General features: G+C 40.1%; 4 protein-coding genes and 1 long non-coding RNA gene across 5 annotated transcripts; 2 read left to right on the top strand and 3 right to left on the bottom strand.

Annotated features, from left to right (window-relative positions):
- Positions 1-25,015: 25,015 nt before the first annotated feature.
- On the bottom strand, positions 25,016-62,624 carry LOC140479905 (uncharacterized). Its single transcript, XM_072574272.1, has 4 exons — positions 62,570-62,624; positions 40,951-41,063; positions 33,055-33,233; positions 25,016-26,136 (listed from the first exon to the last, which is right to left on the bottom strand). The coding sequence occupies exons 3-4, from the start codon at positions 33,084-33,086 to the stop codon at positions 25,500-25,502; spliced, it is 669 nt and encodes a 222-aa protein (XP_072430373.1). The 5' UTR covers positions 33,087-33,233; positions 40,951-41,063; positions 62,570-62,624; the 3' UTR covers positions 25,016-25,499.
- A 1-nt stretch (position 62,625) lies between these two features.
- LOC140479906 (uncharacterized) lies at positions 62,626-73,839 on the bottom strand. Its single transcript, XR_011961157.1, has 3 exons — positions 73,570-73,839; positions 72,487-72,641; positions 62,626-62,733 (listed from the first exon to the last, which is right to left on the bottom strand). It is a non-coding gene; the product is annotated as an uncharacterized lncRNA (long non-coding RNA).
- A 1,391-nt stretch (positions 73,840-75,230) lies between these two features.
- Positions 75,231-80,452, bottom strand: cdkn2c (cyclin-dependent kinase inhibitor 2C (p18, inhibits CDK4)). The gene is made up of 2 exons (XM_072574271.1): positions 78,815-80,452; positions 75,231-76,577 (listed from the first exon to the last, which is right to left on the bottom strand). The coding sequence occupies exons 1-2, from the start codon at positions 78,950-78,952 to the stop codon at positions 76,230-76,232; spliced, it is 486 nt and encodes a 161-aa protein (XP_072430372.1). The 5' UTR covers positions 78,953-80,452; the 3' UTR covers positions 75,231-76,229.
- A 23,958-nt stretch (positions 80,453-104,410) lies between these two features.
- On the top strand, positions 104,411-496,187 carry faf1 (Fas (TNFRSF6) associated factor 1). Its single transcript, XM_072574268.1, has 19 exons — positions 104,411-104,628; positions 110,238-110,306; positions 123,121-123,167; positions 146,751-146,953; positions 171,332-171,423; positions 192,183-192,286; positions 219,660-219,765; positions 317,109-317,195; positions 344,800-344,895; positions 349,090-349,213; positions 365,214-365,277; positions 373,056-373,137; positions 387,888-388,042; positions 415,756-415,892; positions 416,365-416,453; positions 444,422-444,502; positions 447,413-447,490; positions 462,503-462,718; positions 495,455-496,187. The coding sequence occupies exons 1-19, from the start codon at positions 104,587-104,589 to the stop codon at positions 495,536-495,538; spliced, it is 1,956 nt and encodes a 651-aa protein (XP_072430369.1). The 5' UTR covers positions 104,411-104,586; the 3' UTR covers positions 495,539-496,187.
- A 36,000-nt stretch (positions 496,188-532,187) lies between these two features.
- Positions 532,188-535,588, top strand: dmrta2 (DMRT-like family A2). The gene is made up of 2 exons (XM_072574270.1): positions 532,188-532,804; positions 534,134-535,588. The coding sequence occupies exons 1-2, from the start codon at positions 532,381-532,383 to the stop codon at positions 535,003-535,005; spliced, it is 1,296 nt and encodes a 431-aa protein (XP_072430371.1). The 5' UTR covers positions 532,188-532,380; the 3' UTR covers positions 535,006-535,588.
- The last annotated feature ends 41,128 nt before the right edge of the window (positions 535,589-576,716 follow it).

The following is a 576,716-nucleotide window of genomic DNA, read 5'->3' as shown; positions in this document are numbered from 1 at the left end:
GTGGTTATGTCCTTGCCAGTCATTCTGGCCAGAGACCTCAACTGCATCATTGATAAGGATGGCCAATCTGGAGGAGCTGACAGTGAACTGGACTCCACGTTGGAAACAGTTAATGTTGTCAAGCTGCGCGACATCTTCAGCACCCCGGAAAATGGAGCGCAGTGTAGATACACCTGGTTGCGGCCAGGCGGGCCTATCTGCAAGGATAGATTTCCTGTTTGTGTCCCGCATATTCTTGGTCAGATCCACCATGGTCAAACTGGTGTTCTTCTCTGACCACTGTCTCCTGCTGGCTACTGTCAGATACAGGACAATCAACAGGCTAGAAAGGGGATGTGGACACTGAACATGATGTTGTTGACCCCAGAAAACATTGAGAAGCTCAAAGGGATTACACAGGTTGGAGAACTGTGAAGCCCCTCTTTGAGTGTCCAGTGGACTGGTGGGAAACAGTCAAAAGGAACATCAAGAGGTTTTTTTCTATCCTCAAAGGTGTTCAGATGGAGAGAAAGAGGTGACAAAACTGTCAAAACTACAGATAAGCATGCAGAACCTAATCCTGCTGCAGACAATGGGAGTCAGTGTCACAAAGGATCTGCAGGAGGTGAAGAGCCAGGAGGCCTCCAAGATAATCTTCAGGTCCAGCATCTACACTGTGGAGCAGGATGAGATGTGCTCGCGTTTATTCTTCCAGATGATTCACATGGAGATTTCCATGCTCAGCAGCCTGAAGGAAGAAGATGACTTAGTAATATCACCTCAGTCTGACATCCTGAGGATCAGCAAATCTTTTTATGCGAGACTGCATGACACAAGCTCACTGATAGTGGGCCTCCCAGTTGTTCCTGTCCTCTATCATGGAGGTCCTAGGTGACAGCACACGGGAGAGACTGGACCAGCCCGTATCTTTGGGTGAGCTGACCAAGGCCCTTGGGTCCTTAGAAAGAATACAACTCCCAGAAGCAATGGCTTACTGGCAAAGTTGTATTCGGCTCTTTGGGACTTGATTGGCCAGGATCAGCTGGAGGTGTACAACAGTATACCTCTGGCAGGTACCATGAGGGAATCCATGAGGAGAGGTATCATCACCCTTATCTACAAGTGGAAGGGGAAAAGGGAGGAAATTAGAAATTGGCGGCCAATATCATTGCTGAATGTAGACGACAAAATTCTATCTAAGGTCAACGCCAACCAGGTCTGATCTGCTCTAGGTTCAGTGATTCACCCTGACCAAACCTGTGCTGTACCTGGCAGGACAATCTTTAAGAACCTTGTGATCCTCAGGGTTACGATTGCCTACGTGCAGGACAGGGCTTGGATGCCTGACTTATCAGCCTGGACTGGGAGAAGGTCTTTGACAGGATATCGCACATCTATATGAGGGACGTGCTGTTCAAAATGGTCTTTCAATGTGCAATTGGATCTGACTGCTTTACACCAACATTGTTAGCACAGTCAATCAATAGGTGGGAATCAGAAAACTTCCCAATCAGATCTGGAGACAGGCAGGGCTCCCCACTCTCTCCTGCCTTGTTTTTGTGTTGTATAGTGTTCTTTACTGTGTCCATCAGGAAGGATACAAGCCCAAAAGGGGTAACTATTCCAGGCAGCAGAAGCCTGCAGGTTGAAGCCTCCCTGTACGTTAATGATGTCGCCGTTTTCTGCTCAGAACCGCTGTCAGTGCACAGATTCATGAGCATCTGCAGCCAGTCCAAACAGGCCTCGGATGCCAAGGTTAATCAGAGCAAGAGCGAGGCCAAGTTCTTGGGAACTGGGCTGACTGATTCTTCATTCCCTTCACCGTCAGGACAGATTACCTGAAGGTGCTGGGAATATGGTTCAGACGGGCCGGGGCATGCACAAAATCCTGGGAGGAGCGCATCGCCAAAGTGAAACAGAAACTGGTCCTTTGGGAGCACTGCTCCCTCTCCATTGTGGCTAAAAGCATGGTCATCAGATGTGAGACAATCTCTCTGTTGCTATATGTAGCACAGGTCCCCCACTATGTGTTGTTTCAGTCACCCGAACCATCTTCTGTTTCATCTGAACGCCTTACACAGACTAAGTCTGCAGTGACTCCACATGGAAAATTTTGGATAAGGGGGGAAAAGAATGTATCCAGTATTGTCCTCATCCTAGTGGTCACCTTTGTGTGTTGCTGCATTAAGCTGTGCATAGACCCTCGGTACACAAACACAAGCGTCATTATGTACTGAGATTCTACCTGTCCCCGATGTTGTGAAGGATGGGACTGGCCTCGTTGTCGTAGAGCACCCCAAATAGTTGGACTGCTCTGTATCACCTGTCCTTCATAGAGAAATTTGTAAAGATAAAACCTTTGACCACAAGTCCATCAGGAAGTGGTCAGCATGCAGTATTCTCAAGATCCTGAGGGAAAAGGAGAGGGTGGTTCCCATTGCATGATTCCCTGAGCAGACTGTCAAAGTCATTTAGCAGAATGCCTCATCACCAGAACTTGCCAAGAAGCACCAAGACATTGTTTGGATGGTGGTGAGAAAGGCAATACCTGTGAGATCCTTAATGCATACCTGGTCAGCCTGCATCACCGCACACTGCCTTTGATACACCTACGAAGGGGTAGAGACTGTCACTCATTTCTTTCTGGAACATGCCTTTGCAAAGGAAGACCGGAAGAAGATACAGTGAGTTTTTATCGTGGTTCGTCCTGAGCAGCTTTGTGAAGTGGGACTCTGTGCTCTCAGGCCTCTTACCCAGGATGCACACCGAGGCAGACAACAACTGCACCTGGAGAACCGTCATCTCAATGAAAGATGCTGTTTAGTCTGCCCAAACCTTGTTGGTATTCCAGAATAAGGAGTTGACCCTGACTGAGTGTTGCAGATTGATATATTCCAAGGTCCAGGACTATGTGCTGAGGGACACTCTAAAGCTTGGGGCTGCTGCTGCAAGGTGCACTGGGGAAAGATCACAGTCTGAGGTCTTCCTGCTGAAGATAAATGGGAATCCATTCAGTTATTGGACCCTCCTAGTGTGTCAAATATATATAAATATTAGTGTTATATGTGCAAGAGAGGTCTTTGGTTTTGTGGATAGTCAGACTCCAACACTTTGATATTTGATATGCAGCTGTATGGAACTGAACTGCTTTTGTGTCAATGTATGTATACAAAGAGATTTTTTTTATGAACAAAGTATATTTTTGAAACAAAAGAAATTCTGGGAGTGGACTTCGCAGTCAGCGTGGGTGTGAAGGGTATCGTAGAAGAACATGCTGTTAATGAATGGTCATCCCAAACATTATTGTAATGTTTCTATCCCACCTTCTTTCTCTAACCAAAGAAAAAGGGAGAGACAGGGTTCAGAGGAAAAGAAGCAGAACATTATACAAGGACGGTTGGTCGCAAGAGTTCCAGTGGGGAAAGAAGTGTAAACATATTTAGGAAATAGGAAATATTTTGGAAACTATTGTTGGTGAACAACAAGTAAGTTTTGAGAAATTGATCTTTGATAGAAGAGTATCAGAAGTTTCAATTTAGTATTAAAAGTATTTAACATTGTAAGGATTCATTAACTTAAGGGGTAAGACATGGCAGCAGAGCTCCAAATCATCATCTGCCCCAATGCTCAATGTGGGAAGTCAGGCACATTTTCAGTGACTGGGGCTGCATGTGTGCAATAGGTATATCCACCTGCAACTTCTGGAAGCCTGAAATTTTAGGGTTGGAACGTTGTCTGGGGACACTGTGGAGCATTGGCAAAGCGGAGAGTATTGTGGATAGCACATATAGAAAGGTGATATAAAGAGTCTGCAGACTCAGACTCGACAGACAGGAAGGGAATAGGTGACCACTACGCAGAGCAGGAAGGCTAAGCAGGCAGCACTGCAATCTCCTGTGGCTATTCCCCTGCAAAACAGATACACCAGTTTGGATACTGTTGAGGGGTATGTCCTCTCAGGGGATAACAGCAGCAGCCAATTTATGGTACCATGGTTGACTGTGCTTCAGAGGGAGGGAGAAATAGGCAGAAGGGGAATAAGTCAAAAGTGTGGTGCTGGAAAAGCACAGTAGGTCAGGCATCATCCGAGGAACAGGAGAATCAGCTTTTCGGGCAAAAGCCCTTCATCAGGAATAAACATTTCTGTGGCCTCAAACAAGAGTCCAGAATAGTCTGTTTCCTCCCTGGTGCGAGGGTCCTGGATGTCTTGGAGCAGTTGCAGGACATTCTGGAAGGTGAGAGTGAACAGCAAGTGGTCATGGTACACTTTGGTATTAATGACGTAGATTTAAAAAAAGGAATGAGGTCCTAAAAGCAGAATATAGAGAATTAGGAAGAAAGTTGAGATGTTGAATCTCAAAGATAATTATCTCAGGATTACTACCAGTGTCACAAACTAGTCAGAGTAGAAACAACAGGATATATAGGATGAACATATGGCTGAAAAGATGGCGTGAAGGGGAGGATTTCAGATTCATGGGGCATTAAGATCAGTTCTAGGGGAGATGGGGCCTGTACAAACTTGACGGGTTATACTTGGACAAGACCGGGGCAGATGTTCTTGGAAGGGGTACTTGGTAGAGTGATTGGGGAGGGTTTAAACTAGTTTGCCAGGGGAATGGGAACCATAGGAGTAGGATAGTAAATGCAGAAAAAGGTAGAGAGGTAGAAACCAAGGCAAACATGATTAAGAACAAGAACAGGCAGGCTACTGAAAAGAGCAGGGGAATTGGTCTGAAAAAATGTGTTTCAATGCAATAATTATAATAAGCAAAGTAGATGAACTCAGAGCATTGGTTAGTATTTGGAACTATGACACTATTGCAATTATGGAGACAGGAAATTATGAAAGAGGGACAGGACTGGCAGCTGAATGTCCCAGGATTTAGGTGTTTCAGGTATGATAGAAAGGGATGTAAAAGGGGTGGGGAGTTGCATTACTGGTAAAGGAGTATCTCACCTGGTGTACTGAGGGAGGATACATCAGAAGACTCATGCAGCAAGGCAATATATGAAGACCTGAGGAATCAGAAAGATAAAATCACAATGATGGGGATATACTACAGGCGTCCAAACAACCAGTGGGAAATAGAAAGAATATATCGACAGATTTTGGAAAGATTCACTGGAGTGTAGGAGATTGAAAGGTGATCTCATAGAAAATAATGAGAGGTATAGATAGAGTTAATGGTAGTTGCCTTTTCCTTAGGGTGGGGAATTTCATGACTGGGCAACACATTTTTAAGGCAAAAGTGAGGACTGCAAGTGCTGGAAACCAGAGTTTAGATCAGAGTGGTGCTGGAAAAGCACAGCAGGTCAGGCAGCATCCAAGGAGCAGGAAAATCGACGTTTCAGGCAAAAGCCCTTCATCAGGAATAGAGGCAGGATGACTCCAGGGTGGAGAGATAAATGGGAGTGGGGGGGGTGCTGGGTGGAAGGTAGCAAAGAGTACAGTACGTGAATGGGGGTGGGGATGGAGGTGATAGGTCAGAGAGGAGGGTGGGGGAAGGTAGCAAAGAGTACAATAGGTGAATGGAGGGGTGAGGATGGAGGTGATAGGTCAGAGGGGAGGGTGGAGTGGATAGGTGGGAAGGGAGATTGGTAGGTAGGACAGGTCATGAGGACAGTGCTGAGCTGGAAATTTTTAAGGCGAGATAAGAGAGATTTTAAGACATGAAGCAAATGTTTTACACAGGGGGTGGTTCGTGTGCAGAATAAATCTCCTGAGAAAATGGTGGATGTGGGTACAACAACAACTTTTTATAGATATTTGGATACATACATGAATAGGAAAGGTTTGGAAGGTTGTGGGCCAGGTACAGGCAGGTGGGACTATTTAGTTTGGGATTATGTTCAGCATAGACTGGTTAGACCAAATACTCTGTTTCTTTGCTATATGACTCTATGTAAAAACAGCAGCGTTGATATGGTGGGTGATTTTAACTTCCCTTGTATTGACTGGCATTCACTTTGTGCTAGGGGCTTGGATGGGTCAGAATTTGTAAGGACCATTCAGAAGGGTTTCTTGACACAGTATGTAAACAGTCCAATCAGGGAAGGCGTAATGCTGGATCTGGCTTTGAGAAGTGAGCCACGCCAGGTGTGTGAAGTTTTAAGATACTCATGGATAGGGATAACAGCAGTCAGGGTGAAGGTGTTAAATTGGGGAAGGCAAACTTCAACAATATTAGGCAGGAATTGGAGAATTTGATTGGAGGTGGCAGTTTGAGGGTAAATCCATATTGGACATGTGGAAGTATTTCAAATGGCAGTTGGCAAGAATTCAGGAGCAGCATGTTCCTGCAAGAATGAAGGATAGGTATGGGAAGTTACATGAACTTTGGATGACAAGGGATGTTATGACCTTGGTCAAAACAAGAAAGGAAGCATATGTAAGGTTTAGGGGGATGGGAACTGACAAAGCCCTTGAAGTATATAAGGAAAGTAGGAAAGAACTTCAACAAGGAATTAGAAGGGCTAAAATAGGTCATGAAAAGACATTAGCAAACAGGATTAAGGAGAATCCCAAGGCTTTTTATATGAAAAGCAAGAGAGTAGCCAAGGAAGGAGTTGACTCACTCAACGACAAAGGGGGGAATTGAGCCAGAAGAGTGAGGTGAGGTCCTAAACGAATACTTTGTGTTGATATTCACAAAAGACAAGCATTGGTGGAGGATGATCTCAGGGAAAACACTGTCAAACCTCTAGGCAAAGTTGCTGTAAAAAAGGAAGAGGTGTTGTGTGTCCTATAATTATTAAGGTAGATAAATCCTCGGGTCCTGGTGAGATCAATCCCAGAATATTGAGGGAGGCAAGAGAACAAATTGCTGGAGCATTGACAGACATATTTGTATTGTCTTTAGCCACAGCTGAGATCACAGAGAAGCTGGAGAATAGCCAATGTTGACCCATTGTTTAAGAAGGATAACAGGGATAATTGTGGAAATTACAGGCCTGTAAGCCTCATGTCAGTTGCTGGCAAATTATTCGAAAAGATTCTCAGGGATAAGACCTAAAATTATTTAGAAACAAATAGACTTAGTAGTGATAGACAGCATGGTTTTGTGCACGGGTGGTTGCGCCTAACTAGTTTTTTGAATTTTTTTGAGGAAATGACAAAGCTGATTGATGAGGGAAAAGTGGTTGATGTTGTCTACTTGGACTTCAGTAAAGCCTTTGACAAGATCCTTCATGCTAGACTGGTACAAAAAGTGAAGTCACGTGGTATCAGGCGTGAGCTGGCAAGATGGTTTCAGAATTACTTTAGTCATAGGAAACAGAGGGTAGCGGTGGAAGGATGCTTTTTGGAATGGAGGTTTGTAATTAGTGGTGCTCCACATGGATCAGTGCTGGGACCTCTGCTTTTTGTGGTCAATATAAATGATTTGGAGAAAAATGCAGCTGGTCCAATTAGTAAGATTGCAGATGAAACAAAGAATTTTGGAGTCGCAGATAGTGAGGAGGGCCGTCAGAAGTTTCAGCAGGATATAGGTCAGTTAGAGTCATGGGCAGAAAAATGGTGTTTAACCTGGGCAAATGTGAGGAGATGCATTTTGGAAGGTCAAGTGCAGGTGAAAACTATACAGTGAATGGCAGAACTGTTAGGAGTATTGGTTTGCAAAGGGGTCTAGGTGTGCAGGTCCACAGATCACTGAAGGTGGTAACACATATTGAGAAGATAGTAAAAAAGGCATAGGGCATGATTGCATTCTTTGGAAGGAGCATTGAATACAAGGATAGACAAGTTATGCTGCAGCTTTATAGAACTTCAGTTTGGCCCCACTTGGAATATTGCGTTCTGGTCAACACAGTACCAGAAGGATGTGGATGCTTTGGAGATGGTACAGGAAAGATTTACTAAGATGTCATCTGGTATGTGTTTAAAAGAGATGCTCAAGGCAAATTTTTCACACAAGGTGTTGAGTGGCTGGAATGCGCAGCCAGAGGAGGTGATGGAAGCAGGCACAATTGCAGCATTCAAGAAAACACCCAGATGAATACATGACTAAGAAGGGAATAAAGGGATACGGATCCTGTAAGTGAAGCCAGTTTTATATGGAATGGCAAAATATGTTGGTGCAGGCTTGGAGAGCTGAAGGGCGTGTTCCTGTCCTGTTTAATTTTTTGTTCTAATGAGAGAAACAAGAACTAGGGGTCACTGCCCAATGAAAACCCAAGCTCAGGCAAAAAAAAATCCTCTCAGAATCATGAGTCTTTGAAACTCTCTTCCTGAAAAGTTAGAAGAAGCACAGGTCTTGAACATTTTTAAAAGAGATAGATTTCTGAACACTTACCCAAGGAAATAAATGAATATTCAAGAGTATGCAAGAATGACCTTATTGAATGGCAAAGCTAGTTCAAAGGCGTAGTCCTGCATCTAATTTATACATTTGTATGTAAAATCAGGGAGGGGCAGGAGGACTAGAGATGGCACCCTTATACAAGTCCACTCACCTGTTGTTCCTCAGGAAGGTGGTCTGTAAAATTCAGCCCCTTGCATCAATCACTTGATCCTCCTTTTAATTAATTCAAACAGAGGAGTTCAGAAAATTTGGCACTCTGTCCTACTGTGGCACTTTGAGGCAGTATTTTATTATGACACAGTTCTGGGATTTTGCTTCAAGATTTTAAATCAGTGGGTTTAAACAGCTACAGATATATCAATGCTGCAGTCTTGTAAAAATTCTTACATGCTGCCTCTCCCACCATCACCTCCCCCAAAGCAATGAACTCCTGAAATATGAATCTTACCACAAGAAACCAACTATTATTTTTAATGATCACACAATATTTGGTGGGAATCCTGCAAAATTATCAGATATGGCCTGGAAACTCCTCACTGTAGCTGCAGTTGTAAAGACCTCTCAGAATAATGAAGGATTTTTTTGTTGTTATCATTCCAGTTCTCCCTCTAACAGAGGGTGACACAAAGTTGGGTATGAATCCATAGCTATTGATACTTTCTTGTCTGTGATTTTCTTGAAACGAACCAAGAAAATCTTTCAGTGAATGTGAACAACCTGTTGGCTTTTTTGAGGAGTCAGCTATAAAGAAATAGAAGGAGGTGTGGCTGAGTTTTCATGTGGTGATGTTAAAGTACACATTGGCTAATTCTGTTAAAAGACTATAACTTATTTTTAAAAGACTAACAATGTTGACATTTTCAGTTAACACAAATGAGTTAATATTCAGTATGATAATAATGAAATCAAATCTTTAGCTTGAAACTAAAACTGCAGTTATCATTACAAGGATATAGAGAGAAAAAAAAACATTGTTCCCTTTATTAGCAAAACAAATGGTTCTGGTGGATGTCCAAAGAACTGTTGATTCGTTTCAGGTAGTTATTTTGGATGGTTTATATAGTCATGGTCACCGGAGCTGTTTTCCAAATATGGGGCAGTCTTGGCTAAAATGAAGTAAGAGAAAGACTCTTATTCATTATCTTCCAGTGATTATGTTGGTTTGTTTAAATAATTGTAATTGTTTAGAATTTTCAAATTGAACAGTCATTATAGTGAATGTGAGGTGATTGTGTACCTTCAATTTTCCTTTAAAACAACAATCTTTGAGCTAGCTCGTGAACATAATTGTTATTTTAAGTTTTCTGCTATTGCTGACAAAATGGTTTTTCTAATTACTAGTGAAGTTACTGTCAAAGAACCGTTGACTAAAATTGAAAACATGATTTTTCTTTGTACAGTTTAAGCTAAAATCACGGTTCAAATTTGAAAATTTGGTTTAATTACTGAGCTGAGAGAAAACAAAACAAAGGTATTCAAATATTTGTGCAAAAATTAGCGTGTTGTGATAAGTTGGTTGCCTACTACTGGTCAACCACCACAAAGCCAAGAATTGAAATTTATCTTTTTGTGGTAATTTTGCTGGCCTGTCTGTATGCTTGATTCCAGTTAGTTTGAATTTACAAATCTTTTAAGGGTACTAAAGCACTTTCAAATTGATGACATGTCACTGCTTATTACCTTCAAAATGGGGCAAAACTATGGAAAATAATATAATCTGAGCTTTTTTTATAATTAACATTTGACTTTTTGTTGTTTTTTTCAGTTAAATTGGAAAATACCAATAAAGAGCTCCCACGATTTATCAGGATTATATAACAAAACAGTCATTTGTGTGCTACAGGCTATAAATTTAATCTTGAATTAAGAAAGGACAAAGAGAAAGCATACCTGTATTGTGCACAAAATGGTTTCACTCCCACATGTACACGATCATTTGCGCATTTAAAGTATTTATGTTTGGTGGAAAATTCTACAGGGCTCTTGTAAAACTGTCATTGGAAGTTGAATGCAAATTATTTAAGAATTCTTTACACACAGCAAGTGAAGTATGTTTTGCATGAGAGCATGTTTTAATGTTGCTGCACTGTAGTACTGTAATTGCACAAAGATCTTTCTCTCAAACTATTCAGAAGGAGTTTCAAAGTTGGCAGAAATTTAGTTTTGAAATTTTCTTTAGTTTGGCTGAATCCAATGGCATAAGTGACCCAGGAATACTGAATTTGCTTCTTTGTGGTAATCTGTATATTGAGTCAATTGTTTTTGTAGATTTTTTGTTTTATTAATGTCACTTAGATATTAAACAGCCTTTTTATATATTGTCGTACTTTACAGTTGGAGACTCCAGTGGCACACCAGAACTTGAAGAGAGTCAGAGGGCAGAGGTGAATGAAGCAGTCATCACTAACAAGAAACTGCTAGGGAAGCTGTGAAGATGGATAAATCACTCAGACCAGATGGAGTATAGCCGAGGGCTCTGAAGGGGATGGCGTTGATGGTGATCTTTCAGGAACCACTAGAGTCAGGGAAGGTCCCAGAACAACAGAAAATGGCTATTGTAATATTCCTGTTTAAGAGGGAATGGAGGCAGAAGACGGGAAATTGTAGGTCAGCTAACCTGACCTCTCCTGTTGGTAAGATTTTAAAGTCCATTATTAAGGATGAGATTGCAGAGTACTTTGAAGTGCACAGTAAAATAAGCTTGAGTCAGCAGCACAGCTTTGTCGAGGGGTGGTCATGCCCGACAAATCTGTTAGAATTCTTTAAGGTGTTAATGAGGAAGATAGACAAAGGAGAGTCAGTAGATGTGATCTGTTTGGATTTCCAGATGGCCTTTGATAAGGTACCACACAGAAGGCTGCTCAGGGTTTAAACTAACTCAACAGGAGTGTAAGAATAAGCAGAGAAAATTAGAAAATAATACTAGAGTGCACAAAACAGTGGGAGAGACAGAACTAGAATCGAGAATATTAAGTCAGAACACGAGAGAGAGTAATGAAGTCTAAATCATTATGCTACATGTATATGATTAGGGAATTATAGCCATGTTGCCATGTGGGATTATAATGCTGTGGCAATGCTGATATAACAATTAACAGTGGCTGGTTGCAAGGTGTTTAGGAAAGGTATAAAAAGAAGAAAAGGAGAGTATTTTTTGGAGAAAACACTGGAGTAAGAGGATGTCCCAGAGGATTCAAGGAACAGAATCAATCTCCCTAGAGGTAAGGAACCAAAAGGGTGCAGTTACAATGTTCAGTGTAATCTATAGACCACATGGGCAGAGTGTAGATGAATAAATCTGCAAGGAAGCTGTAATTAAGTGCAAACATATCATAGCGTATTTATAATGTGAGACTTTAATGACCAAATATAGACGATGTTAATGGTAGTGTAAAGAGCAGTAGGACAACCGTACTTGCATTGTCTTCAGGAGAATATCCTGAACTATCCAACAAGAAAGAACTATGAAAGAGCCAGGTTAGACTAGGTTGTTGAGATTGATGTTGATCAACAAGTAGAGCAAGGATGTTGCCAAGGTTGGAGGATTTGAGCTGTAGGGAAAGGTTGAATAGGCTAGGGCTGTTTTTCCTGGAGCGTTGGAGACTGAGGGGTGACCTTATAGAGGTTTATAAAATCATGAGGGGCATGGATAGGATAAATACACAAAATCTTTTCCCTGGGGTGGGGGAGTCCAGAATTAGAAGGCATAGGTTTAGATTGAGAGGGGAAAGATATAAAAGAGATCTAAGGGGCAACCTTTTCACACAGAGGGTGGTACGTGTATGGAATGAGGTGTCAGAGGAAGTGGTGAAGCTCGTACAATTATAACATTTAAAAGGCATCTGGATGGGCATATGAATAGGAAGAGTTTGGAGGGATATGGGCCATATACTGGCAGGTGGGACTAGATTGAGTTGGGCTATCTGGTCGGCATGGAAGAGTTAGACCGAAGGGTCCGTTTCCATGCTGTACATCTCTATCCAAGAGCACATGGTATTAGGGGCAGGATACTGGTATGGATGAAGAATTGACTGACTGGAAAAAGTCAGAGACTGGAAATAAAGGGGTCTTTTTCAGGATGGCAGTTGATGACTAGTTGAGCTCCTCAAGCATTAGTGTTAGAATCACAACTACTCATTAACAGTCTGGATGAAGGAACTAAGGGCATTGTTGCTAAGTTTGCAGATGACACAAAGATAGGTAGGGGGATAGGTCGTCTTGAGGAAGTGGGGTGGCTGCAGAAAGACTTGGACAGGCAAGGAGACTGGGCAATAGAATACAATATGAGAAAGTGTGAGATTGTATACTTTGGTAGGAGGAATAGAGGTGTAAACTATTTTCAAAATAGGAAAAGGCTTCAGAGCTCTGAAGCAAAAAGGTACTAAGGAGTCAGAGTTCAGGATTCTTTACAGGTCAACACGCAGGTTCAGTTGGCATTTAGGAAGGCAAAGTCTCTTGAGAGGGCTAGAATACAGAAACAGAGATGTACTGCTGAGGTTATATGAGGCTTTAGTAAGACTGCATTTGGAATATCGTGAACAGTTTTGGGCTCCCTATACCGGTGTTGGAAGAGGTTTCGATGGGATTTACAAGAATGACCCTAGGATGAAAAGCTTGTCATGAGGACTCTGGGTCTGTTCTCAATGGATAATAAAAAGTTGAGAGGAGAATCTCATTGAAATTGACAGAATACTGAGCAGCCAGGATAGGGTGGATATGGAGAAGATGTTTCCGCTAGTAGGGGAGACTAGGGCCTGAGGGCCTAGCCTCAAAGTGAATGGATGATCCTTTGGAACTAAGATGAAGAGGAGTTTCTTCAGCCAGAGGGTGGTTAATCTGTGGAACTCATTGTCACAGAGACTGTGCAGATCAAGTCATTGAGTTTATTTAAGATGGCGATAGATAGGGTCTTCATTACTAAGGGGATCAAAGGTTACAGGGTGTAGGCAAGAGAATGGGGTTAAGAAATGTATCAGTCATGATTGAATGGTGGAGCAGAATAGCATAATTCTGCTCCTATATCTGATGCTCTAATGGTTGTAGTACTCTCTTTATTCCCATTTAGCTCCAGTAGCTCACCTTTACTAAATACTAATACTGGAGTTGAAAGTTGGTCACTAGATAGGTCAGGTTTCACCAGAAACTCTGTACACTCTCTAAATATACTGCTATTCCAGAATCTATGAGCAGAAGTATGCATGCCTAAATGTATCAAAGGGGGCAGTGCCTTATGATGCTGCAATTTATAATGAACACCATGACAGTTGTGCCACTACTTAACAAAACTAATTTGCAATCACAGCCCAGCTAATAATGCCACTATTGGCATTATTTATCTTACAACAGCTTTAATACAAATTATCATTATGACATAAGGAAGAAAATATTACCCAGCCCATAGTAAAAAAAGGGGGAAATTCAGTGACTAGAAGCAGATAAAGAGGAGTCATAGTCATAGTGATATGCAGCACGGAAACAGACCCTTGGTCCAACTCATCCATGCCAACCAGATATCCTAAATTAATCTAGTCCCATATGCCAGCACATGGCCCTTATCCCTCTAAACCCTTCCTATTCATATACCCATCCAGATGCCTTTTAAATGCTGTAATTGTACCATCCTCCACCACTTCCTCTGGCAGCTCATTCCATACATTCATTACCTTTTGCGTGAAAAAGTTGCCCCTTAGGTCCCTTTTAAGTCTTTCCCCTCCCACCCTAAACCTACGCCCTCTAGTTCTGGATTCCGCCAATCCAGGGAAAAGACCTTATCTATTTACCCTATCCATGACCCTCTTGATTTTATAAACCTCTATAAGGTCACCCTTCAGCCTCCAATGCTCCAGGGAAAATAGTTCTTGCCTATTCAGCCTCTCCCTATAGCTCAAACCCTCCAACCCTGGCAACATCCTTGTAAATCTTTTCTGAACCCTTTCAAGTTTCACAACATCCTTCCAACAGGGGGGAGACCAGAATTGCACACAGTATTCCTAAAGTGGCCTAACCAATGTCTTGTACAGCTGCAACTCCTATACACAATGCTCTGAACCAATAAAGGAGACTATACTAAATGTCTTCTTCACCATCCTATCTGCCTGAGACTCCACTTTCAAGGAGCTATGAACCTGCACTCCAAGGTCTCTTTGTTCAGCAACACTCACCAGGAACTTACCGTTAAGTGTTTCAGTCCTGCCCTGATTTGCCTTTCTAAAATGCAGAACCCACATTTATCTGAATTAAACTCCATCTGCCACCCCTCAGCCCATTAGTCCATTTGATCAAGATCCCATTCTAATCTGAAGTAACCTTCTTCATTGTCCACTACCAATTTCGGTGTCATCTGCAAACTTACTAACTATACCTCCTCGTATTGGATAGACTGTCTGTATTTATTGTCAACTTGGTGGAAAGTGACGATTTTTTAAATGTATACAGGAGATAGCTCTTGTCTCGACAAGCCACAGTCTAATTCTTCTTGGATACCCAAAAGTGGTGGGATCAGCAAAAGGCCACATCATGAAGACATTGTAGCCTCACTGATATGGCAGGCCTTCGTGGCATAAACAATGCCACTACTAGCTAAGCATTGCTATGCAGCTTTGAAAAATTAGTAATCTTCTTGCTTAACCCAGGAGTCTCCTAAATTGTCTTGTTTTCCATACTTCTCAATAAATACATTCCTTCTGTGACTTCAATTTTCATCTCTACTAATACACATGAGATACCCTCAGTTCAGAGGTTTGAGTCTTCACATGTGAAAATGTGTTGCAAAGCTTTTGGTTCTGAATATTGCAAGTTTGAAAAATCTCAGTCCAGTTAAACCTGCTTAGATTAACTAAAATTCAAAACTGAAGCTCAGACCATGAAAAGGTCAATCAGTCGTGATATGCTAGCATGATATCACAGGTGAAAGTGCACATGCACAGATGGATCACGGTGGCTATGTCTGAGTACACACTGTCAACATCATAATTTATGCAGCATTATGCGCCAAATGCACATTGCAATGTTAGCCGTGGCAGTTTGTGTACCTTGCCCTGTTGACATGTGAGGTTCGTAGAAACATAGACATGCACTTGATGAGCAAATACTGGATTAGTGGTGCTGGAAGAGCACAGCAGTTCAGGCAGCATCCAACGAGCAGCGAAATCGACGTTTCGGGCAAAAGCCCTTCATCAGGAATAAAGGCAGTGAGCCTGAAGCGTGGAGAGATAAGCTAGAGGAGGGTGGGGGTGAGGAGAGAGTAGCATAGAGAACAATGGGTGAGTGGGGGAGGAGATGTAGGTGATAGGTCAAGGAGGAGAGGGTGGAGTGGATAGGTGGAAAAGGAGATAGGCAGGTCGGACAAGTCCGGACACGTCAAGGAGACAGTGCTGAGCTGGAAGTTTGAAACTAGGATGAGGTGGGGGAAGGGGAAATGAGGAAGCTGTTGAAGTCCACCTTGATGCCCTGGGGTTGAAGTGTTCCGGGGCGGAAGATGAGGCGTTCTTCCTCCAGGCGTCTGGTGGTGAGGGAGCGGCGGTGAAGGAGGCCCAGGACCTCCATGTCCTCAGCAGAGTGGGAGGGGGAGTTGAAATGTTGGGCCACGGGGCGGTTTGGTTGATTGGTGCGGGTGTCTCGGAGATGTTCCCTAAAGCGCTCTGTTAGGAGGCGCCCAGTCTCCCCAATGTAGAGGAGACCACATCGGGAGCAACGGATACAATAAATTATATTAGTGGATGTGCAGGTAAAACTTTGATGGATGTGGAAGGCTCCTTTAGGGCCTTGGATAGAGGTCAGGGAGGAGGTGTGGGCACAGGTTTTACAGTTCCTGCGGTGGCAGGGGAAAGTGCCAGAATGGGAGGGTGGGTCGTAGTGGGGTGTGGACCTGACCAGGTAGTCACGGAGGGAACGGTCTTTGCGGAAGGCAGAAAGGGGTGGGGAGGGAAATATATCCCTGGTGGTGGGGTCGTTTTGGAGGTGGCGGAAATGTCGGTGGATGATTTGGTTGATGCGAAGGTTTGTAGGGTGGAAGGTGAGCACTAGGGGCGTTCTGTCCTTGTTACGGTTGGAGGGGTGGGGTCTGAGGGCAGAGGTGCGGGATGTGGACGAGATGCGTTGGAGGGCATCTTTAACCACGTGGGAAGGGAAATTGCGGTATCTAAAGAAGGAGGCCATCTGGTGTGTTCTATGGTGGAACTGGTCCTCCTGGGAGCAGATACGGCGGAGGCGGAGAAATTGGGAATACGGGATGGCATTTTTGCAAGAGATAGGGTGGGAAGAGGTGTAATCCAGGTAGCTGTGGGAATTGGTGGGTTTGTAAAAAATGTCAGTGTCAAGTCGGTCGTCATTAATGGAGATGGAGAGGTCCAGGAAGGGGAGCGAGGTGTCAGAGATGGTCCAGGTAAATTTAAGGTCAGGGTGGAATGTGTTGGTGAAGTTGATGAATTGCTCAACCTCCTCGCGGGAGCACGAAGTGGCGCCAATGCAGTCATCAATGTAGCGGAGGAAGAGGTGGGGAGTGGTGCCGGTGTAATTACGGAAGATCAACTGTTCTACATAGCCAACAAAGAGACAGGCATAGCTGGGGTCCATACGTGTGCCCATGGCTACCCCTTTGGTCTAGAGGAAGTGGGAGGATTCAAAGGAGAAATTGTTAAGGGTGAGGACCAGTTCGGCCAAACGAATGAGAGTGTCAGTGGAAGGGTACTGTTGGGGACGTCTGGAGAGGAAGAAACAGAGGGCTTGGAGGCCCTGGTCATGGTGGTTGGAGGTGTAGAGGGATTGGATATCCATGGTGAAGATGAGGCGTTGGGGGCCGGGGAAACGGAAGTCTTGGAAAAGGTGGAGGGCGTGGGTGGTGTCTCGAACGTATGTGGGGAGTTTCTGGACTAGGGGGGATAGGACAGTGTCGAGGTAGGTAGAGATGAGTTCAGTGGAGCAGGAGCATGCTGAGACAATGGGTCGGCCAGGGTGGTCAGGCTTGTGGATCTTGGGAAGGAGGTAGAACCGGGCAGTGTGGGGTTCCCGGACTATGAGGTTGGAAGCTGTGGGTGGGAGATCTCCTGAGGTGATGAGGTTCTGTATGGTCTGGGAGATGATGGTTTGGTGATGGGGGGTGGGGTCATGGTCGAGGGGGCAGTAGGAAGAGGTGTCCTCGAGTTGGCGTTTGGTCCTACAATCCCAGAAAATCAATGTGCCTATTCGTCCTGCTTCCCTCTGCACAAAAAGAACTTGATGAAATAATTTCTCTTCATACTCACCACATCCCAAGTATGGCAATTAGCGATATACAAGGAGATATTCATAATGGAGGAGAAAGTGAGGACTGCAGATGCTGGAGATCAGAGCTGAAAATGTGTTGCTGGAAAAGCGCAGCAGGTCAGGCAGCATCCAAGGAACAGGCGAATCGATGTTTCGGGCATCAGCCCTTCTTCAGGAATGAGGAAAGTGTGTCCAGCAGGCTAAGATAAAAGGTAGGGAGGAGGGACTTGGGGGAGGGGCGTTGAGAGTGCAATAGGTGGAGGGAGGTCAAGGTGAGGGTGATAGGCCGGAGTGGGGTGGGGGCGGAGAGGTCAGGAAGAAGATTGCAGGTTAGGAAGGCGGTGCTGAGTTCGAGGGATTTGACTGAGACAAGGTGAGGGGAGGGGAAATGAGGAAACTGGAGAAATCTGAGTTCATCCCTTGTGGTTAGAGGGTTCCCAGGCGGAAGATGAGGTGCTCTTCCTCCAACCGTCGTGTTGCCATGGTCCGGCGATGGAGGAGTCCAAGGACCTGCATGTCCTTGGTGGAGTGGGAGGGGGAGTTGAAGTGTTGGGCTACAGGGTGGTTGGGTTGGTTGGTCCGGGTGTCCCAGAGGTGTTCTCTGAAACGTTCCGCAAGTAGGCGGCCTGTCTCCCCAATATAGAGGAGGCCACATCAGGTGCAGCGGATGCAATAGATGTGTGTGGAGGTGCAGGTGAATTTGCGTTGGATATGGAAGTGTCCCTTGGGGCCTTGGAGGGAAGTAAGGGGGGAGATGTGGGCGCAAGTTTTGCATTTCTTGTGGTTGCAGGGGAAGGTGCCGGGAGTGGAGGTTGGGTTGGTGGAGGGTGTGGACCTGACGAGGGAGTCACGGAGGGAGTGGTCTTTTCGGAACAACTGATAGGGGAGGGGCAGGAAATATGTCCCTGGTGGTGGGATCCGTATGGAGGTGGTGGAAATGACGGCGGATGATACGCTGGACATGGGGGTTGGTGGGTGGAAGGTGAGGACCAGTGGAGTTCTGTCCTGGTGGTGGTTGGAGGGGCGGGGCTCAAGGGTGGAGGAGCAGGAAGCGGAAGAGATGCGGTGAAGGGCATCGTCGACTACGTCTGGGGGGAAATTGCCATCTGGGTGGTACGGTTTTGGAACTGGTCCTCCTGGGAGCAGATGCGGCAGAGATGAAGGAATTGGGAATATGGGATGGCGTTTTTACAGGGGGCAGGGTGGGAGGAGGTGTAGTCTAGGTAGCTGTGGGAGTCGGTCGGTTTATAGTAAATGTCCGTGTCGATTTGGTCACCCAAGATGGAAATGGAAAGGTCTAGGAAGGGGAGGGAGGAGTCTGAGACGGTCCAGGTGAATTTGAGATTGGGGTGGAAAGTGTTGGTAAAGTGGATGAACTGTTCAACCTCCTCGTGGGAGCATGAGGCAGCGCCGATACAGTCATCGATGTAGCGGAGGAAAAGGTGGGGGGGGTGGGGCCAGTGTAGCTGCGGAAGATGGACTGTTCCACATATCCTACGAAGAGGCAGGCATAGCTACTCTTTTGGTTTGGAGGAAGTGGGAGGATTGGAAAGAGAAGTTGTTCAGGGTGAGGACCAGTTCAGTCAGTCAAAGGAGGGTGTCAGTGGAAGGGTACTGGTTGGTACGGCGGGAAAGGAAGAAGCGGAGAGCTTTAAGTCCGTCATGATGGGGGATGGAGGTGTACAGGGACTGGATGTCCATGGTGAAGATAAGGCTTTGGGGACTGGGGAAGCGAAAATCATGGAGGAAGTGGAGGGCGTGGGTGGTGTCCCAAACATAGGTGGGGAGTTCTTGGACTAAGGGTGACAGGACCGTGTTGAGGTATGCAGAGATGAGTTCGGTGGGGCAGGAGCAGGCTGAGACAATGGGTCGGCCGGGGCAGTCAGGTTTGTGGATTTTGGGCAGGAGGTAGAAACGGGCGGTATGGGGTTGTGGGACTATGAGGTTGGAGGTGGTGGATGGGAGATCCCCTGAGGTGATGATGTTCTGGATGGTCTGGGAGATGATGGTTTGGTGGTGGGAGGTGGGGTCACGGTCAAGGGGGCAGTAGGAGGAGGTGTCTGCGAGCTGGCGTTTAGCTTCAGCGGTGTAAAGGTCGGTGTGCCAAACTACTACCGCGCCTCCCTTGTCTGCTGGTTTGATAGTGAGGTTGGGGTTGGAACAGAGGGAGTGGAGGGCTGCACGTTCCAAGGGTGAGAGGTTGGAGTGGGTGAGAGGGGTGGAGAAGTTGAGGCGGTTAATGTCGCGGCGGCAGTTGGCTATGAAGAGATCGAGGGCAGGTAAGAGGCCAGCACGGGGTGTCCAGGTGGATGGGGTATTCATAATGGCATCTGCCACCACTTAGAATTCCCTGGCCATGGAGAAGTTTGGCATAACAGCAACTTTATGTCCACTGGCAGAACTGTCCTCCCCGTGATGGGAAGCTACAAGTGCTCTTGAAGGAAATGATGCAGATCTGTGACCACCCACTTTTTGAACCTGAGCCACCAAAGACATTGCTCCGAGTTGAAGTCAAGTTACAAGAAGTGCTTTTTGAAAACCTGTGATGCATAGGGTTTTTACAGAGAACCTTCCTTCTCCTCCTCCAATTTCTTTCCAGAGCCTTCATTCTCTGCACACTCTGCTTGATTTGTTGGTCATCTTCCATAAACAGAGGCACTGCAATTACAACTGCATGCCTCTTAAGACTTACTATGTACAGGTGATTACATGTTCTGCCTTACCTGAATGGATGCATCAACTGATCAGAAAACCTCCAAAACCAGCCGACTGTTTCCATCCACTCTGTTATGGGAAAGGTCAAAAGTACAGTACTTCAGCTGCAATTTGGATAACTATCCCTTTAAACAATGTGGATACCATTTTTCTTTTATTCACGCATGGGATGTGGATATCGCTGGCTGAGCCAGCATTTATTGCCCATATCTAAATGCTTTTGAGAAGGTGATTGACTACCTTCTTGAGCCGTTGCAATCCACGTGACAGTAGGTAGATCCTCAATGCTGTTAGGGAGGGAATTCTACAATTTTTACCCACTGCACTAAAGGAATAGTGATATATTCCCAACTCAGAATGGTGTTTTGCTTGAAAGGCAACTTGCAGATGGTAGTGTTCCCATGTATCTGCTGTCCCAGCCTTTCAAGATGGTAGTGGATTTAGAAGGTGCTATCTAAGGATCTTTGGCAAATTCCTGCAGTGCATCTTGTAAATAGGATATACATTGCTGCTACTGAGCTTCGGCAGAGTGTCATAAAGGTTGTGAATGTGATGCCAATCAAGTGGGCTGCTTTGTCCTGAATGGTGTCAAGCTTCTTGAATGCTTTTGGAGCTGCATTCATCCAGGCAAGTGGGCAGTATTCCAAGACATACCTGACTTGCATCTTGTAGATGGTGCACTGGTTTTGGGGAGTCAAGAAGTGAGTTATTCAATGCTGTATTCCTCGCCTTTGATCTGCTTTTGTAGCCACTGTATTGATACAGTTAGTCCACAAATTCATAAAATATCAAAGAAGAATTAGACTATTCAGCCCATCGAGTATGGCTAATGTGCTTCTCACCCCCATTTTCCTGTCTTCTCCCCCTAACCCTTCAACTTATTACCACTAAAAATCTGTCTAACTCCTCCTTAAATTTAGTCATAGAGTCATAGAGATCTACAGCATGGAAACAGACCCTTCAGTCCAACCCGTCCATGCCAACCAGATATCCCAACCCAATCTAGTCCAAGCTGCCAGCACCCGGCCCATATCCCTCCAAACCCTTACTATTCATATATTCATCCAAATGCCTCTTAAATGTTGCAATTGTACCAGCCTCCACCACATCCTCTGGCAGCTCTTTCCATAAACGTACCGCCCTCTGCGTGAAAACGTTGCCCCGTAGGTCTCTTTTATATCTTCCCCTCTCACCATAAACCTATGCCCTCTAGTTCTGGGCTCCCACCCCAGGGAAAAGACTTTGCCTATTCACCCTATCCATGCCCCTCATAATTTTGTACACCTCTATAAGGTCACCCCTCAGCCTCCGACGCTCCAGGGAAAACAGCCTTAGCCTGTTCAGCCTCTCCCAATAGCTCAAATCCTCCAACCCTGGCAACATCCTTGTAAATATTTTCTGAACCCTTTCAAGTTCCACAACATTTTTCCAATGGAAAGGAGAACAGAATTGAACGCAATATTCCAACAGTGGCCTAACCAATGTCCTGTACAGCTGCAACATGACCTCCCAACTCCTGTACTCAATACTCTGACCAATAAAAGGAAGCATACCAAATGCCTCTTCACCACCCTATCTACCTGCGACTCCACTTTCAAGGAGCTATGAACCTGAACTCCAAGGTCTCTTTGTTCAGCAACACTCCCTAGGACCTTACTATTAAGTGTATAAGTCCTGCTAAGATTTGCTTTCCCAAAATGCAGCACCTCACATTTATCTGAATTAAACTCCATCTGCCACTTCTCAGCCCATTAGCCCATCTAATCAAGATCCTGTTGTAATCTGAGGTAACCCTCTTCGCTGTCCACTACACCTCCAATTTTGGTGTCATCTGCAAACTTACTAACTGTACCTCTAATGCTCGCATCCAAATCATTTATGTAAATGACAAAAAGTAGAGGACCCAGCACCGATCCTTGTGGCATTCCACTGGTCACAGGCCTCCAGTCTGAAAAACAAACCTCCACCACCGCCCTCTGTCTTCTACCTTTGAGCGGGTTCTGTATCCAAATGGCTAGTTCTCCCTGTATTCCATGAGATCTTACCTTGCTAATCAGTCTCCCATGGAGAACCTTGTTGAACGCCTTACTGAAGTCCACATAGATCACACCTACCGCTCTGCCCTCATCAATCCTCTTTGTTACTTCTTCAAAAAACTCAATCAAGTTTGTGAGACATGATTTCCCACGCACAAAGCCATGTTGAATATCCCTAATCAGTCCTTGCCTTTCCAAATACATGTACATCCTGTCCCTCAGGATTCCCTCCAACAACTTGCCCACCACCGAGGTCAGACTCACTAGTCTATAGTTCCCTGGCTTGCCCTTACCACCCTTCTTAAACCACTTTGGGGTAGTGAATTCCATAGATTCACAACCTTTTGGGAGAAGTAGTTTCTCCTCAACTCTGTTTTAAATTTGCTACCCCTTTTTGTCCTGGAATGCCCCACAAGAGGAAGCATCCACTCCACATCTACTTCATCCACATCTTTTACATCTTGAATACCTCAATTTGATCCCCCCTCATTCTTCTAAATTCCAGAAAGTATCGATCTAAACTGTTCAATCTCTCTTCATACAACAAACCCCTCATCTCTGGGATCAATCTAGTGAACCTCCTCTGAAGTGCCTCCAATGGCACCAGTTCTTTTCTCAAATAAGGGGACCAAATCTGCACACAATGCTCCAGGTATGGTCTCACCCATGTCTTGTATAGTTGCATCAATACTTCCTTCCCTTTATATTCTATTCCTTTAGCTATAAAAGCCAACATTCCATTCACTTTCTTTATTATCTGCTGTATCTGTATGCGAGTTTTCAGTGACTCATGAATGAGGATGCCCAGATCCCTCTGCACTGAGCACCCCAAAGTCTCTCCCCATTTAGAAGAAAAGTTGCCTTCCCATTTTTTCAACCAAAATGCATAACCTCACACTTATGCATGTTAAACTCTATCTAGCAGTCTAAGCCACTCCCCTAGTCCAGTGCAGTTTCTGATCAATAGTAATCTCCAGGATTTTTGATCATGGGGGATTCATTGATAACCTTGCCATTAAAGGCCCAGGGACAGCGGTTAGATTGTCTTATATGGGAAATGGTCATAGCTTGGATTTGTGTGGCATGAATGTTATTTGCCACTTTTCAGCCCAAGCCTGGATATTGTTCAGGTTTTACTGCATTTGGACATGGACAGCTTCAGTATCTGAGGAGTCATGAATGGTGCTGAACATTGTGTCATAATCAGCTCACATCTCAATTTCTGCTCAAACAATACAAAGAAGATCATCCATGAAGCAGTTGAAGATGGTTGGGCCTTAGACACTGCCCTAAGGAACTCCTGCAGAGTTGCCCTGAAGCTGATGTTTTAAATACCAACAACTTCAATTATTTTCCTTTGTGTCAGGTATGACTCCAACTAATGAAGAATTGTCTCCAGTTTTGCCTCTCTACCAAATAGGATTTTAACGTCAAGGGCTGTCACTCTCACCTTACCTCAGGAAATCAACTCTATTGTTCACATTTGAACCAAGGCTGTAATTACATCATGAGAGGTATATCCTTGGCGGAACCAAAACTGGGCGTCACTGAGCAGGTGCTGCTTGATAGCACTGGTGATGGTGGTTTTATTGGCTTTACTGATGATCAAGAGTAGACTGATGTAACAGTAATTGTTCAGGTTGGATTTGTCCTTACAGGACATTTCCATACAGGACATTTCAGGTAGATGCTGGTGTTTTATTTGTACATGAAGAGTTTGGTTTGGGGTGCTGCAAGTTCTGGAGCACAAGTCTTCAGTACTATTAGTGGAATCATGTCAGGGCCCATAGCAGTACCCAGTGTTTTCAGCCAATTCTTGATATCACACAGAGTAAAGTAAATTGATTGAAGATTAGCACTTATAATGCTGGGGACTTCAAGAAGAGATTAGAATTGCTCATTCACTTGGCACCTCTGGCTCAAGACTGGTGTAAATACTTCAGCCTTGTCTTTTGCTGGCCTCTTCCATCATTCAGGATGGGGATATTTCTGGAGCCTCCTCCTTCAGTGAGCTGTTCCATTGAATACCACCATTCACGACTAGATATGACAGGACTGCATAGCTTAGATGTGATCCATTGGTTATGGGATTTATTTTCTCTGTCTATCACTTACTGCCCATGCTCTTCTGTGTGCATGTAGTTTGTGTGCAAGTTGTCTTGTTTTGTAATTTCACTAAGCTGACACTTTATTTTTAGTTGTGCCTAGTGCTACTCCTGGTGTGCCCTCCTGCACTCACCGTTGAACCAAGGTTCATCTCCTGGCTTGATAGTAATGCTAGGGTGGGGGTATTTGCTGGGCCATGATTCTGCTGCTACTGTTGATGGCTTACAGCTTCTCATGGATGCCTAGTCTTATGTTGCTAGATTGGCTCAAAGTCTATCCCACTTGCGACTTTTATGTCTTTTGCCTTGGAATTGGAGGCTCTGCAGCCATTGCTGCAATTCTTAACATGGTAGCTGCTTAACCTCTTCTGTGCCATAGGTGGAGCTACAGAGTAAAGCTTTGGTCATGTCTGTACTGAGGAAAATTAAAGAGCATTCTCGATGAGTCCAGCTGGTGGTTCAAGACAATATTGGCAGATATCTGCGAATAAGCCGTATGTTAGCTCAGACAGAACATTAAGTTATTAAAAAATAGGCCAAATTATCGTTAGAATATTGCAACTAAGTTAAGAGAAATTTAAAAATCACACAACACCAGGTTATAGTCCAACAGGTTTATTTGGAAGTACTAGCTTTCGGAGGTCTTCTCCTTCATCAGGTGATTGTAGAGTATAAGATCGTAGGACACAGAATTTATAGCAAAAGTTTACAGTGTGATGTAACTAAAATTAGATGTTGAATAAGACTTGGATTGTTTGTCAAGTCTCTCATTTGTTAGAATGGGCATGTTGGTTTCTGTTCTTTCATATGTAAATTCCAGAACTTTCTTAAAGTTACATTCTCAAGTGAACTTTAACAACAGGTGCCATGTTGGCCCAGATAATGCATTGAAGGTGTGAGGTGCCCTGTGTGAGGCTGCCTGTGCCTCAATGTTCAGACTGATTCTAATCTAAAAAAGGGATTTATTAAGAGAGTCCAAAAGTTCCTTGGCCTTCTCCGGTGATCCGAAGTTATACATGGACCCTTCATGGCTGAAGCGTGGTATAGCTGGGTAGCAAGGAGTATTGAATGTTTAAATCCCTTAAACGCTTCTTCGCTTCATCAAACACCTTCCTCTTTCAGACCAGAGCTGGGGAAAAGTCCTGAAATAACATAATCTTGGATCCTTTATAAGTCATGGCTTGGGGATCTTTCCCAAGATTTCTGGAGGCTTCCAAGAGCATCTGCCTCACCTTATAGCTCTGCAGCTGGAACAGGACCGAGCGAGGGCGCTGGTTCGAGCGTATTGCAACCCGGTAGGCCCATTCCACCCTTACCTGGCCTAATGCAGCCTCCAGATTTAAAAGCTGTGGAAGCCACTGTTCAAGGAACCTTGTAAGCTGGCCTTCTTCTTCCCGTTCAGGAAGGCCCATCAAATGAATATTTTTTCGACGACCTCGATTCTCGAGGTTGTCAATGTGATTTTCTAAGGTCCGGACCTGCTGCTCGAGAGTCTGGACCCAATCCATGGCCGATTCTGCAATGGCCTCAGAGGTCACGGCCTTTAGCTCTGCCCCTCCAACTCGGCACTCATTTTCTTCGATGCCTCGGCCGTGAATTCCATTGACTTCGGGACTCGCATCGAGTTTGGAGATTACTTCTGTGAGGCTCGCCACTGTAGGTAAGTCCCCCGGGGTGGCTGCGGACACCTCTGCTGCAGCTGGGGAGGGTGGGTGAGGGACTCCTGCCTGCTGAGAGCTGCGGGTTCCTTTCCCCCTAGTCATTTTTACAGGAGACTGAACTGTTTAAATTTAGTACTGAACCACTAATTACATTAAGTAAAAACTATTTTAAATGATTTGGTGAGTGTGGTGGAGGAGGGTGGCCCACTTTGCCTAGGTCTTGGGAGGAGCATTATAGACTCAGACTTGCTGAGTCGCCGCCATCTTGGATCTCCGTTGTGTGATTTTTAACTTTGTACACCCCAGTCCAACACTGGCACCTCCAAATCATAAAGAGAAATTCAGTCACATAGAGTCATAGAGCTGTACAGTATGGAAACAGACCCTTCAGTCCAACTCGTCCATACCAACCAGATATCCTAAATTAATCTAGTCCCATTTGCCAGCTTCTGGGTCATATCCCTTTAAACCCTTCCGATTCATATACCCATCCAGATGCCTTTTAAATGTTGCAATTGTCCCAGCCTCCACCACTTCCTCTAGCAGCTCATTCCATTTATGCACCACCCTCTGCGTGAAAAAGTTGCCGTTTAGGTCCCTTCTAAATTTTTCCTCTCTCACCTTAAACCTATGCCATCTAGTTTTGGATTCCCTCACCATGGGGAAAGACCTTGGCAGTTCACCCTGTTTATGCCCTCATGATTTTACAAATTTCTATAAGGTCACCCCTTCAGCCTTTAACGCTCCAGGGAAAATAGCCCCAGCCTATAACAGTCTCTCCCTAAAACCCTGCAATCCTGGCAACATAATTTGTATCAACATTTAGGTTTCCTAACATATTCTAGATGTTATTCTTATTTGGGAGAATTTGATACTTTTACAACCAATTATTCTTCTAAAACGTAAGTGCAGCATATGCAATACCAAATATTATCAACTGCCTGTTTGGTTTCTTTATATTTTTTGCAAATGTTGCAGCTGTCCTTTGGTGTTACCACAGCTGGCAGCAATAGATCCCAGACTTGGACAGGTTGCACTTTAATACATAATGGTATTCCTCCTAATCTTCAGCTTCTGGAAGAAATGCTTTGTAAATACATGTACCCTACAGAATATTGAAAAGCAGTAACTTAGATTGAAAGTAACTTCTGGTTCAACAAAAATAAGAGCTAGTAAGCTGATTGAGGCTTCACTATAAATTTGCAAATACTGATAGACTACAGATTCCATTGCCTAAGAGTAGTCTGAAAGCTAATTGATGGTTTCTGATATTTACTGCAGTTTTGGTATAAACTGAATTCCCACTGTCAGAACACACAAAAAAAGCTGAAGGAATATATCACATTAGAAATTTGACAAATGTTACTAAACATCCATAATAGTTTTAAAGTACAAGGCCTCACACACCGGATGTTACTGGAAATTGAGGGTTTGAGTTAAAAGGAGAGGCTGGATAGACTGGGACATTTTTCAATGGAGCATAGGAGATTGAGAAATGATCTTGCACAGGTATAGATAAGGTGAATGGCAGGTGTCTTTTCCTTAGAGTGGGGAATTTCAAGACTAGGGGACATATTTTTAAGGTGAGAGAAGAAAGATTTAAAAAAGACACGAGGGGCAACGTTTTTTACATAGAGAGTGGTTCGTGTGTGGAATGAACTTCCAGAGGAAGTGGTGGAAGTGGTAGAGTTACAATGTTTAAAATACATTTAGATAAGTACGTAAATAACAAATGTTTGGAGGGAGATGGGCCAAGTGCAGGCAGGTGGTACTAGTTTCAAATGAGATTATGTTTGGCATGGACTGGTTGGACCAAAGGATCTGTTTCCGTTCTGTGTGACTCTATGACATCTATAATGCTTGCAATAGTGTTTACCCCCAACATACAAAAATTGCTGCTGATACAATGTCAAAAAGTATGGCTACATTTAGTTTTAGGCACATTGCCTGAGATAGTTTGGAAAACCAGTAGTGAGCTCCAAGGTGACACTGATATCTGATCTTCTGCCTCATTATAATGGAATGAGCAAGAAACAACAACCCGCCAGTGAATAGGAAAGGCGCGATTGGTTGTTGCTAGTATACAGCAGCTCTCGCATATACTCATCTGGAATTGGGGCCAGAGGTAATATTCGGCTTGAATCCTGTAGCAGACAGTTTGGAGTTACACAGGTTGGAGACTGGGGTTTGGTAGGGATTGTGTCATTCTATTAAGTATCCTTGAAGTGTTATTGAGCATTGATACAAGGTTTGTGGGGTTTGCTGTCATCAGTAGTCAACCCTGTTAATGTCATCTGGTTACCGGCATTGGTATCCTGGGTTTTTTTCTTGAAGATATAATTTATCATTTCTCCTAGTTGGCACCATTTCAAAATAGGTGTTTGTCCCCATTGCTCACAGTGTTGTGGCAAGAACCCATCATAGCCATTATGTTGCTTGTGGGTTAGTTTAACCCGAAAGCAATCTCAAAGATTGGGATGCTCACCTTTTTTGGTCGATTCGAACAAAAGGAGTCTTGTCAAGTAAACAGTTTGAAGCTTTTTGTAACTATTTACAGGCTGCAGGAGTGCAACCTACATTACCACAAAGACTGTTAGGATGGCAGTTGCCCCAAGGCTTCCTGCTAAAGCTTCTTTTTTTCTCATTAAGTCTATCCAACATCATTATAGTGGCGAGTGCTTACTGCACTCAACTATTAAAACTTTCAAACACACACAACAGGTGGAGGACTGGAGTTAAAGAGAATTTGCAATTGGATAGAAGTCAGAAGTGGTGGTGATCAGAAGTGGGATCTGTCAGCAATAGATATTCTTTAAATATCAGGTCAAGAGGCACACGCTCATTCCTCCTGGCTCTAGAATCAATCAAGTAAATATTAATGTCCTTCTTCTGAATGCAACCAGCCTCAATACTAATTACCACTGTAAAAAGTAGCTTTGAAGTGGGACAATGGATAGGTATATGTCTCTTTGCCTATATATGCAAAGACATAACTAAACATAGGCATGCTGTAGGTGTGCATAAAAAGTACTTATTTATTTCGCCTTTATTTCGCCAAATGGCTATAGTACACTTCTAGCCAACATTCCTTATAAGTTATGTGGCTATGCAGCCACACTGAGGGTCCACACACAATGCAGACACATTCACTTCTGCTTTCCCCAGCCACTGCCACACAGACCTCAGATGAGTGGCTGGAGAGATTGGAGGGAACATAGCTTCTGGCAGTAAACATGAGTATTCATCACGTTTGTCAGATTAAGGATTTCGTCAACTAGTTTATGAGAATCATGCACTGCCCTGCTGAATTCATAGGCATGAAACTTTCCCTTCATTCCTCTAAATATCTTATTCTAAGTAATAGATTTCAATTTTTGCTTTACTAACTTGGAAATGGATACTTAAGTTGCTGGTATTACATTTCCTCTTCATCTTTTTCAATGTCCATAATTCTAAAAAGAAATACCTTTTTTGGTAAATTTGCAGTTTTCTGTAATGTTCTAATCTGTGGTGAAGGATGATGCTGGAGCCAATCTTTACTGGTTTCAACATTTGTTTCTATGATGAAACATTACAAGCATACACATGTAAATCAACCACCCAAGCTGTTCTCATGCCCTCCACCTGCAAATAATGGAACACACTAGGTGTACAACTAAATGATGGAGCATTGCACCAGGAAGACTGTTACTAAATGCACGCTTAGTGGATCTTCAACAAATTGATCAATGAACTTGATTGAAGGTTGGCTGACTGTGCAGAATTTTCCAATACTTAAGTGGTCGTACCACAAGAGCAAAGCATGGATATTGAGCTGAAGTGGAGAGACAGTGGTGCAATGGGTAGGATATCATCAGGATTGGTTGCTTAAGAAGTTAACATGACAATCACCATCCGCTTGAGTCTCATGGTTAGAATACTGTTTATTGTCATGTGCACTCGAATGAGTGCAGTGAAAAGTTTGTAATGCTGCCTTTTGGTGCCAACTTTGGTACAGGGAACCTAGTCACAGAATTGAAATAATAAAAAGTAAATAGACTAGCATGGGAATACAGAGTTCAAAAAGTCCAGAATGGACAAAATGAGGACAGTTAAGGAATATTGCCACAACCCAATTGTTATCAATACTGTTAAAGCATGGAGGGCAATTCAGCAGAGGAAGGGCAATATTGGCAAAACATCTTTTCTTACACCTATAGTGGGTATGCTGGGATTTCAGTCAGGGATGATGGATTCAGGATTCAAACATTGGGCAGCTAGGGGTGTGTCTTGCATGTGCAATTTATTTGAGGGAGACATAATGATGTCCTTTGATCAGTTAGTGCGGAAATACGAGCTATCTAGCAGGGGCCTCTTTCGTTTTTTTTCATGTTAGAGATTTTATTTAAAAGAAACTACAGTTTTGACTGATCCCTACAAATCCGACAAAGAGAGGAGGGTGCCCAGTGCTAAGAATACACTTTCTGTCAGCACTTTATATCATCAATTGGAGGGCGCGGACCCTCAGATGATTTCGATCAACTTTGCAGGGTGTGGGAGAGAGAGCTAGGTGTTGAGGTCTCCTCAGAGGCATGGGAAGATATTTGGGAAAACACAAGAAAGATATCAGTTTGCAATAGGACCCATGCTTTACAGTTGAAGATTCTCCATAGGGTCCACTTGGGTCCAGATCATTTGTCAAAGTTTAAACCAGGGGTATCTTCAACATGCTCCAAGTGTAGGCACTCTTACCCATTGTCTCTGGTCCTGTGGTAGGCTTCAAACATACTGGAGCGCTATGTCAGGTACAATGGAGGGGATTTTGGGTGTAAGGGTGGAGAAGGCCTACCCATTGTATTCCCTGTAGATGTGTATAAGAAAAATTTTTCAACATCCTCACTTCCTGCACAAGAAAGAATGTCTTGTTAGGTTGGGTGTCCAAAAATCCCCCAGGCCTGTAGGGTTGGCGTAAGATTGTTGTGGAGCATATCCCCTTGGATTTTCTGACAAATATGGTACACCACAAAACTGAGAATTCCAATAAGACATGGCAGCCCTTTTCGGACAACCTGGACACAGATTTGACTGCTCCACAAATAAGGGCTTTTATATAGCCATAACAATTGTGCTTTACGAGTCCAATATCCAGAGAGGGAAAACTGCGATATTCGAGAGTGTTTTGTTTTGCTGAGCTGTGTTATTATTATTTATTAATTTATTGTTAGTTATTATTTATGTAGTTAAGTAGTTAGTTGGAGTTTTTAAAATATATATATACTTATACATTTGTACGTGAGGGCAGTTTGGGTTTTTAAAGTATTTTTTGGTGTTCTTTCTTTGTATTGTTTTGAATTGTATTGTTTTGTATTTGTTGTAATATTAAAAAATCTATTTTTCAATAAAAATATGTTATTTAAAAATTCCAGAATGATAATGAAAAATATATTTGAAGTATTTAAGTTACAGTCCTCTTGCACTGAGTTCGTGCCTGCTGGGCTTCAAAATACGAGTCCTCGCTGCCTCCATAAACTGGCCTATATCCCAGACATGCCTCCAAGACTCGTCCCCTGGCTGACCCATGCTCCCTGCTATGAGGCTCTGGCCGTGACTCACTTCCAGGACCTGACCCACGTTTTGCTTTGCTCCCCACTCTAAGCTCAGCTGCGACTTGTTTCCAGGACTTACCTCCCAGATCGGCCCAGGCTCGGGCTGCTCCCACTCCAGCCACAACCTGCTTCCCATGCTGGCCTGGTCTGCAACCTGTCTCCATGCCAGGCTAGTCTGGGACTCCGTTTTCCATTCCTTCCACATCAGGTAATTTAAGAAGTTAAAAGTTGGGGAATAGGGGGAAAGAAAAAGTGCAGCAAAGATGGAAAAAAGAAAGAAAAAGGAAAAGGGACTGGCAAGCAGAGGAACTCCAGTTGAAGCATCTTACTCTGCTGCTATCTTGCCAGCCAAATCAGAATACTGGCAAGTCGGTGGCCACTGCAATGCCAACAATCAAAGTGGTCACTGCCGAGGCTACAGAAAGGAGATTGGGTATCTCAATATTAAGGCTGTTTAGAGTTCCAGACAAGTTTTTTGATTTATCATCCTTGGACCAGGTAAACAGACATTAGCAAATGAAAGGTGAACCTTCCAGCAGTGGTACTATAGTCAAGGACTGGCCTGTATCACCAGGTGCCTCTCCATGAGTCATGGAGCAACCACGAAGGAAAGCTCCCAGAGACCCATTTAAAGGCCTGTGGCGGGGACCTCTCCCAAGACCAGTAATGGGCCACCTGTGTTATGTCTTGCAGGAAGTGTGCAATGTATCTGACAGAGACACGTTCATGATATCATCACTGTATCAGAGCATATATCCCAACGGAATAAAGGTGTCAGTCTTCACCCTATGAGCTTGCTTCTCTCATAGAATGACATATTCTAAGGGAAGCATGCTAAAACACATCCACATTGCTTAGCTTAAGCCCAGGCACATAAGTGCCTGTATTTGTAAATCCAAATGTAAACACCAGATTCATTGAACTCTTCAGTTCAAGATGATTACATCGCATCCTTATGTTATGGGAACTAAAAAAATGTATCACAGTATGATAGTAGCAGATTGTCAATATACCTCACCACTTCATGTCATGGTTGCAAAATACTAGTAAGCACCAGTAACTGCTTATTCGAGAATCCTCACTGAAAATCAGAACAATTACAATAAGTTTACATAAATACTGATTTCCAATTTAAATAGCTGGGAGGAAGACTTACTTTCTGTCTACTTAAATGTTCAGACCTCTCAAGCTTGAAGCCTTCTATCTTTTCTTCTTTAAAGTAAAATATGAAATTACAGCTTGTTTTCTGATATAAAAGTTAAAATGCAGCATTTAAAAGACCTCTTATTAAATTAAATTTCCACAGCTAAAGGTTTCTTACAGACTGAAAGCAAAAGTTGTTCGGTGAAGAATACTGTCAGTTTAACTACACAGCTTCCTGTTCAAAAATATTATTTTAAGTTCGAAAAAGCGGTTTTCTAACTTACAGAACTTGTGTGTTATGGTCAGTTGGTTCCATCAGTTTGCTTCTTTCAGTTCAGTGCCAGTTGTGTCATGTTATCACTTGTTATTTGATGCAGAATTTCCCTGGTCACTGAAATCTTCCAGAACAGACTTGTATTTTTTAAATGTTAAGATTGCCACTCAGGAAAACCTCTTACAAAGGCTGCATCCCCGAAAAATAAAGTAAAATACAAGAAAAAATCGAACAGAAGAGTCAACCAAGTAAATGAAAAGAATGAACAAACCCAGCACTCAGTATTAATAAAAAACAAGAAGCAACAGCCACTAATAATAAATGAAAGGCAAGCATTTGATATGGATGAGTCAGCAAATGATGTCTTCACTGAGCTATAGCTATTTAAGCCTACCCAAAATTACTTAAAATCCAAAATTTATACAGGAGCTAGTGCCAACATATCACCTCTACTGATTCTAAAAAATGTGTCCCCACCTAGCCCAACAACTGCGCTCCTTGGTACAACCTACAAAATATTATCTCATAGCATATAATCAATTCTGTACAGTGGTATGATCACATTGTAGTGCTAATATGCATATTTGTCTTAGATTCCTAAAATATTCTTCCAGGTAGATACCAATGTTCCAACTGTGGCAGGACTATGAGTATTGTGACCATTCACGAGATTCAAACCACTCCCACAGTACTGAGAACAAGACAGCCTCAAGATGTTCCTCTTCAAAGACAGAGACAGTGAGCAGATACACCAGTAAAAAATTATCATATGTACACAGAAACAGAGTGTAGTCAAAAATCCCATCACAAATATTTGGATATCAATAAAAATTTATAAGATATGCAAACAGCCTAGGTTGTGTAATTTTATGGCTGATCTTAGAGCTACACTGTAAAGGAACAGAAACCAATGTATGATATGCCACTCATGCATGCAGAGTGAGGAAGAAATCTTCAGTGGCAACAATTGTGTGAATGGCACATTATATCTCTATCTTACTGAACTTGATTCTCTTGCACTGAGAGAAGCATGCTTCATTACATCTGAATTACTTAATTTGAGCCCATACATACGTTGCCTGTGTTTATAATCACATATACCAGGAGCTGTAAGAAAAGTTCGTTGAATTCTTAAGTACTACCTGATCCACATCTGATCCTTATGTTATGGCAGCTAACCTAAGTATTGTAGTGTGATGGTGGCAGATAATCAGTGCATAATAAATTAAAATGGCTGCCTGCCTCTGGTCAGTGGTCTACCACACCACTACTGTTTCTTCTGTTGAGAACATCTTTTGGCAGTAGGAACACACAGACTTCTTACCCAACTCCTTTTGCCTCCACTGTACATGTATGTCTCCTGTAGTGATTAGAACCAGGTGGATCTTATTGACTATAAGATCCTTGATTGAGGTTGTTAACCTGGGCCACTCAGGGAGTCCTGGTTGACCAATATAAACAGGGGAGTTGATCACACAGCATTGCCCTGTGGTTTGAAGGGCAGTGCTTGTCACTGGCCACTCGGGTGTTTTTCCCTATCTTCCTGGTGGTGGAAATTGAATAAAGATTTGTGCACTTTGTGTCTTTCACTGTGTCTCACACCTGCACACACACACCATGGGTGCTGGGGAAAAAAATAAGCACTACTGCACTTAGGCGGTAGTGTGGGGATAGAAGAAGAAAAAAAAAAGAAAAAAAAAAAAGAAAAAAAAAATAAATTGGTGTCAAAATAAGAAAAAAAAAAAAATATAAACAGGGGAGTTGATCACACAGCATTGCCCTGTGGTTTGAAGGGCAGTGCTTGTCACTGGCCACTCGGGTGTTTTTCCCTATCTTCCTGGTGGTGGAAATTGAATAAAGATTTGTGCACTTTGTGTCTTTCACTGTGTCTCACACCTGCACACACGCACTATGGGTGCAGGGGATAAAAATAAGCACTACCGCACTTAGGTGGTAGTGTGGGGGTTAAAGGAAAAAAAAACAAAGAAACAAAAAAAAACAAAAAAAAACAAAAAAAATATAAATAGGGGATACGTCCATGCCCGGGTGTTCTTGGAGAGGGAGCACGCGGTGTCCACCAACACCCTCGAGTTGTTCAGGGAGAGGTGGGCGCCGCAGGGAGTGGAGTGTATTATTTCCCCATCCAACTCTATTTTGATTTAGTCCCTACCCTCCCCTTCACTGTTTTGCTCACACAGCATTGCCCTGTGGTTTGAAGGGCAGTGCTTGTCACTGGCCACTTGGGTGTTTTTCGTATCTTCCTGGTGGTGGAAAATTGAATAAAGATTTGTGCACTTTGTGTCTTTCACTGTGTCTCACACCTGCACACACGCACCATGGGTGCTGGGGAAAAAAATAAGCACTACCGCACTTAGGTGGTAGTGTGGGGGTTAAAAAAAAAAAAAAAAAAAAGAAAAAAAAAATATAACCAGGAGAAAAAAGAAAAAAAAAAAAAAAAAGAAAAAAAAAAAAAAAAAAAAAAATAAACAGGGGAGTTGATCACACAGCATTGCCCTGTGGTTTGAAGGGCAGTGCTTGTCACTGGCCACTCGGGTGTTTTTCCCTATCTTCCTGGTGGTGGAAATTGAATAAAGATTTGTGCACTTTGTGTCTTTCACTGTGTCTCACACCTGCACACACACACCATGGGTGCTGGGGAAAAAAATAAGCACTACTGCACTTAGGCGGTAGTGTGGGGATAGAAGAAGAAAAAAAAAAGAAAAAAAAAAGAAAAAAAAAATAAATTGGTGTCAAAATAAGAAAAAAAAAAAAAAATATAAACAGGGGAGTTGATCACACAGCATTGCCCTGTGGTTTGAAGGGCAGTGCTTGTCACTGGCCACTCGGGTGTTTTTCCCTATCTTCCTGGTGGTGGAAATTGAATAAAGATTTGTGCACTTTGTGTCTTTCACTGTGTCTCACACCTGCACACACGCACTATGGGTGCAGGGGATAAAAATAAGCACTACCGCACTTAGGTGGTAGTGTGGGGGTTAAAGGAAAAAAAAACAAAGAAACAAAAAAAAACAAAAAAAAACAAAAAAAATATAAATAGGGGATACGTCCATGCCCGGGTGTTCTTGGAGAGGGAGCACGCGGTGTCCACCAACACCCTCGAGTTGTTCAGGGAGAGGTGGGCACCGCAGGGAGTGGAGTGCATTATTTCCCACTCCAACTCTATAAAAAAAAACAAAGAAAAAAATAAAAAATAAACAGGGGAGTTGATCACACAGCATTGCCCTGTGGTTTGAAGGGCAGTGCTTGTCACTGGCCACTCGGGTGTTTTTCCCTATCTTCCTGGTGGTGGAAATTGAATAAAGATTTGTGCACTTTGTGTCTTTTCACTGTGTCTCACATCTACACACACACACCATGGGTGCTGGGGAATAAAAATAAGCACTACCGCACTTAGGCGGTAGTGTGGGGGTTAAAATAATAAAAGAAAAAAAAAGAAAAAAAAATATAAACAGGGGAGTTGATCACACAGCATTGCCCTGTGGTTTGAAGGGCAGTGCTTGTCACTGGCCACTCGGGTGTTTTTCCTATCTTCCTGGTGGTGGAAATTGGGGAAAAAAAAAAATAAACAGGATGTTGTCACTAAAAAAAAGAAAAAGAAGAAAAGAGAAAAAAAAAGAAAAAAAAAAGAAAAATATAAACAGGGGAGTTTCACTGTGCCTGATATCTGCACACACATGATATAAGTGCTGTGAAAAAATAAGCACTAAATTTTCTTTTTTAAAAAAATAACAGGAGTCTCCTCATCACACACAAAAAAAAGGAATTAAAAATATATCTAAACAGGGGGTTTAAAATCTCATCACTTCAGGAGACTGGGCTCCAAGCTGGCTGGTCATAGCCAGCTGCTGCTGTTGATTTCTGTTTTTTTGAGGAGAACCTGATTCCTAAACTGGTTGGTTTACGAAGCCAGGTTTGTTAACTGGTATTCCTTTTTTATTGAGGACTAATTTCTAAACTGCTTGATTTACACAGTCAGTGTGTTTCAGGTGTAATTCAGTTCTCAGGAGAGAACTATTGTTTCATTGGCTGGTTAGAGCCTGTGTGTTCCTGTTTTTTTTTTCTCTTTCACTTTGAGAAAAGGACAATGTTGATTTTGTGGCAGGGCTTAGCCCTTGTATTCTGGTTTTCTTTGTTTTTTGCATGTGTTTTCACTTTTTTGGTGTTTGGACTGAGCCCTTGTGAGAAATACATATTTACAGATGAGCTGGTCCTATGTGGGTAGGCCTGGCTTTTTGTAGGTGACTAGGCCTCTGTAAAGACTGATCACCCGTATGTGCATGCACTAGGAGATGAGCAATTGCTGCATCCAGGACTGGACTCTGCATTCTGGGGTGGACCAAGCCCCTGTGAACTAACTGTGCCTTTACAATGTACTGTGTTCCTGTGAGTGGGCCTGGTCCTTTGGATAGACTAGGCCTCTGTGGAGCCTGAACACCTGTGTGTGTGCTATGGACTCTGCCTTCAGGAGTGGACCAAACCCCTGTGAGTTAACTGCAACTTCACAATGTATTGTGTTCCTGCGAGTAGGCCTGGCTCTCTCTGGATGGGCCAGGCTTCTATAGAGACTGAACACCTGCAGGGTGTGGACTCTGCCTTGGTACTCGAAACTGTATTGTGAGGATTTTGTGAATTCTGTTAATATATGTGGGTTTTGTAAATAATTGTGTTTAAGTGCAGGCCAGAGCAGGCTAGTCAGTAGTGGAGCAGCCAAGAGCTGGAGGATCGATGACTGGCCTGGGGGAAACCGGAGGGATGGGGGGGGGGGGGGGGGTTCTGTTAGTACGCAGGGTGGCTGGGGGCTAAGCAGCCGTAGGAAAGCTAGTTAGGGGAGGGGCAGCCACAACGCGGGCTTGCTGGGGGCAGGAGGGTTGATGGCCATCCTGGAGGAAAGTGGGTCAAGAGGAGCCTGTCAGTACCCAGGGCGGGTGGGCCCAGGCAACTGATAGTGTCAAAAACAACTCGCAGGAAGGTCGGTGTATGGCACGCTGGTCAGTACGCAGGGAGGCTGAGCCAAGCGGCCAATGGCAGCCTGTCAGAAGGCCAACCAGGGGAGGACCGGTCAGTACGAAGGGAGGCTGGGAGCTGGACAACCAATGGCTGGTCCATAGGCCAGGAGGGGGGTCAGGCAGCCGGGTGCTGGAAGGCCGATAGCCCGACTGTATGAAAACAGGTCAGGGATGGTTCGGTCAGTATGCAGAGTGACCGGGAGCCGGTGGCCAACATCCATCCCGGCAGAAAGTGGGGTGGGGAGGGTCAGTCAGTACACAGGGCAGTTGATAACCAGCTCATAGGAAAGTTGCCCAGGGTAGTCCAACCAGTGCGCGGAGCAACGGAGCTAAGTCGTCTGGAGGAAAGCAGGCCTGAGGAGGGTCAGTCAGTTCGCAGGGCGGCCAGAGACCAGAAGGCCGCTGACTGTCCTGCAGGAAGGCCAGCCAAGGACGGTCTGATCAATATGTAGTGCAGACGGGTGTCAGGTATCTTTTTTATAGCTATATTCGGTCTGTGTTCTATGCACTGTTTCTCATTTGATTGCTCTGTCTTGTCTTGTGTTTGTTACTGTTATCTTTGTGATGAATGTAAGTGAGATTTGAGGTTAGTCCTCATCTCCCTGAAAACTGGTTGAATGGTGGGATTTGGGGTTTGGCTTTGCTGTCCTTTTCCCTGTACATAGTGTTTTTTTTTGTGAACTGCTGCTTTCTGTTCATTGTTAACTGTATTTTGTACTGTTTAATAATTTAAAAAGGGAATTCAGAATCTCCTCATTTCAGGAGCTAGCTGGCCACAGCCAGTGTGTGCTGCTGCTGTTGTTTTCTGCTTTTTTTGGGACAACCTGATTCCTCAACTGGCTGGTTTACAAAACCACCTTTGTTTATTGTTTTTCCTTTTTTACTGAGGACTGACTTCTAAACTGCCTGATCTACACAGTCAGTGTGTTTCAGGTGTAACTCAGTTCTCATTAGGGAACTGTTGTTTCACTGGCTGGTTTCAGCCTGTGTGTTACTCTTTTTTTTCTCATTCACTTTGAGAAAAGGACAATGTTAATGTTGTGGCAGGGCTTAGCCCTTGCATTCTGGTTTTCTTTGTCTTTTGTATGTGTTTTCACTATTTTGGTGTCTTGGACTGAGCCCTTGTGAGAAAATACATCTTTCCAGATGAGCTGTTCCTGCGGATAGGTCAGGCCCTTGTTGGTGGACTAGGCCTCTGTAAAGACTAAACATCTGTGTGTGTGCTGAGAGGTCCTGGAGTTTGGGACTGGCCCCAACTCGTGTGAGCTAACTGTGAGCTACCTTTACAATGTACTGTGTTCCTGTGAGTGGACATGGTTCTGTATGGGTGGGCCAGGATTCAATGGAGACTGAATACCTGAATGCTGTGGGGTGTGCATTTGCTGCCTTCAGGAGTGGACTCTCCATTCAGTTGTGGACTCTGTTTTTGGCAATGGACTCTACATTTTGAAGAGAACTGTTTATGGTAATGGACTCTGTACCAGAAGGGATTCTGTTTATTCATAATTGATTTTTGTCTTGTTGCTTGTTGGGTTTATCACCTGCACTATCTTGTGTCTCTGGGGCTGGCAGGCCTTAATGTGAGCTAGGAGGCTCATAGATCATCCTGAAAGCTGTCACCCTGTAAGCCTGAAGGTGGGTAGGCTGCCCTGAAAGATTAGATTAGATTAGGTTACATTACATTACATTACTGTGTGGAAACAGGCCCTTCGGCCCAACAAGTCCTCACTGACCCGCCGAAGCGCAACCCACCCATACCCCTACATTTACCTAACACTACAGGCAATTTAGTATGGCCAATTCACCTGACCTGCACATCTTTGGACTGTGGGAGGAAACTGGAGCACCCGGAGGAAACCCAAGCAGACACGGGGAGAACGTGCAAACTCCACACAGTCAGTCGCCCGAGTCGGGAATTGAACCCGGGTCTTGGGCGCTGTGAGGCAGCAGTGCTAACCACTGTGCCACCGAAAGCTGGAGGGTGGTTAGGCTATTCCAGTCGCCCTGAGAGCTGGAAGGCGGGTAGTCCATTCTGAACGCTGTCATCCTGAGAAGGGGTAATCAGGATGGGCTGTCCTACAGATGGTCAGAAGGTATGTCAGAGTGGCTAAGAGCCAGAAGGTGTGTAGGGGTAGGCGGAGATCCAGAAGGCTTGTGGACTGCCCTGTGCGTCGTCATCCCAGGGAAGTGGACAGGCAGTCCTAGGGGTGACCATAAGGTGTCAGGGCAGTCCACAGGCGTATCGGGGTGGGCGAGAGCCAGTTAATACATTGGGGCAGACCGAGACCCAGAAGGCAGATAGGCAGTTCTCAGCACTGTCATCCCGGGCAGGTTCCGGGTGGGCTGTCCTAGAGGCGGCCAGAAGGTGCCAAGGGCAGTTAGGGAAGTCCGAAGGTGGGTAAGACGTCCTGATTGCTGTTTCCCTGGGGGAGTTGGCAAAATAAGATGGGCTATCCTAGAGGTGGCTGGAAGGTGTGTCAGGGCAAGCGAGAACTGGAAGGGACATGAGGCGGATGGAGAGCCGGAAGGGGCGTTGGGGTGGGCTGCCTTAGAGTGGCTGGAAGGTGGGAGGGACAGGTGGCTTGCTGGGGGTGGGGGTCTGTATTCTATGCATGTACTTATTTAATTGGATTGTCTTGTTTCTGTTTGTTGCTGTCGCTTTTGTGATGGCTGAGGTGGGATTTGAGGTTTGTCCTCATTTCCCTAGGACTGGTTGAACGGTGGGGTTTGGGGTCTGGCTTTGCCGCCCCTTTCCCCTGTGGATTGCTGTTTTTTGTATACGGCTGTTCATGTTTGTATACAGCTGGTTGGTAAAATAGAAAAAATATATATAAACATCTGGTTCACGAACATCCTTTAGGAAAAGAAACTGCAATCTTTACCTGGTTTGTACATCATGACATTCCAGACCACAGCAATGTAGTTGCTCTGAACTGCCGTCTGTGCAATTAAGGATGGGCAATAAATGCTGGCCTAACCAGTGATATCCACATCCCTTGAATAAAAAAAACAGCCATTTAGAATTTCTTCTTGAGCTCAGTGCAAGAAGGTACACATTATTTTTCTGATATTAACTGAGATTCAGAATCTCCTCACCTGATGGGCTGACTCTGAGCTGGCTGGCTACAGCCAGTGTACGGTGTATGTGTAATGAAAGGGTGACAGGATTCTGGTATCTGTGCAGTTATTTCACCTTCCATCCAGCTAGTCATTAAACACAATTTTTTGCTGCAAAAAATCTGTTAATGGCGCAAAAATAAACCGAATTTATTTCATGGTATAAATTGCACATCAAACGTTGTTTCTACTATGTTATTTACCTCTGATTTTCATGTCATACATTATGACTCGTCAGTTCTTTTAACAGTAGGTTAAAAACAACTCCCACATGACATCACTCTGATCCTCAACAGAAACTGCAACCCTCTCTCCCTTGCACCTCCCCCAGCCAGCTGCAGTATTCTTTTGTTTCATCCTTGCGCTATGTAACGTAGGTTGTCAGAGTTCACTCTGGCTAATACTATTCCACAAGAACAGAGTGAAAACTAACTTTTAAGATGTGTCCCTGTGTCCTCCTTATAACCATTAACTCCACCCCACCTGACCAATCCCACCCACATGCCCATACACCAACACAACCACAGGCACAGTGATTGTCTATTACAACTAGAAATCACAACTGTCTAATACTCAGATTGAAGTTATAAAACTGAAAATGAATCTGAAATCGATGCCAGACACAAAGTAGGGAATAGCCTTTGTGGATAAGGTATTTCTAAAATAAAAGGCTATTTGTAATGGTTTATTAGATAACATGCCCGTGAAGTATCTTGTAGTGGCTATACTAGAGTAAAAATGTAACGTAAAGCTGTTATAGAGTAATAGAGATGTACAGCATGGAAACAGACCCTTCAGTCCAACCCGTCCATGCCAACCAGACATCCCAACCCAATCTAGTCCCACCTGCCAGCACCCGGCCCATATCCCTTCAAACCCTTTCTATTCATTTACCCATCCAAATGGCTATTAAATGTTGCAATTGTACCAGCCTCCACCACTTCCTCTGGCAGCTCATTCCATACACGTACCACCCTCTGTGTGGAAAAATTTGCCCCTTAGGTCTCTTTAATATCTTTCCCCTCTCACCCTAAACCTATGCCCTCTAGTTCTGGACTCCCTGACCCCAGGAAAAAATGATGTAAACTTGATGTAAATTTTATTTTATCTGAACACATTTAAATAGGAATAGTATGTGAAAATAATGAAAAAAAAATTGATTTTTGTTAGTTCAGCATGTCCTAATTTACAGTTCTTTATTGGATTTTTTTGTTCCTTAACTGGTATTTTCCTAATTACATTTTTCTAGGTATATTTCTTACAACTGAACTGTTTAATATATTGAACAATTGGTTTTATTAAAAAAAACTTGAGCAAATCAGAAGCAAACATAACATGCACATTTCCCATGTGACAACTTGAAGGATCTTAAACATTTTTCACTTGGACCTTAAGCGCAATGAGTACCTTGCATGTGGAGTGCTTTGAGATGTTACAGGCGCATGCTAAATGCTGGACAGTTCATTATGAAATTAGAAAATTGTTTCATAGGTTTTCTTATGTAGCCAAGATTATTCCAACAATATTATAGTTTTTGCATTATTTAACACAACTTTGAACTGTTGTTTTAAAATTTGCAGTTTAACAAGAATTAATGTTTGTTTATTTGGTTCTGGTAAGTGAAACATTAGTCTGTGCAAAATAGCTTTAAAAACTGTATAGTTCAATATATATGCCTTGAACTTCTTGTGCTTTTTCAATGCCTTCTGTTTACTAACATAATTGAATGAGTATTTGGATAGCAATGATTAAAGTGTTATGCGTGCACGCCGATAAACGTATACAGAATCCTTGTCAGTCCATACAGCATTCAATCGCTGTATAGCAGGACCACCGTACTTGACCCAGTACCTGTAATACTACAGCACAATAAAAATGTTTCTCTATAATATTTCATATCTTGGCAGTGAAAAGTAATAGGCTCACAGTTTTTCCAACAGCATGTTACAAAATATTTAATAATCTGTACTGAATCACATTGATAATGAATTTTATCTTCTCGTCTTCACACTCATTCCTGCACAGCAACAAGGTGTCATTTGTCAACACCTGCTTCCAGTTCTGTTCAAACAGCAACCTGCTTCATAGTTGACTGGTGCTGGCATAAAATGCAGCTCCCACAAAGGTCACAGGCACTCGCATTTGCTAAACAATTATTCTCTCCCACATCAAATGCTGTTCTGTTTTTGAAGATATTATTTCTCTTTGTTATGGAAGTTTCAATCTACAGTAAGTACTTCAAAGCAAATCAGTGCATAACATACAATTCTCTGGATACTGCCATTCCTTCTTCATTCAAGGTGTGTCTACAATGCAAGAGTATGCCTGGGAAATGGCCAGGAAACTACAATCTTAGGTGCACCACATATATGGATATACTTAATGTCTTGCTGACCTCTCACTCACTGATTGCGGTATATTTGTATTATTGCAGGCATCAAATTGTGAACATTGTTTATTTTGATATTTATATATGTGTAAATAGTATGCCTTGCATTAAAAGCACAGACTTTGAAATAAAATTTATTGATATCAGAAAAATAATGTGTACCTTCTTGCACTGAGCTCAAGAAGAAATTCTAAATGGCTATTTATTTATTCACTCAAGGGATGTGGATATCACTGGTTAGGCCAGCATTTATTAAGTAAAAACAATGACTGCAGATGCTGGAAACCAGATTCTGGATTAGTGGTGCTGGAAGAGCACAGCAGTTCAGGCAGCATCCGAGGAGCAGTAAAATCGACGTTTTGGGCAAAAGCCCTTCATCAGGAATACAGGCAGAGACCCTGAACGGTGGAGAGATAAGTGAGAGGAGGGTGGGGGTGGGGAGAAAGTAGCATAGAGTACAATAGGTGAGTGGGGGAGGGGATGAAGGTGATAGGTCGGGGGGGGAGGGTGGAGTGGATAGGTGGAAAAGAAGATAGGCAGGTCGGACAAGTCAAGGGGACAGTGCTGAGCTAGAAGTTTGGAACTAGGATGAGATGGGGGAGGGGGAAATGAGGAAACTGTTGAAGTCCACATTGATGCCCTGGGGTTGAAGTGTTCTGAGGCAGAAGATGAGGAGTTCTTCCTCCAGGCGTCTGGTGGTGAGGGAGCGGTGGTGAAGGAGGCCCAGGACCTCCATGTCCTTGGCAGAGTCGGAGGGGGAGTTGAAATGTTGGGCCACAGGGCGGTGTGGGCCAGCATTTATTGCCCATCCTTAATTGCACAGACAGCAGTTCAGAGCAACTACATTGCTGTGGTCTGGAATGTCATGATGTTTCAATCAGATAAAGATTGCAGTTTCTTTTCCTAAAGGATGTTCGTGAACCAGATGTTTTCTTCAGACAATGGATTCATGACCATCATTTAGACTCTTGGATTCAAATTGCACCATGTGCCATGGCAGGATTCAAGCACGTGGAACATTATTTGGCCTCTGGAATAGCAGTCCAGTGATAATATCACTAGGCCTTTGCCTCCCAGTTTTTCTAATCTATTATTCAAGAATCATGTCTGCAAATTAGCTCAAATTACAGCATTTAATTTGGTTAATTTTTCCAAAAGATTCCACACAATTAAAAAAATTTACTAAAACGCTGATGTTTATGGAACCTATGAATGTGTAAACTTTAAGTTTCTATTACAGAATATTAGTATGTGCAGACTAACAGATTGCCTTCTGCTGTGAAATTTTAAAAAATCAAAAATGGTGAATAGGAGATAAGAACAAGCTGGCTTGTGAACTTGCTGTGTACAGGTAAGTTACCTTTAACATTGTTTCCAAATACCTTCCCTCTCACAGCAGTCATCTAACTTCCATGCAGGAGTAAAATAAATGCCGAATTTTTAAAAATTAAAGCCAACTTAAGTAACAAATTTGCAAAGTTATTCTTCGATTCTTTCGGTGGATCAAAGCTAATTATTTTAAGCACCTCACATCTGCTGAGACTTCATTTTTTAAAGTAAACAGACTTAGTTTTAAAACTGTCATGGTAATTGTGTTGTTTTATTGGTCTTCTGACTCTTTATTTTTTCAAACGCCTATATATAATTCTTCTTATGAGATGATCAAAACATTGTATTCTAAATATGTCCTAACCAAGATTTTACTCAAAGACAGTGTGATGCCTTTTGGTTTACATTGAATTTTCCTAGTGATACAATCCAATATTCAAACTACTTTGGCTGTTGCTTCACAGTGCTGCACAAAGCTTAAGAAAATTTCAAGAGAAATATTTTCTTTTCCATAGATTCTCGTTCTCTACCATGTAGGCATTGCCTTTATCTATGTGCATGACATACTTAATGTATTACATTATTTGCTGAATGAAAGCTAGTTTTCCACTGCATAAAGATCTAATGCGACAGTTTCTTTTCATCAGTGGTCCTCACGTGATAGTTTTGAAATTGGTAGGGTACAAAAATCAATCATCAAACCTGAAGGACACTAATTGTAACTAGCCTTCAGCCAGATATTCAACTTTTTTGTGACAGTTGCTGAACAAATAAGATGGTTAATTGTTTGTTAATGGGCATTTAAGCCACTTTGTTAAAATGTCCATTGCTTAATGGATAAGAATTCTCAGTGGTGCTGCCTATTATCACATCACCCAAAGAATTGCTGGGAACACATCCCAGCCAATGCCAACTGCTATGCTGCCGTTTAATCCTTCATGGAGCTTTAACTGGCTGGAAATTGAACTTCTGCCCCTCACCTGGGAGAAAGTCACTCCTTAGAGAACCACTGGCCAGTCTGATTATTAGGTTGAAGTGCTCAGAACACAGACAGTATCCAAAGAAAAGCAGAAATAGAAACAGGACTTCAAACAGTTTTGAGGTATGATTGGACTGGGCTGGCATTGGTAGATTCCAGTGAGGGGGGCTCAGTTGCACTGTTTGAGAAACCAGCGAGTGGAGGGATAAAGGGATAGGACCTTGCAAGGATGCCTCCAGTGGGCACACATGGGATCCCAAAGGAGGTACCTCATCCCTTGACTATCCTTAGCTCACCTTGCAAAATCTGCCAGACCACAGATCTGGTGTTCACTTGCCCTGACCCAGATAAAATAATGACAGGGATATGATAAGGCATTTGTGACCTCATTATTGATGACCTCCAGACCTCAATAGGCAGACATTTCCACAGCACCCCACTTTGGGATGCAGTGTGCAGCTATGTGTTGCATTCATGAGCTGGCCCCTGCCTTCAAACTTCCCACAGAGCAACTGTAAAATTCCTCCTAATTAATCATGTGATACATATGACTTGCCTGAATACAAATTGGCAGTAAAACTGCCTGAGTGATTTTATTGTTGAAAGTTGCAAGGACAATGTCAAAAATAGGGAGCACAATTAATTTTGAAGAAGACAGTAGGTAAATTAAAGTAGACAAGATGTAAAGTTGAACAGTTCAATTACAGGGAAGATTTAGTGCCAATTAATGAAAGCTAATATATTTTCAGAAGAACAAGAGGAAATATACATTTAACTATTGAAACTTTAAAAGAAAAGGAGAAGGAAAAGATTTGGGAGGTATGGGTACATGAATCTTAGAAAATGGAAGCAAAAACCAATAAACAGGAAAACAAGCATGTGATAACCCCAGGCTTTATAACAAGAACAAAAGCAAACAGAAAATGATACATTTGATAATATTCCAGCTAAATCATAGCTATTTAATTTGAGCGCCTTTGAATTATGAATGCCACCTTAGTAAGACTGGCAAGATAGCTGATAATCATAAAGATATTTAACACTAGGGATGAGAGGCTTTCATTATGTGGAAATATAGACAAAATGTGACTTAGTTCATTACAAAAGATAGGTTGAGATGTTCAAAGTTATGAAGGGTTTGATAAAATAAACTTGAGTGGCTTCTTTGTGTTAAGGCACCTTAAATCAATTACATATTAGTAGACCAGAGACATATGCAGATTAGATAAGGATAGCAGGTCCCTTCCGACAACATTCACAAATTGGTTAAGTTTTAACAACAAAACCACCATCCTTCATCGAACAGATAGAACTGCACAGCACAGTAATAGCTCCTTTGGTCCACCATGTCTGCAGAGACCAGGAAGCCATCCTAAAACTATCCCATCTGCCTGCATATCCCTGTATTCCCTGCCTGTTCATGTGTCTGTCTAAATTCTCTTAAATGTCGCTATCATATCTGCTTCTACCATCTCCTCTGGCAGCATGTTCCAGACACCTACCACCCACTGTGTAAAAAAAAACTTGCCTCACACATCTACTTTTAACCAAGCTTTCTCACTTTAAAACCAATACCTCTTAATCCTCGACATTTCCACTCTGGGGAAAAAGATTCTGACTATCTGTCCTATCCATGCCTCTCATGATTTCAGATACTTCTATGAGGTCACCCCTCAGCCTCCAATCCCACTTTATTGGTGATTTTCTATATCAGCCCACAAGATGTATTTGACAGCAAAATACTATAAAGTAAGATAAAACATGAACAAACTCTGTGCTGCTTGTTTAAGATAATAATCACAGCATCTTTTACTGGCAACTGAGGAAAAAAATACTTAATGGAACTGGGAAAGGAGAGTAGTTTTGAAATCAAGCTTCATTGAAAATTCACCAAGCACATGTGCTATTATTCCATCTAATGAGTGCATAAAAGCTACCTGAGGTCAAATATTTCAGAATGCCATTACAAATTGTGTTCCGCTGGTATATATTTGCAAGATTTGTGAGAAGATTTGTAGCTCGGGTGCTCGTTGTTGTGGTTCTGTTCGCCGAGCTGGGAATTTGTGTTGCAGATGTTTCGTCCCCTGTCTAGGTGACATCCTCAGTGCTTGGGAGCCTCCTGTGAAGCGCTTCTGTGATCTTTCCTCCGGCATTTATAGTGGTTTGCCTCTGCCGCTTCCGGTTGTCAGTTCCAGCTGTCCGTTGCAGTGGTCGGTATATTGGGTCCAGGTCGATGTGCTTATTGATTGAATCTGTGGATGAGTGCCATGCCTCTGGGAATTCCCTGGCTGTTCTCTGTTTGGCTTGTCCTATAATAGTAGTGTTGTCCCAGTCGAACTCATGTTGCTTGTCATCTGCATGTGTGGCTACTAAGGATAGCTGGTCGTGTCATTTCATGGCTAGTTGGTGTTCATGGATGCAGATCATTAGCTGTTTGTCCTATGTAGTGTTTTGTGCAGTCCTTGCATGGGATTTTGTACACTACATTGGTTTTGCTCATACTGGGTATCGGGTCCTTTGTTCTGGTGAGTTGTTCAACCCAAATTCAACCCAGACTTTGGGTCAGATATGTGGATGACTGGGACAGCACTACTATTATAGGACAAGCCAAACAGAGAACAGCCAGGGAATTCCTAGAGGCATGACACTCATCCACAGATTCAATCAACAAGCACATCGACCTGGACCCAATATACCGACCACTGCAACAGACAGCTGGAACTGACAACTGGAAACGGCAGAGACAAACCACTATAAATGCCGGAGGAATTTGGGCGGCATGGTGACACAGTGGTTAGCACTGATGCCTCACAGCACCAGAGACCTGGGTTCAATTCCCATCTCAGGCGACTGACTATGTGGAGTTTGCACGTTCTCCCCATGTCTGCGTGGGTTTCCTCCGGGTGCTCTGGTTTCCTCCCACAGTCCAAAAATGTGCAGGTTAGGTGAATTGGCCATGCTAAATTGCCCGTAGTGTTAGGTGTAGGGGAATGGGTCTGGGTGGGTGGCAGTTCGATGTGGACTTGTTGGGCCGAAGGGCCTGTTTCCACACTGTAAGTAATCTAAGCTTATCATGACACCTTTGAAATCATTAATAACACAGAAATAGAGAACACACACCGGATCATCAACACCATACTCACAGGAAGAAAAGGACAACCAACTCCCATTCCTAGATGTGATGGTACAGAGAACACTGAACAGAGAATTCACCACAAAGGTATACAGGAAAGCCACACACACAGACCAAGTCCTGAACTATGAAAGCAACCACCCCAACACACATAAAAGAAGTTGCATCAAGACACTGTTCAAAAGGGCCACAACACACTGCAGTACACCAGAACTGCAAAAAGAGGAAGAAGAACACCTATACAATGTATTCGCCAAAAACGGATACCCGCGCAATTTCATCAACAGATGCCTAAGGGAAAGACAATGGAACGAGGACATGCTGCAACCCAAAGGACGAGCCACACTACCATACATCAAGAGCATTTCCGAACTGACAGCCAGACTACTGCGACCACGAGGACTCATAACAGCACACAAACCAACAGCCACTCTCAGACAACAACTCACCAGAACGAAGGACCCGATACCCAGTATGAGCAAAACCAATGTAGTGTACAAAATCCCATGCAAGGACTGCACAAAACACTACATAGGACAAACAGGAAGACAGCTAACGATCCGCATCCATAAACACCAACTAGCCATGAAACGACACAACCAGCTATCCTTAGTAGCCACACATGAAGATGACAAGCAACATGAGTTCGACTGGGACAACACTATAGGACAAACCAAACAGAGAACAGCCAGGAAATTCCTAGAGGCATGGCACTCGTCCACAGATTCAATCAATAAGCACATCGACCTGGACCCAATATACCGACCACTGCAACGGACAGCTGGAACTGACAACCGGAAGCGGCAGAGGCAAACCACTATAAATGCTGGAGGAAAGATCACAGAAGCGCTTCACAGGAGGCTCCCAAGCACTGAGGATGTCACCTAGACAGGGGACGAAATGTCTGCAACACAAATTCCCAGCGCGGCGAACAGAACCACAACAATATATTTGCAACTATATTCCACACAGTTCTATCAACACATTTCACTCTCTCACAAATCATACCTGCAATATTACTCAATTTGCTTGCAAACCAAATCAAAAAGAGAGACAGATGAAGGAAATGCTCAGTTCCCAAAAATGTCGACAATTATTGTTTGGGCTCTCATAATAATCTGGAGATTGATTTTCAAACCAGTGGTTATGCCACCAAAAACGATTTAATTCTGTTAGCATGCAAATAAAATGACAGCATTTTCTGTTTCTTGTTCAGATCTCCTGTAATTGCAACTTTTGTGTTTTCATTGTAATGATAAATCTCTGTACACTTTAATGAAGTACAAGATCCCATTTCAGTAACACATTTGATGCAGTTAGTGTTGACCTGAAGATATGATTTGATTTTGTACATGCAAAGACATTCTAGTAACATAGTCACTCTTTCATATTCAATTCATTTATCTAACAGGTAGTGTGCCTCATAATTGTCCACTGTGCCTACCTTTTATCCTCATAGAAGTGCTGATTGATATACCTTATGTTCTGCTTAAAAGAAAGATCAATCTTCACAAAGCACATTATCTTTTTAAATTCTCATATTCCGTGCAAAGCTTTGAAAGTCAATGATTGCTATTTTTAAACAAACTATTTTGCAAGTTGCCAGATACCACAAACATCAGAGATGAAAGATCAAATAACATATTGATCATATTAATTCAGAAATAAAGCAGGTCAATATCTTTCACTTCCAATAGTGCCATGAGATTTTCATCTGTCTGAATTGGCAGAATGTCCATTGACAGCATGCCTGCAATGTTTTACGAGTTTGGCTTATTATAAACCCTCCAAATATACAGAGGTTTTATTTGATATCTGTGGGTAAGCCTTGCATTTAATGTTACCATTCATGTTGGTCGCTCATATGGTGAACAAATGCTCTATACTCATTTGTGTAGGATACATCATGATTCAGTAACAAAATGTGGACAGCAAAGGTTGTCTTTGATCACATGAATCAAAGTATGTTAGCCTTTCACAAGATCTGTGAAACCACATACAGGTATTGTTCCTCACTTCAAAGGTACTAAAAGACAATTGTCATACACTCAAGAGTGATGGCCCATAAAACTATGAAAGCCTCACTGCTAATGACTGAGGTATTCTACTCCAAAACTGAATGTTCAATAATTGCTTAACACTACCCTGAACTCCTTCCAAACATATCATTTATTGTGCTTCAGTTTTTATGCAGTATCTTTCTTATTCTTCTTTTGAAACACGTCTTGAGATGCCAAAATTGACTATCAATTTTGCTTGACCCCTGAATCTGTGGAATTCTGTTCAACTTGTACCAAGCGTTTTTTAAAATATGAAATGTTCCTTCATTGTGTAAGACTTGAGCTATACCTTACAATGATTCATTCTTCACGGGCTAAATGTCCTGTGATTAGGTTCCAAATCGGATCTGGTTTGGTGAGTGAACAGTAATGCATAGTGCTGTTAAAAAATGCCTTCCTACTCTGGCATTCTATAAAGAAAAAAAGAGTGCTAAGAATAAGCATATATTTATTGCCTGATTACCTCCTCTGGTATTGCAAACATAAAATTCTCGTGCTATGGGAGAGTTTTAATTTTGAAGAGCCTTAGGACTTAAAATGGCAGTTTGGAGAGTTGTCCAGGCAGACTTTGCAGGCCATCTGAGCCTGCCAAGCTTCCGCTGTAGCTCACCCTGGGGAGAAATTTTCTTTCCCACCACTTTTCTTCACCTGATAATGATTAATCAATAGCTGCTTCAGCATGTTTTTTACCTTAAAATGTTGGAATGAGCAATTCCATTTCAGAAATATCCACCCCTACCCCCCTGCGACATGTCTGCAATGGCATCCTGTCGCTGCTTTCTAGATGGACAGCCTCATGTTGGCTTCAAAAGCTCATCCACTGTAATAAATTAGAAATGAGGTAGCCTTTTGGCCATTAATTGAACAATTCAAGACAAATTGTAACTGCATCTGTGGACTTAGGATCACCATTGGAACCGAATGGAAAGGTAAAAGCTTGCATGACAAATTATGACCCAGATTACTGATGGGTGTAGGCCAGGTCCTTAATTAGGTGAATTTTGCTGACAGTGATGCCAGCCAGAATGAGCAGGTGCTCAGATTTGCATGTCTGGCAGACTTCTCATAGGAGAAAGACTTCTCATAGGTGCAGGGCATCATTAACTGCGCACACATGGCAATCCAGTCATAGCCACATCAACCAAGATCATTAATGAATTGCAAAGGATTCCGTTCCATTATTGTACAACTCGTGTACTATGTACATATACAAGAGGAACTGCCATGATGTTTGATGACCATACCCCTTCAATCTCCTTCACTGCTAGGAGACAAGGGATAACTGTTTCTGCTTGGCTGATGACATCTGTCAGGAAACTGATCAGTAATACCTAACAATAGAGTGCCACACGACCACCACATCTGTGACTGAAAAAAACCAATGGCACAGTAAATATATGCTTCACATGTCTAAACAGATCTGGAGTGACTCTTCTCAGTACACACTACCTAAAGTGGTTGTGGTGCACTGTGCTCTTCACAACATTGTGCAAGAGTGAGATTTGGACCTGTAGGCGTAAGAAGATAGGTCCTCTTTAGAGTTTCCTGAAATGAGGAATAAAGACTGGGAGGAGAGAGATGAGGAGGCAAACACACCAGCAGTTGCTCACATTGCGACTCTTTTTAATGCAAGGTTCACTCCGCTTGACCAAAAGCATATGCAATATTGATTCTTTCTTACCACTAAACCCCCATTATGCCAATGATACAAAGAAGTCCTGCCAATATCCAACCATCCTTACGTTGATCCCTGTCAATTTATATCTTCCTATTCATTATCAAATAGGTGAGAAGATGACTTGCCACATTGCTAAGAAAATGGGGATTCTAGAAAAGCAAAATTTATCAACTCAACTAAAGAATAGAAACTTCAATTACAAAACCTTAAGCTTCCTTTCTATCACTCCTAAATGGAGAACCACTAAGACTTGAGAAGAGGTAAAAGCGATTACACAGACCTCTTTTCTGATTACCAAGATGTTTTCATCTGGATTTGGAACCATTAAGAACTCCACAAAGACTGCATCATTACATAGGCACTTGAAGCCATGCAACATGAGGTAGCATACACAGGTGGCACTGGGGGCAACACACTCATTCTGAAGACAGACACCTCATTAACTCTGCATTCATAGTCCTTGAATTCAAAAAGGTTTCTCAGTGGATTAGATAATTTTTGCTGCTACTCAATGATTGTCCATTTTATTCATGATACTTGGGAGACAGGATTTGAGTCCAACCTAGAGGGGTGCACCTTTTGATGTAGATTCCTCGTTCTCTCTTGCCACTATCCTTTGCTCTTGCTCTCTCGTGATTTGAGAGTCACCAAGTGAAAACTCAACTTTACTCGTTTCACTGGAGTGCAAGTGCCTAAGTTGGCATATGCTAATTATATGATTATAAAATTATGGACCGGTTACAACACAGAAGGAGGGACTTTGGTCCAGTTGTACGTATTAGCTCTATAACAACACAATTAGCATTAGTTCAAGAAGATAGCTCAGCACCAGCTTGTCAAAGGCAACTTGAGGTGGGGAATAAATGTAGTAGTAGACTCGCCGACTTTAAGGACATTTAAATGGTCAATGGATAAACATATGGATGAAAATGGAATAGTTTAGACAGGATGGGCTTCAGATTGGGTTCACAGGTCAGTACAACAACAAGGGCTGAAGGGCCTATAATGTTCTATGTTCTAAATGCTGGCTTGGATAATGGCATTCACATCCCACAAACAAGAAAACTTCATATAGCATGAAAATGAATCAATTTGTCTAAGGATATGACATCCAAAACATCCTTCAATTGTTGCAAAATAGACAAAGGCCAAAGCAAAGATGCAAGATATGAGACAACTAAGGTGCAAAGATGGCCTTTAATAGAGTTATGTGCCCTTCCTGTTGGATGTGGGAGATTAGGGAGAGTTTCCATGTTAGTAATGATTATATCTGCAGTAAGTATGCTTGGTTGTAAATCCTATTGGATTGCATGGCTCAGTTCGAGCGGCAGTTAGAGGCAATGAGTAGTTTACAGGAGCTGGGGATATGGTGGATGGCAGTTGCAAGAAGGGAGGAAAAACTGCAGATACAGTCAGGTGACCTTCAGGAAAGGTAGGAGAGGGAGGTAGGTGGTGCAGGAGTATCCTGTGGCTATCCCCATCTCAAACAAGTATGCCGTTTTGGAAAAATGTAGGGGGTGATGATGGACACTCAGGAGAATGTAGCACTGACAGCTAGGTTTCTGGTACCAAGACTGGCTCTAATGTAATTAGGATATGCCAGGTTCCAAGTGGTTGATTGTGATAGGGGACTCTCTGGTCAGAAGCACAAGACACACATTTCTTAAGCTGACAGTGAGACATCAGAATGGTGTATTGCCTCCCTGGTGCCAGGATCAAGAATATCTCAGAGAGGGTGCAGAATATTCTCAAAGATGAGAGGGACCAGTAGGAGGTTGTTGTTCACATTGGAACTAATGACATAGGAAAAAATAAGGACATGATTCTGAGGAGAGAATGTTGGAAGTTAGGCAGGAATTTAAAAAGAAGTTACTCAAGGGTAGTAATATTTGGATTACTCCTGGTGCTACAAGCTAGTGACGGTAGGAATAGGAGGATAGAGCAGATGAATGCCATGGCTGAGGACCTGGTGTAGGGGAGAATGATTCACATTTTTCGATTATTGGAATCTCTTCTGGGGTAGAAATGACTTGTATAAGAAGGACGGATTGCACCTGAATTGGAACTCATAGACTGGCAGGGAGATTTGCTTGAGCAGTTCAGGAGGATTTAAACTAGTAAGGTGGGTGTGGGGGTGGGGAGGAAGATAGTGAGGAAAGAGAGGAGTTTGAAACAGATACAGTTGGGAAAAGGAGTAAGTCAAACAGTCAAGAACCAGAGCAGAGAACGAGGTAGGACTGTTAAACTGCATTTATTTCAATTTAAAAGGCCTAACAAGTAAGGCAGATGAACTCAGGGCATGGTTGGGAACATGGGACTGGGATATCATAGCAATTACAGACATGGCTCAGGGATGGACAGGATTGGCAGCTTAATGTTCCAGGACATAGGTACAATAGGAAAGATAGAAAGAGATGCAAGAGAGGACGGGGAGTGGTATTTTTGATTAGGGATAACATTACTGCTGCACTTAGGAAGGATATTCCTGTGAATATGTCCAAGGAAGTTATTTGGAAGGAACTGAGAAATAAGAAAAGGATGATCACCTTAATGGGATTGTAATTTAAAACCTCAATAGTCAGCGGGAAATTTAGAAACAGAATTGTAAGAAGATCTCAGTTATCTGTTAGAATAATAGTGTGTTTATGGTAGCGGATTCAACTTTCCAAACATAGACTGGGACTGCCATAGTGATAAGGACTTGGATGGAGAGACGTTTGCTAAGTGTGCACATGACAATTTTCTGATTCAGTATGTGGATGTACCTACTAGAGAAGGTGCAAAGCTTGACTTACTCTTGAGAAGTAAAGCAAGACAAATGACTGAGGTATCAGTGGGGGAGCAGTTTGAGGCCAGTGACCATAATTCTATTTGTTCTAAAGAAGTGATGGAAATGGATAGACCAGATCTAAAAGTTAAATTTCTAAATTTGAGGAAGGCCAATTTTGGCAGGATCAGGCAAGAACTTTCAAAAGTTGATTGATAGTGGATGTTCGCAGTTAAAGGGACAGTTGGAAAATGGGAAGCCTTCAGAAATGAGATAACAAGAGTCCAGAGATGGTATGTTCCTGAGGATGAACAGCAAGGCTGGTCAGTGTAGGAAATGCTGGATGACCAGATAAATTGATGTTTTTGTCAAGAAAAAGAAGGAAGCATATATCAGGTAGAGGCAGTAGGGATTGAGTGAATCTCTAGAAGAGTATAAAGTAGGAGTATACAGGAGAGCAAAAAAGGGGACATGAAACAGCTTTAGCAAATAGGATTAAGGAGAATCCAGAGGGATTCTACAAATACACTAAGGACAAGAGGGTAACTAGGAAGAGAATAGCACCCCTTAAAGATCAGCAAGGCCACCCACATGTGGAACTGCAGGAGATGGATACTATAGAGAAGAATATGGGTGAAATAAAACTGGGAGATATAAATAGCGACATCTTGAAAAATGTCTGTATTACAGTGGAGGAGGTGCTGGACATCTTAAAACGCATAAAGGTGGATAAATTCCTAGGACCTGATTAGGGGACCTGTGAATTCTGTGGGAAGTGAGGGAAGAGATTGCTGGGTCCTTTGCTGAGGCATTTGTATCATCAGTAGTCACAGGTGAAATGCCAGACGACTGGAGGTTGACTAACATTGTGCCACTATTTAAGAAAAGTCATAAGGAAAAGCCAGGGAACTATAGACTGGTGAGCCTGCCATCAGTAGTGAGCAAGTTGTTGAAGGGAATCCTGAGGGACAGGATTTACATGTATTTGGATAGGCAAGGACTGATTTAGGGATAGTCAACATGGCTTTGTGTGTGGAAAATCATGTCTCGTTAACTTGATTGAGTTTTCTTTGAAGAAGTAATGAAGAGGATTGATGAGGGTAGAGTGGTGAATGTGAGCTATATGGACTTCAGTAAGGTATTCGACAAAGTTCCTCATGGTAGATTGGTTAGATCACATGGAATACAGGGAGAATTAGCTATTTGGATACAGAGCTGACTTGAAGGTAGAAGACAGACGGTGATGGTGGAGAGTTGTTTTTCAGACTGAGATCAGCAGTGTGCGACAAGGATCGGAGCTGGCTCCATTGCTTTTTGTCATTTATATAAATGGTTTGGATGTGAACATAGGAGGTGCCACAAGGATCAGTACTGGCTCCATTGCTTTTTGTCATTTATATAAATGGTTTGGATGCAAATATAGTTAGTAAGTTTGCAGCTGACAGTAAAATTGGAGGTTAGTGGACAGTGAAGAAGTTTACCTCAGAGTTCAACAGGATCTTGATCAGATGGGCCAATGGGGCGAGGAGTGGCAGATGGAGTTTAGTTTAGATAAATGCAAGGTACTGCATTTTGGAAAGGCAAATTAAAGCAGGACTTATACACTTAGTGATAAGGTCCTAGGGAATGTTGCTGAACAAAGAGACCTTGGAGTGCAGGTTCATATTTCCTTAAAACTGGATTGTATGAAGATAGGAGAGTGAAGAAGGTGTTTGGTATGCTTGCCTTTATTGGTCAATCCATTGTGTACAGGAGTGTATGCAATTCGGGTCTCCCTCCTTTTGGAAGGATGTTGTAAAACTTGAAAGGGTTCAGAAAAGATTTACAAGTGTGTTGCTATGATTGGAGGGGGAGGCTAAATAGGCTGGGGCTACTTTCCCTGGAGCATCGGAGGCTGAGGGGTGACCTTATTGAGGTTTATAAAATCATGAGGGGCATGGATAGGGTAAATAGGCAAGGTACTTTCCCTAGGGTGGGGGAGTCCTGAACTAGAGGGTGTAGGTTTAAGATGGGAGGGGAAAGATATAAAAGGGATCTAAGGGTCAACTTTTTCATGCAGAGTGTGGTGCGTGTGTGGAATGGGCTGCCAGAGGAAGTGGTGGATGCTGGTAGAATCACAATGTTTAAAAGGCATCTGGATGGCTCTATGAATAGGAAAGGTTTAGATGAATATGGGCCAAATGCTGGCAAATGGGACTAGATTTATATAGGGTATCTGGTCGGCATGAGTTGGACCAAAGGGTCCATTTCCGTTCTGCATATCTCTATGACTATGGCTCTAATAGATAACAACATTGCAAATTAACTCTACAAAGGCCATCAAAGTTTACAATTCATTGGCGTTCAGATTTCACTGTATTGAGTGTTCAAATCAAGTCAATATGACTGAATACTGTATGACATGCATGTTGTTGATGTTTAATTATCACCTGATAGCTGGGTATTTCCCAGTTCCCACCTCCAGCGCTCAAAAGTATTAAGCAGTCACTGATCCCTCGACTCTTCAGCTGCAGTGTAAATAGCAAAATTTATGGAAGCCCACTTCTGTGTCTTCATCTCTCCTTTGTGTTCTATGTTCCTTTTTTCTTACAACAGAGGAAAAAAACACAATGATCATTTAATGTTATCATATGTATTCCCCAAGTGGACTACTTTGCCAAAGTATGGGGTGAGTGTCAGTGGTGGATAGAAACATGGGGATGTGAGGAAGTGCATCTCATATCTTTCAGTTTCACTGGGGCATTTGTGCATGTAATAGAAGTTGATGGATGTCAGAGAAGTACACTGTCATATGAGGTAAGGGATTCTAGTGGATGTGGTGCGCATGGATTTTAGCAAAGCGTTTGATAAGGTTCTCCGTGATAAGCTCATTGAGAAAGTAAGCAGGATGAGAACTGGGCTGAGAAGAGGCAAATGGAATTCATTTTGGAAAGTTGAATTTGAATGCAGATTACAGGGTTAAGGGCAGGATTCTTGGCCATGTGGAGGATCTTGGACTCCACACCATAGATCCCCCAAAGTTGGCACCCAAGTTGATAAGGTTGTTTAGAAGGCGCACGGTGTGTTACTGAGGTTATGCTGCAGCTCTGTAAAGCCCTGGTTAGACCACACTTGGAATATTGTGTTCAGTTCTTGTCACCTCATTCTAGAAAGGATGTGGAAGCTTTAGAGAGAGTGCAAAGGAGATTTACCAGGCTGCTGTCTGGACTGGAGGGCATGTCTTCTGAAGAAAGTTTGAAGGAGCTTAGGGCTTTTCTCATTGGAGTGAAGAGGGATGAGAAGCGACTTGATAGAGGTGTACAAGATAATGAGACGCATAGATAGAGTGGATAGCCAGAGATTTTTTCTCAGAGTGGAAATGGCTATCACGACAGGACATAATTTTAAGCCATTTGGAGGAGGGTTTAGGGGAGATGTCAGAGGTAGGTTCTTTACACAGAGAGTGGTAGGTGCATGAAATGCACTGCCAGCAGTGGCAGTAGAGTCAGAAACAATAGGGACATTGGTTCTTGGATAGACACATGGATAATAGTAAAATGAAGGGTGTGTAGATTAGTTTGATCTTAGAGTAGGATAAAAGGGCAGCACAACATTAAGGGCTGAAGGGCCTGTACTGTTCTATGTTTCTATGAGTAGTGATGTGATGGAGAAAGTTAGACAGTCATAGAGTTTTTACAGCATGGAAAGAGTCCCTTGAGGCCATCAAACATCTATCTATTCTAATCCCATTTTCCAGTTTTTAGCCCATAGCCTTGTATGCTGCTGCATTTCAATTTTACATTTAGATAGTTTTTAAATATCTTGGGAATTCCCACCTCTACCACCCTTTTAAGCAGTGAATTCCAGATACCTGCAACACTCTGGGTGAAGTATAATTTCCTCATTTCCCCTCTACACCTCCTGCTCTTTACCTTAAAACTGTGCTCCCTGTTATTGACCCCTCTCTGGAGTGAAAAGGTTCTCCCTATCTATCCTGCTATTCTCCTTGGAACTTTTTATACATCAGATACCAAACCCCTCTGCTCTAAGGAAAACAACGCCGTCTTATCTAGTCTGTTTTCACAGTTGAATTGCTCCAGCCCAAACTGTTGAATCTCTTCCGTAGTTTCTATACTGTCATCATATTGTTCCTGCAGTGTGGTGAACAGAAATGCACACAGTACTTCAGCGATGGCCTAACTAACATTATAAACAGTTCCATCATAACTTCCTTTCACTTTCTCTCTATATCCTTTGATCTCCTTAATTCTAAGAACTATGTTTAACTCCTTCTTGAGAACATTCAATGTGCTGGCCTCAGCTGCCTTCTGTGGCACAGAGTTCAACAGGCTCAGCACTATCTGAGTAAAGAAACATCTTGAGAGCCTCCTCTCAAAGAAGGTAGACATGCAGCATGGAATTTATCATATTCTCCAATGTACCAGCTGAGCCTTGGTCAAACTGAGGAGAAAGACTATTTGAGAATGAGGGTCTCAGAACTGGAGTAGTTTCAAGTTTCCCAGGTAGCACTGATCCCCGACCTCCTATAATGTTTCAGAGTCTCGGCTGACCTATAGCAGGCATCTCAAAGTACTGTGGTGGTTCCAGGAGCGCCTTTGCAAGATTGTTCAAATCTGCTGGCATGAAAAGTGGTCCAACAACAGCATCCTCACTCAATAAAACTTGCCCATCATCAAGGTGGTAATCACTCAGAACCAGCTCTACTGGGTGGGACATGAGTTCGACACCAGAATTTGACATAGTAGCAGACTGTCAGGGTTATAGCAGGAAGCACTTTGGGTACTCTGCCAATTCTGCCTTTGTGTGAATGATGGTAGGGTGGGTGTTAAATATTCAAGTTTAATTTTTTTTTAGTTCTTCAGAGTAATCATTGTTTACTCAAGTCTTACACCTGTCATTAACTAAATGTATTCTTGAGTAAATTCCTGCCCTAACACAGAGCACGAAGCCAAAATGTTTGCCTTTAAGTCAATAACAGAGGCATTCTCGGATAGATCACGGCAGCATAACTCTGCCCATTGAAATTTAAAATTCTCAGGTAAGTATTGCATGTGTGTATTGGTTGGGATTTGCTTGGACCAATAAGGAGATACCAACCTGATTTACAGAATTACCAAATGTGGATTGATGTCAAATCTTGTCAGATAATGATTCTGAGAAGCTCCTTGTGACACAAACTATTTTAAAATGTCTATGCAAATGCAAGTTGCAGCTTTGTGGACTAAAATGGGTTTGCTTTGGTTGTAACATTTCCACTTTCATTTAGTCACCCTTCAGTTCACTGCTGTAGCATAAATACAACACTCAGCAGTGATTGTGAGGTTCAAGAATTTGTTTAGCTCAGTGAAATACCTCAATAACTTTCATTTTTGAGTCCTTGTGTTTGTGATAATTGTTGCAATTGATGATGAATACAGCAAGCATTGGAATTTGTTTCATAGTTGATGAATCTGGAAGATGTCTTGGTATAATAGTAGAACCCTTTCAGGACAATAGGAGATTACTCAGTGCATCACACCTGTGCCAGCTCTTCAAAAACATTATCCAGTAACCTGCTTTTGCCCAGAATTCTGTAAAATCTTTTATTTTCAAGTATATATTCACTCCCATTTTGAAAATTTGTATTGAATCTACTTCTGTCTTCCTTTCTGTTCTACACTTGGATCATAACAAGACATTTCTCCTTATCACTGCCTTAGTTTTTTTATCCAATTATCTTAAATCTGTGCCATCTGGTTACCTTGAGCAACTGCACGAAATCTCTCCACATAAGTGAACTCCCTCATTGCTAGTTTGTTGTTTGAATTACTTTACAAGGTTTTAAAAATCTCTTTATATAAACATCATCCTTACCTCTAGTTTATATCCAACAACTTTGAATTATTGCATATGCAAACTTCAGGTCACATGGATTCTGAGTAAACAATCACTGAGCAAACAATCACCAACAAAACAAGTTGCAAAGACAGGCAGAACCAATTCAGTCACTAAAAATTACTTTTGTAAATTTCATTGCCCTTCCTGGCCAAATATACTCAGGTAGAACAATGCGGAGCTCTTGTGGTGCAGTGGTAGTACCCCTAACTCTGAGCCAGAAGAGCTGGGTTCAAGATCTACCTGCAGCAGAAGTGTGTTGTCACACATCTGAACAGGCAAGTGTAGCAAAATACAATTTACAAAAATGAACTCCCTCATTGCTAGTTTGTTGTTTGAATTAATTTACAAGGTTTTAAAAATCTATTTATATAAATATCATCCAACAACTATATCCAACAACTTTGAATTATTGCATACGCAAACTTCAGGTCACATGGATTCATTTGGCTCAAATACTATCTTCACAAAACAGCAATAAACCATAAATGTTAATTTCAGAGTACCTACCAATGACTTAGTAACAAGAAAACCCAAAGCTACAAATTCAGTACTGAGTAAACAATCACCAACAAACAAGTTGCAAGGACAGGCAGAACAAATTAAGTCACTAAAAATTACTTTTGAAAATCTCGTTGCCCTTCCTGGCCAAATATACTTGGATGGAACAATGTGGAGCTCTTGTGGTACAGTGGTAGCATCCCTAACTCTGAGCCAGGAGACCTGGGTTCAAGATCTACCTGCTGCAGAAGTGTGTTGTCACACATCCGAACAGGCAAGTGTAGCAAAATACAATTTACAAACATAAATGTGTTAAATTGATGAAAGGTATGTTAAACTGAGCCAACTTCTGTTAGAAATGTGCATGGTAAGGAATTACCATGAGATCTGATGGGCAGAATTTCATCAGTGCTTTGGAGGTTGCCTTGGAGGATAAGGATTTGAGAAGGCCTGAAACTAGCATTTACTTTCCCAGGACTCACCTTGAAGGCAAGTTGAGAAATTTCGGAAATGGAATGTTTTTCAATGAGTAATCACCTTGCTATTTCACTGACGAGCTCAGTCCACACAATTGCTAGTCTATTGTTGAAGGCACTTTTCAGATAGCATTTTCACTGCTTGACAGGTGATTGCTAACTTATTTGAAAGCACTTCACCTATCTAGTGTTACTCACCTTCATTTCCTGATGAAGGGCTTTTGCCCGAAACGTCAATTTCGTTGCTTGTTGGATGCTGCCTGAACTGCTGTTCTCTTCCAGCACCACTAATCCAGAACTCATTGCCTTGCTGTCAGCCTTCTGCATGGCATCAGAACAGTCTCTGTAGCTCTGCTGTCCACCTGAAGATCAGGAGTAGAACTCATATCAGCTCCAATTTCCCCATGCAGTAACAAAATTAATACCAGCAGTAGCACCAGCTGATTTCTCCTAAGCCACATGCACATCCAAAGGGCAAATGAAACAGAATCCAACTGGAAGGAGGTGACACACCCAACACAGGGTTTACAGCAGATGATCAGCTCTTTTGACATCTCCACAAAAGCCTCAAGGTCTCCCAGTTGTTTGCTGCTGACATTTTTTTCATTCACAGGATGAGGGCGTCACTAGCTAGGGAGCATTTATTGCCCATCCCTAATTGCCCAGGGGCCAGTTAAGAGTCAACCACATTGCTGATGTTTCAGGAGTCACATGTAGGCCACACCAGGTTAGGATGGCAGTTTGCTTCCTGAAAGGACATTAATGAACCACCTGAGTTTTGCTGACAATCAACAATGGATTGATGGTCATCGTTAGATTCTTAATTCCAGAAATTTATTGACTTCAAATTCCACCATCTGCCATCCAGGATTGAAACCCAGGTCCCCAGACGTTATCTGGATCTCTGGATTAACTACTAGGCCATCACCTCCCTGGAGTGAGGATGCCTCCACAGTACACCACATTGCCACGCATTGCCAGTGCTGACAAGGTACTTACAATTTGGAGGGAAATCAACCACATTCATGTCTCTGCCTCTGCCTAAAGTTGTGTGCTGCCTTCATTTGAAAGGTGTGAGAGTAACAAATTAAAAGACTGAATTCATGGTCTGAAGCTGGTGAACTCAGTGTTGAGTGTAGAGAGTGTAAAGTGCCTAAATGGAACATGAGCAACTGTTCCTCCAGGAAACATTGGGCTTCACTGGAACATGCAGCAGACCCAGGACCAAAATGTGACCTTGGAGCAAGATGACACACTAAAATGACAAACATTTGGAAGATCAGAATCATGCTTGCATACAGGGTGAAGGTGTTCTGCAAAGCAGTCACCCAGTTTGTACCCAGTACGAAGTTGGGTCCCACCAGCATTGAGGAGACTGCATTGTTAGCAGCAAATACAGTAAATGAGATTAAAAGAAATACAAGTAAATCACTGCTTCACCTATAATTTGTGTTTAAAGCCCAGACAGTGAGAAGGGATGGGTAAAATGGCAAGTGGTAGTATGGGAAATAGATGAGATATTGGGAGTGATAGAAGAGTGAATCAGGATGTTATTGAGAGAATGGTTCCTATGGAATGCTGATGAGGCACAGAAGGAGGAAAATGTCTTAGTATTGGTACTGTGCTGGAGGTAGCAAAGATATTATCAGATGATCTTTGAATTCAGAGGCTGGTGGGGTAGAAAATGAAAATAAGGGATGTTATCACACTTCTGGAAACACAGTTTAGGGCCTTGGCCAATATGGGGGAGGGGGGGGCGTGGGGGTGACTCCTTGCTTGGGGGAAAGGGAGACATGTTCACCAAAGTCCTGATCATCTGATCTCATTTTTTTTTTAATGACCCAGTGTCATTTTTCTCATAATGTTTCTGTGTATCATCTTCTAGAATCATACAGTGCAGAAAAGGCCCTTTGGTCAATTGAGTCTGTACCGACAATAACTACCACTAAAGGCATGGTAATCCCAACTTCCTGCGCTTGTCCCTGTATCCTTGAATGTTATGTTATTTCAAGTGCTCATCTAAATATGTTTTAAAGGTTTTAAGGTTTCCAGCCTCCATTACCTTCCCAGGCAATACATTCCAGATTCTCACCATTCTGTGAAAATGTTTCTTCTTGGTTGGCCTGGATGAACTGGAATGAAGGGTCTATTGCCATGCTGTATGACTCTATGGTCTTCTGAAGCCCCTTTCCCTTCCCCTGAAACTATTCCCTTAATGATTGACCCCCTCAAGGGGAACAGCTGCTCCCTACTCATCCTGTACATACCCTTCATAATCTTATACACCTCAATTTCCCCCTCCAAGTCTGCTAAAGGAAACAAACCAAGCCTTATGTAGTCTCTCCTTATGGTTCATTTGCTTGGCATGTTTAATTACGTTAAAGATGCTATACAAATATAAGTTGTTTCCATCCTTGGGAGAGTTCATTTTACTATAGCACCATGAAATCCTACAGTCGAGCCTCCATATGAGTGAGACATGTGGGACAGCATTCCCAGATCTCCTCTCCAATAATATAGTTGTTGAAGACTGAAATATCCAAGTGCTGTGAGCTTTTCTGAATCAAGTCCTAGTTGTTTTAACTGGGACTCGTTCCTTTGGTGGAATGCATGCTTGATCCCATTCTCCTTCTATAACTGATAGGGAGTTTGGAAATGGGCAAATAATTATGATTTGATTTGGTTTGCTCTAGTAAAGAACGAATTTCAGACATGTTGTTCGTGGAGTTAGGTTCCATTCACAAAGACGGACCAATTATGTCATGACGTCAATTGATAAACTTCTATGCCCAAATCTCTAAAACCTTTAATTTCTCTGCCTTACTGAGGTTTACAAATGAGCAAGGAGCAAGGGTAGACAATTTGGCCCTTCCAGCCTGCACCATTATTCAATAAGATCATGACTGAACTGATTGTAACCTCAAACCCACATTCCTGCCCACTGCAGGTAACCATTCACCCTCTGCTGTACTAGAATCTTCCTCTGCCTTATAAATATTCAAGGATTGTGCTTCCATCTTTCTACATCAAGAGAGTTTCAAAGACTTATGACCCTTAGGTTAAAAAAAATGCCCCGTACATATCAAATGGGTGACCTTTCTTTTTAAAACAGTGAGCCCCAGTTCTTGCTTTTCCTATGGAAAACACATTTCTCCATATCTAACTTGTCAGTGCTCTCAAGGTTCTTATGTTTCATTCAAATTGCCTTTTATTTTTCTTCGGCAGATATCGGCCTAGCCTGTTCAATCTTCCTTCATAAGATAACCTGACCATTCCAGATATTGCTCTGGCAAACCTGATCTAAACTGCTTCCAAGTCATTTACGTTGTTCTGTAAACACATGACCAACATTAAACACAATACTCCACAATACTGTGCGCTGTAAAGCTCACTACTTTTGTATTAAATTCCCTTGCAATAAATGATCATGTTATGTTAATTTTCCCAGTTACTTGCTATGCCTGCATACTAACCTTTTGTGATTCATACACCAGAATAAGCAACTTCCTCTGTATTTCAGAGCTCTGCAATATCACATAATTAAGATAACTTGCTGCTTTTTTTCATTCTTCCTGCCAAAATGGACTATTTTACATTTTTCCACATTGCATTCCACCTGCTAAATATTTGCTCGCTCACTCACTTCACTTCGCTTAATCTTTTTGCACCTTTCCATGTTTTCTTCACAACTTACCTATTCCTACCTATCTTTGTGCTGCCAACAAATTTGGCAACCATACCTTTAGTCCCTTCAGCCAAGCCATGTATATAATTTGTAAGCATCTGAGGTCCCAGCATATATCCTTGTGACACTTCACTCATTATACCTTGCCAATTTAAAAAGACCAATACTTGAAGACATTTGCATGACTGTGATGTATTTGAAGAAATTAGTATAGGCAGAAATAAGGTTCTGAGCAGTTTGGCAGGCTTAGACTAGGTAAATCTCCAGGGCTGGCTGAAAGGTATCTAAGGCTATTGAGTGAGGCAAAGGAGTACTGGCAATAATTTTCAATTCCTTTCTGGCTACTGTCCTGTGGCCAGAGGACAGCCAGTATGGTAGTGTTATTCAAGAAAGGAACAAAGGATAAATCAGGGATTACAGTCCAACAATAGTGGTGAGGAAACTATTGAAAGCAATTCTGAAGGACTTAATCTGTACTTAATCAAGAACAGTCAGCATGGTTTTGTTCAGGAAAGATCATACTTGATCAACTTGATTGAATTTTTTTTGATGAGGTAACCAGATATGTAGATGAGGGAAATGCATTTGCTATAGTAAACTTAGACTTCACCAAGGCTTTTGATAAGATCCTGTGTGGAAGACTGATAACAAAGGTAAGACCCCATGAAGTCCAAAGAAATTTGACTAATTGGATCCATAATTGGTTGAGTGACAGGAAGCAGACGGTGATGGCTGAGGGGTGTTTTTGTGAGTGAAGCCTATGTCTGGTAGAGATCCACAGGGATCATTGTTGAGACCCTTGCTGTCTGTGGTACATCTAAATGATTTAGACTCGATTGTAGGAGGATTGATCAGAAAGTGACGATGTGAACATTGGTGCATAGTGTTGGTTACAGGAGATTAGCCTTAGTATGGGCTGGTCAGATGGCCTCATCAGTGGTCAATTGTATTCAATTTGGATAAGTGTAAGGTGATGCACTTTGGCAAGACAAACAAGTTAAAGGAAAACACAATAAACAATATGACCCTGGGATGCACTGAGGATCAGATTAGTGTGCTTGTCCACCAGTCCCTTCAGGTGGATAAAGAAGGCATATGGTATACTTGCCTTTATTAACAGAGGCATAGAGTTTTAAGAGCAGGGAGTTTGTTAGAAGTAACAAAAAGTTGGTTAGGCCACAGCTAGAATATGGTGAGCAATTTTGGGATCCACACTTATGGGAGGGAATACTGGATTAGTGGTGCTGGAAGAGCACAGCAGTTCAGGCAGCATCCAATGAGCAGCGAAATCGACGTTTCGGGCAAAAGCCCTCTTATGGGAGGGATGTGATTTGGAGATGCCGGTGATGTTTTGCTCTACCTTGTGGGTATGGCTGATGAATCTTGCATTTATATATGTGATTACACTGGAGAGGGTGCAGAGGACATTTACCAAGATGTTGCCTGGGCTAGAGAGTTTCAGTTATGAACAATGATTGGATAAACTTGGGTTGTTTTCCTTGGAACAGAGGAAACTGAGGAGAGACATGATTGCAATGTATAAAATTATGTGGAGCTTAGACCTGGAGAAACTTTCCATCTTGGAAGATTGGTCAATGAAAAGGGACCTTAGATTTAAAGTGAAATTAATTTTGAAATTATGAAAATAATTTTGAAATTATGAAAAAGGGAGTGCAATCACCTCGAACCAATATATACATGATCTGGAGACTCCAGAGTTTTGCAAAATGAACAGTTGATCTGGGAGTCCATGATTCACCACAATTGTATGGGACTGCTGCACACAACAGCCTCCAATCCAGGTCCCTATGCAAAATAGGAGGATTTCATTGAGAGAGCCCTCCACTGGAGATCCCCACTGTTCAGTGGTAAATAAGAACGCCAAGGTATGTCTGGGCGGCAGATAAAGGAATCAAAGTGGATGGTGTGCAGCAGCAGCCTTTACAAAATAACACCTCTTTGCAAGGTGGAGGAAGGCTGTTTTAAGTACATCTCTCTGACTCTTATGACTCTAAATGTATGCCATTGCCCCTCCTCCCTTTCTCAAACTAATTGTAAATTCAGTCATATTATCATTGTTGCCAAACAGGGGTGCCTTCACTATGAGATCATTAATTAATCCTATTTTGTTGTACAGTATCAGGTCTAAGTATAACCTGCTCTCTAGAATATAGTGTTCCAAGAAACTATTACAAAAACATTCTATGAACTCTTCACCTAGGTTTCCTTGGTCCATTTGACTTTTCCAATTTAAATGTGGATTAAAGTCTCCCATGATTATTGCAGTACCTTTCTAAAAATCTCCCATTATTTTATTTCATCCTTTATGCTCCACCCTAATAAGTAGAAATGATTTGATAATGATAAAGGTGTTATTTCTCATCTCCACCCAGAATGTTTCCTCATTCTGGTATCCTAGACTAGGGTCACCCTTATGAATGTGCTGATATTATCATTAAATAACAAAGCATCCCTCCAATTTTGTCTAGCTCTACTTTTCAAGAGTCAGGTTCCTATCCATCTCATTCTGCAGCAATGATTCAGCAATAGTTACCTACCAGGTCGTACCTATTTATTTCTATTTGCACTCTCAGTTCATCTGTTTGTTACAAATGCTAAGTGCTAATCTTGGATTTGTATTCCTTATCCTTTCTTATCATGGTCTGTGTATCTTTTTTTGCATTACTACAAATACAATGCAAAATTTGGACTCTGCTCTGGCCTCTGATTAACCACATCTTCTCCGATTTGAATATTTGCTCCCATTAATTAATTTGAACTCCTCACTATTTCCCTTGTTATGTACCTTGAAAGAATACTGTCCCTAGGACAACTCAGATTGATTCACTTTGCCAGATTTATGCCAGTGTCCCAAGTAGAAGAAACCATCAATCCCACCTAATCTTTGAGCCATGCATTCAACTTTGTTATCTGATCTGCCTTTAGCAACACAAGTAATAAACCAAAGTTTCTCCACATAATTATATGCATATCTGGTACCATTCTCGAACTGAACACATGCAGGAAATGTTGACAGGCAAGGAGAAAATGTAAAGTTTAAATACCTTAAACATGAGGTTGGATTGCGATCCAAGCATTTTCCCATTCGTGTTGAGATCACCACCCCTCTCACTGCAATGTATGAGCAGTACCTTATATCTCTTAAGATAAGCAATACAATCAGCATCTCCAGTAATGACAGTAAGAAGCAGAAACCGGTGCAGTTTGTAGGAGTGATGTCCCCAGCACATGGCAAATTGAGGCACCCTCAAATTATTTAGGTACCTGAATTGTAAAGCATTCCACTCCCTTAATTTTCAGCTAATTTATAACTATCAACTGCAAAGTTATCATGCATGTCTCTACCAAATATCCATAGCATTGAAATGACCCCTTCATTCTTAGACCATCTCCAACTTCTGTATGTTTTCTGTCTATCCTAAAATTTGGAAACAAAGAATACCCACTTAAGAACTCACTGGGGTTAGCAACCATGAGCTCTACCACTATAACACATGAGAGAGGAATCTCACTGTCTGATCTTACAATGTCTTTGCTTATAGATGGGTGCCATCACAGGCTCCCTGAATTGACAGAATCCATTGACAGTAGTCAACTCTAAGTTCCTCTATTTGTGCACTGGTACATCTGTCTAAACAAGAACGTTGTCCTCTGACCTCTGGAATAGGGTATCTGTAACCTGCCTGATGGCTTGATGAACTGCTGTATGTGAAGCACAGAAGAAAAAACCTTGAGTAGCCTATTCAGCCCATTGAGAACATAATGGCTGATCTCATGTCCTGAAACTGTGTAACCCTTAGTTCTGGACCCCACAGCCCGGGAAACATCATTCCTGCATCCAGTTTGTACTGCACTGTCAGAGTTTCTTTCTTATTGAAAATATATATTCATAAAAAAAATCTATAATTACATACAAAGGATTCTTAATCTGTTCCATGAAGACTTCCTGGAGAGAAAGGAAAATCACAAATGACATATTGGAATTTGACATCCACAGAACCACAGCATCTCTCTCCAGACCTTCATTGCAAAGATACATTCCAAAAGGAGGTGTGTGACAGGATCTTCCTGTAACAGCTTTGAGGGCAGTGTGCAGTAGTGGAGAGAGTCCAGGCATACATGAAGGATCTGATGGATACTTCTGTCTCACCACCAGCCAAATGACATCTTGGTGCTTGTTGAAAAGTTCTGGTGATGAGGCATTCTGCTAAATTTCTTTGACAGTCTGCTCAGGGAACAACCTGTAAGGATCCACCCTCTCCTTTTCCCGCAGGGTCTTGAGGATGCCACATGCCAAACACTTCCTGATGGAAATGTAGTCAAAGTTTTTTTTGCAAATTTCTCCACAAAGAACAGGTGATACAGAACAGTCCAACTATGGTGGTATGGTGGCTCAGTGGTTAGCACTGCTGCCTCACAGCACCAGGGTCCCAGGTTTGATTCCAGCCTCGGGTGACTGTCTGTGTGGAGTTTGCACATTCTCTCTGTGTCTGTGTGGGTTTCCACCGGGTGCTCCGGTTTCCTCCCACAATCCAAAGATGCGCAGGTCAGGTGAATTTGCCATGCTAAATTGCCCAGAGTGTTAGGCGTATTAGTCAGAGGGAAATGGGTCTGGGTGGGTTACTCTTTGGAGGGTTAGTGCGGACTTTTTGGGCTGAAGGGCCTGTTTCCACACTGTAGGGAATCTAATCCATTTGGAGTGTTCTGCGACGCCAAGCCAGGCCCATCCTTTGTAATACCAGAGAGAGGTAGAACCTCAGTGACACTCAGTGTTTGTGTACTGGGGGTCTATGCACAGATTGATGCAGCCACACACAAAGCATGTGGGCCATCAGGATAAGGGTGGCATTGGTCACATTCTTCATCTGCTCCCGCCCTCATCTAGACAGGGTCCAATGCAGAAAGCAGAGATATCATCCGTGTACAGGAAAGCTTGGACCTGCAGGGCTCTTCTGCCTGGAATAGACACTCCACTCAGGCTTACATTCTTCCTGATGAACTCAGAAAAAAGTTCTGTGCAACTCACAAACAAGGCAGGATAGAGTGGGCAGTCCTGCCTGACTCAAGATTTGAACAGGAAGCTTTCTGATTCCCACCATTGATTGAGCCTGCACAAACTATGATGGTGTAGAGCAGTTGGATCCAATTGCAGATTTCCTCTCCAAAAACCATTTTGGAAAGCATGACCCATCTTCACCACCCCCCCCCCCCCACCCCCCACAACACCCTTATCCCGAGCTTTGTACTTGGTGTCCCTGTGAATGTCATCCAGTGGAAGTTGACTTGGGTGACTGCAGTGGCACAGGCTCAGGGAATGACCACACACAACACATCAAGAGTACCTCAAACCTGATGACCAGGTTTTTGTCTGCAATGGAAAGGGAGCAGTGCTCCTGTCTGCCCAGTTTCTGCCTCACCTTGGCAACATGCTCCTTTCATGTTTTAGTGCACACTGTTGCCATATTCCCAGCACCTTCGGATAATCTGGCCTGATGGTGAAGAGATCCCTTCTCTTTGAGGTATCACCCAGATACACAGCTGATCCTTGAAAACTCCATAAGCTTAAAATGTCATGGCAGTGGTGAGCTTGGTAGCTGCAGGTTAAGGGGCTGTCTTGGGATCATTCTGGCTTCAGGTCATTGAGGTCCAGAATGAAAATATCAAAGACTAAATGCTCAGATCAGTGCATTCTCTGACATGCAGATCATTGATTCTTGACCAGCTAAACAAATTCTGGATTAGTGGTGCTGGAAGAGCACAGCAGTTCAGGCAGCATCCAAGTAGCTTCGAAATCGATGTTTCGGGCAAAAGCCCTTCATCAGGAATAAGGGTTTTTGCCCGAAACATCGATTTCGAAGCTACTTGGATGCTGCCTGAACTGCTGTGCTCTTCCAGCACCACTAATCCAGAATCTGGTTTCCAGCATCTGCAGTCATTGTTTTTACAGCTAAACAAATGTCAAGGGCAGCATCTTCTTCCCTGTGCAGCCCCTCCTTATGTTCAGTTGACTTCCTCACAACCTAGAGGAGGTGTCTGCTGAAGCTCCTCCTCAAACTATGCAATCCAAGTGTCAGGGTAGCCTGCTCCCAATTTCTACTCCCTCAGCAGACTCATTTGTTCACTTGAGTTTCCTCTATCAGCCTCTGCTGTCCAAGTGTAATCTCACCCCTCTCAGAAGTCCTCTGACTCACTGCTCAGAAATACAAACTTGTCAGTGCAGCAGTGGCAACACCATGCCATTGGTTGAGCAGTTCTGTATTTCTCAAATCTATTGGCAAGTTTATACATTTGCTCTCATGGCTCCCTGTTTTACTCGCGACAATGCCCCCCAAAAATGCCCCAGAGAATACCTATTGCCCATTCCTGCTATTTGAAAGTTTAAGTTGCTTCTCAGAGGCCTGTTAATTACCTTCTCACAACTTCAGCACTTGGTTAATGGAGCTGTGCAGGTTGTCAGCTTGCTCTCACTTGTCCTTTTACAATTCGCTTTGCGTTTTGACAACGTCTGAACTGCGTGACGCTCATCAGAGAGTTTCAGTGTAAAAAAATGAAAAACTGTGGGAGCTGGAAATCAGAAACAAAAACAGAAATTGCTGTGAGATCAGTGGAGAGAAAGCAGAGTTAACATTTCTACAGGGAGTTTCGGTGGGGTCTCGCACCCTGATACTGTATTCAGTTTTGCCATGAATGAATTTTAAAAATCACATTGTACTTTAAGTGGAAAATTCTCTGCGTGCAAGTAAATCGGTATATATTTGTTTACCAACAATTAATGCAAAATATTGCACGCCTCTTTTCACAAAGTTTGCAATTTTCTAGCAGTTAGGAATACTTTAATGAAACAGATAACAATGTTAGCTCACGGAGGAGCTCCTGCCCACCACTCCCCCACACACACTAACGATTCGGAGATGTTCCTCATCCTTTGCCGTGTTGTCCTCGGATGCTGCCTGAACTGCTGTGCTCTTCCAGCACCACTAATCCAGAATCTGGTTTCCAGCATCTGCAGTCATTGTTTTTACCTTTGTCGTGTTGTGCCAAGTTGCTGTTGCTTGCTTCTCTTAGACTGGAGTGGACATTCCAATCGGCCAATCTAACGGAGATTTCTGCCTCTCCAGCACCACGCCCACATTGTAAAATTTGGTTATCTTACTTGTAGTAACGGTTAAAAGCAAACATAGAAACTGCTCTCCGTTTTTTGTCTTCCCATTTTACCAAGCTACAAAAACAGTTAGAATGCACATAACGCGCTGTCGTCTTGCGAACACGGAAAGAGATCGTATGTCTTCTTTTAAATTTAGAAAATAAATATGTAATATTGCAGCTTTTACATTAGCCACAAGTTGTTAACAGATTGGACAAGTGATCCAAAGTTAACATGAATATCACCACAGCTCTCGGGAAAATCAGCATCCATTGGGTGGAAAATCAGCGGACGGCGGAGAGCTGCAGTATTTGCAACACTTGTTTACTTCGTTTTGTCATTACAAACCTGCGTTTGGGCTTTTTATTGTGCGGTGACCGAACGGCCAGTGGGTGGGGAAGTAAGTCAGTCAGGAAGGGGTTTCTTTCACTGGAGTTTTGTAAAGCTGTCCATCAGTTGTTCTTTTGCAGCGAGCACATATGCGATGCTTTCGTTATGACGGTGATATGCAAGTATTCCCTTCACTTTGAAGTGACAGGGTTTCAACATGACCCCTTGTATCCGAAACGTCACCTCACTCGCCCAGCGCTGAGGCAAGCGGTTTCTAGACAGAGGATTCAGCACCTTATGAACATTTGCCAACAAGTCACCAAAATCTTATTTTGCAAAGAAAGACTGTTAACCTAGTTTTGTTTTGCGGACACTTCTGTAACAGGAAGCACAACGTTTCACGTAAGACGCCGGGAGGTGTGGTGAATGTTGACGCACCCCTCTCTCCATGAACCCACCCACCCCATCCAGCACCACCCCCCCGCCCCCCCACCATTTCAACGTTTTCTTTTCGAAATCAAATTTTGCAATAAAAGGTTCCGAAAACTGCACCGAAAAATCAATCATTTGAAGTGGAGAATTGCCGATCCGATTGGGCGGCGGGAAAAATATTTGAAATATTCAAACAAGACAATAAAAGGGAAAATAAACTCGGCACAAATTGTAACGGTTTTTCGGATTTCTGCTGTTTTATTTTTAAAAAGTCTAAAAACTTTTTCATAGATTGAGGCAAATTGCAGAAGTCTACCCTTAGTTTATAATATTGCTTTATTCCACCGAAATATTGGCCTCTGTTGATTGCCATTGCAGACATGTAACCATGTTCTCCGTTTTCATATTGCAACAGTTTTCATGTTTTCACCTTTCGGATCACTGGTACTGACACAGTATGATGATGAATTTACCTTTCCATTTATCACAACGAAGAACTGACAACTCTTCTATTCTACTTATCTAATTATAAACGAAGTGCTTCAATTATGATATTACAGTTTTTGCTTCTTCATTAAGATACAGTCAAGAAACTCATATTTTTGTGGGAACAAATACTGTTGTTTGAACAGACTGCTATAAAAAAAGATAGGCATAGGCCGTGATTTTCCGTTATTGCATACACGTGATATAATTGGAAAGGATAATTAAACCTTTGCATTTATAATAAATTATTGGTAAGAGTTTATATATGTGCATCCGCTAACGTGAAGTTACATTACAGCATTTGTGAGATTATCCAAATACTAGCTTCAACACCACTTCGTCATCATCTTTAAATTTTAACTGTCAGTGTTTAAGAAACTTTGTGGCTTGTTACAGCGACATAACTCCAGCTTGTAAACACCGTTGTTTAAGATCTTTCGTTAAAATACTTGTTACGCCAGAAAGATAAAATCATTTTGTTGACAAAAGCCTTTTTTCGATAAAAATAATCTGAATAAAGTCATATTTGAACATTAAAATATTGATTTGCTTAAAACATAGTACCATGGATTGAATTTCTAATGTCGAACATATTTCCATCTCTGTTTTCAAGTTATAGATTTTTCGGTAAAAATATTGGTTATGACTAAGCATGGACCTTGGACAACAGAAAACTACAAAAAGTTACATTTATAACAAAATTAGTACGTGAGGAAAAACGCACACGATGTGTTAATTGTTAACAAATTACTGAACAGCCATCAAGATAAACATGTTTTATTCCACACACAGTTCCTTTTGAATGACACGCTGTATTATTCAGATCTGTTATAAAACACCAATTATTACACGATGCGGTTTGTAGAGGAAGCCAAATGTTAAATTGTACCTTTTATGTTAACTACCACGATAATAAATTAATTCACGAAACGCAACGCCATTCACAGCATTAAAATAAATACATTTTTAATAATTACAAGAAAGTATTTATTGGAACAAAAGAACAGTTAAACCGTTTATAAATTATATAATCTATTTGATACATTTCAACACCACGAAAGCAACGCAATATATACATCGAGTAAATGAAAAGCTTAATTTAATTTCATTAAAAGAATCAAAACCTATTAAATTATGTTTATAAACTACATATGTCTGTTTTTTTCACGTAGGAAGACAGGAAGCAATGTTTCCTTACCAGTCTATTGAAAATAAAAGATAAACAAATTCATTGAAACAAAACAGTAAGTATATGGAAACAGCGTGGTGATATGAATATGAACACATCCCTGTTTCCCACAAAGGGCAAACTTTCAACAGCTGCATAAAGATACAGGACATGATCTCAAGCGACTAATTGGAAAGTACCCTTCGTGTTAGCTTCATTGCTTAATGTAATAAAAGGGCAAATATGGTGCATTGCGTCGTTAAACAATGTTCTTAATACACGGTATCTTGTGCACCAATGGAACACTAAGCAATAACACTTGCCAGATTTAATTTTAATACTAATTTGCAACATACAAAGCGAATTTAGCACGGTGTCATGAAAAATATAAACGTTTTTTTAAAAAGCATTCAATGCCAGTCCCCACAGCGCCACTCTTGCCAACACATACATACACACATTAAACACAGACTAGAAAATAAAAGACTATTTATATGGAAATACAAACGTTGGAAACTGAGAAACAAATCTACACATGTTAGCTGACACATACAATAAATACAAAAGACTACACTCCCTTAATACGTTTCTACTATAAATTTTGTTCCATCCATTGCACTGCCTCCGTCTTTTTATACATCTGAGCCAGCTCATAGGGAGTTTGTCCCTTTTTATTTTTGTGTGTAAGGTTTGATTTTTTGGCCAAAAATATAATCACATCGGTGTGACCTTCCTGTGCAGCAAGATGGATGGGCAAATTACCCTCAGAATTTTCAATATTTACGTTTGCCCCAAAGTCCACTAAGGTTATCAAAGTGTCCAGAAATCCTTCCCTAGCTGCATCATGAGCTGGTGTGAATCCACTGTGATCCTGTTGATTTGGTTTAGCTCCAGCTTTCAATAGTGACTTGGCTATTATAGTATGACCCATTTGCATCACCTGAAAATATAGAAACGTGGAGGGAAAGTGTGTGAAAGAAATAAAAGGTGAAATGCAAAAATGCATTGCCATACACATCTAAAAACCACATTTTAATATTGAAGAGTTGAAGGTTACATGGCCTGGCTGACATTTTATACCTTTAAGTGCCATTTCAAAGTCTGAAGCAAAGCATGTTCAACTCGCTTAACTATGCAAAGTGCAAAATATGTAATCACATTTTCTCATAACATTTCTTTAGTGTAGCGAATAACAGAATGAGCCCAGCTTCTGTGCCTTCAACGTTTCCAACTAACATTTAATTGAACGAATTCGTGGTAGCATTTCTCCAGGTCGGTCCTTCAGCAATAAATACCGATTGAACAAAGTTGTTTCTATATTTTATTTGAATATTTTTCAAAACAAGGTATTGCTTTCAACCACCAGATATCGATACGAAATAAAACGAAATGTTATTGTTTTGGTATTTTCTGCTTATCTATAAAAGGAATGAACGTTTTATTGTTTTGAATCCAAATGTCTCAGTACGGCACTGTATTTTTTCACTGTACAGTTAAAACGCGATTCGAGGTAAACCACATGGAGTTTCGATAGGCAAGACAGTGATGCATAAACCCATCGTGAATTCTTATTTTCATAACATGTAGAGCATTCAATATTTAGGTATAAGAAAGGGAAAAAGTTACCACTTTTCTAAAACAATAATATTTACATTATGCACAAGGAAAACCATTATTTTGGATTCTAAGTAGGAACTAGTATCATATTTTGTAAAAAGTGTAAGGTAATTTTAATGGAGGATTTTAAGAGTCATTCAACAACAATTAAAGTATGAACATTACAGAGTGTATTATATGTTTACTGTGTCTTTGAATATAGGTTTATACTGGCTTTCCGAAAAACGAGTATCAAGTGTCAAATTAATGGTACTGTCACTTGAAAGAAAATAAAAGTAGTAATTTTGCTGTCATTCATATTCAATACTGAAATGCCATTTGAAATGAAGTATTAAACGGAGCAGTCAATTATAACTTTTAAAATAAAAGCTTTTCTTTATTTTCGGTGACCGAATCACAATGTATTCATTTTTTTTTGTGAATGACTTATTGGAGCTTAAGCACCGGTTTGCAGCTCAGGGCCTCAATGGTTTTTCGTCAATATGTACTTGTCATAAGACTGTCCCCGGTCAAATCTCGGATGAAAATGATATTGGGATGTTTTTTGTACGTTTGTTAAGTTCTTCATTAACGTATTTAAATAAAATAACCAATTTATTCTAAAGTGTTTTGTATTATTGTAGTAAAATATTAACATATTCTGCTTTCCAATCATTTTTAGCATCCAGGGTTACCAAATAGTTTTATTCATTCAGGATTAAGTGACAACTAATTTATAATTTGTTTTCATCCGAACGCTGTTCGTGTAATTTGTTTTATTCGTTTTTGGGGTGTAGGATTCGCTGGCAAGGCCAATAATATTTATACGAATGTATTATATATCGAAGTACAAAATTAATTATTATAAAGATAGACAGGCAGATAAAGCCATGTTGATACATTATGTGCAATCTGTTCTACATTAGACTAGCACAGGACATTAATTATTTGCCACATGTAAAAAAAAGGTAAGTTTTGTAAAAATATAATGCATCCATTGGCACTAAAACGTATTTGTTCATAGTAAAATTAATTGACTTAGTTTGCTAATTATCAGCTTTATTGGTTACGTAACAAAGTAACTTATGTTCAAAAAGGCTTTCAATCAGTGTCGTTTCTGCTGTGTTGTATTTTTGTCACTGCTTCAGTTATTTGAAAACCGGTGAATGCAACAATCTGAAACATTGCATGCTCCTGAATGAGTTATATTACAAAATTAAAACGTACTGTCGAAGACAGTCCACGTTGCAATCCTTCTGCATTTCTGCAAACATCATACAACTGAAAACATTATTTCATTTCTGAGAATGTTACCTTAAGTGGGAAAACCACATTATCCTAAAAATGCAGGTAATCGTACAGTTATGCAATATTGTTATCAAAGCAATATGCATTTATTTTAACGAAGGTGTTCTGAAAATCAATGGCTTAAAGCTTTTTAAGCAATGCGTCAGTTATTATACCTATGCTGCCTGATTCATACTGACACACACTGACAAAAAGTAGGTGGACTTCCTTTAGAAAGGACAGATTTTTCTTTACAGATGAAAATACAATATGGAGAATAGAAAAAAGACTGACCTGAAGTGCAGTTCTGCCAAACTTATTGATTGCACCCACTTTCACCCCGTTTTCTAGCAAATTGTTGACTTCTTTCGAGTCTCCTTTGGCTGCGGCGCTTGTTAATTTGTCACCGTCTGATCCATCAGCTGTTTCCATTATTAATACCTCAAAAATGCCGAAATCCGATAAGCACAGACGGCCAACAGGTATGGTGGAGATGAAGAATCTAGTCCCGCTCTGCAGTATAGTATTTACTAAACTAGAGTAATTGATGTGTGATCCCTAGTAATGACGTTGCCCGGTCCGCCCCTTTCTCTCATCAATATAATACACGTGATACAAGTCCAATGATAGCTTGGCTATCTCAAAGTTAACAGTTTTAAGTGATTTTGCCATGGTACCCCAAAGCATAAAAATCAAATTACGATTAAAATCATGGCAGCCACTGCATGGATATTTAGTATTTCACCTTAACGATTGCGAAAAAATGTCAAAACAATTTCGGAAAATGTAACAGTTGAACCACAGTTACTGTAATACCGATAGAGATGCAATATTCGAATGTTTTGCACTTTTCCCGCCCATTTTGCAACTGTTACTTCACTGTAAATGAAAGGCTGCTCTCAGCAGTAAACTCCGGCTGGTTCGTAGGTTTCCTTTTTTTGGTTCCACTTACTCTTTCAGTTAAATTAAATCGCAGAAATATTCCAAAAAGCCGCTCGATTCGAAGGAAGTGGATCCGTCAGCTTTGGCATCTCCCGTCCCGGACTTGGAAGGCAGCTCCTGATCATTGCGATCCTGGGCTCCTTGTAAACTGGAGAGTAACTTATTGCCACAGCGAATGTGCAAATGTTCACGTTTAAAGTCGTCCTTTTTGACCGAGTCACAGGATTCCCAGCAGTTGCTTTTGCAGCAGAGATCTTTGCCGTTTTCCTCCTTATGAAAGTCCTGGCGGTTCCGCAATTACTGATCGCTGAGAGCAGTTTTGAAAAAAATTATTGACATCATCAAATTTTAAAAATGAGCGCTTCTTGGCTTCTGGCAGTGCCGCCCACACTGTGCGTCGTAACGGAAATGGAAGGCACGGTCTGGAGCTGGAAGTGGAGCGCTGTACGCGGATCCGAGCTCAGAGCTTTCTGCCCTCTGAGCGTGGGCTCTGCTCTCACATTTACCTCCGCAAAGCCACCTCCGTTAGAATTCGTGCTGGCGGGTATCCACTAACGGACAGTGGACGTATTTTTAAATTGTACAAACCGAAGTTAAACGAGCCAATCCCCACGCCCACCCCACTTCTGAACCCACTGATTTGCATTTTGTGTGCGAAGGTCAGAGCAAGAGGTTTCTCTTGCGGGGCCTTTGGTGTGTCAGAACTGGAGGGTTTTCAGGCGCTTTCGCCCTCACGGCGGGGACGGACTCAGCTCCTACACCTTTTAAGAGCCTGCTCGGCTTTCGGCCACCTGTCTAACGCACGCCGTTTCACAATCCCAGTTTTTGTAAATGCAATCGCTGTCAATCGAAAATCGCCCGGTCTGTGTTGGTCCCCTCAGCTGGGCTCACTGCAGGCAGCTGTCACTACAGGAGCAAATTCAACCATGCCTGACATAGCTCAATCCAATTCGTATTCAAGATGGTATCCTGCAAATCACTGTGTGCGTACAGCAGTCGCAGGACACAGATCCCTTCTAAATTGGGCGCAGAATTCCGCTGTGAAGCAACAAGAATGTAAACTTGGAAAGCGTGTTTCAAAAGTATGAATGTGACATTTGAACCAGTCGTGAAACGTGTTACTCTTGCACGGGTCAGACCAGAGCCAGGTCAACAAGAGTGCAAGAGCAGTAACTTTCCGTCGAAATACTGATTAAACATAAGACGACCACAAATGTTTCTCACATGTCAACGACCTTTCAATCATAAGCCTTGAAAGCTTTTCGAAAACCCAGACATTATCTTTCTAATTATGATACTTAAAACTTTTTTTCTTAATTTGAATGCCATTTTTATCCAATGTCCTGAGGATGCTAACCTTTCCGAGGGAAAGTTAAACATCATACAATACCAGGTTATAGTCCAACAGGTTTATTTGGAAGCACTAGCTTTCGGAGCGTCTCTTCCTCATCAGGTGGTTGTGGAGGTTTAAGATCATGCTCACAGAATTTATAGCCAAAGGAGTCCAGTGTCATGGAGATGTGATACAGTAAGCAATCCTAGATTAAAACTTTCATCTTTTGTAAAGGGATATGCTGGTTTCTGTTCTTTGGTCACCTAGGGAATGTTTTATGGAGACACCAATGATGTTCCAGTAAAAATAACTTTGGAATGTGGACGTTTAAAAATGTTGGACATGGACTGCTTCAGAATCTGACGGGTTGTGACTGGTTGTGAACATTGTGCAGTCATCTGTGAAATCTCCACTTCTGACCTTATGGTGGAGGGAAGATCATTTATGGAGCAACTGAAGATGAGAGGGCTGGCGGGGTGGAGGCACTATCCTGAAGAACTAGGTTCAATCACCAAGCCCCCCGCCCCCAATGCATGTGTGTAATAACATATCTGAACAGGTTAATTAGATAAGATCTATCCTGAAGAACTAGGACTCTTGTGCAGTGGTAGTGTCCCTACCTCTCATCTATGTTCTGTTTTCAAGTCTCGCCTGGTCAAGAGGTGTGTTATAATATTTCTGAACAGATTGATTAAAAATTGTACCTTGAGAGGAAGTCAGGGCTCTTACAAGACAGTGGTAAGTGTCCCTGAATCTGAGCCAAGAGGCCTAGTTCAAATCGCATCTGCTCAAGAGATGTGTAAGAACAGGTTGAATAGGAAAATATCAGCCCTGAGGAACTCCTGTAGTAATGTCCTGGGGCTGAGATTAGCCTCCAAAAACCACAAACACCTTTGTGCAAGTTGTGATTCCAATGATTGAAACTTTCCTCCCATTTCCATTGACTTCATTTTTGTTAAGACTTTTAGATTACATGCATTTAAATGTTGCCTTGATGTCAAGAACAATTACTTTCACCTCATCTTGGAATTCACTTTTGTCCATTTTTAATTAAGGCTGCAATGAGACCTGAAGCTGACAGGTTTTTACTGAGTAAATCCTGCTTAATAGTACTGTCAGTGATACCTTCCATCACATTTTTGATGATTAAGAATAGGTTGTTGGGACTGCAATTGACCTGTTGGATTTGTCCTTACTGTGGACAGGAAATATCTGGGGTCGTTTTCCACACTGTGGTGTAGCGATCAATGTTTTAACCTATACTGGAAAAGTTAATTGGTATCTTAAGTACTACAGTTGGGATGGTGTCAAGATATTGACAGAGGCTACAGCATTTGCTGTAGAATGGCAGACTATTTAACTATAAAAAGTATCACCATCAAATTCGCTCATGGCTACTTAGGTATCTGCACATGTTCTTTAGATCAGCACTTACTGGACAGACATCGGGAATAGAAACACTGACTATTTTCTTTCTCTCTGTAGACCAATTGTAGCATTTCATGCTGCCACCTTGGTTTTTGATTAGATTAGATTAGATTACTTACAGTGTGGAAACAGGCCCTTCGGCCCAACAAGTCCACACCGCCCTGCCAAAGCGCAACCCACCCATCCCCCTACATCTACCCCTTACCTAACACTATGGGACAATTTAGCATGGCCAATCCACTGACTCGGAATTAAATCTGGGCCTTATGTTTATGTATCATATATAGTAGTTAATTCCACATTAGTCAAATGAACAGTAAAGCTCACCAGATAGCTTTCAATGAGTTTAAATTTTTGAACACAACTTAATGGTTCTTTAGGCACAGTGGCACAGTGGTTAGCACTGCTGCCTCACAGTACCAGGGACCCAAGTTCAATTCTAGCCTTGGACGATTGTGTGGAGTTTGCACATTGTCCCCATGTCTGTGTGGGTTTCCTCCGAGTGCTCCAGTTTCCTCCCACAGTCCAAAGATGTGCAGGTCAGTTGAGTTGGCCATGCTAATTTGCCCAAAGTGTTAGGTGCATTAGTCAGAAGGAAATGGATCTGGGTGGGTTACTTTTCGGAGGGTCGGGGTGGACTTGTTGGGCCAGATGGCCTGTTACTATACTGTGGAGAATCTAATATAATCTAATCTAGTTCGCTCTTGTGGCTGATCCTCAGGAATTTATTGAGCTTTTAATCAGGATTCAAGTGGTGAAAAATGTCCTGTTTACCACAACTGCTATTTTTTATTTGGTTCTATAATATCACTGTTTGTTATTGCATTGATGTAGGGAGTTCCTATTAGTATCTGCATTTCTGCTGAGAAATCAAGCAGAATGTGTGCAACCACTAGAATTATGCCTCTGCTATGAGGGAGCTGGGACAGACATGCTTTACCAATTTTATCATTTGTTGTCCAAATAGTAGCCTAATCCTGATAACTTCATAACTCACAATTGACAACACTGAGTCCAAACTGCAAATTCACATATAAAAAGATAATATGAAAAAATACAATTGACAAGAATGATTTATGTCACCATACTGTGGACTGTGACTTTGGAGACTCAGACAAGGCCCAGTGTTGCACAAGAACATTCAGTTAACCTCTTGAAGTTGTTGTAAAACAGATTGAATCTTACAGAATATTTTCAAATCTTGGTATGCTCTTACAGAATAGCATTCCCTTTTTCACAATTTTGTGTGAATAATTTTGAAGCAGAGATCTGATTGAAGTAAAATAATTTAATTGTAAATTAAGTTGATTTGTGGAGCTGTTTTCCCTGGAGCGTCAGAGGCTGAGGGGTGACCTTATAGTGGTTTACAAAATTATGAGGGGGATGGATAGGATAAATAGACAAAGTCTTTTCACCCAGGTTGGGGAGTCCAGAACTAGACAGCATAGGTGTAGGGTGAGAGGGGAAAGATATAAAAGAGACCTATGGGGCAACTTTTTCACACGGAGGGTGGTACGTGTATGGAATGAGCTGTCCGAAGAAGTGGTACAATTGCAACATTTAAGAGGCATTTGAATGGGTACATAAATAGGAAGGGTTTGGAGGGATATGGGCCGGGTGCTGGCAGGTGGGACTAGATTGGGTTGGGATATCTGGTTGGCATGGACGGGTTGGACCGAAGGGTCTGTTTCCATGCGGTACACTTCTATGACTATGACTCTAAATGAAATGGATGGGGGGTTAATCATTGATATAAAATTATAAAGGTTATAAAATATACTGCCAAATCTCCCAAAAAATAACACTAGCATCTGGATTTTCAAAAATAATGATAAACTACACTAGATTACTTTTTAAAAATAGAACAATTTCCATGATTTGGAAAGAGTTTTGGATGTCATTTAAAACTTATTTTTCTTTACAATATAAACAAAACACTGAGCATTCTGGAGATCTGAAACAAAGTCAGAAAATGCCATTCTGAGGAAGAAACCACACAGAATCAAAATGATAGCCCTGTTTCCCTTGCCATATATGCTGACACCCATGCTAAATTTCAATAGCATTTCTATTCTTTAATTTGGCGATGTGTATGAATACTTTCCAGAAATGCTTGTGAGCAACTTGGAAAATTGTTTATAATTGCTTTGTTTGAAAAAGAAAGTCACAAACCTTTTTTTATCATGGTGATGATAGTTGTCTGCTAAACTTGAAATGTGGATTTTTATTGAAAAGTAAATAAAATTGCCAATGGTACAATAAATAAACACTAGGCAACAATTAGGAACAAGACAAGGCAGCAAACTTTCCAGAATTAAATCAAATAATCCTTGTTTCTTTTTAAAAAAAGTTACAGAAAATATACTTTGATAATTCATTGCTGAAGATTTCACATGATTTGACAGAAAACGTTTCAATAACATTATTTCTCTGCACAACTTGGTTTCTATGATTCGATTGCATTAAGCACCAGATCACATGGCCCTTTATGTCTGCACCAGCTCTCCAAATGAGCAAAGTATAGAAAAAGAATGATCTCTTTCTTTATATATACAAATTTATTTTACAATCTGCTTTTAAGTGTTGTAAATTAATAAGATTTTGGAGAGGAGGTAGTCACAAAATTTGTAAAACTACATAGAAGTACATTTCAAATATGACTGTACATGAAGTACCATACAGTTCGATTTCATCAAGTACACTATGTAGCATGCTGAAATATCTCATGAGTCATATACCTGAATTATATTTACAATATATATTTACATTTCATATCAATATCTTCAGGTAAATGCAGCCCAAAGGGTTTACATTGGCCCCTCTGCGTAACATGGCGAGAGAGTGTCATGTAAAGCATCTTTTGTTGAGTGAATGTTCCTCCAGCATCTCTTGGAACAACTCGTAGTGCAGAGTCATCCATATGGAGCTGCTCAGGATGTACTTTGATATTAACCACTAGATCTCTTCCTAAGACATAGTCCAGAAGGAGGCAGACAATGGCCTCTTCTCCAGTGTGGCTACCTCTTCAGAATAATTCATACCACCCCCATTTCACTTTATATGTTTCCAAATCTCTTCATGGTTTCAGACTAGTTGTGTCCATTCTCTGTTCTTGTTACTGGTCTGGCCATTTCTTTGTCAATTTCAACAACGTGATTGAAGATTGTTTGGAATATATTGACTTTCTAATGGAGCTGACTTTCTAATGTCAGCTATCAGAAGCATGATGCAACACAAAAAAAAGTTGGACTCATATATGCCAGGTTTCAACCCAGATTACTTGATCATAATTGGTCAATGATTTTGGAGAGGCTGGGGAATGAAATACCCAAGTTTGAGCTTGAAAACTCTAAAACTGAGCAACTTGGATGCTGTATTGAACCAGGCCTTTTAAGCAGCTGACATACATTCCACCAGATGTTTAACATTTTGATAACTATTTTGGCTTTTACCTTAACGATTGCTGCAGTCTTCAAAATGTTTATGGTGGTTTGCGTTGGCTATAGGGGTAGTGACTTCCCACTCCTTTTCATTCATATCTAAAATCTGTTTAATGAGATACAGGAATATTAGCTAAAATGATAAAGAAGTGACCATATCCTTACTCTAGGTACTGCCGTGGGGTCAGGCCAGGATGTTATCATTTTGTGCTTCAGGATGGACCAAAGATTTTCCACATTTTCCTGAGCTTTTCTTCTTCATTTTGTAGAATCCTTGAGTTTGTTTTATACATGCACAGAGGTGGCTGTCACTGGTAAAGTCAACATTTATCTTCATCCGTAACTGTCCTGAAGAATTATCAGCACATTCATCTTATTTCATAAAGTACAGCTGAATTCTGCATACTGTGGTTAGAAAGCATTCATATATTTTAAAAATATTGATTGAGTATAATAATATCATTGTTAAAAAAGACACAATTTGTCAAAATGTTTCATTTTTCACTCATTAAAACATGTTACAAGAATATGGATTCACAGGCAAACTAACATTTGTAATTCATGAAATGAGAGTGCTGATTGGTTGGCAAGTGGGCTCTGATTAGTAGAGGTGTTGCCATGGCGAATACACCTGTAAATACTAATAGCCATTCGTTGGTTGATTTCTCAGGGCAATTCTCTAACCAATCAACATCAACATGTCTCATTTAAAAATTAACAAAGCCCAATTGCTAACTCTCAATCAGCTTAAATGAGTATAATCTCCATGGCAACACTTCCACCAATCAGAGTTCACTTGCCAACCAATCAGTACTCTTCCTTCAGCGATACAAATGTTAGTTTTCCTCTTAAATTGGTCTTCTTGAGAAATGTCCTGATAGGAGAAAGACAAGAAGCTATGACAAAATATGTTTTTTTTCCAGCAGTATTTAAGTTCTGCACTATTACTATTTAAAACTTATAGGTCACAAATGTATTGAATGTTGGTAAAGTATTGTAGTACCATTGCTCTTTTTAATGCTACCGAAATGTAATAACATTAAGACTGCATAAAGCCAATACTTAATATTCAAACTTTTCTTTGTTGATGTGATCAATGCTTCTACATTCAGTTAGTCAAAGCACTAAAAGGTCAACATACAGCAGTATAAAAATCAAAATCACACAAGCTAGCCACACTAGCTATGGAATGAAGTCAACAATTAGATGACAGAGTCAAAAGTGAACAAGGTTAAGTTTGAGTACTGCTAACAACTAGTTCAAATGGAATCAGTTCTAATTTATAGTTGGATCAGAGATCAATTGATGAGTTCTGGCCTTGTTTTTGAATTGAATATATCCAGTCGGAAGAAATAATAGGGTGAATGGCAGGTATCGTTTCCCTAGGACAGAGGATTTCAAGACTAGGGGCATATTTTGAAGGAGAGAGGAGAAAGATTTAAAAAAGACATGGGAGTAATTCCTTTACACTGAAAGTGATTTGTGAGTGGAATGAACTTCCAGAGGAAGTGGTGAATGCGGGTACAGTTTAAAAATATTTAAAAGACACTTAGATACATATATGAATAAGATGTGTTTGGAGGGATAGGGGTAAGTGTAGGAAGTGGAACTAGTTTAGTTTGGAGTTATGCTTGGCATGGACTGGCTGGACCAAAGGGTCTGTTTTCATGCTGAATGACAATGTCTAGATCTTCTGATGCAAACATAAAGGTAACAAAATATGATTTAATACTGGATTAAGATTCATTTAAAAAGGATCATTTCAAATGACTGGCGATGTTTTGTTTTGGATATATAAAGTATATTTGGCACAATTTACTGGAACTTTGGACTTCAGCCTAATTAGCTTCTTTGGGTTAAAGCAACAATTTATATTCTTGCTTTCAACATCAATTTACCATTTGATAATCGATTTTAGTTAGTCAGAGACCAAGCAGGAATTATGAGAAGAGCTAGTAGTTGAAGCCAAGGTCAAAGAGAACGTTTTGAAAATGGAGAGAGATGAAGCAAGGCCAAAGCACTTGAAATAGATTTACAGAGGATGGGCCTATGATTTCTGAATGGTCTATCACCAGTTGCAGATTAGAAGAAGGAAGCGGACACATATTTTGTCAAGAGTTACAAGAACAAAGTATGTTGGCTGGGATGTGCAGCTGAAGGAAAATGATATTGTGAAGAGGGAATAAAAGCAAAGAGCAGAATTTAGATTGCACTAAAATGGGATTAAGTTTTTTTTAACAATAAACAAATTAACGTATGAACCGACAACTTGGTTTTCTAACTTTTTCATTTTGGGACTTATTTAAGTCCTTTATCTCATTTAAAATGACAGTAAAATTAGTTCCTATATCTCCTATTTTCAGCATTAATTACTCTTGACCAGAACTGAACCAGACTAGTTATATAAGTACAATGGCTAAGAGAGCAGGTTAGAGCTAGAAATCTTGCAGTGTGTAACTCACCCCTGACTCCCCAAAGTTTGTCCACCATCTACAAGGCATAGATCAGGAGAGTGATGGAATATTCTCCACTTGCCTGGGCAAGTGCAGATTCAACAAAACTCATTCAGGACAAAATAGTCCAGTTGATTGGCACCACATCCACAATCAGTCAGACCCTCCACTACCAACACCCAGGAGTATCAGTATGTACTTTCTACAAGATGCACTGTAGAAACACATTGAGGCTCCTTTTCCTTAGAATACACCTTCTTAACCCATGGCCACTATCATCTAGAAGGACAAGGACACTTTACACAGGAACAGGCATTCAGTTTGTTGATTGGATCAGACTGCATCTCAGGGTTGTTCACTTGCTTTCTTAGTGTTTGCTCACTTAACACCTATCTGCATGATTGCAGCATTCATGTCTTTCCATGCCTTGCTGTGCCAATTTACACGATCACACAACCAGGCAGCTTGTCTTGCTGATCAGTAGTCCAAGGCCCACACCTTGCTATATGGCATTACATACTATCAATCTTACACCTGCACCATACACCAGCAACTTATGTAGCAAATACATTGCATATGCAGCAAGCAACCAGCTAGATCTCAAAGTCCTAGCTGAATAGTCCTAACTGAAGTCCTGTAGGCACCTATCTGAATCCCAGCACAATAACTATAAAAGTCTCTGATACAGTGCAAGAGGATCATCAGGTGTCCAGTCTAGGTGTTCTCAGTCAGGGAGTCTGTGCCTCTACAGTCTGGGGAGTGCATCACAGTCAGTCCTTTAGCTCCTCAGTGGACCTTTCATGAATAGGGTTAATGAACTCAGGGAGATGTGCAACCACTAGTTGGATGTTTGGGAGCTTCTAATCCAGGCCTGTCCAGTTAGTCCAGTCTTCAGTCTGTCAGGTCCATCCACAGCAGTTAAGAGAAAAGAGGTGTGGGGGAAGAAACAAGGTGGTCATAAATCAGCTTTGACCTTGACAAGGTATAGCATGATCAAAACACAATGTCAAGTGGCTTTAATTCAATGACATTAATAGAAGCAAATTTTAATGTACTTTAACCTGTAATGGTTTTCCTGTAGAATTGCATATGATAGTTCCGACTCTTGGATATTTTCATTATGTTGCACCATTTATAAAAAGTTGCACTATTTCTGAACTAAGATAGCTGTCCTGGTTATTCATGGGAGGGCTGTTCAACTGGGATGACATTGAGGTGGTCGTGTAAGGAGAGACATTTGAACTTTTTTGTGCTAGTTCTGTTTTTTACCATTGTTCATTTATTGGGACTTTGCTCCTCCCAATTTCCTGGTATTGGGATTGACTGTGTGCTTTGCTGCTTCCAGTTTCCATAACCTTGGATGCACTGATCATGCTGCTACTTCCAGCTTTCCAGAGTTGGTGAGATGCACTCATCATTTCTTAGAGATAGTCTTCTGAAGCTGAGGTGACCTTTCTGTCATTCTTGGCAATTTGGTTTTGGACTGATGTTGGTACTGACTTGTCCCATTCTTCATTATCCAACAAGCAACAGGTGCTGATGTCCATCTGGAACAGGAATATCTTTTCTCAATCACCTTGGCGTTAATATTTGCATTTACATCATATTCTTCTGTTGCTTTCCTTCTTGACTACCTATCTGTCTCTGGTTTGTTTATTTTTCTGGCTTTTGTTCAAATGCTGCCTTCTGCTTGGGTAAAGGTTTAGGAGTGCTGGGCTTTGACAGCTTGTGTAGTGCTCTTTTGATACACCTTGCTCCACTTTTTCAAGCTTTCTTTACCAAGTTTCTTGGTTGTGGAAGGATTTTTTGTCTCCTTTTCCCCAGTATCCTCTGATGGCATAGCTTGAGAAACAACAGAGGATGACTCTCTTGGCATCCATTTTCAATATCACTTGGACCTTCAGTCCAGATGAACACATTGAGAAGAATCTTTTAAGGTTTTGAGCAACGTGGGCTATGGTGGGATATGTGGCAGAATCAGACAAGCAGTCCAGAGTGGCCAGTCTTGATGTTGGGTGCATCTTGCTCCATCTTTTATGTTTTATAAAAGCAGTGTGGTGAGTTTTGTACTGAGCAGGAGCGAGTTGCCAATCAAGAGGGGTGATAGTTTGTTTAACGCCTTGTTGACGACAGACTCATCTCCTTAATATTCAATTTCCTACCTTGCCAAATGCTCTGAACAAACTGGACATTGAGAAAACTTGACATGGAAACCAGACTATGTACCTGATGGTTACCGCTTGCTCTGAATGACTGCCATCTTATGTTCGATCTAACTGCAGTTCAGAACACAATCCACTGGCATGCAGCCCTCATCCACAGACACTGACATATGGTATATGCCAACCCCTCACAACCATCATGGCATATCTCCAATACGTTGGCAGGGCACTCTGGAAACATAGACTTACATCACAGGGCACATTAGTCACTAGCATTGGAAGGCTGTAGAAAGGACATGTTGCCTGCAGGGACAGACTTCCAGCTCAAAGATTGGACTAAGTTGCATCTCAGGGCTGTTTGTTTTATTATCACTTGTTCCCTTAGTGACCACCTGCATGCTCACAGCTTCCCTGCTTAGCCATACTTTACCTTGCTATGTCAATTAGCACTGTTACACAATCAAGTATCTTGCCTTGCTGCTCAGCAGCCTTCATCAAGAGGTGTACATCTTGCTGTGCAACTGTGTGCTATGTCAATCTCACACCCGGACCATGTGATGGCATCTTATTGGCACACACACTGTATGTGCAGCAATCAAGCAGTCAGGTTTCAAAGTCATGGGGAGTAGTCCTCACTAAAGCCCATGGAAGCACCTGTCCCTCAAGGCATCCCAGAATCTTCACTGTACTGTCACCAATGTTATGATCCCCAGAGAGATTAATAATATTTTAAAAAATTTAAATTAAACAGATAACTGAGCAGATGACATGACAAGACTTGATAAGACTTTTAGCACAACTACCAAACTAAATACAATATTGGCCAAATGCTATTTTTGTTGGCAATTTGCACATTAAACTACAACATTATAGGTCCCTTATAATTTTAACACAACTGCAACAAAAAAAAACACCTTCAGGTTTACCTTAATCTATCCAATTAATAGTTATTTGATTTTCTTGGAATCAATCCAAATTCATTTTCAATCCTATTGGTTTATTCCAGTTCCTTTCTTCTCCCCACCTGGAAACCTTAAACCTCAGATCTGTCTTTTTTTTTAGATTCCCGACAGTGTCGAAACAGGCCCTTCGGGCAACCAGTCCACACAGACCCTCCGAAGAGCAACCCACCCAGACCCAGTTCCCCTCTGACTAATGCACCTAACACTATGGGCAATTTAGCATGGCCAATTCAACTGACCTGCACATCTTTGGACTGTGGGAGGAAACCAGAGCACCCAGAGGAAACCCACGCAGACACGGGGAGAATGTGCAAACTCCACACAGACAGTCGCCCAAGGCTGGAATCGAACCTGGGACCCAAGCGCTGTGAAGCAGCAGTGCTAACCACTGAGCCACCGTGCCGCCCAGACAATTCATCCTCTACAGCAATTTACGCAAACCTTTTAACTTCGTTTACAAATCCTCAAGAACTTGATCTTTTCAATCCAAGCACAAGCTACCACCAGTATTCCAATGAAGTGAGCTGTAGACAGTTCAGTTTCCAATACTTCCTGTCCCCCATAATCTGGCACATAATTTCTGTCTGAGACTTTAGACTTAGAAAGCCTTGCCATCTTTTTTTTGGAGAGAGTGGAGTAGTAGGACTGACTCGATTGTTATGCAGAGTGCTGGCATGGCCTGAATGGGCCAAATAGGTTCCCTTGGTGATGTAACAATTCTATGACTTTATAAGGTGACCCTTGATACTGTGTCATGTAACTTTAGGACCCCATGTGTTGTAATAATCCATCATTGGATTATACTATATTCCAATAGGAGCACAGCATTAACCATGCTCGACTAGAATCCATCGTTTGTTAGAGCCACAAGGTTTATAATGCAACCCTTGCCCTCTCTCATCACCACGGCAACATGTATCACATGCACCGTGTTTCCACGTAAGAATGCTGATTAACTATTCTTGAGGCTCAAACTGTCCTTTATCTAGGAAGCAAAGGGACAGTTTAAAGCATAGCAGTTTACAAATTGACATTCCTAACACCTTGCTTCGACTTTGGAGACTGCTATGTAACCACTGTAAACACAGCTGCTGTTGCTATTGTATCAGTATCAACAATTTACACCTTTCCACCAAAAAACCCTGAGCCTTCCTTTATTCTTTGATGGCCCTATGTTTGACGGGCTTCAAAAAAGACTGACAATCTTCAAATTATCGCAAATGAAAGACAAAACCCCAAAACATGACAATCCTATAAAATGACATACCCTCATATTTGTAACATCACATTCAAGACAGCCTGAATAAATGTCAGCCACAGGAGATGTCAAAACTCTGGGTTGAAGTCAAAATTGAAATGTACTCAAAAATAAAATAAAATACCAACTCGGAATTTATGCTTGATCTTAGCCAAAAGGCTGAAAATTTGTTTGTGTTTTTTGACCAAAAAATACAGTATTCATAAACTATAAAAGCCCATTACATAATGATTCAAATTTGGCATTATAAACTGAATAATGGAGTTCAGTTTATTGTATTGTCATATTTTGTTCTTGTGCTTCACTACACTTAGAGTTACAAGTTATGTTTTACAATAAACATTCCATGTCAAACATACAGTCTTTTTGCTCCTCAAACAACCATTGTACATCTACCCAAAGAGTCCTGTCATATAATGACATGCAGCTAAATAAAAAGAAAGGAAGAGTTGATATTTGGAATATGATAATCAGCAAAATATAGTAGTGGTGCTAGTTTTATGTGCCATTGTAAAAAAAAGAAATTTAACATTTTGTCAAATACTTATGCATACATACCCTTTATGCATTATAGTTTCTTGGCCTTACACTTCCTCCTACTTCTACATGGTGCATCCTGTATGGCTTCAGTAGATATGGAAGCAACCTGCACATTTCCAAGTTAAATAGGAGAAATCAAATAAAAAACAAGTATGAAAAATACAGTTTTTGTGATAATCTGATTCCTATTTGACATTTATTATTGCTTAAGGAGGAAAGACTATTTAATCTTAAAGCAACACAAACTAGAATTTTTACCCATTTTTTTCCCCAATGAAACTGTATTTAACCATATTACTTTTTTCTGGAGTGATGGAAAAACTTTGTGTATTTATGTAATTCCTGTTGATCATAAATATGTTCCATCTTGTATGTTTTGTAAAAGGTTAGTAGAAATACATTAAAAATAAAATAACACAACCGTTGTGGTTGAAACAGGAAGAGTAACAAGTCTGCAATCAACACAGCATTTATTTTGACAAATGCGTGCATTCTTGTTCAATCAAAAGGTTAAATTTTGAACAGAGTTCAAAATAGTATATTTCTTGATACATCAATACACCAAAAAGAACTAATTTATACCAGAAGTTCGGTAATGTTGACTGTGAGATAAATTTGTGTTGTTGTATTCTCATTTGCATACTTTATTGAGGTGAAGGAACTGACACTGCTTTACGGCAAGACACTTGCTTAGTTTTTGCATCATCTATCTAAGCTCAGAAGTAAAATACCTAGTTATTCAAATGAGGTCGTGCCTGACAAACCTGTTGGAGTTCTTTGAAGAGGTGACAAGTAGGTTAGACCGTGGAAATCCAGTGGATATGGTCTACCTAGACTTCCAAAAGGCCTTTGATAAGGTGCCACACAGGAGGCTGTTGAGCAAGGTGAGGGCCCATGGTGTTCGAGGTGAGCTACTGGTATGGATTGAGGATTGGCTGTCTGACAGAAGCCAGAGAGTTGGGATAAAAGGTTCTTTTTCGGAATGGCAGCCAGTGACAAGTGGTGTCCAGCAGGATTCAGTGTTGGGGCCGCAGCTGTCACATTATATATTAATGATCTGGATGAGGGGACTGGGAGCATTCTAGTGAAGTTTGCCAATGATACAAAATTAGGTGGACAGGCAGGTAGTACTGAGGAAGTGAGGAGGCTGCAGAAGGATCTAGACAGTTTGGAGGAGTGGTCCAGGAAATGGCTGATGGAATTCAATGTGAGCAAATGCGAGGTCTTGCACTTTGGTAAAAAGAATAGAAGCATGGACTACTCTCTAAATAGTGAGAAAATTCATAAAGCCAAAGTACAGAGGGATCTGGGAGTGCTAGTTGAGGATTCTCTAAAGGTAAACATGCAGGTTGAGTCCGTGATTAAGAAAGCGAATGCAATGCTGTCAATTATCTCAGGAGGGTTGGAATATAAAAGCACTGTTGTGCTACTGAGACTTTATAAAACTCTGGTTAGGCCCCATTTGGAGTACTGTGTCCAGTTTTGGTCCCCACACCTCAGGAAGGACATACTGGCACTGGAGCGTGTCCAGCGGAGATTCACACGGATGATCCCTGGAATGGTAGGTCTAACATATGAGGAACGGCTGAGGATCCTGGAATTGTATTCATTGGAGTTTAGAAGATTAAGGGGAGATCTAATAGAAACTTACAAGATAATACATGGCTTGGAGAGGGTGGACGCTGGGAAATTGTTTCCATTAGGCGAGGAGACTAGGACCCGTGGACACAGCCTTAGAATTAGAGGAGGTAAATTCAAAACAGAAATGCGGAGACATTTCTTCAGCCAGAGAGTGGTGGGCCTGTGGAATTCATTGCCACAGAGTGCAGTGGAGGCTATGACATTAAATGTCTTCAAGGCAGAGATTGATAAATTCTTGATGTCACAAGGAATTAAGGCTACGGGGAGAATGTGGGTAAATGGAGTTGAAATGCCCATCAGCCATGATTGAATGGCGGAGTGGAGTCGATGGGCCAAATGGCCTTACTTCCGCTCCTATGTCTTATGGTCTCATGGTCTTATTAACATGGTCTTGAATCTGGAAACAACATCTGTAGCCTAATCGAGAATCATAAAATTATATGATATTTCTAAATCAGACCTGAATGTTACCAACACTGGCTTCCAGCAGTTACTCATTATCTTTGAAATCAGACCTGCTAACAATGCAATATAAAATGTCACTTTTAGAATTTGCACCTTTGGCTCTGGCAGTGCAATCAATTGATGTTTAACATGCAGTTTAAATTTAAAGTTAAAGTTTAATAAAGAATAGCACTTTGAATTTGATTGATTTTTGAATGTTTAAAAACAGCTATGAGAAACATTAGAAATTTCAAGGCAGTTGGAGTTTCATAATAGTGGTTGGGGTACATAAGGAACTGTGTCTTCCTATCAACTGCAATGCAACTGACAACAATGGCTGACTATTTGCATTGTTTATAAAAATGAAGTTCATCTGGCACCACTCAGGGACATATAGCTTTGGCAACAAAATGCTTACACTGTCAGGAAGAATACCTGCTGAAAATTATTCACTGAAACAATAGATGCAGTTAAAAATAGAAGTGGTAGCAGCCATTTTCCCTTTGTAGACAGGGATTCCCATGAGTCCGTAAGGGTGTTTGATGTCTTCAGGAATGCTTTGAGGACACATGAAGAATGTTTCTGCTATCTTGCCGGGAACCTCCTGCTACAACTAAGTTCGAAGTATAATAGGTGATTTAGGAGTTTGGTGGGTCAGGCATTTGAACAACATTCTCATTCAAAGATATATGTTTTGACTGATTGACACTTTGATATTGCACGTTAATTTAAGAGATGATGCTGTTGTGGAATCACCTTTTGTGACAAGATTTGGAAGATCTTGTGAAAGCATTGCTGGTGGTACTTATTTAGTGCATTGAGGCTGTTCAAGTCTCCAAAGCATATAGGAAATGGGGTAAGTGTCTTGTAAACCAGTATGTTTGAGGCTGTATAGGGAGAGGACACTCAAGAAATCCAAAAATGTACTTTAGATTTCAATCACAATATTTTAAATCTTGTGATTCCTTAATAATTTGAGCAATTTTCCAATAGTTACACAGGGATGATTTTCCTTGAGGCATATTGCTGGAGGTGATGTGCTCTCAAAAGTTATTTCTTCTGTTGTGTGGTGAAATTGCTTTAATTTGCCAATTCAAGCAGCCAAAATTCTCCCCCAGAAGATGTGGACAGCCAAAATTCTCCCCCAGCAATTGCTTGAAGAGGGAGAGAGAAGTCAAACACTGGTGCCCATCCAAATGGTCTGCTTCATTGTTAAAGGTTGTCCTGACTTCAGACATGTGGCTGATATTCAAAGCAACTAGATGTGTTTGTGAAAGAGACATATTTAAGTCTGGTGTTGTTTGTAAAGTCATAAATTAGAGAAGGAACAGGCTATCTTGCCCATTGAGCCTGCTTCTCCATTCAGTAAGATCATGTGCCCTGAAATCCATTTTCCTGTTTTTTTTACCTCGTGGTCCTTGTTTCCCTTGTCAATCAAAGATCAATCAACAGCAAAAAGTGTCAGAGACACTCAACAGGCTTGGAAGTATCTGTGGCAAACGAAATATAGTTAATATTTTGAGTCCAATATCATTTTTCTTTGAAACCGAAGGGGGCAAGAAAATGATGTTTTTTTATGATGCTGACAAAGTAGGAGGAGGAGCAAGTGAAACAGATAGTGAGCTCTCACTAGCACTAGACTATTTTCTGTTATTAACACATATCATTGACACTTACTCTGCAGCTATATGTTTCCTCTCCAATCTTTGACACTCCCTATCACTTTGCTCTTGGAACCTTCACCATCTAATTGCTCACTAATGGCTTTAATTGGATTATGGCCCACCAGATGGATCCTCTGCCACTGTGCCGCTGAAGTAGGAATGGACAAGGCAGCAGACACATCAATTGCTCAACAACTTAAAATTCAGCTCACTAATTGTTTATTTATTTAAAAAATGCTGCTTGACCTCTATATTTTCTGTTTTAATTTCACATTTCCAGCATCCAAAGTATGAGCCTTTTGCGGGTTAACATATTAGTGGTTGTGCTAGTGAGGCAGAATCTGGTCCAAGATACTGACAGAACTTCTTACTCTCCTTCTGAAAAATACATGACATCTTTCACATCCACACACTCTTAATTTTTCCTTTTCATCAAAAGGGGTAGGTAAATGAGGGGATCATGGGTGACAGGCTAGGACATAAGAGAAGCTGAGTGTCGCAGAGAATGGGTAGTCGGTGCTGAAAGCAAACCATGTATTATGATAATAGGTCTGAGAGTGGGTGAAAGTGGATTTGCTGTGTTAAAAGCAACCCATGTCTTAACAGGATTGGGTGTGAGGGTGGGTAATAAACATGGTTGAATGGATGGAATCAGGCTCTTTGTGGGTGGCATGGTGGCACAGTGGTTAGCACTGCTGCCTCACAGCGCCTGAGACCCGGGTTCAATTCCCGCCTCAGGTGACTGACTGTGTAGAGTTTGCACGTTCTCCCCGTGTCTGCGTGGGTTTCCTCCGGGTGCTCCGGTTTCCTCCCACAGTCCAAAGATGTGCAGGCCAGGTGAATTGGCCATGCTAAATTGCCCATAGTGTTAGGTAAGGGGTAAATGTAGATGTAGGGGTATGGGTGGGTTACGCTTCGGCGGGGCGGTGTGGACTTGTTGGGCCGAAGGGCCTGTTTCCACACTGTAAGTAATCTAATCTAATCTAAAATTCCCCTCACACAAAGGCTCATGCTTTAACTGCTTTTGTTAACCACAGTTGATTTATCTTTCATGTTGGGTTTTTGTGTCTTAGAGAATTCTATATTTGTTGTCGACCATATAATATTTCTTTAAATTCCAGCCATTGCCTGTCTCACATCCTCCCATGTATCTTCCTAATCCATCGTGGCCAACTCACCCCTTCATAATTTTCTTTATTCAGATTTAAGACTTCCATTTCAGAATGAACTAAATCACTTTCAAATTAAACATAAAAAAACATATTATCTTAATGGTTCCTTTACAGCAAGGTTACAAATTAACCTTTTCTCATTACTTAAACTAAATCTAAAATGGTCCAATTTTGAGTTGATCTCAAATCCTATCCTGTGGAAAGGACAGGAATTCATCTTTGATAATACTTGTGCTAATTAGGTCGACACAATCTGTACATAAATTGAAGATGTCCATTATTGTTGTGATGCATATGCTATATGTAGTTCTAATTTCTAAACCGTGCTCGACACTACCAATAACTGTTTGGTGGTCTATTAACAACATCCACCAATATTTGATGCCCCTTGATTGCACCAGACAAACTGATTGGTAGTGGTTAACGCTGCTGTCTCACAAAGCCAGAGACCCAAATTTGATTCTAGCCTTGGGCGACTGTTTGTGTGGAGTTTGCATGTTCTCCCTGTGTCTGTGTGGGTTTCTGTCGGGCGCTCTGGTTTCCTCCCACAGTCCAAAGATTGAGTTGATTGGCCACGCTAACTTGCTCCATAGTGTCCAGGGAAATGCACGTTAAGTAGATTAGCTATGGTAAAATGCAGAGTTACTAGGATTTAGGTTGAGGGGGAAAGGGGGAGTTGGGTCTGGGTGGTATGCTCTTTGGAGGGTCAGTGCAGACTTGATGGGCCAAATGGGTTCTTTATGCACTGGATAAGGATTCTATGTTTATTCTATGATTCTACAGCTTTATCCTTCAATTCACGATCCTTTCTCACTAATATACTCTTCTTGTTACTTATTATGCTTCATGGCCTTCTTTTTCCCTTTGTCTATCTTTTTAAAATGATGAATACAACCTGAATATTCAATTCCCTCTCCTTGCCTTTATCTGAGCAGTTAAATTATATCCATCTACCTCTATTTACATGTTCAAATCTCTAACCTGTTGCAAATGCTTTGTGCATTTAGATAGAGTACACTAAATTTGTATTTTTACTATTACGCTATATTCTGATCCTATTTATTGCTTGCCTTTGTTTCAGCTAATTCTGTGTACTACTTTTCTAATTATTGTAATCACGTTTACTTCCATTCGATCTGAGCTTCCTCTCAGGTTCCTATCCTTTTGCCAATCACCACATCAACACTAGTAAAGCTCCTGATAAGCATGTTAATCCTGGTCCTGTTGAGGGCCAGGACTAGTCCTAATACTTCATCATTCTAATACTCTGCCTCCTGCAGCAATGTGTTCCAATTTGCTCCATCCTCCTCTTCCCAGCTTCACCAGCACATGATGCTGAGAGTAACCCTGCGTTATTGCTTTTCTGCTTTTTATGTTCTTTCCTAACTCACTAAAACCTGTTTTCAAAACCTCATTCCTCTTCTACCAATGTCTTTGGTACTCATATAGATATGGACCATGCAACCTCCCCCAGAAAAATATCATCATGGCTTTATATTCAATCTTTTTTATGTACTTGGGTTTGTACTTGTTTCTTCAATAAGGCATGTTTTGGAAACTATATGATTCCAGATAATTGATACAAAGTCAGACACCTTTGTGCAGATTCCTGTAAATTGTAGGATAAACCAATGAGATATGCTGGGGTGCACAATGAGATATGCTAGGGATAAAGGAGTCACCCACTCTATGTTGCTGGGAAATGGCACAACTTTCACCAGTGTGGACTTTAGATGCCAAGGTTTTAGTAAATAAATATTGGTGGGGAATATATACCTATACCTTTGTATTGGTTTTATTGGGAGTGTAACCTTATGTCTGGAATGGTAACTGCAAGGATTGTCTGCTGTTTGCTGATGGATGGAGTTGTCCTACTTCTAAGGAAGGATTTGGCCAGAACAAATGTAGTAGCTTCTTGCATCCTTCCATCTCAGTCACAACAGTGAAAGTAAGGACTCACAATGTCCTATACTGCTCTAAACATCTTTGACCTGGCACTAGGAAGGCTTTGTACCATCTTGGAGTCACGTCCATGGCTGCAGAAACACCAGTCTGTTCCTCTAAGTAATAAGTCTCGCGACCTTATCTTAATGTTACAAACTATTTTTTTTAATCAGTAAAATAACTTATTTGTTACTTACATGAGTTTGTGGATCTATAACTCGACGATTGTTTACCATGTACAGCACTATGTTTGTCATCATGGATTCTAGCCAGCTGGGATCCTGCCGATATCCTGTTATATTAACACTGTCAGGATTATCAGAAGTGCATTATGTCAGAGTTAACCAAGACTTCACCTATTAACTTAATATCAGGTAACATTCACCACATAGAAAATAATTAAGACGCCTTAACAACTCGATAATTTTCTGCATATATTGCAAAGATGTTGTAGTCACTGATTGACTGATGATGCATGCTAGCTCACAAGTGATGTCACTATCTTCTTCTGTCATTAGGTTTTGTCTCCATTCCAGGGCAGGCTTCAAAACATCTTTGAAGCAGAGCTTTAAGCATTTTACTGGTCTTCTGACACATGCTTGATATCATCTAATCATAGTCTAAAGAACATGTCTTTTAATTTTCTTATATTTTTGATTGTGAACTGAAATGGAAAGAACTGTTTTAAAAATCAAGGATTGCTGAAGGATTATTGCATTTTTTGAAAGTGAGTAACTTGACACTTATTGTAAGCACTGCTTGAACAGCTGCTCATACAAGCAGTGGTAGGAGAAGTTGCAGATGAGCTGGAGCTAGTGGTAACAAGTGGCTAATTGGTCTGTGGACTAGTGAATGGATATGGATGGCAATGGCATTCTGCCTGTGAACAACTATGCAATTAGTTCTCATATAATTGAACATCTTGGGGCAGTGAACAAGTTAGTGACAAACCATCAGATCTTCACAAGCTCAGGTTCTTTCTCAGCTCTCTGCATTAAAAGCTACTCTAATTTGAAATAAAATTGGTTTGTTTTTTTTTCTTCAGCAGTTTCTGTAAGATAACTAACATGTCGGAGACCTATTATAAGTGTGAACCAGTCACCCTGTGTCTCCTGCAAACCAGTGTAAGTATCCAGAGAAGGAAAATCGAGAAGCAGTTTTCTGATCAGCACAAGAATTATCTTCGCAGATCCTGTGAAAGGAAAATGGGATTAGAATAGTTAGGTGTTTGATGACAGGCATGGTCATGATGGGCTACAGAGTCTTTTTCCATGCTATTAAACTCTATGACTCTACAGTATTATCCTTGAATGGGTGCAGAGGCAAACAACAAATGTATTCTTGGCATCAGAATTCCAAGATATAGCTGAGCAAGTTGGAGAAGAACTTGGAAGAAAGGATTTAGAACATTTTAAAGAGTATCAACAGAATTGATCAAAAATATTTGCTCAACTGATGAGATACGGTAAATTATTTAATTGTGATTGGCTTATTAAAGTTTATATGCTTTCCGTGTTCCTAAAAATGTCTTCATTTTTACATTTAAATCAGGAAGGAGGGGGAAGTGGTAAGAAGTCTCGCATAAAGTAATGAAATAATTGCTTCTTAAACTTTATGGTGAAAGTTTTAAGATTCTTTATTTTAATGTGCCCTGTCAAAGGAACAACCACCTTGGTTGAGAGCTTACATTTTAAAATCCATTTTATTAAATGTAATTTTTTAACTAGATTCAGGGCAATCCAGAAAGTTATTGCCAAACTTGTAGTTTATTTTGGTAAAGTTATAGTGCCATCCAGAGGTCATTAGGCAGAGGACTGGGTATTTGTAGGACTCGGATTGGTACTGTGTTTGGAAAGTGTTTGGAACACCAATGCATATTAGTTTACTTAAAGGAAGTTGAAAGCAATTTGCAACTTTGATAGCTTGGTTCCAAGACTAATTTTCTTTAAAAGAAACTTTGAATAGAAATTGAATATGCAAGAATAATTTTTTTATACCTCTTGTTAATTCAAAATTAAAATTATTTTAAAATATTTTTACATTGCTTATGTTACAATTCATAGTCCTTCAGTACAGAATGACTATATTAAACTAACGAAATACCAAGAAACCTGCTTACAGAATCGTATCACTTCTATCATGAGTATTACAGATGATTAAATTATGAAAGTGAATGCTTTAAATCAGAAACAAAAATGGAAATCGCTGCAAAAGCTCAGCAGGTCTCGCAGCTTCTGTAAAGAGAAAGCAGAGTTCATGTTTTGGGTCCAGTGATTCTTCCTCAGAGCTGATGCAGCCATCAATTTCATATTACGCAAAGTCTGCTTTTGACATAACTGGAAACAGATTGACTAGAACAAATTTATGTTATATATTTCAAGAAAAATTATAATGGAAAGTAATAATGATTTTAACACCTCTACCCCCAGTGAAACTAATGATGAGGGAGAGAAAGAATGTAGGAGACTGGGGTTGGGTAAAGCTGTGTGGCAGAAGGATAGGTCTGCACTGGTAGAGAGAATGGAGGAGGCCTTAGAATCATAGAAAATGTACAGCAAACAAAGAGGCCACTTGATCCATCATGGAGGAGAAAGTGAAGACTGCAGATGCTGGAGATCAGAGCTGAAAATGTGTTGCTGGAAAAGCGCAGGTCAGGCAACATCCAAGGAACAGGAGAATCGATGTTTCGAGCATCTTCAGGAAGGGCTGATCCCCGAAACGCCGATTCTCCTGTTCCTTGGATGCTGCCTGACCTGCGGCGCTTTTCCAGTAACACATTTTCAACTTGATCCATCATATCTACATTGGCCAAATCAAGGCATCCAACCTAATCCCACTTTCCAACAGCTTGTTCCTGCTAGCCTTGTCAGCTATGAAACTTCAGATGCATATCAAGACACATTTTCAACGAGTTCAGGGTTTCTCACTTTACCCCCTTCAGGCAGTGATATCCAGACCCCTACCATATTCTGAATGAATTTGTTTTACCCTCACTTCCCATCTAATCTTTCTATTGATCACCTTAAATATGACCCCTGTCATTGACCATTCAGCTAAGGTAAATATGCTCTTCACATTCACTCCATCCCAGTCTCTTAAAAATTTGTAAATCTCAATTAAATTCTCCTCAGCCTCCTTTGTTCCTCGCTGATCCAATTTTTGCTCATATCTGTGCGCTGGGAGAGAGAGTGATGAAGGAACTGCTCTGCTACCCTGTGCTAAGATAGAGAACAGGGATTGACTGCTAAGAACTCCTGCTTTGGGAGAGGAAATTCAGGAGAAATTGCTCTGTGCTTGGGGGTGGGTAGTTTGCTCTATTCAGGGAGAGGGGGACTGGCTGTATCTTTGGAGAGGGGTGATTGTTCTGTGCTGAGGTGGTGGGGGTGGAAATTACTCTAAGCTGGGGGCAATTAATGTGTTCTGGGACAGAGCAATTGCTCTGTGCTGGGAAAGGCAATTGCTCAGTGCTGGGAGGGGTGAAATTGCGATGTTTTGGGAGAGGGGGTGTTGGTCTCTGCTGGGAGAGAGGAAATTGCATTATGCTGGGAGAAGGGGTATTCGTCTATACTGGGAGAGGGGGTATCGCGCTATGCTGGGAGAGGAGGTTATTGTGCTATGCAGGGGGCGCGATTGCTTTGTGTTGGGGGGGACTGCTGTGTTCTGGGAGAGGGTGGTATTGCTCTGTGTTGGGGGTGGAATTGTTTTTTTCTGGGATGGCAAGGGACTGCTTTGTGTTGGGAGGTGTGAGTGTTTTTGCTCTTCTAGGACAGGGGTGGTGTTGCTGTGTGTTGGTTGGGTGGGGTGATTGTGCTGTTCTGTAGGGGTGGATTGCTATTTTCTGGGAGGGGGTTATTGCTCCCTGCTGGAAGATGGGGGGATTACTATGTTCTGGGGGGTATTTTGCTGTGCTGGGGGGGGGGAATCATTGTGTTCTGGTAGAGTGGTATTGCTCAGTGTTGGGGGGAATTGCAGTATTCTGGGAGAGGGGGTATCGCGTTATGTCGAAAGACGGGGGAATTGCTAGGTTCTGGGAGAGGGGGAATTTTGTGCTTTGCTGAAGGTTATGGCTGTGTTCTGAGAGAGGGTGGTATTTCTTAGTGTTGGGGAGGGATTGCTCTGTGCCGGGAGGTGTGGCTGTTCGAGGAAAGGGATGGTGTTGCTCAGTCTAGAGGGGGGAATTGCTGTATTGGAAGGGGTGTGTGTGTGTGTGTGTGTGTGTGTTGGGGGGGGGGGGGAAGACAGGCGATTACTCTGTGCTATGGGGTGAGGGGGGGTGGAATTGCTCTGTTCTGGGAGAGAGAGAAACTCTTCTCCCCGCTCCGCTGTCAGACCAGTTGACAGCTGCATCACGTGTAAGAACGGCCGTAAAGACGATGTTTATTTCTCTTCACGACAGCGTGACAAGCAAAATTAGTGAACGACGTTGCCGTAAAGTGACGTGGAAGCGTTCATTCTTTCCAGGGGTCGAGTTTATTAACTTAGTTCTTGAAGAAAAACAGTAGAGCAAAATTTTCGTTTATGTTGTTTTGGACTGTGGTTAATAGTTAATGTAGAGCCGAGAAGGCTCTTTAAATAGTGGTATTGACGATTGCTGCCGACGATGGTAAAAGTTGTCCAGATGTGAACTCCCTCCGTGTGTGTGAGTGTCCTGAGCAGCCGGACAGAGTTGAAAGAAGCAGCAGAATGGCGGCCATGGACCGAGAGATGATTCTTGCTGATTTTCAGGTGCATTCGATGTTTACAGAGACTTTTCCTATGTCTTGCTTAACGAACTGTGGATGAACGAGAACCTTTACCATCCTTTTTATAATAAATTGGGGCTATGATGCACCAGGTCCCTGGTTGTCATGTAATTAATTGACCACATGTTGCTGCTGTTAAATGTAGAATAGGAAGATGTAGCTCATTTTATTCCTTGCTATCTGTATCTTTTAAAAAAAAGTTACGTTTAATATGTTTTATTTTTGAATGAGCAGGTTTGATGGAACAACCTTTTTATTTTAAAGAATCTGACTTTTTGTTTCTTAATTCACACAATTTATTAACTGAAAACAACAACTCGGATTAAAAAAAAAGTCCTAAATGAAAACCGAAAAAACTGCCGATGCTGGAAAGCAGAAACCAAAACCATGAATTGCTGGAAAAGTCAGCAGATCTGGCAACGTCTGTGGAGAGAAATCAAGAGTTAACATTTCGGGTCCAGTGACCCGTCCTCAGATCTGACCCTTTAGCCCTAAGAACTCCATCTTGAAAGTTTCAGTGTCTCTTGTAATCCATATCAAACGGTTTGTGCAAAATTTGCTGCGTTTTATGTTTGATTTATTAGGTATTAGTGTTTTCTTAGCCAACCCACGTTTACAGGCTAATTTTTTTCAATAGCAAACACATAACTTTGGAAACTTAAATATTGCACATTACGAAATCAATGATCCATTTCGGTATGTTACCACTGGGCTGTGAAATAAAGTATTGATATACCTGCTGTTTTGATGTTAAATACTTGTTGAATGAAGATACTGGATATGTAGAGCATAAAATGAATTGGTAACTTGCCCCAAATGAAGTGGTGAATAACTTGTATTTTTGGCCCTGATTCCTTAAAATGACCATTCTGGTTTATTAAAGAATCATCATATGTGATACTAGCAAACATTCATGTTCAAATACAAAAGTCTTTAATGTTTTGGAAGGAATGTGAAATGTCAAATGATCAGCTTTTCTGTGCAAGTTGTAACTTATTTTTTAATAAGTCAATTATAGACCCAATTACATTTTCCAGTATAAAAGAAAGCTAATTGGTCCATTAGGTCTAGTATTTTCTTTGATTTGTGGGAAGAGCAGTTCCTGATATCTGAAGGTGCATGAGGACTTGGATACAAGTTTGAGGGAAGGAATGCAAAGGGATATGAAAAGTTTTTTTTTAAACCAGTGAATATTGGTGATCTGAAACTTGATGCTTTTGAAGGTGATAGATTTGTGGATAATTAATAATTTCAAAGGGAATTTGAATGGTACTTGTGGGGAATACATTTGTAGCACTAAAGGAGCAGAGCAGGGAATGGGACTGACTGAACTGTGCTCTAGAGAGCTGTCATGGATTAATTGAACCAACTGGTGGCCTCCAATACCAAGATGTCTCATATTGATTAATGAGATGGGGAGTCAAAACAGGTGAAAATAAAAGTTGGAACAAGGTGCTGCCCCAGATGTATAAGAGAAGAAGTTCTTCTTCTCGTCCTCAACTTCAAGACATTTTTGACAACAGTCTGTAATCAAACTGGTTATCTTTCTTGCAGTTACATAGCAACAAATCAGCGTTTCCTCTCGCGAAGTGGGTGGATATCTCTGATTCATTTTTGAGTTTTATTGTTGAGGAACTTAGTTTAACCTACCTTAAAGATATGGAGCTTTTATAATGCTTTTGCAAGATGATTTTAAAAATCACTCAACACCAGTGTTTCAAAAGCTAGTGCCTTCAAATAAACCTGTTGGACTATAACTTAGTATTGTGATTTTTGATGTTGTCTACCCCAGTCCAACAGGGCTCTTCCAAACAGTTTGCAAGATGAGTAAATATTGTCAGTGGATTGATGTTGATAAATTTATCAGCTATTGATCCTTTGCAGACTTTGGAAGATCCCTGATGTTCAGTTCTTGATCTGCATAAACACCTGAACGATCAAAATAAAACAGGACGCAAGTATGCTGGTGACAAGAGCATGTCAGGAATTCAGAGGAAGCAGCTGGAATGTTGGAACCAGTGACAACAGTGTTGTAAGATGCAGGCAAGTGGGAAGGGAGGGAAATTGCAGAAGGAAGAGGGGCTCCCAGCATGGTGCTCATGAATAATGGAATGGAGAAGTCCAAGTTAGAGGAAGGGACGTGACAAAAGGAATGATAATTATTCAATATTGTAGCGCGCACACACTGTGAGCATTAGTCTTGTCCCATTTGTGCCAGATCTTTGAAATTTACATCTGCATGTGTTTGTGTAGTTCCTTTCCTGTACTAAGACGTCCCAAAACATCTTGGGCATTGGAAAACAAAATGACAAACCCACATTAGAAGATCTTAGAGTCAATGACCCACAATTTTTAGTTAAATAAATAATTTTTTGAGGATTTTACTTTTGAAAGAAGGAACGTGAATTAGGGAGATGCAGAGCTTCAGGTCTGGGCAAATGAAACACAACCAACTGTACTTTCTCCCAAACCCTGTATTGCAGTTCTCTTAAGTTATGTTCCCTTTTGTAACATCCTATGGAATCAGCTACAATCATCTCCTTGGTCTTGCATTTCCAATCTTTAATAACCTTCTATGGGGGAAAGTTCAATTTTCCTTCTAGTTCTCTCGTCAGTGTTTTAAATGTATGGCATCTGGTTACCAACCCTCGTGCCAGAGGAAACAACTTCTTCCCACTTGTCTAGCGGAACCTTTTTATGATTGTAAGTATTTGTTAGGTCTCCCTTTTTTTTCTGCTCGAGAATTATCCCAGTTTTTGCATGCTTTTGACATAACTGAAATCCCTTGTGCTACGAGTCAAGTTGTTAAACCTGTCTGTTAGCCTTCACTGCCCTAAATTGTGGTCAGATTTATAGGCTGCATCCTAGCTGACATTTAACTGGTGATTTTTAAAAGTTGCGTATAACTTCCCTGTTTTTGTATTCCAGATTCCTTTACACCAAGACAAGCATCCTGTATTACTTATGAAAACACTAAATGCTGGAGAAACTCAGGAAGTCTGGCAGCATCTGTGGAGAGAGAAACTGAATTAGAACCATTCTGAAGAAGAGTCATGCTGGACTCCAATTTGAGCCCTGTCTCTCTCTCTCTCTCTCTCCCCCCCAGATGCTGTCAGACCTGCTGAGTTTCTTATTCTTGTTTTACTTGCCTTGTCAACTTTTTGGTATTCCAAGTTATGGAGCTGATTTTTAAGAGTGGAAAGCTGATATAGTTTCATGTACTAGAATCCTTTTGTTTCAAGTTAGACATTACTTTGATGCAGTGTATGTGGCAAGTATATTTCTGAGGGACTTTTAACTCATTTTTTCATCATGTTTAAATTATTTTATTTTTGTCTTCATGGGAAAATAAATAATTACCTCTTTTGTGGGTATCAGCATCAAACCCAGCATTTGTTGCTTGTCCTTAATAGTCCTTAAATTGAGTGACTTATCACATTATTTCAGAGTGCAGTTGAGTCAACATATTTCCGTAGGCCTGGAATTAACATGTAGGCCAGACCAAGTGAAGATGACCGTTTTCCTTCTGAAGGAACATGAGTGAACTGGATGACTTTTACAGTGTCATTTGATGATAGTTTCATGGTCATCATTACTGAGACTGGTTTGCAATTCCAGAATAACTAATCAATTTAAATTCTGTCTGGGAGATGAGAACCCATGTCTGGGAGATGAGAACCCATGTCTTCAGAGAATTAGCTTGGACCTCTGGATTACTCGTTGAGTGACATTACCACTGGCTGCTGTCTCCTAGAATAGTGATGGAATTACATTAATCATCTTTCAAGACTGCTTGAAGTCTTTAGATATGGTTTCAGAAATCTGCTGTTATTTCAGAGAAAGATAAGAATACACTGTCAACACAGATTAACTCTTTGTACAATGAAGTCCTTGGTTCAACCCAATGTTAGGGAAGCAAGGTGTGGATATGTAGTGGGAAACCTGTAACGTCCAAAGTGAGATTGAGTTGCTAATGGTTTGGATCAGCCTTCGGTTGTCAGTGAGGGGGTGTAGTCTGTTGCTCGGGAATGGAGTTTATCGTGGGAGTGAAAGCAATGGCCTGAGTGTGGCTGGTATTGGAGGAAGGTTTGGCTTACTCTGTACTGAATGCTGTTCAATTATTCTGATAACATTGATAATGGAGGAGTCAAGATGTGATGGTGTGGTAAATCTGGATGTTGTCTTAACCTGATGTTTCAAGTAAAATTGTGAAAGCTGTTTGCATGCAGATGAGGATTGGAAGGGTGTTAGGATCTATGAGGGCATCAGAAGTAAGAGTGGGCTGACATTCCTGTACAGGTGATACTGAAACTATGCTTTGATAAATAATAAAGGAACATGATACCATTCAATTTTTTTTTCCCTAATCTGTATTACATTACAGAGCACTATTCATTATTGTACTTCTGTGCATAGCTGCACATTGGTTCCCAGGTTTGATTTTCTCACTGTTGTGTTTCAGTTTGGTTCTGTTGTGGTGCTCAATAGCACCACCTTCCTGTTCTAAGCAGAATCATCCATTGAAATAATCGCATTATTATTTATCCTACTAAACGTGGAATCCATATTAAGTAGATTTTCGTGATTTGTGTAAAACTAGAATTGGTGGAAAAGTGAATTGGGCCATTTGTATATTTGGGAGACAATCTGCATTGCCAATTTTGTCCTTGGGCATTAGGTTTATGTGAAAAATGCGTGGCTGTGTGATTATCTCCAGTATTGTTGAGGTAGATAATAAATGCTTTCAAAATGGCAAGGTAGTTTTGTCTATAGTATGATATGCCATCAAGTCTCCTGATAGAAAGCAACTGAGTATCTTCAGTTCTGTTTAATTGTGAAGTCTTCCATAATTTGTTGTGGTATGAATCAGGAATTGCTTTTCCAAATAATTGTTTTTATATATAAATAATGTGACCTTAATTTTATAATAGTTGTAAGCATCCTCTAGCATACATAAAACTAGTTAGATGGTCCTCTTGTCTTTTAATAAGCTGTAACAGGCTTGGGCTATGTGATCGAGTAGTCATTCCATGTTTTTATTGAATGTTGATTGTTGGATTTTTGATGCTTTGAGATTGAATAATGCAGTTAAGTTCATTAGGTTTCACAGGCTATAAATATATTTTCCATTTTCTTTGGTTGTCTCAAATAGATGCTGAACAATATAAAACAATATATGTAAAATGCAACTGTTGCATCTGGTTAAGTCATAAGGATGTGTTGATATTGCATAATACTGAATTTGAAATGTTCTCAAGTGAACTAATTGTTTACAGACCACCATTTTTCTCCACTTCTCTCCCCACATAAGAATGAACAACTTATGTGTGTGCACTTGTTACACAGTTATGTGATGTTAACCCTCTCTGTTGCTTGAGCTGTTGGCTAAGCTGCAACCATTTTCTCAACCACTCTCAGTTCGTTCTTCCAGCTCATGCACTTTGCTTCTCAACACTTTTTTTAAATTTTGAGGTTCAAAAGATCCATTGTATTCAATTATGTAAATTGGTAAAAACAAATTGTGCAGTGCAAAATTATATTATGCTTGCTATACATAAGACACTTTCAAACATTACTTTTCATTTTCTTTAGGCATGCACTGGAATTGAAAATATTGATGAAGCTATTACATTGCTTGAACAGAATAATTGGGATTTAGTGGTAAGTACCTCGTGTGGCATTTGAGAAATTAATAATTTTGAATCGTGGCATTTGAGAAATTAATAATTTTGAATCGTAAAGTGATTTTAGGAAGTCTTTCCAAAATTTGTGAAGTGCATTTTAAACTTTTTCCCAAAACCTTAATTTACTACGCAATTCAACTTCTGAAGAATGCAGACCTGTTGAATTATTTTAAGATTGAATTTTTGCTACAGCGTGGCACATAGAAGTATCTGCTGGCATTGTGTAGGTCATCTTTTATGAATCTTTATCAGTTCCATTTTTTGTGTGTGACTTGATAACATCATCTGAATGCACAGCTTCCAGCTTCTCATGCACAACACCCAGCTCAACCTCGTCAGAGTTCTCTCAACCCGTATTATATCTAATTTCTTATACTGTCAACTAACAACCAGTATTTGGTATGCAAAGATTTCTTCAAGTTAAGTAATAATAATAACTGAAGTAATTATCTTTGGTCACTGCCATAAAATTTATTACCTAGCTGCTGATTTTGTACCCATTTCTGATTATTAATTGCGCCTGAATCAGTGTGTTTGGAACTTCAATCTTTGTGTGTAACTCTAGCTGATCATCTGACATATCCTTTCCATTACCAATGATGCATATTGCCACCTTCATAATATGACCATTCTCAACCCATCTGTTTCTTAAAGATCTTGTCCATAGCTTTGTTACCTCCAGACACAACTCTTCCAAAGTTGTCCTGGATCATTTTGCCCCCCACCTTCCCTCTAAACTGTGCAGTTGTGCATCGGTAGATACGATGATGAATGGCTTCTGTTGAAAAAGTCGATGCCATGCATGGACCTTTTGGGGATCTGCACACAGCAAAACAACTAAAAGAGATGTTACTTGCATCCTCATGATCTTGATCTTATGTAAAAGTCTGTATAAATCCAGTGATGAGACATCTCTGCTATTTCACAGGATTCCAGTTTTTATGTAAGAATTTTGTTCAGTTTTTTTTTTACAAACCTCACCTCCTGTTGACTGCTGTTATGTTTGATGCAGTCAGAGCCAGAGCAGGGATTTGGAATAGGATCAGCTGTACAAAAATGAGGAAGCGATTTAGGATTGGGACGAGTGGCTGCTGGATGGCTGAGGTAGAAGAGAAGTTGCCAAAGGTAGGCTATGGGCAGTTGGTTTAGGTAGAGGGGCTGGTGATTGTGTGTGCGGAAGGGGGCTGAAAGTGGCTTAACTAAAGGAAGTTTTTCAGCAAGCTTCAAACAGTCTCAAGGGTACATAACAAGACCAGAAAAATCAAGTCAATACTTTACTCTATGCTGCTAGAATCATCACACACACTGACCAGGCAAGGGCTGGATGAGAGTTTATTCAACTTGAAGGGAAGTTCTGAAGTCTTGGCAAAGTTTAATGTTGTAAGAACTTGATCATCGAATGTGCTAAAGTTAACAGAAAGGCAGAGACCATGGGAGTCCATTGATTCCTTATCAACTACCATGACTGATTAGCAGTAAATTGTGCTTACTGCACTGTAAAAGATGAATTAATGTGGGAGTACGTTGTTGTTAGGGTGATAAATGAAGTAATATCTAATGCAAGTAAAGAAGGATTTACTCCTTGTGAAGGGATGCACAGTTTGTGAAGCAGATTGGGATCTGGAATCAAAATCAGGTCAAATTTTGGAGAGAGTCTGAGGCATAATGGAAAATGAGTCTGGACAATTTGTAGACCCAGAATCAGAAAACCTGCTGAAGTGAAGGATGCCAACAACCATTTTTGATTATTATTGCTTCAGCAGACAACCCTTTGACTTAGCATCTGCATCTGAAATAATCCAGAGGACAACACCTAACTGTATGAATAATAATCTGCTGCATGATTTTGCAAAGGAAGAGCATGATTGTAGAGTTAGAGAAGTTCTGAAAACATTTTAAAACGCTAAGTAATGAGTGTTAATTTCTAAAGCTAATGATTAAATTTGAAATCACATAGTGCAAACCACAGGAACAATGGCTGATCCTCAGAAAACAAAGGTAATTGGAGAACTTCAGCAACCCAGGTACAAGTGTGAGAGATTCCTAGGGCTGGTTCACCTAGTTGGGGGAATTCATAAAATCTCTGTCAGTAAGTAATGAACTGATGACCGAGAGCTGTTGAGACGAAACCAATAGCGTTGCTGGAATGGCCATCAGAAATTTGTTCAACAATTAAGTTGTTAACTTCTGTGATATTAAAAGGTCAAGTTGCCATATTCCTACCTGAGCGAACATGAGGACTGCAGATGCTGGAGATCAGCGTCAAGATTAGTGGTGCTGGAAAAGCACAGCAGGTCAGGCAGCACCCAGGGAGCAGGAAAATCGATATTTCTGGCAAATGCCCTTCATCAGGAATGATTCCTACCTGACCGTAGGGCTGCTGTCAAGAGAGAGTGGTTTTAACTTGACAATCACCATACTTTAGTTGGAGGGAGGGGTTGAGAAAGAGTCCTTCATAGTAACCTCAGCTGGTGTGGGAATTGAACCCATGCTTTTAGAATTACTTTGCATCACAAACTGTCCATCCAGCAAACTGACTCCATCTGTAGTATTATACCATTACAAATTCCAGTTAGCAACATGATATCTGTGGATGCAAACCATGGTTAGGACATTCAACCCCTCAAGCCAGCTTTGCCATTCAAGAACACAATGGTTGATCATATCGTGACCTTCAATCCATGTGCCTACCGCTGATGATGTTTGAACGCCTTGACAAAAAATTATGTACTTATACCTTTTAAAAATCATCAAGGACTCTGCTTTTATCATCTTTTCCTGAAAAGAGTTCCAAAGTGCCATGACCCTCTGAGATGAAAAGAATTGCTGATCTCTGTTTCAAATGGGTGACTCCTGAGTTCCAAATAGTCACCCCAGTTCTAGATAAGCCCACAACTTGAACAATTTACTCAATACTATTATGTGGTCTGTGATTTTTGAGTTCCTCTCTCCCTTGTGTTTCTGCTTCTGGGATGTTGCTTGTGTTCTTTGTCAAATGTTAAGGGCAGCATAGTAGCACTGATTAGCAAAAGTGCCTTACAATGCCAGGGACCCAGGTTTGGTTCTTGTCTTGGGTGACAGTGTGGAGTCTGTACATTCTCCCAGTGTCTGTGTGGGTTTTCTTCTGGTGCTCTGTTTTCTGTTTCCAGTCCAAAGATGTGCAGATTAGGTGGATTGGCTATGCTAAATTGCTTGTAATGTCCAGGGATGTGCAGTCTAGGTGATTAGCCATGGAAAATGCAGGGTTATAGGGGGTAGGGATGGTTCTAGGTAAGAAGTTCTTCAGAGAATAGGTGTGGACTCAATGAACTGAATGGCTTGCTTGTAGGGATTCTATGATAATACTTGTTCGATTCACCTGTTATCTTTCAAATTTCCACTATTAATTCTCCAGTCTAACTTTCTGTAGGACCAGTCCTCACTTTGTTAATATTTCTAGCTACTCTAATCTTGCTGTCTTTATTAGGTTTTTTTGGTCACTTTTCTTATGTTCCGTTTATTCTTCTGACTTGCCACCTGCCTTTAGACAGTTTATGCTTTTAAGTTTGATACTATTTTTAACTTGCTAGCGAGCCATGAATAGTGGGTCCGTCACTTGGAGGTTTTTTAAATTTGTCAGGATGTATCTATTTTGTATATTTTCAAAAATCCCTTTTAAATGTTTACTACTGCATCACTTGACCCATCCTTCAACTTAATTTGCCAGTTCACTGTGTTCAGCTCTGATTTTGTGCCCTCATAATGGCTTTATGGTCACTGCCACCTAGGAATGTTTTCACAGCGGGATCATTATTTAAGTTATCCTATTCTGTTGCACAGTAATTTGTCTAGTATAGCCTGCTGTCTGTTCAACTCCAGACCTTTGTGCTCTAATAAATTATCCCGAAAGCTTTCTATGAGCCTTTCATCTAGGCTACTTTTACTTCTCTGATTTCCCATCTGGGTGGAGATTAAAATGTCCAATGGTTATTACCATGCCTTTCAAACAAGAACTCAGTATTTCTTCCTTTTATGCTCTTGCCCACAGTGAGGGGGCCTCTATGCCACTCTAGGTGAATGTGAGGACTGCAGATGCTGGAGATCAGAGTCTAGATTAGAGTGGTGCTGGAAAAGCACAGCAGGTCAGGCAACATTCGAAGAGCAGGAAAGTTGAAGTTTCGGGCAAAAGTCCTTCATCAGGAATCCTATCACACTCTCAAGTGACTTCTTGCTTTTGTTTTTTCATATCTCTACCCAAACTGTTTTCATGTTCTGGTTTCCTGAACTTGGATAGTCCCTGTCTGTTGTGCTAAAGCCATCATGAGCTGACAGAGTACCCCTCCCTCTTATCCTATTTTCTTTGTAATTCTTAAGTATCATTTTAAGATTGAGGTCCCAATCCATGTCATCTTGCGAACGTCTCTGTAATGCAACCAGATTATACTTATTTTTGTTTGAACTCTTGAATTTATCTGTTTTGTTGGAAATGCTAAACACAGTTAGACACTGAGCCTTTAGTTATGGATTATTTTTGCTTTTAAATTCTAGTGTGATATGTTTGTTGATTAGATTTATACTCTCTCTCCCTTCCTTCCCGTGTTAATACCTTGCTCTTTGCTCTTGACTGTAAACTTAAGTTTACCCCATCTACTCCAGATTTGTTCTCTTGCACCCCTTAGTTATATGGTTAGCAAAAATACCAGCCCCAGCCTGGTTCAGTTGGAAAACCTCCCATTGATACTGGTATCAGTGCCCCACAAACAAGTGCCTACTTCTCCCATACTAGTCATGCAGCTAATCTGATTTACCCAATATCAATTTGCATGTGTATAAGGTAATAGTGTAAAGATTATAACCTTTTCAGATTCTGCTTATTCTGGTGTCTTTCATCTTCTGCCTGGGAGGACAATTCCCATCAATGGGTGGCATAATCGCTAAAATGGAAACAGAGGCCGATTAAATTATGCTCGAAGTTTTCTAATGAAAACAGGGAAAAGATGTGCCACAATAGAAAAAGAAGCCTTTGTGGCAAGACAGGTTTGTTGGAAGTTGAGTAGTTTTAGGAGGACGGGTGGCGGCAAAGGTTTAATATTGTAACAGATTACACACCACTGTTTTTTCTTATTATCACGAAGGAACTTTTGAAGCTGCCATCTGTAATTCATCTCATCAAACATGGTTTGAAATGCTAAAATTCAACCATGGAGTACGTGCAAATGAAGTGTCAAATAACGGCAAATACTTTATCGAGAGTGTGGTCTGAAGAGGCTGCAATGCAAGACTTCTGAGTTTATAGTAGGACAAGGATAGCTGTCAGTAACAAACTTGTCAACGTCAGAGGAAACAAATTCCAAGGAATTGGAGAAGCTCAAAACAGATGAAGAATATCTCCAGATTAGGAAATGCTGCCAGTCTGATAACCGACATATATCTGCAGCAATCTTTATATTAAGACAATACCTTTGCAACAGAAATGTCTCATGATTACAGATGATCTGTTTGTCTTTATTGAAAGATTTGAAATTACCTAAAATATCAGAATTGGTATTCTCCAAAGTATTCCTCAAGGTTATCTTGGAGTATCCAAATGTTAGAGTCCAACAGTCAATTTTGTGGCAAGGGATTATTCAGTCTGTTGAAGAGTTCATATCCAATTGTTGAATTTGTGCTGTTAACATAATATAATAATTATCTCATCCTTTCCATGAAGAATTTTGAAAAATTAGGAATGAATTGTTGAGTTTAAAGGGAAAATATTTATTATGGAATATTGTATAGCATTGCAGTGGACATGAGGATAAAATTATTAAAACAAATCTTTAATTCCTGGCATGGTTGTATCTGCTTAACCACTATTTGCAGAAGAGAATTTGGAGCATTTGCCAAAGAATATTGGTTCATTCATTTAAGAATTGACCTTCTGACTCATGAGATCTTCTTAAAAATAGATGACATTAATTTCACTCTATTGAGTTATGGATCATCACCATTGCAAGACAGATTATCTTCAGAATTGTGATGAATTGAAGGTTCTGAACTTGGCTTCCATTTGTTGACTGATAAATTGAACATTGTTACCATGGAAAACCAAGATGAGAGTGAGAAGTCCAAAGAGAAAAGCTAACTAGAATCTGCCATTGAGTGAGGGAGTTACCAATTCTTTTGCCATGGGAAAGAGTATGGATCGGAAACTAACAATAAGAAGGAACTGTTGAGGAAATATAACAACTAAGATTGTGTTTCGAGGGAGCATCACAAGGTATTATGAGAGACAGTCATCTGCTGGTATAGAACTTGAATGCTTATTTCAAACAAAAGATTTTGTTGAAGCCTTTCATCTTCTGCCCGGGAGGATAATTCCCAAAAACATTAATTCAAACGGAAAACCAACATCATACTGCTGATTGGTTGGGGAGTTGAGGTAGTGCTATCTGGAAAGTATCAATCAATCAATGATTATTGACAGTTAATTGCCAGACTTTATTTAAATGTTAAAACAGACAGATTGACTCTGATTACCCTCTAAAATTAACTAATGCTGAAACAAATAATTTGCTGCTACCTATTTTGAGTTTAAACAGGTACAGTGCATTCACGTTTTTTTTCTGCAAAGAATAGGCCTTTGTTTATTTGTATGTGTAGTTTCCAGTACACACGTGCCACTCTTCATGCCGAACTGATATAAATTGGCTAAGAGTGTAATTCATCTCACATTCTGGAGTATTTATGAAATGTTTAGTAATTGAATCTTATTTCGCGATGCATCTTTGTGTTGAGTTTTGTAACACAGGCTGATTAGATATAGTCAGTACCTTGCTTGTTGTGAATCGCTGAAAGGATCTGCCATTTGGTCTTTGAGGCATATGGCCTAAATATCTAGCATCACATTGGCACTGAAAATGATATTGTATTAGTCATTTGTATGATAGAACATCCATTTGGCTTAATAGCAGCATCTCTGACATGGGTGTTAACCCCATGGTTTAAAGTTTTAAGCCACGTCTGTCAGTTAACTGTCAGTATCATTATTTGGTGCACTCTCCATGCCAAAGCCTCCTGCCAATCTCAGTCTGCATGCAACATGATCAGTCCCTTCCTGTCTCGCAGTATAAGCGTTGATTTTCACTTTGTTTGTATTCTCGTAATCTATCCTGACAACTGCAAGGTGAAATGTTGCACCAAAATTTTTTTCTTTCAGCAATACATAAGCAATCAAAGAACCTTTCATTATCCTTGAAAAGGGAACCAATGCAAACATGACATATGACTTTGACTTTGGAAAAACAGAGACCAGTGAAAGCTCAAAAGTACCCAAAATGAAAATAGAAGAAACTGTGTACCAGACTGCCAACCTTGGAAAACATCCGAATAAGACCAGGGAGAGTTGTAAAATAGTTTTGTAGACGAACCCTTGGACTGTTTGAGACTTTGGAGGAGATTGGCTTGGGAGAGAAATGTAAATAATGGGACTGAAGACTTGGGAAATTTGGAGTAATGGGTTAAAAGCATGAGGTTGAAGAGATCATTGTGTAAGATTTAGAGAGAGCCTGGAGAGAGTTGTTATGGAGGTGACACTCCAATTGCATGGAGAATTCTAAATGTGTAAATAGTCTGGTAATAAATGGTTCTTGTTGAAATGAACGTCGGCTGCAGTCGAGTCATTTGAAAGACAGTCAGGGCCCTGATACCCTGACAAGAAAGTAAAACACGCAACTCATTCATGAATCCTACAGAATGATAGATATGGCAAATAAAAGTGTTAAAACATGAATTAGAGTTCAAATTACAAGGGGGAAGCATATCACCTGCATTGATTAGCATATACTTAAGCTCCATCAAAAGAGAGAACAAAACCTAGAATGCTTACTTGCCCACCTATCACATCAATATAGGTAAACCATTTTCCTCTTTTTTTTCTCTCTCTACTGTAGAAAATGTGAACATGCTGTCGATCTAGTGTCATGTGACTCACTTTGAAGCACAGGTTATACTTATTAGCAATTGCCAAATTGAGTGTGAGTGACAGCATGAGTATCAGTTGAGAAGGTCAGGAGCGGGTATGCGTTTTAAAAAAAACAGAACCAGGCCATTCAGCCCTTCGAGCCTGCTCTAGCATTCAATATTATAATGGCCGATTGTCCAATTTAGTTCCTTGTTCTTGCTTTCATATCATATAATTCTTAGGGTTAAAGGAATGAAATGATATCTAACTCAAAACATTCACTGTTGCAGCCTCAACTGTTTCCAGTGGCAAAGAATTCTGCAGGCCACTCTATGGGTGAAGAAATTTCTCCTCTGCTCAGCCTTAAATGATCTATCTTCAACTGTAATCTATGACCCCTGGTTCTGGACTTCTGGGTATTTGGGAACATAGGGAAAGCACAGGAACTGACTAGTCCTATTGGAATTTATAGGTGTCTATGAGGTGAATGTAGTCCTAATCAATTAGTCTAGTCCAAGTCACACCGAAGCATGTCTGTATCCCACTCATGGCTCACCCTCTCTATCCAGCTTTGAGCAAACTTGGAGGTGTTACATTTAGTCCCTTTATCTAAATCATTTATATATACAGAGGAACCTTGATTATCTGGCAATTGATTATCTGAATATTGGATTATCCGGCAAGATCACAAGGTCCCAATGCTTGGCTAAGCTATGTTATCTGGCATTCGATTATTTGGAATTCGATTAACCGAACAAAATACTGCCATCGTTGTCTTTCGGACAGTTGAAGTTCCTCTGTATTGTGAATAGATGGAATCCAAGCACTGAGCCCTGCAGTACAGTACTAGTCACTGCTTGTCTTGTGGAAAAAACTTGTTAATTCCTACTATTTGTTTCCTGTCTGCCAACCAGTTCTCTGTTCATGTCAGTAAACTAACCCCAGTCCCATACACTTTAATTTTGCATACCAATCTCTTTTGTTGTACCTTTATTGTAGGCCTTCTGAAAGTCCAAGTAAACCACTTCTACTGGCTTCCCTATATCAACTGTATTAGCTATAGCCTTAAAATTCCAGTATATTTGTAAGCTTTCATAAATCTATGCTGATTTTGTCCAAACCTGGCATTGCTTTCTAAGTGTTCTGCTATTAAATCTTTTATAATGGACTTTAGCACTTTCTCCACTACCGATGTCAGGTTAACCAGTTTATAATTTGCTGCTTTCTGTCTACTTTTTTAAATTGAGTGGTTACATCAGCAACTCCTCAATCCATTGGAACTATTTCAGAATCAGTAGAAGATTTTAAGATGAGTGCCAATGTATCCATTGCATCTTGTGCTGTTGAGTTCTCTGGAATGTAGAATATTGGGCCCTGGAAATTTATTACCTTTAAACCTATCAGTTTGTCCAACACAGTTTTCCATTTAACAGTTTCTTTCAGTTCCATATGCATCACACACATGGTTAAGAAGGTGTTTAGCATGCTTGTCTTCATTGCTCAGACGTTTGAGTATAGGCGTGGGGATGTTATGTTGAGGTCGTACAGGACGTTGCTGAGGTATCTTCTGGAGTATGTTGTTCAGTTCTAGTTGCCCTGTTAAACGAAGGCTCTTATTAAGCTGGAGAAGATTCAGAAGTGATTTACCAGCATGTTGCCAGGAATAGAAGGTTGGAGTTATAAGGTGAGGCTGGTTAGCCTGGGACTTTTTTTCACTGGAGCAGAGGAGGTTGAGGGGTGACCTTATAGAGGTTTATAAAATAATGAGGGTATAGACAAGGTGAATGGCAGGGGTCTTTCCCTTGGATGGGAGATGTCAAGATTAGGGGGCATATTTTTAAGGGAAGAGGAGAGAAATTTAAAGATATGAAGGGCAGTTTTTTTTTTGTGTTCATGTGTGGAATGAACTTCCAGAGAGGAAGTGATGGATGCGTGTATAGTTACAATGATTAAAAGACATTTGGATAAGTCTATGATTAAGAAGTGGTAGGAGGGATATGGGCCAAGCACGTATAACCGGTTCGGTGTCTGTATACAACCCCTACTATAGTTTTCTGCCTCGTCGTGTTTCTAAGCTTCAGCCATGCCGATTCCACTTCACCAGAGCTAATATTGTGTTAATTTCTGATGGAGTATGCCCAAAACATTGACTTTCTTGCTGGTCAGATGCTGCCTGACCTGCTGTGATTTTTTTTTCCAGCACCACACTTGACCAACTGACTTTTTCAGCATCTGTAGTCCTCACTATCTCCTTAATTTCCTCTTTAACCAGCAGTGCGACCCCATCATCTTGTCCTATTTGTATGTCCTTCCTAAAAACTGAATACCTTTTGACATTCAATTCTTGTTGTTGATGTCACTTTTAGACACACTTCACAACCCCTTCACTACGATGCTGCTACAGGATGCTTTTTCTCCGTACTGCTTCAATTGCCTGCACAACACACTCTTCCCGAATTGCTTTACCACAATGCCGACTGTTGGATGCTCTTTCAAACTGCTTCACTATGATGCAGGATACTTGGTAGCGACATGCACACAGTCAGATGAAGACCGACGAATGTGAGGAAGTGAGATATAGTGTACAGTTAGAATGAGACAAGAAAAGTAGCTACGTGGCTGCAATGTTTGCAGAGAATCCAAGGAGGAAATGACTGAGCAGTGAGAGTGGCTGCATTTGTGCATCACGCTATGCAGAGAATGATTGCAAGTCACACAAAACAATCTTACATTTGATGATGTTTCTCACATGCTAAGGATATCTCAAAGTGCTGCACAACCTATTACTTATTTTGAAGTATAGTCCACGACTTCCATTGAGGATCTCCAGAAAGAGCTAATGCAGGGAGACGTGTAATCTGTGAGTGAACCATTTACAAGCAAGCCATGTTAAGAGTGAGTGTGTGCAGACAGCTAGACCAGATGCCACTGATACCAGTAGCGAGGAAGAAAGAGTGTGCATGTGTGTACTGCTATCACCAAACATTTAGTGAACAACTAAATGAACCACAAAGATGGGATGAATTGCAAGAACCACAGAAGAGAGAAACATTGCAAAGAGGAGAGCATGTTTTGTGCTTTGTAATTTATTTGTGGTGCTCACAAGGTATTTTGTTGTTTTAGTATGTTGAACATCCTCTGTACTTTTTGGGCTTTGGTCTACCTTCCTAAATAAGAGTGACGTAGAAACGTAAGCATTTGTTGTGCCTGACAAAGTTAGGGTTTTGACAAGCTATATGGAGTTGAGGATTTTCAGTCAGTGCAATGGAAATGTTTTTTGAGTAATTGATAAATTAACTTGATTTTATATACAGATCTTGTGATTTGCTCTGTTGGATTTTCATCTGAGTTGGGCCGAAGGGTCTGTTTCCATGCTTTATGACTCTTGGGAGATGTTTTTATCCAGTGCAAATTTGTGGTATGTATTCTGTGGTAAAACTTTGGTCTGAGGAATATCAAATATAACCCATTGAAGGATGGGAAGAAAATAAAACACATAAAAGTCACAGTTGATGCAAATAATGGTTTACCAAGAAAATGATATTCTTGTTATGGTACTTATGTGTCAACTTAAGTTGATTTGAATATATATTGTGATATGTGTCTGTGTATACAGACTCCTTGAAGCAGAGCTTGGATCACGTGAAATAAAGTTGTTAATTGGACAATGGCGTATTCCACGTTTTGGCTTTGTTAGTAAAAGCAGCAAAAATGCACAAGTACTGTAGTACTGAAGCTAATTTCAGTGAAATAAAAAGGGAACTAACAAATTAATAGGTAAACAGTGGAAATTGTTCAAACAGGAGATGATTTAGATACAGGGAAAAATACTCCCTACAAGAAACAAAGAGGTCATACTAACTTGCTGGAAAAAGCTTTGGTTAAGCAGTTGTGACAGTATTGTGCTCACTTTTGGAAAGTTGAAGAAGGATGTCTGTATCTGCTGTATCATGTTCAGCTCATTCCTGAAATTTACAAAGATGATATATCGTAGAATTTGAAAGCTCTATACAGAGAGACTTGTAGAATTTGACTTTTAAAAGAATAGTGAAGGTTAAAAACAAATTTTGTGAACTTGTTTAATATCACAAAAAAATTGACAGGAAACTAATTTCCACTAATCAATGAAGTGGTAACCCAAACATTGTAAGGGAAGGTTAAAGTAATTGTTTTATGTATAGATTCTTAGTGCATGGAATGTGCTAGAAGCAGTGATGAGTGAATTGTTAGCAACTTTCAGAAGTAGAGTGGTTAATTTTGAATAAGAAAATGAAAAGGGCAGAAAAATTAAATAAATTCACAAGTTTTGAGAAGATTTGTAGCTCAGGTTGAGGTTCGGGATGTGGGTTTGCTTGCTTGAAAATGAACTTTCCAGCTCAGCGAGCAAACCTACATCCACAAATTGGCCACTTGATTTCAGATGCACAAGGAACTGGACGATCAGCTGCACTGTAAATTTCAAGAATCTATTTACGCTTGCAATCTGGTTAGAGCATCTGTGCCCCTAAATTGCTGTGATTGTGGGATTCTATCACAAGATGGTGACAGAAGGAGACAATGCCCTTATGTCCTCTCTCTCTCTCTCTCTTTTTGCCAAAGTTAACCCTGGGAGAAATGGCAATAACAGCAGAAATTGTACTATGTTGTCACTCTTGGCACCAAAATGGTCGTCTTCGGTTTTTCTTCAGCCTAATCAAATGTCCTTGATATGAAGGCAACGTTTTGCAGGTGCTGGGAGTCTGAAATTAATTTGGAAAAACTGAGCAGGTCTTGCAGCACTTTTGGAGAGAGAAATAGTTAACATTTCAACTCTGTTCTTTGGAATTGATATGGTTCTGATAGTGTTTTTATATTTTGCACTTATTTGCAGGCGGCTATTAATGGAATAATTCCACAAGAGAATGGCATTTTACAGAGGTAAGTAACTTTTGTTTTTTCACATATTTGAAGTCCTTGTACAAATTTTTCAGATATTGAAGGATAAAATTTTGAAAAGATTTTTGCTTGGTAAAGTTACATTTGCTGAGTTCGAGTTTTAAATTTTCCAAACTGAGATGTTGTTTAATATCAACTTAAATAATGTTTTTGACATTTTTTGTCATTGTTCTGTTATAAATACTGATTTAGTAAGTATTTCTGTTCCTGTATTTAAACAGTAAAAAAATTCTGAAAACACTTTGTAGCCACATCCGTGAGAAATAGTTCAGATTTCAGGTTGATGTCCTTTCATCAGAACTGGAAAAAGCTAGAAATATACTGGGTTTTAAGTAAGTGAAAGGGGAGTTTGTCAAGTTGTCTTGGACCTCATTGGGTTTTATCTTTTGAACCAGCCTTCCATGTGGGATCTTGTCAAAGGCCTTACTGAAGTCCATGTGAACTACATTAATTGCACTACCTTCTTTAATATATTTAATCCCCTATTTAAAAAAAACTCAATCTCCAGGTAATAAATCTATGCTATCCCCGATCAATCCCTACCTTTCTAAGTATTGATCACACCTGTCCTTCAGAATTTTTTCCAACAATTTCTCTATCACTGACATCAGACTAACTGGTCTGTAATTACTTGGCCTATCTCTGCTGCCCTTCTTGAACAAAGGAACCATAACAGTTTATTCTCCAGGCATCTGAAACTTCACCTGTGGCCAGCGAAATGTTAAATATCTCTGCCAGTAGTCTCCTCCTTTACCCCCCTTACAACCTGGGATACATCTCATTCTGCCCTGGGGATTTGTGCACCTTTTATGCTCACTCAACCATCTAATAATGCCTTCTTATTAATCTTAACATGCACTTGGACTTTACAATACCAACTGAAATCTCTACCGTCAATGCCTTTCTCTTCTGTGAGCACAGATGAGAAATATTCGTTTAAGACCTCATCCATGTCCTCTGGCTCCACACACTGATTGCCCCTTTGGTCTCTTTGGTCACTCTTTCCCTCATCATTCTCTTACTCTTAGCATACTTACAAAATGCCTTGGGGTTTTCCTTAATCCGATCTATCAAAGTTATTCCATGGACCCTCCTTTGTCCTTATAATTTCTTTCTCAAGCAGCCCCCTACACACACCATACTCCTGAAGGTGCCTCCCCTGTTTTTGATGAACACTACCGAACATGCTCCCTTCTTTTTCTTACGCTCAACATCATTTGACATCCAGGATTCTCTGAACCTCCTGCACTTGCCCTTCACTCTTAGAAGAACACAATGGCCCTGAATTCTCTCTGTACTACTTTTAAAAGGCTCCCATTTTCCAAATATAGACTTATTTGCAAGTAGTTGTTCCCACTGTGTTTGCCAGATCCTGTCCGAAGATATTGAAATTGGCCTTCCCCCACTTTCGACACTTAACTTGTGCACTATCTATCCCTTTCCATAATAATTTAAAAACATAGAGTTATGATCATTATCCTCAAAATGCTCACCCAGTGACACTTCAGCCATTTGCCTGGGTTCGTTCCATAGGGTTAGATCTAGCAGTGCCTCTTCTCTCGGAGGAATACCTATATACTGGCATAACTCAGTTTTTCCTTTTCTGAGCTAGCATTATCTAATTCCTTGCAGGTTTGAACCCAGAATCACTGTCCGAAAAGTAACTTTGATTTTATCTCAATATTGTTTATCTGCCAGGAAGTCTGGTTAAGTGATCATTTATTGTAATCCCAAGGCATTGCCAGAAATCATAGTCCAGAGAAACCTAGATCTTAAAGGGATCATCACCCCATCGCAAGATCTAATGTTTTTTATCCCAAAAGCATTTGGACCATCACAGAGGGAAAGGAAGATCTATCTGAAGCACTGCTATAAATGTTTCAATATCAGAAGATTGTAACAGCCGGAATGAAAAAAATGTAAGGGAGCACTTAGAGGGCACTATGTGGGGAAATATAGTTGATGTAGCTTTGGACATAAGTGTGTTTATAATGAAATTTAATTGGTAACCTACGGAGAAGAAGTTGAGGAAGAGAAGAATCTGAGGTGGATGATTATTAGGTGAGATAAAAACAGAAATTGCTGGGAAACCTCAGCAGGTGTGGCAGTATCTGTGGAGAGAAGTCAAAATTAAGGTTTTGGGTTCAGTGACCCTTCCTCAATGGATTATTTGATGAGATTGGGATAGAAATTGAAAGCAAAGTTGATGACATTTTAAGATTAAGATCAGAAAGAACACTGATTAAAGTAATCAATGTACTGGTAAAAGAGATGCAGCTGGGAACTGGAGTATGACGGGAAATAGGTATGTCCCACGGGTCTGATGAAAAAAGATACACATCCCCTATGTGTAACCTTGACAAGACAGGAGGCAGGAAGTGAAGTTAAAGAAATTACTATTCAATGTATGCATGTCAACAGCCAGGAATAGGAGAGTGGTGGTGGATGGAAACTGGTTGAGACTGTACTCTAAGAAGAAATCATAATTGGAAGAGTAATGGGTCATTTGTAGACCCTTGAGCTGATGGCACCGTTTGATAACATCATGATTGATATTTTGTCGCCTGTAATTTCTAAATTACTCATTATCCCTTTTGAACCCATTTCAGTCCACCTAACGCAACCTTAAAAAATGTTCAATGACTCTCCTGCTAAGGCTGTCTAGGGAAGAGACTTTACAGACTAATGACCTTCTGAGAGAAGAAAAGTTACCCCCTCTGTATCTTAAGTGGGAGATGTCTTATTTTCAGATTGTGTCCCTTAGCTTTGGTCGATTCCGCAAGGGAAACATCCTTTCAACATCCACCCTTTCAGGTGCTCTCAGGATTTTACATACTGAATTAAGATCATTCCTCAATCTTTTAGACTACAATGGATCCAGACTCAACCTTTCTCAATAAGACCTTCAAAGTCTTTAAATTGGACTGATAGTGGATGTAAAATCTTGGATGTCCCTGGTAAGGATGAGACAGGGCCAGGAAATTGGTAATTATTGAAGAAACAGGAGAGATGGAGATAGAAAGAAAGAATCTGAGCAAGAGGAGGAAAAAAAATGTAGGGTTGTGAAGAAATTGTAGGTTTATCAGGGCATTCCTGTTTATCAGTCTTGGCAAAGAGAGGTAATCTGGCTGTTCAGAGTTAAGGGTCTAAGAGTTTGGAGTTTATGAACAGAAGATCTCCTACTATTAGAGAAATCTTTGTATGTTTTGTTTTTCTAAACTCTGGTAAATTACCTCCAGCTTTGGCTAAACAGTTGTTTAGCTGTCATTGATAACTCAACTTATTCGTCACAGGGATCAGCTGGTAAATTTCTTTGGTACTGCCTCTAATGCTAGTATGGACCAGCAACCATAATTCTATTAGTTTTAAAATAGTGATGGAGAAAGGTAAACCAGATAAAAGTTTACATTCTAAATTGGAGAAATGCCAATTTTGATGGTATTAGGCAAGAACTTTCAAAAGCTGACTGGGGGCAGATGTTTATAGGTAATGGGATGGCTGGAAAATGGGAAGCCTTCAGAAATGAGATAATGAGTGCGCAGAGACAGTATATTCCTGTTAGGTGGAAAGAAAAGTCTGATAGGTATAGAGAATGCAGGATGACTGAGGAAATTGAGGGTTTGGTTCAGAAAAAAAGAAGCGTATGTCAGGTACAGACAGGACAGATCAAGTGAATACTTTGAGTGTAAAGGCAGCAGGAGTACTTAAAAGGGAAATCAGGAAGGTGAAAAGGGGACATGAGATAGCTTTGACAAGTATGGAGTTCAATAGAATTCAAATGGATTTTACAAATACATTAAGGACAAAAGGGTAACTGGGGAGAGAATAGGGCCCCTCAAAGATCAGCAAGGCGGCCTTTGTGTGGAGCCACAGAAAATGGGGGAGATACAAAACGGGTATTTTGCATCAGTATTTATTGTAGAAAAGGACATGGAAGATACAGAATGTCGGGAACTAGATGGTGACCTCTTGAAAAATGTCAGAGGAGGAAGTATTAAATGTCTTGAAAATGCATAAAAGTGGATAAATCCCCAGGACCTGAGCAGGTGTACCCCAGAACTCTGGGGGAAGCTAGGGAAATGGTTGTTGGGCCTCTTGCTGAGATATTTGTATTATCGATAGTCACAGGTGAGGTGCCGGAAGACTGCAGGTTGGCTAACGTGGTGCCACTATTTAAGAAAGGTGTTAAGGACAAGCCAGGGAACTATGGACCGGTGAGCCTGATGTCAATGATGGGCAAGTTGTTGGAAGGAATCCTGAGGGACAGGCTGTACATGTATTTGGAAATGCAAGGACTGATTAGGGATAGTCAACATGGCTTTGTGCGTGGGAAATTACATCTCACAAACTTGATTGAGTTTTTTGAAGAAGGAACAAAGAAGATTGATGAGGGCAGAGCGGTAGACGTGATCAATGCAGACTTCAGTAAGGCGTTCAGCAAGGTTCCCCATGGGAAACTGGTTAGCAAGGTTAGATCTTATGGAATACAGGGAGAACTAGCCATTTGGATACAGAACTGGCTCAAAGGTAGCAGACAGAGGGTGGTAGTGGAGGGTTGTTTTTCAGACCAGTGAGCCCTTTGACCAGGGTCAGTGCTAGTGAAGGCTAGTACAATTGCAACATTTAAAAGGTATGTGAATGGGTATATGAATAGGAAGGGTTTGGAGGGATTAGGGGCCAGGTGCTGGCAGGTGGGATTAGTTTGGGTTGGGATAGCTGGAATCCATGGACATATTGGACCGAAGGGTCTGTTTCTGTGCTGTATAACTCTATGACTCTATGTTCTTTTTTAACTGGGGGAACCAAAATTATACTTAATATTCCAGGTGTGGCCTTACCAACACGTTACACAGTTGGATCAAGATTCTCCTGTTTTCAAATTCCAACTCTCTAACGATAAAGATCAAAGTTCCATTTTTCTTCTTAGTTCATAATGCATCTGCATACTAACGTTGTATTTCATGCACAAGACTGTTCTGTGGTCTCTTACATTTAAATAGTCTTCTGGTTTTCTGTGCCAAAGTTGCATGATCTCTCATTTTCTTACATGAAACTCCATATCCCAAGCTTTTGACCACAAACTCAATCTATAACACCTTGCTGATTCCCAAGTGTCCTTGTCACAAAATACCCTCCCATCTATTTTTGTATCATCAGCAAATTTAGATTTATTACAGTCTGTCCCGTCCTCCAAGTCATTTATAAAGATAGTAAATAATTATGGCCTGAGGACTGATGCATGTGGCATTCCACGAATTAAGTTGCTCCAACCTGAAAAAGACCTGTTAATTGCAAAAGAGCACCAACTATCACTAGTATCCATGCACACAGACTAAGAGGGACACCAGTTCAACTGGGACAATACATCCATCCTGGGACAGGCTAAACAAAGACATGCATGAAAATTCCTAGAGGCATGGCATTCAAATTGGAACTCCATTAACAAACATATCGATTTGGACCCCATTTTCCAACCCAATTGGTGGTGTAGTGGACAGCGAAGAAGGTGTTTAAAAGGCATCCGGATGGGTATGTGAATAGGAAGAGTTTGGAGGGATATGGACCAAGTGCTGGCAGGTGGGACGAGATTGGGTTGGGATATCTGGTCGGCATGGGCGAGTTGGAAACAGACCCTTCGTTCCGTGCTGTATATCTCTATGACTCTTAGAAAAAGAACCGGAAGTGATATCATCCACCATAACAGACCAAGACACATCAATAGCAAGTGGGACAGCACACCAGTGCTTCATTGGAGGCTCACATATGATGTTACCTAGCATGGTGATGCAACGCCTGAAAACAAATCTACCAGCTCAGCGAGCTTACAATCTGATACAAACTTCTGCATACGATCCAATTCTCAATCCATGCAATTACATTACCACCAACACAATGAGATCCTAACTTCAATAACTTTTATGTGGCACCTTATTCAATGTTTCTGGAAATCCAAATACATTATATATTGTGGATCGCCTTTATCAACTCTGTTTGTTAAATCCTAAAATAACATGATTTCCATTTTACAATATCACATTGACTCTGATTGTGTAGCTTTTCTAAATGTCAGCTATTTCTTCCTCCGTTATGGACTCCAGCATTTCCCAGTGACAGCTGTTGGGCTGTGAACGTCAATGCTGAATGTTGGTTTGAATTATGTCATTTCCCTGTTCCTTATTATTAATTCCCCAGTTGGGTTATCCAAAGGTGGCACATGTTTTTAAGTAGTATTTTTATATACCAGTAGAAGCTCTTGCTGTTTATATTCTTACTGAATTACTTTGAGAAGAGGTTTTCTCCCTTTTTATTGGCTTTATAGTCATTCACTGCTTGTTCCTAAAAATGAAAGTACCTAATCCTCCAGCCTACCACTAGTTTTTGCCACATTTTATGCCTTTGTGTATGATTCAATATCCTCCTTGGCTGGTTTGTCGTCCTCTTGCACTGAAAAATTTTTGCTCAGTTATACTAAGCATATATTAAACACTGCTCATCGACTAACATTTCCCCACTAACCTATTTTTCAGCCGGCATTAGAAAATTCTTTCTTCACTCTACTATAATTGTCCTTATTTGCATTGAGGACACTGATTTGAGACAAATTGGTCTCCCTAAAACTGAATTTGCAATTCTACCACATTGCGGCCACTAACCTTGAGGACCCTTAACTACGAGATCTCTTATTAATCCTACTTTATACATTAGACAGAAGAAAAGCAGCCCTTTCCTTGATAGATTCTGCAATGTACTTCTTGAAGAACGAATCTTGATGCACTCTTCAAATTTCTTTAATGTTAGCTTTGTTCATCCAATTAGTCCAGTTAATATGCAAATTAAAATCACTCACGATAATTATAGTGCCCTTTGTGCTTGCTTATCCATTGTTTCGGGAGTCGAGTTGGAAGCCTGTGGGAGTTGGCTCCCAATTTATGACTATTTTTCCTTTATTTTCTTTATATCTACCCAAACTGATTTATATTTCATTTATATCACTACTTGCCATGTACTGATGCCATCTTATGTTATAAAATTTACACCACCTTCTTTTCTTTTTATTTGTTTCTCCAGAACATTGTGTCCCCTTGAATATTGAGTTCCCAGTCTTGTTATTAATTCATCTTCCTTGTTACAAATGCTGCATGTATTTGGGTAATGAGACTTAAGCTTTAACTTCTTACTGCTGTTATTCTCGTTCTAAGTTCTGCTGCATGTTTCTGCTTTTTTTTTTGCCTCTTCCTGTCAAACTTGGATTATGACTTTCCCCTTCACTACCCTGCCCTTCTACTCTCTCATTTCTTTTTGATGTTTTTAAGCTTCCTTTCAGTTGAACCCCCGCCTCAACTAATTACGTTAAACAACTGAGTTAAATTTACAATCTGCAACTGATTTATGTGATTTCCTGAAGCACTGGTACCAATGTGGTTCAAACGTGGCCCGTTCCAGTCTTTGTCCATTGCTAGTGCCAGTACCCCATGAATTAGAACCCATTTTTCCACATAATTACCCCTTTAAACCTGTTTACTCTGTGCCAATTTGCACATGGCTCATGCAGTAATCTAGAAATTACGACTTTTGTGACTCTCCTTTTACATTTAATCTCAAGCCATGTGTAGTTCTTGAGCAGGATCTCTTTCCCGCTCCTTCTGTTGGTATCCTCATGGACCATGACAACTGGATACTTCCTCTGCTATTTCAAGTTCCTTTCCAGCCCAGAAGAGATGTCCTGAGTCTTGGTGCCATCGCATTTGGGACTCCCTTTGCTGCAGAGAATGGAATTTACTCCCCTAACTCTGCTATCCCCGACTGTTAATACATTTCCCTTTACATCCATATTTTGAATGGCAATCTGTACCATGGTGCTATAGTCAGTTAATTCATCCTCCCTTGACATACCTTGATATTACTGAGCTGAATCCCCACACTATCAACATCTAGAGATTACCATTGACCAGAAATTGAATGGAACTAGTCATATAAATACTGTGGATACAAGAGCAGGTCCAAGGCTAGAAATCTTGCTATCAGTAATTCATCTCTTGATTTCCCAGAACCTGTCCACCATTGACAAGGCACAAGTCAAAAGTATGAAGCACAACTCCTCATTTGCCTAGAGTATTGTACTTCAACAGTACTCGAGAAGCTATTTGGATACAGAACTGGCTCGAAGGTGGAAGGCAAAGGGTGGTGGTAGAGGGTTGCTTTTCAGACTGGAGGCCTGTGACCAGTGGAGTGCCACAAGGATCGAAGCTGGGTCCACTACTTTTTGTCACTTATATAAATGATTTGGATGTGAACATAGGAGGTATAGTTAGTAAGTTTACAGATGACACCAGCATTGGAGGTGTAGTGGACAGCGAAGAAGGTTACCTCAGAGTACAACGGGACTTTGATCAGATGGGCCAAGGAGTAGCAGGTGGAGTTTAGTTTAGATAAATGTGAGTTGTTGCATTTGGAAAGGCAAATCAGAGCAGAACTTATACTCTTAATGGTCTTGGGGAGTGTTGCTGAACAAAGACCTTGGAGTGCAGGTTCATTGTTCCTTGAAAGTGGAGTCACAGGTAGATGGGTTAGTGAAGAAGGCATTTAGTATGATTGCTTTTATAGGTCAGAGCATTGAGTATAGGAGTTGTACAGGACGTTGGTTAGGCCACTTTTGGAATACTGTGTGCAATTCTGGTCTCTGTCCAATCAGAAAGATGTTGTGAAACTTGAAAGGGTTCAGAAAAGATTTACAAGGATGTTGCCATGGCTGAAAGATTTGAGCTATAGGCAGATGCTGAATAGACTGGGTCTGTTTTCCCTGGAGTGTCAGAGGCTGAGGGGTGACCTTATAGAGGTTTGAATAATTGTGAGGGGCATGGATAGGGTAAAGAGACAAGATATTTTCCCTACAGTGGGGGAATTCCCAAACTAGAGACTGTAGGTTTAGGGTGAGGGGGGAAATATTTAAAAGGGACCTAAGTAGCAAATTTTTCACATGAAGGGTAGTGCATGAATAGAATGAGCTGCCAGAGGAAGTGGTGGAGGCTGGTACAATTGCAACATTTAAAAGGCATCTGGATGGGTATATGAATAGGAAGGGTCTATAGGGATATGGGCAAAGTGCTGGTAAATGGGATTAGATTAGATTAGATTAGGATATCTGGTCGGCATGGGTGAATTGGACCAAAGGGTCTGTTTCCGTGTTGTACACCTCTATGACTCTAAGTTTGCCGCCATCCAGGTCAAAGCAGCCTGTTTGTTTGGCATCACATTTACTCCTTTCACCACGAATGCTCAGTTGCAACAATGTGTATCATTTCTAAAAATGCACTGCAGAAATTCACCAAGGCTCCTTAGACAGCACCTTCCAGATTCACAACCACTAGTACCTAGAAGGACGAGGGCAGCAGCTCTATGGGAACACCACCATCTGCAATCCCTCCAAGCCACTCACCATCCTGCCTTAGTTGTTCCTCAGTCATGAATCAAAATTCTGGAACTTCTATCCTTGATGTTATTATGGGTGTACTTGCACTAAATGGATGATAGTGGTTCAAGAAGGCAAATCCCCACCAACCTTTCAAAGACAGCTTGCCATCATTAATGGACAAAATTTGCTAATGTGCATGATTGTCCACTGAGGATTTGGCATGTCACTGGGCATGAGTTGTGTGGGTACTTGTGTGGTTGATGAGCCTGATCTCGAGACTGCAGGTGTTTATTGGACGGGGAATTGGTCCTTGGCCTCGAGATCATTGGCATTTGTTTCTCAGATTCTTTTTCTGTGTTTCATCTTCCCAATGGGTGTTCTTGAAGAATTGTGTCTCTTCATACAGGAGATTCCTGCAAATTAGTTTTTTCTGAGTGAGGGTCTATTGATGCCTCTTGTATTTCTAAAGTAAACCTTCTGAGCATCTTTGAAGGATGGTCCTCCTTGCGTTTGAATGCCTTTGTTGAGCTCGGTGAAAAAGGTTTGCTTTGGCTGACAAAACTTCGGCATCTTAAACACGTGGTCAACCAAGGAGAATTAGTTTTAGATGATGATATTGGCCTCAATACTGGTGCTATTGGTGCTTCAAGGTCGTTGATGTTAGTAGATGTGTCCTCTTAGCTGATGCAGAGAATCTATGTCATACAGTATTGGTGATACTTCTCTGGGTCCTTGAGATAGCATCGGAATGTAGTCCAAGTTTTGGAGCCACATAAAAGCATCAGAAGGATGACTGCTAGTACATGATGATCTTGGTCTTCGTATGGATGTAGCATTTGTTAAAGACTGTCTTCCTTGGGTATCCAAAGGTGGTGTTCATGGATTAGATGCAGTGTTATATAACAGCCGCTTAGATGAAGGTAGCTTCCTAAACAGGGGAAATGTTCAACAATTGGGAGGATTTCTCCATTGATTTTAATGGAGGGGAAGACCAACACTAGTTCTGGGATGGGTTCGTAAAGGACCTGCGCGTTCTTAAGATTGAGGCTGAGACTGATTCTTTGGTATACTGCCGCAAGGGTGTTAATCAAAGCTTGAACATTCTTTTTCGAAAGAGCAGAGATGACGTTGTCATTCAGAAGTTCCATGAGCGATGTCAGTGTCATTTTCTTCTTGGATTTCAACTGCTTGAGATTGTTGACAGGGTGGATGGAAACATTTTCAAGGTCTATTCCACTGTGAAGCTCATTCTTGACAAGATGATCCTAAAAATCCTGGAGCTCACTTCGGATGGCAGCTGTTTGTTATTCTTGCTTTTGCTTCTCCTCTGTGCCATCTTGTATTTCCAGTTGTCCCATTGCTATTTTTTGGCTCTGCCCCATCAACTCTTTTAATCATTTAACGTCTCCAATCCTCTGCCTTATCATAGAGCTTTCCTTTGTTATTATCTACCCTCCCCTATTTGTCTCATAAAAAGCGATTGTATTTCTAATTATTCCTAGTTCAGATGAGCTAAAGAGTGAACTATTTCTTTCTCCTTAGATGTTACCAGATATGCTGAGTATTTGCAGCAATTTCTGTTTTCATTTGTGTCCATTAACTTTGTACATTAGCATTCTTAAAGAATCTTGAATTTATGAATTTGGGGTTAAATTGTCCCACAAGTGGAAAGACTTTGTCTATATTTGAGTAGGACAGACCTCTGGTTGTCTCTGTCCCCTTTTCGAAAGAAATGAAGTCCAATACTATTCAAATTTTACCAATCGATGTAATTTCTTAATTCCAGTACCAGTGTTTTAAATATTTTTCACTTTATCCAATACTTCCACACCCTTTTATCAAATGGTGATCATAACAATGCGGATAAGTGCAGTTCAGGGCGGAGAAAGTTTCACTAAATGGTGGATTTTGGGCTTTGAGATTTTAGAATTCCAATATTCAGACTTTTGTTTCTGAGCTTCACAGCTTTGTCAATGCATTACTTCTGTCCCAGTTGTAATGCGCAACACTACTGTACCAACTGCACTTTTTGTAAATATGTTGATTCATTTACCCAAATCGCCAATTCCTTCTATTTAGTGTAACTATCAGAAATAAAGGAAGTATCCACCAGTCTGTTATTTGTGACGATCAGAAGTTATTCTTTTATCCTCTTAATTCCCCACACAAATGCATTGCGCACACAAAGACAGGCCTCTGCAGAGATGATTGTTTTTAAGAAATATAAGGTGGAATAAATGCAAACGCTGTGAGCCAAGAATCTGGAGAGACAGGCTGAAACGTGATGTTTCTTGTATCAACTGAATCCCTTGATAAGGCTGAGTAACCAAGAGCTGTAGATTGGTGATAAATGTCTAGTTCTGATTTGAGTTACTTGGATTTGAATTGTTGAGAATTGGTCACAGCCCATTCCTTCAGGTTTTACCAAATAGACAGAAATACTGACATCTGGAAACTTTACCAGGTCCTGAAAACTCTGTTGAGAATGGAATTTTAGGAGAATGCTTTCAGCTTGTGTAATGCCTTCCTTGCTCTGACTCTTGAACTGTAGAACAGAATTCTAATTCCAGGAGCTGAATATTCAAGGATATATATCCTATCGATAAGATAAGCAGATGGGCAGAGGGGTTGGGGGTCGCCTTATTAATAAGAAGTTAAATTAAATCAATAATAAGTAACAAAGTAGGATCAGATGGTGTAGAAACTGTGTGGGTAGATTTGAGGAACCGTAAAGATGAAAATACCATAGTTGGAGTTATGTATAGGCCTCCAAATAGTAGTTAGGAGCTGGGGCACAAGATATACCAACTGATAGAAAAGCTGTGTAGGAAAGGCAAAGTTATCATAGGGAATTTCAATATGCAGGTGGATTGCAAGAAAAATAATTTGTGGAGTATCTACGAGATGGCTTTTTGGAGCAGCTTGTGGTGGAGCCCACAAGGGAACAGGCAATACTGGATTTAGTGTGACACAGTGAGACAGACTTGTTAAGTGAGCTTAAGGTAAATTAACCCTTGGGAGGCAGTGATTGTAATATTGAATTTATGCTGCAATTTGAGAGGGAGAGATTAGAATAAGAGGTAACGATATGACAGCTGAATGTAGGTGCATGAGAGAGGAGCTGGGTAGAATTGATTGGGAGAGTAGCCTAGCGGGAAAGACAGTGGAACAGCAATTGCAGGAGTTTCTGGGAGTAATTCATGAGACACAGCAGAGATTGATCCCAAGGTAAAAGAAGCATGGTATTGGGAGGATGAGGCAACCGTGGCTGACGAGGGAAGTCAGGGATAGCATAAAAGTAAAAAAGAAAGCATGTAATGTGGCGAAGGGCAGGAGGGTAAGCTAGCCAGTAATATAAAGGAAGAGCGTCAGAATTTCTTTAGATACATAAAGGGCAAAGAGAGGCAAAAGTGGACATTTGCGTTGCTGGAAAATGCTGCTGGAGAGACAGTAGTGGGGAATGAGGATAGGCTGAGGAACTAAATAATGATTTCGCGTCACTCTTCATTGTGGACGACACAAATAATATCCCAAAAATTGAAGAGTGAGGGGATAGAGCTGAGTATGGTGACCCTCATCAAGGAGAAGGTGCTGGAAAAGATGAATGGCCTGAAGGTGGATAAATAACCTGGACCAGATGGACAATACCCTAGAGTTCTAAGGGAGATAACTGAAGGGATAGGTGGTCTTTTAGGAATTGCTAGAATCAGGCAGAGTCCCAGAGGACTGGAAAATCGCTACTGTGACACCCCTGTTTTAAAAGGGAGTAAGGTAAAGATGGAAAATTACAGAAAAATTAGCCTAACTTGGTCGTGGGTAAGATCCTGGAATCCATTGTGAAGGATGCGATTTCTGAATATTTGGAAGTATATGGTCAAATAGGGCAAAGTCAGCATGGTTTCATCAAGGGGAGGTCATGCCTGACGATCTGGTAGAAAATTCTTTGAGGAAGTAATGAACAGGTTAGACCAAGGAGAGCCAATGGATGTTAACTACCTGGGCTTCAAGAAGGCCTTTGACAAGGTACTGCACTGGAGGCTACTGAGTGAGATCAGGACCCATGATGTTAGAGGCAAGGTGCTGTATGGATAAAAGCTTGGCTGTCTGGCAGAAGGCAGAGAGTGCGGATAGAAGGGTTCTTCTCAGGATGGCAGCCGGTGACAAGTGGTGTTCCAAGTTGGGACCACAACTTTTCACTCTATACCTTAATGATCTAGATGAAGGAACTGAGGGCATTCTGACTAAGTTTGCAGATGATGCAAAGATAGGTAGAGAAACAGTAGCATTGAGGAGGCAGGAAGGCTGCAGAATGATTTGGACAGGTTAGGAGAGTAGGCAAGGACATGGCAGATGAAGTACAATGTGGGAAAGTTGAGGTTGTGCACATTGGTGGGAACAATAGAGGCATGGATTATTTTCTAAATGGGAGAAAATTCACATGTATGCAGTGCAAAGAGACTTGGAAGTTGTAGTCCACGATTCTCATAGAGTCATAGAGATGTGCAGCATGGAAACAGACCCTTCAGTCCAACTCATCCATGCTGACCACATATCCCAACCCAATCTAGTCACTCGTGCCGGCACCTGGCCCATATCCCTCTAAACCCCTCCTATTCACATACCCATCCAGATGCCTTGTAAATGTTGCAATCGTACCAGCTTCACCATACAGTCATGGTAAACTTGCAGGTTGAGTCAGTATATAGGAAGTCAAATGCAATGATGGCATTTATTTTGAGAGGACTTGAATATGAAACTATGGATGTGCTTCTGAGGCTCTATAAGGCTGTGGTCACATTTGGAGTATTGTGCACAGTTTTGTGCCCCATATCTCAGGAAGGATGTACTAGTACTGGAGATATTCAGAGGAGCTACATGAGAATGGTCCCAGGAATGAAAAGCTTAACACATGAGCAATGTTTGAAGACTCTGGATCTGTATCCGATGTTGGGAAGGGGGTGGATCTAATTGAAACATATTGAATGGCCTGGACAGAGTAGATGTTGGGAAGATGTTTCCATTGGGAGGAGAGACTAGGACCCAAGGGCATAGCCTTCAAGTAAAGGAAAGACCTTTTAGAATGGAGATGAGAAATGTCTTCAGCCAGAGAGTGGTGAATCTATGGAATTCTGTGGAAGGCTGTGGAGGCCAAGTCGTTGAATATAATTGATTGAGATAGACAGGTTCTTGAGTATCAAGGAGCTTAAGGGTTATGGGAGAAAGTGGCAGAAAGGGGTCGAGAAGCTGATCAGCATGATTTGAGTGGCAGAGCAGAACATGAGTGAAGCTGATGAACTGTTCAACCTCCTTATGGGAGTACGAGGTGGCGCTGATGCAGTCATCAATGTAGTGGAGGAAAAGGTGGGGAGCTATGGAAGGTGGATTGTTCCACATACTCAATGAAGAGGCAGGTATGTGGAACAGTCCGTCTTCCACAGCTACACTGGCACCAGTCCCCACCTTTCCCTCTGCTACGTCGATAACTGTATTGATACCACCTCGTGCTCCTATGAGGAGGTTTAACAGTTCATCAACTTCACTAACAGATTGCATCTTGATTTCAAGTTCACCTGGACCATCTTGGACACCCCCCCTCCCCTTCCTGGACCCCTCCATCTCCATTAATGGTGACCGACTCAACACGGACATCTACGACAAACCCACCGACTCCCACAGCTATCTGGACTCACCTCCCACCCTGCCTCCTATAAAAGCTATCCCTTATTTCCAATTCCTCCTCATTTGATTCCAGGAGGGCCAGTTCCACCACCGAACACAGCAGATGGCCTCCTCCTTCAAAGACTGCCATTTCCCCTTCCACGTGGTCGATGATTGGCTCCAGCACAGCTCATCCATTTCCCGCACCTCTGCCCTCGAATCCACCCCTCCAACTGGAACCAGGACAGAACACCCCCCTCGTCCCTACCTTCCGCCCCATCAACCTCCAGATACATTGCATTAGGGTGGCATGGTAGTAAGGTGGTTGGCACCGCTGCCTTGGCGCATAGGACCCAGGTTCAATTCCCGCCTCGGGTGACTGTTCGTGTAGAATCTGCACATTCTCTTCCTGTCTGCATGGGTTTCCTCCAGGTGCTCCAGTTGCCTCCCACAATCCAAAGGTATGCAAATCAGGTGAATTGGCCATGCTAAATTACCATAGTGATAGGTGCATTAGTCAGGGGTAAATATGGGGTAGGGGAGTGGGTCTGTGTGGTTTGCTGTTAGGGGTCAATGTGGACTTGTTGGGCCATAGGGCCTGTTTCTATACTGTAGGGAATACTAACCTATCTTCCGCCATTTCCGCCACATACAAGCAGACCTCACCATCTCTATCTGCGTTCCATAAATACCATTCCATCCATGGTTCTGTTGTTAGGTCCACAGCCCCACCAAACCAACCTCCCCTCCCATTGCAAGAATTGCAAAATCTGCACCCATACCTCTCCCCATCCATCCAAGGTGCCAAAGGAGCCTTCCACATCCGTCAAAGATTTTCCTGCACCTCCAAACATGTCATCTACTGTATCCATTGCTCCTGATGTGGTTTTCTCTATGTTGGAGAGACAGGATGCCTACTTGCGGAACGTTTCAGAGAACATCTGTGGGGCACGTGCACGAAACAACCCCATCACCCCGTGGCTGAACACTTCAACTCCCCCTTCCGCTCCTTCAAGGACATGCAGGCTCTTGGCTGCCTCCATTGCCAAAGATGAGGAAGAACGCCTCATCTTCTGTCTTGGGACCCTCCAACCACACTAGATCAATGCAGGTTTCACGAGTTTCCTCATTTCCCCTCCCCCACCTTATCCCAAATCCAACCTTCCAACTCAGCACCATCCTTTTGACCTGTCCATCTTCCTTCCCACCTATCTGCTCCACCCTTTTCTCTGACCTATCACCTTCACCCCCGACTTCAACTCCCTATTGCACTCTCAGCTACTTCTCCTCAGCACCATTCCCTTCCCATTTATCTCTCAGCCCCCTTGCACCACTCCCTCCTTCCTGATGAAGAGCTTATGCTCAAAATGTCGATTCTCCTACTCCTTGGATGAGCACCACACTCTGCGACTCTGATCTCCGGCATCTGCAGTCCTTTTTCCGAGGAGATGGAGGGGCTGGGGGAGAGCTGTTCACAATGTGTGGCGATATGAAGAGGATTCCACTGAGCACTCTGTGGCTTCTGTCATCATGCAGAGTCTGGTTGAAGCATAAATTAATGCAGAAAATAGTTTTATGAAATATTTCAAAGAAGCAGCTTTTCATATATGCAATGTGTTATGTATTCTTTGAAGAGGTGACAAGTAGGTTAGACCAGGGAAACCCAGTGGATGTGGTCTATCTAGACTTCCAAAAGGCCTTTGATAAGGTGCCACACGGGAGGCTGCTGAGCAAGGTGAGGGCCCATGGTGTTCGAGGTGAGCTACTGGTATGGATTGAGGATTGGCTGTCTGACAGAAGCCAGAGAGTTGGGGTAAAAGGTTCTTTTTCAGAATGGCAGCCGGTGACGAGCGGTGTCCCGCAGGGTTCAGTGTTGGGGCCACAGCTGTTCGCATTATATATTAATGATCTGGATGAAGGGACTGGGGGATTCTAGCGAAGTTTGCTGATGATACGAAAATAGGTGGACAGGCAGGTAGTACTGAGGAAGTGGGGAGGCTGCAGAAGGATCTAAACAGTTTGGGAGAGTAGTCCAGGAAATGGCTGATGGAATTCAACGTGAACAAATGCGAGGTCTTGCACTTTGGCAAAAAGAATAAAAGCACAGACTACTTTCTAAATGGTGAGAAAATTCATAAAGCCAAAGTACAAAGGGATCTGGGAGTGCTAGTCGAGGATTCTCTAAAGGTCAACATGCAGGTTGAGTCTGTGATTAAGAAAGCAAATGCGATGTTGTCACTTATCTCAAGAGGGTTGGGATATAAAAACACCATTGTGCTACTGAGACTTTATAAAGCTCTGGTTAGGCCCCATTTGGAGTGCTGTGTCCAGTTTTGGTCCCCACGCCTCAGGAAGGACATACTGGCACTGGAACGTGTCCAGCGGAGATTCACACGGATGATCCCTGGAATGGTAGGCCTAACATATGAGGAATGGCTGAGGATCTTTGGATTGTATTCATTGGAGTTTAGAAGATTAAGGGTAGACTTAATAGAGACGTACAAGATAATACATGGCTTGGAAAGGGTGGATGCTAGGAAATTGTTTCCGTTAGGTGAGGAGACTAGGACCCGTGGACACAGCCTTAGAATTAGAGGGGGTAAATTCAGAACAGAAATGCGGAGACATTTCTTCAGCCAGAGAGTGGTGGGCCTGTGGAATTCATTGCCGCAGAGTGCAGTGGAGGCCGGGACGCTAAATGTCTTCAAGGCAGAGATTGATAGATTCTTGTTGTCTCGGGGAATTAAGGGCTACGGGGAGAATGCGGGTGAGTGGAGTTGAGGTGCCCATCAGCCATGATTGAATGGCGGAGTGGACTCGATGGGCCGAATGGCCTTGCTTCCACTCCTATGTCTTATGGTTTTATGGTCTTATGATAATGTTGATCTATAATGCGTTCACTTTAATAGTGTACTATTTGTTACCTTGCTTCTTTATTGCTATATTACTTTATCTGGAGACATGCTAGTTTTTGAGTTTTTATGTACACATTTATTTGTGGAATGTGGACAACTTTGAGGCCAGACTCTGTTGCCCATCCCTAATTGTCTTTGAGAAAGTAATGATGAATTAAAATGAGGTCAAATTGGAAAATACTTGATGAAGCATGACAGCTATCCTTTTGCTTCACACGTAAGTAATGTGGTACAGCCAAGGTATGTTGTTTAAATGAACTTCATTCCATATTACGCGCACAAATTGCGTTGAATGCTGACATGCCAAGGTCACTTTGATTTGATACAAATATGCTGGTTCAGTCTTGACAGTAGTTGAAGGTAAAGGAAAAGCTGAATTTCTCCCCACTTGAAGTACATTAATTCCATCCATTTGAAATAGCCCATAAGTATTTTTATTTCTTAACAGGTTGTAAATATGCATGATTCCTTGTCACCAGAAACTTCCAGAGCTTTGTAATTTGCCCCTTTTGCTCTTGGTGCAGTTTTGAGGTCCAGTACAAATTTAACATGGCTTCACTAATTTTGATTTCTTCACCCTTATGGCTTAATTTTTGTTTATTGCTTGCTGATCAGTGATATTGATTTGTTAACCTGTGCCTTGGTTCACTTTCCTCTTCAGCTTATATTTAATCAGCTTTGTGTGATATCTGTATTTTTCACCTTATTTATCTCTAAGATTCACCTGTTTCTTAACTACCCAACTTGCAAGCTTTTTGATTTTTCATTATCAGTGTTAGCTACCATACATACTCAGTTATAAGTAAAGCTTCTGAAACTAAATTTTAGTCAGAATTGGGGGTTGACATTTATGAGAAGTTCAAATCCTCAAAAATTCTCCACAAATTCTTGCTATTACATGTTTTAACATGTTCATTCTCAGAATATCCATTGACATAATTTCAGCTTCATTTCCCAACTGCGGCCACATGTTAGACATTCCTCAATTTGTACATCTAATCTCGGGCCTCTGCCTCAATTATGTAAAGAGATTCCTTTAGTCTGTTGTGCTTGCGGCACAGTGGCTCAGTGGTTAGCACTGTGCCTCAAAGTGCCAGGGAACTGGGTTCAATTCCCGCCTTGGGCAACTGTCTGAGTGGAATTTGCACGTTCTCCCTGTGTCTGTGTGGGTTTCCTCCCACAGTCCAAAGATGTGCAGGTTAGGTGAATTGGCCATGCTAAATTGACTGTAGCGTTTGGTGCATTAGTCAGGGGTAAATGTAGGGGAATGGGTCTGGGTGGGTTGCTCTTTGGAGGGTCGGTGTGGACTTTTTGGGCCGAAGGGCCTGTTTCCACACTGTAGAGAATCTATCTATAATCGACCAATCTTGTCCAATGTTCTGTCGCTCATTGCTCTGAAATCTTGATGACTAAGTTTGAACTTGGTTTTTTTATTTACTATTCCTCCTTGTATCATGTTGCCATATTTGATGGTGATGTGCACTGGGGTCCCATCAGCATCAGTCAGTGTGTTATCCTTGACCTCACATGTTGATGTACACAGACACAAGGAGCTGTACAGAAGTCTTATAATAAATAGATTTGCAAATTTGGCATTATTTTGACTGATGAATAGGTTTACAGATGAATGGATGGAAAGTAGATAAAGTTCAGATGTTTTTATCACATGTTGGAGTGTTGATCTTTACACAAAATCAGCAATATGTGGTATGAAGTAGATATTTAATTTAATTTTTAAGAATCAAAGCAACTTTTTTTTTTCAGTCTTTTTCAGCATTACTGTGAAGCACTAAAGGTGGTCAGTGCATTACCTTGCACATTGTATGTCTAGTACAAGAAGTATAACTTGATCCTCTAGCACAATGGTTGTCTCGACCTTTCAGACCATCTGCCAGTTCTACCTCATCGGCTTGCACTTGCCATTTCAAAACAGGCTGACCAGAATTAATGGGAACTAATGGCAATTTTTTGTTTTAGCTACTAAATGTAATCTAAAATACATTAATTTTAAAAATAAAGTAACATTATTAATTTATGCCAGAAGCTGAAGTATAGGTATATTCATAATCTAAAAAGCATGAGAAGAGAATATTAAAATAACAGCAAATGGATATTTGCTCCCCAAACAAAAATCTGAAGTGCTGAAATTACTCAGTAGGTAGGCTAATATCAGTAGAGAGAGAAAACATTTCCATGTCCATTTGAATATGACTCTTCAAGAGAACACATATATGTTTGCTATGTTCTAGTATTGTAAATTGTCACAATCTTCAAAGCTAAACTTAACATTTACAGTTGTTTGTTAGTACAAAACTTGAGTATTTTTTTAAAAAAAGACAGTTTGTTGAAGCTTTTCATCTTACTTACATCAGGACATTTTGCAAGAATACCAACTCGAGAAAAAACTCTTATGCTGGATGGAGGCGGGTACTGACTAGTTAGCATATGTACTCTGATTAGTAGAGGCATTACCATGGAGAATGCAGCAGTTAATGCTGTTTGACTGTTAACTACCAGACTTTGCTTAAATTTTAAACTAGGCACTTTGACTGTTACATGTTCTATGTAATCTGGCAATTTTTTGACTACTCGCTTCACCTACTTATAGCCCCTTTGCAGACTCATTCACCATTCCCACAACTCATGCCATCTTGTCATTTTTCGTAGCACATATTTCTGTGATGAACTCAGTTCCTTATATATATTAAACACGTCAGACCCTAGCACTGATCCATCTGGCACTTCATTGATAACCATTTTCTATCCTAAAAAAGATCTATTTATTGCAACTCTATTCCAGTCAGCAGGCCAGTCCTTTATCTAATTGATCAGGCCCAGCACCATAAACTATAGTGTTGTAGTCTTTTATGTGGCACCCCATCAAATGCCTATTGTAAATCCACAAGGTCTTACTTATCAACCCTGCGTCTTAGATCCTCAAAGAATACTCATTAATTTATGTAACATGATTTATCTTTCTAAAAAGCATGATGACATTGCTTGTTGATGGTATGATTCTCTAAATGTCCTCCAATCACTATTATTAAGAGTAGATTCTAGCAGATGTTGGGCTCATTGGCTTATAATTTCCTACTCTGCAGTCTCCCTGTGCTTGAACAGTGTTGTGTGATTTGCCTTTCTTTAGTCCAATGGGATATTTCCCAAGTTTGCACCCAATGATTCTGCTATCTCTGCAACCACTTGTTTTAAGACCCAAGGAAGCAGGCTGGTAATTTCATGGGGATTTACAAATTCTAAGTTTTCTCACAGCTTTTTTTACTAGGTGACAGTGATTATTTTAAGTTCCTCGCCCCACCCCCACTTAAATTTTCTTTTGTGTCATCTCTTGAAGACCAATACAAAATACTTGTTGAAAGCCTATTTCTTCTGCATTTCCATTGTTATTTCCGGAGTCTCAGCTTCTACTCACTTTAGCTACTGTGTTCCTTTTTTATATTTGTGTAAACTCTGAGTTGGTTCTGATACTCCCAATTTCTCCCCTTTTTTTTTCAAAGCGATCTGTTAGTATCTGAAACTTTTATGATTTTATGGTCTACCATTACACCACCGTGCATCTTTTTAAAAAATTTGATTCCCCTCTCAACTTCCTTAATTAACTATAGATGGTAGATTTTTTTGATAGAGTTGTTCTTTCTTAACAGAATAATCTTTGGCAAGTGTGAAATACATACTTAAATACCTGTCTGAGCCTCTATACTGTTTTTCCTTTTGACCTATTGTCCACCTATTTTGGCCAACTCTGTCTTTATGCACTTGTTACTCTTTATTTAAGTTTAAGACACGTGGTACAGACTCTCATTTCTCCTGTTTGAGCTGAATGTAAAATGCCACGTTTTATGATTGTTTGCCTAAAAGATCCTTTACTGGTGAGGTTTTTAGTCAAGTTCATTGCACATTACCAGATCCAAAAAACTTGGACCTTGATAGGTTCCACAAACTATGGTATCAATTATACTGAATAAATTCCAAGTTTACAATTTAATATGTCCCGTCACTTCAGGTGAAATCTGTCCCAGTGTTTCACCTCCCTCTTCCATGTGGTTGCTATGAATCACAGTTATCCACCAATGTCCATGTTCGACAGCTGCTACACACTCCCTGCTGTCAGTCAGGTGTAGTTATATCAAGTGATTTCACTGGTTAGACAGCTTTGAATTTATACTGTATTTCCGCAGTACCAGTTTAAACTACTAATTGTTTCCAGAGAGAGAAGAAAATGTAAAAATCACCAATCTCCACCTACCTGTTCACCTAATTAATGCTTGGCAACTTAAGCTCCCATGCCCTGCTGCTGCCTTCCAGCACCTTCTCTCAGGCCAGTCCCTTTTCTCTGCACAGGTACAGAACAACATTTTTTCTGTCACTGCACTGAATTCTATCACTAACCAGGTTCCCAGGCTTACACCCTGTCTTGGGCTGCTATTTTTATACTTGCCTACGAGTTCGAATACTTGTTTTTATACTTGATAATAACCAAAAGAGCTGAGTCAAGCAATGCTGGCTGGAGAAGCCAGTTTGAATTACAGCAAACTTTGTGTTAGACCTGCACTTAATGAGCCAGCACTCTTGATAATTTTCTATCTCAAGTATTGGAAGTTTACTATCTTAGCACAATCTCTACGCTGTCCGAGTAGTCATTTGCAGGTGCCAGTAAGAATGCTCTCTGCTGATACGTTTTATTTAAGGCGAAGTTGCAATATTATTTCAGTGATTTATGCTGTTAACAAAGTGATGTGAGTACCCTTTGCATTGTGTTTATATTACTTAGTGTGTTTTTATACTGATTATATGGACCTCTTGATCAACCGGTACACTCCTAGTCCCATAGATGCCGGTTAATAAGAAGTTTGCTCTACTTATAGCTATCTACAAGGAGCTTGTTCATCTTTCATTGAGGTTGCAAGAAACCAAACAGTAGATTGTAACTAAAAGCAAACTTTACGACATTCTAAAATTCTGTCAATTGTCAAATTCTCAAGCTTGCAATCTAACATGAACTGTCATCCATTTTGAGCTGCTATGTTTGTATTTGCTAACTTGTGTAAATAATACTTATAGTGAAAGTAAACTATATGGTAGTAAAATGAATATCTTTTCAGGACTTGAAATTTGTTTTGAAATGCATAAGCCCCTATGTCCTTAAGTGTTTTTTTATGATTATTCTGCATTTAGACATTTTTTAATTTAATGCTGTATGTGTTCATAAATGGGTCCTGTTGAATTTTGTGGATTATAAAAGGTAATTCTAAAACCAAAAACCAAATCACTAGTCATGTTTGTAAACTTGCAATCAGAAATTTGGAACAAAGTCCGACTTGACGATCTTAATATGTTGGTGAATGACCAGTTTTGCCATAGCTGCCCAAAAGCAACTTGAGTGAAAAATATGTATTAGAATGTAAGCATCTACAATGTACAATATGGAGACAACCTGTTACAAAGCAGCTATCTATAATTGTAATAAATTAAAATATTTTCTCAGCTATTATCCTATGTTACATAAATCTTTAATCTGTTTTATTGAGTTTCTTTTTGAAATACCTTTTACTCTGTTTTCAGTGAATTTGTTCGTGGTGAAGCATCGCAGGATCCAGTTTATGGTCCTACCAGCCAACCTTCTTCCTCTTCTTCAACTTCATCAGCTTTCTGCCCATTAGTACCATCTAGGCCAGTTGTAGAAAGGCAACCAAGAATGTTAAACTTCAGAGTAGAATACCGAGACAGAAATGTGGAAGTAGTAGTTGAAGACACAAACACAGTTGGTAAGATTTTTAAACATATTCTACTTGAAACAACAGAAGTGTGGTTAAACTGACCAGGAGACTTTGTGTATTTTCCTGTCACCTCCCAGCTTCTGGTTCCATTCACGCTGATGTTTATTCCCAAAATATCATCATTGTGCACTCAACAAAATTTGCATCTTTGTACTGAATATAACTAAATATTTATACCTTCTTGGTCCAAGATAATGTTGAACATTCAGGACTGTATGAGAAAAACTTAAGCATGTTTTCAGCGTTGAGCAGGTCTGCATCAGTTTAGTCCTTGGGTATTTGTGTTGAATGCATCAGCCCAGTTTAATTAGATCTGCAGAAAATCTTGTATTTGTTCCCCAATAGTTTTGTTATTGAGTCTTTGGGTTTTCAAGGAAATTAAGAATATTGCTCTTGAAAGCATAGCTCTCGTTTAATCTGATCAGGTTCTTAGCACATGCTTAAATTAAGAAGAACAGTTAAATCAAATGCCAATGCAATGACTTGGCCAATTTTCTGTAAAAATTAGTTTTTACAATTTGTAACAAGTTGAATCCTTGTTCATATAATTTTTTGACAGTATACTGGAAATGACTTTAGTTACCTGAGAGCATAGATACAGATTCGGTTGTGGCTTTCAGAAGTGAATTGAATAAGCAGCAAAGGGAAATCATTTGAATAGAATGAAGGCACAGAACTAGTTTAAATTGTTCATGCAGAGAGCTGGTACAGATTTGGCCATCTGATTGACATCCTCCTTCTGTGCTGTTACCATTGTACGATTCTCTGTGATAGAATATAGATAAATCCATTAACACTTACAAGGGATAAAGTATTGTTCTCTGTTGAGGGAAGGCTATTACTTACTTGAAACTATCATGTGCTGACAAATATGGAAGAGAGGCTATTGTCTCGAAATAAAATCGTGTATACATAGGCCTATACCTCTTCTCATAAAACTAACTTGAGGCAGAATTGCACAACAGGAGGAAATATGAATTATATACTACTTTGCACTGCATTTAATGTTACTAAAGCCAAAAGCAAGATCTTGGTGACACTGGCAATCTGAAATAAAAATTGACTTGGTCGAACTGACCAGAGTTCATTGTGTTTCAGACTGAACCTGACTCCCTCAAAAAATGCCAAAGAGATAATCTGGACCCAAACATTTTCTTATTTTAAAGGCAAGTGCCAGGTGTTGCGTTTTGGATACGATTTGACTGGTCAAATTACCAGGCTTGAAACACTTTTTATTCATAGACGATGGTTAGAATACAAACAAATAATTGGAATAATTTAACTCTTTTGGCAAATTTAACAGAATAATAGATTATTTAACTACTAAACAGAAACTATTCCAGTACAATAACATCCGAGAAACACACCCTTGGCAATGGCAAATTCAGTATCATCAATGGTCTGACATGCAATTCTGGCGGCAGGCAGAGAACCTAAGCTTTTATCTGGAGCAAAGAGAAAGAGATGTAGCAGCTTTCACAACCCCTACAGTGACTGAAAGCTAAGCTAAATATCTTGTTTCTGTGGGAGCTTGATCCTACCCATTCAGCGTGCTTCTATTGTTCCAACTTGTTATTTTTTTTAAAATCCCCAGGCGTTATAGGCTGTTTAGTTTATTGGCTTGCTGCTCTGCACCTTTGTCATAAACCTCATTTTAAAAAAGGAGAAAATACACCTCTTTCAGCCATCATCATTGGCGGTCCCTCCCAGGCAAGAATGACTGTCTTCCACTGTCAAGGTACGATTGTCAGTAACTCTGCAAACTGTTGTGGCTACCGCAGGCTCTATTACACCTGGGACAGTTGGTGGACATGGGAAGGGATGGTTGGGGCACTGTTGTGGCAACACGCTCATTTGGCTGTTTTCACCTGGCTTTCATTTTTTTCCCGATGGCAAGTTTCAAGTGCTTGCCACCTTCCTAGATGCTCTTCCTCCACTTTGGACAGTCTTGTGCTATAGTATTGTCACAATTGACCTAAACCCAACAAATGCATTTCATGCTTATCTCTTTTCATTCCATTTGTGGCAGTCTGCCCATCTTTTGAACTCTGTCATCATTGTGCAGTGTCCTGGCTTTGTCCTTTCAGTTTGCCATGCCACTAGTTTGGCATAATCGGTAAATTTTGATATTACTGTATGGTTATAATCTTGAGGGAATCCTTCAGCTTTGGGCAAGAAATTCAAACTCTCTTCATCACTGAAAGAAATTACTGCTTGATCTTGCTTTAAATAAGTGAGCCTTTACTGCGTAAGAGCTGACACAAGTACCATTTGAGTTGGTGCGATTCACACATATGTTTTAGGAGTCGCTCTTTGTCCTTTGAGCCTGCTCTACCATTCAATAAGGTTATGGCTGATCTGATGGCAGCCTCAAGTTCATATTCCCGCCTAGCCTTGATGATCACTGACTCACTTATTTGGCACGAATATGTATATTTCTGCCTTAAAAATATTCAAATCCTTGTTTAACCTAAAAATCTGAAAATACCACATTCTCTTCCGTTTTTTCATTTCACCTAGGAGTTCCCCTGTGCATTAAAGTATCTTGTGATTTCTTCATTTCCCCAGAACCAAAAGAAAGTGTGCCACAGATTTTAGGAATTGGCTTTGGCTGTCCTTAACTTTCTAGTTGGCTCTTAAGATTTCCAGATTTCTCTGCCTGTGAGGATTTCTTTTCTAATCTCTTCCAATAGCTTCAGCAGCCAGATCTGGCTATTTTAATTCCTTAATCACTTGGAGTTTTAATTTTGTGCATTGTCCCGACTCAATTCCTGCTTGGCTGCTCCAGATCAGGACTGCTCCTCATTTCCAGCAGTTTCTCTGTTTCTTGCTCCGGCTTTTGGCAAATATGTAACGGTCTCATCATGGTATTTGAAGCTGACCTTGTTTACCCTTAAAATATCTATTTGATTTAGGACCCAAATATGCAATTTATACCTCCTAAGAAGGTGACAGTAGACATCTTATATGGACAGACTCAAGGGTTAACCATTGTCCAGTGTTGTCACAGTTCTAACTCTGACATGATCAAATATATGTAGGCTTGCTGTTGCAGTTTTGTTTACTCATAGCAATGTTATCAATCTCACAATTGAACTACTTTTTTAATAGGATGTAGGTAATTTGAAGATTTACCTCCATGATTGTTCAGTGGGCAGATTTATTAGTGATTTTATCAGTAACTACTGTCACAGCAAAGCACAGCTACATTCTTTTACACTGCATATTGCAAACTATGTTGACAAAGCTGCTGGTTATATGTTCTCCATCCTACTTAATTTGTTATTTAGGCTCCTCCCTCTTAATGTATTAAGAGAACATCACCTTTTTCCAACATTAAATATATGCAGTCAGAATTTAAGTTTTTGTACATTAGAATCGTTGTGAGAAATAAGAATGCAAGAATTTAAGTTCTGTATGAGATGTATATAATTTAACAATCTTCCTGGATTTCCTGATGGGTTAACTTTTCCGAGATATAGTTATCACTTGTGTGTTCTTGCCCTGTAGTGTCTTACCTATTTTCAGAGTGTTGATTGTTTGCAAGGTAGTCTTCCATGTTTTCACTCCAAATTTCTTTGATTGTTTTCTTTGCAGAACTGCTGTGCTGGATGTTATACTGTTAAACAGTCCCTTGAGTTGACCTCTGTTTCTCCATGTTGTTCCATTAAGTTTTATGGTGTTGTTGAATTTAGGCTCATAGCGCATTTCTACAGGTAATCAGGATCCCGGGTTTGGACGTAGGACCCTAACTCTCTTGTCCAATGTGCAGATGAGACAGTTTCGTGCATGTTAATAATGTACCATCTTAATACTTTTTTTTTGATAAGTTTGTCCTGTATTTCAAAGAGCATGAATAGATGATGGCTTGTCAAAGTTGTCCTCAGTTACTTTCTAGGCATTACTTTCTCTGGTAATGGTAAATGCATATTTATGTGTAACTATAGACCAGTGAGCCTGACATTGTTGATGGGCAAGTTATTGGAGGGAATCCTGCGGGACAGGATGCACATGTATTTGGAAAGGCAAGGACTGATTAGGCATAGTCAACATGGCTTTGTGCATGGGAAATCATGTCTCACAAACTTGATTGAGGTTTTTGAAAGAAGTAATAAAGAGGATTGATGAGGGTAGAGTGGTAGATGTGATCTATATGGACTTCAATAGGGCATTCAACAAGGTTCCCCATGGGACCACTGGTTAGCAAGGTTAGATCTCACGGAATACATGGAGAACTAGCCATTTGGATACGGAACTGGCTCAAAAGTAGAAGACTGAGGGTGGTGGTGGAGGGTTTTTCAGACTGGAGGCTTGTGACCAGTGGAGTGCCACAAGGATCGGTGCTAGGTCCTCTACTTTTTGTCATTTACATAAATGATTTGGATGTGAGCATAAGAGGAACAGTTGGTCAGTTTGCAGATGACACCAAAATTGGAGGTGTAGTGGACAGCGAAGAAAGTTACCTTGGATTACAACAAGAATCTTGATCAGATGAGCCAATGCGCTGAGGACTGGCAGATGGAGTTTAATTTAGTTAAATGTGAGGTGCTGCATTTTGGGAAAGTAAATCTTAGCAGGACTTATACACTTAATGATAACGCCTTACTGAAGTCCATATAGATCACGTCCACTTCTCTGCCCTCATCAACCCTCTGTCATGTATTCAGAAAACTCAATCAAGTTTGTGAGACATGATTTCCCATGCACAAAGCCATGTTGACTATCCCTAATCCATCTTTGCCTTTCCGTAGGTTCAGGTTATCCTTCAGGAGCTCTATTTATGTCAAAGCTTCATTGGTAAAAGTTTTGCTTGTATGATGCTGGGAAACCATGGGAATAGGCCTGTATATCTTTGATTTTTGTCTGGCTTGGGTTAGATCCCAGAACTTGAATCGATAGCTTCAATCAACTTTTTCAACACTTCGTTCACGTGTCATTTCTTGCTGTTGAACACTAGATCCTTTGTAATGAGCTGCTGTAATCAGTGAGTGTAGATTTCTGTTGTATTCTTCTTTTGGTTTGTCCGTTACTATGATGTGATGGGCAGTGCGCACGCAGTTTGGAATGCTTTCTGTAATTCTGTGTACTAATTGATGGATAAACTGAAGGATGGCCTCTGGAGGCAAAATCTTGCAAATGGTGTCTTAAAGATAATGGTTTCTTGAGAATTTTTTCCATCAAGTGAGGCAATCAGTATAAGTGTTTAGTGCTCAGCTTGGAGAAAAATTTAACTTCTGTGAATTTGGGACTCACTTCCTATAATCGTGGAATTTTGTACAAGGTACCTTTTTAGAATGAGATTTAGATGTCTTGGGTTCAAGCATATCCAGATTGTATCAGTAAATGTGCTAATACACATGGTGCGTCGTACTGCTCTATTATGCTCTTGAGCTTTTCCACAGTATGCGTGATTAAAAGACCAAACGCTGTAGGTGCAGAGTAGGTCATTCCACCCTTCGAGTCTGCACTGCCATCCAATGAGATTCTGGCTGATCCTCACTTCACTAATACTATTTTATCTACATGAGTTCTTTACAGGTTAAAATCTGTCCCAGCCTTGAGCATTGAGTTAACTTATACCACATGATAGTAATGAAACAGTAATTACACATTAATATGCAGATTGAGCGTCAACAAGACCCAAGAGACATAATGGCATTTCAAAAAAAGTCACTGTGAAAACCAAACTAACCAAAGACACTGGGACTTTGCACAAAAGGAGACCTGTACATTACACTAATAATTAAGTAGTTTTGGATATTACATGTACAAAATATCTGGTAAATGTTTGCTGCAACAGTATTAGAATTAAGGTACCATTTATATCAGTCACAATGCAAGTAGTTGTTCCAAATATGGCTACATGTCTTAAAAATCACAGTATCCTTCATTGTTTGGTTAGAACCATACCCTGTCACCATCTATCGTGATAATGGGATAAAACATACCCAGATATGATGATAGAAGAGTCTGAAATGTTAGCAAGCAATCTGAAACTCCGGCATAGACTCCGAATAAGATTGGCAAAATACGCATGAACTCAGGACCAGCATATCGCGAAATTTCTTGACACACTGGGTTGTGAATATTTGGAATTCTCCACTTGCGATGTGGATTTTCAAGATAAAGTAGATTCTAGTCTTAAAAGATTTTTAAAAAATTCAATTCTAAATAATGGATATGGGAACCAATTGGGAAAAGCATCCTAGCAGAAGATCATCCACAATCATATTGAAAAATGGAGCAGGCTTGAGAGGCTATATGTTTTACTCTTCAAATTTCTTTTATTTTTATGTGATTCTTGGACCATGATCGTGAAAGGGTGCAAAAAAGATTTATGAAGATGTTACTGAGACTCCAGGATTTGAGTTATAAAGAGAGGCTGAATAGGCTGGGACTTTTATTTTCCCCCCCTGGTGTCAGTGACTTTATTGAGGTTTATAAGATCGTGTGAGGCATGGATAGGATGAAGATCCGCTGTCTTTTTCCCAGAATAGGAGAGACCAAAACTAGAGGTTTAAGGTCAGACGGGAAAAATTTAATAGGGACTTGAGGGGCAACATTTTGATGCAGAGGGTGGTGCATTTATGGAACAAGCTGCCAGAGAAAGTGGTTGAGGTAGGGAGAATTACCACATTTAAAAAGTATCTGGATGAGTACATGAATAGGAAGGGTTTGGAGGGACATGGGGCAACTGCTACCAAATGGGATGAGATCAGTTTAGGATATCTGGTTGGTGTGAATGAGTTGGATCGAAGGGTCTGTTTCTATGCTGTATAACTTTGTGACTAGATGAGGTAATATTTGCCACTGATTCAAAATGCAAAGCCTACAGGACTTATTAAAAACTGGCAATGTGGTTTTTGCTGGCCAACATTGATAGAACAGTACAACACAGGAGTAGGTACATCATGGCTGTATCAACCATAATGTTGTTCTAAACTAATCCCATCTGCTTGCACATGGTCCATATCCCTCTGTTCCTTGCCTATTAACGTCTGTCTAAATGCCCCTTAAACTTTACTGATGCATCTGTTTCTAACACAATCTGTGAAAAAAAATTGACTGACACATTTCCTTTAAATCTTTCCCTTCTCCCCTTAAAACTAAACCCACAAATATCTGGAATTTACACTCTGGGATAAAGATTTGTCCATGCCTTCATAATTTTACATACTTCTATTGCATTGCTCCTCAGCCTCCAAGGCTCCAGCGCCAATGTTTTTTTAGCTGTAACACTCCAATCCAGGCAACATCCTGGTAAACCTCTTTTGCACCTTCTCTAAAATCTCCACTAACTTCCTACAGTGTGACCACCAAAACCAGAATACACTAAATGTGGCCTAACTAAAGTCTTAGACATCTTTGGTGTACCTTGCTAACTTTTATAGTCAGTGACACGACTGCTGAAGGCACTCCTGCTGTCTGCCTCCTTCATCATCACATCCACTTGTGTTGCCTCTTCAGGAGCTATGGACTTGGAGCCCAAGATTCCTCTGCATAATCACTACTCTTACAAAGAGCAAAGAAAATTACAGCACAGGAACAGGCCCATCGGCCCTCCAAGCCTGCACTGATCCAGATCCTCTATATAAACCAGTCGCCTATTTTCTAAGGATCTGTATTCCTCTGCTCCCTGCCCATTCATGTATCTGTCTAGATACATCTTAAATGACACTATCGTGCCGCCTCTGCAACCTCCACTGCCCACACATTTCAGGCACCTACCGCCCTCTGTGTAAAGAACTTTCCATGCATTTCTCCTTAAACTTTTTCCCTCTCACCTTGAACTCATGACCCCTAGTAATTGAGTTCTCCACTCTGTGTAAAAAGCTTCTTGCTATCTGCCCGGTTATACATCTCATTTTGGAGATCTCCATTAGGTCCCCCCTCAACCTCTGTCTTTCTAATGAAAATAATCCTAATTTACTCAACCACTCTTCATAGCTGGCACCCTCAATACCAGGCAACATTCTGGTGAACCTCCTCTACACCCTCTCCTGAGAGTCCTTGCATTTACTTTACACTTTCCTCTTGCATTTGACCTCCTAAAATGCATTACCTCATACTTGTCTGTCATCTGCTATTTCTCTGCTGAACTTCCTAGCTGATCTATATCCTGCTGTATTCTTCAATAACATTCCTTATTATCCACAATTCCACCAATTTTCTTGTTATCTGTAAACTTACTATCCACATCATTTTTATATGTTACAAACCACAGAGGTGTCATATCTGGTGACAGACCACCAGTCAGAAAAACACCCCTCCCCAGGCACCTTCTGTCTTCTGGATACAAACCCAATTTTGTATCCAAGTTGCCAACTCACCATGGATCCCATGTGAATTAATCCTCTGGACCATCCTACCATGAGGGACCTTGTCAAATGCTTTAGTAAAGTCCATGAAGCCAACATCTTCTGCCCTGTCCTGATCAGTCATTGTTGTCATCTCTTGATGAAACTCAATTAAGTTTGTGACACAAGACCTCTCCTGCATAAAGCCATGCCGACTATCTTGACTAAGTCTAGTTTTTCCAAATGCAAGTAAATGCCGTCCCTAAGAATTCTTCTCCAATAAATGCCAGTTATGTAACGCTCACCAGGCTATAATTTTCTGGTTTTCCCTGTTGCCTTTCTTGAACAGAGGATCAACACTGGCCTCTTGTCCAGTCTTCTGGCACGTCACTTGTGCTAAAGAGATACAAAGGCCCTAGCAATCTCCTCCCTAGCCTCCTTCAGTATCTCATTGGATTCTGGTGGCTTATGTACCTTAATGTTTTTCAAGACATTCAACACCACCACCTTGGCATGCCCCAGAATATAAAGATACCCAGTCCTAATTTTTCCATTATCCATGTCCTCCTTGGTGAATACTGATGCGCAGTCCTCTTTAAGGACCTCACCCACTTCTTCTGGCTCCACACATAAATTCCCTCCTTTGACCTTGAGTGGACGTTCTCTTTCCCTAGTTACCTTATTGCTCCAAATATGCATATAAAATACCTTGGGATTCTCCTTAATCCTATTTGCCAAAGACTCAAATGCCCATCTCTGTGTGCTTAGAGAAGGTGATGGTGAGCTGTCTTGTGAGTAACCGTCAATGATTTAGGAAGGAGTTTCATGCTTTTGACCACAGACAGTGAAGGAATGGCAACAAATTTCTAAGTCATAATGTTGTGTACCTTGGAGAGGAATCTGCATCTGCTGCCTTGCCCTTCTAGCTGGTGGAAGTTATGGGTTGGAACCAGCTGTCTAAGGACCCACTGTGCATTTTGTAGATGGCAGTGCTGCTACTGTGCTTTTGGTGGAGGCAATGACTGATTGTGGGTGCATAGCCAGTCAGGGCTGCTTTGTCCTGAATGATGTCATGCAGCTTAAGCGCTATAGAAACTGAACTCATCAAGATGAGCATTCCATCATATGTTTGACTTATGCATTGTAGGTTGTGGACAGGCTTTGGGATTCAGGAGTTGTTACTCATTGCAGGATTCCCAGCCTGTGACCTCCTCTTATCAATTCCATTCCAGAACATCGCAGATGGCCACCTACTTCAAGGACTGCAATTTCCCTCCCATGTGGTCAACAATGCTCTCCAGCGCATCTTTTCCACTCCCCGTGCCTCCGCCCTTGAACCCCACCCCTTGAACCCCAACAAGGATACAACCACTGTTCTTCACCTTCCGCCCTACCAATCTCTAGATACAATACATCATTCTCCTCCATATCTGCCAACTACAGTCAGACCCCAGCATATATTTCCCTCCCCACCCCTTTTCAGCATTCTGCAGAGACCATTCCCTCTGTGATTCCCTTGTTAGGTCCATGTCCCCCCACCAACCCACCTCTACTCCCAGTAGCTTCCCTTGCCACCGCAATAGATGTAAAACCTGTGCCCAAACCACCCCCCTCATCTCCATCCAAGGCCCCAAAGGATCCTTCCACATTCGGCAGAGATTTTTCCGGCACATCCAAACTCATCAGCTGTGTCTGTTGCTCTCCTATGTGTCTGTGGGCGCCTCTACATTGGGGAGACAGGACGCCAACTTGTGGAACGCTTCAGAGAACATCTCCGGGGCACATGCACTAAACAACCCACCGCCCTGTAGCCGGCCACTTCAACTCCACCTCCCACTCTGCCAAGGACAAGCAAAATCCTAGCCACTCGATGCCTGGAAGAAGAACTTCCGCCTTCAGACCCTCCAGTCACGCAAGATCAATGTGGATTTCATCAGATTCCTCCGCTCCCCTCCCCCCACCTTATCCCACATCCAAACCTCCAACTCTTGACCGGTCCTACCTGTCCATCTTCCTTCCCACCTGTCCGCTCCACCCTCCAATCAGCTCTATCATCATTACCGCCCACCTTCATCGACCTAACGCCTTCCTAGCTACCTCCCCACCCTCCCCCCAGCCCCACTCCCCTCCCATTTATCTCTGTCCCCTTGCCTCCACCCCATCTGAAGGGTTTCTGTTCAAAACGTCAACTGTCCTGCTCCTTGGATGCTGTCTGACCTGCTGTGCTTTTCCAACGCCACACTTTTGACTCTGATCTTCAGCATCTGCAGTCCTCACTTCCTCCACAGTATTTATTTGGCTAGTGAAGGATTTAGTGATACTAATACCATTGAATGTTAAGGGGTGATGGCAAGATGCTCTCTCGCGTTGGAGATGATCATTGCCTGGCATACTTGTGGCATGAATGTTACTTGCTCTTATCATTCTTTGCAGTGCTTTTTTTTTAAACATCAGAGCGTCCATTACTTGTAGACATGATATCTTTTAACTTTGTTGCAGATGTAAAGCGGTCTTAAAATCTGATTTACATTTTTGTAACAGAAAAATAGTATCTACTTTAAGGTACCTAACAACTTAACTGATTAGTTAGGAAACTTTGGAAGTAGATCTGCATTTAAACTCTGGATTCAAAGAAGTTGCCAGCAGAAAATACCGGGCACGTGAGAGAATGGATTTAAAGTCAGGAAAGACCTGAAGTCATAAGAACATGGAAGATAGGAGCAGGAGTAGGCCATTTAGCTAAAGTGATTATAGCTTTTCATTGAGCTCAATACCCAAATGCCATCCTCTTTCTTGACAATATAAAATATTTTGGCCTCTATCATTTTCTGTGGTAGTGAATTCCACAGGCTCTCAACTCTCTGGATAAAGAAATTTCTTCTCCTCTCCGTCTTCAAAGTTTACCCCTTATCTTTAAGCTATGTGTCCTGTTTCTGAACTCCTCCACCATCAGCAAGGTACTTCTTTCATCTAACCCGTCCAATTGTAGTAGTTATAGGTTTCTCTAAGGTTTCCCCTCATTCTTCTAAACTCCAATGAAAACAATTCTAGGAGAAAGTGAGGACTGGAGATCAGAGTCGAGAGTGTGGTGCTAGAAAAGCACAGCAGGTCAGGCATCATCCGAGGAGCAAGGGAATCAATGTTTCGGGCATAAGCCCTTAATCAGGAATGAGGCTTGTTGGCTGGGGGTGCTGAGAGATAAATGGGAGGGGATTGGGGCTTGGGGGAAGGTAGTTGAGAATGCAATAGGTAGATAAAGGTAGGGGAGAATGTGATAGGTCGAAGAGGAAGGTGTCGCCGATGAATGGGAAAGACGATGGGCAGGTCAAGAGGGCAGGGTCGAGTTGGAGGCTTGTGACTGGGATAAGGTGGGCAGAGGGGATATGAGAAAACTGGTGAAATCCACATTAATCCCATGTTGTTGCAGGGTCCCAAGGCAGAAGATGAGACATTCTTCCGGCGTTGAGAAGTTAGGGTTTGGCAATGGAGGAGGCCCAGGACCTGCGTGTCCTTGGTGGAGTGGGAGGGGGAATTGAAGTGTTCAGCCACGGGGTGATGGGATTGGTTGGTGCGGATGTGCCAGAGATGTTCTCTGAAAATCCACAAGTAGACGTCCTGTCTCTCTGATGTAGAGGAGACGACATTGGGTGCAACAGAAACAGTAGATAATATTTGTAGAAGTACATATAAATTGCTGTCTGATGTGGAAGAATCCTTTGGGGCCTTTAACTGAGGTGAGGAGGGAGGTTTAGCGCAGGTTTTCCACTTTTTGTGGTGGCAGGGGAAGGTGCCAGCAGTGGGGTGTGGGCTGGTAGGGTGTGTGGATCTGACAAGAGAGTTGCAAAGGGAATGGTCTTTCCGAAACGCTGATAGGAGTGGGGAGGGAAATATATCCATACTGGTGGGGACGGTTTGTAGGTGGTGGCGCAGTGGTTAGCACTGCTGCCTCAGTGTCAGGGACCCGGGTTCGAGTCCCACCTCAGGCGACTGTCTGTGTGGAGTTTGCACATTCTCCCCTTGTCTGTGTGGGTTTCCTCCAGGTATTCCAGTTACCTACCACAATGCAAAGATGTGCAGGTGAGGTGTATTGGCAATGCCAAATTGCCCATTGTGTTAGGTGCATTTGTCAGGGGTAAATATAGGGTAGGGGAATGGCTCTGGGTGGGTTACTGTTCGGAGAGTCGGTGTGGACTTGTTGGGCCGAAGGGTCTATTTCAACACTGTAGGGAATCTAATCTAATTCCCTGTTTTCTCTCTTCCTCCCTTTTTAAAGAGTGGGATTACATTACCTACCTTTCAATTGTTACAGAGTATAATGAATCTTGGAAGATGATCACCAGTGCATCCACTATTTCGAGATCCATTTCCTTAAGTTCTTTGGGATGTAGATCAGGCTCTGGGGATTTATCAGCCTTCAATTCTGTCAATTTCTGACATCCGTTTTTCTACCAATACAGATTTGCTTCATATCCCCCCCCCTCGCTCAACTCTGTGTTCCCCATAATTTCTGGCCTGCTATTTGTGCCCTCCTTTGTGAATGCAGGTGTGAAGTATAAATTTAGTTTGGCTGCCATTTCTTTGCCCCCCATGACAAAAAAATTCTCCTGTTTCTGACTGTAAGGGACATTGTTATGTGACAACAAAAGAACCGCGGCTGCTAGGAATCAGATACAAAATCAGAAACTGCTGGAAAAACTCAGCAAGTCAGGCAATGTCTGTGCAGAGAAAGCAAAGTTGATATTTTTGGTTTAGTGATCCTTCTTCAGAACTAATTGTAGTCAAGAAGAGATTGATATTTCCTAATGATGGGTTTGTGGGAGCGGGCAAGAGTAAACAGTGAGTAGAAATGGATCCCACAGAGAAACACAGTTGGGCAGACAAAAGGAATGGGTAAAGGTTGACCTTGGAGAATTAATAGCTGCTCACGAGGACATAAGTAGCTGACAATGGTGGTTGTTCATGGTTGCAGCCCAGGTGATGACAAGGCCTGATGTATGGGGGTTAGGGTAAGGTAATAAGAGAAGATGCACAGGTCATGAAATTATTGAACTCTATATAGAGTCCAGAAAGTTGCAGAATTCCCAAATGGGAAATGAGGTGGTGTCCTTCCAGCTTGTGCTGAGCTTTGCTGGAGCCCTGCAGCAAGCCTGAGCCCAAGATGTTGGCCAGGGAACATGATGGCGTGTTGAAATGGCAGGCAACCAGAAGCTCAGGTCATTTTTGCGGGCAGAACCATGCTGTTCTGCAAAGCTGTTGCCTAGACATCTCCTCAATGTAGAGGAAATAACACTATGAACAGCAAATACAGAAGATTAGATTGAGTGAAGTGCAGGTAAAGTGCTGCTTCACCTGGAAGGTGCGTGTGGGGCTGTGTATAGGGAGGAGGGAGAAAGTAAATGGGCAGGCAAGGGAAGGTGCCATAGGATTGTGGGGAGGGGTTGGGAGTGGAGGAGGAGTGGACCAAGGTATGCCTGCGAATGAATGATAAGGGAGGAAAGGGGCGTATGTACCCGGTGGTGGTATCCTGCTGGAGATAGTGGAAATGGTGGCTAATGATCCTTTGTTTGGTGATGCTGGTGGAATGGTAGATAAGGACAAAAGGTTCCCTCTCACTTGTGTGGTAGGGAGGAGGGGGTGTGGTGAGGGCTGAATTGTGGGAGATGGTTCGGACACGGTTGAGGGTCCTGTCAACTACAGTGCTGGGGAATCCTTGGTTGAGGAGGAAGGTGGACATTGCAGAGGCTTCCTTATCGAAGTTGGCATCATTGGAACAGATTTGACAGAGACAGAAGAACTGGGAGAATGGAATTGAGGTTTTTCAGCAAGCAGGGTGGAAGGATGTATAGTCATGGTAGGTTTGTAGTGGATATTGGTGGTCAGCTTGTCCCCAGAAATGGAAACACAGATGTTGAAGAAAGAAAGGGAGGATTCAGATATGGACAAAGTGAAAGTGAGAGCAGAGTGGAAATTGAAAGCAAAACTGATTTTTCTAATTCCAGATTAGAGAGGGATGCAGCATCGATAATGTCATTGAAGTACTGGCGAAAGAGTTTTGGGTAGGGGCAAGTGTAGGACTGGAACATGGAATGTTCCATGTGCACCACAAAGAGATAGGCATAACCAGGGCCCATTTGGGTACCCAATGCCACCCCTTTGACCTGAAGAAAGTGGGAAGAGGACAAGTTTCAGGTCTGTTGTTCTGTTCTTGTCCATTTGTATGCCTCTTTGTTTCCTCTAATGCTATCTCTAACTTCCCTTGTAAGCCATGGTCCGGCCACTGTTCTGTGTGCACTCTTGCATCAGACAGGAATAAACACTTCACCTATTTATTCTTTGAGTGTTTACCTTTGTCTATCTACAGCCATTCCTTTCATTTTCCAGTCCATCATAGTCAATTCACACCTAATGCCATGGTAGTTTCTCTTATTGAGATTCTAAACCCAAATCTCAGAACCAGCGAACTTGCTCTCCAACTTGACGATCATTTTCTGGTTGCTCATCCCCAAAAGGTCTCTCACAACTAGATCACCAATTATTCTATTCTCACCGCATAATACCCAGTCAAAGATGGGTTTTTTTCTCTCATTGGTTCTCTTAACATTTTGGTCCAGAAAACCACCCTGCACTACTGTATTTTGATGGATTTGATTTGCATAATCTATATGCAGATTAAGGTGACTCATAATTACAGATGTTCCTTTCCTGCGTGCATCTGATTTCCTGTATAATGTCATTCTCAACATCACCACAAGAATTTGGTGGTCCATATACCATGCCTCACTAATTTGTTTTGCCCTTTGGTATTTTTTTAATTCTGCCCACATGGATTATATATTGTCGGAGCTAATATCTTTCCTCAGTATTGTGTTAAAATTCTCCTCAACCAGTAATGCAACTCCACCACCTTCTTTTTCTTGTCTGTCCTTCCAAAATACTGAATCTCCCTGGATGTTCATTTCCTCTCTCCCTGGTCACTCTGCAGCCATGTTTCCATAATCTCAATTGTATCAGACCTGTTGATATCTATTTGTGTGATCAATTCGTCTGCTGTAGTTCGAATGTTTTGTGTTCAGGACAAGCCATAGAGCTTTATGCTTTTTGAATTCACTTGTGGAATGTGGGCACCAGTGGCTGACTAATTTTTATGGTCCATCCCTAGTTGCCCTTGAGAAGGTAGTCGTGCGCTGCTTTCTTAAAATGCTGCAGTCTACAGCAGATCTTAACATTCCGTATTCCATTCACAGTATTTTTGTTTTTGCTGTGGCCTTGATTGATTATTTCCTTTTGATTCCTCTGCTCACCATCTTTGTTCTCTACTTTCTGTCATTTGTCCTTTGTTCCATTTCCTCCGACTTCTTGCACAAGTTACCACCCACCTGCCAATTTACTTGAACCCTCCCCAACCAATCTGGCAAATTCTCCCCATTAGATCACAAGAAATAGGAGCAAAAGTGGGCTATTTGACCTCTGGAGCCTGCTCCACCATTCAGTAGGATCATGGCTGATCTGTGTCTATGTTTCATGCACAAGTGCCCTCCAAGTCCTTTTGTGTTGCAGCTTTCTGCATTTTTCTCCATTTTAAATAATATTCTGTTCTCTTGCTCTCCTTCCAAAATGCTTAGCTTTGTATTTTCCAAGCATTACATTCCATTTACCAACTTTTAACCCACCCACTTAACCTGTCAATATCTCTATGGAAGTTGTTTATATCTTGCCTATTTTTGTGTCATTTGCAAATTTGGCTACAGTACACTCCATTTCTTCCTCCAAGTCATCAATATATATTGTGAACACTTGTGGTTCCAGCATTGATCTCCTTGGAACCCCACTGATCACAGGTTGCCAACCTGAAAAAGAACCCCTTCACCACACTTGTTGTTTCCTGCCCATTAGCTAATTCTCAATCCATGCCAATATATTACCTGGGCCCTTATCCTGTGACTCAACCTTTTATGAAGTACCTTATTGAACGCTTCTGGAAATCCAAATACAACGCATCAATATTTTTCCTATAACCACTCTGGTTGAGACTTGATCAAAAGACTCAAATAAATTAGTCAGACGCTATTTCTCTTGAAACCATACTGACTCTGCTTGATTAGATTATGATTTTCCAAATGTTCTGGTGTTACTCTCATTCTTTATAATTTATTCCAATAGTTTTCCAACCGTGGATGTTAGGTTAATTGACCTCTAGTTAGTATAGCACATTTTGCAGATGTAATGATTGAAATCACAACCAGATGGACATCAGTGACTATGAGGTTCTTAATTGGGGTTGTTAACCTGGGCCAATCAGGTATTCTTAGCTGACACAGCCTGAGATTCAGAAAGTCTCCTCAGTCTTGGGACTGGCTTGGAGCTGGCTAGTCAGAGCCTATGTAAGACCTGAAGACATAGGAGAAGAAATTAGGCCATTTGGTCCATCGAGGCTGCTCTGCCTTTCAATCATAGTTTTCTACCTCAATTTCTTGCTTTTTCTCTGTAACCTTTGATCCCTTTGGCAATCAAGAACTTACCTATCTCTGTTTTGAATACACTCAATGACCTGGCCTCCATAGCCTTCTGTGGCAATGAATTCTACAGATTCACCATTCTCTGGCTGAAGAAGTTTCTCTATCTCCATTCTAAAGAGTTCTCCCTTCATTCCAAAGTTGTGCCCTCAGGTCCTTGCCTCTCCTGCCAATGGAAACCTCTTCCTAACATCCACTCTGTTCAGGCCATTCAGTACTCTGTAAATTTCAATCAGATAACCCCTCATCATTGTAAGCTCCATTGAGTATAGTCCCAAAGTCCTCATGTTCCTCACATTTTAAACTGCATGTACTAGCCACATGTAAATGTAGGGTGACTCAATGATGGGATACCAGCCTCTGTGCAGTTCTTCCAGTGAGAAAAAAACAATAAGTGTTTGAAGGAAATTCATGCGCAACAGTTGTTTTTGAGTTGGGGGTAAGCATTCCTGGCATCATACCTCAATTTGGGGATCTTGGCTCATTTGATCCTGCCGTGGTAGACTGGGCCCAGTATGTGGAAAGAATGCAATATATTTTCTGGGCAGATGAAAAGCAACGAGTTACCCTTCTGACTGCTTGGGGACTTGCAGTGTTTCAGCTATGACAAGTTTTACCTTCCCGCAGGCACCAGATACTATGATCTTTCAAGCGTTGACAGATTTAGTTCAGGAATTTTATGACCTCAAACTTCCCGTAATTCTGAGATGCTATTTGTTTTATTTAGCTGTTTGAGAATCAAGGGAATCCATAACTGGATTTGTGATGAGATTACGAAGTTTGGCAGAGATATGTGGGTTTGGGGTAACCCTGAATGAGATGCTGAGACCCCCTTTGATATGTGGGGATTAATGACATACCCATGCAAAAGCGCCCATTTGCTGAAGTCCAACTGGACTTCAAACAGACACTGCAATTGGCTTTGTCATTACAAAATGCAGCAAGTGGAGCATGGGAGCTCCAGAGCATCCCAATGGATGTGGTCTCCCCCGTCTAACTAAGAGGAACACCACAGAGCTGCAAGCAGGGCATATTATGAGCAGAGGAATCCGAAGTCAGTCCACAGCAAAACGCCAAAACAAAGCCGAGTCTCAGCCAAATGCCTAAAAAGTTGTTCAGGGTCTGGGCTGGCCAGCTATTTGTAGTTGCTGCTGGTATGCACACTCGAGACAGCAAAGGAATCATCTGAGGCCTGACTTGAGTAACAGAACTCATAGGCCAGTATCCAGCAGACTACACACCCTGGAAAGTCCACCTACATGTCGGTTGGAGCAGTCAAATCACTTAGCAATATCCAAATCGGAACCAATTAAAATAAATATCTCGTTAAATGGTCACCTGTTTCTCATGGAGGTTGACACTGGTGCAACTGTATCAGTGTTTGCAGAACCAGTCTTAAATGAGATTTTCTCTGGACTCCAACCCTTAAGTTTGTGCAAAACCTCTGCCAGACTGAGAATGTACACTGAAGGACAATTACAGCTTAAGGATACAACTTTGGTTCTGGCTTCCTGTGAGAAGATATTGGTACAGTTGCTACTGATTCGAGAAAGAAGCTTAGGTCCAAGCCTATTGGGACAGAATTGGTTGAGAAAGATTCACCTTGATTTGGATCAACATTTTTGGTTAGAAAATGGCTGCCTGAGCGAAGTCCCAGTTAAATACCGAGAAGATTATCAGGAATGGCTAGGGACGATGAAAGGGGCCAAGGCCATTTTGCATGTTGATGAAGGAGCAATCCTGCAATTTTTGCAAGGCTCACCTAGGCCCATTTGCCGGGGAGGGTGGGATGTCCATCACAAAGCTGGACATGAACCACATGTATCTGCAATTGCAATTGGATGAGGATTCCTGGAAGTATGCCACAATTACTACCCACAAGGATTTGCCCCACTACGCAAGACTGCCATTTGGGGTGTCATCAGCCTGTGCCCTTTTCCAGTAGATTTTGAAGAACATTTTACAAGGGCTACCCGAGGTTCCCATTTATCTAGGTAATGTGCTAGTAACTGGGGGAGACCGATTTAAAAAAAACACTTTGAGAACTTAGACATCGTGCTTAAATGTTTTTCTGAGGTGGTCATATGCCTTAGAGGGAAATGTGTGTGTTCCAAGCAACCCAAGTGACTTATTTGGGCTACAGAGTTGACAAAACCGGATTACATTTGTTAGAAGCTAAAGTGAGGGCAGTCGAAGATGCCCCAGCTCCCATGTCTGCACCAAAGCTTAGGTCTTTCCTTTGGGTCGGTGAATTATTATGGGAAATTCAGATGTAACCTGGCCTCCATCTTGGCACCCTTACACCTGCTATTGAAAATGGGTCAGTCTTTGAACTGGTTGCATAACCAGAAATAGCCTTTAGAGAAGTGAAAAAGCAAGTATCATCATCTAAGGTGTTGGCCCATTACAATCCAAACGAGAGCTGGTGCTGCCATGCCATGTGATGCCTCCCCATACAGTGTCGGGGTCATTTTGGCTCACCAATGGTCCTCATGGAGAAAGTATGCCCGATAGTGTTTGCTCCCCAGATTTTGGTTGATGCTGAACGAAAATATGCCCAGATATAGAAAGAAGGTTTGGCGATCATCTTAGATGTGAAAAAGTGCCAACAATACCTTTACATAAATGTGTCTTAGTAATGGGCCACAAATACCTGTTAGGGCTGCTTAACGAAGATAAGGCTGCGCTGCCTGTAGCTTTTGGTTGAATTCAGTGGTGGGCCCTTATTCTCAGTGCATACCATTACAAGTTAGAACACACTTCAGGTGGCAAGTACGGATGCCTTGACCTGGAAGCGTTTGTTCTGGTTTTCAACTTTCTGGGCACGCTTCTAGTAACTGCTGATGATATCCGACTCTAGGTACAAAATGATCCTACCCTGGCAAAACTAAAACTGCTAGTCATAGTGGGGGAAATGGGAAAGTCCATTACAACCAGAACTGAAACTTTTCTGGATCCGGCAAGACCAGATCACCATAGAGGACAGCATAAGATTTTAGGGAACAGGAGTGATTGATGGTCTCGAATCAAGGTCATTGCCAGTGCTGGATGAACTCCACCAGGGTCATCCGGGGTTTCCAAAATGGAAGACGTTGGCAAGAAGTTATGTCTGGTGACCAAGTTTGGATGCTGACATAGCTACGTTGGTGGGTCAGTGCCAGAGTGCCAATAAGGACAAACATTACTGCCAGCAGCACCCCTGTTTTCTTGGGATTGGACATGTAAATCCTAGACTTGGTTACACACAGTCTATGCCAGTCCTTTACTGGCTGAATGTTGCAGCATGCATATTAACAATCTGCAGCAAGTATACAAAAACAATAATTGCCTATGAGAAATTAACTTCGAGATGATACTTGTATCCATTATCATTCAAGTTTCCTGGAGCTTGTCTGGTCAGCAAAAAAGGGAATTTCCAAAATTGACCCAAGGGGTTTTGATCTCTGAGGTGTTTCCTTGGATATGAAGAAATATGATGTTCAATAGCCATAACAGTATGGGAAAGTGTGCTGATTCTCAAGTACTACCGTTCTTGGGTTGCCACAAAAGCATGCAAATTCCCTGATTTACCTGTCTGATGGAATTAACAGAAAACACTGACCAGGTTCTTGTACTTAATGAGAACTACTGTTTATTAGAAATACGTTTATACTTATTTATAAGTAACTACCATTTGTCAGCATCAGAGTCTTTTATTTAAAACTCATTTTTAAATTCCCTATACACACACATGGATTGACACATCCACACAAAAAAATGTTTTTTAGGTTAGAGGGAAGAAAAACTGAGAAAATCGGTTCAATGGCATCAGCCCATAGAGATGTTATGTGTTGAGATGTTACTTTGGCTGCCAAGACTTTTTTTTTCTTAAATCTCCTTTCTCCATATTCTTCCGCTTAAGAGGAACAGGGAAATTGGTGTAAAGGCAACAGCTTACAGCAACTGGTGAGAGAAAATAGCTCTTTTTATTCAGGCTCCACCCACCTCTCTTCTCCCCCACAAATGTATTTCCAACATTAAAGATGCTCTTAAAGGACAATCAGGAAAACCCTTTGATAATATGCACACATTTTTTCTGTAGTTCTCTTGTAAAAGCATGACTGTGTCATCAAGAGTATTTTTGTAGCAAGTTATAGATGATAAATGAATCTTACCACTTTTAATTCGGTTAAGATTTTTATTTTCAACTTTGTGGTATATTCTTGCACTAACAGTCTTCACTTAAAGTTGCAACTGTGTTTATGAAAATTATACCTTTTTAGAGAAACAGCTTTAAGCAAAGCATTGATTCCCATAATTAAAACTGGAGTTAGGTTCCAGAATAAACAGTCTGGACTACATGGACTGTTGCGATTCAAGAAGGTGGCTCACTCTTGTGTTCTCAAGGACAACTAGGGATGACCAATAAATGCTGGCATGTGCACGGGAGGATTGTCATTTGCTTATTCCTGGCCGCATGACCCCCAAAGTCCAAGTCGGAGAGACGACACTGAAATGGTACCACTCTGGTCAGGTATTATAGTAAAACAACATTAAACTGAATGTTGCAATGCTTGATGAAATTTCAGGCCACAACATCCAAATTTTGAAGCACAATAATGCGGTATGAGGCAAAATTAATAAAGAAATCAAGCGGGTCAGGCAGCATCCATGAATAGAGAACCAGCTAATGTTTCAAGTCTTGATGACTCTTGATCTTTTGGTTGCTTATATTAAAATATAGCAAAAGAAATTCTATTCAAAGAAGATAAATAGAATATCCTTTCCTACCACATGTACTCAAGTACAACCGTACAGGAGCACAGTGAAAAGTTTTGTAATGTCACCTCTTATGGTGCAATCATAGGTATCAATCTTAGATACAAAAAGGAGAATAAAAAGAAAAATAGTTGTATTATTTTGCAGAAATAAGACATAGTTAAAAGAATAGCCATTACACACACACAAACAAATTACTCGTGAACATTACACTGCAGTAGCTATCTGCAGGAGTTTCCACCTGTGGTCTGACTGCCCATGCCAGACCCCAATCCAACAACTTAGCTTCATTTTTTGATATTCTATTGTTAGAATATTTGTAACCCTAGTTTCTCTTTCATGTTACATACCATTATCTCCAGAGTTCTTAAGAAACCATTCTTGGCCATTTCTTCCTCATCTGAATCCTTCCATTTGGTAACATTTGCATATACAGGGCCAGGTTAAGGAATTAGCCGATGATGCCCCGAAGCTACCCTTAAACTTCTTCCTCCATGTTGGTCGACTTCATCCAGCGTCAAGTCTCAAATGAGCTATAACCTCTTTAAACCGAATGTTGGGAAGATTGAATCTGTCATATTTCACCCACATTACCTTCTTCACTCTTTGTTTTTCAGGCTGAATCACTCGGTTCAAATTTTGGATGTTCAACCATCATATTTTCAGCTTTACAAAGACCACAGCTGTTAACTTCAAGGCATAAGAAATAGGAGCTAGAGTAGAATATATGGCACCTCAAGCCTGCTCTGCCATTCTAAAGATCATGGCTAATTGGATTGTGGGCTTAAAATCTGCTTGCCTACCTGCTCCAAACTCCTCCCATTTCATGACTACCAAATAAACTTTGAACCGATTTTCAGTCAAAATTAGCCCTGATTTAAATAAGTAATCAGCCTTCACCGCTAACCAGAGAAGATATTCCAAAGACAACTTCTTCTTTAAAGATGAAATTACTCCTCTTATTGCATGGACTTATTGCACGCTCTAACTTCCTTTTTGTGTGGGCTTACCTGTTGTACTTTTCATGATTTTATTGTGTTTTCAGCATATTTACTACGACCATCACTGAAGACTCAGTTGGCTAAAATCAACTTTACATTGCTATCTCAATCTGCCAGCTGACTCCCACATGCAATTTTATGCATGTTTTTATCTTCTGCTCATATTCTATTCCTATGCCAAATTCCATGTTACCAGTACTTAATAAAATAAGAGCCCAAGGTGTTGGTGGGGTAGCATATTAACACAGTTAGAGGTTTTGCTGATAGAAGATAGAGAGTTGGGGAAAGGGAGCATTTTCAGGATGCCAAGCAATAACTAAGGGGTCAGTGCTAAGATCACAATTATTTACAGAATGTTATAATAACTTGGATAATGGAAGCGAATGTACTATCTCCAGGTTTGCAGATTACACCAGAATAGGTGGGAAGGCAAATAATGAGGATGACACAGGAAGTATTCAGAGAGATATAGTCAGGTCAAGCGAGTAGGCAAAAACATAACAGATGGAATAGTGTGTGAAAAAATGTGAGGTTATGCACTTTGGCAGGAAGATTAGCAGTTAAATATTAAATGTAGAAAGACTGCACATAGCTTCCACAGACAGGAATTTTGGGGTTCTCGTGAATGCATCACAAAAATCTAGCAAAGCGAATAGGACAGGCAAGTAGAATGTTGGCCTTTATTTCAAAGGGAATGGGGTATTAAAATAGGATGGTCTTGCCCCAGAATTATACAAGGCACTGGTCAGAACACATCTTGAACACTCTGAAAAGTTTTAGAACCTTTATCAAGTAAAGATACACTGTCATTGGAGGCAGCCAAGAAAATGTTTGCGCGATTGATTCTGGGTTTAGAGGAATTTTCTTTTGAGGAGAGGTTGAATGACTTGGATTTGTACCCATTGGAGTTTAGAAGAGTGAGAGCAAACATGATTGAAAGATATAAGCTTCTTTGGGGGAGGGGGGGGGGCTGCGGTTGACAGGGGAGATGTGAAGTGGCTGTTCCCCCTGTTGGAAGTCGAGGACCAGACATCATAATATCAGAGGAAGGGATCGCACATTTAAGACAGATGAGGAATACATTTTTCTCTTGAGAGTGGTCAGTCTGTGGAATGTTTTACTGCAGAGTGCTATTAAGTCTGATTGGTAAGCATGTTCGAAGTTGAGAGAAAGATTTCTAATCGGTAAGGGGGAATCAAGGTTTAAGCAGAAGAGGCAGGAAAATAGAGTCTCTGATTAGCCAGGATCTCGTTCAATGGCAGAGTAGACTCGATGGACCGAATGGCTGACTTCTGCCTCCTGTGTTTTATGTCCTTATGTTCCATAGACCTTCCCATCCCATTTCTCTGTCATCTTCCATTGTGGCTATCTTTCTCCTAAACTTCTAGTTTCTTTCACTATTAATGTTTGTGCATCTTTCTCTTTTCTTTCATACACCATTTATGGCTCTGCGTTCCATCCTCTGGACTATGAGATTTTGAATTTGCTTTCCAGTTCTTGTAACCATTTCACTTCTCCATCTTTTGACCCTACCAAAACTCATCACTCATCAAGATCTGATACCAAGCTTTTGGTCATCCCATTTAATATCCATTTCTCATTTTCTGTGTTATGCTTTTCACTGCTATGTGTCTGTGAGGTGTGTTCAGACATTTTCTATTTAGCAAGAGTTTTATAGATATTGTCTTAATGTGTTTGTTATTTGGAAAATTTTGAGCCTTGAAACAGTACTTACAACTGAACTGTGATACTTGATATATTTAGAGGAATTAATATAGAATGTTTTTAATCTTACAGGTGCAATCAAGCAAATTTTAGAAAATGAGTTACAACTTCCTATATCTCAAATGCAGTTAAAAGGTTGGAAGTCAACAGATGTAAGCGACAGTGTAAGTTTATGTTGTTATTTAAACTCTTGTTGGATTTAATTTTTAAATTTAAACGACTTTTTGTTTTCTGCCTTTTAAATACCTTGATAGAAAGAAAAGTTAAAGGTGTCTCTGTAATTAGTAAGTAGTTATCAATTTTGGACAGATTCGTAGGTTTTTAATACATATAAGTAATTTCTGAAATACTTTTACAAATAGGATTGCTTCAGCTGCATTCAAGATTATATGATTGTTCACAGAGTTCTAGGTTTACTTTGGTTGATAGTGAAATGGATAATAAGCCACAATACTGCAAGTTGTTCGTCATATTTTCACCCCAATCAATCTTTTTGAGAATTTGTATGGAAGTAGTTAATCATAGAACCAACGTGGCTGTTTTTGCCTGAAATAAATGGTCAATTAGGACATGATAACTGTAACTTTGAAATTGATCTTTGTAACGAGATATGCCTTTAAGAGGAATTTGTCTCTGTCCTGCTGGATTGAAGAGGTGTGCGGTAAACCTGGTGCCAAGGTGTCTGTACCATGGAAAGCAGAGTAAAGAGCTTTGGGTTTTCTTAGTAAAAAGAAACCTGACTGGGCAGAGTCAGGTTCATACAGACTCGAGCTTTTAGTTTTGCTTTCAGTTGTTGAAATTGGGGGTTTTAAAATGGAAGCTGCTAGATATTGTTGCAGAAAGCTCGAGTTCTCTCTCTGCTGCTACATTCATTCTGTTGGTGTTCCTTCTCCTGGACTGGGTGAGATAGCAAGTGCGGGAAATCTGAATTTGCCTTTGCCAAAGGTTTAATTATGGAGTGGTGCTATATTTCAAGAGTTGATTAGTGGAAGTTAAGTATTATGTATTATTTTGCCAATTCTTTTTTGTTTGTATTTTAACTGTGGTGTAGAAATAAAGTGTGTTTTGCTTAAAGCCTAGAGGTTTGTCCAAATGAATCACACCTGGATTGTAGCAACATACACTTGCCTTGAAATAAGATGAAAATTAGGGTCCAGACTATCTCCTTGAAATGTTTTGAATGGTCATCGCAGTTTAGTTAGCTACTGTATATTTTAAATGTGACTACAACCACCTTCTAAGTTCATTGTAATTAGAATTTTTATGGCTATGTGGAAGCAAGGGACAAAGACACAAAAAAAAGAGACAAATAAAATTCTAATATTTAAGCACCTTCAACATTTAATTACTTTACTATTGGGCACAGTACAGCAGTGTATTTGGTATGCAAGACGCAGCAAATCAAACTTTTTTCAGTCGTACTTCATAAACTTGTGATCTCTAGTAGGGCAGTATGGGGATGCCACGATCTCTAAGTTCCCTTCCAACCTGCCCAACAATGCTGACTTGGCACTATATTATTGTTCCTTCACTGCTGTGTCAAAATCTTGAACTCCTTTTCTAACAGTACAGGGTCTGCCTGCACTGTATGTAATGTTGAAGTTAACTTAATGCACTGTTCTTGAGGACAATAGGAATAGATAACGAATGCCTGTTTTCTCAGGAAACTCCGATCCAGTGAAATCCATATGTTGTAAATTTGCAGCGATGCTTTAGAAAGTCACAAACTGGTATTAACAAATAACCCTCAAAAAGCAAAAGCTCCAGTTAGATAGTTAAGCAACCATGGCCAACAAATGAGATTAGAAATTTTATCAAGCTAAAAGTATATGCTGCTATAAATTTAAGGGAAAATAAAAATCCAACGAACTGGGAGAGCTGTGTGGAAGCATTCAAGGGATATAAATAAAGTCATGAGCTTCATAATGTGGATATGAAAAAGCTTAGAAGGTTTACTAAAACTAGCTAAAAATGATTGTGATAGAGGGAAATCTGTGGCCCAGTAATGTTAGATATGGGAGAAACTATGCTGGACCAGAAGAAAATGAAATACTTCTTAAGGGAATACTTTATATCTATCTTCAAAAAGAATAATCACGAAATATCAAGGGAATCTAAAATTAAGTTGAAAGGAGCAAATTTTTGAATCTGATGTAAACTTGAGAAAAATAACATTGGAAGCAAATGTGCTTTTGTGATTTTGACTGCAGGGCTTTTAAGGGAACGTGTGAAGAAATTGCAGCTTCAATAATTTTCTGGAACACTCCAGAATTGTGCCTTTGAATAATTGCCAATGTTACTCCTTAATTTAAAATGAGTGAATAGCCAGTAAAATACAGACTGGTCAGTTGTGAGAAAGCTGTTGTAATCTATTATCACAGATGGTGTATCAGAGCACATGGACAAACATGAAATGGTTAAAACTAATGCATAGTAAAATGAATGATATACCATACCTGACTAATCTAGTTGAAATTTCTGAGAAGATTGTGAATATTGTAGATAAGACGGTGTTTGTGGATGGAGTTAAACTGTCTTCCCAATGTAATTTGGTCAGCTGCAACACGAGACCATTAGCAAAAATGAAAGTACAGGGCGTTCTTGATTTACTAGTGTCTGACTTGTGACCACTTGTACTTAAGTTATCCTTTACAGGGGTTTGATTTTAAAGATCCAACAAAATAAACATTTCCTGTACTTAGGAGCAGCAGCTTCACATTGTTCTGTATTGTGTTCGGACTTGCAAAGAAATCAACTGAAGAATTGACTCCAGAATGGAACATGTTCGCAACTGGCAGATTGCCTCTACTTGGAGTTACCTTATGATATTAGCTAATAATTATTTAGGGAGGAAGAGGTATAAAGAATCAAAGAAAATTACTCTGACAAGCTGTGGCACGGAACTTGTGTTGTGGATCTCACCTTTTCACCAAATTTGTTCTTGACTTGGATGAATGTATGGAGGCTGTATTTTCAGATTTACTGATGACTTTGGGCTGTATTGAGAGCTGGCTTTGAAGTCTACTTTTTTCTTCAGTTTAGCTTTTAACTAAATTAAGATTAGTTTAGCTTTATTTCTATCTTGGAACAAAGATTTACAAGCTATCTTGCTGCAGCTACAGCTCGTTAATAAGGTAGCTAGCTTAAAATGGTTTTCGAAAGCTTGAATCAGTTGTTTTTTGGGGATTATATGAAGAGGCCTTAGGGGTCTTGTACAATAGTAGTGTCTATCTCTGGCCCAGGTTTGAGTCGCACTGCCCTGGAACAGTGTCATAACGTGGCTGAGAATGTTGGTTTTTTTAAATTGAATAGTGGCCTTGTCTGCACTGTGTGTGAAGAGGGGTAAAGAGGTGCTCCTTTCTTATTTACCTCTTTCAGCCTTCATAATTGGTTGTTTCTTTGGTTACTATAGTGCAGAGGAAGAAGTTGATTGGTGAATTTGTGGTAAGTTATTCTACTTATTCAAATTTTAGTGAATAGCTTTTAAAGTCATGATGTGACAGCCCAACTAAGTGGATTCAACATCCTCTTGTATGTGGGAAATCATGGGCATGCCACGTGTCCTAGAAGATGCAGGAAGTGTTACCAGAGCTTGAGCTCTGAGTGTAAGCACTGGCTGAAGCAGCTATGAGGCAAAGAACTGGGTGGGTAGTACATTTAGGAAGGTTGTACTGCAGTTTAAGAGCCAACAGGAAAAGAGGAAATGGGTGACCAGCAGAAAGTGTAAGAGAAGAACAAGGGTGCATGAATCTCCTTAAGTTGATCTTGCTACTTGACTTGTTTGGATTTGGTGAGGGTAATGATTCCTTAGGAGAGTTAAGCTAGTGCCATGTTCATGGCATCATTAGTGACTGATCTGTACAGGAGAGGATAAAGAAGAGTCAAAAAGCAACAATGCGAAGAGATCAGACTGATGATTTTGTGGCAGTAAATATGGCTCTAGGATGGTGTTATCTCCCTCATGTCAGGCTCATTGAGGGAGCATAAACAACTGGAGGTAGTGGTCTGCATTGGTACCAAATAATATAGATAGGAAGTTGGATGAGGCCCTGAGATTAGATTTTAGGCATTTTGGAAATAAATTAAAAAGCTGAGCCTTCAGCAGCAATCTCAGGATTGCACCCAGTGCTTGATGCCTTTGAATATTGGTATAAGACAATTGAATGTTTCAGCACCTGGCTGGAGAATTGGTATTGGAGGGAAGACATCAGATTTCTGAGGCATTAGGATAAACATTGAGGCAGGTGAGACCTGTACAAGCTGGATTAGTTGGACCTTAACAGGACCAAAGCTAATATAGTTACAAGAAGATTGCTAGTGTTGTTGTTGAGGGTAAAAAGGAAAAGGTGATGCTGCGCTGATCATAAAGGGTGGGGTCAGTACATTAGTAAGGGGATCTCACATTGCTAAATGCCCAATCTGGGTGTAGCCAAAAAATAGCTTTCCTGAAGAAGGGCTTATGCCTGAAACGTCGATTCTCCTGCTCCTTTGATGCTGCCTGACCTGCTGCGCTTTTCCACCCAATCCAGAGATGATTGGGTAAATAAATTGAAAGGTATGACATTACATTGCCAATGGATAGTGTTTAAAGAAATATTACTTAATTTACAGTAGCTGTAATTCTTTCAAGGCACATAAACCCTAAAAGAATTCAGTCAACCATGGCTGGTAAACGAAATTAATGATTATAAGAAAAGGCTTATGAAGTTGCCAGATATTGTCATAATTCTGATGATTTAGAGAATACTAGAATACAATAATGCAGTACAAACAAGATAATGAAGAATAGAATATGAATGTAATGTATCAAAAATATAAAAACAAGCTGTAAAAGCTTCTATTGATGAGTTTTTTTTTTAAAAAAAGAAACATTTAGGTCTGTTCCAGACCAAGTCGGGTTAATTTATGATGGGGAATAGAGAGATGACAGTGATGCTAAATAAATACTTGGTCTTCACTGAGGAAGATATGAGAAACTCTCTCAATTCGAGATTAAAAGAGACAAGAGGCAGTGAGGATTTGAAGAAAGTTAGTCTCACTAAGAAAGTTCTGTCGGAGGCATTTAATAGAACTGAAGCTGAATAAGTTTCTGGGACTTGATAGTCTACATCCCAGAGTGTCGAGAAAGATAGCAGTGGAGGTAATAGATGCATTGGTGTCCATTTCTCAAAACTCTTAAAGATCTGGAATGATTCCTGCAGATTGTAAGGTAGCAAATGTCATACCACTATTTTAGAAAGGATAGAGAGAGAAAAAATGGGGAACTAAAGACCTCTTGGCATTACATCGGGGGAGGAAGGAAAATGCTGGAATCTATTATAATGGATAATATATATTTGAAATGTACACTTGGACAGTAATCTGATTAGGCATAGTTTATATAGATTTATGGGCCTGTAGAATTGATAGGATATAGATGAGCAGTCATGTTTGATGAATCTATTGGAGTTTTTTGAGGATGGTTTTATAGAGTCTGGTTTAGGAGAAAGAAAGACCCAGAGATAGTCACTAGCTTCTAAAGGTATGGGAGACAGTTAGCAGCACCTAATAAAGCACAGAGAGGACACTTCTGTAGTTGTGAAACAACATGAGAGCATATGCGGATAGGAGCTTCAGAAAGAAAAGGAGAGAGAGAGTGGAGACAGCTATCCATTGGCAATGTACTTTCGGAACTTTGAATTTGTTTTCCCACTCTATTTCAGACAATTTGCCCCTCACACCTTCATAATATTGTAGGTTACGATTTAACACCCTGGCTTCATTTGCAAATCTAATAGAAGAGACCAACATGAGCAGTGGTGATGGGAGATAGAACCGAAATGTGACATCATCGAAAGCAAGGAATTGGTGGGTATTTCCTGTGTTCTCTTCTGTTTGGTCAATTACCATATATATTCGAATAAAAGTCTATCTCATGTAAAAGTCGACACCCCTATTTTGGCCAAAAAGTCTAATTTTCCATGTGTCCCCTGCAAAAGTCGACCCTAGCTCTTCACAGATAACTGATCAACATTTGAGAGTCAAGGTATATCCTGTGCATAAATGTTATGATGAGGAAATGAATTTTTTTTTGGTGCTACTAAGTGTTTTGATGTACAATTCATACCAACGTTAGGCTATGAATTTCTTAAGAAGAAGGTTAGGACTGAAGATGCTGGAGGTCAGAATCAAAAAGTGGGGTTCTGGAAAAGCACAGCAGGTCAGACAGCATCCAAAGAGCAGGAGAGTTAACATTTTGGGCATAAGCCCTGCATCAGGAATTCCTGATGCAGGGCTTATGCCTGAAACATCAACTCTCCTGCTCCTTGGCTGGTGCCTGACCTGCTGTGCTTTTCCAGCGCCACACTTTGTGACTATGATTTTAAGTTCGTTATCGAATGAGCACAATAATTAGTATAATTAGTGTGATACAAAGTTTATCACACCATTATTTTCTATGTAAGATAGGCTTATATGCATTTACTTCACTATAATTACCGTACAGTTGTGGATGACTTCTCAATACAGTGATTGGTGAGACTGTACAAGGATCAAATGTATGATCTTTTTTTATTGGAAGTAAAATCTTAAAATGTTAGTCTGGAAAAATAAAACAACAGTAGAAGAAAGAAAACTGAGGGAAATGGAAGATTTGGCCTGCAAGTTTAAGATGCAGCAGGTCAGAGTCAAGTGACAACCTCCCTTTATGTGTAGCTCACCTGAGCTCAGTTCCCCTGTAGCATTCATGGAATTACCGTAATTCATTGCGTGTGAATTTCAGCCCCTCAAAAGTAGTATCCATATCATAGTCATAGAGATGTGCAGTATGGAAATAGACCTTTTGGTCCAAACCGTCTGAGACGACCAGATATCCCAACCCAATCTAGTTCCACCTGCCAGCACCTGGCCAATATCCCTCCAAACCCTTCCTATTCATATACCCATCCAAATGCCTCTTAAATGTTGCAATTGTACCAGCCTCCACCACATCCTCTGGCAGCTCATTCCATACACATACCACCCTCTGCGTGAAAAAGTTGCCTCGTAGGTCTCTTTTGTATCTTTCCCCCCTCACCCTAAACCTATGCCCTCTAGTTCTGGACTTCCCAACCCCAGGGAAAAGACTTTGTCTATTTATATTATTCATGCCCCTCATAATTTTGTAAACTGCTATAAGGTCACCCCTCCGCCTCCGACACTCCAGAGAAAACAGCCCCAGCCTGTTCAGCCTCTCCCTGTAGCTCAGATCCTCCAACCCTGGCAACATCCTTGTAAATCTTTTCTGATCCCTTTCAAGTTTTACAACATCTTTTCCGATAGGAAGGAGACCAGAATTGCACGCAATATTCCAACAGTGGCCTAACCAATGTCCTGTACAGCCGCAACATGACCTCCCAACTCCTGTACTCAATACTCTGACCAATAAAGGAAAGCATACCAAACGCCTTCTTCACTATCCTATCTACCTGCGACTCCACTTTGAACCTGCACTCCAAGGTCTCTTTGTTCAGCAACACTCCCTAGGACTTGCCATTAAGTGTATAAGTCCTGCAAAGATTTGCTTTCCCAAAATGCAGCACCTTGCATTTATCTGAATTAAACTCCATCTGCCGCTTCTCAGCCCATTGGCCCATCTGGTCAAGATCCTGTTATAATCTGAGGTAACCCTCTTCGCTGTCCACTACGCCTCCAATTTTGGTGTCATCTGCAAACTTACTAATTGTACCTCTTATGCTCGCATCCAAATCATTTGTGTAAATGACAAAAAGTAGAGGACCCAGCACCGATCCTTGTGGCACTCCACTAGTCACAGGCCTCCAGTCTGAAAAACAACCGTCCACCACCACCCTCCGTCTTCTACCTTTTGAGCCAGTTCTGTATCCAAATGGCTAGTTCTCCCTGTATTCCATGACATCTAACCTTGCTAATCAATCTCCCATGGGGAACCTTGTCGAATGCCTTACTGAAGTCCATATAGATCACATCTACTACTCTGCCTTCATCAATCTTCTTTGTTACTTCTTCAAAAAACTCAATCAAGTTTGTGAGACGTGATTCCCCACGCACAAAGCCATGTTGACTATCCCTAATCAGTCCTTGCCTTTCCAAATACATGTACATCCTGTCCCTCAGGATTTCCTCCAACAACTTGCCCACCACCGAGGTCAGGGTCACTGGTCTATATTCCCTGGCTTGTCCTTACCACCCTTCTTAAGCAGTGGCACCACGTTTGCCACTTCTCTAGCTTCCCACAGAGTTCTCGGGTACACAGATCAGGTCCTGGGGAGTTATCCACCTTTAACCGTTTCAAGACCTCCAGCACTTCCTCTGTAATCTGGACATTTTGCAAGATGTCACCATCTATTTCCCTACAGTCTATATCTTCCATATCCTTTTCCACAGTAAATACTGATACAAAATATTCCTTTAGTATCTCCCCCATTTTCTGTGGTTCCACACAAAGGCTGCCTTGCTGATCTTTGAGGGGCCCTAGTTACCCTTTTGTCCTTAATATATTTGTAAAAACCCTTTGGATTCTCCTTAACTCTATTTGCCAAAGCTATCTCATGTCCCCATTTTGCCTTCCTGATTTCCCTCTTAAGTATACTCCTACTTTGCTTATACTCTAAGGATTCACTTGATCTATCCTGTCTATACCTGACATATGCTTCCTCCTTTTTCTTAACCAAACCCTCAATTTCTTTAGTCATCCAGCATTCCCTATACCTACCAGTCTTCCCTTTCACCCTGACAGGAATATACTTTCTCTGGATTCTTGCTATCTCATTCGATCCCCTAAATGTGACCTTTTTAAAAAAAAGTCTAAACAATTTGACTTTTACATTGTTAAAATTAGGGGATGATATTCCAGCTGAACAACTTCACTTTTAAAATATTTAACATCCAATTTAGTTAAATAGAATACCGATGGCTAGACAGGCAATATGTTGCCGCTATAATGTGACCTCCAACAATTGTTCGCGATTTGAGGTAGTTGGGATTAGTTTTGATTTGCTGGAATATGAATGGAACACTGGCACATCAGGAAGAATTACAGGCACCTGGACACTGTTTCAGGAGGCAATCACACCCCTTCGACGAATTGCATTTGGTTTGTAATCAGAGGCAGGAGGATGTGAAGCGATGCAGGTATCGGGAACTGCAGTTTAGATTTGGAGGCGCCACAGCTCTTAAGAGGTACAAGGTTTTTGCTTCCAATGTGGATGAGGACATAGTCTTCAAGGTGAATGAGTGAACTCTCCAGAGCGTAATGTAGTTGGGGAGAAAAATGTAATAGGGGATAGCATAGATAGTGTTCTCTGCAGCAAAGGCAGTGATTCTCCTTATGTGGTACCAATGTTTAGGACATTTCTTTTGGGTGGAGAGGAACTTCAAATATGAAGGGAAGGATCCAGTTGTCTTGGTCTACACAGGTAGCAACAACATAAGATTAGGACAGAAGCTCTGCTGAAGGGTTATGAGCAGGTTAGGCTCAAGTTAAAGGTGGAACCACTGTGGTGGTAATTCCCAGTTACACTCCTAAGCAACATCTGAATTGGCTTCAGCTAAATAAGTTGAGAGGTAACTGTGCAGCTCAAAGATTGGTGTGGCAGGAATGGGTTATGGTTCGTAGAGCAGTAGCACCATTATTAGGAAAAGTGAGCTGCAATTGAAACAGGCTTCATTTCAGCCATTGTCGAACCAGTATCCCGATGAATCATATGACTAGGGTTCTACATAGGGCTGTAAACCAATTGGTTGGGGGGAGGGGTGTTTAGGGAGAGTTTAGTTGAAGAGAAGCTTAAAAAAAATTGATAATAAAATGAGAGAGCTGAGGTGTAGTGTAATGAAGAGACAAATGGTAATCAAAATGTAACAGGAAGGGGTAGAAGAGTGCAGCTGAAATCAGAGCTAGAGGAAGTAATAACAGTAAAAAGTCACCACTAAGACTCTTTACCGGAATGCACAGTATTTGTATGTCATAGAGCACATGGATGAATTAATGACAAAAACAGAAAAAAATGAATATGGCTTGATAGTTATTATAGAGATGTGGTTGTAGGGTGACCAAGATTGGGAACTCAATATTATTAACTGTTCAGCTAGGAAGAATAGATCAAAAAGAAAAGGAAGTAGGGGTAGCTTTGTTAATAAAGGCTGGTTTCACTGCTTTAAGAACTATGTATTTTATTTTGTGCTTTTAATCACTGGGGACTGAAATGAGAAAGAGTTGTTTTAAAATTGGTGTAAGACAAAGTGGCTGCTGTTTTGAAAAACAAATTACCTGAAACTCATGCCAGGAATTGTGTAAACAACTGTTTGAATGAATATAGTTGGAGTTTTGAGTTGCAGATCATTTCGAGTAGAGGTGGTGTACCAATGCAGCTTTTTCACAGAATGAAGCAGTTGATTGGTCGATGACAACTGGTCACTAGTCCAATGTTAGACCTTTTTGCCTGCCAATAATTGTGATTTGTTCTTGTGTAACTGAACAGCTTGAAGCTGGAAACAAGGGCGAGAGAAATGTTCATTTCTTTCCCAGCTTGGGAGTCGTCTGTGTTCTCTCTAGAAACTTTAAAACTCACTTAATCTGCAGAAAACCCATTTACCTTGCTTGCAGCAGTTGTTGTAAACATTGACGAATAACTGTTCAGTCAGCAACTTGTTATAAATATATTGGCTACGTTGTATGTCTCTCCAACTTCTGAAAGCATCCAGAGGAAGACAACTGAAGTGATGGGCTGGCCAGCAGAAGATTCATAAGGATCATCTCAACAACATTACTTGGCATTGAAAACTACTGAACTGTCTTTTCAGAATTTTTTTCTGTCCATCCATGACCTATTTTATCCTATCCCTTTCTGGTTGTGGGTGCAAGTAAAAGGATGTTGAAAAGAGGATTAAAGCTTTAATTCGTGGCATTATGTGCCAGTGTTTTATAACTGTTTACCTGGAGTGAGAATTCAAGTATCTACAATAAATAATGAATCTTGTTCAGTACAGTAACTTGGTTCATGCTCTTTATCAACCTGGATCTGAAAATCAGGAAACTTTTTGAATTTTTTGTCTTCTGTAATGAATACTTCAGCAATAGTGGGACTTGGTTTCCAGCACACTATCCTAGCAAGTCTAAACAATGTAGTGATGGGTTGTCATATGAGTACAGAAGATCATTATGTGGAAATGAGGAATAGTAATGGAAAGAAGACATTGATGGGAATCATCTGTAGACTCTGAAGAATTGGCTCAGTTTAGGACCAAGTATTAATTGAGAAATAATTGAGCCATGAAAGAATGCTACAATTGTCATCAGTAAGTTTAATTGACAAAATGACTGGACAAATTAAATAGGCGAAGGTACCACGGGGGACACATTTGTAGAGTGCATCAGGGATTGTTTCTTAGTGCAGTACATAACCTATACCAGGTAGTTGTGCAATCTTCGATCTAATAATGTGCAAGAGATAGGATTAATAAGAGATTTCAGGATCCTCCAGTGGCTAACATTCACAACTTGGTAGAATTTCAAATTCAGTTTGAGGGAGAGCAACTTAGATCTCAAACCAGTTACCTCAGCTTAAAAAAAAGGCACTTGCAGTAATATGAAGAAAGAGTTTCTAAAGCAGGCTGGGGAAAATACAATGGAAGAATGTCATTGGATGTACAATAGCAGACATTTAAGCAGATATTTGATAATACTCAGCTAAAATTTATTCAGATAAGAAAGGAGGATTCTGAGGAAAATGTATGTCAAAAAGAATATTTAATCAACAATTAAAACATACGAAGCACCATAAATTAGGGGCAGGCTAAAGGATTGGGATTTTTTTTTCAGTGACAGCAGCAGATGACTAAAAAGCTAAGAAAGGGCAAGAAAATTTTAGTAAGAAATTGATTGGCAAGAAATCCAAAGCAAACAGCAGCAGCTTCTGTGGACATATATAATAAGAAAGTGAATAGCTGAAGTAAATGTAGGACCCTTGGAGGATGCAACTGGAGAGTCAATAATAGGGAGCAGGGAAATGACAGAAAATTCAATCAATATTTTGCATCGGTCTCCATGGTTTAAGATACTATAAACATTACAAAACAGACAATAAGCAAGGTGATAATGGTATGAAAGATCTCGTAACAGTCTCTATCACAGGGGATAAAGGTTTTTTTTATTCACTCATGAGATTTGGGCATTGCTTGCTGGACAGCATTTATTGCCTGTCCCTAGCGGCCATTGAAGTGGTGGTAAGCTGATTTCTTGAACCAGTTATTGACAAATTAATGAGACCAAAGGCAGAAAGGTCACCAGAAACTGATTACCTGAATACTAAAGTTTTAAAGAAAATGGCTGCAGGGAAAGTGGGAGCCTTGGTTGAAATATTGGCAAGATTCTGAGATAGTTCTAGGAAAAAGGTTAACATGACCACTGTGTTCAAGAAGACTGGGTGAAATAAAGCAAGAAACTATAGGTCAATTAACCTAAAATTTGTTATTGGGGAAAATCTAGAAAATATAATTAAGGAAGAAATACTTGCAAATTTAGAAACGCTTAATACAATCAAACAGTGTCAGTGTGGTTTTGTGAAAGGAAAGTTATGTTTGACAAAATTTACAAGAGTTCTTTGAGGATCTAACCAGTTGAGTCTATAAAGGAGTGGTAGATGTAATGCATTTGGTCTTCTAGAAGACCTATGACTTTGAAAAGGTGCCACATCAGACGGACAATATTAAAGTTAATCCATTAGCATGGATGAGGATTGGTTCATAGAAAGTTGGGATTAATAGGTTTTGTTCAGGTTGCAAAGACATAACTAGGAGAGTTCCTCGAGGATTAGTCCAAGAACCTCAATTATTTCTATCCATGTTAATGACTTGGAAGAGAGAGAGGAGAGTGTAAAGTATCTAAATGTGCTGATGGTACAAAAATAAGTGGAAGGGCATGTTGTGACGAGGATGCAATGAATCTACAAGGGGATATAAATAGGTTGACTGAGTGGGCAAAAAAGTCTCAGATGGAATTTCATGTCTCAAAGTATGAGGTCGTGTACTTTGGTCGGCAGATTGTTATTTAAATAGAGCGAGGTGGCAACCAATTGTAGTACAGTGTGATCTAGGTCCATTTATGTATAAAATACAATTTGGTAACATTTTGGTGCAGCAAGTCATTAAGAAGGTAAATAGAATTTTGGTCTTGCGAGTGGGTTGGAATTTAAAATTGAAAAGTCTTGTCCCAAATCTGCAGGATGTTGGAGAGGCCACATACGGAGTATTGCGTACAGTTTAGTTCTTGGTATTTTAAAAATGGGTATGCTAGCACTGGGGGCATTTCAAGAGGCTACTCACGAGGCTAATTCCTGTTGTCAAGATGTCTCCACTAATGAGAGAGTCTTGAGCTAGGAGACACAGTTAGAGAATAAGGGGACTTTCATTCAAAACTGAGATGTGAAGGAATTTATTCTGCCAGAAGTTAGAGAATGTTTGGAATTTTATCCAGAAGGGCATAGGCAATGTTGAAGTGGGCAAATATTTTAATGTAGAGAAGTGTGAAATGATGCATTTTGGTCAGAAGAATGTTGAAAGACAGTGTAAAATGGGGTATAATTCTAAGGATGGAGTGGAGTGCAGGAGCAGAGGGACATGAGTGTATGTACGCACAGATCATTGCAATGGGCAGAACAGGAGAGAGAGCAGTGAATATAGCATACAATATTCTTGTCCTTATTAATAGGGGCACAAGTACAAGAACATGGAGGTAATGTTGAATTATTTGCTGTTAGGCTACTCATTTTTGTTTTCTCTGCTTTCTAATTTCCATTTCCATCTTATTTTTCCTCACTTTTGTTCTCATCCATCAGGTTTCCTCCCCATGCTGTTCTATTTTAAACACTCCCTCATGGTATGTGAACACCCCTGAGGATATTGGTCACTTCCCTGTTGGGCAGCAACTATCTGGCTTGTAAAACTCCACCCTCTCCAGAATCTGCCCCAAGGCCTCAAGAATCTCAATCCACTTTACTACACAATCTCTCCAGCCATTCTTTCAACTGCTTGAGGATAGCTAAAGTAACTTCACTATTTAAAAAGGGAGGCAGAGAGAAAACAAGAAATTGTAGACCAGTGAGCCTGACATTGATAATGGGGAAGATGCGAGAGTTCATTATCAAGGATTTTACTTGGAAAACAGTGGCAGAATCCAGAATGGATTTACAAAAGGCAGATCATGCTTGATAAATTTATTCTTTGAGGATGTAACTAGTCGAGTTGATCAGAGGAGCCAAGGACATGGTTTAATTGGACTTTCAGAAGGCTCTTGACAATTCCCACAAAAGAGATTAACGTTTTAATTAAATCTCATTGGATTAGGGGTAGTGTACTGAGATGGATGGAAAACTGTTTCCTGTCTGTGAACCAAAGAATAGGAATAAATGGGTCTTTTTCTGAATGACAGGCAGTGATTAGTAGGGTACCACAGAAATCCATTTAAAGAAAACAGTTATAGAACATAGAATAGCATAGCACAGCACAGTACAGGTCCTTCGGTCCACGATGTTGTGCTGAGCATTTACCTTCATCTAAGATCAAATGACCTGCACACCCCTCAATTTATTGCCGTCCATGTGCTTGTCCAGCAGTCACTTAAATGTCCCTCTGGCAGTGCATTCCACGCACCCGCCATTTTCTGTGTAAAGAACCTATCTCTGACATTTCCCCATACCTCCCTCCAATCACCATTAAATTATGACCTCCCGTGACAGACCTGGGGGAAAAGTCTACATTACCTTGTACACCTCTATCAAGTCACCTCTCTTTCTTCCTTGTCTCCAGTGTGAAAAGCCCTTGCTCATTCAATCTCTCTTCATAAGGTAAGCCCTCAAATCTAGGCAGCATCTTGGTAAATCTCCTCTACACCCTCTCTAAAACTTCTACATCCTCCTATAATGAGGTGACCAGAACTGGACACAATATTCCAAGTGTGGTCTATAGAGCTGCAGCAAAACCTCACTACTCAAATCGAATCCCCTTGTTAATGAAAGCCAAAGCACTGTAAGCCTTCTTAACAGCCCTATCAACTTAGGTGGCAACTTTGAAGGATCTATGTATGTGGACCCCAAGATCCCACTGTTCCTCCACACTGCCACGAATCCTGTTTTTAACCCTGTATTCAGCATTCAAATTTGACCTTCCAATAGGAAAACTTCACAGTTATCCAGGTTGAATTCCATTTGCTACTTCTCAGACCAGTTCTGCATCCTGTCAATATCTTGTTGTAGCCTGCAACAGCCCTCGACACTCTGTCTACAACACCACCAACCTTTCTGTCATCGGCAAACTTACTAACCCACCCTTCCACTTTGTCATCCAAGTCATTTATAAAAATTACAAAGAGCTGAGGCCCAAGAACACATCCCTGTGGGGCTCCACTTGTCACAGACCTCCAGGCGGAATACTTTCCATCCACTACCACTCGTCTTCTTTTGGCCAGCCAATTCTGTACCCAGACAGCCAAATTTCCCTGTGTCTCATACCTCCTAACTTCCTGATTGAGCCTACTGTGGGGAATGCTTTACTGAAATCCATTTACACTACATCCACTGCTCGACCTTAATCAACTTGTCTCGTCACATCCTCAAAGAACTCAATAAGGCTCATGAGGCATGACCTGCCCCTCACAAAGCCATGCTGACTATCTTTAATCAAACTCTGTTTTTCCAAATAGTAGTGAATCCTATCTCTCAGAATCCTTTCCAGGCAGAGTAAATATCTGTAATGAAGGGAACAGAGTCCCCGATCTTCTCTGTTGTCCTCTGTCTGGTCTTACGATCCAAGGTGATGCAATTCCCAAACGAGGCAGTGATGCAGGAACTCAGGGTATTCTCAATGAACCCTCTGTAGAATGTGGTGAAGATGGGGGTGGGTGGTGGGCTTTCCTCAGCCTGCACAAAGTAGAGACACTGCTGGGCTTTCTTTGCTATGGAGCTTGTGTTGAGGGTCCATGTGAGGTTTTCTGCCAGGTGTACATCAAGAAATTTGTGCTCTTCATGATGTCCATGGGGGAGCCGTCGATGTTCAGTGAAGAATGGTCGCTCTGTGCCTCCTGAAATCAAAAATCATCTCTTTCATCTTGTTCACACTCAGAGACAGGTTATTGGCTCTGTACCAGTCCATTAGCTGCTGCACCTTCTCTCTGTATGCTGACTCATTGTTCTTGCGGATGAGACCCACTACAGTTGTACTATCAGTGAACTTGATGATGTGATTTGACCTGTGCATCGCTGCACAGTTGTGTGTCAGCAGGCTGAACAGCAGTGGACCAAGCACACCGCCCTGGGCGGCCCTCTGCTCACTATGATGGTTTTGGAGATGCTGTTCTCGATCTGGACTGTCAGGAAGTCCAGGATCCACTTAGAGGGAGGTATTCATGCCCGACAGACTCAGCTTTCCAATCAGGCGCTGAGGAATTTTAGTGTTAAATGCTGAACTGAAGTCTGTGAACACCGTGGTCCTTCTTCTCCAGGTGGGTGAGGGGCAGATAGTGGAAATGACATCTGTTGAGCAGTTGTCTTGATACGTGAACTGCAGGGTATCCATTGAGGGGAGGTAGCAGTGTCTTAATATTCCTCATGACGAGCCTTTCAAAGCACTACATGACCAGGGGTGTAAGTGCATTAGGGTGGTAGTCATTAAGACAGGTCGCTGAAGACTACTTTGGCACAATGTTCGTGGCCTGGAAGCACACTGGAACTATGGCACAACTCAAGGAGATGTTGAAGATGTCTGTGATAACATCTACCAGTACGTCAGGGCATCCTCTGAGCACTCTGCCAGGGATGTTATCTGGTCCAGCAGCCTTACATGGGTTGACTTTGCACAGGGTTTTCCTAATTTCTGCCATGGCAAGGCACAGCACCTGGTCATTGGGAGGGGGTGTGGACCTCCTCAATGCCACGTCGTTTTGTGCCTCAAACCGTGCATAAAAGTTGAGGCTGCACCTGGAATATTGTGTGCAGTTTTGGATTCTTTACCTGAGGAAGGATGCTTTTGCTATCAAGGGAGTGCAAGGAGGAGGTCAGTCAAGGAGGAGATCCCCTTCTTCTCCGATCCATCTGGAACCCTTTCTAATGCCATCATAATCTTTTTGAAGGGTGGTGACCAGATTTGAACACACTACCCTCATTGAGGTCAAACCAGTGTTTTATCATAACTTCATTTTGTACACTCAGTATAGCTCACGACCTTGTATGCTTTATTAACTGCCTTTTCAACCTGTCCTGCCACCTGCACTGATTTATACCTTCAGTTCCTCTATTCCAGCATCCCTTTTACAACTCCTTTGTGATGTAAGGTTTGTGATGTATTTAATTTTAATATTTAATTTAGAGTTTGAACCGGGGCATGTGATTTTGATCTGTGTGTCTGAAAGAGTTTAGTGATTATGTGCGTTTTTCTGCCGCCATGGTGAATTCTTTTATTAAAAAAATTTGAAAGAGAGAATCTTGGAGTTTGTGGGTAATTTGTTTATGTCGGGAGAGCTTTTACAAGCAAATAAAGAGATGTGCATCAGGCTTTCAGTTTAGAAGGTCAGAGAATGATTTTTTTTTGGATGGGGGTGAGTCCCCCATGTCTCCCCCACGTTAAGGAAGACCTTTTGAATTGGGCAGTTTCGTAGAAGATTGATATGCAAAAAAGTTGGTCCACATGAAAAGGAATTGGTTTAAAATTTGGTTAGCTCTGTGGAAGTAGTTTAGTTTGCAAGTTCCAGGCCAGTAGTTTTTTTTTTAATGTCGTTGGGAATGATTTGAAACTGAAAAAGTCTAAGCTCAGTTGTATGAAGATTCGAGGAAAAAGCTATTAGATTCTCAACATTGGGAATTGAAGCCACTATTAAACGAAATTTAGACTAAGCCCAGAGAATGGAATTCTTTCTGGTGTGAACATTGTAAAGGAGTTCTGTTGTGATGAGTGGGATTGTATTTTACCATATTTTTCAAAATCTTTAAACTTGTGTTATATGTAAATAGTTTGGTTTTTTTTGTTTTTGTGTCATGAATTTCTGTTTTATTGTTAAAATCGCATCTGGTGCGATGAATCTGTGTTTCAGTGAAAGACCGACTAATTAAAACCTAAACGAAAATCTATCAAACCAAATTTCAGTCTGGGATCAGACTTGACCAGTAGTAATATCAGCTGAGATAATAACAACTGCTTCATCTTAACCTTGCTGGCCATTCCCTACCATAATTAATCATTTTATACTTTTCTGCATTAGCTTTAATTTTTCGATAGATGGCACATTGACTCTGCGTGTCTCTACGATGTTGAATTTTGTTGCTGTCCTCCTCACAGTTCTCAATACTTCCAAGCATTGTCATTTGTACATTTTAGGGCTGTAACCTCTGCTCATTAATGTATTTCAAGACAATGTACTTGTCTCCAATCCAAAAAACTATCGTTGTTCCCTCTCTCTCAACCCATTTTTTTCTGTTTATGCTGCTTCTTGTCCCTATTATTCCATGCATTCTAACTTTGCTGACAAGCTTGTTATGTAGCATATTATCAGATGAAGATTAAAATATGCCACATTAACTACACTGTCTTTACCAACATTTTTTGTTGGATCATCAAAAAGTACAAATTGCTATGCATGATTTGACCATACATTTTTGCTGCCTTTCTATAATGGGTCCCAGTTGACTGAGAGACTGGTCACCAAAAGACATGACTGACATGTCACGCATCCCATACGTACAGATGAAAAAGGCCACCAGTTCGACAGGGACAATGTATCCATCCTGGGACAGGCAAAACAAAGACATGGGCGGAAGTTTGAGAGGCCTGATATTTTAATCGGAACTCCATTAACAAATATTTAGTTCTGGACCCCATTTACCAACTTCTCAAAAACAGAACCACTGGAAATGATACCACCTATCACAACAAACCAAGACCCATAAATAGCAAGAGGGACAGTACACCAAAGCTTCACTGGAGACTCACTGATGATATTACCTAGCATCATCAGATGAAATGTCTGAAAACAAGCCCACCAGCTCAGCAAGCAATCAGACAACCGGATTCGTAACCTGAGCCACAAATCTTCTCCAAAACCTTAATCATATGTCCTTTATTGAACACGGGCCAAATCTCCAGGCCTCTAGGATTAAAAGGTAAATGACCTGTGTCTCTGCTATTTCCATCCTTTGGTATTTTTTGATGCTTCTCCAGCTCCTCTCATTTGTTCGTGGGATGAGGGCATTGCTGGCTAGGCAGCACTTATTGCCCATTCCTAATTGCCCACAGGGAAGTTGAGAGTCAGCCACATTGCAGTGCATCTGGAATGGCAAGTAAGTAGACCAGGTAAGGATGGCAGATTTCCCTAAAGGACATTAGTGAACCAGATGGATTTTGCAGACAATTGGCAGTGGATTTAAAGCAGTCATTACATTCTTCATTCCAGATATTTACTGAATTCAAATTCATCTATCTGCCGTGGTGGGATTTGAACCTGGGTACCCTGAACGCTATCTGAATCTCTGGGTTAACAGTCCAGCAATAATACCACTAGGCCATCAACTCCCCTTGATAACTCATCAACTCAATAGCCAACCTAATATTGAAATGTCATCCGAACAGCCGAAAGATGAAGTAAATGGTATAAAGTTAATCTATTCATTCGTTTATTTATCCAACGAGCTCCATCACGTATTGCAGTGCTATATAGAATTTGCTAACATTTGCAGTTTATTAAATTCAGCAAGATCTGTGCACTACTAGATGTTTGCTTTGCTAATATGGTTGTGACAGCAATTTTGTTTTCTAAGCAGATGCTAAATTGTGTTTTTTACAGAGGTAAAATAATGATATGACAACTTGGATATGAGATTCTTGTTTCTGTCCTTGTGCAGCCAGGTTTATTTCTAATTTTATCTTATTGTATGGACTGTTTTTGAAATGGCTTTAAAGTTTTCTATATTTTTTAAAGTTCTCCATTATTGTACTTTTCCTTGCATTTTACTGGATCTGTTGTAGATATTGTAGACTAATTGGAAATTGATATTTTATAATTACTCAATTCTCTTATCATTGTATTATGTGATTACAGGAACATCCTTGGTCTTTTAATTTAGCAGTCCCTGTGCAATACATTTATGTAATTGTCTTCATGTGCGTGAAGTAAATTCACATAGGGATGTTATGTCCTTCATTGAAGAACTAATGGCAGTGATGATGAGCTGTAGGAGAGCAGCACTTTTGTATTTATGCATTCGCAAGATATCTTGGGCTAGTCAAATGTTTACTGTTTATTTTGAATTGTTCTGAATAAGGTGGAGTGCTACCTTTTCTGCGTAGCTGTTAGAAAGGAGGTTCCAGGATTTTGACCTTATGACAGTGAAGTAACGCAATATAGTTGCAAATCACGATGGTGAGTCGATTGTAGGTGCTGGTATTTCCATCGTTTCTGCTGCCTTTGATCTTCCAGGTGGTAGAGGTTACAGGCTTGGAAGTGCTGTGAAAAGAGCCAAGGGCATTGCAGTGCGTCTTGTAGATGTAACATGCTAATGTCACTATACATTGTTGGTGGATGAAATGCTAATCAAGTGAGTTGCTTTGTCTTGGATAGCGCTGAGCTTTGTGAGTATTATTCAAACTGAATTCAGCCAGGCAAGTGGAAAACATTTCATCTCACTCCTGACTACTTCCTTGTAGATAGCGGATAGGCTTTGGGGAGTAAGCATGCACTGTACTGAGGATTCATACCCTGTGAGATTTGATCTTGTTATCAAATTGATGTGAGGACTGTGGTGATCAGACATTTGGCACTGTTTAGTTTTCGGATTTAGATTTCTCGATTGTTAGCATGGTGGTTGTTACTTTTTGAATTACCTTATTTTTACTGAGTTTGATCTGTTTTAAATCCTTGAGTTTTAATTTGATCGCTTCTCATCTGCAGACTATTCTGAGGTCTCTTCACTTGCCGAAGAATAATAGCCTTTACGTTCTCACACCTGACATAGCCCAACCAGGATCAGAAGGGCCAGCTACAAGTCAGTCTGGGTAAGCTATCAAGTTACTTTCTTCCATATTTTTCTGTAAATACAGCATCTGATAACTTTCCTTCAGCATTGATTTATTTGATTGTATTTTTCTGCTCTGTGGTTGACTGAAGTGGGAGTGCAACAACCAATCAACAACGTTTTTGTAAATTTCCATTGGATAACCTGTTATGAATAATAACAAATTCAATACTTGGTAATTGACAAGGGTTAGAAAGCAAAGCAGTTCTTGTATTTAGAAATCTTTGAGTGTGTATTTTCATGGAGATCTCCTATTTGTCTGTCAGAGTGCTGGTGTAAGAGCCATGGAAACCCTGGAAAGTCTTCATTTTGACTGTTTATGCTGTTTTTCCAGGGTTTCCGTAGGTCTTCTGGCAAAGTTTTGGTGGTTGTGCAGGAGAACATTTCAGAAATTCAGACCATTGAATCTAATTGGAAAGGAGGTCTACAGCTATGGTGTAAGATTACCTTGTCTAAAATGATTTTAAAATTAGTGTATCAGGTCTCTGAAATGAACAATATATTTTGTCAGATATTATATTGTCAATTGTAAATTTTGTAAGTAATCAGACATCATCTACGAATTAGTAAAATTGAATACATAAACCAAGATCAAACACTGAGAATTCTATATGACTTCAACAATTCATTTGTTCTCATTAAGAAATGCACAGCATCTGAAAAGAGGTTAATGTTCAGTTAAAGGCTGACAAAATTTCAGATTGTAGTGGTTATTACGATATTTATACTCAGCTATTATTATTTAGTCTTGAATCAAATGTTGATTATTATGATATTGTGTCAATGCACCAAAGACTTGCATCTGTGTTTTCTGAGGGTAGAGAGTCTGGTGCAGATTCTAATATTGGGAATACACTGATAATCAAGTAGAAAATGTCTTAAATGGGCAACCAGTCTTCAATTAATAATTGAGGTGGAGATTTTTTGAAAAAATAAATAATTATACAGCATTTTTCTCAATGTTCTAACAAGCACAAACTCTTCAATAAAGAGATGGTAATGGTGTTTTGGATGAGATTTTCATTGAGGCATTGGGCAACACTGTCTCAAGGCAACTAAAGTGGAAGCTTACAATGTTGAGATGCTGGACCTTTGCAAATGGTTTGTAATAATGATTATCTTTTGTAATAGGATGATAACAGGTATTTTACATCAATCTTCACTATAGGGAATGCAAGTAACAGCCTAGTTACAGCTGTAAATCTGGAAATAGAAGGCAGACCAAAAAATTGTAAGAAAATTGCAATCACAAGGGAAGTGGCACTGGACAAATTGTTGTAGCTATGGGCTGCAAGATCTTAGGTCCTGATGGACTTCATCTTGGGCTTTTCTTAAAAAAAAATAGTGGTTGGTGAAATAATTGATGCATGTGTTTAAATTTTCCAAAATCCCCTAGATTAGGAAGGTTCCATTATATACAAAAACAGTGAATGCAATGCCTTTTTTCAAAAACGCCGATATGCAAAAAGTGCAAAATGACAGGCTGGTTAGCTTAACATCAGAGGGAAACTGTTACCTATTGTAAAAAATGTTACAGCAGGGAATTTGGACAAGTTCAAGTTAATCAGACAGAGTCACTATAATTTTGTGGAAAGGCAATTGGATTTAATCAATTCATTGGAATTCTTCGAAGAAGTAACTTGTGCTGTGGTTAAAGGGGATCTGGTGGACATACTATACTTAAGATTTCCAGAGCTCATTTGATAAAATGCCTCATCAAAGGTTACTGCAGAAAATAAAAGCTTGTGGTGAAGGAGGTAGCAAATTGGCATGGGTAGAAGATTTGTTGATTGGCAGAAAATGGTAGGCATAAATGGATCTTTCTCTGTTTGGCAAAATGTAATGATTGGTGTGCCCCAGGGATCAGTGCTGGGCCTTTTTAACAATTTGTATCAATAGTTTGGATCAAGGAACAAGAAGCTACAGTAGCTAAATTTATTGATATTGAAAGAGATGCAGTGCACGCACGTGTTCTTTCTATCTGCAAAGGACATCACATTGTGTGTCAATATATTTAGTTTGTAATACATGCAAGTGCACCACATCACAAGCCAGACTGACGATGCTATTCACTGGACTTGTTTCAATTCAACAATAAGAGACAGCTATTCCCTGATATTTTGGTCAAAACATTGCACTGAGAAATCAGAGTAATCTAGCTGATTTAAAATTTAACTTTAAGTTAATTATCAGTTATTATTAACTGGTGTGCTTCTACCAATCAGAGTATTTGCCAATCAATCACCATTCTCTTCTCAAACTGTATAAATATTTGTTTCTCCTTTATTGGTATTCTGCAAATTCAAGTTGAATATAAGAAGAAAAGATTTGACAAATTTCAGCAATATAAGAAAGTGTTGAATAACAAAGATTGAGCGAGGCCATAAAATTTGAACTGAGCCAAGAACCGTTTTGATAACGTGAACTGAGAATTGTTGAAACACTTTGCTATGAATTGATTTTAATTTGGTAAGAAATATTTGTCTGGTACCTAAATTTATTGAAGAGGGAGTTGAAATATATTCTGTATCATTTGAGAAAGTTGCTGTGAGTTTCAATGGCGGAGAGAATTGTGAACCAAGTGTTGCAGGTTGTTCAGATCTTCTAGGTGAACAGTCCAATGTTATAACATGATTAATACTACTGTGCTTAATACATTTGAATTAGTTCCAAAAGCTTGCAGACAAAAGTTTAGAAATCAGAGGAAGAGGTGGAATCAGAACATTTTTGGAATTTGTTTATACAAGACATTGAATTTGATTGATGGTATGGAGCAAGCAGTCTGAGCAAGATTTTGAAAATTTCAGAGAGGTCCTGTTAATGGAAAACTTTAAAAGCAGTGATCCCTGTCTACCATCTGGAAGTCTGTAAGGCTTCTAAGTTCAGAGAGGTTGCTGTTTTGGCTGATGGTTACAATCTGTCCCAAAAACACAACTGGCAGTAAACCTTGGCAAACAGAAAACTGAGGAGATAGTGAACAGAATAGTAATCGCTGTGAGGGGAGAAGCTGAAATGAAGTGACAGATGTTTTCAGAGTGGTGAAAAACACAATGTGGGAGATATGCATTGTTCAAGAGAACCAATATACTACTTTTGCATCAAGACAGTGCATGGAAAAGCAAATTGATAAGAATTAGAAACTAAGCTGGTGACATTTGTAATTGTACCAGTGAGTGAAATCTGTGACAAACCACTACTACAGTGATGCCGACAGCCGAGGTTTAATTCATGTGCCAACTGAGGTCACACGAAGGATTAATTTAAGGTCATGTCCCGCTTTAACCTCACTCTTTATCCGAGGCATGATGACGCTTGTGTTAAGCTGTTGTCATCTCTATGAGAGCAGCCAGTGTCCTCTGGGCCAATGGCAAGTTCTACCTTAACTCACTTCAATGTATTTACAGTGTGTAGCAAACAGAACATATGAGGTGTTGGAGACCGAAAAAGGTCATTATCCTTAAGGAGGAGGGAGGTGGTGGCTTAGTGGTAATGTCACTGGACTCCTAATCAAGAGCCTCAGGTTAATAATTATGAAACATGGGGTTGAATACTATCATGTTAAAATTTAAATTAAAATCTATAATTGAAAATGAAGCCAGGTTAATGGCCTTGTAAGCATTGTCAATTATTATAAAATCCTATCTGGTTCATCGATGTCTTTTAAGGAAATGCATCTGCTGACCTTACTTACTCTAGTTGCATGACTGCAGGCACACAGCAATATAATTGACTCTTAACTGCCCTCTGAAATGGCCCAGGAGCTAATTAGTTCAAGAGCAATTAGAGTTAGCCCATAGAAGAATAAGAAAAGGTGCAGGGTTAACTGTGGAACTTACATTCTTTCCATGTCTATGTGGGTTTCCTCCCATCGTCCAAAGGGTGCAGGTTCGTTGGATTGGCCATGCTAAACTGCCCAGAGTGTCCAGGGAAGTTCAGGCTAGGCGGATTAGCCATGGAAAATACAGGGTTACAGGGATGGGTCAGGGGGTCTGGGTCTGGGTGGGATGTTCTTTGGCAGGTCAGTGTGGACTCAATGGTCTGACTGGCTTGCTTTCACACAGTAGGGATTCTATGATTCTCGAGTTGGCTTAATTTCTCATTATTAGTATAAGATTCTATTTCTATTTTGGAAATACTTGCTAATTAACAGTATATTGATACTGGTCATTGGGAATTGTTTATCTGTTCCATTGTGTCGTCTGAATATACCCTGTGGCAGGAGTGATGTCAGAATTAATGATGTTGACTTTATTTTAGGAGATAATCTAACTGGAAACCATGTTTGACTTCCAGACATTCCACAAAATCCATTGGAGTTATTGAAGATAAAGGTTAAGCTCAATAGACTTTAATCCATTGTAAAGATCAGTGGTTTGACCTGAGGTTTTTAAACAAAATCCTGATTTCTGAGGCACAAAAGACAGTGAAACATCAGGTTAATGACAGAGTTAAAAACAATTGGAAGTGAATTGAAGTGGTCTGAATTAAATTTGTGGCACCACTTCCCAAGGCATAAGTGTCAGAGCAGACCACAGCAGTAGTACTTTAGGCTAATAGAGAAACAAATGATTCTATTATTTTAAACCTAAACAACTTTGTGTGACTGCTGAGGAACTACAAGGGCAATTTTTGATTCTGGTAAGTGAATTAAAACTTCAGAATGAAGAAGCTGGCACTCTTGCAAAAGAGTAGTTGAACAACATTTGTTCTGAATGAGAACAAAGAAAATTTACAGCCCAGGAACAGACCCTTTGGCCCTCCAAGCCTGAGCCAATCCAAATCTACTATTTAAACCTATTGCCCAATTCCTAAGCATTAGGATGGGGGAATAAAAGAGTTGAAAATACTCCTAGCCAGTTAGCAGATTATCAGGATGATTTTGGCTGATTAGTGATGTGTCCTGAAGGTGATTATTAATTCTGCATTTAAACAGAAGGATCATTCAGCTATTTGGAGAAAGTGAGGTCTGCAAATGCTGGAGATCCGAGTCGAGAGTGTGTTGCTGGAAAAGCACAGCAGGTCAGGCAGCATCCGAGGAGCTGGGAAATCGACGTTTCAGGCCGGAGTCCTTTCTCATTCAGCGAGTTGGCTGGCTGAAACTTATTACACAGAAATCAGAGTCATAGAGATGTACAGCATAGAAACAGACCCTTTGGTCCAACCCGTCCATGCCGACCAGATATCCCAACCCAATCTAGTCCCATCTGCCAGCACCCGGTCCATATCCCTCCAAACCCTTCCTATTCTTATGCCCATCCAAATGCCTCTTAAATGTTGCAATTGTACCCGCCTACTCCACATCCTCTGACAGCTCAGGGCAAGAGAAAACTTAGATATGCAAGAACAAATTATTTTATGGGTTGTATTGAGCAGTTATTACGTTGACCATGTACTGTGAGATTCTACAGAAGAACAAAAAGATATGTCTGAAGTCATGTGAGAAGATTTGTGACTGACTTTGATTTGGATTTACGACAAACATCAAATAAAATTCCAGAATAGCAGGGATTATCAGCAATTTGCATTGTAGTGTAAATGTGAACAAATTATACAGATTGAATTAATTATGCCAGCTTTTAATTATGGGCGAATGTGTAAAGTCTTTGCAATCTCTAGCAATATGCAATTTCTCTTTGAGAAGAAAACTTTAAAAGACTTTTAAGACTTAATAAATTGGATTTTACACTTGAATGTGACATGTGATTGGTAGTAAAACAATATACCAACCAAGAAAATTGATATTTTAAAGACCAAATCTTTTGTTTTGTAATTTTCATTGTGAACTAAAGTGGGAAAATGACTGTTTTGACATCTAAGAATTGTGTAAGGTATTGCTGCATTTTTAGGATGAAGTTACCAGTACATACTGTGTGTGTGCTGCTCAACCATGGAAGAAGTGTAGTTGCAAATGAACTGGAGCTAGGAAATGTGTACAAAATGAAATTTGACTGACAATAAATAGTTGATTGGTCTGGTCTGTGGGGTGATGCTGACTAGTTGTTGATATCAAAGGCTTTCTGCCGGGAGATCCAAGATGGCGGCAGTCTGAGAGGTCTGCTGTGCTGGGCTCTATGCTGTAACCTGGGCAAGGTGGACCTTTATCCCCTCCTTGTTGACCACCCCTGAGAAAAAAATAGATAATATAGAGTTGATGAACATCGAGAGCTTTTAAAACTGTGATTTGACAGCTTTAAGATCGGGATGAATGTGAATAAAGGAAAGGAGGCAAAAAGAGTACAGAAGGCAGGGCACTCCCCTCCGATGTCTGGGGTGCCCGCATCCATTGCTTAAACTCCCGATGCAGCCTCTTTGGATTTAATGGGGCAGCAGTATTTACTCTAGGATTTTGCTAAATTCTGACAAAAGATTGAGACAGCGCTGGAGCCGATACCTACCATGCTGAAGACGCATCAGCAGGCAATCCAAACACTGGACCGATCAGTGGAAGCAGTCGAGCGAAGGACCACAGCGTTGGAGACCATGGTGGAGGTCTCGGGAGGATGGATTTGAATGCTGGCAGACCAAGTTTGGGCCCTTCAAGAAAAAGTGGATGACCTGGAAAGTAAAAGTAGAAAGGAACTTACAGCTCTTGGATCTCCCGGAGCATGAGGAGGATCGAGGGCCTCGTTGGATTCTTGTCGAAGTGGCTTCCGAAGCTCCTGGGGCTGGAGATAGTCGGGCCGGGTGAGCGTGCCTGCCAGATCGCAATGCGCAGGTCGAGGTTGGACCCATGCTCCCACCCGGTCCTAGTGTGACTGCAGCACTATAAAGAAAAACAGTTAATGATTGAAATAGTAAAAAAACTGGGAAGAGATCCACAGGCTTTAAAGACTCAAGAGTAATGTTCTGTTAAGACTTCTTTGGAGCCATAGTTAAGAAGAGAAAGGCATTTGATGAAGTCAAGGGGAAATTAAGGAACCTCGAGAGACCTGGCATTGTTGCGTTTTGCTTACAGAGGAAAGGTCTATAATTTTGATTTGGCAGAAAGGCAAGGGACTTTGTGAACTTTTTGAAATAAAGGACTCTGGTCGGGGGTGGGGTGAGAAAGGGGCAATGTTATGGACAATGGTACAGTTTTTCTTTACTTTCTCTTTCTGCACCCACCGCCATTCTTTTTCTCTCCTTTTTATGGTTATCGGTCTTAGAGATTCTGTCCTGCCTTTGTGTAAAACCTGATTTATTTAACATTTTGACTGGTTGGTTATTATCTGGGGTTTTTATTGCTGTCATTTTCTGGATTGGGGGTGGCTATATCTGGGGTGCAGATGTATGGAGAAGAGGTGTGGAGATGGGTGAGTGGGCGTCCATTGTTAACTCTCAGGAATGTAAATAACATGTTCTCTTTGTCTTTGAATTGCCTGGGACTGGGGCACGGCCTCAGCTGGAAGGAGCCCGGATAGTTGCAAGGATTGGAAGGATTGCCCCCTCTGGGCAAGGAGGGAGATCTGGGGTGGGGGTTTGGGATTTATTTGGATGTTTGATAAATTAAATGTCTCCTTTGCTAAACAAAGATTGTTTGAATTTGGAGCTAAACCAGGTAGATACCTGGCATATCTGGTTAGAAAGAAAATGCTTTGCAATCCATTATATCTATCAGAGAGTGGGCTGGCACAGTTACTCATGAGTTGAAGAAGATTAGTGGTAGATTTCGGGAATGTTTGTAGAGTTATACTGATTGGAGGGCGGCGAAATTGTGCAGTGAGAATGCAGACCTTTTTGGAGAACCTGGACCTCCCGGTATGAATGCAGAACAGGCCTCCCTGTTAAATGTGCCAATGATGATACAAGAGATGCATGAAGCAGTAAAGCATCTCCAGGGTGGCAAAGCACTGGGGCCAAATGGATTCCTAAGTGAGTTTTAGAAGGAATTCATAAATGTATTGCAGAGCCATTTTTGGGGATGTAGAGTCATTCATATACTCAGGATTGTTTTCTGCCCTCTCTTGGGGAGGCTAATATCACCCTCATTTTAAAGAAGGGGAAAGACCCCAAAGAATGTGCTTAATACAGACCAGTTTTGTTGTTGGATGTGGACGTTAAAATTCTGTCAAAGGTGCTGGCCCTGATGTTGGAAAAGGTATTGCCCAGTGGTATAAAAGAAGGTCAGATGTGTTTTATCCAGGACTGTAACTCTTCCAGCAGTATCAGGAGGGTACTGAACATACTGCAAGTATGCCAGCAAAGATTGATCCTGGGTTTGGTGGTGTTCGTAGATGAGGGAAAGATGTTTGACCGGGTAGAATGGCCATGCCTGTTTGGGATCCTAGAATACTTTGGTCTGGGGGGGGTCTTTGCTAGGTGATTGGCGGTGTTGTATAAGTCATATAATTTTAGTATTGGGAGAGCTAACCGACAAGGTTATTTACCTTGTTAATTGAGCAGTTAGCTGAGGCTATCAGGAGGGACCCTTAAATAGTGGCTCTAAGGATGGGAACGGGAGAGCATAAGATCACTCTATTCGCTGACGATGTCCTTTTGTTCTTGGCCAATCTGGAGAAATCCGTACCCTGATTGATACAAAAATTGTACTGGGGGGGATGGGGTTTGTGTTGTGGACTTTCCAGACTTGAAGAGATAACAAATAAGCACCCCGTTAGCGTTTGTGGGTGACTGGGTACAGGGGGATTCGGGTTGAAGTCTCGCAGTTGAGATGTCCTCTAGTTAATCTATTATTCATGGATAAGATGAAATCCGTGGCTGAGCAGGGTAAGAATACGGAGAAAGCTTTGAGGATAATGAGGCAAGACGAGGGCAATTGGCTTAAGACCTCGTCGTTTACCCTGATGGCAGGAGCCCAGGATTTAAACCTGGGGCAGTTGACTCTGGCCTAAGGGAATCTCTTGTTTGGGAGACTTATTTGATGGGGAGGTCTTGATGTCGTTTAGTCAACTAAGTCAGAAATATGGATTGTCGAATAGGAACCTTTTCTGGTACTTTCAGATAAGCGATTATATAAATAGGAGGGCCATGTTCCTGGCTCAGCCTTACAAGTCAGACATGAAGGAAAGAGTGCTCCAGTGTACGGGTGCTCTTTTGGTTTGTACTCTGTATCATTTACAGAAAGGGCGTGCCTTAGGAAATGTGGAAAGACTTTGTGAGACTTGGAATTGGGAACTAGGAGAGGATAGTTTTTTTGGAAACATGGGAAGATATTGCGGTTTTCTTGACATTTTTCCATATATGTAACAAAGCGCAGGCCATGCAATTGAAGATTTTACACAGGGCTCATATGGCGCCAAAGGGGCGAGCTAGGTTCAAGAGAGGATCATCTCTAGGATGTCCCAAATGTCAAATTAGTAGAGACATTTTTACGCACGATATTTGGTCATATTACAAGATCTGAGATACTGGAGTGCCATAGTGAGGGAGCTGAAGGAAATCCTGGGAATTGAAGTCAAGATGGATCTGGTATTTCTTCTTCTAGGGTTGCCAAACTTGCCCTCTCTGGGGAACACGGGAAGAAACTGTGTAACATGCTTACGCACTGTGCGAGGAAGAACATTCTAATGTGTTGGGCATTGGAAAAATCCCCAGGTCTGATGGGATGGTGCAGGCTCGTGATGGAGCATCTCCCTCAAGATTACCTTACGGTGCACCACAAAACTGGATAGAAAACTGGCTAACCGGTCGAAGTCAGAGAGTGGTGGTAGATGGTAAATATTCAGCATGGAGTCCAGTTACAAGTGGAGTTCCGCAGGGATCAGTTCTGGATCCTCTGCTGTTTGTAATTTTTATTAATGACTTAGAGGAGGGAGTCGAAGGATGGGTCAGTAAATTTGCAGATGATACAAAGATAGGTGGAGTTGTGGACAGTGAGGAGGGCTGTTGTCGGCTGCAGAGGGACTTAGATATGATGCAGAGCTGGGCTGAGGAGTGGCAGATGGAGTTCAACCCTGCCAAGTGTGAGGTTGTCCATTTTGGAAGAACAAATAAGAATGCGGAATACAGGGTTAATGGTAGGGTTCTTGGTCAGGTGGAGGAACAGAGGGATCTTGGGGTCTATGTACATAGATCTTTGAAGGTTGCCACTCAGGTGGATAGAGTTTGTAAGAAGGCCTATGGAGTATTATCGTTCATTAGCAGAGGGATTGAATTCAAGAGTCGTGAGGTGATGTTGCAGCTGTACAGGACTTTGGTTAGGCCACATTTGGAGTACTGTGTGCAGTTCTGGTCGCCTCACTTTAGGAAAGATGTGGAAGCTTTGGAGAGGGTGCAGAGAAGATTTACCAGGATGTTGCCTGGAATGGAGAGTAGGTCGTACGAGGATAGGTTGAGAGTTCTCGGCCTTTTCTCGTTGGAACGGCGAAGGATGAGGGGTGACTTGATCGAGATTTATAAGATGATCAGAGGAATAGATAGAGTAGACAGTCAGAAACTTTTTCCCCGGGTACAACAGAGTGTTACAAGGGGACATAAATTTAAGGTGAAGGGTGGAAGGTATAGGGGAGATGTCAGGGGTAGGTTCTTTACCCAGAGAGTGGTGGGGGCATGGAATGCGCTGCCCGAGGGAGTGGTAGAGTCAGATTCATTGGCGACCTTTAAGCGGCATTTGGATAGGTACATGGATGGGTGCTTAATCTAGGATAGAAGTTCGGCACAACATCATGGGCCGAAGGGCCTGTTCTGTGCTGTATTGTTCTATGTTCTATGTTCTAAAACAGAGTGGGTTTACAAGACATGGTGGCCCTTTCTAAATTATGTAGACGTGGACTTATCAGCAATATTAACAAGGGCCATGGTATAGCCATGGGAGTCGGATTGGGAGGCTCATGAGACCCTGGGAGGGGGAAAGTTGGGGAGATACAGGGCCAACGACTGGTGCTCCCAGGGATGAGAGCTTCAGTGGAAGTGCAGTGAGTGAAATAAAGTAATGTGATGTAATTTAAGTTAATTTGAATTCAACTTAATTTAGCTTCTATTTAATTTGATTGTATTTTAGTTTAAATTAAGTAGATATGTTTGTTTTGGTAGAATAGTAGGTGGTTTATTATTAATAGTACTGTGATATGACACTTGTACTACCTCTATCTTATTATATTCTTTTTCTATATATTTTATATATATATTTAGTTGCTTTTGTAAAAGATTTGAAAAAGTTTTAAATAAAAATATTTTTAAAAAGCCTTCTGCCTGCCAACAGCAATGTGATTGACTCCTTGGCAACTGGACAGCTTGCACATGAGAACAAGATAAGCAGAAACCATCGCATTACCAGAAAGGATAGTGCTCCCTTTTCCAAACAGTAAAAAAGCACCTAAAGCCTGAAGAAAGCAGGCAGTTTATTTTCCCTCACCAGTTGCTGTAAGCTGCTGTTAACCAATAAGTCAGAGACTTTAGAGTTATGAAAGACTGAGACTGTACCTCTTGCAGATAAGTGAAAGTACCAACAGAAGAGAGAAATCCAAACAGCAAGTCCTGGCAAGTGAAAAGGGCCACCTCAGTGAACTGTATTGATAGGTGCATTTGAACTACCTTCCCAGTTTTCCCTCCACGCATAATAACAATGTTTCTTTTTGGTCTGTCTGCATGTGTATGTAGAGGGAGTTTTATAAAGGGATTAGAGCTTTAACTAGTAGTGTTATATGTTGATGTTTCGTATTTGTTTACCTAAAGCTACAGTTCATTTATTTGTAATAAATATTCATTCTTTTAAAGTCCAAAAACTTTGTCTGTACTTACTGGCAATCTCGATCTAAAAAGGCAGGTAAATAGGGAATTCTGTATGCACTTGCAAAAACTCTAACTCTGTAAAGACGTCATGAAAAGAGGGCTTGATTTCCAGTATGCTACCTGCATCAAATATGACAGTATGGGTTACTTAATGGTGAGATGGGACAAAGGAGAAAAGGCTGATAATTACATTGCAGTAAGTTTGTTATTAAAATGTACAGTATGTTTTAAGTTCTTGTAATTTTGGGTAGTGTTTTTGAAAACTCATGACTTTGTAAGTAAGATTGGTAAGTTATAGGCAAAGATTGACATGTGGAAATATGATCAAAACACAGACCTGCCTCAAACCAGGTCATGACTGGATGTTAAATATTCCTGGATACAAGTTCTTTTAGTAAAGAAGAAAAAGGGTTTTTTTTTGATTAAAGGGAACATTGCTTTCATTCTTTGAGAGTGTCAAGGTCACAATCTGCTTGGTTAGAGAGAAGGAATAAATTCAATGCACTTATATTTTTGGATGCATTTGAAAGAAAATAACTCTTTGGAAAGATGGAGAGAAATTTCAAGGACATGACAGGGAAGCAAGAATTATCGTGGGGGAACTTTATTCAATCATCTGACCATAGACTGGGATAGTAACGACATAATGGGCAGAAAGAGGCAAGAGTCCCTAGAGTGGGGTCAAGATTTGTGTTGACCAGCAGTAAATTTTCAGCTTACTAGGAGGGTAGAGTACTATTCAGTCTAGTTTTGGGAATGAGTCGATCAGGTGTTTGTGGGAGAATATTGAGAGTACAGTGATTGTTATACCTTAAAGTTGAGGCTGACGATGAAAAGGGCAAAGAACCGTCTAGAATAAGAACAGACCAGCTGGAAAGCCAACTTCAATGGGATAGGAGTTAACTGGTTCTCAGTCAATGACACTCAATGCCATTAATGACAAAGTGGACTGTTTGATTGGTACCCTAGCCACCACCTTCAACATTCACTCCCTTCACCACTGTCACATAGTGGCAGCAGTGTTTACCATCTACAAAATGATTATGGTTATATTCTCTTGTTGGGGATGGTCATTGGCACATTTGCGTGGCGTGACTGTTATGTGCTATTTATCAACACAAACCTGAATATTGTCTTGGTCTTGATGGTCTTGCAGCTATGAACGATGTCAGTACCTGAGGTGTGAATTGTACTGAACTTTGCGCAGTTATCAGCGAACATCCTTATTTCTGATATTATGATGGTAAGAAGGAAGGAATGGAGGACAGAGTTCATGATCTTAGGTTGCTGAACCCAATGTTCAGCCCATAAGGCTGTAGAGTACATAATGGAAAATGAATTGCTCTTTCACCAGCTTTCATTGGGCTTCATTGGAACACTGCAGCAGGCCTAAGACACAAATGCAGCTGGGGGAAGGATGGTGCTTTGAAATTGGCAGTGACTGGAAGCATGGTTTAATGTTTATGGTCTGAGTGGAAGTGATCTGTAAGGTGGTTACCATATTCGCATTCGACCTTCCATATTTGGAGGAGACTGCATTTGTAAGCAATAGATCTAGTGCTTTTGGTTGAAAGAAGTAAATTTCTTTACCTATAAATGTGCTTAAGGTCTTAACCAGTGGGGAGGTAACATATAAAGGAAAAACATTGGCAATTTAATGGAAACTGGCTTATGTGGATGTTAGGATGAGATGATAGAAGTTACAGAGGATTGATAAGACTGTTGAGAAAGAAATGGTCTCTACTTAGTGCTTACAGTGGTTGAGTGAGGACGATGTGTTTGATGGCCTCATGCTGGAGTCAGCAAAAAAGGTAGTGGAGGTAATTTAGCCCATTGATTCTTCTTCACCATTTGATCATGGCTGATATGTTTCTCAACTCCATTCTCCTGCCTTCTCTCCATTACTTTTGATCCCCTTATTAATCAATCGTCTATCTATCTCTGCCTTAAATACACTCAATGACATGACCTTCACAGCTGTTAGTTGCTGTGAGTTCCATGGATTAACAATTCACTGGCTGAAGAAATTCTTCCTCATCTTAGTTATAAAGGGTTATCCTTTCACTCTGAGACTGTGCCCTTGGGTCCCAGTCTTTCCTACTAGTGGAAACATTTTCTCCACCTGTTTAGGCCTCTTGATATTTTCTAAGCTTCAATCAGATCACTCCCTCATTCTTCTAAATTCCATGAATAACAGACCCAGCGTCCTTAACTGATCCTCAAATAATAAGCCTTTCATCCCAAAGATCATTCTTACAAACCTCCTCTGGACCCCCTCCAACGCCAACACATCCATCGTTAGATACAGGGTCCAACATTTTCTCGATATTTCAAATATCGTCTGACGAGAGTCTTATGCAACTTCAGCAGTACACCTCTGTTCTTGTCTTCTCGGCTGCTTGAAATGAATGCCACCATTGCATTTGCCTTCTTAATCATTAACTTGCAATTTAGCTTTAAGAGAATTCTGAACTCCGATTCCCAAGTGCTTTGCATTTCAGCTTTCTTAAGCCTTTCCCTGATTAGAAAATAATGCATAATCTCACAGTTTGCCATATTGTATTTCTTCTGGAATTTCTTTGCTCACTCACCTAGTATATCTAAGTCCTCTGCAGCCTCGCCACTTCCTCAAAACAACCCATCCCTTCACTATTTTTGTGTCATCTACAAACTCAGTAACAATGTCTTAATTCCTTCTCTCAAATCATTAATGTATAATGTGAATAATTATAGTCCCAACTGCATATCTCCACTAGAGACAGGCAGCCATCTATTCTCTGCTTCCTGGTAGACAGGCAATCCTCTATCCAGGCCAGTACATTGCCCCTAACAACTTGAGCTCTTACCTTATTTCGCAGCGTTCTATGCAGCACCTTGTCAAAGGCCTTCTGGAAATCCAAATAGATCACGTCCACTGGCTCTCCTTTGTCTCACTTGCTCAATAACTTTTCAAAGAATTCTAACAAATTTGTCAGGTATGAACTTATAGAGGTTTACAAAATTGAGGAGCATGTTTAGGGTAAATAGGCAAAGTCTTTTCCCTGGGATTGGGGGAGTCCACAACTAGAGGACATAGGTTTAGGGTGAGAGGGGAAAGATATAAAAGAAACCGAAGGGACAATTTTTCACACAGAGGGTGATGTGCGTATGGAATGAGCTGCCAGAGGATGAGACTGGTACAATTGCAACATTTAAGAGGCATTTGGATGGGTATTTGAATAGGAAGGGTTTGGAGGGATATGGGCCGGGTGCTGGCAGCTGGGACTAGATTGGGTTTGGATATCTGGTCAGCATGGACAGGTTGGACCGAAGGGTCTGTTTCTATGCTGTACATCTCTATGACCTCCACTTGTCAAAACTATGCTAACTTTGCCCTATTTTACCACACACCTCCCAAGTACTCTGCAGTTTCATCCTTAATAATGGACTCTAAAATCTTAGCAAAGACAGGCTAACCGGTCTATAGTTTCCTTTGTCCTACCTCCTTCCTTAAATGGGTGTTGCATTAGTCATTTTCAAGTCCTCTGGAACACCCCTGACTCTAGTCATTCCTGCAAGATCACCACCAGTGCATCCTGCACTCTCCTCACCTATCTCCTTTAGATCTCTGGGATGTAGTCCATTTGGTCCTGGTTATTTAGTCACCTTCAGACCTTTTGGCTTCACCAGCACCTCCTTAGTGACGGCCACTGCATTCACCTCTTTCCTCCTAAGTCTCTTGACGTTCTGGTTTCTGCTGGTGTATTCGATTGTGAAAACTGTACAAAGGACCTATTCAATTCCTTCACCATTTCTTTGTTCCCCATGATTACTTCTCCAGCCTCATTTTCAGATGGTCCAATCTCCACTCTTGCCTCTCTCTTTCCTTTCCAATAGCTAAAAAAAAGTCTTGCACTCTTCTTTTGCATAGCTCTCCTATTTCTTCATCTCCATTATCTTTTCCCCCCCAACCCATATTGCTTTTTTATTTATCCTCTGCTGGTTTTTAAAGGCTTCCCAATCCTCTGGCTTCCCACTAATCTTCACTACATTGTATGCTTTAACTTTTGTTTTTGTAGTGTCCCTGACCTCCCTCATCAGCCATGGTTGTTTCTTTTTCCTTGGGATGAATTTCTGCTGTACCTCCTGAATTAGTCCCAGAAACTCTTACCATTGCTACTGAATTGTCTTCCCTGTCAGGCTCCCTTTCCCAATCAACTCTGACCAGCTCCTTCCTCATGTTTTTGTAGTTACCTTTACTGAATTGTAATACCATTGCATCTGATTCAAAGTTCACCCCCTCTAACTGCAGGGTGGATTCTATGAAATTATAATCATTTTCCCTGAGGGATTCCTTCACCTTCAGCTTACTAATCAAATCTACCTTATTACACATCACGAAGTTCAGAATTGCCTGTTCCCTGGTGGGTTCTACCACAAACTGCTCCAAAAAGCCATCTCATAGACATTCCACAAAATCTTTTTCTTGAAATCAGCTATCAACCCGATTTTCACAGTCTACTTGCACTTTGAAGTCCCCCATTATTATTGTAATAGTGCCTTTCTTACATGTCTTTTTTTAATGTCCTGATTTATTTTCATCCTCACATTCTGATTATTACTAGGAACTGTATACATAACTCCCATCAGGGTCTTTCTTTCTTTGCCCCTGACTCTAAATGACTTCTTGCTTTCGACTTAACTTAATTTCTTACTGGCAAGGCAACCCAGCCCCCTCTGCCCATGTGTCATTAGAATCCCTGACCTTGAATATTTAGTGCCCAGCTGTGATCCTCTTGCAGCCACAGCATCATACCTGCCAGCGTTCATCTGCACGACAAACTTATTTACCTTGTTTCATTTATTGTATGCATTTAAGTGCAACACCATCAGTCCTGCGTTGACTGCATCCCTTCTTATAGCTTGCCCCTTATCTGCTGTGCCTGAAGTTAGATTTCAGATCCTTTCCTACTCTTATATTATTTGTTCTGGAAACTTTAACCTCTGCTGAGACCTTCCTCTCCCTTTAAAGTTTTTCATGATGTTCCTTGCAACTGAACCCCCCTCTCCAAAACTATTGAGTTAAAGCCCTTTCCACAGCCCTAGTTAGGTGATTCTCCAGGACTCTGGTCCTAGCGCAATTCAGGTGGACCCTGTTCTATCAGAATAGCTGTCTCTTTCCTCAGTACTGATGTCCATGTCCCATGAATTCATACCCATTTTTCACTTGATTTAAAAAGAATTTGTGTTGAAAGCACTTTAGAGAAGCTAGCAATGTCAGAACAGAAGCAACTAGGATGATAAAACTGGGAGAATGGAATAGAGTCTTTACAGGTCGCTGGATGTGAGGGCTCCAAGTAGGATTGAAACAAAATCTTTTACATTCACTACAAAGGTCAGGCAAATCAAGACCTTCCAAATCCTTTATTTGGAAACAATGTGCCATTTAAAGGCGAATTGTTCAATTGGGTAGAGGAGGCTGGTGGTGGATGAGGACTATTAAGGCTTCCATTCTAGGAAGACATGGAGAGCTGTCAGACAATCCTATTGGGAGATAGAGGTGGGGAGTGATTATATTTCTTAGTGAAGAGAGGCAGTTGGGGCTTGGAAACTGAAAATTGTTGTACTGAAGAAGGACATCAAAAAAAGCATGAGTGTAGTTAGGAAGAGACTGATCAATGAAGAAAAATAATCAAAATAGAAAGAAATAAGCTCAGTGGGGCAAGAACATGTTGAAACAATGGGTCTTCCAAAGCATTCTTGCTTGTGGCTCTTGAGAAGAAAGTAGAAGAGGGATTAGGGGATGTAAAGTGGAAGCTGTGGATGGAAGATCTCCAAAGGAGATGAGATCAAAGACAGTCTTCAAAGTAATGGCTTAATGTTCAGTAATGGTGGATGATTCGGGGAAGAGTAGCTTGCTGTGATGTGAACTATTGCCTGAGTTGGTGGCTGCGGTGAAGAGCGCTGTGTCCCGAATTGCATTGAAATGCCGCTTAATGTCACCAGGAAAACATCCAAGGAACAGAGAAAGAGTCAAACTGAGCTATTTGACATGTGTGTACTGACTCCTGATCCAGGTCCATCCTTCCATTAGAATTGCATCCAAAGCCATGAATGAGATGAACTCCTTCATTGTTAACATCTTTGAACGCATTGCCTCTGAGGCTTCGTGCCTGATTCACTACAACAAGCACCAGAGTACATCAGCCAGGGAAATTCAGAGTACAGTCCACCTTATGCTGTCAGACAAACTGGCCAAACACGCCAGGTCCGAAGGCTCGAAAGCAGTTACCAAATATCGCAGCAACACTTAAATCAGCCACACTAATGAAAAGTAATCCCTGGAAGATGGGCAAGTATTTGAGAGTTGATGCTTAACCTCTGCATGATGGGGGACATGATCCCAGATGATAACTGTCCCACTTGTCAGCAATTTGATAACAGTCAAGGTTGGAACAAAATGCAACAAGTTCAGATGGTGATTGTTCTGAATGGGTGAGAGGTCCAGAAAACTTTAGACATTTGTTATCACATCAACTTTTCTTAATGAAAAGAGCAAAAGCAGGTTAGAGTCCAGAAGGAGGATTCCAGATGGAAAAAGTATATTGGAGACTGCTGGAAAGGTCTGAACTGCCCTTGCCTAAAGAAGTGGGTGTAGTGGTGAAGGCAGCACGAGAAAAATTGAATTCTGTGTCATGTCTGAAATTCATTTCAGGTGGTGGCTTCAGAAAATAAAACTGAGTTTTTTGATGAGTATGGATGGTTCATTGTCAGGAATGGCAGGTCAGAGGTTATGGAAGACATAACAATGTATGGGATTAGAACAAGGATGGGTGGCACAGAAAAGGAGATCTAAGGAAGGATCTGGAGGGGCGTCCATACTTGAGATTGGTTGGCGTTTGAGTTTAAGACACGAAAAGAAGAAGCTTCTTCAGGCAGCAGCTGAGATAAGGAATTAAATAGTCTGGGACACCTGAATTGGATAGGTTGTTGCTAATGGGGAGTGAGGTGTGTGTACTTGTGGTAGTGCATGGCAAAAAATAGTCTCGGTCCAAGGACCATTGTATATTTGAGATATCTAATCCTGGGTGGAATGTAAAAAGCTAAGGATGGAACTTCATTTGGAATCCATGTGGGATAAGTTCTGTTAGTGAAAGTGAATTTTGGTAACGACCTTATCAAACACTTGGAGGGAAATCGAAAGTGAAGAAGGTGGACATAATGAAGGATGCAAACAGATATCCTGCTGGAGAGAAGAGCAGGACTTTTCAAGGTATGTTTTCCCAGGCAAGAAATGGCAGTGGGTCAAACACTGAAGATGTTTGATTATCTGGATATTCAGAACTGAAATACATAAGCAAAATACTAGAGAACCTCAGTAGGGCTGGCAGTATCTGTGAGCAGCATTAACATTTTGAATTCATTTGGAGTTGAAGAGCATTGGAAACATCATGGATTTTGTACTGTTGCTGTGATCCCAGCTCTTGGTACAATTGGATAAATCAGATACGAGAATGAAACATGGCTTAATAGTGGTTTTTGTTTTGGTTAATAACCGTGGTGGTTCATTGCAGAGGCATTCATGCGAAGCTGCAGATTTTCTTCAACAATGGAGCAGAGGTTTATTTCATAAAAGAAATTTTACCATCTAAAGCAAGGTATGTCAAAATACGAAAAAGCTGTGTTTAAACCGTTCCCTGATATTAGTATTATGAAAATCGACTTCCTGAGGAATTATACCCCATAACTCAACTCTTCGAGGGTTCTACTTAATTGATGCCTTTCAGATTCTTTCACCTGGACTGTGGAGACTGTTCAATACTGGTTTTGATTGCTTTTTTGGCATGATGCTCTGGCTTTTTTTTTTGGAAAAAATATATTGCACAAAAGAACCTAACACCCAGGTGCCACTTTTTTGATGCGTAAACTCTTAAAAAATAATAATATATTTGCAGACCTTTATCACATTGTTGAGAAAAGATATGGGGCAAGTGGGCAGGTCGGGGGAAAGTTCTGGAAGACTGGAAATTAAAGGTGTTAGAGAACAAAAGAGGGTGTGGTAAAGATGGAAAGTTGGAGAAGACAGGGCATAGATCCAGAGTAAGTACCAATTAGAGAATGAAAAAGAGCTCTGACTGAAAGCAGAACCATGAGAGACAAGAACTAGGCACTAATGTGGAACAATGATATTAAGATAGAATACATAGTCTGAGATTGTTGAATTCTATCTTTAGTCCAGAAGATGTTAAACTGCCTAAATAGAGAATAGTGCATTTCTTTCAGATTGTGTTCAGCAGCCCAGTACAGAAATGAGAGTATGGGACCAGAATGATAAATTTAACTGGCAAGTGATTGTCATGTCAAGGTCATGCTTGCAGGCTGAGTAGGGATATTACTGTGTGTGGCATGGTGGCTCAGTGTTAGCATTGCTGCCTCACAGCGCCACGGTCCCAGGTTCAATTCCAGCCTTGTGTGACTGTGTGGAGTTTGCACATTCTCCCGGTGTCTGTCTGAGTTTTCTCCTACAGCCCAGTGATGTGCAGATTAGGTGGATTGGCCATGCTGAATTGCCCATAGTGTCCAGAAGTGTGCAGGCTGAGTGAATTAGCCATGTGAAATGCAGGATTACAGAAATAGGGTCGAGGGGTGGGTCTGGATAGGATGCTCTTTGGAGGGTTCATGTGAACACAATGGGCCAAATGACCTGCTTCCACACTGTAGGAATTCTATGATTCCGGAAGTCAGAACCTTCCTAGGTCACCAGGTTTAACGCCATTAGGGACTTGCTCAGAGGTTTCCAGCTGTCAGGTATTTGCCTGTTAGAAATTTTATTTTCCTCGGCAATTCCTGTGTAGCCCTTATTTCTGAACTTCCATATGATCCTCATGCACATCTTCAAGGAAAGTCTGGTCTCTGACTATCCAGAGACTGAAAGATCTAGGCAGTGTGCTGAAGATCTGTAATCAGTACTATAGCTTTATCTCGCCACTAGATGGTGTGCATGATTAAAATCAGATACTTAGAAAAATGTCTGATCACTGAAGCTTTCCAAATTTAGATGTACTTAGGAGAAACAGCATTTCCTGATAGTTCTAGCAAAGGTTCTCGAGCAAAAGTGTAACTGTTGTAAATATCTAATGGTTACTATTTTTGGGAAGTCCACTTTTACTATTAGCGACAAGAAGCACTTTCAGAATGATTTGCATCTGGCCAAAGTATTTTGGACTGTAATATTGGAGCAAAAGTAATGGTGGTTGTGGTAGATTCTCAAAATGAGAGTTGTCATAGAACACTATTTTTGATCGTGAGCTCAGAAGTCGTAATGGCAATTGTGAAGTAAAGACACTTGTGCAAATTTTGGGACCAGCTCTGCAACCTTGTGATACGTATACTCATTTTTGGTTTATTTAATCTTCTGGCCTATATTCCCGTAGAATCCCTACAGTGTAGAAGCAGGGCCTTCGGTCCAACAAGTCCACACTGACCCTCCAAAGAGTAACCCACCCAGACCCTTTGCTCTATCTTATTATCCTATTTTTACTCCTGACTGTGGGCGGCACGGTGGCACAGTGGTTAGCACTGCTGCCTCACAGCGCCGGAGACCCGGGTTCAATTCCCGCCTCAGGCGACTGACTGTGTGGAGTTTGCACGTTCTCCCCGTGTCTGCGTGGGTTTCCTCCGGGTGCTCCGGTTTCCTCCCACAGTCCAAAGATGTGCAGGTCAGGTGAATTGGCCATGCTAAATTGCCCGTAGTGTTAGGTAAGGGGTAGATGTAGATGTAGATGTAGATGTAGGGGTATGGGTGGGTTACACTTCGGCGGGGCGGTGTGGACTTGTTGGGCCGAAGGGCCTGTTTCCACACTGTAAGTAATCTAATCTAATGCACCCAATCTACACCTCCCTGACAGTTGCCCATAGCTGGAATTGAACCCGGGTCCCAGTGCTAACCACGTAGCCATCGTGCCGTAGAGATTGCTGGAAGAGGGGGGAAGTGAGAAAGCACAACATCCTCTGTCTCTGCTGTGAGCATGCCTGATTTTATTTTTTGGCTTGTGATTTGCTGAGAGTGGGCACTGAAGTGACAAAGATGCATCTATCAATAGGAATCTTGACTGGAAATTTGGTAATTGGGGTGGAAGTTCATGCTTGAATTGGAGAGTTGGGGCAAAGAAGAGGGACTAGGAAGTAGATTGTATATGTGGAAAATTCCTAAACTCATTTTTGGGTGTGATGCTTCTTTAATCTGGAGCTGAGCAGACTGAGAATCGTTTTGATAATTGTCAGTTACTTGTACCTAACACCAAAGAAAGCTTTTTACATATTATATTTAACTGCATTAGTGAGCCTTCAGATTCTGTTGCACATGAGAAACAAGAAGGTGAAAACATGTTGACGTCAGATCAAATGGCTGCAGAGATTTTCAAGGATTGAATGATTAGACAATGCTAGAGACAAGGAGGATTTGAATGCAAGAATGAGTGGTTTTATAAGGTTGGTGTATTAAACTGTAAGACACTAGTTCAGCATGAATAGGGGTAAGAGTGGGAGATTTTGATGCTGGTTAAGAGTTTTGGTTGAACTAAAAGTTCATTTTTATCCATGGAATGTGGAGGGTACATTGTTGCATAGGGTAGTATTTATTCCTCATCACTAATTGCCCTGGAAAAGGTTTTACTGAGCTGCCTTGAAATGTTGTTGTCTTTCAGGTATAAGGATGGAGGATAGAAATTGAGAGGCCAATTGGAAAGTGATTTCAGTCAGTTAAATCTGGCTGTAATTGTGGTGTAGTGATGGCTGGACTTTTAATCTAGAGACCCAGGTTCGAATAGCACCATGGCAGCTGATGCAATTTGAATTTAATTTAAAAAATTTGGAATTAAGTTTGAAAATTTGCTTTCATGTTTATGTTGTGATATTTCTAACTGGCTTTACAGTTTTGTGTTGTATTTTTGGAATAAAAACAATAAATTTGTTTATTCCAGGTCTGAGTTTAAACAATTATCCTACATTTTAAAGAAGAAAGTGATTTTTTGCAATACACCGACCAATCACTCTGCTACCTGCTGACCACAGCTCTCTGGTCTTGCTGCCTCATGCTTCCTGTCTGGGAATGCTTCTTCTCTTAAAGGACCAAAGTAGTTTGTTTTCCAGCACTGTAGTGAAATTCTTCACACTCAAATTCCACACTTAGTTAATGTATCTGCACTGACTGTGACAAGGTCAGCCAGGTGGACCTGATGGAATATGAGTTAATAGACAAACTGGAGGTTGGAAGAACACAGCAAGCCAGGCAGCATCAGGAGGTGGAGAGGTCAATGTTTCGGCTATTAACCCTTCTTCAGGACCCAAAACGTTCTCCACCTCATGATGCTACCTGGCTTGCTGTGTTCTTGCTTCCTGTTTATCTACTATGGCTTCCAGCATCTGCAGTTTTTTTTGTCTCTAATAGATTAAGTTCCCTGACTTGGATGTTAGCCTGCTCCAATCAGGGAGTCCTGGCTGACAGATATAAACAGGAGTGCTGGAGGTCCTGTTCACTTTGAGAGCTGGCTCTGAGGGAATCAGACCAGTGTCAAGTACTGTGCATGTGTGAATAATAGGTGACTTGGTAATCGGATACTGACTTCCATGAAGTTGTTTCAGTATCAAAGCTCTCAAAAGCATGTGATAGCACTCGAGATTTGTCAGGATGTTGCCTGGATTGGCACATTTTAACTATGTATAGAAGTTGGATATGTGTGGTTATTTTCTTTACAAGAGTGAAGGCTGACTGGAGATCTTATTGAGTTGTAAGACAGGAGACATGGACAGGATGGATGGGAAGCAGCTGTTTTAGTTGAAGGGTCAGTAATGAGGGGGTGTAATTTTAAGGTGTTGGGCATCTGGAATGCAGCACCTGGCATAATGGTAGAGAGAGGAAGCCACATAATCTTTTAAAAAATACATGGATAAGCATTTGAAATGTCATAGCATTGAAGACCATGGGCCAAGTGTTAAAAAGGGATAGCATAGATCGGTTGTTGCAGCTGTATGGGCTGAAATGCCTCTTCTGTGCTGTATGATTCCTATGGTTGTACTCATGCTTTTAAAAATTAACACTTGGAAATATCTCCTTTGAAACTTCAGTAGTTACATATGTTCAAGAAACAAATTAGGTGAAAAGAGTCCACTCATTGTAATGTATTACATGAAAAAATTGATATAGTAGACACAGTTCTGTAAAACAGACATTTTTGTGTTAAATTTCATTGTTAGAATGGCACTGTGAGTGGGTAACTGAAAAGTTGTTAGGTAGGGGAGCACTGAGCTGAAGAGCTGGAAATTGGAAGCTTGGACTGCTAAACTTAGAGTGCTATGGTTAAGGTAATCCCCAAGACTTAGCAGGAGAGTTTTGAGTGAAGGAGGGAGATCTGCTTGGCAGATTACAGTGGATATGGCATGAAAGACACAAGTTAGATATGTGGTAATCAGTACATTATCGTGGCTACCATGTTTTATGCATAGAAAGAATGACTATGCAATTGAGTGAGACTTACCATAAGCATTTGTATGAAAACAATTGCAAGCGCTCTTTTAATTTTCATAACTTCATTAACTACATTATTCAAAGAACAGCAGAGTCACTTAAGTTTTATAAACTGTTCTATGATGGTAAGGAAGTAATTCATTGTGCCCAAACTGATCATCATGATTTGGAGCAGAGCAGATAAATACATTTTTTTCACATTGAAAAAGATGACACTTGTTTCAAAAAATAACCTGATGTTGAGAAAAGCTATATGTTTGGAGCAGACCTTCGGGTAACTTGGCATTTATTAACATTTGTAACAGAGCATTAATTATGTAAAATTCATCTTGTAGTGCATCATTGTTTATCATTAATTTGATCAGGCTCTGGGGAATGACATCATACAGAGCTAAGCTAAGCTTTGAAATTTCGACTAAACTCAGAGCTATAATTTGAAGTTTGGAAATGCATGCCATGGCATATTAAAATCTCCAAATTTAAAATACAAAATAAACACGAAAGCCTCAGCAAAAGCGTATTTGCTGGATTTTCAGTCTGTCACGTGTCTGTCCTTTAAACATCAATCTGCCAAATATAGCTGTACAAGCCACATCAAACATTACTTGCTCACAGTGATTTAATATTTTTTTACTTTATGTAAATATGCAGTAATTACAGTAAACTTGGATTCTGTTAGCATAAGCTAGTATTGTACTCATAGTAAAAGAATGTCTTTACTGTGTGCCATAACTTATTAATTGTTGGAACCATCAAAGGCGTATCAAATTTGCTTTTCTCAGAAAACACCTGCTTCATGTGTACTTTGTGTGACTAAAATCAAAGTGAATCAGAATAGTATTTTAATAAATGCATAGTAAAATTATTTGATGCTCTCTTAGGATTGTCTGTATCAAAATAATGTAAAGTGTGTGTACTGGAAAGAGTGTGGTGGAACAAAGGAGACAAAACCGAATGTTGCAATAATATGTAAGAGCTTTTCATTCAAAATGATGTTGGTTATTCATAAAGTGTGTAAATATTTTCAATATGACATCGGTTTTCTATATTTAATTTGTTTGAGAATTCAAATTTATTAAGCATAGTACACGCATCTTATGTAAATTTTAAATAAATGGAGAAATTGGCTGAATTGGCAATTTTATTTTCAAGGTGAGGTAAGGTATATCAAGTTCTTCTGTGGTTAGGACTTCTCCTTGTGAGAGTGTGATTTGTGCGCAACGTGCTCCCTGATTTCAGCTGCCCTTGTTGATCGTGTTGTGCCTTGGCGGGACAATGGTGAGACAGCTTTGTTTACTTAAGTCCATGTGACCCAAGATGGGAAGTTAATGGGTGTTCCAGAGTAAAACCAATATCATTGACACTTTTGTTGTTACACAAGCATACTTCCTCAAAGTTATGTAAGATATTATGATTTGGTTTTTCATGGTTACTTTATGGTTTTGATGTAAGATTTTCTATTCCTTATAGAAAGTAGAGCAGTTGTATTTGTGCCCCATATTAGCGAATTGATGCATTATTTGAAGAGCATTTCGGATGGCATATGAAATTGAGGACCCTCCCTACTATTTTGTGCGGACGTGAAAGATCCTTTGGTTCTGTTCATAGGGAATTGGGAGTTCTGCAGTTGTCCTAGATGACGTTCCTCCCTCAGTGAATACGAACAAATATCAGATGATGGGACTATTCAGTTATTTGTGGGACCTTCCTGTGTGTAATTTTGCCTTTGCATTTAATTTGTAAGTTACTGTGATTTTCAAAAGAAATCCATTATAGGTCGAGTGCAATATCAATACAAATTCATTCATTCCTAAGTCATAGGAGTGAAAATATAAATGTGATAAATCGGAGTTGTGGGACTAAAATTTAAACTAAAATAGATTAGACTTCATGCTGTTCATAAAATAAAATTGTGCAAATGGCTTAGTTTTCTGACTTTTAATGGTGATACTTGTAATTAGCATAATGTTGTTCATGAGACTACTAATAAATGACATGATTCAATTTCCCCACTGTCTGAGGTTTTTTTGTTTGTGGGAATGCTGAATCTGAATTTCCATTATTTCTGCTTTTGTGCAGTTTCTGTTGGTTGGCAAAGAGCATACAGCATGGAAACAGACCCTTCGGTCCAACCTTTCCAAACTGACCATGTTCCCAAACTAAACAAGTCCCATCTGCCTGTGCTTGGCCCATATTCCTCCACGCCTTTCCTGTTCATGAACTTATCCAAATGTCTTTTAAACATTGTAACTTTACCTGCACCCACCATTTTCTCTGGCAGTTCATGCCACGTTCAAACCCCTCTCTTTATAATAAAGATGCCCTCATGTTTTTTTAAAATCCTTGTCCTCTCACCTTAAAAATACGTCCTCTAGTTTTGAACTCCCCACCTACTTGCTTGAAGCAGCAGCTGGGAGGTAGGGAGGGATGTAGTCATTGGAAGGGAAGCTGCTGCGTTAGCAAGCTGTTCCATCTTTCTGGATTTTAGGATGTCTGTGATACAGAATTGAAATGCACAGGGAAAAGAAATGTATATTTTAATGAGGAATTAATTTTTAAAAATCATTTGTTATTGTGATTTAATTTGCCGCATACAATATCAAAGGTGTAATGTAACTTTTTGTCTAAGTTGTTCATCATCATTATTAAAAACTTTCATCATAAAATCAGCTGTCTCGACAACTGAGAACCTTGGACAGTACCTGCTATCTTATGTAGCAGACATAATTGGAAGAGTTTATTTTGTGACACATTATAGTCTTAGATGAAACAATAAAATAAGTTTACAAAAATGTGTTTGGTATTTAAAAGGGAACTATTAATTTTATAAAATAATTTAACCATGTTGCTGGTGTAAAGAGAGAAATACTTGAATGGTTTTGCAAATCACTATTAAATTGAAAAACAGTTAACTCAATGGGTGCTGTGTCTTTCCATGTAATTGGTATATGAAGTAAATGATTATTCTTAAAAGTAAAGAGGAAATTAACTAACTAGTTCTATCCCTTCTGGTCATTCACAACATACTGTTTTGCTTTATGATCAGTCTACAACTGAATTTGTTAAGACTTGCCCATCTGGTAGTCATCATACTCTTGGGACTTCATATAGTCAGTCTGATAGCAAGCTTGAACACGCTGTTCTCCTGATTCTGTTGTTTTTATCTCCACTCTTTCAGTGCCCTACAGGAGTCATTAAATCAAAACTTCATGCTGATCATTACGCATAGAGAAGCCCAACGGGATTATAGCCTGAACTTTCCGGGCACCAAAACTGTACAAGAGGTGAGTTACAGTGGAATTGGGAGGTGCAAATAGCTCATTATCACTCATCAAAGCTCTGCTAAAGAGGTTCTAATATTTTGCTAATTATTGAGTAAACTTCTGATTTCTTGTTTGTTTGTTTGAAAGCTGCCGCAAGATGGGCTATTTTATTTTACTATAGTCACAGATTTTTATGGGGCCAGACAAGGAGTATGTGGGTTGTAGTTTTTACACAGTTATTGTCAACCTCACACTTGTTAGATTCAGCAAGATTGGCAGTTCCAGGAATTAATACAATTAATATAGCCTGAATTGTTAAGACAAACAATACTTTTACTGTATGTCGTTCAAGGTGAGACCTGACTGAGTCACTTAGAAGGAGGATTGATGCATTTGTATCAATTATAGTTTCCAGAAGCTTTCAAATACGTGGTAATAAATTGCTATGATTTTTTCAATAATTATTTTGCTATTTTGAGTAGTGCCAGAGAAGCAGCCAATTTTAAAATTGGATTATTGCAAATATTATGTCCGAAGAGAGACTCTTTGCTTTGGGTGATAACTGTTAGCTGAAGTAAGATCTTGTGTTCCTTTTTATTCTTCTGAAATGTAAATTCATTTTATCGCTTTTTGCAAAATGTCTGCTGATTTAAAATACTATGAAATATTTGATTTAAATGAAAATGGGCAGCACATTTTATTTTTGTTATATCAACTGTGTTTGAAAGAACTGGTCTCATGTTCTTAAAATTAAATTTAATTCAAGTTGTCTATGAATTATCATAAAAGGCTAATCGGTTAAAAAATTGAAGCCAGAAGCTTGAATTTGGGAATTTTAATGCTTCCTCATCAACCTTTTGAACAGAAAATTTAATGTGGTATTTATATTTTTTGATTGGCCTTTTAACTAAAGGATGATTCTCTCTTTGACAATTTTACAGACCACAGTAGATTTATTTTCTTGCTTGTTTTCACTGTTTCCTGTCGACTTCAAAGATTTTGACCTTTTGCCTACATTATGGCTCTCGGATACTGACCAGACACTGATGCCTCACTGAAGTTGTTAGTCATCTGTGAACCATGTTGGTGACAGTAAACTTAAAACCAAACCTCTTTGTGTTCTCGCTAAGTATCATGCATGTAGGCACTTTTAGTAAGATATCCCAGGTAGTTGATTTTTTTCAATCCAGGATAATTAAAGGGCATAAGACCCCTATGTACTTGCCCTCATTCTTCAGTTGATTTCCTGCCTTTATACTGACTACACTATAGCAGGTCTTTGCAGAAGCCAAATAAAAGCAGACAGCTCAGGTTAAAACATTCTCTGTTCGACCACATCAATGTGCAAACAGCCCCCAGATGTATGTATTACTTTCTAGAACCTTTATAGTCTTGTCTTGCTTATGCTATGGTTGCCATGTTTTGCAGCAATTCATCTAGTATGATCTTAAAATTTAAGACCCTCACCAAAAGAATTATTACATGGGCTAGGAGAATGCTTTTACATAGAGTCATGACCAGTGGTGGAAGCAGAGTTGATGATAAAAGGAAATATGAACATTTGTAAAATAAAAGTATACAAATGACAAGAGAATAAAAGTAAAGGCATAAGTCTTTTGAGAGCTGGTGCAGATACAGAGTGATCCATCTCGATTGTAAGTTTGAGATTCCACCATTTGCAATGGTCTGTAATTTTAATGAATAAAAAAGTATGCGTTAGCAACACTGTCGGAGTGTAAGGCGGTTTTTCAATACCTTAGTAGAATAATGTAAAGATTTTAAATTTCTACCTTGGGGAGCTCTTTCTACCAAACTCACTCTGTCCAAATTCACAGGCGTAATATTTTGGCTATTGTTAGTTTTGAATGATTTTAGCAAGGTCATATCATTTTGTAGCATTCACCCCACACAGATTTTGAACCACATTTCACTGATTATTGGAAACCCAACTGTCTAGCACCCACATAAAATGTCCTTAAGTATATAGAGAGCCATTGCTACACTTTGTGTCCAATCCCTGCATTTGATAAAAGCATAGGATGTTTTCTATCCTGCTAAATGTTGTGGTCCCATTTCTCATTGTTGGATTGAAGCAGGCTCTCTAAAAATGAGAGTTAGTTTTGAGTATTTTCAGCTTTCCTGTTTGTATGCAGCATCTAAAGCAGCTAGCGGATTTTTAAAAAGTTTTTTTTTCCTAAGCATTTGCAACTGGCCTCAGTTAATGTTGTTTGACGTACATTTAGAAGAACAAGCAAGCAGTTCAGTTATTAAGACACCAATTCAATTTTCAAATAAAATTCAATGCTGTGATCAAGTAGATTCCCTCTGTTGAGGGTAACCAGATTTATTGTACAAATCCTACAGAGGAACAGCATACTCTTGCAGTCAGGGTTTGATATTCAATTTATTTTTGTTTTGGCAAATCTAACAAAAACCTTGTGCTTTCCATTAAGGGAATTCCTTCACCTTTCTTTCAAGTGAAACCGTAGGAGTTTTTCTGGGAGTATCTACTGGCAATTGTTTTGCCTGAAGAGGGGAATGGAGAGGAGAAAGATAAGTGTATGGATAGTGTATCGGTATACTTGTCGCAAATACCAATCTTGGAAGAGAAATCTTCCTCTGAATTTTACTGGTATTATCTACTCATATTCATAGTCTTTGACTTATGATCATGGATGTCTAGACTAACTTGCAAGACTTAAAAATCTTTTCTGAAATCATTAAATTTAACAAGGAACATAGAACTGTACAGGCCTTTCAGCCCTCAATGTTGTGCCAACCTTTTATCCTCCTCTAAGATCAAACTAACCTACATATCCTTCATTTTACTATCATTCATGTGCCTATCCAAGAGTTACTTAAATGTCCGTCATGTATCTGATTCTACTACCACCACTGGCAATGCACTCCACGCACCCACCACACTCTGTGTAAAGAACCAACTTCTGACATCTCCCCATAACCTTCGTCCAAACACCTTAAAATTATGCCCCCTTGTGATAACCGTTTCTGTCCTGGGGAAAGATCCCTGACTATTCATGCTATTTTTACCCCTCATGATCGTGTACACCTCTATCAAGTCATCTCTCATCCTTCTTCGCTCCAATGAGAAAAACTCTAGCTCCATCACTCTTTCTTCATAAGATATTCCCTCCAGTCTATGCAGCACCCTGGTAAATCTCCTCTGCACCTCCCTAAAGCTTCCATGTCCTTCTTATAATGAGGTGATCAGAACTGAACACAATATTCCAAGTCTGGTCCAACCAGAGCTGCAGCATAACCTTGCAGCTGTTAAACTCAATCCCCTTGCTAGTGAAAGCCAACACACCGTATATCTTCTTGACAATCTTATCAACTTAGGGTGCAACTTTCAGGGATCTAGTACATGGACCCCAAAATCCTCTGTTCCTCTACACTGCCAAGAATCCTGCCTTTAACCCTGTATTCGAATTCAACCTTCCAAAATGAATCACTTCACACTGTTCCAGTTTGAACTCTATCTGCCACTTCTCTGCCCAATTCTGCATCCTGTCAGTGTCCTGTTGCAATCTGCAACAGCCCTCCACCAACCTTCAGCAAACTTACTAACCCACCCTTCCACTTCCTCGTACAACTCAGCTATAAAAACCAAAAAGAACAGAGGTTTGTGGAACACCACTGGTCACTGTGCTAAAGGTTGAATACTTTCCATTTACTACCATTCTCTGTCTTCTATGAGCCAGCCAATTCTGTATCCAGGCAGCCAAATATCCCTGTTTCCCATGTTACCTCACTTTCTGAATGAGCCTACCATGGAGAACGTTATCAAAAGCGCCCTAAAATCCCCGTGCACCACATCCACTGCTCTACCTTCATCAATGTGTTTGTCATCGATGAATTCAATAAGGCGTGTGAGACATGATCTGCCCATTTGGAAGCATGCGAACTATCTTTAATCAAATTACAGCTTTCTGAGTAATAAGAAATCCTGTCTCTCAGAATCCTGTATAATAATTTGCCCGTCACAGATGTAAGACCAACTGGTCTGTAATTTCCAGGATTAACTCTATTCCCTCCCTTGAAACAAGGGAATAACATTTGCGTCCTTCCAATCATCTGGCTCTATTCCAGTGGACAGTGAGGGTGCAAAGATAGTCGCCAAAGTCGTAGCAGTCTCTTTCCTCACTTCCCATATTAACCTTGGGTATATCCCATCTGGCCCAGGGGACTTACCTATCCTTACATCTTTCAAAATTTTCAGCACATTCACTTTCTTAACATCAACCTGTTCGAGCATATCAGCCTGTTTCACAAATGTCAAAGTACGTCTCAGTAGTGAATACTAAAGCCAAGTATTCATTAAGGACCTCCCCTATCTCCTCCAACTCCAGGCACAAGTTCTCTCCCCTATTCCTGATTGGAGAATGATGCTGCTATTTGTCTCAACAAGACTATGCTGACCCTTCCAAAAGCAATTCAATTAGTTTTTGCTCTTTGCCCACATTTCAGCAAAATTTTCTTCTTGTTGTATTTTTACTAGTTCTCCTTTGAAAGCTCCTGTTCAGTCTGTCCCGTATCACTTTGGAATGTGCATTCCAAATCCTAGCCTGTTTCTGTTTCTGCATGTCATCTTGGGTTCCTTATCAATCGCCTTAAGTCTGTGTCATCTGGATAGTGAACCATTATCCATTGGACAAAATTAGTTTTTGTTTTTTTCTATCTAAATCCCTAATTATTTTAAACACTTGCAATGAATCTTTTCTTAGCTTTTCCTGAACCCTTGTGCATTTTATCAGTCACAAAGTTCATGATGTAAGTTATTTCCAGATACACAATTCTACTAAGAAGGAATTTAATTCCAAATCTTCTAATCCTGATTCTAGTGACATGGAAGAGTCCTGATAATGAACTTATCTACTGAGAACTAATCAGGTCTGAGCAGCATTCCAACAAACTAACTTGGCCATGTTCATAAACCTGCAATCTTAGAGAATTTACCCATTGAAGAAAGTATGTCAATATTACTTTCACTGTCCATCACTGCGTTTGAATCAATTAAAATACAAGCAGTTGTTTGTGTATTGGTATTGAGCAAATTCAAATTTTGTGGAATGGCAACATTGTGTCTTTTTTTAATAATTCATTCATGGAATGTGGACATCGCTAGCTGGGCCAGCATTTATTGCCCATCCCTCTGCACCCTTGAGAAGGTGGTGGTGAGCTGCTGCCTTTCATTTGCTGGAGGTTGACCTACAATATCTAGTATCTTACGTGCAATTTGCACCAATACTTTCTGCGTTATTATTATTATAATCATAGAAGATAACTTTTGCAAACAAGTGAGCAAACCTTCATAAGATCATAACAATACTTGTGGACAGTTTTACGAATGATGTTGAATAATGACTTTCTAAAAATGGCACAGGTCAGTCATGTGACCTAACAAAACACATTTTGGCATCACAATGCATTTCTAAGCTCTAAATCTCAAAATGGCTCCTAATGGTTGGATTCTACGTCACAAGGCTCCGACCATAGCTGAAGGCATCCCTAGATTTGTTGCAATGTCTGTTGAATATCCTGCTATCTTTTATCCGCATAGATGGCTGCTTGTGCACTTTTCAAAGGAAATAAGGATTCATGGAAGTGTATCCTGTTTAGAGGTCATTAGACAATGCAGTCTGATTCCTTTCATGAGTAAAGCTATAAATTTTAATGAATAATCTATTAAATTTCTCAATTTAGATAAAATTAACAAATCGCTCACATTACTTACAATTCAAAATGTTCTCTTGGAAGATGTGAGCAGGCTTGTAAACTTATTCTCCCTGTTTCATGAATATTCTTTCCAGTATGGTGTTTTGAGATGGTTATGATGGGTATACTAAATCATTGAGGTGACATAACTATGTGATTATCCAGTAGCCAGAATCTATATTATGCCTATTTATATATTGCTGTACAGAAGTGCAATGGCATATATTTCTTGGGTTGAATTACAAATATGTCAATTTAATTAATACATTTTAAGCTAGAAGATGTTTTCAGGATAATCAGAGTAATGGAACACTGAAATGATTGGGAAGTTGAGAGGTACTTGTGGCTTTGAGAGACAGCATGTTTTTTGCAAAGGTTTGTGAAAGATGGCAGAGAATTGAAGAGGCATAGTGGATTCTGGAGCTATTCCTGAAAAAAGGGGCTCAGTTGTGGAAGATTCACCCAACAATGGTGAGAGTTATGGAAGAAATCATTTTTGGGAGTTTGAAGGATTTAGATTTTGGAAGAGACAGCAGATATCCGATGGATAGAGAGCTTTAAAGGTTAAAAATTTGGCAATTTAAATAGGCAACCAGTGAGCTATGGTGAGAATGTATGTGAAAGACAGTAAAGCGATTAATTTAGTTCACTGTGGTTTGACATTTTAGCTGTACCGAAACTTGCGCTCAAGTGATTGAGTGAGGTCACAGTGCATTGTACACGCAACATATACATAGAAGGGCAGTTGATTTATTTGAAACTCATATCTTGATTTCATTGACATGCCAATGCAGCTGATTAAGATGTGATCTATGAACTGGAATTTAGAATCCTAGACTTTTGCAGTTCACAAGGAGGCAATGGCTTAGTGGTATTATTGCAAGACAATTAATCTAGAGACTCTGGTAATGTTCTGAGAATCTTGGTTTGAATCTCACCATGGCAGATGGGGGAATTTGAATTCAATAAATACCTGGAATTAAGAGTCTAATGATAACTATGAATCCATAGTAGTGGGCGGCACGGTGGCACAGTGGTTAGCACTGCTGCCTCATAGCGCCAGAGATCCGGGTTCAGTTCCCGCCTCAGGCAACTGACTGTGTGGAGTTTGCACGTTCTCCCCGTGCCTGCATGGGTTTCCTCCGGGTGCTCCGGTTTCCTCCCACAATTCAAAGATGTGCAGGTCAGGTGAATTGGCCACGCTAAATTGCCCGTAGTGTTAGGTAAGAGGTAAATGTAGGGGTATGGGTGGGTTGCGCTTCGGCGGGGCGGTGTGGACTTGTTGGGCCGAAGGGCCTGTTTCCACATTGTAAGTAATCTAATCTAATCATTATCGATTGATGAAATAGATGGATTTTTCCAACAATGTCCTTTAGAAAAAGAAACTGCCATCTCTGCCTGGTCTGGCTTACTCCAGACCCATAGCAATGTGGTTGACTCTTAACTTAAGGATGGGCAATCAATGCTGGCCTAGTCAGTGACACCCTCATCGCAGGAATGAACAAAGACAAAGAAACATGAAAACCAGCCATTCCTGAACTATCTTTCTGATATAACTATCTACATAGTTATATTTTCTTTAAAAACCAAAGGATGCTGTAAATTATAAGCAACAGCAGAACTTGCTGTAAGATCTCAGCAGGTCTGGCAGAATCTGTGGAGAGAAATTGGAGTTCATGTTCTGAGGAAGGGTCACTCCACCCCGAAGCATTATCTCTGATTATTCTTTCCAAACATGAAAGACCTGCTGAGGTTTTCCAGCAATGTCTAATTTTGTTCCTATTTTCTTTGTTTTTACATAGCTTTGACTTTTGTTTTTAATATAAGTATATTCCACATTCTCTCTGCAAGCTATTATGGATTCTGCTTCCACTGCTGCTTGTTTTATGACCTAGCAGTCCTCTACACAAAAAATAATATTAGATTAATTTCAAACGTTTTCATTTTTGATGTTCTTTTGTTTCTTTTGATGATTTGAAATTCATATTCATTAGTGGCAAATTCTCCAATAACTGAGAAGTAGATTTTCATTACTTATCAAAATCCTAGCAACATTAATTTACTGTACTCTAAGACATGTTCAGAAATGGAACTGATAAGCAGAAAAGAGGTACATTTGGTCGCTTACCTCGACAGCAATATCTATCTGATTGACATAAGTAAAGAAAAAGAAGCTGAAGAAAATGAGCAGGTGTGACAGCACCTCTGGAGAGAAAATCAAAACTGTCATTTTAAATCTGATATGACTGTTTGCAACAAAGCAAACTTTGTTTCTGTCTTCACAGATGTGGCCAGACCTGCTGAGCTTCTGCAGCCCTTTCTTTTTATTTTAGGAACCGTAGTATTCACACTACTTTGCTTTTATTTTACTGGTGTTTCGCTTTTGAATTTGCTTCAGATAGCTTCTTCAGTGACTATGCCAATAAATTAATTTTTATTTTAATTGAAATTGAGAGATCAGGTCCTATTGCTGTTCTTAGGTGAAGGGTAAAAGATAGTAACATTCTGTTGGTGTCTCCATGTAAGTTTTCCTGCAGTTAACAATAGTGCAGATGGAAGAATGGGTTCAGGACAATTACTATTATAATTCAGCATCAGCAAAGATAGCATTCTGTAACTGAGGTCAGTGAGGTTCATTGGGATACTTAAAAGATTTGCGAACATACTAAATCAATGGATATATTGATACTGTTAGGGATGGTTTCTGATTTTTAAAACATAACACTCCCCCTATATTCACCACCTCTGTAAGCAGTTTATTCCTCCTCTTTAAACAGTGGTGAAATATTGCACTAGTCTGGGGACCCTAACATTCTAAGGACCACAACACCATCGTTGTAAAGTAAAGCAAGAAATAGGGTTTATTTCAAACACTGAGACTTGGGTTGGGATACTTTGCAGCACACATTGCTTGCAAACATACGAAGAGAGACTAAATCAGAAAGTATAACTAAATGGAAGAGCCTTGGGAAAAGTTGATGAGCAGAGAGATGTGGAAGTTCAGGTCCATTGTATCCCGAAGGTAGCTGCACAGGTGGATAGAGTGGTCAAGACGGCATATGGTATGCTTGCCTTCATCAGACGAGATAATGAGATGAAGAACTGGTAGATAATGTTAAAATTGTATAAGACTTTGGTTCGGCCGCATTTAGAATACTGTGTACAGTTTTGGTTGCCACATTACCAAAAGGATGTGGATGCTTTGGAGTGGGTGCTTAGAATGTTTGCGCGGATGTTGCCTGGTATGAAAGGTGCTAGCTATGAAGAGAGACTGAGTAGGTTAGGATTGTTTTCATGAGAAAAAAGGAGATTGAGGGATGACCTGACTGAGGTCTACAAAATCATGAAAGGTATAGACAGGGTGGATGGAGTTAAGTTGTTTTCCCAGGGTGAGGGATTCAATAACAAGAGGTCACGCATTCAAGATGGGTGGAGAATGATTTAAGGGGGATACACGTGGAAAGTGCTTTACACAGAGGGTGGTAGGTGCCTGGAACGCGTTGCCAGCAGAGGTAGTAGAGACAGGCATGGTAGATTCATTTAAGGTTCGTCTGGACAGATGCATGAGTAGGTGAGGAGCAGAGGGATACAGATGCTTAGGAATTGGGTGATAGGTTTAGACGGTGGATTTGGATTGGCACAGGCTTGGAGGGACGAAGGGCATGTTCCTAAGCTGTAAACTTTCTTTTTTTTCTTTCTTTGTCTGTCTTTCTCTATCTTGCGCTTTCTCTAGCTCTGGCTCGCTGTCTCTCTTGTTCTCTTGCTCTCACACTCTCTCGCTCTGTCTCTCTCCGTCTCTCTCCGTCTCTGTTTCTGTCTCTCTCTCTTTGTCTCTTATTCATTGGCATCAGCTTAAATACGAGACAGCTGAGGGATATCACTTCATTCAATGTCCTTGCTTTTGGGATGGTGTCCAAAGCTTGAGTGACCAGTGTGGAATTTCTTTATGGGGATTGGCCAATAGTTTAGGAGTTATAGACAGTTTTATCTCTTTTCAAATTTCTTTTGAAGATTTTCTGAGGAATATTGATGAAATGCTATTTCTATTTTCCTGTTTGGAAAAAGAACATGCAAAGAAAAAAGTAGACTATTTAGTACATGCTAATCCAGATGGGTTCATATTGGTATCCTCCACAACAAAGCATAACCTCAAACTTTTTTATTGGCTATAAATTATAATAATCTATTAGCTTTCTCAATTATTTGTTATCCTCTCAAACTGCCCTTTTGGGATTGATGTGTTAGAATTCCGAGGTGTCTTTGCACCTCTGAGCACTGCAATCTTTGACCATTCGGATAATGTGCTTCACTTTTATTCTTTCTGACAAAAAGCGCAATTTTGCATTTTCCTACATTATGTTCTATTTGCTCATAAAATTTAGGTTTGTACAAAAATCTTAAAATCCATTGTCTTTCAACATGCAGTTCTTTCAGAAAATTGATTATTTGCAGGGAGCACAAATACAAGCTGTTGGTAGATTTTCACAGGCTTTTTTCCTTTGTAACCCAGCGTTAGGGGTTTTGCTGCTGTTCAGGTTGTGGGGGTGGGGTTAGACCAGGTTGGGGGCGGAGGGGCGAGGGAGTAGTTGGACTGGGTTGGGGGAGGGGCCTCGCATGCTATGTGCCGCTGCTAGTCTCCTGAACAGGGAGCAGACTTTAAAACTCTGAACCCCAGAGGAAAGGCATTTAATTGATTTTCTGAATAATCGATTATCCAAATGAATTAGTGCCTGCCCATCTCGTTTGGATAATCGAGTTTCCACTGTATTGCAGATCACTTCTAAGATGAGCTGCAGACTGTTGGTTAAGTATGAAGTCATTAACACATGTTTCAGGATAGGGATAACTTGCAATTCTTGAGCGTGTCTTTTGCTCATGAAAGCATTTGTGTTTGAGGCAGTTTTACAACACCGTAATTACCATTGCAATCCAATTGGGAAGTACATGAGCCACTGATTTCTTGATTTTTGAGTACGGAGAAGCTTCTGAAAGATTGCTGCTAAGACTAGTCACATGAATGCTGTTGCCATCTTTGGGCTATTTAATGTATTTTTAAAACCATCACTAAATAGATACATATGAAAGTTGTTTTTTAATCCACTCATGATAAACATTGTGTTAGCAAATAGAGAAGGACTTTTCATGTGGCCATTTTACCTCTGTGAGGTCCACCTAATCTTCTGACGCTTGAATAACAAGCTATCTCCATGGTCTCTGGATTTTAGGAACTGGCTACGTATTGACAGGATGCTAAGTACATTAATGGATGCGTTCTGGCTTCTGTCTTTAAGAGAGGAAGCTAAGGCTGCTTTCTGACCAACATTGTATGACTGACATTTTTATTAAACACTGTTGCATAGATTTGAGTACCCCACATAATATTTCTGACAATCTGTTTTCTCATGTAAAGTAATCGTTCCTTTATACAACCCTCTCCTCAATTTCCAGTGCCTCAGTATATTTACACATAAGCAGGACACTTAATGGAGGAAAACAGAGGCTTGTACTACCTTATTTATTCTGGACCTGCGATTGAGTCATTACTCAAATTGGCCTTCAAAAGGCATATAAGGGTGGGAAACCATGGGGCGCTGCCTTTCTACTGTGTTTAGACATTTTATCATGCACAGTAATCAAAAGATTTTGCTGAATCATAGAAAATGACAGCACAGGAAGAGGTAATTGAGACAGCTTAACTTCCTTGAATTGTGGAGAATTCAGCTTTTTAAGAATGTATAAAATACTGAGAAAGTTTATTGATTTTAGAAGAAACAATATTCACTAATCTGCCAGTGATGAACAGTTTGACTTTAACAGCCAAAATTTGTATTGGTGATATGTTCTCACTGGTGGGTAATAGACTTCTAACAGAGAGTTGAGGACAGTTGCATCTAGCATTATTTGATTTCAACTGAGCACTTTTTGTCAAGCTATCAACAATTCCAGAGTTTAGATGAGTTTTCTTTTCAAAACTTTGACCTATTCACATTGTGCTGCTTACACTATTGACTGCAAACAAGGTTAGTTTGAAATTTAGTGTGACATAAAGTTCATCTGTACTTGACAGTATAAATTTTGTTAAATTTGTCAGGAAAACTAAAATTCCATTAATCTTGTTTCCAGATGTGTTTTTACATTTGGAGTCAAAATTTATTGAGTGAAAGATGAAATTAGAACAGATTTAAGTTAAGAATTGGATATTTTGCAAGGTAATGCGACACTTTTAGAGATTACATTTCAAGTTTTTAATAGGATTTTTAATGAGAAATTATTCACTTTATTCATAACTTCTCACAGAATTGTGCACCCAGATCTGCAGTGCATTAATGTAAAGGCAACAATACCAAAGCAAGGTGTGTGAAGTATTAAATCAGTATTACGTAATAGAGAAGATATAGCATTGAAATAGTATTGAAATAATACTTATAAAGATCTAGTCAATCTGTTTTTCTCGTATTAGTTTTGGGTGTATACATAGTACGAGAACTGTTTGATTTGTGAATAATTGGCAAATTGAAGAAGAACTCTTAAATTCATTGCTAAATTAAACATGAGCTTTTCTGAAAATGACAATATTAATAATTTATAATTTGTGGGTTCATAAAATTCTGTTTGCTTTGTTTTTATTACTGTTACTGTAGTGTATAAATATTTAATACAATTATAGTTAACTATTCTGATGGCTTTAATTGTTTCAATTGTATCCAGAGCTATTCTGATTTCTATACACATGCTTTAAATTATAACATAAATTATTAACATGACATATTAAAATTCAGTGAACTTCCATGTATGTGACTAAGCTTTATCTGAAAAGATGTTGATTTTCAGTTTTAAAATGTGCAATTTACTTCAAATTAATTTTGCAAAGAATATAATTTGCATTTTGAGGCAGAAAATAAAGAAAAATACATGATATGTCTGACTTCTATAACATTGACTGGCTGTGAATAAATCTGAAATGTCATATAAATACAATAATTATGTTGAAACACATTTAGTGGTGTTGGGGTTAATCTTTAGAAGTATCTTAGAAATATGATGCTAGAAGTACTTTTGTCAATATAACAGTAAACACTCTTTTTGGAAGTCATTCATAATTTAAAAGGAAATCTATTAATACGCATGATCTTGCATCTGTCTGCACTTCCTGTCAATTATCCAATTTTAACGGTCTCCAGTACAAGAGCAAATGCCTTTTCAGGTACGTAGTGGGGTACTTGTATCCTGTGTATAATGAACATGCTGTAGTGTCACATCCTGTAGAAAAACATTGCAATGTGTCACTTACCTGAGCAAATTTATGTCAAAAGTGAACATAAACTTAAAGTAAAATACTTGCAGAAGTATAACTTTTAAAAATGGGCTGAATGACTTTTGAATACTCTTGCCTATTATCTCAAGTGTACCCCAGGGGTGATTGGCTATGATTTTGATTTATTATGTAGTTCGATCATTCGTGTAAAATGGGCCACTCCTGTTTTCAGTGAATCAAACACATTTTTATGGAAATTTTCAGGAAAATGGGCTGAAGAAGGACTTATGCCCAAAACGTCGATTCTCCTGCTCCTCGGATGCTGCCTGGCCTGCTGTGTTTTTTCAGCACCACATTTTTCAACTTCCCTTTCATCTTGTTCTTTTGGATGGGAAAGATAACTGGTTTAGAAGCTATTTTCAAAGGAGCTTCAGTGGTTTGCCAGACTACATTTGTTTATGATACACAGTGTTGCCACTTTACTACAACATTTGTGTTAAATGGGATGCTGATCAAGCAGGCTACTTAGTTTTGGATGGCATCCAGAAACTTGGGTGTTTGTGGAGCTGCATTCATCAAAGTGAAGAGCTTTACATCATACACTTAACTTGTGATTTTTAGATGGTGAACAGGCTTTGGAGAGTCTGGAGGTAAATTACTCTGATTTTTCCAGGCACTGTGACCTACTTTGGTTGTAGGTTTGCTTGCTGAGCTGGTAGATTTGTTCTCCGATGTTTCGTCACCATGCTAAGTAACATCATCAGTGAGCCTCCGTTGATGCACTGGTGCTCTGCCCTGCTTTCTATTTACGTGTCTTGTTAAGGTGAGTGATATCATTTCGGGTTCTTTTTCTCAGAGGTTGATAAATATGGTTCGAACCGATGTGTTTATTGATGGAGTTCGGGTTTGAATGCCAGGCCTCTAGGCATTCCTGTTTGTGTCTTTGTTTAGCCTGTCCTTGGATAGTGGTGTTCTGCTTCGTCTGTGTGTAAAGATACTCGTGGTAGTGGGTCATGTCTTTTGGTGGTTAGTTGGTGCTTGTGTCTCCTGGTAGCTGGTTTTCTGCCTGTCTGTCCGATGTTGTGTTTGTAGCAGCCCTTGCAGGGTATTTTATATATGACATTCTTTTTGCTGGTTGTTGGTACAGGGTCCTTTCAGGTTCATCAGTAGCTGTTTGTGTGTTGGTAGGTTTGTGGGCTATCATGATGCCAAGAAGTCGGAGAAGAGGTCTGGTAGTCATCTCCAGGATACATGAGCACCAACTAGTCACCAAACGACTTGACCAGCTATCATTTGTATCCTTACACACCGACGAAGCTGGGCACCACTTTGACTCGCACAACACATCCATCCTAGGACAGGCTAAACAGAGACACTCATGGGAATTCCTAGAGGGCTGGCATTCAAACTGGAACTCTATCAACAAACACATTGATTTGGACCCCATTTACCAACCTCTGAGAAAAAGAACCAGAAATGATATCACCCAGCAAATCTTAGCAGGACTTATCCACTTAATGGTAAGGTCCTAGGGAGTGTTGCTGAGCAAAGAGACCTTGGAGTGCAGGTTCATAGCTCCTTGAAAGTGGAGTTGCAGGTAGATAGGATAGTGAAGAAGGCATTTGATATGCTTTGCTTTATTGGTCAGAGTATTGAGTATAGGAGTTGGGAGGTCAAGTTGCAGCTGTACAAGACATTGGTTAGGCCAATGTTGGAATATTATGTGCAGTTCTGGTCTCCTTCCTATCGGAACAATGTTGTGAAACTTGAAAGGGTTCAGAAAAGATTTACAAGGATGTTGCCAGGGTTGGAGGATTTGAGCTATAGGGAGAGGCTGAACAGGCTGGGGCTGTTTTCGCTGGAGCGTCAGAGGCTGAGGGGTGACCTTTATAGAGGTTTACAAAATTATGAGGGACATGGATAGGATAAATAGGCAAAGTCTTTTCCCTGGGGTCAGGGAGTCCAGAACTAGAGGGCATCGGTTTAGGGTGAGAGGGGAAAAGATATAAAAGAGACCTATGGGGCAACGTTTTCACGCAGAGGGTGGTACGTGTATGGAGTGAGCTGCCAGAGGATGTGGTGGAGGCTGGTACAATTGCAACATTTAAGAGGCATTTGGATGGGTATATGAATAGGAAGGGTTTGGTAGGATATTGGCTGGGTCCTGGCAGGTGGGACTAGGTTGGGTTGGGATATCTGGTCGGCATGGACCGGTTGGACCGAAGGGTCTGTTTCCATGCTGTGCATCTCTATGACTCGATAACAGACCAAGACACACAAATAGAAAGCGGGACAATGCTTCAACGGAGGCTCACTGGTGATGTAACCTAGCATGGTGAGGAAGCATCTGAGAACAAACCTACCAGCTCAGTGAGCAAACTTACAACCTGAGCCTCAACCTGAACTACAAATCTTCTCAAAAATTGTACACTGACCTATTTATTTCATGGGTCCAGTTTAGTTTCTGGTCAGTGGTAACTTCCACCATGTTGATATTAGGGGCTTCAGCAGTGGTAATCCTCTTGAATATCAAATGATGCTGGTTAGGTTCGTTCTTGTTTGAAATGGTCAGTGTCTGGCACTTGTGTCGCATGAATGTTACTTGCCACTAATGAGTCCAAACCTGAATAATGTTCATTTGGACATGGAGTCTCTTGATATCTGAGGTGTTACAGTTGGTGCTGCACACTATGCAATTATCAGCAAACATTTCCACTTCTGATTTTATGATGGGTGGAAGTCATTGATCCAGTAGCTGAAGATCTTTATACTTGGCGTCTTTCTGGTAAGTTGCCTCTGTATCTTCTACATCGGCTTCACACCCTTTCTAAATTATAGTGTTCAGAATTGAGGTATAACCACTTTCTTGCTTTGTGCTTAATGTGTGTTTTTATGAATGTCAGGATTTCAGTTGCATTATAAAAGACTATTTTATCATCTACTTTAATTAAAAAAAAATTACTTCAGAGTCTCACTCATTTCTCCACATGATGTTTTATTTGCAAAAAAAACCAAATTGCTGAATAAACTCTTTGGATCAGGCAGCATCTGTTATCAGAAAGCAGAGTTAATGTTTCATGTCCAGTGATTCTTCTTCTGTTCTATAACTTTGTTAACTCTGCATTTTTTCCCACAGGTGCGACCTGATCATCTGAGTTTTCTAGCAATTTCTGTTTATGATTCTAATTTTCAACCTCTGCATTCTTTTTTTTGCTTCTATGTTTCATTTGTCAATTTTCACTATCTGTTCCTCCCTCACTACTAATTACACTTCAAGGTTTTGTATCTACAACCTTTTGATGCCCTGTGTACCAAATTCAGGTTTGTAATCTGTTATCAAACAGAACAATTATATCAACACTGATTCCTGAATTCAGAGCAACCTGGAAGAACAACACCTCATTTTCTGCTTAGAAACTCTGCAAGCTTCTGGACCCAATATTGTGTTCGATAATTTTAGGGTCGGAGCACTTTTTCCCATCTCCTTACCTCAAACCCCACATACCAAGCCCTCAATAAAATGTTGGTGGTCTATCTGCCTGGTATATGTGTCTCTATTTTTCAGTACATCAGTTTTCTCTCTGACTCGTTTGTATACGGAGTCCAGTTCAATGGGTTTGTGTCCAGGCTTCAAGGAATTCTCTCATGTGCCTCTGTCTTGCCAGTGCTGTGATGGTCACAGTTGAATTTGTGTCCGAAGTTGACTGTGTGGTTGGAAATGCGAGAGTACTAGTCCTGTCTGGCAGTGGCGAATTGATGTTCATTCACTCCTATGGTCAGTTTTCTTCCTGTTTGTCCTATGTAGTTTTATTCACTGTCCTTTACGGTGTAGGTTTGCTTGCTGAGCTGTAGGTTTGATATCCAGACGTTTCATTACCTGGCGACCTCCAAGTGAAGTGAAGCTGTTGTCTCCTGCTTTCTATTTATAACTTTCTCCTGGATGGGGTTCCTGGGATTTGTGGTGATGTCATTTCCTGTTCATTTTCTGAGGGGTTGATAGATGGCATCTTGATCTATGTGCTTGTTTATGGTGTTGTGGTTGGAGTGCCAGGCCTCTAGGAATTCTCTGGCATGTCTTTGCTTAGCCTGTCCCAGGATAGATTAGATTAGATTAGATTACTTTAGATTAGATTAGATTACTTACAGTGTGGAAACAGGCCCTTCTGGCCAACAAGTCCACACCGCCCCGCCGAAGTGTAACCCACCCATACATCTACATTTACCCCTTACCTAACACTATGGGGAATTTAGCATAGCCAATTCATCTGGCCTGCACAACTTTGGACTGTGGGAGGAAACCGGAGCACCCGGAGGAAACCCACGCAGACACGGGGAGAACGTGCAAACTCCACACAGTCAGTCGCCTGAGGCGGGAATTGAACCCGGGTCTCAGGCGCTGTGAGGCAGCAGTGCCGCCCACGGTGTTGTCCCAGTCGAAATGGTGGTTTTTTTCATCCATGTGTAGAGCTATGAGGTAATATAACATCGTATTACATCGTAATATAACATCAATATATTACCTGCAGACAAAGGTTGGCTCACAGTCATCCTGAACAGAAGGGACTACACAGAGAAAGCCAATGCACTACTCGCAGACACCAACACCTACCAACAGGTGGCGCTAGACCTGACCCCACAACTATGAAACAAAATTGCATATCTCTTAAGAAAATTACACAGTTCCGGACAATTAAACAAAATGGAATTCCAGAAGATGAAACCCGACGGGACCAACACCCCATGATTCTACGGACTACCAAAAATCCATAAACCAGGAGCCCCCCTCAGACCTATAGTCTCACTACCCGGAACACCAACTTACAGACTGGCCAAAGAACTACACGCAAGACTGAAGTACCTAGTAGAAGAGTCACAGCACTCCATCCACTCCACCCAGGAATTCCTAAAAATCAACAAAAACACCAAAATAGAGGAGGACGAAACAATGATCTCATTCGATGTATCAGCACTGTTCACCTCCATCAATATCAACCTAGCAAAGGAAACACTCGCCACACTTTTAGAAGAGACCATCACACACACACACCACACACCAACTACTATCAATCACATTACCAACGAAAACATCGTGAAGCTAGTGGACCTGTGCCTCACCACCCACTTCACTTTCAACAACATAGTCTACAAACAAACCAACAGCACACCCATGGGATCTCCGCTATCAGGATTCATAGCAGAAGCAGTAATGCAAAGGCTAGAACAAACAGCTCTACCAATCATCAAACCAAAAATCTGGGTTCGCTACGTAGATGACACCTTTGTCATCACAAAACGAAACAAGATAGAAGAGACATTTAACATCATCAACAACACCCTCACAGGCATAAAGTTCACCAAGGAGGAAGAAACTGACGACAAACTCGCATTCCTGGACGTCACAGTGGAAAGAAAGGACAAGGGAGAATTACAAACCTGCGTATACAGAAAACCGACAAGCACTGACCAAACACTTAACTGCACCAGCAACCATCCTAACACACACAAACGAAGCTGTATCAGAACACTATTCCAATGAGCCACCCCACACTGCAGCACAGACAAACTTCGGAAAACAGGGGAGAACCACCTATATAACGTATTCAAGAAGAACGGATACTCAAAAAAACACAGTGCGCAGATTCCTCAAGAACAAACCACGACAAGCAGACAAAACACAACCATAAACCCTTACCACCTTACCATATATCAAAGAAGTTTCAGAAATGACGGCCAGACTACTAAGACCCCTCGGAATTCTAGTAGCACACAAACCCACCAACACTAGGACAAAAACTAACAAACTTAAAAGACCCAGTACAACCCATGGACAAAACCAACATCATCTATAACATTCCATGCAAGGACTGCCACAAACACTACGTAGGACAAACAGGAAGAAAGTTAGCCACCAGGATACATGAACACCAGCTAGCCACAAAAAGATACGACCCCCTCTCCTTCAGCCCTACACACGGATGGAAAAAACCACCATTTCGAATGGGACAACACATCTATCCTGGGACAGGCTAAACAAAGACATGCCAGAGAATTCCTAGAGGCCTGACACTCCAACCACAACGCCATAAACAAGCACAGATCCAGATGCTGTCTATCAACCCCTCAGAAAATGAACAGGAAGTGACATCACCACAAACCCCAGGAACCCCATCCAGGACAAACTTTATAAATAGAAAGCAGGAGACAACAGCTTCGCTTCAGTTGGAGGTCGCCACTGATGATATTACCTGGCTAGGTGACGAAACGTCTGGATAACAAACCTACATCTCAGCGAGCAAACCTACACCCTAAACCTCAACCTGAGCTACAAACCTTCACAAACCTTGCGATTCATAGTCCTTGCAGGGTATCTTGTAAATAAGGTCTGTCCTGTTGGATGTAGGTGTTTGGTTTTTAACCTTTGTGACGTAGCTGTGTGTAATTTGAGCATACGTGTTGATTGCATTAATCAACTTGGCAAGGGTAGCCACGAAGAAATTTTCTTAGAGTATATGAAGGGTTGTTTCTTAGAGCAACATGTCATGGAGCCAATTGGAGAAGTGGCTACTTTAGATTTGGTATTATGTAATGAGGAAAGATTGATAGATGGTCTTGTAGTTCAGGTTCCTTTTGGAAGGAGTGACCACAACATGCTAGAGTTTCCAATTCAGATTGGAAGCATGAAGACTGAGTCGTATACTAGAGTGTTAGCGTTAGGCAAAGGTAATTATACAAGCCTGAGGAAGGAGTTGGCCCAAGTGGACTGGGGAAAAATATTACAAGGCAGAATAATTGATGAACACTGGCAAATGCTTTTGGCTCAAGTAAAGTATGTTACTGAGAGAAAGAGGAATTGTTAAAATATGAAAAGTTGTCCATGGCTTAAAAAAGGAAATTGATAAAGACAAAAAGTAGTGCATATCATACTGAACTGGAATTTTGAAGTGTTGGGAGAACTTTACATGTCAACATAGGGTTAGTAATAATGATATCAGAAGAGCTAAGCTGAACTACGAAAGGAAACTAGCAGAAAACATAAGCACTGATACCAAATGCTTCTATAAGTATATGAAAAGGAAGAGAAATAGTGAAAGTAAATGTTGGCCCTTTAGCGAACGAAAATGGTGAGGTAATAATGGAAAACACCAAAATGGCAGAGGCACTAAACCAATATTTTCTCTCTCTTCACAGTGGAAGATAATTTCTTCCCAAAATCTGCAGTTACTACAGAAGAACTTAGTGAAATTACTGTAACTAGGGAGAAGGTATTGAGTAAACTGATGAGATTAAAGGCAGATAGGGTGATTTAAACAATCCTTAGGTAAGCACATGGATGATTTTGGGATAGCGTAGGGGGACGAGCTGAGAATAGTTCACAGGTTGGCACAACATTGAGGGCCAAAGGGCCTGTTCTGCGCTGTATTGTTCTCTGTTCTGTAAGTCCCTGGGCCTTGGTTGCCAGCACCCTGGCTTTAAAGGAGGTGCAGTAGAGGTAAGTGCATTAGTCATAATTTTTCTAAAATTTCCTGAATTCTGGAAACTTAGTGCATTAGAAACATGCTCATGTTAGTTTGACCAGTTAGTTTGACTTCTGTAGTGGGTAAGTTGCTAGAGTCAATCATAAAGGAGGGGATAACTGAAAACTTCAATAAACAAAGTTCAATTCAAGTCTCAGCACAGTTTAATGAAAGGCAAGTCATGCTTGACAAATCTACTTGAATTCTTTGAGGATGTAACCAGCAAGGTAGATAATAGGGCACAAAGACAAAATGCTAGAGAAGTTCAGTGGGTCTGGTAGCATCTGTGAAGAGAAATCAAAGTTCATCTTTCTGGTCCAGTGACCCTTCCTCAGAACTGATGGTAGCCTCCCAGTTATACCACCTCCATTGCACATGTTCCAATGAGGCCACCTTTGACAAGAGAGCCTCTGAAATGTATACCTTCTTTTTTGACTGAGGCATCCCAAGCACCATTGTCAACAGGGGCCTCAACCAGGTCCAACTCATCTCCCGCATCTCCACCCTCACCCCCTCTCTTCCTGCGACAGTGTTGGGGTTCCCCTTGTCCTTACCTACCATCCCACCAGCATCCACATCCAGAAGATCATTTGACACTATTTCTGCCACCACCAGGCACATATTCCCCTCCCTCCCTCATCGCTTTCTACAGGGACTGTTCTCTCTGGGACACCTTGGTCAACTCTTCCTTCACTCCCAAAATCCAACAGCCTCATGGCACCTTCCCCTGCAAGTGCTGAAGCTGAACACTCTGCCCATTTATCACCTCCCTCCTCAGTATCCAAGGGCCCAAGCATATCTTTTAGGGTGAAGCCAGCACTCTCCAAATCTCGTCTACTGCATTTGCTGCTCACAGTCTGGTCTCCTGTACATAGGGGAAATGAAGCATAGATTGGGTGACTACTTCACTGAATATCTATGTTCTGCCCGTAAAAAAGACCCTGAGCTTCCAGCTGCCTGCCACTTCAATGCACCACCTCGTTCCCTGGCCAACATCTCTTTCTCAGGCTTGCTGCCGTGCTCCAGCAAAGCTCAGCGCAAGCTGGAAGAACAACACCTCATTTTCTGTATGGGGACCCTGCAGCCCTCCAGACTTAATATTGAGTTCAATGATTTTAGGGCCTGAACTCCCCCATGTCTTTGCCCCCAGTCCCATACACCAGACATTATTATCACATAGTCTGCCACTACACACTACCGTTATTAGACTCTTAACAATCTCCATTAATGGCTATTCACTCTTCTGGCAGATTGTTATTGACTCCTTTGTTTGTCCAACTTTCTTTTCTCTCTTTGGTTCTGTCCCTACCTAATGTTTACTCCTTAACCCCTCCCCTCACCCCCTATCTTCTGCACATAAACCGACATTTTCCAAGCTACCTTCAGTTCTGAGGAAGGGTCACCAGACGCAAAACGTTAACTTGGATTTCTTTTCGCAAATGCTGCCAGACCTGCTGAGCTTTTCCAGCAACTTCTGTTTTTGCTTCTGATTCACAGCAAGCAAGTCTTTTGGTTTTTATTTGGGTAAATAATGGGATCTGGTAGATGTGGTAAATTTGGACTTCCAGAAGGCATTTACAGAACAGCCTCGATTATCCGAATGAGACTGGTGGGTGTAGTTTGTTTGGATGACTGAGAGTTCGGATATGGATAGCATTTACTTGAGATCTTGTTCGGATAATCCGAAATTTGGATAATTGATGTTTGGATAATAGAGGTTGTTTTGTACAAGGTGCCGCATAAAAAACTGATCCAGAAAATTAGAACTCATGGTGTTAAGGGTAGAGTACTGGCTTAAATAGAGGATTGGCTGACAGAAGGCAAAGGCTTGAGATAAGTGGGTCCTTCTCTGGATGGCAAACTGTAACTAGTGGGGTATAGCAGAGTTCAGTTTTTGGACCTCAACTATTTACAATCTATATTGTCTTACCTCTATGAGTAGTCGATAAGTTTGAGTAACTCTTCTACCATCTTTGTAGCTGTAATACTGCACAATAGAATGGCCTCTGGGCATCTGGAAGACACACCCACAATACTGGTTCCCACATTTTGTTTTACCTAGGGGTCCTACACAATCAATTAAGACTGTTGTAGTGGGTTCCTCAAATGCAGGAATGGATTTGAAAGGTGCTGGTTTTATCACTGCCCGAGGTTTTCCAATTACCTGACACGTATGACATCTCCAGTAAAATTCAACGACATCCTTAAGCAGACCACGCCAATAAAAATGTTTTTGTTTGAGTTTTTGCTTGAGGTTTCCTTCCTCCCAAATGGCCTCCTACTGGCAATTCATGTGCTGTCTGGAACACCTCATTCCTGTAGCCCATTGCTAATGCAGTTTGACAAACTTCTGCCCATGTGCCTGAATATATAATGGTCTCCATTTCCTCCTCTTCACTTCATTTTTAAGCTAGTAACATCCTGGGATACACTCAGATTCTTCTCCCATCTACACCTTTTGATACAACTGCTGCAGATTTTCTTCCTCCTTTTGTAATTCAGCTAATTTGTCTGAACTAAAAATATTCATTTTGTCCTCCACCTGTTCTTGTTTTTTTTTTCTCAACCATTTGATCAAACATAGTTTCTGATAATTGAACTTCAACTTCCTTATCTTTACTTCTTGATTTCTCCTCCTGTTTTACCCTATGGCATTGTGACCTTGTTATCATGCAGTCGGAAAAATCCCAGGACATACTGTCTGTAACACCTCGTGCCTGATTTTTCAACTGGATTTTCAGTTGCAATAGGCATTACTCATACCTGTGATCAACTGTATCAATCAATACCAATAATAAACTGTCATTCTGGAAGTGAGAATTTCTCTTGTTGTGACCACCACTTGGCCACTTCTCACCAAACTCTCAAAACTACTTTTTATTTTTTACAGGGGTTTCCCTGTAATCCTGTGGTAAACTATCTTTACTACCTTAAATGAGATGTCCTTTTCTGTTACCACCAGTGACTTTGCCTTTGCCAAGGGTGTGCTTATGAGATGCCACTATATTGGAACATATTTTCTTATTTTTATTGTTCAGTGCAGTTACTGTTAAGCCAATTCTTTTTATTTTGTCTGTATTTTAACTGTAGGGTATGAATATGTTTTGCTTCAAGCCTGATAATTTGACTAATCGAATTGCATCTAGAATGCAATGCCTGGCACTCCTCTTTAAAATAAGAAAAAGTTAGAATCGAGGTTATCTCCTTGACATGTTTTGAGGAGGTATGGTCTGATCCATAACCATCTGAAAAGAAAATTGCTCATTTTGATAAACTAGGAATGTGATGTTAAAGGGAGACTGCTCAGCTTCATCTGGCCATGGAGTGCACCTCTGTGTTGGTAAATGAAATAGGTGTTCCTCAACTTGAAGTGACTAGGGTGACAAGGACCCATGATCTCTCATCACATCAATTGAAATGCAAATATGTTGATGTATTTTCTACAGGAATGTTGGGCAATCATAGTTTTTATCTGGTGGCATTTTAATATTGCAAATCATATAAGAAATGTTTGTTTTTTGTCAGTGCGATTTAAATTGCGTACCAATTTTAGGACAGTATTAGTAGATTTTTTTGTGGCATTGCATGTAAGAAATTAAAACCTAATATTGTCTTTGTATGATGTAGAATTAAAAGGTGAAGAGGTAATTGGACGTAGCCACTGCCTATTTAAAAATCATAAATTCCTTTTTAAATTATGGCTTGATTTTATCTGCAGCTAAATTTAAAGCAGTTTAAGAAGCTAATTAGAGTTGAAAGTTGTTTCGAGTGTAGGCATTTCTTTGCAATGCAGGCTGAGATCTGACGGTTGGATTACATTGCCATCAGTAATGTGGATGTGCAAAGACCAATTTGTGTATTGTTTCACTGGTAAAGTAGACATGGAATGATTTTGATATTATGTATTAGTATTTTTCTTTGATTTTTGCTTTTCTTACCATCTCCCATGCATTTTATAACTAAATTTCTTGCAGTATGCAATCATCTGAGCTAAGCTATTCTACAGTGAGCAATCAGACCATAACAATGCAATCTTGCCACTGCCAAGCATGAATAGTGCAGTGGCGTGGCAATTAAACAACTAACCCGAGGAGGAGGCTTCTCAAATATCTCTGCCTTTAATGATGGGGGGAGTGAACAAAAGGTTAGGCTGAAACTTTTGCGACAATATTTAGCATAGATGCTGCATTAATGATGCATCTTGGTCTTCTCCTGAGATCCAGAGCATCTCAGATGCCAGTGGCCAGCCAATTTGTTTCATTTTGCTGATATCAAGGCATTGGATATTGCAAAGGCTAAATAGACTCGAATAATACCCCAAGAGTAGTACTGAAGAGCTGTGTTTCAGAACTGACCGTTCTAGTCAAACTAAGAGGGTACTGATACAAATCTGGCATCTACGTGATGGGATGGATAATTGCCTCGTGATATTCTGCCCACAAGAGCAGAACATACTTAGTCTGGCCAATTACCAGTCCATCAGTCTAATCTTGGCAAAATGACGGAAGGCATCATTGATAGTGCTGTCAAATGGCACTCGTACAGCAAAAATCTGATTGAATGTTCACTTTGGTTCTGGCACGGCAACTTGTCTCTTTGATCTCATGATTGCTTGATCCAAGCATTGATAAAAGATTTGAATTTCAAAGGGAAGGTGAAAATGAATGCCTTGATGTAAAAGACAACATTTGACAGTATGGCATCAAAGAGCTGAAGCAAAACTGGAAATGAGGACGAATTCTTTGCTGGTGGGAGTCATGCCTAGGATAAAGGAAGTTGGTTGTAGTTGTTGGAAGCCAATCATAACTGCTCAAATATATCACAGCAGGATTTCCTTAAAATATTCTTTCTCCCATCATAAGGTCAGAAGTGGGGCTGTTCTCTGCTGATTGGAAAGTATGTTGATTTTCCTGCTCCTTGGATGCTGTCTGAACTGCTGTGCTTTTCCAGCACCACTCTAATCCAGAATCTGGTTTCCAGCATCTGCAGTCATTGTTTTTACCTACCTGATTGGAAAGTATTCAGTGCCATTCTCCTTCGATGTTGGAACATTGTCCATGTTCAAAAAAATCCAGGCAACTTTCAATTTGCACTGATAAGTGGCATAACATTCATACCACACAAGTTCCATCTCCCTTCAACATTCAGTGGCAGTACCATTACTGAATTACTCCATTATTAACATCCTGGGGTTACCACTGACCTGTTTCTGAACTGTGGTGTTGTGGCATAATGCTAGTGTCTATATCTCTGATACAGAAGATCCAGATTTGAGTCATTCCACCTACCTTGGAGATGTGTCAAACCATGTCTAAAAAGTTTGATGGGAAGTATTGTAATATATATGTCGTGGCTAGGCCAGAGGCTAGGAATTCTGAAGTATGACTCTATGACTAAGTTACTCGGCTCTTGATTCCCCACTGCCTGCCCAGCATCCACAAGGCATGCATGTGATAGGATACTGTCCACTTGCTTGGATCAGTGCAGCTCTCTCATCACTTAGTAGCTCAAATATCCAAGATGATATTGCCTGATTGATTGAGACTCTGCTCACCCATGTAAACATTCAAGCCCTTCACCACTGTTGCAGATTGACAGTAGTGTGTATTGTCTAAAGGTTTCACTGTAGCAACTCTTCAAAGGCTCCTTGAAAAGTACCTAATAAAACTGCAACTAAATGGACAGTGTAACAATCTATGAAAATATGGAAATGTTGCCTCCTGTTAAGGTCCCTTCCAAGGGTCACTATATCCTGACTTGGAACTATTTTGCCATTTGTGCACTGTTGCTGGATTAAAATCCTGGAGCTCCCTTCCCAGAATCATTGCTGGGTATATCTGTAACCAGGTAGTTCAAGAACTTGACTAATCTGCTCCACCTTGCGTACAATTAGAGACGGACAGAAAATTCTGGCCTTGCAAATGACGTCCACATAGCATAAAAGAATAAAGATCACCTCTTAATTACAGAATATTAGACTCTACTTTTTGACAACTCCAAAGACTTTAAATTAAAATTTGAATTCAAGAATATAGATAATCCTGCCATTGGCAATGAAGGCTTGTAAAAATGTTGGAGGAAAAAAAGCAAATCAAATTAAGTAGTTTTTCATTAAGAACAGTGCAACATAAAATGCAATGACTGGTAGACTGTTCTCCATCTTCCAAGTATAGGTGCTGATGAGCTCCATTCTCATTAAGAAACCAATAATTATAAATCATCCATCATCTTATGAAAACACCAAATTATATGATAGTTTGTTTATTATACACTGCATTTAGAAGCTGTAATATAATGCCCTCTTGTTATGTTTGGTGTGTATTTTTAGTCCCTGGTTATGGTTGTCTGATTAATGCCACCTTTGTTGTAAGCAAATTGGATTTTAGCTTGCATGTGAAATAGGTGTAATCATGAAACACAATTCTCAAAAATGTCAGAATTTCATGAAATAAAACAAAAATTTGACTTTGTTTCTATAAACCACTGTTTCAAAGCATAATCATTGTTCTTTCAAAATGTGAACGTTGTTAAATTAAAGGATTTTAACTCCAGGATCAGAAAGTTTAATCTCTTTTCTGACCTGAATTAGTTGTTTTGTTGCTTAGAGAGGAACGAGCAAAATTAGTCTTTGTCCTCCCCAACATCTAAACCAGTATGAGCAGACAGCCGCCATAAATACAATGATGGACTGATTTCACAAACAAATTGTGAACTTCTATGGCAGTTTAACAAATATTAAATCAATTACTGTTGTTTTGTTACCTTCAATGTTTCATGCTATACCAAGAAACAGTTCTACGTTAGCAATTCCCAAATTTGATATAATTCCCGCTTTACATCCAAGTGTTATTAGATTTAAAAATAACATTGATTTCAGCAGTTGAACCTCTTGTGCTCACAACGCTGCTCATCAGGCCATCATGAAGAAGTTCACAACCTTCTCTGCTTCAGCATTTCTAGTTTGTTTGGCTAGTTTAAATTTCTTATTGGTACTGTTTGTTCCCCTATGCTTGCAACGTATAAAGTGGTCAGTCTTTTTCCTTGATTTGGCTTGGTGGTCTTGGATACCAGTTCTAAACAATTCTTGGAGACCAGTTCTAAGCAATAATTTTTTAAGCAATTATGTCTATATCTATTAAATCAGATATAGACATATTGTTCAAAAATAAACCAGTGTTGCCTCCCTTAGCACCCCCATGTGGTTCGCTTTTCAAAGCCCCCAGCATCCTATTGCTTTCCAGGTCCCCTATCCATCTTGTGGTCATCCACTCTCAATGGAACCCCTTGCAACCTTCTTTTGCCTCTCAACCTATCCTGCAGCTTCCTTCCCCGCTTCAATCCGCCTTGCTACCTCATTCTTCCCCCCCACCCCCCGCACACCTTTTCCAGTCTCATGTCATTCCCTGCCCTGTGCCCTGCGCCCCACCACCACCCCCTCTGTTGATAGCCCTTTTGTCTCTCCACACTCTCAACGCCCTCTCAGATGCCTTTTGTCTAGACCATTTGGATCCTTGCTCTCCTCACTGGCAAGCATACTCGTGAAACCCAAAAGCAGCAAAAAGCACTGCCCTAAACCTGGAACAAGGCATGTTTCACGACTCTACTCCTGCATAGGGGGCCCCGTGACAATTTGCAGGGTTGCCACTTTCAATTACTTACTGCTCCTCGAATTGCTAGCTGTTAATTTCTGCATTTGCTGAAGCTAGGTCATGACCCTGTCAGCAGAAAATGTGAGTGTGAGCCAATCATTGATGGTAGGAACAACTTCTCTTAAATGCTCTGCTTATAGAGTCATACAGCACAGAAACAGACCCTTTGGTCCAACTCATCCATGCTGAGCAGAGACCCCAATCTGACCAAGTCCCGTTTGGCCCAAATCTCTCTGAACCCTTCCTACTTATATACCCATCCATTTGTCTTTTAAATGTTGAATTTGTAGTCACCTCCACCATTTATTCTGGCAGCTCGTATAGATACGGTGAATGGCAAGTGTCTTTTCCCCAGGGTGGTGGAATTCAGGTCCGTGTTTTTAAGGTGAGAGGAGAAAGACATGGGACAGTATTTTATTAAAACAGAGGGTGGTTCATATATGAAATGAATGTACAGAGGAAGTGTTGGATGCAGGTACAATTGCAACATATAAAATACATTTGGATAAGTCCATGAATAAGACTTGTTTAACGGGATATAGGCCAAGCGCATGCAGGTGAGACTAGTTTAGATTGCAGTTATGCTCTGCATGATTGGACCGAAGGGTCAGTGTCTGTGCTGTATGACTCTTTGTTGGACCTCTTATGTGATGATTGTGTCTTGGTTTACATTCTTTGCTAATGTTAATTTACACAGTTAGAAATGCAAAATTATGGCAATTATCTATCTTGACTGCTGAAAAGTACATATTCATGGTATTCATTAAGCATTTATTTTCGGCAATCTGATTACAAGTCAGGTCGAGTTCATCTGTACTTTTTAATCAGGTATACATCTTGATCACTGATGGAAAAAGCTTGTTTATTGTACTTATTTGGTTCACCTTGAAAGTTGTTCCTCCTTTTAAGTGCATTGACTGAATGTAACTAATTGGTAACCCTTCTGAAACAGTAATGCAGTTTTGCTCCTGTATAAAATGCTGGGTAGTGAGCCAAGTATTGTGATAAAGCTTAGCTAATTATTAACCAACCTGAAGTCTCTTTGTCCAGTGTGAACCCTGCTGAAATGTTTACTGTGACCAGAAGTAAAAGGGAGGCACGGCAAAAAGATACAATGAATAACAAAATCAGGCAAGATATCGTCTACAAAAGTGCACCACAAATAAACAAGATTGATTAAAATTCAGAGGAGCAAGGGAGGAGACTTGGCTATTTGCATATCCATAATTTTATGCATGAGGAAAATAAAACCGCCCTGACTTTTGGGCACCTGTTTCTTATTTTCTCCCACTGTGCCTCAGATTTTTAGTTTGGATGTTGAGGAATGTGGGTGATACTTCCTGTGGTAATGTTCTTTAACAATTTAATGAGCTAAAATAACTCAGTGAATATTATTATACATGTTGGGATTATAAAGTTCCTGGTTGATATGTTTTAGTACATAATCTATCATGCCTAAAACACATCAGTAGAAATAGGATAAGTATAACTGAAGCACCTTGACGTTAAGTGCACTTTAAAAAAACTTGTCAAGTTTCATTCAGAAGTTCAGTGCTTGCTAGATAAATTAATTCTCAGCATGTGATTGCCAGAATACCAGGAAAATGTCAGTTTAGAACGTTACTCCTGTTAGTTTTATCTTTGTTCTCATTTTCTTAAACAATCAAAATAGCAGGTGGGGTAACTTTGGCTGGAGCTGCGGTATCTGGGAAGCTTGCAACAATGTGAAGCCAGAGGGACCTAGAGCTGGATTAGCAGAAAAAGAACCAGTAAAACCTAAAGATCAGGTCAAGGGCAGTCCATTGTCATCGAGATGGGTGGAACTCCAGAAGATTCTTTGGTTTCAGTTTAACTGGGGGTATGTTTGTTGGGAAACATATTGCTTGCGGTTTGGAGCTGGGAGAGTGTTGGAGGACAGGTTGTTGTTATAGGCAGTATAAGTCCTGCTGTTGGCAATGTCTAGACCAATGGGGATCAAGAAGTCCCAGAAGATGATGACTTTTGCCATGCAAGGAACCTAAGTCTGGAAAGAGGCCTCGGGACCATTCTCAATGAAGCTGAGAACAGGTTGAAGGAAACCCATAGGCAGTATTTACTTGGTTCAGTTGAAAAAGATTGTAACTCAAGAAAATTCATTGGCAACCTGGTAATACTAGCAGTTTGATGATGCTGAATTTTTGCTAGTACTTCGACACTTAGAAGCAGTCTCAGAAGTCCTGGGGAATTCTGTCTTGAGAGAAGAGAATGATCAACCTGGCTGAAGAATAAAGGGGAGGAATTAAAAACCATCATCATCACTATAGATGTAGTATTAGACCGGGCTAGCATCCTGGCTTCTGAAATAAAGGTTACCACGGAGGTAGCAGATGCATTTGTTGTAATTTTCCAATGATCATTGGATTTTGGACAAGTACCAGACGACTGGAAAACTGCTAATGTGACACCCCTCAAAAAGGGAGAAAGGCAAAAGGTAGATAACTGTAGGCTGATTAGCTCAACATCTATTGTTAGAAAAATATTGGAATCGATGATTAGGAAGGTATTAGAAGCACATCTGGAAAATCATAATCTGTTTAAGCAGAGTCAATATTGCTTTGTGAAAGGGATTTGGTGACCAACTAATTTATTAGAGGTTTTTGAGGAAGTCTCAAGCAGAGTGGATAGAGGGGAACCAATAGATGTAGTGTATTTGGACTTCCAGAAGGTGTCCGACAAAGTATCTCACAAAAGATTTTCAGAAAATAAGAGCCCAAGATAATGGAAGTAGTATATTGGAATGGACAGAGAATTAGCCCATGGGCAGGAAACACCAAGTGGGGTAAGGAGTTCTTTTTCAGGTTAGTGTGACCAGTATGGTTCCACAGGGATCACTGCTAGGTCCGCAACTGGTTTACTATGTGTATTTTTGTGACTTGGAGGAAGAAAGTAAATGTACTGCAGCCAAATTTGTCAACAGTACAAACATAAGTGAAAAGGCAGTTTGTGAAAGGGATGCAAACGGTTTACAAAGTGATATTGATAGGTTAAGTAAGTAGGCAAAAGTTGGCAAATGGAGTATCATGTGGGAAAATACAAAGTTGTTCATTTTGCAGTGGAGAACAAAAGAATAGAATGTTATTTAAATTGAGAAAACTGCAGAAATCTGGAATTCAAAAGGGCTGGGGGTACTTGTGCATGAAACACAAGGCTAGCATAAAGATGTGGCACGTAATCAGAAATTCTAATGGAACGTTGGCCTTTATTTCAAGCGGATTGGAGTTTAAGAATAAGAAAGTCTTACTACAACTGTACAAGGTGCTGATGATGCCACATCTGGGGTGCTGTGAGCAATCTTTGTCCCCTTATTGAAGAAAAAATGTTATTCCATTGAAGGCACTTCAGAAAAGGTTCACAGAGATGATCCCTAGTCTGGAGTGAGACTCTAGTCATTGGAGTTTAGAAGGATGAGAGGTGATCTCATTGAAACATACAAGATTGTTATGGGGCTTAACTGGGTAAATACGGAGAGGATGTTTCCTGTCATGGGAGAGTCTAGGACCAAAGGCCATAGTTTCAGAACAAAGGGGCACCAATTTAAGACTGAGAAAAGGAATTTCTTTTCTGAGGTTTATGAGTCTTTGGAACTCCTTGCCACAGAGAGCTATAGGGTGCAGAGTATATATTAAGGCTGAGATAGATTCTTGATCAGAATGGGAATCGAGGGTTGCAGGGAAAGGGTGGGTAAGTGGATGGGAACTATGTTGGAACAACCATGAGCCTGTTGAATGGCAGAAAGGTTGAAGGGAGGAACACCCTACTCTTATTCTATTTCTTAATGTTTTATGGACATGAGCAGTTCTTGAAGCATTCCAAATTAGAGTTGATTTTGAGGATGTTCAAAGGTTAGATTTTCAAAAGACAATAATTGGAATTCCTTGCAAATGAGGCAGAGTTTTAATGAAAATTGGGACCCACAGTATTACTAATGTATAGCTGCGATCTGTCTTGGCTGCATTGCCTGTTTAAAATGCCATCCTTTGGGTATACAACCACAGGTTGTCTGTTGGCTCATATTTACCTCGTTAATCCTGAATATTAGACTCTTAACTTAATGGATATGATCAAAAATTACTTTCCTGTGTCACTTTAATTCATTATTTTTATTTGTTTGTTTTTGGTTAAGATGTTATAATGAAGAATATTTGGCATTTCAGTTAAACTCTGAACTCCTACCGCTTATTTTCTTCTCCTTGGTGTCATGCGTTGTATTCTTTCGAGCTCAATCATAACAGAGATTTGGCTTCTCCAGTACTTTCGTAACGTGGATCATAAAATATGTATTTTAAATCCACAAATCACTGATTTATTACAATACAAAAGTGGAGGAAGCTAGACATATATTTTGTGCACTAATGTTCTTGGATCAATTTTGTGTAAATTAAGAATATGTTCATATCAGATTCAGCTTTAATCAAATGTCTCAGTGCTAGTGCAGTTATTTCCAGAAAAACTATTTTTACATATTAGTTAAAGTTTAGAAATATATTTTTCACGAATAAACTGCCAGTAACATCAGGATATCTTGGGTGTTGAACGAATTCTGTTATTTTGTGTCCACAAATAATCTATTTCTTGATGCAGATCTTGTTACACCTGTAGATAAAGTAGCTACGAGCTTTGGCCAAATCCTAAAAAGTACATAGGATAACACAAAGTTCACCCTTAAAACGAAGTGAATGAATTTTACGGTTCATGTTCTCAGCAGTTTCCTGTATGGCTGTGAAACTTCTTTTGAAGAAGGTCGACGTCTGTGGCATGTTGTATGTATTTTCCTGTTGATCAAAAATTGCAAATTCAGCAAATGTATTTATCTATTAGCCCTCTGGCCATCAATCTCTGAAAGCAGATCACCGGCAGATTTCCTAAGTGTATTGCCTCTAATCCAGTGGTGACTCTGATCCATGTGCATCATGTAAGGTGGTTGCATACCCCAGGACCCTCTGTATGATGTGCTAGCTGGAACCAGAAGATCAGTGCAGCAAAGCTGCTTGCAAGCACGATGTGAAGGTCCTAACATTAGCCTTCATGCCTGGGAGTCACTAACTTACAGAACAAGGAGGTTACCACACATGCTGTGGGCTGATGTGGACTGTCATGATGACCAGTAGCTACAGCAGCTTGTCAACATGTGCCATCTGAAAGCAAGAACCTGCGACATCATTTGGCAGCTTCTTGTTTGGCGTTTGAGGCATAACTGGTTTCAGATTAACCTTCATTGGCATCAACAAAGGTACACTAGATAAAGACACCCAACCTTAAGGAGTTGTTTGCTTTGTGTGCATCATCTTTTTTTGATGGAGTAATGGCAAGACACACATTTTGTAGAACTGTAGAATGACTATAGTATAAAGGTACCCGACTCTCAGCAAGAACAGTTCCTGATTCCTCTGCCTTTTCCCCTAAGCCCCACAAATATTTTCAATTCGCATAATTGTCCAGTATTGTTTTGAAATTTGTGATTTAAACTGTCTCCACACTCTGGCAGTATAGATGTGAACCACTTATGTATTTAATATTCCATTAGTAACAATTGTTTTACTGCAGTGACAGTTTACCTATTTAGGAAGATTTATCCATTTGTCTTCTGGCTCTCAATCTGAACGTTTCAGCATGCGCTACTTTTTCAGACTCTGAGGTTATTGCACAGATTGAGGCAATTTGATCCATTGTGTCCATGCCAGTGAACAAAAATCCCATTTTCAGGTGCTTGGCCCTTACCCTGTATGGTTGCAGTTCAGTATGTTCAACAGAATTTGTGCTGACTTTTCATTGTATTTCTGGCAAATTTTATTTTTCATTGATAGATTCATGGTGAGCATCTTCTGACTGTACTCAAGATGTTGTGTTGTGTTCTCTCAGCTCTTTCCTGGGAATGGTTTTACTGGTGACAGACCCTCCTTAACTAAATATAATTATTCTTGTGTAAGAAGAGGTTTTTTTGCCTAGATTATAATGGAGTTGAAGGAATTCAGCCCTGTCCTTGTATGTATGTACAACTTCATTAGATGTCACTGAACAGTGCTTCTATAGAAATCTGATCTTATCTTTCCACTCTACACCACTATGTTAGTTGCATCCCACCCCTTCCATTTCACTTCCTAATTTGGGTCGTCTTGAATTCAATATCGTACATTTTCTGTAACTTTTGTTGTACTTAGTTTAGTAATCTGATGATGAAATATAAGTCGTCTTGATTTGCATGTCTTAGTACCGCACTCGCACCTGCTTCCATAGAAATTGGGAGTTTGTATAGGATGTTATTCTGCATCTAGTATCAGTTATGTCTGTTAAGGTCAACACAAAATGGCTCCTCCAATGTAGTTGGCATCATTAGATGATAAAATACTTATGATCTACATCTACATTCGCACTGTTCATGTACTGCCTTTACCATTACTTAGCAGGGAAGAATGGATTTAAAATTAACTTTTGTATTAAATATCCAAAGGGAGCAAATTTCTCTCTCTCGGTGCAAGGTTACATTGATATATGCAGACCGTTTAAATATGCATATATGTAATATAAATATGTGAATAAATAGAGATTATGAAGATGAAAAATTATGGTGAAATTAATTATGTTTTCATTGATGGGGAGATAGTAACAAATGGACACACATTTGAAGTAATCGCTTAAGATCAAAAAGGGTGGCAAGAAGAAAAACATTGTTTGTTTATTTAGTGATTAGAATCTGAAGTAATCTGCCACTGATCATTCTTGAAGCCAAGCTCATTTGGCATATTTTAAGCACTGGTTGCTTGGAAAGATGAATTTTAATGTTATAGAATGTAGATAAGAGAGTGAAATTACATTATGTGATTCATGGAGTAAGACATGGACCCAACGCTCAGTTCAATTATTTATTTCACCGCAAATCAAAGACTAGTAACTAACGTATTCTTAGCTTCCTTTTGTGATAATAAATATGATTGATTTCTGAACACCTTCGTAATAGTTTGATTTGAAATTCATGAATGCTTTTAAAAATAATGCAAGATGATGATTTTTGTATTGTTTGTCACCATGAGGACCACATTCTTGTTTTAGTATTTTCATTTGTTTCTTCATAATCATGAGATAAATAATATATTTTTAGAAATTAAAATAGTGGTAAATACTTCTAAGGTTCTGAAATGTTCAAGTCTATAATGGCCAGTTGAAACATTGATCACCGTGAATTTAACTGAGGACACAATATCCTTATTAATTTTGGTAATGGGTTTGTGTTTCATAAGTAAAGGGTATGTCTTCATGTGAAAATCATGATACCAATCCTCCGTAAAATCTTCAATGGTAAAATGAAGGTAAATTATCTGCATTCCATTCAACTGAATCTTAAATCTGAGAAATTTAAATAATTTGTGCTTACTATTTCACCTGTTGATTAAATCAGCAAATGTTGAGTTTTTTAAAAAAGTGGATTTTTGGGATGTGACCATTACTGTAATAATCCTGTTTTGTGCTATGCACTTGACAGATTGTAATAGTGCTAATTGAACAGATTAATTCACACTTGCTTCATTCTATTCAAAGAGAGAATCGGTAGCTTGTTTTGCTTTTGACCAGATGGTACTGATGAACACCTACTGTGCACTTTAAGTGCTTACTAGAATTACAAAGACTGATCTGTGTTGAGCTCAAAATGGTTGAGAAAGCGGCATTGAATAGATTTTGTGCAACTAAATTAATTCTGGTGGACCATTACACATTGAGCTGTCTTTTCAAAGCTCTGAGCTTCTTGTTTGCTCTGCAGCAATGAAAAAGTGAAAGGCAGATTACAGCAAACAGAAATAAAAGTGCTATGAAAAGGAGAAAACGCCTTAAATCCTTTTATATAGAATTTGTTTTAAGTGCATTATTTGTGTATATAAATGGAAAGCTATTTCAGATTTGTTGTAAGTGCACTAGTTGAGATTTATGAATATGAAAACAACAGCAACATTTAGTAACAGTTGGTTGTTTATGTCCTTAAGCTGGAACAGCTTTAATGTAGTTTTAGTTATCAATTTTTGTTGATTTAAAATTACTTCTGAGCAATTTTATAATTTATATTTGCATATAAATGGAATGATAAATTTACTTCAAGCTTAGTAAATTTAAAATCTACTTTTTAAAGTCTGATCGAAAGTGCACAAGTTTCATTACAAAAGGTACAATATTGCAAAATTCCTTTTCCTTGTCCCTTCTGCTTCCTCCCCCGCCATGAGAGCAACTTAATGAAATTTGCTGAAACTCCCCCTGTGGGCAAACTCTGGGATAAACTTCAGCTTAGTTTGGCATTCGAACTTGAATTAGCTAGTTGCAAGCTTTATACTGCACTGTTATAAATTAGCAGTTTTAATCACTCATTTGGAATACAATAAATGTAGTAATGTAACAAAGAAAGTTCCAACCTTAGGACAAAAGACTGACATTAGCTATCTAGCCTTCTCTGGACTTGTGCTCTTTTCAGAGCAGAGTTGAGAAGCATATGATGCACTTACAGGTGGACAGTATGGTGTTGTGGTCACTTGTCAGGGTGATTGTAAGGAGATGAGGGGGTGTGAAATGGGAAAAAGAAGTTGATTTATATCTCTGAGTTATGTGCTTATGTTTAATTTCATGAATGTGTGTACTTAGATGAATTACATGAAAACACCAAGGCAAGGAATTAAATTTCACTTTCCTGTTTTAAATCCTGTAATGAAGTATTATGGTCACCAGGGCTCAAGGGTTTAGCATTTTAAATCAGAAAATATTCTTCTGAGGATAATTTTAAAATATTAGTATCACTAGAAGCAAGATTTTCCAATGGATAACATTTTAAATAAGCATCTCAGAATCTGTCCATTTCAGCTCGTGCTGCTTTATAGTAATGACAGATGTTCATTGTCTTAAAGATGAATATTTTAATTTTATGATCTATTCCAGTTTGTTTAGCCTTAACAAATTTGATAAATTAAATCAGTTCCAATTGAACTGTACTATAATTACGCATAGTTTAGTTGTCAAACCAGGGCAAAATACATTGCAAAATACATAGAGGTTCTGCTAATCCAAATGACAGTTTAACAGCTTGTGCATTTGTTTACTGATAAATACTGCAGAAGCTCAACCTGTGTTTTAAATGAATAATGCTAGTCTGATACAGGTTCCTGTACTTTATTGATCCAGAGCTGCAAAATGAGGTGATTAGCAAGTACCACCCCACCAAGCATTTAAACATTTTTTCCGACTGTTTGACCTATTCACATTTAATATGAGCAACAGCAAGCTCAGTGCAAATGTTTGCAAATTGTGGCAGAAATTATGCCTGGTTGAGTTGCAGGTCCGTGACTAGACAGGGCAGACTGAGGATTTTGGTGGGGTTTTTACAGCTGCAAAAAAAACCCCATGTGTTCTTAGAATGGCCATCTTTGTTTAGTTTTGACACTGACTTTCTTTTTCATACCCAGCAATGGATTAGGTACAACCAAGATGAGATTCATTTATGTTACCCTATTGCAGCTGTTCAGACATGGACACAAAAGCTTAAGAACAGCAAGCATGGTTCACACAAGAATCTTTGTATGGAAGTCTCCTTGTTTGCTTTGGATAGTTCTTCTGAGCACTGCTTCAGTTATTTGCTGATAAAAGTTGTGTTATTTTGCAAATTTTATCATTGACAGTACAAGTAGGTTTACAAATCTGAAATTAAAAGCTACTGAAAATATATTTTAATAATTTATAATCTTTCATGGAAGTTTGAATAGTATCTAAATTTATATACAGGTATTTAGTTGTAACCTAGGTTTTGGACAGTCCCATTCCTAATTTCATGCACAAGTGTATTCATGGGTTATAATTTTAAATTGGTGAAATTGGCCAGAATCAGGCTTTTGGAAAGTTTTTTTAATATGGATATAATATCTTGTGTCATTAGCAGCTTCTGAATGTAATTTCATATGTCAAAGAGCAACACTTCCAGTGTATACCTGTATGACAGCCATTAGTAGGGGGTACTACAAACTATGCACTCATCTCTGAACTGTGAAGAGATTTGTAAGAAGCTTCAGAAGAGTATCAGCTTACCAATAATGTGACATTAATATTTACATACAATCTATTTGGGGAAAATGTCAGGCAATGCATTTTTAGAATAAGAATCGAGGAATCTATATATTAAATGATAACTCTTCCAACATAGTAGTTGAACAACAAGATTTCAGGGATCAGCTGCACAAATCTTTATAAGTGGAAGGGATGGGTTAAGTTTGAAAACAATATATTAGCACAGAATTTTCATAAATAAAAGCATGGCATAAAACCGGGGCCAAAATGTAATGCTAAGCCAATACTTAAATCATTGGTTATGCTCCAGTTCGTTTAATATATTTCAATTTAGATATCTGCTTTGGAAGAATTATAAAGCTGTGATGCAGATACAAAAATGATTTTGCCTACATACCCCTCCATGGATTAGAGGCTTTATTTATGAGGAAAAAATAGATAAACTTTATTTTTTAAAGAAAGACTTAAATTTATGTTATGTTTTTCACAACCCAGACTTTTGAAGTGTAGTAATTCTTGTAATGTAGGAAATGCAGCAGACAATTTGCACATAGTACACTCTCACAAATAGCAATGTGCTAGTGAGCATACAATCTGATAGTGACGGATGGATATAGTCCCCATTTCTGAGGAAGGATGTGCTGACAGTGGAAGGGGTCTGGAAGGGGTTTACTGGGGAAGAAGGGTTTGTCATATGAGGAGCAGTTGAGACTCTGTGCTTGATAGAGTTTAGAAGGATGAGTGGGAGAATCTTATTGAAACTGACAGAACACTGAGGGGCCTGGATAGAGTGAATGGAGAGAAGATATTTTCACCAGTAGGAGAGAATAGAACCCATGGCATAGCCTTTGGGAAGGGAAGACCCTTTAAAACTGATTTGAGCAATTACTTCAATAAGAGGGTAGTTAATCTGTGGAATTCATTAGAACCTAAGGCTGTGGAGATCAAGTCATTGAGTGTATTTGAGACAGAACTAGATAGATTCATGATTGGTAAGGGAATCAAGAATTGCGGGGAGAAGGCAAGAGAATGGGGTTGAGAAGCATATCAGCCATGATGGAATGGCCTAATTCTGTTCTCCTATCTAACGGTTTTACCCATACAATAACTTCCCATATTTCCGGTTTCAAAATTATGCTCTAAGATCTTTTTATGTTGACCTGAAAGAGTAGTGATGGTCTTCATTTAATGTCTCATCCGAGAAGTGGCACCTCTGACAATGCAACACTCCCTCAGTACGGCGCTGGAATGTCAGCACATTTTATTGTGGTGAAGTACTTGTGGTATCTGAATCTTCAAACATCCAACTCAAAAGCAACAGTGTTATTAACTGAGACATAGCTGAAAACTAAGAGAATGTTAACATATATATGGGAAGTTATTGAGGATTTCAATGAAGCAGAGAGGGGAAAAGTAATTTAGTCAGTAGTGAGAGGATCCAACTTTGGATTGCATACAAAGGAACAAGAGGTTACAAGATTTTCTTTCTACTTTTGTGTGAGGGTATGAGATGCTGTACCAGACATCGTAACAGAATATGTGCAAGTTTTTTGAACAAGAGAGTAGGATTACAAAGATAATCTTGAGATTGCAGACTAAATGATTGATTAGAATTGTGCAATATCAAGACAAGAATATGAACTTGAATGCAAACTTGGAAGCTATGGGGAGTAAAAAAGAAAAAAAAGCTGAGTTTAGTTAATGCAGTCAAATTATACCGTGCAACAAATGAATTTAAATAAAATCATAATACAAGAATGAATGTGTTCTAACCAACACATTTTTGTTCATCAGACTATAATTTTTTATGGACTTTAAATGACATTCTTGATTTTATATGTAATTCTAAACAGCAAAGCATAAATTACTCTCCAATTATCTACTTCTTTAGTAATCAAGACATTTTACTGCTAAATTTCCTCTGGAGTAATGGGATATTTTAGAGGGTAAATCACGGTAAAATAGTTTGTAAGTGTATTGCTAAGTACTCATGATTAGATTTGCTTGCTGAATAAATTATATCATCTGTGGTGAAAATGTTTGTAAAATTTCTTGATTTTTGTATTGACCTATAATTCTTTTTGACAGACTAAGCTGTTAATTTTATCAGCATAAAACTATCGTAGCCTGCTAAATGAATCGTCCAGCAGAGGTCTCCCTGGTCTGAATTTTCACAGCCTCTAAACGATGTGGACAATGCCGAGAAAGTTGGGAAAATGACAGCAAGGAAAAAACTGAGATTCTGTATGTTGACAGTAAAACTCTTGATTTTTGGTTTAATGGCGAGATGAAAATTTCTCTCGTGAGTGGTGAGGGCCTATCTGCATACATTAACATAGTATTATAAAATCTCACTTTACTTGAGGGTTGCTGTTTTTCCCATCTACCAGTGAGGAGCTAGCTGGCCGGAACACTTTATTACAGTTGCTGGAATCTGTATTGAAAATTTTAAAAAATGAAATCACAGTGGGTCAGCTCTGATGAAGAGTCATCTCGGCTTGAAATATTAATTTGCTTTTTCTGTGGATGTTGCCTGACCTACTGGAACTTCCAGCATTTTTTGTTTTCAGAAACTAGATGGTACCACTTCCCAACCTAAATATAAGCAGGAAGCTGGTTGCTGCAATTCGCTGACATCTTTTCTGAGCATCTATCTTGGCCACCATTCCACAACCTCTCAGGGTGCGCTCTGTATAGCCTGCACCTCTGTGCTCGGAGGTTGGCATTGACAAAGCACCAGCCTGACCAAATTATCATGGCACATCTTGAGACCAACTTATAATACAGATTAGCACTTAAGTATTGCATTTTGGAGTTCACCAACACTTGGCATACAGTGCTGCTGCCAGACCACTTGGCATGCATAGAGAGGCACCCATCTTGTGCATGTCAGGGGCTTTAGCTTGTTTTCATAACACTCACTGACTTTATATTTATTCTGATGGTCTCAGCACCTCTGCCTTGCTTTGTCTTCTAGCAGACCCTAAAAGCCAAGAAGCTTGTCCAGTTTACCAGCAATGAACCATCAAAGACATGTTACTGTAGGCATTGTGTGATGTCAGTATCACACCTAGAGCACGTGGCAACAGCATATGTGGCAAGCACACTGCATATGCTTCAACCAAATGGCCTTTTCTAGTTGTCTAATAGGAGCAATCCTTAGTCCAGTCAAGGGGTCTGTAGTCAGTAAGGGGCTGGTCCATCCTCAGTCAAGAAAGGTGATGAGGTGTTCTGAGTGATTGGGTAAAATACAGCATAAGAAGGTGTAGTAGTTTGGTTAATATGTTGTGGGAGAGCAAATGAGGGAAGATGCCGCAAAAATAGTAAGAATGGTAGACCATGAACTTTAGTGGGTGCAAGTAGAGTGTGAGGTAGCAGAGAGAAAAATGGTAGCTCTTACCCTTGTGACTGCAGAAGATCACGAACCTTGTGGGATTGTGCTTTCCTCTGGACTGTGGACAACGCACTGACTAGGTTGACTACTTCAGACCAGTCTGGCAGCATTTCAAATGGTGCACAGCTGAGATTTAAATACAGTGCCCATGCTGTGAATGGCGTCAGCTCACAGCACTGGCTTACTGTGAGGCTTTCCCAGATGACAGCTTTGTTGGGTTAAAGTATTTTTGGACACCAGTTGCCATGCAAGATATTTTCAAAATCACATTGGGACATCTGTTGCCTACGTGACTCAGTTAATAAATGTAATTCTTAATTAACAAGTATTCCAGGGAAAGACGTTAGGTGATGAGCAGAAAGTGGGAAGGTGGACGAAATGAGCTTGAAAGAAGGATGAGGGGTGATTGAGTAAAGAAGGATGCAAGTTCAGGCTGATAAAAGAATGGATTTGAGTAGAAATTTGGCTTTGTCAAATCTATGAACAGTGAAAGATCTCTAAGGTAGCTAATTGGATGGCCTCAATCTAAATGACTAAACTCAAATAGCTTCTCATGTTTGTTGTTTGAGTTGAGGGTGGATAAGATGGGTAGAGGGATTTGAGAAAACATATGTTATTTTTACAGTCCAGGATGTTCTTGGCATAATGAGTATTTTGGGTATATGTGAGTAGTTCTTTGTGCCCCATCAAGATTCAGTAATGAAAGGCTAAACCAAACTAACTGCTTGTTGTCTTTGTTCACGTGTTTGGTTCTTGAGTCTGTGATAGCAGCAATGACATCAGTACTAGTGGGATGGCCAGAATGAGATACTTATTGGTTTTAATGGACAACCTGTCATCAGAAGTACGAAAGCGTAGTTGAACATATTGGTAGTTACGGAGTAAATTGAGGAACGAAAGTTATACATTTCAAACTTTGAGAGTGCAGTTGCAAATAAATTGAGAGAGAGTTGCTTTGTTGAGAAAAAGAAGTGGGTTAACATGGTGACAGTGGATGTACATGGACAGCAAGACAAGAAGTGAATTAATGTAAAGTAAATTAATCAGAAATTTACTTTAATAGCGCTATATGCAATGAAAGCAGTGAGGCCATGTAAGCTTAAGATGTTAAACTTTTAATATGGACAAGAGAATTTTGCTGGAGAGAGAGATTGTGGAAGGTTAGAAGGGTGTAGGCCTGAGACGAGGGCAAGCACGATTGATTGAAATGGAAATTGAAGACACTAAAAATTGGAAGCCGCTCAGTACAGGTGCTTTTGAGGGAGGAAAGCACAAGATATTGTTATGACTCACTGCAGTAGTGTGTCGTAAATCAAGCCCTGCTATTTCTGGAGTTGTACCAAATATTCTCTTTAAAATTGTACAGTATTTCAATTTACCTAGCTTTCAGACCAAGATTGATAGAAATAGCAGACCAAGTTTCTATACTGAATAAGACTTATTACAACTGATTGAACTATGGCTATAGGGAAACCACTGGCATATAACAATGCTAACTAAAACTCTAATTCCCTCTCAAACTCGCTCTTACATGCACACACACGTGAAAATAGGAAAACTCGATAATTTGCAGTGATAGAACAACATTGTCTTTCCTTCCTGGTTCTGGTGTTGAAATTGTCTTTCTTTGGCTGATTGGAGGCCCTGTTCAGATATCTTTCTCTGGAGGCTTCCATTAGATTTTAAGTACAGGCTAACTGATTCATTTGGAAAATGTCTCTGACTCACTCACATATTCAAAAGTCACAGCTCACAGCGACTGCTGCAGGAAAACTAACTGGTTTTCTTCAGGCTTAATCTGCGTTTTTGACTGCAAAGCCAGGCAGCTTCTGGATTGGATTACGGTCTATGTTCTTCTTTTCCTCTACTTCTCTCTAACTTGTTGCCAGATCCAAGTTGCTCAGCCACCCAAGAAACAATCACAGTTGTTGGCAAGCCAAAGGTCTCTGCCACTAATAACTGTCACTAGTTCGCAGGCCAATCAACTGTTTGTTGACAACAAGAGCTGCATCGGTCCATCACTTGTTTCCAGACCATCTACTATCTGAACTTCAATCACTGCTTATTCAAACAGTTGGTTGGGTGTTTTGGCTGGGAGTATCAAGTTACTTGCTTTCAAAACTGCAGATGCTCTTTCAAACAATAGTTTTTAAAAGAGTCTATTCTCATTTAACTCCCTACTTGTTAAAAACACCAAAATAAAAATACACCGGTCTCTACAATATATCTGAGAAAATGTCTGTGGCAGTAGAAAATGTTTAAGTAAGTGAGGATAATGCAAATTAACTGATTAGTCTTTCTGTTGTCTCAATTGTTGCTCACATTTTCAGAGCAGCTAGACAAGCAGTAAAGGCTCTCGTTTTGTTGTTAACGTGTAATGTTTGACCCATTTCTGAGCAGACACCGAGGCTGCATTAATCAGAGTAGGTGGGATTGTGTTGGTTGGAAATTATTAATGTGACTTTAATTTTTTGATTAACATTATGATGAACATTATGAAGACTGAGTAAGTGTAGTGCTAAAATTTGTGCCTCGACATCTTAAACCTCTTCATAATTGAAATGGTGCAGAAATGTGGTATTAATTAGATGACCACATTTTTAAAATGCTTGTCTTATTGCAAGTCATTAAAATTAGTGTTTTGGCCAATGAACAATATTATTCTTTACCCGAGAAAATGAAGCTGCCTAGAAGTGAATCCGCCTAACTGAATCCATTGTTCTCCTCATTATTATTGAAGTCAAATCACTTTGCATAAAAATTGCAAAAGTGTTTTATATTCAAGGAGAAATCTTCAAACGATAGTTGACTAAATAGCAGAGATACAGGACTGGGTAAGTTATGGATTGTTTATAAGGTTTCAGGTTGCTATACGCAGAAAGATATAACAATTTATAGAAGTCATAAAGACTAGTTTAACTTGGTGAGGGAGATAATATGAGACATTAGCTTTCTAAATAAAACTTCCTTAAGGCTTGTATGACATGCAACTTAGTTCATACTTGCTTTATGACACTTGACATAATCTGAATGACTGGGATAAAGTGAGGACTACAAATGCTGGAGATCAGAGTCTAAAAGTCTGGTACTGGAAAAGCACAGCAGGTCAGGCAGCATCCGAAGAACAGGAGTGTTGATGTTTCAGGTATGAGCCTTTCATCAGGAATAGCAGGGGGCTGCTGAGAGATAAATAGGAGGATGAGGATGGGGAGTAGGTAGCTGGGAAGGCAATAAGTGGATGCAGATGTGGGGGGGGGGGGGTGCGCAGTGGGGATGATTGTCATAGGTCGATGGGGAGGGTGGAGCGGATGGGGGAAGAAAGATGGACAGGTCAAGTGAGTGGTGCCAAGTTGGAGGTTCGGATATTGGATGAGGTTTGGAGAGGAGAGATTAGGAAACTCGTGAAGTTGATGTTGATGCTGTGTGGTTGAAGGGTCCCCAGGCGGAAGATGAGGCGTTCTTCTTCCAGTTATTGGGTGGCTTGGATTTGCTTGTCCAAGAGATATAAAACCTGCACCAATGCCACCTCCCTTTCCTCCGTCCAAGGCCCCGGAGGATCTTTTCACATCACGCAAAGATTTTCCTGCATACCCAAAAAACTAATTACTGTGCCTGTTACTCTTGATACAGTCACCTCTGCAATTGGGAAACCAACTCACGGAATAGTTCTGGGACACATGCATCAAACGACTCCACCTCCCACTCCACCAAGAACATGCAAGTCCTGGGCCGCCTCCACCGTCAAATCCAAGCCATCTGATGACTGGAGGAAGAACACCTCATCTTCCGCCTTGGGACCCTTCAGCCACATGGCATCAGCATCAACTTCATTAGTTTTCTAATCTCCCCTTTCCCCCACCTCATCCCAGATCCAACCTTGCAACTTGGCACCACCCTCTTGACCTGTCCCACCTGAGTATCTTCCTTTCCATCTATCAGCTCCACCTTCCCCACCGACCAATCACAATCGCCTCCCCCACCTGCACCTAACTATCACCTTCCCAGCTAACTTACCCCCACTTCCAACTTCCTATTTCTCTCTCAGCCCCCTACCCGCCTCCCCCCTCCACCCACCCATATTCCTGATGAAGAGCTTATACCCGAAACGTTGACTCTTCTGCTCTTTGGATGCTGCCTGACCTGCTGTGCTTTTCCAGTGCCACACAATCTGAATGACATTTGGCATTAGATCTGTTCTGACAAGAATGATGGTACTATGTAAATCTATCATTTCTTTTAGACTTGAGGAATGGATGAAAGCAAACATTGGAATTGTGCAATGTGTGTGGGGCATGGAGAGATCCTTGAATTATTCACACTTAAGTATTTGTAGTTTGAGTAATCTTTGTGTTTATTATGTATGTCTGCAAACTCCTTTTAAAGGATTCATGTATCTCATGAGAATTGGAAATTGTTGTCAAGGTGGCTAGCCATATATGAACTAATCTAACACAAAACATTTGACCTGTAAGTCCAAGGTAAACTGGTGAAACTTGAAGGGATTTTGGGATAAAAGAGTGCAGAAGGTCAAAATGTTGAAGGTGCACTGTGTACTTGTTGCGCTGAAACCTTCAACCACCAAAAAAGGTGTACAAATTGGTTTGTTTGATTTTAAATGTTAGTATGGAAGTTACAGTGGCCCTGATCCAACTTTTCAAATCATCTCCAGCCATGAGAGGTACTGGAGGCCTGCAGGACAACTAAAATGGTTCAACTTTAGAATAAGTGTGGTGTAGGGAACTATTGACTGAGAGAAAACTGTTTCCTAGGACCATTGGGCATAATCTCAGTGAGGTGTCACACATTAAAGAGAGAGATGAGGAATTTCTTCTTTCATTACCACAGAGAGCTGTTGAGGCTGGATTATTAACTAGCTTTGAATCTGGCACACTTTTAGTCTGTAAGGTAATTAAACGTTATGAGGAAAAGGCAGGAAAGTGGAGTTGAGGATTATCAGATAATTGGAGGGTATTAGCTATGAGGAGAGATTGGACAAATTTGGTTTGTTTTCACTTAAATGTTGAAGGATGAGGGGTGACCTGAAAGAAGTTTACAAAATTATAAAATATGTGGATAGAATGTATGGTCTGAGTCGTTTTCGGGTGGAAATGTCGATTACTGGGAGATCTTCATTTGGAGTAGAGGGGGTGGGTTTGGGGAGATGTTAAAGGAAAGTTTTTTGCATAGGGGTTGTGGTGCCTGGGGTATGCTGCGAAGAAAGATGGTGGAGGTGTTACAGTGGATTTGAGAGCTATCTTGACAGATATTTGGATGGGCAGTGAGTAGATGGATATGGACAAAAGGTTTTAGTGAGTTTTGAAAATATTTGTAGCTCAGATTGAGGTTCTGGATGTAAGTTTGCTTGCTGAGCTGGGAGTTTTGTTTTCAGACGTTTCTTCACCATATGAGGTAACATCATCAGTGAGCCTCCGGAGAAGCACTGGTGGTATGGCCCGCATTTTATTTATGTTTGCATTTTCTTGGGTTGGTGATGTCATTTCCTGTTCTTTTTCCAGGGGATAATAAATGCGAGTTTTCTGCCTGTTTGTCCAATGTAGTGTTCCTTACAGTTCTTGCAAGGTATTTTGCTTGTTGTCTGTATAGGGTCTTTCATGTTTATTAGCTGCTGTTTTAGTGTGTTGGTGGGTTTGTGGGCTATCATGATGCCTGGCAGTCACTTCCGAGATGTCTTTGATGTAGGGGAGAGTGGCTCAGGTTTCTATACGTGTTTTGTCTGCTTGTTTGGGTTTGTTGCTGAGAAATTAGCAGACTGTGTTCATTGGGTACCCGTTCTTTTTGAATACACTGAATAGGTGATTTTCCTCTGCTGTTTGTAGTTCCTCTGTGCAGCAGGGTGTGGTGGTTTGTTGAAATAATATTCTAATGCAGCTCAGCGAGCAAACTTGCATCCACAAAACGTTTTTGTTTGGAATGGCATCATGTGTCAGTGCAGTCTTGGTGGACCGAGGGGCCTGTTCTGTGCTGTACTGTACTGTTCTTTGTTCAGATCATCCACTATCGCATCGAATGAAGGAGCAGACTTGATGCGCTGAATGGCCTATATTTGCTGTTCTGTGGTCATCACGCCTTTGAAAGCAGGGATGGGGGGAGGTGGTGGTGGGAGGAATATGTGGGCACTATCAACAAATATGTGCAATGAGCTCCATTCATCAGAATGATATTACTATGAAGAACCCAAGCTGTTGTACGTGGTGTTCCAAGAAGATAGATTAGGGAACAGTGGTAAATGTATACATAACCTTTAGTGAGGCCTTTGACAGGGTTTCACTTGGTAGACCGGTTAGTAAAGTTAGATCACATATGTTTCGGGGAGCTTGCCGATTGGATAAAAAAAATTGGCTTGATGATTGGGCAGAGGATGGTGGTGGAGTGTTGTTTTTCGGACTTCTGACCAATGGTGTTCTGCAGGGATTGGTGCTGGATCCACAATTGTTTGGATGAGAATATATGAGGCATGGTTACTAAGTTTGTGCATGACACCAAATTTGGTGGTGTAATGGACAGTGAAGAAGGTTATCCTAACTGATGTTAATCAGTTGGGTCAATGGGCTGACGAATGGCAGATTAATTAAATTTAGATGAATGTGTTTTGGTAAAACTACCAAGAGCAGGACTTACGCAATTAATGGTAGGGTCCTGGGTTGTGTTGTTGAGCAGAGTGATCTTGGAATTCAGGTACATAGTTCATTGCAAATTGTGTCATAGGTAGACAGAGTGGTTAAAAAAAGGGGGGTTTGGCAGGCTTACCTTGTCAGTTGCTCAGACCATTGAGTATAGGAGTTGGGATGTCATGTTGCAGTTGTACAGGATTGTTGGTGAGGACATTTCTGTAGTGCTGTGTACAGTTCTGATCGCCCTGCTATAGGAAGGATATAAAATTGGAGAGGGTGCAAAAAAGATTTCCAAGTGTGCTATCAGGATTGGAGGGTTTGAGTTATAAGTGGAGGCTGGATAAGCTGGGACTTTTTTCATTGAAGCACAGAAGGTTGAGGGGTGACCTTCCGGTTTATAAAGTCATGAGGGGCATAGATAAGATGAATAGCAAAGATCTTGTCCCTCGGGTTGGGAGTTCAAAAACTAGAGGGCTTATTTTTGTGAAGTTATCCTGGATGCCATAAGCTTTTACCTTTATCAATTTTCCACATGCAACCTTGTCAAAGGTCTTGCTGAAATCCGTATAACCTACATCAACTGCCTGACTGTTATCCAAACACTTGACCATCTCCTCAAAATTCCACTGGACTTGTAAAGCACAAACTTCCTCTGACAAAGCCATGCTGACTACCCCTGATCAAATCTTGCCCCTTAGTCGAAAGGTCAATAACAAGGGGACATAATTCTAAAGTTAATGGCAGGAGGGTTTGAGGGGATTAATATTCTCCAATAATTTCCTTACCACTGCTGTTAGACTCACTTGTCGTAGAGGGTGTATAAGATTATGAGCGGCATGCACAGGGTGAGTAAAAAGCAGCCATTCCCCTTAGTCGAAAGGTTAATAACAAGGGGACATAATTCTAAAGTTAATGCCAGGAGGGTTTGAGGTGATCTAGGAAAAAGCTTTATCACCCAGAGGGTGCTCAGGGTCTGGGATGTACTGTCTGGGAGGGGACTTGAAGTGGGAAACTTTATAACCTTGAAAAAACATTTGGATGAGCACTTGAATGATCATTATGTTCAAGGCTATCGGCCTAATGTGGTAAAGTGGGACTGGCATAGGTAGTAGTATAATTTTGCATCGAAAGAACTCTTCTGTACTCGGTTCTATGATTTTGCTTTTATTTTCTCAGTTTTTATGATCAGTGCTTGTCAATCCAAGCAGTTCATCTTTTCATGGCCTTGTCTAGTTCTAATATGTGCATTCAAAGGTCTCTTTCCCTCTATAGTCGATTTAGAATCTAGCTCTTTAAACTGTATAATCTTTGATTTACTTCCAAACTATGGATATTACTTAGAAAATATAATCTGGCTTGTAAGCAGAAACAAATGCTATTGGCTAATTTTAAGGAGGTTATTACGAATATTTGAGTCCAAAAGTTGGATTTTTATGTGTTTAGATAAATTGCCTCAAAAGTTGAGGTGAGTGTGCAGCTTAAATTATTTCTAAGAACTCAGGGCCAATCACGGTCCAAGCACTTTTTTGAATTCTCTTTGTCACTTCTAATCCTTTTTTACTTGCTGATTGGAGAGAGTGAGGTAGAAGCTATTGAATGTCCTGCTTCTTGACAATAACATGTATGATGGAGTCATAGTCATAGATCATTTGATTAGCATAAAAATCAAAATAAAATTGGAAATCAGCAGTTTTTATTTATAAAAGGGTTTTTCTTAAATAAGACCACATTATAATTTATCATTGAGGATTTGGGTGCAGTTTAAAATAAACTGAACATACATCTTTTTAACATCTCGAAGAATTGAACCTAATTTGTGCAAGGATACATTCTCATTTTTAAGTCAAGGATGTTGAGGAAATCAGAATTAGAAAAAATTGCCTTAATTTCTTTCAGCAAATATGTCTTAATTTTTTTTATGGTTTGCTGAGTACAAGATTCTTGACCCATGCATTCTTTTAAATTCTGTTATAAAATGATTTGTTAAGATCCAGTGATTTGAACCACTTGAATGCTTCCATGCTGCTTGCTTCAGAACAGATTCTTTGCAGTTGATGGGAACCATTTCTCTGTTGTTGATTGCAAATAAAAAATTTAGAATACCTGACTTAATCTCTCTTTCAGAGTCATCATTTAACAACAGCATTTTTAAAAGGCAGGAAGTAGGATTTAGACCAAAAGCATTTTTCAAAACATTTATTACACTTCATCTACACTTGGAGATTTTCTTAACTTGCATATAATGGATACGAAATCATTATAGCTCAAATCATTAGGAAGGCGTTCAAATTTCTCCATTAGAGGTCAATTTCAGGAGTGCATGATTTGTGTATTAATGCTGCTGACCTTTGCTCCCCACCCTGGGTTCTTACCAATGTCTGGTCCTGAACTCTGACAAAGAGCAGAGGTCAGGGGTGTGCATACACAAATCACACATTCCTGAAATTGGTCTTCCATGGGAAAACTTGAGTAATTTCTGACTGGAGCTAGGCAAGCATTCTTAGATTTGTATACATCAGTTGACATTTATCCAATATTTGGCAAAACATTTTGCATAAATTTATCTTTACTATAACCCACTTGATGAAATTTAAACTTAAATCTTGATAATTTGCTGATAAGCTGGCACAGAATGAGTGCAGTGTGTACACATTGCAGCTAATGAGGTCTGACTTAAATGTGAAATATTTTTAAATTTTACAACAATTAATATATGCTCTTGTACAGCAAAATATTCATCAGTCTTGCTGTCTGGAATTTATATGCTACTGTGGTAATATCATAGGATCTATGTCAGAGAAGGTAATAGTTGAACTGAAGACAGAAACTGCTGAAGAAATTCAGCAAGTCTGGCAGCATCTGTGGAGAGAGAAATAGTTAACATAGTGAGCTTGGTATGACTTTTTCGGACCTGGGCTCTGAAGATAAGCAGCATTTTCTGTTTTATTTCAGATTTCAAGCACTTGCAGTGTTTTGTTTTCATTAAAGTAATGATTGAACTTTCCTTTTCATGTTGTGAGGACATCCCAAAGTATTTTATAACCATAAATTAATTTTGTAATGTATTTGTCGTTGCGTCAGTTGAAAGACTAGATTATTTGTCACAGGAAGAAAAATGAGAAAGAATGTGAAGGCACAGATAGAGGAGTATTACTTGTTTGCTGCTTTAAGCCACAAAGGGAAAGTTAAAGCTCCATGCTGTTGTGGACTCTTTATAGATGCAAAATCTGCACCTGGATCTCTGAGCGATGTTTGTATTAAGTAAGTTTCTGTGCTTCCAGTAGTGTATTGGCTGTATTTGCTGGAGTCAGCTAGGAGAATGTGAGGACTGCAGATGCTGGAAATCAGAGTCAAGAGTATGGTGCTGGAAAAACACATCAGGTCAGACAGCATCTGAGATGCAGGAGAATTGACGTTTCGAGCATAAGCTCTTCAACAGGAATGTTCGAAACATTGACTTTACTGCTCCCAGATGCTGTCTGACCTGCTGTACTTTTCCAGCACCACACTTTTGACGTTGCTGGAGTTTCTGATTTTAAAATTGAGAAAACTGCATTGGAGGCAAATTTTACAAGTTCTCTTTGTATCACTCAAACCTGGATATTTTTGCCAGGAAACACTGATAACCATGGAGCAGCAGATGGTAAGATGTTGTATTAAATCATGTCCATGCTGCTTACCTAATTCTCCTGAATCTATGTGGAAAAGCATTACTCTGGTACAAGGTAGCAGCTATAATTCTTTCAAATCAACACTACTCCTTACAGAGTAGGGAAGCGCATATGGCTTTGCAGCTTCTTTCGTCACTGGCAGCAGAGAAAACTCTACCAGATGCATACTGTTGTATGACAACCCTGATCCACAGTGGCAAGCACAAGGAAATGTTCATCTTCACTACAAGTCCTATGAATACTCAAGGAGGACTGTCAACGTGCCACAAGAGACTTGGTGGAGAGGGAAATAGTTTGTAAGTTGTTGATGAACAAAAATATAAACATATTAATGATGGTAGAGGGTAAAGGATGAATACTTGGGTTAAAGTGTCGTATAAGTTAGCAGCTATGAAAAATATAGCTGATGACATCATTTGGGTAGAGTTGATTGCGTAGTAGTAATGTTAAAGTACCTATTTGAGACAGCTCAGGAAATCTCTGATGGACTTGACCTGTCAGCTTATCTTGGTCCGTCTCTGAGATGATACTCTGCGGTAGTCTGGAATATAAAACTCTTACAGACAGTTTAATATAAATTATTACTTTTATCTATCAATGGCATCAATGTTGCACTATAACATAGATACATAGAAGCCAGGCTTGGGCTGAGGTTCTAAAACCATTAGCAGAATAGTGGTACCAGCTCCTACCCCTAAGAGCTCTCTCAGATGACTCCCCTCATTGCTGCAAACAAGCTGTCTTTATATGGAATTTGCTATTAAAACTATGAAAGTGCCACATGCCCTTAATCAGATAAGTTGCAATAAAATGGCAAAAGTTTGCAGAGGAGGAGAAACTCATTGATAATCTAAGTATGCTTGACTAATTAGGCTACATGCATATCAAAGTGGGAAACTTTAATCCAGCCAGGCCCCAAATGGCCAATTACTTTGGTTAGATAACCTTCCCTTTTAACAGTACATCATAATGAAGGACTCGTCTCAACTATGTGGCAACGGTCATGAAGTAACCTTGCTCAGCTAACTTGTCCAGTATCATTGTCCTAAAAATGGCTCTTTCTTTTAAAATCATCTTAGATTCCACGAATGCATATTAAATTCATACCATTCCTGGATCTCAAGCTGCAGGGAACAATAGACAAACATTCAATCCTTGACAAGCCAGTGCTCACACAATCAGACCATAACGAATTAAACTTTCCACCAGCTTCCATTCTCTCTCTCTCTCTCTCTCGCTCTGTCCCTTGAACCCTTCAGTCAGTGAATATAATTCACAGAAGAATGTTTTCTCTTTCTCACACCTGAACATCTTCCAAGTTCCTTACTCTGTCACCCTCAGCCTTTGTGTTTTCCAAGCCTGGTAAGGGTAATGAAACATTCACATTCCAGAACAGTCAAGATGAGGGAGCTGAGTTTCATAAATTCAAATCTGCTAGGTGTGGTATACATGAAAATGTATTAGGATTCTTCTATTACATGAATATTCCACTCACCTTATGAAATTACAAGTTCTTTTCCTATTGAGTATGAGTTTTGCTAAGAGTCCTCAATATAGCCATAACTTTAGTTACCTGACATCCTACTGTGAAATATGTGCAACCTTCCAGCCCCTGCTGTGAGAAGGAAGTACTACCAGACATTTCACAAGTGAACAAATGTTATCACCTTATTTAGCTTGATCCATTGACACTTAGAACAGATATTCTTAATTCTTCTGAACAAATTGGTCCCCTACAAACTACAAGCTTTCTCACTAACGTGGATTAGCAATTTAGAGGCTTTGTGGCAGCTGGAGAAGTTTAAATTCAGTTAATAAAAGTTTGGAATTGAAAGTTAATTTCAGAATTAGTGACCATAAAACTTAGAGGAATTTGCATAAACCCCAACTGCTTCATTAATGCTTTAGAGAACAAAATCTGCCATTATTAGCTGGTGACTCTAGATTCACATGAATGTGATTGACTGTTAATTGTCTTTGAAAATACTCTAACAAATCATTTAGTTCAAGAATATTTGGGATGGACAAAAACTGCTGGCCTTTCCCGTTAAGCCATTTTTAAAAAAATCACCAAAGTGACTTCAGGTCATAGACTAATAATGGGTTCCAAAAACAGAAATTGCTGGAAAAACTCAGCAGGTCTGGCAGCATCTATAGAGAGAAATTGGAGTTGACGTTTTAGGTCCAGTGGCGTTGCTTCAGAACTGATGGTAGCTAGGAGAGGTTGGTATTTCTGCTGGTGGCGTGATGGTAAATAATCGGTGAAGAGAGACCCCAAAAAGAGAGAAAACAATTGGACAGCCAAAGGAGTGGATAAAGGTAAGCCTAATAGAATGAATAGTTGCTAATATGGGCTATAAGAATAGGTTGGTTGTACTGAAGCAACCCATATCATGACAGACCATGGTTCAAAATTTCCAGTTTGCATGCACCAGCTGTTTCCTCTTCTCCAGGGACATGCAGACTGTATATAACTTCTTTTTCCTCGCTACTATTGGCTCTGATAAAGAGTCACTTGAAATATTAACTGTTTTTTCATGACATATGCTGCCAGACCTGCTGAGTTTCTCCAGCAATTTATGTTGTCCTTACAGATCTCCAGCATCCGCAGTACTTTATTTTATTGCAATGTATTGCCATTCCAGTTTCAGGGCTACTTTTGCTTAAAATGTCTCACATAGAAAGCTTAGAATCTTTTCATAAATGAAAAGAACATTTTAAATTGAAGTAATAGACACATTACTACTTTCACTGCAGTTACAGAAGCTGTATTGGAATAAATTTTGTGTGTTTTGTTTAGCTGAAATTTTCAAATTAAAATCTTAACATAAGTTAAAAATATACGTATAATTGTATTCATCCATTAAAAGATACAAAAGACAATCTAATCTTGTCATCGTTAATTTGAATGTAGTAATGTGCCTGTTTTCTGGAGTTGCTTCACAAAACAATCAAACTTGGCAAGACAGACCTCAAAGAATGAAACCTGATGGATCCAACACGCACTGTTTCTACAGATTACCTAAGGTACACAAACCATGGGCGGTACTCAGATCCACAGTCTCACTTCCCAGCACACTGACATCCAGACGAGCAAAGGAACTTCACCGTAAACCGAAATATGTAGGAGGAAACTCATGCCACTCCATCCACTTCACCCAAGAATTTCTGAACACCATTAAAGACACCAAGATTGTAGAGGGCAAAGTCATGGTCTCCTTCGACGTAACGACCCTATTCACATCAATTAACATCAGCCTGGCCAAAGAAACATTGACCTCACTCATAGACGAACCAAGGACGCAAACACCTGACAGCACCAACTCCATCAGCAAGGACAGCATCCTCAAGGTAGTCGACCTATGCCTACCCACTTTGCCTTCAATGACAAGACCTACAAACAAATCAACGAGGCACCTATGGGATCACCAATATCAGGATTCTTAGCAGAAGCAGTTATGCAGAGACTAAAACGAACAGCCCTCCCCACGATCCAACCCAAGCTTTGGTTCTGCTATGTAGAAGACACCTTTGTCATCACAATATGGAACAAGTTAGAAGAAACCTACAGTATCGTTAACAACATCCTTACTTGCATAAATTTTACCAAAGAAGAGAACAACAACAGACTCCCCTTCCTAGATGTCACAGTGGAATGAACAGTCAATGGAGAACTGCAGACCAGTGTCTACAGGAAAGTAACACATGCAGACCAGATACTCAACTACAGGAGCAATCTTCCCAACACCCACAAATAGAGCTGCACCAGGACATTATTTAAATGGGCCACAACACGCTGCAGCACCCAGGAAGTATGAGCAACAGAAGAAAAATGCCTATACAACATATTCAAGAACACAATAAGCACAGTCTGCCGATTCTTAAACAACAAGCAGAAAGATGCAATATGCCCAGAGACTCTAGCCATACTATCGTACATCAAAGATATGTCAGAGATGACTACCAGACTACTCTGACCCCTTGGCATCATGGTAGCCCACAAACCTACCCACACACTGAAACAACTACTGATGAACCTAAAGGACCTTCTACCAACAGCCAGCAAAACAAATGTCATATACAAAATAGTCTGCAAGGACTGCAACAAACTCCACATCGGATAGACAGGCAGGAAACTAGCCATCAGGATACACAAGCACCAATTAGCTACCAAAGGACATGGCCAACTATCACTGGTATGCTTACACGCAGACAAAGATGGACACCTCTTTGACTGGCACAACACATTTGTTCTAGGACAGGCTATACAAAGATGCACATGGGAATTCCTAGAGGCCTGGCATTCAAACCAGACCTCCAACAATAAAGACATCGATTTGGACCCCATTTACCAACCTCTGAGAAAAAGAACTGGAAATGATATCACTCACCTTACCAGGCCACAACACATAAATAGAAAATGGGAGACCACACCAGCGCTTCAATGGAGGCTCACTGATGTTAACTTGCATCGTGATGAAATATCTGAGAACTAACCTACCAAGCAAACTTAAAACCTGAGCTACAATTCTTCTCAAAAGTCGCAGTCATCAATCTTGTTGCCAAAACTGTGTGCATTCAGGTAGAGTGTCCTTAGCTTTGTATTTTTGACATCATTTTGCATTCAGTGCATTCTCAATGCTCTGGTTTATTTCTCCTGACATTGTTAGTGGATTTGCTGAGCTGGTTGACTTTCTGCTGGGCAAACCAACCAACAACTTCAACCACAATCTGATCTACAGATCTTCACTAAAACCTTTCATTTCTCCAACTTTCTGGCCCTCCTTACAATTTTTCCATTTCCTGTTACCATCTCAAATCTCTTCCCTTGAGAAGGTGGTGGTGAGCTGTCTTGAACTGCTGCAGTCCACGTGGGTAGTTGACCCACAATCTCCTTCGGGAGGAAATCCCAGGATTTTTGCCCCAGTGACAGTGAAAGAACCATGATATATATTTCCAAGTCAGGATGGTGAGTGGCTTGGAGGGGAACTTGCAGGTGATGATATTACCATGTCTGCTGTCCTTAACCTCCTTGGTGGGAGTGGTTGGAGGTTGGAAGGTTCTGTTTATGGATTTTTGGTGAATTTTTGCAGTACATCTTATACATATGACACACAGCTGCGGGTGAGTATCAGCATAAAAAGGAATGTACATTTGTGGATATGATGTCATTCAGTTGGGCTACTTTGTCCTATATGGTGTCAAACGTCATGAGTGTTGTTCATGTCACACTCATTCAGGCAAGTGGGGAGTATTCCATTACACTCCTGACTTTTGCTTTATAGATGGTGGATAGGCACTGGGGAGTCAGGAGGAGAGTTACTCACTAGACTATTACTAGCCCCTGACCTGTTCTTATAGCTACTGTATTTCTCTGGTGAGTCCAGTTGAATTTCTGATCAATCGTGCTGAACGTTGTGCAATTATCATCGAGCATCTCCACTTATGAACTTGATGAAAGGTCATTGATCAATCAGCTGAAGATCATTGGGCATGGGGCACTACCCGAAGAAACCTCTACAGAGATGTCCTAGAGCTGAGATAATTGATCTCCAACAACTACGACCATCTTCCGATGTGCCAGGTGTGACTTCAACCAGCTAAGAGTTTGCACCCAATATCCATTGATTCCAGTTTTGCTAGGATTCCTTGATGCCACATTCGGTCAAATGCAGCCTTGATATCAAGGGCAATCACTCTGCTGTCACTTTTGGAATTCAGCTCTTTGTCCATGTTTGAACCATGGTTGTAATGAGGGCAGGATTTGAGCGGCCCTGGCAGAACCCAAACTGGGCTACATTGAGTAGATGCTGCTTGATAGCACTGTTGATGACACCTTCCATCAGTCTCTTCACTGATAATTGAGAGTACACAGTAGACTGATGGGGTGGTAACTGGCTGGGGTTGTCTTGTCCTGCTTTTTCATGTGCAGGACATACCTAGGCAGTTTTCCACATTGTTGGGTAGACATCAGTGTTGTAGCTGTACCAGAAAACTTGGCTAGGGTTGCAGTAATTTCTGGAGCTCAATTCTTCAATGCTATTGCCGGTATGTTATCAAGGCCCATAGTCTTTGTGGTATCCAGTGCCTTCGACTGTTTCTTGGACATCATGTGGAGTGAATTGAATTGGCTGAAGACTGGCATCTGTGCTGCTGGGGCGGGACTACTGGAAGAGTCAGAGATGATCATCCACCCATATATCTGGTTGAAAAATGTTACAAATGCCTCAGACTTATCTTTTACACTGAAGAGCTGGGCTCTTCTTTCATTAAGTGTCTTCTTCTTTCAATTTGTTTAATTATCCACGAGCATTCACAATTAGATGTGGCAGTACTGCAGAGCTGACCTGATCTGTTGATTGTGGGATTGCTTACTCCCTTTAAACTTGATGCTTATCCTGTTTGGTAGCATCACGAGGTTGACATCTCAGTTTTAAGTGCTACTTCTGGCCTGCCCACCTTCAGTCTCTGTTGAATCATGATTGATCCCCTGTTTGGTGGAATTGGTAAAGTGGGGGAATATGCCCACCTATGATGATGCACATTGTAGTTGGAGTATGATTCTATTGATTTTGATGGCCCACAGTGTATCATGGATGCTCAGTCTTGAGTTGATAGATTTGTTCAAAATCTGATCCATTTAGCACAGTGATAGTGTGACACAACACAGTGGAAGCTATGCTCATTCTCAGGCTGGACTTTGTCTCCATATGGACTTTGTGATGGTCACTCTTACTGACACTTTCTGGAGGCATGCATGTAGAGCAGACAGATTGATGAGAATGATGTCAAAAAGTTTTTTCCAGTTGGTTCCTTCATCATCTGCTGCAGACCCAGTCTAGCAGTTATATCTTTTCAGACCTTACCAACTCGATCATTAATGCTGCTATCAAGCCACTTTTGGTGGTGGATATTGAAATCCCCTGTGCAGGGTAAGTTTTGAGGAATTGAGTGTTCAACATGGAGGAATACTGATTCATCAGCTGAAGGGTGAAGGTACATGGTCATCAGTAGGAGGTTTCCTTGCCCAATTTTGAGCTGATGCCACTGGTCCTTCAATAGCTATTAAAATTTGTTATACATATGGTGCAAGGTTCACTTTCTGCAGTTTGTGCTGTGTTGCATGATGCTAACATGGTTGCTGCCTCAAGTACTCCATTTCGGTTAAGGGGGTGAACTTGACCAATGTTGTAACATTTCATGGTTATCCAGAAAATGGACGTATATAAATAAATATGTGGGACTTGTTTGGAACTAGATTCAGCTCTGAAGGATAGTTGCTGATTATCATTGCAATGACATTCATGCACTTTGCAAAATATACAATGCTGGGTGATGGCCGAGAGCCTTCAGGCACAGATCTAAGATGATTGACAGGAACAGTTATATAAGCATAGTTTGTGTAAATGAGAAGAATTATGAATGAATATTACAACTGATAGAATTATAGTGAAAATTTTGTGCACATGAAACAAATCCCCCCCATTTTGTAATAAATGCTGAGAGATAAAATCTCATGAAACATTAAAATAGCTGTTCATGATCTTTTATGTGAATGAATTTCAAAACATCTTGGGCAAATGTAACCTTCTTTCAATTTGCAACTGATTAGCTTCAATTGCAGCCTGTGTACTTAAAGGCAGTATTCTGTTATAGTCAATTATGTACATTCTTACGTTGAGTAAAGTTTTCTTCTAGGATATTATATTTGAATAGGAAGGGCAAGTGCTCTGAAACCAAAACTAATGAGATTATGACTCTATTTCTCAAGTTGCATTTACTTTACAGAGTCTTTCAAATTTTCTCAGGCCTTACAAAAAGGAGCTTTTATTGTATGATGAAATAACTCAGCACTGTAGTTGTTTACCATGTGGTTTGCAACTCACTGTATCTCCTGTAATTAGGGATTCTCAAACTATTTTCTTAATATATGAAGTTTTGTGCACCCAAGTAATCAAGGAATGCATTGAAGGAAGTTTCTCATATGTCAGAAGTTTTCCATAGTGCAGTCTTCTATTTGATGAACTTCTTTTCAAGTTGCTTTATGCAGATCAAGAGCCAAATAATCTTTTTTGTTTCTTTGTCTAATTATTGTGATTTGATTTTTCTGAACTTGTGATGCTGAATCTTTTTCTTTGATTAAAGGCAAGATATTTATTTCAGACTGGATTAATGATTCAGCTCTTAAGGCCACACAGCCAAGTTCCTGTGCAATATCTTATTAATTTGGCTTGACTTATTCATAATGGATATGGTGTCAAATCAGGCTAAATTTTCTTTCTCAGTGGATGAAGTTTATATTTATTGCAGCTGTTCATGAAATAAAAATTAAAAACCCTATGGCACATAATGTATATTGGGGATTAATGGTAGTATGTTGATTAATGGGAAATTGTCCTGAGATACTTGCAATGTTTGAAGGCATTTATAGCTTAATAATGAAAATGTTTTGTGACTTTGGTTTGTTACTGATAATGGAAATTGAGATTCTACTGGTACTTCATTTCATGGTGTGGGTGACATGGGCAATGGCAAGAAATCTGGGAAAATATGGTGCAAATGAAAAAATCTGAATTCTTGATGTCCCAAAAGATGGTTGCAATTTTTCCTCCGCTTTCAATGCCAAGTTCTGAATATATCTAATAATTGGCAATGAACTTAATTCCATCACTTGCATGTCATTATCTGCTAACATGCCTCATTTATATGCAGCTCTTGAGTTATCCTGTCCACTACCGAGAAACTAGTAGGGTGGCACAGTGGTTAGCACTGCTGCCTCACAGTGCCAGAGACCTGGGTTCAATTCCCACCTCAGGTGACTGACTGTGTGGAGTTTGCACATTCTCCCCGTGTCTGCGTGGGTTTCCTCCGGGTGCTCCGGTTTCCTCCCACAGTCCAAAGATGTGCTAAATTGTCCGTAGTGTTAGGTAAGGGGTAAATGTTGGGGTATGGGTGGTTTGCACTTCGGTGGGTCGGTGTGGACTAGTTGGGCCGAAGGGCCTGTTTCCACACTGTAATCTAATCTAGACAACAGCAATTCTGATATTCAAGTCAGTTACATGGCAGATGCAACTTGTGCTTCTTTGGGTCTCCATTTTAAGGTTCATTCATTAATACCCCTTTGAATGCTTCATGGACAATGTCTGCCTCCACAATTTGTCCATGGAAGTTAGGATTGGCAAAACACCAGCCTCACCACATTATAATGGTCAGATTAATTCATATTACACCACAGCACTTTTTCATTGGACTTTGGAGTTCACTGACACTTTATATTTCAATGTTCCTGTCAGTTTGCATATAAAGTAAGCACACTGCATTCGCTTCAATCAGATGGTAATATCTGAAAGTTAAAGGGGACGAGTCATGTGTGGAGTGAAGTGGAATCATGGTTAGTCATAGGTGCCATAACCTGTAATCAAGGGCCTTGTCTGATCTCATTCCAAGGGGTTGGCCACAGTCAGGTGTTTGGTCTGATCATACTCTGTGATCCATGTCCTTGCAGTATTGGCATTGGGCCATAGTCAGTGCTGCAGGCCAAGTACAACCAGACTGGGGATTACAGAAATCAGACTGGGAGCTGTGGAGATATCAGTCTGGAGGCTGAGCCTTGCTTCAACAGGGCTGTTCTTAAGTGGACGTTCTGGCCACAGGCCACCATCAGACTTGAAAGTTCAGGCAGTAAATGTCAAGGAGGCTTATCAGGAAGCAACCTTGTCAGAAGTCGGGAAACTCTCAAGTCTGCAAATGGTGTGTATTATAGTGTGAAACTGAGGATATAATGACAGTCAAGGGGGCAATTCCAGAAATAAGGTTGGAACCTTTAAGTTATCTAGTTTTCATTTTATTCTAAGTTCATGTAAATGGAACCTATTTACAGGTGCCAGTACACAGTTTTCACTATATTTTATGTTGAATACATACTGACAATAAAGGACATTTTAATTCAAATCTGATGCAACATTGGTGGACATGAGGTGCTGTGGGAGGTGGGTGTTTACAAGGCTTTTTTTGATCAATTCTTGGAATGTGGGTGTTGCTGGCTGGCCAACATTTATTGCTCATCCCTAGTTGCCCTTGAGAAGGTGGTAGTGAGCTGCCTACTTGAACCACTGCAGTCCCTGTGCTACACTTACACCTCCAATGTTCTTAGAGAGGAAATTCCAGGATTTTGACCCAATGAATATGATGGAACAGCGATATAGTTTCAAGACAGGGTGCTGAGTGGCTTGGAGGGAAACTTGCTGGTGGTGATGTTGCCATATACCTGCTGCCCTAGTCCACATGGATGGATGTGATGGTATGTTGGAAGATGCTATTTAATTATTTTTGGTGAATATTATAGTACATCATGTAGATAAGAACACTGCTGTTACTGAGCATCGGAGGTGGAGAGATTGGACACCGTGTCAATCAAGCTTTGGCCTACATGGTAACAAGAAATATCCTGGGATGTTGATGGTATCTGGTTCATAGTCATACTCATGGAATTATGCCTTGCCAACAGTGTCAGGCTGTTGCTTGACGAGTCTTAGGACAGCTCTCCCAATTTTGTCAGTAGTCCCTAGATATTAATAACGACAACTTTGCCAGGTGAATAGGGCTATTTTTGCCACTGTTGTTTCCAGTGCTTAGGTCAATGGCAAGTTGTCTGTCTGGTTTCATTTCTTGGTTGAGTCTTTGCAGCAGTTAATAAAACGAGTGGCTTGCTAGGCCATTTCAAAGGGCAGTTGAGAGTGAACCACATTATTGTTGGTCTGAAGTCACATGTAGACCAGACCAGGTGAAGAAAGCAAGGGGATAAATGTGCCAGATACATTCTTTCCAACAGTGGTTTCGTGGTCATCAGTTCCAGATTATTTTTTAAAATTGAATTCAAATTCCACCATTTGATGGTATTCAAACACAGGTCCAAAACATTAGCTGAGTTGCTGAATTCTGACCACATGATGACTCTTGCCACCCATGTGACCATTTCCACACACACAAACTCACTTCAGAAGCAATCTCCGCCCCAAGTCCCCACCCCAGTTTAACACTCAGCTCCAGCCCCAAGCCCTGCCGGGTATTCACCATCCCCCCCAGACCTCCCCTTACTGCGGACAAACAGTCAATTCTTAGCAAAGGACTCACATTTGTTCCCATGCACCCACATGTCAAAGTTTGCACACTCCATGACGTTGAGCTCTTTTCCCGCTGCCTCCATCTCCATGCCTATTCTTTGAACGAGTCCTGATAAAGGGACCTGACCTGAAAGGTTGACTTTCCTGTGCTCCAGTGCTGCCTGACCTGCTGTGCCTTTCCAGCTCCATATTTTATTGACTCTGACTTCCAGCATCTACCATCCTTAGTATCTCTGTACCACTAGACCATTTCCTCACCCTTGGTTGGAAGGTAATGAAACAAAGAACTATGGATGCTGAATATTTAAAGCAAAAACAAATTGCTGGAGAAACTCAACAAGTCTGGCAGCAACTGCAGAGAGAAAGGAAAGTTGACGTTTTGAGACCAGTGACCCTTCGCCGGATTCAATGGGAGGAAAATGGATTGCTGTTGTCAGCATGTCAATGTAGTAAGTTATGCAGTGGTGAAAAATTGGTGATGTTAACTGTCAAATGAAAGAGCCGGATAGAAATGTTGGGAGTCTGAAAGCTGATGGGGTTGCCAGGGACAGCAACAATAAATTGAGCATGAAGGTAAGAGGTGGGCAAGTCTTGATTATCTCACAGAACCTGTAACTGACATGCAAAGAGCACAAACTGGATAATGTGCCAACTTTGACAAAGTCTCAACCACACAATGAGGAGGAGAAATGGAGGCCAACACATTCACTGTCAGCAGAGTAAGTTCCTTTATTTGTCTGGATGTGTGGGGTGGAGGCAGTTGCTTTAATCTGTAAATTTAATTTTGCCACACATCTGTTATCAAATTGCACTTTGTATGCAGTGAATTGACCATCAATGCACATTACAAACCATTCCTTCGTTCATAACAGTTGAATCCTTGTGATCCCTGTGATGCTGATGAATCACAGGGGAACTTAAAAGTGTCATTTGAGTTCGCCAATTCAGAAACACATTCCACCATTTGATTGTCACACAATGCCTTTGAGTTGCTTTTCTTCTTTGTCCGATCAGTATGTAAGAATATGGTCTGCAACTTAGATGACGTTTTTCTTGGAGGGGAAGGAGGAAATAAAGAGAGAAGGAGCTATGAGGATGTAAAAATCGGCAGTGTTGCTTGGCCGCATTATGCTGCATGCATCTGCATAATATGAAATAACTTGCGGTCCATGCAGAAGCATTCCCTTGCTCTTCTCTTGCCTCAATGCCATGGTGTATCTTGGCACAAGGCTTGTTTGCTTCAACTTTTCAGGAATCACATCGTTGATAAGCTGTTCTCTTTTTGATTTTTCCCACGTAGTACCAGATAAGCAGTGGATCTAGCAAGTGGCTAGAGCGATCATCCATGTTGCATCTGATGCAAATAATGCAGAAGAAAGCAACAATATAAAGATGTCAGCAAGCCTAGGAACAATAGTAACCTCTACCGACTGCCGCATAGTTTCCAGAGTGAGAAGTAGCAGAAGAGTGTCCCCTCATGATGTTGCCATGGATGAGGAGACCCAGATCTACCATTCTTGCTGTCATTTCTTCCAGATGTCCAAAGCTCAATGCTGGTGCTGACTGAGAAGGTCCCATGGCACCATAATGGAACTGTCATGTACTGGAGCAGAACTTGCATTCTGAAGAAGTTGTTAGCCATAGGCCATTAAGGTAACAGCAGCATTTAATTTCTATTGGACTGCCTTGTTCCAAGAAGCACTGGAGATTAATGTGATGTCTTGGATTCTTCAACCCTCAAATGTAGCAGAAATATCATAAATGTAATTTGTTAAATATCATAGCTCTTTATTTGGTTTCTCCATAATGAGGTCAGTCCAGCAGTGTGGACGGTAAGATTTAAGTGATGATGCAGCCCCTTTAATAAGGTTATTTTGCCTATTTTTTTCAAGAAAGGTTGTAAACGCAGAGGTGCGGATATGTCTGAACTGGCAACATTAATAATGGCTAACAGCTACTGCCTGAGGCAAAAAATCATAGAAAAGCACTTTTAGGTTTGTTTTTGTTTAAAATACACTTGTACAAAGAAACCGAGTGGCCACTTCTCCCAGTTGAGGGATCTTTCTACTTTGGTTTAGTTTGAAGCTGCTGGTCAAAGAAAGCTACTAGGTTAAAAGGGTCCTGGATTCAACAAAGGTTTTTTGGCTGAATCTCTCAGACATCTTTCCTATAAGAACCTGTGTTTGAATTTACCTTTTTGCCAAGGGCTGTATTTATGGGATATTGCAGGATATCAGAGCACGTCTTTGTTAAGTTAGATAGTTTCGATCAGGTTTTCAAATTGTTGTTATTCAAATTCTAATTTATTTTGCTTGTCTTTCATTTGGTAGTCTGTAAATAAATTCTGTTTTATTTAAAACTGAGTGGTTTGACCAGTTGTATCACCCCTGGAAACAGCTGGAAAAGTTAGAGTCTAGTCTACCTTCTTGAACTGTTTTGAGGGGGTCTGGCCTGGTCCAAGACATTTGCAACATGGGCAACTTCCTCCAGTTGTCGGACGTGCAGGGAAGCAGTAATGTTGTGATGAAGTCAGTGGACTCGTAATCCAGCAATCCAGGCTAATCATCTGTTCTGGGGCAATGGTTTGAACCTCACCATAGCAGCTAATGAAACTCGAATTTCATAAAATTGTCGATTTAAAAAAAAATCTCGTCTACTTGAAATCATTGTTAATTGTCATAAAGACCTATGTGGTTCATGACTATCCTTTAGGGAAGGATATCTGCCTTCCTTACCTGGTCTGGCCGACGTGTGACTCCAGAACCACAGTGATGCAGTTGACTCTTAACTGTCCTCTGAAGTTGCTTAGAGTCAACCCATTCAGGAGCAACTAGGGATGGACAACACGACCACATCCCATTCAAAAATAACAAAAGAACACTGTTAACTGTGTACGTGTGATGCCTTGAGAGTAGAATGTTATAATGCAGCTGAATTTATTAACAGGCGTGTTCCAGACAATCAATGTACAACTATTGACACATCTTAGAGGTCTGCATCACAATCCTTGGGCTGCCATGATGACTATATTCTTGATAAATCGCAAGTTCCTGTTTCAATTGAGGGGCCTCCAAGATGATACCTGGGATATAAGGACTATTCTGTCCAAACATAATTGATAATTCCTATGTGGAACCCACTATTTGATGCAGAACACAGACCCTTCTATCACTAAAGCAATCATGACTTTCAGATGCTTGAAACACTCTTGTGGGGCCTTATGGTACTCTCTAGATAGCGTACCACATAATCCTTGCATGCAAAGAGGTGATGTTTTGGACATAGAGGAGTTGGGAGAGCTGCAACAGCCTTCTAAGTATTGAAAAGACCATATATTGGTTTTCAGTTGTGAACTGAATTGGGAAAGGTTTCAAAACCCAGGATTGTGGAAGGCGTTTGTGCACTTTTTTAAAAGCAAGCTACCAGTTCAATGCAAGTGCTGTTTGCACTGTTGCTTGCCCAGGCAATGGAGGCAGGTTACTGCAGATAACTGGGACCACAAGCGTTATGTACAAGGTAAGACCTGGCTGCAGCAAGGAGCTGATTGCTGTGTGGAACAGTAACCACTTGTCGATGACAGAAGCCTTCGGCCTGCCGACAACTATGTAATTCGTTCCACATCTTGAGGGTGAAAGAGGTAGTCGGGGGCATTTGGACTTCTGAAAGACCATGTCCTTTTCTTTGCACTAACAAAAGCACATGAAGCCTGAAGGTTGCCAGTTTGTTTCCTTTTACCAGTTGCCATAAGCTGTTGCTTTCAAGTCATGAGTCAGAGACTTTATACGTATTGAATCAAACTCTGTTTCCTGCAAGCAAGTGAAAGTACCTAGAGAAGAAAGATCTTAAAGCAGCAAGTCCTAGCAAGCCAAAAGGGTCAGCTTCGCAAATCCTGTTGATGGGCACCTTTGAGTTGTCTTCACAGCTTCTCCCTCTCACCCCACAATACCAATTTTTTAATCTGCCTAAATGTGTATATATAAGGGGTTTATAAGGAGGTTAAATTTTAACAATGTTCATAGTTTATAGTTGTTTACCTGTAGGTAGAATGTTTGTTTACAATGAATCGTAATTCTTGTAAAACACATAAGCCTGGTCAATGTTTTCTGTTAACCTGGGTCTTGATACATGGGTAAATTGTGGCATTTTGTATACTTCTATGAAATCTTTTGATTATCTGACAAATCGAAGAATAGCAGGGTTTGATTTCCCAGCGTGCTAACCCAGTATAAAACAGGGATGATAGGATGAGGATGAGCATCACATTGACCATGATCAAGCAATCCATCATTGAGCACAAGAACTGAATTGACTTGCACTTCCAAGATATATGAATTAGGAGAAGATATCATTTAGTTTCCTTAATTTTTGTTGCAACATTGGAAAACAACCCAATTTGCAAAGGCAAATCTAGCTTTGTTTTGTTATGTTTATTCACTTTTACTGTTGTGCAATAGAAGAATTCATTATCAACTACTTATATTCTTTGAACCATCTGCTGTTGGAGAAAGAAATGATTGTATGTTCTGATGAGTGTTAGGGAGGGAATGAGAAACAGTTCAATGAGGGCTATAACTTTTAGTGCCATTAAGGAAAATTAGCTCTGAGGCTTCATGCGCAATATTTTATGACTGAAGAAAGGGATGGGCCTAACAGATATACATAGTAACTTGTTGGGAATGTACAAGATCTGGGAAGTGTTTGAAATTAGTATTTCGCCTCTGCCTTCACAAAGGAAAGGGATGATGCAGACATTTTGGTTAAAGAGGAAGACTGAGAAATATAAAATATGCCTCGTGAGAACAGAAACAGTGAGCTCTTTGAAGGTGGACATATTGCTGTCTGGCTGTCAAAGGAGGCCAGGGTGGAAATAACAGATGCTGTGAGAATCATTTTCCAACCCCCACTAGAATACTGGTGAGGTAAAGAATATTGGAAGTTTGCAAACACTGTGCCAATGTTAGATACTAGTGTGGGGTATAGGTCAAATAATGATAGGTTAGTCAGTCTGATCTCAGTGATGGGACATTTACTGGAATTGACACAGAGAGAACTGTTACTTTTAGAGGCACAGATCAATCAGCGGTAGACAATATACTTTCATTAAGGGAATTGCAAATTGTAGCTGTGAAGAAGAATGCATGGGGCTAGGATTAGTTTCCTTAGAACAGAAGAGGCTGAGGGATCACTTAATTGAGGTGTATACAATAATGAGGGGTTTGAATAGATAGCCAAAGTCGTATCCTTCTACTAGTGACACAGCATAGATTTAAGGTAATTGGTACAAGGATTAGAAAAAAGATTTCATCCAGAGGGTGGTGGCCATCTGGAATTGGCAGTTTTTTTGGGTGGTTTGAGAGGGAAAATCTTAGCTCATTTAAGAGGCACTTGGATTTAAACCTGAAACACTTTAGCCTGCAAGGCTACAGAACCAACTGCTGGAAAATGGAATTGGAATGGCGGACTAGCTAGTTCAGCCAGTGCAGACCAGATGGATTGAATGGTCTGTCTCGGTGCTGTAACGTTTTCCGTGGTTCCGTCCTGCATCTGAGAGCTGCATAGTTAGTTCCCTGCATAGATCATTATTGGTTTAAGAGCCATCCTAAGGCAGGTCCTTATGAGGCTCCTGTTTTTATTCAGCCTTGAGTGATTACAAAGTGGCTTGCAGTGCTGATTGGGCATGTAATATTTCCGTGTACTTCAACACAGTATTTAACTTAACAGAGGCTGCAATTTCATCCCTATTGCCTTTCAGAATAATATTGTATGAAACAGAGACTGGGTGTTATGGAGTCATTTCGCACATAAGTAGACCCTTCTGTCCAACCAGTCCTTGCCGACCATAATCCCAAATTAAACTAGTCCCGACCTGCCTGCACTTGGTCTGTATCCCGACGAATATTTCTTGTACATGTACTTATCTAAATGTCTTTTAACTGTTGTAACTGAACCTGCATCCACCATTTCCTTTGGAAATTCATTCTACACACAAACCAGCCTGTGCAAAAAAATTTCCCCTCGTGCCTTTTTAAAATCTTTCTCCTCTCACCTTAAAAGTATACTGTCCAGTCTTGAAATCTTCCACCTCAGAGAAAAGACACTTACCATTCATCTTATCTATACCCCTCTATTTTAAAACCTTTCTCAACCTCCTACACTCCCAATGGAAAAAGTCCCAACCTATCCAGCCTCTCCTTATAACTCAAACCCTCCATACCTGGCAATACCAGGCAAATCTCTTCTGATGCCTCTTCAGTTTAATCATGTCTTTCCTATAACTGAGATCAGAACTGGAGTCTGACTTCAATGGTGGTTAAGTTGTTTCAAGTGATTCTGAAAGATAAGATTTATTTGCATTTGGAGAGACAAGAAATAATTAGGGATAGTCAGCATGTTTGTTTTTTGTTGTGAGGAAAATCATGTCTCACTAACTGGATTGAGTTTTTTGAGGAAGTAACCAACAAAAGTGATGAGGGCAGAGCAGTAGACATTATATCCTTGGACTTCAGTAAAGCCTTTGACAAGGTTATGGTAGACTGATTAGTAAAGTTAGATTGCATGGAATTCAAGGTGAGCTTGCAAATTGGGTACAAAATGGGCTTAACAGCAAGAGACAGAGAATGATAGTGGAGGGTTGTTTTTCAAATTGGAGGCCTGTGCCCAGTGATGTTCCGCATGGATCAGTGATGGGTCCACTTTTGTTCGTTATTTATATAAATGATTTAGTTGAGAATAGAGAAAGCATGATTAGTAAGTTTGTGCATGCTAACTAGATTGGTGGTATAGTGGACAGTGAAGAAGGTTATCAAAGATTACAAAGAGATCATGGTCAGATGAGTCAATGGGCTGAAGATGGCAGATGGAATTTCATTTGGACAAATGCGAGGTATTGCATTTCGGTAAAACAAACAAGGCCGAGACCTATACAATTAAAAGTAGGGCCTTGGGTAATGTTGTAGAACAGAACACCTCTGTGTTCAGTACATAATTCTTTGTAGTTTGCATCACACATAGATAGGGTGGTAAAGAAGGTCTTTATGCACGCTTGCCTTCATTACTCAGACCTTTGAGTATTGGAGCTGGGACATTATGTTGCGGATGTTGGTAAAGCTTTTTCTGGTGGTGTTTGAGCATTTGACATTAACCATCCTTCAATGAGTACATGCTCCTCTGTAAGGCATGTAGCAGATTGAATCTTTGTCTCCAGAGAAATGTACACACATGAACAAAGTGCCGCTAACTGTGGAACATGAGTGTAGGCGGAACCCTGACAATTACATTCACACTACCATTGATTTCAGTGCTTTCTTCATTCAAGTGCAAAGTCTTCGTTGCACTCATGAATGTTAAGTATTAAAGGATTTCTAGCATTTGCTATCAAGAAAGCTTCTCACGTGAGTAATTGCTCACTTATATAGCTTATGTATTGTTGGGATGTATGAAAAGAAAATTGCTTAACTTGTTGATTAAGTGGCTGCTATGTCATACAGGTCAAATGACAGTTGATTAGATGTGATGATTGAAAATACATCTATATTGACAGAAATGAAAGACTTTTAAATGCTGTCCATGAGACCACAAGACATAGGAGCAGAATTAGGCCATTCAGCCTATCTGACCCAGGTCGACTCTGCCATTTGATGATATTTTTCTTAATTCCACTCTCCTGTCTTCTCCCCATAATCCTTGACCCCTTTACCAAACAAGAATCTATCTGTCTCTGTCTTAAATACACTCAATGACTTGGTCTCCACAGCCTTCTGAGGCAATGAGTTCCACAGAGCAACCACCCTCTGGCTGAAGAAATTTCTCCTCATCTCAGTTCTAAGGGGTCATTCTTTCATTCTTAGGCTGTGCCCTTGGGACATAGTTTGTCCTACTAGTGGAAACCTCTTCACCCATGCTGTCCAGACCTCTCCGTACTCTATAGGTTTCAATCAGATGCCCCCCATATCCTTCTAAAATCCATCGCATGTCGACCCAGAGTCTTCAATTGTTTCATGTATGACAGGCCCTTCATCCCTGGGATCATTCTTGTAACCACATCTGGACCTCCTTCCAATGCCAGCACATTCTTCCTTGATAGGGCCCCAGAATGGTTCACAGTAAGTCAGTTCTTCTAACGCAATGGTTGTCTTCTTGTGCAATCCTGCGTTATAGGAAAATTGCACTTTAGAAAAAGCGCTTAAAGTGTTGGTGCTGTAATCGTGTTACAGACAACACATGTTTTCAAAGTGTGTGCTTTAGAAACAGTGTCCCCAAATTGTCAATCACATAACTGCAAATTTGCATTGAAACACATGTTATAACAGAATGATCTTATTCCAATTGCAGTCTGACCAGATCCTTGTATCGCCTCAGCTGTACACTTCTGCTCTTGCATTCTAGCCCTCTTGAAATGAATGCTAACGTTGCGTTTGCTTTCCTAATTGCCAAATGAACCTGCGTGTTAACCTCGAGAGTCCCTTTGTGCTTCAGATTTCTGAAGCCTTTCTCTATTAACAAAATAGTTTATACTACTTCTTCCTATCAAAGTGCATACCCTCACACTTGCCTACATTGTCACCTCTTTGCCCACTCTTGTAACCTGTCCAAATCCTCCAGCAGCCTCCTTGATTCCTCAACGTTACCTGCCCTTTCAGCTGTCTTTGTCATCTGCAAACTTAGCAACAATGCCCTCATTTGCTTCATCCAGATTGTTACTGGGTGTCTCACTCATGCTACCTATGTGTTGTCAGAGCATTTCCTTCTCTTACCCATCCACTACATCCAGCGCCTACAGATAGGATGGGGAGGGAACCTGCTGTGCACCCTACTGCCTGTAAAGAACTAGGTGGACAACCGTGGAGATATTGGTGGCTACAGGTCCCAAACATTCTTCTTAACTGCAGCTTCTGCTAGGTTGGGGCTCATAAGCAGGTTAGGGGTGGAGGGACCTGTCCTTTCTGGAGTGTCCTAAAAGGAAACTGATTTTCTCCCGTTTAAGTTCCTCTTATTACTCTTCCTCGAAGGAGACAGAGTGGTAATCAGGAGTAAGGTGGAGTCCCTCATTCCCCTGTCTCATTTTTGACACTGAGCACCAATGGTTACAGTGTTACAGTACAGATTTATGTCCCTTTTTGGCAACCACTGAGTTTTCTGCTGGACTTTGCTTTCCATGTCAGCCACCTGCCTGTCAATAGAGAAAGCCACATGCATACATGTTGGAGCCAGCTAAAGTGGTACTGATGGCGGTGGTGGACAACTCCAATATTTGATCCAGTTTACCAAGTGTGTCTGACAAACCTGCCTGCTGTTCCTTTGCCTGTGAATTCGAGCAAAGTTATTAATATCCATTGCCATAGGAACATCTGCTTCAGACTGAGCAATTATGGCTTCTGACGTCACTTGTGGAGTGCTAGCGATTTGGGATGATTCTTCCTTGATCAGCTGTGGAGATATGCCAGTTACGTGGTCACCAAATTGTGTTCCTGACTCAAATTTAGAGTACCCATTGAGATGAAAATTTTTCAGCTTCTGAATGGTGTTGGAGAAAACCTTGCTAGCACAATCTCTGAGGGGTTTATAGCTTCTTCCTCTGAGAAGGAGCACCTGAGAGGCAGACCTCTTCTGGGCCGAGGTTATGTGATGCCTGATATATTGTGCAATAGGGGCAGAAGTCTGAGCAACTTAAGAATAAATTAACACAAGTAGCAGTGGGAGAGCAGCATAGCACAGCAGAGTGAAACTTATTGGGTTGCCTGCACATGGAAGTCTCAGTCCCCCACCAGATGCATCTCAGTCCTTTCTAGGCATCTCTAAGATCTTCTCATAGAATGTTGGTGACCCATCTTGGCCAGTTATGAGATTTTCTTCTGCAGTGATCTTAAAAAAAGGATTGAGTGTTCTGAAAGTAAATGGCTAACTGTTATTGCTGTTTCAGAAGAAGTGGTGAGGTTTCCCCAGTTAGTGTGTAGGATTTACAGAGGAAGGATTTGTAGTTTGGGAGAGTAAGGTGGATGAAAGTTGCTGAGTGGAGATGTTGCAAGCAGTGTAAGAGTTTCCAGGCTTGATGATGCTAATGTATAGTGGCTAAGTTAGAGTGAGTGTGAAGTTGCAGAGAGGAGATTGTGACATTTACTCATGGTGGACTGCAGAAAGTAATAAATCTTGTTTCAACATTGCTGGAAGCTTCATTTGGTTTGAGAATCAGCACTGAGCTGGCTGCTACCTGACTTAAAGCTGACTGGGACTGGTGATGTGGCCTGATATGTAGGTCTACAAGAAAGAGGATGGCTCTCCTTTCCACCATCACATCCACCATAATATCTGCATCCCTGCTGATGAAGGCATGTAGTTATATAGTATGGAAACAGACCCTTCAGACCAACTCGTCTGCACTGACGAGATATGCTAAACTGATCTAGTCCCATTTGCCAGCATTTAGCACATGTCTCTCACTACCCTTATTCATGTACCCATCCAGATGCCTTTTAAAGTTTGTAATTATACCCATCTCCACCGGTTTCTCTGGCGGTTTGCGTGAAAAAGTTGCCCCTTGGATCCCTTTTAAAATCTTTCCCCTTTCACCTTAAACCTTGACCCTCTAGTTTTGGACTTCCCTTCCCTTGGACAAAAGACATTGGCTATTCATCCTATCTGTGCCCCTCATGATTTTGTAAATCTCTATAAGGTCACCCCTTAGCCTCTGCTCCAGGGAAAAACGTCCCAGCCTATTCAGCCTCTCCCTACGACTCAAACCCCCCAGTCCTAACAACATCCTTGTAAAGCTTTTCTAAACCCTCTGTTTAGCCTTCATTCCCGATGAAGGGCTTTTGCCTGAAACGTCGATTTTCCTGCTCCTCGGATGCTGCCTGCCCGACTGTACTTTTCCAGCACTACTCTAATCTTGACTCTAATCTCCAGCATTTGCAGTACCTACTTTCACCTAACATCTTTGGTGTGCCAGGTAGGCCATAATTGAATGAAATATTCTAAAAACGCCTTGCCAATGTCCTTACAGCTGCAACAGGACATCCCAACTTCAATACTCAGTGCCCTGACCAATGACTGCATGCATGCTAAACATAATCTTCACCGCCCTGTCTACCTGCGACTCTGCTTTCGAGGAACTGTACATCTGCACCCTTGGTTTCTTTGTTTGACAACACTCTCAAGGGCCTGACTGTTAACTATATAAATCCTGCCTTGATTTGCCTTACCAAAATGCAACACCCCACATTTAGCTAAATTGAATTCCATCTGCCACTCCTCAGTCCATTGACCCATCTGATCAAGGTCCTGTCATACTCTGAGGTAACCTTCTTCACTGTCCACTTATGCCACCAGTTTGTGTCATCTGCAAACTTACCATACCTCCTCTATTCACATCCAATTCATTTATATAAATGAGGGAAAACAATGGATCCAGCATTGATCCTTGTGGCACACTGCTGGTCATAGGTCTCCAGTCCAAAAAAACAACACTCTACCGGCAACCTCTATCTCCCAGTTTGGAGCCAACAATTAGCTCGCTAGTACTCATTAGCTCCCCCTTGGATTCCATGTGATCAAACTTTGCTAACCAGTCTATCATGCAAAACCCTGTCGAACACCTTGCTGAAGTCTGCTCTGCCTTCGTCAATCATCGATGTCACCTCTTCAGAAACCTCAATCAGGTTGGTGATTTCCCATGCACAATGTCCTGTTGACTATCTCTAATCTGTCCTTGCCTTTCCAAGTCTGTATAAATATAGTCCCATTGAATCCCTTCCAACAATTTATCTATTACTGACATAAGGCTAACTGTTTTCCTGCAATTTCCTCATCACCTTTCTCAAATAATGGTGCCGCATTAGCCACCCTCCAGTCTTCCGGTACCTCACCTGTAGGGTGCCACTAACGTTGCTGTGCATGTCCACATGATAATGGCCAAATATCACAGTGTGAAGGTCAGTTCCTGGTTTTCAGCTTTTGAAGTGAAGTGTAGCTAGGGTTTAAATATAACAACAGTAGTGTGAATGCTGATGTGCCCAGTAGCAGTGAGCTTTTCTGCCTCTGCTGTCACCTGATTGAAGAAGACAGACAGCTGCAGAGCTTAGATGCATAATCAGTGTGGTGATAGAAGTTGCTATGAACCATGGCAGGATAGGTACCATAAAAAAACAAACCTTGTGCTAAATATTTCCATTTTTATGCTTGGTTTTGAACTATTCCTGTCATACATTAAATTTAGTTCAGTAATTTTACCTCTTGGCAGTTGAATATTTGAGACTCATTAATGTCTTTGGTTGAATTTAATTTGAGGACATTTGAAATTTCCCTGTGTGGCTTTTTACCTGATTGATCACTGAAAGACTTCAAATTATTTACTTGAAAGATAAGTTCTCATAACTAGGTATTCTGAAGAAGCATTGTTGCTATTTATCAACTCTGTATGGTAGTTTAGTTTTGGGATTAAGAAATTGTATTGGCCTTGCATTATTGAGGCCAGCACCTAACAAGAAAAGTATGCTAATTTTTCATTTGGAAGGGGAGCCTTTCTTTAAATTTAGTGCAGGGTCACTGGATTTGACTAATTCAACAAGTGAGTCGTAAGAAAGAATAGAATGTCCTGAATGAAGCATCACTAATGCCAGGGGACCACATCTGTAATTACTATTATATTGCAGAATGATATGATAGCTTTATATGTGTATATGATCAAGAAAGCATAGAAGTAAGAAATTTTAAAAAGTTCTCTTCATTTGTAGTGGTTGTCGAGAGCACTTATTTCCCTTTTCTCACTCATAATAAATCTAACCTATTTATTGGATCTTTTGTTCAAAACTGAATAGCAACAAATGAGATCAGTTAGCGGATAAATAATTGTTCTGACCTTAAGCAGTGAAAACATTAAACTGCAGCCATAGTTTTGTTCATCTAAATTGAGGCCCTTCAGTTTGAATGTATTACCATCTTGAATATGCATATTTCCTTGTTGACTGAAGGTATAGCATATTTTTTGTCATAAGAATAGTGATTCTTGAAAATTGCTACGAAGAGGGGATGATGTCGGCCTGATTGTTAGTCTTAATGTGTGTTTCATAATGCCAGTGTAAGAACATTTAAGGTAATTCTATGCTTTGTAATATGCAATGAGATTTCTCTTCTGAATTATAGCTTTTGTAACTATTGGAACAAAATACAATTAAACCAGTGACATTACCATTGTAATATTACTCCCATCAGTATGAGAGGTAAAGTACCCCACTTTATAGGAGCAAACTCTTAAAAGCACTGTAGTAAAATTATTATTTAACATATTTAAAATTTATCTTTGATTATACCACATTTGCTTGATGCTTTCGATCATGATTTATGATTTTATGATGAAGCAATCTTTCAAGTTTGCTGTTGAAAATCTTCCATCGAGATTTTATTCAATTTGCTGAAACTTCTGTCTGCTACTCAATACTGAGATATGTTAGAGTCATACAACACTGAAACAACCCTTTGGTCAACTCCTCCACATTGACCAAACATCTTTAATCTGGCCTATTCCCATTTGCCAGCATTTCACCCATATGTCTCTAAACCCCTCCTATTCATATAACTAGCCAGGTACCTTATCATTGTTGTAATTGTAACAGCCCCCACCACTTTCTCTGGCAGCTCATTCCATACATATACCACACTCTGCATGAAAATGTTTTCCCTCAGGTCCTTTTTAAATTTTTTCCCTCTCACCATACACTTAAGCCCTCTAGTTTTGGACTCCTCCACTTCATCTCCTCCCCCAATCCTAGGAAAAAGACCTTGGGTATTCACCCTTTTCATGCCCCTCATGATTTTATCAACCTCTCCAAGGTAATACCTCAGTCTCCGATGCTCCAGGACCTATAATCCTTTATATTTTAAATTTGTAATGTGCATTTCAATGAAACTTCCTTCATCCTTCATCTTCATCCTCACAGTACCTTTCTTTACCTTGACCTGTAGGTGGTGCTATGATAAACCTTTTGAATGTTAAATATGTAGCATTGTATTATGCATCTACTTGCACTTTCCTGATAAGAAAAAAGTGTGTTCTGGCCACTAGTTTAGTACTGATTCCTTGGTCATAGAGTCATAGAGATGTACAGCATGGAAACAGACCCTTCGGTCCAACCTGTCCATGCCGACCAGATATCCCAACCCAGTCTAGTCCCACCTGCCATCACCCGGCCCATATCCCTCCAAACCCTTCCTATTCATATACCCATCCAAATGCCTCTTAAATGTTGCAATGGTACCAGTCTCCACCACATCCTCTGGCAGCTCATTTCATGCATGTACCACCCTCTGCGTGAAAAAGTTGCCTCGTAGGTCTCTTTTGTATCTTTCCCCCCTCACCCTAAACCTATGCCCTCTAGTTCTGGACTTCCTGACCACAGGGAAAAGACTTTGCCTATTTATCCTATCCATGCCTCTCATAATTTTGTAAACCTCTATAATGTCACCCCTCAGCCTCCGATGCTCCAGGGAAAACAGCCCCAGTCTGTTCAGCCTCTCCCTATAGCTCAGATCCTCCAACCCTGGCAACATCCTTGTAAATCTTTTCTGAACCCTTTCAAGTTTCACAACATCTTTCCGATAGGAAGAAGACCAGAATTGTACGCAATATTCCAACAGTGGCCTAACCAATGTCATTTACAGCCACAACATGACCTCCCAACTCCTGTACTCAATACTCTGTCCAATAAAGGAAAACATACCAAGCGCCGCCTTCACTATCCTATCTACCTGTGACTCCACTTTCAAGGAGCTATGAACCTGCACTCCAAGGTCTCTTTGTTCAGCAACACTCCTTAGGACCTTACCATTAAGTGTATAAGTCCTGCTAAGATTTGCTTTCCCAAAATGCAGCACCTTGCATTTATCTGAATTAAACTCCATCTGCCACTTCTCAGCCCATTGTCCCATCTGATCAAGATCCTGTTGTAATCTGAGGTAACCCTCTTCGCTGTCCACTACACCTCCAATTTTGGTGTCATCTGCAAACTTACTAACTGTGCCTCTTATGCTCGCATCCAAATCATTTATGTAAATGACAAAAAGTAGAGGGCCCAGCACCGATCCTCGTGGCACTCCACTGGTCACAGGCCTCCAGTCTGAAAAACAACCCTTGACCACCACCCTCTGTCTTCTACCTTTGAGCCAGTTCTGTATCCAAATGGCTAGCTCTCCCTGTATTCCATGAGATCTAACCTTGCTAATCAATCTCCCATGGGGAACCTTGTCGAGCGCTTTACTGAAGTCCATATAGATCACATCTACTGCTCTGCCCTCATCAATCTTCTTTGTTACTTCTTCAAAACACTCAAGTTTGTAAGACATGATATCCCATGCACAAAGCCATGTTGACTATCCTGAATCAGTCTTTGCCTTTCCAAATACATGTACATCCTGTCCCTCAAGATTCCCTCCAACAACTTGCCCACCACCGAGGTCAGACTCACCGGTGTCTGTAGTTCCCTGGCTTGTCTTTACTGCCCTTCTTAAACAGTGGCACCATGTTTGCCAACCTCCAGTCTTCCGGCACCTCACCTGTGACTATCGATGATACAAATATCTCAGCAAGAGGCCCAGCAATCACTTCTCTAGCTTCCCACAGAGTTCTAGGGTACACCTGATCAGGTCCTGGGGATTTATCCACTTTTAACCGTTTCAAAACATCCAGCACTTCCTCCTCTGTACTCTGGACATTTTGCAAGATGTCGCTATCTATTTCCCTACAGTCTATATCTTCCATATCCTTTTCCACATTAAATACTGATGCAAAATATTCGTTTAGTATCTCCCCCATTTTCTGTGGCTCCACACAAAGGCTGCCTTGCTGATCTTTGAGGGGCCCTATTCTCTCCCTAGTTACCCTTTTATCCTTAATATATTTGGAAAAACCCTTTGGATTCTCCTTAATTCTGTTTGCCAAAGCTATCTCATGGCCCTGTTTTGCCCTCCTGATTTCCCTCTTAAGTATACTCCTATTTTCTTTATACGCTAAGGATTCACTCGATCTATCCTGTCTATACCTGATATGCTTCCTTCTTTTTCTTAACCAAACCCTCAATTTCTTTAGTCATCCAGCATTCCCTATACCTACCAGCCTTCCCTTTCACCCTGACAGGAATATACTTTCTCTGGATTCTCGTGATCTCATTTTTGAAGGCTTCCCATTTTCCAGCCGTCCCTTTACCTGCGAACATCTGCCTCCAATCAGCTTTCGAAAATTCTTGCCTCATACTGTCAAAATTGGCCTTTCTCCAATTTAGGACTTCACCTTTTCGATCTGGTCTATCCTTTTCCATCACTATTTTAAAATGAATAGAATTATGGTCGCTGGCCCCAAAGTACTCTTCCCAATGACACCTCAATCACCGTCCTGCCTTATTTCCCAAGAGTAGGTCAAGTTTTGCACCTTCTCTCGTAGGTTCATCCACATATTGAATCAGAAATTGTCTTGTAATTTCCCCTGAGAATCAGCACCCCCTACATTTTCCAAAACAGCATATCTGTTTGAGATGGGTATATCCACAAAACACTCCTGCCCTAGATGCCAACCTCTCTCACCCTTCTTGGAGTTAACCCATCTATGTGACTGTATCTGAGACTTTCCCCCTTCCCTATAACTGCCATCCATCACATACTGTTGCTGTTGCAAGTTCCTCATCGCTTCTATCTGTCTCTTCAACCAATCCACTCGATCTGATAAGATTTGCATCCAACAGCATTTATGGCGGATATAATCCGCAGTAACCCTTAAACTCTTTTTAAACTCCCACATCTGAAAAGAAGTACATATCACTGCAAAGGCCATTTTTGCTCCTTCACCATCTACAGACCCAGAAAATAACACCATCTTATTCCTCAACAAATACTGCCCAGGTTAAATTAATAGCTACGGCTTATATTTTAAGTTTAATCAAGAGACTTATCTCCAAAAAACATATAATCAAGAAAGAATCCACTATACTCATTACTGCAGCCTTTCTCTTGGACAGACTTAAAACAAAATTAACTTACCTGATTCTGTGCTGTGAACTTCGCCCAACAGTTCCTCCAAGATTAGTTGTGAATTTCACTGTTTGTTAATTTTCCCAGATGCACTCCGATGTCCAGCGATACACGAATTCAAACAGCAAAGGCAGTAACTGTGCAGGTTCTCTCTCCCACCTCTCCCTCCCCCCTCTCTCCCTCCTCTCTCCCTCCTCTCTCCCTCCCCCTCCCTCCCTCCCTCCCCCTCCCTCCCTCCCTCCCCCTCCCTCCCTCCCTCCCCCTCCCTCCCTCTCTCTCTCTCCCTCTCTCTCTCTCCCTCCCTCTCCCCCCCTCTCTCTCTCTCTCTCTCTCCTGCACTGTCCTCACCATGTGCTTCCTTTGTCTGCTCTTCTCCCTTTTGTTGTTTTGACTTTTCTTCCCAAAGTTCCAGAACAATGCAACAACATATAAAACAGTAATTGCTGCTCCTGGAATTCGAGGAAATCACCTACAATACCTAAAATGCCTCAAAAAAAGGAGCAGCTCTTACAGGCAGAAATTTTTCCCGTCCTCCATCTTGGATTTCCCAGAATCCTCCATTCGAGTGTTTTCTGAAAGATTCATGTACCATTACTTTATTGCGTGAGTGAAATTTCTAGCTTTTAAAAAAAAATTAAATAAAACATACTTTGCACAGCTTGGATTTATTCACAGAATAGTCTTTTAATGCCTTCGTTTCTCCTTGGCTCACCCAAATGTGAGAGTTTTGAGGTGATAGTTTTGCTGTGACACTGTAGGCTGTGCTTGGATTGTGTAGTCTGAGCACATCTATTGTTCCTAATTTTGTCCTTTGCATTAATTTCATTCTATTGTACGGAGAATATTTTCCTTTTACCTTCCAACACTTGAGAGTACTTCAGGTAATTTTAAAGAATCTAAGAACGACTTTTTAAAAACTTGAATAGGGATGTTTGTGTAAGTCAGAGCATCTACGTGAGAGACTGGAACAGTGACGTTGTCTGCTTCGCTGTTTAGGTCTTCGTGGATCACTTTTTCTGGAATCTCTCCCCTTGACGTTACCGTTATGAGTGACCATCTCAGGAGTACTGCCACAGATGGATTTGCTCTCTGGTTTCTAGGTACACACAAGCCTCTCTACCATAACAAGATAGCTATCCTCAGAGAGGAAGACACTATACCTACTATCACAATAAATTTCAATGCTAATCTTCCTCTATGTCGTTTGTTCATGTCAAGGTGTTGTGCACACATGTTCTCTTTCTCACCTTGGAAACAAAACTGCATGAGATCTGTTTGAACCTTCCAGCATTAGAGGTTTCTTGGACATTTGCATAATTGTCTGATTAAACCTTTTACTTGAAAGAATAGTTCACCATTGTGTAAGAGTAACAAGTTCATAAGTGATATATGCAATGGCATTTAATTTTAAGGCTTTGTGTGTATGAGCTGCTGAGACACAAAAGTGAAGTCCATTATGTTCTCTTAACTATGACCAGTTCTGCACACTGTAAATTGGTCAGATTGTTATAATTTGCTACAGGTTTTCCACATACACGATGTTGCATTCTTGCACATTTGGCTCATATCGTGATAGCAATGCTCTGCCCATGTGCTTATTAAACATTACTTGAAGATTCACCAATTGACACTCAATAAAATCACAGATCCTTGCACTGAAGCAATATGTCATGGCAATCCAGATGTGCCATGTGTGTAAATTAGTATTTTTTTGACTTTATAAACTTAACAACTGTGTTTTATTAGCACCATGTATGTTTCTTTGCTGAGCTCTTGCAAACATCTTTGTTGGGTTCCATGAGAAACAAGCCTTCAGTGAAATGACATAATTGCATAATTCTTGCATTTGCAATATATCTCTGATCATGGACCCCACCATCAGAGATATACTTCCCTCCCCACTCCTATCCAATGTTCCGGAGAGACTATTCCCTCCGCAACTTCCACATCAGATCCATGTCCCCCACCAGCCCCATACCCCACCCTCGGCGTCTTCTCCTACCACCGCAGGAAGTGCAAATCTACTCCCACACCACTTTTCTCACCTCTGCCCAAAAGACCCCAAAGGATCCTTCCACATCCAAAGAAATTTATCTGTACTTCCACCGGTGTCATCTACCGTATTCGTTGCACCCAATGTGTTCTCCTCTAAGTTGGGAAGATGGGATGCCAACTTGCACACTATTTCAGAGAACATCTCTGGGACACCCGCACCAACCAACCCCACCACCCCCTGAACACTTCAACTCCCCCTCCCACACCGTCAAGGACATGCAGGTCCTGGGTCTCCTCCATTGCCAAACTCTTACCACCCCACGCCTGGAGAAAGAACACCTCGTCTTCCGCGTTGGCACCTTGCAACCACATGGGATAAATGTGGATTTCAACAGTTTCCTCATTTCCCTTCCCTCCCCACGTTATCCCAGTCCCAAGCCTCCAACTCTGAAACGCCCTCCTGACCTGTACATCACCTTTCCCATCTATCCGCTCTATCCACCTCTCCCACCTATCACCTCCCTCACCTTCATCAACCGATTGCATTCTCAGCTACCTTCAACCCCCCCCCCCACCCATTTCTATGCAGCCCCCCAGCCCACAAGCCTCATTCCCGGTGAAGGGCGTATGCCCAAAATGTATATTCTTCTGCTTCCCTGATGCTGCCTGACCTGCTGTGTTTTTCCAGCACCACATTCTCAACTCTAATCTCCAGCATCTGCAGTCCTCATTTTCTCCTACCTAAGTATGGTGTATGAACGTCAGTGCCAGTGTGATGCTATGTAGGTAGATCCTATGTCTCACAGTCACTTTGGCAAAGTTAATTTAAAACATAATGTTGGAGAAATTGATGGGACTGAAAGCTGACAAATCCCAGGACCGGACGACCTTCATCCAAGAATGTTGAAAGAGTTATTTCCAGAGATGGTTGATTCATTGGTGATCATCTTTCAAAACTCCATTAATCCTACAATGGTACCTGCAGATTGGCAGGTTACAAATGTTTGAAAAAGAAGGGAAATTAAACCGGGAACTATGTACCTATTCACCTGATGTCAGTAAGAGAAAAAATACAAGGATCTGTTATGAAGAATATTATTACTCAAATGATCATCTAATTAGACAGTGTCAACATAGGGGTGTTCATGATTGACAAACTTGAGAGTTTTCTGAAGATGTTACCAGCTGAGTCCTGAAGAGGATTTTATTTGGATGTTTGAAACTAAATGCATGGGATTAGGGATAATATACTAGCATTGATTGAGGATTGCTAAACTGCCAGAAATCAGATTAGGAACAAATGGGTCATTCTTAGTTTGGCAGGCTAAGACCAGATACTGCAAGATGCTTTGACTCCAGATATTCACAATTCGTGTCAACCATTTAGATGTGAGGGTCATTGGAAATATTTCCAAGTTTGCAGTTGATATAAAACTTGGTGGGAATGCAGATTATGAGGAGGATTCAAAGAGCTTTCAAGGGATCTTTGACAGGTTGAGTGAGTGGGCAATAGACTGAAAGATAATGCAGGGAAGTGTGATTGGAGGAATGAGGATATCGACTATTTGTTTAACAATGATAGGTATTGATGTTGAGAGGGAGCAGGCTGTCCTTGTTTATATGTCACTGAAAGCTTGAGTGCAGATGCATCATGCAATTTGGAAAGCGAACTATATGTTAATCTTTGCAAGAGGATTTGAGTACAAGAGGGAAGATGCTTTCCTACAATTACATGGAACAATGTTGAGGTGGCATTTGGACGATTATGTGAAGTTCTGGTCAGTTTCCTTTAGGAATGATATACTTGTCATGTAGGGAATACAGCAGAGGTTCTGCAGACAGATTCCTGGTTTGTTAGGATTGTCTTATGAGGAGTGTGTGTGGAGGCTGTTTAGAAGAAAAGGTACCTTTACAGAAATATACAAAATTCTTCATTACAACTGCGATGGGATAAATATAATCAAGCTCCATTTCTCCACAAGTCACATCATTGATATAAATGTTGTGATTAACTTGCCAAAATGGCCAATGCTTGCCTTTTTACACAGCTATCCACAATAAGACCATAAGCCAAAGGACTGTAAGTGGGCCATTCGGCCCATTCCACCATTCAATGAGATCACAGCTGATCTGATAATACTGAACTCCATTTAGCACCATAGTCCTCGATCCCCTGACTAGTTCAAAAATATCCCTTTCTCAGCCTTGAATGTATTTAATGTGCTCACCTCAACAGCCCTCTGTAATAAACAGTCCCATAGGTGCTCCACTCTGCGAGAAGAAATTCCTTCTGATCTCTGTCTTAACTGGGTGCGCTTTTACTCTGAGATTATGTCCTCTGGTCCTAGACTTTCTCACAAAGTGAGGCAACTTCCTTGTATGTGCCATGTGAAGTTGCCTAAGAATGTTGAATGTTTTAAGAAGGTGTTCTGTCAATAAGTGCAAGCCCAAACTACTCCACCTCGCTTCATAAGAAAGTCCTGAAATGCCAGGAGTCAACCAAGTGAACTTTCTTTGGATAGTTTCCAATGATGGTGTTTTTTTCCTCCGATAAGGGGACCAAAGCTATTCATCGTACTTTTGGTGTTTTCTGAATAGTGATTTATTTATTTAGCAGACTTCCCTCTCTTTATACTTTGTTTCCTTTGCAATAAAGACCAACAGTCAATTTGTCTTCCTGACTTATTCTAAACTTGGATGTTAGCTGTTTGTGATCCATGCAGGAAAACCCCAAATCCCTCTGTGCTGCAGCTTCCCTCTGTGCACTGTGTGTCTTCTCACTACTTGCTTTCCCACCTATTTTTGTGCTGTCAGCAAAGTTGGCAGTAGTACATTCACTTCCCTCATTGAGGTCACTAATATAGATTACAAATCTTTGTGGCATTGGGACTAATCCCTGATAGACTCCACTAGTTACAGGTTGCCATCCTGAAAATGTCCCCTTTACCCCAACTCATTGTCTTCTATTAGTTAGACAATTTTCTATCCATGCTAATAATCGAAGAGTTTTTGACCAGGCTTCTTTAATTAAAGTCAAAATAATTTTTTTTAAAAACAAAGCTGCTCTTAAATTAGTTGGCAAAAGTTGTTAATGTCTTATAGTTATAATTCTAGAATATAAAACTTATCACATTCTGATCCCAAAACAGACATAATTTTACAACCCAAATACAAAGAAGATAGTAGAGATGGTATTTTAGTAAGGGCAAAAGAAAAATAAAACTCTTTTTTGCCAACAATCTGAAAAACAAGGGATAGAATTTTATGAATTGTCATGGTCCATTAGGTTTTCTGTTGTCAAAATTGAATTGTTGCCTGCTGTAGATCAATAGGAAAACTTTGAAACAAGGGTTCAGTTTGGATGGAAATCAAGTTGGCTTCAATAGAGAATTGGTTAATTAACACAAAGTGAAGAGTGGGGATAAATGGTGTTTTGTTAATTGGTGATTAGTGGCTAATAGTGTGCTTCAGGAATCGGTGTTGGGACTGCAATTGTTTACAGTTTGCACGGATCATTTGGAGTTGGGAACCGAAGTTTGCAGATAATGTTAAGATAGTAGCAAAGTGTGCAGAGGACAATGAAAGTCTGCAGAGGTATATCGATAGATTCAGTGAGTGGGCAATAGTCTGGCAGATGGAATATAATGTTGGTAATTTTGAGGTCGACCATTTTGTTAGAATAACAGCAAAATGGACTGTTACTAAAATGGTGGAAAATTGCAGCATGCTACTGTGCTGAGGGAACTGGGTTTCCTTGTGCATGAATCTTAAAGTTAGTTTGCAGGTGCAGTATGGTGATTAAGAAGGCAAATGGAATATTGTCCCTCAATCCTCGAGGGGTGGAGTTTAAAAATGTTCTGTATAGGGTGCTGGTGAGGCCACACCTGGAGTACAGTTTTGTTCTCCTTACTTAAGAAAAGATGTACTGGCACTGGAGGGGGTGCAGAGGAGGTTCACTAGGTTGATTCAGGAGTTGAGAAGTTTGACTGGGACTGTACTCATTAGAATTTAGAAGAATGAGGGGGGAATCTTATAGAAACATATAAAAGTTTGAAAGGAATATACAAGACAGAAGTAGGAAGGTTGTTTCCATTGGCAGGTGAAGCTAGAACTAGGAGGCATAACCTTAAAATAATGGGGAACAGATTTCGGACTGAGTTGAAGAGAAACTACTTCACGCAAAGGATTGTGAATCTGTGGAATTCCCCAACCGGTGAAACAGTTGAGGACCCCTCCTTGAATGCTTTTAAAGCAAAGATAGATTTTTGAACAGTAGTGGAATTTAGGGTTATGGTGAGTGGGCACAGAAGTGAAGCTGAGTCCATGAGATGATCAGCCATGATTTTATTGAATGGCAGTGTAGGCTCAAGGGGCCAGATGGTCCACTGCTCCTATTTCTTATGTTTCAGGTTTTCAAGTCGTTAACCGAGAAGGGAGAGAGAGATTATTGTTTTTGTGGAGGTTTATTCCTCCTTTGACCCTCAATGCCAAAAATCGCAAAATGACAAAGTTCAGAAAGAGTTGCTAGGCAGCAGCAACACAAAGGCCAACATGTCTGTTTTTATTTTAAATCGGATTTTCCAAAATTTGAGGATAGTAAACTTGATCTGTTATCTCCCTAAAACCTTTGCTTGGCCATTTTTCTGCCGTTATTTGACTTTCTGTAATCATTGGGTGGATCACAGTCCACACGAAACTGTTAACTTAATTTCTAAGAATCCACATTGATATTCTTCAATCCCTTTGGTAAAAATCCTTTGTGAATCCAAGCAGTACTGAAAATTGTTCAATATCTTTCAATTCTCCGCATAAATATAGATTTGCGTTCCCAAATTCTTACAGGGATAGAGTGTAGATGCAGGAAAGATTTTTTGCCTGGCTGTGAGATCTAAAACCAAGAGATAAAGTCTCTGATCAAAGAGAAGCCATTTTGGACTGAGATAAGGAGGACTGTTTTCACTCAAGAGGATGGTGAATCTTTGGAAGATCAGTAATTAAGTTCAAGGCAGATTGGTAGATTTCTAGTTATTAATGACATCAAGGGATATGGGTATCACAATTGAATATGCTCCTTCTTGCAAAATCCGCACACCTTGTCGAACATCAGAATTGATTCTATGATTGCACAATAGCCCAGAGTATGCTTAGCATTATATTGACAACCAATTTAAGATTGCCATTCTGATACTCCAACTGACATACTTACCCTGGGGACCCTGTTCTTTGCAAACAGAAAGACTACTTTGTACCTGTTTATGTGCGTTGCATATTTTGGAAACATTGTTTAGTCTGTTCTGCAGGGCAATTCCTTAACCAGTCATAGTCAACCTGCCTGGTTTAAATTTAAACAAAGTTTAGCAGTTCATCTGATCTTTACTGTTTTTTCTGTCTGCAAAAAACAGGGTCCCATATATTGATTTCCAGCATGTGCATGTATGCTTAACTGACAATCTTAACTTTATCATTGTAATTAATAGCATACTCAAGATTGTATTCTGTCGTCATCTCTCCCTGTTGGAGTCTCAGCGGCACCACCTCTATGAATCAGAGTGTGCTTGCCAACCAATAAATATTCACCACACAGTATGAAATATTGTTGTTCCTTTATACCTTTGTATTCTTGTGAATGTCCTGTTTGAACAAGGTGAAAAACTTTGACTAACTGTATCTTTAAAAAATCTTTTTTTTTGTTTCCAAAAGTAGAATTCTTTACTAATGTAGATTTTATTGTACAACAATGGAAAACAATTAGAACAAAGGTTAATGATCACCTTGACATTTGCAAGCAGTTAAAAAACTGAGTTTACTGTGAAAGTATTTTCTAGCATTTCACTTCCCAGGCAATTACTGAGACAAACTATTGAGTATAGATTAGGAACTTGCAGATATATTGTGGGGGTGAAAATTTGAAGAAGTCATTATCATTCTGAGAGAGCAAAGATGTTCTGACTAGATCAAACTTTATTAGCATTATGTAGCAACAGAGACCTGACAGAAAAGGTGAATTTGGGCTTGTAGGAGGGATAAGGAACGGAAATGAGGACAGGATAGAAAAGAAGAGATCTTAGGTTAGAGAGGAAAGGAGGGCAAACTCAAATACAAAATGTAATAATTGTTGTGGACAGTAAATGTAGTGCAGGAAAGTAGTTAAAGGTTAATGCCAATAGATAAACTGAATCCAACAATTTGTTTCTGATAGAAATGATACAAAAGTGCAAATTATAAAAATATAGACCTGTAGCAAATAATAAATATTTTTAATTGAATGACTACAGTGCGCAAAAAGTGAGAATTGTGTAGTTCAGAAGCAACAGTGTATCCACAAAATAAGCATAAAGTACATGCTAATATTAGCTTTGACGTAAAGTATGCTTTTCCATTCTTTTGCTGGAATGCAGCATTCATTTTCCAAATAGATATGATCTGTCAGACTCCATAATTCAGAACTATTGCTGCTTTTGAAATAGAAAAAATGTGTATGTCATGATGATAATATGAGAGAATCAAAAACATTAGAATTAGGAACAGCAGTAGACTATTTGACCTTTCAAACCTACCATGCCATTCAATGAGATCATGACTGATCTGATCCACGCCTGAACCCCCCTTTCATTGTGAGCTCAGCACAGCTGTCACCTTCCTAATATTTGAAAAGTCTGTATGCTTCCTCTTTAAATGCTTTCAGTAATCTAGCCTCCACCGTCTCTGGCTATCTCCCTTTTGGAGAAGAAATTCCTTCGCATCTCAGCTTTAAGTGAATATTCCCTTATTATGTAACTTTGTGCCTTAGTCTAAGATTCCCTCCTAGTAGTGGAGACATCTTCTCAATATCTACTCTGTCGAGCCCCCTTGTAAGTTTCAATAAGATCGCCCCTCATTCTTCTAAACTGTAATGAATAAAGGCCTAACATTTTTTTTGAAAAATCAAGCATTTCATTCCAGCAGTCAGCATCATGAATCTTTTTTGAACAGTTTCCAATGTCAGTATATACTTTTTAAAATATGGGGATCAAAACTGGATATCATCCTATAGGTGCAGCGCCCAACACCCTGTAGAGTTGATATCTGTTCCCTTGATATAGACAGATGCCAAGTGCTCAGTTAATATGTCAGCCATGCTTGCTGTTTCCAAGTGTCAGTCTGCTTTTTAGATACTAGTTAGAAGTAATGAGTCAATAGCAGGAGATGGAGTCCAGAGAGATTAGAAAGTTGGGTACACAAAGGGATTGTCGAATTGCCATCTGCTTACTCCGTTTGCCCCTCACCAAGATAAATACCATCTCTTTCTAGCTGCTGTCAGTTCTGAAGAAGGGTCAGTGTAAGTCAGAAAAGAGGAGCACAAAGAAGGGTTGAACTGATTTGTGTCCAAAAGAGAGATTGACGCTTGGAAATAGTTGGCATGGTTCACATGTTAACTGATTACATTGTATTTGTCTTTACATAAAGGAACAGATATTGCCAAACTTACAGTGAATGGTGAGATCCCAGAGATATTGGATGGGCTAAAAGTTAATAAAGTGAAAGCATTCAAAAGGCTGGCAGTACTTTGCTAAACCATCAACAACAGATCAGGTGTATCTGAGCATGCTGAGGAATGTATCTGGGATCCACGGATCTGGGAGTGCTAGTCGAGGATTCTCTAAAGATAAACATGCAGGTTGAGTCCGTGATTAAGAAAGCGAATGCAATGTTGTCTCTTATCTCAAGAGGGTTGGAATATAAAAGCAGAGATGTACTACTAAGACTTTATAAAGCTCTGGTTAGGCCCCATTTGGAGTACTGTGTCCAGTTTTGGTCCCCACACCTCAGGAAGGACATACTGGCACTGGAACGTGTCCAGCGGAGATTCACACGGATGATCCTTGGAATGACAGGTCTAGCATATGAGGAACGGCTGAGGATACTGGGATTGTATTCGTTGGAGTTTAGAAGATTAAGGGGAGACTTAATAGAGACGTGCAAAATAATACATGGCTTGGAAAAGGTGGATGCTAGGAAATTGTTTCCGTTAGACGAGGAGACTAGGACCTGTGGACACAGCCTTAGAATTAGAGGGGGTCATTTCAGAACAGAAATGCGGAGACATTTCTTCAGCCAGAGAGTGGTGGGCCTGTGGAATTCATTGCCACGGAGTGCAGTGGAAGCCGGGACGCTAAATGTCTTCAAGGCCGAGATTGATAGATTCTTGTTGTCTAGAGGAATTAAGGGCTACGGGGAGAACGCTGGTAAGTGAAGCTGAAATGCGCATCAGCCATGATTGAATGGCGGAGTGGACTCGATGGGCCGAATGGCCTTACTTCCACTCCTATGTCTTATGGTCTTATGTAAGTGTTGAAATTTGAGGTGTTGGTTTTAGTCTTCAAATCTTCCATGGATTTGCGAATGGTAAAGACTGGAAAATTGTACATGTTAGACCCTTGTTCAAAAAATGGTGTGAGGATAAAACCAGAAATTCTGGGCCAGTCAGTTTAACTTCCATCCTGAGAAAGTTTTTATCAAGTATAACTTAGGACAAATTTAACAGCCAGCTGGACAAGTGTAGATTAATTAAGGGAGGAGTGCATGAATTATGAAAGGCAACTTGTGTTTAACTAATTCGATCGTAATTTTGATGAGGTGGTGGTTGATATGGTCCCAATAGACTTTCAAAGGCATTTGAGAAATTGCCATGTAATATAGTTGAAACCCATTGAATGAAAGCAGTGGCACCTTGGCTACAAAGCCTTCTCTGGAACCAGAGTAATGATGATGGATTGTTTTTGTATTTGAGGAAGGTTTATAATTATGTTTCCCAGAGAGCAAGGTACCTTTTTAATGATTTAACTTTGAGAGTACAAGATCAATTCCAAGAGTTGTATACTTTGGACTGTGAAAAAGATAGTGATAAAATTTAAGACAACCTAAATAAGCTTGGAGAAAAATGGCACTTAGTAAAGAGGAGAGGCAGTGTTAAATAAAGCATATAATTCTGATGGAGGTGAAGGATGACATTCCCTCTAATTAGTTTTTCTGTTGCGTGGAATACAATGGTCCATGCACAGCAGTGACTTGTGGAATCGGAGGCCAATGCATTGGTAATGCGCCAGACTTCCAAGTGGCCGCACAGTTTACAGGGAGCATTGGTATGAGAACAGGCATCACGTAATCTACATGGCCAATCATTGAAGATGGCATGGCAAGTTGAGAAAGTAATTAAAAGGCAGACAAGATCATGGGAATCAAATTACAGACTGAGGGACAGAATACAAAATTTACTAAGTTATAATGAATCCTTGTAAAATATTGATCTAACATAATGTCCAACATAATTTCCTTTAATTTTTGAAATCCGAAAATGAAAAATTGGATTTTTAAAAATTTGCTGCAAATGTTATTAGAAATATCTTGCATTTTTCAAAACTTAATTTGACTTTTAAAGAAAGCATGTGCAGTGATGTTTTCGGTGAACTCAAATTTCTATGTCTATTTCTGTTTCCAAAACTACAAAGACACTGATAGGTTATGTTCAGCTGCTCGAAGGGTTAATGTGCAAGTCTTACTGATGACCAGTTTTTTTTGTAATGTAGGACATTGCTATTTATGGGGATTTTCTTTGGTATTAAGATTTGGTTCGATGTTTATTGTTTGGAAGTCTGAGTTTTAATGCATAGGACTAATGCAAAATTTGTATTCTCTATTTGCTCCTTTAATTCATGGGATAGAGCATGAAGTGTTCAATTTGTCTCCCTCCAATTAGCTTATCGTACTTGTATGCTGCATTAGTAATAAACTGACACTTTGTAATTTTTCTTGTACGTATTTGAGCAGAATATTTTTTAGAATTTGTCAGGCATATAAAAAGAAATTTAGCAGTCAAAGCATGCTAATGCTTTCCAACAGCAATTTGATAAAGTAAGGATAGTTCCATTAGTTTGGTTTTGCTAATGTTAATTTGGGTTATAACATTTATTGGAGTTATGCTTTATGATGTTATCTCTGTTCTTCAGTGTATTATATAGATGTATGTTTTAATAGTAAGGCACTTCTTGGAAAATTTTGTAGTTCTAGATTTTCCTAAACAAGAAAAAAAAGGGATTTAGATAATACCCATGAATTCTTTAAATCAAGTCTCTTAAACGATATAATGATATGCAGACTTCTTAGTCCCTTTGAGTCAAAGAACATCACAGCGCAGGAACAGGCCCTTCGGCGCTCCAAGCCTCGTCTGATCCAGATCCACTATCTAAACCTGCTGTCTAATTTCTAAGGATCTGTATCCCTTTGCTCCCTGCCCATTCACATATCAGTCTAGATACATCTTAAATGATGCTATCGTTCCTGCCCCTACCACCTCCGCTGGCAATGCATTCCAGGAACCCACCACCCTCGCATAAAGAACTTTCCATGTATATCTCCCCTAAACTTTTCCCCCTCACTTTGAACTCGTCACCCCTGGTAATTGAGTCCTCAACTCTGGGGGAAAAAGTTTCTTGCTTTCCACCCTGTCTACACTCCTCATGATTTTGCAGGCCTCAATCAGATCCTCCCTCAACCGCCTTCTTTCCAATGAAATAATCCTAATCTTCTCCACCTCTCCTCATAGCTAGCATGACCTCAAAAACAGGCAACCTCCTGGTGAACCTCCTCTGCATCCTCTCCAAAGCATCCGCATTCTTTTGGTAATGCGGCGACCAGAACTGTACGCAGTATTCCAAACATGGCCAAACCAAAGTCGTATACAATTGTGACAAGACCTACTAACTCTTATACTGAATTCCCCATCCGATGGAGGAAAGCATGCCATATGCCGCCTTGACTACTCTACTAACCTGCGTTGCCACCTTCAGGGAACAATGGACCTGAACACCCAGATCTCTCTGTACATCGGTTTTCCCTAACATCTTTCCATTTACTGAATAGTTTGCTCTGGAACTGCATCTTCCAAAATTCATCAGCTCGCATTTGTCTGATTGAACTCCATCTGCCATTTCTCTGCCCAACTCTCCAGTCTATCTATATTCTGCTGTATTCTCCGACAGCCCCCTTCACTATCTGCTCCTCCACCATTCTTGGTGCCATTAGCAAACTTGCTAATTTGGCAACCTACACCTTCCTCCAAATCATTTTTGTATATTACAAACAACAGTGGTCTCAGCATGGATCCATGTGGGTCACAGGTCTCCATTTTGAGAAGCTCCTTTCCACTACTACTCTGTGTCCCCTGTCTCCTGTTGCCCAACCACTTCTCTATCCATCTAGCTAGAAACACCCTGGACCCCATGCGACTTCATTTTCACCTTCTCCATCAGCCTACCATTGGGGACCTTATCAAACGCCTTACCAAAGTCCAAGTATCTGACATTTATATCCTTCCCTCATCAATCAACTTCAAAGAGTTCTATTAGATTTGTAAGACATGACCTTCCCTGTGCAAAACCATGTTGCCTATCACTGATATACCCATTTGGAAGAAAATGGGCTTATATTCTATCCCTTAGTATCTTCTCCAGTAACTTCCTTACCACTGATGTCAGGTTCACAGGTCTGTAATTACCTGAATTATCCCTGTTACCCTCCTTAAACAAGGGAACAACATTAGCAATTCTCCAGTCCTCTGGGACTCACCCCGTTTTCAAGGATGCTGCAAAGATGTCTCTTAAAGCCCCAGCTATTTCCTCTCTCATTTCCCTCAGTAACCTGGGATAGATCCCATCCGGTCCTGGGGACATGTCTACCTTAATGCCTTTTGGAATACACAACACTTCCTCCTTCCTTATGCTGACTTGACCTAGAGTAATCAAAGATCTATTCCTAACTTCAACATACTCCATGTCTCTCTCCTCAGTGAATACTGATGCAAAGTACTCATTAAGAATCTCACCCATTTTCTCTGACTCGATGCATATCTTTCCTCCTTTGTACTTGAGTGGGCCAACCCTTTCCCTCGTTACCCTCTTGCTCCTTATATAGGAATAAAAGACTTTGGGAGTTTTCCTTAACCCTGATCACTAAGGATATCTCATGACCTCTTTTAGCCCTCTTAATTCCTCCTTTCAGATTGATCCTACGTGCCTGATATTTTTCCAAACCTTCGTCGGACTTCTGTCACTTAGACTTTATGTACACATCCTTTTTCCTTTAGCTAGCCTCTGTCTCCTGTTGCCCAACCAGTTCTCTATCCATCTAGCTAGAACAAGCTGGACCCCATGCGACTTCATCTTCTCCACCTACTGTGGGGAACTTTAACAAACTTCATCTGTTGTCCATGGTTCCCTAATCTTGCCATTTCTATCCCTCATTTTCACAGGAGCCTATCTCTCCTGAACTCTAATCAACCTCTCACATATCAAATGTGGATTTCCCTTCAAACAGCTGCTCCCAATCTTCATTCCCCGGCTCCTGTCGAATTTTGATATAGTTGACCTTCCCCCAATTTAGCACTCTTCCCTTAGGACTACTCTTGTCTTCGTCCATGAGTATCCTAAAACATATGGAATTGTGATCATTATTCCCAAAGTAATCCCCCACTGAAACTTCAGCCACCTGGCTGGGCTCATTTCCTAACACCAGGTCCAGTATGGCCCCTTCACAAGTTGGATTACTTACATACTGCTCTCGAAAACCCTCCTGGATGCTCCTTACAAATTCTGCTCCATCCAATCCTCTAACACTGTGAATCCCAGTCAATGGTGGGAAAATTAAAATCTCCTATCACACCACCTTGTTGCTCCTACATCTTTGTTTGATCTCTCTACATATTTGTACCTGTATCTCATGCTCACTGTTTAGAGGCCTGTAGTACAGCCCAACATTGTGAACCGCACCCTTCCTATTTCTGAGCTCTGCCCATAGTGCCTCACTACTCGAGTCCTCCATAATGTCCTCCTTCAGCACAGCTATGATATCCTCTGACCAGTAATGCAACTCGTCAACCCCTTTTACCTCCCTCTCTATCCCACCTGAAGTATCAATATCCTAGGACATTTAGTTGCCAATCATGATGCCCTTCCCTCAAACAAGTCTCAGTAATAGCAATAACATCATACTCCTAGGTACTAATCCAAGCCCTAAGTTCACCTGGCTTACCTACCATACTACTTGCATTAAAACAAATGCACCTCAGACCACCAATCCCTCTGCGTTTGTCCACCGCTTCCTGCCTACTCTTTCCCTTTTGTCATTCTGACTTCATTATCTAGTTCCTTACAGGCTTTAATCACTACCTTCTCATTTGGTACCTGTTCCCCTGCCACATTCAGAGTTGGATAGAGCTCTTAAGGATAGTGGAATCAAGGGTTATGGGGATAAGGCAGGAACAGGATACTGATTGAGGATGATCAGCCATAATCATAATGAATGGTGGTGCTGGCTTGAAGGGGAGAATTGCCTACTCCTGCACCTATTGTCCATTGTCTATTGTCATTAGTTTAAACCCTCCCCAACAGTATTAGCAAAAGCACTCCCAAGGACATTGGTTCCAGTCCGGCCCAGGTGTAGAGCATCTAATTTGTCATCGTCCCACCTCCCCCAGAACTGGTCCCAATGTGCCAAAAATCTGAACCCCTCCCTCCTGCACCATCTCTCAAGCCATGGATTCATTTTAAATATTCTATCATTCCTACTCTACGTGACACTGGAAGCAATTCTGACAGTACTACCTCCTGAGGTCCTATTTTTTAACTTGGTTCCTAACTCCCTAAATCTTTTATGTCACACCTTATCCTGTTTTTTTTACCTATATCATTGGTGCAAACATGCACCACGACAATTGGCTGTTCACCCTTCCCCCTTGAGAATTTTCTGCAGTCGATCCGAGACATTCCTGACCCACGCACCTGGGGGAGGCAACATACCATTCAGGAGTCTCATTTTCTGACCACAGAAACGCCTATCTACTCCCCTTACCACTGAATCTCCTATGACTATAGCGCATCCACCCTTTTTTTTTCCGCCCTTTGTACAGCAGACCCATGAACTTGGCTACTGCTGACTTTCCCAGTGAGCCATCTCCCCTAATGGTATCCAAAATGATATACCTGTTTTGGAGGTAGATGACCGCAGGGGACACCTGCATTGCCTTCCTGCTCTTTCTCTGCCTTTGGTCACACATTACGTTTCTCCCTTGGCAATCCTAATCATGCTATCCACGACCCACTCAGCATTGCGTATGCTCCAAAGTGAGTCCATCTGCAGCTCCAGAGCTGTCATGTGGTCGAACAAAAGCTGCAACTGGACACACTTCTTGGAAACGAAAGAGCCAGGGACACCAGCTTTGTCCCTGAGCACCTACATTGAGCAAGAGGAGCATGACAGAGGTCTGAGATCTCCTGCCATTTTCAATCTTAAGTTTTACCTAAGTTGAGACGAAAGTTTTGAAAAAGGAAAGAGAAGTTTTCTTTTTAACCAACTTAACTTACCAAAATCCTTTCTTTAGCAACTCCCCACAGAGTCCGTTTTTATTTTGTTAGAGGAGGAGGATGGATGGGAGGCATAACACGGGTAGTGTCTCAGGTTCAGCCGCTGCCCAAATAAATCAGTTTTTTAAACAGTTTGTTTACTTTCCCGGCAGCCCTCTGGTCCTCATTCTCTCTGCCCTCGCTGCAATTATTTTGGAGGCCGCAGACTCCTGAGGGAAGCTTTTTAAACAGTTTGCTTACCTTCCTGGCAGCCCACTGGTCATTTTTAATCTGTGTCATACTGTAAAATTTAAATTCCTACCAATGATCCAATTCTTATCATTCAGGTATCCAGTCTGATTGTCTCCTTTGCAACCAACTTGGTCTTTAAATTGTCCTAATTTTATGCAGTGGACAACAAATATTGTTTTTGCCAGCAAATTTCACATATCATGAACTAACTTTTGAAATAGCAAAAACTATTCACTCGTTCAAGAACCAAAACCTATATACAGTATGTGCACCATATACAATATGCATTCAATAACTTATCAAGTCTTATTCAACAGCACTTCCAAAGCTGTGACCTGTACTTCCTGGAAAGACCAGAACAGCAGAAGCACCATCACTTGTAAATTGTTCTCCAAGCCACACACCATCTTGACTTGGGACTATATTGCCTTTGTCATTGTCACTGACTCAACATTCTGGCATTTCTTTTTCACATTACTATGGCTGCATTTAAAAACACATTGATTGCATCAGTTCAAGGTGGCAGCTCATGATTTCCTTCTTTAGGGCAACAAATGCTGAGCAGCCAGTGATGCTCACACCCTGTGAAAGAGTAGAAAAGGCTTGCATTGAAATACACTGTGCTTGAGATGACTTTAAATAAAACAAAATGCAGTGTGTTGTATCCTCTAAAATTTTTCTTTTTACTAGGTAAAGCGTAACATATTTGATCTCACAAACATCCACGTCCGTCACCAGATTTGGGAAGGCTGGCCTGCCTCTGCTGAGGATGACTCTGTAAGTGTAATATACTTTCAAAGAATTTGTACTGTGCTTCAATCCTTAGAATTTCTCCTGCCTATTCATCACAAACTTTCAGCAGATGTTCTTTTATGTACTTCTGCTTTTGTTAGTATGTGGTTTTGATATATTTTCATTTCTGCATTACTCTTTTTATATGACCATTGTAACCATTAGCCAAACATCTTTTCAAAATTGAAGAGAAGCGTAGGGCACAGGAGCTTACTTTTCAGATTTACCCATAGTTGAGACCAGTCAGCTGTATAAACATTTCAAGATGTTTTAGTATCTGCATGCATAAAGGCTTTCCTCTGAAATAATTCAGCCATCCATTCAGTACATTCAACAAGTTTTTTGTAAACTGATTTAACTTTTTAAAATCAATTGGAATGAAATCCTGTCCACTGTAGCTTAGAATTTTGTTAGCTTAGTAATTTTGTTGATGCTTGAGCTGTTGGCATGATTTTACACAGAGATATTTAAGGTATGAGGAAATTAATACAGGGCTGATCAGCTTTTCTTTTGGGGGTAAAAAAGTTCCATGAAGCAAAATGCTAATTTGATATTGTCTTAATAATTTCAAGACCTTTGCTCATAATAGATATCATGGTCTAGGTGGGTGATATAGAATTAAATGTGACAATTCTTCCTAAATATTGATTAATCATGCTCCAATAAATCCAGAGTTAAGAATTTTGACTGTCATTAAAATTAAGTATTATTCTGTCATTTTGTGCAAGCTTGCCTGCTGTCCCTCTCTTCTCTTGCTGTGTCTCACTCTCTCACTGTCCCTTCCCCTTTTCTGTTGACCCTGCCCCCCTCGTGGACCCTCATCCTTTGTGTTTTGTTGTCCTTCTCTCCTCTTGCTTTTTCCCTCTTCTGCTAGTTTCTCCCCCTTTCTCGCTGTCCCTATTCCCTCATTGTCCATCCCCTAACCCCCCCCCCCCGCCCCCCGCTGTCCAGTCTCCCTCCTCCCGCTTCTCACCTCACCTCCCATCACTCCCTCTCACTGTCTTTTCTCCCCTCCCACATTTTGCTATACCTTTCTTCTCATTTTCACTGTATCTCTCATGCCCCCCGCCTCTCCATAGTTTTCATCCTCCCTCTATTTCCACATCCTATTGTCTCACTTCCTCTTTAGCTCTCCTGGCTTTCATTGCCTCTTCCTGTCTCTATCGCTATCCCATGCTGGCTTTATCGCTCTCCCTCCCTGTCTGTATTGCTGTCTCACTGACCCCATTTGCTCTCCTTGCCCCAGTTTTCTCTCTTCCATTCTGTTTCTCCTTTGCTCACTCTCCTATAACTGTTGTATTCCCCCACTGTTGTACTCCCCTCTCTGTTGTATTCTCCCCCTCTATCATATCTGCTCACCTTCTCTCTGGCCCTGCTGAGGCCCTCTGCTCTCTCTAGGTCCCACACACCCTTGCTCCTTCCCTATCTTGGCCTGTGTGTTCATGTGCACGCGCTGTCTCTTTGTCTCTCTCTCTCTCTCTCTCTCTCTCTCTCTCTCTCTCTCTCTCTCTGTCTGTCTGTCTGTCTGTCTGTCTCTCTCTCTGTCTGTCTGTCTGTCTGTCTCTCTCTCTGTCTGTCTGTCTGTCTGTCTCTCTCTCTGTCTGTCTGTCTGTCTGTCTGTCTCTCTCTCTCTCTCTCTCTGTCTGTCTCTCTGTCTGTCTCTCTGTCTGTCTCTCTGTCTGTCTCTCTGTCTGTCTCTGTCTGTGCTGCTCGCATTTCCCCTTGGCCTGATCTCCCAACTGCCCTCCACTTGGCTGTGCTCATCCAGCACCCTGTCTGCATCCCCTAATTCATACCCCATCCTCACACTCTCCTATGCCCTACTTATCCTCACTCTCTGTCATCAGCCTCACTTAACACATCGCTTGCCCCACCCATGCTTGCTGCATCACCAGCAAACCAGTCCTGGCCTTTGCTCTATGTCCATCCCAACTGCCACTCTAGTCCTCACTCAGCGCACTGTTCACTGTCTCTCACCATCTCACTAGTTGCCCTCTGCATTTCCTGCTGGTCTGTCTTTGCCCATGCTGTTTTGCTCCTCCTGTTGACCTTTTCTCCCTCCCTCGCTCTTAGCTCACACTCTGCCTATTCCTCATGTCTGTTCCTGTCCGAGATACACCAGTGTCCAACCCTCCCTCAATTCTCCTTGTTGTTCTCACTCACCCTTGAACTCAGGCTTCCTCTCAGCCTTCGTCTTGCCATTATCAACCTCTTGTCTACCTTGTCCACCTTCTTGCCTTTACATTCCCTCCCTGCCCCCTTTCCCAGCCCCACTCCTTGCATCCCCTTTACTCTGGCTCCACACGCTTGACTTTTACACACAAATAATCCACACCCAAATTTTGAAACTTTAAGGAATTCATGAATCCCACTGTAGATATTTTTCCAGTTGTATAGTGAGTTATAATTCTTTGTTGCAATTTGCAAATTCTTCAGTCTGAGAAAGGAATAATTTCTTTCTTTTCTCTATAAATACAGCAGTCAAACAAATATGTTTTTAAGTGTTGCACAAATTTGTTTTTGGGATTGTACAATAGTCGATTACCATATACTTTCTCTGGTAGCCTTTTCCTTTGCATTATTTACCATTGCAATAATGTAAAAATGTTCAATCTGACTCTCTTCCTGCAGTATATCCTACTTTACAAATGCATTGGAAAACCTCATTAAACATACCTTCGGCCTAGTACAATTCAATGATACAATATGGTTGTCCCAACATTTATCCAGTACTTCCATCCAGTCAACACTTTGGATTGGAGACCCTCTTGTACAATGCTCTATGGTTTGCAACCAGTTCAACAAAGTGAATTCTAGGCGTCAAGTCAGGGCTAAAGTGAGTGCCAGGATCAAGTCAGGGCTTAAAGGATTTGTCATCAACTTTTGATGACCATCCTACACGTTGCACCATTTTCTTATAAGAATCTATCTAAGGGACACACGCTCCTCCTTTTCCTATTGCCTATCCTTGGACTCAACCTGCCACTGATTGCGGTAAACTATATGGATGGATGTCAGGGTCAGTTATTGTTTCTTCTCTCTCTTGTCAGCCAGACATAAACATCAATGTTAACTGTCAGCAGACCTCTGCAAATTGCTGCAATATTTAAGGACTATCTTGTTTGTGTAAATCTTCCATACTGACACTTCAGAAAATAATAGGTTCATTTGTCGTATTATTTAACACAGGTAGGTTGGCTTCTCAAAATACCATTGCAAAACAATTATCCATCCTGACATGAACCACTATTGTCTGTTGCAGACTAGTGGTTGTCATATGTGCTGTTCATTTTGGTTGCACCCTATTTGAGGCACTTGACAACTACTCTGATACCACTTATTTCAAAGTTGAGTTCAGCAGTGACCTGACAAGTGATTCTTCACTTGACGTTATGAACCTGCTTTGGACTCTTAACTACTACTCCCACCCCCTTCCCTTACCCACCAGCCACACTATCTGTAACTTCTAGCATTTCTACCTTCAACAGAGACAGAAACATATCTGACATTTTCCTGTGACGAGTGATCATGCCCATGTGAAAACAATATTGGATGCAATGATGTACATTGTACATACAAATTAGGAGCAGGAGTACACCACTCAACTCCTTGTATCTTTTGATAAGATGAGGCTAATCTGATCGTGAACATGAGTCTACATTTCTGGCTATCTCTATAACTTTTGGCTCCCATGCCAATCAAGAATTTATGTAAGCTGCAAAAATATTCCATGCTGCAGTCACCATCGCTGTCTGGAGGAAAAGATAAGAAAATTTCTGAGTGAAAAGAATCTGTGTCTTCAAAGTCCTTATGTCCTTTGGTTAAAAGGGAGACCACCTATTTGTAATCTCCAGTACTCATCTCTCCCAGAAGGTGAAATTTCCTCTCACATCCATGCTTTCCAGATTTCACATTTCTCCCAGATTCAATAAGATTGTCTCTCATTCTTCTAAATTCCAGTGGTAAGATCAACATGTCCAATCGTTCCTTCGAAGGTAATTGTCAGTTAAGGATGTTTTCATTGTTAACAAGTGAATATTGACCACTTGAATAAGGTTTTATAGAGCCTTTATGAAACTGTAACCAAATAGGGAGCCAGAAAGACTGTAAATTAGTGAAAAATGTGAGTGGTGTCTTCTCAGAAAATGGCCCCAGCTCCATCCAATATTGAATTCAGACTCATGGTGCAGCAGTCCGAATGATTAGAGCTGATTAGATTATTTTTCTACTACTGACAAGATCTCATTTTCTCACTGGGCATGATATCTTTTGTGAACTAGTTGCCACACCTGAAGAAGAAAACTCTTCCAGCAGCAGTAGTTACTTCCACGACACAAGAATGTGGTCAGTCAACTTGGGTGATGTTTTTAAGCTAGTTGTATTCATCATGAATCACTCAACATTGACACTTTAAGCATCCTGTTCACGGTGAAAGATTTTCTGGAAAGTTGTTCATTATCAAGTATTTAAGTCAGCCCTGCCTGAACATCTGGGGGGAAGAGTTTCACATTGTGACTATAACCCAAATCATTTTAATGTACATTGAGATTGCAACAGCAGCCTTTTTAAAGCTTGAGCATCTTGGAAGGATGCCATCTTGGTACCTGGTGTCCTTGATTGGGGCATGAAGTTTTTCCCTGAAAATGCTTCATAGTTACATGGCTAGATCATTCTCAAGCAATTTATTTCGTTCCAGTTGAATATAGAGGTGTTGGTAGTTCCACATTAATCTTTCAACATGCTGCCATAAGTGTTATGAAGGAAATGTGAAGAGAGAAAATTTGTTTTTGAAAAAAAATTCCATGTTAGCTCATAGTCCAGCTTCCAACAATAAATGTGTTCATTATCTTTATGTAATTCCATCAATTTACTTAAAGGTGAATGGCCAATGAGAATCCGATCCTATCGCTCATCTCTGAAAATGTTTTGAAATCGTCACTGGTTTTAAAAGGACCCCATTTTAGAATTGAAGTTCTCAATGTTGTTGAGATGATGTCAACATACTAGATAATATTATAAAATAATTTATTTTTCATAAATAATAGTGATCTTTTGTAATTCCAATTTATAGTCTTTCAAGAGGATGCTACTCAGAATTTGAGGTGTTATTTGCGGTGTTAAAAATTATTATTGCCCTCAAGACTGAAAATGTGCCCTTGTTAAACTGTCAAATGCAAACCAGCCAGATTCTTTGTCTTGGTTGAACTTACTCAGCATGAAGACATTTGCTAACCAGCACAAGTCTATATATTCCCCCCCAGTGAGGTTCTGCCAAAACAAAGAGTTATCGAGAACTCGTACAGTATCCCATCCCTCATTAAAGTGAGAGCTGCAGCAGACAGTGTATTTTTACTACCTAAAGGGATCTGAAAAAGAATATATTAAATGAGTGTTGACTTAGATTAAGTTAACTGATGTTTCCAGATGAGCCAGGTCCATCAGGTTCAAAAGAGACTCAAGATTATACAGGAATCCAATTACAGCAAGCCTATCTAGTTTCCTTGTTTATTGAGCTTGAGGTTAACAAGAAATATAGTGAAAATGGTTCCTATGGCACTGTGGGTCTTTTTCACAATAAATTTTAATGACTGGAAGCAAATGCAGGTTTTGAGTATTTGTTTTTATGTACTGCAATCATTAACTTGAAACTGAGGCAGAATGTCCCATGAAATTTCATGAACAAGAACTGCAAAGACTTAGGTACTATTAAGCACTGTAAAACCTTTGAGAACAACCAACCACAGAATAATTTGTTTTTAATTGTTCGACTTGAAACCAATTTGCATATTGTGATACAGGTTCAGGTCAATGATAAAATAGAGCACATACATCAGTGAATGACAGTTACATATCACACCACAGGGGTTGACAGACACCATACATTGTTATGAAGAGTCTTTCCATAATTGCTGACATTTATCCAGTGTTTCACAGTATTTGCTAATGTATTAATGCAGTCAATCTTTGTGAGGCTGCACATACCTTTTAGCCCTGGCTTTTATGGTTTCCTAAATTCATAGACCCACTGAAACTTATTCCCTTCTGGTTGCCTTAGTGACAGAGCTCAGAGATAAGCCTAGGTAGAGCCCTTTTGTGATTGCTTTCAGGTGACATTCAGTGATAGCTTGAGTAGAGTGTCCTTTTATAGTTCTTGTAATTCAGAAAATGATAACAGCTTTCACTGCTAAGAACTAAGGGCTCTAGACCATTCCCTGATGGGATTTGAATTTGATTTGTTACTTCATGCCAGCAAAAGTCTGTTAGGTCCTGGCAGATGATAAGATTATGTAGTATGGTACAGAAACATAAAGGCATCAAAATAATGATGCTTATATGTTGTTATGGCTGAGATTTTTTGCCTTTGTTTTAAGAGTTAATGGAAAAACAAAAACCGCTTATATTTGCATATAATTTGGTTGGTTTAAAGCTTTTATACAATCAAGATGATGAGGCGCTATCCAAGCTCTGTCAACATTCTTGATTTTCTATAGTGCATGAATTTGTTTTAAGGCCATGAAGCAGAATGTAAACCGGATGGAAAAAATCCGAGTCTGTTGTTTTGAAAAATAATAAACTACTCAGCAAATAACGTAGACTCTATAAAATTGCTTTAGGTTTATATTATTGGTGTACACTTAGCTGGAGCTTTGTCTTTGAACCAGTTTGGGGTGTACACTTTCTTCACTTCGTTATAAGAAAACATCAAAATCTAGGGTTTCTTCCCTCCGGAATAAAATAATATTTGCACTGAATACCAATAAGTCTATTCCAGATATTTGTCGAAATTCTGTAACATTTATGCTCATATATATATATATATACCAGACTGACTGATTAAATTTAACTGAGTAGATTTAGAAACTAAGTAAGGAAAGGATTGTGTTCCTATTGTGATATATTTTTTTAACAGATAGTGAGATTTAAAAGTATATTTCAGCCTCCCAGCAGTGTGTTTATACTTGACATATTATTTTTAATGTCAAAAGAAAACCATCTGGACTTGAGATGTTTTACTCTGAGGCACCAGAATGACTCAACCTTCTGTTCAGCAAAGAGTTTAACCTGAATCAATGATGATAAACTCATGATGAATAGACATGGGGAGGCAATGGCCTAGTGGTATTATTGATAGACTATTAATCCAGAAACTTGGCAAATGTTCTGCGAAACCAGATTCTAATCCCAACACTGCAGATGGTGGAATTTGAATTCAATATAAAAAATTAGAATTAAGACTGGAGGCCTGTGACCAGTGGTGTGCCACAAGGATCAATGCTTTTTGTTATTTATATAAATGATTTAGATATGAACGTTGGAGGTATAGTTAATAAGTTTGCAGATAACACCAAAATTGGAGGTGTAGTGGACAGTGAAGTAGGTTACTTCAGAATACAACGGGATCTTGATCAGATGGGCCAATGGGCTGAGGATTGGCAGATGGAGTTTAATTTAGATAAATGCGAGGTGCTGCATTTTGGAAAATCACATCAGAACAGGACTTCTAGACTTAATGTAAGGTCTTGGAGAGTGTGGCTGAACAAAGAGACCTTGGAGTTCAGGTTCATAGTTCCTCAAAAGTGGAGTAGCAGGTAGATAGGATAATGAAGAAAGTGTCTGGTATGCTTTCCTTTATTGGTTAGTGCATTGAGTATAGGAGTTGGGAGATCAAGTTGCGGCTGTACAGGACATTGGATAGGCCACTTTTGGAATTCTGGTCTCCCTCCTATCGGAAGGATAGAACATAGAACTTTACAGTGCAGTACAGGCCCTTTGGCCCTTGATGTTGCGCCGACCTGCAAAATTAATCTGATGCCCATCTAACCTACACCATTCCGTTATTATCCATATGTATGTCCCGTTTAAATGCCCTTAACGTTGGTGAGCTACTATGTTGCAGTCAGGCCGTTCCACGCCCCTATTACTCAGAGTACCCCTAATATCTGTCCTAAATTATATCACCCCTCAATTCAAAGCTATGTCCCCTCGCGTTAGCCTTCACCATCCAAGGAAAAAGGTTCTGACTGTCCATCCTATTTAACCCTCTGATTATCTTATACATCTCGATTTAGTCACCTCTCAACCTTCTGTCCAATGAAAACACCCTCAATTCCCTCAGCCTTTCCTCGTAAGACCTTCCTTCCATACCAGACAATATCCTAGTAAATCTCCTCTGAACTCTTTCCAGAGCTTCTACGTTTTTCCTATAATGCAGTGACCAGAACCGCACACAATACTCCAGGTGCAGCCTTACCAATGTCTTGTACGGTTGAAGCATGACCTTGTGGCTCCGAAACTCAATCCCCCTATCAGTAAACGCCAACACACCATATGCCTTCGTAACAACCCTATCAACCTGGGTGGCAACTTTCAGGGATTTATGCTCCTGGACACAGATCTCTTTGTTCATCTACACTACCAAGAATTTTACCATTAGCCCAGTACTCTGCATTCCTGTTACTACTTCCGAAGTGAACTATCTCACACTTTACCTCATTAAACTCCATTTGCCACTTCTCAACCCAGCTCTGCATCTTATCTATGTCACTCTGTAACCCACAACATTCTTCAGCATTGTCCACGACTCTGCCTACCTTACTGCCATCTGCAAGTTTACTAACCCGTCCTTCTCTGCCCACCTCCAGATCGTTTATAGAAATGACAAACAACAGTGACCCCAGAACACATCCTTGCAGCACACCACTGGTAACTGAGCTCCAGGATGAACATTTCCCATCAACCACCACCCTCTGTCTTCTTTCAGCAATCCAATTTCTGATCCAAACTGCGAAATCACCTTCAATCCTGAAACTCCTTATTTTATTCAATAGCCTACCATGTGGAACCTTATCAAATGCCTTACTGTAAGTTCATATACACCACGTCAACCGCCTTGCCCTCATCCACCTGTTTTGTCACCTTCTGAAAGAACTCAATAAGGTTTGTGAGGCACAGCCTACCCTTCACAAAACCGTAGGGTTTTCCTTGACCCTATCCGCCAACAACTTCTCATGTCCCCTCCTGGCTCTTCTTGGCCCTCTCTTTAGGTCTTTTCTGGCTAATTTATAATTCTCAAGCCCCTGAACTGAGCCTTGACGCCTTATCCTCACATAATCCTTCCTCTTTCTCTTGACAAGAGCTTCAACTTACTTAGTAAACTGTGGCTCTCTCTCTCTCTCTCGACGACCATTTCCCTGCCTGATAAGTGTATACTTATCAAGGACCTGCAGTAGTTGTTCTTTGAATAAGCTCCACATTTCAAGTGTGTCCATCCTCTGCAGTTTCCTTCCCTGTCCTATGCATCCTAAATCTTGCCTAATCGCACCATAATTGCCTTTCCCCCAGTTATACCTCTTTCCCTGCGGTATATACCTATCCCTGCCCATTGCTATTGTAAACATAACTACCCTTGATTAACAATACCACTTCTCTACCTCTTTTACCATCTTATCTGTTCTTGCTGACACATCTAGATCCCAGAATCTACAATAACCATTCCTGTCCCTGCTCGAGCCATGTCTCTGAAATGGCCACAACATCGAAATCCCAGGTACCAACCCATGCTGCAAGTTCACCCTTCAATGCTCCTGGCATTGAAGTACACATATCAAACCAACATCCTGATTGCTGTTGCCCTCTTACGACATTGTCAACCTGTTCCCAACCTCACTACCCTCAACCTCCTGTTCACTAGAACTACAATTCAGGCTCCCATCCCCCTGCTGCATTTGTTTAAACCACTCCGAAGAGCATTAGCAATTCCTCCCCGCTACCCCCCAGGATATTGAAACCCCTCTGGTTCAGGTGAAGACCATTTTTTTTTGTAGAGGCCTCACCTTCCCCAGAAAGAGCTCCAATTATCCAAGAATGCAAAACCCTCCCTCCTGTACCATCCCTGCAGCCAGTTGTTCAGCTCCACTCTCTCTCCCTGTTCCTCGCTTCACTAGCACGTGGCATGGGCAACAAATCAGAAATAATAAATCTATTTGTTCTAGCTCTAAGCTTCCACCCTAGCTCCCTGAATTTCTGCCTTAAATCCAGATCTCTCTTCCTATCTATGTCATTGGTGCCTATGTGGATCATGACTTGCGGCTGCTCCCCTTCAAAGATCCTGAAAACACGATCAGAGACATCATGAACCCTGTCACTTGGGAGGCAACACACCAAACATGAATCTTTCTTGTTCCCACAACACCTGTACCCACTGCCCCCCCTCCCTCCAAATTATGGAGTCCCAGTGACTAAAGCTCTGCTCCTCTTCTCCCTTCCCCTCTGAGCAACAAGGACAGACTCTGTGCCAGAGACCTGTGCCCCATTGCTTACCCTGGTATGTGTCGTTCTTCTCTCCCACCCCCACGCCCAAACAGTATCCAAAACTGTATACTTGTTGAGGGGAAAACACCACAGGAGATCCCTGCACTGCCTGCCGGTTCTTTCTTACCCCCGATGGAAACCCATCCATCATCATCTTGTGGCTGTGGAGTAACTACCTTCTTGTAACTCCTCTCGATAACCCCCTCTGCCTCGTGAATGATCCGAAGTTCATCCAGCTCTATTTCCCTAACTCTGTTCTTGAAGAACTGGAGTTGGGTGCACATCCCACAGATTAAGTCAGCGGGGACACTAGAGGTGACCCTGACCTTCCACGTACTGCAGGAGGAACATTCAACTGCCCTCATCTCAATTCCTGCTATTCTAAATTCCCCAAATAGACTGCCGGGAAAAAAAAACAAATGAAACACGAAAGGAAACACTTGTCACCTTAGCAGCCGACACAACTTTTTTTTTGGTTGGAGGAGGAGGATACACTATCCGAGTAGTTTTTTTGGGTAAAGTGACCGCTCAAATGTATGACCTTGTGACCTCTCCGACTGTGTCCAGGAACTGAAGAAAAACAGGAACTAAAAGAAATTTAAACCGTATACTCACATATCCCGACAGACTCCGCTGCTCCCTGGAGACCTCATGATCTCTCTGACTGCATCTCTGAACTGAAGTCGTGTTGTGAAACTTGAAGGGGTTCAGAAAAGATTTATAAGGATCTTGCCAGGGTTGGAGTATTTGAGCGAAAGGGAGAGGGCTGAATAGGCTGGGACTGTTTTCCCTGGAGTGTTAGAGGTTGAGGCGCTGACCTTATAGAGGTTTATAAAATCATGAGGTAGGGTAAATAAACAAGGTCTTTTCCCTGGGTTGGGGAGTCTAGAACTAGACGGCATAGCTTTAGGGTGAGTGGGGGAAGATATAAAAGTGACCAAAGTGACCCGTTATTCCAACCATTTGATTTGTCTCCAGGGCTATCTTATTTTTGACTTTTTGTAATTATTTCTTAGCCTTAATTAAACAATTCATAGGTCATCCCTTCACTTGCTATTCAGCTGTTGACACTTCACTCACACCATTTGACACTTTTGATCACCTGCAAAGACTTGTTATTCAACTGTCAACACGCCATTCACACCATTTGTACTATCTTTTGACATTCTTAATTACCTGGAATTATGTTGTAATGATCTCTCCACAGGCAAATTCTGTGCCTGTGTGCTACCCTCCACTTCACCTGATGAAGGAGCAGTGTTCCAAAAGCTTGTAATTTCACATAAACCTGTTGGATTATGACCTGGTTTTGTGTGACCAAGACCATGAGACGTAGGAGCAGAAATTAGACCATTCAGCCCATTGAGTCTACTCCACTATTCAATCATGGCTGATAAGTTTCTCAACTCCATTCTCCCACTTTCTCCCAGTAGCCCTTGATCTCCTTGATCCTCAAGAACCTATCTACCTCAGTTTACAACATACTCAATGTCCTGGCCTCCATAGCCTTCTGTGTCAACGAATTCCAGACGTTGTCCTCTCTCTCTGGCTGAAGAAGTTAATTCTTATCTCCGTTCTAAAAGGTGTTCCCTTTATTCTAAGGCTGTGTCTCAGGTCCTAGTCTCATTTTCCCAACATCCAATCTGTCCAGGCCATTCGGTATTCTGTATGTTTCAATAAGATCCTTCCCTCATCCTTTTCAATTCCATCGAGTATAGACGCAGAGTTCTCAAATGTTACTCATATTGTCAGCTTTTCACTCCTGGGACCATTCTCGTGAACCTCCTCAGAACATGCTCTAGGGCCAGTATAATCTTCCTGAGATATGGGGTCCAAAACTGTGCACAATACTTCTGACTTTGTCCATCTCAGTCCAACACTGGTACCTCCACTACTTCCTGACTACTTCCATCTAGAAGGACAGGGGCAGCTGATAAATAGCAACAACACCACTAGCAAGTTTCCCTGCGAGCACCACTATCCTGACTTGGAAATACATCGTTGTTCCTTCACTGCTGCTGAGTCAAAATCCTGGTTGACCTTCCCTAATGGCATTGTGGGTCAATTCCCAGCAGGTACACTGCAGCGATTCAAGATGGCAGTTGAACACCACCTTCTCAAGGGCAATTAGGGACAAGTGATAAATGCTGGACCAGCAAGCGGTGCTCTCACCCAATGAATGAATAAAAATAATTCCGAAACCTTCACTCACCTACCAGTCTGTCACCTGACCTAGGTGTCAAAGACATTAGGACCTTGAAACTATGTTTGCTCTAAAAAGGGGTTGTGGTTCCAGCAATGATCCATTCCAGTGTTGTTTACTTCTGTTGCGATAGATCCGGTATTGTATGTCAGCTGGGTAAAATCCTCGGAAATAAGTTGGTCAACTCTTTATCTGATCTGGGCAAAAATGCAGATTCCAATCCAGACTGGAAAATCCAGCTCAAAGAAGCAAAGATAGTGCTGAGAACAGATGTGCTGCTCATCTGAAGAAAGAAAATCTGAAACTTACAAAGGAAAGTAAACAAAATGAGCACTGAGGAAGGTTCACCAGGCCCGAAATGTTAACATTGATTTCTCTTCACAGATGTTGCCAGACCTGCTGAGCTTTTCCAGCAATTTCTGTTTTTGTTGTTGAAAATGAGATTATGCTCTAAACTTGCTGTACTCACTTTTGAGTGGTGAAAGCTATAAAGTACCTAATCAAAAGCTGAAGTACTATTCCTGAGCTTCGTTTGACAGTGACTGGGACAGCAAGTTAGCTTCACTGTGAAGCAGATTGGGAGGGTAGACCTGTGTGAGAAGGGCAATAGCAGCAGGTGATAAAAACACACGGCAGACAGCCCCTTCATTTCTGCTAGCAGAAAAATGTAGTTACAGGGCATAGCACAGTTAGAGGAATCGATACTGAGGTTAAGGGTATCTTTGTGATTCGATGGGAATTTGGAATAGGAGGGAACGGATCTAGTTGTCATCGTCCATGTAGGTACCCATGTCAGAGGTAGGACAAGGAGAAAGGCTCTGCTGAGAGATTGTATAACTTGAGGCTAACTTGAAAAGCAAAATCACCAAAATAATATTCTCTGGATTTCTGCCAGAAATACATGCAAATTGATGTAGGATAAATAAAATTCGGGAGGTATTGTGTGGCTCAAAGATTTGTCTGGAAGATATGTGTTCCAATTCATGGGGTCACTGGCACACAGTGTTGGAGAAAGAGAGAGCTTTTCACTGAGGTTGTCTTCAGTTCAACCACGCAAGAACCACTGCCCTGGCAAATGCTATAATTAGGTTTGTAGATGGGGAATTAAACTTATTAGTGCTTGGGAGGGCCATATTAAGAGAAGTTTAAAACATCAAAAAGAAACGAGAGCAGAAGTGCAACGTGGTGAAGAGGCAAACTATAATTAAAATGTCAGGAAAGGGGAGGAAAAATAAACTGATGAGTGTAACAGAAAATAAAACAATCAAAGTTAAGATTTGTTATCTGGATGCATGCAGCATTTGTAACAAGATAGATGAGTTGACAACACAACTAGAAATATTTTTATATTTCTAGCTGTTACAGAAAAATGCTTGCAGGCTAATTGGAATTGGGAACTCAATATTCAAGGTTATGGTTTTTTTTCCATGTTCCAGAAGAAGAGGTAGATAACTTTGCTAATAAAACTAAGTATTAGAGCAGTGGTGACGACTGATATAGGTGCAATAGATCATGATGTGAGGTCAGTTTGGGTGGAAATAAGGAATGGCAAAGTAAGGCAGTCATGGCTGGTAGTTATATATAGGCCCCTGAAGAGTTGCCTCAGTGTAGGACAAAGTATAAACTGGGAATTAATGAGGCGTGTAAGAAAGGCATTACAATTGCCTTTGGTGGTTTTAATCTGTATATTGACTGGGTAAATCAGATGTACAAGGGTAAAATGGAAAACAAATTTGTAGGGTGCATCGAGTATTGTTTCTTCGAGCAGTACATTGCAGGACCCATTCAGGAACAGGTTGACTTAGATCTAGTAAAGTACAATGAGATAGAATTAGCAAGAGATCTCACAGTTAAGGATCTGCTCGTGATCACAAAGTTCTAGAGTTTGAAATTCACTTTGAGGGGGAACTTTGAAGTGTCTTCATCTTTAATAAGTGTCAAAGTAGGTCAGGCAGCATTCAAGGAGCCCCCTTCCTGATGAACGGCTTATGCCCGAAACATCGATTCTCAGTTCCTTGGATGCTGCCTGACCTGTTGTGCTTTTCCAGCCACACTTTTCGACTCTGTTCTCCATTATCTGCAGTCCACAATTTCTCCTAGTCACATTTAATAAGGGCAATTACAGTAGGATAAAGACACAGCTGAATAAGGCTGGTTAGTGGGCAATTTTGGTTAATGAACAATGCACACAGTATTTAAAGATGTCGATACATTTTTGAAACATCGAGTTGAGGGCAATGAGGAACTGGCACAGAAGGGTTGAAATCTGGGGCACGTGAGCTATGATCTTACAGCAGAACAGGGTAGGTTTAAGGGGCTGAGTAGCCCACCTCCGTTCCTTTTTCTTATGCTCTTTCTGCACTTTGAACTTCATTGGAACAGAATAGTAGGCCAAGGACAGAAATGCTACTCTGAGTGTCAGGTGAGGAATTGAAATGACAGGTCACTGGAAACTCAGGGTCAAGCTTGCTGACTGTCGCGCCATTCAAATCTCTCTGACTTCCACCCTATCATAGATCTTCCTTTTTGTCTTTGTCTCATTCACATCTTATTCAAAACCTTATTGAAACATCTGAGGGGACTTGACAGGGAACATGTTGGGGAATCTTGAACTAGGGGACTCAAGACCTCTTACATTTCTAAATTTCACATTTCTGCGAAAAGGGCATAGGCCTGAAATGTTAACTGCTTTTCTTCACAAGAATGTTGCTATAACCTGAGTAATTTCAACATTTTGTTTTTGGGAATTAGTTCTGTCTGGAATTGATATTAAAGTGTAACATACATTTTCAATAGATTTTGCAAGATGATGTTGCTGATTTCTTTTTTTCCTCCGTCATTACACCTATGCACTGCCTACTTTCAATTGATTTTTTAATGACCAAGTTGTAAAGTGAGGTTACCTATGTGAAAGGAATTCATAAATCCAGGCATTTATAGCTTTTATTGTTAAGAGTTTTTATTTTCAACTATGCACAAAAATCACAATTGAGAGTCTCAGATACTCTGATGGTTCAGCTGGAGCTAAATTTAAGAAGAAGTTGCTAAATCATTATCGCAGTGAGTTCCTAGGCACCATAATAGATATATATAAAATTAGCAGCATGAAGAAAAATAGTCATTCATCTCCAAAAATAAGTAGTTGTGGGAAAGTAAACATTGGATTGATTTGTCGACTGGGATTGAGTGGATCATATTGAGAAAAGGTTAAGTTAGTTCTTTTTTAAAATCACTTGGATTCCAATTGGCTGTTTGAATTTAAGTTGATAAGACACAATTAAATAACTTTGCACCATTTGCAATAGTAAGTTTGTTATCTTGATATAATTTGATTTAATTTTGTGAAATAGAAAAAATAAGTTTACTTGACCATAGGATTCACATATTAGGTCAGAATAGAAGTGGCCTAACTTGTACAGATTACATTCTGTGTGCTATTTACACAAGGTTTCCAAGATAATTGCTCTGGACCTGCATTTCTGTTTTGATATCTAGTTAGTTCCAGAATCTCATGTTTAACTTTTCTTCTAACTTTGGGCATATTTTTCAAAACTGAGTTGCCCAAAGCACTTTAACCGTAAACTACTTCAAATGTAGTAAAATGCTAGTCCAGAATGGTGTGTCATAGTACTTTTATATCTTTAACCTTTTCATAAATAAATTGACATATTTGGCAGAAAGTAATTACCTTTTCAACGTGCAAGATACGCATGTTAATAAAACTGATGTATGCTGTGGTAAATTATAACTACGTAAGCATGAGTTTTGAACTGCAGTTCCTTTTCAAATTTAATTTCATGTCTGTGGCCCTAAACCCCATCCCACCTTCCTGGACTTGTTACCCATTTCCATGATCTCGCACCACCTTGCCAAATTTCCCTCAAAGAGTTGCAGATACCTGTTTGATTCAAAACCCAAATCATCATCAACAACAACACATCTGTCTCCTGGCCCCCAACCCTACTCCCCCTGGCCTAATCTAAACCCTCATCCACTTTTCTGCCATGCTACAGACCTATCTCCTTGTCCACCCACTACCCAGTTAGCTCACTCAGGCACCATTAGCATTCCATGGAAATCATTAAATAACTTTGAATATTACAATGAATAAGACAACAAATTACACATGAAGTTATTAAGTAACAATATATTAAATCTATTTTAAATATCATTATGTTTGCACTTAAAAGTGACATTAGGGGGATTCAATCGGAAGTGACAATATTTCTGTTGAATAAGGGAACTGTGGAGCTATAAGGGAGGAGCTTGTGCAATACCTTGGCAGGGATGACAGTGGAAGAACAATGGTGGATATTTCTGTGTATAATGCAGAAGATGCAGGATCAGTTCATTCCAAAAAGGAAGAAAGATCCTAGGAGGAGGCATGGCTGGCCGTGGCTGACACGGGAAGTTAAGAACCATATCAAGTTGAAAGAGAAAAAGTATAACATAGCAAAGATAAGTGGGAAAACACTTATAAGTGAGACTGGGAAGCTTTTAAAGAACAACAGAGGATTACTAAGAAGGAAATACGCAGAGAAAAAATGAGGTACGAAGGTAAACTGGCCAAAAATATAAAGGAGGATAGTAAAAGCTTTTTTAGGTATGTGAAAGGCAAAAAAATGGTTAAGACTAAAATTGGGCCCTTGAAGACAGAAACAGGGGAATATATTACGGGGGACAAAGAAATGGCAGAAGAAATGAATTGGTACTTCAGATCTGTGTTCACTGGAGAAGACACAAGCAATCTCCCTGAGGTAACAGTGGCTGGAGGACCTGAACTTAAGGGAATTTATATTTGCCAGGAATTGGTGTTGGAGAGACTGTTAGGTCTGAAGGTTGATAAGTCCCCGGGGCCTGATGGTCTACATCCCAGGGTACTGAAGGAGGTGGCTCAAGAAATCGTGGATGTGTTGGTGATTATTTTCTAGAGTTCGATAGATTCGGGATCCGTTCCTGCGGATTGGAGGGTGGCTAATGTTGTACTACTTTTTAAGAAAGATGGGAGAGAGAAAGCAGGAAATTATAGACCAGTTAGTCCGACCTCAGTGGTGGGAAAGATGCTGGAGTCTATTATAAAGGATGAAATTACGACACATCTGGATAGTAGTAACAGGATAGGTCAGAGTCAGCACGGATTTATGAAGGGGAAATCATGCTTGACTAATCTTTTGGAATTTTTTGAGGATGTAACTCTGAAGATGGACGAGGGAGATCCAGTAGATGTAGTGTACCTGGACTTACAGAAAGCTTTTGATAAAGTCCCACATAAGAGGTTAGTGAGCAAAATTAGGGCGCATGGTATTGGGGGCAAAGTACTAACTTGGATTGAAAGTTGGTTGGCTGATAGGAAACAAAGAGTAGTGATAAACGGCTCCATTTCGGAATGGCAGGCAGTGACCAATGGGGTACCGCAGGGATCAGTGCTGGGACCGCAGATTTTTACAATATATGTTAATGATATAGAAGATGGTATTAGTAATAACATTAGCAAATTTGCTGATGATACTAAGCTGGGTGGCAGGGTGAAATGTGAGGAGGTTGTTAGGCGATTACAGGGTGACCGGGGCAGGTTAGGTGAGTGGTCAGATGCATGGCAGTTGCAGTTTAATGTGGATAAATGTATGGTTATCCACTCTGGTGGCAAGAACAGGAAGGCAGATTACTACCTAAATGGAATCAATTTATGTAAAGGGGCAGTACAAAGAGATCTGGGTGTTCTTGTACACCAGTCAATGAAGGTAAGCATGCAGGTACAGCAGGTATGAAGGGCTTTTGCCTGAAACATCGATTTCGAAGCTACTTGGATGCTGTCTGAACTGCTGTGCTCTTCCAGCACCACTAATCCAGAAGGTAGTAAAGAAGGCTAATAGCATGCTGGCCTTCATAACAAGAGGGGTTGAGTATAGAAGCAAAGAGGTTCTTCTGCTGCTGTACAGGGCCCTGGTGAGACCACACCTGGAGTACTGTGTGCAGTTCTGGTCTCCAAATTTGAGGAAAGACATTCTGGCTATTGAGGGAGTGCAGCATAGGTTCACGAGGTCAATTCCTGGAATGGCGGGACTACCTTGCGCTGAAAGACTGGAACCACTGGGCTTATATACCTTGAGTTTAGAAGACTGAGAGGGGATCTGATTGAGACATATAAGATTATGAAAGGATTGGACACTCTGGAGGCAGGAAACATGTTTCCGCTGATGGGTGAGTGCCGAACCAGAGGACACAGCTTAAAAATACGGGGTAGACCATTTAGGACAGAGATGAGAAGAAACGTCTTCACCCAGAGAGTGGTGGCTGTGTGGAATGCTCTGCCCTAGAGGGCAGTGGAGGCCCAGTCTCTGGATTCATTTAAAAAAAAGAGTTGGATAGAGATCTCAAGGAAAGTGGAATCAAGGGTTATGGAGATAAGGCAGGAACAGGATACTGATTAAGGGTGACCAGCCATGATCATATTGAATGGTGGTGCAGGCTCAAAGGGCAGAATGGCCTACTCCTGCACCTATTGTCTATTGTCTTCAAGATGACAGCGATCTAATTAATCTGCCTTGCTGAGCTCTGCACCATAACTCAGGCAAAGTAGTGCTTTTACCCTCCACATTTTAGCCATTCTGGGAAGAATCGGTAATTCTAAGCGATTCGAATCGCTATATATCTTTTTTTAGTAAACTGTGAAGATAATGAAGGCAAAGGGCAGTGTGGATCTCAACAGCAGAGCACTCCTCTGAGTAGTGGATACATCTGCGTAGTGTCAACCTCCATAGAAGCCCCACTGGACTTAGCTGCTCAGCGAGGCCTGGCTTCAGACTAGGTTAAACTCCGAGAAAAGATCAAGTCAACAATGGAAGAAACCCAGGCCAGGCTGGAACTCCTCTTGGCCATCCTGCAAAAGCATGAGTGGAAGATGCAGCGTCTCTTGCAGCATGTAGAGGAGGTCAAGCGGTGGACCACGGCGTCAGAGACCATGGCCAAATCTTTGGCGGGACAGATCCAAGCTCTGGAAAAGCAAGTACAGGCCTTAGTGGAGCAGGTCAAAGACCTCGAAAATAGAGGTTGGAAAAAGAACATTCACATTATTGGACTGTTGGAGCGAGAAGAAGGGAATCAGCCAGCTAGTTTTTTTGAGCAATGGCTGCTGCAGATTCTGAGATGGGAAGCTGAGATGGGCTGGATGCTGATTGTTTGAGCTCCCCGGGTCACGATGCGCAGACCAGGGTCGGACCAGCGGCCTGCCTAGTCTTAGTGCAATTCCAATCCTATAAAGACAAAGAAAAGGTGTTGGAAGCTTCCAGAACACTGGCGAAGGATCCACATGCTCTGATTTAGAAGAGATCAACAATTATGTTTTGTTAGGACTTTCCTATGTCCGTGATCCACAAGAGGAAGACATTTGTTGAGGTAAAGAAAAGGTTGGGGGACATCTGGATATCCAGTACTCTGTAAGGTACCTGGCAGTGCCCAGTTTCAGCCATGGAGAGTCCATACATGTCTAAAGAAATGTCATCAGAGAAAGCAAAGAACTTTTTGGACACTTTAAAATAGACTGACTGGCTCAAGCAGTATGGACAGTAATGGTTTTTTTTTCTCATTTTGTTTTGTCCCTGTAATTTTGTTTTCTTCATTTTTGCTTTCCTGGGGTTTGGGAAGCATTGTTGGAATTTTTGCTTTGTTTTTCCAGCAATAATGGAGGTTGATTTATGGGTGGGATCGGTGAAATGCCTACTTTTAATTCTTGTGCTTATAAAATTTATGTATTCTTTACTTTTGTTTTGCCTGGGTTTGGGTGCAGCTTCAATTTGAAGGAGCTATGGAGGTGTGTGTAGGTAGTCTCTGTGTCGCCTGTGGGCATGGGGGAAAGTCTCCTAATATCTATTTTTTATATTTGTTTCTTGTAATTGTAGTTTTTAAAAGTTTTGTTTTGATAGTTTTTGTCGATGTGTTCTTCTTTAACTGTTTCCACTCGGTGCGTCGTGAGTAGGGTTCTTCCTCTCGGGGGTTGGGCTGTTTTAGATGACTATGGCTCAAATGGTGCACCTGAAATATTAAGGGGAGTCACTTACTGATTACAAAAAAGCAAGTACTTTCACATCTCGGAAAGGAGAGGGTAGATGTCGCTCTGTTAGAAGAAACCCATCTTGATGAGAAGGAGCATCTGAAGTTGCAATAGGCGGGGTTTGGCCAGGTGTTAGTTTCATCTTTTAACAGTAAAAACAGGCGAGTGGCTATACTTGTTTAGAAGAATCTCCCATCCCAGTCCTTAGATCAAATTAAGGATGAATATGGGAAGTTTGTGATTTTCAAAGCTTTAATACATGGTGAGGAGTACAGTATTTTGAACGTTTACTGTCCCCCAGCACACCCCCTTAAATTTCTGACGGATGCGCGCTCTCTAGGTTGATTGCCCTTGGGACACGTTATTCTATTCTGGGGGGAGACTTAATCCGCTTCATGGATCCCACAGTGGATAGGATGCCCAGGGGTCCCCCGGGTACCTTCCCGCAACTAAACAACTGGTGGACTTACATGGGGAGTTGGGATTGGTGGATGTATGGAGATGTCTTCACCTGGCAGGTAGGGACTTCACCTTTATCGCCAATCCACACAAGTGTTACATAAGGATTGATATGTTTCTTGCTCCATCGGCTTGTTTGAATTTGGTTTTGTCCCGTAAAATTGGAAACGTAGCCATTTCTGTTCATGCAGCAGTGTATTTGGAGGTTAAGGCTGAGGTAATGGGGTAAGTTTGCGGCATTGGTGCATGGATCCTTTTCTCCTTAAGGATAATAAGTTTATCAATTACTTCTTGCGAGAGATTAAAGCGTTCTTGGACTTGGCCACAGCCAGTAACCATTTGTGCTTTGGGAGACTGCCAAGGACTATGCAAGGGGTATATCATCTCTTATTCAGCTAGTCAGAAATGACCGAGGGGGGAGCAGCAATGTCAGCTCCAGGCCTGGCTGAAGCCAGCCAAAACCACATACTTTGAAAGGCCATCCGTGATAAAGTTACAGTGAATCACAGTGCTCCGGGCCCCTCTGAAATCCGTGCTTACTCAAACAACGAAGAGAGAGATCTCTTTCGTGATACAAAGGTTATTTGAGTGTGTGGATATGCCAGGTAAATACTGGCATATTTGGCTACGAGAAAGAGCGTCCCCCAACCCAGCCTATCACATCTATCAGAGAGGTGACTGGGACTCTTTCTTCCTGTTCCAAAAAGATTAATATGGCTTTTACAAAATTTTAGTCCGGGTTGTATTGGTCAGAGGGCTGTGATGACAGGTTGGCAAAAATTGAGTCTTTTTAAGAACCTAAACTTTCCAGGGGTGACTCTGGAGCGGGTGTCCCTCTTGAATGCTCCCTTGACTGTGCAAGAGATATAGGAGATGATAAGACAGCTCCAAAGTAGCAAGGCACCCGGCCCAGATTGCCTCCCGAGTGAGTTTTGTAAGGAATTTATTAATATGTTGGCTGGACCAATGCTGGATAGGTGCAATTATTCATACATTCAGGACTGCCTCCCACTCTCTGAGAGAAGTTAATATTTCTCTCATCCTCAAGAGAGGGAAGGCCCTGGAGGACTATGCTCCGTACAGGCCTATTTCACTGCTAAACTCTGATTTCAAAATTTTACCTCAGACATTTGCGTTGAGATTGGAGAAGGTGTTGCTCTTTTTGTAAAGGAGGACCAGACAGGTTTTATTAAGGATCATAGGTCTTCAAATAACATTAGAAGAGTACTGAACATGGTCCAGGTGTGTTAGCGGAGGTCTGTTCCGGGCTTGGTGGTCTCTCTTGTCGCGGAGAAAGCATTTGACTGGGTGCAGTGGCCGTATCTTTTTTGTGCTTTGGAGCAGGTTGGTCTCAGTGGGATCTTTACCAGATGGGTACAAGTGCTATACAGTGATCCTATGGCAGCGGTCCTTACTTATGGCATAAGATCTAATAATTTTAATGTCGGCAGAGGCAGCTGACAAGATTGTCCCCTCTCACCACTGTTGTTCATGCTGGTCATTGAGCCGTTGGCGAAGGCTATCCGGAGGGACCCCAATATAGTTGCCTCGAATGTGGGATCAGGGGCGCATAAGATCACACTCCGTGCAGGTGGTGTTCTCCTTTTCCTATCAAATCCGGCAGTGTCGATGCCTCATTTAATACAATGTACCAATTTATTTGGCTCGTTCTCAGGAAGTAAGATTAATTTTTTGAAGTCGGAGGCCATGTCTCAGGAATACCCGATCTTGAAAGTGAAATGCGATTCCCTTTTAGGTGGTCACAGGGAGGTTTTCTGTACCTAGGCATTTTCATTACTCCCACCTTTGACCACTTATATAAGGCTAACTTTGTGCACTTGATCCTACCTTATCGAGCTTCAGCATTGGAAGGTTCTTCCAATATCTTGGTTAGGCTGAATGGCTCTTATCAAAATGAATATTCTTTCTCGGTTATTATATCCCATGTAAATGCTCCCTCTGATGTTGCCTCGGCAAACGTTACAGAAACCCAGATGTTAGCTCTGTTCTTTTGTTTGGTGTCACAGGCAGCCTCTCATTAAGATTGCCAAACTGCAGTTTCCCCAGGGAATTTTGGGGTGGAGGAGGGTAGACTTTCCAGACATCAAGAGGTATCAAGTAAGCTCCCTACTATCTTTTGTGAATGATTGGGCTTGTGAGGATCCAAGGTCAACATGGCTGGATATTGAGGCTTCGCAGGCGAAGTGTCCATTTATTAATCTGTTATTCATGGATAAAATGAGGATAGTCACAGATTATTGTCAGAACCCAATTGTCAACAATACAGTCTAAGCGCGAAGAGTGATGCAACAAAGCGAAGGCAGTTTATCTGAAACCTCTTCTCTCTCTCCTATAGTAGAAATGCCAAGATTTCGACTAGGGTTGATGGATTCTGGTCTTAAGTTGTGGGCATCCAGGGGAATCTCTTGTCTGGGAGATTTATTTGACCAGGTGGTCATGATGTCCTTTGATCATCTGCAGTCATTGTTTTTACCACCTTTATGTCCTTTGATCAGTTGAGTCGCAAGTATGAATTGCTCAGTAGGGACCTCATTTACTCCTTTCAGGTCAGGGACTTTATCCAGAAGAAGATTGCATCTCTCTCTCTCTCTCCCTCTGTATCTCTCTCACTCACCCTACATCACATAACCAACAATAGTATTCATCTTTATCTTCACATCCTTCCATGACCTTGTCCCTCGTCCATCCCTACATTCACCTATAACATTAATACTTCTCCAGTTCTAGCCTCCTGTTCATACCCAAACTACTTCAAACCACTATTGGCAGATGTGCATTCAGCTGGGTAGAATCTAAGCTCTGACGTTCTGTTCTTAAGTGGCTAAGTGCCGAATTTTGTTTGAAATGGACTTGAGACACCTGAAATTTTTTAGTCTCCTAAAGATCCTATATAATTCATATTTTTTATTGTTAAAGTTAATTTGGGTAACTGTCATTTGGAAGCATAAGTCTTGTTGACTACTCATTTAGAATGACTTTAATTTATGTATTGAGAAATGTTCTGTGCAATTATACCTTTTAAGTTTGTCTGCAAAGAGAACAATATATCAGATAAGTAATTTTGAAGTGTAATCTCTGCTGCAATGTTAGTAAAATTATAATGGTGATTAAGGAATTTCTTGTATTCCCTGTATTTGTTGGGGATAATGAACTTTTGCCTCAGGACACTTGGGGTCTTGGTTTAATATCTCAGCAGAAAGACAGCAGCTCTGATGGTATGGCACTTTTTCAGCACTGTGCTGGAGTGTCAGCCTATATTTTTGTGCTCAAGCCCATACATTTTACAGGTCCTATACTCAAATTCCAATATTAATTTGCTCGTTTGAGATTTTAACCACTAAGCAAACAGGTTAGTGGAGTAACTCAGGGATTTTAACTAAGATTATAAATAATACCTATCAAAGCAAAGCAGCAACTATATGGAGGTGCGATGATTCTTGTTTTCCAGTTGAATCCAGGGCACAGGTCAACATTTGGTTTTTTGGTCTGTTTCCAATGCATCGAAGGTCTTCCATTCTTGGTTGGAAGGAGGATAACTTCAGAATTCTTCCTGTGCATTCCTCATTGTGTAACTGTTGCTTATTAACTTATTTCTAAGCTGCAGACCATGTTGTGATCAATTACATTGTTAAGTTTGATAGGCCTAGGTTGGATGAGAGTTCATGCTAATTAGTTTAAACGATGCATGATTAATCTTTAATTGGTTCTTCAGGGTGACAAACATTGACTGATGTTATCCCCCATTATATTTTGACTTGCCTTAAATTCCTTAAATTGTCAATTATCCATGGTTTGATCCTCTTTTGTTATTGTCAGTTTACTTAAATAATAGGACAACTTGAAATATTCTTGGCTTCATTGTTTAAAAAAGGGGAAGCATTTGCAGTTGGGAGGCAATGGTTGACACCCTCGAGCTCATGTTTCAATGTTGCCTAAATTGACAGAATTCCCATAAATGAAACATTCACTTATCACTGACAGTTTGTTTTCCCTTCCGAAAGTCTTTGTTCTATATGGTTTTGTTTTTGCTGTTGGAATGCTAGAAAACCGATTGCTACCCTTTCTACTTTAAAGGCAAAACTAATGCAGAAGACACTTGTCTCGATAAATTGTTTTAAAGTCTCCGTGATTAGGCGATTACAAACTTAAACACTTAAAGTTAGCTCTAATACCAAGTTATATTTATTCAGTTGCTATGCTTCAAATAGGGATTGGTTAGATCAGTTAGCTGAGCAGCTGGTTTGCGATGCAGAATGACAACAACAATGTGGGTTCAATTCCTGCACTGGCTGAGCTTACCACAAAGGACTGTCCTTCTCAACCTCTCCCTTTGCCTGAGCAGTGGTGACCCATAGGTTAAAATAGTATCAGTTGTGTCTCTCTAATGAGAGAGCACCCCTGTGGTTCAGTCAAACCATGGCAACTTTACCTTTATACTTATATCAGTACAAGGACACCGCTTTGGTTGATTCCTTGATTAGGGTTAACAAGCCAGGAGTATACTCTCTCTGTCGTCTTCCTTCTTGGAAGTCTGGATCTAAACAAAACTGATGTGTTTCAGCTTCGCAGCTGTAACTCTAAACATAAGATTATTGTCTTCACCCATGGTGCTTTTCAAATTAAGCTAATCAGAGTCATATAATGTTATGGTGTGAAGATCTACATTGGCTACCCTTAAGCAGACTATTATTATATGAGATTAATCAATAAATGTACTTTGATTTCACTTTAATTATCATATTATTAATCATGAAATGTTAGTTTCTGTACAAGTCCTGCAAGTTCTTAAATGGAACTCGAACCCTCAAGCTTATGATGCCTCAGTGCCAAAGGTTATCATGTCGCAGCCAAGCTAAGATATGGCATAAAAAAAAGACTAAAGCTTGCAAATGTGTATGAGATATAGTCTGCGAAGTCTGATTTTACATTTTGTATGAAAAATATGCAATCAACTTTAGTAGAAAGGCTGTTTAATGCTCCAGTCCATGCAGAGAAAATTTATGAATGTTCTGTCAGCTGTTAGAGATGTGAATACAAGATAGAAAAGTACAACACTAATGAGGTGTTTTTATTTTTAAAAATGGACATGAAGAATGAAAAACACCTTGCACAGAGCAATGTTTGTAGCATATTTAAATGTACAACAGTGACCAAGTCGAGCATTGTTATCCTGAGGGGAGGAAGTGAAGAGATTTACCTGATATCTGAGAATAGAAAAGGCACATGCATAAAAAATTTGAATGAGAAAACCATATTGTGTCCAGAAGAAAGTCAAATATTCATCAGTCTGTGGGTTAGAAAAATACAAGGTGACCGAATAAATTACTGTGGCTAGTACAGAAATGGATCATCAACCAATGATGAACAGCCACTGCTCTGTTGCTTCATTTCGAATCTCATTTACACCATTGAGATGAGTCTTCGAACAAAGAAAACCATTGAGAAATTTTGGAAAGGAAGAAATAGTTGTTTTTAAATATTGGAGGGAAACTTGCACTTGGAGCTTTTAGATATTTACCATTGGTTTGCCAGCCTGAGAATTTACATTGCCTATCTCATAAGTGAAGGAAATTAGTAAGATAGAGCAAACCTTTATAGTACTGCTTATATGATGTTAAAATTCAGCTTATACTGTTAGTCTTTTCACTGTGTGGCAAATTTCAAATGTTGTGCCAATAGTGTTACCATGGATCTGTAACTGTTGTGAAGGTGGTATTTTGTTGTCACTGGAATTGTGGATGGCTGCAAGAGAAAGGAGCATCAAATATTTGCTGTTTTGTGCAGTAGTAAAATAGATGCTAAATCTTCAACTAAATGAAGGCTCTCTTTTTCTGTTTATTGATATCTGTCTGAAAATAATACAAGGTTAGAAATATGGATAAATCTTAAAGCATAGTCCTTTCCCCCAAACTGGCAATTTGAAAGAGCATTCCTGCTCACTTCAGATGTTTCCCTATAACCTAACAAATTAGACCTCTTCAAGTGCATGTCGAGTTCCCTTTCCATGTTCCTCTGGAACCTTTTACTGCTACCCTTTCAGATGTTCCAGATCCTGATAAATCCCTGTGAATAGTCTCCCTGTTGTTTTCGCAATTCTTTGAAATCCGTGACCTCTGGTTAGTAACCCACGCTCCATAGAAAACAGTTTCTTTCTATTAGCTGTATCAAAACCTGTGTAATTAGAATTCCTACATCAGGTCTGTCCTTACATTTCTCTCCTCGAATGTGAATCTCTCCACTTTATCCCAGGTATAACCTTAATTAACAAACCTCTTTTGTACCCTGTTCAAGGTCTTTGCATTCTTCTTAAAATGTGGTATCCAGACTTGTGTACACTACTCCAGCTGAGGCCAAATGGTGATTTCTTAAGGTTTAGCATATAAGCCAGGAACAAAATACCAATGTTCAAAGTTTTTTTTGGATAAATTATTTCTAAATAAATCTGGAAACTGGAAGATCATTAAAATTGTGTTTATCTATCTTTGAGATGCGTGTACTGCCTAATAGTTTAATTTTAATCTCACTCTGACTCAACCAATTTGTAGATTACTTTGGCTGCTGCTGGACTCCATTATCCTTGCCACCGACTAACAGTCAGTAAAAGACCTTCACCTACACAAACCCGAGAACACTCTGAAGAGGTAAAGCAATTGTTTTCTTTTTACTTTCATTTAATTTAAAACCTGAAGCTGTGAATTTACTACTTTTTTTAAAAGAAGACATCCTATTACAGTATGGTTACAACGCAAAAGGTGGTAATTTCATCTGTCACATCAGTGCTTGCAAAAGCATCTCAACTTGTTCCTGTCCTTTCCCCATAATCCTGCAAATTCATTCTCTTTCGGTGATTATCCTTTTGGAAACTGTACATTGGCCCCCACCACTCTGTGACAATGCAAATCCTAACACACAAGTTGTTTTATTTTAAAAAAAGCTTCTCCCCGTATCACCATTGCCATTTGTGTTTGCTGATACATTTGTATTAACACACTTGTAAAATAAGCATTCGTGGAGCAGAATGAGGGGCAACTGATGTGACTCTGATTCACCTGCTATTCTGATAGTACTTAAGAGTCGTGAGGAAAGACAACACAAAATTTGAAATGTTAGTAAAACGTTCTTGTTAATGTTACCATTAGTTGTCTTCAGTAAAAGCTACCTACGTTTCGTAAAGTTCTTAAGTCATTGTATTCTAACTTATCTTTTTGTGTGCAGATGAGAAATGCGCACTATTTTCTTAAACTATGTTTGGTTCACCCTTTCTAACTAAACCCAGTGCAGCTTTACTGCTGTGCTTATAAGTAATGAACTTGCAGATTCTATTCATTGATGACTCTGAATAATTAATGAAGAGATTGGATTACTTTATATTATTAGTTTGCCTTTGATTCTGATTATATTGTACTCACATAATAAAAATGGACATTGTTCAATATATATTTCTTTACATTGTAATGCAAATATATTTTTAAAATTTGAATACTTTAAATGAGGCATCTATTATTATTTTGTTTCAACGCTTTGGCCTAGGTTCTTCAAATACTATAGACCTGCTAATTTGACCACTGTAGTGGGGATCTCTGGATGGTGAACTATAGCTAGTGGGGTTCTGCAAGGCTCAATTCTTGGACCTCAACTATTTACAATCTATATAAATGATTTGCAAGCAGGGACAGACTGTAACATAGCAAAATTCGTGGGTAATACTAAAATAGGTGGGGAAGCAGACGTTGATGAGGAGATAAAATTTACAGATGGATATTGATAGGCTAAATAGGCCAAAAACCGGCAAATAAAGTTTGATGTAGATAAGTGCAAGATTATTGAATTTGGCTGTAAAAAGAAACGGGTGAATTATTATTTTAATGGGAAGCATATTCGTAGAGTGTGAGTGAATTGCAGAAAGTGAGTATGCAGGTACAGCGTATACAGTAATAAGAAAGACAAATGGAATCTTTGCATTTATTGGAAAGGACTGGATTATAAAAGTAATGTTGTGACAATTATATAAGGTGTTGGTGAGAACCCACCTGGAATACTGTGTCCAGTTTTAGTCTCTTTGCTTGGGGGATGATGTGGTGACATTTGAGACAGTTCAGAAGAGATTCACCGGAATGATTCCAGGGATGTCATATGAGGAGCTGTTAAATAGCTTGGATTTGTACCCGCTGGAGATCAGAAGAATGAGGGGACAATCTGATTGAGGTTTATAAAATGCTAAAGGAAATTAATTTGGTGGACATTGAACAGATATTCCCCTTTATGGGACAGTCTTGAACAAGAGGGCATAGATGTAGAGACAGAGGAAGTAGGTTCAAAACTAAGAGGGTTGTGAATTTGTGGGGCCCAGAGTGCAGTGGAAGCACAATCAATAAGTTCAAGTAAGAAATAGATATGTTTCTGATGAAAAGCGAGATAAAGGACGAAAGGGAGCAGACGAGAGTGGAGTTGAGAACCGGGTAAGATCAGCCATTATCATGTTAAATGGCAGAGGAGGCTCAAACGGCTGAATTGTCTACTTCCGCTCCTAATTCTTACGTTTCAAAATTCTGTGTTCCTAAATCACAGCATTTATAGTACCATTAAAATTACTGTACAAGAATCAACCATTTGAGTTCATGAGAATTACCATTTGGTAATTTAATAACATGTGCACCCAAACTTAATGTGCAGATCATATAATTGATCACTTGACAGTTTAAATTGGCATAAATGATGCACAAACATTTGAATCAAGAGTAGATCACTGGGCCCTTTGGGCTTGCTCCACCATTGTATAAGATCATGGCTTATCTGATTTTAACATCAACACATGCAAAAACAGCCCCGATCATCTTTTGTCCCCTTGGATTGGCAGAATACAAGTAATTGAAGTGTTTGGTGCTCATTTTTATGCATGATTCCCAATGTGTGAAGGTCTCCTGTGTGGAAGGAAGGTGTGCATCACTGGCTGGGAACCTCTTAGCATGCAGGGTACATTGCCCAGTACTGAAGCATTTTTCAGTTTATTTCAAGGGAAGGCATTTAGTGACTTACAAGCGAGAGTAGAGAGCTGTATATCTGTAAGAGTAAGTACTTTTAAGGACAAGAGATGAATCCAAAAAAAACGCACTGGATATTTAATTTCCTTTTTATCAGCATGTTAAGTCTTTCCCTCCTACTGTCAGTTCCAATCCAAGAAGGAGGTAAAAGGTGTGTATTTAAAGTTTGGCATCTGTTGTGTGAAGAGGGTAGAAATTTTAGAAAATACTGTAGGCTTTAAGACTTTAGAACCAGGACAAGTGTAATTGATACTGAAAAATGTCATGAAATATTACGAACTCCAGTGAATGGAAAGCAAAAATCTCAAGAAGTGATTATAAATAAATATTTTATGGATAGATTAGTATTGTGAGGGCTAGCAAAATAGTGATCAGGCCACTATGGAATGAAGAGTAGGGGAAGGTACATGAAAATATGACAGAGATGCTAGACAAGTACTTGCCTTAGTTTTCACAGAAGAAGTGATGAGAGGGATGCACTGAGAATTAAATTCTGCTACTCCTCAAGTTGCACTCTACTTATATGAATGTGTTAATGCAATCACTGAAATGGTCAATTGATTCCCGAGTGTATTACATTCAGAAGATAAGACATTTTCACCAGATGTGTGAACAAACTCAAAAAAAATCTCATTTATTAAAAGCAGAACTTATTCCTCAAACAATTTGCCAAACTAGTTAATAACTAAACAATAATCCAGGAAGAGAATTGTATCCCCTTAATCCAACAAAGACATTAGACTCTGCAGAGAAAGTATGTTTAAAAAGTGAAAAACGCCCATTATTTTCCAGTGCTCTGTGAAACAATAGAAAAGTTTGATGAATTCTCTCAAAAACTGAGGTTCTTGTGGATCAAGCTGAACCTCTGGCAGTTGTAGATTGCTGCAAAATCTTTCACACCAAGTTTTAGTTCAGATGGAAATCCAATTAGACCTAGACATTTGAATAAATGTCACAGCTTAGCTCTTTTTTTGGATTGGCAAAGATAGTCCAAATATTGAGATGTAAACTTTTAATACACAGATTCGCAAATTCAACCGGGGAGAGAGAGAGCTGCTTGTTTACAGCTGTTTCTTTTTTCAAATGTCTGCCATGTTATTACTTTTCTTTCTGCCCTTCCCAAGTGTTCAATGCAGCAAAACAAGGCCAACTACAATTGCTTGTCAACCATGATGGGACTGCCAAAGTCCCTTAATTTCAATACCTTCCAGTTTTTTTCACATTGTCTAAAATGGTCTGGTCTTTTCCAAATAGTCTAAGATATAAATATATATATTCCAAGCATAGACTATGTAGGGATTGTGGAACCATTATAGTTAGGTTGGCATTTGTTGTGGACATGATTATTTAAATATAAGTGGTAATTTTTTTTTAAAAAAGCCTCATTTAACCTTGCATACTTGATATTTCTTAAATGGATCCCAAGAAAAGCTGGGAACTTGAAATGGAAGTAAACCGTGAAATTGCACACCAGTTTATCTAATGTCAGGTTGTGCTAAATTGAGAGTTGTGAGATTAAAGTTTGGTATCACTATTTCAACAGGACAGGTCACTCGTGCTACCATGCAGATTGCTTGATAGGATTAATGAAGAAAATCAATAAAGAAAATGCAATATCTTTGATTTGTATGTTTTTCTTTTGTTTTAGTTATTTAATGCTCCTTTGTCATGCTTAAATATTTTAACTTTCTTGCCAGCTTGTTTTTCTTTCCAATCATAGTTGGCTTTAATTACTGTTTTGAATGCGTCAATGTTAAGTTTATTAACATTAATTGTTTTCAATTCTTCATGCAGTGCACTGATGTTCACATGGTCAGTGACAGTGAGGGAGATGATTTTGAAGATGCTACTGAGTTTGGAGTTGACGATGGTGAACTTTTTGGCATGGTATCTTCGGGACCAAAGAAGTCTGCAATGAGTATGTTTAGAATGCCAATATTATCCAGCACAACCTATGTCATTTCACAAAGCCATTCCATAGTTTGCTACTTTGATTTTGTCATTGTCCTTTCATCATGATTTACAGCTTATAACTGCTAATGTAAAGAGAATGGTCATTGCTGAAAAGAGAAACATATTGTCAAAGCTTTTCACCTTGCGTATATCAAAACAAACATGATATACCAACTTTCAAACAATTACGATAGCAGAACAGAGTTTTGATTAGTTGGCAAGATTGCCAAGGAATGGGCAAAGCAGCAGTAAACTATGGGCACCCCCATACTCCCAGGTAATTCAATATAGACTCGATGCTCGAGCGTATTCCTTTTGTTAGCAGAGAATGGGTACCTCTGTCGGAAGGAATGCCTCTTCTAGTGAGTATAAATTAACCATATTACAAGCTCAACCAATTGTTACTGTAGCTATTAGTACACAAAGGATTGTTCAGCAACTGCTGACCAGTTGCAGAATTGCACCAAAGGGTCAGCTTCTAAATTTTTGTTTTTTCCACTCTTCAGTCCTTGAGACTGAGGATGACTCCCTTCTACTCCAGATTTATGGGTCTTGGTGTGACTAAAATTTAACAATGGATCCACACACCCCTGTAGCTACAAATGAGGCAGCTGGTGTTTGAAGAGATGAGTGGATGGTATTTTCAGGTTTTCACACACACTCACACGCCAATGTTTACACCGGGCCTCCATCTGGACCTGTTTGAGATACTCGACTTGGTTGGCATCTTTGTGGATGCTTCTTCTGCAGTTTGGGCAGTCTTGGGCAAGTCGTAAATCAGTGGGGATACTTCATTTGTTCAGATGAAGCTGTCCCTCTCTCCCTTCTGGTATCTGCTTGTCACAGCGTAACTTCAAGTCGAGAGCTTGGTTTGGAAGTCCTGTGTAATGCTTGTGGGTGATGTGGCCCTCCTTGTGCAGCTGTTTAATAATAACATGGCCTTCGGGGGTGTTGAGATGAAAGTGGACACTTAGTCTGTCATGGATTTGCAGAATTTTTGAACAGGCATGGATGATATTCATCGAAGAACTTGAGTTATTAAACATACATGATCCATGTAGACCAGGAGCTTGTTGCTGAATTTCAGATCTATGTCATCAAGTACTTTGTTCATCAGATGATTGCTAGCTGCAATGGCATTCTGGAGGTTGAATTTGCTGATCAATGTTTATAATTGGTGAAAGAAAGCTTTCAACGTATGAGAATTGCTTCACTTCAGTGACTTGCTGTTGCTCTTAAAAGCTGGGACAGTGTTGTGCAGCAGAAAATGAATTTTGTTTTCTGAATGTTTAGCCTGAGGCCTATTCTTTCATGCTTCTGAATTCATTTGGAGCTTGGCCTCTGAATGTGTGCATTGCAAGTATTGTCTGCCTACTTCAGCTCAATGAAGAGATTGGGGTGATCTTGTTTCTAGATTGGAGGTGATATAAATTGAGCAGTTTCCCCTTTGACCTGTAGGGAAGTTCCACTCCAGTGGGAAGTTTCGTGGATGTTACATGGAATATTATTGCGAGATGGGTGGTAAAGAGTGCAGTTGCAATGTCACAGCTTTGTCTAACTCCAATTTGCGCACACATTGGGCGCCTGCTCAATCTATTCATGAGGATCACAGTTTGTGGATTTTATGAAAATGGGGTTAAATTTCTGTAAGCAGCAAAATTTTAGAAGGATGCTCCATAATCCATTCTGTTTTAAAGAATTGAAGGACTTTGTGAAGTTGAAGGCCATGTATAACGTTTTCTGGTGTCCTGTGCACTTTACATGGCTTGACTTGCTGTGCAGATCATGTCCACTGATTCTCTTGATGGAAGAAATCCATATTTTGCCTCCAATAGGATTACTTCAGACACTGGGAAGAGTTGATTGCAAAAATCCTCTTTAATGTGTCCCCTGTGGTGGACATCAGGAAGACCCCTGTCCAGTTACTGAAATCAGTCTTTTTTCTTGAAGGAAGTCACAATTAAGGCATTTCAGATCTGTTTGAATGCTCTCCTCCCCCTAGGTGAGGGAGATCAAGAGATCGATACAGTTCTCAGGGCTAAAGGGATTAAAGGCTATGGGGATGAAGCGAGAACAGGGTACATAGAACAGTACAGCACAGAACAGGCCCTTCAGCCCACGACGTTGTGCCGACCATTGATCCTCATGTAAGGTAAACCTAATGTACGAACCCTCAAATTTTTGTGACCATATGCACGTCCAGCAGTCTCTTAAATATCCCAATGACCTCACTTCCACAACTGCTGCTGGCAACGCATTTCAATGCTCTCTCAACTCTCTGCATAAAGAACCCACCTCTGACATCCCCTCTATACTTTCCGCCACACAGCTTAAAACTATGACCCCTCGTGTTAACAATTACTGCCCTGGGAAAAAGTCTCTGGCTATCAACTCTCTCTATGCTTCTCATTATCTTGTACACCTCTAGGTCCCCACTCTTCCATCTTTTTTCCAATGAAAAAAGTCCGAGCTCAGTCAACCTCTCTTCGTAAGATAAGCCCTCCATTCCAGGCAGCATCCTGGTAAACCTCCTCTGAACCCTCTCCAAAGCATCCACATCTTTCCTATAATAGGGTGACCAGAACTGAACAGAGTATTCCAAGTGTGGTCTAAACAAAGTTTTATAGAGCTGCAACAAGATCTCATGGCTCTTAAACTCAATCCCCCTGTTAACGAAAGCCAAAACACCACAGGCATTCTTAACGACCCTGTCCACCTGGGTGGCAATTTTAAGGGATCTATGTATCTGCACACCAAGATCCTGCTGTTCCTCCCCACTGCCAAGGATCCTGTCTTTAATCCTGTACTCAACTTTCAAGTTTGACCTTCCAAAATGCATCACTTCGCATTTATCCAGGTTGAACTCCATTTGCCACCTCTCAGCCCATCTCTGCATCCTGTCAATGTCACGCTGCAGCCTACAACAGTCCTGTATACTGTCAATGACAGCTCCAACCTTTGTGTCATCTGCAAACTTGCTAATCCATCCTTCAATCTCCTCATCCAAGTCATTAATAAAAATTACAAAGAGTAGAGGCCCAAGAACAGAGCCCTGTGGAACACCACTCACCACTGACTTCCAGGCAGAATATTTTCCTTCCACTACCATTTGCTTCTGTCGACCAGCCAATTCTGTATCCAGACAGCTAAACTTCCCTGTATCCCATTCCTCCTGACCTTCTGAACGAGCCTACCGTGGGGAACCTTGTCAAATGCCTTACTGAAGTCCATATACACCACATCCACCGCTCGACCCTTATCAACTTGTCTAGTAACATCCTCAAAGAACTCAAATAAGATTTGTGAGGCATGACCTGCCCCTCACAAAGCCGTGTTTACTGCCTTTAATCAAGCCATGCTGTTCCAGATGGTCATAAATCCTATCCCTCAGAATCCTTTCTAACACCTTGCAGACGACAGACGTGAGACTGACTGGTCTGTAATTGCCGGGGATTTTCCTATTTCCTTTCTTGAAGAGAGGAATTACATTTGCCTCCCTCCAGTCCTCCGGTACGACTCTGGTGGAGAGCGAGATGCAAAGATCTTCGCAAGCGGTGAAGCAATCATATTTCTCTCTTCTCAACGCAGCCGAGGACAAATCTGGACTAGCCCTGGCGACTTGTCAATCTTAATGTTTGTCAAAATTTTCAGTATATCACCTTCCTCAATCTCTATCTGTTCCAGCATGCTTACCTGCTCCTCAATGGTTTCATTTGCTACAAGGTCCTTTTCTTTAGTAAAGACAGAAGCAAAAAGCTCCTTTTAGGGCTTCCCCTACCACCTCAGACTCTATACACAAGTTCCCTATTCTATCCCTGAACGGCCCTACTCTTTATTTGATCGTTCTCTTATTCCTCACATACATGTAAAATGCCTTTGGATTCTCCCTAATCCTTCCTGCCAAGCTTTTTTCGTGCCCCCTCCTGGCTCTCCTTGGACCATTTTTGAGCTCCTTCCTTGCCTGCCTGTAATCCTCTAGAGCTGAGCAAGACCCTTGCTTCCTTCACCTTGCGTTAGCTGCCTCCTTTCTTTTGACAAGAAGCTCCTCCGCTCTTGTCATCCAAGGTTCCTTTATCTTACTCCTTCTTGCCTGCCTCAGAGGAACACATTTGTGCATCACTCACAACAACTGTTCCTTAAATAGTTTCCACATGTCTATAGTGCCCTTTCCATGGAACAATTGCTCCCAGTCCATGCTTCTGAGCAGGATAATCGGCCATGATCACATTGAATGATGAAACAACCTCGAAGGGTTGAATGGCCTACTCCTGCTCCTATGTTTTATGATCCTAAATTATGCTTAACAAATCTACTGAAGTTTTTTGCGAAATATATTGAGCAGAATGGATGAGGGTGGCCAGTACATATGTTTTATTTGGATTTTCAGAAGGCTTTTGATAAGATCCCTCGAGAGAATATTTGGCAAAATTAAAGCAGATGGGATAGTGGATAATATGTTAACATGAATCAAAATTGGTTAACTGATCGGAAAGAATGGGATTAAGTGGTTCTGAGGAAGGTTTACTGGACCCAAAATGTTAACTCTGATTTCTCTCTACAGATGCCTCCAGACCTGCTGAGCTTTTCTAGCAACTTCAATTTTTGTATCTGATTTCCAGCATCCACAGTTCTTTCAGTTTTTATTTAAGGATTGAATAAGCCAGGGGATTGCAAGGATCAGTGCTTGGGCCCTACTGTTCACTATAAATGACCTGGATGGGAACCAAATGCAACATTTTCAAGTGTGTTGATGATAGAAAACTGGGTGAGATCATGAGTTGTGAGGTGGCTGCAAGGAAGCTTCAAGGTAATTTAGACAAGTTGAGTGAGTGAGTAAACACAGTACAATGTGGCTAAATGTGAAGTTGTACAAAAACGGAAATTGTCGGGGAAATTCAACAGATTTGTCAGCATCTGTGGAGAAAAAGCAGAGTGAATGTTTCGGATCCAGTAACCCTTCCTCAGAGCTTGTAATAGCTTACTTTATTTAGGTTATCCAATTTATCTAGCTCTTTCATTGAAGTGTGAAGTTATACACTTTGTACAAAGCAGAAAGAAAGAGTATTATTTAAATGATATATTAGGAAGTATGGATGCATAAAGGGATGTCCTTGTACACCAATCAATAAAAGTAGACAGGCAGGTGCAGCAAACAATTAGGAAGGCAAATGATATATTCGCCTTCCTTGCAAGAGGATTTCAGTACTGAAGTAGGGAGGTCATCCTGCAGTTATGCAGATCTTTGGTATGCCACACCTGGAGTATTCTGTGCAGTTTTGACCTCCAAACCTCAGAAAAGATATATTTGCCAAAGAGTGAGTGCAGCAGAAGTTAACTACGCTGGTGCTAGGAATGGTAGCATTGTCCTATCAGGAGAGATTTGTTTGACTGGGCTTATAATCATTAGAATTTAGAAGAGTGAGAGGGATCTAATTGAAATAAATAAAATTCTAATAGGGCTGGAAAAACTAGATGCAGGGATGGTGATTTCCTTATTTGGGAGACCAGAACCAAGGGACCCAGTCTCACGATACTTGGTAGACCATTTACGACTGAGGCGAGGAATATCTAGTCTCTCTAAGGATTGTGAACCTGAGCAGTTTTCTACCACAGAAGGTTGAGGAGGCCAAGTCACTGAATATATTCAAGAAAGAGATAGATACATTTCTAGATTTTAAATGCATCAAGGGGTATTGGGAGAAACTAAAAATATGGAATTGGGATGGAGGATCAACCAAGACAAGCTGTTGTGGACATCCTATGGTTCCTGCCCTTGAGGGTCAAAAAGTTGACTCAGCAGGTCTTTCTTTGCAGAGACCTTGAGCCAGTGGACATTGAATTTCCTGTCACACTTTTTGAGTTGAGGTTATGGAGATAGTGGTAATATAAGACAAAGAACTACAGATGCTGAAAATCTGAAACAAAAACAGAATTGCTGGAGAACTCAGCAGGTCCGGCAGCAACTGTGGAAAGAAAGCAAAGTCAGTGTTTTGAAACATTCCTTCAGAATGAGATCGTGCTTACCCCTGTAAGATCATCAAAGATGTTGTTGTAGCAGTACGCTGTATGCTTCAGATATGTCCAATTGGATCCTCCCTCTGTCCTGACATCACTTTGCAAGTATGGGGCTCGATGAATATTGTCAGTACTCTTGCCTGTTATTTCAACTGAAGTAACATTCTGTTTGATTCAGTCAGCCTGTACTTGGAATATATAGCTATGTATCTAACGTATTGAAATTAATCAGCATGGAAATTTGTAAATGGATCAAAAGTTGCCATTTCCAGACCTCAGTGGTGTCCACTCTCCATCATCCTCAAGTTATCTCGCAAAGACAAAGCATATCAAAAATTTGAACAACAAGCTATGTGGACCATTTCACTTCCGAGTGACCATATGAGTGGTATTTTCCTCCAACAGAATCCTACCATCAGTCCAAAAGAAATTTGCCATTGCGGAATTGGGAAATGTTTGTATCATGAATTTAAAGTCTGATAAGATGCCTTGTACAGAAGCCATATATCTCAATGATTGGCTGATCAAATCAAACACAGGTTCCTTTGATTGTCTTTAATACGTAGAATGCAGATGATATTCAACAAGCGCATGCTGGGAAAAATCCAAAATGAAAATATCTGTTTGGTATGATTTTACAATTGGCTGGCATTTGGTGAACATTCTTGGGTGGACTAATAGCTATAACAATAGCAACCATTTTGAGGCAAATGCTCAAACTCAGAGTGAAATAAAATATTGCAGATTCTTGAAGTCTGAGATAAAACTAAAGGGTTGCAAAATTTTGGGAGATCTAGCAGTATCAGTGGAGGGAGGACAGAGTTCTTGTTCCAATATGACTCTTCTTGTAAGTTTGCAACATGGCTAATATTACACCTGTTAGAAGCTGCATACATTGACAAACAGTGACCTATTTCTGAATGAAAGTAATATGTTCAAGGCTGTGCCTTTTTTTTAATAAACTTGGGAATCCTGTAATTCGCCACTGCTTTATCTCTGGCAACACCTTGACCAATTTTAGCCGACTAGCTAACCAATAGTACACTTTTTCACCTGTGTATGAGTTGTTGTGATTGTTTGACATTAGGATTCTTTTGTTTGTTCTGATGAGTACAGGATGAAAAGCTTTGGCGACATGCCTTTTTTATGGCAGTATTCAAGTGGTATCACTAGACAACTGAAGGAATCTATATTCTTACTTCAGGCCAAATGTCAGCTAAATTTGCAAGTGGATAGATCAGTGCAATCTAGCAGCACAGAAAGAGGAATTTAAAAGGGCAGCTTATAGTATGGCTTTTGCCTGAAATGTCGATTTTACTGCTTCTCGGATGCTGCCCGAACTGCTGTGCTTTTCCAGCACCACCAATCCAGAATCTGGTTTCCAGCATCTGCAGTCATTGTTTTTACCTAGTATAGTAAACAAGTCCTTTCCCCTGGATGTTTCTAGAGTAATGTCTATTTTGACAGAAAATAAAGGTCGAGTAGAAGAAAGATAATGAAAGCAGATCAGGAACTAAATAGCAACTGTGCTATACACCAGTTTGCATCTCTTGGAGACGGGACAATAAGGATATGTATCTACCAGAAGAAATGGTTGTGAAAGTCTGCTTGTGGATAGTGGCGTCAATGTCAACTCCTCAGCTACAGAGATCATGAAGCAAAGCATTCCAAAGTTTTAGTAAGAAGGAAAATCTCATTTGTGAGCTAAAAGGGTGACTGTTAGCCCCCTAGTTTTTGACAGAAAGAAACATGCTTTCCATATTCACCTTGTCAAAACCATTCAGGATCTTATACGTTTCAATCGAGTCTCTTTTCACTCTTGTAAACTCCATCGGAAACAAGCCAGACCGTCAAAGGTATCTTCATACAATAACCCAATGATTCCTGGTATCAATATCGTCAACCTACACTGCATTTACATTCTTCTTTGAATAAGACCAAAATTGTGTACAGTATTTGAGATATGTTTTCACCTATGCACGTATGACTGAACCATAACATCATAACTTTTATAATACATTCCTCTTGTAATAAGGGATAACATGCCATTAGCCTTGAGTATCTGCTGCATGTAATGCTTTGTTACTCCAGCCCCAGAATACTTAGATCTCTCTCCACCTCTGAATTCGGCTGTCGTTCTTTATTTAAATAATACTGTGCTGTTTTATCCTCTTTCCAAAATGAACAGCTTCACATTTTTCAAAATTATATTCCATCTGACAGATTTTTGCCCACTTGCTCAACTTATTAATACCCATCAACAATCTCTTTTTATGTCTTCTCCACAACATGCTTTTCTACCTTTATGTCTACAGTGAATTTAACTACCATGCCTTCATTTCCTTCATCAAATTCATTGATGTAAATCATAAAAGGTTGAGGCCCCAGCACAGACTTTGCAGAATGTGATGAATGGATTCCTGCAGATCAGGCAACAATCCATTTATGCACTTTTGTTGCCAGTCAGCCAGCCAATTCTATCCATGCTAATGTATTTATGTCTATTCAATGGCTCTTTTATTTTCAGCAGTAATCTTTGATGTGGTATCTCATCAAATACCTTCTGGAAATCCAAGTACAGTACATCTACATAGTGCATCTTAATCCTTCAAAGAACTCCATTAAATTGCTTAAACGTATGCTAATACTTCCTGATTATAGAGTCATAAAGATGTACAGCATGGAAACAGACCCTTCGGTCCAACCCGTCCATGCCGACCAGATATCCCAACCCAATCTAGTCCCACCTGCCAGCCAGCATCCGGCCCATATCCCTGCAAACCCTTCCTATTCATGTACTCATCCAAATGCCTCTTAAATGTTGCAATTGTACCACCTCCACCACTTCCTCTGGCAGCTCACTCCATACACATACCACCCTCTGCATGGAAAAGTTGCACCGTAGGTCTCTTTTATTTCTTTCCCCTCTCACCCTAAACCTTTGTCCTCTAGTTCTGGACTCCCTGAAGCCAGAGAAAAGACCTTGCCTGATCCATGCCCCTCATAATTTTGTAAACCTCTTTAAGGTCACCCCTCAGCCTCCGACGCTCCAGGGAAAACAGCCCCAGCCTGTTCAGCCTCTCCTTGTAGCTCAAATCCTCCAACCGTGGCAACATCCTTGTAAATCTTTTCTGAACCCTTTCAAGTTTCACAACATCTTTCCGATAGGAAGGAGACTAGAATTGCACGCAATATTCCAACGGTGGCCTAACCAATGTCCTGTACAGCTGCAACATAACCTCCCAACTCCTGTACTCAATACTCTGACCAATAAAGGAAAGCATACCAAACGCCGCCTTCACTATCCTATCTACCTGCGACTCCACTTTCAAGGAGCTATGAACCTGCACTCCAAGGTCTCTTTGTTCAGCAACACTCCCTAGGACCTTGCCATTAAGTGGATAAGTCCTGCTAAGGTTTGCTTTCCCAAAATGCAGCACTTTGTATTTATCTGAATTAAACTCCATCTGCCACTTCTCAGCCCATTGGCCCATCTGGTCCAGATCCTGTTGTAATCGGAGGTAACCCTCTTCGCTGTCCACTACACCTCCAATTTTGGTGTTATCTGCAAACTTACTAACTGTACCTCTTATGCTCGCATCCAAATCATTTATGTAAATGACCCAGCACTAATCCTTGTGGCACTCCACTGGTCACAGGCCTCCAGTCTGAAAAACAACCCTCCACCACCACTCTCTGTCTTCGACCTTTGAGCTAGTTCTGTATCCAAATGGCTAATTCTCCCTGTATTCCATGAGGTCTAGCCTTGTTAATCAGTCTCTCTTGCATGTTTTATACATGCGCAGCTTCAATCTTTAACGATTGTTTCCAACATCTTCCCTATGACAGACATCAAACTAACTGGCCTAGTTTCCTGTTTTCTACCTTCTTCCCTTCTGGAATAAGAATAATGTTAGCATACTTAACCTTGGGAAAGTCCCTCATGAACCTGTAAGAGACACATGGTGCATTTGAACATGATTGGCAGGGAAAGGTCTCTGGTTCATGCAACCTATCATATCCAGTTACAAAAATAAGTGTATCAGAAACTTCCCAACCCTTAAACCGTATTATCTCCTGGTAGAGATGAAGAAGGAGAAAGGAGCCCAAGCTAACTCAGTAAGGGGAAAGCAACTGGAAACTTTTTTTCTCACTCTCATATGGCAATCAAATTAATCCTGGCCATTGTGTGAATGGGCAATTATTCACTGTGCTTTTTTTTTATTCAGATGATCAAAACTCAACCAGGTACCAGACCAGCGCACAACAGAACTGAAACAGAAGTAAGGCAAGGGAATAATGATGAGCAAAGGGGGTTAGTGAAGAGAACAGGAAAAGGAAGGAGGGTTGCATAGCCAAATGAGGACAAGGACCAGACGAAGAATTAATAACAAAATTAGAGGGTGGAATAATAGATTGAATATCAGAGAACCAACCAAAACATGCACATAAATGAACACAATGCAAACCGATATTAATAACAAGATTGAGATTAAATGAGATAAACAGAATGGAGAAATGATGATATAAAACAACCCAATATTGTGGCTGGGCAGATGGAGTAGGTTATTTATACACACTGTTGATCATCCAGTAGTCAATGACCAGGTTTATATTAAGTAGCTAAAGAGACCATGCATACAGAAGCAGTTAGAGGAGGAAACCATAAGTTATGCAGGTGATTGTTTAATGTGTTGAGGAAGCACAAAAAGAGTGAGATTGTTAAAATCCATCAGAGTTTGACCTGAGAATGTAGGAAGAGATTTTCGAGACCGCGTGCTAGTATGCATATCTGCAGATTTGCTGAAGCATGAGAACATGCTGGAACAAGTAGAGTGAAATCCAGAAAGTAAGGACAATAAAGTTCATTGTTTGTGAGTACAGAATTTACGTATTGCTGAAAGCCAACCTTGCACTCATCAGGGCAATTTACAACAATACCAATCTAACAGAAAAACCAACACTTATAGTGGAGGAGAGTAGGACAGTGGTTGACCTGTGGATCTGATTGGTAGCACGACTGCTATGGCAAATGCTATGCTGTGGGATACTAGCTACACTGATCAAATCATTTCTTACTACATATTATGGAAACTTAGGAATCACCCAAAGTGTGTCAATTTTTGTCCTGAAAAGTGGCTAGTTTACTTCAAATTATCTTGGGATAGTAAGGGAGCTCAAAGTTTTGAGGTATATGAAAGTTAGCAGTTTTATGCTGCCAGTATGCATTTGCAAAAGTAGTGATGTTCGCCACTAGCAGGATGCTGCTGTCAAGCCAAAAGGGCATTCTTCCTACGCAAATGGATAATATCACATATGAACAAGGTATGTTGACTGCATATACCAAGATTGGTGGATCATGATTAACAGGATATCCATTCTTTTGTTCACAACAACCTTTACCTAATTAACACATGCTTGCAAAGTGCACAACAAAGTGTACATCATTTGATGTGATTCTACAATTGGGCAACATTTGCTGGAAAATCCTGAGGATGTAAATAATTTCACTGACAACGAATTTAAGATTGTCATTTAAGTTTGCAATGAGGAACACTTGCTTGTTCGTTGATGACTAGAAGAATATGTTCATGTGTTGTTCCTGTTGTAATTGATCAGAATAGGTAGCAGCCAATTCTTTGTTCATTTCTCAGGGTAGTGCATTGACCAATTAGAGTTAACCATCAATTGGCATTCTCTCCAGCAGAGTCTACTTGCTAACGGTTGCACTCATATAATGTATACATTTTTTCCCCTTAAATTGATATTTCTGAGAATTGCACTTGAGTGCCAAAAAAAGTTTAGATAAAATGTGTCTTTTTTTCAAAAGTACTCCAATTGCAAAAATCATGGAAACAGAACTGAATGCCAAGTAGATTCAAAGCTTTAGGTCCATTTGAACAGTTGCAATAAAGACCACTGAAGTCTATTTTGCCCTGGCTTTTTGTGGCATTTGCATTTTGAGCCCATCCATTCACTTTATACTTAATAGTTGTGTCATGTCCTTCAAAACCATTCAGACCATGTCTGGAACAATCCTGGGAAATTACTCCAGCCCACTTAAGCAATCAACAACACTTCAAAGACCACAATGGTTGTTAACACTACGTAATTCCAATTTACTTCAAGAAACAACTGAAGGCATTTAATACTGGAACAGGTATGAGCCATAGATACCATAGAATCCCTACAGTGTGGAAACAGGTCCTTTGGTCTAACAAATCCACACTGACCCTCCGAAGAGTAACCCACCCAGACCAATTCCCCTTCCCCGTTACTCTACATTTACCCTAACTTATGCACCTAACCTACACATCCCTGGACACTATGGGCAATTTAGCATGGCCAATCCACCTAACCTGCACGTCTTTAGAAAGTGGGAGGAAACCGGAGTACCCAAAGGAAATCCAGGTAGACACTGGGAGAATGTGCAAACTCCACACAAATAGTTGCCCGAGGCTGGAATTGAACCTGGATCCCTGGCGCTGTGAGGCAGCAGTGCTAACCATCGTGCCACCCAGAGCCCTGAGAATATTCCGGTAATACTACTGAAGACTTATCCTCCAGAACTAACCACACCCATGGCGAGCTACTGGTGTTGGAGATCACCACAGTCTAATGAGAATTTAGAGCTGCTCTCTCATTAGAGGGAGAAATCTGATGCTTGTTCAACCTGTGAGGCACCACCCCTCAGAAGAAGGGAGAGGCTGAGAAGAAGCATCCTTCATAGTAACCTTGCCTACTTTTGGAATTGAACTGCAAACAAGCATGCAGGCACTGAGCTAAATGGCAAAACTGGCATCCACCCAGAAAAACAGAAAATTATTCAGCTATATCTTTTGCATAATAAGCAGGACAGATTCAACCCACCCAGTTACCATCCTATCAGTCTATTCTTCATCATTAATAAAGTGATGAAAAGGGGTCATAACAATTCTACTGAGCAGCACTAACTTCAAAATAATCTGCTCAGTGATGCTCAGTTTGAGTTCCATTGTGGCCATTCACCTGCTGACCTCCTTACAGCCTTGATTCAAAGATTGACAAAAGAGTTGAACTCTTTTGTCAGGTAAGGTGAGACTAACAGCCCTTGATATCAAGATGGCATTTCACTAAGTGCAGCATCATGGGAGAAATGGAAAACCAGAGTCAGTGAGAATCGGTGGGAAAACTCTTCGCTGTTTGGAGTCGTACCTGGCACAAAAGAAGGTGGTTGTGGCTGTTGGAGATTAGTCATCTCAGCTTCAGGACATCTCTGCAGGAATTCTAGTGGTAGTGTCCTAGGCTGTACTATCATCGGTGACCTTCCTTCTTCATAAGGTCAAAAGTGGGGATGTTTGCTGATAATTGCATATTGTTCAACACCATTATCAACAATTCAGGAACTGAAACAATCTGTGTCTAAATGTAACAGTACCTGGACAGTATCCAGAACTTGGGCTGAAAGGTGGCAAGTATCATTCGGACTCTCAAATGCCAGGCAATGCCCATCTCCAAAAAGAGAGAATCCGTCCATTGCCCCTGATTCAAAGGTGTTTGCATCACTGACTCCCTCTCTATTGGCCAGAAACTGAACTTGCCATATAAATATTGTGGTTACAAAACCAGCCAGAGGCTACAAGTAGTGCAGCACATAATTCACTACCTGACTCCCCAAAGCCTGTGCACCATCTGCAAAGCACAAATCAGGAGTGGATGGAGTACTCTCCACTTGCCGAGATGAGTGCAGATTGAATAACAATGAAGAAGCTTGAAACCATCCAAGGCAAAGCAATCTGCACTACATATACTCCCTTCGCCATTGATGATGCAGCAATGTATCCCATCCAGAAGATGCACTGTGGAAACTTAGCAAAGGTCCTTCTACAGCACCTTCCAAACCCACAAACGCTACCATCTAGGGCAAGGACAATAGATGCATGGGAACACCACCACTTGCAAGTTTGCCTCTGAAATCATTCACCATGCTGACTTGGAAATATATAATACTTCCTTCAGTGTTGCTGGTTCCAAATTCTGAAATTCCCTCCCTAAGGACATTGTGGGTCAACCTACAACACGTGGGCTACAGTGTTTCAAGAAAGCAGCTCATCACCTTCTCAAAGGAAAGTATGGATGGCCAGTAAATGCTGGCCTGACCAGTGAAGCCCAAATGCCCGACATGAATTACAAAAGGACTCTTTTTTTTTTGTGAAATTGGATATCTTCCATTCTCAGGAGCTGACCTAGCTTAAATATCTGCAGTGAATGCCTCTATACTGCATTTGCTGGAAACTTATAGCAGAGCCTCATGCCTCTGGAATGGTCCACTTTGTAGTACATAACCTGTCCTATTGCTTATCAATGTGTATCAATGTCTTCTACTTCTCCCTTGCCTTCCAACTTAAGAAACCAATCCAAATAACCAAAATCTAATTCATTCTTTGTTTTAAAGACCTAAGTTTTGCATCTGTTGATTTCTTTGCTTTTCTAAAGTCAAAATGCCTCATTCTGTAAGCCTCTCTTGTTAACTGAAGGCTCTTCAAACTTGGTTTCACTTATGTTTTCCTTCTCTGAATCTTTCCCAGGATCTTGAGATCCCTCACCATGTCTAGGGACCAAAATTGAACATTGTTTCAGGTGCAATCAGTCTCTAGTTTTGTGCAAACCTGGGATATATTTGTAGACTTTGATTCACATAGGTTTAAACTGAAGTGCAGGTTTCATCATGTGATTTTATCATGATAAATTGATGATCAATTCAAGATTTATTCATTTTAGTCATTTCATAAGATTTATTTAAAAATTAGAAATCAGCCATTAATTTAGGATTGATTCCAGGTATTATTGTATTTGAATAAACTTAAATCTAAATCACACGTGAAATAGAGCTTGTTGTTCAAAGTTATTGCTACTAAATTCTACTAGTTGCCTCAGCTCCTACTCCACTTTATCCAGTTTGTGCAAAGTCATGGCAAGAAATCTTTGGGCATTAACATCCACTTGCACAATACAGTCACAATGTACAATTGATTAATATAAAATATTTCCAGCTGTACTTTGAGAATTTAAGTTTAAAGGAATAGCTAATTTCTTTCTTTCTTTCTTTCTTTCTTTCCATGGAGCAAATTTCCCTTGTCATTGCTGAAACTGTAAGCTGAACCGCTCTACCATTAGCCTGAGAACATTTAAAATATAATTTTGAGTAAATATAGCTTTGGTGTTTTGTCTTATGTTTACGTCACATTGTTTTCAAGAATAAATTAATCTAAAAAGTATTTTCAATTATTTCAATATACATGAGGACACAGCCTTCGACTAAAGGGAAGACCCTTTAAAACTGAGAAAATGAGAAACTTCTTTAGTCTGAGAGTGATGAATCTGTGGAATTCATTGCCACAGAAGGCTGTGGAGGGGAGGTCGAGAAGAATTTCTTGTTTGCCAAGAGGATCAAAGGTTATAGGGAGAAAGCAGGAAAATGGGGTTGAAAAGCCTATCGGCCATTATCAATTGGCGGAGTCGACTTGATGGACTGAATGGACTAATTTTTGCTCCTGTGTCTTATGGTCTTATGATTTGCAGCTTTAGACTTGGCTTATTTTCATTCATTGTGTATTTTTTAATAGAAATGTTTGTGTCTGGTTTGAGTTGTACAGAAGTTTTAAAGTGAATAGTAGCCTTTGCTGTACCAAATGCGTGGTCACTATTGAGTTTGCTTCATTTCAAGTTTAGAATGAAGTACCAACGTATTATGTGAATCAAGTGTGGGTTCACAGTAAACTTGTAATGTGGCACTGTTCTTCGAATTGAACAACAATGACATAATGTCAACTTTTTTTTCTAACAAGTTGTTATTTTCCACAAGTTACCGAAGAACTCAATTCAGGACAAAATGAAAGTTGGAGTTTTATGATATATTTATGTGTCTTGATGTGATCCAAAAAGTTAACATTAACTTATTTCTACCACAGTGCCCGATGATGCTGAAAATGAGGGAGATGCCTTGCTGCAATTTACTGCAGAGTTTTCTTCAAGGTAAATTTTTTTCCCATTAAAGGAGAGCTCCATCCTTTTTAAAAAGATCTGTTGAGCGAAGTCTTCTCTATTATCAGATAATTAAGAAATGTTAATGCCATCCTAAATGTAAATCAATTCCGAATGGTCACTGCAAAGAAAATAGATGAATAAGGAATTATAAGTGGGTGAGAAGAATTGCGACTTCTCATTAAGTAACACAATCTAAAATGATAATTGAAGCTTCACGAATGTAGTCAAGGTGAATTAGACTGTGTAACAATAATAGCAGATAATTGCTGACTTGTAAATGGAAAACCCCAGAGACCAAAATAATAAACATTAGTTGATTTGAATATACATACTCTTTCATGCTTACCTCAGTGCTGTTCCATTTACAGGCCAATTCTTCCTTGCGGTGAACAAGGGAAAAAGACATACTGCAAGCGGAGAAATATTAAAATATTCTGACAGTTGCTGATTTTTCTAGACACTTTGGGGACTCTGATGCAAATGTACTTGCTGCCTCCATGTATTACAGAGGAATATGAGTAGACCATTCAGCTTGTCGAGTCTGCTCCACCATTTTAATACAATTATGGCTGATCAGTCATTTCAATGACCATTACCCACACTATCCCCATAACTGTGTGCCATTGATGGTCAAAAAAGTTATCAAGCTCAACTTGAAGTGTGCTCAGAGCTTCCACAGCCCTCAAGTCGAGAATTCCAAGATTATCACTCTTGGAGTAAAAGAAATTCTCCTCATCCTGGTTCTAATGACATTCCCCGTATTTTTAAATTATGCCTCTCATTCTCGATTCCCTAACCAGGGGAAATATTTTACCGACATCTACCCTGTCTATCTCTTTAAAATACTTAAAAGTTTCAATGACATCATCTCTCCTTGCTCAAAACTCGAGAGAATAGAGGCCTATTTTGCCTAAACACTCATTGACAGTCCCATCATTTTGCAAGCAAGTCTGCTGAACCTTTGTTGTCAAAAGGTGTGGTGCTGGAAAAGCACAGCAGGCCAGGCAGCATCTGAGGACCAGGAGAATCGACATTTCCCACTCTTTACTGAAGTCCATATAGATCATGTCCACCACTCTGCGCTCCTCAATCCTCTTTGTTACTTTTTCAAAAAACTCAAGTCAAGTTTGTGAGACATGGTTTCCCGCGCACAGAGCCATGTTGATTATCCATAATTAGACTTTCCTTTCCAAATATGTGAAAATCCTGTCCCTCAGGATTCCCTCCAACAACTTGCCCACCACCAACGTCAGGTTCATCGGTCTATAGTTCCCTGGCTTTTCCTTACCGCCTGCCTTAAGTTGTGGTGTCATGTTAGCCAACCTCCAGTCTTCCGGCACCTCGCCTGTGACTATTGATGATACAAATACCTCAGCAAGGGGCTCAGCAATTACTTCCCTAGCTTCCCACAGAGTTCTTCGGTACACCTAATCAGGTCCTGCGGATTTATCCACCTTTGTGCGTTTCAAGACATCCAGCACCACCACCTCTGTAATATGGATATTTTTTAAGATGTCACCATCTATTTCCCTACATTCAATATCATCCATGTCACACCTGCCCCAGAAGAGAGATCCTAATGCCTCTGAAATCTGATACCCTCCCTCCTACATCAGTTCTTCAGCTAAGTATTCAGTCAATTGACCCTAATGTTGTTCTGCTGATTGACATATGGCACTGAGAATAATTCTGAATTTCTGCTCTAAAGTTCCTGCTTTTCAATTTCCATCCTAACTCCCTGAACTTTGCTTTCAGGATCTCATTCCCCTTCTTAACATAGTGCTAAAGCAGATCACAACTTCTGGCTGAACCCCTTCCCCTAGAAGGATGTCCTGAAGCCACTCCATGACATCCATGAACCATGCACCAAAGAGGCAACACATATCCTTGAGTCCTCCTTCATGATGCAGAAATGCCTGTTTGATCCCCTGAGTATTGAATTCCCTATCATTATTGCCCCTATTTTTCTCTATCTCTACTTTACAGGTGCACTCATTGAGGAAACACCGCCTTCATTGATTTTGGAAACTACTGTCAGTTAGCATGCACAGTACTCAGGAGACTTCTGCACTCCATGCCTGGTTTTCTTAGACTGTTTGATAATCATCCATTCTTTCTCTGCCTCACTTATGGGCAACAGTGACTCAAGCTCAGGTTTTAGAAGCCAAAACTCAAGCTTGTATTGCCAGTGATACTTCGTACAGATGTATTTGTCTGGGGCACGTGATGTATCCATGATTGCACATATCCCAAGAGGTACATTCCATGTCTCCCTGCTGACTTACTGTCCCGTAATTGACTAACAATTGAACTTTACTTACGTTAACTTTATTTTCCTTTAGTTTTATTTGATTATATTATTTTACTTCGACTTGATTCAATTTTATCTCTCTCTTTATACTTCTTACTCTGCATTCTTTTTAAACTTGTTCACTCCATTCTTGGTGCTGGGTTCAGAATGAAGCCAATCCATACTTTCTGCACTGTTCTTAAACTTGTTGGCCCCTCTCTCAGCTCTGTGCTCAGAATCAACTGTCCGCGATCTTTTAAAACTTGCTGCCTCCTCGCTTGGTGATGTGTTCAAAGTTTTCACCACTGTCTTAATGCTCAGGAAAGGCCAGCTTGCTGACTTGTAAGCTACCTGATTCGCACAGACTACCCATGAGTCTTCATTGAAAGATGTGAAGCAGGAGACTCACCATCTTTTCAGCTGGCAGCCAAGAGCCCAGACACAGGCACACAATTCCACCCCTCTTTGCCTTTCATTTCATTCTTTGCTTCCTCTTTGAACATCCTATTTTCTGCCAGCTTTCATTTGTATTATCACCCTGACATCTGTCATGTACATGCTCTTCTTTCTTCAATTGCAACAAAATTTGCAAAATATAGCAGACCAAATATTGAAAGAAATCATGTTGACCCCCAACAAAGTAATAGAAAAGCACTTGACCAACAAGCCAACGTTAGTATTTAGTTTTCCTTCATCTCACTGATGTACTGTTTTCCTTCGAACTTCAGAGGCTGAGGGGTGACCTCATAGTGAGTTATAAAATCATGAGGGTCATGGGTAGGATAAATAGACAAAGTTTTTTTCCCTGTGGTGGGGGAGTCCAGAACTAGAGGGCATAGGTTTAGGGTGAGAGGAGAAAGATATAAAGGGATCTTACAGGCAACTTCTTCATGCAGAGGGTGGTGCGTGTATGGAATGAGCTGCCAGAGGAAGTGATGGTGGCCGATACAATTGCAACACTTAAAAGGCATCTGGATGGGTATATAAATAGGAAGGATTTAGAGGGATATCTGCCAAGTGCTGGCAAACGAGACTAGATTAGGTTGGGATATCTGGTTGAGATGGATGAGTTGGACCAAAGGGTCTTTTAGATTAGATTACTTACAGTGTGGAAACAGGCCCTTTGGCCCAACAAGTCCACACCGCCCCGCCGAAGCGCAACCCACCCATACCCCTACCTTTACCCCTGACCTAACACTAGGGGCAATTTCGCATGGCCAATTCACCTGACCTGCACATCTTTGGACTGTGGGAGGAAACCGGAGCACCCGGAGGAAACCTACGCAGACACGGGGAGAACGTGCAAACTCCACACAGTTAGTCGCCTGAGGCGGGAATTGAACCCGGATCTCTGGCGCTGTGAGGCAGCAGTGCTAACCACTGTGCCACCGTGCCGCCCACGGTCTGTTTCTGTGCTGTACATCTCTATGATACTATGATTATTCTTTCCCTCATACAGCTGTTGAGGTCTTCAAAGTTGCTCATTGTGGTCATTCCAATTAAACATGCAGGTTGAGTCTGTGATTAAGAAAGCGAATGCAATGTTGTCTCTTATCTCAAGAGGGTTGGAATATAAAAGCAGAGATGTACTACTAAGACTTTATAAAGCTCTGGTTAGGCCCCATTTGGAGTACTGTGTCCAGTTTTGGTCCCCACACCTCAGGAAGGACATACTGGCACTGGAACGTGTCCAGCGGAGATTCACACGGATGATCCCTGGAATGACAGGTCTAGCATATGAGGAACGGCTGAGGATACTGGGGTTGTATTCGTTGGAGTTTAGAAGATTAAGGGGAGATCTAATAGAGACGTACAAAATAATACATGGCTTTGAAAAGGTGGATGCTAGAAAATTGTTTCTGTTAGGCGAGGAGACTAGGACCCGTGGACACAGCCTTAGAATTAGAGGGGGTCATTTCAGAACGGAAATGCGGAGACATTTCTTCAGCCAGAGAGTGGTGGGCCTGTGGAATTCATTGCCACGGAGTGCAGTGGAAGCCGGGACGCTAAATGTCTTCAAGGCCGAGATTGATAGGTTCTTGTTGTCTAGAGGAATTAAGGGCTACGGGGAGAACGCTGGCAAGTGGAGCTGAAATGCGCATCAGCCATGATTGAATGGCGGAGTGGACTCGATGGGCCGAATGGCCTTACTTCCACTCCTATGTCTTATGGTCTTATGGTCTAAGTATTCAATTTTCTCTGCTGGATTTGTGTTAGTACAAAGCGAGCTTCATTATCGCTTCTGTCAGAAATAAAATCTTTCGTGTGTGATTTATCTATTGTCACTGATTGTTAGCTGTTTTACAGCAATATTTTTGCTCATGATACCGGTCATCAGTAGTTAACTTCTGGGTTTGTTCTTCATCAGATATTGAGTCCAGCATTGTTTTGCTTCAAGTGTCCTGTTAAATATACATTTTTGTTGGCGTTTTACATTGTTGTATAATACTCTATTTCAATCACGAGTATGATGTTGAACTGTCACAGACATATATTTTGGAAGCTACCAAAACCACTGGTGAATATATTTCAATTTACATTTTTATCTGTCATTATTTTATGACATCAAGGAAATATTCTGCAAAGTGTGGCATCAAGAAGCCTTAGTAAAATTTAAGAGAGTGGGAATCAGGGTAGGACGCCAAGTCTTCAGTGAAAGGATTCATACCAAGACCAAAGGAAAATGGCAAACCTTTTTAGAGACTAACCATCTCAGTCCCTGTAGAAGTTCTTCAGAGATACAGAGCAGTCGTCATTGCTTGATTACATTCAAACTAAATTAGTTCACCATCTTCTATGGTGAACTCCTGTCCTGCTTGGATCAGCAAGCATTTCATAGAATTGGTAGAGCATGTTGTAATTTTTCTTACTTTTTAGTGAGCCTCTGCAACTTGCTACTTCTAGCCCTCCTCTGGCTATGTCACATTTTGTAAACTTGGTGTAGATGGACCTGAGAAGTGCTAAAGCAAGTTTCAGTACTTGCCTCCATGTGGAATGATTGGATGCAATATTTTCCCCAGAGAGCTCTGCTCTTTTGCAGACTCTCTGAAAACAAACTTTGTCGGCATAAGTGTCCTTGGGTGAACTTCACCTGGATGCTCATGGATGCTAATATTACAAACCATTGATTAAGTATGGTATAAAATAAAAATGTATCCAGTAAGATTGTTTAGGTTTACATCCTTTTATTTCAAATAACAGAAACCCAACCCTCAATGGTGCCTTCTGTATTCTCCTAAGGGTAAATTTGGAGTGAGTTTTTTGTCAAGTTTTAAGGGAAAAAGGTGGATAATCTTGGCAATGACAGGGTTCCTAATTCAGTGGTAATGTTGGGATCATCTTATTTTTATATGAGGTAATCTAAGGCATACTGTTTTCATTATATAGAAGGTATATGTGAACAGTAAATGTTTTATTGTGTGGTCATCCATTGTACTTAATTGTCAGCAAATGTGGCATGTTAACTTTTCACATACTTGAAAAAGTCAAACAATTGAGTATATTGTAAAAATCTTTCACTAAAGTGAAATGGAGATAATTTATAGTTAACAATTGTATTTTGGCTGTACAACGCATGGGATAAAACAAATTGCTTTAGAGATTGGAAAGGCAAGTTTCCACGTGAATGGTAAGCATTAACTTGAACTTTCCTTTGTTTACTGAATCTGTGTTGTCTTATGTTGTAGAAGAAGTTCAGGTCATCAATCTTAGAGCAGAGGTCATGGCAAGATGAGATTTATAGAGATGTTTCTAATTGAAGGTTTAATTAGAGTAAGCAAAGAGAAACTTCCTCAATTGGCTGAAGAATCAATAACTAGATGTTAAAGCTTGAAGAAACTTGGCAAAAAATAATTGGAGATGATCTTATGAAATGTCTACTTACACAAATTGGATTCACCGCTTGATTGGATACTGAATACACTTGCCAATTCTCACTTTCAAATGCAATCAAATAAATACTTACAGAAGCAAAAAATAAAGGGATATGAGGAAATATTGGAACCATGGGATTAATTGGATTAGTATTCAAAAGAGACTGGCAAGAATAATGACCTTTTTTGTTAATTTAATGTTCTCTGTTGTATGTTACCCTTCATTGTGAGTGCTTGGATTAGATGTGTGAAGATGCATTACTGTAATTACATAAAATTTTGGTAATACCATACCTGAAGTATCCAATGCAGTTTTAATCTTGTTAAGTGAGTGCAAAACAGATTCATGTGATAAAGTGTCTATCCTTTTGAATCATAATTAGAATAACACCAAAGGAGGCTATTTGGCTGATCATGTCCATGCTAGTTCTATCTAGAGCAATCTAGCATTCTCCCATTGTGTTTCTGAAACTCTTCTTCAACTTAATCTTGTAGCTCAACTCCGTACTCCCTTAAACCACGCTGGCAAACATGTTTTGCCTCCTCTCAAGTTCTTCCCAGTGTGTGGTGGTCAGAACTGATTGCAGTATTAAAGTTGTGGTCTAACCACGGCTTTCGGCATAACGTCCCTACTCTTGTGCTCAGTATATCTAATTATGAATAAAAGCAAAATACTCAAGCTGTTGGTGGACTGAAATGAAAACAGAAGCAACTGGACAAACTCTGGTCTGGCCACATCTGTGCAGGGAAAAACACAGTTGATATTTCAAGTCCAATATGACTAATTTAGCCAGTTATCAGGCCTACTGAGTTTCTCTAACGCTTTATATTTTTATCTCTTACAAGGCTTGTTTTGAATCCTTGGGACTTTCAACTGTTTTTCAACTGGGCCTTGGGACTATCCTGGCACCTTCAAAGACCTATACACATGAGCTCTCAGGTTCCTCTGTCTCTGCATACTCTTTAGATCTCTGCTATTAAGTTGTAATGCCTCATCGCATCCCTTCTACCAAAATACATCAGTTCACAGTTTGTATTAAATTCCATATACCAATTATCTGCAGTATTCTGTTAGCTTATCTGTGTCCTGTTGCCGTGGATTGACATCAGCCTGATTGTTTGCACGGCCAAGTTTGGGATCATCAACAAATTTTAAAATTTTACTTTGTTCCAACATCCAAGTCACTTTATGTTTCAAAGGCTGTGTGCTGGCACTGACTCCTGTCTACTAATGGCTGAGAGTGGAGGAGCGTGCTATTGCTCTCGTCCCACTACTCTATGGGCCACAACATGAAATGATATTTTATCCAGTTACCAAAATGACCAGAGGATGTAGTAGATGCGAGTGCCATTATAACATTTAATGGATGTTTGGACAGGTACATGAGTGGAAAGGGCCAAAGGCAGGCAATTGGAATAATTTAGTTTCAGAAACCGGGTCCGCACAGGCTATTTGGACAAAGGGCCTGTTCGGCGCTTTATGACTCTGACTCTACAGCCTGCTTTTTCTCAAGTCTTACATGCTTATAGTAGTGTGACTGTTGAATACCACCAGTGCAACTCTTTTGCACGGATTAAGCTTAATTTTCTTTGTCACTTAACAGATATGGTGAATGTCACCCTGTATTCTTTATTGGATCGCTTGAAGCTGCCTTTCAAGAAGCATTCTATGGAAAGGCAAGAGATGTAAGTGACCTTTTTGGGATATTAGCTCAATCTGCATTAATTTTTCAGTCCTTTCATTTGAATAGGTTATGAAAAGAAATTGACAGTTAAGAATGGCAGTGCCTCTTTCCTTACTCCTCTTCCCCTCACCACAAAACCTGGTTACTGCATAATTAAATACAATCTTTGTAGCTCGGCAACTAGAAGCTCTTAAGACTGGATATTTGGGGTAGTGATCAAAATTTAAGTTGTTAAATGCTCTACTTACAAAAGATAACGTGTTACAAACTGCTAATTTGTAACTTAATAGAAAGGGGAACAAAACTTTTGGTCCTTTGAAAGAAAATACGAAGTGCCACAGTGAGCTTCATAGTGGAGTAAGTGCTTTTAAACTAAATTTGAAGTGCTTTATCTCCTGTCTTGTACTTTAATTAACTTAAAATAGCTTCATTAACTTAAAATGATCTTTTTCGCAATCTCGCCAGGTCATTCATTTCAGCTTCTGCAATGTTCATTTTACTTACTTAAACTTTACCATTGCAATTTTTTTTTTCCTTGTTTGTGGCTAACTGTCTTGTTCCAAAGTACAAAAAAATCAAGTTCTTTGTAGGCAGATATTTTTCCATATTTTACCTATGTTGATATATATTTTAAAAAATATTTTGAAGGAGCTATTTTATAAGGACTATCCTTTTGTCAGTGGTCTCATTTAATGGAAAAGACAGAGCTGAATTTAGATTTTAAATTCTGTAATTAAGCTCTCTGGTAAAAGAAAACAGTCTTAAGTAACCAACCACATAGAAGGAAGGAAAATAATATGATGCTCGAAACTCATTTTGACCTAAATCCACTGCCAGATTTTTTGAACCTAAACTCATTAAATGTTTATTTGAGTGGCTGGATTACCACGGATTTTGAATACCATCAATTGATATATACTTAATCGCTAAGTAAAACACTACACTTGATTAAGTCTTTCTCACGACGCCACTCACAGTTCATCTAATCAGGATGTTTTAAACCGATTATGTACAGACTAGATTGGCCCATTTGACCATTCTTTATCTTTTCCATTTTTACTTGGTGAACTTTTATATTAAAAAAATCTTCAATAGTTGAATCCCAACAAATTTCAAGTAATTCAATGTCTAGATTAAAATTTCCACAATGTTTATATAAAATTTCCAAATATGTAATTCTCCATAGACCTCCTATCAAAATAGGTCTAAAGTTTTCAGTTTTACTGCAAAATGTTATTTTTTTAATGAGGAATTGCAGTTTGTTCCATTTAATGGGTGAGTTAGTATTTTGAAAAACATTATTGTACCATTTGAGGTTTAGGCTAATTGTACATTTTATCGCTGAGAGTAGAATCGCTCTTTATGTACACGACAAAGTAAAATGTTTAAATGCTGTGCTTTGGGTTTGTATTACATGGTGGATTTCTCTTGACATGCTATTACCACACATAAGTAAAGTCTCTTTCTTAATGTTCAATGCAAACATTTCTGGAAATTTGCGTGTATTTGGATAACGGAAAATATTAACAAACACAGACTTACGTTTATATGCAGAGTTGTCCGTCAATTTGAAGATAAGGTGAATTTGTGTTTACTGTGAAGGATAATAGTGTTCATCAAGGATTTATTCTGTAAAATATAATGACATTGATATGAACATATTGAAGTGACATAACAAATTTGATTCTGTGTGCAAGGAGTTTGTGGCTGCTTGTTTATGGTTTGTTCTATTTTGAATAAACACTGGACATCTCATGTGGAAGAATTGTGTTTACTTTACAAATCTAAAAGGTGAAATGGAAAATGCATTTTGTTACCTTGGGTAGTTTGATCTCCTACATGACTAAAGGAACACCTGAACTCTATCAATGCCAATATAATTTGTTGTCGGGCTATTTAGTTTCTCATTGACTCTTAAACTTATTATTAGTTATGGAAAAAATGTGATATTACCAATTAGAGGTACCATACTTTACAAAACATAATATATATTTTTGAGTTTGGCAGTGAATCTATGAGTTGTATGATAGCACCAAAAGGGAGAATGAACATTCGGAACTAAATTGAGATCACATGTGGAAAACCACAAAGTATCACGAACATAAAGTTTGAACCTAATTTATGCACTGTCTTACAGCTGTACTTGCTCTAACATCTTTGACAGTCTTTATATGAGTCTGAAAACTGTGTTGTAGATGTGCTAACTGACAACTGTGAGACAGGAAGCTGTTCAAGTAGAAAGGCAAAAAGGAATGTAATGGTCGTAGCAGACAGTATATTGACAGGGATTGTCACTGTTCTGCGCAGCAAAGAGCAAGAGTCCATTGCTTGCCTGGTGCCAGGATTCGGAACATCTGTTCAGGGCTGGAGAGGAACCTAGGGTGGGTGGGGGAGGGTCCATCCTTTGTATTAGCAAACATAGGTAAAACAAGGAAAAAGAAACTGTATAGTAACTGTCAGGAGCTAAGCACTGAATTAGAAAGCAGAACCTCAAAGGTCCACCTTTCACAAATAAGATGAGAGAGCTGTCCGTGTAAGTTAAACACTGGTGTTGAAGTAGTGAGTTCCAGTTCGCAAGGCACTCCCACCGATACTGGGGAAAGTGAAGGCTGTGCAGTTGTGATAGCCTCCTCCTAAACCATGCTGAGATGGTTTTCTAGCAAACTGCATAATAAGGGAAGTAAAGAGGTTTTTAAATTATATAATGGGGGCAAATGGTTTGGAAAGATGAGGCGAATAAAAATGACGAGATGAGAGAGTAAGTATTAATATAGAAAATAATAGACTATGATAAGGGATAAAAACCGAAAGAACTGCGGATGCTGTAAATCAGAAACAAAAATAGAAGTTGTTGGAAAGCTCTGCAGGTCTGGCAGCATCTGTGAAGAGAAATCAAAGTTAATGTTTCGTGTTCAGTGACCCTGCCTTAGAATTGTCCACAGTATTCTGAGGAAGGGTCACCGGACCTGGAACAGGAACTTTGATTTCTCTTCACAGATACTTGGAGATCGTGAGAACTGCGGATGCTGGGGAGTCAGAGTGAATAAAGAGTTGAGCTGGAAAAAGCACAGCAGGTCAAGCAGCATCAGATGAGAGTGGGAGCTGATGTTTCAGATCGGAACTGCCAGACCTGCTGAGCTTTTTCAGTAACTTCTGTTTTTGTTTGTGGTAAGAGATAGACTGTATAAGTCAACATGTGACACGAAGGCAACTGAAGTGATCTGTTGTAAGAAATTTTGGCAAATGAAAGAATGTATTCTGATTGACTGCAAGCTGTGAAAAGAAACATCATTAAATCTTTCAATTTCCCAAATTTTGCAGGTGCATTTTAATGTGAACCGTCATATCTCCAGTCATTGTCCCTCTTTAAAAACAAAAGGGAAATTTAAGATTTTGCGCAAAAATACTTGTGTAGTGCAGTCAAGGAAAAATTTCTGAACTGATGACTCTTGTTGAGAAGCTACTAAAAACCATGGATGATCTTAAAAAAAAGCGTTTTCAGCCAGTAATTGAGGTAGTGGTAAGAGCCATAAGTGCCCACTTGCTACTATAGGGTTAAATCTGGATTTAGCACCCATGAAAAGTGACTGATTATTGGATATTTAAAGAAGATTTAATTCCTTGGAGGTAAAACCGAAAAATTTAGATTCGCAAGTGGAGTTAGGATTTCTGACAGTAACTTAGCATTTCTGGACTATTTGGTGGCAAAGTTAACAACAAGGAAGTTGTGAAATTTCTTCAGAAACAGGTTTACAGTAAGCTGCTCAAAAAATTGGGAATATAAATGACTTATTGGAATTCAAAGTTTGCTTCCAACTGTGAAGTTAATTCCATCTTTATTATTTTCATGATTTGTTTAAGAGGCTCAAGGTTTATTCAGCAACTAAAACGTTTTGATTGATTCAAATTATTAAAGAAAGCATCAGTGACAAAGGAAAAAGAGCCCAAATCTCTCCACATAGTTTCAAATTCAACACACAAATATCTGGGATGCAAAGAATAGGTGCAAATGATATCATGGCTGCCATCTTTAATGCAACCAAAAGAAATCATTAAATGGAATTGACTGAAGTCATTTTGAGAAATATTCTACCCACTGACCTTTTAAAAATCCTTAAGCCATTTGGAAAAGGATTATCCTCATTCAATTCTGATGATGTCATAATTGTCAAGAAAAATACACATTTTACTTTGGAAACAGCATTTATAACAAAAAAAAACTTTGTGGGCGGCACGGTGGCACAGTGGTTAGCACTGCTGCCTCACAGCGCCAGAGATCCGGGTTCAATTCCCGCCTCAGGCTGTGTCTGCGTGTCTGCGTGGGTTTCCTCCGGGTGCTCCGGTTTCCTCCCACAGTCCAAAGATGTGCAGGTCAGGTGAATTGGCCATGCTAAATTGCCCGTAGTGTTAGGTAAGGGGTAAAAATAGGGGTATGGGTGGGTTGCGCTTCGGCGGGGCGGTGTGGACTTGTTGGGCCGAAGGGCCTGTTTCCACACTGTAAGTAATCTAATCTAATCTAATCTAATCTAATAAAATTGAAGACTATCAATGATCTTTACCAAAATAGAGAGTCCAGTACAGCTTTCATCAACTAGGAATACAGCAATAAAGCATAATATTATATCATGGCATCAAAATCCTAATGAAGATCATCCAGACCAAGAAAATAATTAACAACTTCAAGTGCCTATCAACAAAGCAACAGAATTCACCACTAGTGATCGTTTGATGAGAAAATTCAACCTTTCAGGTTCATTTGATAGGTCAATAGATTGGCACACATGGAAAGCATGATTGCTAAGATTTTTAACAGTTTCAGGATTGGATACCAAATCAAATGCATAACACGTTAGCACACGTCTCTACTAACAGGGAACATCTTCAGATCTTATATTGTGTAGGGAATGGATAAATGAGAAACAACTTGCATTTGAGAATATCCTTGACTGCTTTTAGTTAATACTTGACTTCAAGTGCAAATAAGACACCGGGAGGAACTCTCTTCAGTAGCAGATACCAAGTCTCAGGTGGGTCTGAGTTAACCTCATTAACCACCTGTATGTACCATCTGAACCATGCAACTTTGGAAACTTACAAGAGCTTGTTTGCAATGGTATCATTGTTAGTGTCACAGATTCATTAGTCACTGACCTTCAATCAAAAGAGAATCTAATTCTAGAATGAGTTGTTTAAATAGCAGTGGATACAGAATATGGAAGATTGTTCATAGAGTCATACAGATGTACGGCATGGAAACATTGATCCAACTCGTCCACATTGACCAGATATCCTAACCTAACCTAACCTAGTCCCATTTGCCAGCACTTAGCCCATATCCCTCTAAGCCCTTCCTATTCATCCTATTCATGCAGAACATCCTTCAGAAAGTGTTGACTTCTTAAAGCACAATAGAGTATTCAACCAGAAGAGACCAATCTCTTATCTGAAAAATATTCTATCTGTGATAACATTAATGTGAACTCCTAAGCAATCTGATGCCACTGAATCTTATCATTGGTGCAGTTCCAATACCCTACATCAGCAAAAGTAAAACTGTTCGGCCTTACACTGGTTATTTATTCACTGTAGATAAGAGGTCACTTCAAAAACTTGCTCAGTCTGAAGAACTAACATGCATATTCTTGCTTTGGAACAGAATGTTGAAGAACAGGTCAATAGTGCAGTAGAGCAAGTTTCTTTATATAAGGAACAACTATCTATTGAAAACAGTATTATCCTTCCCCAGAAGATGTTATACAGTAACCTAATGTAACTTCGACAGATGTTATCTACATAATTCCTTACCCAACCAAATTTAAGCTTAATGCTGGTGTCAACATCAAGGTTATCTTGGATGGTGCTCGATGGTTTGCTAGAAGTGAAGTATTACATATGACCCGATTGTGTGCAGCTGGAGGTGTCATACCTTTAGTTAAAAGGATGTTGCATGTAGTAATGATATTCAAAGATCACACAAGAGAAAAATATGCATCATCAGTAATCAGCAGTCTTACCTGCTGATTAACAAAATTTGCTTTGTCCTCAACCTTCAATACAGAGTACAGAACTCTGAAACACTGCATCTTTGAGATCTGGTATTCCAAACTATTTATAGGACTGGAAAACCTTGATGCATCCAGCAAAGTTACTTTGAAAACTGGCATCATACCAGACTGTCTCTTTACACCTCAGAAATCCCTCATTTCGTTCATATAAATTTTTTTTAAAATTTGGATGACTTAGTCAATTTGGAGTTTACCTTTCTGGTGTCCAAAACAATAGATTGGTGCTCAGATATGAGGACAGTTCCCAAGCTCTGGCTCAATATAAATTTCTGTGGATCTTGCACAACTCAATAAAGCAATTACTAGAGTAATTCATCCTGTGTCTACACAACGAAGGTTTGCTGAGGTCTCCATCAGCAGAATATACGAAGTTGGATGCTTTTTACATAGAGCTGAAAAAAATTTTCTGATTGCATTTTGAGCTTCAAAATATCACGATGAGCATTGTAAATTTTTGAGAAAACCGATCTGGTTCACTGATATCGTTTAGGGGAGGAAAAACACCATCGTTATCTGGTCTGGCCTACATGTGACTCTGGATCCACAACAATTTTGTTAAGGATGGGCAATAAATGCTAGCCTAGCCAATGATGCCCATGTCCAGTGATTGAATAAAAGTAAAATGCATTATCTTGCAAAAGGGAAATCATTTTTGGCCAGTAAATTGGAGTTCTTTGAGGAGGTAACATGGATAGTGGATAAAGGGGAGCCAGTGGATATACTATATTTAGATTTCCAGAAGGCATTTGGTGCCACATCAAAAGTTATTGTGGAAAATGAAATTTCATGGTGTAGGGCCCTCATATGGGTATAGATAGAAGATTAGTTGTTAAGAAGAAGCAGAGAATAACATTAATCATTCTTTCTCGGATTGCCAAGCTACAGTATGTGAGGTGCCACAGGGATTGTTCCTGGGATCTCAACTGTTCAGATTTTTTATAAATGACTTTGGTGAAGGACATTACATCCGCCAAATTTGCAGATGACAAAAAGATAGGTAGAAAATTATGTTGTGAAGAGTATATAAGGAGACTACAAAAAGATCCAGATAGTTTGAGTGGGGAAAGATGTGGAAAATGAAATACAATGTGGAAAAATGTGAAATTGTAATTTTGACAGGAAGAATTAAAAAGAAGCATATTCTTTAAATGGTGAGAGGCTACGGAGCTCTGAGATGCAGTGGAATCTGCGTGTCCCAGCATGTTAATCACAAAAGGTTAGAATGCAGCAAATAATTAGGATAGCTAAGAGAATGTTATTATTTATTAGGAAGGGAATTGAATACAAAAGTAGGGAGGTCATGCTTTAGTCATATAGGGCATGGAATATCTGCAGTACTGTGTACATTATTGATCACGTCATTTTAGAAAGGACGTAATTACATTGGAGGAAATTCAAAGAAGGTTTATCAGACTCCTATCTAGAGTGAGAGGGTTTCCTTAACAGGAAAGTTTGGCTAGGCTAGGCTTGTAATTGATATAATTTAGAAGAGTAGAGAACTTGATTGAAATACAAAAGATGCTGAGTGATCTTGACTGGGTAGCTGTGAAGAGGATGTTTTGTCTTACGAGCTAGAGCATATGGATTTAAGATTACAGTCAGAACAGCCATGATTTTATTGAATCATGGAGCAGGCTCAAGGAGCTGAATGACCTACTACTGCTCACATTTCATATGTTCGTATGACCTTTCTTTCTCCTCTACCAAGTCTGACTTAGAGTCTTGTAGTCAATGAGATGTACAACACAGAAGCAGACCGAGGAGTGTCAAGTGAATTATGTATTCTAACACTGCTATCCAAGAAAATTAAAATGCAGAGGAAAAAGAACACTTATGGGTTCAGGGCATTTTTGAGGGCAATTTAAAGATGAGCCAGAAAAGGCATGGTGATCCAGTGGTTCACACTGCTGCCTCACAGCACCAGGGACCCAAGTTCAATTCCACCCTCAAACGACTGTCCGTGTGAAGTTTGCACATTCTCCTTGTCTCTGTGTGGGTTTTCTCCAGTGCTCCGGTTCACTTCCATAGTCCAAAGATGTGTAGATTAGGTGGATTGACCATACTAAACTGCCTGTTGTATCGAGGGATGTGGAGGTTAGGTGGATTACCCGTGGTAAATACAGAATTACACATATAGGGTAGGGCAATAGGTCTGTACAGGATGCTCTTTGATGTGGACCTGATGGGCCAAATGATCTGTGTCTACACTCTAGGAATCCTATGATTGTGTGAAAGCTCTCAATGAAAAAAAACCATCTTAGTATTGCATCTGCCTCATCCGTAAAGCTGTGTAGTTCTGCAAATGTGCTTTCATTGCCGTTTCTTTTCGTATGAATTAATTTGTCATGGCACTTTTGCTTCGTGGGCAAAAGTGAGGACTGCAGATGCTGGAGATTAGAGTCAAGTGTGTGGTGCTGGAAAAGCACAGCAGGTCAGGCAGTATTCGAGGAGCAGGAGAGACGAGACCTGTGGTTCCTGATGAAGGGCTTTTGCCTGAAACATCGACTGTTCTGCTTGTCGGATGCTGCCTGCCCTGCTGTGCTTTCCCAGCACCACACACTCAACCCATTGCTTCAAAGCCTTGTTCACTTGTGGCATTATACCAAGGAAGCAACTGATTTTTAAAAAAGCAACAAAATTTAAAGCTCTCTGAATTATCATCCTTTATCTTGCTGGCTGTTTATTGGTGTATGTTCTAGAACCCATGCTGTTGCAACTTGTAAGAGACAGACAGGTGGCTGGGCTAATCTGTTGAAATTTTAGAGTTGAGACACTGTATCTCTTTGTATCTTTGGAAGCTACTTGGTGCTGCTCACTTTATGGCATTTGGTCAAGAAGAGCTGGACAGACTGGATTTGATATCTCCCTGAGAAGCAGGACTCTAAATAATGCCTACTCTGTTATACCCCATTAAAAATCACATAACACCAGGTTATAGTCCAACAGGTTCATTTGTAAGCATTAGCTTTCAGAGCGCTCCTCCTTCATCACAACCACCTGATAAAGGATCAGCACTCTGAAAGCTAGTGCTTCCAAATAAACCTGTTTGACTATAACTTGGTGTTGTGTGATTTTTAACTTTGTATACCCCAGTCCAAAACTGGCACCACCAAATCATGAATGTTATACCCTGGTTGATGACACTTCTTCAATATGATAACAGATTTTTGGGTAGTAATAAGCACGCTGAAGTTGATCACTATCAGTTTTTATATTAAATTTTCCAGTGTTTTGAAACTGAAAAAGGCTTCCATTTAAATGCTGGAAATCCCAAGTTTCCAGTGATCTGCAAATTCATGAGATACACCAGCTCTTTGGTAGTAGCCTGAAGACATGCATGATGTTAAAAAGAAAACTGAATTCTAAATTTGTTGAAATAAAAAATGCCTTTTCAAGAAGGAAATCTACTTCACGTTTTTAAACCTTTATGTTCAATTTGCTAAATCAAACTGGATTGGTATACCCTTCTCTTTAATTATAGGAATCATACCACTGTAATTGGGCAAAGTTAGTGTTACTTGTGGCATGTCACATTGTTCCTCAAAATAGTTGAGTAAAAAATTGATATCTGGTCGTGAAACCTCTGTTTGCATATTACTCTGTTCAAAAGGTACAAGACACTGTACAGGTTGTGCAGTTTTTCAGCAACTAATAATGTGGTTGTGAAATCATTCTAGGTACAATGTAAGCAGTGCATAGTCCGTTTTCCTATGCTACAAGTCACTTCACTGGTTTTCTGTGTTGTATTTGGTGGGTGTGGGATGTTGGGGGGAGCTCAGATAGGAATTTATTCTTAAGTAGTGTGACTGTTTCACAAGACCTTTTCTAATGGCTTACAGTGAAAGGAGAGGAAAGCCTCCGCTTGCCACAAAGCAACAGTACTACAAAGGACAGATTAAGGGTTTAGAAAAGGTCAATGTGGGTTTTTCGCTAACTAAACAGTGTCTTAAATTTTCGTATGCATAAAATAATGAAGTCATCGAAGAGTTTTTAAAGAATTTTTATTTCTTTTTTTCTGCCTGCATTTGGTTGCCTGCTCAGCAGGGGTGTTTAATCTTTCCAGGCTTTTGAATTGGCCCAATGAATGAATGGGTAGCTGTCTCTCTAGGAGCTTGAAGCTTATTTTGAAGCCTAATCATTGCGCAAACATAGCCTTGCCCTCCTTCTCTAACAACTTTCATACAATAGCAGGGATTCTAGTGGAGTAACCTGGATATTGCACACTGCACTTTGAAATGTAGAATGGATGAGCAACAGAGCAGGCTGAGACTGATCTTCCTTTTTTAATTAAGGATCACAAGGGCATCACTATATTTTAATATTCTAATCAGCTGTTGTGAATCAGCAGTATGGGACTTTGAAGTTCAGATTTCGATAGGATAATCTGTCATGTTTATACTGAAAACTATAATGATTTCTTCAGCAAAAACTTACACCAGTCACACACTTTCGGGCAATATCTGCTTTTTGTCATTGCTGATGTTGTAACTAGTAAAAATTATGTTGCTTGATATGTCCCATTTTGTACAGAATGTTGCAGTACTATAGATGTCCATTCACAGATGGATTCACAGATCCATTCATAGATGTCCATTGCTCATTGCCCTTGGGAAGGTGGTGGTGAACTACCTTCCTGCACTGCTGCAAATCATGTGGTGTAGGCGCAATAACAGTGCTGTTGAGGAGATCCACTAATTTGATCCAACAACAGTAAAGGAACAGTGGTATAGTTCAAAGTCAAGATGTTGTGTGGCTTTGAGAGTACTTGAAGTGTGTGGTGTTCCTGTGAACCTGTTACTTTTGGCCTTCTCGGTGTTTGAAAAGTGCTGCCAAAAGAACTTACGTGAGTTGCTGTGCAACTTGTAGTTCACTGCTGCAGTTGTGCATTGTTCTCGGAGAGAATAAATATTTAAGGTTGTGAATAAGGTGCCAATGAAGTGCACTGCAATATTCTTAACTTTCTTGGAACTGCAGCCATTCAGTGAAGGGTATTCCATCTCATTTCTAATATGTGCCTTCTAGATGGCAGCCAGGCTTTGGAAAGTCAGAGCTGAATTGCTTACCACAGAATTCCCATACTTGTATCGAGCTCCCCCCACCCCCTTCAGCTTCTGCCCCTCTTGTAAAAACAATCCATGTTTATCTAACTTCTCCTCGTAGCTAATACACCCCAATCCAGGCAACATCCTACTCAACCCCTTTTGCGCCCACTCCAAAGCTTTCACATCCTTCCTACAGTGTGCAACCAGAACAGCGCACAATACTCCAAATGTAGCCTAACTAAAGTTTTATACAACTGCAACATGGCTTCGCAATTTGTTTACCAAAGCCCTAAGCGATGAAGGCAAGCGAACGATACACCTTCTTTACCATCTTGTCCACTTATGTTACGACTTTCAGGGAGCTGCGGACTTGCATCCTAAATCCCTTTTATATCAATGCTTCTGAGGGTATTGCCATTTACTTTACGCCTTTCTTTTGCTTTTGACTTCCCAAAATGCATCACCTTACACTTGTCTAGATTAAACTTCATCTGCCATTTCTCCAGCAAACATTTCAACTGATCTGTATCCTGCAGTATTCTTTGACAGCCTTCCTCACTTCCACAGCTCCACCAATTTTTGTGTCATCTGCAAACTTACTAATCAGATCACCTACATTTTCATCCAAATCATTTTTATATGTTATAAACCACAAAGGTCCCAGCACTGATCATTGCGGAACACCATTGCTCACAGACCTTCAGTCAGAAAAAGACTCCTCTAATGAAATATCTCCACAGAGGCTGGTATCCTGTCACCAAGACTCCCTTTATTTACATGTGGAGAATCCTTGACACTGATCCAACTCTGAGTGAACAGAATGTCTGACACTCCTGTCCTTATCTCTCAGCCAGGGCTCCTTGCTTGGATTTGATTAACGACCCCAATCAGAGAACTCCTATTCTATGAGGTCTACCTGGCTGACCTCATGACAATCACTATATCCACAGCTAACCTCTGTCTTCTCTGACCAAGCCAATTTTGTATCCAAGTTGCCAACTCACCATGGATTCCATGTGACTTAATCTTCTGGACCAGTGTAGCATGAGGGACATTGTCAGATGCTTTAGGAAAGTCCAGGTCGACAACATCCACTGCCCTACTCTCATCAAACATCTTCATCACTTCCTTAAAAAGCTCAATCAGATTTGTGAGACAAGACCTCCCCTGCAGAAAGCTGTTGCTGACTGACCTTAATAAATCCATTATTTTCCAAATGTGAGTAAATCCTGTCCATGAGAATCTTTTGTTATAATTTTCCAGTCATTGATAACAAAGCAAACTTACCTTAATTTCGTGGTTTAGCCCTGTTGCCCTCCTTAAACAAATAAACAACATTGGTTATTCTCCAGCCTTCTGGGATCTTGCCTGCACCTAAAGTGGATACAATGTACTTTGTTAAGGTCCCAACCTTGCCTCCATCAGTATTCTGGGATAGATTCCATAAAGCATGGGATTATCTGTTTAATGTTTTTAAAGACACCCAACGCCACCGCCTCCTTAATATCAACATACCTCTCCCTGATTTTAACATTATCATTTCCTCCTCCTTGGTGAGTATTGATGTGATGTACCCATTAAGGACCTCAACCACTTTCTCTGGCTGCATGCAGACATTCCCTCCTTTGTCCTTGAGTGATTTACCCTTTGCCTAGTTACCCTCTTGCTCCAAATTTATATAAAATGCTTTGGGATTCTCCTTAATCCTACTTGCCAAGGGCATCTCATGGCCCCTTCTTGCCCTTCTAATTCCTTGTTTAAATTATTTCCTGCTTCTTTTCCATTCCTCAAAGGCCTTAACTAATTTCAGTTTCCAAAACCTTACATATGCTTTGTTTTTTCTTTTTGACAAAATTTTCAATATCTCTCATCATCCAGGTTTCCTTCTCATCTTTCATTCTCATAAGCACATGTTGATTCTGAACTGTCATCAAGTAGCCTTTAAAAGACTTTCACATGTCAAATATGGATTTAACCTCAAACAGCTGTTCCCAATCTAATTTATCCTGGTCTGACCTAATACTATTGTATATAGGCTTCCCACAATTTAGCACTTTAACTTAAAGACCAATGTTATCTTTATCCACAACTATCTTAAAATTTATGGAATTATGATCACTGTTCCAAAAATGCTCCCCCGCTCAAACTTTGATCATCTGGCTAGGCTCATTTCCCAATGCTAGGTTTAGTACAGCACCTTCCCGAGTTGGACTATATTGATATATATTTTCAAGAAACTCTCATGGGTATGCCTAACAAGTTATGTCCCATCTAAGCCCCTGGCACAAAGAGTGTCCCAATCAATACTGGAGAAATTAAAATCACCCACTACAACAATTGCCTTTCCATCTTTCCATAAACCACTTCCATATCTATTCCTCTGTTTTCCACTGGCTATTGGGAGGTCTATAGTATGATTCCATCATCGTGATGGGGCCACAGAAATGCCTGTCTGTGTCCCTGACTGACCTTTCAAATTCCTGAATTCTACTCATATGGCCTCACTGAATGAGCCTTCCAAGATGTCCTTTTTTTTAGCGTAGCTGTGAAGTCCTCCTTAACCAGTAATGCAACTCCCCCATCCTTTTATATCCCTCTCTATCATGTCTGAAACATCTGAATCGTGGAACGTTGAGCTGCTTGAAACAGGATTTGAGCCTGGGCAAATCAGCCATGATCTTGTTGAATGGCAGGGCAGACATGAGGGGTTGAATCACCTTCTCTACTCCTGTTTCTTATGTTTTTTTGTATTGTATATTATCCCTGTATTGGTGCACAATTCCAAATCAAAGAAATCATATGCTGCTTATCGCAAATAGTTGATGATATAGCTTTTGCACATCCACTTGCTTGCCAGATTTTATCAAGAGATTGCAGCATAATTTAAAAGTCAAATTTCTTTTACATAAAATTTGATTTGTTTTCTATTTTTGTTGACATTAAACTAATAAATGAATGATTTAAACAGGTTATGATGTAAAGATTTGCTAATTAACAGCTTTTGTCTGCAATTCGTAAAGATCTTGATCCGAGCACAATCCAAATTTAAGCACAGCATTTCTTAGCAAACACATTATACATTTCTCACCATTTCATAATAAAATGAAAAATTAATGTCCCATTAGCATCAGAAATTGAGCAAAGCCCTTTGCTGCGTAAAATAAATCAAAATATCTGTTTACTTTATCACAGCCTGAGAATCAAGGCACTTCAAGGGAGCAAATGCCTAAATGTTGCAACTCTTTTTAGAAATTTATGTTAAGTATATGAAATTACAAGGTATAGAAATTATAGAGCTGTTAGAACATTAAGAATAACTGGAGAAACTTTAATTTGGAAAGAAACATTGTTTTGTGAATTGTGTTAGCCAAAACGGGATTTAGTTATCGATGCTGTACTATCTTTGCGATTTATGAGATTTTTTTCAGTATTAGTTTGTAAGGATAAAATGTATAAAGCTTCCTGTATATGAGACGATCTGAGAGTTATGTGAAAATTTCCCATTGCAGTGATTGCATTCTGTATAGGTTTTTTTGTAAATGAAGGAGTTCTGAACAGCATGTTTTGTATAAAGAAGGAAGTTACAGGAAGTGTAAATTAGTCACAGTTTTGACGTCACTAATCTGTGCTTTTTTTTAAATCAGAGAAAGCTGCTTGCCATCTACCTCCATCATGATGACAGTGTTCTTACAAATGTGTTCTGTTCCCAACTGCTGTGTGCTGAATCTATTGTCTCCTACCTCAGTCAAAATTTTATCACTTGGGCATGGGACATGACAAGGGAATCTAATAGAGCAAGGTACTCAATTTTATTTTCTAAACTTACATGTTTTAAATAGTTTACTATTTCTTATTAACTCTGTATGAGCAAAAAAATTGTGATCTCATATCAAATGTTGCGATGAAGGGAAAGTTAACTTGAAAGTGAATATTGTGCTGCCCTGTTTTTATTAAGAGAATATTTTAATATATCCATTTTATGTTGAGAATTTTATTTGTTAGTTACTGATATAGAATGCTCATTAGCAGTGTTATTAATATCATTCAGGATTGTGACTTTGGACCCTGATGTAGAGTTCCATAATCTTACTATGCAAGACATTGACATTTACCCAGTATGTTCCCCAGGGCATTGCCTTCCTCAACCCATCCTAAATTAATGGAAACAAAAGCAAGAAATTGTGAAGACTCTAAATCTGAACTAAAAACAGTAAGTGCTGGGGTAACTCCGATCAAATAGCATCTGCAGAGAGAGAAGCAGAATTAACCTTCTCAGTGTTACAAATGTAATCTTTTTTCTGATACCCCACATTGACTCTATTGCTGCTACTGCACCCACCTCCTGCCAAGACACATGTTCTGCCACAGAGGTTTGCCTGCAAAATTTTCCTTCGCTCTCTATAACTCACCCTAACCATCAAAGCAATAACCTCTACGTTGCATATTCACTTACTTGGAACATCTCGCCATATGCATGAGTGGTTACAACTGTGCCACCAACTTTCATTTCCATTAATAGTGGTCTCTCTCATGTTCCAAGAAGAAAGCAGCATATAGCACAAAGAATCAAAAAGACTGTGTGCTGTCTGATTGACTTTGTCCAAACCTTTGGATTGATATCAGAGGCTGCTCTTGACTTACTGTGCCAGGACACTCTCACCGAAGTCTATACTTCCTTTGACTTGACTGAAAATAGCTGACAGCTGTGAAAAGATTCCTGGCTTTGTGACTGTGCTAAAAAGCAGGACAATATTGCGGTCCTTTGAGCCTGACATCCCTGTCTGAGGGACGAGATGCAAAACGACAAAACAAAGTGAATGAGCACAATGAGAGCAAACAAACAGGCTAGAGATGCAGCCTTGCCTAGCTCATGGGACCATGTTTTAGCTGCAGCATTGGAATGATAACTGCCAGAATCCACAATGGAGGTACTTTGGAACAAGTGGGAGAGCTGATGTCATCAGGTTTCTGCTCTGACTTCCGTGTTGAGAAGTGTTAGTATCCGGTTTTCTCAAGGCGAATGGTATGACAAAGTGCCACATAGTAATTTGGTGAAATCTGCTGTTAGTAAAGTTGTTACCTTTAGCCAAAGGGCATAATGTGAAATGATGTGCAGTGCTTTGGTCCTCTGGCAGGAGGTTCTGTGTGGCCCCTAAGTAAACTGTGTTCCAGCTGACATCTTAAACTCGGGCATGATTTTACCAACCTTAGCCATACATTCTAAGAAAGAATGTGACAAATTTGCATCAGTCCTTGACTTCCTTTCATATTACATTTGATTTTTGTCATAGTTTATTTGTTTTCTATTATGTTCTGAGACACTGTACAATATTACTAAGAGAAACGGCAGGCAGCATACAGAGAGAGAGGCACAGCAGGTCAGGCAGCATCTGAGGATCAAGAAACTGGATGTTTCAGGCATAAGGGTCTTGCTCCTCAGATGTTGCCTGACCTGCTGTGCCTTTTCCAGCACCACACTGTATTGACTTTGACCCTCCAGCATCTGCAGTCCTCACTATCTCCCAGCATACAGAGAAAGAAAATAGAGTCTCTCACAAGAAAGCAAAAAATTGTTAGAGAGTGACAGAATGTAAGAAAGAGAAGTGCTCCAAGTCAGAGGCCAAAAATCTTAAAGCAGGATTTCATAGATGATTCTCATCATAATGAGTCAGACTTAGAATCGGATCTTGGCGGTAGGTGAGAGGTATGTAAATATTGTGGTGCAGCAATGTGGAAAGAATGTGTTGATCAAATGGTAAATTCTGATTGCCACTTCCTAAGTGAGCCATCAGAATGTTCTTTGGTCAGGAACAATAATAAAATCAAAACAGTTCTTGAAAAGAAGTACCAAGTCAAATCAGCAAAAAGTTTCTTTATATTGGCTCAAGAAATAAACAAGATCATCACATAGAATATTTAATCTTTCAACAAACAATAAAATTACAAAGATTGGTTCAACAGATGTTGCCTTTGCCACTGATCATGAAATATTCAGAGTATTAACAAACATTGAATAAATAGTCATAGTGTAGATTCTAATCTTGAAAATGTTGAGAGTGAAGCAGATCACAGAAGGAGATCATTGGGCACATTGTGTATGTGTTGACCCTCTGAAGTCATGTTTCATGGATTGCCATTCTCCTGTTGTCTTCCTGTATTCTTGAACATATTTCCTTTTTGGATAAGCCTAATTACCTTTCAGATGTATCGTCTGAACCTGCCAGTAGTCACAGGGTATAGAGATGATCAGGAGAAATCACATAATAAATTATGTAAATCTAATTAAAATAGTTTAAAGCAGAAAGTAAATGAAATAAATTCATTACAAAAGGTATATATTTTGTCCAAAAATGTATTTGAAAATAATTTGTTGTGCATTTAGATATTTGTATATTGGTCACCTTACTTGAGGAAGAATGTAAATATGTTGAAGGCAGTTCAGAGAACGTTCACTCGACTAATACCTGGGAATGGCTGGGCTGTCTTCCGACAAAACTTTATACAGTCTAGATTTGTATTCATTTGGAATTTAGAAGAGTAAGAGTCAGTTGGATTAAAAGATGTAAAACTCTAAAGCAATTTACAGGGTAGATGGTTCCTCTTGTGAAGACTCAAATATCAGGGGTCACTCATTTAAAAAGAGATTAGACAATTTTTTTTTCTGAGGATTACGTGCCTTTGAAACTGTCTTGCTAAACAAAAGTAGTGAAAGCAATGTCTTTGAGTTAGATAGATCCATTGTTAACCAGGAGTATGAGAGGTTATTAGTGGTAGTTGGGAAAGCAGATATGAGATTACAATCAGACCAGCCATGATCTTATTGAATGGCGGAACAGGCATAAGGGGCTGAATTTCCAGAGGCTCAAGGGAGGCTCCATTAATATCCCCATCATCAGTAGTGGGACAACCTGGTAATCATTGCAAAAGATAAGGCTGTAGCATTTCCAACAATCTTCAGCCAGAAGCACTGAGTGAATGATCCATCTCAGCCTCCTCCATAGGGCTCCAGCCTCTCAGATGTCAGTTTCCAGCCAATTTGCTTGTGATACTAAGAAATGATTCGGGGCACTGGATACTGCAAAAGCTATGGACTCTGACAACATTCCAGCAATAATACTGAAGATGTGTGCTTCAGAAATTTCCACTCTTCTAGCCAAGCTGTTACAATACAGCTACAACACTGACATCTACCTGACAATTTGGAAAATTGCCCAGGTATGTCCTGTACACCAAAAAAAATCAAATCCAATCCAGCCAATCATCACCTCATCGATTTACTCTCTGTCATCAACAGTGCAATCAAGCAGCTACTGCTCAGCAATAATTTTTACACTAACAGCCAGTTTAGGTTCCACCAGGGCCATTCACCTCCTAACCTCATTACAGCCTTGGTTCAAAATGGGAAAAAGAGCTACATTCCAGAAGTGAGGTGAGAGTAACTGCCCTTGACATCAGGGTAATATTTGACCAATTATAACATCAAGAAGCCCTATCAAAATTGGAGTCAGTAAGACTGACAGAAAACACTCTGCTGTTTAGAGTAATAGCTTGCATTAAGACAGATGGTAATGGTTGTTGGAGGTGCTTAATCTCAGCTCCAAGGCATCTCTGCAGGAGTTCCACAAGGTATATTTTCTGAGCAATCTGTTCAGAGATGTTATTACACACATATGAACCCAGGTCTCCTGGCTTAGAGGTACAAACAGTACTACTGTGCCACAAGAATCATGAGTTGCTCTGGGTAGTTACCTATGCCTGCCATCTTCAGCTGTTTCATCGTCAATGTTCTCTTCACCATAATGTCAGAAGTCGGAATGTTCATTGATGATTGTGTAATGTTTGGGACCATTCACAACTCCTCAGATACTCAGGTAGCCTCTGTTCAAATGCAGCAAGATCTGGCCAATATCCAGGCTTGCAAGTAACATCGGTGCTACACAAATGCCAGACAATGACAAACTCCTATAAGAGACAATCTAACCACTGCACCTTGTCATTCACTGACATTACCATCACTGAATCCCCCACTATCAACATGGATTACCATTGACCAGAAATTGAACTGGACTAACCATATAAATACAGTGGTTACAGAGCAGATCAGAGGCTAGGAATCCTACAGCAAGTAACTTACCTCATAATCCCCAAGGCCTATGCAACCTCTTCAAGTCACCAGTCAGGAGCCAGATTGAATGTGCCCCACCTGGATAAGTGCAGCTTCAACAACACTCAAGAAGATTGACACTACTCAGGACAAAGCCTGCTTGATTGGACCTACATCCTCAAACATTCACACTGTCAACTGTTGATGGACAGAAATAGCAGTATTTGCTATCTACAAGATGCCATGAAAAAATGCACTTAAACACCATAGCATCTTCCAAACCCACAGCCACTACCACGTAGAAGAAGAAGGCAACTGATACTTGACAACACCATGACTTACATGTTTGTCTCCAAGCCACTCATCATCCTGACTTGTCACTGGGTCAAAGTCCTGGAACTCTGTACCTAATGGCATTGTGGGGGGTACTTATACCAATGGACCTTTTGGCTAAGATCAAGTGTCTGTTCTTATCAGGACAAGTGTCGAGTTGCGAGTCATCAGAGCTAGTGAAGAGATCATCGCTGGATCATGATTGGACGTTGGAGGATCGTTTGGTTGTGCTGACCTGCTCTTGGTGGATCTTCAAGCTGGCTTCGGCTTGGCGCCGATTCAGGGACCAGCCAACCTCAGAGCTATGGCCTCGACAGCTGCCCGCAGCCCTGGGCAGGGGGTTCGAAACACAGTCAGGGTGACTGTGAAGAAGATTGAGGATCGTACACCACTCGACCGCACCCTGTTTATTAAGAAGGTACTGTTGGGATGCTGTGGTCTCGCCGCAGCGGACGTGTACTGCCTGCAGTATTTCCCTGGGGCAGGCTACTTTGATGTGACCTTCAGAAGCGTGAAGCAGTGCGAACAGCTCCTGAAGGTCTTCAAGGAGAAGGAAGGGGAGCCGTTGTTTTCCATTTTGTCGGCAACCCCATTGTGTGTGCTTCCTGCACAGAGGAATCGGGTTGTTACAATCCATATGTACAACCCCTACGTTCCAGCGGCTGATGTCCTGACTTTCCTGGGAAGGTACGTCCAAGTTGAGGGAGAAGCCACTGATGTGATCGACCCCTTTGGGATCTGGACCAGTAAGCGGCAGGTCAGGGTAACTCTGAGGGCCGATGATAGTGGGAACATCCTCCACCCACCCTCGAGCTTCGCAATTGGAGGGAGCAGAGGCTACCTGACATATGCAGGGCAGCCAAAGTGTGCCAAACCTGCGGGAAGTCGGGACACGTGGCGGTGGATTGCAAAGTGACCATCTGCAGGAACTGCAAACAGGAAGGTCACTTGACTAAGGACTGCCAGGAAGAAAAGAGCTGCAACCTGTGCGGAGAGGCGGGCCACATGTATAAGACCTGCCCAAGACGGGGGGCCCCACTTAAGCACAGATGGCTGGAGGTGGCAATGTGAGCCGTGGACCCCCAAAGACCAGTAAGGTCCACCCGGACAGCAGGGAAACGGAGTCTGGTGGCACCCAGAAGAAGAACAGGCTGGAGTGGAGGAGGCGGCAGCCAGCGGAGAGACACAGCAGCTGATCCTAGCTCTAGCCGGGCAGATGGAAGAAATGGAGGAGGAGGTAATCAAGCAGGCAGAGGAATGGATACCTGTTAAAAACAGGAAGAGGAAATCTTGCCAGGCCCCCAAAGCCTCCCAGCAAAAGGGGAAAAGACAGCTGCACAAGGGAGGGACAGCCAGCTCTTCGGAGGGGGAAGATGGGCGCAAAGAAGGCCATCACCACCAGAAGAAGAGTCAGAGCGCCATCGGTAAAGAGGAGGGCATTTCTTCCCAACCAGGAAACAATGTATCCCCCGAAGCCCACCCTCCACCCAGTGAGAACCAGGGGGTACCCACTGCCCCACAACTACAGGCAACCGAGAGCTGTGATCCTCTGACAGTCCCATTGTCAGACACAGAACTGGACAGTGAGGACCCTTGCCTTGGCTCAATGACACCAGAGCGGGTAAATGACCCCAGTGAGGAGCTGGATAGCTACCTCAGCCCAGCGAAGGTCCAGCAGTTCGTGCTTACCTTGGGGATGTAGACAGCCACCCCAGAGACAGGACAGTCAAATGGACAATGGTAACCCCATAAACTGGGGGTTAAAGAAATTTCATTTGCTTTCATATAACAGGGCACCCACTCAGTAGGTGGGTTCCGCTGAAGCCACAGCCAAATACCAAGAGACTGGATAGTTAATAAAGGTAACTGTTAATAGGATAACTATAAATTTGATTGATTCAATCCGTGCTTTGTAATGTTAAGACATGCAATGTATATAACTATGAACGACATGGGAAATTGTACAAGTACCAAAGATTTATTTATATGAATAAAGTATATTTTGAAATAAAAAAAAAGGTACTTACACCAATGGACTGCAGCAGCTCAAGAAGGCAGCTCACCACTGCTATCTTGAGGGTAATTGGGCAATAAATGCTAGACCAGACAGGGAACCCCATATCTCATGAATGAATTTTAAAAAACAAATGGATTGAGCAAGTGTAGTATTCAGTGGCATCTTCTGCTTTAGTTTTACAACAGCATGCAAATGTGTTTCGCAATTTGATAATAACTAGGTAATCTGTTTTTGTGATTTTGATTTAGGGCCAGATATTGGCCTGAACACTAAGGATAACTCCCCTGCTGTTCTTCTAACAGTAATTTAACATATTTTAAGCTTGGAAGGAACTGGCAGTCTGGGTTTCAGTTTTATGTTTCTTACAAAAGTTGGAAGCTCTGACTTTGCACTATTCACTCCTTACTGCACTGGACTGTCAACCCTGATTTTCATGCAGTCAGGCTCTAGGCTTGGACCTGAAAACAGAGTCTTGTATATCAGAGGTGAGAGTGCTACTAATGAAGAACAGTTGACACACACTCTTTTGTTTGGTTAGCCTTCTTGGTCAGCAGAGCTTTCCATCACCTGTCCGAGTGTTCATCCAAAATTAAGGCTCAAGTTGGTGACTGTGCCCCAGTTAACTGCGCTGATGTCTGCCAAACCCATACCTTATTTGCAAGTATGAATATCCAACTGACAATGATGCAGTAACCAGTCATTGTACAGGAGGTCTTTGGATGCATGATAGCTGAATGCACAATAAGTGTTACTGAGCCAGTGCAGACATTGTTGGCTGAGTAATGGGTATATGCAAATTAAATTAGTGTACTCCGGCACCTTGGAGCTGATAACCTTAACCAGCAGTGAGGTGTTAAGCGTTGTGCATTGGCTTGATTGTAGGAGTTGCCAGGAAGGTGGTATATTTAGATAACAGATGTCTTTGCATTCACAGATTTGTTTGAAAGGGTTTAGTCTTTTATCCATTAATTCTCCTGAGGAATGCACAAAACAGTGAAGATATTTGTCCATAACTAAGGGTTTGATTCATAAATGCCATGTTGACATATCGGTGCAGTGTATGTATGGGGGCCAAACCACTTCCAAGTTCCTCTGAAGCCACAAGGTATTCAGTTTCCATGTGTCACCAGAAGGAGGTACTGCAGAAGACTTGCTAGTAGAGAAGCTCGTACTGGCAGTGAGAGACTTAGGCTGTCCTTGGTACAGCTGCTAACCAGTGGTGTAGACTGGAAATGAAAAACAGTTGAGTACTCAGAAAACAAGGAACAAGCTAACTTTCTTCACCTATACTCTGGATGCATCACATTGATTGGCTAGTATGTAATTCCAATCTTAGATTCTATGCTTATAGCTGCCAGTCCATGTTTCATTAAGTAATATGGATTCTAAACACCTTTTTTTAAAATTTTCTTTTCCTTGATTTTCACTCTGTTTCCAGCTTAGACTGTGATCCTTCTTAAGCAGGAGTTATCTTTAGGCTTCAAGTTGTCCCTCCTGGCAAGAAACAAGGTGATCTATCTGACTGTCCCAAAACTGATAATTTTCTTACAGATGTTAGAAATTTTTTATCATTAAGCAGGTGATTACAGTGTCAGATTCCCAATGACTCACTGGGTTAGTCTGTGGGAAAGGGAGGTCTACTATTCCCAAAGTTATCACAAGTGTGAAAAGATGGAATAAAATGTATAAATTAATCATGTAAATCAATACAAATGGGTATGATACAGTTGAGGTTATTGAGATGTGGTTGCAGGTTTACCATTGATGGGAACTGAATATCAAGGGATATTCAGTTTTTAGGAGAGACAGAATAAAGGTAAAACAAATGGGCTAGCATTGCTTGTTTAAGAGGAAACTAATGCAATATTGAAGAAGAATATTAACTCCAATGAAGTGGATTTTGTATGACTAGAGCTTAGAAATACCAAGGTGCTGAAAACTATAGTGGTGATTGTATTTAGACCCTCAAACTGTAGTGGTAACTTTGGGAAAGGCATTACACAGGAAATTAGAGATGCAAACAATTAAGATACAGCATATAATTACAGATAATTTTAATCTGCATATGGATTGGACAAATCAAATCAGCAACAATTCAATAAAAGAGAAATTCCTGAAGTGTGTACAGAATTATTTTTGGATCAATGCATCACAAAACCAACGAGGTAACAGGCCATCCGAGACTGAGCACGAGAAAGAAATAATTGGCAATCTAGTCAATCTTGAGAGGCCCCTTTGGGAAGAGGAACCAAAAATTATGTAGCTGATTTTGAGACTCATCCTGAATCTATATATGAGAACTTATGATTGTGTGAGGCACAACCTGCCTATGATAAACTGGGGAACATTACTTAAAGGGATGAAGATGGATAGGCAATGGCATGGATAAACTGCAACAATTGTTCATTTCTGTTTGACAGAAGCAAAATGGGAGGCATGGCTTGGCAATGCCTAACAAGGGAAATTAAACTAATAGTATTAGATCTAAGGAAGAGGCATACAAATCAGCCCAGAAAATGGAGTGGATCTGAATATTAGAAGCAGTCTAGATTTCATCAAAAGAAAACAAAGGGATTGATTAAGTTGGAGAAGATATAGCATATGAGAGTAAGCTTGTAGGGCTCATACAAACTGATTGTAAAAGCCCCTGTAGATATGTGAAGAGGAAAGGATGGTTGGAGACAAATCTAAGAGCCTTACTGCCAGAAAAAAAGCAAGTTATAATTGGGAACAAGGAGATGACACGGCAACTAAATATATAATTTGGTTCTGTCTTCACAAAGGAGGAAACAAATAATGACCTGAAATGACCTGAATTCGGGGACTAGTTAGAAGGAGGCACTGAAGGAAATCCATATTAGTAGAGAAATGGTGTTGGGGAAATTGATGGAGTTAAAGGCTGATAAAATCCCAGAGCCCAATAATCTAGCTTCGAGAATTTGAAGAAATGGCCCTACAAATGGTGGATGCATTGTTGGTCATCTTTCAAGATTGTATAGACTCTTGAACAGTTCCTACAGATTGGAGACCAGGTAATGTAACCGTCTAGTTTTTTTAAAAAAAGGTGGGTGGAGAGAAATCTGGGAATTATTGCCTGACATCAGTAAGGCAGAGATGTTAGAGTTCATTGTAAAAGATGAATAGCATAGTAGAGCTTTTAGAGAACAGTGATAGGATTGGGTTGAATCATGGATTTGCATGACATAAAAGACCCAACATAAAAGATTAGTAAGTAAAATTCATACACAAAATTGGGACTAGTGCATTGACTTGGCTAGAGAACTATTTGGCAGACAGTAAGCAAACAGTAAGAATAAAGGGTCTTTTTCTGAGAGGCATACATTGACAAATGGGGTACTACAGAGAAAAGTCCTTGGATCCCAGCTGTTCAGAATGTATTTTAGTGATTTAGATGAGAGAACTAAATACAATATTTAAACATTTGCAGACAACACAAAGCTGGTTGGGAAAATGAACTGTGAGGAGCATACAGAAATGCATCAACGTGATTTAGACAAGTTGACTGAGTGGATAAATGCATGGCAAATGAAGTACCATGTGAATAAATGTGAGGTTACCCACTTTGAAACAAAAGTAGTTTGGGAAAGGGGAGATGCAAGAGACCTAGGTGGTGTTGTATACCAGTCACTGAAAGTAAAGGTGCAGCAGGCAGTGAAGAAAGCAAATGGCATGTTGACCATCATAGCGAAAAGATTCATGCATTGCAGGAGGGAATGTCTTGTTGCAGTTGTACAGTGCCTTGATGAGACCATAGATTCAGTATTGCCAAGTTTTGGATGTCTCATCTGAGGGTAGATATTTTGGTTATTGAGAAATTGCAAAGAAGTTAATCAGACTGATAGCTGGGTGGCAACATCAACATATAAAGAGAGACTGGATTGGTTAGGACTATATTCACTGGAGTTTGGAAGAATGAGAGGACTTTTGACACCAATTAAATTTTAACAAGATTAATTAGGGTGAATGCAGGAAGGATGTTCCCAAAATTGTCTTTTGACAAAACCCTTTGAGCCTCTCATCTACCCTATTCATCTCAAGAGCACTCATCAGTCCTTACCTCTGCTTTCCTACAGTTAACAGTACAGTTGGATGTGTGGTATTCTCATTTTTGAATTAGCTTTTTGGATTCATTCTTAGGAGCTCCACCAAGTCCTATGGGCTTTCCTCACAGTTCCAGCGTTCTGAACAGAGGATCCCACTTCATTACAGTGGAATATTTAAGCCTCCAATTTTCATCCCCGCCTTCAGTATTTTTCCTTGTAATCCATGGAGGATATCTTGGCATTCTGAACTATCTTTTCATTGCCCTAGTTACTTGCCTTCTATTATTCTCCCATCCTCTCTCCTCCTTGAGTTTATAGAGGTGACAGCAAAACTGTCTATCCTTAAGGATTATCTCATAATTCACAGCCATCACTGTTGCTTGTTTAGTTTCCGGTCTTGGTTCTTATTTTAAAAGGCAGTGACTATTTAAGTTCTTCCAAGAGAGTGACTTTTTTTGAGAGCTTCATATGTAGTTTCAGTTCCTAATGCTGGTATCCACCTCTCAAAATTACTTTGAATTTAAAACGGTTAAGAATCTTGGGTTTGTTTTGCCCTTACCAACTTTTACAGATGCTCTATTGAAAGCATACTGACTGGGTGCATACTGGCCTGGGATGGTAATTGTGTTGAGACTGTATTGCTGGAAATGCACTGCAGGTCAGGCAGCATCTGAGGAGCAGGAGAATCGGCGTTTCAGGCTGGAACCCGAAACGTCGATTTTCCTGCTCCTTGGATGCTGCCTGACCTGCTGTGCTTTTCCAGCGATACACTCTCAACTCTGATGTCCAGCGTCTGCAGACCTCACTGTCTCCTAGTATGGTAGCCCAAGACTTTAAAAAGCTCCAGAAGGTTGTGTGCATAGCCCAGCCTATCACAGACACCAGCCTGCCATCCATGGACTCCATTTACATGTTTTGTTGCTGCAGAAAGGATGCCAACATCATCAAAGACCCATTGCACCTTAGTAATGCTCTCCTACAACCTCTTCTGTCAGGCAGTAGATACAGAAGCTTGAACATACACAACAGCAGGTTCAGGAACAGCTTCTTCTCTGCTGTTATTAAACTGCTAAAAGGACTCTCTAACTTCAGATAATGCTGATCTTGCCTAGTACACGCCCTGTGCGATGTAACCTGTATGCCTCTAAGTTGTTTTTTTCACCCTGTGATCGGTATGTCCTTGCTTACTGTGATCTGCCTGCACTGCTCATAAACAAAGCTTTTCACTGTACTTAGGAACACGTGGCAATAAATAAATCAAATCAAAGGCTATTTCCTTAAATTTCAATCTTTTGCCTGTATGCTTCCAGAACTAACTCAAGTTAAAAGAAAACACTCAACTAATTATCTTTAACCAATGGAAATTGGGGAAGATGATTTGCTTACTTATAGATAACCTTCTCCCATCTTAAATTCCCCCTCTCGCATTCAGGTCGTCACACAAAGATAGACAAGACATGGATATTAAAAGTGAAAAAGGAAAATATTATCAGGGAAACAGTTTGTTAGCAGAGATTGGCAATAGTTTTCAATGAGTTGTTTTCTTTCTCTTCCTTTCACTTTCTTGATGTTGAGACAGAATTGTTTGCACACCAATTTAGAGTACTTCACTCACTGGTTGAAATTTCAACACTTTCAGAATCTCGAGTGAGTGTTTCATTTCAATGAGAGAAATTGCAGAAGGTGGTGAGCAGAAGGCAGTTGGCTGTTACCCTAGACTTTCTGGCTGGCAGTTGGCTGGTCCCTCCACATTGAGAGAGAAAGAGAGGTTTTCTTGATGCTTTTCCTTGCAAACCAATTTTCTACTGCACTGGGCCCACACTACCCTTGGCCACCTGATCTGGAGCCAATAAAAAAAGTGTTTTTTAAAATTGCAGCCATCTTGTTGACAGTCTCTTTAGTTTAAAGTAGTATCTTCCTTTTTTTCAGTCTATAGTGCAAAAATAAAAAAAATAAAAAGATGTTCCAAACCTAAGAATTCCTGTAAAACCCTCATTATTCCCAGTGTTGCTACTGAGAATAATACTTCTTCCCTACTTGCCAAAGGCTTTAAGTTGACATTTACTGCAATATAAAAATAATTGTTACCTGTTATATTGCATACTTCAAATCAATCTATTAACCCTTTATTTACAATGTGATAGTAAAAACATGACTTGAGAGGATCTAGTTGTCCCATGGTGTTGTTTGTTGTACTGAGCTTTGAAACTTGAACTCAACATGGTTATTTAGTATTGTTGAAAACTAATCAAAATCTTTTAATATTGTATCACGTTGTATTTTACTACTTTTACTGATTTCATGCAAACAGTTCTCTGAAAACAATTCCTCGAGTAGTTTAATTACAATGAGTTATTCTAAAATATTCCGAAATTGAAAATTCATTTTAAGTGCGACAATTTAATTTTTAATGAAGCATTGCAGGTGTAAAATTTCACCATTACGTTTTTTCATTTGATGGTCAATCTTTTCTATTCTAATTGGGCATTATTGAATTCTGCCTTGTTATTGAATTTGGCCCAGTAATAATATTCTTCTCAATCATCTGTATTCCTCGAGCTGAATTGGTTGCCTGGAGTTGTTTTGTTTTGCTCTTCAGTTGCCAGTTTAAAATCTTGTTTAATAACAAGTTTGTAACATATTTGTTATTGACCAGTGGTGTTGCAAATTAGCTCAACAAAATGACAACCAGTAACCTACAATTTTGCTCTTGATTGTTCTTTGAGAAACTGCCTTTATTTTGTTCGTCACAGCAGTTTGTTATTGACTGATGAAAATTCACCTAATTATTAAATCAAAGCAGAATTGATGTCAACTAGCACATGAGGCCCAGGAAGAGTTAAAAATATTTGTGAATCATTTGTGTTGTAAGTTCAGGTACATGCCGAAATTCAACATACTGATATATTTATTAGATATGTATCACTGCAATTCAACGCAGTGTGCAAATTGGGACTTGTGTCCCTTGTTCTCTCTCATATCTGCCATGCAGGCTAGAGTGCTAAGTAGCCTGGGCACCTTTCAGCAGTAGGTTTTCCTCACCTGTCATTCCTAATCATCAAGTAATTAACCATATTCACAGCTGCTGACCCTTGGCACAAACAGGGCTTTGAATGATGCACGCCTGGTTGGAGAGCAGTTGACCGTGCTGGTCCCATTTGACCCATTTGCAAATCCACTACAGGTGTGGGCTTCAGTACAGGACATAGCTTCCAAAGTTTTGTGTTGTCCTGCTGCTTAGCCTACTGAATAGGGATTTCGCTGTAGGTAGTTAGGAAACAGATGGAGTTTAATTGTTGTTCTGTGGAGAGGGACAGAGGGGCACATGATCTGAACTGTTTTCCAGTAGAGTAGTCATCTAAACGTTCCGTCTGTGCATGTTGTGTTTAGAAAGAGGTAGTTAAAGTATCAGCCTTATTTAGGGCTCCCCCAATAGAGTCCTTTACAAACTAGTTTACAAAAGATTAAGATTCCACAACATCTGGAGCCTTTGTCACTTTCCCACTGTTTCTTCCTGGTTTTTTAGGGCTCCTATTACCGTTGGATTATGTTGGACATTCTCATTTTCTCCTTTTCTCCACAGCTTTTGATATGTCTAGATCAATTTGCAGCATGGTTTAACACTAGATCTGCTTTCTGCCAACAGCATTTATTCTTTAGTAGTATCCTTACAAATGAGCTAGTGTATTCCTGTAACTTCAGAAGTTTTAAAGAACCATCGAAAGGGCAGCATCTAATGACTTTATTAGTGTAAGGTTTCAGATGGACTTGTTCATTGTTCACTTCTTCTTGTCAACTATTCATAATTACTACAGTATTGTCTGATGCACTTGTAAATGATTTCCTAGTAAAACAAGAAGTTGGGATAAAAGGTATTTGGCTGAGTAGAATAACACCGCAAGTCCTTGTCAGATAATTGTTTGAAAGGTGGCAGACTGACAAATTTATTCTCTCCATGCTTCATGTACAAGGCAAATCAAAACCATGATCATGACTACATAGTTCAGATATTAGTAAAGGATTACTTATATCATCTTTCCAATCAAATTAAAAGTTATGAACTAATTCCAAATCTAAATATAGCACATATCCAACTCAGTTCAAAAATTGTTACTTGAAATATATTGTGATTCCTATTCTCCTTAATATAACATTTTGAAGTACCGAATTACATTGGATAAAATATCCCTAACTACAAAATGCTAAAGTATCTGGATATCCATGCCAATACAAGCATTTTGGGCCCATTCCAAATTATCCTTCAAAAGGTGGTTGTCAGCACTATCCTGTTGAGTGTAAGATGAAAAGCTTCAGTCTGTGTCTCTTTTCAGCAATTTTCAAGTTCTGAACTATCAAGAAAAAGATCTGTGGATCTGGAAATCTGAAATAAAAACCGATAATACTGGAGATTCTCTGGACTTGAAGCATCTATGGAAAGAAAAATCCAGATTATTGGTGAGAAAGTGCTATCAAGTGGCACACTCAACAACACTTTCTTTTGCTTCACTAACGATTGAGTATCGACAGGGTCTTAATTGTTCAGATTAGATTTTTCTGGAGAGGAAATGCCTGGCTGATTTTCCACTTTGGTAAATATCAGTTTACTGAATATGAGAGATGTGACTAGTTCTATGGCATTCTTTTTGAAAACTAAAGCCAGTTGATGCTGGAGTCTACAGCCTCTGCTGTATCTAGCGTGTGCCTAACTATTTCTTGATACCAAATGGACTAAATTAATTATTTTTGTCAGACTAACCTCTGTAATGAAGAGAACCTCAGGAGTAGACTGAGGTGGATCAACCATTTGGCAGTTATGGTTGAAGACAGTTGCAAACTCAACCTTGCCTTTTATATTCATATGCAATTCTCCCCCTGTCATTGAGCTTGGGAATGTTTGTGTAGCCCCCTCTTATTGGCTGTTCAGCTGTCCACTACTCTTCACAATGGGTGGTAGGCAGGACTACAAAGCTTTGATTGTACCATTTGCTATAAGATTAGTTATATCTCGGTATAATATTCTAGTATCTCTATCTAGCATGCATATGATCTTTGCCTTCTTTCCCACCACTTTGCCACATAGTTAAGGATTTTTGATTCAAAATATAATGTTCCTTGATGGGCAAGTTGTCATCATTTTGAACGGTTGGTAGCAAGTACCATACAGCCATTAATGTCCATTATAGGAACACAGGAGCAGGCCATTCAATGTGTCGAACCTGCTCCACCAACCGAGATCAGCTATTTCGATGCCATTTTTCCTTGCCATTCACATATCGCTTCTTGTTGGTATCAGGAAACTATTTCGTTCTCCATCCTGTATTACTTCCCTACAGAATTTTGACAGCCCTCGCGGGAGGTGAGGAGGTGCAGAAGAATTCCAAAGATTCACAGCCCTCTGTAGAAAGAAAGATTCTCCTCATCTCAGTCCTAAATGGTTTGTCCTTTTTTTTCTGGAACTGTGACCCCCTGTTTCTAGATCCCCAGCTAGGTGAAGCATTCTTTATATATCTACACTCAGATAATTTTGCAAGTATCATTGAGGTCATTTTTCATTCTTTTAAACTCTGGAGAATATAGGCCCAATGTCCTCAATTGCTCCTCATAAGATAGTCCCACAATCCCAGTTATTAGTCTGATGAACTCCCACACACTCCCTCCATGGAATGCTGCTCCACTTCCTGGAGCACTCCAGTGTGTCTTTTGAGTGTTAATTTTGTCTTCCCTTAGAACACTTTGCATTTTTGAATTTGTACACAGACCCTGAAGGTAGCAAACACTTTTTGGCTATCTGGACACACAATCCCATCCATCATAGTTGATTTTGAAATTTTGCACAAATGCTTGTAGAACTGGCTTCAGGAAGATCACTAACATTTATTCTGTAGTCTTATTTTATCTAGAGGCTTCACTTTCTCAAAGGCAGTTAGCAATGGGCAATAAATGCTGGCTGAGCCAGCATCACCCATATCCCATGAATTAATAAATAATTAAGTGTGGGAGAATTGCTAATAGACTTCATCTAGACTTGTCTGTGGCTTTCACTGAAGTACGACAACATGGTGGTGATAACTCCTTTGTACATTCAGATTTCTGTTAACTTCAGGAGGCCTTTGTTGTCAAACACTTGCTGTTGTAGTTTGTGGAAGCTTAGCTTGTCATGGATGATGTAGTGTTGGATCTCTTTTTCTGTGGCTACATTTAGAAAGAGGCCTTCGCTAAGGCAGTCACTCAGCACATTCCAGGGTCTCTCTTTCATTACACGTGGGAGGTGGAATATTGACTGACAGGTTTAATGTTTGTTTTGACAACATTAAACAGGAGGTTTGGTTCATGTATGCAGAACAGAAGAGATCAAGAATAGCTTGCAAATCTGTTGAAGAGGTGGGAAACTATACTGAAGCTATCTGCATACTGTAGATCATGTGCATCTCTGGTGGTCAGTTTAGTTTTCACCAAGAAGTGACTGAGCTTAGACTTTATATTTAATACTGCTCAGATTTAAAATATTGGTGTGAGATGAATAACCAAGCAAATTGTAAATAGTGTAGACTCACTACATAGCCTTACTTCACATCAGTCTAGGTTTTCAAGGTAACTGTTTCTGGTCAGTTCTGTTATAGTTTCAGTAGTGTCATCATGAAGCAATTGTAAGATTGAGATAAACTTTCTTGGACAGCCACATCTTTGGAGACTCATTCAGAGCTGTGCAAAATACGTAATAAGATGCTTTGGTCAGGTTGATAAATGCGATGAAGAGTTCCTGGTGGCATTCTCAGCAGTTTTTTTTTTGGAATTGATTAGCAACAAAGGCCATGTTCAAGATTCCTCTGGAAGGTCTAAATCCATTCTGTGTCTCCAGCAGGATTTCCTCAGTCATTGGAAGTGGTTGATTCAGAAAGATTTCTTGCATGAATATTGTCAAAACTGAGAGCTTACATTTTCTCAGTTTCTTATTATTTGCATATTTTTAATTAAATTTTCATTGTTTGGAAGCTGCACAAGTTAAACTTCTGCTAAGGTAACTGTCATGACCTACTTTGGAATGTTCAACGATTCTCAAGCCCCTATTCGTCCTGGGGTCGCCATAAAAGTGAAAAATTTAATCAAAGTACACAAAGACCCCAATTTTCTTGTCTGATGGAATCTGGTTAACAAAACTTACTGACCAAGTTCCTGTACTTAATATGAACTACCGTTTATTACAAATAAGTAAACAGTAGTCATAATAAACAAACAGTTAACATTTGGCTCTCCCAGTTAAAAGTCTACACCCTTAAAAGTTCTGTACGCACGCACATAATACAGGCGGGCAAAGTTGAACACAAAAATACATTGTTTTTATAAATTGAGTCGGAAAAAAAACCTGGGAAACAGGTCAAAAGCACCACTTCACAGGATTTGATAAGATGTTCCTTTTTCTTCCCAAGGCTTTCTGTTCTTCGATCTCCTTTCTCCAGTCTTTCACATCTTTGAAGGAGGCACAGGGCAATTGATGCACTTATTTCAAAGTCTCTTAGTTTCTGCTTAAAATCAGCAACTTGCAGGATACACAGAACCTGTTGTTCCTGCAGTATGGTGGCTTGTCTCTGTCTGTTGTTAACCCCCGAGCTGTTCACTTGCCCAGGTAAGTCATAGAGTTGTTGCCAGGTTGATAACCTCTATCATCCATAACTGGTCACATTTGCACACTCTAAACAGTGATCTGTTGCAAGCCACATCTCACTCTACACGCACACTCAGGTGCTGTGCCACCTTATCTCACCATTATCACTACAGGTTGTTTTGCTATAGCTTACATTTCGTCAATGTGAACGCGATTGACGAATTGGGGATGCTGGTTCTAAAGCGCGAACTTTTAAAATGTATGTTGGCTGTATTGCGGTTACATCACCAACACTTTAAGTACTGTTTCTAAAGCATGATTTTTCTATAATACGGGGTTGCACAAGAATGCAGCCGTCACATTGTGGAAGAACTGTCTGTACTTGCAGTCTCAGCACAGTTTGAAGCGAAAGTGACTTTGGGAGAAAGCCTTGAAAACAGAAATGAGAGAATTCTTAATGGCCTGTAAATGTTAGATAAACTGAGTTTTGGAAGGAGTTTAGTTTTGTTTGTTGCCTAGCAATAGTTTCTGAATTAAGGTGATTTTTATTATGTGACAGACTTGGAAACCATGGGTAGATGGAATATACTGATAAGAGAGAACTTTGACCTTTCTCAATGAATAGAAGTAAAACCCTTCAAGAAAACTGTTGAAGAAATATCTCAGTGAAGTATTTCTTGAAAATCAGAAAAAGTTCCGAGAATTAATATTTCTGATTTCCTCAAACTTTGAAAGCTAAACTGTTAACTCAATCATAAGACTATGTCAAACTAACTTACTACCCAAACCAAGCAAAAATATTGTTACTCTTCAATTAACAATAATTGGGTCTCATCAATAGGAAATAAAAGAAACTGTGAGAAGTCGGGCAATTATTCTTCTTCGTTCGACAAGGGCCTTGTTCCTTTTTTGACTATTTTCTCAAAATCAAGTGCTCCACAGAGCTGCGTGGTTTCATCCTATCTGTGTATGAATGTGTATTTTAGGATTATGGGGATATAGTGTAGTCCTACTTTTAAATTTCTTAAGGAGAATAACCTGTCAGAGATGTGTATATGGTTTCAGCTTCCAATGCTGGTATCCACCTGTCAAAATTACTTCGATTAAATCTTCCAACTTCAGTATACCCCACCTGACCCCTTAAATTCTGGACCCTTTGTCTGTATGCCTGAAGCACAAACTCATATGTAGCTAATATAGTTTCCTTTACAATGTCATAATCTCAAGAAACCTCTTCTGATAGCAAATCTCAAATATACTGTATATTGCCTATCAACTTACTCTGTATGAGCAGCATCCAATTTGCCCAATTAATTTTCTGATATAACATAAGGAGTCCCTGCACATCCTTTTCCTCAAATTTTGCTAAACACTAAATGTGCAAACTTAATGAACTTCAAATTATGATGCAAATGTAGGATCAACTTCATATACAAAATCCCACGTAACAACATTGTACAATCCGGAAGAAAGCTAGCAATCCAGATGTACTAACACCAACTAGCAGCAAAATGGCACGACCAATTCTCCCTCATCTCAGTACATGCGGACAAGGAGGGCCATCAATTTGACTGGAACAATGTAACCATCCTAGGACAACCTAACCAGAGACATGCATGGGAATTCCTAGAGGCCTGATTTTCAACTCGAAATGACGCAGGGCCAACGTGATATACAAAACCCCGTGTAACAACTGCCGTAAACACTCCATCAACCAGACTGGAAGAAACTGAGCAATCTGAATCCATGAACACCAATTAGTAGCAAAACAGCACAACCAATTCCCTCTCATTTCAGTACACGCAGACAAGGAGGGCCATCAATTTGACTGGGACAATGTAACTATCCTCGGACAGGCTTACCAGAGACATGAATGGGAATTCCTAGAGCCCCAGTTTTTCAACCCAAAATGCCATCAATAAGCATGTAGAAATAGATGCCCAAAACAATACACTGCAGAGCAAAACCTAAGTGTCACATCCCACCTGAACAGATTGGATCATATGAATATCAAGCAAAATAGAACAACGGCACTTCACGAAAGTCACACTGAGGATGTTACCTAGCATGGTGACAAAACGTTTGCATCACAACCTGCCAGCTTAGCAAGCAAAACAGCAGCTGTTTGGCACGAATTTTCTCCACTAGGGTCTGCATTAGTACTTGATGTCTCCTGTTTCAGCTATGTCATTTTAAGCTTAAATGCATATTCACTTACTTTCTCTTACACTTATATTTAATTTTCTCTTTTCTGTTTCCTGCCCTTTCACTTTTTACTTCCCTTTCCTTATTTATTTCTGCCATCTTTAGTTTCTTCATTCTCCTCTTATGCTCAGGCTGCTTTAACTGTAACTGAAGACCAACTGATTCTGATATATTTATTTTTAATCATTTGTGGGATGTAGGCATCCCAGAATTTATTGCCTGTCTCTAATTGTCCTTGAGAAGGTGGTAATGAGCTGCATTCTTGAACCGTAGCAGCCCACCTGCTGTGGATTTGGGAGGGGATTCCAGGATTTTGACCCAGCGACAGTGAGGAAATTGCGATATATTTCCATGTTAGAATGATGAGAGGCTTGAAGGAGAACTTGAAGGTGATAGTGTTCCCATATTTCTGCTCCCCTTGTCCTTCGAGATGGAAGTGATCGTAAGTTTGGAAGGTGTTGTCTGAGGATCTTTGCAAATTTCTGCAGTGTATCTTGTCGATGGTACACACTGCTGCTACTGAGTGTCAGTGGCGGATGGAGCAGATGTTTTTGTGTGCAGTGCCAATCAAGCATTCTGCTTTGTCCTGATGGTGTCACATCTCTTGAGTGAGGTTGGGGCTGCATTCATCAGGCAAGTGGGAAATAGTCAATCACACTCCTGACTTGGACCTTGAAGATGATGGGCAAGCTTTGGGGAATCAGGAGGTGAGTTACTCACTACAGTATTCCTAGCCTCTAACCTGCTGTTGTTGCCACTGTGTTTGTACAATGAGTCCAGTTGAGTTTCTGGTCAATGGTAACCCCCAGGATGTTGATTGTGGGGGATTCAATGATGGTAACACCATTGAATATCAAGGCGTGGTGGTTAAATTGTCTCTTATTAGAAATGGTCGTAGTCTGGCATTTGTGTGGTTTGAGTGTTACTTGCCAATTGTCAGCTCAAGCCTAGATATTGTCCAGATCTTTGAACATGGACTGCTTCAGAATCTGTGGAGTCGTGAATGGTGCTGAACATTGTGCAGTCATCAGTGGACAGTTCCTAGAATGCCAGAATGTTTATATTTCCTGTACTTAAGTTATCTCTGCCTTCTTAGCTCTGCCAGGCAACGCTACCTCCAGTTTACCTGCCAAGTCAATCAATGTCTTGGAAATTTCCTTCAAGGCTGCTGGGAACTGCCTGCAGAAAATCCTTTGCTGTTTCCAGTGCCATGTCTTAAATGCAGTACAGAACCTGGTATTTTCTGTCATCTGTGTTATTTACTAATACCACACCCAGTCCTCATTGTCTGTTTCAAATCAGTGCTCCTAAACTTTGTCATGCCTCATTAAAGTTGCATATTGGATATCAAACCCTGCTATACCTGGAATCATCATGAAAGTTAACATTTTTTAAAACATGCAGAATTTGCCAGTTCACCTGATTCTCAGACCCAGGTTGGCAAAAGTATGGATATATTTTTGTACTTATCAAGGATTATTATTTATTACAGGTAAAGAGACTATCTGCAGCTGAACAAATATGAATCATCAGCATTTAGTTCCAATAGTTTAAAAACTATAACCTCATAATAAATTCCACCCTCATACATGCTGGTGTGCTTGCTTGCTCTCACTTGGGCACACTCATTTTCTCTCTCTCTCTCTCTCTCTCTCTCTCTCTCTCTCTCTCTCTCTCTCTCCCCCTCTCTCTCTCTCCCCCTCTCCCTCACACACACACTCTCTCTCACTGTCTCACACACACACTCATATTCTCTCTCTTTCTCTCTCTCTCTCACACACACTCTCTCACACACACACACACACACACACACACACATATCAAAACAAAACAGAATATGGGTGTTATGGACCGAGGAAAAACTGGAAAGCAATTCTGTGGTTTCTGTTCACAGCATCTGCTCAGTTGTTGTGCTGATTAGAATGCTGCTTCTCTGGATACTTTCACTGGTCTTCTGGAGGTACTGGGTGGCTGTTTTGCACTTCTAAAAGGTTGCTGACTTATTACTTAAAAGTCACAGCAATCACTAAAGGAAAAATTAAACTTGCTTCCTTCAGAAGTAAAGTGGCTTTTACTGTAGAGAATAGAGAGCTCTTGAGCTAATACAGGTTTAATGGTTTCTCATTATCTTGTTCATGGCCCAAACTGTTCAGCAACCTAAGAACAAATCACATGGTTGTTGGCAGAAAGAGGATCTTTGTTATTGATAACTAGTCATTTGTCCATACCAACCAGTTACTTGTTATCAGTTGGTTCCACATTTTGACACACCCTTTAGCTCTCTTGTTCAAATACTGCTTGAACAAGGTGCTATTTGGATGGTCTTTGCACAATCCTAGTTAAAGTTGTAACGCCTTGTGATCTCCCCCTTATACAGACCGGAAGAAACATGTATGTAATGTGCAGAGAATGTTTGAGAAAACAGTTAATTGGTTCCTGTCCACATGGTTCCCTCTTGGCTCAATAGAGCATTGTGCTGCTTGATTCTCCTCCAGACAGTTTCACTTGCTAGTAGAAGATACAGATAGACTGATTCACACTAGAATGGTCTCTGACCTATTCATTGAAAATCACAGTTTACAGCACCTATGAAACCGACTGTGTTCAGGCTTGAAATGCTTTTACTGCAGAGCAGAAACACAACGTTTTTCCTTTCAGAAGTTTAATTGCTTCTTCCAAATGTTCACATCCCCTTTCTGTTCCACTACCTGGGAGCCAACCACGTAGTTGCTGGCCTTTGTGCAGAAGTCCTTCAATAATCCTTGTTTTTAAACCAGTCCTTTTCCAATTCAGTCCACAATCAACAATATAGACACTAAAATAATATTATCTTTCCACGGAACTCAATCAATCATTGATGTAACCCATGCAGCAATGTGATCTTCAATAACTTTGTTGGTTAATAATTGGAAAGTTGTTCCAGACGGCAAGACTGTCTTGGTAAAATGCGTTCAGTGTTAGAAAAGTTCTTTTGTTTTGGCTCTCTCCGTGAATGTCACTTCTCTTCTGACTATCCTTCCTGTTATTATATCTTTTTAACATGACACATTCACTGATTTTCCACTTGTCTAGAGTACTTGCTATATAATTCACATTACTGAGTTTCTTCTGATTTGTGACAGGCCAGTGAACATTGATTTTGATGTTCCACAGAGAAAAATGATTATACTAACACCCTATCTTCAGCAATAAACTTCCACATTTTAGGCTTTTGATCTGTTCTAGTTTCCACGGTTTATGAGCACTTTTCAAATGCTTTTTGGCCGATTCTTTGTTTGGTTATTTCTTGTTGAAACTCGAAACAAGTTCAGTGTAATCTCTGAACTTTGATTTATATATTTCTCTTTAATCAATTTAAGGGGTCCTCTCACCTCATGTCCATATATTGGTTCAAAAGGAATGAATCCGATGGTGTCTTCAGGGACAAACCCTAATGACAGACTGGAGTAATGGAATTCTTTTATTCCAATCATTAAGACGTTCTTGACAATAAGCTCTAATCACAGTCTTTAAAGTTTCATGTCATCTTTCCAATGCTTCCTGTGATTGTAGATGATAAGTAGAAGACATATTATTTTCCTAAAATATTAATAAATAGCTACAATTTAATGACCACTCTCATTTTTGCTGTAATTTCTCCCAAAGGCACTGCTTTAGGAAATCTTGTCAAAACATCCATTTTTGTTAAAAGATACTGATTACCTTTCCTTGTTTTGGTCAGGTGTCCGATGCAACCTATTAACACTCTGCTTAATACGATTTCCAAAGCGGGTATTGGAATTGAAGGCACAAGTTTAATTGATGGTTGGGTTTCCCCACTGATATTAATGCCATGCCTGTCAATATTTCATCGCTTCTTAATGTAATCATGACCAATAAAATTAATCTAATATTTTAACATTTGTTTTCTTCAAATCTAAGTGAGCTGCCATTGGAATTTCATGAAGCATTTTGTTATGATAGGTGCAACTGCTACCTGATGGACTACTTTTGCACTCTGTATAATGGGACTGGTTTGGTGCTTCCATGTTCATTCTTTACCTTCATTAAGCCCTTTGGAAGACAAATGGCATAATCAGCCAACATTAGTGACTGACTTGCTCCAATATTTTTTAATATGTTTATTGGTTTACATTCTTGAATTGAAGCATTAGAGAATACAGCTTCTCTTGACACATTGTAATTTTGATGGTATAAATATTTTCAGTTCTAACAACTTTTTAAGCATTTTCTCTAATCTCACTTGGCTTGGAGAAATCACAATACTAAAATACTTTGAGTTGTAACTGATATCCCGAATTGAAAATTGGTTATCTTGCGAGGAGAAGCTTTTCTTTTTTCTAAACTGAGCTCCTGATTCTTCTGATATGAGACTTTAGGCCTTCTGTTCTGACATCAAAACTAAATTAATTGTTTCTGATCTGATGTAAACTCAGTAATATAAACATTCCATTCATTATGGTGTGTAGGTCTGGATGCCACATGGGAAGGATGTGAATGCACCGTGGAAGCAGTTTACAAGAATAGTTCCAGGGATGAGGAACTTAATTTATGAGGATAGGTTGCAGAAGTTGGATTGTTCTCTTTGGAGAGAAGGCTAAGAAGAGATCTATAGAGATTTTCAAAACCATGAGTGATATAGTAGATAGCGAGAAATAGATCCCATTCATAAAAGGAACAAGAGGAAATCAATCAAATGATCTGCAAAAAAAAACGGTGAAATAGAATAACTGGTCGGCGTGGACGGAAGAGTCTGTTTCCGTGCTGTACACCTTTATGACTCTAAATCGCACATAGGGTATGGAATGCAGTGCCTGGAAGTGTAGTGGAGCCATGTTCAATTCAGATATTCAAGAAATCTTTGGATGATTATTTGTGCATGCAAATAATGTGCAATGGATTGGGGGGAAAAGCAGGAGATTGGCATTAAGTAATGGTACTCATTTAGTGAGCTGGTTCAGGCAGAGTGGGTCAAATGACATCCTTTGCACTTTAACATTTCTGTGATTATTATATCAAGGCTACTCCCATACACTTCACTGCAGTCATATTTCTCTTCAGGAATTGATGCACTTAGCACGCTATTGAGAATTGCTTTCAAGCTTTTTTTTTGTATAAATACTTAACACAACTGACCTACATCTATCTGGTTTTACTTTAAAATCCAAATCCCTATCCTTTCACATAAAATATATTTAGGTGTGCATTTGGATAAGCTGTAACCCACAGGGCTACATGCAATGGATAGTAAATTAATGAAGCTGGATCACCCTTTTGGCTGTTCTTTGGAACAGTTCTGAGGAATGGTCAAAACACTCTGTTTTCTCTCCACAGGTGCTGCCAGACCTGTTGAGTTTTTTCAATCTGATTCTTATTACCTTCCACCTGCCACTTTATCCCACACTTAAGTGCATACATTCTCATTCATGTCCCTCCCCACTTCTCTCTCACCGAAACACACACACCTCTCACAATTTGGCTGTCATAATCATTGAGTTTCACTCTGGATTCCTCATGTTTGTGCTGACTAAAACAAGAAAATCTTTGCAAGAATCTTGGAGACATAGAAACAGAGAATGTTGGAGTAGGCCATTCAGCCCTTCAAGCTTGCTTCGCCATTCAACATGATCATGACTAATTATCCAACTCAATACCTTGTACCCAATTTTTCTCCATACTCTTTTGATCCTTTTTGTATTAAGAACCATATCTAACTTTTAAAACGTTTTTTTCTGATACTGAGTAACTGTGTTTTTATAAATTTTATAATTTATAGTGTTTTTTAAGTGCAAAAAAATTTATTGTTTCTTAGTTATTATTTATGGAGCTACATGTTGCTTGCTTGAACAGAAATTAGTTAGAACCAAGACCTGAGGAACAGGTCCCACATTTGAGCCAATACCTTTTTCCACTGTTGTGGTCAGGTTCAGTCTGTCACAATTTGTGTTTTATTCTGTTTTTGTCAACTCATACTTGTAGCTACCTGCACAAGGCTATTAAATTGGATTTTCTGGAAAAAAGAACTTTTATTTGCACTCCGTCCTTTGCATCTCATTATCACGATGACATTTGAGTTACCATCAAATATTTAAATATAACATTAGATTGCATTATTTTCATAGATAGTTGTAATATTGCTATCTACTTAAACCTCCTGGTACAAATACAATTCGTCTTTTGATTTATGATTTGATTGAGAAGGCCAAATCAGTTATATATAAGATTCAGGTTATTTAACATATAAAAATCCTTTTCAGTATTGAAGAATATTCTAAATGGAATTCCAAAATGAAACATACTGAGCTGTCCATCTTCCCATTTTTTTCCTGCCAAATTATGTTGACTTTGTAACAACTATGTCCTACCTTGGCAAGTTATATTTATGTAATATTGATGAAGGAAATTTGACATTCTAACTTTTGGTTTTAAAAGCAAAAAAAATTGGAAATAAGACCTGCAAGCTTTTGAAGTACATTTATTAAACATAAGTGTTCATGGCTGTTAAAAGCAAGATTATCTCTTTCTGCTTGTAATGAAGATGCAGAATATTATTTTCGAGTATATTTATTCAAGGAAATAAGAATGTTTTCAAATCGATGAAGAAAATCAAAGGATAACGCTGACTTAGAAGTACAAAGAATTATTTAGTGCGAAAATTGTTATGAAATAAATTTTCATATGTATTAAGGATTGGGAAATTGAAAGGGCTCCATTCCAGGTACCCAATTCTTGCTATCCGATTTTATTCATTATAAGTTAACAGATTGACTTCGCTACACCACCCCTTCAAAATGATTGTTCATAGATGCATTAAATCGTCATGATTATTGAGCAATATAACTAGAAAGATTAACATTTTGCCAAATGAGCTGTCAGCCACTTTACAAAAAGAAATATTTTAGATTTGCATTCTCAAGGTGTAGTATGCACATGATGTGTTTAAATAAAACAATATAGCAGCACTGACGAAGTAGCGCAATTAATTTCAACATGCTAAACATCATAGTACAAAGTATGAGAAAATCTTTCTTTTGAAAAGCATTTTTTCAAAACCTCTTAAATTGTAATATTGAAGTAATCTTAATTTGTAATCAAGTAAATGTTCAATTTCTGGTTTGATTAGGTGACAAGTACTGATTATTGGACACTTTGCTTGACCTATTTGTTTTCTTCCTCTATTCTTCAGATTTTTGAGCATGTGCACGAGGCATTTTGGCAGTGTTGTGGCACAGACCATTAGAACATATAAAACTGATCAGTTTCCCTTGCTTCTTATTATTATGGGGAAACGATCATCCAATGAAGTTTTGAATGTGATTCAAGGTAATTTCAAGTAGAAAGCATATATGTTTTAAGTGTCATTCATATGCAGAATGTACAAGACAGTGGCAAATATTAAAAATCCATGAGTTGCATTTTTCATTTTGAATGTTCAAATACGGATGAGATAATTTGGACCCAGTGCTTTGGCTTATGTTTGTGTATGATGCGCGCGCAAATAATCAGTGTCAAATTGCATTTTGGTAAATTGATCGTTCTCAAGAAATTTACGCCGCTATAAAATAAAATATTTTCAGATTTTTTTCCTCAGTTTAACTCACTTATTTTTAGTTAGAAAGTAATTAAAAATAGCTGTGCAAGCACACAATATATTCAATCTCATCCTGAATTCATACTACTTTAAAAAAAGTGCTACTTCTTAATGCCTTTCTAATGAAAGCTCAAATTGCTTGCTTCCATCAAACATGCATTAATCTTAATAGCTTAAAGCTCGATTGTGTCCCTTTGTTGCTAGGTAATACAACAGTAGATGATCTGATGATGCGGCTGATGAATGCCATGGAGATCTTCACAGCGCAACAACAAGAGGATATAAGGGATGAGGTAAAGAGATGTGAAAATATTTAGGCGTTTTATTTGTTACAATCTGTTAGACTGTCTTATGAAATAAAAAGACAAATATTTTTCTAAATTCAAATTGGAGACTCAGTAAAGAACAAATTAAATATTCCAAAAAAATGAAAATGGCTCTAGAGACAAAATTTTCCTTTTAAAAGGGATTTATTAGTTTTCCATATTTCGTCTTATTGCACTTAATGCACCTTTTGGCTCCAATAAACAAAACATTTGTTTCATAACCAACTCCTCAAACTATAAAAATTTGGTGTTCTGCACTTTTTTTTAATGAAAGCTATAAAAGTTCTTTTCTATCATCTCTTTCATTCCTGAAGCTGAAAACTGGCAAAAACTATTCCATCAGAGTTGGTAATCTTCACTATCATATGTGTGTATGGCAAGTGCAAGCTTAATATTGCTGAATGCAATATTGTCCTCACCCACTGTGCTGACAACACACTTTTGCTCGGAAGTCATTGGATAGCCATTAATCCAAGAAGTCTGGTTTCTTTATTCTTTCGCTTGGAGCTACTTGTAACTCAGTTAAGGCCTGCTAATTCAGTATGGATAAAGGATTCAAGTCTGAGAATTTTAGTTTTGGTATTAAATCATTTATATATTTTGGAGCGCTCGAGTTTAACTTGGGTTGTGATGTTGCCAATATTAAAATTGGTATAAAATATGTCAAATTATTGCAAATGTTGAATTCCACTCTGAGTAGGATTTCATTTGCCTTGTTTACTGATCTTTTCTTCCTTCATACTTCAAACTTGTGTTCTAAAGTAAATTCTGAAAACTGTTCAAGGGCCTCCCCTTTGTAGCTTATCAAAATTCAAACTTAAATTCAGGCAATGTGATCGAAATAATCTCTGATGACTATTCCAGTGACAGTAGCCACTGCCTTCTCCATGAGAATGAGAGCACGCAAATATCCTTGTCTCCTTCCAGCAACTTGTCTTACAATACAGAGGGAAATGAGTCAGTGAGTTTGGAACAATCTATGGTCTGATGTGGCTATTTGTTGTATTCCTGGCAGTGAGTGCAGACTATAAGATTCGACTGTTAGGTTTGCAGCAGTGCTGAGTATGAAGATGAGGTGAAGATAGGAATGTCACATGAGTTGTATTCTTGCACAGTATATGGGCATCACTGGCAATCACACCATACATCACATAATTTTCTTTAAGCTGAGTAGCTTGCTGGGGTGCAAAGTGAGAACGGAGGGGAGGGGCCGTATTTTGTTCTGAGAGAGTGGGGGAATGGATGACAGCAATATTGCAGGAAATGGACTACATTCGGATGCATTTTGTACATGGTGATCTCTGCCCCAAGCAGAAACATGTTCAGCACTCTCTCAAAGGAATTCAGTGAATCCAAATTCACCACAAGAGCTGGGAACCTGATGCACTGCTTCACTATCCTCGAGAACACAGAGAATCACCTAACATTTAGCCTGATTCTTGTCTAGCATGAACCCTTCTTTGTCTTAATCTCTATGCACAATGGCATATGAAAGCTTTGTGGTTATCATACTGCCCAAAAGATTCATAGATCTGGATTAATGATCTGAAGATACAGCAATGAGTGGGGAACTTAAGTTCAGTAAAGTACATAAATTTGGAATGAAAAACTAATACCACAAAACTGCTGGATTGTCTTAAACCATCTGTTTCACTATGACTTTGAAGGAAGGGGCTTTGCTGTCCTTTCCTCCGGAGGACTCCAGACCCAAAGCAATATGACTGACCCTTGACTGCCCTGTGAGATTACCTAGCAAGTTGAAGAAATTCTTAGTTGTATTCAAATCGTCCTTCAAAAAATTATTATACACCATTATTGGGAGCACCTTGATCACCCAGTTCACAGCAGTTCAAGATGGCTGTCACTATCACCTTAAGAAGGCCAATGACTTTTGTACAATAACTGTTAGCCTTACCAGTGATACCTCAGGATGTATAGAAAAAAATCTGTTTGAAATTGGCCCTCAAGGACATACCTAGCTCTTCAAAATTTGTAAGTCACAATTGAATTCCCCAAATCTTTGCTCCTTTAAACCATACAGACCAAAATCTGAAAAAAACAAATTAGTGATTATTGACAAAAGGTCATTGACCTTGACAGAATTGTTACAGTACACAAGAAGGTATTTTGACTGATTATGTCAGTACCTGCTCTCCAAATGAGCTGTTCACTGAGTTCCATTCCCCCATTTCTCCTTGTAGCTCTGCACATTATTTTCAGATAGGTCTAATTTCCTTTTGAATCCTTCAGTTGAACCTGCCTCCATCAGACTCCCAGGCAGTGAATTCCATGCCTTAACAATGCACTGTATGAATAAAGTTTTCCTCATGTTGCCTTTAATTACTGCATTATTTTAATTCTGCGCCTTTTCCTTTTTGAAGCGTAATACCTGACACAGCATTTCTGTCCAAAGATGCTGCAAAATCTCCTGAATATTTCCAGCTTTTTCTGGTTTATTTTCCTATTTGAATCTATGTGAGTTACTGAAATGTTTTAAACTGAGATTTCATTTTGGATCCCTCCTCTGCGCTGTTTCCAAAGCCTTAGTCTCACCCATGATGATTCCTGAATTTACAGTAGTGATTTCAAAACTCTACTGAATTGGCAATAAAGTGCTTGCTATGAGGACCTCATGTCACTAAAAAACCCTGTATATGTCTTTTGAAACTGACCACCCACCACCTACTTCTGATAAAAAGCCACAGATTAGCATAGAGCTATCACAACATTTTAAGGACCAACTGATAGATGCGTCTGGGTCAGCAGCTGATTTTAAGGTTCCTCTTTATACCCAAGGTGACATACTCAGCAGTATTAGTAATCTTGCTGTGAATGCCAAGTCATTTCAGCATCATCTTTAAGAATAAAGCCCAATGTATAGTGCTGATTTAGCATCTCAGCCATATGTTGGATTATTTATAATCTGTCCTTGAATCGTAGAACCACAGCATCATTCAGCAGCCAAGTCTTTGATTCTTAACAGCTGAAAAAGCTTTGAACAATATTATCAAGGTTTTTGTCGCACTCTTTTCCAATAATTTTGCTCATCTAATAGCAGCCTTTTCTTCAACTTTTTAGTATTTGACTTTGATTTGCCTGGTATTTGTTTTGTTTCATATTGTGTATTGCTTTATTATAAACTTACTTTTGTTCACATTTATTTTTGTCTTTGTACATGATCAACCTGCCATCTAAGCATCTTATCATACTACTTCTCACTTTTAGGAAAGTAAATAACTCCTATGTATTTTCATTTCAGAAATTATAAATTTCTGGTAAATGGCATGGATTTTGGAATTTTGCCTTTGGACTCTTTGTTGTGATTGTTGGGAGCTTTTAAAAAGTTTGAGTCAGTTAACAGATGGTCACTCTGATTAAGCTGCTTCTCTGACAGCTTTTTGTGTTTCTGGCCAGTTAGGCTAAACACTCTCAGAACTGGCCAGAAATCCTCGAAGTTGCCCAAGAAGCAGCTCAATCGGAGTGACCTCAGTCCACTGACTTTTTATGTAAACTAGCCAATCAGGAAGCTGCCCACTCTGAGCAACTGTTGGCCATTTATTTAATATATGTGAAACGGAGAGAGAACTGAGGTATGTAGTGAATGGAGGTGTGGCAGGGGGGGGAAGAATAGAGCTGTCAATCCGGCCATCCCCACACTCGGCCTGGGAAACCTTTGCTGCACTTCGTCAAGAGCAAGAGCATCCTTCCTCAGGAAAAGAGACCAAAACTGCACGCATTATTGTAGGTGTGGCCTCACCAAGGTCCTGCATAACTGCAACAACACATCCCTGCTCCTGTACTCGAAACCTCCCTCAATGAAGGCCAACATACTATTTGCCTTTTTTACCGCCTGCTGTCCTGTATGTTTACCTTCAGGGACACTTGAATGCTGCTGCACACTTTCCCCTCTCCTCTCCCAATTTACAGCCATTCAGGTAGTAATCTGCTGCCTTGTTTTTGCTTCCAAAATGAATAGCCTCCCATTTATCCAAATTATTTTGCATCTGCCATTGATTTGCCCATCCTGTCCAGATCACACTGAAGGATCTCTGCATCCTTGTCACAGTTCACCCTCCCACCGAATTTGGTAATATCTACAAACTTTGAGATGTTACATTTTGTTCCCTCATCCAAATCATTAATATATAGTGAATAGCTGGGGTCCTAGTACCAGTCCCTGTGGCACCCCACTAGTTACTGCCTGCCAATTTGAAAAGGACCCATTAATTCTTCTCTTTGTTTCCTCTCTGCCAACCAGTTTTCTATCCATCTCAGTACACTTCCCCCAAGCCATGCGTTTTAATCTTGCACAATAATCTCTTATACAGGACTTTGTCAAATGCTTTCTGAATGTCCAACTATACCACATCAACTGGCTCTCCCTCGTCAACTCTACTGGTTACTTCTTCATAGAATTTCAACTGATTGGTCAAGCATGATTTCCCCCTCATATATCCATGCGGACTCTGTCTGATTCTGTCACTGCTTTCCAAATGCTCTGCTAGAAAGTCCTTGATAATGGATTTGAGGATTTTCCCCACTACTAATGCTAGGTTTACTGGTCTATAGCCCCATAGTTTCTCTCCACCTCCCTTTTTGAATATTGGAGTAACATTAGCTACTCTCCAATCTGTACACTCTTCCAGTGTGTAAAGAGTCCTGAAAGCTGACCACCAATGCATCCACTATTTCCAGAGCCACTTCCTTAAGTATTTTGGGATGTAGATTATCAGGCCCTGGGAATTTATCTGCCTTCAATCCCCTCAATTTTCCAGGCCCCATTTCTGTACTAATACTGATATCCCTCAGTTCTTCCCTGTCACTAAAGGGGAACAATGCTTTTTATCCACCTTGTCTATGCCTTTCATAATCTTACGCACTTCAAACTTCTGATCAATAACTGCCAATGAATCCCAGTTCAGTTTCGGTTCTGCCAGGGCCACTCAGTTCCTAACATCATTACAGTTTTGGTTCAAGCATGGACAAAAGAGCTAAGTTCCAGAGGTGAGGTGAGAATGACAGCCCTTGACATCAAGTCTGCATTTGATAGAGGGTGGCATTATGGAGCTTGAGCAAAACTAGAATCAGTGGGTATTGGAGAAAACTTTCCACTGGGTAGAGTCACACCTAGCACGTGAGAAGATGGTTGTTGGAGGGCAGTCATTTCAGCTTCAGGACATCTCTGCAGGAGTTCCTCAGGGTAGTGTCCAAGGCCCAAGCACCTTCAGCTGTTTCATCATGACCATGCCTCTAACATAAGGTTAGAATGGGGGATGTTCACAGATGATTGCACAATGTTCAGCACCATTCATGACTCCTCAGGCACTGATGCATCTGTGTCCAAATGCAACAAGATCTGGACAATACCCAGGCTTGGGCTGACAAGTGGCAAGTAACATTTGTGCCACACAAATGCCAGACTATGATCATTACCAACAAGAGACAATCTGACCTTTGCCCCTTGACATTCAATGGTGTTGCCATCACTGAATCTCTCACTATCAACATCCTGGGAGTTATCATTGATCAGAAACTCAACTGGACTCGGCACATAAATGCAGCAGCCACAAGAGCAGGTCAGAGGCTAGGAATACTGCGGTGAGTAACTCACCTCCTGACTCCCCAAAGCCTGTCCATCTACAAGGCACAAGTCAGGAGTGTGATAGAATGCTTCTCTGCAGTTGCCTGGATGAGTGCAGCCCCGACAACACTCTAGAAGCTTGCTACCATCTAGGACAAAGCAGTCCACTCTGCCCCTTTTGAACCTTTTACACTATGACTATTGCAATTAATGTTGGGCAAATTGAAATCCCCTAATGCAGCTTAGTGAAGTATCTATATATCTGCTCCTCTATTACCCACCTACTGATGGGTGTTTCTAATGTACACCTAGCAGTGTGACTGCCTCCTTTTTGTTCCTAATATCTACCGATGAAGACCTTTCATTCCTCCTCAATGCAGTAACTGATTCTTTCATTGATAATGCTGGGAGTGATGAGGGACCTCAACCTCACTCCAGGTACCATTTCCTTTCAGGGCAATGATGCTTGGCCTTTCCAACTCCCCTTCCCTATGATGCCAAAGTTTGTAGAAGTCCAGGCCAATGAGGTAAACCTACATATGAGCAGGGCATTCAGGCCTAGACAGCTGACGTCTAAGTGCCCCCAAGGAATGACTGGCCAAGCCTTCCAGATCCAGCAGCATCGACTGCAGAGCAAGCTTCCTCCAACACAGCAGCTGCACAGTCACTGAGGTGGCCCGGGCATGCTGATCGGCATATGAATGCATTGACATCCAGTTAGAAATTGGCAGCTGCAGAAAAAGTTAGGCAGCACATAGCCCTCCATCCCAACTGCAGATTTCAGGACTGTGCATTGATGTCACAAGAGAGAAAGGAAGAGAAAAACATACTGAGGACACACTGATGGCATGGGTAACGTCATTGTAATTTTCTTTTGCACTTTGTTAATACATGTTCATATGCACTGATAAAATGTCTTTTAGTGTCTTTATCGCTTTTGGACCCGGTGCTATCACACGCCCATTTCTGAAATGTGCAGCCTCTTTACAAATCCCAAAAAGGAAAGTATTTGTAACAGTCAAAAGAAGCCAATAAATGCTTATCTCTGCCACTAACTGATTCTTTCTCTACCAATAGCACCAGTTGTCTGGAATCCATGAACCATGACTTTCATGACTCCAGCCAAAGCGTTGCACTTAAACATGGACAACACTGAGTCTACAAGCAGTGTGCAGGGAATGTGGTAGGCGTGCCTAACGTTAAACGTCCCCACTTGCACCCATCTTGAGAGTAACAATGTTAAATCAATGATGATTCCACACACCTCTGGAGGCAAAGTTTCATTTTGCTTCATAACGTTTCAAGGGGCTACTGCTACTCATGGCTGTGTGGTGTACAATCGGCAGTTCTTATGTCCACACTCCCTCACAGTGCAATGGTTTACTAAGAAACTGCACACGACGTTTCTCAGGTTAAATTCATCTTGTTAGATGCACTGAGATTTCAGGACAATTTAGCAATCTAAGGGTGATCTATCCAATGGAATGTTACACAATGAAAGGAAGCCAAAACCCAGCTCATTCATTCTGGAAGCAGGTTTAAATGAAGTTCCATCTGATGACCAATGATGCACAGCTATATTTTGACCACTTGGATGTTCACCTAATGCCCTGATCCTCTCACTGGCTGTCATCATCAGAAGATTAGTGTTTTCCCAAAATTGCTCTATTTCCAGGACATTCACCCATTGCCAGCTCCAATTGCAATGGCACAGCGTGCCACAATAATGTAACCTGTCCTTTCTCAGCTCTGCTGCAAGGCCTTTCCAAAGTAATACAGACATTAAACCTCATCTTTGGGAGGACTATTCCACTATGATGCAGCAGTGTTATATTTTCATTCTGGATCACTGAGGGTTTTGTAAAGGTGTCATGAGCCATTCTGAGGTGGATAACCCAGCAACTATCCCTGTCTGGCCTGATGAACTTGCAGGAGGCAGGAACCCATGACTACTTTGTATCATTAGTACACATCATTAGTTCTCAGCATATCTGAGACACATGATCAAAATCTGACCATTCAATACTGATGGAGTGGAAGCATTTTCTGTTGACCAATACCTTACGTTGCTTTGAGAGTGCCTATGACCAGTATGGGTGCAGTCTATTGCATCCTGCACCCATGGAAGTCAGCAGTAGTGGAGAATCCAATTTGACTGCTTGACTCTCCTCGTAGCAGGGGAGGAATATAAGCTGGTGTAATCTAGAGAGAAAAAAAATTGCATCAGTGTTTGCCCAGATATATCTATGGATTGAAGACTGGGAGTTGATGTACTGGTTCCCTGTTGCTCCTCAAAACGATCTGCTGACATAAAAGTCTAGGCAGCTGTAACCTTGATGATTGCCATGATGGGATAGCCATGCATTCCAAATATAAGTTATGCTCCAACAGATAATACAGTTCAATATCGATGACCAAGAAATCCTTAGTCTGAACTTAGATTATGTTTCCAAGTGCTGGAGAAAATGACAGAGAAGACTTTAGATGCAGGACTCGATAATTCTTCTCCATCTCCTTCAAAGATCTTCACTTGCTGCTCTCACTGGAGGCTATGTGGTAGCTACTAAAGGTTACTGTTGTTGCTAATTTTATAATTCCTCTCTCCTTTGACACTGTCTTTGCCTGTGCAGCAATTTCATCAGGAATCTACCAATGTCCATGTCAGATGTGTAAACCAATAATCTGTGGGATGTCAGAAATAAAACAGAATTTCTGCAACAGTATTCCTGAGCCCTCATAGAGTAATAAAAAAAGCATCAAATTATGCTCTGACAGTATGCCATGGAAGCTTTGAAAGGAGGCCTAAGACAAGTCTTGATGAAAGCTCTGAAGTATGTAACCTAGGGTATGTGTGTTGTAATGCTACATTCAGAGTGTGAAGTTGTAGCATCAATCAACTGTGCTTGCTGCCCTCCCACAGCAAGACATTCTTGAACATTACAGTTGTTATGTTAAAAAAAAAGTCTCATAATACAGAAACGGAACCCCTTCAGCCCACCACTCCATAACAATTTTAGTATCATATGCAAACTTGCCACTCATACCTTATACATTCACATCCAATTCGTTAATGTACATAACAGCACAATCACAGCATCAAACCCTTTGGTACATATCTGGTTACATGCCTCCAATTCAAAAATATCCTCCATTTGCAAAAATGACCGTGAACTTCCAGTTGCCTGCAACTTCAACGCCATCATCTATCATGCCAACACTTCTGTTGTAAGCCTGCTGCAATGTTCCAGCCAGCCTCCGTATAAGCTCGAAGGACAGCATCTCTTTTTACTTTTGGGGACCCTGCAGCTTTTAGGAATCAACATCAAGTACAATACCATTAGAGCCTGACTCCGTCCTCCTATGTTTTTTACACACCCAAGAACCGGTCCTATTCTGACATGGATTTCAGTTACAGTCACCCATTCCCACATACTCCTAGGCCCATTATAACATTATATGAATTGCATTTTGCACAGCTAACCCAATTTCTCACTCTTAGCTCATTATCTCAACGTTTCTTCTATCCTGGCCTCCTATCCATTATCTCCTTGTCTACCTACCTCTTTCATATCTGTCTTTCTCTCTGGGCTGCTTCCTCTTATCCGCGCCACCACCACCATTTCTGCTTCAGCTTAATAACCACTTTTTCCTAGCTACTAGCAGTCGTAATGAAGAGTCACCAGATTCAAAAGTTAACTGCTTTCTTCCTAGAGATTTCTGCCAGACCTGCAGAATTTTTCCAGCAATTTCTGTTTTCTTCCACCATCAGCATTTGCCTCCAATTTGCAAGCCTATTTTGGATCCACTTTGCCAACTTGCCTTGGATCCCATGAGCACTCGCCTTTCTCTTGAGAAGAGCATCCTGGCTCTGAATTCTCACTGTACTACTTTTAAAAGATTCCAACTTTACAAATGTATACTTAACTGTAATAGCTGCTCCCAGTGTATATTTGTCAGGTCCTGTCTAATGATATTGAAATCAATCTTCCCCCAATTTAGGTACTCTATTTATTCCTTTCTAGAATGACTTTGAAACTTAGAGTTATGGCTGCTATCCCCAAAATGCTTGCCCACTGAAAATTCAATCGTTTGATCACTTCACCAGCTTCATTCCCTCTAATTAGGTCCATTACATCCCCATCTCTAGGAGGACTATCAATGTACTGACACAAAAAGCTTTCCTGGATGCACTTCAAAAATTCTACCCCATCTAATTCTTTCAAGCTAAGGCGATCCCAGTTATCAAATGTTGTTGAACATTTATAGTTCACTGTGCAAATGTGGCAACTCTGCATTGACACCTAATTTCGGGTGTGAAATATGATTCTGAAACGCAAACCTTGGTGAGACTTTAAGTTAGCATCCAAATTGATCTGGCATGACAAGGAGCAGTGAGTGCAAATTGTGTAATAGTGATGATTGCTTGAGCTCATAATTTTTGCAAGAATTAAAATTTAACTGCCATGAATCACAATGCCATGTAGATGGCATTATTGAATCTGTGGATACATGATTAATGCAATTGGCTCTCGCAGAATGCTTTCCATCCCACTCCCATTTCCATGCAACCCCTTTATACATCTGTTATTGTTCCCAATCTAACCATGAACATGTGGCTTTACAAATTACCACAACCTTGATAACCATAGTCTTTTCATACTGAGGCCAAATGCTGATAGTTTGGGAACCTGCCACAGCCACTAATGCTCTTTGGTCATAAGCATCCCCTTAGCAACTCATTCCAGTGAATCACACCTCAGCCCCCAAACTGACTAGGCAGGAACGCCCTGAATCTCAGTAGATGTCTCCATGCTAACTGATGTACCTGTAAGTCCCATACTGAATGCACTTGGCATACAGGATTGACTGTGGTCCAAAATCCCAGACAGCAAGAGCCAAGCTTCTGATTGATAGTGGCTGATCCCATGGACTGCAATTGAATGAGCTCCATGATTGATTGACTGCTCATAATTCACTGGCCACACACAAGACTGTTCATCTTCAACTTGCAGACTTGACCATTTGATTAAAGCCTATGCCATGTGTTTGCTATGTATTCTGCTGCTTGGTACATTCTATAAATGTGACTGCCACAGCATTGCATTGAACAGCAACATTTTTCTTCTTAAGTGCTCTGAACTGTGACAACTTGCCTGCCTCTCCCTCCCTCTCTGCTAAAATGCAATGTAAGCCACAAGGGTTGGCAGCTGTAACTTAGCACTGACAAGCCTATGCTCTTAAAATAAAACTGGGCAAAGCAGAGTCACTGAGACTGGCAGTTTTCAAGTAAGTGCTAAATTAAATGGGCACTAAAAACGCAAGTTAGGAGCCACAAGATGCATCCTATGTCGATTCATGAGATGCATTTGTATCCCTGTGTGCAAAAAACACAAATTTATTTGCATCCCTTGAATTTTTCTTCAAAAGGTAATTGAGAAGACATTTATAACACCATCAGCTTGTGATTTTTGCTTTTCATAACTTAGGAAATATATCTTAAAGTCACTTTATCAAATTTTCTTTAAAACCAATTGTGATGTTATTGAACAAGTTACTAATTTGCTGTTATTATGATTTGGGCAAATTTGTACTTAATTCTGAAACCCAAAAACTTACAGTTTGGCCCAAGTATAACTAAAAAAAGCTTTGTTCAATTAACTCAAAGGAAGGAGCTATTCGACCAAACATTTTTTGCTGGGGTTTGTATTTTCCTAATAGCACAGAAATGCTACATTTGCAATCAGGTCACGCAAATGGAAATTTCTCAGGTTTGAGTTTATGTAGCAGTGCGTCACACTGGAAAGCTTTGTTCAGAAACATAGGCTTTTAACTTGCCAGATGATTGATAGCCTGATGTTGCATGACAAACCTCAAAATGTTTGAATTTGTCACATACAAAACTAATGAGTAGATACACATTGTTAACCACAAGTATTAGAACTTAGCACACCTGTCTTTTGCCGTCTGACTCTTTTGCCTGAGGGTTAGACTATTCTGTGGATTACAGTAACTCTTTTTGACAAGTTTACTGGGTGGAGTTCATTTTAAAGACAGCATTATTTGATAATATCTCCACAGTGCATTCTTCTATTTCAGCTGTCAAAGTTTATTACTGTTAAAATGGTCACTGTTGCACAACTGACAGTGCTGTTAAAATTGTCTTTCAGTGATATAAACTTACTGGGTTCTTGTAAACTAGTCTTACTAACGTAGATGAATAAAATTCTGAATATATATTTAAAATAGTTATTTATTTCAAAACAAAATAATAAAAGCTATGTTTTAAAATTTTTAACCATACATATCCCCGTCCCACCAAGCCGGCTTTCTACTTCTAAACTATCCTTTGGACTAAGGAACTGTTGGTGCACTGCATGACCGAAAAATTACTTGAGAGTATAACATTTGATAGGGTAATGCCTACCTGAAAGTGAGGTGTATCCAATTGACATGACTTTCAGCCCATTGCATCTTCCACATTGAGTATCCACTGGATGCTCAAAGTAATTGCTGCATGTGAGCGGTAAGTCACTTTCCCACCTAATTTGGGATCTGAATGACATGGGTTTCCGATATCGCAGAGGGCTGTCGAAACTATTGTTAAGTGTGTTCGAGGTTGACATAGACAGATTTTTAATCTATAAGCAAATGAAGGTTAATGGGGATAAGGCAGGAAAGTGGAGTTCAGGATTATCAGATCAGCCATGATCTCGTGAATGGTGGAGCAACTTAATGGACCGAATGACCTACATGTGCTGCAAAACTTACGGTCTTACAGTTGTGATCAATTTTAGTTTTAAAGGATGAATGGATTGAGTATGAGGTGCATACAGCCTGTACACAGGTGCGTGTTCTGATCAGGACTTTTTTTTGTGTGGATTTGGAAATAAAAGAAGTGACCAACCTAATCCTAGAAAAACCTCCTACTACTGCAGACTGAACCTGCCCCTGCCTTATCCTGCCCTTGCTTTTCCTGAAACTGTGTCTGCATCTCACTTGGCCAATGTTTCAGAGCAATGAGCTGCATCAGCATATCAATTTAATGTATACTGCGTGCTTCTCAAGTTCAAAGAGCCCAATAATCCACAAAACTGAAACCTTACCCCCTGCACCTACTCCTCAGCCACGCATTTGTCTGCCATATCTCCCTATTCTTGCCCTCACTAACATGTTGCACAGGCAGCAACCCAGAGATTACTACTCTTGGGGTCCTTATTTTTAGCTTCCTTCCTACCTCCCTAAATTCACTTTTCATGACCTCCTCTCTTTTCCTAGCTATGTCATTGTACAGATGTCCATCACGATTTCTTGGACTGCTCCCCTTCTCCTCTAAGATTGCCATAGACTTGGTCCAAGACATCCCTGACCATGGCATCCAGTAGGCAACATACCATCCAGGAGTCTCATTCTCATCCACAGAATCTCCTGTCTGTTCCCCTCACCAATGAATCCCGTATCACTATCACTGTCCTCTTCACCCTTCTTGCCTTCTGTGCCACAAAGCCAGAGGCCCAAAAGTATCCAAAACAGTGTACTTATCATCCCCTCGCTCCTCACCCACTCCCCATCCCCTCACTCTTCAAACACTCCACACTCCCTCATTCCTTCATATTCTCCACTTCCTCACTCCTCACCCAATTCACCCCAAGGTAGTCACACACCCTGAGACTACCCAATGGCTGCTATTTGGCAAGTGTGCCATATATTTTACATGGCTAGCCCATATGAACTAACTATTTTGAATTGTTTTTGATCAACGTTTTATTCTTTAGTTGGATGTTTGGATCAGTAGCGAGGCTGGCTTTCGTTATTCATTCTAATTACACTTAAGGCATTGCTGCTGGGCCACCAGCTTCAACTTTTGCAGTGATGTAGATATATCTACAGTCCTATTACGAAAGGAGTTTTGGTTTTTGATGAAAGAGCAGTGATATATGTCAAATTATGATAGTTTTTGTTTCGAAGGGAACTTGGTGGTGTTCCAATGTAACTTCTGCCCTTGAATATGAGGGTGGTTAGGGTCAGGACTTTTGCCCGAAACGTTGATTCTCCTGCTTCTCGGATGCTGCCTGATCTGTGCATTTCGAGCACCACACTCTCGACTCTGATCTCCAGCATCTGCCGTCCTCACTTAATCCTAGCTGATATGCATTGTAGATGGTGGGCAGGCTTTAGGAAGTCAGGCGGTGAGGTGCTTGCTGTAACCTTCCCAGTTTCTGACCTGCTATTGTAGCCACAATATTTATATGGCTAGTCCAGTTCAGTTTTGGGTCAGTGGTAACCCCAGAATGTTGATGGTGGATTCAGCAACAGTAAAACCTTTGAAGGTCAAGGCAATATTACTATAATGTCTCTTGTTTAATGCTCCATATGTATTTCATAATTAAATATTATTAGATAATTATGGAAGCTCAAAAATAAAGTTCCGTGATCTGTCTTTATAAATGAGTTATGACTAGTTATAGTATGGTTAAAACTTAGGTGAAAGCTTGCTGTCATATTTTTGAGATTTTGAACTGGTACTTTGAATTACAGAGACTTAAATGATTGACACATTCTGTGTTATTACTGTGATTCATGGAAGTCTACTTCATTCAAGATAAATGGAGTTGATTTTAAATAGTTTTGACGTGCCATAGCACCTGATTGAAAAATCTGGGTTGCATGTATTATCAGGTACTGTCGGCTATAAGTCAAGTTCAAATAGGTCACTGATTTGGGTGAAACATTTCCAGAAATTAATGTGTGCAGTTTATATTTATGACAGATAATTAAAATTATACTGTGCATCTCTAACTAGCTTTAAAATCTCAGTTCACAAACACTTGGTATTATTATATGCCATTTATGGAAATAACTTGTCGTAAAGAATTATCACTTCACATAACTAAATGAAAATTATTTGTGACAGCTAGCATTCCTTCAGAAAGAAATTAACATTGAATACCATCCACTCAGTTTATAAACTCTTATAGTTCTCCTTTATTTCAGCTACTTTGGAAACATGGATGTTTTAATCAAGAAAATACTGAAGGATCTTGACTCAAGGTCATATTGTAAATCTTGAAAGTTATTTTTGAAGTTTCTGATTAATTTTATTTCATGGAAGGAATTAGGCTGTGAAATAGGTTGTATTTGTTGCCAGTGTAACTGTAATGTGTGCACTCACAGCTCATGCAGTACCTTTGACGTTATAACCAGGAAAAAAGCTTGCTCACATCCTAACTGTAGACCTTGGAGACTTCTGTTCATTTGTTGAGTCAGTAGTGATGCAGTAGCATAATCTTACATTACAAAGTATATCTATAGTATCTAAAATGACATTGGAAAGTGTCAGTCCCAGAGAACAGTCCAATTCAGTCTTTTACCACTTAACCCTGCAACCTGCCCTTTTGAACTACATGTCTAATTGTCTTTGACACATTGTTATAGAATTCGCAGCTCTTGTGTGGCAAGGAGATGCACAACGAGATTATGACTAGGGAAGCTGGTGGGGTGTCAGTATTGGTGGTGAGAGGTTGGCAGCAGGACAGCAAAGGGAGCAACAAGGGAGATGGCCAATAGATTGATAAGTGAAGCAGTAACAATGGATGCACTACTTCAGGTTCCAGATTCAGTATGGTGTGGGTGTTCATTGATGATGTCAATCCCAGGTTAGGTTTCAACTGGAGCACAGAGCAGTTCTGGAACCTACACCCTTAGTTGAAGAAAATAATTGCCTCGAGAAGAATAGCCAAGGTTTATGTGAATGATATGTGAACTTCAAGTTAAATTGCAAGGAAAGATTGCACAAATGGATTGTATTCCAGAGAATTTAGAGGATTAAGAGAGAATTGGATGAAAATTTTCCATGTATGTTAAGAGAAACCGTTCTCCTGAACTGCCCTATCACCAGTGGTTTGGAAGTCTTTGACTTATGTAAAGTCTGTGTCTTTATCTTTTTGTGCTTTTTAAAATTGTGGGCTGAAATGGAGTGGGCAAGTGTTTTAAGATCAGTGTTTTAAAGGATTGCTGCATATTTTGAAAAGTAAGTAACTTGACACTGTGACACGCATTGTGTAACAAGCCATTTCAGTTGAAGCAATAATTGAAGTGATTGCAGACGATTTAGAGCTGAGGGGTTCTGTGTCCAGATGTAGCAGGCTGGTACCAAGAAATTGCTGAGGTCCATGGACTAGTACCAGTTATCGCTGATAAAAAGCCAACAACTGTGTGATTGGTTCTTGGGTAACTGAACCACTTGGGGCTGGGAACAAGAGAAAGAAGTTTCTTGATCTTCACTAGCACAAAAGGTGTCTCTCTGTTCTCTGCAGTCAAAACCCATTTTACACCTGGAGAAAACCAGTACTTGTAATCTGCAACTTTTAACTGATAAACCAGTCATCTTGTTTCTCTTATAAACGTTCGAAGCATCTGAAGTAAAATGACTGAAAAGTAGCATTCTGACCGTCATGGGAATCATCAATGCAACAACTCAGAGATACCCATGCCCCTCTGGAACCTTCCTCCCTTCCCTTTCCCTCTGACCTCCATCCACTCTCCCAACCCTACCATCTGTCATGTATTTACTATTCTTTCTGACCTTCTGCTCTCTGACGCTGAACCTTTTGTACTGAGAAAAGGTCTTTGTTTTATCCTTCTGCATCCCCACCTTAATGACACGATATTGAATTCTTCTGTTGTTACCTTCTCCTCTGTGCCCATTTCTTTGGACAAGAGTCTTCTCCCTGTCCCACAGATCCTTTCACCTGGCTCCAACACTTCCAACCACCTTGACTCCGTCTGGCATTTTACCTTCACTCGACCTGTTCATTGAGAACTGTCAACGTAACATTGGTTGCCTCTATTTCTCTGCACCACACCCCCCACCCCCCCCCTTAACCATTCCAATCTATGTCCCTCTGAACTGATTGCGCTCAATGCTCTCACATCCAGCCCTGACTTTGTAATTAAACCTGCTGACAAGTATAGTGCTGTTGTTTGGTGGACTGACCTCTACATTATAGAGGCTGAGGGCCAGCTCTCAGAAACCTCCTGCTATCTCCCCTGGACCATGACCCCACCATGAATATCAGGCTACTCTACCCCCAACAGTCACTAACCTAATTTCATTTGGCAATGGTAATCTCCTCTCTCTTTCCTCCAAATTTATAGTTTCCTAACTCCACACAGCCCACTTCTACCTCCTTCCAAAAATCCACAAACAGGACTGCCCAGCAGACCCATTGTTTCTGCCTGTTCATGTCCCACAGAACTCATGTCTTCCTATCTAGTCTTGCCCAGTCTCTTCCTATTTGTTTCTATGATTACTTTGATGTTTTGCATCAGTTTTGAAGTTTCCAGTTTATGGGCTCCAGCCACCGCCTCTTTACCATGGACATGGAATCCTTTCACACATCCATCCCCATCAGGATTGTCTCAGGGCTCTCTGTTTCCTCCTAGAAAAAAGACCTGAACTGTCCCCATCCACCACCACCCTCCTCCATGTGGTCAAGCTCGTTCTCACTCTGAACAACTTAAAATACTTCTCATTTTCTTAAGGTCAAAGGGATAGATCTGGGTAGCTGCATGGGCCCCTGTTATGCCTGTCTCTCTGTGGAATATTCCTTCTTCCAGTCCTACTCTGGCCTCCACTCACAACTTTCTCAGGTACATCGATGACATCATTGGTGCTGCTTCCCCCTCTCGTCCAGAATTGGAAAAGTTTATCTATTCCAGTTTGCCTTCCACTTTCCCTTCACCTGGTCCATGTTTGACTCCTCCCTTCCTTTCATCGACATCTCTTTCCATTTCTGGAGATAGGTTGATCACCAATATCTGCCATATACCTATCGACTCCTACAGTTACCTTGACTGTATATCCTATCAACCTGCTTCCTATAAAGACTCTATTCCATTCTCCCTGTCCTCCATCTCTTTTGCATCTGTTCTGATAATACCAAGTTTGAATTGGGGACCTCTGAAATGTCCACCTTTTTCTTCAACCAAGGATTCCCCAGCATTGTAGTTAACAAGGCCCTCAGCTGGATCTGACCCATCTCCTGCACTTCAGCCCTCACTCCTTCTCTTCCATGTCATAAGAGTGATAGGGTCCCCTTTGTCCTCACCTACCACCCCACCAGCATCCACATCCTTAGGATCATTAGATGCCTCCTTCAGCAGGTTGCCACCACAACACACATTCCCTCAGCAGTAACCATTCCCTCTGGGATACCCTAGATCACTTCTCCTTCACTCTCAACACATTTCCACAATTACATGGCAATTTCCCCTGCAATTACAGAAGCTGTAACACCTGTCCCTATATTTCTTCCCTCCTCACTATCTAAGGCCCCAAATTCACCTTTGAGGTGAAGCAGCACTTTACCTGCGCTTCACTCAATCTAGTCTATAGTATTCCCTATAGTATGGAAACAAGCCCTTCAGCCCAACAAGTCCACACCGAACCTCCGAAGAGTAACCCACCCAGACATTCTCCTACCCTTTATTTACCTAAACTAATGCACCTAACACTATGGGCAATTTAGCTTGGCCATTTCACCTGACCAGCACATCTTTGGATTGTTATATATTAATTGTTGATAATGTGGTTTCCTTTACACTAGGGAAGCAAAGCACAGACTGCTTTTCAGAACACCTACATTCTGTCCACAAAAAAAGACCCTGAGTTTCCAGTTGCCTGCCATGTTAGCACCCCACTGTGTTCCCTAGCCAGGCTTGCTGAAGTGCTCCAGTGAAGCTCAGCTTGAGCTGAAAGAACAGCACCTCATTTTCTGCTTGGGAACTCCTGAAGCCTTCTGGACATAATATCAAGTTCAACAGTTTTAGGGCTTGAGCACCTTTCTCCATGTTTTTTCCTTCATCCCCACAAACCAAACCTTGTCATCACATGGGCTGCTATCACACCCTACCCATTGTCAAGTACTAATATTCCCATTAGCAGCTATCCATTCTTCTAGGTTGATCTTTTATCCATTCCTTTGTCCAATTGTGTTTCTCTCTCTTTGGGCTCTATCTCCACCTATTGTTTACTCCTCACCCCTCCCCCATCCTATCTTCATCATAAATAGCAACTTTTTCCTCAGTTCTGAAGAAGGATCTTTGGACCAAAAATGTAACTCTGATTTCTCTCCACAGGTGCTGCCAGACCTGCTGAATTTTTCCAGCAATTTCTATTTTTGTTAGGAATCATAAGGATCAGTTCAGCAATTTGTGAAGAAGAACCACTGAACTGCTTCCTTGAGTTTCTCTGCCCATAATTTTTATTCTGGTGTCTGTTTGAGTATATGTCTGTGTCTATGTAAGGGTGGGTTAGCAAGGGGATTAGAGCTTTTGTTTGTAATCTTATATGTCAATGGCTTTATAACTGTTTACCTGTAGCTAGAGTCTAATCACTTGTAAAAAAACAGTGGTTCATCTTAAGTACAGAAACATGGTCCATGCTTTCTATCAATCTTGGTCTGAAAATCAATTAAAGTAGGGAATTTTGTTTACTTGTTTTAAATCCTTTAACTTTTGTGATGCCTGTGGGAATAGCCGGGCTTAATTTCCAGCATGCTACCCCAGTGAAAGGTAACAGTTGGGACCATTGTGTTAAAACTAGGACCTTTCAGGAATGAAGTTGGAAAACACATCAAGGGTCGAAGGGCCTGTACTGCGCTGTGATGTTCTATAAAGGGTGAGAGAAGTTTGAAACTCCCTTCTACAAAGAGCAATGTGAGATCAATTGTAAATTTTAAATTAAGTTTGATTGCTCTTTAGCTTTCAAATGTATTAAGGAATATGCCACAAAGCATCCATCAACCATGATCTCAATGGCAGAGCAAGTCTCAAAACATTAAATTACCTGTTCTCGCTTCTGTGTTGATAGGGTATTGACATCAATTTTTTTTAAATCCATCAAGTTGAAAATTAGTTAAATTCCAAAAGAGCTATACATTAAATTTGTTTCTTCAAAGGTTGAAAACCTAGGTCAAAAGCAATAAGCAGTTCATCTGTTCAATTTGGATATAGTTCACTATTCACAGCCATTGTGATGGGACATTCCTGATCATTTAGTAGGGTTGTCTGGGGCAGACACACCCCTCTTAATGATAAATACTGAGGTAAAAATACCAGAAAACAGTGATATTCACATTTCTAATTACTTTCTTGCCACTGCATTACGATTGTTATGGGAGACTTTCGCTCTCACTCAGAAGATTTATGTATTTCGGAGGGCAGTAATAAATGACATTGTTTATGTGAGATGTGAATATGCTTTTGTGGAAATGTACCATTTTCAATGCTTTGAATTCTTAGTCATGGACAGAATTAGTCCGATTGCTACTAGTCTGATTTAGTCTGATTGCTACTACTTCTACACGCTTACTTGCTATCTCAGAATCACGGATGTTTTAATGGAGATTGTGGTCATCATCCCATCATATTTGTGCCAGCCCTGCAAATGAGCATCTTACTGTGTGCCATCCCCTTGCCGCCTTGTCAAAGCTTTGTATGTTGTTCCTTTTCAAATAATCATCTAATCACCCTTTTGAATCAGGTTGTAAGTTTGCTTGTTGGGTTGGTAGACTTGTTCTCAGATGCTTCATCACCATGCTAGGTAACATCATTAGTGAGCCTCCGACAAAGTGCTAGTGTTCTGTCCCGCTTACTATTGATGTGTCTTGATCTGGGGTGTTGGGGTGATATCACTTCCAGTTCTTTTTTTCTGAGAGGTTGGTAAATGGGATCAAAATCGATATGTTTGTTAATGGAGTTCTGTCTGAATGCCAGGCCTCTAGGAATTCCCGTGCATGTCTTTATATAGCCTGTCCCAGGCTGGATGTATTGTCCCAATTGAATTGGCATCCCTCTTCAACACTTAATGGTAAGGTCCTAGGGAGTGTTGTTGAACAAAGAGACCTTGGAGTGCAGGTTCATAGCTCCTTGAAAGTGGAGTCGCAGGTAGATAAGATAGTGAAGGTGTTTGGTATGCTTTCTTTTATTGGTCAGGGTATTGAGTACAGGAGTTGGGAGGTCATATTGTGGCTGTACAGGATGTTGGTTAGGCCACTGTTGGAATATTGCATGCAATTCTCATCTCCTTCGTATCAAAACGATGTTGTGAAACTTGACAGGGTTCAGAAAAGATTGACGAGGATGTTGCCAGTTTTGAGGGATTTGAGCTATTAGGAGAGGTTGAATAGATTGGGGCTGTTTTCCCCAGAGTGTCGGAGGGATGACCTTAAAGAGGTTTATAAAATCATGAGGGGCATGGACAGGACAAACAGACAAAGTCTTTTCCCTGGAGTGGGGCAATCCAGAACTAGAGGGAATAGGTTTAGAGTGAGAGGAGAAAGATATAAAAGAGACCGAACGCAGAGGGTGGTGCCTGTTGGAATGAGCTGCCAGAGGAAGTGGTGGAGGCTAGTACAATTGCAACATTTAAAAGGCATCTGGATGGGTATATGAATAGGAAGGGGTGGGGGGATATGGACTGGGTGCTGGCAAGTGAGACTAGATTAGTTTGGGATATCTGGTCAGCGTGGACAAGTTGGACCGAAGAGTCTGCTTCCATGCTGTACATCTCTATGACTCGATGACTGAGGGAAGACACGTAAGTAGCAAGTGAGGCAGAACACCAGCGCTCATTGATGATGTTAAGTAGCATGGTGATGAAACGTCTGAGAACAAATCTTCAAGCTCAGCAAGCAAACTTACAACCTGAGCTACAAATCTTCTCCAAAATCCCTTTGAATTGTTGAATTTATCAAAAATAATACAACTTGTGATTCAAATCTAACCACATTTTCACAGCTTGTCTTTGAAAATTGAGGTGCATGTTTAGGGGCAGAAGCAGTTTGGATCACAAGAGATTCCTATTATTACTTGTTTGGGTTACATTGTGGTTTGGTTGGATACTATTTGTTTATTCTGTTTGTTCACTGGATATAGGCATCTCTGGTGAGACCAGCATTCATTGTCCCTCCTTAACTTTCCTTGAAAAATCGTAATGAGCAGCTTTCTTTAACTGCTCTAGTCCATGTGGTGTAGGTACATGAACAGTGCTATTACAAAAGGAATATCAGGATTTTGACCCACAACAGTAAAGGAATAGTGATGTCGTTCCAAGTTAGGATGCTATGTGCCAGTGAGGGAAATTTGCAATTGGGATGTTCCCGTGCATCTGTTTCCCTGTCTTTATAGCTGATGGAGATTGCAAGTTTGGAAGGTGCTGTTCAAAGAGCCTTTTAGAGTTGCTGCTGTGCATCTTGCAGATGGTGCTCAGTGCTGCAACTGTGCATCAATATAGAAGAAGTGAATGTTGAAGGTGGTGGATGGGATGGCAATCAAATAGGCTGCTTTATCCTAAATGTTGTCATGTTTCATGTTGGATCCACACACACCCAAGCAGGTGGAGACTATTTCATCACTCTGCTAAATTGTTTCTTGCAGATGTTGAGGAGCCAGGAGGTGAGTTACTTACAACAGACGTCCTAATCCCTGACCTGCAGTTATAGCCTCGGTATTTATATAGCTGGCCCAGTTCAGTTTCTGGTCATTAGTAACCTCCAGAATGTTGACTTTGAAGGATTCAGCAATGATGATGCTATTAACTATCAAGGCCGAATGTGTTAACTCTTTCATATTGGAGTTGGTAATTGCTTGGCTCTTCTGCGGCACAAATATAACTTGGAATTATCAGCCCAAGCCTGAATGTTATCCAGATCTTGCAGCAGATGAACATGGATTGCATCAGAATCTGAGTATAGGCAGAAGTGTGTACTGCAGATGCTGGAGATTAGTATCAAGATTAGAGTGGAACTGGAAAAGCATTGCAGATCAGGCAGCATCCGAGGAGCAGGAAAATCAACGTTTCAGATAAAAGTCTTCCTAAGGAAGGGCTTTTGCCCAAACCATTGCTTTTCCTGCTCTTCGGATGCTGCCTGACCTGTGCTTTTCCAGCACCACTCTAATCTTGACTCAAAATCTGAGTATGCGAATGTTAGTGAGCATTGTGCAATCATCGGTGAACAACCCCATTTCTGACGTTATGATGAAGGGAAGGCTATTGGTGAAGATGGTTGGGCCGAGGGCACTAACCTAAGGAACTTTTGCAACAGTGTCCCAGGATGAGTTGATTCACCCTCACCAACCACAAGCATACGAAAACTTCTAAATGCCAGACCAGACTCCATACAAACGTGACCAGTGCCACTATATGAAATTTTAACAGCATTCCCTTAATACATTAGAAAAGAAAATTAAAATCCTATCAATTGCCAGCTTGGAACAATGAAATAGTTGAATTTTAAGAGCAGACTTAAAGTTTAGGCAGTTGAAACTTAGGCTGCTCGTTAGTTACAATTAAAATTGAAATGATAGGGATACATGAAGATTGCACAAACCAGACACTAATTAGAAGGTAAGAATAAATTATTAAAGTCTGAACTCTATTTATCACTTATGAAAATTGTGTCACTTAGAAAAAAAGAACAACTAGGTGCAAAAGTAAACCATTCAGTCCTTTGATGTCACTTTGCCTTTCAATAGGGACATGGGTGATCCTCAATCTCCGTGCCATGTCCCCGATCCTAGATCCAGCAACCAGAAAAATATCCTCCCTGCATCTAGTCTCTCCATCCCTGTTAGAATTTTATATGTTTCAATCCAATCTCCTCTCATCTTTCTAAACTCTAGTGGACACTGGCCCAGTTGAACAAATCACTCCTTATAGGGCAGTCCCTTACCTCAGCTCTTTATCTTCTATTAATTAGCCAATCTTCTACCCAATCTAGTATGCTACCTCTTATCTTATTAAGCAGCCTAATGTGTGGTACCTTATCAAGCACCTTTTGGAAATCCAAATATATTACATTCACAGCTTTACTTTTTTCTATCCTGCTTGTTACCTTCTCAGGAAATTCTAATAAATTTGTCAAGTATGAAATCCCCTTTGTGATCCTCCTTGATCATACCAAATCCATTGCTTTGCATCCTTTATAATCAACTCTTAATAGATGTTAACCTAACGGACCTATTTTATCCTTTTTTTGTCTTTCCTCCCTTTTTAAATGTAGGTGTTACATTGGTAGTTTTCTAATCCTATAAGACCCTTCCCAAATCTAAGGATTCTTGGAAGATTACTACTAGTGCATCCACTGCCTTTTTAAATATCTTGGCATGCATCTAATCAGGTCCAGCAGAATTGTTGCACTTCAGCCCCATTAGATTCCCTCGCACTTTTTCCTCTGGTTAGTTTATTTCCTCTCCTCTTTTTGCTTCTTGATTATTTAGTATTTTTGGAATGCTATTAGAGTCATTTTTTTCGATTACTTACAGTGTACATGTACTGTAATGACGGATGCAAAGTATTTATTCAATTCCTCTGCCATTTTCTAGTTTCCCTTATTATTACCATAATCGCTAATGAGTATATGAACGGGCCCTTTGGCCCATCAAGCCCCTGCCGATTCCTAGACCTTAATTCGACCCACTACGTATTACTCAAGCGCTGTCTATCAAGACATGACTTAATTTAAAGAAGCTGTTGCTATCCACTTGCATTACTTGCAAAGTATTATGCTCAGAATTGATTTTCTTCCTCTTTATTTTTTGCTTATTTTTGTTAGTTTTTACAACTTTCTCCATCCTCTTTGCTGCATTGTATGTTTTTTCTTTTATTTGATGCCATTGTTATGGACCAGACCAAACGCCCTCAAAATATATTAGCCTAGATCCTGACTTGTTCTTTCTTTAAAGATAAATGTAATTTACTGCATTCCAGATGCAATTTGATTGGTCACATTACTTGAATTTTAGCAAAACACACATAATTTTTACACTACAGTTAAAAATGGTCAAAATAAAAGAATTGGCCTAACTATAAGTATTGAAATGTTCAACAAAATAATATATAAATTAACTGCTACTAATTAACTATTCCAAAATAGTAACGTCCCATAATAACACCCAAGGCAAAGGCAAATTCAGTAAAATAGGTTGCCTCATATTAGATTACTTACACTGTGGAAACAGGCCCTTCGGCCCAACAAGTCCACACCGACCCGCCAAAGTGCACCCACCCAGACCCATTCCCCTACATTTACCCCTGCACCTAACACTATGGGCAATTTAGCATGGCCAATTCACCTAACCTGCACATTTTTTGACTGTGGGAGGAAACCGGAGCACCTAGAGGAAACCCACGCAGACACGGGGAGAATGTGCAAACTCCACACAATCAGTTGCCTGAATCGGGAATTGAACCCAGGTCTCTGGCACTGTGAGGCAGCAGTGCTAACCGCTGTGCCACCGTGCCGCCCACTTACTAGCAGCAGGAAGTGAAGCCCAGCTTTTTGCTGTAACAGAGAGCAATAAGAGCTTCCGCATTCGGCTTCAAGACCCCAGTAATTGCTGAAAGCTAAAACTAAAAATCTTGGTTCTATGAGAGCTTGCTTCTATTGTTCCAACTTTTTAAAAAAAAACCCAAGGCCTCACAAGCTGTTTACTTTATTGGCTTTGAGCAGAGCACTCTCTACCTCTGTCTCAACCATTCTTCATTAAAAGAAAAGCCAGGACATTACACCTGTTGGTACCATTGCCATAGTATCATCACACTATCCTTAGCTTCCCTCGTTAACTGGAGTTGGTTTATCCCCTTCTTGGAATCCTCCCTTCTCACTGGGATATGTCTTTGTTTTGAACCATCACTATTTACTCAAATACTACTTTGAGGTACACCTGCAGCGATATCCTGGGAATGAGACCTCAAAATCATGAGTATCTTGCTTTGAGTTTAGTATGACTCCAACCTGTGGAGAGTTTTCCCTTTAATTCTCTTTGACTCCAGTTTTGCTAGAGCTCCTTGATCCCATTCTCGGCAAAATGATGCCTTGATTTCAAGGATAGTTACACTCACCACATCAATTTCAGGTCTTTGTCCATGTTTAGATGATTGTTTGTAATGAGGTCAGGAGGCGAGTGACCCTGGCAAAACCCAAACTGACCATCAGTGGCCAAGTTATTCTTTTGCAGGTGCATTTTGATAGCAATGTCGATGACTCCTTCCAATGATTTGATGTTGATGGAGAGTCGACTCAGAATACGGTAATTGGCCTGGATAGGTCTACTCTGCTTTTTGTGCAGAAGATCTGTGTGGTTTTTCACATTGATGGGTAGGTGCCTGTGCCCTAGCTGTACTGAAACAGTTTGGGTAGGGGCACAGCTCATTCTGGAGCACTTGTCTTCAGTACTATTTTCAGAATGTTGTTAGGGACTATAGCCTTTGCGGTGACCAATGCCTTCAGCCATTTGTTGATATCATGTGGAGTAAATCAAATTGATTAAAGACAGGCACTTGTAATGCGAGGTGTTCTCAGGAAAAGACCAAGATGAATCATCCACTCAGTACTTATGGCTAAAGATGGATGCAAATGCTTCAACCTTTTTTTTTATTTGTATGGATGCTTTGGACTCCCCATCATTAAGGATAAGAATATTTCTGGAACTTCTATCTCCTGTTTATCTCCCGTTCATGATTAGATGTGGCACGATTGCAAAGCTTACATCTGGTCTGTTGCTGGTGGAATCACTTGGCCAATTCTACTGAATGCTGCTTCCGCTGTTTGACATATGAATGGTCCTGCTTTATATCTTCACCATGTTGACCCCTCATTTTTAGGTATGTCTGGTGCTGCTTTTGGTCTGTTGTCCTGCATACTTCGTTTTACCAGGTTTGATCTCTGAGCATGATGGTAATGGTAGAGCGAGAGATATGTCAGGCCATGAGGTTGCAGATTATGGTTGGGTACAATTCTGCTATTGCTCATGGTCCACAGTCTCTCATATATGCTCAATTTTGAATTGCTCGATCTGTTTAAACTCAGTCCTATTGAGCATGGTGGTAGTGCCACACACGATGGAGGGCATCCTCATTGTGAAGATGAAATTTGCACTGGTCACTCTTCCTGATCGCATAAGAGGTAGTTTGGTGAGCATCAGGTCAGTTAGAACTTTTCCTCTTGTTGGTTCTCTCACCATTTTTCCCTACGTAGATCCAATCTAGAAGCTGTGGCCTTTCTAACTCAGTCAGCTCAGTTCTTAGTGGTGCTACTCCTAATGATGAACATTGACATTCTTCACACAGAATACATTCTATGCCCTTGCCACCCTTCCTCCAAGTGGTGTTCAGCATGAAGAACTGTTCTTTTCGAAAAGAGGTGTAGTAAGTCGATGGTAATCAGCAGTAGTTTTTTTTGCCCATGTTTTATTTTATGCCATTAGGTTACATGAGGCCTATAGTCAATGCTGAGTACTTCCAGAGTAACTTCAACCTGTCTGTACAGTACTGTGCTGCCACATTTGATGCATCTACCTTCTAGTGGTAGGGGACATATCCAGGGAAGGTGAAGGTATTGTTCAAGACATTGTCTGTAAGGTATAATTCGATGAGTATGACTGTCAGGCTGTTGCTTGACTGAGATGGCATTGTGAGTGTACCTGCAGAACAGGTACTGCAGTGGTTCAAGAAGGCAACTCACCCAGCACCCTCTCAAGAGCAACCAGGGCTGGGCACTAAATGCTGACCAAGCCAGTAATACCCACATCTTCGGAGTTGATATAACTTTTTGGCACAAGCCCCCAGGAATGGTTAAAGAGGACTTTGCAGGGTCAATGAGGTTATGTTTCCTGGTGTTGTATCTGGTGCCTCTGTCGATGCCAGATGGTGTATTGGTTTTGTTCCTTTCTGTCAGCTTTGTGGCTGTTTGGTACAGCTGAGTGGCTTGCTAGACCATTTCAGAGGGATCAGTTATGTGTCAACCACATTGCTTTAATTCTGGAGTCACACACAATTAGTTAGGGATAATAGATTACCTTTCTTAAAGGACATTAGTTAACCTGGTGGGTTTTAATAACAATTTGTAATGGTTTCATGGTCACCATTAGATTAGCTTTTAATCTCCAATTTATTAATTTATTTAAATTCCAGAATTTTATTCAATTCTAGACGTATCAATAAACTGAATCTGTTACATTATTGACTTTGTAGCACAGTATTTATAATCATTTAAAAGTGACAGCAAACTGCGAGATTAAATAATTCATAACACTTGGTGCAGAGCAGGTCCCTGTACTAATGTTCTTCCTAGCATTTCGGAATGTGCTGTGCAGAGGATAAGTAGGCCACACACAATAGCGTACCAAATAAATGCCTGTTTCCTCATTTGAGGGTCTCTTTAAAAGGCATTGCACAGTCCAACAAACCCACTGCCGACAGCAAACTGGAATTAGAGGGAAAATTGCATATCAACGAACTAATAGAGGATGCTTTGGTTCCCACTAATTTTGTTCAATGCTTTACCTTTGCAAGGATGAACGTGAAGCAAGAGAAAGGGTGAAACGAGAACAGGATGAGGCGTACAGAGTTTCTCTCGAAGCAGATCGAGCGAAGGTTTGTTCATGCTTGTTTATTATCCATTTTAATGTATCTAGCAGGGCTTCATTTCATTTAAGATCTTAATCTTTCAAAAATTAATGTTGGGTTGGTGTCAACGATTCACCTGCAAAAATGTGGCTTAGTATTCCTATCAGCAGAATATTATACAATTAGTCAGAATGCCCAGTGAAATATCTCGACAAAATTGTTTCTTTTTCAACTCATTTCCCTCTTATCGAAGTAGGTTTTGTTTGTCTTTTACTAAATCTTATTTTAGAGCAACTAAGAAAAAGTTCTGAAATTATCATATTTGCTTTCAAAAATGTAGTTTTCCTCATTGACTTTTCTTTGGACACGCGCAACACTGACAACATTTAAGAGCGGGTGATAGTCATGACAGTGACATCCCAAGAAGAATTTTTTTAAAAAACAAATTTATGTTTGAAAAGTCATTCCAGTACTTCAAAATTTTCATATATAAAATTGCTGATTTTTGGACTCAGAGTTCTTTTTATGAAGTGGAAAGATTCTGTGGAGAATTGAAAATGAGGGCTGAAGCACAATTCCCAGATTCCTAACCTTGTTCCTGGGTTTTCTGATTTTCACCAGAGCTGCTTAAGATTAGCTTCTAAGCCCACATTTTAACAATCTGCGATTTTTGTGTTGTTGGGCTAGCTTTTAATGGATTTGTGGTTTACAGCGTCTTAGGGATGTCATGAACTATAGTCCAGACGGGGAATCCTCTCAGAAAGTAAGTTCGAAAGCCTTGCCCATACCTTATTATTATATCGAATTCCACCAATCTTCAATTCCCCTCATACCACCACGATAAACTATTGCCTATCCATGCCTATCCATCCACTGTATAGAACCAATTAATTTTATAATGATGATAGGACATGGTCTTTATTTTTAAATATCTTCAGAACAAAATCATCCATAACTTTTCAATTTCTTAAAGTACACTTCTCATTGTTGATGTGTTTACGATCTAAACGATGTAAAGCATCCATCTGTATATTTCAATAAGGTAACCTCTCATCATTCTACTCAGTTTCTTCTCATACCCAATGAACCTTCACTGGACTGCCTCCAATGTCAGTATATCTTTCCTTAGATAAGGAGTCCAAAACTATTCACACTATTCCAGCTATGGTCTGACTAATGCCTTGTCTAGTTTCGCAAAACTTCCCTACTTTTATATTCCATTCCCTTTGAAATAAAGGCCAACATTCCAGTTGCTTTCCCGATTACCTGCTGAAGTTGGATAGTATCTTTTTTTAATTCATTTTTGGGACATGGGGATCCCTGGCTGGGCCAACATTTATTGCCCAACTCTAGTTGCCCTTGAGAAGATGGTGATGAGCTGCCTTCTTGAACCACTGCAGTGCACGTGCTGTAAGTGGACCCACAATGGCATTAGAATTAGAATTTTAGAATTAGGTTTTACTGTCATGTGTACTCATAAGAATATGTGAGTACAATGAAAAGTGTACAAAGTTGCCTTCTGCAGCACCATCTTCGCTACAAAACCAAAATGCTAAAAAAACCCCAACAGAAATAAAAGAAAACTGAAAAGTAAGAAAAGGCAATGAATTCCAGAGTTTTGACTCAGTGACACAGATGGAATGGCGATATAGTTCTCAGTCAGGCTGGTGAGGACTTGGATGAGAACTTGCAGGTAGTAATGTTTGCATGTATCAGCTCTTCTTGTCCTCCTAAATGGATTAATGGTTGTGAGTTTGGAGGGTGCTGTCTCAGAATTTCTAGTGAATTTCTGCAGTGCTGAACACATTCCTACAACTGAGTGTCAGTGGTGGAGGGTGTATTTTGTACTGGATAGTGTCAGAACAGTCTGACAAGGTGTCAGTAGACTCAAAGCATTAACTTTGCTTTTCTCACCCTAGATGCGAGCAGACCTGCTGAGTTTCTCCAGCAGTTCTGTTTTTGTTTCAGATTCCAGTGTCCACAGTTTTATTTACTGTAATGATATTTCATTTTTATGAACTGAAAAGGAAAAAAAAATCACCACTATCAAACTGGTAAGCTGATTTCTTTTTAAAGAGCAAAGAGAAACACTGGAGATATAAACATAAACTGAAGACTTCAGTCTTTCTTCAAAAATTAGATATATTCACTAGTCCTTTGTACTATCTGTTCAAGATGTCAATCTGCCAGTAGTGTCGTTGTGGGCAGGCCCCTCAATCCGTACCTTTTATTCTCTCCTAATCATTTCGTTTGGTATTGGAAATGTGTGCATATTAATTAACTTTTAAATTTTGTTTAATTTAAAATAAAATTAAAGTTCAGAGGTCTATTAGCCTAATACTGGATTAGGATGGTTGTCTTGTGAGGAAAGATTGGTCAGACTGAGCTTGTATCCCCTGGAGTTTAAAGAGTAAGAGGCGACTTGATTAAAAAATTTAAGGTGTTGACAAGGTAGATGTGGAAAGGATGCTTCCTGTTATGGGAGAATCTAGAACTAGGGGTCGCTGTTTAAAAATAAGGAGTCACCCCTTTTGAGACAGAGATAAGGTGAAATTCTTTCTTATGGAGGGTCATGAATGTTTGGAACTCCTTCTGAAAAGGTGGTTGAAGAAGAGTCTTTGAATATTTTTCAGGCAATGCTGGAATAGATCCATGGTGCACAAGAGGGTGAAACATTATCAGGGTAGGCAGGAATATGGATTTGAAATTACAATCACATCCATCATGACCGTTTAAAGATGGAGCAGCCTCAGGGGGGCTGAATGGCCTCCTTTAGCCCCTTGTTCATATGTTGTGTGAATACTTGTGCCTTTGTGTCCATTAATCAGAAACATAATTTGAAAATACAAAATGATGCTGTTGTACGGTACTACATTTTTAAAGTGATGTCTTAAATTGCTTTTAATTTCATGCATTCACTTTGCTTTTATAAATCAGAGAGAAGCACAAGAACGAGAAATGGCAGAGCAGGAACGACAGGAGCAGATTAAAAAAGAACAAGAAGAAGAACGTGAGGTAAAGCTGAATCATATTTGCATTCTTAACACCTTGTGGTATGTGTGAATTTTCCTTAGGAGGTCTTGCCATTAATGATGCTTGAAAAATTTAATTCTAAAGTATAGTTCACCTTAATACCGTTTTTTGAAAAAAATGTCTCTCTATGTTTAAAATAATTTGCTTTAACGATTAGTGCCCTTGACACATCAGAAGAAACTATTGTGGAGAAGTGTACAAGGGAGAGAACTGAAATAACATGGATTAATAGTTGCTTCTCAATCCACTTTACAGTTAGAGCACCTTTTAACATGATGAAACATCCCAAAGCACTTCACTGGAGCAATACAAAGTATAACACTGAATTACCTAAGATGTTAGGTCAGATAACTTGTGTGCAATTTTTACACTGTTTCATGAAGTTTCGTAAATAAGGGAAGCAAGTTAAACAAGTGTTGGGAATAAATTCCAGAATTTGGTACCCAGGCAATGAAGGCATGGCCACCAACGATGGGACAATTATTACAGGTAGTTGGGAACATGCAATAAGTCACAATTAGAAAAGTACAGATATCTCAGCTGTAAAGTCAGAGCAGTTTGTAGGATAGGAAGGACAAGGTCATGGAATGATTCAAAAATAAGAATTGACACTGTTCGACAAAGGGATCTTGGGACATATAGCTGGTTAATAAACAGCCATTGGATTTTAGACGACCTCAAATTTATGGAGGATAGAATGTAAAAGATCAGACAGGAATTTATTTAGAATAATCAAGTTTAGATGAAACCATGGCACAGATGAGTGTTTCAGAAGCAAATGAGCTGATGCAGGAGTGAAGTAATGCAATATTGCAAAAGTGGACATAAGCAGGTGATGGTGCAAACATCAACACTCTCAACCAGTATTTATCTTGGGTTTTGACTTGAATTGATATTCATGAAAACTGTCCTGATAAGTGCAACATGAAGAGTATGGACAAAAGATATAAAGGTATACTTTTTCAGCAAGCTACTCAAGTTTCATGCTGAGAATTGACTATTTCTTTACTTGCGTTCTGAAAACAGATATCCAGCCATAACTTCTTGAAGCATATCTTTTGTTTCAATAAAACAAAAGATTGTACAGGAACATCTTTTGTTTCTCTGCGTTTCCCATTATCATTCACTTTTGCTTTTGTACCATGAAATCGTATCTTATGCAATCTCTGCTGCCTTTCAATTTCGTTGTTCTTTCCATCCTCAACTCCTTTTGCTCAGAACCTTTTACAATTCAATTTTCTCAATTCTTATGCAAAGTCATGAACCTGAAATATTAATTATATCCACAGATGCTACCTGGCTTACGAAGTATTTCTAGAATGTTTTTGTTTTTTACTTCTCTCTCTGCCTCTCTATACACACATACATATAAAATGAATTATAAATCTTATATGTCACCAAGGATGAGTATTTTCATGCAGCAGCTGAGGAGAAAAGAAGGAAAGTTAACTGGGAATGTTGTGCAGTTCATAAAATCATAGAAATGGAGAGGCCTTTTGGCCTATCAAGTCTGTACAGCCAAAAGTGCATTGCTACCTACACTAACCAACTTTCCCACATTCGGCTCATAGCCTTGAATGTTACGACACTTCAATTGTTCATCCAAGTACTTTTCAATGGTTGTGATGTGTGCCGCCTCAACTACTCTTCCAGGCAGTGCAAGCCTATAGGTGAAAACATTTTTCCTCAAATCCCTTCCAGACCTCATGTTCTTCACTTTAAAATTATTCACCCTTTTTATTGACCCTTCAACTAAGAGGAACAGCTGCTTTCTATTCACCATGTCAATGTCCCTCATAATCTGATACACCTCTATCAAGTTCACCTTCAATTTGCTCTCCTCCAAAGAAATCAACCTGTGCTTATCCAGACTCTTTCAACGCTGAAATGTTCCATCCTAGGCAACGTCCTGATAAATCTCCTGTGCACCTTCTCCAGTACAATCACATTCTTCCTATCGTGTGGCGACCAGAAGCTTGTGCTCAGCAATTTGTAGGAGTTCAGACTTGAAAGAGTCCACCTACAGCCAGGACCATGTGGTCCAACGAGTCTTCTCGCTGAAGAGAAGATATTATCCAAGATGCAGATCGGCTGGAGTGATGTGAAGGCTACATGCCCTGCTATCTATCAGGCTTTTGTCATCATCTGCTGGAAAGAAAACTGAAGCAGATGTGTCATCCAGTTAGAAGCCTGTTCATTCAGTTCACTGCTTATTGCAGAATAGGTTGTGCTTCTGGACCTCCATGGCCCCAGCAAGTACATGCCTCAGAAATAGTACTAACTGTTCCAAGGGCTCTCAAGGAGGACCTAGTTGCAATGCCAACTAAATTAACTATATGTTCCATGGTTAAAAAGAGAGTGTCAATGAAATGCACCTGAGCCCCCCCAAAGTGGTAGCATTTTCTTTCACCATTTCCTGTGCATTGCAATAACTTGGTATCCAGAATGCAGAAATTGTTACTAACTAATGCCAGACAGCAAGACCAGTTGCATTTATAAAGCACTTGTCATGACCTGGGATGAAATGTGACAGGGGGTTTGTGCAGCTTTGCCTTTTCTGGATGGTGGTGGAAGGTTGAAGTAGCTGTATGATTATTATCTGCACCAAATTTCCATTGTTATTGATCACAGTGAGTAATTAATGTTATCATTTTGACAGAAATAATTTTAACAGTGGGTACTTTAACATATTTTTATTCTTAACACAGAATTAGCACTATCATATTGGATTGGTAAGTAGCTTAGATACAATTTATTTGAAAATATCAAACAAGTTTGCTTACAAACAAACTGATAACTTGCAGTTATAGAGCAATATATGTGCACATCCTTATTACAGCATGCTGTTGCTCGAGGCTCTCATGTCTACTTGCTATGTGTGTTATCCCAGACCTTGGCTTATTAGCATACACAACTTTTAAAGGAGCAATACAAAGCCCTTTCCTTTACAAGATAAAATTACAGGTTATGCAACTCATTGGGGTAGTGTACTGGAACTTGTGAAGTGCTATTAGAAATTGCAGCTCAACTTTGATCAGCTGGGGAAGCAGGCGAAGAAGTGGCAAATGGGGTTTACTATAGGTAAGTGTGAGGTCTTGCATTTTAAAAAGTCAAATCAAGGTAGGAGTTTAATGGTGAATGATACGGCCTTAAGGAGTGTAGTGGAACAGAGGGATCTTGGAGTTCTGGTTCACAGTCCTCTGAAAATGGAGTCATAGATAGACAGGGCAGTGAAGAAGGCTTTTGGCACACTGGCCTTCATTAGTCAGGACATTGTGTGTAGAAGTTGGGAAGTTATGTTGCAGTTATACAGGACATTGGTGAGGCCCACTTGGAGTATTGTGTTCAGTTTTGGTTACCTTATTATAGGAAGCTTGTTATTAAACTGAAAAGAGTGCAGAAGAAATTTACAAGGTTGTTGCCTGGACTCAATGGTCTAGGGAGAGGTTGGACAAGCTAGGGCGTTTTTTCTTTAGAGCGTAGGAGACTGAGAGGGGACCCTACAGAGGTGTATAACATCGTGAGAGACATGGATAGGGTGAACACACTCAGTCTTTTTCCCAGGGTTGGGGAATCGAGACTAGAGGGCATCAGTTTAAGATTAGAGGGGAAAGAATAAAAGGGGACCTGAGGGGCAACCTTTTTACACAGAGGGTGATACATATATGGAGTGAGTTGCCAGCAGAAGTGGTTGAAGCAGGTGCATTAACAACATATAAAAGCCATTTGGACCAATACATGGATAGGAAATGATTAGAGGGATATGGGCTGAGTGCAGGGAAATGGGGTTAGCTTGGGTGGACATTGGTTAGCACGGACCAGTTTGGGCTAAAGGGCCTGTCTCCATGCTGTAGGACTCTATGCTATTCCTGGAGTCGTCATAAAAGCTGCAGAATTTATAAATTACAGACCAGAGTTCTATACTGAATCAGAATCACTATTTATTCCAGGTAATTAGACTTTAGTTATAGGTAAACTGTTAGCAGATAACACAACTAATTGAAACACTAATCCCCTTATAAACCCCCCCCCCCTTACACACCAATAAACAGTTTGTTCCTCAGTAATGTTGATGAGTTGATTTTTACAACTCTTCTGCTGGCCAGCGGTTGCTTCTGTCATCTTTCTGCAGTTGCTTCCACTATTTGGTGGAGACCGGACGTGGCTGGTTTCTTTAAAAAAAAGCCTCTACCTATCAGTTAAAAGTCCCAGCATACAATGACTGCTGCGGGGAAGACAAGCTGATTTTCTTAAGGTTTACAGTGAGTTTTGACTGCAGAGAACAGGGACTTTACTTGATTTGGGCAAGAACTGAACACTTCTCTTTATCTGTAACTTGTTCTCAGCTTCAAGCTGTTCAGTTACCTGAGAACCAATCTCACATTTGTTGGGAAGTAAAGTTTCTGCCATTGACAACTGGTCAACAGTACATAAACCAATCAAGCAAAAGCTGCATCAGTGCACCCCCAGCAGCTCAAAATCCATCTGCAACTCAATTTGCAATAACTGCTTGTTCAAACAGTTGCTTACACAATGCCTGCAATGCGTGTCAGGTTAATTGCTTTCAAAATTGCAGCCTTTCAACCATTGTCTTTTAAACCAGCTCTTTTTCATTCCAATTCCTAGTTTTAAATACACAAAATAGAATGACACAGTCTTATGCATGTAATTAGATTGAAAAGACACAAACGTTAGGTCTCTGCAAAACTATTTACACAATAAAGTTGTAAAATTTATGGGTTTAAGTCTGAATCTGTACAACATATAAGTCATTTGACAATCTTTCTGGATCTCATGGAATTCTAGACTTTATGTTTGGTTCTCAACTTGTATGTGCATTGGTCTCTTAAAAGATATTTGTGTTGGTTGTTGTCATGATGGTCTTTTACACCTTTATTATCCAACTGTATCTTTGTGTGTTCTTTGTGCAATTCAACTAAGTTGTGGAGTTTCGGTTGTTTGTTCCTGAAGTTGATTGCTTTGTGCTGACTTAAATTAATCAAATCAGCTTTAAATACATCTTCCATCGATACTGTCATATTGTCAAGTAATTTGTTCCCTTTTCGGTCTCTGAATCCATCAAATCAAATTTACCAGGGAACTATAGATCAGTGAGCCTGATGTCGGTGGTAGGCAAGTTGTTGGAGGGAATCCTGAAGGACAGGATGTACATGTATTATGAAAGGCAAGGACTGATTAGGGATAGTCATCATGGCTTTGTGCGTGGGGAATCGTGACTCTCAAACTGATTGAGTTTTTTGAGGAAGTAACAAAGAGGATTGATGAGGGCAGAGCGTAGATGTGATCTATATGGACTTCAGTAAAGTGTTTGACAAAGTTCCCCATGGGAGACTAGTTAGCAAGGTTAGATCTCACGGAATACAGGGAGAACTAGCTATTTGGATACAGAACTGGCTCAAAGGTAGAAGACAGAGGGTGGTGGTGGTTGGAGGGTTGTTTTTCAGACTGGAGGCCTGTGACCAGTGGAGTGCCACAAGGATCGGTGCTAGGTCCTCTACTTTTTGTCATTTATATAAATGATTTGGATGTGAGCATAAGAGGTAAAGTTAATAGGTTTGCAGATGACAACAAAATTGGAGGTGTAGTGGACAGCGAAGAAGGTTACCTCAGATTACAACAGTACCTTGACCAGATAGGCCAATGAACTAAGAAGTGGCAGATGGAGTTTAATTTAGATAAATGCGAGGTGCTGCATTTTGGGAAAGCAAATCTTAGCAGGACATATACACTTAATGGTAAGGTCCTAGGGAGTGTTGCTGAACAAAGAGACCTTGGAGTGCAGGTTCATAGCTCCTTGTAATTAGTATAGTGAAGAAGGCATTTGGTATGCTTTCGTTTGTTGGTCAGAGTATTGAGTACAGGAGTTGCGAGGTCATGTTGCGCCTGTACAGGACATTGGTTCGGCCACTGTTGGAATACTCCGTGCAATTCTGGTCTCCTTGCTTTCGGAAAGATGTTGTGAAACTTGAAAGGGTTCAGAAAAGATTTACAAGGATGTTGCCAGGGTTGGAGGATTTGAGCTATTGGGAGAGGCTGAACAGGCTGGGACTGTTTTCCCTGGAGCGTTGGAGGCTGAGGGTGACCTTAAAGAGGTTTACAAAATTATGAGGGGCATGGATAGGATAAATAGACAAAGTATTTTCCCTGGGGTTGTGGAGTCCAGAACTAGAGGGCATAGGTTTAGGGTGAGAGGGGAAAGATATAAAAGAGACCTAAGGGACAACTTTTTCACAAAAAGGGCGGTACGTGTATGGAATGAGCTGCCAGAGGAAGTGGTGGAGGCTAGTACAGTTGCAACATTTAAAAGGCATTTGGATGGGTATATGAATAGGAAGGGTTTGGTGGAATATGGGCCGGGTGCTGGCAGGTGGGACTAGATTGGGCTGGGATATCTAGTCAGCATGGACAGATTGGACCGAAGGGTCTGTTTCCATGATGTACCACCTCTATGACACTATAACTTTTTCCACAGACCTGAGGTGTTGACTATGTTCAATTAGAATTTTCAATTGCTGTCTTTATTGTCATCCCAATGTATCCAGTTAGAGAGGATATTTGTGATCTTCCAGTGTGTGCTTGGGAATTTGGTAAGTAATCTCCCTGATGTTCCTAGTTTTTTGCAAATATTATGGATGTGTATGGGAATGTTTAGTAGCCATACGACAAGGCTGCTCCTTGTGGAGATTCAGCAATGAAGCTTCTTTTAATTTCTGCAGGAATTTCTTTTGACTGCAGATCAGCCTGTTTTGCACACGTTATTTTTTTTTAACAGGATGTCGCTCAAAGTTGTCTCCTCGGCCTTGCAGTTCTGCAGCCCAATTTTGAATTGACCTGTCACTGGCACAGATTACCAATCGAGCCATCTTACAAATCAAGTGCTCAATGTTCAGCCAAAACCATTTATTTCGCTTTTTCTTTCTGCTCCCAGCAGAAATGTAACTTCTGTGCTACTAGAAATCTTGTCTGAGGCCTTATCCTGTGATTTTCAAATTTGCATTGCTGCTTTCATTTTATCGGAAAAACCACTATAGCATGTTCTTACGCTGTGTTTCTTACACAGCATTACTGATTCCCATACTCTATTGGGAAGTAGCATGAGTTCATTTTACATGGAAGTCTCAAACAGATTTACCGAACAAACAATGCTAACTTGTAGTTACGGAGCAATTTTTACACAAATCCCACTCTGATATGGTGCTGCTTGGAGTTGTCTTGGCTGTTGGTCATATGGCAATCCAATATACTATTTACAATTTTCAACATAAATAAAATATTGCATTTTGACAAGTTAGTGGCAAAATATGGTAACCGTACTGTTTAAGGTCACCATGTAGAAAATTACTTAAAATTCACGCAAAAAGCATATACAGAATTTGAGGTTTGATATTGTTTGAAATAAATACTCTAAATGTGATTAAATGTGAAATGACCACTAAGGTCAAAATATAAAATTATCTTCTCTTTACATATTATGGCTAATAATAGGAGACAAATGAAGGTTTGTTTTAGGAAGTGGGAAATAAAGCAATGCTTCATTCCCAGGATTGCAAACAGGTGATTTCATTTGTGTTTAATCAATTATTTGGTTCAGGAGTTACTTTCAATGGGAAACAAATATTTTGATTACTTATTGGTCAGGTACTATGTTATTCAAAACTCAACAGACCAGTTGAACCCTTCTTAATTATGATTATTTATATGCATCACTACTTCCAAAATGATCTCTCAAATTAAATCTGTTTTTAGGACAGTATGCAAGTATAGGTCATGACCATGAATGCCATTGTTCTTGAGGCATCCTTTTTTTAAAATTATGCGCTATTGCAGATTGAGTGCCTCTGAAAAGGCCAGTATTTATTGCCCATTCCATTTGCCCTAGAGAACAAGGTGGTTAACTGCCTTTTTCGCCTACTGCAGACAATGTGATACCCACAGACCTGCGAGGAGGGAGTTCCAGGATTTTAACACATTGACAGCAGATAGTGGACGAGCTTTGGGGAGTTGGGAGATGAATTACCTGGCACAGAATGCCCATCCACTGCTCTCCCAATTTGATTTGTGCAATCTGAATGAAAATTAAAATCACTCACAAGCCCCCATTATTTTTTGATTTGTACTCTAGCCTACAATGCAGTTATAGTTAGCAGCCTCTAATCTACTCTGACCAGTGGCTACTTTCCCTTTTTATTTCTTATCTCTACCCAAACTGATGCTTTCTTTGAGCACACATTCAGTTCTCAGATTTTATTTCTGATTTGGCAATTTCTAAATGGTTTGGGTAGTAATTCAGATATCATTACCTTTGTGCCTCTGCATTTTAATTTAGGTGCTAGCTGCTCATAACCCTTAGCAAAACCTTTTGCTTAGCTCTGCAATATTTGATCCCATGTGGATGTCAACAACTGAATTCTCCCCCTCCTTCTTCAAAATCTTCTTCAGCCCTGAACAGATGTTCCTAACTCTGGTAACAAGCAGGTGACAGAGACTTTAGAACACTCAATCTCGGCTTCAGCCAACATTATCCATCCGTTTAACTTTCCTTTGCTCTATTGGTATTAAGTTCCCCTCACTCACTTGAATATCCCTTGTACCACACTGTTGTGGTCAGTTTGTTCATCCATCCTTAAGTTCAAGCTCTTGTCCACATCGGCTACAAGACCTTATACCTGTTAAGCATGTGCAAGGACTGAGGCTTCTTGACTTCTCCCTCCTGAATACCCATTACTGCCTCACTAGTAGTTACTGTACATCTTTCCTGTCACTAACCACCAAACAAATCTGAAATTACCAAAGGGATGTACCTGTTTCCTGGAAGAAAGTGTCCAAGTAACTTTCTCCCTCCCTGATGATCACAGTATCCAAAGCACAAACTCCAGCTCATCAACTCTGAACCAAAGTTTTACAAATTGTAGCCATTTCCCTAGATGTGGTTGCAGTAGATCACACTGGTGTCTCCCAGCTCCCAACTACTATGGCTTCAACATACCACTTGCTCTGTTATCTTTAAGTATTTTGTTTAATGGTTTAGGATTTGACGTTGAGAATTATTACTGAATGATTAATTTTGTTATGATAAATAATCTAGTTAGTTCAGCTATACGTTCAATACACTACTTGAATTTTCCTGGAATCATCTTAAACTGCTGTCCCAGTTTAGAGTAAAAATGTTAAGATCACCAACTAGTCATCTATCTGCTTACCTAATTATTACTTCTGGGCTTCAGGTCTTGGCCATTGCTGGGTCTTACTCCATCTTTTGGGCCACTTTTTGGGTTGTAAAAGATGGGGAACAGTAGTTCTTTCCTCATTACTCAGAATTCCATTACACTCAAACTTTTTGAGTTAAGTACTCTGTCAGCGTACTATTCTATTGAGTTAGCCTCCATGCAACTTAATTGAAGACAAAAACCATTGTTTGCAACTTTGCACAAAATGCATTTCCTACCTATCAATTTGTATCCCTCTCCCTGGCAACAGTCTGGGTTTAATTTAGTCTGCTCATAGCTTGATGGCATGGTTGTTCCTGAGATTAGCTTATGCCAATATTTTTGCTACATCACAAATCAGAAATAATCAATAACAAAGTTTCTAAACAAATTTTCCTTGATCTCTGAATCATTCATCTAAGGCTTATTTCCTGGCCACAATATTGAAACAGCACTTACAACACACCTCACTATTCACTACCTATTTCTGCCCATTTCTGCCTGCACAAAATCATTGCAATTTGCCCTGTCTCAACAAATCTGCTGAAACTGTATTTCATGCCTTTGTTACTTTGAGACTTCACTATTCATAGGAGCAGAAATAGGTCATTCTGCCTATTGGGTCCTCTCCGCCATTCAATAAGATCACAGCTGATCTGATAATTGTCAGTTTCACCTTTCTGCCTTTCCTCATAACTCTTGATTTCTTTACTGATTAAAAATGTCTATCTCAGCCTTCATTGCACTTCTGTGAATTCCCCAGATTGTACCCTGCATAAATAAGAGTTCAGCCAAACATTTGCTGCTCTTGTCTTAATTTGCACATTATCACCCTAGTGCTTGCTTATCTACATTGGCTCGCAGTCGATCAACCACTCAACTTTAAAATTCCCTTTTTTTTTGAAGTTTCCATGGCAGTAAATTGTGGTTGTCAGGGCCCTCAGCCATGTCCATTTCTCATATATCTGCGTTCTCTCTTTCCCTTCATTCTCGGAGCAGGGAGAGCGTTCCCTTGTCCTTATTTTCCTCCCATTAGTATCTGTATTCAAAGGATCATCTCTGTCATTTCTGCCAACTTCAGCAGGATGCCACCACAAACGTATCTTCTCCTGTCCTCCATTGACAGCATTCCACAAAGACTGTTCTCACTGTGATACCTGCTCCATTCCACCAACTGCATGGAAGCTTCCTTACTCCTGCATGGCACTTTTGCTTGCAGTCGCAGAAGGTGTAATGCTTTCCAAATCATCACCTCCGTCCTCACTGACCAAGGCACCAAACACATCTTCCAAGTGAAACATTGTTTCACTTTCAATCTAGACTACTCCATTCACTGCTCGCAATGCAGTCTCCTTTACATTATAAATACAGACTAGGTGACTGCTTTGCAGAATGACTCTGCTCTGTCTATAGAAATGACCTGACTCCTCAGTTGATTGCCATTTCAGGAAAACTCCTTGTTCTCATGCTAACATTTCTGTCCTAGGCCTCCTGCAACTTTCCAACGAAGCACAGTGCAAACTCAAGGAGCAACAGTTCATTTTCCACTTACGCAGCTTACAGACAAGAGATCTCAATATTGAATTCAATAACTTCAGAAACTAGCCACATTATGTCTGTTTTCCAATTTTTTTTTACCGTTCCCCCACACAACCTTGTCTTGATTGTGTCGTATTTGCTTTGCTCTTAGCTGAAAGTGTCAGTGTGGCACTGGAAAAGCACAGCAGATCAGGCAGCATCCGAGGAGCAGGAGAGTCAACGTTTCAAGCATAAGCCCTTTATCTTAGCTGAGAGAGCCTATTCTCTCACTTTTACTCCTTAACTTACACCCATTTTACATCTTTTTCTCTTTCTCAGCTGTCAGCACAACACACCCTTGTCTTTTGTACTGGATCTCAGTCTCTGTCAATATATATCAAAAAAAATTCCAACACCACTCATTTCTGAAGGAGTCATTCCAGACCCAGAAAGTTATAACTTTCTCTCTCTCTCCACAGATGCTGGCACCCCTACCATGTTCCTCCAGCATTCTCTGTGTTTGTTTCAGATTTCCAGCACCTGCAGTATTTTGCCTTTTTGCAAAGCTACATTGGCCTTAGTGTTACAGAACTGGAGAAGGGGTAGATTTAGGTTATGAACGTGTGGCTTTTGATCACAGCATATACATGTAATTAGGCGAAGTTAGATTACTATGACAAATAATTTGGATTGGATACTGAACCCTCAATTGTGAACCTCCATATGCTTTCTGCGATATTGCTTTTGGACTAAATTTTTATTGTGGCTCAATGAATTTACCAGTTAAAAGCCAACGAAATGTGAGATGTTTACCCGCAAGAACTCTAAACAGCTTTCATTGTTACCAGCAGTAAGTCTGGTGTTTATTTTTTCACGTTTGAATCTTGCCGACTGTTGCTTCTCATATATGATACTCATTTGCCCACAATCTCTGTTCGAATTCCAATTTTCACATACAGCTGTAGTATTCTTTGCAGAAATAAAGCATCTTCCTTTATTTGTTTTCCTAGTGGCCAAATCAATGTTTATTCAGCTTGGTATTTGTTCTACCTAGTATTATTAACATTATCAGTCTAATTGTTTTGATGAATAAAGTTGTACTCTTGTTAGGCAGTCTTTGTTAACTCACGTAGTATAGAGAAGCCTTGGAGAATAGTAACATTGGGAATTGACCATATGTAACAGGAAAGGACTTAATGAGCTACTGATGTTTTTAATTCCCTGATAAGGTAATTGCTTTATTTCTGCCAATTAAAAGTTCTGTGCTTTAAAGTCAATAGCATTAGTAATATTATTGAAAAGTTGTAGATATGCATTTTGTTCTGTACATATTATATGCACATAAACACATGCAAATTATAGTGTACATGTAGTTTTGTGTGTATTTCTATGTATTTGCAAGCACAAGAATAAAAGGCACTAAAGCTTGAAGAAAGTGGCTGCACCTAATATAATGACAATGGTACAATAAGCCTTCTGGGAACACGAAGTGCATGAGAAGAGTAGAATGCAGTGACATGCAAGAGAAGGCAGAGGGACAAGGATGATGGGGATATTGATAGTGGTGAGAGAGAAGAAAATTCCTAGGGCTTGTAACAAAGCTGCACACAATTAATAGTTACACAACAAAACTACTTAAAAGTTGCTGGAGCTGAAAGAAATGCTAGAGCAGTTGAAGAGATCTGAATAGTGAGGGCTTAGGTAAGTCCTAAGAGCAGGGAAGATCTCAGAAGAAATTGTATGTCACTAATAATTTACTGCAGCAGAGATTGGATGTTGAAAGTACAGAAGCAGTAGTGCAACCTTTTTAGTTTTGCTTATTTTGGGATATGAACATTTCTAGCTGGTCCACTATTTGTTGCCCATCCCTAGTTGATTGTCCTTGAAACATTGGTAGTGAGCTGCTGCTTGAACTTCTTTAATTCATTTGCTATAGGAAGACCCACAATGTAGTGAGGGAGTTCCAGGATTTTGATCCAGCAATGCTGAATATTTTCAAGTCAGGATAGTGAGTAGCTTGGAGGGAAGTGTGCAGGTAGTGATGTTCCCATGTATCTGCTGCCCTTACCCTTCTAGAAGATAGTGAGTTGGGGTTTGGAAGGTGCTGTCTCAGGAGCCTTGGCAAATTTCAACAGCGCATCTTGCAGATGGTACACACTATTGCTACTGAGCATCAGTGGTGGAGAGAGTGAACATTTGTGGATTTGATACCAATCAAGCAGGCAGCTTTGACCTGGGTGGTGTCAAGCTTCTTGAGTGTTGTGAAAGCTGCAGTCTTTCTTGCAAATAATGTTATCACACTCCTTGTGACTTGTAGATGGTGGACAGGCTTTGAGGACTCGGGAGGTGAGTCGGTCACTGCAAGATTACTAGCCTCCAACTTGCTCTTGCATCCTCAGTATATAGCTAAACCAGTTCGGTTTCTGGTCGGTAGTAACGCCTATGATGTTGATAGTGAGGATTTCAGTATTGGTAACGCCATGCCATTGATTATTCAGAAGAAATGGCTAGATTCTCTTGCTGGAAATGGTCATTGCCTGTCACTCAAGTAGCATGAATGGTACTACCAAGTGGAGAAAGTGAGCATTGCAGATGCTGGAGATCAGAGTTGAAGCATGTGGTGCTGGGAAAAGCACAGCTGGTCAGGCAGCATCCGAGGAGCAGGAGAATCTACGTTCCCTGCATATGGCATTCCTGATGAAGTGCTTCAACTCAAAATGTCGATTCTCCTGCTCCTCGGATGCTGCCTGACTGGCTGTGTTTTCCAGCACCACGCTCTTCGACAATGGTGCTGTCATGCCTGTCAAAGCCTGGATGTTGTCCAAATCTTATACCCTTTGTACGTGGGCGCTTCATTATTTGAGGAGTTCTGAATAGTGCTAGATGTTGTGCAATCATCACTTCTGATAGAAGGAAGGTCATTAATGAATCAGCTAAAAATGGTTGGCCAAAGGACCCTGAGAAACTCCTGCAGAGATGACCTGGAATTGAGATGATTGACACTGAACAATCATAATCATACTCCTTTGTGCCAGGAATGATTTAAATCTACAGAGAGCTTACCCTGTCAATCCCATTGACTCCTTGAGCCAGATTAGAGCTCAGGAAACAAATCCTGTGGCGCTACTGGCTTGATGAAAGTCACTTTAAAAAGCTGGAGTTGTTCCTGTGATTTTGGGCTGGAGTGCAGTTTCCAAGGATCCAGGGGAGCATAGACCCAGGAAAAAGGGTGGGCCATGGTGAGCAGTCACACGGTGGCTCAGTGGTTAGCACTGGAAGCTCACAGCGCCAGGCACCCGGGTTCAATTCCACTTTCGGGCAACTATCTGTGTGGAGTCTGATCATTCTCACGATGTCTGCATGGATTTCCTTCGGTTGCTGAGTTTCCTCCCACTTTCCAAGGTCATGCAGGTTTGGTGGATTGGCAATGCTAAATTATCCGTAGTGTCCAGGGATGTGCAGGTTAAGTGGATTAGCCGTAGGAAATACAGGGTTACAGATGTGGGTTGGGATGCTCTTTGTAGGGTCAGTGTGGGCCCAGGTTGAATGGCCTGCTTGCACACTGTTGGGATTCTATGATGGAACGGCCTTTGAAGGAGTTTCAAGATCAGGTCATTGCAAGTGAAGAATTGTAATCCCTTGTAAAGTTTTAATGAGATTTGGTGACCTTTAAATCATGACGGAATTGCTGAGATATCCAAAGGATCTGTTTGGTCTATTTAATGTGTTCTGTGGGATGATCAACCATTATTTGTTTGTTAGCCATATTTGCCTTGTAGTAATTTAGGATGTTCAAGTATAAGTCATATCTATCTTTACACAGACCAAACTCTCTTTTTCTGTCAATATTTTGTGCATCATTATTTGTTTTTTTTTGTAATCAACTAGTTATTCTCTATTAATAAGAGAAACCTGGCTGGATTGTTTCTAATATCCAATCAGATTCAGTCTAAAACTTTATATAATTAACCATACCACCATTCTGGTTAAATTTAAAATTTGTTGCAAGCAGTGGAAGGATGGGATTATAAAGGAATCGGTGTATCCTTCCAACTTTGGTCGTAACATCATACTGTACATAAATCTCTTCAGTAAATTGTATTATTGCTATGTCTGCAGGTATAATGCAGTGTCTCCCAGAATTGAAATGGGAATGCTTTTGACCACTAATTTTCCTGAATAAAAAGGTATAGGAAGGATAAAGTTGACCTGAGGATTTGCTCAGGTTTTTGTTTCTTTATTTGTCCAGGCTATTCGATTGTCCCTTGAGCAATCATTACCTCCAGAGCCAAGGGAGGAGAGCATTGAACTTGTCAGCAAGCTACGCATCAGAACACCGCGTGGGGAATTCTTTGAACGGCGTTTCCTAGCAAGCAACAGGCTCCAAGTTGTCTTTGATTTTGTGGCTTCCAAAGGCTTCCCAAGGGATGAATACAAGCTGCTGAGTACTTTCCCTAGAAGAGATGTAAGTGTTTCATGTTATTTTTTCATGAGTATGCTACAGTTTATATTGTACGTGCATTCAACTTGGAAAGTTTAAATACTTTCAAATAATTTGATCTTAATTCCAAACAGATTATATTCTATTTAATTCTTTTCTTTTTACTTGCTGTCATACAATAGCATTGTGAAATACTGATCACTTTGTGTAGTTTCTGAAATATGAAGATAATGAAAAGGCAATCAGCAGCTTATTTATTAAAACCTGCTATGCAAACTTTCAAAAGCTTAACCTTTTAATTCCCTTATCAGCATTGGCTTCATATGTAGTTCTTAAAAAATTCCTCTGGACATCAACTAATATTTAGCTCTGTGTCATATATTGTAGAATCAAATGTGGTATCGTTACAGCGCAGTACAGGCCTTTCGGCCCTTAGTGTTTCACTGACCTGCAAAATTAATCTGATGCCATCTAACCTACACCATTCCATTATTATCCATATATATGTCCAATGTCAGTTTAAATGTCCTTAACTATTGCAGGCTGGCCGTTCCATGCCCCTACTACTCTCTTGAGTAAAGAGTCTACCCCTGATATCTGTCCTAAATCTATCACCGCCCAATTTAAAGCTATGTCCCCTTGTGTTAGCCTTCACTGTCTGAGGAAAAAGCTATGTCCCCTTGTTAGCCTTCACCATCCGTTCTCACTGTCCACCCTACCTAACCCTCTGATTATCTTATACATCTCGATTAAGTCACCTTTCAACCTTCTTCTCTCCAACAAAAACAGCCTCCGGTCCCTCAGCCTTTCCTTCTAAGACCTTCCTTTCACACCAGGCAACATCCTAGTAAATTTCCTTTGAACCCTTTCTAAAGCTTCCAAATCCTTCCTATGATGCAGTGACCAGCACTGCATGTAATACTCCAGGTGCGGCCTTACCACTGTCTTGTACAGCTGAAGCATGACCTTGTGGCTGTGAAACTCAATTCCTCCTACCAATAAACACCAATACACCACATGCCTTCATATTGATTTCTTAGAAAAGGTGACAAAACAGGTGGATGAAGGTTAGGCGGTTGATGTGGTGTATATGGACTTCAGTAAGGCATTTGATAAGGTTCCACACGATAAGCTATTGCACAAAATACAGAGTTTCGGGTTTGAAGGTGATACGGCAGTTTGGATCAGAAATTGGCTCGCTGAAAGAAGACAGAGGGTGGTGGTTGATGGGAAATGTTCATCCTGGAGCTTAATGACCAGAGGCAACCCAGTCAACCTTGGTGGCAACTTTTAGGGATTTATGCACCTGGACTTCGAGATCTTGGACACTGCCAAGAATTTTACCATTGGCCCAGTACTCTGCATTCCTGTTACTTCTTCCAAAGTGAACTATCTCATACTTTTCCACATTAAGCTCCATTTGCCACTTCTCAGCCCAGCTCTGCATCTTATCTCTGTCCCTCTGTAACCCACAACATTCTTTGGCACTATCCACAACTCTGCCTACCTTGCTGTCATCTGCAAATTTACTAACCCATCCTTGCATGCCCACCTCCAGATCATTTATAAAAATGACAAACAGCAGTGGCCACAAAAGAGATCCTTGGGGCACGTCATTGGTAACTAAGCTCCAGGATGAACATTTCCCATCAACCGCAACCCTCTGTCTTCTTTCAGTGAGCCAATGTCTGATCCAAACTGCTGTATCACCTTCAAACCCGAAACTCCGTATTTTGTGCAATAGCCTACCATGTGGAACCTTATCAAATGCCTGACTGAAGTCCATATACACCACATCAACCGCCTAACCTTCATCCACCTGTTTTGTCACCTTCTCTAAGAACTCAATAAGGTTTGTGAGGCACTACCTACCCTTCAGAAAACCGTGTTGACTATCCTTAATCAAATGATTCCTTTCCAGATAATTATAAATCCTATTTCTTATAACCTTTTCCAGCACCTTACCGACAACCAAAGTAAGGCTCTCTGGCCTATAATTACCAGGGTTGTCCCAACTCCCCTTCTTAAACAAGGGAACAACATTTGCTAACCTCCAATCTTCTGGCACTACTCCAGTTGACAATGATGTCATAAAAATTAAAGCCAAAGGCTCTGCAATCTTCTCTCTGGCTTCTCAGAGAATCAGAGGATAAATTCCATCCAGCCCCAGGGTCTTATCTATTTTCAGATCTTCCAAAACTACTAAAACCTCCTCTTTGTTAATCTCAATCTCATCTAATCTTGTAGCCTGTTTCTCCATATTCTCACTAACGTTGCCCTTTTCCATTGTGAATACTGACGAAAAGTATTCATTCATTGCTTCCCCTAAATCCTCAGATTCCACACACAACTTTACACTGCTATCTTTGATTGGCCCTAATCTTACTCTAGTCGTTCTTTTATTCCTGATAAACCTGTAGAAGGCATTAGGGTTTTCCTTGATCCTATCCGCCAATAACTTCTCATGTCCCCTCCTGGTTCTTCTTAGCCCTCTGTTTAGATCTTTTCTGGCTAATTTATAACTCTGAAGCCCCCTAACTGAGCCTTCACGCCTCATCCTAACATAAGCCACTGCCTTCTGCTTGACATAAGATGCAACTTCTTTCGTAAACCATGGCACCCTCTCTCAACAACTACCTCCCTGTCTGATAGATAAATACTTATGAAGGACCTGCAGTAGCTGTTCCTTGAATAAGCTCCACATTTCAAGAGCGTCCAACCCCTGCAATTCCTTCCCCATCCTATGCATCTTAAATCTTGCCTAATCACATCATTATTGTCTTTCCACCCATTATACCTCTTTCCCTGCGGTATATACCTATCCCTGCCCATTGCTATTGTAAACATAACTGAATTATGGTCATTATTGCCAGAGTGCTCACCTGCCTCCAAATCTAACACTCGACCGGGTTCATTGCCTATTACTAAATCCAGCATGGAAAGAGACCCTTTGATCTAACTTGCCCATGCTGGTCAAATTTCCCAAACTAAACGAGTCCCATTTGTCTGCATTTAGCCCATATCTTTCTAAACCGTTTCTGTTAATGTTCCTGTCCAAATGTCTTTTAAATGTTGTCACTGTACCCCCATCAGTCACTTCTCTGGCACATAACAAGCCACCTGAGAGTTGCCCCTCAGGTCCCTTTTAAATATTTTCCTCTAACCTTAAAAATATGCTCTGTAGTTTTGAACTCCCCTATCCCAACAGAGAAAATACCTTTGCTATTCATTTTACCTATGCCCCTCGTTGATTTTATAAATTTCTTTTAAGGTCACCCCTCGATCTCCTTCACTCCAATGAAAAGGTTCCAGCCTATTCAGCCTTTCCTTATATCTCCTCCAGTCCTATCAACATCCTTGTAAATCTTCTCTGAATCCTCTGCAGTTTAATAATAATCTTCCTATAGCAGGGCAGTCAGAAATGTACACAGTACTCCGAAAGCCTCACCAATGTCCCAACCCCAATGAACAATGAAGGTAAGCATGCGGAATGACTTGTTACCTCTGATCCAACTTTCAAAGAATTATGTACCTGAACCCCAGGTCTCTCTGTTTCACAGCACTACCCAGGGTCCTGTAATTAACTATATAAGCCCTCCCCTGTTCATCTTATCACATCTCGCCTTTGTCCAGATTAAACTCCATCTGCCATTCCTCAGCTCATTTGCCTAATTGATCAAGATCCCATTGTAATCTTAGAAAATCTTCTTCACTCTCCACTTTACCATCAATTTTGATGTTATCCACAAACTTACTATGCATTGCATCCTAAATTCTCATCCAAGTCATTTATATAAATGACAAACAAGAGTGGACCCTGCACTGATTTCTGCAGAACACCGCTGGTTACAGGCCTCCAGTCCAAAAAACAATCCTCCATAACAATCCTCTGTCTCCTACCATCAAGTCAATTTTGTATCCAATTGGCAAGCTCTCCCTGAATCCTATGTGATCTAACTTTACTAACCAGTCTCCCAAGCGGAACCTTGTCAAAGGCTTTATTAAGGTCCAGGTAGATCTTGTGGTATTCGAGACATATACCAGTACGTGGTATTGGGTAAGGGTTGTTTGAGGTAGTTCGCTACCCGCAATTCTCCTTTGTCTTGGCATATCCAGTGATTACTGGTAGAGGATACACTATCGTACTGTATCTACAGATAAGGTATCGCTGTTGAGTTTATTGCGTGGTAGCATTTGTTCAGGCATAATTACGAAGACCTTCGTTAGTACAGATAAATCTGCTCCCTCGAACAGCTAGGATAGGCCTACTTATATCTATTTACAGACTGTGTGTGGTATTAATAAAATGGGTGGAATCAGTGTACAACGAACACGAATTCTTTCAGGACCATTATCTTCTGCAATGTTCTGCATTGGTATTTTTGCTTTAAAAAAAAGGCAGGTGTAAAGGCGTAAGCAGGCATTAACAAATTAGAAAATGAAACAATCGAGAAGAACATCTTAACATATTGCAGGACATAGTTTATAAAGTCGTTGATCTATTGAAGGTAATTGCAGAGTGACAAACACAAACGGTATATGATAACAAGTATTGCAAGAATGATGATCCAATAGTCATCACAGTCCCCAGATTGTTTGATTGTTCATATCAAACAAAAGCCCATTCATTCCGATTCTATTATGCTCCTGCTTGACATATCTACTTTCCAATTCAGATTTTATTAACTTTATCTGAATTTTTTTATTTATATCACATGGCCTCCACCTAGACCTGCACATTTCTGACTTGAATAAAATTGCTTAAGTATTCATGGAGTCACTTCCCCTTCTTCTGCCTTCATTAATAATCTCTATATTATCACTGCCAGTGCAATATTAATTTTAGAACAGATGGAGAATGCAATTATACTGTCCAGTATTTTTTTTCTGAAGTGGAAATTACTTTAGCATTGTGCATGCATATTTTGAATGCACTTCTATTATTAAATTATAGATTTTCAGTTTTGTACATGTTTGCTTTTTGAACCAATCCAGTAGTGAATCTAGTACTTTGACTTTTCAAACAGCAGCACTAACGTAAAGAGAGTGCTAGGTTGATTCATTTTGTATTTCTATACTTTACTCCTTGAAGAACAAAAGGCTTCAGATAAAGTAGAAAATAGTGTTAATGTTAATTTTAAAGGAATAATATTAGCTCCTTCCTTCATTATGAAAAGAGTTGCAGATCATATGAATTTGTTGAAATGTTTGCTATGACTCGATGTGGTGGCATAGCAGAAATGAGTGCTATATCAGTTGAACATTGCAGAATATAAATGATTTGAAAATCAATTGGAACACACATGTTGGACATAATTTCTATTGCTAGTCAAAAGGAGGGCATTTTTGAATAGTCTATGCTACACAAAGTCTTATGGGTGAAAAGTAGATGCATTTAATTTGAATCTTGATCCTTGATAAAATAGACTTACCTAGTAGAACAATGTTAAGACATGCTATGTGAATTGTCTCTGACTTTGGTATTTCAGTGGTGAAACCATCTGAAACTTGAGAGCAATAAGTACTTTTGATAATTGAATTTGTCCCATCAAAAATCCACTTTTTTATAAATGTTGTGGAGAATAAACGCAATTTAAGAAATGTTTAGTGTAAAATAAATTTATTGTTTGGAGACTTGTGATTAACTAATAAATTTATAGTTATCTGATTGTCCGCAGAATTAGCTACATTTCTGAGATTATGTTGTTCAGATTTTCACAGAAATCGGTAGAACAACTACTTGTTGATAATAGTATATTAATAGGGACAGTTTCGATGAGCAACTATGCAGCATTTGTGATTACAAAATATATAATTTATGGTGGTGACTGGACTTTAGTCCAATTATCCCCTTGTCAAAATGCCATTTCTGCTTAAGATATGCCTTGAATTTCCATGTGCAACATCAGGAAAGATCACATAATCTTGTGTATACTTATGGTTGACCTTTTGGTAATGTAGTAGTCTTGACCTGTACATATGTTTAAAATTGTTGAGCTACTCCTGCAAGATCACAATGTCAGAGTTAGGAGGCAGAAAAGTTATTATTTTAATATGTAATAAAATTTATATTTGTAACTCACTTTAAACTTGCTTCTAACTAAAATTCTGAAACAATATAATAGCAGAATATGGAACGTTTTAAGCTGTTTACCAAAACTAAGGCTGAGATCGTGAGTTGGAGTCAAATTAACTTTATTAAATTATTGGAAGTGTGGCAGAAGATACATTAATGCTTAGTTAAAATGCTGAGAAAAAGTCTGCTCTATCAGTGTCTGTGCCGCTGGCATCCTTCAGTCTTCTCAGTCATTTGTTAGTGCACATGTTTTTCTCCTGTCTTCCATGCTGTTGACAGCTTCCAAAACTTTGTTCCACTATGCTTACAAACTCACATTCAAGTCCATTTTCTGTCCCTTCAGTCACTTCACATTTATTACTATCTCACAGTAGTTTTTATTTTGCTTTTCAAATGATGTTTTGGCTCATGTCTTTGTAAAATTATTTTCAATTTCCATTTTCTATGAAATCTAATGATATACATTATACCCTTCATGAAATGAGTAAATTAAGTCACTATAGAAAGATGATGATTAAAGGACTAAAATAAACTAACAAAAGGAAATTGTAAAGAGCCGCACAAAATAAGAGAACAGAAAGTTTATTTACAATAGGCCAGTATGGTGTGTTAATTAAGCTCATAGACAAGCCAAATGAACAGGAATGCCTTGCAGCGAAGCAAAACAACAGCTTTGTTTGTTGACAGATGTTTGAGTGTTATTGTCTGTTAATTGGATAATGGTGTAAACATTTGCAAACTCTGCTCTCCTTGGGGAATTCAGTGTTTGAAGGGCAACAAGAGGCATGATCCCTATGTACAGTCCATATGTATGCATTCCTCTCATACAGACTTGCAGGTAAATAAATTGAGTTTATAATTTCATTTGGCATTTAAACTGATAGCACAAAGTTGAAAAATTTATACCTTAAAATACACCATGACCTTGAATACACCCCAGTTTGTATGGTTACAGTCGAGTGAATAGCGTTCATTAAAAGATATTTGCGTTCCATGCTGTTGTTACCAGGGTTGGTGAGCTCTGGATGCATCTGGCACCTACCATTGTTTCTTGTTCTACTCCATAGATTTGTATTTTCTATGGGGATTTGAAAAGAAGTGCTGTCAAATTAGATGTAAGCTGTAAGATGAAAGTGATGTGAGTTGGAGCTAGAAAATTACCTCCTTCTGGTACATACATTTGAGCTGAGGTTTATAAATCCCAATGTAATATCATTACAGTACTCTAGTGCAATTGACTGTAGCAGATGGACTCTACAGTGAGAAAACATAAACAAGAAATCCTTCGTACCTGTATCACAAAGGAAGCTTGTAGAATTTTGAAATATATAATGGATACAGTCTTTTCACCATTTAAGTATATCTTATTTGTTAATTGGAATCAAACATTTTCCCATCAAAAATGCATTTTAAATTCATCATTCAGTTCATCATCTGAATTCAGTTTTTGGCTTAAACATGAGTTATAATTTCCATCTGACTAGTAACATTTTTCACTGAGTTTGAATTAAATTCCTGATCTGGATTGGCTGTTCAAGTACGACAACCTTCCTGACCTAAGTGCAACAAATTAGCAAGTGGGAAAGAGAGGTTTGCAAATATAGCTGGCTAAAAGTACAATACTTTACACCTGAAGAAATGCAAGATAGTCAACTATATGAAGATGACCCTGGGAAAATGAAGTCAAATTTAACAGCAGTTTCATCTTTACCCACAAGTAAAGCAAGCAATTACCACTAGCTACCTGCAGATCATTTTCAGGCAAAAGGAAGAGGATGCATGATTCAGTTGATTTGATTCAGTCAGGCCAGAAAAGCTAACCTTGCTTTCTTAGAAAAAGCTATAACACTGTAGTTCTGTTCTGATGCAATCCTGTGTTATAAGAAAAGCATGCTGGACCATTGCCTACATGTAAAATATCCAAAATTTTATAAACCCAAAGACATTTTTCCATTGACAGAATTCACTTTTTTGCAGTTTCACCTAATCAGAATATTAACTTGCAATGAAGTGTACTCAAATAGAGAGGGAAAAGCCTACCATGTTTTGTGTTAGCAGTGACAGAGAAAGAAAAAGCTGCGAATGATTAGAAATTCCAAATCCACCCCACTTCAAAGCTTCATTGGGTAAATTCTAATTTTCCAACAAGGTAAGTTTGGATATTACAGCAAGGAATACCCAAAGGAAGAAAACAAAATGGCATGGATAGCTGGTACTATTTTTGGAGATCTGCTACATTGCAGAAACATTGTTTTGACAACTGTGGTGTTCACATGAAATGCCTGCAGAATGAAAAATGCAGTTCATATTTTTATTGTGAAAATATCTATGAACCAGCCAAAGAGTCATCTAGACTCAAAATTATAAGCTTGTTCTCTCTCCATGATGCTGTCTGACCCACTGTGATCTCCAGTATTGGTTGTTTTCAGTATAGATTCCAGCAGCTGGAGTAATTTACTCCAAAATTAAATTTGGTGCAACTTATGCTGTGGAATGGCACTTCAACAAATATTTAGTACCTGTAAAGTTGTAGTGCTAGTTTCACTTGATGTACCATAAGCAATGCATGTGCTCCATTTATCATAGGAAACACTAAAACCAGAAACTATTGCCAACTAGTTCTAGCATGGTCAGTGCATCCCTACCAATAGGGGAAGTAGCTACATCTGCTGCGATTGCCAGCAATTTGTTTGAATTAATTATATTAGAAACCTCTGTCTAATAATGAAAACAATAGTGCTAGGCCTGACCATGTCACAGTTTGTGAGAGTAGGGAAAACAGTCCAACAATGGATCCAGCAAGCAGGTAATAGATTGTAAAATTGACATTTTGCTGCAGCAGCAGCAACCAGTTTTCATTTCTATCACACCTTTAAAACATTCCAAGGTACTTCAACAAACAAATTCCTGTCCTAAGCCATGAGATATTAGGACCAGTGATCAAAAGCTTGCTTTAAGAGTATTTTGAAGGGAACAAGAAAGTTTCAAAAGTTTTAGAATGAGAATTCCTGCATTTATCACTGAGGCCATTGAAAGCACTGTTCCAAAAAGTAGGGCGGATAGAGGATACACAAGGGGTCAGGATTGCAGAGTGTTATGGTCCTTGCTGGTACTTCTGGACAAGTCAAATCTAAGAATGAAATCTGGCTTGATTCATCGTGTGTTTTTTTTTATCAATAATATGGTGGTTGGTCACTGAAATATATTCACATGAGACTGCAGGTACTTTCTAACAAGTATTTGTTATTACACAAACAAATCGAGCAATAAAAACCAAAAGAACTGTGGATGCTGTAAATCAAGAAACAAAAACAAACGTTGCTGGAAACGCTTAGCAGATTTGGCAGCATCAGTGAAGAGAAATCAAAGTTAACGTTTGGGGTTTGATGACCCTTCCTCAGAATCGAGCTATATATTTTAAGAGTTAGAAAGATCTTAATATAAACATTAAAATAAAGTATCAACGTATTTCCCAACACTATTCATTACAGAGACTCATGCCCAGAGAAATTAAACTCCTATTTCAACTCTTTAAACTTCTAATTAACTGATTCCTTTCAGTTCCTTTCTCTTGAGCAAAAGAGAGAACTTTATGATGGTATCAGTTTTTCATAATTCTGATGGCCTGGTGTTTTTCCACTCTTAACAATCTTAAAATTTCAATCCCAATTTCTCTTTGCTTGGAAACATCATAAATAGAAAAACACTGGTGTTGCAGTGACTGGTTACTTCTGAACCAAATTCTGCTCATAACGAAACTAAAACTTTCTTCTGAACTCCACTCTTTATTCTTCCCAAATAAAACTTTGATGTTTTTTGAATTGAATTCAATACAAGGTTAATTACTTCAAACATTTACACTGCATAAACATGTTAATCTGTTAACATTCCAGGGGTTCTGACTTGAGGGTTCTCCCAAACCCTTATTGGCAATCAGGTGTTTTCTTCAACTCTTACATTTAGCTCACTGTTCCAGAATGATTTTCTGGCCTTTTGAAAACTCTTCTGCAACACTAACTGACATCCATTCGTTTTTTTACAAAAACAATTCAAATACTAAACATGATAATGTTTTTCTCACACCTTCCATCACAAGAGATAGGAAGAGGCAAAGTCGCAGAGGCATTTGAAACAGTAATGTAATCGTTAAAATTAAGGCATTGTCAATGTAGGTCAGCAAACATGGCTGATTGGGAAGCAAGCCTGGAGTTAGGATATGAGATGCAGAACTTTAGATGAATTCAAGTTTATCAAGAGAAATTGACCATTGGGATTATAAACTTAAGAAGTAATAAAGACAGATCCGAGTTTCAGCAGCTGATGGGATGAGGTGAATAGTATTAGGGAGATGAATGCATATAGTTATGATGAGGATATGGGGTCAGAAGCACAATTCAGGGTCAGCTAGGTCACCAATGATCTGGTTCAGTTTAGACAATGACTAGGCAGAGAAGTAGAGTTGCTGTCTCAGGAATGAATTTGTCTTTAGTCTCTACCAATGACACTGATTTTCTCCAAGATTGATTTTAGGTAATTTCTTATCATCTGATGATGGATACTAGATGAGAAGTTTGACAAAGAGAACAAAGAAAATTTACGGCCCAGGAACAAGCCCTTCGGCCCTCCAAGCCTGAGCTGATCCAAATGTACTGTCTAAAACTGTTGGTCAATTCCTAAACATCTTTATCCCTCTGCTCCCCACCTACTCATGCATCTGTCCAGACGCATCTTAAATTAATCTACTGTGCCTGCCTCTACCACCTCTGCTGGCAACAGGTTCCAAACGCCCACTACCCTCTGTGTGAAGTACTTACCGCGTGTATCCCCCTTAAACTTTCCACCTCTCACTTTGAAAGCATGACCTCTTGTTGTTGAATCCTTCACCCTGGGAAAAATCTTGTCTCTATCCACCCGGTCTGTACCCTTCATGATTTTGTAAACCTCAATCAGGTCCCCCCTCAATCTCCTTTTTTTTCTAGTGAAAATAAACTTAACCTACTCAACCTCTCTTCATAGCTAGCACCTTCCATACCAGGCAACATCCTCCTAAACCTTCTCTGTACCCTCTCCAAAGCATCCACATCCTTTTGGTATTGTGGCGACCAGAACTGTGCACAGTATTCTAAATGCAGCCGAACCAATGTCTTGGACAATTTTGAGATGACTTGCCAGCTCTTGTACTCAATACTCCGTCCGATGAAGGCAAGCATACTATATGCCTTCTTGACCACTCCACCTGTGCAGCAACCTATAGGGTACAATGGACCTGCACTCCCAGATCTTTCTGCCCATCAACTTTTCCCAAGGTTCTTCCATTCATTGTATAATTCACCCTAGAATTAGACTTGCCTAAATGCATCACCTCGCCTTTGTCTGGATTGAAAGCCATCTGCCACTTTTCCGCCCAACTCCCCAGTCTATGTATATCTTCCTGTATTCTCTGACAGTCCCTTATGCTTTCTGCCACTCCACAATCTTTGACACAAATCGGAGTATTTTGGAAATTTGATTGTGTAATGCTTTTAAAGCGCACAGTTTTTGACCATTTGTATTTTTGTAGCTTTGAGATTTTGACTTTCAAATTTTCCTGCCCTATTTTGATGTTTTGATTTGTGTACGAGCAGGCATTGTCCTTGAAATATATTATGGCTTGGACAGTCAGGAGAGACCATGCGGAACAAACCAAGCTGCTGGAAAAGGGAGATGAGGAATAGGTTGAAGAGCAGTGAGAGGCCATATCGGCTAGGACTAAGATCAAACATTTCTCCACCTTAATCTCAGCATGTAATAAATAAAGTGTGAGATGTCTCTTCCTCAGTAAAGATATAATCACTGGAATCTTCTGCCTACTGCAGCCACAACTGCTACTTCAGAACAAGGCAAAGACAACCTTGTCAAATGCTCTTGAAGGTGACCATGCCAATGAACGAATCTGTCTAGCTGTTCGTAACATCTTGCATCTTTCTGTTCACTGGTTCACAAGGTTGCTTATTCATTAAAAAGATCTGTTTTATTCTCTTGCCAAGTGGATTGAACACATTACATTTCCCTATGACGAAAGGTATCATTGCTTGCACACATGTCTCTTGACTGGTGCTGGATGTTAACCCTGCCCTATGTCAAAACTGAAAAGAATTCCATACCCAGACTGTGTGTAATCAGTCGCAAAAGAACAAGCAGGGCAATGCCTAGTAACCTGAAGCAGTTATTAAAACTTCGTTTATTTATTCATTCTCTTGTGGACCGTCGGCTTCACTGGCTGGCCAACATTTATTGCTTGTCTCTAGTCGTCCTTGAGCCACCATAGTAAACTAAAGAGTGTGTAACCCAATAATAACATGGCTGATCGTGCACAACTCATGTCATTGTGCACAAAGATTGATCAAGATTGGTATCCTGAAACATTGTTTCTCCTGCCTGAATTGTTCTGGAGGACCCCTGGAGTCATTTGAGTTGGTGTCAAGACTCATGTTTTGCCTCATGCTACAGAACCACACCAACCTGAAGGGGATAATACTTGCACATCTGCTATACTGTGAGCAACTGATGAACAGAGTCATAAGGGGGACACAAATTAGATAAAGCCAGGCCTGTAGCACTCTGGACAGCCCCTTTCTGTCCACTTAGACATGATCTAATCAGAGCATAATCGTAATTGCATCAACAGCAATAACTACTATGTATGTAGAAGCGTTAATGTAATGCAACATTGTCAGCATAATAAAAAAACAAATGTGACACTAAACCACATAAGGAAGTGGTAGATCAGAAGAACAAAAGTTAGATCAAAGTGTTATCAAGGAATTACTTAAAGGAGGAAAATGAGGTAATGAAATGGAGAGGTAAAGAGATTTAGGCAGGGAATCCAAAATTTAGGACCTAGGCTACTGAAGTCACGTCCATGCGTGGGCAAGTGTTTAAACTCAGGGAACCCAGGCGAAAGTGAGCACTGCAGGTGCGAGAGAGTCAGTTGAGAAGTGTAGTGCTGGAAAAAGCACAGCAGGTCAGGCAGCATCTGAGGTGCAGGAGATTCGACATTTCAGGCATAAGCCCTTCATCATGAATATGGAGGGGCAAGGGGACTGAGAGATAAGTAGGGGGGGGAAGGGATGGAGCTGCGGGAAAGGTAGGTAGGATGACAGTAGGTGGAAGCAGGTAGGTGATTCTGATAGGTCGGTGGGGAGGGTGGGACGGATAGGTGGGAAGGAAGATGGACGGATAGGTCCTCATTTACTGCATCCATTGCCCTCAATGTGGCCTCCTCTACACTGGGGAGACCGAGCGCCAACTCATGGAGAGGTTGAGGGAATATCTCTGGTCCACTTGCACCAACCAACCCCACAGCCCTGTAGCCAACCACTTCAATTCCCTGTCTCTACTGCCAAATCAAAGGCGCCTGCTGACTGGAGAAAGAGCATGTCATCTTCTGCCTCAGGACCCTACAACCACATGGCATCATCATTGAATTCACTAGTTCCCAAATCTCCCCACCCACCACTTCATCTCAGATCCAACTTGGCATTGCCCTCTTGACCTGACCTATCTGTCCATCTTCTTACCCATCTATCCGCTCCACCCTCCTAACCAACCTATCACAGTCACCTCCTACCCGCATCCACCTATCACCATTCCACCTATCTTTCCCCATCCCACCCCACCCCTTATTTATCTGTCAGCCCCCTTCCCCCTCCACATTCCTGATGAAGTGCTTATGCCTGAAACATCAACTGTCCTGCCCTTTGTGCTCAGAAAGCTAGTATTAGATTACCTCAAATACCTCAGAAGGTTGTAGGAAATTACAGAAATAGAGAGGGGCAATGCTATGGAGAGATTTGAAAATAAGAATGAGAATTTTAAAACTAATGTGTTGATTGACCAGTAGTTAACATAGGTTAGTGCTCAAAGATGGTATGTGAATGGAATTGATTGCAAATTAAGACATGGGCAGAGGTTTTGGATGACCTCAAGTTTACAAAGCATGCATGTGGGAGAGGAGCCAGAACTGTCCTGGAGTAGGCAAGTTCAAGGTTCAAACCAATGAAAGTTTCAATGGGTGATGAACTGAGACAGCGATAAAGTCAGGTAACTGCAGAAGGTAAAAGTAGGCTATCTTAGTGATCGTGGAATACATGATCAGAAGCTCATCTCAAGTTCAAATATGCTATCAAAGTTAAAACAGTCTGGCTTACTAGGAGAGAGAATCATTTGTTACAAAATGGGGTTTGAAGTAGTGGAGTAAAAAAGTTACAGTTTTCCTAGTATTTAATTTGTATACATTTCTGTTTATCGAATACTGGATGTCACATAAGCAGTCTAATAACTTAACAATATAGAGAGAGAGAGAGACACTGGTGATAAGTAGAGTTGATCCTGTCAGTCCACCCTTTATTATTTATATTTGGAATGTGGGTATCGCTGGTAGGCCAGCATCTATTGAGATCTGAAGTTGCCCTGGGAAGGTCATGTCGATCTGCAATCTTGAACTGCTGCTGCTGCCCTGGGGGCATAAGTACACCCAGAGTGCTATTAGGAAGAGAGTTCCAGGATTTTGATTCAGCACCAGTGAAGGATCAGTGTTACAGTTCCAAGTCAGGAGGCTATGTGACTTGGAGGGGAACTTGCAGGTGTTGGTGTTCCCTTGCATCTGCTGCTCTTGTCCTTATAGATAGTAAATGTCACAGGTTTGCTGTCAAGGAGACATAGTGAGTTACTGCAGTACATCTTGTGGATAGAAAACACTGCTGCCACTGTACATCAAAGATGAAGATCGTAGATGGGGTGTGGGTTGAACAGGATGCTTTGTTTCTGGATGGTGTTAAACTTCTTGAGTGTTATTGGAGATGCATCCATCCAGACACGTGGAGAACATTCAATCATATTCCTGGATTGTGCCTTGTAGATGGTAGATGGATACTGAGGAGTCAGGAGGTAAGTGAGTCACTGCAAACTTCCTGGCCTCATGCTCTTTTCACCACTGTTCTTATATGGCCCGTACAGTTCAGTTTTTGATCAATGGTAATCTCAGAATGTTAGTAATCGGGGATTCAGAAATGATATTGCTATTAAGATTCTGGAGAAATGGTTGGATTCTGCCCTGATCGAGGTGGTCATTGCCTGGAAGTTGAATGGGATGAATGTTACTTACCACTCATCAGATCGTGCTTGGATGTAGACCAGATGTTGTATATGAAAAGAGGTTGCTTCAGTATCTGAGGATTCGCAAATATGCTGAACGTTGTGAGGATGAAGCGGCTGAAGATGGTTGGATATAGGACACCAATATAATGAACTTGTGTAATAATATAAAAGCGAAGTACTGAAGATCTGAAAAAGAAACAAAGTACTATATAAATTTGGCATCTCTGGAGAGAGAGAGAAACAGATAACATTTCAAGTTTAGTGACTCATTTTTACAACTGAAGTTGCTGGGAATTTATTTTACATTGTTGATAGAATGGGATGAGGATGTCCAGTGGAAAAAGTAAAGGGAACGTTACTGGAGTGTTTAGTGCCTGTGTCAAGATTCATGGTGTTCTGCTTCATGCTGCAGAACTGCACCATCTTCTAGAGGAAAAGTTAAGAGGAGGACTTCATGGAGTCAGCAACACCTAGAGACGAAGGCAAGATCTTTTGTAAATAGCTAATTTTGTTTTGAAATGTACAGTTTAAATTCTAAAGTTGTCAGCTTTAAACAGTCTTAACAAAGTCTTCAGTGGAAGAGTGATTGGGCTTAATTATATAATGAAGCAGGTGAAATAGATCTTCTATGAGCTGGGCAGGGGCGGCCATGGCTGACGAGGGAAGTTAAGGACTATATAAAGATAAAAGAGAAGAAGTATAACATAGCAAAGATGAGCGGGAAGCCGGAGGACTGGGAAACTTTTAAAGGACAACAGAGGATAACTAAAAAGGTAATATGTGGAGAAAAAAATGCGGTACACAGACAAACGGGCCAAAACTATAAAGGAGGATAGTAAAAGATTTTTTAGGTATGTGAAAAGAAAAAAAATGGTTAAGACTAAAATTGGGTCTTTTAAGACTGAAACGGGTGAATTTATTATGGGGAACATGGAAATGGCAGAAGAGTTGAAGAGGTACTTTGGATCTGTCTCACTGGGGAAGACAAGCAATCTCCCAGATGTAATAGTGGCTGAAGGATCTAGGGTAATGGATGAACTGAAGGGAATTTATATTAGGCAGGAAATAGTGTTGGATAGACTGTTAGGTCTGAAGGCTGATAAGTCCCTGGGACCTGATGGTCTACATCCCAGGGTGCTTAAGGAGATGGCTCTAGAAATCATGGGTGCATTGGTAATCTTTTTCTAATGCTCCATTGATTTCAGGATCAGTTCCTGTGGATTGGAGGGTGGCTAATGTCCCACTTTTCAAGAAGGGAGGGAGAGAGAAAACAGAGCATTATAGACTGGTTAACCTGACGTCATTGGTGGGAAAGATGCTGGAGTCAATTATAAAAGATGAAATTATGACTCATCTGGATAGCTGTAACAGGATAGGTCAGAGTCAACATGGATTTACGAAGGGGAAATTGTGCTTGACTAATCTTCTGGAATTTTTTTCAGGATGTAACTATGAAGATGGACAAGGGCGAGCCAGTGGATGTAGTGTACTTGGACTTTCAGGAAGCCTTTGATAAAGTCCACATAGGAGATTAGTGAGCAAAATTAGGGCACATGGTATTGGGGGCAAAGTACTAACTTGGATTGAAACTTGGCTAACTGACAGGAAGCAAAGAGTAGTGATAGATGGGTTCCTTACAGAATGGCAGGCGGTGACCAGTGGGGTACCACAAGGTTCGGTGCTGGGTCCACAGCTGTTTACAATATACATTAATGATATAGATGAAGGCTTTAAAAGTAATATTAGCAAATTTGCTGATGACACAAAGCTGGGTGGCAGGGTGAACTGTGAGGAGGATGTTATGAGAATACAGGGTGACTTAAACAGGCTAGGTGAGTGGATAGATGCATGGCAAATGCAGTTTAATGTGGATAAGTATGTGGTTGTCCACTTTGGTGGCAAGAACAGGAAGGCAGATTACTATCTAAATGGAGTTAAGTTAAGTAAAGGGGCAGTACAACAAGATCTAGCTGTTCTTGTATAACAGTCAGTGAAAACAAACATACAGGTACAATAGGCAGTGAAGAAAGCTAACGGCATGCTGGCCTTCATAACAAGAGGAATTGAGCATAGGAGCAAAGAGGTCCTTCTGCAGCTGTACAGGTCCCTGGTGAGACTGCACCTGGAGTATTGTGTACAGCTTTGATCTCCAAATTTGAGGAAGGACATTCTGGCTGTTGAGGGAGTGCAGCGTAGGTTCACGAGGTCAATTCCCGGAATGGCAGGACTATAATATGTTGAAAGATTGGAGTGACTGGGCATTATACACTTGAGTTTAGAAGGATGAGAGGGGGTCTGATTGAGATGTATAAAATTATTAAAGGATTGGACACTCTGGAGGTAGAAAGCATGTTTCTGCTGATGGGTGAGTCCAGAACCAGAGGACACAGTTTAAAAATAAGGGGTAGGCCATTTAGAACAGCGTTGATGAGGAACATCTTCACCTAGAGAGTGGTGGATATATGGAATGCTCTGCCCCAGAAGGCAGTGGAGGCCAAGTCTCTGGATACTTTCAAGAAAGAGATGGATAGAGCTCTTAAAGACAGTGGAATCAAGGGTTATGGGGATAAGGCAGGAACAGGAAACTGATTGTGGATGATCAGCGATGATCATAATGAATGGTGGTGCTGGCTCAAAGGGCCGAATGACCTACTCCTGTACCTATTGTCTATTGGGCAGCTAGGCCTTTTGTGTTAGGAACATATAAAACTAGCCAATTTTGTGCAATTTGGCACATCAGTTCAACTTATTATAGAGTGCTGAACGTTGATGATTAAGGGAGTTGGAAAGGACAGAAAAGAAGTGCTCCTTTGTTTTTGGTTTTTCTAACTTTACAGCCCCCAAGAATTAGTTCTTATTGTAGTACATGAGAACTAGCTAGCTATTTGATAACTATCTGTTAATTGTCTAAGGTGGAATCCATTCCTAATTGTGTAGCATTTACTGATAAAATTATTGAAATATATTATAAAAGTAAAAAATTGAATAAAATAATTAAGCAGTTACATAAAGTAGATTAAGCATGGCAGGACAGTTGATGGGTCACAGCTGTAACATCTGAGAGCTCCAAAATGCCCCTGTGATCGAGGTCAAACAATTCTGCTGTAAGCATTTGAGGTTTATGCAGCTTTTGCTCAGGTAGAGTGAGCTGTAGGCTGAACTACAGACGTTGCAATACCGCAGGTAGAGGGAAAGTTATTTGGAATCTTTGTATCAAGAGACAATCACACCTCTTAGAATAGGGTCTTCTGATTTTTTAAAGGACTGCGTTCAGTCATTAGTGTGATGCAACTGAGACTGGTTAAGAAACCAATAGCTCAGGAGCCACAGGAGTCCAAACATTTACAGTTATTTGACAGGTTCAAGGTTCTTCAAGCTTGTTTGAATAAGGGTGAGGGCTATAGAGTGGACTGACTACTCTACACAAAATTATTCAAATAGAGTCATAGAGGGAGAACAAAAAAAACATAGCAGTAGGTGAGGAATGGACACCGTTCTTTGCATCAAAATATATAAGTCCTGAGGGGGCAGTGTTGTCTGTGCAGTTCCAGGGATCAAAACATCTCCTCAGCTGCAATGAACTTGCAGTGAGTGGGGGAGAGTCCCGTCATTATGGTCCATGTAGGTACAAATGTCATTGACAGAACAAAGAAAGAGGTTCTGCATATTCAATATGAGAATCGAGGCACCAAATTAAGAAGCAGAACCTCAAGATCAGAGTCTTTGGATTCTTTCCTGATCCATGTGCACATTGGTATAGGGCAAATCAAATTAGAGGGATGAATGCATGCCTTAAAAGACTGATTTGGGAGAAGTGAGCTCTGATTCATGTGGCAGTTGTACCAGAATCAGGGAAAGTGCCCTGATTGTACAGGTTCCACTCTCCACCTGAACTGTACTAGGGCTAGTGTTCTTGTGAGCCACATAACTAAAGTAGAGAGGAATTTAAATTGAACAGTGGGGTCAAGAGATCAAATTTGGGAAGATGTGATAAATCAAAGAGTGGAGACAGTACAAAAGAGAAAGGTGTTAATACTGCAGCAAGGGATTTGAACACATGGAAGGTTCAAAGCTCATAAAGCAGGGTTCATTGTGCCATGATGGCTAGAATCTACATGTCCACATCAGTAGCAGCATTCTATTTTTGCATCATCAATCTGAATAAATGATGAGGGTTGAGGCGATATCCAGCATTTCCTCGAGGACCTTCTCAGCCTCTCATCTGTACTGGTATTTTCCAAGGGATCCAGGCTCTGTGGATGATTGAAGTCGAGGTCAGTCAAATGTCCAGGAATCATAGGTTAGGTGCATCAATTGCTTCAGTTTCCACTCCAGGTTATCCCTGTGCTGTTGGCCAGGGTGAGACAAGGCCTCTCTAATGTGGATGTGCCTCATGGTGTCACAATACACAAGTCGTTAAAGAGTTCCTTACCATTACCCAATTCGACTTTCACTTGAGCCCATAAGATCCAACACTTCACATTCTGCAACACCTCTGAGTGCGCTTCTTGTCTCCACATAATCCACCAGATTATGACCTCAAGTAGCTTCTTTTCATGAACCATTTTACGAGGCTGCCCTCCAACTATTAGTTCAGCAACATAGGTGTGACCAATTATGTCCAGCTACTTGATGACTCTACAGGGTTCAGGATCCTGTCTCCCATTTCTGACCCCTGATATTCTGATTCTGTAAAATTCTTGCCTCAGTTGAAAGGTCAGTCTATATCCTTGAGACCATTTCATGTTTTTCTTCTCAGTGCTTCTCTCTCCGTCCTCTTGGGCATCATCTCAAACGCCTGGTTTAGTATCATATGATGCTGCCCATGCATTGACCTGACATCATCTTCAGAAGGTGTGGTGAGCCCAAGGAGATCATCCATGGTAAGGATTGAGGACAGAGTGTGTGGAAAATAGTCTGCAGATAAGTGGGATGCTATTTTAAGCATAAACCAACTCCAGAAGGGACTAGGACCACTTTTGTTTTCTTTTAGATATTCATGGAGAGTTTGGTTTGAATTGTTAGCACTGTCTGTATCCTATGGATGATAGAGGGTAATGCAACTCTTAACAATGCTACAGGCCTTCCAAAGTTCATTTGAACTCCTGTTCACTGAAAGTCTGATATGGAACAACAGAACAGATAAATAAATCATGTGCTGGCACATTGACTATAGTTGAGAACTTTTGGCCACAAGTGAGAATGGCCTGCATTAACTATGGGAACATGCTCAGACTGATTACTGCTGGAGTCAAGGACCATAAAAGCTATTGCAAGGACTACTAGAGGTCCCTTGGTGACCTGGAAACCCATGCTGCAGTGAGGTCACTTTCACCAAGTTATACCTTTCACAATTTTGACAGTAGTCATCAATATCAACAATTATCCAGGGACAGTAACACTGCATTCTGATCACAGCAATTATGACAATAGACAATAGGTGCAGGAGTAGGCCTTTCAGCCCTTCGAGCCTGCACTGTCATTCAATATGATCATGGCTGATCATTCCTAATCAGTATCCTCTTCCTGCTTTATCTCCATAACCCTTGATTCCACTATCTTTGAGAGCTCTATCTAACTCTTTCTTAAATGAATCCAGAGACTGGGCCTCCACTGCCCTCTGGGGCAGAGCATTCCACACAGCCACCACTCTCTGGGTGAAGACGTTTCTCCTCATCTCTGTCCTAAATGGTCTACCCCATATTTTTAAGCTGTATCCTCTGGTTCGGCACTCACCCATCAGCGGAAACATGTTTCATGCTGCCAGAGTGTCCAATCCTTTCATAATCTTATATGTCTCAATCAGGTCCCCTCTCAGTTTCCTAAACTCAAGGGTATACAAGTCCAGTCGCTTCAGTCTTTCAGTGTAAGGTAATCCTGCCATTCCAGGAATTGACCTCGTGAACCTACGCTGTACTCCCTCAATAGCCAGAATGTCTTTCCTCAAATTTGGAGACCAGAACTGCATACAGTACTCCAGGTGTGGTCTCACCAGGGCCCTGTACAGCTGCAGAAGAACCTCTTTGCTTCTATACTCAATTCCTCTTGTTATGAAGGCCAGCATGCTATTAGCCTTCTTCACTACCTGCTGTACCTGCATGCTTGCCTTCATTGACTGGTGTACAAGAACACCCAGATCTCTCTCTGTACTGCCCCTTTACCTAAATGGATTCCATTGAGGTAGTAATCTGCCTTCCTGTTCTTGCCACCAAAGTGGATAACCATACATTTATCCACATTAAACTGCATCTGCCATGCATCTGCCCACTCACCTAACTAGTCCAGGTCACCCTGTAATCTCCTAACATCCTCATCACATTTCACCCTGCCACCCAGCTTTGTATCATCAGCAAATTTGCTAACGTTATTGCTGATACCATCTTCTATATCATTAACATATATTGTAAAAAGCTGCGGTCCCAGCACTGATCCCTGCGGTACCCCACTGGTCACTGCCTGCCATTCCGAAATGGAGCCGTTTATCACTACCCTTTTTTTCCTATCAGCCAACCAATTTTCAATCCAATCTAGTACTTTGCCCCCAATACCATGCGCCCTAATTTTACTCACTAACCTCCTGTGTGGGACTTTATCAAAAGCTTTCTGAAAGTCCAGGTACACTACATCTACTGGATCTCCCTCGTCCATCTTCAGAGTTACATCCTCAAAACATTCAAGAAGATTAGTCAAGCATGATTTCCCCTTCATAAATCCATGCTGACTCTGACCTATCCTGTTACTACTATCCAGATGTGCTGTAATTTCATCCTTTATAATAGACTCCAGCATCTTTCCCACCACTGAAGTCAGACTAACTGGTCTATAATTTCCTGCTTTCTCTCTCCCACCTTTCTTAAAACGTGGTATAACATTAGCCACCCTCCAATCCTCAGGAACCGACCCCGAATCTATCGAACTCTGGAAAATAATCACCAACGCATCCACGATTTCTTGAGCCACCTCCTTCAGTACCCTGGGATGTAGACCATCAGGCCCCGGAGACTTATCAACCTTCAGACCTAACAGTCTCTCCAACACTAAATCCTGGCAAATATAAATTCCCGTAAGTTCAGGTCCTTCAGCCACTGTTACCTCAGGGAGATTGCTTGTGTCTTCCCCAGTGAACACAGATCTGAAGTACCAATTCAATTCTTCTGCCATTTCTTTGTTCCCCGTAATATATTCCCCTGTTTCTGTCTTCAAGGGCCCAATTTTAGTCCTAACCATTTTTTTGCCTTGCACATACTTAAAAAAGATTTTAATATCCTCCTTTATATTAATGGCCAGTTTACCTTCGTACCTCATTTTTCCTCTGCGTATTTCCTTCTTAGTAATCCTCTGTTGTTTTTTAAAAGCTTCCCAGTTCTCAGTTTTCCCACTTATCTTTGCTGTGTTATACTTTTTCTCTTTTAACTTTATATGTTTCTTAACTTCCCTCGTCAGCCACAGCTGCCCATGCCTCCTCCTGGGATCTTTCTTCCTTTTAGGAATGAACTGATCCTGCAACTTCTGCATTATACAAAGAAATATCCGCCATTGTTCCTCCATAGTCATCCCTGCTAAGGTATTGCACCATTGAACTTTGGCCAGCTCCTCCCTCATAGCTCCATAGTTCCCTTTATTCAACAGAAGTACTGTCACTTCCGACTGTATCCTCTCCCTCTCAAATTGCAGATTGAAGCTTAATGTATTATGGTCACTACTTCCCAATGGCTCCTTCACTTCGAGGTCTCTGACCAATTCTGGTTCATTACACAATACCAGATCCAGAATTGCCTTCTCCCTGGTCGGCTCCAGCACCAGCTGCTCTAAAAATCCATCTCTGAGGCACTCCACAAAGTCTCTTTCTTGAGGTCCAATACCATCCTGATTCTCCCAGTCTACCTGCATGTTAAAATCCCCCATAACAACTGTAGTAACATCTTTGCGACAGGCCAATTTCAGCTCCTGATTCAATTTGCATCCGACATCCAGACTACTGTTTAGGGGCCTGAAGATGATTCCCAAGAGGGTCTTTTTACCCTTAGTATTTCGCAGCTCTATCCACACTGACTCTACATCCCCTGACTCTAGGCCCCTCCACGCAAGGGACTGTATATTCTCCCTTACCAACAAGGCCACCCCACCCCCTCTGCCCATCAGTCTGTCCTTATGATAGCACGTGTTGCCTTGAATATTCATTTCCCAGGCCCTGTACATTTGAAGCCACGTCTCAGTTATCCCCACAATATCGTATTTGCCAATTTCCAAAAGAGCCTCAAGCTCATCCATCTTATGTCTAATGCTTCGTGCATTCATGTATAGTATTTTTAATTTGTTACTGCCCTGACCCTTCCCATCAACCCCTATTTCACTCAACCTTGCAGCATGATCCCTTTCCAAGTTTTCTGCCTCATTGATACAGTTGTCTTTCTTGACTTCTCTTGTTCTAACTTTCCCTTCAATTTCCTTTTTAAACATCCAGTTTGTCCCCTCCCCCCACTATTTAGTTTAGATGTTTTTGCACCGTTTAATATCATGCTTGATTTTGAACTGTTACGATCAGGTGACCCTTGAGGCTATCAGGAAGGATGTGTTGCTTCACCCCTCTTTCTCTGTCATGAAGCAGTTGATGACTTCATCCTCCTCCATTCAGCACCTGAACAGTTTCTATGCCTGTTTGGACCTCTTCATCGCCCGTAGTGTTAGGTAAAGGGTAAATGTAGGGGTATGGGTGGGTTGCGCTTCGGCAGGGCGGTGTGGACTTGTTGGGCCGAAGGGCCTGTTTCCACACTATAAACAATCTAATCTAATCTAATCAGCCAGCACTGGGTTGGTGGATATTGGGTCTTCCAGTACTAGTGCAATTGAAGCTGTCTGAGGTCATGTTTCAAGGTAGTTGCAAAAATGAAACCAAACCTGACTACTTGACTGGATTTTATTCTTAGGTCCATTGGTGACACTCTGCTGAATCTCAGGCAAAATGTCATGGGGAATCAAGGTCAAAACTTTGCCTTTGACTTGGGACATGGCATCAGCCATAGACTCCCTTCAGCTCGGTAGAGGTGATATCCCTCCTGTGCCCATCTTTCAACTGAGGGCATCAGCATTTGCATTACTTTTGCCTGACTGGTACCAGATCTGGAATTGAAACTGACTGAGTTCACTGGCTATTCTGTTGTTCCAAGATTTTTGAACATTTGAAAGTAACTGATGGGTTGTTGTCTGTAAATGCTTCAAACTCTGCACCAGAGTGTCTCTGAATGTTTGTGAAATAGCCAACATCAAATCTAGCCGTTCATACTGGAGTAATTATCCATTTTTGTCTTGTTTGGCTTCTGACCCTGTCTGGTATAAGCAATAACCACTTTCCTGCTTTTGGATCTCTGACAGCAACACTTCTAAGCCAAGAAAGCTGGTATTGCTTCCTAATATGAGATGGAGATGGAAATTTTTGTGGTCAAGGACAAGTTATGAGACAAGTTTTTGCTTGAGCACCCAAAAGAATTCTTCATGCTGGGGTCCAACTCTCATATATCCTTCCCCAACCAGTCCTTCAAAATTTTCCAATTTCTTCAGCAAATCATGGAGTGGAGCGGCCAAATGTCATAGCCTCGAGTATCAATCGAGACCAAAGAACCCACGCAGTACCCTCCCAGTCTTAGGTTAGGAACACTCCCCCACTGCTCAGATTTTCTCTTGTCAGGAGTAACTCCTTCCTTTTGTAACAAAGTGCCCAAGGTACTGCACTTTTGTCTGGGAAAGTTGGCACTTCTCTGGTTTAACTTTCATATTAAACTGCAACAAGCAAGCTAAGATGGTGTCTTGTCTTTCAAGAGTCTCTTCAAATGTAAATTAATATATTATGTAGATACATAAGGAGAGTCTGAAAATACAGGTCACCAAAAGCTTTCATGTGCCTGAAGGTGCCAGTGGCAATTCCTATCCTGTGAGCATTAACATGTTTCCCTTGAATCCTCACTTAACTGAGATCTTAAGACTTTCTCAGCTTTGAATAACCAAATATTCCTGGTCTGGAATTTTCAGAATCTAAGTTATTTCACTGGGGTAACCAATTTCCTTAACTGCTCTGAATAATCTCCTTTTCTAGGAGAGATACTATACTGATATCTGACATCCATTCAGGTGGTCTTTGAACTGCCCAAAGTCTTGCCAATCTCTTGGTTTTTCTCAACTAAAAGTCATTCCTTGATTATTCTAAACCAGAAACAAGCTTATGTCTTTTGATGATGTCTATTCCTTCTTATAAATCTCTTTAATATATTAAAAAAAACTGACATTAATATTTCAAGAAGCCTTCAGTTATCTGCTGTATGGCACATACTGGTTTAAAATCATGGTGCTGAAAAGACTGACCTTATTATTTATTAAACCCCTTCACATAAATAGACTAACATCTATGTGACGCTAGTTTAAAATTGATATTGATTATTATATAAATCGCACACACACTTGGTGAGAATGGGAATCAACACCTTCCTCTAGGTCTCATCCAACTTGCCAATGTCCATCCTCGAAATGAGGTTAGAGGTGTCTCTTGCAGTGCGTCCACAGTCTGAATCAAGGGTAGGTGTAATGACACCTATGTGCAATCTTGGTTAGAAGTAAACATCTTTGTTGCTGAAATTAGCAATCTGCATAGGTGCCTACTGTTTATTTCCCACAGTGATGAAGACGGTTGTTAATGGCTGGCATAAGCCTTTCAAGAACAGAGATGGTACTGGCAGGTAAAAGAACAGCTCATTTCCCTTCTTCTCAGACAGTTCCAGGGTACCCTACAGGCTGATGCATCTTTAAAGCATGGACCGTGAAGTAAGAAATATGGGAACTTTTCAAGAAAACAAGCAATAATAATTAGAAATTTAAATACGGGTATAGACAGTGCCAAAGTCAGATGGCCAAAGGTAGTCTAGATGAGGACTTCATAGAATTATTTTGGGATAATTTCTTATAACAGCATGTTTTGAACAAGAGAGCAGACTAGATTTGGTATTGTGCAATGGAATAATGAATGATCTAACAATGAAGGCACCCCGACGTGGCAACAATCATAGTATGATTGAATTTCACAATCAGATTGAGGGAGAGGGGAATGGGTCCGACATCTTTTTTCAACTTAAATAAATGCAGTTATGCGGGCATGAATGCAGAATGATTAGACAAATGAGATTAAAATACAGGAATACAGATACAGTGGCAAACTTATAACTTTCAGAATGCACAGAAATGTTCAAGAGATTGGACCTACCATCCATGGTTAACTAGAAAAGTTAAAAATTGTACCAGACTTAGAGTCATAGAGATGTACAGCATGGAAAGAGACCCTTCGGTCCAACCTGTCCATGCCGACCAGGTATCCCAAACCAATCTAGGCCAACGTGCCAGCACCCAGCCCATATCCCTCCAAACCCTTCCTATTCATATACCCATCTAAATGTCTCTTAAATGTTGCAATTGTACCAGCCTCCACCACTTCCTCTGGCAGCTCACTCCATACACTTAACACCCTCTGTGTGAAAACGTTGCCCCGTAGGTCTTTTATATCTTTCCCCCCTCACCCTAATCCTATGTCCTCTAGTTCTGGACTCTCCAACTTCAGGGAAAAGACTTTGTCTATTTACCCTATCCATGCCCCTCATAATTTTGTAAACCTCTATAAGGTCACCTCTCAGCCTCCGACACTCCAGGGAAAACAGCCCCAGCCTGTTCAGCCTTTCCCTATAGCTCAAATCCTCCAACACTGGCAACATCCTTGTAAATCTTTTCTGAACCCTTTCAAGTTTCACAACATCTTTCCGATAGGAAGGAGACCAGAATTACATGCAATATTCCAACAGTGGCCTAACCAATGTCCTGTACAGCTGCAACATGACCTCCCAACTCCTGTATTCAATACTCTGACCAATAAACAAAAGCATACCAAATGCCTCCTTCACTATCCTATCTACCTGCAACTCAACTTTCAAGGAGCTATGAACCTGCACACCACGGTCTCTTTGTTCAGCAACTCTCCCTAGACCTTACCATTAAGTGTATAAGTCCTGCTAAGATTTGCTTTCCCAAATTGCAGCACCTCGCATTTATCTGAATTAAACTCCATCTGCCACTTCTCAGCTCATTGGCCCATCTGGTCCAGATCCTGTTTTAATCTGAGGTAACCCTCTTCGCTGTCCCTACATCTCCAATTTTGGTGTCATCTGCAAACTTACTAATTGTACCTCTTATGCTCGCATCCAAATCATTTATGTAAATGACAAAACGTAGAGGGCCCAGCACTGATCCTTGTGGCACTCCACTGGTCACAGGCCTCCAGTCTGAAAAACAATCCTCCACCACCACCCTCTGTCTTCTACGTTTGAGCCAGTTCTGAATCCAAATGGCTAGCTCTCCCTGTATTCCACGAGATCTAACCTTGCTAACCAGTCTCCCATGGGGAACCTTGACAAACGCCTTACTGAAGTCCATATAGATCACATCTACCGCTCTGCCCTCATCAATCCTCTTTGTTACTTCCTCAAAAAACTCAATCAAGTTTGTGAGACATGATTTCCCACGCATAAAGCCATGTTGACTATCCCGAATCAGTCCTTGCCTTTCATAATACATGTACATCCTGTCCCTCAGGATTCCCTCCAACAACTTGCCTACCACCGACATCAGGCTCACTGGTTTATAGTTTCCTGGATTTCCTTACCACCTTGTTCAAGCAGTGACACTACGTTAGCCAACGTCCAGTCTTCCAGCACCTCACCCGTAACTATCGATGATACAAATATTTCAGCAAGAGGCCCAGCAATCACTTCTCTAGCTTCCCACAGAGTTGTAGGGTACTCCTGACCAGATCCTGGGGATTTATCCACCTTTATGCATTTCAAGACATCCAGCACTTCTTCCTCTGGAATATAGACATTTTGCAAGACGTCACCATCTATTTCCCAACAGTCTATACCTTCCATATCCTTTTCCACAGTAAATACTGATGCAAAATACTCGTCTAGTATCTGCCCCATTTTCTATGGCTCCACACAAAGGCCGCCTTAATGATTTTTGAGGGGCCCTATCTATTCTCCCCCTAGTTACCCTTTTGTCCTTAATGTATTTGTAAAAACTCTTTGGATTCTCCTTAATTCTATTTGCCAAAGCTATCTCATGTCCCCAAATTGCCCTCCTGATTTCCCTCTTAAGTATACTCCTACTTCCTTGATACTCTTCTAAGAATTCACTCGATCTATCCTGTCTCTACCTTACATATGCTTCCTTCTTTTTCTTAACCAAACCCTCAATTTCTTTAGTCATCCAGCATTCCCTATACCTACCAGCCTTTCCTTTCACCCTAATGGGAATATACTTTCTCTGGGTTCTCGTTATCTCATTTCTGAAGGCTTCCCATTTTCCAGCCGTCCCTTTACTTGCGGACATCTGCCCCCGATCAGCTTTCGAAAACTCTTGCCTAATACCATCAAAATTGGCCTTTCTCCAATTTAGAACTTAAACTTTTAGATCTGGTCTATCCTTTTCCACCATTATTTTAAATCTAATAGAATTATGGTCGCTGGCCCCAAAGCGCTCCCACACAGACACCTCAGGCACCTGCCCTGCCTTATTTCCCAAGAGTAGGTCAAGATTTGCACCTTCTCTGGTAGGTACATCCACATACTGAATCAGAAGAAAGAGTCTATAATTCTACAAACACAGGTGACACCAGGAGAGTTGAAAGAATGTAAATGATCAGCAAATAATTAAACATTAATATGGAGGAAACGATTAAGATTACAAAAGAATTCTAGCCAAAAATATAATAACAAATAGTAAAATGTTTCTATGAGTATTTTAAAATGAAACAAGTTAACTAAGTGGATTTTGGTTCTATAGAAAGTGAATCTGGAGAACTGATAATGGAAAATAGAGATGATAGATACTTTGCTTCAATCTTCACTATAAAGGGTAGAAGTCACATCATAGACAGAGCAATAAATCAGGAAACAGAGGGAGATATTCAGGAAAACTCCAGTCACCAGAGACGTGTGATTTGAGTAAATTGTTGGACCTGCAAGTTTGCAAGTGGCCCTTCTCCTGCTGCACTGATCCCCAGTCCAATATCTGTCCCATAGCGCTCATGCCTTCTGCCCACTGGTCATCCTCCATCACTGTGAGCTTCCAGCCCGCTGGTCGACCCTGCTCCGCTCAGGACTCCAGCCCGCTGGCCATCCCCACTGTGCTCGGGCTTCCAACCTGCTAGCTGTCCTCCCTCCATGTGACACTCCAGCCCACTGGCCATCCCCACTCTGCTCAGGCCTCCAGCCCATTGGCTGTTCCTGCCCCTTGGGCCTCCAGATCACTCTGCCTCCAGCCCACCCCACCTCAGAGGAGAACAAGGAGGATAAATAAAGAAGAAAATGGGAAATAAACAAAGAGCGGATGAGCACTAACTGTAGCATCCTACTCCACAGCCCATGTAAAACTCAAATTGAGCATCAGTAGTATTATTGCTAAGCAACTGCTGCTTGATAGCACTATTGATGACCCCTTACATCACTCTGCTGATGATCAAGACAGACTGATGGTGTGTGTTATTGGCCAGGTTGGATTTAGTCCCTTTTTTTGTGCACAGTACATTCCTGGGCAATTTTCCATAATGTTGGGTAGATGCCAGTGCTGTCGCTATACTGGAACAGCTTGGCTAGGAGCATGCAAAATTCTCCATCACTAGTCTTCAATACTATTGCTGGAATGTTGTCAGAATGCATAGTATTGCAGTATCCAATGTCATCAGCCATTTCTTTATCTCAACTTGGTATGAATTGAATTGACTGAAAACTGACATGCGATTTGCTGGGGATATCAGGAGGAGCCTGAGATTTGCATTATTGTTTTGGTGCCTACATCAATGCTAAGTGGTCTGTCCAGTTGCTTTTTTTCTGAAACTTTTTACTGGCTCGATACAACTGAGTATTTTGGTCATTTCAGAGGGCAGTTGAAAGTCACCTACATTGTTGTAGGCCTAGGATTGCATGAAGGCCAGATGAGGTAATAATGATTGTTTTCTTTTCCTAAAAGACAGGAGTGAACTAGATGGGTTTTTATAACATACAGTAATGGTTTCATAACCATTATTAAGCTTTTATTCCACCTTTTTTAAAAAATTCAGATTGGGATTCAAATGCAGGTCCCTAAAGCATTACCTGGGTCTCTAGATTACTAGTCCAGCCACACTGGGTATGATGAATCGTGCAGTGTCTTAGTTCAGTTAACACAGTTGATTAAAAAAAAAATTGAAAATCACTGACCTTAAATGCTTGTTAGATCTTTGAACAAATTACAGTATTTGGTCAGGATCTTGGAGCTAGACTTCTGACATTGACTTCCGTAACTATCTGCTGTCATCGTCCTTTATGTGCTTTTCTTGGTGGCCTCCAAATCCTTGCAGCAGGCCTTGCATTGAAGCCTTAAAGATCTAGGAACTCTGATTCCTCCATGTTTTGCCATATTTTTGCATTCCCCAGATGAAAGCTATTACCTTCACACCTGTGAGTATCTACTGCCTTAGTGCACCTCTCCTTTGAGGTGCAGTCTAGTCTGAAATGGTGCTAGCTACTTATGATACCTTGCTCCTAATAAGCCCCGCAGTCAATGTGGTTGGTGCTAGCTGAAAGCTAAAATCACTGAAATGAGCTGGTAGCATGAAGTGTAAGTGTGTACTGCCTCATCGCAATTAACAGAGGTGCACAATCAATTTTAAACTTTGTTTTCCAGTGTGATAGCAACTTTTATATTCATGATCTCTCAAAAGTGTTAAAAGTTTAATATGAGTAACAGGTGTAAATTGAGGCCATTGTTTCTTTTTAAAGTTCATACTATTACAAACACTTTTCTCTTTTTTAGTTATATTGTGTTCTCACAAACTCCACCTTTTATAAACTAGTCAACCAGCTGACTAAAATGAGAATTTAGCATAGTAGATGCTTTGTCCAAACTTCTAAAATTTTGAATTAAATGTAGTGTAAAACGTAAGCCTTAACATTATTGTTTACAGTTGAAAAGTATTTAAGTACTTGAACAGATTGTGAATGGTGATTATTCATACTTTTCAGCATATATTAATACTTCCAACATCCCACCTGTTTGAATGCTGAATTGCAGGAATTTTTCTTCTAATGAACCACAATGACCTTGTTACCACCTCACTGCACTTGCACAATAGTTCCTGGAAGGGCACTATGCTCTAGTTGTTGTGAAGCAGTGTTTAAATGTTACTTTCATTTGTTACTTAACAGATGATTCTTTTACAACTTTTATAGACTTGAATGTGAATTCTTAATAGAATGTCACAAACGTAATTATTCTTTTTCTGATCTCTACTAATATACTATGAAGGATAATCATATAAAATTGAACTCTGAAAAATGAGATTTGTTCATGAATATATTCATACTGTACATTTTTGCATGACAAATATTTATTTCTCCCATGCCTGTACTATTTTTGACTTCTATTGTCAGTAATTATTTCAATGAGGACTGTCTGCCCTCTTTGTGCACATTTTCAGTGGAAGAAAGAAAGATGGGAAGTATAGCAGAAGTTTTATCTGGCAACTTTTCACTCATCCTTGCTCTTTCTTGGATTTTCTGATGGGTATATGTGAGGAAGTACAATATGTTGGCTATGTAAAGCAGTTGTATTGTGATGCAACATAAATAGAGCCAATTGTTATCCTGAATATTTCCCATAATCTGTGCTAGAGACATCAGTTCTTACCCACTGATTACAGATGCCATAACTGACTGCTGGCGATCTGTGCCAAAGTTAGGTCAGTCAGAGCCTTTTTGAATGGTGAGTAGCTTCAAGGGACTACTCCTCCTCCTAATTCTTGTTTTCATGGGATTACCATTTCTGTGGATAATGATATTAAAAAATAATTGCGCAGCGTTTGATGCTGAATTTGGTAAAGCTGAATATTTATTGTACACCTTACATCGCATTATTGAAGCTACTGGTAGGAACTGGCCTCCAAAGTTTCTCTCTTAGATATTTGCTACCCTCCCTTCTACATGAACTCAGCATGGATGCCAAGAAGTTTACAAAGATAAATAAACCAAGGTAGAAAAATTAAAAAGAGGTCAGAACTCATCTTTGTAGCAGGCAGCCGTCCTGCTATACTGAAGTCATGCCCCAGTTCCACTTTAATGGAAGACCTAAGCTCCTGTGTCCAAGATTCAGGTCATGTTGGCAACAGAGTTCGATGTTCAGGAGAGGACAGTGTTTCTAATAGAGCTAAAATGGTCCAAGATGAAGTGTACGTAACAAAGAAGAGAACTGACTAAATGCAAAGATCTTTAGATTCCAGGTTAAACGAGCAATGAACAGTTTGTTCTTCGACATGTTTCTTATTAAAACGTATCAAGTCTACTGTGTGGGGAAAATGAGGACAACTATTGTTTAATCCACTTTTCTGCCAGTGAAACAGTAAGCTAATTAAATGTCAACATGTCAAAATTAGAATTTTTATACTGAACTACTGTCTAATGTACTGTTTTTCTTTCCAACAGGTATCTCAGTTTGATCCAACTGAAACATTAATGGAGGTGAAACTCTATCCTCAGGAAACACTCTTCCTGGAAGCAAAGGAATGAATTCATCCATGGGACTCTGACTTCTCAAATAGTTGATAAAAGCTCAGCTTATGTCTGAAAGATTCAAGATCCTTCTTTGTTTTGTCCAGCCACATGCCACAACTATCTGCCTCTTCCAGAACTCTTAAATCAACATCATCATTATAAAATGCCTGTATGCTGCCAACCTCTCAAGAATTGTAGATGTTTACAAAGATATATAGGAGGATAGCGATCTGTGATGAACACTGACTTCCACCCTTCACACTATTCTAGCCTATGTTTATTCATCGATGCACTATTCAAAGGTGAAGAGAATTATCTTAGTTTAGAATTGGTTTCTTTGTACCCATTCAACCACAAACCCTGTATTACAATTCACCCAGTTTTTGAACCAAGTGCTTTGATTTAAAATTCTGTATTTGTTTTAATTCAATACATACTTGAGACTATGCTCATAAATGTGCATAATTCCATGTCTGGATTTCTACATAAAGCCTAATTTATGATTTCACAGTCGGTATGTGGTCATTCTTGGCCGTGGAGATTTACAGTATTATTTGGAAAGTGTATCATTTGTATACCATGTGATTTTCCTATTTGGTTTTCAGCTTTGGTAAAGTGTAAGGATATAAATTTTCATTTGCAGCCTTACTTCTTGTTGAACCTATTCCACATGCTCAGTGCTGCTTCTTTCTTCTTTAGGGAGTCGGGGAAGTAACTAATTGTTGGTATATATTATACAGGAATAAATTGATGTAGAGAGAAACTAGTCAAGACTATTATGCCCAAACACATTGACATGGAGTTATCTTTTGCCAATGTTCTCATTATTTTCTATGTATGTATATTGGTCTCCTAGATCACACGGCTTTCATTTTCAACAGTAATGATATAATCTTCCTCATAACATAATATTTTTAATAAGTTAAGCAAGTCAATTTAAGTGTAACTAGAGCAGCTTTTGCTATAGCTTGTTAATTTAACAAATTATATCAGCTATTTACCTGAAGCAAGGCCTCAAGAAAGCATTACATTGCATTAAATCTTGCGTTACAACAGTGACTACATGTAAAAGTACTTCAGCGGGCTGTCCACTACTTGAGATGCCCTCAGGTCATGGAGGTATAATATAAATGCAAGTTTGTTTATTCTTATTTGTGAAATGCATATCAACAAACCAAGGTTACACACATTTCAGCTTCAGATAGAAAAGAAAATTACATCACTTACTGAGAAATAATTGGTGGATTGACCAAAGTGTGCTTAAAATAGAAATCTACAGAAAATAATGAACTGCCAAGAAGAAGTGAGGAGATTACAGGAAAGCGTAAACAATCTAAGAAAATGGCAGGTAAGTGACAGGTGGTATTTAATATGCAAATCAGGAATGAAAATAGCATAAAAATCCCAATTGGTAAGTTTCTCAGTCGATTTATTAAGCAAAGGGATCTGGGTGATGATCAAGTCAAGATTTTATCAGTAGAAATAGAAATAATGAGCCTGTGCTGTATGATGGGTCAGTCATGTTTGAAGTACCACTGGTTTAGCCCTTCATGCATGGAATGAATAACCCCAAAAACAAATACCAGAGATGAAATGCATTACTTATGAGGAACTGTTAGTGAAGATCAATTTTGTGTTCCCTACGTCAGAAGAATGTAATAGATATGTGCGAAATGGTAAAAGGAATTGAGGCATAAGCAGATTATTTCCATCAATTGGTAAAATCAAAGTGAGAGGTCATGATCTTAAATATTTTGGCTTTAATTTATCTTCATTTTCAAGAAAAGAATGAAAAAAATATTGAATGCTTTGCTAGGAAATGGCAATCAACTCCAAATTTAGCAAGAACTGTCGACAACTTGAAGGAGAGAAATTATCATTGTTTGGCAAGAATACGGGAAGATGTAACTGTAAAGTGAAGCTCCAAGAATGGTCTCTATTCAGTTCAACCAAGAACAATTAAGTACTAACTTTCTGAAACATCTGCTCAACAGAAGGCTTGGTAATGTTTCAAATGCTGTTCTGTGCCATGGTAAATTTCAATGTTTTTCAGCTTGGAAAGAATTTTTATGTCTTCTAAACTGCTCCACCCAAAAATCTTTTTGGTCTTCCATGTACATCAGACCTTATAAGCATATTCTTTTTATGTGAAGTATTCTCATAAATCAAAGGTCTTTAATGTAAAATTATCACGGTTATTTTTGTGTTTAGTTCGTGGGAATTGATTTTGCTTTCATGATTTTGAGAACTCTTTTAATACCCGAAATCTTTTTTTTAGCAAATGTCGAAAGTTATTTTTGCTCATTCATGAGATATGGGCATTGCTGGCAATACCAGAATTTATTGTCTATCCCTAATTGCCCTCAAAAGTGCTGGTGATCTTCTTTCATAAACACAATGGAGTGGCATGCTACGCCATTTCAGATGGCAGCTAAGAGTCAACTGCTTTGCTATGGGCTGGATTTGCTCAGAAATGTAAAGGCATACAGATTTTCTTTCCCAAAGGACATGAGTGAACCATATGGGTTTTATGCCAATCCAGTAGTTTCATGATCACCACTACTAATACTTGTTTTTTTATTCTCAATTTATTAACTTGTTGAATTTAAATTTACCAGAGCCATTGTGGAATTTGAACATGTCTCTCCAGGTTATTAGTTCAGACTTCTGGATTATCAGACTATTAACGTGATCAATATGCAACCACATCTTGTAGGTTTATCTGAGTAATAATTGTAATATACTTTTATACTACACAAATCACCACAATCTAATCTTAAAGAAGTTCTATAATATAACAAGGTGGATATAAATGCTACATATGTGACTTTCCATAAAATTGGCCTTATATGGCCTTCACACAAAACAAAAATTCAAGGTGATACCTGTTTGAGATATGGTTTCAAACAACTTGTCACTAAAAATGTATTGCGAGGAATCAATGCAAGTCAAGGTTTTATCAGTAGAAATACAGGTAACCGTAAAAACAGATGCCAGAGATTAAATGTATTAGTTATGAGGAACTGTTAGTGAAGATTAATCTTGTGTTTCGCACTGGGGTGCTCATTGAATGTAATAATATACTTTGTATTGCTATCTTGCCAATTAGACTGCTGCTTGAGTAATTGACTAATGTGACTTTCTGGACAAGCTGTAGAAAACCATGCTGGGAATATTCAAAAGTCTGTTCTTTCCATTGTTAAGTCTCAGTTAAACTTCTAACAATAAGCATTGCTAGAGGACTAACTGTATTTGATAGGATATTCTAGAGGTTAGCATCAGCAATTTTTGTTGTGTTCCAGTTCCTTTTTTGTATGAAATGACTATTAGATTCACAAACGAATGAATGCAGTTGGTCACTGTTGGCAATGATAGCCTTCTTTGATCAAACTGGTATTGAATATCAAAGTACCCATTTACAGGACAGATGTGGTGCAGTGTTTGTGTTCTTCTCTGGGTCAGAAGATCTGGATTCAAGTCCAAACAAGTTGATCAAGAAAAATGCTTTAAAAATCAGAAATTTAATTTTAACCAGTTAATTATTTGACAGCAGACTGATGATTAACTCAGTAAAAATAATTCCTAGCAAAGGCTATAAAATATCTAGGGTTTTTCAATTGGGAACCTAAAGTAAGATGAGAACTGATATTCTCCTGAATGCAGCAGAAAATACAGCGGGTGTAGAGATTTCTTCTTGGCATGCAAAAATGTGGAGGTTCATTATTAAGAATGATATTGATAGATGAGTATGTATTTATACCTGGATAATCTTGTTCATGGTTACATTGGTGCAAGAAGATGTAGGAGGTTTTAAGGAGGTATTACCTGTATATGTTAACTGTGGATGTGCATTGTGTGAACTACATCTTATTTAGAGAGGATTATTGGAATATAATCTATCTTCGGATAAAATTCTAAATACAGTATTCAGAGTGATACAATGTTTGGTCCACTTACCAAATGAAGTATTCAATATTTGAAATGTAAAATTTAGACAAATTCTACCAAACTGTTTGCATTATTTTTAAAGCTAAGTATCAATTATTTTTATATTGCTATCACTGAGATGTCAAAATTAAATGTAATTAGAAATTTTGCTTAAATCCTGAACTTAAAATGCTATCCAATATTGCAGTTTGTCATGTGAATGTCCTTATATCAAATGTAACTTGTGCTAGTCTTAGCATTGGTGTGCAGTAAAACCAGTTGATGAAACTTAACCAGTGATAAACAATGCTTGCATCTTGAACATTAATGAAAAGCATTCAACTTTTAAAACCATACTGGTTTTCCTTTAACCAGTAAAAGTCATTATCATTAAATATTCTTTAACCTTTGTCTGCAGCCTCGTACGTTGCCCAATACAACTGGCCTTGTCCTACTTTACAGGTTATTTGGCAAAGCATGAAGGTTCCTTTCTTGTACCTTAGTGTCGTATAAAAAAAAGTAGCACTTGCAGTAATTTTTGCGATTCAGATTTATAATAGTGTGAAACCTGCATGTAGGGAACACAAGTATCCAATGACATAATTTTGATAGACATTAAGAGTAAACATTTCATTTGAAAGTGCATTGCAATAGTTAAAAGTTTTTATAATAAATGTAATTCTGTATATTTGTCTTAAGCCTTCATTTGAACTTGTAAGAATATTTGGATTCAAGTATGCTTATGTAGCATACTACAAATCTGTTTTTAAACTTTTTTTTACTGTCTGCAGACCTGCTTAAGATATTTAAATGCACTTTTTTTTTGCACTGATTTGTTTTTCTTTATTTCTTACCTAAATTCAATATCACCTTCATTGCTTAAACCATAGCAATATCCCAAACTTAAAAACAATAAAGAGATTACAAACCAAATAATGATATTAGGAAGTGTAACTCGAAGCTTTGTCAGTAAGGTTTTTAGGAGAACCTTGAAGGAGGAAAGGTGCAGAAATTCAGGCTGGAATTGCAACTAGTCAGGTATTGGTAAATTTACTAATGTGGATCAAAGCCAAGCCTTCCTAATAACGCTAGAGTCAGGTGAACAGATGTTGTTTATGACTTGGAGATATTTTTGGTGCTCTGGCTGGTACCAAAACCAGCAGACATAAAAATGAAATTTTGGGAAAAATGAATATAAACTTGAAACATGGGAACAAGTTCAAAGAAAGGGAATTTTGGAGATGGGGCAACAGTTTTCATTTAAAGATGGCAGGATATTTGTGAATGGGAGTAAAGTACTTGAGGATGTGGGTGTTTCCATGCATCTGTTGCCTATGTCCTCCAGATTTGGAAGGTGCTGTTAAGCCTTGGTAAGTTTCTGTGGCACATCTTGTACATGGTGCGCATTGCGATCACTAAGGTTTGGCCATTAGTTGTCAAATTATGGTTAAGCACAATTATGCTGATGGTGGCCCACAGTCCTTAAGGATGACCAGTTTTAAAATGGTAAATCATTTATCTGTGCTCATAAGGCAGCAATCTGGTCCATACTCTTCCTTTTTTTTTTGACGTATTTCACTCAGTAACCTGTTCAGAGGTGGGTTTCCTTACCCATTGATGCATTAGGGTAAATGGAATCTGGAGCCAATATTGTGGATTCAGAGGGTCACTGGGCCATCTGTGATGGATCAGTCCTGGTGATTTTCTTAAACAGTATAGCATTCATGCTCATTTGTTGTATTTACCTACAAACTATAGAAATAATTTTGTTTTTTACAATAAGTGTTGAATATTTCTAGATGCAGCGCAATAGTAAAATCCTCAGAAAGGTGAGCCAATTTGATGCCATCAAGGGTTTTCTCAACCCAGACCTTCATTATTATCACCTTTTTGATCATGTAATGAAAATTTGCAATCACTGCACTTTGTCTCGGGGAAAGAAGGAGAACAAATTGCTGAATGGAATGCCTGTATTTGCAGCTCCACAGCTGAGCCTCAATATTAGACCTTTGGCACTTAGTGCACAACCCTGTGATATTCTAGCAAATAAAATTCTTCTAAATTGGCACAGTCTATAGTTTTCATGTGTAAAATGCCTGGGAATGGTTTGGGAGTTTGTTCATCTTGTCAGTGACGGATTACATTTTACGGTCACTTAGGTACAAGCAAAAGGAAAACACTTCATGTAAGCCACCCAAGATCAGTTAACCCTAAGCCTTCAGGTTTCACTGCAATACTAAATTGATTTTGTACCACATCTTGTGTTTCTAAATTGGTTAACTTAGCTAAATTTATAGTGTTGTCAGAATTGCAATTTATGTTCTGTTTAAAAGTAAGCATTACAAAGGAGCACAGGTGTGCAGTAGATAGCACTATTTGTGGTATGCTAACTGGTCGGTTTTTTTAACATAAATCAGCTACATGTATCTTTTTACAGTAAAAATATATTTTCTCTATTTAAAGCATTGTTTAGATATGTTTTTTTTTCTAGGAATCATCTAGGAGATTTGTTTCTGTTTGAAAAGGAACATATTAGTTTTATGCTCCTAAGTGTGTTATACCATATTTGCTTACATTTAAACAAAACTGCTAGACAGGTTCATTCCAATGTTGCATCTAAGATCCTAATACCTTGCAAGTGATGAAATATTACTTTATTCTGGTCACTAGGGCTCATGCAAAAATAGGGAGAAAGTGAGGACTGCAGATGCTGGAGATCAGAGTCGAAGAACGTGGTGCTGGTAAAGCACAACCAGTCAGGGAGCATTCGAGGAGTAGGAGGATCAATGTTTGGACTATAAGCTCTTCATCAGGAGTTTCTGTAAAAGAGCTTATGCTCAAAACGTTAATTCACCTGGTCCTTGGATGCTGCCTGACCAGCTGTGCTTTTCCAGCACCACACTTGTCAACTCACCTAAAAATAGTTCAAATCTCTGAAAGGAAATTACAAAATCACCAATAAAATAATGGGTAGTTTCATCTTTAATTGCTCAGTTAGGTGTATTGTTGAACTGATGCAAAATACCAAATTAGAAAAAGGCTTTCAGATTAGCACTTACAAGAAATAAAATTTTGGAAGAAGACAGGAGATCAGACAGACCATGGAATATATGGAAGGCATCAGGCAAGGAAACCACAAGTGGAACAAGAAAAGATCAATTACAGGTGAAACTGAAGATAAGAAATTGGAGCAGGGGTAGGCCATTCAGTGCTATTGAACCTGCTTCACCAATCTGTAATATCATGGCTACTCTGAAGTGTCCTTAACTCAACTTTCCTGCCTATCCTGATTACTCTTGAATCCTTTGTTAACCAAATATTTATCATACTCAAACTTAGATATATTCAATGAACTACATTGCTCACTGGGAAGAGAATTTAAAACAGTAATGGGCCTCAGAGAGAAAATAATCCTCATGTTAGCCTTGAATAGGACACCCCTTATTTTGAAGCTGTGCTCCGAAGTTCTAGGTTCCTACAGGAGAGGAAATATTGTATTAACATGTAGCCTCATAATGATAAATAATTTTAATTGAAATATACAAAAGAGAAAAAAAAGCCATAATATATGAAATAGAACAGTCAAAACAGAAGTACAAATTTAGTGCACAGAGTCTGACAAGTAAATAGAAATGCATAAATTGGTAAGAAAATTGCATCAAAAATCTTGTCAAGCAAAAAGACACAACAAAATGGAAACTGTTTTGACTACTCCTTTGTTCAAGAGAAACCATTCTTATACCTGCCTTCAGGAAATGAATCAATTCAATGAAGAAAAAGAATGGAACAGTACTCAAAAATAACGAGCAAAAAACTTGAACAATTAAAACAGTTGTGATCCAAGCTGATGTTACTGCTGAACAAGTCAGATCCCAGGCTGAAATCTGGCTTAATCTTTTATTTATTAATGTGGTGGTCTTGCATTGAAACATGTACACACAATGTTGCAGTTTTAGTTTTTATAAAATATATTATGTAAAATAAATGAATAGAGACATGGACTATTTTCTAAATGGGAAGAAAATTCTGAAGTCTAAACTGCAAAGAGACTTGGGAGTTCTAGTCCAGGATTCTTTCAAGGTAATCTTGCAGGTTGAGTCAGTAGTTAGGAAGGCAAATGCAATGTTGGCATTTATTTTGAGACGACTTGAATATAAAAGCAGGGATGTACTTCTGAACCTCTGTAAGGCTCAGGTCAGACCACATTTGGAGTATTGTGTGCAATTTTGGGCCTGATATGTCAGTAAGGATGTACTGGCCTTATACTGTGTTCAGAGGAGATGCATAACAATGGTACCAGGAATGAAAAGCTTAACATGAGGAATGTTTGAGGACTCTAAGTCTATACTTGATGGAGTTTAGAAGGATGAGGGGGAATCTAATTGAAACATACAAAATTGAATGGTTTGGACAGAGTGAATGTTGGGAAGATGTTTCCATTGGTAGGAACTGAAGGCACAGCCTTCACATAAAGAGAAGACCTTTTAGAATGGAAATAAGGTTTAACGTCTTCAGCCAGAGTGTGGAGAATCTATGGAATTCACTGCCACAGAAGGCAGTGGAGACCAGGTCATTGAGTATATTTAAGATGGAGATAAATGGGTTCTTGAGGATCAAGGGTTACAGGGAGAAAGTAGAAGAGTGGGGTTGGAAAACTTATCAGTCATGATTGAATGGTGGAGGAGACTCGATGGGCTGAACGGCCTAATTTCTGCTCCAATGTCTTAAGGTCTTATAAAATAAAACAAGCCAAGCTATTCATATATAACACAATTTATAAGATTTCAAAAAATTAAATTAAGATCCATTCAATCCCAACACCATCAGTTCATAGTACTCAAATGCCAGAGATAATTCCCTTCTGTCTTCAGCTATAGGTTTGAAATAACTGTTTCAGTTCTCTATCTTGAGGATTTGGCATTTACGTTAATTTGTCAGAACTGAAATTAGATATTCTTAGCTTCAAATCACTCCTTGAAGTTTTTAACCAAACACCTTTGGTCTGGAATTTTTAATGTAAAATGTTTACACTGAAGAAACCTACTACCAAACTGTTTTGACTACTCCTTTGTTCAAGACAAACCATTCTTATACCTGCCATCAACTGGATCTTCTGAAACCACACAATTTACAATCGGTGGGTAATCCCAAGCACAAAAAGATTCCTGCTTCTAAACTGAAAGCAAGCTAATATTTTCTAATGCTTACTCCCTTCAATTTAAAACTCTCACATGCAAACAAATTCTGATTATCACTCCAAGAGCTGTTCCCTCACACATGCTCATTTAAAAATCATGGCTCAAGAAAGACTGACAAGTTAATTACCTGTACCCCTCTTTCACAGAGACCAAAATCCATTTGCCATTCAGTTCAAAATTTAAACTCTGAAGTAAATGATGTCTATAAATCAAAAACTCGCAAACATTCTTTCTAAATTAATGTATCTTCATGAAGATACTTTAAGAATAAAACATCCATTCGTAAAGAAAATTTAAAACCACTACAAGCAACTAGAGGTGGTGAAAACGTTATTAAATTTAAGAGTGTAGTTTACTATTTTGCCAGAGAATAGCAACCATGAGAATTCAAAACATTTAAAAAATCAGTAAAGGATGACCAATCAATTGATTAAAACTAGAATCAAAGTAATTCAGGAGGAAATATTTTAAAAACCTGCTTTTAAGAGTATATAAAATTAATAGAGTCATACAGATGTACAGCATGGAAACAGACTCTTCGGTCCAACCCGTCCATGCCGACCAAATATCCCAACCCAATCTAGGCACACCTGCCAGCACCCAGCCCATATCCCTCCAAACCCTTCCTATTCATATACCCATCCAAATGTCTCTTAAATGTTGCAATTGGACCAGCCTCCACAACATCATCTGGCAGCTCATTCCATACGCGTACCACCCTCTGTGTGAAAAGGTTGCCCCTTAGGTCTCTTTTTTATTTCTTTCTCCTCTCACCCTAAACCTATGCCCTCGTGTTCTGGACTCCCCGACCCCAGGGAAAAGACTTTGTCTATTTATCCTATCCATGCCCCTCATAATTTTGTAAAACTCTATAAGGTCACCCCTCAGTCTCCGACACTCCAGAGAAAACAGCCCCAGCCTGTTCAGCCTCTCCCTGTAGCTCAGATCTTCCAATCCTGGCAACATCCTTGTAAATCTTTTCTGAACCCTTTCAAGTTTCACAACATCTTTCCGATAGGAAGGAGACCAGAATTGTACGCAATATTCCAGCAGTGGCCTAACCAATGTCCTGCACAGCCGCAACATGACCGCCCAGCTCCTGTACTCAGTACTCTGACCAATAAAGGAAAGCATACCAAACACTTTCTTCACTATCCTATCTACCTGTGACTCCACTTTCAAGGAGCTATGAACCTGCACTCCAAGGTCTCTATGTTCAGCAACACTCCCTAGGACCTTACCATTAAGTGTATAAGTCCTGCTAAGATTTGCTTTCCCAAAATGCAGCACCTCGCATTTATCTGAATTAAACTCAATCTGCCACTCTCAGCCCACTGGCCCATCTGTTCAAGATCCTGTTGCAATCTGAGGTAACCCTCTTCGCTGTCCACTGCACCTCCAATTTTGGTGACTTCTGCAAACTTACTAACTGTACCACTTATGCTCGCATCCAAATGATTTATGTAAATGACAAAAAGTAGAGGGCCCAGCACCGATCCTTGTGGCACTCCACTGGTCACAGGTCTCCAGTCTGAAAATCAACCCTCCACCACCCCCCTCTGTTTTCTACTTTACAGATAGGGATGGGAGAGATTATAACTGGGATTAGGAAAATGCTTAAAACATGAAACCAATAGATTGGGCTCTATTTTCAGCTCAGAATATTGCTTTTAAAAACTTTTGTAACTTCTAAATACTTCAACTTTTGAGTTCTACTGACTGCTCCTGGGGTACATGTTGAATCAACTGGGCTGGATTACCTAGAATCCATAGTGAACCTTAAGAACTGAAAATACTCAAAACTACTACAATAAAATGCAAGTATATTTCCTAAGTAAATTCAGACCACAGCACACGCTGATAATGCATAATTTGCACTTAAATTTTTTGTTATATTTGTCATATTTTGTTATGAATAAGATAATGAAATTACGAATTTCTCCCACATAATTTCTACAATATTTCATCAAAACGTTCATTTAATAATGCATGATACCACCTTTTGAGTGATTGTGAATATGTAACTGCTATGCTGCAATCTGCACTGATTTCTCAAAGAACTAGGCATTGACTTTTAATTAAAAACACAGAGATGGCTTCAATATCCCTTCAGCTGTGAGTGAAATTTATATGAAACCATAGTGCAATTGCAAGTAGCTAATAACATTAAATTAGCTGATTGATTTTGTGAATTCTTTTGTGAAGTATATGTCAAGAGACATGTCATCTCTATTTTGTAATGATTCATAGTGAATTGTATCTTTTAACAATGGAGGGTGCAGATGATGACACAGTATTATTGAAACAAGACTCATAATCCAGAGACCCATGTTAATGATCTGGGGGAATATGGGTTGAGATTCCTCAATTCAGATGAATGAAAAGCCAGCTTAATAGTGACCATACAACCATAGAAAAATTACATACAAGAGGAGGCTATTCAGCCCATCATGTCTGTGCTGGCTGAATAAACTAACTGCCCATTCTAATTCCACTTCCTGTCACCTGATCTCAAGCCATGCTCGTTACTGTGCAGATCCGTTGACCTTTTTAAATGAGTTGAGGATTTCTCACTCAATTGCTAACTGGACAGTCAATTCCAGACAACTTTCATCCTCTGGGTGAAAAAGCTTTTGCTCACATCACCTCTAAATCTCCACCAATCACTTTAAATTTATAGCCCTGGTAATTGACCTCTTCAATACAAGAAACAGGTCTTCCTTATCCACTCTGTCAAGGCCCTCATTATTGTGTACACATCAATTACTCAACCCCTCCTATGTTCCAATTTTTAAAATATGCAAGCCTGCTGCTACTTTTCCTCATTGCTGCAATTTTCAAGCCATGACAACATTCTCATAAGTCTTCTCTGTGGTCTCTGTCGATTTATGTCCCTGCTATAAAGGTGATGGCCAGAACTGTAGACAAAACTCTATTTGTGGCCCAACCAATGTCTTGTGTAGGTCTAACATTATTATCCCTGTTTTTGTATTTGATGGCCCACTCAATGAGGGATGCATGTCCATACCAAGGTTTCTCGCTTTCTCAATTCCTCAAATGATTTCCTACAATGATTGTCACAAAATCCAATCTGGTTCCTTAATGGTTTTTAGTTGAGGAAAATCTGCCATCCTCACCTGGTCTGGCCCATATGTGACTCCAGATCCACAGCATTGTGGTTGACACTTAAATGACCTAGCAAGCTTCTCAGCTGTGTCTATTAGCTACAAAGCCTGATAAAAGGAATGACTAGATCAACTAGATAATCTTCCTGGCATCGACAAAGGCACCAGCAACAACAAACACAACCCTATTGACTCTGCAAAGCCCAGCTTATCAACACCTAGGGACTTCTTCCAAAATTAGGTGTCCTGTCCTACTTACTGGTCAAATCACATTCCGACACAATCCTACTAATTGAATTATACCTTACACACAATGTTGCAGACAACACCATCACCATCCTGGATATGTTCTGTCCCACTGACGGGCAGACCTACCAGAGATGACATCGCAAGGGTATACAGTTAGAGTGGATTATCCTGTGAGTTCTCAATATAAACTTTGGATCTCATTAAGCCTAATGGTATCAGGTCAAACATGGGCAAGGAAACCTCCTGCTGATTACCAGCAATCACCACCCTTCAGCTTATGCATTAGTTCTCCTCCAAATTGAACTCCCACCTGGAGGATTCTCCCCTGAGGTTGGCAATGTTACAAATGTACTCTGGGTAGAGACTTCAATGTCCATTACCATTTATGGCTCACTACTATTAATACTGACCAATATGGATGTGTCCTAAGAGACATAACTGCTAGACTGGACATGCAGCAGGTGGGCGAGGAGTCAACAAATGAGGATAACCTGCTTGCCCTCATCCTCACCAATTTATCTGTACATCTGTCCATGATAGTATTACACCTTCACATTGAAGATATCCTCCATCTTGTGCATCACTGATACTGTGCTAAATGGAATAAATTTAAAATCTTAACAACTCAAGATTACAGATTTGTGAGGTACTATGGCTGATCAGCGGCATCATAATTACATTCAATCACAGTCTGTAAATTCATGGCTCACAATATCACCATTTTACCTCTCCCATCAAGGAGTTCAATGAGGAGTGCTGGAAGGTATTAGTTGGAAGTCATTCCAAAGAGTTCAAAATAATTTTGTTTGTATGACACATTTTAACTGTATAAAAGTTGATTAAAAGTAGAAACATCTCTTATTAACAGAAGACTTGGAATAAACAACTGAAGTTATTCATGAACAAGCTCAAAAGCCTTAAAAAGAGGCTGTTCTCCTAAAAAGATAATACTACTTTTACTGTTCATCTTTTGAATGATTTCCAAGGCAAATTTTAATGTCCAAATCAGCTACCAGCTGCTCTCAAACAGTCTTGTGGCTGCAGGCAGAGCTTCCTGAACAAGTCCATGATGCCTCCAATATCCATGCTGGCATTCTCCATTTCAACAATATATTACTCACACTGGTATGTGGGGTGAAGGATCAATCTTTCCAGCAGACAAATTGTAAAGATCATAATAGTCCATTACAGTTTAAGAGTTCCAAATTTACTTATGTAGTACTATAAACTGCTCGCTATCCTCTCCAGACACAAGAAATGTGTTTCTAAAGAAAGAAAGTCTGTTAGTTTGAAATCATTTTTGAATGTCACTTTCATGTAAGCAGAAATTTTGATTAGATATATTTTCAAAAATCACTTTAACCTTGCTAAAATGAAATTGTTTACATTTGCTTAAGCATAGAAAACAGTAAGTTATCTCAATGGTTGTTTGTCAGAACGGAGGATCATTGTCAATGATGTCCCTAAGTTTATTATTTTATACACATTGGAAATCACAACGCAGAGCAAAATTTGGTGTGATAGGCAGTGATGGTGACATTCATCACTGCAAAACTAAGTAGGCTAGCGAAATGGCATATAAGTAGCTGATTGAATGTGATGCAGAAAATTCTGGTAGAAGGAATACCTTTTCTACAATCTGCCATATTTTTACCTATTCACATAGACCATTTAAAACCCTTTGAAATCTTCTTCAACCTCCCCACAACTGACAGTTCCACCTAGCCTTGTGACATTAACAAACTTGAAAATATTATATTTGGTTCCCACGTCCCAGTCATTAATATATATTGTGAATAGCTGGGGCCTATTAATTGATCCTTAGAGTACTGTACTAGTCACAGCTTGCCAATCTGTGAAAGACCGCTTTATTCCTATTGCCTGTTTTCTATCCATGAACCAATTCTCAACCCATGCCACTATATCACCCTCAATCTCTCATACCCTGATTTCATTAACTAACCTCTTTTGTAGGACCTTATCTGAAGCCTTCTGAAAATCCAAATGCACCACATACATTTGATCCCCCTTATTCTGCAAATTACTTAGCTTTTTAAAAACTGTTTCATCATATATGATTTCCTTTTTATAATTCTATGCTGGCTCTGTCTAATTCCAACTATATTTTCTAAACATCCAGTTATTATATCTTTCTATAATATATTACAGCATTTTTACTCCTTCCAATGTTGGACTGACAGGTCTGTACTTCTCAATTTTCTCTCTCCTCTGCTTTTTTAAATAGTTGGTTTACGTTTGCTGCACTTCAATCTGTTGGGCTGTTCAAGAAATTATTCCCTTTGGAAGGTGATCACCAATATATCCATTATCCATACAACCATCCCTTTTAACACTCTGGAATGTAGGTCATCAGATCCAGGGGATTTAGCAGCTTCAGATCCCAATAATTTTGCCAGTACTAATTTTTACATTGGCACTCTTTTTTTTTCAATTCCTCACTTTTATTTTCTAATAAAGCTTTCTTTGTATCTTCCTCCTTGAAAACAGACATAAAGGATTGTTATCCACTCAGGATATGGAGGAGATACAGGAGGCCCAAAAGTCTATTATCCTCAATGCCATTTCCTCCAGGATGAAAGATGCACAATGTCACTGCAGACTGATGATGTCATAGGACACTATTACAGAACTTTTCTTATTGCTGGAGTAGAACTTATTAACTAAAAGGTTTGGTGGGCATTCTATCCCAGTGGCCATCAAGCTGCACCTATTTTTATGCAACTGGCTGGTCCAAGAGGCCACTGGACACTTGTGTGATTAACCCTCAAATACTCCTAATCTTCCAACTTTCTTTTGGCAACTTTTAAGCGTCTTTCTTTCATGTAATAAAAAAATGTTAGTTTCACTTGTTAACTACATTTGGATCACTTTGCCTTTTGGATATTTGTGCCATAAAGGAATGCATGTTCGTTACAGATCAGATGTTACTTCTCTCAAATCTAGCCACTACATTTGTGACATCATATCTTTTAATGTAGATTTCCATCTGCCAAAGCTATTTGCCTATCTTATCTACATAGGTTTCCCGTGCTTAGATTTAGAAGTCTCTGGTTGTGGATTGAACAGCATCACTTTTAAATTTAATGTAAAATCCTACCATATTATAGTCACTTCTCCCTAATGGTTCCTTTGTACTGGGATTATTAATGAGCTCTTTCTCCTTGCATAATACTCCATCACACACTGTGTTATTATGCCATCATACGTTATGTTTTTACCCCATCACAAACTGTTATTACTCCATTACACACCTCTTTATCCCCAACCTCTCACTGCTTTATTTCCTGAATGCTTTCTGCTTTAACCTGAATAGTTACTGCACTATCCCGAACATTCATTGTCTTACCCCAATTGCTTGCTGCTTTGTTACCTGAACACACTCTGCTTTGTCCACCAAACACTTTGCACTTTATCCCTTGAATGATTGTTGCCTGAATGCTCATTGGTTTGTCCCCACCTCACTACTTTATACCACAAATATTTGTTGTTTTTCCTCCAATGCCTGATGGTTTGTCCTCCAAATACTTGCTGTTGTCCCCTAAAACCATATAGCTTTATCTCTCAAACACCTGCTACTTTGTTCTCCCAAACACTCATTCTATTTTCCACCAAACACTAGCTGCTTTAATCAATTAATACTTAGTGCTTTATTCCCCCAAACTCAATGTTTTCTTCCCACAAATTGTGAATTTATTCCCCAAATTTTCTGTTTTATCCCCTGAATGTTCACTTCTTTATTCCCCAAACACTCACTGCTTTAACCAAAAAACACTTGCTGCTTCAGCCCCTGAATGCACCTGTAATAGCTTCTAAGTGCTCACTGCTTCAACTCCTGAATGATCACTATTTTATCCCTCAATCTCTCACAGCTTTATTCCATTTATCTTTACTGCTTTGTCTTCCAAATGCTCGCTGCTTCACTCATTAGCAGTCACTGCTTTGGCTCCTAACCTTGTTCTGCTTCATATTGTGAATTCTCACTATGTTGTTTCCTAAAATCTCACTCCTATGACTCTCAATTTCTTGTTGTTTTATCTCCCAAACCTCAGAAAGGATGTGAAAATCCTTTACAGTGCAGGGCAGGGGTTTTACTGCTTGAAGTAAAGAGTTTGAGGGTTGTATCTTACTGAGGTCTACGTGATTATGACAGGTTTGAGTAATTTTTAAAAAGCCATTAAAAAGATCTAGAGCTTTTGGTCAAGATGGGATATGAAGGAAAAAATGTTTATGAACTAAGTGGTAAAGATCTGTAACTCAGGCTATGTAGTGGAAGCAGAGTTGACAAATAGTTTCAAAGGAAATTGGATGATCACTGGAGAGAAATAAACTTGCAGGGGGATGGATCAGAGGAATGGAACTTAGTAGATTATTTTATAAAGAGCTGACAAGGACTCAAAGAACTGAATGTTCTACGTATTACTCTTAAATATAAAGAAGTCATATGTATTTAGATATGTGTTAAAGGATACTTTTAAGAAAATGAAGTAAATTATAAATATTTAATGGAATCTAATAGTCCATGCAATTATGGGGTGGCACGGGTGGCACAGTGGTTAGCACTGCTGCCTCACAGAGTCAGAGACCCAGGTTCAATTCCCACCTCCGGCAACTGTCTGTGTGGAGTTTGCACATTCTCCCCGGGTCTGCGTGGGTTTCCTCCGGGTGCTCCGGTTTCCAAAGATGTGCAGGTTAGGTGAATTGGCCATACTAAATTGCCCGTAGTGTTAGGCGAAGAGATAAATGTAGAGGAACGTGTCTGGGTGGGTTGCTCTTCGGAGGGTTGGTGTGGACTTGTTGGGCCGAAGGGCCTGTTTCCACACTGGAAGTAATCTAATCTAAAAAAAATCAACATTTCAAATGCCTACATTCATCCCTGAAGTTTCACTCCTGCTACTGCAAGTGGGTTCCAACAAACATAGAGTGGAAATTCCTTTCCTGAGTAGACACTCTATAATAGAACTGGTCCTATTCCAATGCACATATCATTTGAAATTGTGCAGAGAAAAGAATAGATAAGATACTGAATGCCTAACACTGGTGAGGAAAGCTAGGAAAAGTAACCACTAATTAAATGGGAGAAATGGATTGAAAAATGGTGTTGTAAGATGAAAATAGTGAGCAGAAATACTTAGGGAGGAAGTTTCATAGAGTAGGGCTGAAATGATGTTTGGATTGGCCATTAAGTATAAGGGAAAGAAAAGGAAGGAGAGATGCAAGTGACTACTCCGAAGCTTCAGTTTATGATCAGTATTTAGCATAAAAGATTACATTTCAAAAAATTGACTTAATTCCTGAAATAAGGATAAAGTGGGAAAAATCAATGAGGCATTTTGTGGGCCACTTTTGTTAATTTGCTGAAAGTTTAATTGTGCCATATTTCAGAAAAAAAGGAAAATGGGAGCAGTTCCAAAGTTTTCCTAAGCTGTGTGTGCACCCATCCTGAACCAACAATTTTTACCATTTATTCAATTCAAATACTAATTCCTGCTCTGGATGTGTGCCATTGCCTAATACTTCAAAACATAATTGTCCATAGTGACTACTTTTAAGAAGTATTTCAAGCTTGACTGCATAATCTAAGCTGGCAATTCAATGCAGGAAAAAACTGCAATATCAGAAGTTGTATTCTCAGAATGATGCAGGAAACTATAGGTGGCAATTTGCCAGTTCTAGTGTTCAGAAGGATACCAGGGATCTCAAGGAGTATTCAAACATAAGGAACAATTATCCTATTGCCTGTGTAATATTCCTCCTTCCAGCATCAATCCAAAATTATTAGCTATCTGGAATCATCTCAATATGAATTAATGCTGCATGTAAAAATGCTTGGTATGCTTTTTCTGCTTAATAAATCATTACATTTCAAGTGTAATTCACTGTTGGTGAAGGATTTAGAAATGTAGCAAAACAGTAAGTTAATGCATGCATTTCCATATTTCTTCACATGTTTGCTTGGCAGTACAGAATCTAAACACTGTAAAAAGAGACATGAAGTTGAAGATTTTCATCTGGCATACACCAGAACTGACAGCAGGAAACCGTATCTGGAAAGAGAACTCAAAATGTATATAGCATGAGAAGTGTTTTTTTTTTGGTTAGACTCTGGCTTTTATTGACTCGTAGAACATATGCATCTGTTACGACACGGTGTAAACCCTCCTGCTTAATTTAACACCAGCAATACAGAAAAGATTTCTCCGTGCAGTAATCTGTAAAAATTCAAGTGGCTAAGGACTACTAAAAGTAAAAATTAACAATTTTATTTCTTAAAATATAACAGCGAATAATTAACGAACAACTATATACAATTCCTTCCTCAAATATATTTTTTACCTTCCCTTCTATAATACTAGTCCAATAAAACTCCAAATTCAGATTTACAAAACAACACTTCTTATCTCAAAACCAGGCAGCTTTCCGTTCTTCTATTTGGATCTACCTGTGTTGTCTTCTCCTCTTCTTAGGGATTTTGCTTCATTGGTTACTGATCAAAAAAAAGGTCCTTTAATAGAGCTATTTTTCAGGCAGTCTTTTACCTGCTGGGGCTTGGTAGTTTTCCTCCCAACTGTTCAATTTTTCCCCTGCCTTATACTCTAGAGCATCGGATTGCATCATTGACTTTAAGATTGGCAATATACTCAATTCAAACTTGATTGGAAATTGATATTTTTTCAGGGAATAAGTTAAACTGATTGGCCTAATTTGAATTTGTTTTTTGTCGTTTCCAGGCATCCAGCTACTCCAGTAGCTGGAGCACATGTTCATTGTGTCTTATTGAGAATATTATGGTGCTGTCACTGCTTGCTTTTAACTCTCTTAAAATGTACAGTTCACCCACATCTTCATAACACATCACTGGCTAGGTCAGCATTTATCGCCCATTCCTAGTTGGCCTTCAGAAAGTGGTGGTGAGCTGCCTTCTTGAACCACTAAAGTGGTGTAGGTAGACCCACAATACCACTGAGGGAGGGAACTCCAGGATTTTAACTCAGCAACACTGAAGGAACTGTGAAATATTTCCAAGTCAGGATGACAAGTGGTTTGGATGGGAACTTGCAAGTGATAGAGTTCCGAAATATCTGCTGCCCATGTCCTTCTAGATGGTAGTGGTTGTGGGTGTGGAAGGTAGTGTCTAAGGATTTTTGGTGAATTTCTGCAATGCATCTTGTAGATAATACATACTGCTGCTTCAAGGCATTGGTAGTGGAGGGAATGGATGTTTGTGGAGGTGGTGCCAATCAAGCAGATTGCTTTATTCTGGTTGGTATCAAGCTTCCTGATTATTGTCAGAGCTACACTCATCCAGGCAGTTGGGGAGTATTTCATCTCACACATCACTTGAACCTTGTCGATGGTGGAGAGTCAGGAGGTGAGTCACTTACTGCAGTAATTCTAGCATCTGACCTGCTGTTGTAGCCACTTTATTGAAACAACAAATCCAGTTCAGTATCTGGTGTTGGAGCTGCCAATAGCTGAAGGTATCATATAATGGCTGCCTGTGGTGTTTAGATACCACAGATTTAGATAATGGGGTGGCTGAAGAGAATTGTTGGTTGAACACAGCAGATTCCACAGCTGGAATCATAGCCTTTAAGATAAGGAAGTTACTTATCAGAAATCTTAGTGGGACACCAAGTAAATCTTAGTAATGTAAGTATCAGACATTTTTGATAAGGGAAGCTTGGATAGCAGCCTTGTAACAAGCTGATTTAAACATATTATTTAGTTTGGATAGAAGGGGAGAAACTGGACTTGGGGGTGGCATGGTGGCTCAGTGGATAGCACTGCTGCCTCACAGTGCCAGGGACCCAGGTTCAATTCCCGCCTCAGGCAACTGTCTGTGTAGAGTTTGCTCCGGGTGCTCCGGTTTCATCCCACAGTCCAAAGATGTGCAGGTGAATTGGCCATGCTAAATTGCCCATAGTGTTAGGTGCATTAGTCAGGATGGGTGCTCTTCGGAGGGTCGGTATGGACTTGTTGGGCTGAAGGACCTGTTTCCACACTGTAGGCAATCTAACCTGAAAAAGAATAATGAAAGCAAAAGAACTATGGATGCTGGAAATCAGAAACACAAAAAGAATTTGCTGGTAAATGTCAGGAGGTCTGACAGCATCTGTGGAGAGAATCCAGCATTAATGTTTCAAGTCTAGTGACTCTTCTTCAGAATAGGTTTATTGGGGGAGTTAAAGTGTCTTGGAATCTGTCTCTACAGGCCTCTCCCACACTCCATTGGTATGGAGCTCCAAATAAAGATCAATTTATGCTGCTGAACACAGGACTCAGGCCTCCTCTTTAAAATCCCTCTTCAACACTGGTCAATGGTAACCAAAGTATAGTCGAGCATTCAGTTATAGCAACACTATTGAATGTCAAGGAGTGGTGTTTAGATTGCCTCTTATTGAAGATACTCACTGCTTGGCATTGGTGTGGTGTGAATGTTACTTACCAATTTCAGCCCAAGTCTGGATATTATCCACTTTTTGCTATACTTGGACATGGTCTGTTTCAGTATCTGAAAAGTCATAAATGGTACTAAACATTGTGGAATCACCAGTGAACATCCCCACATTTGACTTTATGATAGAGGACTGCAGAACTCAGTTCTGATCCATTGTTTGTGGGATCTCTTAGCTCTGTTTATCATTTGCTGATTATATTGTTTGGCATACAAGTAGTATGTTTGTAACTTCATCAGATTGACGTTTCATGTTTAGGAATGCCTGGTGCTGCTCCTAGTATATCTTGCTGCACTCTTCAGCAAAGTAAGGGTGATTGTCTGGCTTAATAGTAATGGTTGATTGGGGGATATGCTGGGCTATGGGGTCACAGATTTTGTTTGAGTAGAATTCTGCCGCTGTTGATGGTCCACAGCGCCTCATGGATGCTCAGTCTTGAGTTGCTAGAGTGTCTGTTGCATCCAGTATGGTGGTAGTGCCACACCACACAAAGGAGGGCATTCTCAACATGAAGATGGGACTTCATATCCACAAGCATTGTTCGATGGTAACTTTTACCAAAATTGTCATGGACAGATGCATCTGTGCAGGCGAATTGGTGAGGATGAGGTCACATATGTTTTTCCCTCTTGTTGCTTCCCTCACTACCTGCCTCAAAGGGCATTGTTTCTAAACCAGGTTTATGTCTCAATCAGTAGTGCTGCTGCTGCTGCTGCTGAGCCAATACTGGGCACAGGTATTGACATCCCTGAACCAGACAACATCCTGCATCCTTGCCACCCTCAATACTTCCTCCAAATGTTGTTCAGTCTGGAAAACCATAACCAAGGGAAGACAATTCATGGTTATCAGTAGGTGGTTTCTTTTCCCTTGCCCATATTTGACCCTGATGCCACGAGACTTCAAGGTTTCCAAAGCCACTGTTCATGGCTCCAAACTCAATTTTGATAACTTCTGGGACAAAGCCCTCCCACTGTATAATCACAGTTCTGCTGGCATCTTAGATCAGGCAGATGGTTTTGAATTTTAGGGTTTTGACATGGGGAATATAGCATGCACTGGCAGTTTCCTGTCCCTTAGTAGAAAAAATTGCAAATAAATTAAATTATTTTCCATACATAGAATGGGATCCTTTGTGTTGATACATGTAACACGTATATACATTGCACTGCAAGTCCAACAGTGTTTCCAATGCAATTCTTAGCACACAATTGGTAATATTTAGTCCATGTTGTCTAATAACTGAATCACAACTAATGTTGGATATGTATTGTGAGGTTTGAAAATACCCACTTTTTAAATTGTACAAGTTGGTTGCATATTTCCCTCTCCAAGTTTGGTTTCTTGTGAGTTAATCTTCATGAGCATAAGAAGAAAAGTTTTTATTTTGTATCACGTTTTAGCAATATTCAGATGTTACAGGCAGCTAACATTGTAAAAATACAAAAGCAAAATACTGCAGGTGCTGGAAAAATCAGCAAGTCTATGAAGACAGAAACATTTCACCTTAACGATCTTTGATCAGAATTTCCTGTTTTAATTAAAGGAAAGCATATACATTGAATCAGCAATAACAGGGAGTGATATAGTGTACATTGTTTCAACATTGTATTAACTTTAAAATCAATTAAATTAACTTGTCTTGCTGGAGGTGCATCAGGAAAAATATTTCAAATCATGGCAAAAGATATTCATGACTGGAGTCTTAGTTCAAGAAGCTGGACACAGAAAAAAAATTGAGGAGCCACAAGAATAATAGTTGTATTACATTTCTCAGGTTGGATTAAGATTCTGTATTAAGTTGTTGAACTGAAGAGTAATTTTAAAGCAAGGTATAAACTGCTTTCGGTATTGTTTAATTATGCATTGGATTTGGAATCAACCTTCTGTGGAGAAGTTAAGTCATTGCTCAAAGACAGCATTTGCAATCAATGCTTTAATTTTCAGTATGACCAGAGTCTAGGCATTGGTGACTAACTCTGCAATTCTTGGGTAAATAGTGTTGAGACTGTCATGATACCAGCATATCTGAAAGTTGAAATTCAGATTCAACAAGATCAAATAAATTTTATGTGGCTCCTAGGGAATCCAGATGGAATTTTGTAGCTGACAAAAGGAAAAATGTTCATGTCCTATTTAAGCACTGTATACTTTGTCTTTGAGATCAAACATTTGACCCAAGTAGAAATTTGAAAATTCTCTTCACTACTACCACATCAAGTGAGACATATTCTTATAATGCTGGATCATTGACTATTTCCCAACATCTTTTGGATTAATGAAAAAAATGTAAAAATGATAGGATATTATTTCATAACATGTTCATTGTGAAAGTGAATGTTGTGAAAGTTGCCATTGTTTGCTATCTTGTTAGACAGAGACATGCAAGTCGTGGTCAGTTTAACCTGAGGGCCATCATGCCTCAGGTGAGGTTGAGAAGGTAAGACCTTCATAGTGACTTCAGTTGATATGAGAATTGAACACACAATTTGGCATCACTCTATATTACAAACCAGCTATCCAAGCTAACCTACAGAAACTGCTTCAATGGGCATACTGATAGAAATTGCAGGAATTATGAGTACTGTCATTGTTTAAAGACAATACATCCGGTTCATATCATTGCATGATTGATTATTTTTTCTTGAACACATTTTGTCTCTTTTCATGTTTATATATAGTTTTACCTGTAAATAAATAAAGCTATCTTGTGCATAGTGTGCTAGCAACATGGTATCTATTATCACATCTGGCAACAAGAAAATATGTCTGTTCTCATGCACTTTCCAGTAAATAGTATTTCATGCATCACAATTAAATGTTTAACCTCAACCACATTAACTTGTGCATGGCAGTGAATAAACATCAAATGTTGGTTTATAATTGGCCCAATATAGTAGTACAAAATACACAATGAACAGATTAAGTGTATTGTGCAAAAGCATAAAGTGAGACCTGCATATGTCTATCCTAGCAATGCAATTAAGTTATCCAAATTCTTACAGCCCAATTTTCTGGAGTTAATTTGCCACTTAAAGATTGGATACCTCTGTTGTTCATTGTCAGATAAAAAATATTCATCAAGGTTTGAAACCTACAAGAAAAATGTTTGTATAAACATTAGCACTAAATATGCCTCACTATTGACTTCTACTTGGATTAAGCACCTTGTAAGCTCTAAGTCACCTATTCATGTAGCTTCTAATTCAACTCTTACATTTACTTTCTTTACCCATAAATGTCCACTGGAACTTTGATAATTAATGAAATATGCAGCATATATAGTAACTTAAATGGCTATAAATGTAATTATTTGAATGTGAGTTATTTGCATTTAGTTCAACATAATTTCTCAATTTTCAATAATGGATCATTCACAATTACAAAAATGTTTTGTCACCATGGCATTTAAACACAATTGAGTTGAACCTTAATCTTTTAATTTAATTTAAATTTTAAAAATCTTAAGGCCTTGAATGGCTATGAAAAGAAATCTATTAGGGTCATGTGAGAAGTCCAGGGATGCCTTTTCCAATGTTGGGAGAACAAATCACTGAACAAATTCCAAAGGTTTCAGGGTGTTGAGATGCGATTCTCAGTTGTGAGCATTAAGATATCTATTAACAGGAATTGTTGTTCATTATTAATCTCATTTATATCAAATTTCTCCTCATTAATAGGCAGGTTCCTATTGTACCATGCACTTGATAGAAACTGGGACACAAGAATTCCCAACACTAAAGTTAAAGCACAGACCTGGCAAATTCAGATCACTGCTTTCTCTTCTGGATCTCCATCTTAAACAGCAGTCACCAACATCTCAGGACATGTTATATGAGCAGTGACTACCTGCACCCCTTGCCATGGACATTGGCATTAGCCTGTCTTCACCATCATATCTCTGATCTCCTGATAGTACACTTCAATGCTACACATTGGAGCCCTCTAGCAGTTCTCATTCCAGTACTGCTGCAAAGATGCTTTGTGCCCATATAGAGGCACTCAACTCATGGATTGGACCAGGCATTTCAGGACTACTCAATTTCAGATGCTCGCTCACTTAGTGCCTACCCATAGGTTCACAATAGGCTAGACTGGTCATGAATTTGTGTCTGTACTGACACAGAGCCAAACAGCTTGTCAAGACATATATGTCCCTCCCCTCCGCTATCATCCTCCTGTAAAAACCATTCTCTCTCTCACTCAGCCAAGGACATGCGGGTCCTGGGCCTCCTCCATCGCCACTCCCTTACCTCCCCACGCATGGAGGAAGACTGCCTCGTCTTCTGCCTTGGGACCCTCCAACCCCAGGGCATCGATGTGAATTTCACCAGTTTCCTCACTTCCCCTCCCCCACCTTATCCCAGTTCCAACCTTCCAACGTAGCACCGCCCTCATGACCTGTCCTACCTGTCATTCTTCTTTCACATCTATCCTCTCCACCCTCCTCTCTGACCCATCACCTGCCACACTCTCAGCTACCTTTTCCCCAGCCCCACTCCCTCTCATTTATCTCTCCACCCCTTTGGCTCACAAGCCTCATTCCTGATGAAGGACTCTTGCCTGAAATGTCGATTCTCCTGCTCCTTGGATGCTGTCTGACCTTCTGCACTTTTCCAGTACCCAACTCTCTATTTTCTCCTAGCTTGTCACAGGGTGGACATGTTGCTGTAGTTAACCATGTTACATTAGTGCTCCACTTGTACCATGTGCCAATAACTGATGCAACAAGTCATTGCATGTGCTTCAATTAAATCGCCATGTTGAGGGGAGTACTGTTCAGTCATGCCAAGGGAGACACCCTTCAATCAGAAGGTCCCAGCAGAGAAAATCAAGTGCAGCCTTCAATACCACTCCAGGGGCTTGGCCATTATCAGGCAGCTACTTGGGGCAGTGAGAGTTAGGGTCTTCTCCACATGGGAGTAAGGAGCCAAATGCCAATTGCAGCACCATACTTTTTGCCTCTTTCCACCTTGTTATGGGCTAACATTGGTGATGTGGTTTTTGGAAGATTCTCCAAAAGGTATCTTTAGATTTGCTATATGACCACTAAATTGGAATAACAACAGAGAATGATTCATGTTGTTCGTAAATTTTGGTGATCAATTTTAATATGGACTGGTTCATAATAAGTTGGAGTTTAATGGATTTTAATAAGAACAAAATCATAGAGAAACTTAGCAGGTCTGGCAGCTTCTATGGAGAGAGGAATCGGAGTTTAACATTTTGAGTCAGAGAATCCTGACATCCTGAAGAAACCAGATTAGATTCAAAATGTTAAGTTGGTTTCATTCTGTGCTGAAGCTGCCAGACCAACTGAGTTTTTTTCTCCTAGTTCTTTCTGTTTATATTTCAGATGTACAGCATCTGCAGAGTACTTTGGGTTAATTTAGTTGGATTGTATTGTTTGTCATGGAATAATTTTTAAAATATGAGGGTGCCTATACAGTTGAATTGTGATCTTTTTGAGTTACAAATAGGGAATGGCATCTATTGTGCCATGAACATACAGGAAAATATCTTGAAGTCCATTCTCTTATTCTGAAATTAAATGCAACACTTTTTTCCCCACGACGTCTTTCTTTCCCCAGGGACGTGGAAGCTAGACTGTTGGACAGAAATACTGGATTATGAACCAGTTGAGTTGCTCCAACTAAGAATGTATATGAGTGCAGCAGTAAATAAAATACCATTTATTAGTGATGTCTTCTCAATTGTACTGTGTTAAATAATGAGACTCCTATCACAAAAGTAAGACAACTGATCTCTGTTTATTAATGTATACTTGAAAGTTGGCCTCTGGTCTCATAGAATGGAATCTAGCATTAATCTCCCCATGATTATATGATATATAAATATATTTTTTAAAAATGGCATTTTAAAAAAATACTAAGTGCAAAATATATTGAACTGTTACCTTATCTTGGTCAAATGCCCTGCAACAAATGATTACTCACGCTTGGAATTAAGTTTCGTAAGTACATTTTGTGCATTGGCCCTGCTGTGTGTATACATTTCCCATGCAGTTTTAATCAAAAGGGTCGATAGATCGGAGCCTATAGTTCATTGTCTGCTTTACACAGCCACGATCTTTGCTCATCAAAATCTGTGAAGTTACTGAAAGACAACCCCTGCCATCTGTACACGTGCTGTAACTAAAGTCTGAAAGTTTTTGCTTTGATGCCTGTCAGTCTTTTAGCACCGTAAAGATCACAGCCTGGAATTTGCAATGGCTTTGTGAGCTGTACTCATGGATTAATATTTCCAAGTGAATAAACGCAGGCAACAGATTTGACAAAAATGGTTATCGCGTAGTTTTAACGAGTTGCTCCAGGCAATTTTAGGTCTGTTGCAAGATCTTTCAGTTAAAAAAAACAACTATGGCATTTCTTTCATTCGCACGCATGTGTTTTTAAAAACCATGACTGAGGTCCGAAAACCTCAGACTGCGGGCAAAACTGCATTTTGGAGGAGATGGAGGATTAATCAAATATCTTTAAAAGCCGCACGCAGCCATCAGCCAGTCTGCTTATAAATCGCATAGTTAACATTTACTTGATGCAATCACTCTTGATAGTTGGACGTTAGTAAATGATTCGCTGGAAAGGGGCGATTATTGACAGCAGCGCAGCTAAATACTGAACATTTTAACTATGAGAAAACGGGATGTAATTTAACAAGTGTATCTTACATGACAAATAATGGTAACTTAACCACGATATATACTTTAGTGAGTTTATCTTTCTGCAAATAAATTGCTGCATCACAGCTAGTCCGTGTTAAACACGCATTTGTCGAGAGTAATATCACACTCCAGTGGTGACTAATGGAGTTGTTCGGCAAGGAAACTATAAATTTGTCGTATTAAATGAAAACGCAAGCTCCAATAACTTTGCAATACTTCGGGCCTTTTTGTACAGAATACTTACTTTAGCATATATTGGTGGCCTTAACAATCAAAGTCGTTCCTGAAGTGTGTGTGCCATGCCTCTACCTAAAATTACTTTTGCTTTGTTCTTTAAAAATATTCCTGCTCGAATATAATCATATGTGTATTTTTAATATAACGTGTTTCCACTATTTACACTTTAAGTAGTGGCAAGTTGTAAAAGTGCCGCATCGCCTCAGTATGCATTGTATTTAAAACATAATGTAACTGTCAAACAATGCTCTGCTGAAAATTTCTGGATAAATTTAAAAAAAATTGATTTGTAAAGTATGTATGTTAAGTTGATTGAATAAGTTGACATCGCTGGTACTAAGCGATACTGATGATCTCGCCTGATCTTCACATTCAAAATGTTGATGTTTATTTGTATATATTATATTTTTGGAATTGCTTAGGTTTTAAAAATATTGTTCCTATAAGGCTATCATTCATGGTTATGTAAGAGAGGAATGAATTATACGAAGTGCTTTCAATTGGTTTTTAAAATTAGCACATTAGGGTTGACACAGTTAATAACTCGAAGCGAATCTACGCTTTTTGGCGCAAATCACGCAACTAATTGCCTTTTTGTATATTAGCAAGGAATCTAACCTTTCAAACTTCTCAGGTAAAGGTACTGATCATTCAAATGAAGTGTCAGATTTTCTTAAACATGAAATATGCCTTAAAAAGAACAGGTCCTGTAGTGTCCGGTTGCCACGCTACAAATTCAGAACTGTTCTGCACTGTGGTCAAATCTGGTCTTTTTGCCATTTTATTTGCAACACACGACTCCTTTCAGATTTGTCCAGACTAAATAACAGCCAGCTGTACAATCCTCCGTATCAAAGGTAAAGCCTGATGAGAATATGTCAGGGCTGGATGGAAATCAGTCTCTCATTTAAAGTGAGGTAGACTTGAACATGTTTTGATGTAAATGCTGTAGTTCAAACAATGGCAATGTCATTCTCTTGCACTTGTTTTTCTTCAGGAAGAGGAATGTTATTTGTAAGTCAGGCTTGACTATGTCAAACACACAATAAATAAGCAAGCTAGCGTTTTAATTAAAAACTAATCAATAGATATTGATACTGACACAATAGAACAGGAACTTCTAAACCTCCCGGCCTCTGTCACAGTAATGTTAATTGCACCATCTTCCTAACAATGAGTGAAGTTTATATTTCTATTTGCTGTCATTTTTCAACTGTTAATATTTAACAGTAAAATTGTACACTGTTTACCTCTGTTTGTACTTCATCTAATTAATTACCAAGAAATTGATGCATTTTAATTAAATACTGGACAAGACAACACGCTAGGGTATCGAATCCTTTTTTTCATTTCGAATGAACAGTTACTGATCTCCCAACTGAAGCTAACATCTTAATGAAAAGAAAAGTTTATATTCACATCCATGCGCTAATATTGATGTAATTACATCTACACATAAAGGAAAACAGGCGGAGCATTTCTGGAGATATAGGCATTTATATTTGTATTCCTAGTTTGACTATGATTGGAAATAAGGTATTTTCAATCCACTGGTTGTTAAATACATTACCTTCATGAATGTTTATATAAAATACAACATGCGTTAAACAACGTGAAATCTTATGGTAGCGTATACAAATCCGAATGAAAATTCATTCGGAATAAATCAAAGCTAAGCAATTAGCCTTCTGCCCACCGTGTTAATTTAAGTTTATCGTCTTCAGACCTTTTTTGTATAAAGGGAAGCCGGAGTTTTGTAATATACAGCTATTTCTTTGTTTTACTCGTGGACCTAATTATTGAAAATTGCACATTGTTTGAGTTACTGGCTACTTTAGTGTATATTATTTCATGTCCTTTACATTGAACTCCAGATAATTAACTTCAAGTTTTGTTGTCGGGAATTGTCTTTACTATAACCCTTTGTCTTTACTATAACCCTCCTACTGGAGCTGTAAATCTGATAAACTACTTGGCAACTACATCTCCCGTCTCCTTTTAAAAGGAGCTGGCTGGAACGGTGAACGTCTATGCTGCAAGAAACGGCTTCCTTGGAAGCTTTGGCGTGCGAACAAAGTAGCATAATTATTGCTTCATAATTGTACTCTTTTTCTTTAGCTTTTTATAACATTTAGAATCAGCCACGCTTGGAATCAGAATGGTTGTGACATTTAGGACCGGAGTAATTGTGTGGAACACTTCAAGTTTAAAAAACAAGTCTAATACAACTCCGAAGGCTAAAGAATACTCCTTTCAGCGAACACATTGAGTTTTGATTTCGGACAATGGTGTTTCTCAAATTTCTTCCAAAACCTGCACCCATCTGTGATCTAAATGCAATCTTTTTTCCTCTTCAATTCATTTGGCAAAGACGAAGCAGATGTATGTGACGGGGTTTGAATTTTAATTACAGCGCATACCTGGTGCACAAGAAATGAAAACCGTTTTCATGTTGAAGAGACCAAATAAGTATCCTTAATATTTAACTTGTATTGAGATTATATAAACTTTAATCGACTATTCTAATACCATTTGAAACGAATCATATTTAATGACTTTGGTCGACCAGATTAAATATTCCTATGCATTATTATCTCATTAGGATCTTTTTCATTGCAGTAATCAGCACTATTTTTGCTTAACCCTAAAATAAACTTATTTTTAGTTGCATAAAAAGACACGTGCTATTGCTATTGCTGTTGGCAGTTTCCCATTAAACCAACGCGTCTCCTTTGTAAACAGTTTTGAAGCTCGTCTCTCAAAGATGTGGTGCACAGACCGCCGTTTTAAGTGATCAATTAGTACTTTGTAGATGTTTGTTCCTACAGTTGCCGTAGCCCCTTTCAGAATGATCAGTGGTGCAGTTATAATAACATGCAACTTTTTTTCTCTTAAAGCCCTCTATTCACATTACCTCAAAGTGCCTTTAACCGGCGCAGAGGTGCGAAGATAAAATTGTCTGACGCTTTAATCCATGCCCGAGGGGTTGGAAAATAAAGAGGCAGAAATGGTCCTAAAAGAACCAAAAACCCACACAATAGCTGTGGGAATCTGGTCAGAGTTACTCATTTCGGGCTCTTCCTTGGAAATCCATCAATTAGAAATAAGAGCATTATTAAACGGAACTAGCGGATTTCTTTAAAGGTGAGGCTGTTTGCTTAAAAAGCCATTCACTTTCTAAACTTGAAGAGGTCCGACACGCTGCCAGCAGCGATTCTTGAAGGCGATTAAACAGAATGAATTGGCCATGGATAGCCTTCTGTCAGATATTGCCTTTAACCCAACTCCGATAAAGAACAATGTGTAACCTTTGTTATGCGAGGTGCCATATTTTAAGAAATTTAGGTAAATCAAATTACGATCTTAAATTACATCATCAATTCGTGCAAAACCCTACACCCTCGCACATTTATTACACACAACCATGCGCGAATGATCGATTTAGTACGTTTTTATGGTAAAATCGCCTCAAATGGAGTTTTGTTGAAAGCAATACGAGAAAATATTAATGTGTATAATAGTTCATCAATGCAATATCAACGCACAAACATGCTGGAATTACAACTTAGATTAAGCGTATATTTTCTGCTGTAAACGTATTTTCTGTTGTAGACGAGCGGGATCATCAAAATATAAATACAACAAAATAAATAGATTATCTTTTTAAAAAGGGAGAACATAACGAGCACGTTACTATTAAACAACGTATTAATTAACAGCACAGCACACAAATGAACATGTATAATTAACATTAATTATTTGCATAACAAGGGAAATATTGAAAAGTAGAAATTGTACAGTCCAGTTTTGTATTCTACAGGTATTTTAGGTTTTGTGAACTGCCTTAAGGGAAGGATTGCATTTGTGAAGAGGACATTATCACATGCCCTTTGCTTTTCAAAGAGGTTAACAACCTAATGAACACTTAGTTAGGAGACGAAGCGTGCATAAGTGCTGGGTTTCCCAAAGCTTATCTGATGTTAGATGTGCTACTCTAACCTTGTAGTAACCTAATTGTTTCAGCTCCCGCTCCGGGGAGCGGCTCAATGGCAATCGGGGACTGGGCAACCTTCAGGTGGGACAGCAGTAGCCAGCAAGCCGTGAGAATGCCGCACTAGGGAGCTCGGGTCAGCAACATGCTGCTACATATGTTGGGTCAATCTTTTCCTTTGTGAAAATTTAAAAACCTGGAAAAAACTCAATCGTCTATGGTTTTAAGAAAATGTTCCTGGATTTGCTCCAGAATAGTTTATAAAGACTCGCTTGTTCAAAGGTGAATTGTTTGAAGGAAAAACAAGTGATTCAGTCACAGTGAAACTATGATTCGATTTAAACCAGACCATAATAAATACGGGTTAACCAAATATCAAACCACATTTACAATTTACAGCCTTTTGAAGGCTAACCCATTTAACAAGATGAAGTTTGACAGTTCGTTAGCGTGTGTACTAATGAATTTGGATGATGTGTGCACACGTTTCGTTTGTGTGCATATATAAGGGATATGTGTACTTCATTTGCTTATATAACTCTATCCTTTTCATGCTATATTAAACCGCATGAATACATCTATACTGAGACCAGTAATTTGTTTACTTTCTAATATGACATTGCGCGTTTAAAAAAAAAGCATTTCTTAAAAGTATTGCCCGACAGACCTGCATGAAACACGATAGTTTCATGATCTTGAAGTAGGAAATATATGTTTTATTTTCGTCCTTTGTAAATGTATATAACATCTAGAACGCTGGGAATCATTAGGGTTTCTTTTTTGAAAAGTAGCTTATGTTGTAATTCGAACCGTACGAAACATGGTAATCAACACCATTGACATCAACTGCGCGGTGATATCAGGGTGCAAAAACTTTAATATTGTGTAAACCTACTTGAGTGACGTTTGCCGAAAGCGAGCATCAAAATCGGATGTCTTCGAGGTAATTTTCATTGGTGTAAGATTCGTCCTGAGATAATTACTTTTAATGTCAAAAAGATTTAGTTTAATATCATCTCTATTAGACTCTTGGCTGGGTAATTAAAGGTGCAGATTAAACCAGCGGGAAACAGATGGCATTTACTTACACTGATTCATTCAGTAAACAATGAAAAAGTCAATGGAACAGCCCTGGAACAAATGAAACCTTAAAGACCACTTACATTAGCAGGTACATGAGGACTGTCATCTATGAAAGGGAAAGAGAACAGATAATAAACACTTACGGATAATTCCAGCGGAAAAAAAAGACTACTTACATAAGCATTAATATTGGTCAGTTTTGTTACTTAATTGACAGCCAGTAGTGAGAATATTTACCGAATAATAGCGCTGTGATAACTTTTCAATGGATATATAAATAATTTAGTTAAATTCAAACATTGTACTTGCAGTATGTTTGAAAATGTTTTTATAATTAATTACACAATTAAAGATATTGAACTGTGGTTTTCACAAAACCATTGTCGAAATAACAGAAAAGAATAGCCGGTCACGCATTAATAGAACAAGTTATTCAATAGCCACATTTATTTTCATTTGTTAGGAAGAAACCGGCCTCCAATGTTGCACATGCTTCGGAGAGGACAATACACAGTGTCCATATATGATTGCTCATGTATTTTTAAAAAAGACGGCACAACGTATTTAGTTAAAACTAGATAAGCATTGTTTTGAATGGAGTGCTACATTGATCTCTGCTTTTCGCTTTTAAAGCGGATAAGTTCATTTGAATAAATAGGGATGAAGGTAGATGGACTTCTATTTTCTGTACTTTAATAAAAAACATTTTTGGAACATTCCAGATCAGGCCCGTTACCGGGAGAAGCGCTGGCAATCGCATCTTTCTTCCATGCGCACACAGTGGTCACACAAATTCCAAGTAGTTTGGTTAATTGTGCAGAATATCAGCGGAGCGAAGCCTTTTGTTTCGATACATTCGGTACGAATCAATTGACATTGAATATTTAGATGTTTTAACCAAATAGAGCATTAATTGAAAAGAGGTTACGTTTCTGACTTAGTAAAATATACAGTAGTGATGTTTCCTTCTTATAGGCAAAATACGCTTTTCTAACCATAGCCAAACCTACAATGTCAAACTACTTTATGGCTCCAAAAATGTACACACTTGGTACTTGCACCGACATTATTATTTCACTCCCGTCATTTTGTTTTCAAACTTACTTTAATCCATGCATTGATTAAGATGCATTTAACTTTGTCGGGTATGCAACTCAGTCGTTGCTTGATTTCACGTAAAATCTTGGCACTTGAACAGAATGTGATGCCACGATTAAGAGAAAGAGCTTGTGTCTTGAATGCTACTGTTTTCAAATTGACCGACCCATGTCCATTGATTTTTATAACTGTTCTGATTGTATTCGCATCGCTAAAAAATTGTGCAAATCTGAAACAAAGTGTGATTTTGTGAAACGATTGCGTTCAGTGTTTGGAATCGCTCAAAGACTGAAAATGATTGGTTAAAAACAAATCAGTCTGATAATATTTATTGCTTGTATTTCTCTTCTCAGATGCTGACTGATCGACTGTGCATTTCATATTTTCTGTTCTTAATTGCGATAGGTATTAAGAAATACTTCGGAATGTTTAAAATAGAAAATGCAAACGAGATAGGCAACCTGTACATTCCAGCAGCAAATAGCCTTTGGCAGGATTGATAAATTAATCTGCTTGAATTCTCCACACTACATTCGATTTAATAAAACTAAAAATCAACATTATATTTCTCCAGCCAAAACTTTATGATTTCACATATCCAATTAGCAGTCCACATCACGTGAATGACTACCACATAGACCTGAATTTCAGGTCTTTCTCTTAATTAAAACCGCGTCCCGCAATTCTTTGGTATCGAGGCGCGAAATTTACTCCAAAGAATCTAGTCGATTCAGGTTAAACGATGCATCTTGCAGTGAATAAACGCGAACAGTGGATGAAATTACCAGTTAAATTACCCCGAGTGCTCTCATCAGGGAGGAGCTGTTTGGCAGCTGATTGATTGATGTTAGTTTGAAGAATGGCAGCTCGGCAGGACCTTTGTAAATTTAATGTATTTTTGTTGATTACGCCAATATAAGATACACTTGGTCTAAACTGTTTAACCTATTGTTTCAAATAACCTTGTGCTATTTAGATATACTCTGTTGTGTTGCAAACGCGCAACGCAGGGACAATTAATTAATCAATTGGATAGCTGTGCCTGTTTTGTCAATTAATCTTAATTATCACCCATTACAGAAACAAAATAAATCACACTCGAATGTTTAACTTAGTACACTGTTGTTCTGAAGGCACATTTGTGGCTTTAATAAACATCGATCAGTCTTCTTAGAAACTGCCTTCACATACATAGTCAGACGTCACACACATTTTGCATAGAGGTTTTAACAGAAATGCTGTAACTAATACGGAGCTTCTCCGTTGTTTCAGCATTAAATTAAAATTTGTTTTTTTTTCTATTTGAACGGTACAGGTCATATAGTAGCTGAAACTTCGCTCTTCCACTGTAATGTTAAGTTGTCCATAAGGCGTTCTCTGTTCCCACATGTCTTCAGTTATACAAGTAATGCAGAACAACGAGAGCAGGAATAATAAAATTAAGTTACATCTTTTAATCATAAACAAAGTCTGCGTTGGGATAGGAGCAACAGTTAATATCCACCGCCATTTCCGGAACATAGTTCTGCGGCTGTATGAATCGCATTATTGTTGCCTCACTCGCCAGTTACGCGTTGCTCTTCCACCCGGGATGTTGTAGGATTTTGTTTTGGAAAGAGGAAAACAGAAGATTGCCTGAAATGAATTATGCTGGCCAAGGTGGAGCTCACCATTACGGTTTATTTATATAGATTTGGTGGGGTGGGAGTGCTATTTGGAATACAAAGCATCTTCGTAAACATTATATAAACGGTACAGTTTATATTGCAATTGCTTCGAGCAGATAGGGCGTACTCAAAACTTGATAAGCAAAATGTAGGCGAACCTTCAAGGCGCTGAAGAATTCTCATGCTTTTTACTGCTCGGGTCGACAGCTTTACCTTCACTCTCCCATAATGAGTGAATAACGACTGTTGTTTATTTTTAAAACCTGCTGTCCAACTTTATCAAATGTTTCACGTACAATTTAAAGCTATCATTTAATTTACCACATTTTCAATAATTTGTTGCCCACCCTCCTTTACGCTCCCAAACGGAAAACAACTTTTATTTTATCGATTCGAACATGGGAAAAGTGAAAAAGCTGGTTTGCCCAAGACAGATCTCGAACGTACAAACAGAAGTATAGTCTCTGTTTTGCAAACTGTATCTGTTGCCGACAGAATATTAAAAACCCATTGCAATTACCAGTGGAAATAATTAATAAAGCGTTACTTACCCAGAATTCAACGTCGGAGTTACTCAGTAATTACATCATCATGATCACGACTGCCTGCAAAAGAAAGTGGAATTTCACCTTTAGTTACTGTTGTTAACTGCACCAACGTCTCCAAACAACGCCCGGTGTAAACTAAAGAATGAAGTTGCTGTTTAAGTTTAGTTTGGGTCTCAGTTGTACCTGTAAGATACTGTTGTAGTTTGCACTTGGTTATTTTGGAAGGTTCAGGTGGACACTAGGTAACAGTAACCAGAGCCAATCAGGAGTGTGCTTTCAGCCGCGTGCCATTCGGCCAATCGCAGGCGCCACATGTTGTCAATTTCAATCTAATGAAAACGTAACGAGCAACAATAGAGAGAGCGCGGGAGTGGACTCATTGAACCTCTGTATCCAGCAGCATTAATGCTAATACCGTCCATATCATCGCCTTCTCCCACACCGATCTTAGCGCCTCTCCTAATCTTCCCTGTGCATTAATACGTGGTTGTTGCAACAGTTTCCAGCACAGTAGTTTGAGATTGAAAATTAAGACAAGAAATTGACATTTAGCAGCAATCTATTCTTAAGTAATGGAATTGCGCACGGAGCTCTCGACTAGCCAGACTACTCCGACAGCAATACCTGTTTCAGTATCGGGGACTCTACTCCGTGCTCCGCCTCTGCTCCTACGTGCCACCGAAAAGTATCCCAGGACTCCCAAGTGCGCCCGCTGTAGAAACCATGGGGTCGTCTCCGCTCTGAAGGGCCACAAACGCTACTGTCGCTGGAAGGATTGCATGTGTGCCAAGTGTACCCTGATCGCTGAAAGGCAGAGAGTGATGGCGGCTCAGGTAGCCCTGAGAAGGCAACAGGCGCAGGAAGAAAACGAAGCCCGGGAGCTGCAACTTTTGTACGGGACGGCGGAAGGATTGGCCATTGCAGCTGCCAACGGCATGATCCCATCCCGATCTTCTTACGATGTGTTTGGCTCGGTCTGTTCCGAGGGTAGCACAGGTAACACCTTCTCCCAAAGTTTATAAAACTTTCATTTAAGCCACTGTAAGGTCCTTGCTCATGTTTACAGTAGTTCGTGTGGCTCTGTTCAACTTAGTGAGGTCGATCGATAAATTCGAGAACGAACCCGGATTTGTGGGAAGGTTTCTGCCGCAAAACCTTATTCACTTCAGATCGTGGTAACAATACATTCACTATTAACCCGCGCGCCGTGTACAATTACATATTTTCCAAATAATTAAATAGTAACCGTTAAAGTCAAACTTACAAATACAATGCTGCTCGGAAATACGTTTCATTTGAAGATATGGGTAACTCCACAGTGTCCTGGCCTCGGCTATCCCTGAGCCGCAGTGGAATTCTCCAGGCCTCAGACACACAGTGTAGGTAGTTTAGATGTAAAACCTGGATTAAGAAACGCAGTTTTAGAATTGTAAACCTTCACCCACTGACGATTTAGAGAAAAGAAATCTTCTGTGAAAACTGGTATGTGATTGTTTGTTTGTTTTGGAGAATTACACTTTTCGGATTGCGGTTGTCTTTACTTCAGAAAGCATTCAATTCAATTTCTCGCATACAGATCACAATTGTTTGTACCATTATATAATCATGGAACAAGAATGGGAATAATGCGATTCTGGTGCTTATTTAAATAACTAGTATCATGTATCAAATGATGGTGATATTCAGGGACAATTTAACAACGTTTGTTTATTTTAAAATTGATAACAAGAAAACAGTATCACTAAACAATTCCACGAAAGACAACTTAGCAAACAATTATACTGTCATATTATTGGGGAATTGGCTTATTTAGCAATAATTGATACAACAAATTGTGACCCCACCAAACTTTTGTCTGGTCTCTGCTCTTCAGATTTGTTTGCTTGCCTTTTGTTTAACCAGAGAAGTCACTTATGGAGACCCTGAGAATTAAAAAGCTTTATTCAATTGAAAGTAACGATTAAGAAGCAAAATAATTAACATACTATTAAAAAAACGTTTAAACGAACCACCAGTAACTGAGGAACAGTTTCAGCGTTCAGACTTGTTTTGGATATATAACATTAAACTATAATATTCTGATGTGGTCACATGTCAAATACATTTCCTGGTGCCAAATTGATGGTTGTCAAGTATCGACTCGTGCTCGCCACCAGAAATTTCCAAAATTCCATTGTCTCTTCGTTATCCTTAATTTCAACTAGAATGTTTTTGTTATTGAATGCATTTATAACTAATTATAACTGTTCAACAATGATTTCCTTTTTAAAAAAAGTCAATTTGCATTATCACAGTTTAAGATCTTTTAAATCTCTTGGTTTGCAGAAACTAAACTCCAGAAGTATGAATTATTTCAAAAGAGTCTGATGCCGCGAGCTGGTTCTCCTCAGCAGTCCTTAGTGAAGCCGATACCGGGTGACAGTGAGCCGGGAGCAGGTAGTGTACCTGGGACCTCGTCGCCAGACGTTCGCCATGGATCTGGATCAGAGAACGGAGATGGAGAATCATTTCTTAGTTCTCCCATCTGTAAAGTTCTTAAAGAAGGACAGGATAGCCCAAGGACCATCACGCCACTGGGCTCTGACTCTGGGTCAGAGACAGAAAAAGATGAGAGAGACGGTACCCCCTCCACAGGTGCCCGTCAGAGGACTCCAATTGAAATTCTAACCAGGGTTTTCCCCTCACACAAGAGAAGTGTTCTAGAGCTAGTCCTGCAAGGTTGCGGAGGGGACGTTGTCCAGGCCATCGAGCAGATTCTGAACAATAGAGAGCAAGAAAAGGTTTCCGAAGAAACTTGGCACCGTGATAGGACTCATCAGGCTGTCCAAGGACCTACATCACATCGGCCTCTGGTAGCTGGGGCAGTGCCGCCTGCCATTGGGACGCTGGGCAACAGGTCTGCTTTTTCACCCCTGCAACCTAACGCGGCCCACTTTACTGCAGATCCCAACGCCTATGCCATTGGACCACATCTAGGACTCAATCCTCTTCGCTTAGCGTATTCGGCCCATAGTCGGGGACTTGCTTTCATGACCCCTTATTCAACAACGGGCCTTGTCCCAACACTGGGCTTTCGTCCACCAATGGATTACGCCTTCAGCGACCTCATGCGAGATAGGTCCAACTTGCACAAAGATCAAGTGTACACTAATGGACTTTACGGATCAGTTGTAAATAATAACCCGGATAAACAGTAAGTTGCAACACTCTCTCAGGCGTCTTAAAATTTGACAAAGCACTGGCCGAATTGTTCGAAACTGTCCCGTGCCTACGTGATTATTATAGAACATGCATTGGAGAAAGTTAAATATTTAATAAACATGATTGTACAATAAAAGTGCTGACGTGCAATTTTGTTAACGGTATACTTCGCTGGTATTGTAATTAATAGCCATACTCACGAAATTCCTTTTTTGATTATTGTGTACGTAGATACGAGTGTAATGTCTATAAGGAAAACTGACTTAATTCTAAATTATTAATGTAATATGTAGAAAAAAAAGTTATTCACATGGAACAGCGGAATGCGCTCTTACGTACCTTTGCAAAGGTGCAGATTAAATATATTATAGACTTTTGAGCTGGGACTTGCTTTGCGACTGTTTCTTTCAAGTAGACTTTGGCAAATGTGTATATATCAAACGTAAGGGTAACTAACTGCATTTGTAATTGTACGTAGGCAAAGGCTACAGCAGACGGTAGTATAATGTTCAGTCATCTATTTACATTGTATATAGAAGCTTGGTACTGGTCTGTGTTGATTCTAGCATTTATTTTCATGTAAACAGTCAAAGTTATGTGTTTGCATTTGATAGAAATAAAAGTTATTTTGTAAACAAATTCCTGGACACGCATTTTGATTTAAATATTTAACCAAAGCTGACAGCACAATAGTATTTCGAAATTACACCGTTCTTGTCGATGAGAAGAAATCTGAAATATTTAGTTGTGGTCATCGAAACTCCAGAATCGAAAAAAAGTTGCAGCAAATTTCTGATTTCAGCCAATACATAAAATTGGTGAGGTGTTAATTTTTTTAGGAGTATTAAGAATTGTTTACAAAACTAGTGAAGAGCAAAGGACCCGTGAAATGTCTGATGTTTGTAACTCAGACCGAAGAATACATCCCAGTGACATTAAAAGTTTATGACCGTCTACGTACAATCAAGAATGGCTCGCTGCATTGAATTAAGATTGCATAACTCATCAAACTCGTAACCATGGCAACCTAATCCTGCTAAACGGCACTCTGGCTGAGTTGATCTATTTACTTTCTTGCATCAAGTATAACTGGGTAAACATGATGTCTAAAAGGACAATGTTCAAATTGCACATACCGCTCATATACTGATGCCCAGAAAGGGACAGATGAAACTTGTTCAAACAGGGAAATTTCTATAAACTGCACGGATTAATTTCTGCCTCATTTTTTAAATGGCCAGTTTGTGTAGTTTCAGACAAATATCGCTGTTTATGTTTTTTAAAAATGCAGCACATTCTGCGCCATTTTACTAGACTCCATAATAATCCCGTTATTTCATCCAACCCACATTTATGCAGGCAATATGACAAAAGTTTGTCCAGATCTTTCAGGCAGTGAAACATAATATGGCTACAATACAATGATTTAATAAACGGAGCTTTAATAACAAGCTAATTTGATTGGGCTGCCTAATTCCACTTTAATTGAAAAAAAACTGTATTTAAGATGGTAGCAGCATGTCTGTACCAGGAAAGTGGCCAACATCTGAACAAACCTTCACAGCTGAATTTGTTCAGGATGAGTTTGTATATCTGGGATTACTACCATGGGCGTTAGGATACACAGGGCTGCCACCGCGGTTATGTAAGGTCACAACATTTGGTTTTTCGTTCGGTCTCTCTCAGACTGCAGGTTATTACAGACAGCACTGAAGGTTTCACCTACTTCAAACCCGAACGTTGATATGAATCTGATTTTCACCACATCCGGCTCTGGAATGAACAAGCCTTCAACCTTTTTGATGCCACTTTGTTTAATTAATTGCAAACATATTTACATTGATAAACGAGGCATTACTAAACGTAAGATTGTGGGAATATCGACTCGATATATTCCAGAAATACTTACAAGCGCGACAATCCGGGCCTTCCGCCCAAGTATCTCGCAGACATGTAAAGCTGGTGTTTTACGTCATCAAAATTGCTTTGAAAGATGGGTTCAAATGATAAGTCATTTAACGTCATTCCTTAAAACAGTTAGAAGCCACAATGTAGTTACTTGTTCAGTAGTTTTAAAGATTAAGAAAAGCGTAAGCTATTAAAGATTAGGACATTTATTATTCATAAATTTTTAATATTCAATGAAAATCGGAACAAAACTGATTGTCTCCATTTCATCAAAGCGTGTCGAAGGGATATAAATGTCATTTGAAGGGACTTATTCCTTGAAATATATTTAACTTCTTGATGCGTATTTGGAGAATGCGCTGAGAAATTATAATTACAAGTACAATATCAATATTAAATAATTCCGAGGCAAATATAAAACCAGTTGACTGAGTCTAGAGTTTAAAGAGGAGATGGTCTGAACAGAGTATTAGCAATGCCGTCACTTGTAGAAGAAAACACTTTATAAATTTAGATGGTCGATAAACCTTTGCTTCCCTCGAAGACTCGCGTTACATTGTTCGCATTTAATTAAATGGCAAATTTTGTAACAAGAACCAATCAATGCGTTTTAGCATTTTAAAATCATGGTTATTTAAATTATTTAATAATTTGGGTAGTAACTCGTGATAAAACGCAAACTGACCCGAAAGCGGCTGGTGAAATATTTGAATGTCCGGGATTATGAATCAATATTAAGCATTTGAATTGACGAAACCCGACAACTAGAAACAAATTTCACACAAAGTGTTCGGTTTCCTAACAGGTCAGACAAAGTCACTGGTTAGAACTGAAATGTGCGACTGCATCAATTACGATATTTGCTCATAGAAGACCTAGGAACAAACAGGAAAAGAAGTTTCTAAATGCCCAAGCCAGTTACATACAATACTAACTCATTGCCTTTCAGATGAAATTCCTGGCGATTTTGCATCATTGTGAGCAATATACCTATTTAGGTTTGTTTTCCATTTTTAAAAAAAGCGTTTACTGAGTTTTATACGAGACCCTTCAGCTAAGAAAAAAAATTAAGGCCTAGTTTCTCACAAAGTAGTATGGACTAAAGAGCGAGCTTTTCACTGAATATTTGCAAGGTAGTGCAGTTCCCGTTGTCCGCTTACTGTTCAGGTCTCGATTAGAACAGCTAGCGGTTTAGTTTCGACTATTTAGTGTGCCCGCGATTTTAAAAAAAGATTTACTTTACAATCTAAATTCACTGCTAAAATGATGAAGTCACAAATATTACTGACACGTTGAATAATGTATTTCATTTGTCTTTTTGGTGAAATGTCGAGTGTTAAATCTCGCAGGTGCCTGGAAACTAATGACGCAAATATCACCAACCTGTCTTTGATACAGCGTGATGCAGAAAAAGGAAAATGACAAGTTTGCTGGCCGCACCGGGTGAGTTCCATTTGCAGCAAATCGTTTAGAGGAGATTAATGGAGTTGAGCTGTTCATAGAGTGATTATATATTTTTTAACTTTCAGGAATAATCTGCAGGCTTTATTCCTGAAGAATGCGTTAGTGTCAGGTAAGAGTACTCCGTTATTTTGACGACACAGACGTTAGCTGCACGTATTTTCCTTTCATTTTTGTCTTTGCATGCTTTCATATTACTGTCGACATAAACTACCGACATGTTCAGTTCGTAAAATCATAAATGTGCTGCCGAATGCGATTATTAAAGTACTTATTCAAAAATGTTGATGGTAGAATTAAAAGCAGAACAACCTGTAAAGATAAATAACCTGTTTGTTTTATTTTTTTAAAGTGTAAGTTTGAAGCATAACTTTAAAGCATGCTCTTTAGCTAAATTAATTAGTGCATGCATTTAATGACAAAGCAATTTTGTCACAGTACAACTGCAATGAGGGTTGTATTCATTTCATGTTTTTCACAAATTATGATGTTGAAACGATGTTTCATTCTAAATCCACCACAAATAACTGTTGAAAATTAATTTGTGTCGGATTTATAAAGAAAAATTAAGCACTGAATTCAAAGCGCCTCCCTCTATCTGCTTCTTTTGTGCTTGAGCGCCCCCTTATGTCACAAGTATCTAATGGCAGCTAATGGTATCAGGAGGTCCTGCCAGCGTTCACTTAAAAGATATTATTCATTTTTTTGTTCATATTCATAAAATTTAGGCCTCGCATAACGCACTGAAAAACACCTTGAAAATCTTTAGTACATTAAAGTAATTATGTAAAGTAATTTTTTTTGGCTGTGAGGTCAATGCTCATCAATAATAATATTGCTTCAAAACCTTTGGTCACTAAGACACAAGGGATATATTCAAATCCTGGAAGCCATGCAGAGAAGAGCAGCAATGTTAATTTCCAATTTTAAAGAATTGAATTATAAAGAGTCTTTGGGAAAACCAAGCCCCTTTAGCATTGACAGGAGACTTAAATGGTTTTATAGAAGTATACAGGCAGAGCATAGCTTATATGCATATAGAAAATGCAAGTAACAGACGTTCTTGTTATATTAGGGTACAGAACAGAATGTAGTTAGGTCAAAATTGATGAAAGAGAAATTTAAAACTACTTGAGGACTTCTTAATTAGAAAGTGACATCAGCACTCAGAAAGGTCTTTCAAGTAAAATAATGAATGTCAAAATAGGGCACAGGAAAATGTCACAACAGTGGGGAAGATGATTTTTCTTTGTCCTGGATAAATGAGCTAAAGTAAATCAGGTGATAGTGTCTGTTTTCTGTATCTATTGTGCCAATCTTTCTTTTTTAGGCTTAAATCAGCTTCCAAATGAAGATTGCATTTTGCCACAAAAGAATAGAAGTAAAAATTGTTTCACCCAAGTCACTTAATTCTGATGCAAAGTCTAACTAATGTCATTATAATACCCACCACGTATGAGTTTTAGCAGGAAGAGGTTCTGGTAAGTATTACTGGTAAGAGATTCAGATTATTGTTTACAGCAAAATAGAAATTGAAACTCTTTCAAGGGATAATCAGGTACTCTGCAGTTCCTAAATTAAGCCGCATCCTTTAATTTACTCTTTTTAATATAGATTTTAAAAAATAAAATATGCCACTTAGCCATTAAAAGGTATTTTCTCCTTTTTAGTGCAACTTGGCTGAATCTTGGGAATAGGCTAATATCCATTTTACAGGTTTTTGTCACCTCAAAACTGAAATCTCTTACAGGAATAGGACTATGCTTAAAACTGGTCCTGAGTTGTTAACATTTGGTATTCCTTTATAAAAATTATTTTTTTTAATCCTATTTTTACTACAAACAACAATTATGTAACTTTTATGCAACAATAAAAATATGGTGTAGACATTGACTAAAAGTGATTAAAATGCAACATGCATTAATTGAACGGATTATTTATATGCTGATTTCTATTATTAGATGTAGATTCTTTGCATTTCAATTGGGAGATAATTATTCCTGTGACAATCAAGTATTATTCTGAGGCACTGGCCATAACTACCTCTTCTACTTCCACATCTGTATCATTTGTTATTTTCTGCTTTCCATGCGGCCTCTTGTCCCAACACTATTCGCTGACGTGGGCACCCTTGAACCTGTTCCCAGAATTCTTTCAAAAGAGGTTTTTAGCTGGCAGCTGGTTGGAATTGAAAATCTATACTGTTTTTGCTTATTTGTTTTTTTTTCTATTTGGAAACTCCTCTGAACAGTTTAAATGTGTTTGGGTTTTGTCTGAGTAGGGAAAGCATGGAAAGGACCCATATTAAGTCAGTTTATTAGAATACTGATATCAGCCAATACCTTTCTTCATAAAGTCTTGAAAGCATGAATGACTGATATCTCAGGACATGTGCTCCTCTTGTGATTAATCAACACTTTGAGACCTTAAGTCCCTAATCTGATTGTTTAAATTTTATCCACACAAATCCACAATTAGAATTCATTTGTTAGAAATCACATATTTCATCAAAAAATCAGTTAGCATCAATTCCCATTACATTATGTAGAATTAATAACCTGATATTTACCTATAAAATTGGATTTGCTCTTTTCTGTTCTTTTATGAATATTTTATACCTGTTTGTTTCTTTGTAGTTTGTATTGATTAAATATCTAATTGAAACTTATTTTGATTTGACATTATGTAATATTTTGAAGTTAAGAAAAATCATTAGTAAACTTAACACAAACATGGACCTGAGCTCCTACTCTTCACCCAGTTGATTACTTAATCACTTACCTAAAGAGGTATTACAACACTTACCTTTGATAGAAAAAGTATGCCTATTTCCTTGATAAAGAGAATGATGGGGCTGAAAATCTTAAGCATTTGGATGATATTTTCATTGAAGAATTACATCGTTAAGTAGTGCAGTGCAAGATTGTCAGATGCTGAAAGTTGGACCCCACCTATAATTCCCAAGAAAATGGTCTATGACCATAGTTCATTATCACCAAGCAGGGTTATAAGTATTTCCCCATAACTGGAGAGAGAAAGACAAAAAAGCACATCACCCTGAGCTGCTCATATACACTCCACAGGGGCAGTTTTTCAATTTGTCACCCAGGTGGAAAACTGATGGTGCAGATTGGTTGCCCATTATACAAACAGCCTGGTTTTCATATCATCAAACTAAACAGAAATTGAAATCTGAGAGTTCAAGAACCAGTGGTCAATCAAAAACAAGCAATGCTCATAAACCTATTAAGACTGAATCAAATAAAAAAAAAGTGTACTAATTAGTGTTGCTGACATAAAATAATGTTTATGTTAATAACTAGTTTTGCATCTTTTTATTTAAAACTTTGCCCTTTGTGGATCTGTAGGAACAATGTTTTGGTACAATACCATCTTTTCTGTATGCAAATCTTTAATGCTACAAGGATGTAGAAACCTGATCATATTTTCCACTCCCTTGCTCAAGCACATACTGCTCTGAAGGCACTTTAGGTCTTTCTCACAGCTTATTTTGCTACTTAATTCTGTACTTTCAACAAACTTAGATAAATTGGCTATTGAAATAAATTGTAAGTAACTGGGAACTAAATTTTAATTCTTGTAGCACTTCAGTCATGACAGCATATCACCTAACAATGATCAATTTATTCTTAACATCTGTTTTATATCCCTTAATCAATCCTTAATTCATGCCTATACTCTAATCATGAAAACATAAACCCTAGTGTTGTATAACAGTCTCTTCAATGGTATTTTACTGAAGCTGTCAATGTACTACAACTACAATTTCCCTTGCATAAAACCAACTTGACTCTGTCTTATCTTATTATGGTTTTCCAAATACCCAGTTACTGCATCCTCAGTATCAGATTATAACATTTTCCCTACTGCTGATTTTAGGCTGACGTACCTATAGTTCCCTGCTTTCACGAACTCTCCTTTCTTAAGCAGTGAATTATATTTGCTACCTTCTAATATATGGGACTGTTGTGGAATCAGGGCGTTCTTGAAGTTAAAACCATTACACCCATTATCTCTGTAACCATCTCTACCAAAATCCCAGACTGTAGACCATTACGTCCGAGGAATTGTTTAGACTTTGGTTCCATTATTTTTCTTTGTCAACACTAATTACTTTAAGCTCATTACTTTTATTTGACATCTATGTCCCCACAACTTTCTATGAGTCTTTTTCTGTGAAGGCAGACGTAAATTATTTATTTCTAGTTAGTTTATTTTGTTCCACTTTGTTCCTGTTTATCAATTCATTGGTAATTTTTAAAATCCTCTCAATTCGTTGGCTTATATTTGTGTAACACTATGTGCTTTTAAGACTATCGTCACCTTCAAACTGCTTCACCAAAATATTACATAATTCAACCTGTCTCATCAGACATTACACAGATCTAAAATAATCTAGTTGGTTTCATGGAATAATGTTCCAGAAATCTGTTTTAAATGCATTATATGAATTCTTTATCCAAGCTACTTTTATCAATTTGGCCCATTCTATATGAGGATTAAAAGATTATTGCAGTACCATTGTATATGCTAGTTTGGTTTCCTGATTCATAGCTATGGAACACTTTGATTAATGTGTGGAGGATAATAAAGTACCCCTACAGTGTTTTCTGTGTATTTTTATTTCTTAGTTCTATTCATGCTGACTGTATATTCTGGTTTTCTGGGCTTGTATCCCTTCCCTCTCCAACCTTTATCTCATCTTATACCAGAACTGCCTCAACTTCTTTACCATTGTGTCCAAAAGTCAAGTGCCTTGGATTATTTAATTTTGTTCACAGTCTTGTTCACCTTAGAACCTTACCTTAGAATGAGTACTAGGTTAAATTCAATTATCCCTGTTTGTGCCATTAATGCATCTATTTTGTTATGAATACTTCGTGCATTCAGGAATAGTGTTGAATATTAAATGTGATATTGGTTCCCAATGAGATCTAGCTGCTAATGTCCAACTACAGTAAAAAGAAATCTCTCTGTACCCTCTGATACACTCTGCTTGACATTATCCAAGTTATTACTCCATTCTGCAACCAGATTTATAAGTTTACCTTTTTCTGAATATACCCTTCACTTTTAAAGACACAGGTCATCAGGCCACTAGTCTCAGACTAGCATCACAAAAGAATTGTATGGATAACAAACTTCTTTCATGACCTGAATTAAATTCATTTTTGTATTTTTTTTCTTTATTTCATTTTTTAGTCTCTCAGTTCACCACTGCCTGATTGGGAGAACAAGCAGACAGTTTAATCCTAATCTCTACTAAAACTGATCACTAGCTGAATAGAAGATTTGCAACAACAAATGGGATGATTCTGAGTTGAGAATTTAAACTACAATGGGAAATAGTCTTGTCTTCATATATTCCCTGGCATGGATTGAAATTTGAAATAAACTTGTCAGGAAACCATGGATGTTTCACAAGTGACAGCTTCAAAGTACTGTGCTATACCACAGTAGCACTCTTTACTTAGCAAGTATTCACTTAAATATTTACCGATATAGTTTTAATTTAATACTTTTCCAATGGTTACGAATATTCTTAAATTTATATGAGGTGTAAACTACACAGTCTTAACTTCAGGATTCTAAAATATATTCAAACCTTCTGTCCCTTTCATATTTAATTATCGGAATGTCAGGGAAATATAGCCAAACAGCCATGTATATCCTCTGTAAAATATAATGTCTTGTTACAACGATGCTTGAGATGAGGTTGTCCAATTTGTTTCGGTTAGAGATGGTTACCCCAAATTGATAAGGTGGGATGAACTGGCTCCCCTTATTTATTCACACACCCACTCAGTCGGTTGCAACAGGCTAATTTCAAAAGGATCCCTCCCTTTGTGAATACCTTTCTTCCAGACCAAATGAAATTATTATTTAAAAAGGAGGCAATTTAGGCAGGCTTTCTTGAATTAATGAAAAAGATGAGTTTATTAATTGCTACATGTGAAGAAATATGAACAAAGCACAAGCATACATGTATTAGAAATAAGAAGTTAATCCAAGTAGAAGGAAGTTTTAAAAAGGAACAGATAGACAAATTAACCCCTGGATTGTACACAAAGAGTGGATAATTGAATATGATGGCCAATGCAGTGGAATTTAACCATAGAATTGATATTGGCAGTTGAAGTTGATCCTTAGTTTTGTAGATTGGTTAAGATTCTGTTGTTCTGATTCTTGGAAAGGACTAAAGAGACTTATAGTATTTGGACCATTATCATAACATAACAGTGGTGACCATGCAAACCTATGCTGAGGTGGAAGTTGCTGTCTGTTGCACGACAGAACTGACAGATATAACCATTATTGATGCGGTATGTTTTGGCACTGAGGATCCTGAGGAGGCTGCTATGCTGAAGAGTCTGATGACTGGCACTGGTTCATTCACTTGTTTCCCTAGCTGAAACCACAAAGGCCGTAGGAGTGCTCGTGAAATCACAGAGAATATTTTTAGCTGCACTAACAAAGTGCCGGACTCTTTACTGCACTTGTCCAAAGACAGCACACTATGCAGAATAAGCTTATTGGATTTTTCTGAAACCAGCTCCCAACATTCCTCAATGTTCTTAAATGATATTTTTGGTGTGAACAAATTGAAAAATAAAGACATTGTTTGCATATTTACTATGTCACTTCATTTAATTTTTTTTTACATAATGCTTGTTTATAGGAAAATCGGGCTACCCAGGGGTCCCTTTGCATCTCAAAACTCCTTTTGCACAAATTCTTTGGGTAGCCTCTTGTGATTTGACTTCTCGTGATTTTGATGTTTGTCATTGATTCTCCTGAAATTGTGTCCTGGAATTCTACTGCATAAAAGACCTGAAAATATTATCTTATTTGTTATTTTGGATTTAATTTGCACCTTTATAACCTTCCCTATGAGATGTCTTTTTCCTGATTGTGGAGCCATAGATTTATCTTTAGATTAACCCTTGTTGCTTCTGTTCATTTGCGATGAGCACAATGGATATGAATCTCCAAGTGTATTCCAGTGAAGCTGTTGTTCATGTCTCAATAACATCCCTACATTGTCATTTATTATTCTATTTGTCTATGTTACTACATAGCGTTTGGTTGAAATGCGTGAAAAGTCAGTACCAAATGTATTTTTCAGCTACTTCATGTCAGGCTCTATTCCACCAGCTGCCCTGGCATCATTTTTATTTCCACTAATTTCAATAATGTGTGTCGATCTGTAACCCTATATTTCCACCTTTATAAGATCGCTCAACTTTGCCACCTCTTGCCCAATCACTGAAATTTTCATCCAAGTTATTGTTATCTCCAGATTCGACTATTCTAATGCACTCTCCCACAATCTGCTTTCCAATAATCTTGAGGCTAACCAAAACTCTGCTGCCCACATCTTGAAACAATTTTGTGACTCTGTGTTTTGCAATCTTAGTGCCACAAAGCCCTGCATATGACAGTCTAGGGACAAAAAAACTGCCCTGATACAGCTTGGTCTCTTAACTTTTTAATCAACTTCCTAGTTTGCAGATATTTTCCTCTTCTACATACTAACTTGCACTGAAATATGAATTATAATTTTAATTACTTACTTCCTCACCCTTTTGTAAACCTTTCTGCGCCAAATTTCATTATCTGTACTCCATTTGCATCCATTCTGTTCATCAGTAGATATTGTTGATTTTTATGTGCCTTTTTGAGGCACACCCAAGTTACAAGTGCTGATTCAGTTTCCTGCTTGCACTTACTCAGGTAATTATTTACAGTTGATTGATAGTTAGCTTCTATTGCTGGGAAATTTTTTGTTAACCATTTGTAGTTTCTTTTATAAAATAAAGAATTGTGGATGTTGGTGATCTGAAACAAAAACAGAAATTCCTGGAGAAACTCAGAAGGTCTGCAGCATCTATGGGAAGAAAGCGCAGTTAAAGTTTTGAGTCTGGTGATTCCTCATCAGAACTGCAGCAGTTAAAGATGGCAGCTCAGAACCACCTTCTCAAGGACAACTAGGAACAGGCAATGTGTGCTGGCCAGCCAGTGATGCCCATATGCCAAGAATGTATAAAAAAAAGCTGAATCATTTAAATTCAGGTTTATGATAGCTCCAGAAATAATCTATCAGAGGTTCTAGTCGAGGAATTAAAGACTCATTCACCTTAAACTTCTAGACTTGTCCAGTAATAATATCAACTCATATTGCAACAATGCTCATGAGCCAAGGACCAAGTTAAAACCACATGATAGCGGCTGTGACTAGACAAGGCAACAGCAAGTTAGAATAAGGAAGTTAGTTCATAGCTGCAAGTTATTGGTTTTTCCGTTAAACAAACCTGTTTGAGATTTTCTTGTAAAATGAACCTGCATCATTTATTAATTCCCTGAGTGAGACTGACAACATTGTGCTCAGAAAACAACAGATATTGTATTCTTGTGTTGTTTTCTCTCACACAATGTTGCCATTCTCAGTCAATTTGGCATTTAGGTCCAGCAGAACACTCAGTATTTGTCAGATCTTTGCTCAAACCTGCACTCTGTTACTCCAACCATTGGTGCTCAGCATTCCAAGCAGATATGGTGGTACCAACAATGTCCTACAGAGAGGAGAAACAACACCTCAGGAACCACTTCCTAGTACAGTCCAGATTGCCTTGCCCCTTCAGCTCCACTGTGATAGGTACTCCATTGCATCCAGCAGTTGCAGCTGAGGAACGTTGTCCCTGGACAGGAGATTCTCAGTATCTGGGGACCTCTAGGCTGAGAGGCAGAAAATGACTGCTAAAGTTTTCAAAGTCTTCATAGTATTGCAGTCAGCAGGCCCTTCCAAAGGATGTCAGCATGTGTCTGTACTTGGTAGAAGAAGAAGAACATTCTTTTGAGGGATTATTGTTGCCCTGGGTGTTCAATCATTGTGTATAATGTGTGAATTTAAACTCACTTGCATTGTTGGAGGGTTATTATATCAATAGGATCTGAGAAGTTATTAGAAGTTAAATATATAGACCATGAAAAGGATGTACTGCTTTTCAATCACCACATCTTGACACTTACTTCACTCATTATGAGCTGGGTAATTGGAGATCACCATAGGAAGCCTCACAACTAATAGCTGAGGATTGCAGACAAAGTGCTTAAGATTGCTCTCAGGAATACTCAAGTTAATGATAAGATTTAGGTGAGGAAGCAGGACCTATGATCACAACTGCTGTACCTTGCACACACACCCCATGGAAGCAAAGATGGAATCTGTATCTTCAGATCACATGTAAATACAGGCTCCAGGAAGAAAATATCTGTTGCATGTTTGGGGTTTTAAAAGCCACTGCACCATTACCACTCAGCTAGAGTTTAATGAAGAGCACAGGAGAGCATGCCAGATGGAGTATAATGCACACCCAGTGATGAGATATCAACCTGGTGACGCTATGACACAGGACTACTTGCATGCTAAACAGCAAACGATCACACAGCCAACAGAACAGATCTAAGCTTCTACCATCCTGCCACATCTAGTCATAAGTAATGGTGGACAATTAAACAATTTGCTGGAGGAGGAGGCTTCACAAATATTTCCATCTTCAATGATGAGGAGCCCAGCGAGAGATAGGGCTAAATATTTGCAAACATCTTTGGGCAGAAATGCTGAATGGATCTTGGCCTTCTCTGGAAGTTCTCAGTGACACAGATGCCAATTTAATTCACTCCATGCAACATCACAAAACCACCAAGGGCATTGGATACTGCAAAGGCAATGGACCTTGTCCTCAAAAAACAGGACTAACCCAAAACAGTATGCTGCTACCCCATCCTCTACCCTCAGTCATCAGCTAAGTGATAGAAGATGTCATATTCATTGCTATCAAGTGACATTTACTCAACAGTACCTTGCTTACTGAAACTCAGTTTATATTCTGACAAGCTCACTCAGTTCCTTATTATAGACTTTGTTGAAATATGCACTTAAGAGTCAAACTCAAAGGGGAAATTAAAGGTGACTGTCCTTGAGATCAAGGCAATATTTGATCAAGTGTGGCATTAAGAAGTCCTGGCAAAACTGGAGGCAATGTGAACAAGGGTGAATACTCTCCTCTGATTGGAATCACACCTAGAACAAAGGAAGGTCATTGGAGGCCAATCATTTTAGCTACAGGATATCATTACTTGAGTTTCATAGCCTAGTGTCCTTGGCCCAAACATCTTCAGCTGCTTCCTCAATGACTTTCCTCCATCATAAAGTCAGAAGTGGGATTATTCACTGATAATTGCTTAATGTTCAGCATCATCCATGACCCCTCAGATACTGAAGCTGTCCATGTTCCAATGCAGTAAGACCTGGACAAAACCTTTGCTTGAGCTGATAAGTGGCAAGTGATATTTATGCTGCAAAAGAGCCAGACATTCACCAACTCCAACAAAAGAGAATTTAACCATTTTCTTCAGACAATCAAGGATGTTCCATATTAACATCCTGTGGATTAATCATTGACCAGAAGCTGAATTGGAATAGTCATACGAATATTGTGGGTACAAGAGCAGGCCAGATGCTAGGAATCCTACAGCAAGTTACTTATCTTCTGACTGCTCAAAGATTGTCCACAGCCTATAAGGCACAAATCAGAAGTATGATGGAATACGTCCCCCACCTGTCTGGATGAGTGTGGCTCCAACAACACTCAAGAAACTTGACACTGTCCAGGACTAAGCAGCCCACTTGTTTGCTACCACTTCTGAAGCACTGTGTTCTAGATTGTAATCACTCACTGCATTAAAAATTAGTTTCCCTTATCTCACCTGTGGTTCACTTTAAATCTGTGCCCTCTAGTTCACAATGCTTGGCCCAATGGGAAAATATTTCACCCTATCTACTCTTCCCAAATCACTCTACTTCTCATTTAATTAATTTTATTAGACTTTGAGCATATCATGTATATGTAGTCATTAAGATAAATTAACAGTTTGCATGCTTTATTAATGTTAGTAATTCTTTTATGAAAGTCTCATCATTTACAAATAAAATATTTTTCATTAATCCCAATGAGTAAACCAAACCTATAAAAATATATGAAATTACTGAAATAAAAATAACTTTAAAGCACCAGTATTAAACATTAAGCCTTTAAAATAATTAAATATTTTACAGATAATATATTTTCACCTGCACTGGGTCACTAGCATGTTAAAGATCTGAGTGAAGCATAAACATTATCATTCAATTACTAAGGAATCCTTGAATCACATCACCATATTAATCTATATATCATAATTTAAAATGCTTATATCTGTGCATACTTTAGAAAACCTTATTCCACTTTGCTATTATTGTCATGCTTTTGTGTCAACATTATAAATTCTTAATAGGTTTTGCCTCTGTAAACGCAATCTCCATAAATAACCTGACAGTAATTTTTAATTGCATTTGAAATTACACCCTTCTTATTTTGGATCCGCCCATGATTACAAATATTTTGAAGGTATTCAGTGTTCTTGAATCACTGCTCTCACCACTTCCTGAAATCTACATTCAATGCTTTGCATTATCACACGTACACTCTTGAATTCTTTCCTGCAACATTATTTCAATCTTTTTTTAGAGTTGTCAATTTCTTTCTTCATCTTATCTATGCTTTTAACAGAAAAAAAAACTTTTTCTTCTTTTCAGTTGTCAAAAACCACAAGCTTTGACAACTCTAGATGATCAATACTCTCTGGATTATTCTTCCCTTTCACTTTGGTCCAATTAGTTCTCCTAATTTTACCTCTTGCTCTGTTTTCTCATGTTCCTGACCTTTCTCTCTCAGACCCAGACTGACTGTTTGCATGTAAAAATAAGTTTTAAACTGGTTTTTACTTGATTTCCATCATTTTATTTATTACAGCAGGTATATCTTCACAAAGTTTGTTTCTTAATAACTTTGTATTCATTGTTTCACAGGCCTGTGATGGCATTGTTCTCCTTTTTCTATTCTATACAAACATCAACTCAATCTTTAAGGCCTTATCTTGTCTCCTTTGAGTCACTAATACATCCAAAGTTATGAATGCAAATCTGAAAAGTTGCATCCAATTTTCAGTAGACTCAAAACATATTAAGTTGCACACATTAATATTATTTCATATTATACTTTATTCATGTTAAGGTCAGTATGGATATCATATGGTTTAGAGTTTCGTCCTACACTTACCTATAATATACTTTGAGTTCATGTCTAAAATTCATTACTTATTGCTCCTAGCACAACAATATTCAGCTTTATCATGGTCCCAGCTGATGATAATAGAGGACAGTCATATTTCAGAATGAAACCTGGCCTGATAGATCATATGTTTAATTTTTTCTATTGGTTACCATGGTGATTAGTAACTGGAACATTTTCACGCAAGGTTGCTGGTATTCTTTAACAACAGAACATATATTTAATTCTGCAAAAGAAAGAGAAAAAAATCAAACAAAGCTTTATACATATACAGAACACAGTTATAAAATATCTTCAACAAAACAGAAAAAGAAATTTTTGATGTACTCTCCAATGTTGTCCTTTTATGAAAACTCAATTCTAGTGAAACATCACTCCTATCTAAACTCTTTAAGTTTCTACTTAACAAATCCCTCCCAGTTTATTTTCCCTGGACTGCAAGGATGGTTTCACAATTTCTTTCTGAGTTCACTGGCATGAGCCTTCCACAATTTTAAGCGTTTAAACTCTTTCAGCTCTAACAACTTGAAGATTTCTATCCAAACTGCCCTGGCTTGGAAACTCAAGCACAAAACAAAAATACTGTGGCACAACGAATGGTTCCCTTCAATTAAAGCTTTTCTTGGTAGAAGAAATACTTTCACCTTTTGAACGGAACACTGGGTTCTTCTGAATTGAGAAATTAAACTTTCTGCTCTAAAGTCAAAACTAAACTAATTACCTTATTCTATTTGCCATTTACGTAACAGTATAAACATTTTATCTACCAATATTACAAGGGTTTACCAGGTGTTTAATTGAAATCACATGCCTTCTTGGAATTGATGTTTCTAGGTCAATGTTCTAAATGATATTCTGATCTGTTTAAAAAAACAAATCTTCGCAGGACTGACTCACTGCATCCATTTTAAAAAGCCAAATTCCTATTTATGTGTGTATGTGCATCTTGTACCACACCATAAGCCAGATACCAGTGACAACTGACACAGTATAGTTGTATCTCCATTCTCCCAAAGATGGACAGCAGGCAGAACTGATCAACTCCTTATTAAAGTAGACTTGCCCAAGGAAATGTTGATAAACATCATGGTGAAAAATGTTGCCTTTTTAAAATTGTACTAGCCATTAAATATCATGTTTTGGCATTCAGTTAAAAAGCCCTTTCTCTTAAGGGTAGCAGTACCAGCTGAAGCAGTTAAACCTTTCAACATCAATCTGTTTACATACCCAAAAAATCCGTATTTTTTGAATTCATTTACTCACAGGATGAGGGCGTCATTGGCAAGGCCAGCACTTTTGACCACCTATAATTGGCCGGAGGACAGGAAAAAGTCAATTACGTTGTTATGTGTCTGGAGTCAAATGTAGGCCAGAGCAGGCAGAATGGAATTTCCTTGCCCTAAAGTGCATTAGCGAATGAGTTTTTCCAGGCAATTGACAACAGTTTCATGGTCATTGTTTACTCTAATTCTGGTTATTTATTTAATTCAATTCTAATTCAACCACAGCAGGATTTGAACTCAGATTCTCCAAATACTACCTGGGTCTCTGGTTTAATAGTCAAGCTTTAATACCACTAGGCTATCACTCCCTTCCTTTAATTAATATAGTAAAAGCTAAAAGTGTGAATACTAGAAATCTGAAATAAAAAATTTAAGTGCTGGAATATTCAGGATATTTGGCAGTATCTGTGGAGAGAGAAACAAAGTTAACATTATGGATCAAATATGACTCTTCTTCAGAACATTTTCCTTACATCAGCATGTGCCACTGTTAATTTTTTCCATTAGAAATTCTCATGTTCACATTTATAATGGGACTCTTCACTTCAGCTTGTGCTGCAATTACACCCTCTGATTTGTGGAAGTGTAGTCAAGCATAAATTTTGTACATCTCAGTTCCTTTGCTTGTGTGACAAAGAAAGTTGATAGAATAAACCATTCCCTCCAGAGATGTGGGAAATTAGTGATGCTGTGCTCTCACGCACAAGGTGGGTGTAAGTGTGCAATGCTGTGTGCAGACTAGACCCTAGCATAATCACTGTACATTTGTTTAGCCTCAGCATTTCTCATATTAAGTTGCAGTGCCATTGCTACAGTCATCAATGTCATGGTGCAAGGATTGCTGATGCCTGAGACTACCTGTGGGCAAGGAGTCAGTTGCTTGTGAGTGATAAGCAATTACAACTTCTATTATCCTTGGGATATCTGAAGAGACTGCTCATTTCTTATATGGGTGTGACTTAACCAGGTCTGACAGTGACAAAGACACTAAAACAATTCATTTTGCAGGTGCAAGTGAAGCTAGATTTGCAGAAATGCAAAATTATACACAATTAAGTATCACCATGTCACTATGTGCCCTGAATAAGTCATTTTTCTCCTTATCCCTCCCATACGTCTAAGTATAGTCATGATCTCTATAGTTAAAGTGGAAGGAGCTTGTTCTGTAGTTGATGTTTGCACTGAAGGGGGTTCATGTAGTCAGTTGGCTGGATGGTTGGTTTGTGATGCAGAGTAATGTCAATAGCATGAGTTTTATTCCTATACCAGCTGAGGTCACTGGGAAGTATTCTCCCTGTCAACCTCCAACCTCCACCCCACCTCCCAAACCACCACTCAGCTGAAGTGAGATGACTCTCAGTATAGTTGTATCTCCATTCTCCCAAAGATGGACAGCAGGCAGAACTGATCAACTCCTCATTAAAGTAGACTTGCTGCAAGGAAATGTCTTTGTCTTTCTCTCTCTCTCTCCCTCTCTGTCTGTCTAATAAGGGAGCAGCAGTATGGTCTGGTAAAATTATAGTGAACTTTACCTTTCAAGTACCAAAATTATTGGAATAGATTATTTCAAATATGAGGTACAAACATATCCAATCAATATATTTTGCTTTTTATAGGAAGACAATTTAGCCATTTCTTCAGTGATCATCCTGTCTTGTTCTCCTAGCCAGTTAAAATTGCATTACAGCATTTCTCTTGTCTAGTTGTGTATGAATTGCTAAATGCAAAATATATAGAATTAAAAAAGGAATTCTGATTTACTTAAGTATGTAATAGCACTGTAAAAATACACTCTTACAGTTAAATTAATTGAGATATAAAAATAAGTGCAAAAGTATAATAAACATTCCTAGCATTATAAAATTGGATTCTCAGCAGGATGTTTAAATAAGTGTAGATTACCAGAAGCAAAAATGTTTGTTAGTTGCAAATTTTCAGCAGCATGAAAACTGAGTCTGCCTTAAATAAGGTTTTGCAACATTATTGAACCATATTTATTGTCCTGCGCAAGTGAATTCAATAAGGCTTTGTTTTCATCGCCACCAATACTAAGGTGAAACAAATCTGGTTGCATGGAATAAAACCCAATTCTGTTTGAGAATTGAGGCCTGGACTTAGAACGCAGAGAACACACGATGAAAATTGAAGAATTTGAATTCAGTTGATAAAATAAATGAAAAGTTAGCAACTATATATTAAAATACAGCTAATATCAGGAAAGGTTACCATGAAAGTATAGATTCTTAGGTAAACCAAGCTTGCTTATATCCTTTACAGAGAAAAAAACCTATACCTGCACTTGGTCTTGCGTATGTGCGACTCCAGTCCCCCAACAAATCTGGTTGACTTCTAAGTATCCTCTAAAGTAGCCTAAGAAACCATGCCATTGCATTGATGCAACCAGGGAAATATTTCATGACTAAAAAGCTTTATCTATAATATTAGTTTATGCACCGCACAGATTGAGCTGATTTTATTTTTATATACATTCTCCTCAGTATCATACAAAGTATTCAATAAGTCATGCTGCTGCCATCCTCTGGGCACTCTGCACATTTGCACAAGCTACAACACATCCATAGAGAGCTCTCAGGAAAGAAATATCAAATTAGTTACTGCAAGTAAATGGAATCAGAGTCTTTCTGTAATGTTGTATCTGAAAGACAGTACAGTCAATGATGCAGCATGCTCCCCAACCTTCTGACTACTGATGGGTTAAGGTGAATATCCTTGAAATGAAAAAAAAAATGTTCATCTACAACTTATTTTGTCATTAATTAATGTCACAGTTCTTTTATATAATTAGCACCTTGTTGTGAGAGTGAGTGAGAGGATCCTCATATAATTGTTATTCCATCAGAATCAATTTATAGAACTGTACACCGAACCTTTCACTTGGAGCAGAATCTGCACATTGGCTTGCTTTCAATGAGTGAATCAAGGAGAAGCTTTAATTTGCCTACTTAGAATAATCCCTCACCATTTCCCTTAAAAGTGATCTACTGGACTGTCAAAACCCCCATTTGGGTTCCATTGACCTTCCTGGGAACCTGACGTTAAATTTTTAAGATTCTGGGTCAAACCCTTTACAGGTTGAGGATTATCAGATGATTTGCAGTGGCGTGATGTTATATCCTTAGTACTTTTGAGCTGGAGCCTGTCATTCAGGCATGCAGGTGCTTTAAAGTGTTAGATCAAGTTGCAGAAACCACAGCTATGCAATTTTTGAAAGAGAAACCTAATTGCTGACCTTTTGGTTGTCACCACCATCTCTGTGCAATTTCTGATGCTTTCCATTTCAACAAACAATTAAAAATGCTATTTTGACATTCAGTCTAGACTTTCAGCACTAACTAGTTAATGGGAGAGCTTTGACCATTTCCTTGCTACTTCCAAGGAAAATTACTTACTCTGTTCCTCGTGATTAGAATTCATTTTCATCGTATCAACAAAATCTGACTAGTTAGATGTTAAAACCTAAGTTGTCAGAATAGGTTGATTTAATGAAGTTAAACATTGTGTAAGATGTTGTGACTTGTATTAAAATTATGACACAATTGCACACTCTGTCACAACTCAGCAGTTTTATGATGGGTTCAAATCTTTCACTTGTTTTGACCTGTCAGAAATGATTCCTCTTGACAGAGCTAATGAACATAGAACATTACATAGAGCATTACAGCGCAGTACAGGCCTTTCGGCCCTTGATGTTGCACCGACCTGTCATACCAATCTGAAGCCCATCTAACCTACACTATTCCATGTATGTCCATATGTTTGTCCAATGACGACTTAAATGTACTTAAAGTTGGCGAATCTACTACTGTTGCCGGCAAAGCTTTCCATACCCTTACTACTCTCTGAGTAAAGAAACTACCTCTGACATCTGTCCTATATCTATCACCCCTCAATTTAAAGCTATGGCCCCTTGTGGTGATTTGTGTGAAGAAATGTTGAACATATTTATCTTCATATTTTTTACAACTTTACCTGAAGAAACAAATTGGAAAAAGCTAATTTGGCAGTACGATCTTAAGAATCTTATTTGAAACTTTGTGTTTAAGTATCACTTTACAATAAATATTGAAGTCTGGTTTATTTGATTAGTGGAGATCCACTTCTTTGGAGACTGCAGAGGATCGTAGACATCCGTTTCCATTGAGGAGATGCAATTGGGTAAGTACAATTTGAGAGTAACCATACCACAGGCATTGAATAAGGAGAAGAGGTAGACTTCCCCAAACTATCACAGCTAGGACAGGGATTGAACCCGTAACATTGACTTTATGCTGCACCATATTCTAGTTATCTAAGCCAAATGAGCTAACAAATTACCCATCTCCACTAACCACTTATTGCTCCAATTCTATGTACATTTTTCTGTCTCCTCTTTATAGGCTTGATGGATAATATCATTATTTTGTGTTTTCCAATAATCAGTATAATCTTCTTTTCCACTGGTGCTGTCTTTTAGCTTGTTTCATTTCGCTAATGGATTATACTGAGATTGGGAGGTGCAAATGCAAACTTGCATGATACTTTTCGGATGGCAATGTGTTGTGGTGTGACACTGTTGATGATTTTCTTGCCTAGTTTGTGGTGGGTTGCATGATTCTGTTTTGCATAGAAGTAAAGGACAGGTGCAAGCAATTGTTTTGATTTTTTATTGGGGACATCAATCTGTCCAAATGGTCATCTCCTTGTGTAAATACTGGTTTCAAGTCATCTGTATTACATTATTATATATAAACAATGAGATTTGTGTAATGGAATTTCTCATTTGGAAGAGTTTAAAACATGTTCCATCCCTTACCTGGTCTGGCCTACATGCGACTACTGATTCACAGTAATTGAAGTGGTTGACTGTGAACTGCACCTTCAAGGCCTATCAGGGATGGCCAACACATGCAGGCCATGCCAGTGGCATTCACATTCTGTGAAAGAACAAAGAGGTAATGGTTAGATTGCCTCTTGTTGGAGATGGTCATTGCCTGGCATTTGTGTAGTGGGTATGTCAGCCTGGATATTGTCCAGATTTTGTTGTATTTGACCACGGACTGTTTCAATATCTGAGGAATTGCGAATGGTGCTTAGCGTTGTGCAATCATCAGCAAATATCCTTGCCTCTGACCTTATGATGGAGAGAAGATCATTGATGAAGCAGCTGAAGATGGTTAGGCCTTAGACCTTATTTTAAGGAACTCCTGCAGAGATGTCTTGGACCTGAGATCTCCAACAACCATGACCATTTTTGCAAGGTTTCTGAAGGTTTGTAGCTCAGGTTGAGGTTTAGGGTGTAGGTTTGCTTGCTGAGCTGTGGGTTTGATATCCAGATGTTTCATTACCTGGCTAGGTAACATCATCAGTAGCAACCTCCAAGTGAAGCGAAGCTGTTGTCTCCTGCTTTCTATTTATATGTTTGTCGTGGATTGGGTTCCTGGGATTTGTGGTGATGTCATTTCCTGTTCATTTTCTGAGGAGTTGATAGATGGTATCTAGATCTATATGTTTGTTTATGGCATTGTAGTTGGAGTGCCAAGCCTCTAGGAATTCTCTGGCATGTCTTTGTTTAGCCTGTCCCAGGATAGATGTGTTGTCCCAGTTGAAATGGTGGTTTTTTTCATTGGTGTGTAGGGCTACGAGGGAGAGAGGGTCGTGTCTCTTTGTGGCTAGCTGGTGTTCGTGTATTCTGGTGACTAACTTTCTTCTTGTTTGTTCTACATAGTGTTTGTGGCAGTCCTTGCGTGGAATTTTGTAGATGACCTTGCAAAAACCTATGGGTGCAACACGCTACAACTTGGCTGAAGATGGGAAAGGAATGTTATCCGAACAACTGCGAACAACTGTACTTCCTGCATGAATGTTTGAGAAAACAGGTACTGCCAAAATGTCTCCAATACAAACTGCCAATAAAAACACCTCAAGCCAGACGTTTAACAGAACAAAATGGCAGCAGAATGCTCTGAGAACTAACCAATGACGCCTACCACAGACTCCGAAAATACAACGGGGAAATTGCGCGCCAAAAACTGTTATTCAAACAAGCAACAAATCAAGAACGGAGAGAAGCGGTAGAACGAGCCATAAACACCAAACAACGACAAACACAGAAAAAGAAAAATTGGGACCTGAAGAAAAAACTTGACAAACTCACAAACAAAGACAAAACCGATAACACAGAGGCATGGATAAAGAACTTATCAGACCGGACCCTATCAGACACAGAAGAAGCGGTACTAGTAAAAGGACTAAATTTCAGTTACCGAGACGCTGACAGGAAGGATTTCCTAGTGGCATTAGAAACCACATTGAAGGACAACCAACTCACGGGAGAAAGACAAACAAACGATCAGACAGACAGTTGCATCTACTCTGAGCCGAAAGAGGGAAGGAAACAAATTGAATACACAAGAAAAGAAAGCCCTAGAAAACCTCAAAAAAGACAAAAACATCGTCATATTACCTGCAGACAGGGGTCGGCTCACAGTCATCCTGAACAGAAGGGACGACATAGAGAAAGCCAATGCACTACTCGCAGACACCAACACCTACCAACAGGTGGCGCTAGACCTGACCCCACAACTATGAAACAAAATTACATATCTCTTAAGAAAATTACACAGTTCTGGACAATTAAACAAGATGGAATTCCAAAAAATGCAACCAGATGGGACCAACACCCCACGATTCTATGGACGACCAAAAGTCCATAAACCAGAAGCCCCCCTCAGACCCATAGTCTCACTACCCGGAACACCAATTTACAGCATGGCCAAAGAACTACACGCAAGACTGAAATACCTAGTAGATGAGTCACAGCACTCCATCCACTCCACCCAGGAATTCCTAAAAATCAACAAAAACACCAAAATAGAGGAAGACGAAACAATGATCTCATTTGACGTAACAGCACTGTTCACCTCCATCAACATCGACCTAGCAAAGGAAACACTCGCCACACTTTTAGAAGAGACCATCACACACACACACCAACTACCATCAATCACATTACCAATGAAAACATCATGAAGCTAGTGGACCTCTGCCTCACCTTCAACAACATAATCTACAAACAAACCAATGGCACACCCATGAAACTCTGCTATCAGGATTCATAGCAGAAGTGGTAATGCAAAGACTAGAACAAACAGCCTACCAACCATCAAACCAAAAATCTGGGTCCGTTATGTAGATGACACCTTTGTCATCACAAAACACAAAAAGATAGAAGAGACATTTAACATCATCAACAACACCCTCACAGGCATAAAGTTCACCAAGGAGGAAGAAACTGACGACAAACTCGCATTCCTGGACGTCACAGTGGAAAGAAAGGACAAGGGAGAATTACAAACCTGCGTATACAGAAAACCGACAAACATTGACCAAACACTTAACTGCACCAGCAACCATCCCAACACACACAAACGAAGCTGTATCAGAACACTATTCCAACGAGCCACCACACACTGCAGCACAGACGAACTTTGGAAAACAGAGGAGAACCACCTATATAACGTATTCAAGAAGAACGGATACTCAAAAAATACAGTCCGCAAATTCCTCAGGAACAAACCACGACAAGCAGACCTAACACAGCCAGAAACCCTAACCACCATCAAAGAAGTCTCAGAAATGACAGCCAGACTACTAAGACCCTCGGAATCCTAGTAGCACACAAACCCACCAACATTCTCAAACAAAAACGAACTAACTTAAAAGACCCAGTACAACCCATGGACAAAACCAATGTCATCTACAAAATTCCATGCAAGGACTGCCACAAACACTATGTAGGACAAACTGGAAGAAAGTTAGCCACCAGGATACACGAACACCAGCTAGCCACAAAAAGACACGGCCCTCTCTCCCTAATAGCCCTACACACAGATGAAAAAAGCTACCATTTCGACTGGGAAAACACATCTTTCCTGGGACAGGCTAAGCAAAGACATGCCAGAGAATTCATAGAGGCCTGACACTCTAACTACAACACCATAAACAAACATATAGATCTAAATACCATCTATCAACCCCTCAGAAAACGAACAAGAAATGACATCACCACAAACCCCAGGAACCCCATTCAGGACAAACATATAAATAGAAAGCAGGAGACAACAGCTTCGCTTCACTTGGACGTCGCCACTGATGATGTTACCTAGCCAGGTAATGAAACGTCTGGATATCAAACCGACAACTCAGTGAGCAAACCTGCACCCTAAACCATGACCATCTTCCTATGTGCCAGGTATGACTCTAACCAGTGAGCGTTTTGCACTCTGATACTCACTGATTCTAGTTTTGCTATGGTTCTTTGATGCCACACTCGGTTGAATGCAGCGTTGATGTCATGGGCTACCACTCTCACCTCACCTCTGGAATTCAGCTTGTTTGTTCATGTTTAAACCAAGATTATAATGAGGTTAGAGCTGAGTGTCCCTGGCAGAACCCAAACTGGGCATCACCAAGCTGTCTGCTTCTACCTCCACCAGTTTATCCTTTCATAATTTTACACACTTTTCTTATAATGTCCCATTAATTTGTATCATTTTAGCATGATAAAAACAATTTTTCAAATGTTTGTGTTTGTTTAACCATGTATCAGGCATCCTAATGAATCTGTGTAGACCCTATTCAAAGCTTCACTATCTTTCCTACAGTACAGAAGCAAGTGCTCTTCCAAGGGCTTCTTGATTGTTTGTACAGTTGGCTATCTTATAATGCGGTAGTTCCGTTCTCTTGCAACTCCATGTTATATGAATAGCACCACCATTGAAACTAATAGGGTCGGTATCGCATTATAACCAATACACGCTTTAAAAGTTCGTGTTTTAGAAACTGTGTCCCAATTCCTCATTTCTGTTATAGTGAATTTGCATTAACGAAACACACATCATAGCAGAACGACCCATATATAGATTTATTATTAGTCATTGGCTTTTATATTTTATAACTCTTCTGGTAAAATTTACTAGCTTTCTTAAAATAAATAATAGCTGCTGTTTAGAGTTCTGTAAACCCACACTCCCAAATCCATCATCTCTTCCAAAGTATCATGCTACTCTTTTGCTGGAATTTTCTTCCCTTTCAGAGATTGTTGTGATGGAACAACAAACAAATCGTGGAGATGTATAGGATAACACATCTCCATTTGGTTTCATTTGGTTTGTTTCTGCTGATGTTTGAAGATTAAGTGTTGCATCAGAAATATGACTGAAGTCTCTTTGAGAGAAAACATTATGTACTTGTCAAGGCAAATACTTTTATTTTTGTACTTAATACAAGCAACAAGTAGTCTTATGCCAGACTTGTGGTTGTTAGAGACACAATTATGTTCCCTCCAATTTCCATCAACAGAACATCTTTCTCCTAAACCCAGAGTAACAAAATCATTCACAATGATAACAGATGTTTTCTGTAACAGTCAATTATGATGTGTGTAGCTACTGATTAAAAAAAACACCTCTGCTATTTATTCTTTCATGCTTAGAGTTTGTAATGGAGGTAAGGAACAAATGATCACAATTAAATCAGAAATGCAGAATCCAGAAGATTACTTATATTTTAATAAAGGTGATGGGTCTGTATCTATCTGAAAACTGTGATTGATTAGTTATTTCAAAATAATACTTTTTAAACTTATTTCTAAAACTAACAGTGCTCCCTGAAGGAAGGATTGATAAGAAACAACAGCAGGTGTTTTGCACCTCAAAATTTCAAATATGGCCACTTAAGAAATCTGTTAGACTTTATATAAATACACATGACCTGCAAGGGCTGGAGATTGATCAAATTAGAGTAGAAATCCAAAGTGTATAAGAAAACTGTTAGAAATCATCAGTGAAGAGATGCAGGATGGGTGAATACTATTGCACGTTTGTTAATATAGATAACAAAAATTTTCTTTTATTTTCTTCAGACAACTTGGTAAAAAACCAGAATTAGTAAATGCGGGACTGAAACGACATTAATGAAGAGTTCAGCAAAATTAAGGAAGAGAAAGAGGTTTATTTTAATGCTTCCCTTTTATTTATGCTTGTATTTCATTGCATTTGATAGAAAAATAGATGATATCAAAAGTCTTCATGTATGTGCTGACATCAGCTGAAGGTGCAACATTAGATTCCACATGTACTGACACCACCCAGTTCTATCTCAGTACCAAACCTCATGCTCTGTCTATAGTCTCCAAATTATCAAGCTTCTTGTCTGATATCCTGTACAGGTTTTGCAGCAAATTCCTTCAATTAAAGTGACTTCTCTGATCCTTGTCACAAGCATAATTTCCTGTGGCCATTAACTCAATGCCTCTCTATGACAACTGTGAGGCTGAAGCAGACCATTGAAAACTTTAGTGTTGTATTTGACTCCGAGATGACCATATACCCATGCCATCACAACGATGGCATCACCTATTTCCAACCTTGTAACATAACCTAAGTCTGCCTCAGCTCATTTATTACCTTTGCTATGTCTAGTCTTGACTATTCCAATTGCTGACCGCCCAACTCTACTGTCCATGAGGTTAAAAACAATGACTGCAGATGCTGGAAATCAGATTCTGGATTAGTGGTGCTGGAAGAGCACAGCAGTTCAGGCAGCATCCAACAAGCAGCAAAATCGACGTTTCGGGCAAAAGTCCTTCATCCTGATGAAGGGCTTTTGCCCGAAACGTCGATTTCGCTGCTTGTTGGATGCTGCCTGAACTGCTGTGCTCTTCCAGCACCACTAATCCAGAATCTACTGTCCATGATCTAACTCTCACTACTCACCAATTTCTTATCAATCTTGGGCTCATTGATGTACACTGGCAGTGCCACTAGTTTAAAATTTTCATCCTTTTATTCAAACTCCTTCATGGCTTCACTCCTCCCTTTCTCTACAACCTTCTCTGCTCTAAAAGACTTTCAGTTTTCTGCCCTCTTCCAATTCTTATATCTTGTCTATCTCCAATATTAATTGCTGGAGTGTTTTCAGTTGCAAGGGCCCTAGGCCCTGATATTCTCTTTTCTAAGCTCTTTGTCTATTTATTTCTCTTCCCATCTTTAAGGCACTCCTTAAAATTTACCTCTTTGACCAAACTTTAGGTTATCTAATCTGTCCATCACTTGTTGCTAAGTATTGATAACTTTCCTATGAAAACAACTTGGGATCACTACATATGTTAAAGTTGCTATGGATATGAAAATTGTTGTTACTTATATTCATATTTATAATGAATAAGAAATAAGAGAACAGAGAATGCTAAACATTCTCAGCACATCTGGCAGCCTCAGTGAAGAGAAAAACAGACTCCATAAGGATTTTTTAGATTAGAATCAGTCTAAACCTTATGGCACAGACAGCAGCACACAGGGGGCTAACACCTTCAACACATTATCTGGGCTAACACCAATTGTTAAAGTTCACCTAAGAATGTAACTTTTTAAAAAATGTTTTCCGATTTACATATGAAAGAAGTGAAACTAACATGGTCATTCTAACAGATGAGAGACTTAGCAAACAATCAAGGGATTTTTCAATGTATAATTTCAGTTACATCACACTGTAAACCTGTTTTTTTTAATCAGTAGCTACACACATCATGAATGAATATGATTTAGTAGCCATTGCGGAGACATGGTTGCACGATGGACATGACTGGGAGTTAAATATCCACATGTATCAGACTGTTTGGAAGGACAGACAGGAAAGTAAGGGAGGTGGTAGAACTCTGATAATAAAGGACGACATCAGGGCGGTATAGGTTCTGTGGAGAATAAAGTTGAATCCTTCTGGTGGAAATTAGAAATTCTAAGAAGAAAAAGTCACTGATAAGTGTAGTCTATAGGCCCCCAAATAATGATATCACATTGGGGCAGACAATAAACAAAGAAATAACTAATGCCTGTAAAAAATGGTATGGCAATTATCATGGGGGATTTTAATCTACATGTTGATTGGTCGAACCAGCTCGGTCAAGGTAGCCTTGAGGAGGAGTTCGTTGAGTGTATCCATGATAGTTTACTTGAAGGGTATGTAATAGAACCAACAAGGGAGCAAGCTGTCTTAGATCTGGTCCTGTGTAATGAGATAGGAATAATTAATGACTTCATAGTTAAGGATCCTCTTGGAAGGAGCGATCACAGTAGGGTTGAATTTAAAATACAGATGGAGAGTGTGAAGATAAAATCCAATACCAGTGTCCAGGGCTTAAACGAGGGAGACTACAAAGGATGAGGGAGGAGTTGGCTAAAATGGACTGGAAACAAAGACTTTATGGTGGGACAGTTGACTGGCAGCGGAGGACTTTCAAAGAAATTTTTCAAAGTACTCAGCAAAAGAATATTCCAGTCGAAAACGAAGGACTGTAAGAAAAGGGATCATCTGCCATGGGTGTCTAACGAAATAAGAGAGGCTATCAAATTGAAGGAGAAGGCATACAAAGTGGTCAAGATCAGTGGGAAACTAAAAGATTGGGAAAGCTTTAAATATCAACAGAAAGCCACAAAAAGAATGATAAAGAAAAGTAAGATAGAACATGTGAAAAAAAACTATCACAGAATATAAAGACAGATTTCAAAAGTTTCTAGAAATATATAAAATGAAAAAGAGCAGCTAAAGTAAACATTGGTCCTTTAGAGGATGAGAAGGGGCATTTAGTCATGGGATATGATGAAATGGCCGAGGCATCAAATGGGTATTTTGTGTCGGTCTTCACAGTGGTGGATACTAATAACATGCCAGTAAATAACAAAGAGATGAAGGTAGGTGAGGATCTGGAAACAATCACTATCATAGAAGAGGTAGTGTTGGGAAAGCTAATTGAGCTAAGGTCTCCTGGCCCGGACGGAATGCCTCCCAGGGTTCTAAAAAAGATGATGGGTGAAATAGCAAGTGCACTTGTAGTAATTTTTCAAAATTTGCTGAACTCTGGGGCAGTTCCAGCAGATTGGAAAACAGCAAATGTGACAGTATTGTTTAAAAAGGATGATAGACAAAAGGTGGGGAATTATAGACCGGTTAGCTTAACTTCTGTACTGGGGATGATGCTTGAGAATATGAAGGAAGAAATAGCAAGGCTTCCAGATGGAAATTGTCCCATTGGGCAAATACAGTATGGGTTCATAAAGGGCAGGTCATGCTTGGAATTCGATGAAGACATTACATGCATAGTGGACAATAGGGACCCAGTAGATGTGGTGTACCTAAATTTCCAAAAGGCCTTCAACAAAATGCCACACAAGAGGCTGCTGCTTAAGATAAAAATGTATGGTGTTACTGGTATTAGCATGGACAGAGGATTAGTTGATGAACAGGAAGCCAAGAGTCGAGATAAATGAGTGCTATTCTGGTTGGCAATTAGCAACTAGTGGTGTGCCTCAGGGGTCAGTGTTGGGACCATAATTATTAACAATTTACATTGATGATTTGGAATTGGGGACCATGTTTAGTGTGTCAACGTTTGCAGCTGACACCAAAATGAATGGCAGAGCAAAGTGTGCAGAGGGCTGTGAAACTTTGCAGAGGAACATAGATATTTTAAGTGAGTGGGCAAAGGTCTGGCAGATGGAATACAATGTTAATAAATGTGAAGCCATCCATTTTTGGTAGGAGTAACAGTAAAAAGGACTATTACTTGAATGGTAAAAAGTTGCAGCATGCTGCTATGCGGAGGGACCTGTGTGCCCTTCTGCACGAATCACAGAAGGTTGGTCTGCAGGTACAACAGGTAATTAAGAAGGCAAATGGAACTTTGTCTTTCATTGCTAAAGGGATTGAGTTTAAAAGCAGAGAGGTTATGTTGCAGCTGTATAGGATGCTGGTGAGGCCAGGAGTTCTGCCTGCTGTTTTGGTCTCCTTACTTGAGAAAGAATGTACTGGCATTAGAGGGGATGCAGAGGAGGTTCAATAGGTTGACTCTGGAGTTGAGGAGGTTGACTTATGAGGAGAGACTGAGTAGACTGAGATTATATTAATTGAAATTCAGAAGAAAGAGGGGGATCTTCTAGAAATATAAAATTATGTAGGGAAGTGAAAAGATAGTTGTAAAAGAGGATGTTTCCACTGGCAGGTGAAACTAGGACAAGAGAGCATAACCTCAAAATTAGGGGGAGCAGATTTAAGACTGAATTGAAAAGGAAATTCTTCACCCAGAGTGTTGTGAATTAATGGAATTCCCTGCCCAGTGAAGTGGTTGAGGCTTCCTCAGTAAATATTTTTAAAGCAAAGATTTTTTTTGAACAATAAAGAGGTTAAGGGTTACGGTGAGAGGACAGGTCAGTGGAGCTGAGGCTACAAAATGATCAGCCGTGGCCTTATTGATTGGTGGAACAGACTGGAAGGGTCAGATGGCTACTCCTGCTCCTAGCTCTTATGTTCTTACAGTTAGAACACATCCCAGTGACCCACTCAGTGTTCTGCTTGACATCATTGCCTTCTTGCGTGGCTCGTTCTATTTAATTCTCCCATTGTGGTTCTGGAGGAGTTGGAAATAACCTCCTCACTTGTCTCTGCCTATGGCTGAAATGCACATCATAGTCCTCCTCTGTGAACGGCAGAGGGTTAAAGGGGAAATGATCTTTCAATTGTGGATCGGATATCTCACCTCAGTGAAAACCACAATATCCAAACATTGCCCCAGCAAGCATTCGTGACAAAGTAGCAGTGATATAATTAACAGTCCTACTACATTACATTCTAGATGTTTGTGCTAAGTTGGTCTTTGTGTCAAAGACATATGTTCCACGTCAGGGAGTGCACTTCCTTAAGAGGAAACTCTGAGTATTTCTTGATGATTATTGAGCTATGCCTCAGCAGCCTCTAACAGTGTTGACAGTGCATTGGGCTGTGATATCTGCACCTGTTCTCTTCAGAGCATTGTGCAGTGAGAGCAACATAAAATATAAATTAGCCTTTGGCCATCTCACAGAATTAAATCCTACAGCATATGTTTGTGAATCCCAGACATAGGACAAACGTTACCCTCCTGAAACGTGTGGAAGACCACAGATTCTGCCATCTTTCCCAAACGGTGCATGTGAGTTGTAAATTATTTAGAAATCCCAGGCCCTGGCTCCTTCCCTACACTTACCTTTAGCTTCAGTGCCCCTGACATTCAACTGTAGTGCTTTGGCTGGAATAGAGGTATGTGATTCCCTAATGAATAAGGTTATTTGCAGTCACCCACTTTATTGATCAAGAGAGAGGAACCAAAGTTCTAAAACTGAGCCTAGTGGAACAATAAGATTACTGATGCTGTTACAACAGTAGATGTGAATATATGTTTTACAAAAGTACAGATTTTTATACAAAAATTGAACAGTCATGCTACTAATATTCCCTTAGAAAGTGTTTTTTGCCCCCCTACTTACTCCCATTACATACATGTACAGGCCTAACCTTGCAGCTGGGGTGGAAGCAGCCTGCTGTGTGGTATGCCTTGTTGACTTTGAAGATTAGGGGTCAGACATTCCTAGCAGCCCCAGCCCACTGAAAATCATCTGTACAAGTGCAGGCTTACTGTCCAGAGTTACTGGAGGCAATGAAGTTATAGGTAGAAGGAAGGTGGAGGGGCATGGTATATCTGGACTATCTGAAAAGAAGCTCCTTCTCCCTTTGGTGTGCTGGCACCATCCTGTCTCTATGAGAAGAAGGGCAAGTGGTGTAAGACAGAATGCTCTCATCCCCCTGTTGAAGACATGTACCAACAGATTCAAGAATAGCATCTTCCCTGTTATTATCAGGTTGAGCATTTCACTTATGACCGAGTACAGAGGTGCATCACCTGCAAGACACTGAGCAAGTCCCTTGTTTTCAGCAATAATCTATGTGCCTGAGACCTCAGGCATAAATTGGCTGTGGGCAGTGTCCACAGGTGCTCGCTAGGTCATGTCGCCGGGTCTAATCTAGATAGAGTACCCACTGAGGAGACAGTCTCTATGCTGGTGAACGGTGAGGTGAGTGTCTTGCCGTACACCCTTTGACTTTCACAGGTTTCTTCCTCACAGCTAGAGTTGGGGCAGAGGAGCTCAGGCTACTACTTCTTCTTTGTTGAGGATTCCTGGATGCTGCTAGTACCTACAGAAGAGAAATAATTAGTCGGTGAAAATGGATAGAAGTTAATGCATAACAAGGCGTTAGTCTTGGTGCTTATGAGAAAAGCAGAGCACAAATGTACCTGCTACAAAGTGCTGCAGAAATTCACCATTGCATCATTCACACACATTGTCACTACTTCAAGAAGGTCAGGGCAGCAGATACATGGGAACACCACCACCCGCAGGTTCTGCTCCAAATCACACCCCTCCTGACTTGGTAATATATTGCCATACCTTCAATGTTATGGGCCGAAACTCTAGTACTTCCTCCTTAATTTAATTGTGGGTCTACCTGCACCAAATGGGCTACAATAGTTTAAGAAGGCAAGTCCATCACCATTTTCTCAAATAGGGTTGGGTAATAAATAATGGCCCCGTTGGTGATGCCCACACCCCATGAATGAATAAAAATAAAAATTGACAGCATTTCAGAGGTGGTTTCACATTTCATTCATCAATGCATATCCATTTGAACAACTTTCAGGGTGGAGTTGAGAAAAGTTCAACAATGACATGTACAGTCGATAAATGTGAACTGTGGGTGTGTTGCATTTCCTGTTCTTTTTATTTAATCACAGAACTGATACAAATTTAAAAAAGAGAAGACTGGAACTATAGCAGTGCTTAACGAACTGAATAAAATTGGGAATGGCTTGCAAGAAAAAAAAGTCTCAAGGCAATGATGCTTAAAAATTAAGACAGTTTTTTGCAATAACAAAATCATAAAGTCTTCTTTAACCACCCTCAGTGGATGTATTAAAGATAATTAGATATTTTAGTAAGATTGAAAAATATTGATTAAATGAAGTGCATAGACTTAAGTATTCAGCTTGTAATTAAATTTCAGTGCTTACATTGAATTCATTATTTGCTACCCAATTCACTTTTTGTGGCATTATTTCAGTTGTTGATACAAACCTATATTGAGTAAGTGGAAGAAATTTGTTCCTTTCAAAAGGTAAGTTTGAACAGGAGTTAACAGAATTCCATTTTTTTTCTTTTTTCTGCAATAGTTTGGTAATGATTGTATGTGTTTCTTTTCTTGCAGTTTTGAAGATTGGAAATGAAGTGCATTTTAGAGCACTTTGCGATATGCCTGATAGTAAATAAGTCTTCTGTTACTTTATGGAAATGAAATTAAACCAAATGTTGACAAATGCTGTGTTGTATTTGTCACTTTCACAACCTTTTAACTGTTGCAAAATGTATCTAATTGCACGAATGTGGTATAGGGTGAAAAAAACCACTTCTGAACTGAGACATTTATTCTCATATTACACAAACTTTGAGACCAGTTTTGTCATTCTGAGGTTGTGTGCATTATGTGGAATTAAATATTGCTTTTATTAAAAATTAGACAAATTTGAGTTGCTTCAACTCTCAAATGTACCAATAAATATGACCTTGCAGGTGCACAACATCACCACCAGGAGGATATTTTACATTCTATGGCTGTACACAGGCTGCTAGACGGACAAAAGGGAAAATGGTCTTTCAATTGTGGATCGGATACCTCACATCAGTGAAAGCCACCATATCTAACATTGCCCCAGCAAGCATTAGTGACAAAGTAGCAGTGATATAATTAACAGTCCTACTACATTACATTTTAGATGTTTGTGCTAAACTGGTCTTTTTGCCAAAGACATTTGTTCCACATCAGGTAGTGCAGTTCCTTAAGAGGATAATTCTTGAGTATTTCTCGATGATTATTGAGCTATGCTTGAGCAGCCTCTATTAACAGTGTTGACAGTGCATTGGGCTGTGATAGCTGCACCTGTTTTCTTAATAGCATTGTTCTGGAAAAGGCTTAAACAAAATTCAGATGTTCTTTGGAAGTAATGTAATATAGGATAAGAAACTGAGACAGGAGATCTCAATTCAATACCCACCTGCTCCAGACATGTGAGATAACATCTCTGAACAGCAAGATTCAAAAGAAAAGAATCTTTTGACTCTACCATTAATGGGAAATATTATAATTTTACTGGCAATTAGATAACCATGAATGAAGCTCATGTGCAAAACCCAGACCCAGAAATTCCAATGGGAAAATAGTCACTGTAGCAGTATAGATTGGAGTTTTATTACACAGGAACATGCAGAAATCCTAATACAGTTGATTCTGTAGCAACTCCCCAGGATATTGACATTTCCTTGGGAAATTAACTGATGTCTGAAACTCTTGCACAAAAGGTCTCCAAATTTGAGTTAGTCAGAGATTTTGCAGTGTTCTGACTCACTTAAACTTAATAGTTATTCAGGAGAAGTTAGATGATTAAAACTGCTCTAAATTCTGGATAAATTCAGAGTCCCACTGAGTGATCACTAATTCAGCACCCCCAAACCTCTGACCTAACTCAACCCATCCCTACATTACCAATACCTGACTGAAACAACTCCCACCCTCTCCTTGAACATCTTTGGTCCAACACCCAAGGCTCAATTTCTCACCAGCAGTCCCACCGAGAATCAACATATCTGTCTCCTGGCCTGACAATCCCCTGACATAACAGTCCCCTAAGCCAATATGATCCCCAAGTCTCCACTAATCCCCAGACCCAACGTCCCTCAACTCAACATCCACCTTAACCCAACAGAACCCACCGGTTTCCCATGACCCCCACAGGAGTAAAGACAGTGTTTTTCCTGAGACACCCACCCTCAGACCTGACCCAACATCCCCCAAACCCATCCTACCCAGGCCCACCAACTGTGACAACACCCCCTCTGACTTGACACCCCACCCAAGCTTCCAACCAAACCCCTCAAATGTATTGAAAACACATGTGCTTACCTTGCACATTACCCCTCTGCCACTTGGTACCTTACCCTCACCTATCTGCCACCCACCACATACTTCCTCATTAATATGCCATCCTAATCCCTATCCAACCACTTGACATCTTGTCATTTACTTTACATACTTACATTCCCTCAGCAGTTTCCAAATTGGCCCCAGGAGCTTCATATCACAAGATACAACATTTAGTGCTGAAAAGGACTGCATGATTTCGAAGATGATACTGTCTGCTCCAGTTTTTGTGGATTCTTGGAATCATTTATGCTGCTTTAGAAGAGAAATCTCTCGGCCCAGAAATTCCCTGGAAGAATTCATCTAAAGGTATTTGTCTTTTTACTATTTGGATCTGGACAGGTGATAGCTTTAATGAGTAGAGAAGCAATAGCTTGGATTTGCTGGTTCTATCTTGCTCAATCTGATCAGTACCTGAAGGTTGAAAGAATTATAAAAATTAAAATTGAGGTGATGTGTTTTGCAGGCATTCTTTGGCATGTTAAAGTCCAATATACCTTGAGATTGCAATGTATCCATAATTATGAAAACTCGTAATACATATTAACATGGACATAACACAAAAATACATTTGTTCACTTAATAAGTTGCTGCTGTTGTATGAGAATACAGTAAAGTATCACTTAATATATTCCATGTTTTTAATTATAAAATGATCAATGCTTTTGTGATCAATCATTTTTAAAATCATGATGTTTATGAGGACATTCACTCTGACCTCTTTGATGGCCACAACTCCTTCTCACCATGCCCTTCTGCTGTCCTTCTCTCACTCCATTTGCTGCCTCACTCAAGCCCTATTTTACCCCTCATCCAGTCTGGTTGCGGCTTGTTTGGTGCCTCACTCACTGCCCTGCTCACTGTCCTTGGCCATTGTTGGCATGACCACAGACAATAGTAAGAGTATCAACATCTATTTTACATCTGGGACACATTGGGGACACTCTTGTCTTAAATTTCGCAAGCCACTCCAGTGCCAAATAAACCCTGTGGAGTACCTTCAGTTGCATAGCCTATGTCCTATTGCTTCCATCCCACTCACTGGCCCTCTTGCATTTGTACCTAACTTTGTATTAGTAGCAAGACTAGGTATGCTCTGCCACTTCATCATGTAAATGGTTGAGATTCTAGAACTAATCCTTCCAGTACTCTATTGGTCTCAGCCTATGAATTTGAGAAAAGCCCTGTTTATGGTGACTCTTTACTCCCTGCAATTAACCAATTCTCTATTTATGCAAATATATTACTCCCAACTCCATTATCTTGTCTTTTAACCTTTTGTATGACACTTTATCAAACAAAATACAGGTTTACTACATCTACTGATTCCTCTTTATCTACCCTCCTTGTCACATGCTTAAAAGAATAAATATATCTTCCTCCCAGGGGCTTCCAGGCCCCTATACATAGCCCTCATGGCCATATGAAGGCCCTAACCAATATGGCCGATTCGTCCGTGTCTATATAGTTCACAAAGGGCTGCCACATCTTATAATAGAGTTCAGTTTTCTGGTGCACCCTACTTGTAAGGAAATCCAGGGGGATGTGCTCCATATCTAACCTATGCCACCCAGAGAGTGCTGGGCAATTTTCCAACATCCAGCTCATCAAAATATTCTTCCTCGCACAAAATGAAAGAATAATAAACAACCTCTTCCCATGTGTGTCCAAAGAGGGGAGATACGGCGAACCAAAGAGGGGGGACACCGGATCTTCCTTGACCTCACTTCCCAAGACCCCTTCCAAAACACTTGCTATAACGCCGCAATACCTACGAAACTTATGGCATGACCACAAACAATAGTAAGAGTACCAACATCTATTTTACATCTGAGACACACTGGGGACACTCCTGTCTTAAATTTTGCAAGCCGCTCCAGTGCCAAATAAACCCTGTGGAGTACCTTCAGTTGCATAGCTATGTCCTATTGCAAATCAAAATCTTCCTTACATTCTCTCAAGTATCCTCCACTCCTCTGGTGAAACCTCCACCCCCAATTCCTGAGCCCAAATTCCATACAACCTCTCGATGTCCTTCGAGACACTACCTCCTAGTAAATGATAGAGGGTACTGATTGAGAGAGTGCCTGTGAACCGAAGCACTCTCTGCTCCATGTCTGATTTATAGGGACTAATCATTAATGTAGTCTTTTTCTGTGTAAAATCTCTAATTTGAAAGTAACGAAAGAGGTCCCTCCTGGATAGCTCATATTTCTGGCTCAATATTGCAGGCTGTTCTGGGTTTCTTTCTATTGGAAGAATGTTGTGAAACTTGAAAGTGTTCAGAAAAGATTAACAAGGATGTTGCCAGGGTTGGAGGATTTGAGCTATAGGAAGAAGTTGAATAGGCTGGGGCTGTTTTCCCTGGAGCATCAGAGGCTGAGTGGTGACATTATAGAGCTTTATAAAATCATAAGGGGCATGGATAGGATAAATAGACAAACTCTCTTCCCAGGTGTGGGGGAGTCCAGAACTAGAGGGCATAGGTTTAGGGTGAAAGGGGAAAGATATAAAAGAGACCTAAGGAGCAACTTTTTCACACAGAGGGTGGTACGTGTATGGAATGAACTGCCAGAGGAAGTGGGGACTAGAACGATTGCAACATTTCAAAGGCATTTGGATGGGTATATGAATAGGAAGAGTTTGGAGGGATATAGGCTGCGTGCTGGCAAGTGGGACTCGATTGGGTTGGGATATCTGGTTGGCATGGACGAGTTGGACCAAAAGGTCTGTATCTGTGCTGTACAGCTTTATGACTCTATGAGCTGCTCAAAAGACATCATGATCTCCCTGTCAAATAAGTCTCCCAAACAGGAAACTCCTCTGGACTCCCAGAGCCTTAAGTCGTAATCCATTGATGTCGGCTGGAATCCTCCATCCTACTTTGGGAATAAAAGGGAAAAGTTTTTGTAAATTGTCCTCACGTTGTCGCATCATTCTCCATGTTTTAACTGTGTTAAGGACAATTGGATTTCTGCAAAGGTCCATAGCAGTCCTCATCTTGTCCACGAACAACAGATTAATGAGGAGACATTTTGCCTGGGAGGCCTCGATGTTCAGCCAGATTGACCTTGGGTCCTGGCAAGCCCAGTCAGCCATAAAAGATATTAAGGAACTTAGCTGCTATTTCTTAAAGTCTGGAAAATCCACACCTCTGCTCCATCCCCTGTGGAAGCTGCAAATTGGCAAGCTTAATAAGAGGCCATCTGTAGCGCCAGATAAAAGAGCTGAGCTAACTGTTAAGCCTCCATAGCACCTGCCTGGGCAGCATCAAAGGGAGAATTCGCATGAGATATAATGAGCGAGGAAGAACATTCATTTTAACCAAGGCTATTCTACCCAACCAGGATATCAGAAGATCCTCCCAGTGCCAAAGGTCCTGTCTTACCTTCTCCAGCAGCTGCACAAAGTTAGCTTTATATAACTGATTGAAGGCTGGGTGATAAAAATGCCTAAATACAAGAAACCTCCCTGTGACCATCTGAAAGGGAATCAGATTCTACCCCAAGATTGGGTACTCTAATAAGATCCCAGACAGGTGTGGCCTCTGATTTCATAAAATTGATTTTATATCCCAAGAAGGAGCCAAATAAATTAATCACGTGTATTAAATGGGGCGTAGATATCATCAGGTTAGTTAGAAAGAGAAGAATGTCATCTGCGTAAAGAGTAATCTTATATATTCCTGATCCTACCTCCAGGGCCGCGGAGTACTTCTGGATGGCCTCTGATAATGGCTCAATCACCAATGTAAATAGCAACGGTGAGAGGGGCCACCCTGTCAGCTGCCTCTGCCAATACTAAAATAGTCAGACCTTATACCATTAGTGAGAACCGCTGTTTTTGGGTCACTATATAACACTGGCACCCACCTGGCGAACACCCCTCCAAGGCCAAAGCATTTCAGGACATAAAAGAGGTATGGCCACTGCACCCAGTCAAACACTTTCTCTGCATTCAGGGAGAGCCTGGAATCGACTCTTGCTAGTACACCTGAACCATTGTTAGCACTCTCCTAATATTATTAGAGGACTTGCAACCCCTAACAAAACCTGTCTGGGCCCCTTTTAAAATGAAGGACAAGACTTTCTCCAGCCTCACCGCCAGCATTTTCGACAAAATTTTAAAGTCCATGTTTAATAATGATATGGGCCTATATGAAGTGCAAACCTCTGGAGCTTTCCCTCACTTGAGAATAAGAGAAATATTTGCTTCCCTTAGATAGGATGGGAGGCAGTCCTGACTGTACGAATAATTGTACATATTCAACATTGGCACGGCCAGCAAGTCTATGAACTCCTTATAAAACTCACTCCAAAATCCATCTGGGCCGGGCCCCTTACTACCCTGGAGCTGCCTCACCGCCTCCTGTACTTCTTGCATTGTCAGAGGGGCATTCAAAAGAGACGCCTGCTCTGAAGTTACATCTGGGAAGTCCAAGATCTTAAATAAGGACTCTATCTTCACCAATCTGTCCTCACAGCCCTCTGACCGGTACAACCCAGAGCAGAACTTCCTGAATGCTGCATTAATCTTTTTGGGAATCGCAGGTGATAATACCAGCACACTCGCTAATGGATGTGAGAGATTGGGTGCACTCTTCTTTCTGGCCAAGTATGCCAGATACCTACCCGGTTTATCACCATACTCAAATAACCTCTGTTTCGCAAAGGAAATCTCCCTCTTTGCTGTCTGAGTGAGAGCAGCATTCAGAGCAGCCCTGAGGGCTGTAATCCGCTGCAACTTAGTTACAGATGGTCTGTCAAAACACGCTGTCTTGGCTGTCTTCACCCTAACCTCGAGCATACACTGCTGCTCTCTCTTCTGCCGCTTCCGAGTCGCTGAATAAGAAATAATCGAATCACTTGCATAGGCCTTGGCAGTCTCGCAGAGCATCGACGGATTACTGGTCGTACCCGAATTAATGTCCCAAAACATTTTAAATTCCCGCAGAAAGTACTCAATGAACTTGCTATCCTTCAGGAGGAGAGGATCCATGCGCCAGTGCAGCAAGCCTGTACCATCACCACCAGCCTTGACTTCCATGTAGACTGCTGCATGATCAGAAATGGCTATGTTCCTAGTTCTGCAGGACAGCACCGAATTCAAAAAGGCTGATGGAGCAAAAAGCATGTCAATCCTAGTATAGCACTTACGTGGGATAAAAAAAAAGGTGAAATCCCTACCCTCAGGGTGAAGACATCTCCACACATCCCCCAATACCAGCTCCCTGTTCAGGTCTACCAGCTGCCTGGATTGCAGGAAAATACCCATGAGACCCCTAGGCATCCTATCCACTTCAGGGTCCATAAGTCGGTTAAAGTCTCTCCTGATAATTGTCTGACGCGCTTGAAGAACCATCAACCTGGAGTGCGCATCTGTTAGAAATTTGAGGGTGTGTGCCCGAGGGGCAATATACATTCAAGATCCCATATTCCTCTCCATGTATTAAAGCTTTAAGGATCAGAAACTGCCCACATTTGTCCTTAATTTGGTCTAACAACTGAAATGGAAGGTTCTTCTCAATGAGTCTAGCTCCTCCTCTACTTTTCGAATGAAAGGATGAAAGAAACACCTGGCTGGACCCTCCCTGCTATAATTAAGTGCTCCTTATCAGTTAGATGTGTTTCTTGCAGCAAGGCTACATTGACCTTTTCCTTTCGAAGGCTTGAAAGTACCTTTTTTCTCTTAATCAGTGAATGACTCCCCTTAACGTTCCAGGTGCACAATTTAAACGAGTGGTTAGCCATAGCCATCCAAAGCAGCCCATGAGCTCCCCCTTGCCACTCCGGGAGGAAGAACCCTCTTTGTAGCGTGTCAAGTGAAAGCAGTAAACTGTCTGCATAAACTTGAAAATACAACAACAAAAAGTACCAAATCAAAACTTCTAACAATTACTTCTACAATGAACCAACACATAACACAAATGAAAGGAGACTTTCCCCCTTGCCCACAGGGGCACTC

Source organism: Chiloscyllium punctatum, chromosome 7 (genome assembly GCF_047496795.1).
Source record: "Chiloscyllium punctatum isolate Juve2018m chromosome 7, sChiPun1.3, whole genome shotgun sequence".
NCBI classification, from domain to species: Eukaryota; Metazoa; Chordata; class Chondrichthyes; order Orectolobiformes; family Hemiscylliidae; genus Chiloscyllium; species Chiloscyllium punctatum.
The sequence above is the reverse complement of the archived record's forward strand: the minus strand, read 5'-3'. Positions and strand labels throughout refer to the sequence as shown.

Bases quoted from the DNA above. Each gene is read 5' to 3' on its own strand.
- LOC140479905 (XM_072574272.1), bottom strand. From the start codon at position 33,086: ATGGAACCAACTGACCATAACACACAAGTTCT. The intron at 26,137-33,054 runs GTAAGTTAGAAA...AAAAATGACTAG, and splicing joins GACCATAACACACAAGTTCT to GGGGAAAGGAACCCGCAGCT.
- cdkn2c (XM_072574271.1), bottom strand. From the start codon at position 78,952: ATGGAAACAGCTGATGGATCAGACGGTGACAAATTAACAAGCGCCGCA. The intron at 76,578-78,814 runs GTCAGTCTTTTT...CTATATTTTCAG, and splicing joins TTGGCAGAACTGCACTTCAG to GTGATGCAAATGGGTCATAC.
- faf1 (XM_072574268.1), top strand. From the start codon at position 104,587: ATGGCGGCCATGGACCGAGAGATGATTCTTGCTGATTTTCAG. The intron at 219,766-317,108 runs GTGAGTTACAGT...TCTTTTTACTAG, and splicing joins GCACCAAAACTGTACAAGAG to GTAAAGCGTAACATATTTGA. The intron at 415,893-416,364 runs GTAATTTCAAGT...CTTTGTTGCTAG, and splicing joins AGTTTTGAATGTGATTCAAG to GTAATACAACAGTAGATGAT.
- dmrta2 (XM_072574270.1), top strand. From the start codon at position 532,381: ATGGAATTGCGCACGGAGCTCTCGACTAGCCAGACTACTCCGACAGCA. The intron at 532,805-534,133 runs GTAACACCTTCT...CTTGGTTTGCAG, and splicing joins CTGTTCCGAGGGTAGCACAG to AAACTAAACTCCAGAAGTAT.